Raw genomic sequence first — 576,716 nt, 5'->3', positions numbered from 1 at the left:
GCACCCGGCAGTAGCCTCCAGCAGACCCCCGCGCGGTTCCCTCGTCCCTCAGAAGAGGTGGAGAGGCGGAGGGGTGGGTCTTTTCATCTGCTGGCGGGTTGCCGGGATAACAGTATCCTCCGGGGAGGCATTGAACCCCTTCTCAACTGCCCCCCGGAGGAGGCAGGGGAGTCAGGTACCCAGAGGGTGGACGGCCAGGGCGAGGCCGCCACACCGCGCTGGAGTCAGGGTCCCGGTGAGGCGCAGGACGGAGCACCCGGCAGTAGCCTCCAGCAGACCCCCGCGCGGTTCCCTCGTCCCTCAGAAGAGGTGGAGAGGCGGAGGGGTGGGTCTTTTCATCTGCTGGCGGGTTGCCGGGATAACAGTATCCTCCGGGGAGGCATTGAACCCTTCTCAACTGCCCCCCGGAGGAGGCAGGGGAGTCAGGTACCCAGAGGGTGGACGGCCAGGGCGAGGCCGCCACAACCAGAGAACCAGAAAAAAGGGGTGAAATGGGAAAAAAGTACCCCAAAATAGTGTTCCATAAGGCGGGTAGAGTCCCCTGACAACTCCCCATACCTTTCTCCAGGGTGGGAACAAGTTTAAGTCAACTTTTGGAAGAACCAGAGAAAAGGGTGAAAATGGATAAAGTGTATCCGAAAATAGTGTTCCAAAAGGCAGGTAGAGTCCCCTGACAACTCCCCATACCTTTATCCAGGGTGGGAAAAAGTTAAAGTCAACTTTTGGAAGAACCAGAGAAAAGGGTGAAAATGGATAAATTGTATCCGAAAATAGTGTTCCAAAAGGCAGGTAGAGTCCCCTGACAACTCCCCATACCTTTCTCCAGGGTGGGAACAAGTTTAAGTCAACTTTTGGAAGAACCAGAGAAAAGGGTGAAAATGGATAAATTGTATCCGAAAATAGTGTTCCAAAAGGCAGGTAGAGTCCCCTGACAACTCCCCATACCTTTATCCAGGGTGGGAAAAAGTTAAAGTCAACTTTTGGAAGAACCAGAGAAAAGGGTGAAAATGGATAAATTGTATCCGAAAATAGTGTTCCAAAAGGCAGGTAGAGTCCCCTGACAACTCCCCATACCTTTATCCAGGGTGGGAAAAAGTTAAAGTCAACTTTTGGAAGAACCAGAGAAAAGGGTGAAAATGGATAAATTGTATCCGAAAATAGTGTTCCAAAAGGCAGGTAGAGTCCCCTGACAACTCCCCCTACCTTTCTCCAGAGTCGAAAAAAGTATAAGTTAACTTTTGGAAGAACCAGAGAAAAGGGTGAAAATGGATAAATTGTATCCGAAAATAGTGTTCCAAAAGGCAGGTAGAGTCCCCTGACAACTCCCCCTACCTTTCTCCAGAGTCGGAAAAAGTATAAGTTAACTTTTTGGAAGAACCATAAAAAGGGGTGAAAATGGATAAAATGTATCCCAAAATAGTGCCTCTTGAGGCGGGTAGAGTCCCCTGACAACTCCCCTTGCATTCCTCCAGACACCAGTTTGAAAACTTAAAGTTTTGTGAGAACCATGATTGGGGGTCCTCCAGGCAACAATTTCATCCGATCCAAAGTGCTCATGAGGCGGATACATTCCTCCATGATTTCCCCATCATGTGAAAATAGCTCGTTTTTTTCTAAGTGCTCTCAAAAACCGGGTTTCCGATTTCGTGCAGATGGTAGCTTGGAAAAGATGAATAAAAATTTTGGACGGAGGAGGGGAGCTCTCGTTTCCCCTCTCCGTTGTAAATTGCAACGGGGGAGTGCAAAAGTCTCCGGGGCTTCGTTCCGAAGCGCCGAAGACTTGACCCCCTCCCCCGTTGGCACTTAGCCGTTTTTCAAGAATTTTCAAAAACTTCATTTTTGATTATTTTAACATATAATTGACCGTTTTCTTTACTTTTTTTTGCTTTCCACGGGTGGAGGCGCATGGCAGGCCGCATATGAGCTTCCAAATTCGGCCTGGAACGTCCGGGAATTATGGGTTAAGCTCCATATACTGACGACTCCCATTAAAAGTGATTGAAATGTACAGGAATCTGTCCATTTCAATCACATTTGACGACGCATGCAGGGTGACCCTGGCTACACTTAAAGGGGGTCTACTTTGCGGTGCTTTACCGTCCGCCCATCAGCACCCATAGTCGGCCTTCCTCACAGCAGCAGCACCCAACCTCCATGGAGGATTTTGCTCGTGCCCCTGGCTACACTTAAAGGGGGTATACTTTGCGGTGCTTTACCGTCCACCCATCAGCACCCATAGTCGGCCTTCTTCACAGCAGCAGCACCCAACCTCCATGGAGGATGTTTCTCGTGCCCCTGGCTACACTTAAAGGGGGTATACTTTGCGGTGCTTTACCGTCCGCCCATCAGCACCCATAGTCGGCCTTCTTCACAGCAGCAGCACCCAACCTCCATGGAGGATGTTTCTCGTGCCCCTGGCTACACTTAAAGGGGGTATACTTTGCGGTGCTTTACCGTCCGCCCATCAGCACCCATAGTCGGCCTTATTCACAGCAGCAACACCCAACCTCCATGGAGGATGTTTCTCGTGCCCCTGGCTACACTTAAAGGGGGTATACTTTGCGGTGCTTTACCGTCCGCCCATCAGCACCCATAGTCGGCCTTATTCACAGCAGCAGCACCCAACCTCCATGGAGGATGTTTCTCGTGCCCCTGGCTACACTTAAAGGGGGTATACTTTGCGGTGCTTTACCGTCCGCCCATCAGCACCCATAGTCGGCCTTATTCACAGCAGCAACACCCAACCTCCAGTGGAGGATGTTATCATGCCCCTGGCAACACTGGTAAACACTGGTAACATATGTCTAGCCGCTGACAGGAACTTGACATCGGAACTTGACATCGCATTTCCATTGAGCGGACTCCCGTACATGGGAAGGGCAAGTCCCACGGTACCTCCGTTCATAAGGCTGACATTTGCCTTACACTTAAAGGGGGTCTACTTTGCGGTGCTTTACCGTCCGCCCATCGGCACCCATAGTCGGCCTTATTCACAGCAGCAACACCCAACCTCCAGTGGAGGATGTTATCATGCCCCTGGCAACACTGGTAAACACTGGTAACATATGTCTAGCCGCTGACAGGAACTTGACATCGGAACTTGACATCGCATTTCCATTGAGCGGACTCCCGTACATGGGAAGGGCAAGTCCCACGGTACCTCCGTTCATAAGGCTGACATTTGCCTTACACTTAAAGGGGGTCTACTTTGCGGTGCTTTACCGTCCGCCCATCGGCACCCATAGTCGGCCTTATTCACAGCAGCAACACCCAACCTCCAGTGGAGGATGTTATCATGCCCCTGGCAACACTGGTAAACACTGGTAACATATGTCTAGCCGCTGACAGGAACTTGACATCGGAACTTGACATCGCATTTCCATTGAGCGGACTCCCGTACATGGGAAGGGCAAGTCCCACGGTACCTCCGTTCATAAGGCTGACATTTGCCTTACAATCACAACGTTCATGTTCTGTGGTCAAGCTGCTGCAGTTTTATATACAACAAGATGGAGCAAAACACACAGCTGCAAACTTACTCAGGGTGTTAATGGAAGAGTTTGTAATCAGACAAAGCTGGAAGAAGTACTCAGATCTTGTGTAGGAATACTCTGTTACAAGTAAAAGTCCTGCATTCAAAATGTGTCTCAAGTAAAAGTAGAAAAATATCATCAAAATATAGTTAAAGTACTAAAAGTAAAAGTAGTCATTGAGCAGATTGGTCAATTTCAGAATAATACAGTTGCAAGAAATGTGAACCCTTTGGAATTACATGAATTTCTGCATAAGTTGGTCATAAAATGTGTTCTGATCTTCATCTAAGTCACAACAATAGACACACACAGTCTGCTTAAACTAATACCACACAAACAATTATATGTTTTCATGTTTTTATTGAACACACCATGTAAACATTCACAGTGCAGGGTGGAAAAAGTATGTGAACCCCTAGGCTAAAGACTTCTTCAAGAGCTAATTGGAGTCAGGAGTCAGCCAACCTGGAGTCCAATCAATGAGACGAGATTGGAGGTGTTGGTTAAAGCTGCCCTGCCCTATAAAAAATACACACCAGTTTTGAATTTGCTATTCTTAAGAAGCATTACCAGATGTCCTTGGGGGCGGTGGTGGCGAAGTCGATAGGGACTTGAAGGTCACCAGTTCAAGTCCCGGCAAGACCAAGTGCTACCGAGGTGTCCCTGAGCAAGGCACCGTTCCCTACACTGCTCCCCGGGCCCCGTTCAAAATGGCAGCACACTGCTCCTAACACTAGGATGGGTCAAATGCAGAGAAACAATTTCCCCACAGGGATTAATAAAGTATATCAAAATCAAAAATGTGAACCATGCCTCGCACAAAAGAGCTCTCAGAAGACCTACGATTAAGAATTGTTGACTTGCATAAAGCTGGAAAGGGTTACAAAAGTATCTCTGAAAGCCTTGATGTTCATCAGTCCACGGTAAGACAAGTTGTCTATAGATGGAGAAAGGTCAGCACTGTTGCTACTCTCCCTAGGAGTGGCCGTCCTGTAAAGATGACTGCAAGAGCACAGCGCAGAATGCTCAATGAGGTGAAGAGGAATCCTAGAGTGTCAGCTAGAGACTTAAAGAAATCTCTGGCACATGCTAACGTCTCTGTTGACGAATCTACGATACGTAAAACACTGAACAAGAATGGAGTTCATGGGAGGACACCACAGAGGAAGCCACTGCTGTCCAGAAAAAACATTGCTGCACGTTTGAAGTTTGCAAAAGAGCACCTGGATGTTCCACAGCACTACTGGCAACATATTCTGTGGACAGATGAAACCAAAGTTGAGTTGTTTGGAAGGAACATACAACGCTATGTGTGGAGAATCCAAAGGGTTCACATACTTTTTCTTGCAACTGTATTATATGTTTTATAATTATTGATGCATTAACGTGTTCTCAAAGCTGTTAAAGGTGCAGCTAGTTTGAATGACTTTGTATACTGCAGGGTAGATTCTGAATTTACTCCAGGTGGAACTAAAGTCTGATTTAAAGGTGGGGTAGGTAAGTTTCAGAAACCGGCTCGAGTGCACTAAAATTTGAAAGTACACAGCCGAAAAGAATCCGCCCCTTCCTTCAGACTTCCTTACAGAGCACCTCCTCCAACACACATGAACGCGCACATGACATCAGCAGACTGGTGAAAGTGGCCGCCTGTTGCTGGCGAGTCATTGAAGTACTGCTGCAATGCACGCCCAATGACGGCACGAGATACATTTGTGCGTGGACGAGATGGAAGGCTGACAGACAGGGCGGCAATCCGGCTAAATGGATTGGTCGTGCTTTTTACAGTATTACGGCTTCCACAGATGACATTTTTTTATGGATTTTTTGTCAAAGCACTTAAGATATTCATTGCTATCGGGATGTTAAGAGCATTCCATGCAATATAACAAAAAGTGTTTCTCGAGCCGGTTTCTGAAACGTACCTACCCCACCTTTAAGTGTTGATTATATTTCACATCATTAATCCAAATCTGTAAAGTAACTAAAAGGTAGTGTTGCAAGGTGTACCGATACTTGAAAGGTACCGCGATACCCTGCCGTTAAAAACGTTACGATTCCTCCGTTTCATTAGTATCGGTACTTTAAGAATGACGGGGAAAAGTACTCCGGTAAGAAAGCGCCGTTTTAATAAGAGCCGTGTGTATTCAGCGCTCTGTTTCCAATCCCTGCACTGCAGCCGTGCCTGCAGTTTGTAGCCTTTATTTAACCAGGTGAAAGCCCCTTGAGATCAAAAGATCTCTTTTTCAAGGGTGACCTGCAGGACATTAGTTACACATAAAAACAACAGAACAACAATAAGGATGACATACAACATAATGTACAGGGTACAGTTTACAAACTCTATTTACAGTGACAGGTACCATGAGTATCAAACAGCATGTCACCCAGCCGAGTTTTAAAATGATGCAGGGGAACCAAAGTGCTCAGTTTTAAACAGGTTTGCAGACTGTTCCAATTTAGTGGAGCTGCACATCTAAAAGCTTTCTTCCCTAAGACAGTCCTAGCACTTGGCACATTTAATAAAACAACATCATGAGATCTCAGGCAATACGTACTTTCAATTTGTCGAGAGATCAGAGAGCAGATATAAAAAGGTAGTTTACCCAACATGGCTTTATAAATGAACATGTACCAATGACTGAGCCTCCGTACAGTTAGTGAAGGCAGACCTGCCTTGGCATACAGGGTACAGTGATGAGTAAGTGCTTTACAGTTAGTAACAAATCTCAGAGCACTGTGATACGCAGCATCTAACTTTTCCAGGCAATGGGCAGGAGCATTCATATATATCAAATCACCATAGTCCAGCACAGGTAAAAAGGTCACAGTGATTAGCCTTTTCCTGGCTTCAAATGAGAAACAGGACTTGTTCCTGTAGAAGAAACCTAGCCTAACCCTCAGCTTTTTAAGCAGATTAGTGACCTGAAGTTTAAAAGTAAGACAATCATCAAGCCAGATACCAAGGTATTTGTAACAGGCAACAACTTCAAGTTTTGTTCCTTGCGTAGTTACAATACAAAGGGCAGTCCCTCCCCTCTCAAGCACGCTCTAAGTCCCTCCCCTCTCTCGTGCACGCGCTAGCTGCCAGAGCATGTGAGAAAGCGAGAAGCATGGCTGCAAGTGGGAGTGCAAATGCCGCTGTGCCTCGGCTTGTTGACAAAAAAGACGCCAGAAGCGAAAAACAAAAAAGTTGTTTATAGATGATGCTTAATTGTATTTAATACAAATTCTAGTCATTTATTTAATTTATTGTTCTCATTGTTTAAAAGTTTGTGTTATGGTTATGGTTCTGGTGTGAAATAAAGCACAATAATTACATTTAAGACTGTTTCCCTTTTTTTAAGAAAAGTATCGAAAAAGAATCGGAATCGCAATTGTTGACTTGGTATCGGTATCGAAACCAAAATGTTGGTATCGTGACAACACTGAAAGGTATTAAATACATGTAGTGGAGTAAAACTACACAATTTACCTCTGAATTGTAGTGGAGTAGAAGTACACAGTAGCATAACATAGAAATACTCAAGTAAAGTACAACTATCTCAAAATGGTAGTTAAGTACAGTACTTGAATAAGTGTACTTAGTAACTTCCCACATCTGAAATCAGATATGACTTCTAGTCATGTGATCATTTCTTAGTATTTGATACTTGAACTCAGGAAATGCAAGGACTTCACAGTTTTGGCAACAAGTTTTGGAGAAAGCAAATTGGAGGCTTAAACAGGGACAGGGAGGTGCATCTGCTGCATTTTCATCATCTACCATGCAATAAGTGAAAATAGAGGACAGTGAAGGAGACACTGAGGAGGACAGTGAGGAAGACTGCACTTATTAAACCACGCTTCGTTTGGGGTGAGTACCAAACGCTGTCTCCTGGTACTCATCTGAGTAACTCACTAAAAAAAAGTTATGTGCACCCCTGGCTATTGGACTGCAGTCAGCATCGAGGATTGGCCTGTGTCTTTACGGTAGGATCCTCCGGCTCACCCATAACCCTCAGGATCTTTTAAGAAATGTAAAATGACCATCTTACTGCGTCCAACCTCGGCAGCGATGGCGCCTTGAGAGAGGCCTTGCTTGTGCAGCTCAACAATCCTGCAACCTTCAAAGACAGAAAGCCTTTTTGCCTTTGCCATCAGGATGTCATGGCAGCGTGAATGCCTGAATGAAAATGACATGGAAGCCAGATTTTTGCGCAGATTTTAAAGGTCCCATGTCATGGCCATTCTACTAGAATATATTTATATTGTGCAATTTTCCAAACTCACATTGGTTTCTCATACAGCATCTCTGTAAACTACGTGTATTCACTGAATTTCACTCTGCCTTTAACGGCTCGTTGTAGCTCCAATAGCTCCAGCCCCCACCCTCCCTGTGAGCACAGTGTGCTCTGATTGGTCGGGACGTTGTGAACCGCGCTGAGCTCCGTGGAGGTGTGGTTTCCTTGTTTAGCGATACACAGCGAAACACAGCCAAACTCATCTTGAGCACACACAAAGTCACAGCCGAAGTAAAAACAATAAGTGTGGCTTGATATTGAGTAAGAAAAAGGTTGATAAACGCTGTGAGAATGGGTGTGTGTGTGTGTGTGTGTGTGTGTGTGTGTGTGTGTGTGTGTGTGTGTGTGTGTGTGTGTGTGTGTGTGTGTGTGTGTGTGTGTGTGTGTGTGTGTGTGTGTGTGTGTGTGTGTGTGTGTGTGTGTGTGTGTGTGTGTGAGGAAGTCCGTGGATTGGTCAATTTGGACCAATCAGCGGGGCTTAACGTAACGGCTCCACGGACGCAACGTAACGGCTCCACGGACGCAACGTAACGGCTCCACGGATTGGCCCATTTGGTTCCGGGTACCGCATGACCGTATCGCGTCATAGCTCTGGGCGCGGCTACTGGCCATTCCTACGTCACGATACCCAGGAAGTAAACAATGGAGAATGACGTATCTCCAACGAGGCGTTTTGTGGAGGTTTTTCTGTGTTAGAGTTTTACTCGCTACAGGGTGTACTTTGAGGGTTTTGACTCTGCAGACCGTTTACATGCATAAAAACCTTCATAACACACAAGGGGACGGGTAATAACTGGAAAAGCATGACATGGGACCTTTAACTTTTTAAGGCTATGGTCTTAAACTTTTGATCGACTGATGAACAGCCTGTTTGAGTTTAAATGCAGTTTTAAATAAATTGCCTACTACTTTTGCATTTTTAAGCTCTACTAACAACAAGGTTACTATCCACCAGTGCGAAATGTGAATTATTGTAATGTGTCTTAAGATTTTGCTCAGGAGTGTACATATCTATGTAATATATGCCTTTAGCAGTGAAGCAAAAATATAAGGAAGCAATAGATCAAAGCTACAATAATCAACAAATGGTAAATAGACTTCATTTATATTTCTAGTCTTTGCAACAACTATAAGCACCTTATACAACTCAAGTCAGCATTCACTTTTTCACATACACCCATAGCAGAGGATGCCATTGGAGGCGCCATGCTCTTCAAAGGGTATAACATTCACACATGCTCAGATACAGTTAGCCATGCAATCTGGAGCAATTTATGGCGCAGTATCTCGCTGAAGCACATTTTGAAACGTTGTGCAGAGGTTATCATATAGCGACCAAAGCTCGTCATTCCAATGGTGGACGACCAAGCAACCCACTAATTCACAGTTGCACCAAGCACACAGATTGCTTGTGTTTAACATTTGCTTAAGTTGTATGTACTCTGCAAGTAATTTCAGGGTATAAAAAGCCGGAATAATGTATTTTAAGGATTTTGTTAAATACTATTTTTTTGATGTGACGTGTACAATACAACAGTAACAGTGGTGGAATTAGTCACTTCTTTATTGCTAGTAAGGATGTAAAGAATGCCCAATATTTGTATTTGAGCCCAAAAAATCAAATTGACTAAGAGAGTATTAAAAAGCTTTTTCCTGAAATTCATCTCATAGAATACATTAATACAAATGTGTTGCAGCAAGGGCTTTAAGTGTTGTGATGTTTTTGTAGACCCTCACAATGCAGGGCACGGAAATACTCATATACTGTAAAGTATATTTCCCAAAATAATTACATTTTGGCAAATACACTTATTTACCATCTTTCCCTGAGTCAGACCAGAGGATCGATACCAACATCATCCATGTTTAGCCTGGCTTAGCACAAAGAGGCAGGGGAAAACTCATAACCTTCGCAGTCAAAAGGTGAAAAATATGGTAACCTACATTTTTTACAAACCAGCTTGTTACTGATAGGAAAACATTCATCACTTTTTCTAGAACATCTGTGTCTTTTTCCACATGAGAACTTAACGACCTAAACATCCACAGTTGAACAAAAAAACAATTAGAATCGTTTTGCTAAATCATAAAACTGAAACAGTTTTAGGCATTCAAACTAACTCAAAGAACAAACAATCAACCCAAAAAAAGCAAATGCTCATTAAATCTTGGGAATTGACCAAACAGCATTTGCCAGATCTTTCTGTGGACTACATTCAAATAAAGCAACCAGGTAAGGTATTAAGAGCCCTCTACCACTCTGCAGAGTTGGGCATGATAGTTAGGATCAAATTACCAAAAACAATGATCAAAGTAAAACTCGAGTTAAGCTTGAGAGAAGCGTATTGATTCTTACTAGGTTTAGCACTTATTTCACAGCTGCAAAGTAATCCCCTCCAACAACAACAACAACAACAACATGTAGGATTTTGATGTTAGACATGCAGTACTGACCAACAACAACAGCTTCTGCAACATGTGAATAGTTTTATCAGTGCAGAGAATAAAGGCCAAAGTCATGTCTTTCATACATTCCTCTCTGAAGTTAAGCTCTAGAAGTCACTTGTAGGCAGCCGGTTTTGTGCATTTCAAATGCCCCATTTCATCTCTGCAACAAAGGCTGCTATCTGGAGTTCACAGCCTTTCAGGGTTGCACGTGGTCCAGCCTTGGCGGCAGCTGCTTCTTCTTGCTTTTTGATGAAGTGCAGGAGGACTGATGCCTTTTCGTGGCCGAATGATCTGCATCATTAAGAAGTTAGGACTCTTTGAGCTGCAATGTGAGCAACAGGGAGTGGAATGATCTCCCTAAAGGGGGCCACACAAGGCTTTTAATCATCTTCTATTCTTTTTCTTCATTGTTTGCGTTTGTCCCTGTTTTTTTTTTACTAGTATGTCGTCTGTATCAACCAGGTTTCATGAGATATCAAAAAATGTTTCTCTAAAAAGGAACAATAGAGCACTGAAACATCATCAAACACGCAATCTACAAAACACCAAATTCAGATTTCTTGAACCTGGTAACTTGTTATGTTTATGAAATCCTTTATCAATTTTCTTTTAAATCCTTGCCATTGAATTGTTCATGTGTATGAATAAACTCAAGGAAATGTAGTAATTAAAATGTGATGAGAGAACAACTTAATAAAAACGCAATAACTATTGGAGTACATTATCGGTTATCAGCCTGTTCAAAAACTGTCCGACCTGCTATTGTATGTCGGCTTGTAAAGGTCCAGGGTTAAAATACCCACCCCCGACCTCGATATTTACCCTCCACCCGGAGTTCTCCGCATCACAGGGCTTTGGACTTATGCTGGGAGTGCTCTCTCCCTCTGCGGGTGGAAACGTGACTCCCGGAGTGACAGTCAACTGAGGTAGACTGTCCTCAGTGCGTCAGGGGCGATTTCCACAACTTACCCATCCTATTTTAAAGCACAGAGCCTGTCACATTTACCGTGTTTCTTTGGTGTGGCTTTCTTGAAACGTAATCACCATTCATATCTATACCCTACGGATTATGTGTTTGTAAATATATTGTTTGCTAGAGTTTACAAGAACAACTTTTTCATCCAGCCTCGTCATTTTGCCTTTAGGATTGATGCATTTATTTATTTTTTAAATGTAGCCAACTAAGTTTAGGGTGAATGTTCTTTTATTCATTTTTGATATTGCAATAAAAAATTGCAGAAAGAAAAATATTGCTGGGTCCAATTTCCAATTTTGAGTAATCCTAATTTATTTTACTTTCTTCTCTCCCACCCTGCATTCAGGTGGGAGGACACCCTTCACCAATCACTTTAAAGCAGCAATGTGTTATTGGGGGCACACAAAGGACAAACATCACAGCTGCCGACCCAACCTGTCAACACTGCACTGGGTACTGTATCATTCAGCAAGGGCATGGACACAGGGACAGGAACATTAGTGCATACAGGTTACTGCAAACACATTTAACTATTGACAGTGAGAGTCTATCCTTGAGTGATCAAAGGTCTGTCTGACATGACAAGCTAAATGGACAAAATCATTGGTCATTTAAAAAAAAACACAACTTATGCTAATAAGCAACAATTCATCATTATTTTCATTATTGAGAAATCCTATAGAGTCAGACTGTTAGAAGCCCACAGTAGATTGACCCCCCTTAAAGATGTTAATATTAATATTACATATTTGTTTAGGTTATTATACAATTTAATCAGTTACCTCAAAACATTGTTAAATGTGCACATTATACTTTTTCCCCCAGGGTTCAAAGTAAATTCTGCACTTGATTGATTTGGTTGTAGCTACAGTTGACACAACAATTAAATAATAAATGACAAAGCAGCAATCCTTTTCATTTGAGAACCTGGAAACAGGGTTCTTTGGTATTTGGACAATCACTTCTCTGTACTTATCACCTAAGAGTAAAGGAAGTTTTTAAATAACATAACAAATCTAATATTAATACATTGCCAAGCCTTTATATCAACACTACTAAATTACTTTAAAAACCAATGATGAACAACACGACCCAGATTATTTCACCCCTTGTCTGGTAACCACAATTTAACAGCCTCATTTTCAGAGACTGATCATGGGGCAGTGTCAAGCCAAACAACATCAACAACAACAACAACAACAACAACAACAACAACAACCACCATCGACTGATGAATGACTGCTGAGATGGAGAAGGGGATCGAAGGGATTGATCGGCGCCCTACTATCTCATCCCTGTTTTTACCCTCTGTCAAACAGGTGCCAAGGGGAGATGGATTCTGCCTGCCGAAGGAGTGGATTAATGGCGGCAGGAGAGGGGGGTCTGGCTGCGCCCTGGACCCAGCCGAGTGGCGCTCTGCTCTGGGCAGAATGGAGGTGGCAGAGGGGTTATTGACAAGGCTCCAGGAGAATAGGAGTTGCCAATGCCTCAGGTAGTGCAGAGAGCATTGAGAGAGGAGAAACTCTCTGAAACACATGCGCACGCCAACACATGCACACTTACACCCTGTGCACACACATTAACACACCACTGCAAACCGTCTCCCAGAGTACCTCCAGCGGGCATAATGATGGATGGTGAGAGGGTTCAGCCTCTCACTTACCTTTGTTCAGATGTCTTGCTCTGTGAACTGAGTAGCCATGGTAATGAATATGCACGCGTAGATGATGTTCACAAGCTCAACACAGAGAATATAAATTGCCAATTGCACTCAGTTAATGACACAAACATAACCCTTTGTTACATTTCCCATTGACTCATTGTACGCTAAATTAATTGTCTGGCTTCCAATTACATTGGATATTTTTAGTGCACGGAGATGTATTCTGTAAACATAGATTACATTACTCCAAATGAGGGAAGAGAAAATATGTCTAAATTGCTCCTGATATCACATCAGTGCTAATGGCAACACAAATGGAGCAAGCTCGTTCAGCTTTGCCAACAGTTACTCAAATAACTGTGAAACGATACATTTAACGTTAAAGTGGTCACACCTGATTGGTTGATTTGTACTAAACTTTGAAGGTCACCATCCAGGAGCTCTACTTGTGTGGAAAAGTGTTATGGATTCACTGGCTGGCTAGGAGGCCTCGAGTGCTGTGAGGAGGGAGAGCAGAGAAGCTCAGTATGCTAGCGGCATCCATCTCTCGCTCTCCCGCTCCCTCTCTCCCTCGCTCTCTCGCTCTCGGCACAGCTCTCCCGTGAAACATCACTGACAATTTATCAATGCAGCAGAAGTGCTAATGCTGGTTTTTATAAAAGATGCTCAGTAAGACAACAGGGTGTGCCCCGTCTCAGATTAATGAGTACTCAAATGCAAGCAGACAGCAGTGGAATTAACAACCTCATCTCCAGCCTTTCTCTTCCTCCTTCCCTGCTCTGTTTTCTCAAGACTCTGGCGACTAATTAAAGAAACTGAAATGTGTGCTTCCTTCTCATCATTCCTACGTCTTTCTTCACTGAGCGAACTGGAGGGTGTTTGCAGGTCCCCCTTACTGTACCCTAATGATAAGACATACTTGCTAACATGCACAATGTTAACAACTCTGCAGGGTTCGTCACACTTGAGAAATAAAAACGTGTGTAAATCTATGAGTGATCACCCACTTGTGATTCACAGGTGAAAGTGATGTAAAACAGCAGGAGATGGAAAGGTGTATTAAGGAATAATCTGATCAGGCTTAATGCAAAGGAACAGCGCTGTTATAGCTGTGAGCTAACAAATGAAGTCATCTTTGTTTACGTTACTAAACTGTTCTGATGAAGATGGAATACACACCCTTAAGAAGGGGACGGGTGACGGGATGTTTTTAATTACACATGACAGGCACTGATTCACAGATACAGAAATAGGCCGGGAGCAGAGACTTCACAAGTAGAGGTTTCAGGGAACCCAGTATCTGTGACTTTACCCTGAGGCATTTGTAACTGTCTTCTAGTGTGTGAATACAAAACATACAAAGGAAGACAAAAAAAGGATCCAAGATTATCAAATACATTTAAAAAACTGTTATCTTGAAAACACACATATTTTTGTAAATTAAACAAGTTATCCATGTCTTGGTAGCTGGCACTTAAGAGTACATGATTTTAAATGGCACTAATTGGGCATTTGTTCTGAACTATTTCAAGATGTAAATTACTATAAATGATGTGAACTAGTTTCATTTACCTGGATAGTGTTTTGGGATTGAAAAAACACTCATATTTCTAGTCTATGGGCTCCATTGTGAATAATTTAGTTTTTGGAAAACAAAGAAGGTACATTGCACAAACAACGTGTTGTCCCAATCACATTTACAAGTATTGCTTTAAATTGATGCCAACATTATATTGGCCATAAAAGAGGTGAGGCAAAAAACTCACAATATTAAAATTGTGATCAAATACATAAGACACATCTGTGTCAGCAGTCACAAGTTGAAACCCACTGGCAGGGTTAAGACAGTTTAGAGAAGTAAAACATGAGCATGCTTCCTAATATAAATATATATTTTCATCTCAAGGAGTCATCTGGTAGACTGTAGATGATAAGTGTATATTGACCTTCAGGCCAAACTACTGGTACCAGTTAGCCTTGGCTTATGTTCAAGCCCCTCCTGCAGAAGGATTACAGGTTTATGTGTCCAGCATTAGCCGTTCAGTCATGGGAGAAAGCAGCAATACAGTCGGGATGGATGTGTGGGTGGAATTGGGATTGGGATTCAACTGATTTGCCGACAAAGCAGACGCACAGGCAGAGGGTCGGCGGGAGGCTGATGGATCGTTTTCTGTGAACAGGCGAGAAGACTTGGAGTACTTTTTCTACTGTCCCCATTGTGCCATTTGTCTTTGTCAAAGCGAACACAGATGTGTGAGTGTAAGAGAGGAGTTCATTTTGAAGAGCATTTTGGTACAAAGCGAAACCATGTGATGATCACTTCGATCTGCTACTCTAAACCAGAAATGCACTTACAAGTTCATGGGGAAAGCTCTATTTATATGCTAAACGTTTTACCTTTGATTAAGGAGACTGACAGCATTTTACCATCAATAAATCATTACTACATTAATTTTGAGACAGCAGTATAATGAGTAGTGATAAACCATATGGAAAGATAATTTCAGAGATTATACTCTCTCTCTCTCTCTCTAGAGAAGAACAACAAAAAAATACAAAGTGCAGTGACAGAAAGAAGGATTGGAGAATCAAACTTTGTCTAAATGAGACAAAGACGGTCCAAATTTGTACACATATCAGCTATTAAAAACAGGTGAAACCAATCATTTGTTGACATGTACATTGCTCAACTTTTGAATCCTGGAAATCTTCGCTTCGCTCCCCCACAATGCAGTTCGGCGAAAAGCGAGGCAAAGTGACGTCATCCCCATTCAAAGTCAATGGGCAGAGAAGCGGTGGAAGATTCGTCTAAAGCTGCTGTGTGGACGTACCGTTAGAGTAACGGCCCCTACACACGGCGGCGTGCGTTGGCGGTGGGCGTGTCTTGAGCTTGGGGAGTCAACGCGAGCAACACGACCAACAACCAATCACATGAATGTCCCGCCCCGGACATATAAAGCAAAGCATTCATGCTACATCCATGCTGGCTAAATATACTGTCTATGCTTGCTAGCTGTCCATTCAAACGAAGTACACTGGATATAAACTCCCCAAACAAGCAAAAACCTACCAGTTTCCCCCACTGTCTCTGCCACCTCCCCCCATGCCTGGCTCCTCCGGTTTGTATCCCTGTATGTAAAGAGGGACTGGTCATAGAGTACCGGGTGATTCCCTACCGCCACGATAATTTTCTCCTCCATTTTTTGACATATGGGAAATAACTGCGGTCTGGCTCTCCCAACATACACGCGGTTTGATTGGCTAGTGCTTGTACTGTCAGATTTTCATACGAGGGTTTTGATTGGCTGACGCCTCCGTCGAGGCGGCAAACGTAGAACATTGCTCTACTTTTGCAGCTCCCACCGCGAGAGAAGCTACGCTTTGCTCCCACAATGCAGTTCGGCGAATCGTGACGTCACCCCATTCAAAGTGAATGGGCAGAAGCGTTGAAGCGGCAACGCACGCCGCCGTGTGTAGGGGCCGTAACAGTGCAACTGTGTGTAAGAGCTTCGATAAATATGAAACAGGAGCTTTAGAACAGGCTGTGACATAAATCATTACATTTGAAAAAACTGTATTATTCTAATGCTTAGCTGAGTGTGAAGAAAATGTAAATGTAACTCCTCCTGTGTGTGACAAATCAATGCCATGTTGAGTTTCCCCATGGAGCAGTGAAATAATTATGCGAATTGGATGTGAGCAAGACAACATTTTATGTTTACATGCCCATTGCCAGTACACCATAAACCCTCTGCTAGAATAGATAACCAAGTTTCAGTTAACCAGAAGGGATTCTCCAAAACAACAGGCAACAAGAGAGGTGCAAAACAGGCAGCACAAGTACACATCATATGCCTACAAAAGCGTCAGATACTTAGATGAGTATTCCAGAGTGTGATCAAGAAATGTTTTAGTAATTCCTCTACATTCTTACCTAACCACTAGTATCATAATATGGGAGCCTCTGTTCCCAGTGACCTACATTGCCTAGCAGCTGTTATGTATGCTAGCAGCAACACACGGAGTTAACTCAATGATACAAACATGGGTTAATGATTAGAGGTAACTGAGTTACTCTTTATTTTGTTAAAGTTTCAGCTATTCTGTTTACAGTTCTGTCATCAGATTATTTAATACGATTTGTTAAAACATTGTTGTTTCTTTTGATGTGAAATATTATTTATTTAATTTAAATAAAAAGCAATGTTAATTTAATAATATATGTATTTTTGAATCAAGTATTAATCTTTATTGTCTTCATTGTTAGTTTCCACATGCCTAAAACAACCTCAAGCTAAATCTAAAAGTTAATGGCTAAATAAGAGCGTTTGAGAAATTGTGCAAGGCATGTAATAATCCGAATAGTCTATTAATCGTTTAATTAATCGATAGATTAATCGATTATCAAATTAGTCGTTTGTTGCAGCCCTATTGTAGTTATCCCATGTATAAATAAAACGTGTTATTCAGGAACCCTTGCAATTTGGGATTTTATTTTTGGTTGGTTGACCTCGGTGAGCTGGTCATTTCAAAAGTAGCTCACCAGCCAAAAAAGTGTGGGCACCCCTGGCCTAGCTTAATACAATAGCTTCACAATATGACCCACCTAAAGTTTATGGTCTAGTGTTATACACCCTAAAACCCACAGTTCTCTTTCTCTTTTCTTTAGACATTGATATCTCCACATCGGTTTAATGGGTTGTTACCATTAAAACAAATGTGATCCATCCATCACCATTCATTAGTTCTCAATCCGAACTGCAAAGACAGCCCTTACCAATCTCGTATGGTTATAGCCAGTGGCGGCTCCAGAGTATTTTGGTTGGGTAATCTATGGTAGGGCTAACCCATACAGTGGTGGGGCTCAAGTCAGTATTTGCAATGTAATTACATACACGCTCCCCTTGACAGTGAAACGCCACGCGTGAGGTTTAGATTATTTCCCTGTCTCAATCCAAATTGAACTGTATGAAATAAAAAGGCAGATTTGTCTTGTAGTAAATAAAAAGGGCGACCGGGAGCCAATCCTGCAACTTCCCCACAGGTGAAAGAGTTGACATGCTGAAAACCCAACCCCTGCAGGGGGGTCTGGGGGATTCTCCCCCAGGAGATTCTTTGAAATAGTAACATAAAATACACATTCTGGTACTGGAAAAATAAATACATATATTACTACACGACATATTTAAAAAAAATGAATGCCATTTTAATTTTTTGTTACTTACGTGTTGATTTCTATCAACACGTAATGTTGCATCGATGTATATAGAGATGTACTACAGCAAAAGTATTCTCCGTCGGGACTTCCTGCAACAACACCACGCCGTTATCGTGATTCTGATTGGCCAGAAGACGTTATCAAAAATGTTCTATTGAGAAGACGATCACTACGTGACAAAAGTTCTCATTCATAACACTCCGTTCGATGTCTCACTATGGGATGCGCCTCATCGCGGAGCAAACAGAAGCATCAATCTCATTACGCCAATCCTGATTGGCTGGTGATCTTGACGTGAGCGTCAAGCTATAAGTAGCTTGCGCCACGACGCATGCGTCATTCAAACACATCTTCTCGCTTCAGAGCACATCTCTACAGTAGCCGGGCAAGCTTCACTGTCCACAGACTGAACCCAAATACCCATGTCGGTCGACTGCGCTCGCCGGCTACTCCTTCTGCTTCGCAGGAAGACGGTAGTACTAACGCTGTTAGTATTTAAAATCGACCTCGCCCTTCTCTTACCCGAGAAAGTAAGGTAGGTCCGATTTTTTAAGCTAGCAGCCCACCTGTTGCTAGCTCGCTCCCTCTCTACCGAGACCACGGTAGCGAGGAAGTTTTTTCTTTTCTCTTCTTCACGGAGGAAGAAAGGATTAGAGGAGCATACTGTCACACCAGTCAGTATTCTCCGGGAATAAAAGACCCACACCGTCCTTTTCTCCGGATTAAGGACAAGGTGGTAATATCTTTTCTCCCATCCCACCTGTCGAGAGCGGGCCCTCTCCACGCCACGAGGCGAACAAGATGGACGCCCCTCTCCCTCACACCAGAGGAGTCAGGGACTCGGTGGCTCGACTCTGCGGTTGCGGGTTGAAGATCTCGGGCACAGACACACACCAGGTCTGTTCGTCCTGCCTCGGGCTGGAACACGCCAGAGGCGCTATCGACAACCCCGGCTCATGCGGACATTGTGTCCGCTTCACCGTCAATAGCCTCCGCCGACGGTTAGCACGACAAGCTAGCCTGTCGGAACAGGACCACCCCATGTCCACGGACCCGCTGGCCGGCAGTCAAGACACGTGGGCGTCCGCCACAGAGAGTGGACCCCTCTCCGTGTCAGTCTGGGGCTCATTATCTGCAATGGCTATAGAACCGGAATCCCGCGCCCTGGCAGGCCGGGACCCGGTGACGACAAGACACGCGGGAACGGGTTCCGCGGAGGATGCCCTCGAGCTGGACTACGAGGAGGACGAAGAGAAGGACGCCTTGGCGTTCCTCCTGTCCGAGTCAGATGAACAGGAAGAGGACACCTTCATGTCACCGGCTCAGGCTGCAAAGCCTACGGCGAGAGCGGCTCTCCTGGGCGATAGCACACCAGCTTCGCCCGGTCTGAGCATGGACCTGCAGGCCGTGTGTAAACGCGCTGCGGCCAGACTCAACGTCCCGTGGCCCGAAATGGCCAAGGAGACCTCCGGGTCCCGCTATGAGGGAAAACATCTTCCCCAAGCAGCGGGGAAAAGGAGGCAACTCCTTCCAGTCTTCCCGGAGATGTTGGATGAAGTCGGTCTCGTGGAGAGACCGGCCCTTCAGCAACAAGGTCCCAATCCAGGGTGCCTCTTCCCTAGACTGCGACGGAATGGAGAAGCTCGACCTGCTCCGCATGCCGCCCATGGAACCGCTGGTAGCGCCCACCTACTACCACGGGTGGGCCCGTCAACAAGCAGGAACCCCAAGCTGCCAGCAAAGTCGGACCGTTTTCAGTCAGCAATGACTGAAAAATCCTATAAAGCTGCAGCATTGTCCGCCAGGGCCCTGAATGTGTCCTCACTGCTAACCGCCTACCAAGCGGAGCTGCGAGGACCTGTCGGGTAACCCAGGGGCAGACACTCTGGACGAGATGGCAGCGGTCACGGACATTTGTCTCAGTGTCCAACGCTGTGCCTCCATGCAAAGGAGGTGTGAGACGAAGAAGAGGGAGGACGAGGCACTCCACCTCTGCCTCCCTCGAAGGGTCCAGCCGCTGCTTTCACAGCAGCAGTCCTTTACCCAAGCTGCCTCGAACTCTGCTCGGTTTAAAGCACCGAAGACGCAGAGGTCGCAGCCCGCCCCGAGTCCCCAGCTCAGGCTGGAGACAACGGCAAGCTGGCCTAGAAATTCTCCGGTTCCGGCTGCAGCTCAGGCTCAGCCAACCCAGAATTTCGGCCAGCAGTCGAGGAAGAAGAAGCGAGCGGCGTGATAGCCCCTCCTTCTCCCCTCCGTGACAGAGCTGGAAGTTCATTCCCCAGCTCTGAATGTGTTCCCGCCGCCTCGAGAGATGCCTAAACACCATCCTCAAGTCCGCACAAACACATGTCACACATTGGTTGATTCTTCTGTCATAAAACATTTGCCGCTGACGCATCCAGGCTTCAGGCCGAGGGCGCAGCTCAAAAAAATGAAAAGAAAATCAATGAAGCCAATAAACAGCCCGTCAATTGTTCCCCTTCTGAGAGCGGCTACGGCATCTCTCAAAAGGCGGATTTCTCACGGGTCTGTAAAGGCACCACCGTCACGCGCATGCGCAGTGCCGGCTGGGGCTGTGAAGGCACCACCGTCACGCACATGCGCAGTGTCGGTGGGTACTGTCGATAAGGGGCACCACTGTGTTCAGACACTAAAGGGCCAACAAATAGAGACTCAGAGAGGAGGAGATGTGACATCTTCACTGGCTCTAAGGAGCATGCAGTGGAAAATGCTCACATCATCTGCTTGGGTTTTCAAGACAGTAACAAGGTCCTGCGTGTGCCCACTGCAGGACCTTGGAGCGAACAGGGGTAGGCACAAAAAGACTATTAGCTGGGCAGTTACCTGAGTTAGGCTGCGTTCACTGAGCCTCCCTGACTAATGACTCAATCTCCCAGGTAACAGCCCCCACCACGCAGGAGGCAGGCAGGATAGTGTCTGGACTGGCAGCTGGTCTTTCGGAAGCGAACTGGCGAGAGAGAGCGTCAGGCTTGAGGTTCCGTGACCCTGGACGGTAGGTGAGGGTGAATGAGAAGCGGCCGAAATACAGGGCCCATTGAGCCTGACGGGAGTTAAGGCGCTTGGCAGATTGGATGTACGCCAGGTTCTTGTGGTCCGTCCATACGATAAAAGGGAGTTCAGCTCCCTCCAGCCAGTGCCTCCACTCCTCTAGGGCAAGTTTGACAGCCAGCAGCTCTCTGTTACCCACGTCATAGTTCTTCTCAGCTGGGGTGAGGCGGCGAGAGAAAAATGCACATGGATGAAATTGTTGGTCTCGTTCCGAGCGCTGGGAAAGAACTGCCCCTACCCCGGTGTTGGAGGCATCGACCTCCACAACGAACTGGCGAGAGGAATCAGGGTGGATGAGCACAGGGGCAGTAGTGAAGAGTCTCTTTAGCTCTGAGAAGGCTGCATCGCACTCTGGGGTCCAGGAAAAAACAGTTGTAGAGGAAGTGAGTCTGGTTAAAGGACCCGCTACTCTGCTGTAGTCCCTGATGAAGCGCAGATAGAAATTGGCGAAACCAAGAAACCGTTGAAGCTGTTTAACTGTGGTTGGTTTGTGCCACCCCGCCACCGCTTGGATCTTCTCAGGGTCGGTCCTAAGCTTTCCTTCCTCAAGGATGTAGCCCAGGAATGAGATTGTGTTGACATGGAATTCGCATTCCTCCGCCTTCACAAAGAGTCTGTTTTCCAGGAGTCTCTGCAGCACCTGCCTGACATGGATAATGTGCTTCTCCTTGTTACGAGAGAATATGAGGATGTCATCCAGGTAGACAAAGACTGACCGGTTGAGGAGATCACGGAGCATATCGTTCACCATCGACTGAAAGACTGCTGGGGCATTTGTCAGTCCAAAAGGCATCACCAGATACTCGAAGTGACCGAGTGGTGTGTTAAAGGCTGTCTTCCACTCGTCCCCTTCTCGGATTCTGACGAGGTGGTAGGCATTGCGGAGGTCCAGTTTGGAAAAAATTGTGGCTTCCTGGAGGGGTTCAAAGGCGGAGTTAATGAAGGGTAGTGGGTATTTGTTCTTTACAGTAATGGCATTGAGACCCCTGTAATCAATGCAGGGCCGCAGTGAGCGGTCCTTCTTGGAGACGAAGAAAAAACCAGCCCCAACCGGGGAGGAGGATGGCCGAATGACACCGGCAGCCAGGGAGTCACGGATGTAATTCTCCATGGATTTTCTCTCAGGGCGAGACAGGTTGAACAGACGTGAGGAAGGCAGAGGGGCCCCGGGAAGGAGGTCAATGGGACAGTCGTAGGGTCGATGAGGAGGAAGAGAAAGAGCTCGCTGTTTACTGAACACCTCTCCTAGGTTATGATATTCAGTGGGAACAGATGACAGGTCAGGCGGCTTGATCTTGGGTGGTGGAGAGGCGGCCTCTGCTGGCGGTAGGGCAGATTGCAGGCATGAGGATAAGCAAAAAGAACTCCAACTAATGATTTTGCAAGTTACCCAATCAATCTGGGGGTTGTGAGTTCTTAACCAGGGATGGCCCAACACTATGGGGGCATGAGGTGAGGAAATTAGGTGAAACTGAATAAACTCACGATGGTTTCCAGACAGAATGAGGTTTACTGGCTTGGTGCGGTGAGTGATTTGGGCCTGGAATTTTCCATTTAGAGCATTAGCACTAAGAGGTGAATCTAACACTTCGCAGGAAATTCCTGGCTGAGCTGCAATGTCAATGTCCAACCAGTTCTCATCCGCCCCAGAGTCCACTAAGGCGAGCAGGGGTAGGGACTGTTGGTCGCAGCAAAGCATGGCTTCTAGCTGCGTTCTGGGTCGGGGGTTGAGAGAGGAGGAAGGGCTCGCCAGAATCCCCACAGCTACTGACGAGCCTGACCTTTTGGCAGATTAGGACAGGAGGAAACAAGATGACTGGTTTGGCTGCAATAAACACATTCCCCAGCCTGGATCCTTCTAGCACGCTCAGATGGTGAGAGGCGGGCCCTTCCCACTTGCATGGGCTCATCTCCAGGGAATGAGACTGAGTAAGGAGTCGGGAAAGATCTGGGGTTTGGGGTAGTGGCAGTGTCAATTTGGGGATGAAGTGAGGAGTCGCTGGGATTGGAGTGACGGCTAGTCCTATCCCTACGTCTCTCTCTGAGGCGATTATCAATCTTAATGGCTGTGGCAATTAAATTATCCAAGCTACCTGGATCATCCCAAGCCGCTAGCTCGTCTTTAATTGCTTCGTTCAGTGTTACGGTGGAGCGAAGGAAGCAGGTAGGACCCAAATGCAGATTAAAGTAAAAATAATTCCTTTATTTCAAGGCTATATATATATATATACAGGCAGAACAGAACACTTACCGAGGACAAGCCAAATCACAAGACGAACCAACACTCAACACTGGGAGACAGGGGAATTTAAACTGAACTGAACTGACCGCCCAGGGGCACGGCAGAGGACCAGGAAGGGGTCTCGGGCGGACGGCCCGGGGGCAAGGCAGAGGACCAGGAAGGGGTCTCGGGCAGACGGCCCGGGGGTAAGGCAGAGTCCAAAAAGGGGGATTCGGGCGGACGGCCCGGGGGCAAGGCAGAGGACCAGGAACGGGTCTCGGGCGGACGGCCCGGGGGTAAGGTAGAAGCCGAGAAGGTGGACTCGGGCGGACGGCCCGGGGGCAAGACAGAGTCCAAGGTGGGGGTTATGGAGGGGCGAAGACCACCGCGGCCGGGAAAGTCAGGGGGCCGGGCTCGAGGGCGAAGGCCATGACTCTCAGGGGACCGGGATTGAGGGTGAAGACTCCGGCTCTCAGAGGGCCGGGCTCTCAGAGGGCCGGGCTCGAGGGCGAAGACCGGACAGCTCCGGAGGCCGGGCAGGAACCGGTGTCGACCGGACCGGATCCGGAGGCCGGGCAAGAAAGCGCTGATGGGACAGCTCCGGAGACCGGGCAGGACCCGGTGTCAGCCGGACAGAAACCGGAGCCGGTCGGACAGGCTTCGGCAGGATCCCCCACGGAAGTGGACCAGGAGTTGGCAGGAACCCCGGCGAGACAGGTGATGGACATGGGGCTGGCAGGGCCGCCGGTAGAACCTCCAACGGCACGGGATATAGGGTTGGCAGGACCCCCGGCAGGGGAGTAGACGGCGGGACCTCCAACGACACAGGACACAGGGTTGGCAGGACCCCCGGCAGGGGAGCAGACAGCGGGACCTCCAACGATACCGGACCTAGGGTTGGCAGGACCCCCGGCAGGGGAGTGGACGGCGGGACCTCCAACGAGAAAGGAGAAAGGGTTGGCAGGACCCCCGGCAGAAGAGTAGTCTGCGGGACCTCCAACGGGACAGGACATGGAGCTGGCAGGACCCCCGGCAGGAGAGTAGAGGGCGGGACCTCCAACGGGACAGGACAAAGGGTTGGCAGGACCCCCGGCAGGAGAGTAGTCGGCGGGGCCTCCAATGGGACAGACATACGATTGGCAGGACCTCCGGCAGAGGAGTAGTCGACGGAGCCCCCAACGGGACAGGACCCGGAGTAGGGACCCGAGAGGAGACTCGAGAGAGGAACCAAGGGGGAACTCGAGAGGGGACTCGAGAGGAGACTCGAGAGGAGACTCGAGAGGGGAACCAAGGGGGAACTCGAGAGGGGACTCGAGAGGAGACTCGAGAGGAGACTCGAGAGGGGAACTAGAGAGGGGACTAGAGGAGGGACTAGAGGAGTAACTAGAGAAGGGAACTCGAGAGGGGACTCGCGAGGGGAACTAGAGGAGGGACGAGAAGAGGGACGAGAGGAGGGACTAAAGGAGGGACTAGAGCAGGGACTAAAGGAGGGACTAGAGGAGGGAACTGGAGAGGGAACTGGAGAGGGGACTCGAGAAGTGACTAGAGGAGGGACTAGAGATGGGACTAGAGAAGGGAACTCGAGAGGGGACCAAGAGGAGGGACGAGAGGAGGGACTAGAGCAGGGACTAGAGCAGGGACTAGAGCAGGGACTAGAGGAGGGACTAAAGGAGGGACTAGAGGAGGGAACTCGAGAGGGGACTGGAGACGGGACTGGAGAGGGGACTCGAGAGGGGACTCGAGAGGGGACTGGAGAGGGAACTCGAGAGGGGACTCCAGAGGGAACTCCAGAGGGGACTCCAGAGGGGACTCCATAGGGGACTCCAGAGGGGACTCCAGAGGGGACTGGAGAGGGGACTGGAGAGGGGACTCAAGAGGAAACTTGAGATGGGACTGTGGCAGTTGGAGCCGGAAACCTGGCTGTAAGGTCCGGAGCGGAAGCCTGGACCCTGGCTGTGTAAGCCAGGTAATCCAGTATGGACGCAAAGCTGCGTGGGCCGGTACTGGAGCATGGAGGCATGGCTGCTAGCTTGGCTTTGCGCCTCCTTCTCTTAGCAGCCGCCTGTGGCATCAAAAAAGCTGAATCTGCTGGGTCCATCTTTGGTTGGTTCGTAATGTTACGGTGGAGCGAAGGAAGCAGGTAGGACCCAAATGCAGATTAAAGTAAAAATTATTTCTTTATTTCAAGGCTATATATATATATACAGGCAGAAGAGAACACTCACCGAGGACAAGCCAAATCACAAGACGAACCAACACTCAACACTGGGAGACAGGGGAATTTAAACACAGGGTAACTAGACACAGGTGGGAACAATCAGGGGTGGGGCTGACACTGAAGAGCACAGGAGACACACAAGGAGTGACAGGTGAAAACAATCAGGAAATTAGACACACCAGGGAAACTAACGACAGGAGGAAAAACACAGGGAAAAGGACCAGACAATATACCAAGAGGAAAACATGACGGGGAGAACAGCAAAACACCCAAACCAAGACATAGAAAACGTGACATAACACAATAATCGTAACATTCAGCCCCTGAAGAAAAGCATCCTGCAATGACTCGTTATTCCAGCGTGAGTCGGAAGAAACTGTTCTAAACTCAACTGGAAATTCGGCTACACTACGGGAGCCCTGCCGGAGAGAAATAAGGCGTCTGGAAGAGTCCCTCCCCCGTACCGGGTGATCAAAAACTTTTTTCATTTCGGAAATGAAAGTATTATATGACCAGCAAATTTGTGGCTGGCTCTCCCTAACAGCTGTAGCCCAATCTAAAGCCCTCCCCCTCAACAGACTCATTACATATGCTACCCTAGCCCCATCTGTATGATAAGTACTAGGCTGCTGCTCAAAAACTAACGTACACTGGAACAAAAAGGCTCTACAAATACCCAAATCTCCAGCGTATCGCTCCGGTGTGGGAATGACAGCCTCTCGTAGCTGATGGAGGGGTGCGGCAGAGGGTGGGAGGGGCTGTCGGCAGTGCAGCGGGCTGCGGGGGAAAAGCCTGTGAGGTGAGCAGTTCTACCTACGTGCCAATCCTTTGCACATTAGCGGAGAGGTTCCGGAGAGTCTCCACTGCCTCACGGAGAACTGTATCGTGATGCCCCACGAGAACGCCTTGATTGGCCAGGGCTTGGCAGAGTTCGTCCGCAGTTTTGGGCTGGTAGACGGTGTCCGCTGGGTCCATACTGGCCAGATCGTTCTGTTACGGTTATCTGAGAGGACACAAACGCAGGACACGGCAGAGTGTTACAAAGGTTTTATTTTGAGGAGAAGGAGCGTGGAGAGCAATCCGGTTGCTGGAGGCTGGAGAGGTGGAGGAGCGTGGAGAGAAATCCACTGGAGAGTAATCCACTGGAGAGTAATCCACTGGAGAGTAATCCTGGAGCACAAGAAGAACAGGTAAGAAGAACATGTAGCGGAAATAGCTAACTAATTCTAAGAAGGCTGAGAAGGCTGAGAGTTTTTACCACTGGGGTTTAAACAACGATCTGGCGCTGACAGGTTGTGGAGCCTCCGCTGATATGCCATTAGTAATGGCTGATGGAAATCAGGTGTGTAGCAGAGGAGGGTGCCCAACTGATTGCAGCAGGTGGAGGTTGAGCCGGGAGCCAGGAGTGACAGCCACCACGCCCACACAGACAGGGGAAGGGAAAACACACACAAGGGAGGTGGCTGGAGAATACAACCACCACAAGGGGTCTCTGGAGCAGAGACCTCCAGCGGGCGCACATAAATTACCTGGAGCTTTTAGCGGTGTTTCTCACCCTAAGACGCTTTCTGCCTTTCCTCAGGGGACATCACGTCCTCGTGAGGACAGACAATACGACCACAATATCGTATATTAACCGCCAAGGGGGTTTTCGTTCTCTCCAGTTACACACACTGGCGCGCAGACTTATCCTATGGAGCGGTAGGCGTCTCCTCTCTCTGAGAGCGACGCACGTACCGGGAGTGATGAACCTTGGGGCAGATCTATTGTCCAGAGGTGCACCACTTTATGCAGACTGGACTCTACATCCAAGGATTGTGAGTCAGCTGTGGGTGCGTTACGGTTAGCGGTGGATCTGTTCGCATCAAAAGACAACGCTCAGTGTCAGCTGTTCTTTTCGATGCGGGATCTGAATGCACCGTTAGGCGTGGATGCACTCGCGCACGATTGGCCCCCGGGCCTTCTGTACGCGTTTCCACCCCTGGCTCTGATACCCCCAACTCTGGCCAGAGTGAGAGAGCAACGCCACACACTAATTCTGATAGCTCCACACTGGCCAGCTATGTACTGGCTAGCGGAGATATAACAGCTGCTGTGCGGGCAGCCATGGCAGCTCCCACTACGCAGGGACATACTGTCCCAAGCGGGGGGGGGCGATCTTTCACCCACACCCAGAGCGATTGGCTCTATGGGCATGGCCCGTGAGTGGTACCATAATCGGGGGTGCTTTGTCAAAATGACCAAGCCCCCTCTGTCCTGGGCTATCCCTTACAAGGGCAAGCCTGTTACTAAGCAACGGCTCTCCCACTATTTGTGGAAGCAATTGCTGTGGGGCCCGTACGAGTCAGAGCTCGCAGGCACCTTCGGGTTCGCGAGCTCTCTTGACTCAGGGTCTGGCTGCATCCTGGGCTCCATCCAGGATGTTCTCCCATCCAAGACATTGGTGCAAGCGGCGAGCTGGTCCTCGCCGCTCACTTTTGTCTGCCTTTTAACAGTCTGGACGTTCTACTCCCAGTTTTGACTCAAGCCGTGCTGGGCACCTGGTTGAGTCGGAGCCCTACCTGTTAAAGTTCTGGTCGGTTTGGTGATTTTCGAGATAAGCTCGTCTGGCAATACGGGAGCTACAATTTCCCATAGTGAGACATCGAACGGAGTGTTATAAATGAGAACTATAGGTTACTTACGTAACCCCAGTCCTCAGAGTAACATGAAGTGAGATGTCTCACCAGACGGCCCTCCTTGCTATGGTGAAGCGAGAAGAGGTGCTTATTTTGAATGACGCATGCGTCGTGGCGCAAGCTACTTATAGGGGGTGAATTCCCTGACGTCAAGATCACCAGCCAATCAGGATTGGCGTAATGAGATTGATGCTTCTGTTTTCTCCGCGATGAGGCGCATCCCATAGTGAGACATCTCACTTCATGTTACTCTGAGGGCTGGGGTTACGTAAGTAACCTATAGTTTTCAAAACCGTTTCTGGTCTTCGGTATTTCCAGACAAGTGGATACTGAAATCAATCCACTCCGCGCGAGTTGGCGGACTTTATTTTGCTTACTTTAACATCATTTTTCATAGTGGGGCTAAGGTGGGGCTAAGCCATTTCTTGGTATGGCTGTAGCCTACCCCAACCATACCCTGACACCGACACTGGTTATAGCAAGAACATATAGGAACCTTTAAACATACGGTAGGGATAAACCCCAACTACAACATACATGCCTAACAATGACTAAAAGAAAAATAAGCCAAGGACACAATACATTGCAATTGATTCTAATGCAATAAGCACACAGATAGATGCAGATGCCAACCATAGACTGTATGCTGCCAAAACATTAACCACAAATTAGCATTCTGCAGAAAAACAAAGTTGATTAAAAAAAACATGCAGCATAGTCTTACATGTAAAACACAAGTAGAAAAAACACTTAGCTTGATGAAGAGCAGTGTTCTTCGTCATTTCTGCGGAGTTGGAAGGATTCACCGAGGTTTCTGGCTGTCAACAGCGGGACAGGAATCTCCTCGAGCGCTTGTTTAGTTGCTAACTTTTGGTTAATGGGTTAAGCTAACAGGTCGCAGAGTCGCAGAACTTCTCCGGTAAAAACTTCAGCGAATAAAAAACCGCTTATTCCCCCAAAACACGAGTATGCCTCCAAAAAACCTCCTAAAAAGGTAACCAAGAATAAGGGGAACATAACATTACAGATTTTAAAACTTGCAGCGCAAACAGCTAATTAATGGGAATGGGAACTGTAAGGGAAGTTTCTGTGGAGCAATGCAGTGGGAGTCACCGACTCAGGAAGGAGACACGGTAGAGCAGGAGCTTCGATGTCAAACACTGGAGGTTTATTTGGAGTTACGGCCGGAGGATTCACATCACAAATCACAGCAGTCACGGTGAGACTGCACGGGAGAGTTGCCACGTCAATTCTGGAGCGCCTCTCTCTCGTTAGCCCATTTAACTGGTTTCACAGAGAGTAATCAACATATTTTGATAAGATAGCTTTAGACAGTTGGGCACACTGAGTCACTTGCGTCCGTCACTTATGGCCTCGAAGATGTCATACCTTGGAGTCCACAAACAGCAAAGAAGGAAGTGTCCCAGTGCACCCACAACAACAGACCATCTGTGACCTAGTGTTGACCGGTCACAGAATGGGAACAATAACATTATGGCTGAAGCAGCCTATGTCCTTAAAGGAGATAAACAGACGTCAGGGTTGGTCCTGTACGTCATATCTAGGTGTCTAGGTCAATTATTTCCCTAACAGGAACTAATTAGGCAATCAGGTGCGTTTTTTTCAAAACTTTATTGACAAAGAAAGTGTACATATCCTGACAGGCACAGTAAGCAGTGGTGTAAAGTAGCCTAAGTACATTTACTCAAGAATTGTACTTAAGTACAATTTTGTACATACAATTTTCTTGAGTATTTAAATGTTTTGCTACGTTGTACTTCTGCCCCACTACAATTCAGAGGTATATATTGTAATTTGACTACATTTATATAATATCCTTAGTTACTTTGCAGCTTTGGATTAATGATGTGAAATATGAACAACGCTTGAATAAGACTTCTTAAATCCTAAAGCTAGCTGCACCTTTACCAGACGCAATAAACACACATCAATCATTTTAATCAAAACAAATATAATTCTGAAATGGGACAATCTGCATAACGAATACTTTAACATTTGGTACTTTAAGTATATTTTGATGCTTATACTTTTGTACTTTTACTTGAGAAACATTTTGATTGCATGACTTTTACTTGTAACAGAGTATTACTACATTCAGATTTTAGTACTTTTTCCATCCATCCATCCATCCATCTTCTCCCGCTTATCCGTGGTCGGGTCGCGGGGGTAGCAGTTCCAGCAGAGAGCCCCAAACTTTCTTTTCCCTGGCGACATCAACCAGCTCTGACTGGGGGATCCCAAGGCGCTCCCAGGCCAGCGAAGAGATATAATCCCTCCACCTGGTCCTAGGTCTACCCCTTGGTCTCTTCCCAGCTGGACGTGCCTGGAACACCTCCCTAGGGAGGCGCCCAGGTGGCATCCTAACTAGGTGCCCGAACCACCTCAACTGGCTTCTTTCGAGGCGAAGGAGGAGCGGCTCAACTCCGAGTCCCTCCCTGATGACCGAACTTCTCACCTTATCTCTAAGGGAGACACCAGCCACCCGGCGGAGGAAACCCATCTCGGCCGCTTGTATCCGCGTACTTTAGTACTTTTTCCACCTCTGCAAAAAAGGTACACAACATATCCAGGACTGCTGTTATATTCAACTTAACAAGTAAGTATTGCCTTTAAAGCTCTCTCTCCCTGTAAAACATATTAAAGATCTATTGTTTGAATATTATATATTTAATTTGGAGTAGTGCAATAGCCTTATCTTGTTTTTTTCTTTAATTTATTTTATTTTTATATATAAATTATAATTATTGATTTTTAACATTTAATTGTTTTGTTTTTTATTTTTTAAAGAAGAAAATATTTTACTTTGTGAAGTTTGATAATGTATATCAAAATGTCCTATATTATAATGATATGCAGTATATTTAGTTGATGTCATGTTTTTAGCATGCAATGAAGATAATGCACATTGATAATTTCGAATATTCTAGGAGGTCGAACGGTTTTCATCAAAGTGCTGTTTTCTTTGAAATGGGGAAGTTGTGTTTGGTTAAATCTCAGAGGACTGCGAAAGGCCACATTCATGTACATTGAAAAGATTGTTGCAAAGGGAAGAATATGTAATTTGTGAATGGAGTTGTTTACCCGAGCTATACAGCTATTTTACAGGCATGTAAGGAATGTTTCCTAGGAAGTAATGCTTAATAAATAATCAGTGTTATGTTAACTCAGAGTGGATTACTACTGAAACATAAAAAGTGTCACATACTAAAGGACGTTGATATATAGTAATGACCTTTCTCCAATTCTCTGCTCTGTCTTTCCAGCTAAAAACTCTCCCCTCGCTGATCTCTGGCACACATCAGCTGAGTTGTCCCTTGCAAGCCGCCTGTCACACAAAATAAATTGCCTTCACTGTGAATGGGTCAAAACAATATAGAGATGTCATTATTTCACTGCAATTGATCATACCTTGGGAAACACAAGTCAATAGTTTCTATAATTGCAATGTCTCAAACCCCTTAGAGGTTCTTCTATGTGGGCTCCTTTGCCTAGTTCCATCTTCCCACTGATTACTATTTTCATGTCTCATATTTTTGCCATTTTTGAGAAGGCTTCAACTTATTAAAATAAATATTTTAGGGCTTTGTAGAGAGCGTTTGTATGATATATTTCAACCTAATACTTCACACTGGACCCTAAACTCTTCTCTTTAAAAGGACCCGTATTAGAATAATGTGTTTTTATGCCATTTTTGTCATTTTGGTTAAGAAAAATCTCTTGTATAATATTTAGTATTATATTTTGGTTCACACTAGAAATATATTATATTTAATTTTTCACTATTTATAATTTTAGACATTTTTTTTACATTTTGAAAAAAACGTTTTCCCATTGAAAATGCATGCGGGTCATGTTTGACCCACTTATGGAAGCTGTAATACAAAAACTACAATTTCTTAAAATGTAAATTTAAAAATTGAATAGCATGATATACAAAACATGTTTTTTGAGGAATAGCTGGAATATGAAATGATAAAAAAAATGTAATTACAAAGATACTTCAAGAAAACCACCTCACCGGGTCCAAAACGACCCACTTATGCATCTAAGGGTTGAGTTCAGCATTTCCATTTTCACTATACAACCTTTGACATTTTAAATATTTAACAATTTACATCAAAGCTTTTACTCTTGAATTATTTTTGAATGCAGCACTCAATAATAATTGTTCCTTGGGTGCCTATCAACATATTTTAGAGGGTAACTGTACATTTCAAACTAGCAAAAGCAAAAACAACACAGAACAACCGGTTGGAGCGAATATCACATATTGGCTTTTAATTAAAAAAAATATGCTACTGTAATATGGTCACTGCAGTTATAAGGTGTATTTCTTTAATTATTTAAAGAAATTGATTTTCAATTAAATTAGCTCTCCATGGTAAGCTCTTGGACTGAATTGATGTGATTGCGATATTTAGTTTTTCTAAAATGTGCTTATTTTTTCTGGTTTCAACCTGTTGTCTAGATGCTATCAGAGGTTTTTCCACACTGCCACGATTACATTCTGGAGAAGACAGACAGGCACAACAGTCGATCAACAATCAATCAGTCACTCACTTCATCTGTCGTTTTTTCTATTGATCTATCTAGTTATGGATTCACTCATTTTAATACAATTATTATTCAAAGAATTGAGTGTCAGGCATTATGTTGCTGCAGTGTCATTGGCGGGTTGATTTAAGAAGTGAACCTACCAATATATATCCCAAGGCAATACAGTATGTCAATCAAACCTGAGTCGGATCAAACACCTTTAAGAAGCTGCATACATCCAGTTCTGATTTGTAATTGAATATTTTTAAAAGGGGAAGATTTTGGAGATTACTATCAGTGTAAATAAAGTATCTTTGGGTGTTGGACTGTTTTAGAAAAGCAACTCAATCATAATTCGATAGATGTTTTTCACCAATTTCTGACCTTTATAGGCTTAACAATTGATTCAAAACATGTAAGAATTGGCCTAATATACAATAACAATTGTAATCATTGGTTAACAGTATACATTTATCAAAAGGTTCTAAAGTGAGCAGATCTGTTGCAATTTTCCAAACTGAGATTATCCCACTTATTTACATCCAACACAGAGCTAACTTACTGCGTGTTTATATGGAATCAAGCGGAGCTACACCAACTGCATATATCAAAGTTGAAAAAGACAGTAATGTTTGGAGATGAGCAAAGCCAAGCATGTTGAGACTCATGGAGTTCAATGAAAGCGGGGTCCTGTAGTGAGGAGCCCACCCAGCCTTCTGTTAGGCCTCACATGTTCTGACACAAATAGCTAACCGTGCCATCTACATGAGCTAGCATTTCCTTTCTTCGTGGTCCAAACATACCCAGATGTGATGCATATCCCCGTGTGTGATTTCTGTTGCTTTAATCATCTATACTTCATAATGTTTAACCTGAAGAGTTGTGAACAGTATAGGATACATCAAAAACATCAACCTGTATATTCACTATGGACTATACAGTGCGCACACACAAAGACACAGCAAAGGCATGAAATATGGGATCTACACACATCATCGCTCTCTAATATCCTAATAAAATACACACACATTGTAATTTATTCATACCCACACACATACACAGGCGCTGCATTGTGTCAGTATCATCAGTCCCTAATGTAACCATCTGCTCCACTCTGTTTTTCCTTTATGCAAAAAATGCTAACCATCTCTTGGCAAAAGGCCCTCACTCACCAACTCGTATGCATCACAGCAAATTAATGAGTTACCTGAGAGAGAACATGAATAGAGCTTTTGTGGGACTAATGGGAAATTAAAAATGGCTAACAACCTTGAATCAGCCAATCTAATGGAGAGTGCTGCTGAGGCCTTTCTGGACTGTGCCAGGATTGCATCTAAACTGCCAATGCTCAGAGAAATAAACAGGAAGTCCTCCATGATGGCTCAGTAACATGCAGGACTAATAAGTGGTACAAAAATAAAAATCAAGCAGGGGTGAACCGGTGAGGAGCATGACACATAACTCAGTTGTAAAGCATTCCTAAAGCAACACACTGTCTAGTATGGGACACACAGTCTATCTATAATGAACCTGCAAGCTTTAAATGTATGATTCAAAATGTGGGATGTATGCTGAGCCGTTTCAAAATATGATTTAAAAGTATGTTTATTCTAAAAAGCAGATACTTAAATGTGCATGCCTATAGATCTTTAGACGCAGAAGGTTTTAATAACAATAACACTGTCGGATCCGTTTTCTTCATTTTAGACAACACATCCCCTGGGAGAGCAATGCTTGTCACTGGAGAGGAATGCATCAGAGGGTGAAGTACTATGAAGGAAAATGATTTGCTTAAAGTACAATGCTGGTGATATTTATTATGTTCTTGTTGTGAACACATTCTGTGAAAAACAGCCAGACCCACAATGAATTGCTTTTTCTTTATCCAAGGCAGGATATAGTACAGTGTATTTTTCTCCACTGTTGTTAGAAAACTATAAAAATCAAGTCAATGAGCTGCATTGTGGCACTGGGATTTTAAATCAATTCCTCATACTCATACTATATTACTCATCGCTGAAAATAGACACCACCATTTACTATATGCTAGTGTAAAGTACACTGAGACAAATCAAAAATGTACTAAAAAAATACATAGCCCAACGATTTCAGTCAATTAAAAAGCCTTAACCAAAATATAAAATATATATATCTGACATATTTGTGACACATTTTCAAAGTGTTTTGTATCTCTAGTGAAACAATTGGTTTTAGTGGTCAGGGCAGTACATTTGTTGTACAATACAAAGATTATTGAATAACTTCAGCTTTAAGCTGGGCTACAAAAAACAAAAAATGATATGTATACAATATTTGCAGAAATCTGTTATGGTAGCTGTTAAACAATGGGAATTAGTGATCCAATTGTGTTATAAAAACACCCGATGCATAATATATTTAATGTATTCAGACCTTTGGTAATCTATTATAATTGTGGAGGTTGCCTGTAATATTCAGGGGCCCTGATAGATTACCTGTTGGGGCAGACAGCCCATGTACTGTCGTTACCTCATCACTGCGACAACTGTAGCGTCCGGCAATGGCTAAGTCAAGGTCACTTTTTAAAAGATGATGTTGACACTTCATATAGCTTCATACTGTAAAGGTCATATATAAATATCTGCTAAAAGATTATGTGCTGGAAATGTATTAAATGTCCCAATATTTGTTATGGGGACTTGGAATGTGAGTAGTAGGGTCGCCGGTAAGTCCCAAACCGACCTAAATATGGAGTGTGGACTGGTACTTGGAGAGGTCCCAGTTCACCTCCTGGGCCCTGCCGTGGTGCCCTTGAGCAAGGCACCAGAAATCCCCCCACCCCCCCCACTCCCATTGCACTGTACGATAGCTGCCCAATGCTCCTAGTACTAGGATGGGTTAAATGCGGAGGTCAACATTTCACTGTGTGTGCCTCCAATTCTTGGTTTCACTGCAGATGTAATGTTCGTGATGTAAGTCATGAACAATGAATCACATATCGTCAAACATTTAACATCATGCAGCGGGAAGTGAAACTCATTTAAGATTTGCAGAAAATGTAAGATTATTTCATCAAGTAAGTTCAAATAATTATCATGGTAAATGATTTAGAAGATAGGATTGCAAATTCAAATGTGGCAGCATCAACACCCTTCAAGTCCCCCTTTCACACTTCCTGCGACTTCATCTCTTCTTATCAGCCAACACGGTTTAATGTGAAACACAAGCCCTGGGTTGCAACAGTCACTCTACATCTTGTCTGGACAATATTTTCACTGCCTCCTTTTCCCAGCGGCGATGACCTTCCTACGTCTCTGTGATCTGCCAGCCCACAGCCACAGCCCACATTGACAGGACTGCGAAAGGCAGCCAAGCATATCTTAATCCATTCTAGCTCTGCTTTGCTGTGGCCGGGTTTTCTGAGGTGCTGTTGGAGCTCTCTCGGTGTACAAGAAGGGTTTCTCAACCAGCCTGTCCATAAGTCCGAATGGAAGATGCTAGTACAGGCCGGGGCAGTTGACAGAACCATACGTTTACTGTCGCTTCATGTTGTGTAGCTAAACCGTCCATCTTTCTCTGACCTTCCCATACTGAAATATTCAGGCTGTGTTTGTGAAGGCGTGCACACTCTTTCAATTTGCTCTTCATGTAAACGCTCCTTTTGTTCAATTATTCATCGGGAATAAATGTGGCGACATGCTCATCATAGAGAACGGCGTTAAGAGCAGAAAACTCATTCTCATCTCAGATGCTCCACATTTTTGAAAAAGGATTCACAGAGCATTAAGTACCTTTGAATCGAGTCACATCCGCTCGCTTATCTATCAAACGGTAGATTCATGTCTTTCAATGTTATGCTTTTTCACTCGTAAATGTATTCTACCTGTTGAATAGGATGCATGATTTGAATTTGAATAAATAACTAGTTTGCTTTAAAATGCCTGACAAGCATTAATGTTCAAAGGTCTGATTCCATAAATAACCGCCAGGCTCATCACCATGCTACAACAGTTCTTTTCAAATCACACTTAAACATAACAGCTGTAGACTGTTGAACTTTGTATAAGACCTTTCCTGTTGAGCTATAGCAGCAGGATAGCGGGGTGTTTGCACCTGAAAATGACAGCCAAAGGTGTGTGTATGGCGCTGTATGTTGCTGATGGGCTGGTCTATGTCTCTCCGTTTCCCTCACAGATGGAGAGGAGTGCCCGAGGTAAGTGGAGACCAAGCCAAGGATATGAAACAGGGATGACCAGGCTCCCACCGGAAGACAAGAGAGGAACTGTGGGATTGTGGAATCTGTGCTACAATAGATAATTAGTCAGGAACATCTGTTGGAGGAAGTACCCCTGTACCTCCTGGGCCACATGTCTTAAATCATTCTTTGTCTCAGAGTGGAGAGTGAGCAGCTCAAGGTATTTACTATAAATAAATCAGATAAATCATTTGTATTATTCACCATTGTCCACCTGTATACCTCCATATGGCTGTGGCAGATGGTACGTGAACTTTAGTCAGTCCCAATGTGACGAAAAACTAACCTATATATCAAATGAGTATTAAACATTTTAGACATGTTTGAAATTCCTCGGACCTCACTTTACTCTCTTATCTAAGCCTTACAAAAACCTGCTTCAAGTGTGTCTGGGTGATCTAATTTTCCTGGGCATAATACATGTCATGCAGATGTAGCTTTCTGATTTTGGCATCAAACACAAGGTTTCCCACATTATGCACTTTTTTTGGGAATGTCTGTGTTTTGGATTCACATTTGATGGCATGATTTATTTTATAAATGTTGTTGTAGCATTGTTGGAAGAAGCCTGGGAACAAGAATGTCATTGCCAACAACTGCTCCATTTTGAATGTTCTGTATTTGACGAATAAAGACTTGAACACAGTCTCAGCTTCTGTTATATTGTTTAAAACGATTCACTTTAGTGGCTGTGAGATGTTGCGAGTGCCTTGTCATGTGTTCATGTGGAACCAATGCTTCTGTCACCATTTTCTTATCATTTCAGCTGAATGCTAACACCACAATGTGACACAACGTGGTCATATTTTAGTATAATGTTTACCACGTTTAAAATCTTATTTCAGCATGTAAGCATGTCATAAGGTCAGCAAGTATTTGGGCATAACATATGATTTATGTTGATGGTGTAGATAAAAAGATCCTCTAAAAGGAAAATATAGAAAGTCCTTTAATGAGAAAATCTTTTTCTGGTCCATTTATCCTCAAATAAATGTTGAACTATGGCTGGTCCTGCTCCTTGTCTAATGTAACCTGACTATTAGCAAATGAATAGATCCTATATACAGAACGGCGTCACAACAATGAAGTAAATAAAAAAAAATGCAAAGTTACAGTAAATGCCTGTAAATGGGGCCAAGGGAGACAAGAAAGGCAGTTAGGAATCCATCAGAATGTCATTTTGTCCCTCTCCGCCCATTCAGATAGATATCAGCAAACCTCTCTCCCATTAACCTGTTCACAGGCTGCCAAGAGAGGAAGTAGCATTTTTCCCCTTTCTATCAACTCCCCCTGCCTATAGGCACCCACTCACCCTCAACCCTTTCCCCACCTCCTTCTTTGCTCTGTTGGAGTAAGTTCCACAAAAGATAATTTCCTTTTCAAATTACAGCAGGTCTTTTCACTGACCCAAGGGCATTGTGATAATGCAGTGTGGGAGCTGAGAGTGTCTCTGATGAGGGGCGAGTGCAAATGCACCGGCCAGCACTAATGTCTTGTCAACACGCTCCTTGGACTCGGGCAGCTATAGGATACTGTGCACGGCCTCAGACTTGCTGAGCACAGTCACATTGTAGCATTTCAGCATGATTAGCTGACATTTGCTTCACACAAAACTTGTTGCAAAGGTACTGTACAGTGTGTGCTGTTGTGAAAAATAAACCAATAAAAAGGACCTTGCAGGCCATGATGCATGTGCTAATCGCCTCTCAATCCAGTCAGGCATGAGAAACACAGAAAGGAGGAGGTGTCAGGAACAGCGAGGAATACTTTGATATTAGAATTCAAGGCATCTACGTCTTGCCTTGAGCAGGATAATCCCATTATGCCTCAGGTCACAGCAGTGCTCACACACAGAGGGAGAGAGGCACAACTCACTTCAAAATAAACTGCTTACGGATGACGAGGATAACACCAACAGCCGTCAGAAATAACATCAAACTCCAACCTAAACTGAATTAGAACACCCAATGTAGGGATGAAAAATACCCCAGATATTGAAAAGAGAGAATAACACAATTAGATTTAAAAAAAAAGTTTTTTCAGCGAGACTTCTACAGTTCATCTTGGCTGTTTTCAAGATCGAGCGGTTTTTCATTACAGTCTGTCAGCTTTCATTATGGAATGAGAAAATCTAATTTTGCTTGGTGTATCTGACAGTTTTTCAAACTAATTCATCCTGTCAAGATAAAGCCCTGGTAAACCCAGCAGATGGTGTTTGTGTAACTGAGATCTTAGTTTTGTTCTGTGTGCACACTTTGTTAAGTGCATACCCTTTTTGATGTAGATCTAAATTGTCTGTTTTTGTCTTTGGGAACAAGGATATTTGTCTCCAAAATTGTCTTAATCTTTTTTGATATAAATGTGCGACACAAAAAAGTGGTTTTTAGTTCTCGTTGGGTTTATATTAACATTTTCTTTCATCCTTATTAATTAAAACAGAAATGATTCAGTAAAAAAGAGGAATACTAAGAATAAGGCTGCAGCTCTATACGGTTGAACTGCATTTTTGCACTCATATTGGTCTTCCATTAAAAATAGGATTGGTTTATTGGGTCATCCACTTCCAATAAGATGTGTGCACCTCCCTGGCCTGAGCTAAAAAAAATACCAATTTTATTTTTTATATTTTATATTTCCGATGGCTGACCAGGGAATTATTCTTGGGAGGAGGAGTGGGAAGACTTTAATCAACATTTTTAGACCCTTTAGTCTGTAAAACCTGCGATGAAACCAGCAATGGGATTATAACTTTGATATTACAACCCACATCAAAACATTTAATTAGTAGTCATTTTATTTGATAATGTAAACAAAAACAACATTTTGGGAAACAATTTATCACTGGATAGGACATTTATCAGCAAAGATGTAAAATGGTATTGCTTGCTGTAATTAAATAGTTTGGATTTACATGTTTCACTTTACTGCTGTGAGCTTCATTAGATGATGCATTTAAATCACACCTGTTATATGAACCTATCAATAGCAGCAACTCAGCCTAGCTTAGCATAGCACAGACTGTTGTACCAGGGAACTGGAGTCATTGTGAGGTTGCCATGCAACAAGTGAAGACTCCAAGTAACCATTGACAAAAAAAAACTGTTCAGCTCCCTGTAAAGAACAACTATTCATTTTTCCCAAATTATTTGTATCAGCTCAAAGGACTACTTCACCTGTGAAATGATAATGTACTGCTCAGTCAGTGAAAACCTCCTTTTCCCACCCTCCAGTAGCCGTTTGAATACCAACACTCCCCCGCTTCTAACGAAGGTAAAAGCCAACCATCTGTCAACAGCTCATGTTAGCAGGAGTTAGCTGTAAGCATTACTTTAGCAACAAGTATCTGTCTGCGCATCAGGAAACATGTAAATGGAAGTCAAGGCAGAGCAGGAAGAGAAAATAAGAGGAAAACCAGAGAAAAGTCTCCAGAAAATAGGACTCACCGCCGTAAAGCCTTGCACGTTTCGAGATCATGTGACTGCTCACTAAATGTGCATAGTGCAATAACAGGCATTTAGGGCACAGATTAGGACTTAGAGGAAACATTCATCCTATTAAAATGTAGTGTTGCAAAAATGATTTTGAAATAAAATAGAGACCTGAGCCCGACCTCAGACCTGAGCCTATAAGCGAACAAGACTGGGGTGAGATTGCATTGGTAACAGGTGGTCTCCGCCAGCACAACAGGTGACTTATCGTCAGTATGTGATCCGTGACCACTGTCAAACTCATCCCATGTGCATCCTGCCCGAATCATTGTGCTGCAGAAAATGAAACACTGAAGTCAATAGCGTTGCACAGAATTGTCAAACAGCCAGCCCTCAGATCCACACTGCGGTTTCCAAACACGCAGAATACATTTCCATTGAACTTTTGTGAAGGTCTTTCATGGCAGAGCAACAAACCCCAGAGGAGCTATGGCATGAAAATATCTTTCAATATTAATAGAATATTAGCTCACATAAAGGTGAATGACTGAAGGATTGTGTTTCAACACTGCAGGGGGGGTAAGGGGAAGGAGGTTAATTCTCTGATCCAAGGGTAGATTTGTATCATTGTTTGTAGATAGAAAGGGTTTTTTCAGGGGGATTGGATCATGTCTTTTCTCTCTTTTCTTCAGTGCACTGTGGTGGATGGCCTAGTCTGATTAATCTTAATGAATTATGCAAATAAGCCTTTATCTCAAATGATTTAGCAATGTTTCTGTATTGTTTTATGAATGCACTTTTGAATTACTCTGTATAATCACGTAGCCTTCCTCAGTCGTGCGCTGTTTGTAATTCATCGCCAGCTCTTTATTAAATCCATGGTGGTCTCCGGTGTATTGCATGTTGAAATGAGAAATTAGTCATTACTGTAATTTAATGATTTCTAACCAAACAAGAGGCAACCTGTATCGCTAAGCATAGCAACACCCCACACGCCTCCCATTCAGCGCCAGTCCCTCGGGTCTGATCTGTAGGAGCGAGCCATCTACATTTTTGCTTAATTAATTACGTTTAGTGTAAGGAGTATTCTGCGGTGAATGCACTGTTTCAATTACAGTCAGAAATTGACTTACAAAATATAAAATTCCCCATAAAGCAGTGGTGTTTTTGGAGTCTAGACACTGTTAGAATTAAAGCGTTCTCTGCCTCAATGAGTAGATTTATGCAGACTTATCATATCAACCAACATTTCTCTGATAACCAATGGTACACTGATGTTACGCTGATGTTTGTCTTGCAGTGATTAACATGACAGCTATAGAGAAAATGTACATTTCAGATGTGTCTCTTATTAGCACATCAGAGGCGGGGCCACTTTATTAAATGCCATGGCTCCATGCCCCTAAGGTGTAAATGTCACATGCAGGTGAGAAACAAATATATCGGCCTCCTGCCTCTAACCTGCTTCCACAGAGAGGGGGGATGGAGCTGCATGTTGATATCAGTAATGATAGTCAGCACAGTATATATGTGCCAAAATAGATGGGAATCACACTCGCCTTGGACTACACACGTTCAGATGAATAGCATAGCCTAGGCTAAACAAAATATGTCTGTCTTCTTCCCTTTTTTGTCTCTAAGCCTTTATTGACATGGACTAGCAATTCCTATGGGATTTCTAAATGGCAGCGATATGCTAAAAATCATTCGGTCCCCCACCCACCACCAGTCGATGTTTGGTGATGGAAATCATTACGTTACCACCATAAAAGCAGCTTTGGATTTCGTTTTTGGAAATGCTACAAACAGGATTAGGGTTGTGTTTGGGGGAGAGCTAATTATGAGTCTCTCCCCGGACCAGATTTCAGATGGCTCTGTGTGAAGTCTGTTCATTTTAAGAAACAGTGCCATGAGATTTCCCCCTTACACTTTTGAACATGGCCTATTTTTACACTTGCTGAATTTCACATTTTCAGTTCCAACACAACATTGATGTGAGCGCTCCACCTCTTTCTCCTTATTTTTAGTCAAATGATTTGCTTTATCTGCTTATTTAAAGTTTCAAAAGCTCCTGCATATACAGCACTTTGGACGAGTACACAAAGAGCCACAGAACAGTCTGCAAAAACTCAGATTTGACCGAACACTGATATCCATTGAGTTAGATTTATTGAGTTAATATTGACATTTGTAATCAATGGTAGTCACCAGGCTTTTAAAACAACAGATACCATTAAAACATTTTGGCAGAACTTAGCTGTGTTGACCGTTTATCATTACATTTTTTCTGGGTTTTATTGTTGTGGCATCGTCTTTCAAAACAAGACCTGACATCCTAACAAACTTAATAAAAGCCAAACACTTGTTTCAACTCAACAAAGAAAGAAGAGATATCTCCGCTCCATAAGGCTAAAAGGAATGAAAACGCTTATGATCCACTCGATCTTCAACACAGATATGAATCAAGAGTCTTCGGGGCTCTTTGTGGCGAGGAAATAACACAAAGGTTTCACATCACGTGGTTTTGTTTTTAGGGTGATATTTTTTTTTCTGGTGTAATCCACAGTCTTTTAGTCAATAAATATCTTCATGTTTGAGCTTTGTAGTCCATAGGAATAAAACTATAATACAAAGAGAGATTTGGTGGGCAGTAGAGTTCAGAGACAGCTACTGTTGATGCTGGATCTAAAGTCAGGAATCTTTTTGGATACGTAGTCTTATATGATGCTCGCCGGGCCTTTTCCTCCAGTTGTTCAGTGGAATGTCCGTGATTATTGTCCTTGCTGGTCCCTGTCTCCACCAATCCTCCAAAAACACATGATATCCAAATGTCCTGTGCTGTTGGTCAAATAAACAAACGTCTGGTACCAAACAAGGCTATCCTCCGAACAGACGACTATCGTGTGACCTAGAAGGAGAAAAGAAGAAAAGAAAAGAGGTAGAAATTAGAAGATTGTGTCATGAATGGATGCTGTGGGTAAAGAACAAATTCACTCAAATAGTTTGAGTAACATTCATTCAACACCAATGCTTTCTGTCACGGCAGAAACAACTGTGAAAGGAGTGGAATTATTAAACCAACGTGTTACTGTTAAGCCATCTTAAATAGCAATGTATCAACAACAAAATAAGAAATGCTTAAATATGTCTCAAATTGAAAAATCCAGTTTGCAAGAATTATGGTTTTGTCACTCAATATGAAAATGTTTCATATTTTTCTAAAATACTTCTCTGTTCCAACAATCTAAGATTATGCTTCATTTTGTTGAAATAGGGGCTGCATTCTTAGTTTTTTTTAAGATGCAAGGAATTTTATGCTCTAGATTAATTGAGAAATAGTTTTGCTAGAATGCCATCCAATAGTTTATAATGTTCCTTGAGCCAAAATGTAATTTTAGTGACCAACGGTGAAAAGCCTAAAGGTATTCAGCTGACAAATAAGAAAACAAGCGTATATTTACATTTGACAATTCATCGATAGAAAATGTATTTATGGCATTCTGGTGTAAAAAATTGCTAAACCACACCATGTTAGAATGCTTACTAGAAAAACCAAGATTGTAAACACAACTAACAAAACATACTACAAATCAGCAACTGAATATTGTCTTTCTGAGGTTTGCCTCTAAATCAAATAACTGCTGACTCATGTTTCTGCTGTGGACTAATAACTGATAACTAATCATTTCAGCTCAATTTATAAATGTCGCTCATCCAAAAAAGCTCTGGTTTTGGGTGCTGCACTCTTCTGAAACAGCCCATCTGTCTAAATTGTGAAAGGTTCAAGCTGTGAGTATATTCCCAGCTGGTATGTTTAAAATTCAAAGCTCTGTGGTGTAACGTAATGAGAAGAGAGTCAGCAGCTAGGAGTCAGACGTAATGCAAAGAACATCATGCTCAATGGTTATCATGCAAACAGTGGACAAATTATTATTCATGATTGCCTACTGCTGGCATAAGCATTCACACACGTTTTTATGAATATTAATCCCAGAGATTGAAGGATGTAGTTTGTACGACTCACTTCAAGCACAGCTCTAAAAATACTCTGGGAGGTGGATTCTGTTCCTTGTTGCCCTTTAAAAAGTAGAACACAAGTAACTTTTTGACTTGCCCTCTGATGAAGGAAGCACTATAAAACCAACGCAGTAAGCACGCGCACACTTCATGCAAGTGTTTCTGTGTGAATATTTTCACATTACTATCATTTAATTAGCGGTTAGCGGGGGGTCACCAGTGGAACCAGCAGGGGCTTAACACACACAACCAGTCTTCCAAGAAAAACAATTCTTATATTTGAGGAGGAGAGATTTTTCTGCTGCTTAGAGCTGCAGCTGTAGACACAGTGCTTGCTGTTTTGGGAGACGCAAATTAATTTACACTTCCGAGTGACAGCCCTCAGGAATCATGATGTGAGAGAGCATATGACATTCATATTGTGTTGCTTTGGCTACAGCAGCAGCAGCAGCAGGCTGTAGACAAACATTCATGCATTAAGTAAAAGCGTATTATATGGTCCCAACATAATCAGATGCCAATGTTTTTGGAGATGGCCTCCAGCATATTTCTGCTGGCAAAAATACTTTGGATCTGCTGCAGAGGCGTTATTATCAGCACCGTTATGTTGAGTATTGTTGTAATGACAGTTTTTATGTACAGTTTCTATTTTACATAAGTTCACAGCTCTTTCTCATTATATAAAACATAAAAAGTAATAAGATACAGGGCCAGCTTAAAAAGAGGAATTTTAAGGGGACGTATTGCGCTCATTTTCAGGGTTATAGTTGTATTGTGTGCCTCTGCTGTGACATGTTTACATGCAAAAAGCTCTTTATTGTTCTCTTACTGCCTGTGCTGCATCACCTCTTTTCACCCTCTGTCTGAAACCAGAGCCCAGTCTGCTCTGATTGGTTAGCTGGTCGGCTTTGTTGTGATTGGTCAACTGTTTAGAAATGTCCTGCCCCTCTTAGACTATCACGTACAATGTGTCGGGTACTGGCCAATATAAGAATGTAACATAGTGATGTAATTATGTTACGGAAGTAAACCTAGGAGTTCAATCGAGATGTTTCAGACAGGGGGGAGTGTTTGGGAGAGAAACTCCATCCAGCGTCAACTTTGGGATTTTAGCCTTTGGAGACCATTTTCCTGCACAAAACCTATATAACAAACTAGAGGAATGGGAAAACCCTATAAAGCATAATATGGCTTCTTTAACTTCATAAGTAAGAAGTGTTAGGGATTAAAAGTTGTTGGAGTAACTCCAAACAAAAACAATGCATCGTGCAGCAGGCACAAAACAAGTGAAGCCAAGTGGAGCATTATGAAAACAATTAGCATGCTGCAGTGTCTTAGTTTGTCACTGTGAGGGTATCGATGGGTAGACATACAAAGGGGAATCAGCGGAACAAACAGCAGCTCCTTAGTGTTTGATGCGTAAGCTGCTTTAAGATGAAAGACCACACTCCACTGGTCAGCTGTAGGTTCAAAATCCCATTGACAAAAACATCTAAGAACTTACCTTTGATGGAGAGTTACTGAAGCACATGCATGAGTAGCCAGTACTCAATATTATAGCGTCGTTAAACATGTCTTAATTCTTTGGACTCCTTTGACATTTTATATTTAAAGATGTGATGCAGTGCCACATGTGTTAACTGCAGGTAAGGTCAGGCTCCTGTGATGTCTTAATGGACTATACAAAACAAATCAATCATCAATAGAGTGATTTAGCTCCTCTTTTCAGGCTACCAATCGACTAAATGTCTCATGCAGTCCTTCAGCCTTTTAACACCAAAAATCACTTTGTTCACGCAGTGTTTTCTGACTGAAAACACAGGGGTCAACAATCTAGCACACAGCATGGTCAATTACAAAGACACTTGTCAGTGATTTTAAATACAAAATTAGACATATTTAAGGGCTGATTAAAACCAACAGCAGTAATTTGGTGCTAAACTTTTGACAAGTTTTTTTAACAATTAGTTAATTGAGGTTGGATTTAAGAGCCTGTGAGTTCAGCTTCTAAAAGATCTGCAAATATGCCCTCTTGTGTAAAATTATGAATACTTTCTTCACAGTGATTAATAACAACAGGGGAGTCTAAATTCATTGTATTTGATGATGTTTAATAAGTGCATCAAACATATTTTGGGTAAAGGGTTAAAACACAGATCAGAGTGCAGTCATGGCAGCAGTGCCCTCTGCTTTGTTTCATGTACCAACAGACACAGGTGGCAGTGTTTGTGGATGGAAAGCCAGAAGCAGAAGAAGTCAAATAAAATGTTTTGGATTCACCAAGTGTATCTACTGAACTTAGCGATTCAATAGAAATCCTATTGCACTACTGCACCTATGAGCTGTCCTTAATCTGCAGGTCAGTTACAGAAACAGCCAATGAGCTGATCGTGTAACGAGTGACTGCCTTCATTAAACATGCATGCACACAATGATGTGCACATGGATTTAGAATTACATTTGAGCAAGTCCTTTCCATCTTCCAACAGAAGCGAAGGGAAATCGGCCAAAATAATTCAACCAAAACACATGTTACTGTTCAATAACGACATTCCAAGCTTCAAGTCATTATGCAGCTTGTTACAAATGTTTTACACACTTGTGGTTCAGTAAGGCCTTTATCCAATGTGTCTCAAAAGGAAATCCATCTCAGACAGCTATCCATCACTATCCCTCAACACATTCTGAACAAGCATCGCGGCACCTGTCAAGTGGAATGGCTCCGTGGTCCTTCTGATCCCTGATTGATAGTAAGTGAAAAGCAGGAGCTGCCAGGGTTATAATTCCTGACATTACCAGCAGGACTATAAAACTAGCTGCTCCCGGACATGCAGAGAAAGAGCGAACAACTGGCCTGCAGGGTGTTGAGACGCCTGATTTATTGATGGGACTTCATCATGAGGTGAAACGACACCATCATGTATTATCAACAGTGCCACCGCTGGACATCAAAGAAGAAATCATTTATAGTATTATTCAAGGCATGTACTGCATTGGAGGAGTTACACCATTATTATGTTTTTACTTTGAGGAAATAACAACTAAAAAGCTTGCAGTAATAGAATCACAGAGTATAGCAGTATAAGCTTTTTGTGGCACAACAGATTAGCTTTCCAGATATGTAACATAACAATTTTAAATATATAAAAATAGGAACAGAGTACTATGGTTTGTTGTTTGATGTCACATTAAATCAAGTATGTTTTCTTAATTGGTGTGCCTTCTCAAATCTTGCTTTTGAAGCTTGCTTAAAGGTAGGGTAGGTAATTCACTTCAGAAACACTTTTTGTTATATTTCATGGAATGCTCTTAACATCCCGATAGCAATGAATACATTAAATGTTTTGACAATAAATCCATAAAAAAATGTCATCTGTGGAAGCCGTAGTGCTGTAAAAAGCACGACCAATCATTTTAGCCAGCCCGGCTAAAGTAACTGGATGGCCTACCTGCCTGTCAGCCTTCCATCTGTGCACAAACTTATCTCGTGCCCTCATTGGTCATGTGCGCGTTCGTGTGTTGGAGGAGGGGCTCTGTGAGGAAGTGGCAGATTTTTTCCAGCTGTGTATTTTCAAATTCTAGCGATCTCGAGCCGGTTTCTCCAAAATTACCTACCCCACCTTTAAGAAGCCAGATAATCGATATAGTCTTGAAAACCTAGAAGCCTGTAATTGATTAGACATAATCTTGAGACTTGTTCTGATAATGTATGATTTAATTGAACCCTGACTTTATATTAAAGAAGGTCAAATGTATCTTTAATGTTCTTGTTATGTATAATTGTATAAGAATTTGAAATTGACCAATCAGAATAGAGTATTCTACCAGTCTGTGTAATAATATATATTTTAAAGCTTTATATTTGCTCCTGTTTAACAACTTCCTCCTACTTTCTTACCATGCATCAATGGACAACATTGATACAAATTCTTTGTTTGTGTAATCTTACTCAGCAATAAGAACACTTCTGATCCTTCAACGACAAAAGTTGTACTTTGTCTGGTATTTAAGCCAATATATAGGATTCAAAGTTCAAATTTCAAGCCATTTCGAAAGACCCGGCATCAATTTTCTCAAAAAGGAACCGTCCCTTCTTCCTTTTATTACTCGGGTGATGCTAACTGTGCAGGACGCTCGGGTACAGAGGGCCCCACTGACACAGGCAGACCCTGGCCCTCTGTGGGAGGCAACAGGGTCACGAGCATGGAGTGAGCCCCGCTGACTCCCAAATCAAAAAAGAGTTGAGGTTCTGACGGGTTCTACTAGCCACCTGGACCCCTGCTTGTCTTTGCTTCTGTTTCTGTTTCTGCTTTCCCGTGGCTGTGTGAGAGGGCATCAATTATTAACCCGGCTAAAATAAAAAGCTCTACTTCGTCCAGGCCAGCTGTAGCCATGCATAATGGAGGAGGCAGCTCAACTACAGGCATTTGGTGAGTCAAACACTGAGCTGTGATGGATGGCTAAAAGCCCAATATGACCCCCCCTCCTCTCACCCGTCAACTTCAGGTCCACCACACCCTGACACCCAGAACACAGGTCCAGATAACCTCTATTAATCTCTGAAGTGCCACAGCTTGAGCCCCCCTGGCCTGCCTCAGCACATCCCGACGATTTGGCTTCCTGGAGGGATTTTTGTTTGTTGTTTGTTTGTCTTTCTCCTGCCTTTGCTTGCCTTTGTGTTTCTTCTTGCTGGCACTTTTGAAGTGATATGCAAGCCTGTTCTGACTTTTCAAAGGCAGGACCCGACTCGGGCTTGCTCTCTCTTTCATCTGAAACCATGAGGGTGAGATGGAGCCACGTGAGCGGGATGCTCAGGCCCCCACAGGCTGTCTTTTCCAATGTGTGTACTTTCACACTGATATTTCAGAGGTGATAATTGATTTTCCAATCGCTCAGTTGTCATGTGCTATATTTCTTATTTTTCACCTCAAGCTGAGGAGTCTCACGATAACATTGCTTCTGCATTATATTTTACCTTGATAAAAAAATAAATGTTCAGCTGAAAGTTGATCTCAGATTGTATTAATTACTTACTTGTCACTTCGATTATTATTATTCAAGTGGATTAATCTGACAAATGTTCATTCATCCCTTCAATTAAGATGTCTGTGAAATTATATAGTAGATCCATGCAGAAACAAGACAAATGCCTGCTGTTGAATACATTAAAGTGACACATCATGTTTATTCATGAATCATTTTGACACTAATATTCTGTAGTTTGGTCCTGTGTTAATACAAGCCCAGATCTCAGCTTGTGATGAAAACACTCACAATATATATTTATTTGTAAGATTATTAAGGAGAGCATTGCTAACATAGAATGGGCACTAATGTATATTCTTGAGTTCTGATCAATTGAATTGCCCTTGCATTTACACAGTGGGTGGCCTAATACCAAAAGCTTGACAGAACAAGTTCATAAATGTCATCAAGAAAAATAAATGAATTTTAAACAATTGTCCTTAAATTGATATTAACCCGTAGCTAAATGAACAATCTACCAATTCATTATTCACAGGAGAACTGCTTAAATAGTAGGATACAAGCTAAAAAACGGGATGAAGTCTTTAGGCCAGGGGTCTCCAACCTTTCTTCATCTGAGAGCTACTTTGAAAAAATGAAAGTGGCCAAGAGCTACTTGCATCACATCGCTTACATTTATTCACGTAGTATATAATATATTGGTACAGTATAGCCCTCATCAGTTGAATTAAGCTATACTTTTGTACACGTGTGAAATTGCAATACCTAAAGCTTATCACAAATCTTAACTTCACATCAAGGTCCAAGAAAACGAAAATTTCTCACATATCATTATGGCCGACATAGTGAGTACATCACTGAGAATTCACATAAATGTCCTTAATCACCACCTGACAAGCATCTATGGCACATGTGCAAAATAAGTAGCATTCACTCTTTTTCACAGTTTGTGAAATGAATGGCACATGGAGTCCATCATAAAGGTGTATGCTGGAGTGGACCCACTTAGGTTCACTCTAATAGAGTCATTTAAATGTTCATCACTCAGTCTTGTTCTGTATTTAGATTTCATGTCAGAAAAAGCTGCTCACAAAGTTATGTAGAACAGAACTAAATAAAGCAGACATTTTCAGTGCTGCTTGGTGAATGTTCTTATAGTTTTCTGGGTCTACAAGGCCCCAGACATGTTGAGAGTTTTGCTGAGACTTCAGCTGAACATGATTTTGGAGATTTATAACCTCCATCTCCACAGGATTGACACTGAACAGTTCAGCTAAAAAAGGACACTGAATGTCCTGAATGTCTTTGGTTGAATCACAAACATGACTTAAGTCTGAACACAGCAGACAACAGGAGTATTTACAACAGCATTATAAAAACAAAAATAGTGCATGTGGGTGCACACTTACATTCTCTGTCTTACTGTTACATAAATCCCATGAATGTATGAGATTAAGTTAGCTTCATCATCTCTCAATCAGTGATCCTGTCACTCATTATTTGCAGTGAGGGGGCGGGGTTTGGAGGAACGGAGAGGAGACGGTGATCTCGGAAGCTTTCCTGCCTTCATAAACTTTACACAAGTATTTATCAACTGAAAATAGCAAGAGGACATTCATACTCTGCAATCCAAGACTTGATTAAATCTACCAAAAACCTGACATGACGATAACGAGTGTTTTTCTAAAACCACAAATCCCTCCCTGTGTGTCTCTGAGCCGCAGCGACAGGGCCTGATTCAGAGCGGGTCATTCTGCTGTTGGTTCTGGACTGGTGTTGCTGGAGAAAGCAGACTGGTGTGTGGTGTCGCTGTGCTGCTGTTACATCTCTTCCTTGAGCTCTGCGTCACCACCCCAATTTGATATATTTGTGTGACGGAAAAAATTCTAAAATAAAAAAACGTTATTGTCCAGCCGCGGCCGAAAAATCAAGAAGCAACCACACGCTATAATCGAGCGCCGAGCTACTGAAAAGCTGCCCGCGAGCAACCGGTAGCTCGCGATCGACGTGTTGGAGAGCCCTGCTTTAGGCAGACCATGAACAGAAGATTTAGCGTCTGGACGCTAATGCTAAATGCTATCAGAGAATCCTGTGCTTTGTCTGTTTTCTTTCGAACAGCAGACAGACAGACAGCAACTTAAAATAGTAAACTGATGCTCCAGTAGTGCATGAAGAATTATTTGGCTGTATCATGCACAGCATTGGATGTTTTTATCGTGTTTATTTGGGAGCAGCTTCAGCAGAACATCTTTGTCTGTCCCCCAGTGTTGCCACAGTAGGCTACTGCTTTGCTCACTTCACAATCTACTTGCCTCTACCAAATTTGCTACTAGAGTAAAAATACAATAAAATGACTATACTTAAGACTCCTACAACAAATCGCGAGATGTAGCTAAATAAAAAGCAGAGCCCCACTCACCCCTTTTTAAGTCGATGCTTCAAGAAATACTTCAGTGACTGAGACCCTGTGAGTTACATCTTCCTCTCCTGCTGCCTCCTACTCTGCTGGTCTATGCTCCCTTGTTTCTTTCTTTTCCAACCCTCCTCCAATATTCTAGGGTCAGATTTCTTAACAACTTTTATCCGAGGTCATAGCCAGACTTTTTTGCATCATAATTTATAAATATCTACCATCAGCCTTGGAATAGTTTTGTGAATTAAACCCACCTTGGTTGTCTTCACTTTGTTTCCTGTACTGCAGCTCCATCCTTTGAGATCCGGCAGCACTTTACATTCCTCCCCGTCCATGCAGGGATGCATCTGGCACCACCACTTCTGTGCCACTATGGATGCTGAGAGCAAAATACAAGAAAAACAAAACAGTTTTAAAAAAATGGCAGCAAGGAGGCAATTAACAACACACTGTTGGAAAGTGTAGGAAGAAGCTGTTTAAGCTTGCTTAATGCCACACTTCATTTACCATCTAGTTGCTAAATGTGTCTATTTACTATTTAGTGCTGGGTAGGTGTGTGTTCAGAAGCCAGACCATTTAAATACTCTTCAAAACCTAGCTTGCAATTCACTTGGACATAACCTTGAGACTTGAACTGATAATTGTATTTAAACACTGTCTTCATATTCAAATTCAAATGTATCTAATCGTATAAGTTATTTAAAGTTAAGACATAATGTGCAGCGAGCTGGTCAGTAATAAATAAAGAACAAAGTCCTTCATTCCTCCTTAACAGCAGTCTCTTAGCAAGACTTAACAACCTCTGAAATATCCAAATTGACTAATCAGAATAGAGAATTCCACTAAGCCGTGTAATAAGAAGTTTTATTTTACATGTCCTCCTGTTTTCCAACTTCCTCTCACTGTTTTTAGTTATTCACCACTGTACAAGATGGCAATCCCTTGAATGTGTAAACAACAATAATGATTCTGATCTTTAATCGACAAGAAAGAAAACCTTTTTTGTTTTTTAAATGGCGGCAAGGAGGCAATTATCAACATGCTGTTTGAAAGTGTAGGAAGGTTCTGCTGGTAGGAGCAACAAGAGGTGCCTGTGGTTTCTACAGTATACACATCACAGGGATTGAAATAGTTTGATCTCGGAGGAGGTACGTCGTCAGCCCTGCCCTGGTATGTTTTCAGGTCTGAATTACGGGTTGTGGGTCAATGTCAAGCTGATGAGTGTTCTGTGCAGGAGCGTGCAGTGTGAGCAGGGTGAATGTTAGTATGTAGGAGGGGTATTAAAGAGTGCAGCAAAGGTTGGCTTTTCAAGGTCTAAAGTTGCTCCAAGGAGTCCTTAGGGGTGAAGCATCATCCTCAGACATTTCATAAGTGAAACGAGAACTGTCGTAATGGAGGATGCCCCTGTCGGAGCCATTAAAGTGAAAAGGGGAGATAGGGATCGATTCACCTGTAACTGAGGCCACTTTTGACATGATATCAAATGACCTGGCCTTCTGACTACTCTAGCTGAACACACATGGCGTCGCCTCCACACAAAAGGGTGAGTGAATAAACTGGTGGGAGATTGGATTTTTGGAGATTATAAAAGCTTCCAGACACAGGAACAGGGTCACAGAAATCTCAACACTATCTTTTTCTCCTTCCCTACAATAAACCTCTTTTCCCAGATAATCAGGGAAATAAGCACCAGAGGCACAGTGACAGGTGTGGCAGATTCTGTACCTGTGTCGCATTTCTACCCGAATCAGAAGTCAGTCATTACAGAAACTATAATGAGGATCCTGGCATACCGTCTACACAGGATGGAGCCGCTCTTGTTGTTCCCGCCACCTGTCCAGGGAAGCAGGAGCACTTGACAGTCTGGGATCTCTCCTCGATCTTGTTCTTGTTGCAGCATCGGTGTGCCGCAATCACCTCACAGGTTCCCGCTTTCACATGAACTGGAAGCACAAACACACACAGGGATGAGAATGCATCTGACGATCACTGCGGCAGTAACTCCATCTTGTGACAAAAGCATTGACAAAAAATATCAGGGTTATAATGATATGTTATAATAATAATAATAATAATAATAATGCATTACATTTTTTATTAGAGCGCTTTTACAGGTGCTCAAAGCGCTTTACAAGTACACATTACACATATTAGACATGTCATTACTGCGGACATTACCCACAGGAGCAAATGCGGGTAAAGTGTCTTGCCCAAGGACACAACGGCCTGACGCAGTGGCGGCCGAGGCGGGATTCGAACTGGAGTTCACCAACGCTCTAACCACTGCGCCAAAACCGCCCCCTTATGTGTTTAATGTACACAAGGGGTACATGTTTTTGCTTGATTAAGCTTGTGTTATTTTAAATCCCATGAAAAGAAAAAGCCTGTTCTCTTTCTGACTTCACTGTCTACGTCACTTAACTGCAAGTCTTTGTGTTTCTAACGATGTATCTTGTAGGATTAATTTATCTTTAAGGTGATGTTATTTCTCAGAGCTGAGCACTGCAGTTTTTAGAAAACATGACTCAAACAGAAGCAAAAACTCAATTTGTTGGGGACTTTTTTTATATGCGGATTATTACGCATTATTTGATATTAAGAGAACCAAAATACAAACAGTGCTCAGGCTCATCACACTGAAGGAACATGTGTGTCTAGTTAATGTGTTTTCAATAGTTCTGTACAACAATGGACATCTATGTCACAGTGGATTAAGAAATGAAATACCTTTTTGACATTCCATTCGAAGACAACTTCATTTACACATTTTGAGCATGTTTTATATGAAATCAAGAGGACTGGTGCAAAGAAGATGATTCAGTGTATTCTTGAAGAAGATTGACACCCTTCTCTAAATGTGAAGCTACTGTTAGCTTAGCACTAAGACTGTGGACAAAGGAGGGCACAGTCTGGCTGAGGGTATTTGAGTAGTGTTAAGCACAGTCTTGTTTCAAACCTCTGATCACAGTGGCTACTTGAAATCCAGGTCACCCCCCCGGTGGAGGAGCCTGACTTTGAACCCCAGTGCAGCCCCACCTGTCCACATACCCTTGAATAACATACTTAATCCACTGACCTTGCACCCCCACCAGAGGATGAAAAGAGGTAATTTCTCCATAAGGATTACACTAATGTGGTAATACAACATCAACAACTCGAACATCACTAAACTGCTTATCTAGGTGAAAGAACATTACAATATCAATTACAAGGACACATATTCATTGCTATTAAGTTAGATCAAACATCAATACTGCCATCTATTTTATATTCATTAGTTTCTACATAGACTCATCACTATTCTGAGCACGTTTGAGTATTTACACGTGAGAAGCAGGATTAGAAGGGTGAAATAAATAAATAAAATAGCATTTGAAAAGTTTTGACATTCCTTTCAGATAAGCCTTAATTATGCCTGTAAAGATTTTCAATTTGGGACTTGACTTGAGAATAGATTGCAGTGCGCTTCCACCTTCCCATTAGCTAGCAATCCTGAAATCTCATCTACAACATTAAAAACATTTTGCTTCCAATCAATAAGGTGCTATTCACATTCCCACAAAAGGCAAGACAACAATGGCCGATTGAGTGACTTTCACCGAGCAGAAACGTACTGATGCGCAGCACGCAGGTCAGGCTCCGTGCCCTTGATGTGATTATCTTTAAGCCACCAGCACGCCCCCGATCAAAGTTAATTTAAAAAGTTGGGATAACTCAGATAGAATATTCAAACTTTGTTTTAGAGATAGATGTGCGTGGACAATAGGCAATTACAAGAGGTTCAACGGGTGAAGATAATTATTGTTACCTGATTATACGGTAGAATAAATAACATGTTAGCTGAAAGAAAGTGCTCAAAATGTTAACTGGCCGGCATTACAAATCATAAATGAAGACAGCAATGAAATGAGATTTCTCTTTTTCTCCACTGATGTAATGCAAAAGTAAACTCAACCTTTACTCAAGTAGAAGTACAGATACTCCTGTTTAAAAATACTCTGGTAAAAGTAGAAATACTGACTAAACTTCTTTACTCAAGTAAAAGTAAAGAAGTATGGGCTTCGAAATGTACTTAAGTAAAAAGTACCCATAACTACCAGCTGTTTTAAAGAGTAACTGACCTCCCTTTATATTAATAGAACAATAATGTCATTGTTAGCTAAGGAACGTTTCGTTGCTGAACAACGGCAACATGACAACGTTTTCATTGGTCCCTCTTCTTTAGAGAAGACCAGGAAATGATGGATACACAGATCGTGTTCAAATCAATAGGCACGCAATGACTCTAAATCATAAGATATAACTGATATCACTCAGAGATAACTGAAAGCCTTTCAAATGTTCTTGCAAAATGTTTCGCTTCGTTAGATGTAGCATTGCTGTATTTACGACCACTTTGCTGTGATGTGAAAAGGAGGAGAGACTATGAGCTGGGTCTGGCCTGGGACTCTGGACTCATTAAGGTGCAGGAAGCGGCGGCTTGGGTTGCCCGTGTGGAGAGAGCAGCTGATTAAAACCTCAGCTGCTGGCGGAGGTCGCTGACTCTGAGGCTGGACTCAATACCACCATGCAGGGTGGACAGAATGAGGGTTCAGAGGGCAGGGCGCCCTGGTCCGCACAAGCTGGTAACAATCCTTATGAGAAGAAACATCCATGAACTGTCTGACTGCTGTTGGTACAATAAACTGAGTGTCTGCGCTGCAAGACAATGGAGCGGGGAAAGTGTATTAAAACATCGGGAAAAGAAATACACTGAAATAATAAGAGAGGGAAAAGGTAGACAAAGACGTGGAATATATTGGGTGGAAAAAACAATGGAGAGAATAACTAATCCTAAAAGGAAAGGTTTGTCATTTTGCAAACACGTAATGTTAGTGTTAGATGACAAGGTACTACTCCATTGAGGAAGATAGATATTTTAGATTAGCATAACTCACTGTAATTACAAAATGTGTTTATGATTAGGGGTTCTAAAGAAAACTAGGCTAGTTTCAAGTCAATGTATATCACAAAATGGTATAATTTATTTCACATAGATTCAAAAGATGTAGCGATGAAAGCTCCTAATATTGTATTTAATTTGCTATACCTTACATTTGTAATACCTGTTAAAAAATGTTGTTTGTTTACATTCATGTTTCCATTATAATTACACTTTTTTCTTTTTTGATTTTGCTATTCGTATTTCAAAAGGTGTTGACTTTGGCTACTTAAGGGTTCTGGATGTTTCTTTGCTGGAACAAATAAATAAGAACAAAATGAAAAAGGAATATTTTGTTTTCAACACTTCAGTGGCAGCAACATTCTTTTATGAATAATTGAACATTCATTTATTATTAAGAAAACCCTCTGGGCATATTTCAAACAACCAGATGTGTATATTACTGCTATTTTTTCTCTTGCACCGTCAGTCAAACATTGATGTATGCAAACATACCAGAGCTGCAGATGGGCAGGTATGTTTTGTTCAAGGACACTTTGACGGTGGTTGGAGGACCATTGACCCTCTGCTTCCCTGGTTGTGAAACGGTCTGTCTAACCACCTGAGTGACCCTGTCTTCACATTACAAACTAAACTCTTTATGTGGGACCAACTGAGTGTGAGCGTCGTGAGGTCAAACATACATGTACTGCAGGACATGGACTCCCTGTTTCTCTCCTCCATGTGATGTTTGTGTGTTGTGGTGTGTGTGTTAAACTTTCACAACACCCGTGATCAATACATTTCTATTAAAGCACTTAGGGCTGTCATCAGTTAGAATCACCAGGTACCGACGTCAGTGCCACGGAGAGACAAAGACAGGTGAAAGGACAGAGAGCACTAATGAGAGCTGGCATGAGGCCCAACCCTGCAGCCGATCAATAGCACTCTGAAGCCAAGCACTCCGCACTACAATCATATGCATCGATCGCTGATTGATAAATAGCAATACGTATCCAGAACCTGCTGGAAAAAATAAGGAGAATCCCCTTGTTCTGCCCTTTTCATTAAACAATAAAAATAACATGTTTGACATAAAATACTAATATATGTTTCAAGTCCAGAACATGCATTAAAAGATGGCTCTCAACATTGAAATTGAACAAGTAGCAGGTTTTTTGTGACAGTAAATGTAAAGCATGGTGAGTCAAGTTACCATGATAACTTCTTCTCAGAGTTTTAAAGTGAAACTTGGAGTATTACATTTGCCAAACATGGCAACAATACATGAACACATGCATGTCATCAAAGGGGCTTTGTTTAACAACATGGTCAAATTATTTTAAACAAAAAATATGGTGTTACCACAAACCAAAATGTTATCTAAACTCGACCGTGGTTGATTGAATGAAACTGGTTACTCTCTGACAAGCTGTCTGTTATCTTATTTATAAAACTACTATGTGTCAACCACTGTGACGTACACAGCACTGTGCTTTAGTTCAAAAAAGTGTGGCACATCTGAACCAGAAATACAAACCTGTCATTACTTTTATGAGGAAACAAGGCGTTTATAAATAAGACTTTGCAATGTGTGAATCCTCTGACACAAAAAAGGAAGAGTTGACGGATGCACTCTCTTTTTGATTAGCTTTTTTTAACAAGTCACATTGCCCGCTGAAATTAATAAAAGAGAACAGTTTCCTTTGACTTTATTAAATATATATACTGTATATATAGTCATTTATTCACATATGACGTCCTTGCATTTTATTCTCATAAACATGTTTTTAAGTCCCAAATGTCTAAGAATTCATCAGAGATTTTGAATTATCTGTTCAAATAGCTGATCTGATCACTGATCTGATCACATAAATATATTAAAAAAAAAATACTATTATCAATGGTTGCAGATCCAAGGACAAACTGATACAAAATATGTATTTTTAATATATTAACAGAGTTTTTAAGCTGACTTCTAGAACATCTGCTCCTATATAGGCCACATTTACATTAAAAGTAGGATGTAATTTGTCCTTTAACTCAAAAATAAATCCGGTCCCAGCTCAAAAAGCCCTCGAGAAATCCCTCTGGAGACTGAATCTTATGGTGCAAAGCAAAGCTGGACATTAATTTCTGTTCTGAAACTCCTTACCATTCACTGGGTAAAGTGCTCTCCTGCTTTCTTCCTAAAATAACATCTAAGCCACAGTCTGCCTTCAGTTTCTGCAGCAATCAAACAATTGATGTAACATATAGGTAGACGGCGTCCAGAACAACACACTGTTCTCACTGTCAGCCGCGTGACCGCCCATATCATCCTCACCTGCCCAGTGGAGTGTGAGATACAGGGATGGAGGCACAACAGGGAAACATGAGAAACAGCAGCACGGCGTTGATTTGATTCCTGACAGCAAGACATCTCTTATCGCAACCAACCAGAATCAGAAGTAAACCATGTGTAAAATATAATGCACAGGAGGTTTCATGTGTGATTGTGACATGGGGAGGTATTATGTTAAAAACACTATCATTAAGTCCTAGCAAGAATCTGTCATTGGAATACAATTATGTATGAATTATTTGAATAGAGTAATTTTGGTGCAACAATTTTGTTCGCGTTGTAACAAAATTGGCAAAAAAAATGACATTTCTGAAACAGCGTAAGACATACCTGGAGATATATAATCTGCTACCATTGGTAGAAAAGTTCAGTTTTTAAATATATATGTTCAATGTGAGACTGAATGTTTTAGAAAAATTGATTGGGAAACACCATAGCAAACTGCAAGCAAGAAAAACATGCCTTTAAAAAGTTTCACATCACAAAGAATTCATTCAAATTGACATCCATTACTTCTCAGAGTTAGTGTTACATACACAAACTATAGGTTACTTACGTAACCCCAGTCCTCAGAGTAACATGAAGTGAGATGTCTCACTAAGGGATGCACCTCATCGCGGAGCAAACAGAAGCATCAATCTCATTACGCCAATCCTGATTGGCTGGTGATCTTGACGTCAGCGTCAGGGAATTCACGCCCTATAAGTAGCCTGCGCCACAACGCATGCATCATTCAAAATAAGCACCTCTTCTCGCTTCACCATAGCAAGGAGGGCCGTCTGGTGAGACATCTCACTTCATGTTACCCTGAGTACTGGGGTTACGTAAGTAACCTATAGTTCTCATTCATAACACTCCGTTCGATGTCTCACTATGGGAAATTGTAGCTCCCGTATTGCCAGACGAGCTTATCTCGAAGATCACCGATCAACCAGAACTTAACAGGTAGAGTTCTGACTCAACAAGGTGCCCAGCACTGCTCGGGCCACGCTTGGAGCGGAGACGTCTAGCCTGTAAAAGCGGACAAAAGTGAGCGGCGAGGACCAGCTCGCCGCTGCACAGATGTCTTGGATGGAAACACCCTTGAACAAAGCCCAGGATGTAGCCAGGCCCCGAGTCGAGTGAGCCCGCAGACCAGAAGGTGCTTGCAAACTCTGACTCGTATAGGCCAAAGCAATTGCCTCCGCGATCCAGTGGGAGAGCCGTTGCTTAGTAACAGGTTTACCCTTGTGAGGGTTAGCCCAGGACACAAATAGTTGGTCATTAAGACGAAGCTCCTTTGATCTGTCCATATATGTGTGTAAAGCACGGACTGGACACAACAGATCCTGCTGCTGCTCCCCGGAGGAAACCAGCGGCGGAGGAAATGCCTCAATGTCAATCGGGGTACACGAACCAACCACCTTTGGTGTAAAGGCAGGGTTGGGCTTCAACAACACTCTTGTTTGCCCTGGGGCGAACTGAGTGCATGAGGGATGTACAGACAGTGCATGAATATCACTGACCCGTTTAGCGGATGCCAGGGCCAGTAACAGCACTGTCTTGAGTGACAGATGTTTCATGTCAGCTCCTTCCAGGGGTTCAAATGGGGTCATTCTGAGCCCATTTAAAACCACTGCCAGGTCCCATAAGGGCACCAGTGACCTGGAGACAGGGAGGAGCCTGCGAGTTCCCTTCATAAAACGGCAGACCAAAGGATGTTGGCTAGCCGTCTTACCCTCAAAGCCCACATGGCATGCAGCAATAGCAGCCAGGTACACTTTGATCGTGGAGAAAGCTCTGTGTTTATCGATCAAGTCCTGTAGGAATGATAGAATCACCCCGACAGGACATTGAAAAGAGACGTGTCCTTCTTGAAGGCACCACTCCTCAAACACCCTCCACTTACAGTCGTAAAGAGACCTGGTGGAGGAAGCTCTCGCACTCTGAATAGTGTTTATCACCTTCTGAGGGAGTCCCACTGTATTCAGATTGTACCACTCACGGGTCAGGCCCATAGTGCCCCGCGCTCTGGGCGTGGGTGAAGGATCGCCCCCCCCCCGCCTGAGACAATCTGTCTCTGCGTGGTGGGGGCTGCCATGACTGCCCGCAAAACAGCTGATATATCCCCGCCAGCCCGTACGTTGCGGGCTAGGGCGGAGCCATCAGGATAAGTGTGTGGCGTTGCTCCTTCACTCTGGCCAGAGTTGGGGGTAACAGAGCCAGGGGTGGGAACGCGTACAGAGGACCCGGAGGTCAATCGTGTACGAGTGTGTCCCCGCCTAACAGTGCGTTTAAATCGTGCATTAAAGAGAACAGCTGTCATTGAGCATTTTTTCTTTATGCGGACAGATTTAACACGGCTCTGCCGTAACGCACCCACAGCGGACTCACGGTCTTTGGATGAGGAGTCCAGTCTGCATAGAGTGGTGCACCTCTGGACAGTAATTCTGTCCCGCGGTGCATCACTCCCCGTACCTGTGTCGCTCTCAGAGAGAGGAGACGTCTGCCGCTCCAAGGGATCAGTTTGTGTGCCAGTGTGTGTGACTGGAGACAACGCAACCTCCCTTGGCGGTTCATACACGATATCGTGTTGTCTGTCCTCACGAGGACATGGTGTCCTCTGAGAGAAGGCAGGACGCGTTTTAGGGTGGGGAACACCGCTAAAAGCTCCGGGTGAAGCTGGAGGTCTCTGCTCCAGAGACCCCTCACCGGGCGACCTTCGTAAATACCCTATCAGCCTGTCTGACATGCGTCCGTGGTGACCACCTTCCGCGAAAGGACAGCACCCGTAGGCGCGTCCCGTACTAGAAAAGTCGGGTGTATTGCCACTACGCATTACATAATAACCAATACTCTCCGCACGCCGTGGCGCGCGGGGTTTAGTTTTATTATGAGACCCATGTTGAGTGGGTGCTTTACGAGGACATTTGTCTGCGTAATCTGACTCTGCTCGGCGGGCATTATAGATAAAACCCTCCTTTCTAGGAGAGAGAGAACCTTTCTCTCCAGAATATGGGTTGACTCTCTCTGGGCTTGTGAAAACAGATAGTGTGTAACTGTTTTGAGAAGCCCAGGCAGATGTCGTGAGTATCTCCTGCTGTATGCTCCTTAGAGCCAGCTGAGATGTCACGCTTATGGAGCGTCCACACTACAGCTTCAAAAAAAGCTTGGAGCTGGGCGTGTCTGGAGCTTGGGGATTTTATTCAAGCAACACGACCAACAACCAATCACATGAATCTCCTGCCCCCGACATACAAAGCAAAAAACCCCGGGGATTTTATGCGAGCAATATATATATAAACTCCCCAAACCAGTTTCACCCACTGTCTCTGCCACCTCCCTCCATGCCTGGCTCCTCCGGTTTGTATCCCGGTAGGTGAAGAGGGTCTGGTCATACAAACCGGGTGATTTGCTACGGCGATAGTTAGTTTCTCCTCCAACTTTTTTTGAAATATAGAAATGAACGGCGGGATATCTCTCCCAGCTTAGACGCGGTTTGATTGGCTACGGCTTCAGCTGTCAGATTTTGCGAAACGGGATTTGATTGGCTGTCGCTGGCTACTCCGGCGTCTCCGGCGTCAGAAGTTCAACTTCTGTCGCCGGAGACGCCGGAGACGGACCGCTCTGCTACCCACAATTCAGTTCGGCGAAAAAGCGAGGCAACGTGACGTCACCCCATTGAAAGTGAATGGGCAGATTGGAGCTTTCGACGCTGTCGACGCTCTCGACGCTGTAGTGTGGACGGGCCGCTACGGCTCCAGCCGGCACTGCGCATGTGCGTGACGGTGGTGCCCTTAAGGCTTTAGTGTATCATTATGCAGCCAACAGAAACATTGAAAGTCACCTACTGTATGATGTGTCCTTGGTAATGTCACTACAGCAGAATTCTGGATGTATTCACGGCGCTAGGTAAATGTTTGTAATCTCCAAGAAACTACAACATGACAAAAGGAAAAGCCACACAGTCTTAAATATCAATGCCCCGTTACATAACCTCAGACAGGGACATATTCAGATAAGGTTATTTCATGGTTAGCTACACCACTCTGAGGCTGAATTACCAACATCAGGGAAACACTGATAAGGGCAAAATATGATTCCTTTTTTAATGAATTGGTTGCAAACAGCAGAGAAATCAATACGCAGTTAATTACAGGCAGGATGTAACTGTTATCAGCTGTGTACACTCATCTTCACGCCTACTCAAGTAGCTGACATCGTACGGCAGAACATAATTACTGAAGTACATGACAGCTTATAAGTTTAATAATTAAGACAATAACAGCAATTTACAGTCATTTAAAAAACACAGTAATCAAGAACCTGCTTATCTAAACACCAAGTGTACAGATTCAACAAGCCTTTGATAACAATTCATTGGAAGAGATATCAAGTGCCTGAATATGTTAAAGGGGACCTATCATGAAAAATGCACTTTTGCACGTCTTTTATACATGAATATGTGTCCCCGGTGTGTCAGGGAACTCACCAAAGAGGTTTCTCAATGCTCAAATTTCCCCTCCTCGACTCCTCGGTCCTCCGGTAGTGACCCGGAAATGAATTTCAGCTCGCCATGTTGAAGGACATCTAATTTCTTTAAATGCACATCGAGGACCGAGCATCGAGCATCGAGGACGCTCTCTGGAGGAGCTCTAACCGAGGAGACACTGATGGGTCCTCCACGGATGCATTTCCGGGAACGGTGGAGGCGTGACGCACGGCCCGAGTTATCTCAGCCAATGACAGCTCTGCATGCATCCCCTGGATATTATTTTAGAAACTGCTTTCATCGCGTCGCGATGAACAGGCCTACTCTCTTTATTTTCTTTAGTTTAGTAGATATCTACAAACAAAGAGTCGATATTTTTCTAAGACCATTTAGTGCTTCACATAATAAAATACACAACGGCTGTAGCCTGATTATGCTTTAGGAGCTGTAGGTGTGTGTGGTACAGTGTGTAGGTGTGTGTGTTGTACAGTGTTTAGGTGCGTGTTGTACAGTGTGTAGGTGTGTGTGTTGTACAGTGTTTAGGTGCGTGTTGTACAGTGTGTAGGTGTGTGTGTTGTACAGTGTGTAGGTGCGTGTTGTACAGTGTGTAGGTGTGTGTGTTGTACAGTGTGTAGGTGTGTGTGTTGTACAGTGTGTAGGTGCGTGTTGTACAGTGTGTAGGTGTGCGTGTTGTACAGTGTGTAGGTGTGTGTGTGTTGTACAGTGTGTAGGTGTGTGTTGTACAGTGTGTAGGTGTGTGTGTTGTACAGTGTGTAGGTGTGTGTGTTGTACAGTGTGTAGGTGCGTGTTGTACAGTGTGTAGGTGTGTGTGTTGTACAGTGCGTAGATGCGGCGGACAGACGGGTCTCAGTTGGTTTGGTGCCCTATGCTTACTTCTAATACGTATACAACTTTTGGCATGTATCCAGTCTCTGATTGTGTTACGTTATTATGAGAGTGCTCTCATACTTGTTTGATTCTGAAATTGTATATATTTATATAAATATGTGTGTGTGTGTGTGTCCGCATCTGTAGCCTGTTATTGTCTCATTATACCGCACTGTCAATGAATCAAAGTAAATATATAAGTCATCATGAACACATCTGTCCATCAGACAGAGGTCCTGCTGCTTCCCCTCCTCTCTCCTCGGTTCCCCTCCTCAGTCCTCCGCTCACATCTCCTGTGGGCGGGACTAAGTATAGAGGATAGGAGTCGAGGAGGGGACATTTAAGAATTGAGAAACATCTCAAGTGTCAGAAAACACAACCCTCTCTCTTTTCCTCCATACCCAAATCTCTAAAAAACGGGGCTGCAAAGGATCTGATACAGATTTGAAAATTCTCTGACGTCAGGAACGAGGAGCTCCGCCTATATGGCCAACTCTCCACCTATCAGGGGAATGTGGGGTTGGGCCACGGCCGGCCATTGCCGCTCGAAAGCGCTGGAGACGCTGTAGTACATATGCCAGGCCTGTAAGTGGCGCTGTAGTCTGCCACAAAAGCAGCGAAGAAGACTTCCCGCGCATGGATGCCATGGTTTCCCTTCTGTTTATTCTCCACTGTGGCTCTTTTTCTCCCTCCCCGAGGCAAGCGTTTGCTCCTGCTGCTGTAATTCAATGCAATCCCTCCCTCGCTGTAATTCTCTCCGGTAGTCCACCAGCAGATGACAAACACCTTCCTCTCCGCCTCTTCCAAGGAACAAGGGGACCGTGCAGCAGAGTTTCAGTTCGATTTTTTTTCGCCGGTCAACATGTCCGTTAAAGTTTAAATCTTCCGGACAAAATTAGAAAAGTGCCGGTCAAAGGTCTTCTTTGTTTTTTATTGAGCTTTAAAACAAATGAATAATAATTCCTTGCATTTATTATAGCGCTTTTCCAGTGCTCAAAGCGCTTTACAGATACACATTACACATTTTTTTTTTAATACATGCAATGGTCACTGTGGACAATACCCACAGGAGCAAGTTCAGGTGAAGTGTCTTGCCCAAGGACACAACGGCTTTACAGACGCAGCAGCGGCGGGTTTCACCCCTTGAGTGCACTGCGCCACACCGTCCATCTTCACGCCTCAAAGTTATCGAGGCGCTTTTACAAGTACACATTGATATTATACATGTACTGTGGACAATACCCACAGGAGCAAATCCGGGTGAAGTGTCTTGCCCAAGGATACAACGGCCTGACGCAGTGGCGGCAGGAGCAGGTTTCGATCTGGAGTTCCCCAGCACCCCCTAGATCTGATGATCAGATGCACAGACCACTGCGCCACCCGAATAATGACTCTATATAATCATATAAGAATAAAACACGGAGGACGGAGATCTCTTTTTCTCCCCCTCTTCTGACAGCCCAGCAGCTGATCTCAAAGCACGCTCCCCTCTCCTGCAGGGGGGCGTGGTCAGCTGCAGCTCATTTGCATTAAAGCTACGTCACAGAATCAGCCCCTGCAAAAACAGGGCTGGAAAGAGCAAATAGAGAGAAATGAGGCATGGCTAAAATGCAGGATCTGTTTGGTATTTAAAAAAAAAAATTATATTTATATACTTTATATAGGTATGGCCCTACAATAATTGTTCAAATATAGCATGATAGATCCACTTTAACTTCAGAACAAATGTGATTTCATGACCACCATGTTGACATGAACAGACGGATCTGCCTGATAGCAAACACACTTCTTTATCTACTGAGTCATGAAGCAACAAGTCCAGCTTCAGTCGGCTTTCACCACCGAAGGACAGAGTGCTAAATATACAGTTTGTTTTGTCATGTTTCAATCCCGCCTCATGTAGCGTTCTGCCAGGTCGGCCATTTCCGGTCGGCAAAATGCAGAGACAGATCAAAACTCTGCAAACAGAGTCACATCCTGGCCACAGGCCCAGACCGCAGGAACAGCAGCAGCCATAAAAAAAGGTTTTAGGCCATACAATCGTACTGTGTGCTCCAGATCCTGATAACACATTTTGGACGACTCCAAAAACCTCCGAAGACAGCTAACTGCAGCATATTTTCCAGGTAAAAAACTAAACGTGTGATGCTAAATAACCACAGCTGCTTGTCTCATACAGCCAAAGTACTAATTTAAATTAAATGTGCGAGTGGGGTAAAAATAGTTCCAGGTAAAACAATTCAAATTGTTTGCTGCCACATTAAAACATCTGTTAATGTGGCAATAAATACACCACACATACTGAGGTAATGGTTTATAGAACTCATTCCTCTTGCCTGGTGAGGAAAACAAAGATGACTCTTGCCAGTATTTAACGGGATTACCATATTTAGAAAAGATGGACTCCTTTCCACTCAGCTGTAAACCATGCAAATAAGCTCACATCTGAGAGAGACACTGAAGCAGGAGTGCAGTGTAAAAGGGAAATGTCAGTATTTCTCAAACTCATGATATTCTCAAATTCTGTCTATTAGGAATATTGGTCAAACATTAACTCGAGTCCTATATTCTAGTACTATGGCAAATGTTGACATTGCAAAAACAATGTTAAAGGACAAGAAGCACAAGGCATAACAAAAAGATTAGGAAAACCTTTATATGGGTCATTAAGGAATGACATGCAAAACACATGTTGTGCTTTAGTTAGGTCATGGAGCCAGGGCTAGTGTTTACCTTGTCTTGGCAGATGAGAAGCGCTATATAAATTAAATATATTATTATTATTACCTCCTGTCTTTACTCCCTGTCTGCCTTATTCTGTTGATTTCTCTGAAGTCCAACTTTTAACCTCTTTCCTTCTCTTACTTGATCATCCTTAGAAATGGTCATTATTTGCCTAGCAGTGGTGTGTTATATACAGTACAACCTCTGAAATGTCCAAATTGACCGTTAAGAGTCAAGTATTCAAGGCAAGGCAATTTTATTTATAAAGCACCCCTCAACCCAAGGAAATTCAAAGTGCTTTACAAAAATGAAAGATATTTAGAGCATTATGAAGTCCAAGCCATATATAAAAAAATAAGAATTACAAGGTTGACAAGCACTGTAACTTACCGTTAAGGTCGCCAACAAGATTCAATCCATAAAATGTTTGATTCATTTAAATATTTCTATACATCTTTATACAAACTAAATATATATACATTCAATATTTATATTCTGTGTATACAATTGAGTTGGCCTCAATCACTTACACTGTGTTGCATTGATGTACTTGAGATTGAGTATGGACAACACATATTTATTGGAGAAGAAAACCTGCACACAATTGAATTGAGTTCATCCAATTAGTTTTTTTTTCGAGTGTTGCAATGCATTTTATATACTGTGTTTTTTCCTATCCTTCAAAAATTAAGATCGTGCTACTTTCAATTACTTTACATTACATTGCATTACTTGAATACAGTTTGAGTATTGCTTGCTCATTGATCTTTATTCTCACAGGTCCATTTTCTGGTGGCGCAATTTCTTCTACTTTTTAATCTTTAGCTCACTGAGAAGGATCTTTAGAGAAGGAATATTTAAACAGATGAGTGGGCACCCACACTCCCCGGGTGCATGCTTTAGCGGTTTAGATGAAGTCCACGTCAGTACCATTCATCTTGCTGCCAAGATGTTAGAGCTCACCACTGACTGATCAATTGGAGTCCCTCAAGGAATCATACAGCCTTATAAGTGAAAGGCTACTGAAGTTATTAAACCCAGGGACAGCTGCAGCAGAGAGGAAGAAAAAGACTTAAACACAGACTCAAAGCCGTCTGCAGAGAAAGTGTTGTCTTGACATGGTTACTCATTCTCTAGACACTCGCTGAAAATGTAATAAGGGATGTTCAGACACACCATCAAAGAACCATTATAGTCTTTTTCTCATTTCAACACGTGATTTTCTGGCACTATTAGCGGAGAACACAGTATGTGCATTTTTCCTCATCTCATATAAACATAGCGAGATAGAGTATGATAAGAGGCTTTTTCCTACATCTTTTCTCATGATCTCGTGAAAGCACTAAGGCCCTTTCTCATTTCATCAAATCCCCCTCCTCGACTCCTCGGTCCTCCGGTAGTGACCCGGAAATGAATTTCAGCGCGCCATGTTGAAGGACACCTCATTTCTCTAAATGCACTTCGATGACCGAGGATCGAGCGTCGAGGAGGCTCTCTGGAGGAGCTATAACCGAGGATACACTGATGGGTCCTCCACGGCTCCTCCGTGGATGCATTTCCGGGAACAGAGATGTTTCAAAGAGTCGTGACGCACGGCCGGACTTATCTCAGCCAATCACAGCTCTGCATGCATCCCCATGATATTATTATATTAACTGCTCTCATCGCAACGCGATGTTTACAGTGAGAACAGCTGTGAGGTCCGTGCAGAAAGCAGAGCAGTGTGTATAATATATCACTCAGTATAACAGGCCTACTCTTTTTATTTGCTTTAGTTTAGTAGATATCTACAAAGAGTCGATATTTTTCTAAAACCATTTAGTGCTTCACATAATAAAATACACAACGGCTGTAGCCTGTTTTAGGAACTGTGTGTGTGTGTGTGTGTGTGTGTGTGTGTGTGTGTGTGTGTGTGTGTGTGTGTGTGTGTGTGTGTGTGTGTGCGTAGATGCAGCGGACAGACAGGTCTCAGTTGGTTTGGTGTACTCTGCTTACTTTTAATACTTGTAAATAAAACGTTTGGGCGTAATTTATTTTCCTCATTGTAACGACCAGAGAGGAGAGAGGGGGATATATTATTACATGTTACTTGTTAGACGCTTTTATCCAAAGCGACTTACATACTCAATACTGTGGGCAATCCCCACAGGAGCAATTTTGGGGTGAAATGCCTTGCCCAGGGACACAACGACATGCTGACTGTAGTGGGGTTTGAACCTGTGACCCTCTGATCCAAACACCAAGGCTCTATCCACTGCGCCACACGCCTCGATAAATCCAGTCTCTGATAGTGTTACGTTATTATGAGAGTGCTCTGTTTGATTCTGAAATTGTATATATTTATATACATATATATATATGTGTGTGTCCGCATCTGTAGCCTGTTATTGTCTCATTATACCGCACTGTGAATGAATCAAAGTAAATATATAAGTCGTCATGAACACAGTTCTGTCCATCAGACAGAGGGCTGCTGTGCCTCCTGTCATCATTAATGGACGTCTCTTTAAAATGACCGCTCAGAGGAGAGGAGAGGAGTTCTCATTTCTCTAACCGCCTGCTGCTTCCTCTCTCCTCAGCTCCTCTCCTCTGCTCCTCCGCTCGCATCTCCTGTGGGCGGGACTAAGTATCGAGTCGAGGAGGGGAGTCGAGGAGGGGAGTTAGAGAAATGAGAAAGGGCCTAAGTTTCACATTACTGTCTATTACATTAGGATATGAAACTCCACACCTGGACAAAGGCAGCTAATCGCAGCTTTGAATTAAAATCAAGCTTTAATCACCATTTGATTTTAAGGACCACTACTAGATGAAGTGTCTTGCTTTTCCCTTACTTAAAATGTTCTTGTTGTTATGACACTTTGGAGAATAATGAACTATTGTCTAAATGTTTTGTTCTGCAATGGAAAACCTAACAATTATCCCCCTGGTATCAATCTTATTTGGCAGAAATTAGAAGCCCCCTCTGTGCGGTTTTATCTCGACTCCTGTTCTCTAACACGTGCAATAATATCAAAAGGATAGGAAAAAAGTTGTCTTTCTTTTATTGATTTTCCGCTGAATTTCTTTGCACACAAGGGGGTCAGACTATATTTATTGAATTATTTTCTGTGCTGCCGGGATTTTATTGTTTTCAACAGGATATGAAGATATGACAACATTGATTATAAAGAATGTAAAATGTGTGCTTTTTCTAGTTTTAGAGTAAACTGAGTATATCTTTTTTAAATGTTACTTTTATTGCACAACATTAAACTTACATGGGCACATTTAGAGATGCATTAGTCATACGTGATTTGAAGACAAATATTTCCCAGAACTGTCTCTCTCTTTCCAGAACAAACGCAGAGGCTGAAGGTCACGCATGGCTGAGGGGAACTCTCAGTGACAGAAAGCTATGGTGCTCATGAGCAAACTTTTTTAAGGCAATTTCATTTAGACTAAATTGCTTTGCCAAACATGTTCCGTTGGAAGTATAATTCCTCACTGGTTTACGTTTTTCACAATCCAGGAGGTCTAGTTGGAATTTTGGGCAAGAGCAACTAAACCAGCTACAGTATGGAGCTGGTCATATTTGTGGATGGGTGGGATTTCGTTTGTGTCTAATTTCTTTCTCTCGTCTTGGACACATGGACATATAGATCATGTCTACAAAGCAAATGTATTAGGAACCCGAAAGAGATGTATGAGCCTGAAAATGAGAAAAATATGTTCCCTTTAAGTTAGTAGTTTTCAATTCATAAATGGTATCTCTTTTATATCCTTTGTTTTCAGTACCCTATATAACATAATAACATAATTCTATATCCTGCCTGACAGTGTATTTTCTAATCAAAATGCTCCATGCCTCGTCTCCCCATGAACATGTTGGTCTCTACAGAGGCAGACAAAAGAGAAGCCAGAGATGCTGTTCTCCAGTCTCTGGTATCTCATCTGACATGCACACATGCTGCTATTCTGTCAAGCACATGTCATGTCTTTCTTTAAACGGCTGCCGTCTCTGCTCCCCAACTGGATTCCCATGTTTTTCATCTTGAGCAGATTCCCCTGATGCCTTTCACAGTGTGACAGGCACAGTGTCATGAAACACAAAGCATTGGTTGAACTTCAATAGGGGATGAGGGTCCCCCGTTAAACTGTACATTTCTGTAAGAATGACAGAGCAGCAATGATCTGAAGCACAGACGGATCCGTCATCATTAGACAGAGCAGACGACAGACTGCGTTTACAGTATAGAAACCATCACAGTCTGAAAAAAAGGATGGCTTGCCTAAAATTACTCATAGCTGAGGATCAGAAATGAGTCTCCGCTATATTAGGCTGTCATGTTATTTCATTAGCAACGCTGCTAACTGAGGGGTATATTTAACCAGCTGCTCTAAATCAAACGTCGCCCTGGAAAACAATATCTCGTTAGTGGCGAGGCAGCCATCGGCACTGATCCCTGTTGAATCGCGTGGCGCCTGAGGACACTATTAAAGGGCATCTGACCTGTCCACCCACTGACAGCTCAATAAAGATGTTCCTTTTTTTAATAGACCATCTTCCTGGAAAATATGTCGACAAACCTTTTAAAAAAGCCATTTGAGGAGAACTCCAATGGTTCCACCCATTACATTTTATGCTCCAGTCCATTCACATAAAGTTGATGCTCAGCCTCGGCTGCTGTTTTTATGGTGCGATGTGGACACTCGGCAATGCACTTCATTCCTGAGGAGATGTAAGCCAGAAGGCAGGAAGTCATGGAGCACAGCAGGAATATGGAGGCATGCAATTGATGGACTGCATTTTAGAAGCTTATATTTCACTTTATTCAGTCAGTAGCCAGCCTCTAGTGAATAACTACCAGACCATAGCGTAGCATTACTTTAAAAGGAAAGAAGGAAAACTACCCAAGGCCGAACAGCTGACGAGTTTCTCTCCGACTCGCTTTTCAACATCGCCTGACTACAAATGAGCCCTCATAAATATCTGTTGGGATTTATATTATCAAACTGCATAGAAAAGAGGTTTCGGGGGACAGTTGTTAAGGCAAATGGATTATATTTACGGTTGGAGGCCGCAAATTTGTAATAGTAAGTACAAGGAATTAGCGTTTAGAGAGGACATTAAACTTCTCCGCCATGTTCTCAGACATCTTGAAATAATACTAAATGTCAATTTAGAGACAGATGTCAAGCTGTTGGAAAGCCTTCATCGGTTTAATGACAACATAGCTACATCAACCAGCCCTCAGAGGGAAGAATACAATCCTTAAGCTTCATTTCCATTTATCTTAACGTACATGTCTCAAAGCAAGCTGTTCAAATATTTCTTTGCTTGGAATTTATTTATCTAATTAAGAGTTTTCAAAGTCTGACATTGTGGGCATCCTGAGAAAAATTAAGACAACAACTCCCCAACACGGTTCTTTGTAGATTTGTAACAGTAGACCCTGTAAACATGTTTTTTTCGGCTGTTATGACTTTTATTTAGCAAATGAGCAGTATTATAAGTATGAAGAATTAGCTATTAGCCGTTCCAATATGCAATTGTCACTTTAATGCTTAAGAAGCATTTAAAACCTGATGATTCTGCAGTTAGAAAAGGTGTTTTTGAATTCTTTGTGGATTTGTAGATATTTAATCATCCAAATATAATGCTACCTTCAGAAGGTGCAAGTCACACTGAATGTAAGAACATGGTTATGTATCATTCAGTGTGTTCAGACTCAACTTAGTTATGATTATGGAGTGCTATTTTGTTCTCCTTTAGCTGCTGCACGCTCAGAGTAAAGTTATCTGCTCGTGGTGGGAAGATCAAACAGTTTCTGCCTTACATTTCATCCATCCATCCATCTTCTCCCGCTTATCCGTGGTCGGGTTGCGGGGGTAGCAGTTCCAGCAGAGAGCCCCAAACTTTCTTTTCCCTGGCCACATCAACCAGCTCTGACTGGGGGATCCCAAGGCGCTCCCAGGCCAGCGAAGAGATATAATCCCTCCACCTGGTCCTAGGTCTACCCCTTGGTCTCTTCCCAGCTGGACGTGCTTGGAACACCTCCCTAGGGAGGCGCCCAGGTGGCATCCTAACTAGGTGCCCGAACCACCTAAACTGGCTCCTTTCGACGTGAAGGAGGAGCGGCTCAACTCCGAGTCCCTCCCTGATGACCGAACTTCTCACCTTATCCCTAAGGGAGACACCAGCCACCCTGCGGAGAAAACCCATCTCGGCCGCTTGTATCCACGATCTCGTTCTTTCGGTCATGACCCATCTTTCATGACCATAGGTGAGGGAAGGAACGAAAATGGCCCGGTAGACAGAGAGCTTTGCCTTCTGGCTCAGCTCCCTTTTCGTCACAACGGTGCGGTAAAGCGACAGCAGTACCGCTCCCGCTGCTCCGATTCTCCGGCCCATCTCACGCTCCATTGTTCCCTCACTCGAGAACAAGACCCCAAGATACTTGAACTCCTTCACTTGGGGTAAGGACTCATTCCCTACTTGGAGTGGACAGTCCATCGGTTTCCTGCTGAGAACCATGGCCTCAGATTTGGAGGTGCTGATCCTCATCCCAGCCGCTTCACACTCGGTTGCGAACCGATCCAGTGAGTGCTGAAGGTCGCAGACCGATGAAGCCATCAGAACCACATCATCTGAAAAAAGCAGTGGTGCAATCCTTAGTCCACCGAACTGCAGACCCCCTCCCCCACGACTACGCCTCAAAATCCCATCCATGTATATTACAAACAGGATTGGTGACAAAGCGCAGCCCTGGCGGAGGCCAACCCTCACCGGAAATAGGTCCGACTTACTGCCGAGGACCCGGACACAGCTCTCGCTTTGAGAGTACAGAGATTGGATGGCCCTGAGTAGAGACCCCCTCACCCCATACTCCCGCAGCACCTCCCACAGTAATTCCCTGGGAACTCGGTCATACGCCTTCTCCAAGTCTACAAAACACATGTAGACCGGATAAGCGTACTCCCAGGCCCCCTCCAGGATCCTTGCGAGAGTAAAAAGCTGATCCGTCGTTCCACGACCAGGACGGAATCCGCATTGTTCCTCCTCAATCTGAGGTTCGACAATCGGCCTGACCCTCCTTTCGAGAACCTTAGAGTAAACTTTCCCGGGGAGGCTGAGTAGTGTGATGCCTCTGTAATTGGCACACACCCTCTGATCCCCCTTTTTAAAAAGGGGAACCACCACCCCGGTCTGCCACTCCTTCGGTACTGTTTCCGACTTCCACGCAATGTTGATGAGACGTGTCAACCATGACAGTCCCTCAACACCCAGAGCCTTCAGCATTTCCGGGTGGATCTCATCCACCCCCGGGGCTTTGCCACTGTGGAGTTGTTTGACGACCTCAGTGACCTCCCCCCGGGAGATTGGTGTTGATCCCCCGTCATACTCCATCTCTGACTCTAACATAGAGGGCGGAGTTGTCGGGTTCAGGAGTTCCTCAAAGTGTTCCTTCCAACGCCCTAACACTCCATCAGTTGAGGTCAACAATGTCCCATCCTTACTGTACACAGCTTGGATGGTTCCCTGCTTCCCCCTCCTGAGGTATCGGACAGTTTTCCAGAACAACTTTGGTGCCGCCCGAAAGTCCTTCACCATGTCTTCCCCGAACTTCTCCCACACCCGCTGCTTTGCCTCGGCCACGGATGAGGCTGCTGCCCTTCGGGCCTGTCGGTACCTTGCAAATGCCTCGGGAGTCCCCCGGGATAACAAATCCCTGAAGGCCTCCTTCTTCAGTCGGACGGCTTCCCTGACCACCGGTGTCCACCAGGAGGTTCGAGGGTTACCGCCCCTTGAGGCACCTAGGACCTTGAGACCACAGCTCCCCGCCGCGGCTTCGGCAATAGAGGCTTTGAACACCGACCACTCTGGTTCAATGTCCCCAACCTCCACAGGAATGCCCGAAAAGCTCCGCCGGAGGTGTGAGTTGAAGGCCTCCTGAACTTGGGCCTCCTCCAGACGTTCCCAGTTCACCTGAACTACACGTTTGGGCTTACCAGGTCTATCCAGAGGCTTCCCCCGCCACTCGACCCAACTCACCACCAGATGGTGATCAGTTGACAACTCCGCCCCTCTCTTTACCCGAGTGTCCAAAACATACGGCCTCAGGTCCGATGATACGATAACGAAATCGATCATGGACCTTCTGCCTAGGGTGCTCTGGTACCACGTACACTTATGAGCATGGTGTTTGTTATGGCCAATCCATGACTAGCACAGAAGTCCAGTAACAAACCACCACTCCGGTTCAGATCAGGGGGGCCGTTCCTCCCAATCACGCCCCTCCAAGTGTCTCCATCATTGCCCACGTGTGCGTTGAAGTCTCCCAGCAAGATTAAAGAGTCCCCATTCAGGAGCCCCATACAGGACTCTTTCCAGGGTCTCCAAGAAGGCCGTATACTCTGAACTGCTGTTGGGTGCATAAGCACACACAACAGTCAGAGTTTTTTTCCCCCCATAACCCGCAGGCGTAGGGAGGCGACCCTCTCGTCCACTGGGGTAAACTCCAACAACGAAGCACCTAGCCGTGGACTTGTGAGTATCCCCACACCCGCCCGGCGCCTCACACCTTGACCAACTCCGGAGAAGAATAGAGTCCAACCCCTATCCAGAAGTAAGGTTCCAGAGCCGACGCTGTGCGTAGAGGTGAGCCCAACCAGATCCAACATGTAACGTTCCACGTCCCGCACAAGCTCCGGCTCCTTCCCCCCTAGAGAGGTGACGTTCCACGTCCCCAAAGCCAGCTTCTGTCGCCCGGGTCTGGTCCGTCGAGACCCTCCGCTTTCACTGCCACCCTTCTGGCAGCGCACCCGACCCCATCGCTGTTTCCCGTAGGTGGTGGGCCCGCGGGACGGAGAAGCGGAGGTGTTGCCCACGTTGCCTTTTCGGACTGGGCCCGGCTGGGCTCCGTGGCGAGCCCGGCCACCAGACGCTCGCCGCCGAGTCCTCCTTCTGGGCCTGGCTCTAGAAAGGGACCCCGGGCTTCTTCCGGGCCGGGTATCCTCACTTCTTGTGTCGTCTTTCATGAGGACTTTTGAACCAATCTAAGTCTGGCCCCTTGTCTGTGTTGCCCAGCGACAGCCCCAAAACATCACTGCTCTAGAGCAGGGGTGGGGAACCTTTTTCCTCTCAAGGGCCATTTCAATTTTTTCCACATCCTCCGAGGGCCGTACACATTATTGACCTCTGCTTAAAAATACTAAAATCACAGCCCATTCATTTGGCCTGTCTTTCATGCTGTGCAAAGAAAAAGCAACCTCTTAATCCAGATATCTTGCCATGATACACGTGCACGCATACACGTGCACGGTTGTGGCATTACCACCAAAACAGAAAGATATGGACACAAGATGTGTGCAAATGTATTTAGTTTCCTATCCATGTGAACATGATTTAAGTGGGGGGGGAGCTAACCTCCTCTAGGGGGGTCCCATGCTCGCCCGGGAAGATTTCTTTTTTAAATGTAGAAGTTAAAAGCACCAATCTGGTGCACTTTGAGAGCAACATTAAGAGATCTATGGATACATCTCTCAACACCCAAACACAACTGTAAGCAGATTTTCTTTTTCTTTATGGATATTTTACAAATCACTCCCCTTTTAAACTGTATTCTTGTTTATTAATAAGAACTTTTGTTTACTGTCATATAGTATTTTATACCCGTTTACTTTATTTTCTTGTGTTTTTATAACTATAATGATCATATAAAGATGTGCCTTTACCTCACTGGTGGTAGAAAAATCTTAGCATAGCTAGCTAACCAGATGCTAATAACAACAAAGTTATTGTCTGTATGATCAGTATGACAGATCGCCACTAGGCTTACAACTAAAGACACAGCCACGCAAAAACTGCGACATGTGTATGGCTCCTTATGGGTACTGCAATTTGTGAAGTCCCGGCCCGGAGCCGCGTTCTGGTGCTCTCTGTCAGAACTGCACCCCTGTCAGACGAGACATATACCACGTGATGACACGTTAGGCTTGTGTTGTGTTCAAGGACCCTGACCTTGGCCAGGAAAAACAGGCACTCGCTTGTTTCATTTTTTTTGCGGTCTAGATTTCTTTAATTTTTTTGCGTGTGTTTATAAATTACCTCGAGGGCCGTACCAAATGGTCTCGCGGGCCGTATACGGCCCGGGGGCCGGAGGTTCCCCACCCCTGCTCTAGAGGATATGGGCCAAAATACCAGCAACAGTGTGTGAAAACCTTGTGAAGACTTAAAGAAAACTTTGACCTCTGTCATTGCCAACAAAGGGTATATAACAAAGTATTGAGATGAACTTTTGTTATTGACCAAATACTTATTTTCAACCATAATTTGCAAATAAATTCTTTAAAAATCAGACAATGTGATATTCTGGATTTTTTTTTCTCATTCTGTCTCATAGTTGAGGTATACCTAGAATGAAAATTACAGGCCTCTCATCTTTTTAAGTGGGAGAACTTGCACAATTGGTGGCTGACTAAATACTTTTTGCCCCACTGTATCTTACATCTTTCTAACATTTATGTATGACTCCTCCGCCTAAACTCACTATCAACTCAGTGGGTGGACGATACTCTTTGATGTCTGAACGCCGCAGGAACCGTCCTGACATCAGGTTGTAAAAATATCAAATATGTTTGATAGAGACTGCTCAGATCTGCCTGGGAGTCAATCTCTGTGGGTAAGAGTGAATATGTGAACCCTAAAATACCCAGGCAACCCGCTCTGATAATCACTTCAGAGCCTCTGTGTCACCACCTTTACATAAGTTGCTGCAGTTGTTTAGCGAACTTGACGGTGTCGATGAAACCCTTCCCTAAAAAGCTCAATACGTTGAAATGTTTTTATCTTCGCCTGCATTTCTTTTTTGTCCTCTATCTGCAGGCTCTGCACTAACATGTCTCCTGCTCCTCTCAGTTCTGCTGCACCTGTCTGCTTCTGTTTCCATCATGACTCAGACATCCTGCATGCTCCTTTGAAGCTACTTAAACGGCAATGATACACTCTATAGGCGTTTACTGTGTGTGTAACACTCCACAAAACACTCAAAACATCGTAGAGCATTTAGGGTAACACGACTCCACTTCTGCATTAACATGTCCCATTCCTGTAGCCTACAGTCGGCTCATTCAGTATGTGTGAGCTTGAAATATTCCATGAAAGTAGACATCAGAAAAAACAAACATGTAATCTGCAATTCCATGCTGGGATGCATGTCGCTACATTTGCAAAAATTGAGATGATTAAGAGAATTTTTATGGATGCAAGCTCAAATATGCTTAGTGCTGGGAACAGTCCAAAGTAACATTAAATTATTATCCAGCCTTCCCGTTTATTCATATTTTATAACGTTCTCTCTGGTTTAAGTGTTACCCTCTAAATGTTAATGTTGTTCTTTGTCTATGGCATGTATATACTTTTTCTAAACCCCTACAGTTAGTACTCATCATATTAATTACATTTCTATTTTTACTGTATAAACATGTTTTCCTCAACGTAAGAATAAATCCTCCCATATGTTTTTTCTTGCCATTTTGTCATCATCACACAATATTGTAGCACTTTGAGGAGCAACATCCTCAGTAAAATAGAGAACATGATCTTTTGTACAGCAAGATATTAATACAATGACCTATTTAAGATGAAGTGCAAACTCATCCTGTTTCTTTTCTGACCTACTCAAAAAGTGAAGGCTAATATCCAAAATATGTATATTTTTTTAGCCAAAGTTCTGTGTTTTTATCATATTGAGGTTGGTATCCTGAGAATATAAACTGCAAACAATGAGAGACATATATAGTGCATTGGATATGTGATTAATGTTTATTAGCTGACGCATTAAGCATTGTTTGGAAAAAGCCCCTGCCTTTTGTAAATCCACATTTTAAAAAGAGAGAAATGTTGATGGATGCTTGGCATTTAATTATATAAAAGAAACAACAATTATGGTTGTGTAAAGAAAGCACAGTAATAATGTGAGCAGTGACTTATTGGTTTTAATTACCTGCCTCTACCGCATTTATGTCAATCTAATGTGTTAGGGTCTTTGTCCTACTGGGTTGAAATATGTTGTCATAGCAAACATTAAAATAGACTTAATCAAAGTAAGAAGTAATGCCTTTAACTCATGTGTTTATCATTGGCAACACAACCAGAGTGAAGGAATAATATTCCTCTGTATGATATATATAAAAATAAAAATTAACGTTATGGAGCAACATGCATCAAACAGCCGCTCATATAACACAGTCGGTGGAGCGGTGAATCACCAGCACTAACAAATTAATCGCTTCAAATATTCTTCCACACGTTAAAGTTTGAACGGTAACAGAGATGTGGCCAATTTAAAGGGGACTGGAACTCCCTGTGTTGAGATTCAACCAAGCACAGCCCATTAACAGCAATACAATTGACTAACTTTAAAGGAGGTTGATCTAATTGCTGGGTAAGGGCAGGCTTTTAGTTTGTAAGACCCAATTACCACCATGCTGTTAGCACTCCTCCACTAATTGCATGTATCAGCTCAAATCGTTATCACCAGCCTTTTTTTCGATTCTATCAGAATCTAAAAATCCTTATTTCTTTGAGTTTCAGAACAGCTAGAGGTAACTCATAATGTGGCGAGGGATAATGGGTTTACATTTAAGCTGTAATTAGAGAGGAAATGGAGATAGAAGACTGCTGGCGTATCTGATTCTGAAACCGTATGGGTCCTCCTATCGGCGACAATAAAACACAAAGAAATATTCTACTTTAACCCACCTGCTGTTAGCTTGAAAAACCATATTAGATGTGAATTAACCTTGGGCTTTATTTTGTAGTTATTCGTTTATTTGTCAGTGAACAGTAAACTTGGTAACAATAGCTTGACAAAGTAGTGCTCGTGAGGTTTCAAGTCAAAGCTATCTTGAGATCTCTGTCCCCGGTTACACTTTTCTACTGAAACACGCTGATGTCATCGTTACCAAAGGCACATCAGATTGCTTGATTAATAGTGAGTTTCTCATAGATGATCATAAATAAATTGCAATATTTCCTTAATATTGCATGTATTGCACAAGTTAATTTGTACATTTGTGTATGTCAATATAGGTCAATATGTTGCTATAATGTCAATAAAAGTCGGCATAGTTCAGAGATTAAATACAAACTTGGTTTTTTACAAGTTGCGCCAAAATTGTGGTAAAATATTTAGGTTATGAACAAGGCTCCGATTATATAAACTTGTCATTCTTACCAGGATGTATTGTATATTATCATATACCATCTAATTTAATTAAGAGATCCTATCTAAACAAATGTTTTATATAAAATGCCTTTGAACTGAACAGCATGTTGATTTAGTTCACACAAGAAATGCAGGATGTATAATATTAGATAAGCAAGATTTAGTTGTTTGTTAGTTTAAAAAAAATGGTGTTTATGGGCATAGATAATTTGGTAATTACATGCACTAATTTTAGGATAATAACAATAACATAATTAAGGATTACATGAACAACAATTGCCTGTCAAAAACTGGTATTGGAAATTAACTTTAAAAACAAAGCAAAAAATAAAACAGCTGAGCACATATAGACCCAGAAGTCCCCTTTAAACTCTGCAGATGAATACAATGACTATTCTGTTGTTCACCACCATAACATTCCCCACATGATAACAAGAACACGCTCAGGAGCGAACTTTGATTTCCTGTTAAGCATGTGAATACAACTATTGACATTCTCGGAGCACATACACTCTCCCCTGCTCCGCTGGCTCCACAACCCCCCCCCCCCCCCCCCACCACACACAGAGGATACAACCAAGGCCACACGCAGGCACTCATGGCTCATCTATACAGCTGCCATTCAGACGCGTATAGCAGAGGACGTTTGATGGTTTTCTAATCTCGCTAGCTGCCACCGGGAGATGGGGCGAGCTGACCCCTGTCATCCCCACGGTGCATCCCAAACAGCCCCACCATCTCCATCTCAATCGGCCTCCCCCCGCTATCTCTGTCTGCCATTGTGTTGTCCACCTGCTCTCCAAATGTCAGGACGAATGCTCTGCAGCGGCATCCCCCCCCCCACGTCCCTGGGGCGGGGGTGACCTGCCCCTGCCGCCGCTTGGTATAATGTCATGCTATCCCTGGGCAAGGGGTCCACACTGATCTGTTGTGTGCGATGTGCAGCAGGATGATGTATGCTACCACACAACAACAGAGACACTGCGTTACAGGGCTCATTACAGGAGGAACTGACGCTCCTGATGAGAAATAATGAGGTAGAGAAGTGTGGGTCCAGTTCGCTTGGATCAAAATCTTCCCCCAAAATGTTTCCTCATGTCCGCGGGCTGACAAATGAGGCACTAACTGACCTGTGGAAAAGCCACTAAATATAGGCTTGTTTTGCAGTCAGGCTCAATTTATCTGATGCTTTTTCTCCCCTCCTCCGTTGCCCTCTTTTGGTCCCTTTCTTCTTCATAGTGACTTTGTGTTCCAATTCATACTTGTTGAACTTCAAAAATGGTTCAGTTAAAAAAGCAGAGAGCCCTTGAACAGGAAAACAGGCATATCCACTTGTGTGGTACTGCTTTGCTACATTGTGTCAGTTTTAGGGCTTTGTAGAATTAAAGAGAAAATCTGAAATCGCTTAAATATACAATGTTAAAGGTCCCATGTCATGCTTTTCTGGTTATTAACTGTCCCCTTGTGTGTTATGAAGGTTTTTCTGCATGTAAACGGTCTGCAGAGTCACAAACCCTCAAAGTACACCCTGTAGCGAGTAAAACTCTAACACAGAAAATACCTGTCTATGCTGCCCCAGAACGCCTCGTTGGAGATTTGTCATTTTCCATTGTTTGCTTCCTGGGTTCTGTGACGTGTGAACTCCCAAATCAACAACAAATGACCGGATTGGCCCAAATGGACCTATCCGGGGAGCACCTCACACACCAGGATCCCTTGGCTAACTAACAGGGAGTCCCCATTGACTTGCATAGAGCTCCCTGAACGCTGGTAATAGACAGGTTGGGATCGCGGAGAAATGCTCTCCGCAGACCCATTCTCACAGCGTTATAAACCTTTTTCTTACTCAATATCAAGCCACACTTATTGTTTTTACTTCGGCTGTGAGTGTTTGTGTGTGCTCAGGATGAGTTTCACTTGTTCTCTGTCCGCTCCTCGCAGCAGCGGCGAGCAGCAACAAGCCTCGCAACGAGCCTCGCAACGTCCCGACCAATCAGAGCACACTGGGCTCACATGGGAGGGGGGGGCAGGAGCTCCAACAAGCCGTTTAGGACAGAGAGTGAATATACATACTATACAGAGATGCTGTTTGAGAAACCATGTGATTTTGGAAAATTGCACAATTTAAATCTATTCTAGTAGACCTCAACAATGGAAATATGATCAGTAGAAATGGCCATGACATGAGACCTTTAAAGCCATGCAGTATGAAGATAAACTTATTTTTGCAGTTATTCTGCAATTTCACATTTAATATTTGCTCCATTGTTCAAAACACAATGACTTAATCTGCCCCAAAGCTATCCAAAGTTTGACTGTTACTATTATTGTTATATTGCTTTGAATAACTAAAATAACCTCATTATTTTGACACTAAAGAAATAACTCTGCTGCAGTCTGGTTTTCATCAAGACCCATCAAGCATGAAAGGCTCTCTTTGCAGGCGTCCCCCCTTCAGGCAGCCACAGGGAAACTATTCTAATTGATCTTTTTTTAATGTGACTCATCTTAATAAACCTTTTCCAAAATACTTATTTGACTGGGACAGTGATGAGAGAAAATAATGTTATCGCGTAGGGAAGAAAATAAAAAAGTTTAGGTTGGATTCTGCTATTAATATTGGCTCCAGAGAATCAGTTTGTTCTTAATATGAAACACTGAAAATGATCTTGCATAGATTACAAAAAGCTTTGAAATCAGCTTGAGAATGAGCCATTAGAGTGCATCACACAGTTTTTAAAATGTCTATACCGCAAGCAAATATGGAAATATTCCTGAATTCAAATGAGAGCCGTTTTCATCTTATTAGTAGGGCAGCACAACCCCTTGTGTGCATGTGAATATAGAACAGGACCTTGATTTAAACCCAACGTAAACCTTAGCTCCAAAGTCATTTTGACTCCAATTTGTAAAGCTATCCATGACCCGTGTGGCTTAATCCTTAATATTTAAAAAATGCAACAGAGTTTATGACCTGTAAACGGCACGGCTTAAAGCGTTTTGATTTCAAAGAGGGAGCTGCTGCCATGATGCATCACCAAGCCTCGGCGAGGAATGTGTTTTTCGCGCCTGTTTTCCTCTCGACCACATTTCAGTGTTTGCCCTCGCGGACACTGGACAACAAACCACAGAGAGATTGATTTGGGGTGTTTCAAATGAGACAGAGTGAGCTACTGTTGAGAAAATAAGTATCCTAGTTTCCAAATAGCTGAATAACGAGGCCGCTGTATGACCTGGTCACATCATCAGTCTAAATCCTATCGACAGGAGCGAAACAAATTGCACAGCCGAAGGGTACTTGTTATCACGCTCGCTCCCTTCCAGACTGCTCTCCTCTCACCCTTCTTCTCCCTCTCCACTCTTTCATGACTAGCTAATGAATGCAGATGGTGCTCTGGGGGATGCAGTGGTCTTATTACAGGGGTTATGTGTGCGCGCCCTGAACTCAGCATGCTCCAGTCAGGCTGTGGTGAAAGGTTCAATTGCTTTGGCGAAGCCCCCACCTCAATAAGCAGTAGGGCTAAAGAGGTTTGTTTACAGGGCCCACCTTGACTTGACCTCCGTAGCCCAGGGATAGGCAGCGTGATTACCTAAGTGTCAGTGCAGCCCGGGGAGGGCGGGGCCGGGCCCCCTCTCACTGCCTCCTAATAAATCACAGGAATAAGCGCACAAACCACAAGAGCGGGACGAATGCAAAACCAAAGAGACAGCAAAGTAAGCCCGGAGATTAAATTGTTTATCCAACACACTACTGCACTTTCAGTAAACAATCATCAAATATATTCAATAAATATTGAAGGAATTGATTAGTGTATCACATGAGAGGGTGAGAAAAACATGTGATTGCCTGTAAATGACCTCAAACCAAACCGTTAGCACCCTCTTATCTTCTGAGAACGCGTGATTTTGGAGCTGCAGCACAACAACAGGAGCGAAGTTTGATTGATGATTTTGGATGACAAGGCCCGACTCGAAATTCACATTCCTAATTTCAAAGGTTTTGGAGGCGGTTGGGGTCATCGCTCATATTGTACTGCAGGTGTCTTCACTTTTGTTACCGAGCATGACACACGCACACACACACACAAAATAGAGTACATTCATTTCTCAAGTGTGTGAAATGTAAGCATGGAGTGTAATCTTTCTACAGTATTTATAGTATGAATTTGTTAGCGAATAAACAAAATAACAATTACTTATCACTTACATATATAACCTAACTCATAAAACATTTATAAAAACCTGCCATTTCCTGAAGTCTCTGCAGGTGAATATGAAATGAAGCTAATACATAGTCAAATTATTCTGCAGCTGGGGAAGTCAAAACATTAAGCTGACAGAGAGTTAATTCTACCGTCACAGCTGTTCTTCTTCTGTCTTGGACTGGATTTGAAATACACCTTGACGAGGCACATGCTATGATGCAACTCATTTCATATATTATGCATTCCTTCCCTGTGCAGCTTACCCTGCCACAGCCCTGGATGCTGATGCCCTATCAAAAGTATTTGGCTGGTCATGTTGTTTTCTGCCAACATGGAGCTGTTCGCCTGCAGCCATTGGTTGCTGCTTATCCTCCAGAGGAATAAGGCTCATTATTTCAATGTGTGGTCACAGTTTCTACTGATACGCCCAGGGATCGGACCATCTCTCCTTTAAGGGAAATCACTTTGAAAGGTCTTGTCCCCTGCCCTCCACACACAAACACACACACAGATGCATGCACACACTTACTGTACTGGTATTTCTTTTTTTTCTCCTTGTGATGCTTGAGATCACACGACTGCACAAAACGCAACCATACAGTAAATCTGTGTTTCGCTGCTGAGCAGAGAAGCCAAGAAAGCTCGGCTCATTATATCCGTTTCTTTTGAAAGAGTCAGTGAGGTGAACTGCCGACTACATATGTGCCTGACCTGGGCTGTAAAGAATTGTTTACTCAGGTCAGTGAGAGAAATATCACCCACCAGAATCATCCTACGACTGTGTGACAATTAACTGTGACTATTAAGTCAATACATTTCCATAACTGTATTAGGTTAGTTGAAAGCAATAATATTAAGTTCATCATAATATTTGTATTTAACCTGTATTGCTTTCAACTAACTTAATACATTTAATTCAAGTTAAAGTATTTTCAGTGTACTGTCTTATTGTGAGGATTTATTGTTCAAGTAAAGAAAATGCTATAAAAAACATAATTCTATTTTTAGGAGCTCTTTCCCACATTGTTTTAATAAATCCCTCTGTGAAAGCAGTAAATAGAAAGAGGAAAGTTGCTTTAATGGCTACAAGACTGAGGGGTTTTAAATCCCTTGAAAAATTAATGCATACATAAATGTAGATATGCAGGGAACAATCAATGAGTAATGCTCTGTCTTCCCTCAACAATTTAAAGTCATTAAAGTCTATTCAGGAAGACACTAACAGGATAATGCCAGTGTATAATTCTATCATGTATTTGTTGTTCTTCCTGCTGGTGTATTTGCCACAGTCGGATGCTCCTGCTTCCTTGGAAGTCAAAAGCTGCCATTGTTTTTGCTAAATACATGCTTTTTCCTTTTAGACTTTTCATGGGCAATGACTGTAAATGGGGACAATAAGAGTGAAAACAATTACAGCAGTACTTGTCTTTAATCCTATGCTTCCCCAGTCAAGCTGTTAGTAGCAGACTTTGGTTGTTATGGGCGACATGGAAAACAAACAAAGACAAACACATGCAGTTTTGTACCTATGTGGCTTCTGTGTGACGATGCCAGTCCCCACAGAGACACCATACAGACGGTCAGCAGCAGGGCCTTTCTGCACACGCTCTGTAGGTCCCTCTCCCGCATTCTGGAAAACAAAAAGAAGACAAATATAATCAGCGGTGAGCCATATCTGCATCACACACACACACACACACACACACACACACACACACACACACACACACACACACACACACACACACACACACACACACACACACACACACACACACACACACACACACACACACACACACACACACACACACACACACACACACACACACACACACACACACACACACACACACACACACACACACACACACACACACACACACACACACACACACACACACACACACACACACACACACACACACACACACACACACACGTTGCACTTGGGTTCATGCCAGCAGACTCCCAGATCTTCAGCTTGGCAGTCCGAGGTGGTCAATTATGATAACTCCTGAAATCAGTGTCACAAAGCTTCAATCTACAGAGCTCTACCTCCACGCCTTTTCTGTGTCGAGGTTACCTGCTGAGGGCCACACACAACAAGGTTGTGAAGCAGAAATGTGCAACTCCATGCCAGGAAATAATAAATAACAACACAGCGACAGCCGTCTATTGATATTCTCTTGTAAATGGAAAATGGGAATGAAATCCTCTTTAATTGTCACAAACATTAAAGAACTTAATGCTGTTAGCGCCACACATGAAATTCCATTCACCTACAAACCTACTGTACAATCTGGATGAAACCACATAAAACAATCCTTAAAAATTAATCTTGTTGAAGTATAAATCATTTATCACCCCGAATATTTGGTCTGTGTTGCTGACAAAACAGAGTGATAAGGTACATTGGCTTATAGCCTAATAAAATGTGTTTTAATTGTAACTACTATCTGCCATGTTTGAATTGTTATATTAGAGAGTATGTGTCCTGACTCCTGTATATGGAAACACACCCATATTCACAATAATGACACTACTGAAAAATACTGTGAAATGTAAAACTCAAACCACATTACTCGATGGTTTTAATTGAGTTTAGGATTGCGCTATGTTGCAGATGATTTTATAGAGTTGGAATTTGTGAAAGACAGCTTATCCGCCCCCTGAAGTGTAGAAAACCAAAGAAGGTCAAATGGATTTGTTAGATCCTGACCAAACCTGTCGCTGTGTCAGGGATAATTAATCGTTCTGAATAATTAATGATTACCACTGCTGAGCTCGGCCAAAGTACCTCTCTCATTTTGGAAATGCAGATATCCTTCTTGTTATTGTGTGTTGGCTAAAGGTATTCTCCAAACTCAAAATAAATCCTACAAATAGCTATAAGCAACAAATACAACTTCAGATCCTCTTACTGTTTACTGATCCTGATTTACATTCAGTCCAGAACAAAAGACAAGCAGTTTAATATTGCAGAAGGCTCGGACAAAACCCTAAAGCTGGAATCAAAAAAGGTTCATAAGTAGCTTTTCACCGCAAAAAATACTTATCTTAATTAATTGCCTTAAAAAAGACTAAGACCGTTGTTGACTGAGTTCAATAAAAAGCAGGAATGAGTTCTAAATCCTGGAAATGGGTTAGCATGTTAGCACTTCTGGATTCTTCATCCTAAAAAGTCAATGTTTGTTTTTTAATGGCTAGAGAGCCCTATTCATCTAACTTGTATCAGATCTGTTTCACTAATCACAGTGGGACACATTGAGCTAAGGGAATAAGGCAAACTAAACATAAATGAACAATGTTGTGTAGTTTTTAGGCTTTGTAATATTTATAGACCAACATTGGCGCAGTAAATAAAAGCCCAATGTTCAGACTTCAACTTGTGTGCAGAGAAAGCCTATTCAACCAATACAACTATATTTCTTTCATGAAGCAGTGTGCTTTGTGGCTTCCTTGTGAGATTTGTTCTGAGCAGTGTGAGAGCGTGAGACAGAGCCTCATGCCAAACATGAGAGAGATGGCAACCGTGTATAAACTCACTGCAATTCATAATATCAATTTAGATCTGGAGACAGCAGGAACAAAAGAAGTGTGTTTACTCTCTCCGTCTCCCTCTCTCATCCTGCTACCTGGGAGGTGGGTAATGCCATTTGTGTTGCCTGTCTTAATGTGAGCAGCTCAGTAATCTCCACGTACTTTCTGAGTGTCCAGTAACACTCTCCACCTCCATCGACGAGCAATGCAATTAGCGGATCATCTTACCGCCAACAGGGTTGGCCTCCTCTCTGGTGAGGAAGCAGCCGCAAATCACAGCACTGCTTTGAACTCTGTTCCAGTGCAGATACTCAAATTAGTGAAATGCTTGGTTTCATGAAAAGATATCAACTCCTTGCTTATCTGGCAGAGGCTCGTAGAGGAGACGAGGGAGAGGTTTTCAGCAGCGACTGCCTTTGTACTGACAGCCAGCGCTGGGTAATGCTGAACCAGACGCTCTGATTCTGTACAGTATCAGACAGCTGACGTAATGGGGAGGTTATGAGAGCCCAGACTGTAAATAAACATAGACAGTGTCTGAAACATCACCAATGGATTATTTAACGGACCATTTGAAGGCTGCGGTTTAGATGTACACTTGCTTACATTTAGTAAGGTGTTGAAGCCAAACTTAAAGGTGGAGCCCTGAGGTGAGGCAAACAAGCAACGACAAAGAGAGCTGACATATGTCAATCAGAACAAACTTAGTCTGCAAATACACACTTATCTAAAAAACAACACAACCACCATGGCAAATTATTTACAAAGGTAAATATAGTACAAGACTCTGTATTTATTGAGAGGTTTGAGTTTTTCCAGAAGTAAATACAAAAAGAAGGGGTTTCTGACGCTGAATGAGTCATCTTCAAGTGAATCTCTAGTGCACACATGTGGGCAAGCTCCATGTAGCACACAGGGATGTAAACAAAGGAATCCTATAAGAATCGGCTCTGCAAATGTTTTATGAGAAAGGAGATGGATTCAGCAAATGTATTAGGCCTCAACGATAAACATAATGCATTATGTTGAGAGACCGAATGAAAAAAGGCTATGCGTCTTTAAAACAGAATCACACTTGGCTGTAATGCTTTAAAGATTGGGTTGCCTTCAAGCGTTGTCTGGCTCCTGCAGAAGATTGCTTCACGAAACAGATACTCACTGCAGCAGCCGTTGTGAATCAAGATGTTCTCTTGACTTTTTGTGTCTGTTCATTCGAGACTAACCAGATTAATTACCTCCCACAGTTAGAGAACTAACTTTCACCTGCACTCCCTGTAGTCTACACCGACGCATAACACCGCCAACGTGGGACCACATGAAGTGTTAATATGATTAAAAAGAAGATTTCTTTACTTTGGTCAAAAGAATTGGGAGCTGCGTTTCAAACACGCTCCTTCAATGCGAGTTCCTCTAAACAGTTCAACCAAATTCTCTTACCTTTCATTTCTCTTTCCTGTTTATCTTGAAGGTCACCTGTTAAGCAAAACCCACTTTTTCACGTCTTTTACACATAAATGTGTATCGCCAAAGTGTTGGGAAAGTTTCAGGAAAAAATATCCTCTCTCTTGTTGTCCGGATCCATTTATATAAAAACCTGTCTGAAAATGAGCTGATCAGATTTGGCCACTTTGTTTTGGGTTGAGCAACCATTAGCCAATAACCAACCAAGGTAACACCTGCCCACCTTATCCCCTTTGTCCTCCTACAGATCCATTGTGTTTTTTTAACCACTCACTTCAAAGAGGGGCGTGGCCAGCAGCAGCTCATTAGCATTTCAAGCTACAGACTCAGAATCAGCCCTTTTGGAATAGGGCTGAAACAGAGGGGTGTATGGGATGCTACAATGCATGATCTGTTTGGTATTTCGAGCAAAACACTTCAGAAACATGTTTTGTACATATCTGAGTCCTATAATGTATTTGGAAAAGAGTATAATAGGGGACCTTTAAAGAAGAAATACACATTACGCATATTTCCGCTTCTGTAAACAACGCCCCCCATATACTAAACGAATACATCTGCTGTGACAGCTGAACTCCAGAAATAATTTCAATTTCCGTGCTGCCTGCTTGTTTAAAATGAAATGTCTAATAGTTATGTTGTGACTGTTTTACTCCAAACAAGATTTAATCCTACTGGAACATCTTATACCACAACTTCCATCTTGTGTCTGGCAGTGTTCAGGTGGCATCTTGGAGCTGGTTAAAAGGATAATTATTCCACCTGATGGATGTGGTACTGAGACCAGGTGGCTCATCAGAAAATGACCTGATCAGGGTAAATCTATTTTGTGAAAGTTAAGGCTGATTTTATATAAACACATTTAGTGTGATGATGAGTTTTCATGCAGTTCGGATACTCTGTAACTTTCACGAATGTCAGCAGGTCTAAACAACTTCCCCAAACTGTGTATATATGGTCTGAGAGTACATAAGATGATTTTCTTTTTCTATCAACATATTGAGATTTAAATATAGGTATCTGCAGAGTAGTGTTGTAGTCAAGACTACCTTAACCGAGACCAAGTCATGACCAAGACCGGAGTGTAGCAAGACCAAGACAAGACCAAGACTTTTAGAGGTCGAGATGAAGTCAATACAGGGCGAGTGTGTGAATGGGGTGGGGAGAGGTGAGGGGGTAGCAGCCTGTTTCGACCAGTTCCATGTTTACAAACATTGCGCCGCATGAGCGCAAAGATACGGAGTCTTGCGAGTGCTTAAAAGTAAGTCAGGGAAATCCCGTTACTGTTTGCATTTCAAACAGGGCGTTTTACATCTAATCACATCCCCAGCCACAGCCGTGGTCTTGAGGGTCATGAAATAAATCTTGAGTCTTATTGGCCCGAGACTGAGCTAAAACCGAGTACAAATGCAGTGGATTCCGAGACAAGACCAAGACCTTAAAAAAGTGGTCTTGAGACCAAGACCGGTCTTGAGTACTAAACCATTACAGCAGAGTATGCCCAAGATTCATATTAAAAGCATCTTCAAAACATTCACATATATAATTTATGTCACATTCAGTATTGTCCCATGGAAACTAAAGCAAAACCTCCTGTATACTGTAAGTGTATATTAAGTGCTTTATACCAACAGTAAGTTCTACCATTATGTAATATCTGCAAGGTCAGCCGTTTATCAAACTGCTACTTTGAAACACTGCCAATTAAACTTCACAATGAAGGCAAATTGTCTTTCAAATATGTAGTTCTTTCTGGGGCTTTTCAGTTGTGAGTTGCTTCTCCAGTTCTTCACTGCATTGTGGGAGAAATGCGGCACACTAAATAAAACTAATGTTTTTGGTTTGTACTGTATAATGTCTGTTTTGACAGAATATAGTAAAACCTGCTTATTATCATGTGTTTGTGACACACTGGGAATATTTTAAAACTCTCTTTTCCTAACTATTTTCTTGTGCCACGAAGAAGATTCCAGCATAGTGACAAGACCTCAACCTTTTATGGCTTTTATCCACCCCATTATACCTTTTACTTATGTGGTGTATGTATGTGGTATGTGTCCCATTACCACGGATTACACCATTAGTGGTAAATATGAATAGTATGAATAATATAATTGTATGAAATGGGCTAGGCTGATTGCACCATGAATATCAGAACAGCTAAGTGGAATATGAAAACCACAATTTGCTTCACTGAGTGACTTCACAAGAAACCGGTGCCGACTAAATGTGGCTTTTACTCAAAGATGCATCAATTAAGGAAGGGAATGAAAGATGACAGAATAAGTGACTTGTCTCATTTTGATGAGCAAGTTAAGGAACCACTGACTTTCTCTGAAATGTCTACACTGAAGTATCAAAAACTACCGAATGGATTATCATAAAGCGAGTACAGAATTGTATATTTCCCAGAGGAAGAACAACTGACTTTTGTGATCCTTTCAAACATATTTGTATTCCCAGAAGGATGTATTGTGAAAATGTTGTTGATGCTAAACTTTTCATCTAGCGCCATCATCGGGACAACATTTGTATTTTTTAAAACTTGTTTAAGGTGAATTTGTTAAAAAATAAATTTAAAAAATATGTACAACATGAGAATGTTTGAGAAAGCCTACATTTGTACTTAATGAAACACACAGCAAACATATAAAATACAGACACACACAAATACTTACTATGTGTAGGATGCAGCATTGGTTTTTATTAATGTATAAAGCCATTTTAGATAAGCTTCCACTGTAGCCTACATATGTGCCAGATTTGCCCCAGTTTGTGACTCTTACAACCTCAGAACCAGTGCCTGGATACGGTTCCAAGTACCTGCCGTGCGGACTGAGGCTGGAAAAAGGAGTCCTTTGTCTGGGAATGACCTTCAATCAAGCCTAAAACTGAGGGCACTTGTCTCAATAGCATGTTTTAGATTGAAGTTGTCTGAGGTCCTTACCACCAGCTGCTCTTGCAGCAATAAGTAGTGTACCTTTCTTACTGTCCTAATGTGCACAATGTAGTGACTGCTTTTTCGTCTTTTGTTTTCTTAGTTATGTTCTCTGTATTTTATATGTTTGTGTAAATGTGTTATGTGTAACATTGCTGCCTTCTTGGCCAGGTCAGCATTGAAAATGAGATTGTATCTCTATGCTTTTATCTGGTTAAATAAAAAATAAAAAAATAAAATACAGGCAAATTGAACTAACATAATCAACACTTTAGCTCATATTGAGTTCATCCTGGACAAAACAAATTGTTAATCCCATTTGTTATTGGTCTTCTGTTTTATCAGATCTAAATCTGGATTTAGATTTCCTATGGCCCGTTTTTTTAGCTCAATATGCATTTTAGCATTGTCATGCTAACAGGCTCACACAATGACAATGCTAAAATGAAAATTGAGCTAAAAAGACTGGCATGACAATGCTAGCATTTAGCTCAAACAACTGCCATTTCAAAGTCCAGTAACATTCAGGCTCCGGCATGGCTGCAGCCTCTTTCGTTTAACTTTGTCCACTTTCTAATTTAAGGATATTCAGCCAATGCTAAAAAATATACTGTATCTTGCATGCTATTGGCAAATTATGTGTTGCATAGCAACTTCAGCAAAATAACACTCCTTGCAGCCTTTGATCTCCTGCTCTTTCTGTTATTAGTGAGTCTCACAGATGTGGTGAAAAAAGCCATGTCTCTGATTACTGCCTGACGGAGAGACACAAACGAAACGCAAATGTGTGAACACACACACTCACACGTGCAATCTTTCACACAACAAACTTCCCCCTGAGCACCTATTGCCTTGCAGCAGTGGTGAGTAAATGGGACTACGAAGACAGAGGAGTGTGTTTGCAGCTGATACATGACAGAGTGGACGAGCTCGAGGTGGCTGCTGTGGTTGGAGGGCAAAACAAAAGCAATGATGCTGTTTGTGTTTGCGTTGTTTACCGCTTCTCTAAATATGGCACACGGTTGGTGGTATACCAGCAGTCATGCCTCGGGTCTAACGTTCCCTCAGTTGCATAAACAGTTATTACCCTGACAGAGAAAACATGGAGTCTGCTGAAAGGAAGTACATCAGTTAAGTTCAGTAACATCTTACAGTCATGTGACTCTGCTCTAAGACCCATAATCATCAAAGTCTTTCATTAAATCTTCGAACTTTTCATCATCACACTATTTATCAGCTTCATCAAATGGAAGTATTTGTGATGACTTCATCATCTTTACACATTTCTAATGAATTCAACCGGACATAAGTAATATCTTTAGACTGTTTGGGATCTTCACTAGAATTTACAGTTCTGTGGTTTCGAACAATGTTTGGCTGCACAGCATGATTTTATAATGACTGATCTTATTTCACCGCCACTGCTTAAAAGGTTGATGCAGCAGACTAGAGATCTAAAACCATATAATTGCTTTGATGGTCTACATAAAAACTTTCTGAGAGGTAAACGCATACATATAGGAGTAGATGTAGGGCTGAAAGTAATTATTATTGTCAGATAGTCAAGGTGTCATATTTCCAAACGACTGTCCAAACCCCAAAATATATTTCATTTACAATGACAAAGAAAAATAGGCAAATCATTAGAAGAGGCTATAATATTGGGAATTAGACATTTCTGGTTTAACAATGAATAACCTTTATCAAAATAGCTGCGAATTATTATTATTATTGTTTGTGGAGTTGGATAGGAAAAGAGGGGCCAGCAAGGACTCATTATTTGACTCAAATAAGCCAAATATTCTGCTATTAGTTTCAGCTGTAGTTATACATGTGGTTAAATGTAAGTGCGATCCAAGAAAGTAATTTCTATCTGATTGATCAAATTAAAGAACGTCAGCATTAATCATTTACAATTAAATCAGTCAAAATCAACGTTTTCCCCTTTAAATACTAAAGCAATATAACTACATTATTGAAATTAATTACCTTTCCTTTGATCTACAACTTATGCTGAACTGTGGTTTGAATACAAGTGTTCCAACTGTTCAGCCTTTCATTGACCTTGTGGTTTACTCACATTTTATCAAATCAATTCAATGCTTATCAGTAAATGTGTTTTCAATAAGTCCAGCTAGCCTGAGGGATGGTAGCTATAGGAAATCATTTTATATTGAGTAGTTCAGTGCAGCAATGTGTCCAAACACACTGCATACTCTTTCATTTGGATAAATGGCAGAGTATTCCAACAATTTATAAATCTAATCTCCTTCAGTCATTTAATCTGCATTAATACAAGAAGTATGTAGGATTAAATCCTACTATTTCACATCACTTGAGTGTTAGGACAATTAGGAAACTAACTTTATCAAAATGTCTTGAATTGAAGTAGAAGTCATAAGTGTTTAATAAGACTAAAATGAAAACCTATTATGAAGAAGATCAGAGAGTCTATGATTTGATGGATCTGAGATAGCTAATTTAAAGCAGGGGTGAAAGGAAATCCTCTCCTGACGTGTATTTCTGTTCCCTGTTTTAAAGCATTTTCCCTGATAATAAGGTTAAGGTGAATTACGCATAAGTCTTGGAGGCAATGCCAATCTGTAATGCTGCTGGAGCGACTGTTTCACTGAAGGATTGTAATGACAGGATGAGCGGGAAAGCACGCTTCTTAAATCCCGAGATGAATGGATTGAGGGTCGGACCATTTCCATAAAGTGATAGAATTTTCCCCAAGCCTGTTTTTGTACCCACAAATCCTTCACAATCTTACAGGTAACTTGAAACAAGACAACGATTTGCACTGCCATTGGAAAATCACACAACAAGTGACAGGTGAGCATCAGGCAGCCTGGCAGCGACAGCTTTAACTCAGCAGGCTACCTGACGAAATGATAACTTCTTGCATGTAATCAAATGAGCAATTAACACAGAAGCATATGGCTCAGTTGGCAGTGCTTAACAGCCAACTGAGTTTTAGGTATGTAAATACGACAGCATTGCATTCACGCTCATTTATGATTTCCTGTGCTGCCGAAAATGAATATAATTAAAAGTGTTCAACATGCAGGCAACACAGACACTTTTAAATGCTTTCATCCCATTCACTACGAATCAAATATTGACATTTCTCGCAACCATTTTCCAAATCCGACCATATGTTTTTAGACATTTCCACACATTTCTTTATAGTACACAAGTTTGTAGAAGCTCTTTGGAAAGATTCCTCCATTACAAGTTATTATAATACAGAGAAGAGTTCTGAGTTGATCAAAATGTCGATATATACTCATCTGAGTCACCTTATATTGTTAGACCTGACACACAGCAAGATTTACAAGAAGGCGTTTTGTGGACTTTTCCCCCCGTTATTACTGTTATACAGGATTACTATTATCTTAATCAGACTATAATTGAACAACAATCAAGGACAATGTTGTAAAGGTCACTGCTATATGTATTCAAGATTGAAATAATACATTATTAAGGAAGTAAAGGATAATTTAGATGGAACAAATATGTCATTTATATTCATGTGTTGTGATTGTATCATTATTTGTTGTTGCAAATTTTGTGTGTGGAATTTCTGATTTTATTGTGTTCCCCAACTTGTGAAACCAAACCCTCACCTTTGACAGACCATACTGTGTGTGGCAGAAAAGAAGATGTGACTTTTCTGAGGCCAAAATACATCAATATATTCAATATTATGTGGCAAAAATAGTCCTTTAATAATCTTTTCTACAAATCATTTACCTTACCCCAAGTGAAGGAGTTCAAGTATCTCGGGGTCTTGTTCTCGAGTGAGGGAACAATGGAGCGTAAGATGGGCCGGAGAAGAGGAGAAGCGGGAGCGGTACTGCTGTCGCTTTACCGCACCGTTGTGACGAAAAGGGAGCTGAGCCAGAAGGCAAAGCTCTCTGTCTACCGGGCCATGTTCGTTCCTACCCTCACCTATGGTCATGAAGGATGGGTCATGACCGAAAGAACGAGATTGCGGATACAAGCAGTCGAGATGGGTTTCCTCCGCCGGGTGGCTGGTGTCTCCTTTAGGGATAAGGTGAGAAGTTCGGTCATCAGGGAGGGACTCGGAGTTGAGCCGCTCCTCCTTCGCGTCGAAAGAAGCCAGTTGAGGTGGTTCGGGCACCTAGTTAGGATGCCACCTGGGCGCCTCCCTAGGGAGGTGTTCCAGGCACGTCCAGCTGGGAAGAGACCAAGGGGTAGACCTAGGACCAGGTGGAGGGATTATATCTCTTCGCTGGCCTGGGAGCGCCTTGGGATCCCCCAGTCAGAGCTGGTTGATGTCGCCAGGGAAAAGAAAGTTTGGGGCTCTCTGCTGGAACTGCTACCCCCGCGACCCGACCACGGATAAGCGGGAGAAGATGGATGGATGGACAAATCATTTAAAGCTCACATGACTGTGCTCACATGACTGTGCTCAAGGGACAACAGAATTAGTTTTATAAGACCTAATAGACGGCAATATCTACCAATGGCTCCTAGACATCTGGAGAACAAATGACCTTCCATTCAGACTTTCTTTCTAAATGGGGCATTTGCGGTTATGAATGTGGGTTATAAAGATAACTGCTGAAAAAAAGAGATCTCCAATTCTGCTGTACAAAAACTAGAGCTTTATAGTTACTTCTGGTTCAGTAATTTTCCACAATCAAAATCGATGTGACACGCTCCGTGTCTAATACTGACGGAGAAAATTGGAGTTATGAAAAGCAGCAGTACATTTAGTGGGCAGAGGTGGAGGCCTGCTGCCGTGTTCCAGCATTCACCCCCCCCCCCGCTGGGCTTGGTGTGGTGTTATTTTTGGAAGCAGCGGAGCAGAGGAGGCCGAGTACTTTAAATCCAGAAGCCAACATTAGGCTGGGACCTGTTGGAAAACATCCGCCCCAGGCGCAGCAACAGAGGTCAGAGCAGCTGCAGTCCCCCGACACACTGGGCTCGTCCCTGTATCTTGTTCTGTCCCTCTCTATCTCCCTATCTCCCCATTGTGGTCCACTTGCTTCTGACTCATCCTGTGTCCTCGCAGCATGTTCTGTGCCACCGGACACACGGCAGCGCAGCGAGGATCAGATAGCTGTCCTGTTGCATCACCACGCCGCTCAGGGAAACACAGGGAGAGTCGGACACTAGAGGTCTAAAAGATGCTGCTGGCACAAGAGCACTCTTTTACATTCACTCACATTTTATGCAAATGAACAACTAAACTGCATTTGGCAAACTGTACAGTACGTCTCCATCCAAGCATCACAGTGAGGGTTGGATGAAAATATATAAGGGAGGAATACATTCATGACATACAGTACAGTTATATTCATATTTATGAGTCACCATTCAGTACTTTTTTTTACCATGCTACAAACAAAGTGATGTTTTCTCCTACATTATTTAAGTTGACAGAATTACTTTTAGGGAAATCAAAAAATGACCACTGCTAAGCATTTATTAAAAAAAAGTGTATAAACAACTAATCAATGGTTAACGACTATGTAAGGTAGTTGCATGCAGAGGTTATCACATTTGAAAGTGTAAATGTATTTGTCCTTTTGTAAAGCACTGAAAACACATTTTTTATATATATTTGTATATTTGTCTGAAATTCCAGAAAGAGTCTTTTGGCCTTTTGAATTTTTCGTCACAATACTTTTTCCAAAGTGAATAATGCATTTTTTTTAACATGAACACATTTGTATATCTTATAATTAATGTTTAGTAGCACACTGATTTGTTAATGATTGTATTTAGATGATTACATATTGTACAATTTGCTTTATGCCGTGTTTCCTTAAAGTGGACCTATCATGCTATATTTGAATAATATATTGTAGGGCCATACCTATATAAGGTATATTTATATGTTTTCTTTTTCAAAATACCAAACAGATTATGCATTTTAGCCATGACTCATTTCGCTCTATTTTGCTCTCCACTACCCCTGTCTTTTCAGCTGACCACGCCCCCCTGCAAAGGAGGGGGGCGAGTTACAAGCGGCATGTTACCATGCTGTTACCATGCCACGGCAACCTCTCATTCCCCTGATTGGTGGAGAGTTGGCCATATAGGCGGAGCTCCTCGTCACTGACGTCAGAGATATTTCAAATCTGGATCAGTCTGTATCAGATCCGTTGCAGCCCCGTTTTTAGAGATTTGGGTATGGAGGAAAAGAGAGAGGGTTGTGTTTTCTGACACTTGGTGAGTTCCCTGACACACCGGGGACACATATTCATGTATAAAAGACGTGCAAAGGTGCATTTTGCATGATAGGTCCCCTTTAAAATAGCTTCCAATTCAATTATAGTGTGTTTAAAACATTAAACTAACTTAATTACTAACTAAATCCATATTTCCTCTCTCATTTTAAATAGGAGAATTAAAGTAAAGGCAATTCATTTTCTTGTTGTAAACAAGCAGTCTTATATTTATTGTAGGATCAACAGCTCCAGTTATTAACCATGATGTATAATTCAGGTTACAGTTTACTTGAGGATTGGGTTTTTTACTTGAAGACTTTGTATAAGTGAGGATATTTTTCTAAAGTATTAGCAGAGCTGAACAAGAATATTAATTTGACTCCATATTCTGGTGTTAACATTCTGTAGTGGTTGCAATACATTTCCCTCACAAAATGAATGTTTTGTTGGTTCCCTTTGAGTAATTAGCATTTGAAACACCTAGAAATGCTTGATGAATTTTCCGTGTTATTTTCCTAAGTTATTTTCCCAGCACTTCTTTTGTAGTCTAATATTGAGTCAGTCACAACATGCTTAAATGAATATTCAGAACCGTGGAAAGTATTTTGACACAAACTGAATGTGTGAGCCAGACTTAAGCTGTAATAAGATCAAAGTCATGCTAAGTGGATCTGCAAGCTTTATTTCCACATTTCATCCAACAATGTGTCTGCTGAAGCAGAAAATGATTCTGCTGCTTTAAAGCAATATAAGTCACTCTAGAATAAACACTCACACTCACACAATTAATCTCCAACAACTGAGCAGATAAGAACAACCAAGAAATGAAGCCCAAGTGAAATGAGTAGAATTACTGATGACTGCACTAAACCAGCAGAGCAGCAGAGCTCACATTGCTCCTCAATGATTTGAGTAAAAAGTGAAGAGGGAGACATTTTGAATGCTGCTCTCTCATCTTCTCCTTCCACATAAAACTGAATTGATCTGGAAACAGTCCTGATGCCTCTGCACTCTTTCATTCCTGCGCCCTGATTGCTCCCTGCAGCCCTCTTGTTGTTGTAACGTCAATTTCACCTTTATTGGATAGTAGACACAGCAGGAAATCAGAGTGTTGAGAGAGATAGAGGCATGACACTCAGCGAAGACCGACAGCTGGAGCCATGCAGAGGAGACTTTGAGAGGGTGTGGTAACAATCAGGACATTCAAACGTCTTTTTATATTCTTTGTAGCTTTGGATGTATTATTGGATTGAGAGTAAGTGGCAATTTATAGTATGAACTGCAGACTACACTAGATCAGTTTAATGATGGCTTTGCTATAATGTTATCCAAAACATTTTATTAAATCTTTTATAGCAATATTTGTCTCAGAATTGGTGTAATAGTACAAAGTAGCATGGATGGAACTAGTAAAGTACAAGTAGCTCAAAAGTGTACAGTACTTGATTAAATGTACTTAGATAATATTAGTATTTTTACTTCTTTCGCTAATAAAGGTCAGTTTTGGACCAATTCCTAATCCTTCTGAACACTTGTGTGTGCATGTGGACTGGATACATGAATACATTTGTATCAAATGAACTTAAATGTATCAATACCTAAGCTTATTCACAATATTTCCATGTAACTCGTGAATGGTATTGTAGAGCCTGGACGCAGTGGTGAAAAGTAACAAAGGATTATTACTCAAGTACTTGGACTTTACTTAAATATTTGTTCTGCTGTGCAACCTTTGTAATTCAACACAAAGTGCGACATCTTTAATAAATAGTGACTTTACAAATTGAAGTGGCCCTTTTATACTTTTTATGGTTTTCCCTTTCTTAGGTTTGTCTGCATGTAAATGGCCTGCAAAAGCTAAAATCCCAAAGTTCCCTCCTGATGGAGTTTCTCTCCCACACACTCCCCCCTGCCTCAAACGCCTCCATTGGACTCTTATGTTTCCTTCAGCATCATAGTGATTGGCTTGCGATCCAACACATTGTGCGTGATTGGCGTAGAGGCAGGACATCTCTAAGTGGCTGACTATTCACAACAGAGCAAGAAGGCAGTATGAGAAAAATAAAGCACTTTTTGAGCCTTAAAGCATGTAAACATGTAACAGTAAAGGCACAACATACTCAATATGAAAACTGACCAAACATTAATGGATTTTGTAAAATAGGATTTTTTTATGTCGGGTACGAACATAAAAAAAGGGATTGCTAATCATCGTAGCCTACAACACAAAAGTTGAGGGGCATAGAGCAAAATAATTGGTCAGCTGTGTTTCCAAGAACTCACAGCAATAATTGATGCCTCTTGAATTGCCTATTCTGACAAGCGATCATCTAAAAACATTATATAGAACCACATTTACTAGCTTCCTGATATAATATTTATTTATCTTGAAGTAAAAATGGAAAATAAGGCCTTATTTTAAATACGTTTGTGAACCCATTGTTTGAATAAAGTCATCTGTTTTCCCTCTTGATGGCAGCCTTCAGTAAAAAGATGTGTACAAAACTTAAAATCTATCCTCTTTCCTTGCACATTTAAACTAACACCCTAGAATCTCTGCCAACAATAAACCAAAAGTATGACAATGCAGCTCCATTAGTCTCACATCCAGCCGAACAAAACTTTTCCTGACCTACATTCTGCTAAAACATTCAAGTGTTTTGTGTGCGTCTCTCTGAAGTGTGACTGCTTCATAATATCACCACTTTATTCAGAGCTGCACGTCCCACCAGGTCAATTTCCACTTTAAAGCAGAGCTGTACAAATAAATAAGATTCTAATAAAGTGGGATACTGGCAGAGTAAATGGGACAATAATGGCGCCTGAATTCATTCAGTTTTCTGGAATCAATAAGCTTCTTGATTGTTCTCTGTTGGGAGCAGAAAGTTTGTGTTGTTGTTCTCAGAGAAGAGATTCACTTATTGTGTTCAGCTTATAGGAAAGCCATAGTCATATAACCACTTAAATAATGAGTCTCCATGATGCCGCTGTTGCTGCTGGACTATCTGTTCTGCATCATAATAAGTACAGGGTCAAAAAGCAAAACTTAGATATACTCTACTGCACCTCATTAGCCCTGCGTAAAGACAGCAGGATGTGCCAGAGCCTGTAAAGGGCAACCATTTAGGACATGGGCCAGTGTTCATGTGGCTGCAAGACAACGCTGTAAAGTCCACCAATACCGTTCAAAGATAGCAAGTGTGTGCCAAATGCATTATTTACACTGAAGCAAGGCAGGGTTCCCGTTCCATTTGCTTCAGCAGAAGTAGCTTTGCATGCATTCATAAATAATAAACGCGGAGCACAACGTGTGGGAACGATGAAGAGCGAGCATAAAGGGGAGCCCAGTCACACAGCGTGAAAGAGAACAAGGCTGCTTAATCTGGGCATGGTAAAACGCTGTCCATGCAAGTGAGTCACCCGTGAAGAACTAAACGCCAGATGACAAAATGCAGACAGAAAAAACAAACAGGGGCGAGCACGCTGCAAAAAGGAAAACAAAATGTGCATCTCTGGCGGCATTTTGGCACACCGCCACTGTGCTAAACTGATCTAATCAGCGTCTGACAGGAAGAAGAAGAAAGCAGAGAAGGGGCGGCTCGGGCTGAGATGGATATTTCATGTATTATAACGTACATTGAGAGGCTTTCACTGACACTTATGACAACTAAGCTGTTATACACTGAGACATGGTCTATTGCATGTTTTCAACTGCCACTTATCTAATTCTTGCTTTAAGCTGCTGGTGAGAGCTCCACACAGGCTGTCGTGACTGGCGCCATAAAAAGGAACGAACCGTAGGAATGGGATTAAACGTCAACCCCGACCCCTCTCCAATCTAGCGAGGATTTGCGGAATGTTTGGATTCATTTTTCATAAGAGAGTAGTTAATAAAAGTTGTTACAGCCGATAGCCCTGAGAGGGCAGCGGCCGTAATTGGATGTCTAACTGAGTCCCCTGACATGTTTGGACAAGCTAATTCTCAGAGCAATTTAAAACTTTAGTTTTGCTTCATACAAAGCTCCAGTAACACAGTCAAACACACAAAGTAAACATGTGCTGCTCTACATAGTTCTCATTCATAACACTCCGTTCGATGTCTCACTATGGGATGCGCCTCATCGCAGAGCAAACAGAAGCATCAATCTCATTACGCCAATCCTGATTGGCTGGTGATCTTGACGTCAGCGTCAGGGAATCCACCCCCTATAAGTACCTTGCGCTACGTCGCATGCGTCATTCAAACATCTCTTCTCGCTTCAGAGCACATCTCGATGGTAGCTGGGCTAGCTTAACAGTCCACAGACTGAACCCAAAGCTAACTTTTTGGTCGACAGGCGCTCGCCGGCTACTCTTCTGCTTCGCAAGAAGACTGTTAATGCTAACACACCAGTTAGTATTACAATCGACCTCGCCGTTTCTTTCCTCGGAAATTAAGGTAAGGTTTTGATTTTTTCAAGATAACAACACACCTGTTGCTAGCTTGCTTTCCCTCACTACCGACACCACGGTAGCGAGGACGTTTTTTTCTTTTTCTCTCACAGAGGAGGAAAAGATTAAAGAATATTAACACACCAGTTAATATTCTTTGAGGAAAAATCTACACCGTCCTTTTTTCTCCAGATTAAGGACAGGTTGGAAGACTTTTTTTTCTCGACAACGTACCTGTTACGAGCAGGTCCTCTCCACGCCACGCGGCGAACAAGATGGACGCCTCTCTCCCTCACACCAGAGGAGTCAGGGACTCGGAAGCTCGGCTCTGCGGCTGCGGGTTGAAAATATCAGGCACAGACTCACACCAGGTCTGCTCGTCCTGCCTCGGGCTGGAACACGCCCAGGAGGCTATTGACAACCCCGGCTCGTGCGGGCATTGTGCCCGCTTCACCGTAAAGAGCCTCCGCCAACGGTTAGCACGCCAAGCTAGCTTGTCGGGACAGGACCCTCTCATGTCCGCTGATTTGCCGGCTGGCAATCAAGACGTGGGGGCGTCCGCCACAGAGATTGAGCCCCGCACCGTGTCGGTCTGGGGCTCATCAACAGCGGCAGCTCCGGAACCGGAGTTCCGCGCCGTGTCAGGCTGGGACCCGGTGGCGGCAAGAGACGCGAGAACGGAGCCCCATGCTTTACCATTCTGGGGCTCCCGGCTGGAGCTCGCCATGGTTTCGCCCGTGGAGGATGTCCTGGAATTGGATTATATGGAGGACGTAGAGGGTGCCTCTGAGTTCCTCCTGTCTGATTCGGATGAGCAAGAAGACGATATCTTCATGTCATCGGCTCAGGCTGCAAAGCCGGGAGCGATGGCTGCTCTCCCGGGCGATAGCATACCAGCTTCGCCCTGTCTGAGCATGGACCTGCAGGCCGTTTGTCAGCGTGCCGCGTCCAGACTAGACATCCCGTCGCCCAAAATGGCCAAGGAGACCTCCAGGTCCCGTTACGAGGGGAAACATTTTCCCCAAGCAACGAGGACAAGGTCACGGGCAAGGCAATGGGGATCATGGTGGTGCAGGAAAGAGCTAGATGGCTCAACCTCACCTGTGCTAGACATGCCCATCGTTCCCGAGGGGATTTTCGGCTCCGCTCTCGCCTCCATGCAGAGGAGATGCGAGTCGAAAAAGAAGAAGGACGAGGCCCTCCACCTCTGTCTCCCTCGAAGGGTCCAGTCGCTGCCTTCACAGCGGCAGTCCTTCGCCCAAGCCGCCTCGAACCCTGCTCGGTTCAAAGTACCGAAACAGCAGAGGTCGCAGCCCGCCCCGAGTCCTCAGCCCAGGCAGGAGACGAGGGCGAGTTGGCCTAGAAAATCTCCGGTTCCGGCTGCAGCTCAGGCTCAGCCAACCCAGAATATCGGCCAGCAGTCGAGGAAGAAGAAGCGGGCGGCCTGACAGCCCCCCTTCTCCCCTCTGTGACAGAGCTGGAAGTCCACGGTTCCCCAGCTCTAGATCTGTTCCCGCTGCCTCGAGAGATGCCTCAACGCCATCCTCAAGTCCGCAAAAACACATGTCACAATATTGTTGTTGTTTCTCACATGAACCATTTTCCGCTGACGCATCCAGGCTTCAGGCCAAGGGCGCAGCTCAAAAAAATGAAAAGAAAAACAATAAAAACAATAAACAGTCCGTCAACTGTTCCCCTTCTGAGAGCAGCTACGGCCTCTCTCAAAGGGCGGACAATTGACGGGTCTGTGAAGGCACCACTGTCACGCGCATGCGCAGTGTCGGTGGGGATTGTCGAAATGGGGTACCACCGTGTTCAGACACTAGAGGGCCCCATAACACAACAAATAGAGACTCAGAGGGTAAGAGACGTGACATCTCCGCTGGCTCTAAGGAGCATACAGTGGAAGATGCTCACAACATCTGCTTGGGTTTTCAAGACAGTAACACGGGGCTACAGACTCCAATTCGCTGTCACCCCCCTCGCTTCTCGGGCATTCTGTATTCACAAGCCCGAGGAGAGTCAGCCCATATTCTAGAGAGAGAGATCCTCTCACTTCTAGAAAAGAGGGCTATATCTAGAGCAGAGTCAGAGCGGCTTTTATTCCAAGTATTTCCTCGTTCCAAAACGGGGAGGGAACGGGATTCGGCCAATACTAGATTTAAGGGTTCTGAACACATATCTAAAAAGATACAAATTCAGAATGCTCACTCACACATCTCTGCTGCGTCTCGTGCGACAAAACGACTGGTTTACATCAGTCGACCTGAAAGATGCGTATTTTCACATCCCAGTATATTACCCACACAGGAAATATCTGAGGTTCGCATTTCAGGGGATCTGTTACGAATACAGAGTACTTCCCTTCGGTCTGTCTCTCAGTCCAAGAGTGTTTGCGCGATGTACGGAAGCCGCGATAGCCCCGTTGAGACAACAGGGTATTCGCCTGGCGACCTACCTGGACGACTGGCTGCTTCTCGCACAGTCGGAGCAGGAGGCTATTACGCAGACAAATGTCCTCGTAAAGCACCTGCTCAACCTGGGTTTCATAATAAACACAGAGAAGAGCAGACTATACTCTTCCTGGGTTTACACCTGAACTCGGTGCCCTTTACAGCCCGCCTGTCAGCAGAAAGAGTGAAAGCTTTCAGAGCTTGTCTCGCTCATTTCCAGCTGCGCAAACATGTTCTCTTCAGATCATGCCTGCGGTTACTGGGGCTCATGGCGTCAGCCATCCTGGTCGTACGACCAGGCACGTGGAGAGTAATGGTTACGGTGAAATGCGTAATGGCACTGCGCCACTGGCTGCACCCGACTTTTCTAGTACGGAGCGTGCCTATGGGTGCTGTCCTATCGTGGAGGGTGGTCACCACGGACGCATGTCTGACAGGCTGGGGAGGTATTTACGAAGGTCGTCCGGTGAGGGGTCTCTGGAGCAGAGACCTCCAGCGGGCGCACATAAATTACCTGGAGCTTTTAGCGGTGTTCCTCACCCTAAAACGCTTTCTGCCTTTTCTCAGAGGACATCATGTCCTCGTGAGGACAGACAATACGACCACAATATCGTATATAAACCGCCAAGGGGGTTTGCGTTCTCTCCAGTTACACATGCTGGCACGCAAACTGATCTTATGGGGCGGCAGACGTCTCCTCTCTCTGAGAGCGACGCACGTACCAGGAGTGATGAACCTCGGGGCGGATCTACTGTCCAGAGGTGCAGCACCACTATATGCAGACTGGACTCTACATCCAAAGATTGTGAGTCAGCTGTGGGTGCGTTACGGCAGAGCCGCGGTAGATCTGTTCGCATCAAAAGAAAATGCTCAATGTCAGCTGTTCTTTTCAATGCGCGATGTAAACACACCGTTAGGCGTGGACGCGCTCGCGCACGTTTGGCCTCCAGGCCTTCTGTACGCGTTCCCACCCCTGGCTCTGATACCCCCAACTCCGGCCAGAGTGAGGGAACAACGCTACACACTTATCCTGATAGCTCCGCACTGGCCCGCAATGTACTGGCTGGCGGAGATATATCAGCTGCTGTGCGGGCAGCCATGGCAGCTCCCACTACGCAGGGACATACTGTCTCAGGCGGGGGACGGCGATCTTTCACCCACACCCAGAGCGCTTGGCACTATGGGCCTGGCCCGTGAGTGGTACAATCTGAATACAGTGGGGCTCCCTCAGAAGGTGAAAAACACTATTCAGAGTGCGAGAGCTTCCTCCACCAGGTCTCTCTATGACTGTAAGTGGAGGGTGTTTGAGGAGTGGTGCCTTCAAAAACGACACATCTCTTTTCAATGTCCTGTCGTGGTGATTTTATCATTTCTACAGGACTTGATTGATAAACACAGAGCTTTCTCTACGATCAAAGTGTACCTGGCTGCTATTGCTGCATGCCATGTGGGCTTTGAGGGAAAGACGGCTAGCTAACATCCTTTGGTTTGCCGTTTTATGAAGGGGGCTCGCAGGCTCCTCCCTGTTTCCAGGTCACTGGTGCCCTTATGGGACTTGGCAGTGGTTTTAGATGGGCTCAAAATGACCCCATTTGAACCCCTGGAAGGAGCTGACATGAAGCACTTGTCACTCAAGACAGTGCTGTTACTGGCCCTGGCATCCGCCAAGCGAGTCAGTGACATTCATGCGCTATCTGTACATCCTTCATGCACTCAGTTCGCCCCAGGGCAAACGAGAGTGTTGTTGAAGCCCAACCCGGCATTTCCTCCACCGCTGTGTTCCTCCGGGGAACAGCAGCCGGATTTGCCGTGTCCAGTCCGTGCTTTATGCACCTATATGGACAGATCAAAAGAGTTTCGTCTTAATGACCAACTCTTCGTGTCCTGGGCTAACCCTCAGAAGGGCAAGCCCGTTACTAAGCAACGGCTCTCCCACTGGATTGTGGAGGCAATTGCTTTGGCCTTTACGAGTCAGAATTTGCAAGCACCTTCGGGTCTGCGTGCTCATTCGACTCGTGGTCTGGCTACATCCTGGGCTTTGTTCAAGGGTGTTTCCATCCAAGACATTTGTGCAGCAGCGAGCTGGTACTCGCCGCTCACCTTTGTCCGCTTTTACAGGCTAGACGTCTCTGCTCCTAGTGTGTCCCGAGCAGTGCTGGGCACCTTGTTGAGTCAGAGCTCTACTTGTTAAGTTCTGGTTGGTTTGGTGAATTACGAGATAAGCTCGTCTGGCAATACGGGAGCTACAATATCCCATAGTGAGACATCGAACGGAGTGTTATGAATGAGAACTATAGGTCACTTACGTAACCCCAGCTCTCAGAGTAACATGTAGTGAGATGTCTCACCAGACGGCCCTCCTTGCTATGGTGAAGCGAGAAGAGGTGCTTATTTTGAATGACGCACGTAGCGCAAGCTACTTATAGGGGGTGGATTCCCTGACGCTGACGTCAAGATCACCAGCCAATCAGGATTGGCGTAATGAGATTGATGCTTCTATTTGCTCCGCGATGAGGCGCATCCCATAGTGAGACATCTCACTACATGTTACTCTGAGGTTACGTAAGTAACCTATAGTTTTCTTTGGGGCGGGTGGGGTTAGCAAAGGTTGCTTTTTTGTATGTTTTATTAGGTAATTGTGCTGATGTATAGTAAAATAGACAAATATCAAGGTAAGTGATGATTTCTTTATGACATCACAAAACAAGAGGAAATCCTTGAACAAATATATTGTTCTTTTTGTATTCTGTGATTCTCCTATAGCATACTGTATGTGAGTGAGTGTGCAACAAATCTTGCTGAAAAGGTATTTCTTTCTGGATTCATAGTTAAAAATGTATTTAAAAATTAAAAAATGTATCTGGACCTACCTTCCACCAGTTGGGAGTAAGAACATTTTCTTTTTGCCCACTGACAGTAGATAAGACATCCTCAAAGTCTTCAATTTAACATCAATAAATGAAGCGCAGTCATGTTTGAGGAAGTAGTTAGATTCCCAGAGAGACAGAGAGACTAACCCACTTCCTGGAACAGTTTTCATTTTTTTCATGGTATTTGGTTCTGATATTGAAAAACACAATCACACACACACACGCACGCGCGCACACACACACGCACACACACACACACACACACACAATGTAGATGAATATGTTGTTAACTTACACATTACTACTGCTGGTGCAGACATTTTGGGCAGATTACTTGGCCTGTGGTATGCTGCTTGTGGCTTTTTAAAGGACCGCCCATTTAAACAATTGTCCCCTAGTAGCAGTATGTATATATATATATATATATATATACACTTATCTTGCATCATACAGTTTGACAATGTGATATGGGTCCCTTTTCAATACACTTGTATGCATAATACAGTAGTGATACAGACAGCATACCTTATGCTCATCATGGATAATTTGTTTTATACGTTTATATATGTATATTTGTTTGGGCTACTGCGGAGCACATCAAGCAGACTCTTCACGCTAACGAAGGATCACTTCTTCTTCAGGGCAGGGAAGGCTACACAGTACGCAGGCTACTGTCCCGCAGCTGTTGCCTCTCTGTTGGACTCCGGTAATGCACATTACTAAAAAAATTGCTTTAAGTGAAACATTCAGGCTTTTCAGAAAACATCCGGGGCGTGAGCCCAAGTAGCCACCCCCTAGCACCGCCACTGTGGCACTCTATAAAGTGTTGCAGTGATGCGTCCTAAAACCCGCGAAGTAAGCTGCGCTAGGGTTCCCTCGACAAAAAAGCAATGGGATTTCTCCATAGGATTTTGGAAAATAGCTCGAAATAAGGTCTGTGGAAAACGAACCTGTTAGATAAATGCACGTTTTGTTCAGCCGGATAATATCCACATGTCTACCCTACTTTTATAATGTTCTAATCATAAATCGAATCGATCGATTTATGATCGACTATTTTTATACTCACAAACAGTACTGTATATTTGTAGATCTGGTATGTCATAAATGTCTAGATGTAACAGTACTGTCTTTCTGTATGTCATGTATGTCATATATATTATGATGAATTGAAAATGAATCTAAAATGAAAATGTAATCTATCTGTATGTCATGTATGTCATATATGTTATGATGAATTAAAATGGGGGACCCTGATGTAAACAAGACAAAATAATTGTTCTGGTCTGCATCCCCTTAAGAATTGTGTGTATTGAGCTGTACTGTATTGTACCCATTCTGCAATCTGTTAATAACATTTTCAATCAATCAATCAATTCAATCAATTCAATGAATTCAATCAATGAATTCAATCAATCAATTCAATCAATCAATCAATTCAATCGATAGATTTATGATTAGCATAAATTCATTCATGATGGCTCATGTCAGTGATAGTGATGACATTGTTGCGAAATTATTAACCGAATCATTTTCAAGATTGAGTTACAATGATAAACTTGAGTGGCAAAGGATCAGCTGAATGACCCGCCATCAAGTGCTTCATCCAAAAGGACCGGAGGATGGACTTTGTGTTTAAAAGTGGGGTAGGTAAGTTTGAGAAACCGGCTCGAGATACACTTTTTGTTATATTCCATAGAATGCTCTTAACATCCAGATAGCAATGAATATCTTAAGTGCTTTGACAAAAAATCCATCCAGCCGTAATGCTGTAAAAAGCACGACCAATCATTTTAGCTGGCTAAAGTAACTGGATGGCCTACCTGCCTGTCAGCCTTCCATCTGTGCACAAACTTATCTTGTGCCCTCATTGGTCATGTGCGCGTTCGTGTGTGTTGGAGGAGGGGCTCTGTAAGGAAGTGGCAGATTTTTTCCGGCTGTGTATTTTCAAATTCTAGTGCACTCGAGCCGGTTTCTCCAAAATTACCTACCCCACCTTTAAGTGATTTGATCATCAAAGTTAGGCCTAAGTAACTTTCAATGTGGGCCGCCGTGCCGACTGAATTCATTTTTAATTGTTACTTGGCTGTGGGTGCCCTGTCATGATAGGTGTTTATATAAATGGTGTTGTTTTGTGTGGTAGAGGGCAGATATGGAGTACTCGAGTCCTGGACTCGGACTCGAGTGCCGATTTTCGGGACTCGTGACTCGACTCGGACTCGTGCACTGATTGACGCGACTCGGACTTGGACTCGTGAATTCTCGCGTACGCTGACTTGGACTCGTGAATTTTTCCCCCCACGATGACTCGGACTCGACTTGTACATTGACGCTCTGAATTGGACTCGGACTCGTGAATTTTCTCCCCCACCATGACTCGGACTCGACTTGTACATTGACGCTCTGACTTGGACTCGAGCAATTTTTCTCTGGAGTCTGATGTCCCGAGCTGAATAAGGGCGTCAAATGACGGCAAGACGGCCCCCTGGCGGAAACGCTGGTCAGAGGGCCTGGGTATAAAATTCACGGCTCTCCACTGCTACTAAGAAATAACAACATCCGTTGAAATCATGGTACTCCTACAGTATATCCAGATAAACTTGATGAAACAATCCATTCAGACTGTTAGAAAAGGAAGATATGAATTTAGACTAATAAGACATTGATGTAATTTACCAACTAAAAGTCTTTAAATTCTGGATGAGAAATAACAGTACTCCAGTGTTTCCTCAACACAATGAGCAGCATTAGCAGACTGTGTGAGTTCCCTCCATGGCTGAGGATCTGCAGTGTGGGACTTCAGTGTGTTGGCAGGGCTGATGTATTCTGGGGGAAGGAATGAAGAGGCAGAAGAGATGAGCTAAAAGAATCCCATTTAAAACCAGAGCCAGTTTAATTTTTGACATGCCTGCTTAATTCCCTTTTAGAGTCCCTTCAAAAGATTTTGTTCTGCACTGCTCCTTTGTGCCATTTCAACGGGAAGTCTTGTGTTTGTGTTTTGCGGGCACTCTTCAGCCTATTTATGCAAGCTAATTTAAAGTATAAATGAGGCCGCATTTTTCGAGAGTGCACAGACAATTGCAAGGGGGAATAAAGTCTACTGTTTATTTGTTTCACCTAAAATCAGTGGAGCGAGGATGCCGTGTCTCCTGTGACTCGAGAATGTGCTTTTGCATATAACTACAGAATTCAATGAAATCCACAAGGCGCATTATATAAAGTTATTTTGCTGTAACTTTATTACAGTTAAACAAACATGGACTCTCAACAAAATATAGTTTCAGGTCACAGGTGAAAAACTCAAAGCTGCTAATATCACATAATAAACACTGACATAAGATCCCATGTATCAAATATATCTATAAAAAAGTAAATGTATCTAAAGGCTGACCTCGAGTGATAACCCTGAAGCTATTGACCATAATGTTTAAAGTGGACCTATCATGCTATATTTGAATAATATATTGTAGGGCCATACCTATATAAAACATATCTGTGAAGTTGAGTTGCCCATATAGGCGGAGCTCCTTATTTCTGACATCAGAGATATTTCAAATCTGTATCAGTCTGTATCAGCTCCGTTGCAGCCCCGTTTTTAGAGATTTGGGTATGGAGGAAAAGAGAGAGGGTTGTGTTTTCTGACACTTGGTGAGTTCCCTGACACACCGGGGACACATATTCATGTATAAAAGACGTACAAAAGTGCATTTTGCATGATAGGTCCCCTTTAATATAAATATTTAACTAGATCACTATCGGCATGCCTTACTTTAACTAAGTGTTCTGAATTGCTTTAACATTGGTTCATGGACGTTTAGCAGGCATCAAGGTATGTTAATAAAAATCATAACATGACATTATGGAAACCCAAACAGGGTAGCTTTACATGTCATCCAAGGGCTACAATATTTGAAAAAAACAACTAATTCTGATTATTTTTGACGAATATTGCAATTGCGAAACTTTTTTTACATTATCATAGAAAGAATATTCAATAATAATGGTGTGATTGTTTAAGAGGATTTGTACCAAACGAATCTTTTTTTTTATTAAAGCTGTGGAATTAAATGTGTAGGCTGAGAATTCCTTGCAGCACGGCCTCTCCCTGAGCATGTCAGTGTGTTGGCACGGCGATGGTGCGGGCGAGTGGGAGGAGCCCTCGGGTCATCCATATGGTGCGGGACTTTCAGAGTGAGGTATGTTTATGTTTCGACACGGAGGTACACTCTAAATGTGTAACTTTTTCTATCTTTTCTTTTTGAGAGTCTGGTTTTTAGTTTTGATCTGCTTACCTGAACATTTCATTTCCCTAGTTTTCACTTTTTACCCACTTGAAAATGGATAAATGGTGTTTAAAGGATTCACTGTGCCACTTTAGTCACTCAATAACAAGCAATAAGAGCACTAAAACGGCACTATGAGAGGGCAGATGCCAAGGCCCTATCTCGCAATGTTAATGATAGTGAAAAAAGAATGTGTGTATTCGCCCTGCGATTCAGGTATTCATCACAATTTAATGGGTTCTATTTTGGCCCGTTACCGTTCAAATAAAAATTAGACAAGTCGTTTTTACATCATTGTAGAGGGAAATAATGACAGATACATTTTGAAAAAACAAGCAAAATCTCTTAAAATTGGTGCACATTTGTACAAAATACACCTATAAAAGCCGTTGTGTGTTTCCGGCTTTCTTTCTTCCCTTTTCTTTCTTACTTTGCCTCGCCCTTTTCATTCCGCTGCATCGCCTCTTGAAGCACATTCCCTGTCAGTTTTCTCTCCAAAGTATCTAAATACCTTCTGTTCTCCGGTGTGAGGGAGATGGCTCCCATCTTATCTTACAAGCCCGTTCGATGGATTGATTAATTCATCACTTGGAGCTGTTTTTAATTACAGTGTCAAATGATCTGTTAATGGACAAAGTGAAATCTATTACATCGTTCTATATATAAGTGAGCTTTCTGTGCCTAAGCCAACAATCCCCGTTCTCCTGTGGCCGAGGTCATACAGGATTACTGATATATGAAACTGTATTCGGAGGCATAAACAACTCTTAATTAGCTCCTGCCTGCTCACTTATCACCATCTCAGTTTAATCCTACAGTGCTGACAGGCTTTCAACACCACTTTACAAAGGACATTCACTTTAATGCCCCGAGTGCTAATCAGACGGAGAGATACAATTATAATACTGATAGTAAAATTATGAAAATGACTTGTATTAAATACAGTATTGTTCACTTTTAGTAACGCAGGGAGGTGCTCAAAGTGTGCACCCTTGACACGGAGGTGGTATAATTGGCGGTGCAGCTGCCAGCCTGCAGGGCGAGCTCAAGGCCTCAAGGTTGAAAACTGCTTCCATTGCGTTTGGCCCGAAACAATAGCACAGCACATATTATAATGGCATTCTACCTAACGTCAGGTGAATGTTGATATGTTCTGTGCTCTCAGTTTCACTGAGACTCTTTGAAGGCTGTTTCCTCCGCTAATGAAAATGTAATCTCCAGATCAAGGACGGAGACTCAATTATACGTCCCTCCACAACACATGTCTAGACAATCTTATATCCTTTATTCCTTTTTGTTTACCTCTTACTTTTTCCTTTTTGGAATGAGGAATCAGAGGAGGTGGGGCAGGAATGACACTTTCAATAAGAAAGATTTACGGATGCTATCTGACCCAGAAATGTGAGGAATCCTGCAGTAGCTTTGCCTTCAACACTCCCCTCACAGAACACAAAAGTTCTGTTTCATAAAATATGTCTTTGTGATCACCGACATGACAAGCAGCCTTAAAATATTGAGGAAACCTGCCCACGTTTTTGACATGAATTATGCTCCTAAACTATCCCGGGCACATGCAGACAACCATTTGTGGTCCCGATACACCACGGAAATGTTGTTTATCACAGCGTTGGGCCTTGTAGGTCCCATTAGCATTGAGGGTGAGCTGACAAAAAGCTTTTTCTGAACCATAAGAGACATTGAGTTTCACTGTAAACAGTTTTGCTGCATTGATGTGCTGTAATGACTGCAGCAATCCCCTGAGCCAGGCGGCTACTATTATGAAAATAAATCAACACAGTTAGTGACATGGAAACATGTCATCTGAGCAAGATGGAGAGTGTTTTGTCAGACAACAAGCTCTTAAAGAGGAAAGCTGCCGCTGAGCTGTCACTCAGAGCGGCTTTGAATGTGTAAACACCCCCTTCTCTGACCTGAGAGCTGAATTAGCTCAGCAGGGGCTTCGGTGATCATCTGCTAACCGACTTGCATTAAAATATTACCTTACACCACATCACCACTGTGAACAACACTGTCCATGCAGCCGAAGCCAATTTCCACTCGATTCCTGATTCATATCCCCTATATCCCCTCTATCCCTTTTAACCACACTTAACACTCTTTTCCACTTAGTGTTGCCCGTAGTCAGCGAGTCCCCCGAGGAACGAGCCATGCATGTATGTTGGGTGAGGAGGGGAGTGAGGGGGGGAGAAGGCTATTAAACAAAAAATCAGCAGTCCACTTTGCCTCCAATCTGTGCAGGGCTCTCACTAATTCCTCTAACCACTACTCTCGAAGCGCTTTCAGTATTAGCGCCTGCTCGGCCGGTGGTGGCGGCTCTACTTTATACGTGTGCTCTTTTTAATGTAAGCCACCGGATTAAACACAGCTCTGGGACACAGAATGGGTCGCGCATTACGAAGGGCCTGATTGGCCCACATTGAAAGGATGGATTTCGGTGAAGAAGGAAAGTTAAATCAATCCAGTTTGCAGACAGTGATTTTTAAGGAAGAGCAGAGGGTTGGGTTTAATAAATAAATGTTCACATCCTCTAATCGATTTATTTGTTGCTGTGTCGGCTTTTTATTGACTGGAGAAAAACAGAGTTATCCCGGTTTGAATTCATTCTTCTGTGAAAAGCAATAGCTCGCACAAAGTTGCTATAAATACATACATAAAGTTGATTGTTCAAAATTGCATCTGGGCCGACATTTCTCTGGTGGCCTGAAGCCAATAGCATGCATTGCACATGTAGCAACAGCTGTGATCATTATGTTACCAGCAACAGGGAGCCCTCGGGTCACTGCACACACGTCTACATGCCGGGGCAGAACGGTTCTAACCAGTCCGATGCACACATTATTCCAACACTGGTTACAGAAAAAGACAAATTGAGCATTTGCTAAACCCCACTAATTATATTTCACATGGAGGGTGTTTCTTTTTAAATTGTCTTTCCAAAACTAAAAAAGACCACAGCTAAATTGTAAGGAATGGATCAAACTGTGTTTATCTGCTACAAGGAAAGCTGCATTTGTTAGCATGTCTATTATATAATATCGTTAGCCTCATAGCATAATTGTCATAATAAGTCATATTTTGGCCAAATTGAGATATCTGCCTAACTCTACTCTCCTAACACTGCTGATTCACTGTGCACTAATCGCATATATATCGCTCATCATCTCAAGCTCAACCTTGACAAAACTGAAGTGCTTTTCCTTCCGGGAAAAGATTGTCCCACTCTTGACCTGACTATCAACATCGGCCCCTCTGTTGTTTCCCCGACCCAGACTGCAAGGAATCTGGGTGTGACCCTAGATAACAACCTGTCCTTCACTGCAAACATCGCTGCTACAACCCGCTGCTGCAGATACACGCTTTTCAACATCAGGAAGATACGTCCCCTCCTGACCCAGAAAGCGACGCAGGTTCTGGTCCAGGCTCTCGTCATCTCACGCCTAGACTACTGCAACTCCCTCCTGGCTGGTCTACCTGCATGTGCCATCCGACCTCTGCAGCTCATCCAGAATGCAGCGGCTCGTCTGGTCTTCAACCTTCCTAAATGTTCCCACTCCGCTCCTCCGCTCCCTTCATTGGCTTCCGGTAACTGCTAGAATTCACTTCAAGACACTGGTACTTGCGTACCATGCTGCGAATGGATCTGGCCCTTCCTACATCCAGGACATGGTTAAACTGTACACCCCAGCGCGTGCTCTTCGCTCTGCATCAGCCAAACGACTCGCTGCACCCTCGCTGCGAGGGGGACCCAAGTTCCCATCAGCAAAAACACGTGGGTTTGCTATCCTGGCTCCAAAATGGTGGAATGAGCTCCCCATTGAAATCAGGACAGCAGAAAGCTTACACACTTTCCGGCGCAGACTGAAAACTCATCTCTTTCGACTCCACCTCGAGCGATAGAATTACTAACAAAGAACTGCTAACAGAGCACTTATATACTAATAAAGGACTGGCTTATCTAAAGCCAGTTGAGTAGCACTTGAAATACTTGGCTCTATGAAACCTGATGTTCTTATATGATTCTGTTTTCTTCAAGGTTGTGTCTTCCTGGTCGAATGTACTTATTGTAAGTCGCTTTGGATAAAAGCGTCAGCTAAATGCAATGTAATGTAATGTAATATAATATATCAGAATGCTTATTACGTTCCAAAATCACAGTCATCTCTTTGACTTAGGCTTTTTGACACTAAATTCCTTAAAATATGACTCGGGCAACGATGCTTTGAGCCTAATGATATGTTTATTCAGTATGTCGGACTCATTGATCCTTTAACTGACAGAGGTTTGTGCAATCTAACTGTACGAAGTAGTGAGAAATCCATGGCTCTGACCGTGGTGCTGAAGTGGCAGACCAAGTTATGATTTAGAATTTTAACTGAGTCCCAACCATCTGTCAGTTTTTTCTTGGAAAAATCTATAGCTGGGGTTTAGGTCTGCTAATACAAATGACATACCCGAAAGCAGTTTGCTAGTTGTGGCAGAACAAAACCAACCGAGACGTCTTTCCCCCCTGTTGAAAATAAACAAATCTGACCACAATCTAACAAATGTGAATTATTAACTGGTGACAATGCTGGCTTTTGCCTGGGACATGTAGCTTCAGACCAATGTTTAAGATTCTTCTGACATGGTTTGAATGAGAGTCAACGGAAGACATTAAAAAGACATTTGAAGACGGTATCTCATTTTGCTAACGTTAGCCTTGTAGGTCAACTACAGCTATGCTAGTGTCACTTCAGATAAGTTCACTGTTGTTGGCAAAAAATGACTTAAAGTTAAGAGTTTTACTTTGCCTGACATTAGGGACCCATTGTTTACAAAATTACTAAGAATTTCGAGTGCCATTCCTGTATTGTAAACTGAACACTGTGAGAACAGACAGAGCAACTGAAGCAAACAGTCCTCAAAGTGCACGTTAACATCTATTAGCTTTGCATGCAGTGATGCAGTGAACACGTTGGCAACACAATAGCATTGCTGTGATTGAACTGTCAACAGTTAACACGATCAATCATTTGTTAAATAACACCTCGAGATTGTAAACTAGGTTACAAAAGGAAGTCCTTCAGCAGGAAGAGAAGTTGAGTGTTAAGTTGCGTACCATGGGGGAATGTGCTGATGGTTTCACTGCAGAGTGGTGACAGCTGATCTGAGCTGAAGGGAAGTCAATGGAGGATTATTTCAACATGTGTTTTTTTAAATCGCCTCAATGATTGACGTCTGCCTGGGAGCGTGATTTGAGGAGTAGATAAAGATGACAAACATCATAGTCCTTGTCAGTGTGTTTTAATGAGATGCGTCAAGTAATGAAAACAGATCCTTCTATTTATACTGAAGGACCTGCGCATTGTCCTGTCTAACGATTTGCCCGAAAAACATTTCTAAAATATATAGACGAGAGTGAAGGATTAAAGCCAAAATTGTAACCCTGGCAACAACATTCAAAACAAGTGTGTTATTACTACTGTCATCAAGAAAGGTAAACCTGAGCCTCTGCTTTGTTTATTGTTTCCCTTTGATCAACCTTCCATTGTGCGACTGAAATAGTCACCGGCGTTTCTTCTTAAATCCAGGATTTATTTTGGCCTGTGACTTTGAATGTTAATACTTGATTACAGCCCGTATGCTAAGTGGATTGTATAAACTTGCTAAATAATCTCAGAGGTGTAAGCACCGCAGCAGCACACTCTCCCTGCTAACGGATGCTAAACCTTCAGTTTATCCAGGAGCTTATTTACCAATTTGATTCTTTTTTTTACTGGATGCATCTTAAAATATTGTGGGCTTTACCTCACAATGTGCTCACACAACTTAAAGTAAAGGAGGTGTTTTACTGTAGCGTGTGTGCAGAGGAATCAGGGGAGCAGTTTGACATGTTGCTGACTGCTGACTCAAAAGCTTGTTTCCCCTCCGCTCCTCATTTATTGCTTCTCCTGTACTCCTTCCTATATATGTTTTCGTCCTGTTGTATCCTCTGCCTCCTCTCTTCCCTCTCCTCCTTCCCCTGGTTTCTCTCTGGCAACTGTCTGTTCAGCTACCTGTGAGTACAGTATCACCTTCCAGAGAGAGTTGGTATAGCAGCTCACAGAAATAAGCCTCTTTTCTGGACTAGTATGTTTGCAGGGAGAGGTGCAGATAAGAAGGAGAGAGGCCTGCTTTTTTTCATTTCCCGGGAATAGCAGAAGCACGGCAAGGCATTAGCATGGATCAAGTGAATAATCTGCCTTCATGAATGTAAAATAGGCTCACAAGATTTCAGGCTCACCATAGTGCAGATTTGCTCTCTTTGAAGAGCGAAATATTCCAATAATGCCTACAATATAGTCTAAATGCTTATTTCAAGTGCATGTTTGTGTTTTTCCATTCTTTTATCAAATTTCACATTCACTTCCTCTCAAATCTGATCAAAGCATCCCGACCTACAGTATGTCTCAGTTGTTGTCTTCTACATTCAATTTTTATGTACATCAAAGCAATACAAGTCTTTTCTCTGATGTAAGGCAGCCAGACACTTCTAGAATATCTTCGGAATAATAAAGACACCCTTTACACGACCCACAGCACATGTGTATGTATAAGCAAACTGGATTGAGGCAAGTCCAAATAACAGTAATCACAAAAAAGGAAGGGAAGCAGGATAGTCAGGTTAAAATGAGAAATTATTTTCCCATTCACCGATCATTTAGCTTCAAATTAGATCAATTAAAAAATAATATTGACATTTTATAAAATGAACTTAAATAATCAAGTAACGTTAAATTAGTAGATGAAAAAGGATTTCAGGGAGCAAAAAAGTAAAACAAAAAAAATGTGTTTATTATATTTTTTGGGGGGGGGGGGGGTTTAACATATCTTTTGGGCCAGAGAGTGCCTTCATTTGAGATGCCGAGTTGAAAAGGGGTGACAGAGGGGGTGACATTGCCTGAAATATATGTGCATGCTCGGGAGTTGAAACCGCTTACTTGGCAGAGGACATGACATAAGAGCTATTGGGCGAGCCAAAACCATCACATTCTTTTTATTTTATTTATTTATTTAGATGACGATACCTCAGTACGCATTATTTTCTTCAGTTTCATTGTTTGTAAGAAAACTGGTCGGATCCCTTAGCGTTTAATTAGTCTACATATAGAACAGTATTTATGTGCAGAAAAGCATCTTTGGCCAGGTGCAATTCTGTGCAAAAAAATACAGCATGTGAGCACGGGGCTGTGACGACGAGGCACGCTCAACCCTGCCCATGAGTTTGCGAACACTCAACACTTCCTTGTCACAGAAAGGTTTAAGGATGTCAATTCACCACACTGGTTATGAGAGTAATGGAGAAAGACCATATTTGCACTAATGTCAAACTATTCCTTTACGTCCACATTTCCCTAGATAGAGCACTTAATTACTGCTTTCAGGTGAGCCGGCAGGTACATTTCACAAAGCCTCAGTTTCAGCAGCCTAATTTGATTTTGGCTCATTTATGTTTCCATAAAATCCTCCTCAGATCGCTCTAAAGGTTTTAAGACTCAGAGATTAGCAGGCCAGTCGAGATAAATACCTGTGATGAGACTGCCTTGAACTACAAGCCAAGACAGGCACAGATTCCTGGCACGCTCACTGGTCATCTCTCAGAAGTGGAGCTAAGTAGCGATCTGCTATCGACATCCTCCTGCAACCTGAGAGGCTTGTCATATTGAGTATTGCTCAGCTGTGTTATGCTGCATTATCAAGGACAACTGAAATGTGTCGTCTAACAGACAAACAGCACAGCAGCTCAGACCCAGGAGGAGAAAGTGAGATTACAAGAACTAAAATAGCCTGCATGCTTCAGTTGTTGTTACATTAAATTATTCCTGCAGTGGACATTTTATTTTTCTCTGCTTGTTTTGTAATTCTTATGTTCACAAAAAAACATACATGTACTTGCATGTCATTATCTCCTACACACACTGTCCCACACACACTAGCACATGACTCACACACAGGATGGAAATCTAACATGCAGGCATCTGGTGTGTAAAGAAGATGACATCTTTCTCACATCTGCCTCCAACAGTGTTATCCCACAAATACACCAACACACACATGCTTGACTGCACATATCAGGGCCAATTAACAGCTGTACTGACACACACATCTGCACAAAGTGAACACTGGGACCGTATCCAGATTAAGTCGGCCATTTTTTGACCTGCTACATTCAAAATGGTGAATATTGATTTGTCAATTAGTCTGCATCCTTCTTTTCCTGTCCATGTCACTTACTGTGATGACTAACCCTCCTCTGCTTGTCAATGTGGATGTGTTGCATTTAGGTGAGGTGGGAAAAGTCAGTTTCACATGTCAGGTAAAAGCAGCAGACGTTAGGGTGTAATGTAACTGCTGGTGGTACTTGAGTAGTAATAAAAAACATTTAAAATAGTACATTTAAACTAATAATATGTAACTGCAAAATGTTTCCTTTGGAACTGAAGAATGATGAACTAAAATCACTTCAGGGTTAGGCAAAAAGACCATGTTTTGCAGCAAAAAGTCACCCAGGAGAGACTGGATGGAAAATCTCCAGTTATTAGATCAATTATTTATATAAAAATATGAAATAGTGCAGCTTAAACCAAGTGGTTTATTCTATAGGGCAACATCCGGGTTTGATTGGGGATCAAATGTAGAGGTGCCTTTAACCTGCATAGTGTTAATGGACAGTAAGAGGTTACTCCGAAGGTTGCAAAATAGAGGGATTTTTGTATCGAAGTCGAAATGAAAATGCTCTTTTTCTTAATTGACAGTGGACCTCAAACCAATAAGTGTCATCACAGTGTCTCTTCCCACTGCATATGTACAGTCTCATAATATATCAACTGTTAGAAGCTTTAACCTGTCAAAAAATATCATTTCTTTTGTAAAAGGATTTGCTTTGTACGTCAAATCATCCACCTCATCCATCTTTCCCTTGCAATTAAATTCCCTCTGAATGTAATGAATAAAGCAGATAAGTCACATATAAGTGTATTTTTGTAGGACATTTAATTAATTTAACAACAGCGCTCATCATAATTTAGAATTTGTCTCAACGGTATCCTTTCATATCCCCAACTCTTTCATGTGATTCAGACACAGATGTCAGACATATCACACACACATTCAGAAACACACAACATGATGTCATCACCCAAACATGCTCATACTGTAAGTGACAAGACAAGTGGGTGGTGTTTTGAGCGCTGCTGGAGACAGTGTGACGCCTTCTTATTTGACTGGTTAATGAATTGGCATAAGCCCCCTGCGTCCTCTGCCAAACAGCAGAGAGAATCAACAATGCGGCCCGGCATCTGTTCCTCAGCCAGGAGGGCACATTCCTCTCTCCTTTTTTCTTTTTGTTCTCCTTTATATTTATTCATCATCACTTTTTCACGATCTTGTTTTTCTCCTGGAAGAGCAGTGTGTTTCTAATTACCACAGGGCTATTCATTACAACTGACACCTTCCACATTGCACTGCGGAGGTATCTGGAGTGCAGGAGAAAATGGGGTTTTCCTTCACACTGTGTTCTTCTGTATTGATGAAAAAGGAGATAGAAGGGAGGAAAGCTTTTATCTTTTGACAAAATGCTATGTCGGGGGAATGAATATCTGCTTTTATTGTCAGACTCTCTCTCTTCTGTGTGAAGAACCTGTTAAAGGGAGTCGGTCTTGCTTGAGAGAGCGTGGAGAGAAAGTTTGATCTGCGGCGAGAATAAGCTGGAGGAGATGTTCACGTTACAAATGACGTGGGAAAGATGAATTGTGCTGCAAAAAGAATCAAACCCACAGGAAGCATAACATCTACACCACCACAGCAAAGCAGCTCTGCATTTCTATTTCTGCCTCAGTGTCACCCCATGTACCAAGCCAATGTCGGAGTAATACTTTGTGGTAACAGTGGCGGTAATCAGACATCCGGCTGCCTGCCTCGCTTCTGGACAGAAATTAAATAAACATATTCAAGCAGCCCCCAATGATGTGCAATATGTACCTCCTGCTAGTTAAAGCATAGCGAGTACAGCTGTCGACAAGGCTACTATTGCAATCCCACAATCAATAGCGTGACGTGATTGCTTTTCGGAGAGAGTTTTAATGATTGTTGGTTCTGTGGTACGCAGAGCTGGACCAAATGGATTATCAAACAGTTAATAGCTCGTCTCAACGTGTTTGCATCAAAGTTGACTGTTTTAAAGCCCACGCAATAACAGAAATGTTCGAAAGGTGATTGGAAAACTCAGAAAAGAAGAAGGTGGCAGAATGCAGGCACCTGAAAAGACACTCGTCAGTGACAAATGTTGCATGTTTTATTATTCTCATTTTCAGGTTCATGTTTGTATATACCGACATGTTTCCATGCTTTAATGTTTAAAAATGTCTTTATTGTTCACCTCTTTTCACCCTCTGTCTGAAAGCAGAGCCCAGTCTGCTCCGATTGGTTCGCTGGCTTAACCTCTTAGAGATGTCACGCCCCTTTCCCATCATGTAAAATGTTTTGGAGCGCTAGCCAACATGAGTGTTACGTATACTGTCACTATGCTATGGAAGGAGCCCAATGGAGGCGTTTCAGGCAGGGGGGAGAGAAACTCCCTCTGGAGCAAACTTTGGGATCTTAGCCTTTGCAGACCATTTACATGCACACAAACCTGTATAACACACTACAGCAGGCCTATTCAAATGGCGGCCCGCGGGCCAGATGCGGCCCAGAACCAACTCCCGAGTGGCCCAGCCTCCCGTGGCCAAATTCCTACACTAGTACAGACCATGAATGCAACACTCCGCGTTGCTTAGAAACCACCAAACCACAACGCAGCACGTTTTTTGAAAGTGCATCTAGTGGTGCTAGTAACGGTGGTCCTATGATAGCAACTCTAAAACATGTCTCTCTCAACTCTGAAGTGTAAACAAAGACAAAACGGTCATTGATCTTGTGGAGCAGATGCGCGAGTCATTGCCCAAGTCAAGCTGGACCTTTTCGCGACCGACTTGAGTACGGGTCGGATGCTGCATTTTCCGACGCTCCGCAAATACATCAAATCCCCATTCCCCATCACATCCCCGGCACAAATCACGGATGTGATGACAGATTTCATTGCGAGGTTGAAAGAGAACTTTGGTCGATTGGATGGACTTGCTCTGCCCACAGAGGTGATGGGCTTTGTCAGAGACCCCTTCACTGTTGCAATAGAGGGGGGCGTATCCACCAGAGCAAAGGAAGTGGTCCCCTCCATCGACGAGGGGGAAATGTACACTGAAACTTATTGACATGCATTCATCCGTAACCGGATGCCCCAAGAGCAGCGCACTAACGGGCCAGCGAAGTTTTGGAGTGACGTCAAACAGCAGTTCCCTTCATTCAGAAAGTAGCGACCTGTGTGCTCAGTATGTTTGGATCAACATACAAATGTGAGTCCAACTTTTCACACATGAACTCAATCAAAAGTAGCACTCGCTGCTCCCTGACTGACAGCACTCTTCACCAATGTCTTAGGATTGCATTGACATCCTATGAGCCAAAAATCACTGCTCTTGTTCAAAACTAAAAATGTCACTTCTCCCATTGAGAAAGTCAGCGATGACAAATCACAAATGAGGTGATAGTAAGCACCTAGTTTACTATAGTAGACGTGTAGTGTAGTGTTCATTCATGTTAGTTACCCTTATCCCTTGTTATGGGTTTGTGCACTGAAGGGTTTGACAGTTATTTTTGTATTTAAATGCACTTTGTAATGTGTCTGGGGCGGTGGTGGCGAAGTCGATAGGGACTTGGCTTGGCAACTGGAAGGTCACCAGTTCAAGTCCCGGCAAGACCAAGTGCTACCGAGGTGTCCTTGAGCAAGGCACCACACTGCTCCCCGGGCGCTGTTCAAAATGGCAGCCCACTGCTCCTAACACTAGGATGGGTCAAATGCAGAGAAACAATTTCGCCACGGGGATTAATAAAGTATATCAAATCAAATCAAATCAAAATCAAAATGTGACCAACACGTATGCTTTTTTGTTAATACTTGAAAAGTGAAAAAATAGTATTGCTACAGTACTACTTCTTTGTGTTACATTGGAGCTCTTTAACTGTTTGCTAATGCACTTTTTGATGTGCATGTGTCATATGTATCCAATTTTATTTTGTATGTATGAAGACATTTATTAAGACTGCTATTATTGTATTCAGTTAAATGCACTTTGTCATGTGCCTGGTTCAAAAAAATTACCTGAATATTTGACTTCTAAAGCGAACAAATGTCATGCTACAACTGAGCACTTTTTGTTTTGTATGCACTTTGAGAATCCTCAGATTCTGTTAAATTAATGCTAATTTGTTGTGTTTTTATGCACTTTTTGACATGCCTTTGTTAGATGAACAATGAATACAAATGGAATGTTTTTCATCGCAGTAATATGTGTTGGTTTAAAATGTGTCATTACCCGTTTTTTACAGGCCGCTGAATGTCTGGCCCAGCTGCATTTTGTAGTTATAAAATCTGGCCCAACTGAATGTGTAATTGAATAGCCCTGCACTACAGGAAAGGGAGAACCCCAACAATCATAATAGGGCCCCTTTAAAAGGATAACAAATGCAAGAGGAATTTAAACATGACGTGACATGCTAACATGCTCAAATTCAAAATGTGAACACAATGGTAATCAAGTTTGCTGGGAATGCTTATAGTTGTGCAGACATTCAATAATTGAACCGTAATTTGACCTTCATCCTCTAGGACTGAATGTCCATCCAGTAGTGGTGGAGCTTTCTCAGACTTAAGTGTTGACACTCAGACCAAAAGACCCTCCTTGGCTTCAAGGCATCCAGCCGTGCTACCAGCATGGCTTCAAAATAAAAACTACCATTGTTTTTACGCTTTAACTTCTCATGGAGTTACTGACAAATGTGTAACATCTGGTCCTCACAGCAGGTTAAGAATAATCATTGTTAAACACTATTTGCCCAGATGCAGTTTAAGGCAATTAAGCTTGGGCGCAACAACTGTCCCAGGCCGCTAATGATCTTTTTTAATATGCAGTCTTGTGCATTATTGTTTTCTCTACTATTCATTTAAAGAAACTTCTATCAGTGGGAGAACAATTTCCCTGCAGAACCACACAGAATGGATGATGACTGTGGTACATTTGTTACATTGTTATTTACTAATTATTCAACAACTGGGGATGCACCAGATGGCAATTTGGTGTTAAGAATGAATGAGAAACCCTAAAATGTTAACAATTCTAAGCTGCATTATTTCCTGTTTTTCAGTTTAACTTCATCTCGAAAATCCCTGTAGCAGTGATGTAACAAAGATACCTGCAATGTCATCTCTGGGCCTTTAGTTTTGTCTGTTTATTTATTTTGTTGTGTTTCCTGGCAAAATAAGTTATGGACATTTAGATATTTGCAGCTACAATGTTTTATAGAGTACATATTTGAATGTTGCCACAAAATGGTAAATATAACTTCGCAAAAAAAGAGCAAAGGTTTCTGTTTAGATTCACCTACACAATATGGGACCATTATCCCATAATGCACTGCAACCACAAGATACAGTATATGGTGATATGACTAAAGAGTGTGACTGTCACTATGTGATCACGGTTGCTTTCTCCACCCACACATACAACCCCTCGCCTGGACTTCAGTTCAGCAGTGAAGGTGTGAGCTCTGTGCTCGACTGTTTGTTCTCTTCAAAACAAGTTGGGAAAAAAAAGTTCTGCACAGACACAAAAGTAACAAATGGGCATTCCTGCATTTACAAAACCACCTGGAGTCTCAGACTGCAGATGGAAACATGGCAACGTTTTGAATGTTGATGAGGGGCATTTACTTGCACTAAACCTTTAATCAGCTGATTGAAGGATGAACATTTGTCATGAGAATACTCATTCTGATAACTTGTGTCTTCTAGGTCAAAGACTCGAAGGACATGTCCTTTTCTCTTCCATTGGTTGTAATTTAAGAGTGGTCTATATTTGCAAGTAGTGCATTTCTCAGTAAAACCATTAAATCTTTGAATGGGTGACATTTCTTAGTTCAGAGAAAATAAACTAAACTCAATCCCATAACAATAACATTTGATTAAACTAGTGCTTCAGTACTAAGGCACAGCCGTACATGTATAATAAAGCAAGGTGCCCTACGCAGGTGCATCTTTTTCTTATTTGCATTCTGGGAGTTGTACTTGTTGTTGTCCTTCCCGCTTATTGCTTACTCTGAAGCACATACACAGGCACCTTCAAAACAGTTCGAAGCTTTGAGAACTATGAAATGAAATGTGAAGATTGATGCAATGCTCATCTCTTTTTTACCAAATCATTGTAAGCATGGGTTGCATATCGATCAATTGGTAGAGCTGGCAGCCCATGTGCTGGAGGACCGTGGACCATTTGCTGCATCTCATCCCCTCTGTCTCTGTTTTAATTCGGTCTCCACAATAAAAGCTCTGAGATTGTTGGCATAGCCTAGAACAAAAATCATTCTAAACGTTTGAAACATATGTGCATGCACCTCTTAACTCCACTTGTTTGTTTATTCCTCACGAAACCCAGCGGCCTCTCAACTAGGTCCTCTGGATCCCACCATTATGTGAGCTACAGTGAAGTGAGCAGATATCCTGGCCAAGAGTCCATTTCCATGCACTGCTCCTTGTTCACAGTCTGACTAGCAACCAGAGACACACGATTGGAGTTGTGGGAAGACGTCTACCAACACATCGCTGGACAAGACGCCAAGCTAATTTCAAGGTTATAAAAAGATAAATCATAGCTGATAAGATCCAGATTTGCAGAACATGGAGTACCGGCATTGAACCAAATATTTAAGTATTTATATTTACTAGAGAGCCATGTGCTCTGTTTCCCAACACTTCCATGTATTATGTTACACTTAGCCGTACCAAGCTTTATGGTTCACACACAGACATGCAAATAATATCCTCATTGAACTCTCGCCAAGACAGTTGTAACACTCTTTCACAGAGAGTTGAATATGCATTTCCAATGTTTAATATGGAGGACATGTAATTAAGTTCATGGGTATTGTCAAAGTCAACAATCAAATTCTGAAGGGGCAGCCAAAGCACTCGGAGCTAAATATCAAAGTTGACATCGAGAAGAGCAATCATTCTTTTCCTTAAAACACATTAGCTCACTTGAACTGCGCTTACTTCACTTAGTTTAAAATGAGCTCGGAGAGAAGGGTAATCATTCTTTCATAGGCAAAAAACTGGATGGAGATATAAGCTTGGCTCCAAGCTGCTGGATCCCTGGTCGGAGAGTATGAGCCAGCTCCGAGAAGATCACCAGGGAACAGTAAACGCAGTCAAGCTGAGACTAGAGGGCCACGTGTGGAGCCTCTCCGAGAAGACAGGTGGGAGCAGCCGGAGGAGTGATACTCGAGAGGGCACACAAAGAGGCTGACAGAGCAAGAGGGAGAGAGGAAGCATGTGAGGTGAGGGGAGGCAGGAAATGAAGAATTAAACAGACCCGGGAAGATTGAGTCTGGGAGGAAGGTATAAATGTAGGGATGAAAGCGTCCAGGATTCAGGAGAGAAGGAGAAAGTCTGGCTGACTTGATGTATTTCAGAAACAATGGAAGAGACAAGAAGAGAGTTCAGATTGGGAAAGGAAGAAGAGACACAGGAGAGTTAAAGAGTAAGGCAGGGAAATAAGTGGAGAAAAAAATAAATGTACGCCAGAAAATGTGTTGCGACAGAATGAAGAATTGGAGCTCAATTATTCACATTTCCTGCTGCTTCTCTCGCAGCCTGAGATCGGTCAGCGATAATATATCACCTCTCACAGCAAAGTAATTTGTGTTTGTTTGGGGCGCTCGTTTCAAACGAAATTTCATTTCGCACCATTATTACACACAAACTTCCAAGCTGTTAGCACGTTGTAAACATTTGATTACAATTAATTGAGCAGTGGGGAGCGCTGTCAGAGCATGCGTCGGCACAAGACATCTTTGTTGTTGTTGATGTTTTGGAAAGATTGCTCTGAAACTCTCACAATTACTTGGAGAAATGATGTCATTACAGGCTAATAATAACAATAATCTAGCACACTTTCTCGGCTGCCTGCACCCGGATCTCTGCTGGAATTGTCCTCTGTGTTTGCAAAGCCAGAGCACACAAGATGCTGGCACATACAGTTCCCAAAGACACACATAAGTTATATTGAAAATAGCAGTAGCGAGAGATCTAATGCATCTACGGCTGACGGGGGCCAGATCAATAAAGCTTTTGGATATTTTAAGAAAATGACTGAGGAGGCACGCAGACAGCCCAGAGCTGTGCTGGGGCTTTAGCGCAGCGGTGTGTATTTAGAGAGCTATTCCTGAGGGGAAGGCAAAGAGCAGCAAAGCTCAAACAGAGCCTCAGAGTCATTATTTTTAGTCCTGTTTGCTGTGGGCTCGTTCGAAACGCTCTCTCTCCTCCCCGGGAATAAAGAACAGCAGCACAAGAAGAGAAATGGGAAAAAAAACCCGGGGAGAGCACAACACATCATTATAAAATCAGATACAACCATAATTACAATCACTCCGTTTCCTTTTTCTACATTTATGTAAAGTCATTATGGTGCAAAGGTGCATGCTGGAAGAAGCACCAACAGGCGCTGGAAGACACGTGCAGGGGATGTATCGGACTAAAACATTTTCCATGACCACATCCAACTACATTTGGTTCTGTGTGCTGGTGGACTTTTACAGGTCATTAGAGAGGAGAAAAAGGTCTGACAGGGTGGCGCTGTGGGATTTCAGAGCTCCTTAATCAGAGCTGGGCTGCTCTCCCTGCAGGCGTGTAGGTCTGATATGCACGTGTGTGTGTGTGTGTGTGTGTGTGTGTGTGTGTGTGTGTGTGTGTGTGTGTGTGTGTGTGTGTGTGTGTGTGTGTGTGTGTGTGTGTGTGTGTGTGTGTGTGTGTGTGTGTGTGTGTGTGTGTGTGTGTGTGTGTGTGTGTGTGTGTGTGTGTGTGTGTGTGTGTGTGTGCGCGTGTGCGTGCGTGCGTAAGTGCGTGCGTATGCATGTGTGCGACACCGGAGTACCAACGTCAGGAACTCCTTCTGGTTGGACTAAAAAAGAAGAGAGCAGAGCCAGAGATGACATCTATGATCTATCACACTCAGCCACCTGCTTCCCAAAAAGAAGGCCATTTAAATGCCACATCTGCTCCGGTGCAACGCCGAGGATCGACTGAAAAGGGACAAAAGAACAGCAAAAAACCACCCAAAGAATAGATCAAATACTCCCTATTTATATATATATATATATATATATATATATATATATATATATATATATATATAAATGTACTGTCGCACACAGAGTACAGCCTGCTCAAACAAAAGGAAAGAGCTCTCACTAAATCCTCACAACAATCTGAGAAATTAAGAGAAATGTACACATGTGCAGCCCACAGTAACTTACATGGAGCCACTGTGCATGTGCAGCTGTCGTGTGTTGTAGAAAAGATAACTTCAGAGGTCACTGAGGTTGGACAAAAAAAAGACCAGAAGCCCATTGGTCACAGAGCAAAAATGAGTCCCAACTAAATCTGACCAGCTGCCTGTGTTTGGTTGGCTCACTGTGTGAACTGGTGTGGACCAGAGGCTCATGGGCTGTGTGCTGGGTACCAACAGGAAATGATGCAAGGTGTCTTCAGTTCTGCCTCTGCCAACAGCTATGTAAGTTCTCATTCATAACACTCCGTTCGATGTCTCACTATGGGATGCGCCTCATCGCGGAGCAAACAGAAGCATCAATCTCATTACGCCAATCCTGATTGGCTGGTGATCTTGAAGTCAACGTCAGGGAATTCACCCCCTATAAGTAGCTTGCGTCACGACGCATGCGTCATTCAAACACCTCTTCTCGCTTCAGAGCACATCTCTAATAGTAGCCGGGCTAGCTTAACAGTCCACAGACTGAACCAAAGCTAATTTTCGGTCGACGGGCATTAGCCGGCTACCCTATTCTGCCTCGCAGAAGAGTATGGTACTAACACACCAGTTAGTATTATAGTCAACCTCGCCGTTCTTCCTCTGGAGTTAAGGTAAGGTTTTGACTTCAAGTTAGCAACACACCCGTTGCTAGCTTGTGTTTTTTTCCCCTCACTGCCGACACCACGGTAGCGAGGACGCTTTTTTCTTCTCTCTTCCACGGAGGAGAAAAGGATTACAGGGATATTACCACACCAGGTAATATCCCTTGAGAGAAAAAGACCCACGCTGTCCTTTTTTCCCCGGATTAAAGACAGATCGGTAACACTTTTTTCTCGACGTACCTGTTACGAGCGGACCCTCTCCACGCCTCACGGCGAATGAGATGGATGCCTCTCCCCCTCACACCAGAGGAGTCAGGAACTCGGCGCTGCGGTTGCGGGTTGAAAGTGTCAGGCACAGACTCACACCAGATCTGTTCGTCCTGCCTCGGGCTGGAACACGCCCAGGAGGCCATTGACAACCCTGGCTCGTGCGGACATTGTGCCCGCTTCACTATGAAGAGCCTCCACCGAAGGTTAGCACAACAAGCTAGCCTGTCGGGACGGGACCCCCACATGTCCACTGATCTGCCGACTGGCAATCAAGACACGGAGGCGTCCGCCGCAGAGATGGAGCCCCTCACTGCGGTCTGGGGCTCATCGACATCGGCACCCGCAGAACCGGAATCCCGCGCCATATCAGGCCGAGAGATGGCGGAAAGAGACGCGGGAACGGGGCCCCACGCTATACCAAGCTGGGGCTCCCGGCTGGACCTCACCATGGTTTCACCCGCGGAAGATGTCCTAGAGTTAGACTACATGGAGGACGAAGAGGATACCTCTGAGTTCCTCCTGTCTGACTCGGATGAGCAGGAAGACGACATCTTCATGTCATCGGCTCAGGCTGCAAAGCCGGGAGCGATGGCTGCTCTCCCGGGCGACAGCACACCAGCTTCGCCCTGTCTAAGCATGGACCTGCAGGCCGTGTGTCAGCGTGCCACGTCCAGGCTAGACATCCCGTGGCCCGAAATGGCCAAGGAGACCTCCAGGTCCCGTTACGAGGGGAAACTTTTTTCCCAAACAACGAGGACAAAGAGGCAACTCCTTCCGGTCTTCCCGGAGATGTTGGATGAGGTGTCGGTCTCGTGGAGAGACCGGCCCTTTAGCAACAAGGCCCCAATCCAGGGCGCCTACACCCTTGACTGTGACGGTATGGAGAGGCTCGGCCTGCTCCACATACCACCTATGGAACCGCTGGTAGCAGCCCACCTCCTACCGAGGATGGGCCAGCCACCAAGCAGGAACCCCACGCTGCCAGAAAAAACGGACCGATTCCAGTCCACCATGACTGAACGGGCCTACAGAGCCGCAGCATTGTCCGCCAGGGCTCTGAACGTTTCCTCGATGCTAACCGCGTACCAAGCGGAGCTCTGTGAGGATATGTCGAGCAATCCTGGACCGGCCACTCTGGACGAGATAGCCGCGGTCACAGACATTTGTCTCCGTGTCCAACGCTGCGCCGTCCAGGCCACGGGCAAGGTAATGGGGATCATGGTGGTGCAGGAAAGAGCTAGATGGCTCAACCTCACCAACCTCCCAGACCGGGAAAAGGAAGATGTGCTTGACATGCCCATCGTTCCCGAGGGGATTTTCGGCTCCGCTCTCGCCGAAGGAAGACGAGGCCCTCCACCTCTGTCTCCCTCGAAGGGTCCAGCCGCTGCCTTCGCAACAGCGGCCCTTCGCCCAAGCTGCACCGGACTCTGCTAGGTTCAAAGTACCAGGACAGCAGAGGTCGCAGCCCGCCCCGAGTCCCCAGTCCAGGCAGGAGATGAGGGCGAGTTGGCCTAGAAAATCTCCGGTTCCGGCTGCAGCTCAGGCGCAGCCAACCCAGAATTTCGGCCAGCAGTCGAGGAAGAAGAAGCGAGCGGCCTGACAGCCCCCCCTTCTCCCCTCTGTGACAGAGCTGGAAGTTCTTTCCCCGGCTCTAAATGTGTCCCCGCCGCCTCGAGAGATGCCTCAACGTCATCCTCAAGTCCGCATAAAACACATGGCACATCTTTCTTGTCTGAATAAACCATTTTCCGCTGACGCATCCAGGCTTCGGCCAAGGGCGCAGCTCAAAAAAATGAAAAGAAAGACAATAAACAGTCCGTTAACTATAAATCCCCTTCTGAGAGCAGCTACGGCCTCTCTCAAAAGGCGGATAATAAACGGGTCTGTGAAGGCACCACTGCCACACACATGTGCAGTGCCCGTTGGGGCTTTAAGGGCACTACCGTCACGCGCATGCGCAGTGCCGGCTAGAGCTGTAATGGACAGCCCGCCAATTCTTCCCCTTTTGAGAGCAGCTACGGCACCTCTCAAAAGACGGATTATTGACGGGTCCGTGAAGCCACCGCCACACGCATGCGCAGTGCCGGCTGGGGCTTTAAGGGCACCACCGGCACGCGCAGGCGCAGTGCCGACTGGAGCCGTGAGGGCACCACCGGCACACGCATGCGCAGTGCCGGCTGGAGCCGTAAGCGTGACATCCCAGCTGGCTCTAAGGAGCATACAGCAGGAGATACTCACGATGTCTGCCTGGGCTTCTCAAAACAGTTATAATTTATCTGTTTTCACAAACCCAGAGAGAGTCAACCCATATTCTGGAGAGAGAGGTTCTCTCTCTCCCAGAAAGAAGGGTTTTATCTATAAAGCCCACCGAGCGGAGTCAGATTACGGGGGGAAATGTCCTCGTAAAGCACCCGCTCAACATGGGCCTCATAATAAAACTAAACCCCGAACGCCACGGCGTACGGAGAGTTTTGGTTATTATGTAATGCGTAGTGGCACTACACCCGACTTTTCTAGTGCGGGACGCGCCTACGGGTGCCGTCCTTTCGCGGAAGGTGGTCACCACGGACGCAGGTCAGACAGGCTGATAGGGGATTTACGAAGGTCGCCCGGTGAGAGGTCCCTAGAGCAGAGACTTCCAGCGGGCACACGTAAACTACCCGGAGCTTTTAGCGGTGTTCCCCACCCAAAAACGCTTCCTGCCTTCTCTCAGAGGACTTCATGTCCTCGTGAGGACAGAAAACACGATATCGTGTATGAACCGCCAGGGGAGGTTGCGTTGTCTCCAGTCACACACACTGGCACACAAACTGATCCCTTGGAGCGGCAGACGTCTCCTCTCTCTGAGAACGACACAGGTACCGGGTGTTATGCACCTAGGGACAGAATTACTGTCAAAGGGTGCACCACTCTATGCAGACTGGACTCCTCATCCAAGGATCGGGAGTCCGCTGTGGGTGCGTTACGGCGGAGCCGCGTTAAGTCTGTTCGCAAGAGGAGAAAATGCTCAATGACAGCTGTTCTCTTTAATGCTAGATTTAAACGCACTGTTAGGCGGGGACGCACTCGTACACGATCGACCTCCGGGTCCTCTGTGCGTGTTCCCACCCCTGGCTCTGTTACCCCCAACTCTGGCCAGAGTGAAGGAGCAACGCCACACACTTACTCTGATGTTTCCACCCTAGCCCGCAATATACGGGCTGGCGGGGATATATCAGCTGTTGTGCGGGCAGTCATGGCAGCCCCCACCACGCAGGGACAGATTGTCTCAAGCGGGGGGGCGATCCTTTACCCACGCCCGGAGTGCAGGGCACTATGGGCCTGACCCGTGAGTGGTACAATCTGAATACAGTGGGACTCCCTCAGAAGGTGATAAACACTATTCAGAGTGCGAGAGCTTCCTCCACCAGGTCTCTTTACGACTGTAAGTGGAGGGTGTTTGAGGAGTGGTGCCTTCAAGAAGGACACATCTCTTTTCAATGTCCTGTCGGGGTGATTCTATCATTCCTACAGGACTTGATCGATAAACACAGAGCTTTCTCCACGATCAAGGTATACCTGGCTGCTATTGCTGCATGCCATGTGGGCTTTGAGGGTAAGACGGCTAGCCAACATCCTTTGGTTTGCCGTTTTATGAAGGGAACTCGCAGGCTCCTCCCTGTCTCCAGGTCGCTGGTGCCCTTATGGGACCTGGCAGTGGTTTTAAATGGGCTCAAAATGACCCCATTTGAACCCCTGGAAGGAGCTGACATGAAACATCTGTCACTCAAGACAGTGCTGTTACTGGCCCTGGCATCCGCTAAACGGGTCAGTGATATCCATGCACTGTCTGTACATCCCTCATGCACTCAGTTCGCCCCAGGGCAAACGAGAGTGTTGTCGAAACCCAACCCTGCCTTTACACCAAAGGTGGTTGGTTCGTGTACCCCGATTGACATTGAGGCATTTCCTCCGCAGCTGGTTTCCTCCGGGGAGCAGCAGCAGGATCTGTTGTGTCCAGTCCGGGCTTTACACACATATATGGACAGATCAAAAGAGCTTCGTCTTAATGACCAACTCTTCGTGTCCTGGGCTAAACCTCACAAGGGTAAGCCTGTTACTAAGCAACGACTATCCCACTGGATCGTGGAGGCGATTGCTTTGGCCTATACGAGTCAGAATCTGCAAGCACCTTCGGGTCTGCGGGCTCACTCGACTCGGGGCCTGGCTACATCCTGGGCTTTGTTCAAGGGTTTCCATCCAAGACATCGGTGCAGCGGCAAGCTGGTCTTCGCCGCTCACTTTTGTCCGCTTTTACAGGCTAGACGTCTCCGCTCCAAGCGTGGCCCGAGCAGTGCTGGGCACCTTGTTGAGTCGGGAATCCACCTGTTAAATTCTGGTTGATCGGTGATCTTCGAGATAAGCTCGTCTGGCAATACGGGAGCTACAATATCCCATAGTGAGACATCGAACGGAGTGTTATGAATGAGAACTATAGGTTACTTACGTAACCCCAGGGCTCAGAGTAACATGAAGTGAGATGTCTCACCAGACGGCCCTCCTTGCTCTGGTGAAGCGAGAAGAGGTGCTTATTTTGAATGACGCATGCGTCGTGGCGCAGGCTACTTATAGGGGGTGATTTCCCCTGACGTTGACGTCAAGATCACCAGCCAATCAGGATTGGCGTAATGAGGTTGATGCTTCTGTTTGCTCCGCGATGAGGCGCATCCCATGGTGAGACATCTCACTTCATGTTACTCTGAAGCCTGGGGTTACGTAAGTAACCTATAGTTATCATTACATCTTATTACCTGAAATACTACATATATATATAAACTAAATATATTATCATTATTGTCTATCACAAGGAATTTCGATATGGTTTGCGATATAAATGTAACTTGTCCCAGAAATCTGATATTTTACTTTAGACTATAATATTCAAGCTTTAATAAGAACACTTTTATCATGGAAAATCTGTTTTATTTCGGCATATTGCCTATCTCTCAGGAAAGAACGACCTAATTCTAAAACCAATGTCATATGGTATCGTGCAGCCTTTGTGATGGTGATTGTTTTTAAAGGGTTTATAGTTAATCAACTTTCATTCTCTAAATTGTCATAACACAAAATATTGAGCAATTTAAATATGCATGTTGCATCTGTCTGACTTCAAGGTCTGTACCCTTAAATTGGTGAATAATATGCCGTATGTGTGGTTTCATGCTATGGGAAACTACCCTCAGACAGCATTTTCAGAATATCTTTCTTTACTTTTACAGCGAACCCACCCTCTCCGCCTGGTCTATTTGTTCTTCAGTCAGAGATATCTCTACTTCCCATTAAGTTAGCCACAGTGGGGTTCCATGTGCTGTATATGTGTAAGTGGACAGTGATACCGATAGTAAGATGTAAGCAATGGTTGCAGGTAGTGCTGCGTACCGGTACGCCGAACCGGTACTGGACTTGTAAAAAGTTTCGGTTCAAGTCCGGTTAAAACCGGAACGTCGGGAACCGGTACTTGGACTCGCAAAAAAACTAGCACTTACGTATATTCTGGTGTCTGTGGTTATTTAAACATTCCCTGATAAACGTTATTCAGCGTCAATAAATGAGTGCTAATCCCAGTGTACAACATCACATGTCATTTCACCTTCGATTCACGGTTTGAAAACGTAGCATTTCGCCACATGCTAATGCTAACCGGAAGTGAATAATTTTCAGAATAAAAGTATTAAGTTAATAGTGTGAACTTCCGTTTTTTTCAGAATAAAACTGATTTAAATTAAATAGTGTATTTAATTCAAAATTACGCCATATCAACATTGATTTGAATTTCTAACAGTATTTATGTACATCACTATGTATGTAGTATGTACTGTATAACGTACACATGTAGAGTTGTATAAATGACATGGTGTACGGACAGTACAGTACACTCTGACTGTACAGTCACTACAGTGTAGCCTGTATAGTAGGTGTGTAACAGTGTAATGCGTATAGTCTACTCTACACTCTACCTTTCAGCAACGTTTTAGGGATTTAGGCTCAGTCAGCTCAGGGACTCTTTGGTTACTTACTTTGGTAAATGAAATAAATGTTTGAACTTTGTAGTAGTTCACTGTAGTTGCTGTCATAAGTCATTTGTAGACTAAGTGGCAAAAAGTTTTTTTTTTTACATTTGTACTTTGTAGAGAAATGTAGACACAAGTTGGAAGGGAGCACAATAAACCTAACGAGTTTGAATTTGAGTTGATTATGAGTTTATTTTCAATTGATAATTAGCTCACAATAAGTTCACTTTAGTTACTCACACAACTTGACACAAGCCATGGGTTCAGGTCCGGACTTATAAGTCCGGACCTGAACCTGAACCTCTGGACTTGAGTCCGGACCTGAACCTGAATGTGAGTCCAGGTACGCAGCACTAGTTGCAGGCAGCATAAGTGTGGTCATAGAAACAGCAATAGCATGCTGTGTTGAAAAGTTCAAATTATAAAGAAAGCTAGCAGAGAGGACAACATTGTTAGAGAATATATTACACCCACATTATATCTATAAAGGCTGCACTGCCTTATGAAACTGGAGTAACATTCACTGAAAGAATAAATGTATATATCTGCCCCTTTGTTGACAGCTAGTGTGCCTCACAGATTCAAGAGAGATATTGTTCTCATTTCTCATTCAATATAACAAAGTAAGATCACATATAGAATGACATTTACTCTAATTGACTGTACTCTACAGACTAGGGAGTATTACTTAAAGAGGCCCTATTGTGCTTTAGTTTTCCTTTCCCTGTAGTGTGTTGTATGTTGGTGTGCATCTAAATGGTCTGCAAAGTCTAAAATCCCAAAGTTCCCTCCAGAAGGAGTTTCTCTCCCACACTCTCCCCCCCCCCCCTTCCTGAAACGCCTCGATTACAGTCCTTTGTTTACTTCTGTAACATAGTGACATCACTATGCAACACTCGATTCTATTCAATATAGTGTACGTGATAGGCTAAGGGGCGGGACATCTCTAAGCAGTTGACCAATCACAACAGAGCAGACTGCTCTGGTTTCAGACAGAGGGTGAAAAGTGGTATAGGCAGTATAAGGAAACATGTCACAATAGAGGCACAAAATATAAATATGAACCTGAAAATGAACATAAAACGTTAAAAAAGAATCCCTACCCATTAATGTTTTATAACATTTTCTTCAGTTTTTTATGTTTCTTTTATTTTATAGCAGAGAAGTGTTTCTTTCTGCCTGTATTGTTGAACATTGTATTTAGTGCATTAGGTGCTAAATCTGATGTTTATTAATATATTTAACATAGTTGAGAAAGTCTTCTCTTGACCAACACTCTTCTACCTTTGGCAGACCATGGTGTGTTTGTGCAACAATCCCATCACTAAAAGCAAATGTACACTACATTATTTTATTTTATGCTACATGAATATACGTTTCTCTAAGTCCTTATATCTCAATAGAACAATTACAAAAATAGCAGTCAAAGATTAATTAAGTAATGGCACCTTGAACTCTTGAAGAAAAAGAGATGTCTCTATATTTGTATGAGCTTTGGTATAAAAAGAAGTATCAGGACTTCATCTTTACATAAATAAACTCAGTATGTAATTAAGACAATCATAATTAGGAGGTTTATGATCAAAGAAATAATGCGAAGTGATGTGCAGTTACCTCTGCCAATTATCTGCGTTAACAACCACCTGCTTTTCTGTTTGTGGGTTTTCTTTGTTCAGTGTTTGTTATTGCTGAACTGCATGAAAGTATGGTGAGATCACTTTTTGACCCTGTTTGTTTAGCAAGGGAGGCTGGCTCTGGTTCAGGAGCCAGTGGAGGCTGCGTGGGCTATTTTAATGAACTCCCTGCTTCGGAGTGATGAACAGGTGTGTCTGCGCTCAGTGTCTGCACTCCTTCAGAGGGCTCAACTACCAGGGTGCTCGTAAGCAGAGCCTACATACACACAATATGCATATATGTAATGATGAACAAACAGCAAACACGTATCTATGCACATGAAACAGATGCACACAATCAGTGCAGCAGTATTCTTGGAAACAAATCAAAAAGTGAGAATCCTTTGTGGATGACAAACGCTGAAAGATGAAGAGACAAATATTCATCAGAAAAAACAACAACAATAAAATAATGAAGTGTAAATCTGCTTTAGTGATGGGATTCTTGCACAAACACACTATTTTCTGCCAAAGTTAGAACAGTGTTGGTTATTCAACATGAGAAATTTATTTTGGTTTGTAGTGGGTAAGGGTCTCTTAGATTAAAAATGACATGTTATGCTTATTTGTATGTTAATTTGTATTTTGTGCGTGTACTGTGAAGTGTTTTCATGCTTTAATGTTCCAAAAGCTCTTTATTTTTCTCATCCTGCCTGTGTTGCAGCACCTCTTTTCACCCTCTGTCTGAAACCAGAACCCAGTCTGCTCTGATTGGTTAGCTGGCCACCTCTGTTGTGATTGGTCAACCACTGAGAGTTGTCCCGCCCCATAAACCTTTCACGTGCAATGTGTTTGAAGGCTAGCCAATACACACACAAGTGTTACATAGTGATGTCACTATGTTACATGAGTTAACAAAGGAGTCCAATGGAGGCGTTTCAGGCAGTGTGTTGGAGAGAAACTCCCTCTGGGGACCTTTGGGATTCTAGCCTCTGCAGACCATTTACATGTACATGCACAAAAGCCTATATAAACTCACTACAGGAAATTACAACCCACACAGTTGTAATGAAACATAATTAATTAATTTATGATTGATGTACAGATGATTGTTCTTCTCTCTTTACCTTTAGTTATTGCTTATTCATTCATCAAATGGCAATTTGTAGGTTCGTTGGCTGCTGCTGTTGCTGGTTTGAGAAATAATCAACCAATCAGATGTTTGCATGTGGGATTATGATTGGCGAGGTCATGTTTCTTTATAGCTGTGTAATTCATGAAAAAGGTAACTAGTAAAATGTCTGTGGTTTCAAACTCGCTTTTTAAATTTAACAAAAAGGGAAACTAAGGTGTATGTATGCATTATGTATATAATAACAGTAAAACAAATGATCATTTTCCTTCAGGAGTAGAGACTCACTAGAATGACTGAATAGAAGTAAAAGTGTTTGGACAGACTGCTGGACCCTGAGGATCTGATGTTTGTGCTGTATGGTGATGTACAGCAGGAGGAAAAGGCTGAATGTATTCACCTTAATTTCTTCATGGTCGACTTGATGAGCAGGTCCCCTTTTGTTCTGAGATGCTGCATACACCATAATGCCTGGCAGGAAGAATGAGCAAGAGACACATGGACTACCATCGCGGCAGTCTTTCTTTTTCTGAACACATGAAAGACAGCTTCTGTAACATATCACAGTTCATTAGCAGTGAGCCGGAACCGTTTCATTTTCCTCCCTTTTCAGTGGAGATTTATTCTTCTCCTCACAGCGGTCAGGATGATGTTCTGTCAGATTCTTACAATCGTGTCATAGAACATGCTCTTTGGAAAGGACGTGCTCTATCTGCAGCCTGCTCTTCCCTGGCTTCACTCCCGCACTGTGAGGGGGAAGTGCCTTCACATGCCTCGCTGTAATGCAAATGTGTGAGTCCATGTCCAACTCTGTAGTCCCAGTGGTGCCCAAGGGGCCTCCAGGGCAAGATCTACCTTATCTTAATACAGAATTACTGTCTGTCAAGTCTCACACCATTAATTCTTCGAAAGATCCACAAAGGGCTAACTGACAAGCTATCAACTTCCTCTCGTCCACCCTCTGTCTCTCCCTCACGTCTTATAGACCTTGTTTACTGATAATAAGCCACACTGGGGGGGAATTGCCCTTTTTAATTATCCAGAGGATTATGAGGTTTTCCCAAATGTTAATTCATAGATCGCAGCTGTGGATCGTTGCATAAGGAGGATTATATTACCCCTCCATTTGGCCTCTGTTGCTGATGGCTTACAGCTGATCTTTGCACACCTCATTTGACGGGAAAATAAGAGTCTGAAAAGCTCTGCATGAGAGCGTGATTAAGTTCCGAGACCCAATTAGGGAGTAAATGCCAGAAAACACACAGTTACTGTAATGGCACAAATGAAAAATGGAATCAGCCAGGAATTCCTTTTGATTAATAAAATATACTAATGTGTGATTTGATGGTAGTTAGTCAAACTTGTTCATCACAACTGACAGTGTTGGTAAAACTATTAGTCTGTAAGCGTTTGATTAACAGTATTAGGAGCGGATGGGGGACGGTTTGGGACAATTCACTGACTCGTAAAAAAGTTGTTTCCGATAGTCTTGTGTAATCATCTAAATATACAAAAAGCACAACAGAGACGACTATCTATTTTCTACATATAGTATTGTCTGACTTCGATTGAACGTAGTGGGCAAGAACTCAAATAGACTGTACATGACTCATATACCCAAGACCCATTACAAAGCACTGACTCTATAGGCAACGGTATGATAGATACAGAAATACCTTCTACACGCTGACTTCAATGTGGCCTGAACTTACATTTAAAGCTTTTCTGAGTCTATGCTCCGACCACGCACATGGTTACATATCAGTATAGGTTTCGAAAAGATCAACAACATTCACAGTCTCATTAATTACAGCTGCTTAGCAGAAGTATACCGGATTTCGAATCACCCACATGTTCTATATACATTCCCCAAATCCCACACTGGAGATTTATTTATTTTCTTCTCTTTAATTCTGTATTTTTTTTCTTGGCTCGCTTAGCTGCTACTTTGTCAAAGAATGTGGGAGAGAAAATAATTGCCTCTATATTTCCTGAATTGATTTATTGCAGAGTTCTAATACAGTGGTCAGGCTGGCACTCAGGCATCCATGACAGGCCTCTGTACTTTGTGTTTCAGGAGAAAAAAAGGATTCAAGAGTCAAGACCCTTTGACTCTTTTTTTATGCAGCTTGTTATCAAGGTCAAGCACTGGCAATCAAAGCAGAAATCACAAGAAGCAAGCATGTTTAAAAACTAGACAAATACAAAATTAAATGTATAAAGGCTCGCAACAACTTGAGACGCAAGATGATTTACTGTACATGAAAGAAAACAACAGATTTGATCCTTTTTCTCAAATCTTGGTTTTATTTAAAATGTTGTATTTGTAGTTTTATCTCTTCAGTCCCCCAAAATTATTCAAATAATAAAGCGACCATCCATTGGGGATTTGCTTCAGGCATTTTGTGCCTTTTTAACAAAAATAGCAGTGCTGGTTTTTAAGGGGAGGTAAAAAAATGTTTTGTTCATTATTGTTACAAAATATTAGGCTGCATGCTACCTTAAGATGATCATATTTTAAATCAGATGATCCGTTTTAACTGTATTGGTTCTATTTTCCCATTAATATAATCAAATAAAACGGCCCTCCTATGCATGATGTTTCATGACAGTAGCGGAAATGATCTATTAACTATAGTGGATTTAACTTCCTCCGGTCAACAAACTAAACAATATGGTTAACCCATCATAAAACGCCAGGAATAAAATCATGCCATCCTTGAGTGTGGACGACAACACCAAGATCTTAAATCCAAACCAACAATAATTAATAATAATGAATGATAATTTGCAGCACGCGTGGAACTGAATATCACTTCTATATAATAAAAAACCACCTGCCTTGGTCTAGTCTTACTAGAGGTAATTGAACTGAAAATGGCACAGATGACCAACAAAAAAAAGAGCACCTACTTCCACAGTCTGTTCCAGGCCAAACCTCTCGGCTGCATTCAAAAAGCTCTGCAGTCACAAACATGACAGATCACATGTTCAAAACTGCAAAAAAAAAACTGTGCACAACTCAGTAAAAGGTCACGTCGTATACATTTGTGTCACTGCTGGAGGATCCACCATGAGCATTTTGGATCCAACAACTTTCTCTCTCAAAATTGTTGGTATTTGTCCTTTCTGTCACTGGCGGAGATAAGGTATATGCAACTGTTTCAACTTGATGAAGTACAATGATTGTCTGTACCCAGCTGTGTTCTTGCAATATTGTGAGGTCCCGGAAGAATTAAGGATCAAAGATCAAACTAAAATAATGTGTTTCAGTCAAACTATCCAGTGTTCTGATCTTTCAGCATCCTGTGAGGAGCTACCTGGAGCTAAGGGCTTTGTTGAGGGTTGTATGAGGCGACGCAAAGGTAACTCTTTTGCAGAGGTCAGGTGGGACCAAGTCATTGTTTTGCAAGTCCAAGTCAAGTCTCAAGTCTTTGCGCTCAAGTCCGAGTCAAGTCTCAAGTCTTTGCGCGCAAGTCCAAGTCAAGTCTCAAGTCAGGATGGGCAAGTTCAAGTCAAGTCCAAGTCCTAAACTTTGACAAAACGAGTCTTAAACAAGTCATTATGTGCTTTTCACCAAATGTAATGACATCGATCAACAGAATAATACTTAATAATAATCAAACTGCTCTTTATTAGTCACATTAATGATTTCATAATCAATTTTCTCTCTGTTGGTAAAGTAATGTGTTTTTTTCTATTTTAAGAGGGATCAGTAAGGTAATGCTACTGTGACGGTTTGATTCAGAAGGAGTTTAATGTATAAGATCCCTGATGTTGAGGTGACCAGAATGTTTATTTCCACTGTGTACAACATGTTATAAGGGACCCACAATCTATCTTTATGCAAGGGATAATGTGCAGCGAGGCGGTCTCTATTGCCCCTTTCACACCAGCGCCTTTTCAGCTCCGGCTCGGAGCTAGAGCCTGAAAAGCACCGGGTTTTCCTCTTCACACCGCAGCGGCGCCGGCTCTTAGCTCCGGAATCCGCTTCATTTCCAGCTCCAAAAAATTGTCGGTCCAGAGGCAAGAGCTTTGGAGCTAAGAGGCGACGTCGCTTACGTCTCTCTTACGTCGAGGCGTGCAGGAAACTAAACCCACCTCCCCTGAACATGGGTCGACTCGACTGTTATGCCTGCCTACAAGCAGTAGTGCCTATAAACACACTTTATAAAGTCAGGCAACACTAACCAGGCTTCGTGTGATTCTGTTTATTTGTACCTTACTTTGACCATCCGTTCATTATCGATCATTGTGGAGAGAGGCAGACGTGTTGTTTTGTATTATTGCAGCTATCGGATGCAAGTAGTCAGTTTAGCTGCGGTTGCTATGCTAACATCACCCGTTTTATACCAGAGAAACTTTCATAAGAGCGTTGTGATATCAAACAGTGTCGATTCAGACTGACACACATTCACTTAGGCTAAGGGGAACTGGGGATATGCATCAGCTGCTTGTGTGAGTCGGACAGTGAATACTTTAGAGCGGCCGCTGCAGTGTGAGCTAACCGGGAGCTAACGGGAGAATAAACTCCCGTGGAAGAGCAGCCAATACTGCAGCGGTCGGTAAATGCTGCAGAAACACATTAATAAACAATGAACCACGGCACTCTGGAGAAAAGCATAAGGTTGGAGAAGTCGTTATTCAATTTATTCTGGCTTCGTGTGATTAAAAGCAACACGATCATCGACCCGACGCAGTTGTTGTTGTTGTTGTTGTTGTTGTGAGCGCCGTAATGGGTGCCGTTGGAGAGCAAATCAGCGATGTAAACGGTGACGTCATGACGCAGCAGGGGCAGCTCTGGGACGCCAGTGGGCGGTGTGCACAGAGCGGGAGCAGAAAAGGGAAACCGGAGCTGAACCAGAAAAGCTACCGCTCGGAGCTAGAAACTGAAAAGCGCTGGTGTGAAAGCCGCATATGGGGAAACACCTGAATCTAGATCCCTCTGCATGTGGTACTTTAACTATATTTTGATGCTAATACTTTTGTACTTTTACTTGAGTAACATTTTGAATATAGGACTTTTTATTGTAACCGAGTATTCCTACACTCTGGTACTTTTACTCAAGTACAAGATCTGAACTTCTCCCACCTCTGACAATACATCCTGAGTGGTTACCAAAAAAAGAACCCTGCTCTGAAGGTTATTTTCATTTTACAAATCCTTCACTCAGCTTTCTCCAATATCATTGAAAAGCAGCCAGATGCTGCTTCTTTTTTCGGTTTTCGCTAATTTCTTGACTTTTTCCGACGCGCTTGCATTTAAATCCGGCTCCCCGTCTCCCTGTTGCTCTGCAGCTGGCCTGTACCACTACACCTGCTGTCTTTTGAGCCTCTGCCCCCCACCCTCTTTCACATAATGGTATGATCCTCGTGTGTCCTCGCATATGATTGGCCGCATGGTGGTCCAGCTAAATAAAGTCCCGCCCCTGCCTGCAAGGATTCTCAGCAAGAGTTGCAGCGGCTGAAGATCCTGCTCTCCCCGACGGGAGTCTGCTCTTCTAACGTCCCCTACACACGGCGGCGTGCGTTGCCGCTTGGCGGTGGGCGTGTCTTGAGCTTGGGGAGTCAACGCGACCAACAACCAATCACATGAATGTCCCGCCACGGACATACAAAGCAAAGCGTTCATGCTACATCCATGCTGGCTAAATATACTGTCTATGCTTGCTAGCTGTCCATTCAAACGAAGTACACTGGATATAAACTCCCCAAACAAGCGAAAACCTACCAGTTTCACCCACTGTCTCTGCCACCTCCCCCCATGCCTGGCTCCTCCGGTTTGTATCCCTGTATGTAAAGAGGGACTGGTCATATAGTACCGGGTGATTCCCTACCACCACGATAATTTTCTCCTCCATTTTTTGACATATGGGAAATAACTGCGGTCTGGCTCTCCCAACATACACACGGTTTGATTGGCTAGTGCTTGTACTGTCAGATTTGCATACGCGGGATTTGATTGGCTGACGCCTCCGTCGAGGCGGAAAAAGTAGAACATTGCTCTACTTTTGCAGCGAGCACCGCGAGAGAAGCTACGCTTTGCTCCCACAATGCAGTTCGGCGAATCGTGACGTCACCCCATTCAAAGTGAATGGGTAGAAGCGTTGAAGCGGCAACGCATGCCGCCGTGTGTAGGGGCCGTAATTGCTGAAGCCCCCTAAGCACCCCCAAGAAATATGTTTTTTTTTTGTTTTTTTTCTAAAATTATTATTATTATTTTTATTAAATTAGAAAAATTATCAATGCAAATGTGAAACAAACAAATGTTTGACCAAAAACATAAAGCCAACACAGGTGATATGATTAGGCCAATGGCCAGCACCCATTCGAGTTTTGACCTAACTTGTGACACTTGAGTGACTTCCTGTTAGCTAGAGCGCCAAATGATTTGCTAGCAGCAAAGTGAAAAAAAGTATAGTTTTTTTGTCCTTAAATGTTAAGCTAGCCAAGCTAACGGGTATAAGGAGCTTTTTCAACAACAAGGTGGAGGGAGAACTCTCTCCTGTCAGACGGAGAGTCTCAGGTATCCTCAGCTCAGATGAAGTAAAGGACTCTCAGTGTTTAGATAGTTAACTTTAGTCTAGTTATCTCAGTGGGTCTCAAACGGTTTGTTTTAAAAGGGGAGTGATTTGTAAAATGTCTATGAAGAAATAGAAAATCTGTTTACAGTTCTGTTTCATATGGGTGTTGAGAGATGTATCCATAGATCTCTTAATGTTGCTCTCAAAGTGCACCAGATTGATGCTTTTAACTTCAATATTTACAAAAAATCTTCCCGGGGGAGCATGCCCCCAGACCCGAGAGGAGGTTAGGACCCTCCTAGAGGAGGTGAGGTCCACTCCCCACTTGTAAAAATAGCACTTTACCCAGGGCTGCCAACATTTGAGTTCAGCTTGGAGTGAGATTTTTTTTTGGTGAACCGAAAAAAGAAACGTTCATGTGTACAGTGTTACAAATGTATTGAACATGTACAAATTAGGGTTTCCCATTAATGTACTGGGCGCTACAGTGGAATACGCACATACATAGTGTACCCGCGACTCTTACAATGAAGGCTCGATAATCAGCTCACGGCATATAACATGGCATATAGTGTAAGCAGAGGTAAAGTGCTATTTTATAAGTGGGGGGGGGGGGGGGGTCCGGGGGCATGCTCCCCCGGGAAGATTTTTTTTAAATATTGAAGTTAAATGCATCAACCTGGTGCACTTTGAGAGCAACATGAATTTATGGATACATCTCTCAACACCCATATGAAACAGAACTGTAAACAGATTTTCTTTTTCTTTATGGATATTTTGCAAATCACTCACCTTTTAAACTGTATTCTTGTTTTACTGTCATATAGTATAACTGTTTTTCATTTATTCTCATAAATGGTGACCAAAACGTTTGAGACCCACTGAGATAACTAGACTAAAGTGAACTATCTAAACAGAGAGTCCCTTACCTCACTGAGCTGTAGTTCTCTCAGTCTGACAGGAGAGAGCTCTCCCTCTCCTTGTTTTAGAAACAGCTTTTAATATCCGTTAAGCTAACCAGATGCTAACAACAACAATGCAAATAGTGAGTTTGGAAGAAATATACTTTATAATAGTAAAGTTATTTAAGATGATTTTACATTATAAATATTCCCCAAAATTATTCAAAAGCATTTTCTTCCAAACTCCTTGCTGTAGTATGACACACGGGAGACTATTGATGTGTGTAGTGAGTTTGGTGGTAATAAGCTGTATAATAGTGATAGTTGCACTTTGCAGACGGTCCCTGAGCAGCACTCGTTTCTTCTCCGGCTGCAGATAGAGACCAGTGTAATGTGTCCAGCTCGGAGGACGGCGCGTATTGGCTTTTTTTGATCAAAATGTGATTGTAGTTCGTTGTCAACCTTACCACGGTACTTAGGAGACGTCATTTGTGTCTGAATTAGGGCTGGGCGATTTTTTCGGTTTTAACGATTAATTTGCATTTTTACTTTCCTACGGTTTGTGAAATGGCTGAACCGAAAAATCGCGATTTAAAAACATTTCTAGACTCCGCAGATTTGTTTTGCTTTTAAGGGACTCCGTAGTAGCTTACTCTCTCACTTTCCAGAACGTGCACAAAACTCGGCCACATTGCCTGTGACTACCCAATCTGCAGCTCTGCCCGATCTGCTGTTGTTATGCTGTGTTCGTTATTCTCGCGTCCAGGAGAGAAGCTTTAAAATTAGACTAAATGGAGTCTCTGAGAAGGTTCAAATGGTGCTGTTAAACCCCAAGGTCCCCGTCGGCGGGGACCCTGTTTTTTTTTTTTCACGACACTGTGTCTCAGGGGATCTTAATATTTAAGAACCTATTAATGTGTTATACCAGATTAACGGAAATAATCTCAGCTAACTGACGATACAAACCATTTTTACCAAAACAAAACACAAGTCTCATAAGAAGCATCTAAATGACCCCTTAGCGAAAAATACTCACGGACATTGGCACAGAACTCAAGATAAATGTACCCTTATTACTTATTGTAGCTACACATACAAGATATCCGATTAAAGCTGAGGGTCCACAGATTATTTAGGTATATGGTATCATCACTGAGTGATCCGGACTCGCGACAGGGGAAGCAAATACAGACATCACAACACGTACCTTTACGGAGCTTCTAGGGAGATCGTCTCACCGTAGCTGTCAATCTTATCAAAAGACGTGTTCAATGGCATTAAAACCAGAAAAAACGCGGCTGAATCGGTTAATCCATAGGTTTTTAACGTCTCTGTATAAAAAAATGATTTAATTTATAATCCATAATTCCATTTTTATGTAAAAATCCGAGAGCAAATGTTAGCTGCTAATGGTAGCCACCAGAGTGGCTGCTGCTTCCGGTCTTGGCTATGCGGCAGTCTCACACACACACATTACCAAATAAGGACTATGTAGGAGTTCCCCTCGATTCCATTGGCTCTGACGGTCAGAAAGAGATGTCACATGTCAAAATCCAGCAAGGGGGGCCAGAGATATGGAAAATCTACCCAAATAGTCCCAGAAGAGGGTTGTTTTTGCTAAATCTATCTAAAAAGGTCAAATATCACTTGTTTTGCATCAATCTTGATACAGGGTACTTATTATATGTTGTACTTTGGATTCCTAAAGCTTTTAGTCTACTAACCCATCATCCAAGGTTAGTTTTCACTATAAGTACAACATATATTTTGGACGGACACTATAATTTACAGTTTTTTACCATGTTCAATCTGAATTTTCTTTAAAATAAAAAACATCTATATTGAATCTGACTTTTCTACATCCAACTCACAGGTTTATCATTACTTTGAGAAAAAAGATTATTAATTTAACCCTTTTAGAAGGGAAGATATGGTCATTTGTTCTGGGAATGTCATTTTTGAGCCTGAAACCTGAAAAACAGGCTCGGGGGTTTAACAGGTTAATTAAAAAAGGCGGGGGTATGTTACAAGCAGGATGTTGTTCAGTCAGAAAAACAGCTGTGTTATGGTTCTCGTGAGTGAAGGGAAGAGAGCGAGCTCCACCTCTCCAGCTGTTATATCTCCTCTGCTGGCTCCTCCCTATGTGCCGGTTGGCGCTGCTGGGGGCCGGCCCTCCACGTCTCCAATGTTCGTTGTTGAGCATAACAGAGGACTCAGACATTGTACATTAAATATATAACTAAACACGCCTTTTCTCCTCCTTATCTCTTTCATGACTTTTCATTTAATATGGTTTTGAACGCTGTAATCAATACTCCAAAAAATACAGGAAATACTTCACGGCTGGTTTCATTTCCGGTAGTTCCGGATGTTGTCTCATGCTACCCAAGTCTGTAAACAAACGACACTGACAGTGGCCCTTTCTCATTTCATCAAATCCCCCTCCTCCACTCCTCGACTCCTTGGTCCTCCGGTAGTGACCCGGAAATGAATTTCAGCGCGCCATGTTGAAGGACATCTCATTTCTCTAAATGCACTTCGAGGACCGAGGATCGAGCGTCGAGGAGGCTCTCTGGAGGAGCTATAACCGAGGATACACTGATGGGTCCTCCACGGTCCTCCACGGCTCCTCCGTGGATGCATTTCCGGGAACAGAGATGTTTCAAAGAGTCGTGACGCACGGCCGGACTTATCTCAGCCAATCACAGCTCTGCATGCATCCCCTGGATTTTATTTTATTAACTGCTCTCGTCGCAAGGCGATGTTTACCGAGAGAACAGCTGTGAGGTCGTGCAGAAAGCAGAGCAGTGTGTAAAATATATATCAATCAGTATAACAGGCCTACTCTCTTTATTTGCTGTAGTTTAGTAGGTATCTACAAACAAAGAGTCGATATTTTTCTAAAACCATTTAGTGCTTCACATAATAAAATACACAACGGCTGTAGCCTGATTATATGCTTTAGGAGCTGTAGGTGTGTGTGGTACAGTGTGTAGGTGTGTGTGTTGTACAGTGCGTATATGCATCGGACAGACAGGTCTCAGTTGGTTTGGTGTCCTCTGCTTACTTTTAATACTTATAAATAAAACTTTTGGCCCGTAATTTATTTCCCTCATTGTAGCGACCAGAGAGGGGGGGGGATATATATCCAGTCTCTGATAGTGTTACGTTGTTATGAGAGTGCTCTGTTTGATTCTGAAATGGTATATATTTATATAAATATATGTGTGTGTGTGTGTGTGTGTGTGTGTGTGTGTGTGTGTGTGTGTGTGTGTGTGTGTGTGTGTGTGTGTGTGTGTGTGTGTGTGTGTGTGTGTGTGTGTGTGTGTGTGTGTGTGTGTGTGTGTGTGTGTATATATGTGTGTGTCCGCATCTGTAGCCTGTTATTGTCTCATTATACCGCACTGTGAATGAATCAAAGTAAATATATAGGTCGTCATGAACACATCTGTCCATCAGACAGAGGGCTGCTGTGCCTCCTGTCATCATTAATGGACTTCTCTTTAAAATGACCGCTCAGAGGAGAGGAGCAGTGTTGCCAACTCCATAGTAAGGAAAGTAACTATTGGCTGTCCGAAAAGTCGGCATTTAGAAGCCGCTAAATGACGTCATCGCCTAATTTGCATATCATGTAATGGCTTACAATAAAGGCAGTATGCCCGTGTGTCATCTCCAATAAATGGCTTCAACCATCCTTTATACTCAGGGTTTGATTCCCACTCCTTTCTGTATCTTTGAGAATACAATTTAGACTGTGCCATGATGTTTAGCTTGTCACAGAGAGGCACACACACAGTGGACGAGGTGATTGAGTGACTGAGGCTGTGTGAGTCAAAGCAAAGCAAAGGCAGTTATGTATTATAGTGTGAAAGTGAGTGAAGAAACATTTACATTTTACATTTAAATCCCGCTCAAAACCAGGACGGCTTGGCAGTTGGCGCATGCGCATGCGCAATTCATTTGCAGTCTCGACGCGGGGGAGTGTGGTTGTCTCCTCTCTGCTCTGACTGCAGCATCAGCTCTGCTGCGGCCAGGCAACTGTCAGTCTGAGCGCCTGTGAGTACTATGGGAGGGAGGCGGGGCTCACGGCAGCACCCGCGGCTCGTTAACTTCAGAACAATACGTGAGTCTCCAAACACCAGAAAAGTCCCTAATAACACCATTATAAATCGTTAGATTAGTCGTTAGTCACTGTTGACACAAATAAGTAGCCGGAGGGTTTGGAAAGCCGCCACATTTAACGAGAAAATCGCCAAGTTGGCAACACTGGAGAGGAGTTCTCATTTCTCTAACCGCCTGCTGCTTAGTGCTTCCCCTCCTCGACTCCTCCGTTCGCATCTCCTGTGGGCGGGACTAAGTCTCGAGGATAGGAGTCGAGGAGGGGAGTTAGAGAAATGAGAAAGGGCCAGTGTCGTCTACCTCCCAGTCAGAGCAGGACAAGATTGAAGCTGAGCTGTCATCCTATTTGTTGTCGTCTGAGACAGACCCTGATACAGACCCACTGCAGTGGTGGAAGCAGTGTGCGAAATACGGGGGGGTCCGGGGGAGCTCGACCCCCCCGATTAACACCTGAGCCCCCCTGAAAGCCTCAACAGAAAAATGTAGGGGGGGTCTGAAATTATAATATGTATTTGTCACTTGCAATGGTCACTAAAATGTTTTTAAGCTTACTATGTCCAGTATTCATAATTCAAAACATTTATTCACAAATATCTTCTATTTTGGCTGTCAAAAGCAGAGCCAGCCGCCGTGACGGGGGTACGCTGCGTGACGCGGACACAAATTATGCAAATTAGCCACGCGCGGCAAAGAGGAGAGAAAGACGTTACATTAGAGAGGACTACAATGTCTAAGAGAAAGCTAAACCAAAGTGTTTCACTCGCGCACTTTGGGTTCACATCCAAAAAAGTGACACCATGAGATGACCAAGAGACACCCAGAGATGATGCTGATGATGCAGCAGCTAGCACAGCACTCGCTACCAGAACCGTTAGCGAGTCGGGGGCTCCTGTCCCGCCCAGTCACTCCCCAGAAGGAGTTGAAGTTGAGGCAGAGCGCTCAGAAGACGCAGCAGTTGCGGAGGTAGCTGCTACTGCTAGTGACTTTCCGCCGGCTGGTTGGACAACGAAGCAGGTGGGCGAATGGAAAGACCGCAACCCCTGGCTTGACATTAAGGCTGGAAAGTTAGGATGCTTAGTGTGTAGGAAAGCAAAAACGTTGCTGCTAAAGGGACCGGGTTTACACCTTGCGGAAGAATGGATCAATGGTGATGTTACTAGCCCTGATGCAAAACAGCTACGAAAGAAGATCTACAAACACAGGGACAGCCAGGCCCACGCGAGGTCAGTGGAAATAGTACAGATGAAAGACAAAGAAACCCTCCCAAACGGTTTCATTGATGTACAGTCCGATTTACTCAAGAAAACAACAGTCTCGTTTAGAACAGCTTCCACCGTAGCAAAGGAAAGGCTATCTTATAAAAAGCTCAACCCCCTCATGACAATGCAGGAGCTGAATGGAGCCGAAGTTGGGAATATCCACAAATCTGACCATGCATGCGCAGAAATAATAAGTCACATTGCAAAGGAAATGCACCGCAAGTTCGTCTCTAATGTGAAAGAAATGGATTCAAAGGTATCAATCACAATTGATGAAAGTACCGTTCACGGTCGTCCCTATCTAATCATTTACGTAAGATGTGATGTCAGTGGTAAGGGGGATGTAGATAATGTGTTCCTGGATATAGTGGAACTTACAGATGGGGTCGATGCTGAATCAATTTATAACTCAATGATGGCGAGTCTATATAAAGCTGGAATGGATGATGACTTTTTGAAGACGCACCTAATAAGCATAGCCACCGATGGGGCTGCAGCGCTCACGGGAAAAGCCAGTGGGCTTGTCGTCAGGCTCAAAAACAAGTTTCCGAACGTGCAGTCTGTACACTGCCTGGCGCACAGACTAGAACTGTCAGTCAAAGATGCTCTTAAAGAAGTGGGTGGCACTAATCAGTTTGAGATATTTATTTCACATTTATACTCACTCTACAATCAGTCAACCAGGAATTCCAGATTGCTGAAAGAAGCAGCGGCCGAGCTCAACATGAAATACTGAACATAGGTCAAATTTTTACCATCAGATGGGTTGCCAGCAGCTTTAAAACAGTAAAAGCTGTATGGAAAGATTTCCCCGCACTAGCACTCTATTTTAAAACATCCAGTGAGAACGCATCACGTAATGATCTTGAGAGGCAAAAATACAAGGGACTTTTCAAGCACCTAACCAACTCAGGATTCGTGGAAGATTTGGCTGTCATGAAAGACATCCTGCGTGAACTCCAGAGCCTGTCTCTCAAGCTGCAGAGAAGAGAAATGACTCTTGTGGACTCAAGTGTCCACATCAAACAAACCATAAATGTGTTGACCGCCATGAAGACGACCGGGGGGAGATCAACGAAGAAGGCTGAACAGGGCGTCTCATCTGGCTTTTTTAAGGACGTAGAGCTGACAGAAGGCAGGGGGAAAATAAACAAGCCTCGTTTTTATGAATCGGTGGTTGCTACTCTAACCAAGCTCTTACCGGAGTCAAGCTTGGTCCAGACGCTCAAAGCTCTTGATAAGCGCTTTTGGCCTGGAGAGCAGGAAGACTTGACTTTGTTTGGCGAACAAGAAGTGCACCGTCTGGCTAAATCGCTCGGAGAACCAGCCGGGGAGGCCGTGGAGCAGTTTAGAGACTGGAAATTGCAGGGCACTCCACCGGGCAAAACACTGGAACGGCTATGCATAGCAAGTCGCACTTACCTCCCCACGTCTGCTGAGTGCGAAAGAGGCTTTTCCGCCGTGAATAACACCGACAACCAGAGTCGCAACAGGTTGCGCGAGGAGAGCTTGTCTTCGCTTCTGTTTGTGGACCTAAACGGACCCCCTTTGGACAAATTCGACCCAGTGCCGTTCGTGAAAAGCTGGATTAAAGCAGGACATCGTCTCTCTTCTTCTTGGAAACCAGGACGGCAACGAGAAGAAGTCGAGCCAAAGCATCTTTGGTCTATTCTCACTTAAGGTAAAAGACTATTTTTTCGTTCTTTGCTGTGCATAAGATGAGCGTGTGCGTATGTCCTCTGTGGATTCCGGGGTTAAGAATAGCATAATTAGCCTTGGCGTTCAAGTTAGTGTGTGTGTGTGTGTGTGTGTGTGTGTGTGTGTGTGTGTGTGTGTGTGTGTGTGTGTGTGTGTGTGTGTGTGTGTGTGTGTGTGTGTGTGTGTGTGTGTGTGTGTGTGTGTGTGTGTGTGTGTGTGTGCGTGTGCGTGTGTGTGTTTGTGGGTGTGTGCAGGCCCGCACCTCCCTACACGCAGACCACGCAGACTGTGTGTGGGTGTGAAGGTGTGTGCAGGCCCACCCCTCCCTACACGCAGACTGTGTGTGTGTGTGTGTGTGTGTGTGTGTGTGTGTGTGTGTGTGTGTGTGTTTCAGTTTGATTTAAAAAAAAATCTTTGCACATTAATGACAGCCAAGTGCCGTGGTGCTGTTTTTTTTTTATTCTTGAACAGCTGTTCCTTCACTTTATTTTTATATTTATATACATTTATTTTGGACGACAACTTGAGGAAATGCAAGTGTGGTGTGAGATATGGGTTAATTAGTTGGCAGCCCTGCTTTACCCCTGCTTACACCTATATGCCGTGAGCTGATTATCGAGCCTTCATTGTAACAGTCGCGGGTACACTGTGTGTGTGGGGAGTGTTGCAGTAGAAAATTCAACTGTAGCGCTGGTGCATTAATGGGAAACCCTTAATGTTTGAGCACACTATGAAACGTCAAGCTACCCCACAGCACCCCCTAGAGAAAATCTCTGGCGCCGCCACTGGTTGGAGACCCCGAATTAAATTATCAAGTCACCTCAAGTCAGAAGGCTCAAGTCAAGTCCCGAGTCATTGGTGTTCAAGCCCAAGTCGAGTCGCAAGTGTTTTGTGATTTTGTCAAGTCGAGTCCAAAGTCATCAAATTGGTGACTCGAGTCTGACTCGAGTCCAAGTCATGTGACTCGAGTCACCACTTGTGAAAAAACATTATCTTAAATCCTGAATTGGAAATGCTGCAATAGCAAAAGGTTGTATCACAATTGGAGAGTATTTATATGAAAGAGAGCAAAAAAGCTGAAGGCTTCTTTTGACAGACAACGTGTTCTTTGCTCTTCTCCTGACTAGCTTAAGTAAGAGTTTAATTGACAGATGGTTTATTCAATCTCCTGCCAAGTTTTTTTTGAACGTCCCTGCCCTTATACGAAAACTGTTTCCAGCAGGTTCTGTACAAACAAATCATATGGTGCTTCAGGGTAATGATGATGTAATCCTCAATGTTATTGCATTGTTAAGCGCTAAGCCCGGATCTCCCCAGACATTCGGCCAGTGAACGGTCAACATCTATCTTTTCAGGCCTCTCCAGTGGCTTCTCATTTGCTCCTACTGAAAATAAGGATGGTGAACTAGATCATAAACTCCTGTTTTGCAAAAGATTATCTCGCCAACTTCTCTCTTTAATGTGTAGCAAAGACAGGCAGCCTTTCTTGAATGATTTTGCAGTTCTTCCTTAACTTTTCATCTTATTTTACTCTTCATGTTTTGCCCACCGTGGTGAATCTTCAGTTTAATGACCTCTTTGAACCTTCCTTTTGGGTGCAGAGGAGGTAACCACCACCCACATGCTGCGCTGAATGATGGAGAATACGAGCCCACCGAAAGGAAATGAGGACAGAAATTCAAAGATGGAAGGACAGCATAAAAGAGGAATGTATGTTGTCCACTTACACAATTCTTGACTCCTGGTCTGGCCGTGAACTGAGGTTTCCTTCTGATCTAACCCCTTGTCTAACATAGTTTTCATTTTTACCCGGCCAATGGGGTGAGGACACCGATTGAACCTTTTAAGCAAGACTTGAATGACATCATTCTTTCTGTGAAAAAAAACCCTCACGCCGTCCGTGTGAGAGAGGAACAGACGACATGCTGGATTTGCAGGGAGAGCAAGCTGAGAGTGAGAGTGCATTAGACCTCTGGCGTCAACTGAGGCATCAATTAATGAGCAGCCTGGGAATGTGTCCATCCAGACACACTCTGCACCGGGAGCCACGGGAGGCTGGGCCAGGGCCACAGACGACTTTGGGACATGAATAATTGAGGTCCCTGTTTTAAATGTTTAAATGAATTAGGGCCAGGGGAGGATGTGTTAAGAGATGTACAAGAGGGAGGGAGAGAATAGCAAAAATATCTCCATTATGTCTCCAATCATGAAGCAGAGAGGTGTTCTGTGGCGGCAATAAAATGTGCTACGTGTCATTAGTTGGGTGACATAAGTGCATGCTAAGTCCTACATAATAATAGCTTTGACATTCTGTCGAGTGAGTGCAGCGCTTGTTTTGTCAGGGATTTAGACGTAATTATGTCCATGCAGTAGCAGCATAATATATTGGCCTTATTTTGAGACAATTCAAACACATGCTCATGGCTTGAAGTTGGCACAAAATGACAGCCTTATTCTGTGAGTGTGGAAGCAGCATGGAAATGATATTAAATGTCTACGGATATGTATAGTATTAAAGACAGACACTGGCAAAAGGCCAACCTCAATACTGGTGCAGCGCAGTGGGGTTTTCCTTTTTCTTTTTGTTGTGCATTATGACATTTGTAGTTCCATCCAGTTGTAATGAAAAAAAGGAAACAAAAAACTCTTTCCAATAAGGCATCCACTCTACATGTACAATCTACAACTGATTATTTTATTGAATCTTAATAAATACTTTATTAACAGTTTTGAGATGAATTATAAGGAAGAAAGGTGGAAGGTTATTTGAAAAATCTGCCTTACTGCTTCTCTCCTCCAAAATGTCAGTTGTTGTGTCTTTAGCTAGCTCTTTGTTTCATCCGGACGACCTCATTTGATGACCTAATGTTTTAAAAAGTGAGACACCACTGAGCATCTTTTTTACTTTGACTGCAAAATTGAGTGTCATGTAGGGTTGTTATACACTTTCCAATGATCCATCACATGTACAGTTATTGATAGTTAGGAAGAGATCAATAATTGGATTTTGTACCAGATGATCTTCAGTCATTTTTCCCAGAGGGTAAACGGTCAAACAGTTTCCCTTGTGAACTAAGGAGAAGCTACAAAGACATTTTTTTGGAGGAGTACAAACACAAGTTCCGTTCAGCTCTTGGCATCTAGTTTTATCTGGTGATAAATGCAAAATTGAAATCAGTTCCCTAAATTATTCGAAAACCCTCTGGTTATGTCGAAAACATAAGTGCAATATAGCCTATTTAATTTGTACGAATGCACAGTGTGTCACTGCAGCAGCTGATATTTGTACCAGCCAGTTGTCGGCAGGACACAGCGAGTAAACAAAACCAAGTGATTGGCAGCCGTTCCGCTCGACAGAATCCAGCAAAGAAACTCAAATTGGATGCAAAAACCGCACACTTAGATTTCAATTTCTCCTCCCAGATGGGAGCTCCATGCCCATTGTTTGTGATTTGTCTCCAGTACCTTAAACTGGGGAGTCAAAAACGTTTAAACTGACAGTCCCAGTAAGACAAAGTATGTTGGATATGGGCTTGCACTGGTTTGTACATTTGTAAATGTTCCCCTGTTGTAAATGTCCCCTCTGTGGGACGAATAAAGGTATTCCGATTCTGTTTCTTGTGAAGGGCAGGCGACCATAAAGACGAGGTGAAGTCAGGCTCTTTGGATGTGGGCGGCTTCCTCTGAGCTGCCAGTGCATAACTGCCTCTCCTCTCTTTACATTTATTCTTAATTCTCACCCTCTCTCACGCTGAAGTCCAAAGCCCAAGAGAAATTAGTCACCCTGCACGCAGTGAAGAGGGAGTTGTTGTGTGTGGGTTTGATCGTGTGTTTGAAGGGAAGAGGGAGTGCAAGCAAGACGAAAGAGAACAGGGAGGGAGAGAGAACAAAATTGTTTTCCATCCCAAGGCTTATAATTCTGCCTTATATCTGAAAATTGATGCTGGTCTAAAAAAAGAACATCAATCGAATCATCAGAAATGTTTTGCAGTAACAGGAAAATCCTCGCTGTTCCGTTTCGGATACGGCAGTGGCAACAGGGAGGACCGAAAATGATAAAATAATCCACAAGAGCCACAGAGCTTAAGACATGGTTACACAGACTCAGACAGAGTTAGAAACAGAGTGCTCTAACGTGAACATGACCCTTCAATACAACATGTTACTGTTACTACAATGGTTAGGTTTCCGGATTTTTCTCTATGCCGTCTTGTTATTTGTGAAAAACCAAAGAAGTAACTCCATTAGACTTCCCAACCATTAACGTAGAAGACACCTTCGAACCTGCCTGAATTAATGACACCAGTGACATTTGCTTACAATGCAGCCTGCGCACACACAAATCCAGTATCAGTCAAAATAGGAAATTAAACAGTTGGATGTCACCTACTGTAGTAAACGTGTATTGCAAATGTGATGTCAGCATGCTTGTTTTTACCTTTAACAAAAACACTGAGTGGTCAGTATGTCAACATTTGGTTACCTGCGGACATCATTTCACTAAACTTACATAGCAGTCACGCATTGACAGCTAATGCTAACTGGCAGTAAACAGTAGTAGACATCCCTCCGTTTGACTCTCATGATAAGGAATTTTGTTGGAAGATGCAATTTCCCAAGAATAATTCTGATAAATTATATTTTAGTCATTCTTTCGACCTTTTGATGCCTCCTTTGATACAACCTTTAAAAGACCAATGACACTTAAGACATAGGACTTTCTTTAAAATTGATCCAAATGTTTAAATCTCAAACTATCCTGCCTCAAACACATACTCAACTATGTTCCCTTCCCTGTTTGCATCAAGGTAAAACGATAGTTACGGCTGTAACTACGGGTCTATGAGTCCCGGATGACCGCCAGAGGCGGTGCTTTAGCACTGGATATGTCCATCGCGCGCATGCGCAGCTCGAGTACCAATAACAACAAAGTCACCTGTGACCCACGTGACACCGGCTATATCAGCCGGTATTGTCAGAGGATCTGTTCCCCGAATCTTCTCGCGAGCACACAAGAATTCTGAGTGACAGGGAACTCTGGCGGTCATCCGGGACTCATAGAACCGTAGTTACAGCCGTAACTATCGTTCTATTTCGTCCCTACTGACCGCCAGAGGCGGTGATTTGCCTGGTGGCAGGGGGCGGCCACTGGCCCCGTAAGCCTGTGAGATGGTATCGACAACCCAGTGGGGAAGCCACTGGTTAGAGGGCCTAACCTCCTTTAGTGCCGCCAGGGCAAACTCAAGAGTTGCTCCTCCTGCCGTATACAGGCAGTAGCCTTGATATACGCCCTTTGGGCACCCCCCGGGCACAGCAACTTCGATGTGCCGTACTCCTGAATGTCAAAGCGTGCCAGCTGGGCAGGCTGATTGAAGTGAGTTTGTGGAAGGACCCCGGGCGGGAATGCCACATTTGCCCAAAGGGCAACGCCTGAGAGTCTCACCTCGGGCATGTATTGTTTATGGAGAGGACATGCAACTCCCCGACTCACTTCCCTGAGGCTATGGCAAGCAGAAATGCTGCCTTTGTGGGCAGCCACCTAAGCCCCACCTGGGCCAGGGGCTCGAAGGGAGGAGGTGATAGGGCATCCGGCAGCAAGGGCAGGTCCCAAGCCGGAGCCCTCGGGGTGCAAGGGGGACGCTGCCGTAAAGCCCCTCTCATAAAGAGGGACACCGACCTGTGGCACCCCGCCGTGGCGCCGTCGACCCGAACATGTTGGGCAGAATCGCAGCCACATAAATTCAGAGTGGAGTGAGAACGTCCACTATCTAGAAGGGACTGTTGTCTAAGCAACAATGTACATGCTGTCCCCAAGGAACACGCACATTCTTGCCCCCCTGACTTCACTGTGCCTTCACTGTGCCTGTGCCACTTGGCGTCCAAGTGAAGGCTGTTCAGCCACATCTGCATGGGGCACAACGACAGCGGGCCTAAGGGCCCAGCGGCCGAGGCAGCTGCCAGTCTGCCCAAGGGCCGGAGGAACTGAATATAAGGCACCCTCTTGCCCGGCCCACATGGAAGTAGGCATCCCTCGGTTGGGAACCACTCCACCTGTGCGTATGCAGTAGTCAGCATATAGAATGGCAGCACCTTCAGGAATCTGTTGATTCCTCTGAGGTCCAAGATCGGGCGAAATCCGCCGACTTACGCCGACTTACTTGCTCACGAGAAAGTATGCCGAGTAGAACCCCCTGGCTAAGCAGAGGGTCTTACTGGGTTGATTGCGTCCTTGGACAAAAGGACGGACAACTCTTGGCCCAGAGGTAGGGCCCCTGCCGGATCGCTGACGACTGTCAATTAGACCCAGCCGAAGGCTAGGGGCCGGAGCTGCGGTCTGTACCCCTGGGTTAAGGTGAAAACCACCCAAGGGACGGAAGTACAGACTGCCCAGAAACTGAGCTGCTGCTGGGAAAGCAGCCGCCGACCACCCCCGGGATTTCAGAGCCCAGCCCCCCGGACCCTGGAGCCTCTTGGGTGGGGGTCCGGTAAGGCTCTGGGGCACGAGGCCGCCTGGAAGGCGGGCGACATGGGGCACGAAAGTCATTGGGAGGCGGTTGAGTGGGCCGCTAAGACCTCTGCAGACCACCCCTGTAATCCAGCGGCTGAGTGCGGCTGCTAGAGCGGCCCCTGGGCCTGCTGGGAGTGGGCACAGGTCTGCGAGGACCCGGGTGCTGCTGCCTGGTCTGCCTAGCTTGGGCGGCACACTCCAGTGCCTCCAGGGCAGCTGATCTAAACAGCTCCCCTGGCCCGACTGGTACGCGACGGAGGACTCTCCGTCAACCGGAGGAGGTGCGTCAGCCGAAGGAGGGGCGCCAACCGAAGGAGGGGTGCCAACCGAAGGGGCGCCCGCCTGGGCCCTACACCGGGCCCAGGCTGAAGGGCCAAGAGGCTACTTCATCATGCCCCTATCGGCAGCTAGCCGATCCACTTTAGAGGACAGCCTATTTCTAGTCCTTCTATTGGGGGGGGAGCACACAAAGCCATCGCTCCCTCAAGTCGCCGGGAACGGCCGAATTGATCTGGAGGAGTACGTGACAAGGAGAGGTGTCTGTTGGCTGCTGCCAGACGTTCCACCTCAGTGATTCGAGCCACTCTGAGCACCCGAGGCATGCAGCTACAGCTCATGCAGGCGTTTACCGTGAGAACCTCCCTCAGATGCTCGAATTTCGTCCCCACTGACCGCCAGAAGCGGCCGAGGCAGGAGGGGCAGCGGTCGTGGCCGTCCTCGGGCTCAAGAGAAACCCTACAGGCGCTACATGAATGAACCATTCTGTAGGTAGCCAGATGCAGCGTAGCCGGGAGCGGGTGCGGGAACACAGCCTTCACCAGCTACCTGCTTAACGGAAAGAGTAGAGCGTTGCTGCTACTCGCCGAACAGAAAGAGGGATGTAATTACACCCACGTTACAGCAGAGGGAGCGGGAGCGAGATCACTGCCTTCACCGAGCTGGATTAGTAAATAAAGCAGTTTACCAAGAGCGGGGGCGAAAACACTGCCTTCACTGGCTGAGCTAGAGGCGAGTGCCAGATGCAGCGTAACCGGGAGCGGGTGCGGGAACACAGCCTTCACCAGCTACCTGCTTAACGGAACCAGGCAGTTTAGCGTCTACCAGGAGCGGGGGCGAGAACACTGCCTTCACTGGTTAAATTAAGACGAATGCCAGATGCAGCGTAACCGGGAGCGGGTGCGGGAACACAGCCTTCACCAGCTACCTGCTTAACAGAATAAACAAGGCAGTTTAGCGTCTACCAGGAGCGGGGGCGAGAACACTGCCTTCACTGGTTGAGTTAGAGACGAATGCCAGATGCAGCGTAACCGGGAGCGGGTGCGGGAACACAGCCTTCACCAGCTACCTGCTTAACGGAACCAGGCAGTTTAGCGTCTACCAGGAGCGGGGGCGAGAACACTGCCTTCACTGGTTAAATTAAGACGAATGCCAAATGCAGCGTAACCGGGAGCGGGTGCGGGAACACAGCCTTCACCGGCTACCTGCTTAACGGAGAAACAAGGTAGTTCCGCGTCTACCAGGAGCGGGGGCGAGAACACTGCCTTCACTGGTCGAGTTAGAGACGAATGCCAGATGCAGCGTAACCGGGAGCGGGTGCGGGAACACAGCCTTCACCAGCTACCTGCTTAACAGAAAAAACAAGGCGGTTTGGCGTCTACCAGGAGCGGGGGCGAGAACTGCCTTCACTGGTTGGGTTAGAGACGAATGCCAGATGCAGTGTAACCGGGAGCGGGTGCGGGAACACAGCCTTCACCGGCTACCTGCTTAACGGAAAAACGAGGCCGTTTGGCGTCTACCAGGAGTGGGGGCGAGAACTGCCTTCACTGGTTAAGTTAGAGCATTTGGCGGTTACACTGCCAAATGCAGTGTGACCAGGAGCGGGTGCGGGAACACAGCCTTCACCGGCTACCTGCTGAACGGGAAGAGTAGAGCGGTGCTACTACTCGCCGAACAGAAAAAAGGGATGTAGCTACATCCGCATTACCGGTAGAGGGAGCGGGAGCGAGAGCACTGCCTTCACCTAGCTGGGTAAAATAAAGAAGCTAACAGTATACGCAAGACGTTAGCCGAGCGGCTGCTGCTAACGATCAAGCGAGATCAAGTCAAATAACACACATGTTTAAGACCAGATAACTAGCTTCTAAAGAATAGAATAGCACAGAGCCGTAGTTACAGCAGTAGCCATGGCCAGGCCTCACACGGCATCTAACCGTAGTTACAGTAGTAACTATGGCCAGTACTTACACGGCTTAGAACCGTAGTTACAGTCGTAACTCTGGCCAGTACTTGCACGGCTTGGATACTTACACAGCATAGAGCCGTAGTTACAGTAGTAACTCTGGCCAGTACTTGCACGGCTTGGAACCGTAGTTACAGTAGTAACTATGGCCAGTACTTACATGGTTTAGAACCGTAGTTACAGTAGTAACTATGGCCAGTACTTACACGGCATAGAGCCGTAGTTACGGTATTGCCTATGGCCAGTACGTGCACGGCTTGGAACCGTAGTTACAGTAGTAACTATGGCCAGTACTTACGGCTTAACCCCGTAGTTACAGTATTAATTATGGCCAGACTTACGGCTTAGAACCTTAGTTACAATAGTAACTGTGGCCGGTGCCTAAAAGTGTCAGCCAACGGCTGCCCACTAGACAATATAATATTGGGAGGATGAAATCCTCCTTAATGGCCATACATGCAGAGCACACGGCACACACAGTGAAGATTGTTCTCTGCATATCGTCCTAGTGCTAGGAGTCTAGTACTAGGAGCAGCATACAACGATATAGCGCTACTGCAACCATACCATGCGTTTACCGGGAGCAGCAGCGAGAGCACTGCCCTCACCGGCTGAGTTAAATAATGAAGCTTAACCGTACATGCAAGGTGTTAGCCAAGCGGCTGCTGCTAACAATCAAGCAACCAAGTCAGAACACAATGTTAAGACCAGATAATTAGCTTCTAAGAAAGAGAACAGCCCGCATAGAACCGTGTCTGGTTACAGTAGTAACCGCACATGCCGAGCACACAGCACCCGCCGTGAAGATGTTCTCTGCATATCATCCTAGTGCTAGGAGTCTAGTACTAGGAGCAGTAATACAACGATCTAGCGCTACTGCAATCAAACCCTATGCTACAGGGAGCGGGAGCACTGCCCTGAGTTAATAGTTAAGCTCAACAGCAAGGTGTTAGCCAAGCGGCTGCTGCTAACAATCAAGCGACCGAGTCAGAACACAAATGTTAAGACCAGATAATAGCTTCTAGAAAATAGAAAGTTCTTACCTTACTTTCTGCATCTAAACGAAAAACGGGTTTAAAGTATGACACTCTTGGCTTTCCATACTAAATCGAATGAGGGACGCAGCCAAAGCTGGGACTCAAATGCTAATGATAGCTTGGGCACAACGCCACAAGCAGAACTTTCAAAAGAGCATAAGGGCAACTTTATGGGAGAGGAAGCAGGAACACTGTCGTCACCAGAAAGTCTAAGCCACAAACAATAAGACGGTAATCAGGACAACTTGGCTGGGAGTAGTGCTGCGTACCTGGACTCACATTCAGGTTCAGGTCCGGACTCAAGTCCAGAGGTTCAGGTTCAGGTCCGGACTTATAAGTCCGGACCTGAACCCATGGCTTGTGTCAAGTTGTGCGAGTAACTAAAGTGAACTTATTGTGAGCTAATTATCAATTGAAATTAACTCATAAACAACTGAAATTCAAACTCGTCAGGTTTATTGTGCTCCCTTCCAACTTGTGTCTACATTTCTCTAAAAAGTACAAATGTAAAAAAAACACTTTTTTCCACTTAGTCTACAAATGACTTATGACAGCAACTACAGTGAACTACTACAAAGTTCAATATAATAATAATGTTTACATTATACAGTACATACTACATACATAGTGATGTACATACATACTGTTAGAAATTAAAATCAATGTTGATATGGCGTAATTTTGAATTAAATACACTATTTAATTTAAATCAGTTTTATTCTGAAAATCCGGAAGTTCACACTATTTACTTAATACTTTTATTCTGAAAATTCTTCACTTCCGGTTAGCATTAGCATGTGGGGAAATGCTACGTCTTCAAACCGTGAATCGAAGGTGAAATGACATGTGATGTTGTACACTGAGCACACTGGGATTAGCACTCATTTATTGACACTGAATCACGTTTATCAGGGAATGTTTAAATAACCACAGACACCAGAATATACGTAAGTGCTAGTTTTTTTGCGAGTCCAAGTACCGGTTCCTGACGTTCCGGTTTTAACCGGACTTGAACCGAAACTTTTTACAAGTCCAGTACCGGTTCGGCGTACCGGTACGCAGCACTAGCTGGGAGCGGGTGTGGAAACACAGCCATCACCAGCAACAAGCTGACACAAACCTGTCTGTCGCGGCTCTGCACAGCCGGCGCAGCTCCTGGAGGACGCGTCTAACGACCCGTAGCCCCGACTGTCAGTCGCGAAGCTTCACGCGGCCAGCTGTTTGCAGAGAAATCCCTCAGATCAAACGTTCAAACCTGAACGCTGTAGGCTACGAAAACTTAGCCACGGTACCCTTGCGCAGCGAGAAGATGAAAAGGAACAGATCCTCTGACAATACCGGCTGATATAGCCGGTGTCACATGGGTCACAGGTGACTTTGTTGTTATTGGTACTCGAGCTGCGCATGCGCGCGATGGACATATCCAGTGCTAAAGCACCGCCTCTGGCGGTCAGTATGGACGAAATAGAACTACATTTACATATAATACAAGAGCACAGTTGTATATTCCTAGCGACCAATACTGAGAAAATGTGACTGACAAATCAAAATGCAAAAGAATAATTAGGAGTGAAATGTTTCGTATGTATTTATAGCGGGAGATAGAGGAGGCATGTTTGAACGGATAAAAGAGGCGCGTGAACTGCAGCTAGCCTTGAGCTAATTCTATCATGGTTGAGAGATAACTCCCAGATTTCTGTTTCTCATCATTTTCATCGTGTACATAAGATCAAGGCTCCGACGCTGGCCTCTGCACAATACATTTAATGACATGGGTACATTTCTTTTGAAGATAGAAGCCTGCTTTGAAGGAGAGTCCCAGCTCTTCTGCTGGGATCTGATGATGGAGAAACCTGACCGGCCTCCGCGTTGGGTCACAAAATCCAACCCGTCTCCTTTTGTTTGTGTGATGAGAGGCAGGAGGGCAGAAGAAGAACCCATCAACATTATCAAGGCAAACAACAGGAGGAAATAGCACAACTTTCAATAAGATAAACAAGCCTTAAAAAGGAAGCAAATGGAAAGACCTTTGACAATAATTGCCAATTTCATTGAGTCCAATTTGTTTAATTATAATCACAGAAGGATTGCTGCTGTCCTGCCCTCTCGACGAAGAAATAACAAGCATAGAAAAATAACAGGCTCATTTTTAAACGCCCGTAATTGCAATTTTCTACCCAAATTACAGTCTAATGATTACAGGCACAAGGTGGAGTTTGACAACGCAAGAAAAGAGAAGGACAAAAAAAAACATATTGCTAAGGACCCTCAGGCACCCCAAGAGAGGATAAAAAAATATTCTGCAAACGGAAAATCAGAGCTCCCTTGCACCACTAGGAACCAGGGTTACGAAGTGGGTTTCTTAAAATCTGCGATCCCCAGCCCTTTCCCTGGGCCAATGGTTAGGGGCTTGGAGAATTGAGTTCCTCACTGCTGTGCTGGAGAAGGAGTTGATGGGAATTTGGCGCAATGGCAAAGTATTGAGAGTGAAAGCTGCCAAACACTGAATACCTCAAGGGAAAAGAAACAGAGTGATAGATTAAAGGAGGGAGAGAAGGGGCTTGTTGGAAAAGCCTGATGCACGACAAAGCTGAAAAGCACCTCCAATGAAGAGTACATTCCTAAGCTCATTGTCCTCAGTGTCCACTTGAAGAGTCAGCTGGAGGAACTACCAAACAGAGTCACATGACTCCTCTACTTTACAGAGGATGGATAAACATTTTGGCTTAGAAAATGTGAGTTTGCATACATGAGACGTCCCTACACAAAAAGTATTCTTGAGAGCAAGACAGACACATTTCAAAAGATAAAGGATTTTTTTTTTAAAAAGCAGAACTGTGAATGGAAACCTGAAAACACTTCTAAGGATTGTTAAAATCAGTGGTTACCAGCTTGGATATCCGGTGATCGGGGGGTCAAAAGACGATAAACAATATGTCTAAAGATATATTTCTTTCTGATTTTATCTAAAATTGACAGAGATTCTGAAAATGTATTCATTTAATCTGAAAAGTTCAATCTATTGTGGGAATGTTGCCTTTATATGCAGGACATGAGTGGGTGTGGTCGGGTTAGTACAACAGAGTCTATGAACTTTACATGATTGAGCCCATAGGATCAGTTTGTACTCAAGTCATGCATGCTGAGCAACCAACAGACGGAACTGATATAATACAATGACACACACACACACACACACTCCCACGCACATAGAGCATTAATAAATACAGACGCCTGGGCACACATGCAGGATGCACCCACACAAACCATTCACATAAACACTCAGGACAACACCCACTTTTCCAAACACTGTTGCACTTCAGATGTACACACACCAACACACACACCCTTTCTCTCTCCCTCTTTCACACTCATGCACACCCACAACAAGACATACAAACAGCAAATCAGCATGAATAAAGAAGAGGTGCAGTTGTGTTTCACAGCCTAATCTCTGAGGAGAAAAGACCTTACCGCATTGGCATGGATCAGCCCCGGCGAGTTTGGGACACTGCTGGTTTCCAGGAAACCAATTTATTTGTTTATTGTCCTGGTGTTTTGTCGGCGGTTACAGTTCATTGCAGCCAGCCCATCTTGGCCATGCTCCTTTAAATGGCATCTATAAAACATAAGATGTGCTCTCCCCATGTCCTCCTCCTCCTCAGTACATGACGGAGCTGCACACAAGCGTAACAATGCTACATTCGTTCGCTATGGTAGGCTTTGAATTTTCCTTTAAAAACCCGATGGATGCACCCCGGCAGCTCGAGCTGGATCTTTGAGAGGTGGAACAAACCGTGCTTTCTAAACACATTAGACTATGAACACCGCTGAGCAGCAAATCTCAGGGTGCTGAAATTGGATGTAATCATGTAGATAGATGGCTGAGTTTTTTATTGTTCCACTAAGCCAAATCTGCAAGGCTGGTGGTGAATACAGACTTTCTGAAATGATGCAAGACCTCAGATGTGTGGTGCTGCATTGCTCTGTTCATTGTGACAAGACACTGTGACATGTGTATGTTTTCTGAATATATATTCGGCATGCCCACGCTATGGAAACCGGGTGATGTCAGTGTTACATGGAGACATTTGGAGGGACTTTAGTCTCAACAGGCAATCTGAATACTACCACAGGGCTTCGAATACATACATACATAAGTGCAAAAACTCAAATGTATTGTTTTGTCTCATGCCTGCAAAACACAAGCCAGACTCTCATATTATGCCCTATTGATCTGACAGCATGAGCAGGAAGCTGCCGGAGAACACAAATACTGCCTGGGGTGGCTCCTTAAAACTAGAGACAAGCCTCTTATCCCTGGTGTTCTCTTCCTCTGGAAATCACCTGGTGGCTCATGCATATCAAGTACTCTCTACAAGCCTCCGTCTGCGCTCTGCCTTCACCTGGATCTGCTTTTTGTTGCAATGTCTGCGAGGATGTTGGCTTTTAAACAGAAAAGCACGACTGAGATTGCAAACTAATCGGTCCTACCTCTACATCTGGCTGTTTCGCAGAGATGCAGTGCCACATAAACGGCATGAGCAACCATTTTTGATTCAACACTCCTTTGGGAGTATGCATGCCAGCAGTGACAAATGGCAAGGTTATGGTGGCAGGATGTTTACAGGTACAAAGACAACTTAATTCTAAGCCTTTAGCTCCATAACAAATTCCCACTTTTTCTTTTTACAACAACCACTGCAGAGCGCACAAATCTTTTCCCGTGTTGCTATCAAATACAGTGTAACTGTCACAGGGATCCCATCTCCAGTAATCCCTTGGTGGCCTTTGCTCTGTCTGTCAGCAATACCAACCAATAACACGGCACAATAAAACCCTCCAGAACAACAGTGGGCCGCAGGCAGCTTCAAGGGCTACTGACGGCGATCTATAAAACAATATAATGGGTTGCCTGTCAGTGAGTGTGAAAGGGAAGATCTACGTCTCCTTTGACTCTCTGACGGAGGGGACTTCAATTAATCACAGCAGAACTTATCAGCCGCATTAGGAGTGTAAGGTTATTACCATCCCCATATTCTGCAGGATGAAATGCGATGATGGCACTAATTGAGGGATAAAAAGAAAAACAGCTGACCGCACAACTTGTCAAGGAGATGAAGGGCAGATAAAAGAAGAGGGTCAACAGAGATAGGTTGATATGGAGTGGAAAAAAAGGCAGAGAAGGGGGGGGGGAGTGGGAGAGTCAAGAGGGGAGGGGTTGTAGAAATAGAAATATTCACAGTGGTGTGTAAGCATAATCATAAATATCTACAGTGTGTGTGCAGAGCAGCTGGCAGCCAACATAAGAGGCAGTTTTCATTAGGGACTCCGTCCATGTCTTCTTAACGTAATCCAACATGATAATGGCATTGTGCTTTTCTTAAGTCACAAACAAGCCGCTTATAGCTAGAGCTGCTTTTCATTCATTTCATATTTAAGTTGAGGGGACTGACAGTGATGGAGGAGACAGCCCACAGCGTGCAGTCAGCTCCAGGTTACAGTTTAACTGTGAGGAACCATGTTTGTGTTAGGGGGTTACCTTACAGGTGAAGCTTGGATAAAGAAATATTATGCACTCTTTTGTGGGGGCAAAAAACTGGAAAACTGAACACACTAAAAACAGATTGGATGTATTCTACTGCATCAGATTGCAAGAAAAGACAATAGATAGATAGATAGATAGATAGATAGATAGATAGATAGATAGATAGATAGATAGATAGATAGATAGATAGATAGATAGATAGATAGTGATAAGAATGAAAGAGGGATTATTACATGCCAGTTTTTACACAAGATTATTAGTGTTAAATCCAGTAAAGGATTTTTTTTAATTCTTCTTATCTAAAGCCATGATCAGACATTGTCTTGTTTGCATGTATGCTGATGGGACCATGCACACACACACACATAATTTGCCTTCATATCTATGTTTCTATGGGAGAAAAAGGAAGTTGGTTTTTAAATGTTCACCCATCTGAGAGTTCCTTTAGTGCCTTTGTGCACAAAAAAAAAAATCAGCCACCCAGATGCCTCTGATGGGAACTATTTGTGTGTCTGATTTAAGCAGCGAATGACTGTTTCATCATGTTGCTGCACAGATCTGATCTTCTCTGAATGAAAACAGCATGACGCTTTACATTACCCAGCCCACAGCTACACCTGTACGCCACATTAAATCATTAGTTCCTCACAAGTTTATAACTATTAATCTAAGGGAAGCAAACGATCATGGAATCGATACGCTTATTTTATTCTAGCGTTTGGATGATTGGCTATATCGCAGTGACACGTGAGCTGTTTGAAATCCGCATTTAAATAGTTTGAGGTCAATTTCCCAACGTTGTAAAAGCCACAGAGATACATTAGTGTACACAATACATGACAACAACATGTTTTAAGGGTAGGCTATGTCCACTTACCTGTCGTTGTGCTGTCAATTAATCCCCTGAAACGTCCCCTTCATTTATTCTCCATTGTCAACCACAAAAACCAGGGAGCTCTTCTTCACAGAAATGCCATTTCCTCGTCGTTTCAAGACGCCCTCGACAACACATTACCTACAAACACTAATATAATGTCAGAGCTGTACGGACTCTCAATTCCCTGGTAAAATAAGAGGAAATTGGGGCTGGTGCCTACTTGCAGGCGGCGGTCTAAAAGTCTATAAAAGTTGATGTTCCTCCGGTTTTGACTCACAACTTCCTCCCGGCCGGAGCGGCTCAGCAGCTGGACAACACGCCGGGCCGTCACTCATACTTTCTGGATGATTATTATTTTTAAGAATCCTCCTTTTGGGTTGCAGTTGGGTTTTGGGAACGTCTTCGTGCAGTTAGAGAAACGGATTTGAGGTACCCGAGTGGATGAGAGGGAGCAGCCGGATCATGTCAGTGTGCAGAAGCTGTGGGGCTGTGTCGGTGTTTTAGCGCCACCCAGTGGAGCTCTGCGGTGGGGACAGGAAGGATCTCACCCAGCTCCACATGATAATAACCGGATGAATGGGCTTTCTCAAGAAAAACAGCTCACTATCTATAACTGAGAAATCAATGTCCCTTAATATGGCTTCACTTGAATTTCCAACGGTAATTGTTGCTTCCTACGTTGATTAATACATGATCTGTATCAATGTCCACCTCCTATACTGAGAAAATGCATTGCAAAAAAAACATTAATGTGAAATGGTTTGGAAGTGCATGATGAAGCTATCTTTTACAGATATATATTTTTTTATCTTAACAAATTAAAATAATATAGATATATTGGTGAAAATGGTGAAATGGTGAAAATAGGCCACATTTTAATGTTTAATGAAGAACTTTTAAATAAGTTCCTAAATTTGCTAGAGAGATTGTGCACAGCAATATTTTTAACCAAATACCAGCTGCATGAGCATGCACAATATATGCACATGGCACACATAAGAAACACTTTGTATGTAATATGTTATCTCTTTTACATACCATAGATCTTACAACTATGAAATTAAATAGAAATGCGTTCTCCCAAGAAAAGTTAGACTTTCTTCTTATCTTCAAAAATTAAAAGGATTATGACTTCCCCTTTTTCTGACCACTCTTCCTCCCATAATCATTTGTGAACAGTCCCTTTCCACAGAAGAGCTTGTATGTGCATTAGGCTCCTGCTCACCAAGGTTATCATAATAATACATCAACTTCCGCTCTCCTAAAACATTATTGCCTGGTCTGAAGGCTTCCCCTCAGTAATTGCATTATCATCTCTCCATTTCTCCAGTCTGTTTAGGCTGGCCCTCCGAAAGACAGCAATGGCTGGAATAATCAATACCAACCTTTGAGATAGCCTGTGGAGATGCGAGGCAAGCATTTGGGTTTGGATTTGATTGATTTTGGACACCCTCAGAGAGTGTTATCATCATAAAGCCAACGCCATCTAACTCATAGACATCTCTGCAAACACACACAAAAATGCAAGCAGAATCAAAGGGCAGAATACCCAAATCCCAAGGGACTGAATACAACAAAATGTCAGGCTATTATCAATGACCTGGCAGAGCCATTACATTCAAAGCAGATACGTGCCACATTGCTTCATCACTGGCTATCAATAGAAAAAGCTGCTATTTTGATTGTATTGACATCATTCATATATTATATGATAACCAAAGTCATTCTGCCTCCCTCCCTCACACACACACACACACACACACACACACACACACACACACACACACACACACACACACACACGCACACACACACACACACACACACACGCACTGAGAAAGGAGATGACCTCATTAATCTTTAGTGCATTGTATAGACCCATCCTGTCATCCCTCTGACACTGTGGTGTGTGACACGGCTCTGCTCATTAAATCATATGACAGGATGAGGTCAGCCGTGAGGAAAGGTGTCTCAAGCTGTGCGAGAGTAGATAAAGTCTGTATAGCCTCTGTGAGGGAGCTCAGCAACAAATGTATGTAGCAGTGAATCACGAGGTAATCCCGGTTAGCGAGCTTTATGTGTAAAAAATCTAATAAAAAAGTATCTGCTTTGGTTTGTGTGGGGCAGGGGCGGTTCTAGGGGGGGACAGGGGCCAGTGCCCCCCTAACACTGACCTCTGACCCCCCTGTGGGCCCCCTAACAATGAAAAGGTTTTTTTTGGGTTTTTTTAAATGTATATTTTCTGGTACTCGGTTTTGTTGCTGTAATGTGAGATTGTGCAGACACCCTTATGTAAAGTAGAGATGTAACTGTTCATTGCCTTTATTTTTATATAAATATGGTGTGAGTGCAAACATTGCACTATAACTTAAGCTGAAGCTAACAGTAATAACTATAAGATCTATCTGAAATAAACAAGTGTACTGAAACAAATACCAATAACTGTATTGCATTGTTTTCTTATGCGCAATTACTTCATACTGTCTAGTTCTCTTTTTCGTCCTGCATTTATTGTGCCTCCCTCAGAAAATGACTGGCCCCCCAGTGGCCCCCCCCAGTCAAATTGGTCTAGAACCGCCACTGGTGTGGGGGGGGGGGGTGAGGAACACACATGAGCTAAGTGTGAGGCGTCATGTGCATCTCACAGAGGATATGACACTTACTGTAGTTGGCACCGTGCATTGCACTCATCATCCCATGCTTGTCAGCCTGTAATTACTTTCTCTTCACACATGAAACAATAGATGTGGAGGGCGACATTGATTGTGGTGCTTTGGCTTAAAATAACAGCACCCTGCAGGGAGCCCTCTGCCTGAACCCTCACTCGCCTTCACCGCAGAAGTGTGTTTGAAGACAGTGGGACGCCTACCAGAAAATTGCAAGAGGAAAAATAGGAGACATAATGGCTTCAGGAACAGAGCTGGCCATCAATAATGCAGAGGAGGCAGCGGTTAATGCCCCCTTTAATTCAACAGGTCTGCAGACAGCGGGACAGTTATTCTTCCTCAGCTGCAGATGCTCGGTGAGAGGCAGCTACATCAGGCTTTATGGCTTTGTGTGTGGTTGCACTGCCAGGTCTTTCCCCGACCTCAATCCCGATTGCAGCCATTAATGGGTTTTCATCAGGGGCCCTTCCTAATGGAGTTTCCAACTTCTCCAACTCGCTCTGATGCCAGTGGGGAGCTGTAGCCACAGAGAAAGAAATAATGCCCAAAAAAAGTCAGGATATATGAACTCGATTTAGTCCGAACATTGAAAGCGTCGACAGCTTTAATAAACAAAATAATGTAGCACAATCAAAACAGCCAATGTAACACTGCAAACATTACCATATAGAACATATATTGTCTTACAGGTCGAACATTCAAGTTTGACAAAAGTTAATAAATCTGCCATCAAGAGGAGGAAAACAATGCTTTTATGAATGTTTGTCAAAACGTTGTCACCTGAGAGAAATCCTTAATACATGGGAAAACAGATTGGGTCAAATAAAATGGCAAACTGTTTGTTCTCTAACTCATTTAAAGAAACAAGAGAAAGTCTCACACTCGTCATAACCCAGATGCACACTGTTCGATACATCTGGTGAGGCTGCTCTCTGTTTTTATGGCCCTGAACTGTGGAGCAACCTCTTCTTGGATATTAGGACAACAAACAACTCCCTTAAAACTATATTAAAAGTTTGTATTGTGATCCAACTTTTTTTAAATTGTAGTTTTTTCTATCACTAGTATATCTTCTCTTTGCTTATTTTCATCTCACTGTTAACTGAATATGTGCTTGCAAGTTTTTATTATTGTATATTTTTAATATACTAAATAACAGTGTAGGATGAAAATGTATATCCTCAATTTAAGTAACAGTACCATTACATTATATTAAAAACTGCATTATAAAACTTCTACATTTAAAATTCTACTCACTGTTTTGCTGTTCGTATTGAAAGCAAAATGTACTTCTAAAGTTTTAAAGTATCAAAAGTATCTTGTTCTACAGAAGACTGACACCTGTATGCGTCTTAGTATGTGATATTATATGATTAAATGCTGTAGTAAAAACAAAATTGAGGCGATAATACAAGAGTAATGTTTATTTGATGTCTACAATACCTGTAAGCTTCACCAGAAAAAAAGGGAGACAGGATACAAATCTTATTAAAATGAAGATGCTGTGTAAATCTCACTGCAGTGCATTCATTTTGCATGGTCACACAATGATAAAGAAAGTCCAGCGGTGTTTTTGTCTCTGTTCTTATTGACTGCATCTAACATGACATTCTGACTTTCTACTACAGATCTGATATTATATCATAGAAACAAATTCTCCCGTTGCTTCACCGTTTCTCTTGGATTCAGAGCAGCCTCTGAGAGAAAAGTAGTGGGTCATTTATCAGCAGAGAGATTAAATCTTCATCCACTGCTTCTGGATGTTGAGTACTTTATCTTTGAGAGCGGAAATGTTTTTCTTCTTTTTTCAATTCTTTATTGCAAAGGAAATCATTTCATTTCATTTTATCACTTGCCTGCAGGTGGAGTTGCAAACAGCAAGCCATAAAACAGCTGTTATGTTAAAAATTGATAAACAGACATTGTGTTAACACTCCTGCTGAGTCACAGAATTACGATATGTCAGTGATAACATGCAAGATAGACAAAACTCCCATCTGTCGTTAACAAACACAATTATTTGTGTGAGCCCCTTCTACAGCATCACAGCACCAGTTGATTTCAATTGGTTCTCATCTTGTGAAACTGTAGCTCCATCTACTGGAGAACACACATAGGTACAAACACCTCTGTGAAATGAAAAAAACAAAACAACCTCATCACTGTATGACACTCAGCTTTACAGTCATGTCAATAAAGCATAGACAGTGTTTATAAACTATAAACTATAACCTTAGTGAAAGTACTATTTCATACAAAACAGATTGCTGTGTCCTTGACTGTAGTGTAATTGAATAAATGGCAATGCATAGTTTTCTTCATATCAAAAACAGATTTAGTTTTGAAATGCAGGGTTGTTAGGAAATTAGCAATACCACATTGTGAAAATATTCCATTACAAGTCAAATCTTAATTCTCTCCTCATAGCATCAAAAGGAAATATACTGCAAAAATACAGTCAATCAGGGAAATGCAGTATATACTATGTTGTGTATTTTTATAGTTTATTATGAGTACATCTACTTTCCACAACTGCAGCAACAACATAGTGGAGAAAAAAGTAAAATATCTTGCTCTTGAATGTTGTATCATAGAAGTACAGTTTATATAGATAATTCCATATGTGTTCTTTTATAGTTTTGATGTCTTCAGTATACATCTACAATGTAGAAAACATTTAAATAAAAAACTTCGAATGAGAAGGTGTGTCCAAACATTTGACTGGTAGTGTACATCAAAAGTAGCCTACCTTCCAGCTATAAACAAATACACAAAATGCATGAAACAGCAAAAAAAAAAAGGCAAAATACGATCATACTTGAATTGACTCTTTCCAAAAATATAACTAGAACTAATGCACACGTAAAAAAATGAGGATCAATTCAAATAACAAGTAGCCTATACAGGATATGATAAAAACGTACAGAATAAAAGCACAGTTGACATCCTTACATCAGGTGGTGATGGTGGTTGGAATAAGCAGAATTTGGACGATGGATGTTTTGTTTACCTGGTAACGGTGATTTCTAAAAGCAAACACAATCAATACTGCTGCAGCCTCAGTCTTTAGTGCTGTCGGCTGAAGGATGGACTGTGACCTCAGATAAAACTGATTATGCAACATAGTTATAGGCCACTCTTCCCCTACCATTAGTGCTGCTCCTCATTCAAAACAAGGACTCTGAGGCTAATGCCCAACTGCAGCTCTTTGTGCTCGGATTGACTCTCAGTGTTGATGCGTAGTCAGGGGAACATGGTGAACTATGCTTACTGGGCCTATTCAAAAGTAGATGCAGATACTAGTGATCAATCATTGTACTCTGGTACATAAACCAGGCACTATGTTTTAGACATCTGCCACGGTGCCACCATGTCTCCAGTTTGTTTGCTCTCCAGGACAATAATCAGTACATTTTTAAGAAGGCACCCTTTTTAAAGTGTTAAGTGCAGTATACTATTCCTATATAGATGCTGAATTTGTGACAGATCTGTGGATTACATTAAATTGTATAGTTTTACTTTATTTATTATCCACCGAGTGGACGTATAGAAAGGTAAAATGTAAAACTACAAATAATAATACTCAAGTAGGCTACCTCAAAGTTTTACATATGTAGGCTACTTGAGCATGTAATATGGTGACCCTTGTGTAATTTATTAAAACATCCGCAGTTGGTGTTTATTAGAAAGTGAGCCACTCACTGAAGTTTACCAGTCATTCGAAAATCAATTACTCAACAATCTGAGAGATAATGTTTCTTTTGGGGTCTTTTCAGAATAATTAAAAGTTTTTTTTAGCTTTGATTAAATTATTCGTATAGTCTTTTTTGATGTGTTAAAGTAAATCTTTTAAATTCCCTTTATTATTGTGCCAATTAATAATCTACTACATATTATAACATATCTGTCTAAATATGTCCTTGGCTGACTTTCACATAAACATCTGCTAATCTTTGTGAATAAAGCTGCTAAACATATTTCTTGTAGTTTATATTTTTGGATGTGTGTGATGTGTTCACGGCTGGCAGCACATTCCCGTGTGATGAGTTATCAGCCGGATTACTGGCTGTACGCAGCCAGCGAGGGCTTTATTCTGTTTGAATGAGGAAAACATCGTGTCTGCCTGCCCGAAAGCTGTCACATGGGGCCGAGGAGGGGTAGAAAAAAAAATCGCTTCCTGAAATGATCCTCACCGCTGGATGTGCATGTTCTTTTCTCTCAAACGTAACATCGCATCGCGTTTAATTTCCTGTCCGGAGCTGTTTTGGTGTCGGTGCCGATGATGATCAGTAAGGTAAAAAACGCCATGTCCAGCCTGGTGGGAGGCATGATGCCGCACGGACACCACCACCACAACCATCACCCAGGTGGCGGGCAGCCCGGCGGACCGGACAGCTTGCCGCCGCGCTTCCCCTACGGCCGACCAGATTTCTTGGACCTCACCCCGGAGCTCCTGCAATACTCCACGGAGCACGCTTCACGGCCGGTGCTCACGTTAAAGAGAGACAGCAGGCTTCCCTGGAGGTTGGGATACGCAGAGTGAGTAGCGTTCATTGACGAGATGTCCCTAAAAAAAGACATTCACCAAATATTAGGCTTATGTTTATTACCCCTGAGTGTCAGGCCAGGCCCGTGTTGCTGCAGCCTCAGCACTGCAGCAGCCAGATGATGGCCAATATGGCCTTTTGCTGTTGTACAGTTTCTACCTCAGAGTTCCTATTTGCAGCAGTGTGTAATTAGTGAAAACGCTCCCTATCGTACAGTTTCGTTTGTGAACAAGGACATTTGACTACAGGCTTCTCCTCAAGGCGAGTTAAAGACTTGTGCTAGACTGTCAGAGGGCACAAAAGTGAAAGCAGGAAATGTCTATCTGCTCATACTAGCAAGTCTGTATGTGCATTCTCTTCCATTCCGTCCTGTGTGATGCTTCCACTTTCCAAAAAACCTCTGAGAGCTCCACTTTTTTCAATCGTTTGCCTGTGTGTATTCACAAAGAGCCCCTGAGCTTGTGGTCTTATAATGTCAGTTGTTTTCAACTTAGTCTATGACCATTCACATTTTTTCATTGAATACTCCAGGATGTTTCATAATTTGTCTAAAAAAAAAAAAGGTATTTTAGTGACCATTCACTTTTATTCATGAATGTACAGAAAGCTTTACTGCAGGTGTGTTTACACTCCTTTACACCTGCAGTGCTCACACAGTTAGAAACAGATTAGCACCATTTCATTCACACTGTGGTCAGGATCTGCTGTTGGGGCGATTCCAGCTGAGGTAAAGCACTTTCACATATTCCACACTCCCAAAGGAGGAGGGAGGAGGAGATGTGAAGGGCTGAATAGCTCCAGTCCTACAGTAATGATGATTCATGCAGAGAGTCTCAAGGGGATGGGGACGGGAAGTGACGTCACATATGGGTCTTTGGCTGACTAAGAAAGGTCAAATAAGGTAGCCATAATGCATAAAGGGAGCTCAGTGTGTACGTCATCATTTATTGTCTGCATTCTAAAAAGTTGCCGAAAAAACTATAATCAAAGCGTTAGCAGTGCTGTTTACTACTCAACCTAATCAGCTGATCTGATCATGCGTCAGCTGTCAGTGTAAAAATCTCAAAAAACAAGACCCATCAGCGTTAAAGCAACACAAAGTGAGCGGATAAAGACGAACATAAAAGTAATCACACAGCAATGTGACTGAAAACATACGTAATTGACAAGAATTACCACAGCATTAATGCCAAATTACTGCTGTAATCAGGTTGTAAAGATTGTACACTTGGATGAATGTACGGCAGTGTTTATTGAGTGGTCGATTGAGTGAGTGATTTATTTACTCACAAGGTTTATACGGCCTTGATAACACTATTCTGATTCACCAAAAGGTGTCGAATGAAGTGTGATGTGCCTGGGCTGATAAAAACGGGGATGATTTAAAATGTGCAGCCTCACCCAAATCTCACTAATATTCTTTACAAAGCTAGGTTTATCTATTGGTGCATCTATCAGCGTCATCGCATATGTCTGGTGCTGTAACGAGTGGGAACAACGACAAAAAGTGGAGGTGGACGCCGTCCAGTTGGACTTTGTGCACTTTGGTATCACTTCATTAGTGTTATTATAGTGGCATTGAGGATGTATGGTCTTGTTGTTGTGTTTGCCTGCACAGTTTTCTGGTTTGTTTTCACTAATCCAGATGTACCTTGTATGGTAGTTAAAGCTTTAAGCATTGTTGTTGACTCACAGGCTCAAATTTACGAGGTAATTGTCAACCTAACCGTCAGCCGTTTTAGCCCCACACAGGTTCTGGATGCTCATAATAACGAGTCTAATTGATGCTCTAATTCCACTGTACAACATTGTGTCATCATTAACAAGTGAGTGCACTTACGGTAAGCCGCTGAAAGTGCTTTTGTCAAATGGCTATTTAATACAATTGAATATGGAGTCAGGCTTTTAGGCGCAGCACTAAGATAGCATAAAAGAGTGTGAGGATGCAGAGACTCAGTTTGGAAATCTATTCATGGATGTCATCTGTTAGTCAAGCCCAGACATGTGTGGGGACACATTTTAATAACTCATACTATAATATCTTCCATGAGTTCATATATTATTCATAATCATTAGTATCAATAATATAATAACTATTTGGGATCCTTTAATGTATAATGTATGAATAAACAGAAGTTAGACGCAAAAGTACAGGACAAATCATTCAAAGCCCTTTCCTGACGTCAATAAACAGATATAAGAGAATGGATGACTTTTTAACATAATTATTTCATGGAGAAAAACTTTGCACACGTTGTAGCAGGTCTTAATTGCAGTATCTACATTATGCTCTAAGCTATTTTCAAGTTACTACGGAAGCTGTGATTACTGTAATAGGAATTGTATTTCAGCATTGCACCATGTGACTCACAAACATGACGAGCAACCTCCTCCCCATGAAAAGGAATTCAGACTATGACTCCTTCTTACATGCTACGTGAGAAGACATCGCACAGGCCTGCAGTGTTTGTTTAGCTGCTCACCTCCACCTAATACAACATAGCTTAGCAGCCACCAGGGATTCATCATTTAAAACATTCACATTTCCCAAATCCTCTCAAACTTTCCAGTCTATTACCCTTAAATGTGTCTGTCGATTATTTAGATGCACACCACAGGACAGACTCCTCAAACGAGTGCAGAGTTCTTGTTTTTCTGTATCCATTTTAACTACTAGTTATTCAAAAAGCATCATGACACATAAAACCACACATCAGAGCAACAGAACAGAACAGCCAATAATTCAAAAAGTAAAAAAATGTTATGGAAATGATCAACTACCCAAATCTAAAAGGATTATTTTATAGGTGTAATCATTCAGATGAACCATTGTTTTGTGTCTGACTGAACCACAACACTTCATCAGTGTGTATTGAGTTGCAGGGGTTGATAAGAGACGAGGTGAATTGCAACATTTTCTAACCACAGCCGTTATTTTTGCTACAGAATCTGGCAGATGTCTAAAAACACCACAGACATTTTCATCACATTTATGACGAGAAAAGGCCCGTCTGCTGCAATCATAGATTTCACTGGAACTCTCAACTTCCTCTTTTGAGCTTTCCTTGCCTAATATACTTTTTTACAAAAATTACCAAAGTTGTTTCAAGTCACAAGTTATTGAAACATATGACCAAAACAGAGATATGCTAAAGAGTTATGTCATCATTTAGAAATGCTTGAGCTTCTGATTTTGAATCACATCCTCCCACGCCGCAGACATGGTGTTCAATTATAGCTCATTGAGCGCATGTGACTGCTTTCAAAACAGAGGATACAGCTGATTCTTTGCTGTGGTGGAGGTGAAACTTCATTACACTGCAAACATGTAGACAGAAGGCATTTACTTTCATGTTCAACCTAGTCTTTTCTTAAAGGGGCCCTATTAAGCCTATTTTCAGCTTCATTTTTGTATTTTGTGCCAAAAATAAATAAAAGTGCTTTATTTTTCTCAAACTGCCTGTGCTCTTTTCACCCTCTGTCTGAAACCAGTCTGCTCTGATTGGTTAGCTGGCTGAGTCTGTTGTGATTAGTTAACCGCTTAGAGATGTCCTGCACCTTAGCTTAATGTATTGGAGGCCTAGCCAATAGAAGCGTGAGTGTTACACAGTGATGTCACTGTCGCAAGTAAACAAAGGACTTCAATTCCACAAATTTGACATTTAGTTTGATAATATAAACTTAACTTATACAAAATATCCTCCCGCTTATCCGTGGTCGGGTCGCGGGGGTAGCAGTTCCAGCAGAGAGCCCCAAACTTTCTTTTCCCTGGCGACATCAACCAGCTCTGACTGGGGGATCCCAAGGCGCTCCCAGGCCAGCGAAGAGATATAATCCCTCCACCTGGTCCTAGGTCTACCCCTTGGTCTCTTCCCAGCTGGACGTGCCTGGAACACCTCCCTAGGGAGGCGCCCAGGTGGCATCCTAACTAGGTGCCCGAACCACCTCAACTGGCTCCTTTCGACGCGAAGGAGGAGCGGCTCAACTCCGAGTCCCTCCCTGATGACCGAACTTCTCACCTTATCCCTAAGGGAGACACCAGCCACCCGGCGGAGAAAAACCATCTCGACTGCTTGTATCCGCGATCTCGTTCTTTCGGTCATGACCCATCCTTCATGACCATAGGTGAGGGTAGGAACGAAAATGGCTCGGTAGACAGGTAGGCTTTGCCTTCTGGCTCAGCTCTCTTTTCGTCACAACGGTGCGGTAAAGCGACTGCAGTACCGCTCCCGCTGCTCCGATTCTCCGGCCCATCTCACGCTCCTGAAAGACAGCAGCAGGTGAAAGTAAGCTCCACCCTTTCTGACACACAGGTCATAAGCCCAGGGGCACCACAAGGCTGTGTTAGCTCTCCACAAATGAGTGTAGGAGTCAGCACACACACAACCACATCATAAAGTTTTCTGATGACACAGCCATACTTAGTCTACTGACTAGAGACTCAGACATTTCTCTTTATAAACTTGAGATTGAAGAGGTCGTGAAGTGGTGTGAGGCACACAACCTGGTGTTAAATGTTAAAAAAACAGGAAAATGATCTTTGACCCCAAGTCAGTAGGCGATCACAGCCCCGTCCTTATCAACAGGGAGGGAGTTGAGCAGGTTTCACGTTTTAAATATTTGGGGATTTATTTTGATGCTCAGTTAGGCTGGGCCCATCAGGTGGATCAGGCATGCTCAAAGATAAGCCAGCGCCTGCATGTTCTGCGTCGGCTCAGGGTTCATGGAGTGGATAAATGCATCATGTTAATGTTCTACAGGGCAGCAATTGAGTCTATTACTCGTTCTGGCATCACAACATGGTTTGGTAACTTGTCAGTTCAATCTAAATCACAACTCCAGAGCTTGATAAAAGGGCTGGAAAAAGAATTGGCGTGCTTCCACCGTCCTCTCTTCAGGAGATATTTGAGGAGATGGTGAGAAAGCAAGGCCGTAAAATCACATGCGACCCCAACACATCCTGTATAGAGAGTTTGAGTTGCTGCCCGAGGGCAGAAGGTATAGATTACCAAACTGTAAATTGAACAGGTATAAGTTTTCCATTATTCCGCTGACAATCAAGCTGCTGAACAGTCAGGAACAATTGTGATTATGCTGTTAGGAGTTGTTGGGACGTGCAATGTTTACAGTGTAGTTTGTGCAATCGAGAAGGTTAAATAGGGGAAGTGCATTGTGTGTAAATAGGTAATGGACACAATGGGGATATGTGCAATTTGACGGACACTATGCGTAGGTGCAATAGGGAAAGTGCAATATTGATTTGTGTATGAATACAATAGGGAAAGTGCTGTACCTGTATGTTTCTTGTTTGTTTGTTTGCCATGTGATATGTGATCTCTGTTCTGTATCTATGACTGATTGACCTGAATGTTTTATGTGTATTATCTCGATGCCCAAGACAAATTTCTCCTAAGGGAGACAATAAAGCTCTATCTTATCTTATCTTATCTCCATTGTTCCCTCACTCGAGAACAAGACCCCGAAATACTTGAACACAAAATATGTTTACCCTAAATGCCACAATGTGAGACCATTTGATAGAAGAGTCACTTTATAGGACACAACTTTATAAATGGTATTGTGTTTGCCTTTTGTGTTTGCCTTTTTGCCTTTAGCTCAATTTACTCCTAGACTCTAATGGTGGATGCTGTCACTACCCGATCCGTCCCCCTGCCCGATCGGTACTGCGCATGTGCGAGATGGTCCGGAAGTCCGGACGGCAACCCAAGATGGACACTTGACACAGTGGCTTTTAGCAAAGCTCAAAAAGAAAAACCGAGAGAGATGAGTTATTGTTAATACAACGTGACTTCACTATTATTTAATAATAATAATAATAATCCTTATATTTATTATAGCGCTTTATCAAAGACTCTCAAAGCGCTTATGCCATACATTTTTGCATACATTCACAGTAAATATGTATTCAGTATGATAGCTGTCTAACAGAAGTTAAATTCATTTCTCACTTATTCTGACAATGTACAATGTACCCCAAATAAAAGAACCCAATAAAAAGAGTTGTTAAATAATAGTGAAGTCACGTTGTAATAACAATAACTAATCTCTCTCGGTTTTTCTTTTTGAGCTTTGCTAAAAGCCACTGTGTCAAGTGTCCATCTTGGGTTGCCGTCCGGACTTCCGTACCATCTCGCACATGCGCAGTACCGATCGGGCAGGGGGACGGATCGGGTAGTGACAGATGCATCCAATAACAGTCAATACAAAAAACATACTCTTTATTACGTGCCAACTTGTGGCCTTGGCAGAAAGTTAAGACGACGAGCAGGGGACTTTAAATTCCTCTCTGTCATTAGTCCTGATGCAGGGAGCGAGTGCAGGACACTTAGGAGCCCGTCTCCTGCTTTCAACTGATTAGACAGTGAAAGGGCTTTTTATAATCCAGATTTGGGAAGCAGTTGCATTCTTTACCTCATTTCTGCTGAGCTGATATCAGAGCTTTGGGCCAAACAGCGACCATTTTCCACAGTGATTTTAATCAGCTCGGCGGTTCAGAAAGTGAGAGGTCAGAGGTCTCTTGGATGAGATATTTACTCCAGATTTCCTTCGTCTCTTTTGCGTGACTGTCCAGTTTTTCCTCTTCCGCTGTCACTGCGTGTCCCTCATATTTACCCTCTTTCTCTTTTCCCTTCCTTTTAGAGATCCTAGAACTGGTGATGAAGTACTAATCCTTTCTCTCAGAGTCTTAATGACAATACTTGAATTACTGGAATGGCTCGATAGGCATTAAGCCATATTATCCAGCTAATGTGGCTTTTATCTATAATTGAAAATGACAATGTTATGTAATATGCCAGCATGAGGTCCAAACTGCAGCCTTTCCAAGTCTGCCTAATGTGCAGCTTAAAGGTCCAAGGCAGCAGATGTGTGTTTGTTTAACTCCAGTCAGTACAGATTGCAAACACTACAGCGAACCTTTTTGAAAAGTGTGTGTGTGTGTGTGTGTGTGTGTGTGTGTGTGTGTGTGTGTGTGTGTGTGTGTGTGTGTGTGTGTGTGTGTGTGTGTGTGTGTGTGTGTGTGTGTGTGTGTGTGTGTGTGTGTGTGTGTGTGTGTGTGTGTGTGTGTGTGTGTGTCTTCCCAGGCAGACATTTCCATTTACTTAAAAAACGAATGAAAAGGAAAAACTGAGATTATTAATAGTGCTATGAATAAATGGTGCAAAGAGATTATCATTGTGTATATTAACATATAGCCATAACATAATCTCCTTAATCTCCTGATTATTGTTTTCAATAATGTACTGGAATAATTGAATCATTTTCTGTTGAAAAATACATCCATAAATCTAAAAAAGTGTATAATGCACTACATTTTTTTTACATTGAGATAGTTTGAGCATACATTGTTATGAAATACTATTTCTCATAGAGCTACGTAGCAGATTTTCTGCAGCTTCACCACTATTGTTGTGTTCCGCATTGGTCCCGCCGGTGAACACTGCTGCAGTCCATACCAGGCTAGATGATGCTGCCAGGATATGAAACGGTGCATTACTCTGAAGCTATTATCCTTTGCAGGAATCAGCACATAATAAAAACACTTAATCCCTCCTGCAAGTTCCCTCTGGGACATGACGGCATCCTGTCTCGCATTTTTTCCCTGTCTTCCACTCTCTCCATAATTTTGGCTGCTATTATAATTTCATGTGGTTAGAGGTAGAAAACACTATAAATCATCTGACTCACTTTGCGCTCTCTCCATCAGGGTGATCAATGCGGGGAAGAGCATGCTGAACGAGGACCAGGGCTGCTGTGAGAAGCTGTTTGTGAAGAAGCCGAGCGGCAAAAACCGCAACTCCTCCCTGCTGGAGGACAACGGGGTGAGCGAAGAGACAATCTCCTTCACATCAGAACAGGAGTGTGAGATGAACTGTCTGGCAGCTCCAATCAACAATAATGAAAACAGTAGTGCATTGAAATCATATTAGCATGATAGTTGTTATCTGATAGACACCAGTGGTGCATTTTGTATCATGTTGGTATTGAAGTCCTTTTTCACTTATTATACCACTCATCCAAATGTCTGACGCTCAACGACCAAAGACTTAAATCTGTAGTTGGTTGGGACCAAAATCAAAGCTAAAAATGGACAATTAACATGATTCTAAATCAATGATAATGAGGCAACATGACGAGGCAACTGATTGCTTACATCTTAAAAATATTAACTGAAAAGATCTCTATATGTTGTCACTGCCCACAAGTGTCCAAAACATTGGTTGTTGCGGGTTTAAAGTGCAAGATCAAGCTGAGCATTTGTTAAGCACACAATCCAGATAGTGATTCCTTTTCTTGACATAATTAAACTAGTGATAAAAGATGTTTTAGATGTACTATCAGTGTTTCCCCTAGGATGGCGTCATAGCAGCGGTGCTAAGGCACGCGGGCCCAAGTGTGAGCGTGGAGCGTGTGGAATTTTGTAGTGTGTGTGCGTGCAAAGTGCGCCTCGCCTATATGTTTCTATGTGTCTGCCAGCACAAGAAAGGCTCTTGAGGCCGAGTACGTACAGTGGCAATGTCTCAAGATTTAGCAAAATACACGTTTATTGAACATACAGTGACACAAATAGTGTTACAAATAGTTGCCACGAGAGCTAGGGGGCGCCACTTATTATTATTTTAATAACATTTTTTTTTTAAATGCGCTGCCGCTATTTGTATATAGGGGAAACACTGACTATGCCTCTACGCACACACAGACACACCACAACCAACACACACACATTCCCTTTAGTTGTACATTAATTACATCATCCCTTGCTGCACCCCTCCCCATGTGGGTGTAGCATTAGAGCAGTTGGCAGGTGTCTTGTTGCTGTTCTCACTCATGCCAACTCTGCTTGTAAACATGCCAGCAAACACAAAGATGGTAACGCCCATCATTACTCATGACATCCTGTTAGATCAGTTCATTAGAGTCTCTGCATCACTTGTGTTGATCATTTAAAGAAACATCACAGAACCCTTGGAGGTCAATATTACTTCAACTTTATGGGTTTTGCACATTTGTGTTCCATATTTTATTTTGCCATATTCATCATAGAAGTTTTGTTTTGCCAGCTTTCCTATAATATTTAATCTAGAGTTGTTGCAACTCTGGTTTAGTGACACCTGAAATGAACTAATCCTATTGCTTAGCATTAAAACATATCAAAAGAATGTTACCATCATATTGATAGGGTCTTTACTTTTTCTATATTTCATTTGTATCACTACATCTATTCTTTACAACATAGACTTGTTCTTCCAGGATGGTACAGGAATCCCTATGCACTACTTCGGCGTTTTTGATGGACATGCAGGTTCTGGAGCCGCCATCATGGCCTCCAAGCTTCTTCACCGCCTCATCAGAGACCGTTTGGGAGAAATCTGCCACCTGCTGGAGAATCCCACCAGTGCACCTCCTATCTGCCTGGCCAAGAACGGCAGCCCGTACCAGGCGGACTCAAAGAAGGGGGCGGCGCAGGATACAGAAGACCCCGATGCTGTCACCGACTCGTCAGTACGCTTTCACATGGAGAAGGTCGTCAGCTTGGAGAGCCTGGTGATGGGAGTCATAGAGACCGCCTTCTCACAGATGGTGAGCAGATGTTTCACTAACAAACTATGTGAGAAAACAAGACATCATAGCTGCTAGAGGTATTTATGAACATTTTGTATTTTGAAGAACAACAGTACTGTTTTTTAGAAGATGAAATTATCCTCCACTTTGATCAGGATTTAAAGGGGCCCTTTTATGATTTTGGGGTTTTCCCAAAATCCTGTAGTGTGTTGAATACTGTAGGTCTTTGTGCATGCATATGGTCTACATCACTATGTAACACTTGCACTTCTATTGGCTAGCGCTTCAACACATTGTACGTGTTGCTAAGGGGCAGGACACCTCTAAGAGGTTGACCAATCACAACAGAGCCGGCCAGCTAACCAATCAGAGCAGACTGGGCTCTGGTTTCAGACAGAGGGTGAAAAGAGGTGCTGCAGCACAGGCAGTATGAGACAAATAAAGAGCTTTTGGAACATTAAAGCATGGAGACATGTCACAGTAGAGGCACGACATACAAATATGATTAACATCTCAAGAACTTTGAATTAATAACCATAAAATTGGGAAAGACATGTTGCTAAAACGCTAAACTAAGAAGGATAACATGGTAAACAATACCCATCGTCATTCTGAGCATCTCAGAATTGATCATGCAGCCTCACAGAGCTGCAAGCATTGCTGCAGATTCAAAACTTTTTAAACCTTTAGCTCTTCTTGTTTTTGGATAACTACAGAACACTTGAAGATTGCATTTGGGCAAATAGGCCAAATCTCCTCTGTCTCATCCAGTCTTACTCTCCTCTGATGCACCCGCTGTCTTGTGTAGATGATAGTAAGCCACAGTGCAGGTAATGTATTCCTCAAAGCCTCCTTGTTTCTCTCCATCAGCAGGGCTGTTTTGTTTGGATGAATATTCATGAATAATGAGCTATTCAGGGTGATGAGGCAAAGTGGGCTCTTAAACCACAGAGGTTTCGTGGCCTATTCTTTTCACTTAGATTGTCTCTTTGTATTTCAGGATGACCTAATTGAAAAGGAAAAAGCATCATATGCCATCTCTGGTGGGTGTTGTGCCTTAGCTGCCATTAATTTAATGGGGAAGCTCTACGTAGCCAATGCTGGAGATAGCAGGTGAGACAACTGATAAAACTTCTACTGCAGACTGCAGGAAATAAACTGTACATCTCTTTAGCTCTCCACTGTACAGTGTGTGGAGCTTTATGTGGGAAATGTCCTCAGTCATAGCTTCTTGTGCCCCCTGGTGTTCACTTTCTGTTCCTGCAGCTTCTCCTACAAACACTAACCAAACTACTCATATAACATCATAAATATAAAACAATTAAAGAAATGTAAATGTTATACTGTGTGATCCATCTCAATTGTGTCTCCCCTTCCCCTTTGTCTGTAGGGCCATAATCATACGAAATAATGAGGTTATTCCCATGACAAATGAATTCACACCTGAGTCAGAGAGACAGCGGCTACAGTATCTGGTAAAGTTCTGTTTTGTATTTTTCCATTTCTACAATTATTTAACCAACAGAAACATACAATAACTGCCTGGATTTTGTTTTTAAAAAAAGGTTAACTGATCTTGTCAGTGCATAAGTGCATGGAAAGCTGTAAAAGTAATGAATATCAAGTCAATGAGGTTTTGCAAACAGTAATGTTGAGCATGATAAGCAGACGGCATGAAGACGAGGGAGGAAATCCGGTACAGTGCTGAAATAATCTGACGTGCATCGGTAGGCTGTTATGAGTCACAGAGTGGGTGGATGATGTTTGCTGCTAACGAAAACAGATCTGCTTTGTGCCTAACAATGCAGTATACTGCAGGTCTTCTTCAAGTAAAGCATCTTGTCTGCAGTTTATTCAACCTTGCCCAACTGTGTGTGTTCAGGGCTTCCTGAGGCCAGAGCTCCTGGGTAATGAGTTCACTCACATTGAGTTCCCGCGTAGGATCCAGCACAGTGAGCTGGGCAAGAAGATGCTCTACAGAGACCACACCATGACTGGCTGGTAATCCTGCAGATCCTTTCTAATCACATGTCTGACAGTTAATCACTTTTCATGAACTCTGTATCAGGCGTCCTATAGTTGTTTAACTTTTTAGAGTTTGGAGTGTTCAGAATGCTCCAAACTTTATTCACCCAATAAAGTAAATAAATAATATAAAATATCCATCCGCACAAATCCCAGAGCTCAAATTGACCAAAAAATGAACCATAAATAATTAATTTGATTTGAAGTTTCAATGTTATAATGATAAGAAAAACACACAAAAACAACAAGCTATCTTTAACAAATGTATTATTTGTATTTGATTTTAAAAAGAATAATAAAACAATGAATTACTTGTTGCTGAATAATGTGTTTCAGTTCCTACATCTGAGATCTGTTGTTTGTTTTGTTGCAGGGCCTATAAGACGATAGTTGAAGATGATCTGAAATTCCCCCTGATTTATGGAGAGGGTAAAAAGGTAAGAAACAAGTAAAACCCCATGAATACACAGATTCTCCACAGAGAATACATTTTGACTACAATTTATTTGATAAATGAGATAAAGTCAGCATTTTCATTATTGTCTGACAGTCTATATAAACCCCTATAAGTGGATTTTCCTAGAACTGATTCACAACCAGAACATTAACCTACATTACTGTGTGTGTGTGTGTGTGTGTGTGTGTGTGTGTGTGTGTGTGTGTGTGTGTGTGTGTGTGTGTGTGTGTGTGTGTGTGTGTGTGTGTGTGTGTGTGTGTGTGTGTGTGTGTGTGTGTGTGTGTGTGTGTGTGTGTGTGTGTGTGTGTGTGTGTGTGTGTGTGTGTGTGTGTGTGTGTGTGTGTGTGTGTGTGTGTGTGTGTGTGTGTGTGCAGGCACGTGTCATGGCCACAATCGGAGTGACCCGTGGGCTGGGAGATCATGAGCTGAAGGTTTACAACTCCAACATTTACATCAAGCCCTTCCTGTCCTGCGTCCCTGAGGTGAGTGTGAGGACTCAGAAGCAGCTTTGGTTATCAGCGATGTCGGGGGAGTCGCCTCTGCATCGCTGCTTCAGCCACCTGAGAGCCTTTAGTATCCATTTGAGCAGCTTTTGGGCCCTGGGCTTTGCTTTGTCAGCCGTTCAAAGCTGTGACTCATAATGTGCTTTTGCTGCCATACTGCAGACTCAACTATGAGGCAAAGAAACAGATTAGTTTAGTGGGGCGATACCTTTTTCCAGTTTTATTTAAAAGATGTTTCACATAGAACAGAGAAAACAATCATCAACAAAGCATGGGAACCCAGTGGTCTTTTAACCTGCACAGTAAGTCTCTACCTTATTCTTTACGCAAAAAGAAAACGTTTTTCTTTACAACCATGCTCATACATTTTGTATTCTTAGTCTGTGAAGTTATTTGTTAAACCAGTTCCTACTTCTGTCATAACACAAGATACAATTTCCCAAAAACTGAAATAAGTTCTCGTACTGGGAAGCTTGTGTCTGTGGAAAAACTTCTCAACACAGGTTTAATCTCATATGCAGTTCATGTTTAATCCCTGATACAGTTCTTAAATTGTTCTGATTATGTGAACCAACCAAACACTCAGTAAATACAATACATAATAATCCCTCACATGCTAATATCTAAATATATCTTGGTTTTCATGAACTCGTTTATTTCTCCATTAGATACAAATTACAATATGCACGGGCTATAATACAGTAGGCAGTTGAATCTATTTGTAGAATAGTTACTAGTGCACTTATTATAATTTTTTTGGCAGTACCTTGCTTCTCAGCACATGATTTCTTATTTTTGTTTCATGAAGTTAAAAATATTTCAAGCACTTCTCAGCTCACCATTACAGGAATATTATCAGGCATCAATTTCTTGAACTGATCCAAATGTTTCATTTAATTTAGTTTTATGTCACTCAAAAAAATGGTATGAACTGGAGCAGCTTTAATTCTGTAGTGGAGCTTGTTCCCTTTCATGCCAGCATACATTTTTATTATTAATTATTGTTAAAATGTTATATTATGCAGCTGCATGTTTCCAAAAAAGGTCTTACCATCTGATCTGAGTGGAATTTCTTGTTCTTTGTTTTAATTTGTAATGTGTGCTATTTTGTAAAGCACTTTGAGCTGCACCTGCTTAATGAAAATTGCTATATAAAAAATAAAGTTGTGTTATTATTTGCTAATCTTCCAGTACTGTACACAAAACATTTGTATTTATTCAAAACTGTTCATTCATAATATTTTTTCCATCACAGGTGAAGGTTTATAATATGGATGAAAACAAACACGGCCCAAACGACGTCTTAGTCATGGGCACAGATGGATTGTGGGACGTCACCACAGACAGGGAAGTGGCAGATGCTGTGTCAGCCTACTTATCCTGCTGTGACCCCTCTGATCCTATGAGGTATGATAAATAATCCTTTACATTAGGCTTTTGTTCTGCCTATATATTCTAGCATGTGCCGTGTGAACGTAAATCTACATGAAAGCCCCAGTCTCATAAATCCTGTAAAGTAGTACTCAGTATGTCCACTAGGTGGTGACAAACACACAGGTTTCATGCCAAATTGGGCTTTTAGTGATTGTATAATATGCAGAATATATAGTATATAAGGTATAGATTTGGCTTGCTAACACTTCCTTTTAACTGTATAACTACTTTGTAAAACAAGTATTTTCTCTATTTAATACTTAATCTTAGCTTATTCTTTATTATTGCTTGCCTTTGTTACCTGCTATGTCACTTTTTCTGTAGCGCTGTACATTTTCTACTGCTGGACTTATAAGGGAATTCTGAAAGTACATTTTTGAGAATGTGTCAGTGTACCGTATTTTTTACAATTTGTACTTTGCCTATGAAGACACAAATATTATATTGAGGAGGGAAGGTAGTTGACAGCTACACAAACAACATTTTATCAGTTACATGATACTAAGTAATACACCTTTATTAATAGTTGATATACTGCATATTAATACAAATAGTGATGTCTTGATCAGTGTCACAATGGACAAGTTAAACACATATATAGTCAACCCGTATATATGTGTGTATATAGGTTGACCATCTAAAGTGTCACCCTTCAGATTAATTATGTATCACTTTCTTAGTGGCCACTGTACAAAGTTAATGTTATGTTATCTGACGCCTTCAATAGGAGATAGAAGAAACGCCTTTCAGCATGACACTGCAGTCCTAAAGCTCAAGGTCCTCAAACATACACAGACCGGCTTTGTGAACTGTATATTCCTTGCTGGGTATCTGCAAACTGATGTTAGGCTCTCTGAATGCTATTCATAAAGCTTATATCTGCTAAAGCAACAACAAAATATTTACTTGGTTGAAAAGGAGTCTATATTTAGTAAAGGAAAAAAGAAAAAAACTCAGGTTGAATATGAGTCTGTATTTAGAGTGTGTGTGTTTGTTCTTGTCCTAAATTACAGTGTTTTTCACAGCAGTAATGACTGTTTTCCTGCGCTCTGTGTGGCACAGGTACACCCTGGCAGCCCAGGACCTGTTGATGAGGTCTCGAGGCGTCCTGAAGGAGCGCGGCTGGCGGCTTCCCAACGAAAGACTGGGCTCAGGCGATGACATCACTGTGTTCGTCATCCCACTGGCTGGGCCGGGGACAGAGACATGACACTGTGTTGAAGCCACCGCTATAACAGGGACGGCGCTTTAGGGTCCTTCCCACAGTCCCTCCAAACTCCCTCAACCCTGGACCTGATGGCGCGTCATTTGGGAAGACTTGGGTCAAAGCACCTTCATCATCCCAGGGGACCCACTTCAACCCAACCCAGGATCCCATATAGTTTCATGTGACAAAAAGATTTCCAGTGACATCATCAGAGAAGTCGCACTCTTCCTCCCAGACCTGCTGTTTGTGATGGTTGCCAGTGAGAATTAAACCCATGTTGTGTTTTTGTTTCCTGTTTATGTTTGAGACTGGACCGCTACTCAATCCTTTTAATGGATTTTTCATTTTCACGTCATGCCGTGAATGGCCCTTTTGTAAAAAAAAAATAACAAAAAAAGGCATCATATATTTTAAAGGCATCAAATATTTTACAGGGTGTTGCAGTAGACCGGATTGCAGTAAAGAATGTGAGGAAACCAAAGAGATGCTGTTGTGGCATATGGATGGTAATCTGTCAAAAGAAAAAAACAAAAAAGAAGATAAACAAAAAAATATCATTAGATCCATGTCTGTACATACAATAAGCATGTAGGGGGTAACAAACAAAGGAATGGACCTTTTTTAGCTCTGGACTCAATCAGTTGAGTCTGCGTTGCTTTACTTCCTGTGTTAACGATGAATGAATGACGACACCTTAGGCACTTAGAGACGGTTACACATGCTCTGTGGTTAGCCTTTGATTTGTAATATCTGTTCATTGAATGTGCTCAGACATTTGTTTTATTTTTGACTTTGCAATAAAGTGTTGCACTTGTGTTATGTAAAAAAATATATATGAGAAAGGATCATATTGTTTGATTTAACTACGTTTTTATTTGTCATCCTTAAGAGGACTCAGCAATCTGTTCTCTGTAAATGTCTTGGTATAGTAAGATGTGATAAATGTCACACATATGCCTTATTTAGAGATTTAATTTGTCTTCAAATGCACTAAATTTGATCCTTGTAGAAGTGTCAAGGAACATCATAGGCCCTTAAATGTACTGTATACCTCTTTTGTACCATTTTTATTATGTCATGTTATTTAGATTATCCTTATATTTTTGAAAACAACTTTGGCTATAAGTCGTATGGCCGTATCAGATGTTTTATTTTTATGTTTCTATCCATTAACTATTTGTTTAGAGAGATGATGTGCCCTAGGTAGAGGGATAATATGTACCAGCTTAAAAAATAAAATCAGATTTTTCCCATTTGCTTTGAACTTGTTTATTTGTTCCCATGTGTGACTCAAATGGAAATAAACCTGTAATGTGACAAACCCATGAGTCACAATAGTTCAGAGAGCCTGTCACTGATAATTACAGTTTGACTAAGAAGAAAGTTCACTTACTGAATATTCAATATTTCCTATTCGGAATTGTTAAACAGTAAAATATTTACTGTTTTTTTTTGTGAAGAAGAACCTCAGCTGGTATATAATGCCTTTTTTTGCTGCACTGCAGACTGTAGCAGGCTCGACTCCTAAAGTAGGTTACAGTATTTCCCTTGCAGAGTAGAAGCATAAAGTAGAGTACAAATACTGCAAAAATATTGCTTAACTACAATACTTGAGTAGATGTATTCAAATAATGTCAACAGTATCTTTATCTTTCAAGATGAAACAATATTAAAAAAAAACACACAATAGACACTAATTTAGAGGCACTATTGTGCTGAATAACAAATTAATATTTGACACAAAGACACACGTCACAGCCTGAAGCAGCTGACTGTTCAGATGTGAACTTAATGGGTTTTTAATTTGTTTTCAGAGATCCACGTCTAACCCTCCTGTTGCACGAGTCATCTTGTACTACGGATGATGTCATCTTTGCCCGGGGAGGGGCGGAGGGACATGGGGACTCTGGCGCCTGCAGTAGTTCCGTCAATTCATTCAGTGGTAACCATAACAACACCGGAAATTCAGGCAGAAATATTCAAAATAATAGTGTAAAATGTATTTTCACGTTAGGAGAACAAACGGTGTTAGAATATCAGTGTACAAAGCAAAATAATTATTTATATTCTTTAAAAACCAACAATTACATAATCAACCAATTATGTCAGTGCAACTGTGAAGGTTTCTCAATTCTCTAACCGCCTGCTGCTTCCCCTCCTCTCTCCTCGGTTCCTCTCCTCGACTACTCCGCTCGCATCTCCTGTGGACGGGACTAAGACACGAGGATAGGAATCAAGGAGGGGAGTCGAGGAGGGGAATTAGAGAAATGAGAAACCTTCTGTGTCTCTAGTTTGGCAGTTGATTGAAAACATTTGTACAGTATTGGCTTATACACATTACACATTATATTACTATTGGGACTCAGAATACTATACTAGTTATACAACCAATTTCCTCTACTTGTCTACTATTTAGTAAATGCACCATAGGAAATAATATTAGAACACAAGATTGTGTATCGTAAAAAACAGGGACCTAGTTGATACTGTACTTTAGTGGTACACATTTGCAAGTAATTGAAAACATTTTGAGACAATTAACCACTTGTTTATTTGTGTTTGTATTATTATAATAATAATAATAATAATAATTTTGTATTTGTTATGTTTTATTTGTGTTGTTATTTGTATCATTGTTGTTGTTGTTGTCGTATTAACTAGATATTTTTGAACAACTTCACTTTGACGACATGCCTCTTTTATTTTGAAAGTCCTAAACGGAATCACTCGTCAATTAGCCTGGCCTTGGTTCTCGCTGGGGTGTGTGGGAGGTTCTCTGCTCGTCTTTACAATTTGCGAATACTGCAGCAAGCATACAGTGTGTGTATGTGTGTGCCACGACCCAGAGAAAAGCACAAGGATTAACATTTATAAAAACTTCTCTTCCGGCTGCTAACAGGTAATTATGAAACGGAATCTGTTGCGTATTTTGCCTAAATGTTGTTGTTTGACTCAAGTCGACAGTTTAATTATCTCTCACTTACTTTGGTGAGAGAACAAGGTGGTGGCTTGCCCTGACACATCGTCCTTTTCTCTGCTCAGGTAGTAGTTAAATCCCTCATAAATTAAAAATGATATCCAGTGTGAGTTTGAGGGCAACTGTTGATAGCTTCGTTGTTATTAGTTTTAAAGTCAAAGCCGAGATGCTGTTGGTACTTGCTGCGACCTCAATACGACACTCCGCATGCAAATCTCCTAATGAGCCATTTCTAATCCCGGGAACACTTAATTTCTTCATCCTTAACACTCACAACTCTTAGATGGCGTTGTTTTAACTGCCTACAATGATTTGCACACACAACCGAATATGTGGAGAGTTCAATCTGGTGAGTTATTTAGGCTGAAACAACCAAGTTGGCTTACTTACAGTATCTTAACCTCTTAACCCCCACTGAGCCGCTAGTCAGTCATAATAAACTCACGGTGTGCAGCCAAGCATTGTCCAAATGCTAACTTCTTTATTTGAAATGTGAGTTGACATGGCACAGTCACAGATATGTCAGGCTTATTTTACGTGAAATGTGGATACAATGATGCTCAACAAAATATGTCCATTGGTGCAGCAGCCATTACAAATTTGGAGTCATGGGTTTGGGCATTTCACTAGGTATACTACATGTCATATAGGCCCTAATGTAGTGCTGGAACAAGATGATACAACATAGACAAGTGTGCAAAAGGATGATTATTTAACCTTGAATATGTTTGGGAGGAACGTAAGTGAAAGAAAATGGTTGTCAAATGTACCATTCATGAAAGATGACAATATATTGTCCTCATTCTCTTGAACATGTTCTAATGCATTTGACAAGTAACCAACATGTGGCCTCAATGCTTACATATTGTGAATACACTTGCGGGTATATGTTGACGGAAAAACGTAGTTTTTAAGAAATCAATTCAATTAGGAATGCCAGTGTTTCGGTAATGGAATAATTGTTTAAATAATTTCATCAGGCGAAAACTGCTATTAGTCTCTGGTTCCACTTTCTTGGATATGAACCTTTGCTGCTTATTTTATATTTAACTTTAGTAAATATATAATATGTCTGGGTTATGGACTCGAAGTCAGACTAAAACAAGATATTTGAATATTTTGAAATAGGCCATGGGAAATTGTGATTGTCAACATTTTAAAGACGTTGATTTAACTAAAAATAAATATAGTTGTAGCCCTAAACATTTAAGAAATTGGTGAAAAATATAAATCTTAATTGTCCCGGATGGTCATTTAAATATAAACAAATCTTGACATTATAGATCAAATGTTTGTTGAATTAAAATAGAAAGTAACTGCCTGATGTATTCATAATACAAATATTGTCCCTGGAGGAACAACCAGATCTGGCATGTCTGCTAATGTCCTCAGCTATTGAACACAAAGTGAGTCATGAGGTGTTGTTTCTCTCACAGCGGTGTGTCCTCTGCCTCTTGTTTTTGACTTTGGATAACACGCTCCAGGCTGCCTCAACTCTCCTGTCTTGCCCTACTTCCTCAATAGGCTTTACGGGCAGGAGTACCTTCTTTCAGTTTATTTATATATTGCTGCTGGGCCCATGCTGTAAACGTAACCAGGTTGCTAGTCATTCATTTAAAAATGTCCATTCGTAAACATTGAACATTGCTTCAATTTTTTTTTATTGTCGAATATATCATTGACATAGACATGGATAAAAAGCCTTGGTTAGTGTCCTCAGGAGGCCGAATTCCTACATGGTTTTATTTCATGGGCTGTTTGACTTGTGGGACATTCTGTAATTTCCATGGGTGTACCAGTAAAGGCATTACTCAGTGGAACAGTGCAGCTGATGTGTTTGTAACAAAACGCCCAAAGAATGTAAGAGGCTGGCCTGATCCTCTGTATAAACTCCTGCTGTTGTGTAACAGACTCCCATTTCAATTTGATGCACTTAAGTGCAAGTCTTACCCAGGAATCTCTGCATCTTATCCATAAAAGCCTGATCTGAAACAGCCTGAAGCTTTCTTGTGAGATATGTTTTTTGAGTAACCACCCAACGTCTGATCCCGCATGTGATCTGATGTCAGCTTCAGTCAGATAAGATGTTTAACACCCTGGTTAAAGGTGGTGCAGGCAGACTGAGTCACAGGCTGTCTGCTCTGTGTCAGCCACAACCTTTGCCAGTTTATGAACTTTGGCCCATATCTCACAGAGATCTGACGACCCTTCATATCCAAATGTTTCCCTCGGTTTTAAAATGCCAAAACAGTCCGTTAGCTTGTATTTATTGAAAAAACAACTAACTAAGTAGTTTAGTCGCCAAACAAGGGGCTTTGCTGTAAAAATCACATCCCTAAAGTACTTTAAAAGTCACTTTCATAGTGAAGTTAAGTTTAGCGTTTGATCTTGTCCAATAGATATTTAGGTTGGACTTGTGATCTCTGGGCAAATGTTTATCTGTCACCCACAGTCGATATCCAGCCTTGGCTTTATTCCTCTGTTTGTTATGAAGCCTATAATCTACTACTTGAGCTCAATGACAACGCTTTTGTAATGGCACAAATCTAGGATATAACTCTTCAATGTTCTTGGCTGATCTTACTGAGTCCAGTGTCGTGTATAAGAAAGAGATGCATGTCGGAAGACCAACATAATCACACTTTGACTCATTGTTTGTAATGTTTGCAGGAAGTCATCATGCAGGAAGAACTTGTTTATTGGTTGGATGTGTGTGTCTACATTCAACATTGTGTTTTAATTAAAACTCGTATAAGGATTGAAAGGCAGCTCTACCTACAGTCACGCTCTGCTCCGTGCCAACTGCTCAGCTCATTGCATAGCTCCTGTTGGCTGCTTTAAGCCTCAGCAAACCTCCTTAGAGAAAGTGTTACCCAAGTAGTTGTATATTTACATTTGCTTTCCTATGTTTAAGGCTGCTAACGTTGTGTTTTGGATCAAGTTGTATGAGTCTTAAAGTTTTAACTTTACACTTTGTCTGCTATATTGCTTAGTGGCTTACTCACACATACTGCAACGGCATCCATCAGTTATTGTTATAATATTTGTTTATGTTCACTTACTTATTGATCTTACTATTTTCAATATTAACTTTTCTTTGGATAACTGTTAAAGGTAAGGTAGGTAAGTTTGAGAAACCGGCTCGAGATACACTTTTTGTTATATTCCATGGAATGCTCTTAACATCCCGATAGCAATGAATATCTGAAGTGCTTTGACAACAAATCCATAAAAAATGTCATCTGTGGAAGCCGTAGTACTGTAAAAAGCACGACCAATCATTTGTCTAAAGTAACTGGATGGCCTACCTGCCTGTCAGCCTTCCACCTGTGCACAAACTTATCTTGTGCCCTCATTGGTCATGTGCGCGTTCGTGTGTGTTGGAGGAGGGGCTCTGTGAGGAAGTAGCAGGTTTTCTCCGGCTATGTATTTTCAAATTCTAGCGCACTCGAGCCGGTTTCTCCAAAATTACATACCCCACCTTTAAGTGAATCAAACATCCAAATATAGGGAAACATTTATCTTGAGTTTACTTTATTTGTCAGACCAACCATTTAAAATCCTTAAGGCATTACAGTTTTAAAATGTTTTAGAAAACAAAACAACAAATTGCTATAGATAAGGAAGCTAATGCCTGGCAAGCTTTACTGATGAACAGAAATGATCAAAATGGTTGGTAATTGATATTCAGTTTTCTGACTAATTGATTAACTGTCAAATTGTGTCAGAACTTGTTGACGTAACAACCCCCAACCTCTCGTAATATCACAATGTGTTATCTTTCCATCTTTGTTTTGGAAGTATGGATTGAACAAGCAAAATAATGTATGTTAAGTAGTTAACTTAAGAGGTGCTGGTGGGCAGATTTGGGACAAAGCCAGCCTATAGTCTCTCATTCGATGCTAAACCAAGCTAACATGCTGCTGTGGGTAGTTTCATATTTATAGTACAGACTCGAGACTGGTATCGATCTTCTCATGTAACTCAAGAAAGCAGATAATCCTATTTCCAAAAACTACTCTTCTAAATGATGTCATTGAGGTGTGCCACCTGTTTAGCCAGCCCTGTTTGAGCAATCACAATCTCAGTTTAGTCCGGAGAAGAGTAAATAAATGAGATGGAATAAATTAAAAGTTGTACCTCTTCATTCTTGTATTTGAATGGAACAATAGGGAAAAGGAAAATCAGTTCTTGGTAGAACTGCTTGCATCATGTAGGGATTTAATCGGACCTGTGTTAAAACAACATATTCGTCAGTGTTATTGTGTTATCTTTGCATGTATCTCTTCTGATGTTTTAACATGCAAACAGTGTTCCTGCTGTCTCGCTGTTCATGCTCATCATTCAACCTCTGCATGATTGAAGACTTTATAAATATGAGAGAGCATTTTTGCTCCTCTGGATACATCTCAGTTGTGTGGTGTAAAGTCACTCTGACAGGTAAATGAAAGTGTCTGCACCCTGATCTGAGTAACGGTTATGTAGAGCCAAAAGAATCATGTTGAACCTTTTCTGCTCTGTCACCGCTTTCGTTAGGGCGGTAAATCGCTAGTTACACCGTAGCTTTTATTCAGAAGTGTGGAGGTCAAAGGTCAGTCAGCTAATACTAGCTGCAGATCAGAGGGGCGCATTCACATGTTGTGATTGCATCAGGATGGTGAAGAAGATGAATACTGGCTCTAACGTGTGGAACAGACTTTAACTGGATGACGGCGCCATGTAATTGGTTACTATTAGCAACCACCTTAACTTCCTCCTCAGCCTTTGCTGTCATTTGTATCCATTAGCACCTAAATAAAGGGCATCAGTCAGAAATTAGACAACGTTTTTGAATGTGTCGGAGAGGGATGCTCCGATCGCCAATGTTGGGGCCGATTGCCGGAATCAGTATTGGCCGATACTGATCGCCGATCTGATCGAGTGGGTGGGGGCTATGGGGATCTTCCATTTAAAGTGATGTTTACAACTCAGTTAATGGAGCTCATTCAATGGCGCTTCCACAAACAACAACCAACATAATACATATGAAGTACATTATTCAAGTTTACATTAACTTTGGATAATAACACGGGAGAAATTAGCAGAAGCTCTCTTTCTCTCTCTCTCTCTCTCTCTCTCTCTCTCTCTCTCTCTCTCTCTCTCTCTCTCTCTCTCTCTCTCTCTCTCTCTCTCTCTCTCTCTCTCTCTCTCTCTCCTGACAGCCCGTCAGTGTCTGTCTCATCATGCAGCTCAGTGTTGTTGGGATATTTAGTTTTTTTAAATCCTCTGGAGCAGAGAGGAGCTGTGGATTATTGTTATTGATTAATGCATCAGTGTTTCTTAGGGTCAAAAACACTAAACTCATAACTTAAAATGAAAGTTTATGTAATAAAAGAGCACATGTTCAATGTGAAAAGTGACAGTGGATAGATTAGTTGCAATTTGGTGCTATAAATATGTATTATTAAAAATAAAAAAACACCTGGAATTTCTGGGGGGCACGGGGCTCCGTTGGCGGGGCGCCAAGACAATGGTAGGGGAAACACTGGGACATGTCCATGTACTGTGTGTGTGAGTATAAAGCATGCTTGTGTACTTCATGTGTTGCGTTGCCTCTGGCAGCCCTCTCGGTGTCCCGCTCTGAAGGGGCCTGTCCAAACAGAACTGCAGCCAAAAGCTCCTCCCGGCTGACCAGAACAGGAAATGGATTGTTTCACAGTGTGAGCTTCTGAGGCCTCAGCGCTGCTATCTCCCACTTGTCTTGTTTTGAACTCATCATCTAGCGCAGACAATCTCTGGGAAATAAAAGGGCTACAGTAGGGTTTTTTTCTGTTCACTTTTATCGTCTATAAAGTGTAAAAAGATAGTGAAAAACGCCTATCGCTGTTTTCTTCAAAGTTCAAGTGGTCATCCTCAAATGTGTTGTTTTGTCCGTCTAAACTTAAATATAAGTGTGATATGATATAAAACAGTGAAAAGCAGAACACTTCATATTGAAGGGGATTTGTGCATAAAAATGTACTTACTAACTAACAATGAATCAATCGTCAAAATAGTTTGTAACGATATTAACATTGATAAGTTGACTTATCATTGCAGCTCCACTGTGCAGTTTCTCTGGAATCAGTAAAGTATCTCATTGTCGAAGCATTTGCAACTGCAGCTAAAGTGATCACTTTTGGTCGTCATTTTACATTTTATTCAGTGGCTTTTCTTCCAATGCTTTGTATTTCAATACATATTAAACATGTAGGACATATTTGACAGAACAGCCAAATAAAAATAAGTTGTTGGCATAGCTACACCAGAGTGAGTGGGCCTTTGTGCAACAGAAAGGCAATAACAAACCACGACCAGAGTTCACATAAGAAGGGATACAACCAAGATTTGAATACAGCTGTCAAACAAGCCCACACATCCAGCATCTTAGCATGGGTTATGCCAAGTCTGAATATCCATGGAAACATGGCCGGGTAACAATTTCCTCCCTTGTATCCTTTATTTTTCTTTACTAAAGCCATTTGTTCATAAAATGTATCTACTGTACTCTTACATAATTTATGAATATACATATTTATAAGCCTTTATTTCAGATCTGTTATATCTTATTCTGTTATTTTGGCACTAATATCCATACACAATAACACACAGTTTAAAAGAGCTGCAGCTATAAGGAAACTAGATAAAGTGATCAGATGATCTTTTGATTGATTTTATTGAAAAATAAATAAAGCAACACATATGTCCCAGTGTTACAAACATGCATTTGGTGGTCTTGTCAAAACTGTTGGTTGGACAAAACACAACATCATAACACTTGATGCTCTGGGAATTGTGCAGCTGTTTTGGCCTATACTGTAGCTTAGCACACATTCTTCGAGCTAAGCTAACTGTCTGCTGGTGGTAGCTTTCAAATGTTTTTCAACCGACATAAGTAGTTTCAATCTTATCATTCAAATCTCTGCAATAAAGCAAATATGCACATTTCCCCAAAAATATCAAACAATTAGTTATATAGAATACATGCAATATATGCTGTCTTTTAATTTTCTTTTACAACATAAACTCTGGCTGATGATTGGTTCGGACTATGTAAATGTTGGCAGGTAGTTTTAAATGTCAGAAGATTGAAATACACATTTTATCCCCCAGCCCTGTTTTTTTTTTAGCAAGCAACTTAGATGGATTTGCCAATCCCCTGATCTGTACTGAAACCAAGCATTAGTTTGATAAATAATTTCAGTCTGTTTTTGTGATGATCTTAATGACACGTCTCTAATAGTTATGGTGTGGTATGCATCGAAGCAGATATTAAAAATGGGCGTTGGGGCTGAAAAGTTTTGCCGGGAGCACTGAAGGATTAATGTCCCCTGATAAGTGAGTGCCCTCGTGAAGAAGATTGTGCACAGGAAACTGGAAACTGGCAAAAGCATGCATCCACCTATGTTTTGAAATGGTTTTGTTTTTCGTGGTAAATACTTGCATGGAAATGTTTTCTTTTGTAGTTCATACACCCACAACTCTGTAAACCACATGTAAGCATTTCCAGTTTAGCACTGGAACACCCAGGTGCAGGTTGAGCTCTTGTTTTGAGAGGATTAGGATATTGTCTACTATCAGAGTATTCCTGAAGAAGCAGCTGTAGAGATCAGAAGCAGGGCCGTGTTTTGTCTGCTCTAGGACACCAAGTAGTCCTCCAGAGCCCTCCCTCAGGGGTGAGGCAGGACTGTCAGTCAGCTGTCAGAGCGGTCGCCCTGGAGACAGGAAAAGTTTTGTACAACATTATGTTCCGGTTATGTTTTATAAATTATTTAAATATCTGCAGTGCGACTGTTGGGCTTGTTCCTAAAGCATAACAAGTGGAATCTCCCAAGAGGGCAAAAAAGTAGTTTTTGTCTTTGTAGGACTCTTGATAATTGACACGGAACACTTTTTTGAATTTCTGTTTGACAAATTCTTGTGAAAACCCCTCTCTTGTTTCCCAGCAGAGATGGCAGCCATCCGGAAAAAGCTGGTGATTGTCGGTGATGGAGCTTGCGGGAAAACCTGTCTTCTTATCGTTTTCAGTAAAGACCAGTTTCCTGAAGTCTACGTCCCGACAGTGTTTGAGAACTACATCGCTGACATTGAGGTTGACGGAAAACAGGTTTGTAACCTAATTTACCATTAGCATTAAACAAGGTCATAAATATGAAAGTGCTGGCTACATACATGACATTGAACTAAAAGACCAAGGATGCTTGTCTCAGGAAAGTAAAGCAGTAACCTCACCATGTTTATGATCCATGTAGAATATGATGAGGGAAATCCCCCCCATTGTTTGGCTAAAGTTAGATTTCTAATTCATTTTTTGTATTTTAAAATGTTCAATATCTCTTTTAAAATATAAAAGAATTTTCACAAATCCAGTCCAATGAACACCTCTTGAACGTAGAAATATCCAAATCAGAAAGCTCAGATTGGACAACCACTGCATGGGGGAGGGGTTTAGCAAATGGTAAGTTACATTTTGTGTGTTTGAAATCAGGTTCATTGATTCACAATTGTATATATTATAGAGTAGTGGGCTATAGTGAGCCGCATGTTTTGAATTTGGGACAAACATGTGGAACTTGGATTTTCATCATCCAAGTTTAGCACACTGATATGAACATGAAGTGTTTGATGTCTAAAATCGTAGTCAGCGGGTTGGATTCTGATCCACAGATGGCTTGAAGTTGTTATGAGCTTTTGTCCTCTTGATCCGACCACCGCTGCAGGATCACCACTGGGCAAAACAGGAAATGACTGTACTTCTCAGCTTCCTGTTCAGACAGGGAACAGGGATGACTGCTGGCAATCCCCCCCCCTCTCACCAGGACCCTTCTGCCCGATAAACGTCTCTCATTTCCTGTCCTGTTCGCACTTAGATGGGGGGGAAGGGTTAACTGTTGTGTTCTGGACAGGAAATATAAAGTTAGGGATCCATGGTGGACGTCGTTCGAGAGGGGGTCATCTCAAACTTTTAAAGAGGATGGTCGTCCCATGAGAGATTCCCCAGCTGGATTCAGTTTGTGTTCGAAGACCCTTCATTTGCATCCTCCCCTCAAGGACAAAAACATGTTCATCCTCTCACCTTCAGTGGATTGAGCAGACTCTAAAAATAGCTGCTTTTTTTCCCTTTCCTTTCTTCCTCGGCAGCTTTTTTAAAAAAAAAATCCAGTGGGAGCATAACTCTGGCTATGTCTCAACAGTGTGCTGCCACCTCCCACCCGCTGCCTCTGCAAACCTCTATTTTGGGACCGTAGACTGATGCTTGCGCTCTCTGTGCACTCACCACAATCTATTGTCCTTCAGCCATTTCCAGTATTTAAAACTTTGGACCATATTTCCCACTGTGAGCCAGTGTGAGAACAGAGTGAAGAGCGGCTGTTAATGCCCTTACAGGGACAGAAGGTATCTGGTTGGGTGCTTGCTAATCTCCCACTTTCCTTAATTGAATAAATCAGTGGTGTGATGGGATGAGGACAGTCCCTGAACAGAACAGAGAACATAACGGCCTTATAAAGCTGATTAGGTCAGAGCTGCAGTGGTGAGGGGAAGCAGATATCTAAAGAAGGAACACAGCTGGAGTAACTTACACAAATCAGACGTTATGATCAGAATGCACGCTGCATGTCCAGAGTTAAAACAGTCCTCACATAATTTACCTGCTGGTATTTAAAGTATTGACTGCTGGAAAAGAAACACACACCACATGCCTCAAGGTTCATACCTCATACTTAAAATATTCACTGCTCTTCAAATATGAGAAAAGAAACATGATCACCAATGATATCGTGGCTGGATACATTTGTGTGTGTGTGTGTGGAGAGTCACTGTAAAACCAAGAAGAATCCACTTTTGTGTGTCAAATATTTGTATTTTTGTAAGTCTACTGCTTTTTAAAGTGTTTTACTCCTTTTCTCCCAGGTGGAGTTGGCGCTGTGGGATACTGCAGGCCAAGAGGACTACGACAGGTTGAGGCCTCTCTCCTACCCTGACACAGACGTCATCCTCATGTGCTTCTCCATCGACAGCCCCGACAGTTTAGGTAAGGAACTGCGGATATACAGTGGTCTTTTGGACAACAAAAGAACAGAAAACGTAAATAAAATACATGATATACTCCTATTGTTATCTTGTTTATCTTCACTAAATCAAGGCAGTTCATATCAGCTTAGCTGTTTGTTAAACGCTTAATAGTCTTGATGGGAAGTAGGATTAGTGCAGCTAAAAACATCGGTGCCTAGGCATTCTGCAGAGCAATCCATCATGAGAAGCTCCGTGACTCTGCACCGCCTGTCCCTTTTTATAGCCCCAACCCCCTCCTCCCTTGTGTTTTCTGCTCACTTCTTGTCTCTCTCCCGGGACAGAAAATATCCCTGAGAAGTGGTCGCCTGAGGTTAAGCACTTCTGTCCCAATGTTCCCATCATCCTTGTGGGGAACAAGAAGGACCTGAGGAACGATGAGCACACACGGAGAGAGCTGGCCAAGATGAAGCAGGTACAGAGAGCATTGAAGGTCAATTAACTGTTGATCAGGTACAAGTGGGATCCTCTTCAAAACTCGGTCACCAAACGCCTGACGATTTGTGCAGTGTGGAGACCTTTCAATAGGTTCAATTTGTAAAGTTCTATGAAAAACATTTATGTTAAAATTCACGACAAATATAGCTACACCAGGCGTTCAGAGTGATGACAGCACTGCATTAATAAAGCTCAAGGGGCTGCTTTGTTTGCATGTTTTCTCAGGTACTGATGAATGTGTAATCACAAATATGATTATTCTATACTAGTGGTGTCAATCGATTTGAAATCTAACAAAAAACTTCTGTGATGTGCGTTACTGTAATCAGAATACATTTATCTGTAAGGCAGTAATGTAACTACATTGCAGTTACTAAGCACAAAATGATTTTGTTACTTGCGTAACTTTTCAACTATATGCATAGCGGGGGGACGGATAAATCAAACGTCCCCGGCTGCCATCAGACAGGAACACATTTGCAAGCTGCCTGGACCAGGGTTATGCCACGATGGAAACTGAGCCAAAGAAAACATGAATGAAAGAGCAGAGGTCTTGTACAGTATTGTGCTTAGTTTAAAGATGTGTGCGGATCTGGGCATAAATGAGGTTGAACTTTATATATTTCTTTGTCATTTGACTTGTGGTGCATCTCAGGTGATGTTACAGAGTAGTCCATAAGTAATGTCAGTAGTTGTGTAAATAATTACTTTCAGCAATGAGTAATTTAGTAAGGCATGACTTTTTTTTGAGTAACTACCCCAAAACTGTTGATTAATCATGATTAATTTGAAGACTATTGATACGTTTTTCAATAGTCTCTAACTATCCCTGCTCTACCCACACAGGAGCCAGTGAAGGCAGAAGAAGGCAAGGACATGATCACCAGGATCGGGGCTTTTGGCTACTTGGAGTGCTCCGCCAAGACCAAGGACGGCGTGCGGGAAGTTTTTGAGATGGCCACTAGAGCAGCGCTGCAGGTCCGAAAGCGCACCAAGAGACGCGGCTGCCCGCTGCTGTGAGCAGACCGGACACCCGGGGATCAGCTGACCAATAGGAAATAAAGAATCCCATTTAAAAAAAAAAATAAAAATAAAAAATAAAAAAAAGGACTTACCTTTTACTAAATGGCATCTTAGTACTGTATCTCACATTACAACTGAATACAGGAAATTAACTTTGTCTATATTACAACAGTGATAGAATTGAATATTTAAAGTTTGATTTGCTTGTTTTTTATTTCAAAATCTATCTTTACTCTTACTTAAATTGTTCATACTTCTTTTTTGTTTTGATGTAACAAGGCAGTGACATATTGTAACGCAATATTGTTTTCTTCATAAGCTTTAGCAGTGTCCCTCTTAGCCTGTATAAAGTCTTCATGTCTCCAGTCTGTCATGCTTCTGAACATAAGAGCTAGTGCCTTCTTTTTTTTTTTTAAAGTTTGTACACCACCATCTATTTCTCATGCTTTTAGCTAGCTAACATCTCAGATGAGGGTCTCTCCATTGTGCTGTAGCCAGTGTTGTATTTGGTTAACCTGAGCAAAGCCACAAGTAAGGCTTTCAGTGCTGTCGCCTCATCGAGCACAACAAAGGGTTGCTTGTGTCATTTGTGTTGCATTCCCTCAACATTTGCCCTGCTCAATTAGGGTAAAGAGAATAACTACAAATAATAATGACATATAAGATTTGATAAGTAGTTTGTAACTATTGCTGATCTGTGCAGTTAGATGGAGGGGATGAGAACAGGCCAATATGACCCAGATATGCACAATGACTGTAAGGACAAACAGAAAGAAGACCCAGCTGAAACAGAGAGAAAAGCCTAAGGCTGGCGTAACAAGGGATTGTGTGTTTTACTCTGCTACAGTTTCATTGAGCCTGCCCTTGGACTCTGTGAGCTGGTCGGGTCAGCTGAGTGTTGGAAATAATGTTTAAAAAAGCTGTTAGCCTTTGCGTGTGGATGTTTCCAGTCCAGTGACATTCTTTAAATGTTTGAGAGGAGTGTAGTCAGGTCCGTGAGGAGTTTGTTTTTGCCTGGTGCCTTCTCTGTTGTGGTGTGCCTTTGGTGGTTCTCTCCCAGACCGCATAGACCAGGGCGCCATGCCAACAAGGTCAAGAGTGAGTCATGTTTCACTCATCTTAGTTCTTTGAATGGCTCCACACATCATAGGTTTCCTAAGCTTTCAGTCCTTATAACAACATATAGATTTAGAATCCATATATGCAGACTAATCTTTATTATATTGCCTGATATGATAGGTAACACAAATGTCCTTGCTCATCACAAATGAATTACAGGAAAATTACATAACTTGCATCCTCTTTAAGGAAAATCATTCATCTGTAGCTATAAAGTGTATCTCTGATGTTTAAGAGTTGTGTATTACTGCCAAAAAAGTTAGTGCAACTGGGTTTATTCATCTGTATATATATATCCTGATTTATGTTGTGTTTGATATGTTATGCCTCAAGTTAAAAGAGACAGAATATTGTGAAATGTACTTAAAGCAGCCTTTGAAGACACGTCATAGACCGTCCACGTGGTCCTCTCAGAATACTCCATTGAGATAGTTTTCCTGGAAATACAGCGGCTTGATATACAACACCTGGAGAGCCCAGTGACTGTCCTCAGGCTCACACTCCTTATGGCATTCCTTCTGCAGCTCATTCCTGTACTCTTCATGTCCCTCGGTTACTTGTTGCTGCCCGTCTCAAGGAGGGAGGACGTTGAAATGTGTGATGTCTTTGATCATGCATGTGATCTTTCAAGAAAACCAGTAAAGGCAACAGACCTAACCACCTGCCACTTTATTCTAACCAAGCACATTTGACGAAGTGGAGAAGCTACAACATACAAACAGCACCATATTAATGTTGTTACCTTACATCTTTCTAGCTCTATGCTTTACGCTATGTGGTAAACAAGCACACCAACAAGGAGAAACTGATTCTTAAATCTCTTAAAGGCTTTTTATCAATTAAAACATGGGTTTTAAGATATGTGTTTCATAGTTGTGGTATGATGTTCACAAGCTTAATGAAGTCAAGGAATTCCTGGGGATTAGGTCGGAGTAGATAGTGGAATAGCTTTCACAGCATTCTGATGAAAGCCTCTCGGAGCTGCAGAGGGTCTCGTGTTAAACATGTCACCAGGAGCATGAACAATACTGCTGTAACAGATCATGTTGTGATGTTGATGCATGCATGAGAAAAACATTGGTCTTGACAGTAAGCGCACACACAGCTTTGGAAACAGATTCAGCTCAGTTGTGCAGCTTGTCTTTCTTTCTCTGGAAGCATTTGAAAGGATAAAGAATCCAGATTTATATTAAGCGTATTGTCACGATGCTTTGTAAACAGGAAGTGTTGTAGCTAAGGCTAACATGAACATTGTTAATAAACTATTTTTGAGACGAGACTGACTTGTCCTTCCTTGATTCTCAGATATGGTTCACTGCGTATGATGCAATGAAAGGAGATGATTTATGAAATGAAGGTCGACAACACTATCATTCAGAAAGGACAGTTTATTTATTCAGAGTATAACAACGATCACAAAGAAACAGATTAAATGAAAGGACACTAACATGTTAAGTGTAAAACAGCGGTAAGACATACAGTGACGAATTCCTGAGACATATTTCAGTGTGCTCTTTTTTTCTTAGTCAGAAAATGAATTACTTTTATGCGGCCATGGTCCCACTAAGCACACTCGGTTAAATGGCAGCGTTATTCAAGCCACTGAAAAAGTTTTACTGTGGAATTATCATCAAAAAACAGCATTGCTTCTTTGCACCAAAATATGCAAACTGCTCTTAGAAAAGTACATAAGCAGAATATATTCTAAATAGATGTCAATGTTATGATTAAAGCTCATCGAAAGGAAAAGGGAAATGCTGATACTTGCAATTAGATTGCACCGCAAGATGTTCTTTTTTCCTTGTCAATTGTATTAAAGAAGAATTCAATGCTCGTTTTTCCACTCGGGGTCCATATGCTGCTAGAGGGCGCTCGGCTCTTCTTCAGGATCTACGACAAAAATTGAAGGACACAACATTTGCATTTTCTCACAAGCAAAATATGTTCCTAATGCTTTATGGAAGTGATATTAGTTGGAATTAGTACAGCTGATAAGGCTGAGGTTACAGCTGTACTCACTGTCAGAATCCACATCGATTTTCAGGGATGCCAGTCTGGACACAATGTCATCCTCCCCTTCTGCGTCTTCAAAGGGATATCCAGTGTATCCCTTCTCCTTCACACAGTAGCTGATAAACCTGCACATGAGCAATTACAAAGTAAGCAAACGTGGACAGAAGTCCTTCAATTGCTCCAAGAAAAATGTAAAACTTGATGAAAAATAATAAACTGAGCAACATCCGATATTTAACTCCAGAATAGCTACTTAACAGACCTTGTGGTGAAGTTATTGTGTAAACTACAGTCACATTTAAATGTCAAGGCTCTTGAATCAGTGTCTGGAACTGCAACAAATACACCATTTTAAGACAACTTTCTGCACTCCAGCATTGCTACTTGGGCCTGTTTCTCCTTACTTCTCCCAGGTGGGGTCCTTGTTGAGGATCACAGGGTTTCCCACGACTATCAGCAGGGACTTGGCTCTGGTCAGGGCCACGTTGAATCTCTGCAGATATATACACATATAAAGAAGCAAGATATACAAAATAAGTCTTGTTTTATTACCATTATACGTGAAGGAAGTAAGAGAACGGACCTTCTCATTTGCCAGGAATCCAATGTTGAAGTCTTTGTCCATCTTGAGATAGTTGATGCTGCTGCGGACTGTCGACACCATGATGATCTTCCTCTCCTGGCCCTGAAACTCCTCCACAGACCCCACCTGATCCCCACAAAGGAAAACATATACTGTAACATATTTGTAAATGAACACAATCCTCATTTATTCAATAACACATTAACACATGTGCATTGAAGGAGAAAGATGTTTAGAAGTAGGCCTCACTGATTATTTGATCATTAGTTTATTAGCTTTACAGTACATATAATCATTCATTCATATAGAATACCTTTGCATCATGCCTTCCTGTTATAAGGGTGTTTCCTGCTCAATGGTGCTAATGGTTAAGGGTCAGCTACATAAGGATGACATCTAAATGTGTACTTTGTGCAATACATAGTATACAATCCTGCAAGATTCTCTCAGTCTTCAGACTCATACTCCAGACTGACTAGTCAGAAGTATTCTATCTCTTAAACTTGTTGTACACAAATATAATCTTTAAAAGTCTTCCTGTCTTTCTATTGTTATATTCTGTTGTCCTTCTGAGTGCTAAGATAACATATCCACGTCAGATCAAAACTTTGTTCATATCTATATATTAGTATTGTGCAAAAATAAACATTAAATAAGCATCCTTTTTAATCATCCTTCCCCGAACAAGGTGACCTGACTGCAGCATTACTAACCTTGAGCTCTTTGAGATCACCCAATCGCTTCAGAGCCGAAACCGACTTCACAGCCTTTTGGATTTTCTCAACCTGTAAGATAAAAGTTAGCAATGAATAGCTTGAACTGTTTTACAGCATCTCTGAAAACAGTGTAAGTACAGCACAATGACTCGCCTGTTTCCTGTAGGGGGCGATGATGCCAATGTCTTTGGCAGAGAGTTTGGGGAGACCCTTCTTCCCTTGAGTTTCTATCAGCTTGGTGAGGTAGTTCATCAGAACCTCAATCTCAGTCACGTTGAAGAAAGAAGGACTGTTGGCCTCTCTCTCGTCTTTCCCAATCACTCCATGGAAGATCACCGGGAAACCCTGTAGTGATGACAGCATGATGTCAGTTACCACAATATTCTCATGGTTGACCGGCTATTTGGAGATATTTGTACTTTGTTTACACCATGTCCTCGACCACTCTAAAATAATAATATGAAATTAAAGCATCCAGAGCTTTTCCCTTATACTCTAATGAAAGTTCAGATTATGTTTCAAAATGTCTTTCCATAATAACATCTCATTTGCTGTAATGATCATTGTCTTTTCTTCTCTGACAGTCTCCGGCTGGTTTCTGTGTTCCATGTAAATAATATATATTTAAACTATATGAGTGTTAATGACTCATGAGTCTAACTATAATTAAAAAGGACACCAATTATTATGGCCCTTTCAGGAAGTTGGGTGACTTTAAAAAAATAAAATGGTGGAGATTCCCTTTAAGGTATGTATAACTAAACTGTAGTTGGTCAGTAATACGGGCAGACATTTTAAATCTAAACACTGTAACTAACCTCAGAATGTTCACTGTGAGATCATATTGGTATTAAAATTGTCATAGTTATAAAGAAAAAGGCTTTTGCTGCCCCACCGTTTTGGGAAGGTGTTCCCATTTGCAGTAGATGTCGCGCTCCCACTGGTCAGCGAACACCTGCAGTTCATTCTCATAGAAGAGCTCATTGGGGACTTTCAGAATGGCAGCATGCGACCTGAGTTAAGAAAGAAAAACAAGAAAGCTGAAGAGCGTTCATCAAAACTATAAAAGCAAAATGGAGGTAAAACTAAAAATCACACCTGTAGTTTCGCAGCAGTTTGGTCACAAAGCGGGTGTCAAAGTGCCCAGAGTCTGTACTCTTCTGATACAAAGTGTTGTGTCTCATCAGTCTCTCCAGCAGAGAAAGCCCTGGAGAATATTAACGGTACAGCATTACATTTATATCCTTGAATCGTGTATTCTTACACTTTTAGCAGTAAAAACATGGCATTAACTACTATTGTAGTGTGCTAAAAGAATACATCAAGACAAAATAATGTAATGTAATCCCCCTCGTCTCACCGAGTCCATGCTGCACTGCCATTTTAGATCGGAGGATTGGTCCCAGCTGCTTTGGATCTCCAGCCAGCACCAGCTGACCCTTCTCTGCATCGAGCAGACCTGAGAGATCAGACGGTTACTAAATGAATCCCTTTCCCTACTGGTGATGCTTCTACAAACTTACACTGACCTTTAATCATTCATTTAATAAAACAGTGCAACATGTGGATACATCTTTAAAATGTACATCTATAAACTGTTGTGGGAACATTTTCCTAGGCGCATAACTTTGACCCAGTTTATCAGTTTGTACAATGAGCACCTGCAACCTTGGGCTGCTGTGCTCTCAGTGTTGTGTCTCCCTGTTCCTGCCAGTTGGCGTCAGCTGATAGAGGTGTTATAGTGCTTTATCTTGGTATGCAGCATGTTGATGATTCTCTCAGAACCAGCTAAATACATGGGTCTGAGTTAGAGACCTTCAGAATTGGTTTTGGCATCCGTTGTGTCAACTCGCGGCACAGCACATGTCTTGTGAATTCTCCAGCCGAAGCTCCAAATAAACCGTCAGTGTTTGCCATCAAAGTTCCTGCTCTCCGCATGTCTCTCTGAGTCTCATCTCCATTGCTTCAGAAGTTTCCATCACATATATACTCTTGAGCTGTGTGGAGTATTCCAGACTTCTGGGTAGAGCATTTCACCATTTTTACATTTATATTAATTCACCAATCAAGGCACACACCCTGTACATTTACAGAAACCTGGCCGGTGGATGCAGAGCTACAAAGAAAATCTGTCCTCTACATTCCTTACTTTCCTATTCCTGTCTCTGGACTGATGAACTGCAGCAATCGCCTGTTGTTGGCAGTCATTAAGAGAGGGAGGGAAATCTGGATCAAGTTCTGTACGATGACTGAGGAGAAATCTGTTTAGTGTCTCTTCCACTTCTCTCTTCAATGATGAGAGACATTATTCCAAGGAAGCACACTCTGTTTTCTTTACAGTGTGACAGACATGTTGACATCCATTTCTTCTAACCTCACCAAAACAATACAAATAAAATAGTTACTGTAAGACTTCAAAAAAAGTGTTTAGCCAAAACCAAATTCTTGTTATAATATACTCATACTCATATAACATTCACACTGTACATTTTATATTTATATTTAATTGAATATTCCATTCCATGCACACTTGCTGGAAACAATACCCTGCTTATATTGTGTTTATTGTGTTAACAGAAAAGTGGCCCTTCAATAGTGTTTTTATTTGTCAGTTTATAGATTTGTTATCTTCACGGTCATCTGTATATTTGTCTTACTCTCTAATGCTGGTTTATTTCTATTTCTATTTTAAGATGTTTCTATTTTAGAATTGTTTATTTTACTCTTTTAATTTGTTATTATGTGCAATGCCTTGTTTTGTTTTATGCTGCTGCAACAAAATAGTTAATAAAGAACATCTTATCTTATACTTCAGATCCTCAACATGTACCTGCGATGGCAACGACGCACTCCGGCTCCACTGCCTGGCCTCCTTCATCCAAAAAGATGTGGGTGAAATGGTCCACAGGTAATTCTCCAGACACCAGTCTCAAGACAGAAACACACAACAGAAATGTTAAACTAGCAATAAGCAAGTGGCTTAAAGTGTGTAGCATTAAAGAATGATGCCATTGAGTCCTACATTGAATAATGACTGCATTTGAAAAGCAACCTACCTGCCAGCTGTGACCAGAGTCGTAACAATGATCGTGTATTTCATCAGAGTTGTTTTCTCTGGAAACACAAACTGATCTTCTCTCTTGTCCCAGTTACAATATTTCTGGAAGAAAATTGAGACAAGAGGACGCGTAAGAAAAATGAATGGTTATTTAAAGTTTAACATCTAACCATTTTCCATCCAACCATCCTTAAATGAAAAGCAGAGGAATGAATGATACCTGTTCCTTTCAGACTCTTCTATTTTTTTATTATTGATCTACACAAGAGGGTAACAAGGCAACACTTTTACAACAATGCTTTTGACTATATGCAGAAAATAATATGTTCTTAACTTTGGTTACTAATATTACCAACATCTGGAAGTAGCTACTGCAATGAGGAATCACTGTGCCATGTGAACATATTTCAATCTCCGTTTACATTTTTCAAACCTAAAAATATTATGGGCTCCACATACATATAGTATGGTAACACATGAGAGTGCTGAATCACAGGCTATCCGAAGCTCAAATCTGTTGGTAGAGATGTTATCCCCAATAAGAGCCGATTCATGGCCAGTAAGCAGATGATCTTGTGGATGATAAAATGCCAGCTTTGCTCACCAGCAGGTCGGCGGGGACAGTTCTGGGGTTTCGGCTGCTGGCGTACATGCGGTAGATGCGATGAGGGTCCATGTGGACCATCAGTCTCTCACAGAGGAGGTCCCCTGCGCTGTTTGAAGGGGCACAGGCCAGGATTCTGGATAATGGGTCTGCCTTGCTGACCTGTCCACGTAAGAAAAGTCTAATTCATCTCTTTGAATTAAGTTATTTTTATGCTGATAATACAAAACAACAACAACAACAACAACAGTGTCAGATTAAGTAGCAAATTGAATGTCTTTGAAGCAACTGGAGCTGCAACAATTAGTCGATTTTTTTCTAAATGAATTGGTTGGAGTTCTTGCTTTTCTCTTTTTCAACTGAATATCTTTGGGTTTTCACCGAACAAAACAAGACATTTATAGAAGTCACTTCAGACTTTCATTTTTCTCAGTTTTCTTGCATTTTAGAAAACCAAAAATGTATTCTATAAAATATTTAAGCAGACTAATAAATATTGGAAATCATCGTTAGATTCAGCACTTCAATCAACAATGAAACCAGATGCATCATTTAATTTGACCAGTCATAGTCAAACTGTCAAACTTTTCCTCTGCAAAATGATATATTTATGATTAAGTATGCAACTTCTACATGCGTATTCAGAAATGTAAGAAAAGTTGACAATTATATCTGCTTCCTTAGGACTTTGTGGTTGTGTTTTGAACAGACATGACTCAATGGTGTCTCCTAGGCAGCCCAACAGCTGTTTACACATTTCTGATTCTTATGTTGTTAAAATGGGATGGCAGGTGGAAATAGTCACCAATGTTTCAACAAAAAGACCCTCTTTAAACAAATAAGAGGTGCTCAGAAAATATCCAACACTTCCAACAGTATGTCATCTCTTCTTGTCCATGAAACAGTCAAAACTAACCCACCATTGGATTTAGTGAGAGGCTGATTCAGTTCTGAGGGTTTAATCAGTCTAGTTATGTCACACGTTCAACAACACATACCTGATGCATAGCTTCAACCAGAGTGATTGTCTTGCCAGTTCCAGGGGGCCCAAACACAAGATGAGGGGCGGGCTTTGACGACCCGGCCACGATGCGCTGGACAGCAGCATGTTGCTCCGGGTTGTTCTCCAGCTGACGGTTGAACATACTGGAGAGTCATGTGAGAATGTTGAATAAAAAAATATATATATATATAAATGTAGACGAAATATCAGACGATACACGGTCGTTACAGAACCGGATGTGAACTTTGTCACAAACATTATCCTCCATATATGACCCATATATAATTCAGGCAAGTTCAGCATTAAACCAAATAACAGCCTGTTGGTGCGATAGAGTGAATTAGTGCCCAGAGAGAGCTGAGGTGAAGGCTGCTGAGCACTCACTCATCATTTTGAATTCATGCACTCTTATCACCAAAAGCAGACAGTTTAAGCTTCTATAAGAACATGAGATACTGCACTTTAAGGTGCTTAGGTCTATGTATCTGTACCATACAGTCTATGGTACTTACATGATATTGAATCTACCGCCATGTAAATATATTTATTCATTATCATAGATTATCTTAATTCATTCCTGAATACATGTAGGCGTGTGGCGCAGTCGAGTGGTGTTCGGATCAGTGGGTCACAGGTTCAAACCCCACTGCCGTCAGCATGTCATTGTGTCTCTGAGACACTTCACCCCAAATTGCACCTGTGGGGATGGTCCACAGTGTTGAGTATGTAAGTCGCTTTGGATAAAAGCGTCTAACAAGCGTCTAACTCTCTTTTTAACCTTTTCAACTCTTGCTTTTTTCCTGTCCTGTGTTTCGCTCTTATTGCTGTTGCTGATCCAACACCTGAATTTCCCTCTGGGAGTTAGTAAAGGGTTATCTTATCTTATCTTATTACATGGCTTAGTTGAATACTCGATTCTGATTGGTCAATTCAGAACACGTGACAAGTTGTTAATCCAGTAGTACAGACCGCTGTCAAGGACTTATTGACCGTTGTTAAGGACGCTCACATCTGCAGAAAGAAAAGCAAACTGCATGCAGTTTGCTTTTCAAACTGTTTGCTTGTCTTTAGTTTTCCGTTGTCTCCTGTCCGACAGCAACATGGAGGATTTTAATATTCATTTGAATATATTTGGAGAGCACAGTAATTTGGATGAATGGTTAGTGGCTGATGAGTCCCCAGCGAAGAAAATAAAAAGACAAGAGGGACAAGAAAACAGCAGAGAAGTAACGGGGGCAACGCGGAGCAAACATATTCAGTGTGCAGTTCCTTTGGCATTAGGGCAGGGATATCTAGATACTTTCCAAGGTTTAACATAATGAATTGTGCTACTTTTAAAGCAAGCAACGATGTTTTCAAATCCGTAATCAAAGCTCCGCCTTCCTGCCGTTGCTACGTAGTTCAAACGGTAACAACGCACTATTTTTCTTAGCGCATGCATGTCATTTTAAATCAATAAAACTATTTTTAATAATACTATTTTTTAAATCAATACAAATATTTTCTAAATCTATAAAAGCATTTCAATTAATATTGGGAGTCATATCGTTACTTTGTTGAGAATGTGGCCATGTGATAAGCGGGATAATGTGCAGCGACTTGGTCATTAGTTATACTTCTTCTCACTCCTTTTCGAACACTAGATTACTAGACTGTTTATGTTGCTAATGCTGTTGCAGTTGTAAATGTCACTTTGTTTTGTTTTCTCTTACATGACTAAGCACTGCAACATTTCTTTGTTTTTTGTAATTATTTATTTGACTTGTTCGAAATAAAATGTATCAATCAATTAATTATGGGGAAAAGAACACCCGACAGGCAGATCAGGAGCCCGACTGATCTTGATCAGCATGACCGCCTCGCTGCACATTATCAACTAGTGATCTATAAGCATTCACTTTGTGTGTGTAGGCCTCACACCTGAGTTTAGGCATAGGGAGAGTAGCCACTGCTGCACCAGACGGGAACAGCACCTGTTCCAGCCTATGCTTTACTGCCAAGTCCACGGCACGGTGCTGCAGCCTCAAGGAGAACCGGTTGACGGTGAATTCCACGTCAAACTTCATGTTGGGGATAAACATCTGCAATAATCTGAAGCAGGTGGAAAGTGGGAGAAGGGTTAGATGCTTTATTCACTTTCATAGACATTCACTATGTTTTAAACGGACATGTATCTGTAGTGCCGCCCTCACCTCTTATTGAAGCCCAGCTTCACACTATCCAGCTCCACTCTGTGAACGTATCCATTGTACATGGTGTCATCGTTTCCACATTTGGTCACCTTCAGACAGTCTCCTCGTAGTACAGATGGCCGATTCTCAGCAACACCAGGAACCTGAAGGAACCGACTTACATACTCAATACTGTGGACAATCCCCACAGGAGCAATTTGGGGTGAAGTGTCTTGCCCAGGGACACAACGACATGCTGACTGCAGTGGGGTTTGAACCTGTGACCCCCTGATCCGAACACCTACGGACAAACCACTACGCCACACGCCTCCGTCTATGTAATATGTCACGCAAACAAACATTTTCTCAAATTAAATATGAGCTTAAGTATTTCTTAAACTGAACTTACATTAGATCAGCAAGCATTCAGAGGACAACAACATTAAAATAATAGAAAATTACACAAAGAAAGCATAAAGACTACTTGGCATCCTTTAGATCAAGGGTTCCCAACCTTCTTTCCCAAGAGCCCCCGCAAATGACTCTTGGCTTTTTATGCCTTTATTAGCTACTAACTTGAATTGTTATTCAAATTAATTAATCAATTATTTTTGTATACTTTATTGTAATGTTGAGACAAGGCTTTTAGTGACAATCATGTATTGCGTTACAATTATATGAAAAAAAAAAAAAAAGTCTAAATATGATATTTGGCCTCAAATCATCCCAGGTTGGGAACCACTGCTTCAGATCATGAAAATATTTTAGACTCATAATAATTAGACTTGTTGTTGCTGCTTTTTAAAAAGTGCACTGTGAGGATTCCTTACCCTGAGTGTAAGCAGTTTCATGTTTAATTGGTCAGGGGTCATGGTTTGATTGTGGAGGTCATAGTTCTGGATGTCCCTCTCCATCTGTACCTCTTCCAGGTGTAGCAGGAGGTGAAATCGATGAGCGTAGCTCTTCATCTTTAAGGGAGCGTCAAGGAGACTCCTGGATATACAGCAAACACGCACACAGACACACAATGTGATCATGAGGGAGTTCAGATCACAAAATACAGGGTTGGGGAAGCTTTAGGTAATTAGGTCATGCCCTCACTTCACTAATAACAGGTGTTGCTTGGTTGATGGAGACTCGGAGTCTTCCAGCCTCAGTCCCTTCAGGTATTTGGGGTAGTTAAAGTTTCCTAATTTCAATGTTGACTGTAACGGCTGGACCCTGGACCTGTAGAGAACAAAACACAAACACACACATTATAAACAAACACATTATAAATGAATAGAAAACAGTTTCTGGGACTATTCTGGGTCCATCTGTTGCAATTACAAGGAGCTTCCAAATCAAATATGTGTACCGTAATCTGTAATATCGGATTTCTTGCTGCTGGTGAAAATAAATCTGTACTCATTCCATTTTAAATCAGTAAAACCATCTGCTGGTTCTATCAGTTACACTCTAGTCTACATTATTTTAAGTTTCAAATCATAGGAGCCAGCATTTAAACATCTTTAAAATGTTGACGTTGATAATCCAGAATGTGTTTATTCCCATTTAATTCTGACTTTAATATAATTCATTGAAATCCATAAACATTATAGATCAGACAATGGTCAGTTCTAAGACATTCTGCTTCCTCTGGACCCACAAAAAACCCACAATATGGAAAATCTGCGGTACCTTATAGTTATCTCCTTAATAACCAGCCTTAAAACTCCATTTCTAGTTTGAGACTTGAACTGGTTTACAATCAGTTTGTAATAACGTACCTCTCAGGTGGAACTCCCTCCACTATCATTCTGGCCTCACGCCTGTATGAGACCCCCTTGTATGGTTTGTAAGGAGACACGGGCCCCAGCTCCGCAGCCAGCGGGGTCCTGGCTGCAGCTTCCATATCCCTCATGATGCAGAAGGGCACGGCTCCCGGCAGATCTGCGCAGAACTCAAAGTACATCGTGGTGGGGAAAAATCCATAGTGTTTCAGCGTGTAACGAACCAAAACCTCATAGCTTTCTCCTGTGAACGAAAGGAAGCAGAGTCGGAGCTGTGAGCATCACTGACCTCCACCTCAGTGTGTTTTTTGTTAATGACAACAGAGAGGAGGAGGAGGAGTGTTAGAAGTGTCACCTGGAGAGAGGAAGAGGGGACAAGCTCTGGTCACCCTCCTCTCGTCCTCCAAAGTGAAACAGTGCATATTGTGCAGGGCAGTGTAGAAGGTGAAGTTGACACAGCGTGTGCCCTTGTTTGCGATGTGAAACCTGATGAGGAACAACTCCTTCAGACGCTCCACAGTGAACTGGACCTTTCCGCCGGTCGCAGCAGGGTCTGAGGTGATTTGAATGCCGCCCTTGTCCGCTATCATCTTTTTCCTGTGAGACAGAGAGAAAGACCTGGTCAGGGTGCACATCTGGAAAACTTATAACCATAAAAAAGTGTAACGAATTGAGTCAAACTTTTCCCATTCGATTCTGGTCGTGGATCTAGGTCAAAACTCTTTATCTCCCCTTGTTTTTCGTCTCCATTAACTGTTAAATATGAGATGAACGCAAACTTGCCAGACAGTAAAAACATTTAATTGAGTTTCATTGAAATTGTGTTAACATTGGGTGGAGAATTGTGTCTGAATTCCATTATTTCTCTTGGGGGTTTCAAGAGTTTTATTACATGTTTGGATGATAATCTGCCTAGCTTTTTCGAACTATTTGATAGCCATCAGAGGAGATACGACAGGAAATGAGGGGAAAGGAGAGAGGGGGTCGAAAAGATACAAAGGTCACAGGCAGGATGGAAAGAGCAGTTCATGCTTGGTGCCCTAACCCTTAATCCACAATCTACCACTAGGGATGAAACATATGGAAAGACAATTATTCACTCTTAAATTCACTCCTATAGGCAATTTAACCGTTGTGGTTGAAATCTGAAATGAGTCCTTCAAACAAAATGTCTTTATATGTTAATAAGGTAAAAAGTTATAAAACCAAGCAAAGGGGTTCGATATCTCAGAGTAATTCTGCAGTGACTGACACTGCGGGAAAAGTTGTGACACATTATATAGGAGAACAACTCAACCTTGTGACTCCTTGTGGGAAAGGACAAGTAGCAACTGCCCTGAAGTGATAATGAAACGCTACAAGCCAGGTGGGAAGCAGAACTAGTTTCAACCAGTGAAAACAAGGACACAACAGATGAGTCAGGGGAAAGCACATATCCCTTCTGATGAAGATGGCTAAGCAATGGCTGTACATCTTAAAGAAGCTTAAAAAGGCAAAGTACCTGTACCAAGTTCTACAGTAAAAAAGTGACTGGAATCGTCACAAATTGGTGTAACTGTACATCTTTCTTTTAAATATACATTTGTTAACCGTTATCCCTTTCCTGCTATGATTATATATGTTGCCCTATTATACTGCTCTTTTAATATTTGAGTATCTTCTACTAATTCTGTGCGTGCATTGTGATAGTTCTTTAGATGCTTCTAGAAATGATTAGCTATTTTTAACCCCCAACTTGAGAATTTAGCAGAGCATATTTTGCAATCTGCTTTACATTGTCATCATTGCTAATCAGAAAATACCTGCTTCCTTTACCTGCTATACACAGCACTTTTTTTGTATGTGGTCGTTGGTATTTGGTGCTGTTGTATGGGAGTCGTTTTTCAATTGTGATTAAATAAGCATACTCCGACTGATATAAATGGTAAATGGACTGTACTTGTATAGCGCTTTATCCAGTCTTTGCGACCCCTCAAAGTGTTTACATACTACATGTCTGGTTGAGAGGCGACCGCTTCCTCGCAGCCACAGTCCGAATATATGCTGATGTGCATTCCTAATGACAATAGAGTTGAACCTTGACCTTGACAAAGTCACATGCATAATGTAAGAGCCCCTTCCACACCCATCATGGACTCTCAACCCCTCTGCTGCTCCAGTTACTTTCTTAATTTAGTAAGGCAAGGCAAGTTTATTTATAGCACCTTTCAACACAAGGCAATTCAATGTGCTTTACAAAAATGAAAGACATTAAGAAAATGGCAAAGCAAAGATAATAAAATAAACATTAGTAATGCTCAACACCCTGTTATCTCCTAATGATGACCTCAACTGAATCTATTAATGCATGGGTTAAGCTGGATGTGATCTCATGTGAAGAGTTTTATTTTGAAAAGTAACTTAATGGATGCACATGTAAAAACTGGGGGTAAGCACGGAGGCTTACACCTTGCACCTACAGTATAATGACAACATTATACTGTAGGTGATCAGGCACATACCTGTTCAGCTTTAACTTGCGCAGGATTTCCACTGCCAGCTTTTTCTTTGGAGTGAGTACCGGGGTCACCGGGGTAGAGGGGGCAGAGGAGGGTGAAAGTGTCTTTGCGGTCTTCTTCTTGGAGCCAGAGCCAGGGGTGTGGGGTGACTGAGGGGCCCGGGGCCTACTCGACTGGTCACAGTGCACTGGAACCTATAGCAGAGATTCAAAATATTGGTTGCGTCTTCATTTTAATTCTGTATTTAAAAAATAAATAAAACATATCCAGTCTTGTTTTCTCACAGCAGGAGCACATGCACAGATTATAAGACAATGTTGCCCTTGGCAAAGACATGCAAAATGCATAAACATCTCTCCAACATTTAAGATCATTTTCTAATGACATTTTCAGAGGTGGGAGAAGTACTCAGATCTAAAGAATACAAAAAGAAGTAGAAGTACCAGAGTGAAGGAATACTCAGTTACAAGTAAAAGTCACGCAATCAAAATGTTACTCAAGTAAAAGTACAAAAGTATTATCGTCAAAAAATACTTAAATTACAAAAGTAAAAGTACTCATTATGCAAAGTAGCCCATTTAAGAATATATGAATTTGTTGATTATAATTATAGATGCCTCAATGTGTTTAGCAAAGTTGGTAAAGGTGCAGTTAGTTTTAATTACTCAAAATTGTACTTAAGTAAAATATTTGAGAAAATGTACTTATTACTTTACATCTCTGGACATGTTGCAGGTGGTAGCTAGTGGGGACACTTTGCACTAGTGAAATGACTCATCTTACCTGAGGTTTGACATTTAAATAAATGTTCTCCTGTTTCAAGACGGCTTTGTTGGACTTCACTAGGGCGTAGACAACAGAGGAAAAGCTGGGGTCTTTAAATCCTTTCCTGTGACAATACAAACACAACAGGAGTATCATAACAGCCAAGTCCAACAACTGCATGTGACACATGCTGATTTTCCAGCTTACCTGCCCTTAAATTCAGCGTAGTAGATTGCCCGAAGTTCCTCTTTAGAGATACTATTGGATATTCTGTCTCCCAGAAATGCAATAAAGTCCTGCCCGGATTTAAGCGACTGTTTACGAGACATGATGGTGAGCTACAGGCCGCTGCTGTCTGAGAGCTGAATCACAATGAGGAAGTTCAACTATCAACCCAAGTATCACTGTAGCTGTTGGTTGAAATGCGCACAACATTTCCACATGTTACACTTTGCGGCACTTTTGCGCATGTCTGAAGGAAACATTAGTTAAACCGGGTCTCGATTTCTGTTTCATTTTTTGGGTTAAATGGCGACAAAATGATACATGTATCAAATACTTAGCGCAGTTTACCGCAAAATTCAAGCTGGTGAACGGTCTCCGGAACGGAAACCGGAAGAGCGCGTCTGCAATTGTCTTACAGAGAAAAAACGAAGACACCAGAGCGACTAAAAAAAGAAAAAATAGTCTACACGAAAAGCTTCAGTGTAAACTCTACCTCCTACATATGCCTCATAAGTTCTAGATGATTTTTAAAAATTCCGTTACGACCTTGATTGAGGAGTAGGCCTACACATCCTCATGTTTTTGATGACACTCCCTAGGCTCACAGCCGCGTGCGGAGTCATGTGAAATGGGCGTTCCCATCGATTACATAATATAATGTTTTCACAATACTAAAATACACTTTGCCTGTAGTCATTATACATTTAATGGATTAAGCTGTTGAGTGAGTGATACGTTTTGAAATATCAAGCCAAAGGATATGCAATGTGTCATTTCGCATTTGATTAGTATAGCCCTTTAGTATGGCAATTCAAAACCCAAAGATGTATTATGTCATACGTCATGACCATAGACTGTATGACATAATACCAAAGAGCAGTACATCTACATATTTGAAACCGTGGCATTCTGCACTACAATTATTTTCAACACACACAGACACCTATTTAGAGCAAAGGCTAACTTTTTATTTAGAAAAATTATTTGACACCACATGAGTTTGCTAAACCAAGGAAAATCAGCAAGCACCAAATATTTGGTATGTATTGTTTCAATAATGGCTTGCATGAGTTTTATTCTGTTCATTAAAAAACGTGTAATGTATAGCAAAGACAAATGAAATGTACCGAAAGGAGTATTCAGTGGCATACTTTGAATGCTTAATTATAAGCAAATCTCAGAGAAATTTGGTTTACAACAAACAGGTACATTTCCAACACTAGGCAAACATTATACATCTGCAAAATATATGAATGCATTAGGGACTTGAAGGTCATTGGACCAAATTCACATCACAATGCATAAGTGGGTCTTTTTTGACCCGGTGAGGTGGTTTTCTTAGAGTATCTTTGTAATTACATTTTTTTATCATTTCATATTCCAGCTATTCCTCAAAAAACATGTTTTGGATATCATGCCATTCAAATTTTGAATCCATATTTTAAGAAATTGTAGTTTTTGTATTTCTACCCAAGCTTCCATAAGTGGGTCAAAAATGGCCAGCATGCAATTTCTATCAAATTTCGTTTTTCTTTCAAAATGTAAATAAAATGTCTAAAATTATATATAGTGAAAAATTAAATATAAAATATTTCTATTGTGAACCAAAATATAATACAAGTGGTTTTCTTAACCAAAATGACACAAATTGCATAAAAACACATATTATTCTAATACAGGTCCTTTTTGACCCACTTATGGAAGAGTGTGGGTCCAGTCACTCGTGCTCTAAGGGTTAAGAAAACAGGCTGCATTATTTTATATAATGCAAACTGTATTCCACTACATCATGGTCTGTGGTCAGGCTGTTTGATTGGGGGATACTAGATTTAATTAAATGTATTCAGTTGTTTGCCTAGAGCAATCAAATGTAGTCAAAAAAGATTCGCAGAATAAAGCATATAGTGCCCAGGCGCTGTAAAAGAAACTCAACACAAGATGTAACACACAAATGATCAACATTGCTTGAAGATCATACTTTTATTTCATGAATAATAAATGTACAATGATTGTATAAAAAATATAGCAAAAGCTAAAGGCAAACCGCTGGCTGGAGAACACCAATACTTTTATCATTCCAGGGGAGTATAGAGGGATTACAACCAAAAATGGCTTTCAAAATCTATGACGAGAGAAAGAACTTCAAGAGGGAATATAGGAGGGAAATGTGAAAGAAAGTTGATGCTTTGGCTACAACCCTGCGTCCAGAGAGATGCATACATATACACACATTAGACTAAACCAAATCATTTGGTAATGTTAAGTGTCTCTGCTAATAAATCAAATTGCATACAGTATTTGCCTTCTGTTCATAAAAAACTATAGGGGGTATTGGAAGCTCTTAAAGAATATCATTTTTGTTATATAGAGGGGGTTAATTATTTGCTACATGATAGTCGAGGGGTTGTGGGAGGATGCGAGTCCATTATGAAGCACTGAGGGATCAGAAACTATGTTTGTTTACCACGAGACTAAGAATTTGAACAGCAAGGAATGACCCAAGCTTTCACAGTGTCACTGAAGGCTTTATTTGTTGAAAAATAATATGTTTGCAAATGAGCGACAGTTACATGTTGTTGTAAATGAAGACATCCCCTCGTAGTGCATAACGGAAGCTGTCATTCTCTGTAAAGACCCCAAACAAACGTCTCTTTTAGCAGGACATACAGTACGTTACGTCACACATCTTTGCACGAGCATCGGCTTCTTCTCGTTCGCTTGTCGCCACCCAAACAGCGTCTGTCCTCTAAGCATTCTGCATCTCCTTGCCAATCTTGTAGCTGAGGATCTTGTTCCAGTCAATCTTGGTGCGGGTGACTGGGAGCTGTCTGCGTAAGGCTTTGAAGGTGGTGTCCGACATGGTCTGATAGTTCTCACTGATGGCCACCTGAAACACAACACAGATAAATACAAGTTGTACCAGGATGGCATCTACCAGTGACAGTCAATTGAACATGTTCTAAACAAAACAGAACCTATGAGTCATGTAAATTGTTTAAAATGTTTGTTTGTGTTGCATTTAATGTGAAGATTTGAGTGTGTATATTTGCTATGAAACAGCTTTATACTCTGTATGTGTTAGTTAAATCTACTGCTAGTACTATTCATTCTAATTCCTCTATGTCTAAAGGGGACATGTTGTGTCAGAGATCTAACGTTTTATTTTAGGCATGTTGGTCTGAAAATCTGATTTTGATAATGATTAAAATTGCATATTTGACTTTTGTGGTAGTGCTTGGAAATGTAGAGGCAGCATTCTGAATCAAAGGAGTCTTTTATGTCTTGACACATATGAGGGCAACTCATCTTATTCTCAAATGAGGAGTGTATAGGACTTATTGGAATCACATCCAATAAGCTCGTCTTTACTTTGCCTGTTCTGGGATACAACAATACATGCTGGTGCAACATCATGGACTCTGTGGAAGCCCTCCCAGACGAGTTTTGCTTTGGAGCCAATTATCACAACGACCAAAACAACTTGAAAATACCACTTTGGTAACATGATACCAGGGCCCAAAAATAGCGTTTCCCATAGACTTACATTAGGGAAGACAATGATGTGATTTGTTCAGGTACACTCTCCATTAGGAACACTGGAAGAGCCCTCATTTAAATCAATGGTTCCTTAAAGTTGTTAAATGCACAAATAGCCTTTGCGTCATGGGCGACTGAGCAGCTTTAAGGGAAGTGAACCGGGAACCTGCTTCCTATGAGGACATGGGATCTGCTCTCTGTGTGAATATGAAAGGCTCATTCAAAGATAACACTTGCACAAGGAATATTTGTTTCACAGGATTATATACTCTTGAAAAGGTTATTAGTACTATTCCATTTGTGCTTAGAAATCCCCTAGATTCTACGCACCGTCTCTTTAACCTCCACATACCTGGTAATCATTCTCTGCATCTTCAATAATTTTCACAAGCTCCTTTGCAGTCTGGCTCTCATTCTGCCAAAAAAGACATGTGTTGGTTAAATAAACAACTTAAAACACACTTCAACATAAAGCACTATGATATATTCCAATAGGTCTATTTCATTATGTCCTACTTACAGACACGGTCAGTGCTTCCTGTACATCTTTATGGCTGACCAGCTGTACATTTCCATCCTCATAATAATGTACCTGGAAATAAAGACAGAAGACATGCACGCTAAAGTGAAACAGAACCAACTTCACAGCTAAACTCATACTACACCTAAACATTTCTCCACCTACCTGTACTTTCAAGACTCCAACCACCTGAGCTGTAGATTGCGAGACACTGAACCTCCATTCAGACCGGCAGCGGCCGTTCCTGGAGACAGAGAAAAGAAAACAGTTCACCAAAAAAGCAATGCCAAACACATCTAAAACTTCACTGCCTTTACACTTCAACATAATTGAGTAAGTGAATACATTGAATTTCAAATCATTATCCTCCATCAACTTACCAGAAGTTTTTAGGCTCAAATTGATGGCCCTCGATACAAGCGATAATCGTCTGCTGGCCATCGATTGTTTTCCCATAAACCTGAGGCAGATAACACAGGATGAGTGATTCATTGTGAGCAACGATACACATGGCTGCAGTGCAGTCTGGGAAAGCTTACGGTGCAAACTCCACTGGGGTAGTGCTCCTTGACGTAGGCCCTGAGAGCAGAATCGCAGGCGTCTCTCCAGGACCTGAGGCCCGACTCGCCCTCATGCGGCTGGGGGTCGCTGGCTTCCTTTCTCAGGTGGTCAAACTTGAAGGAAATCTTGTTGTGAGGGTCAAAGAAGCGGCCATTACCCAGGTCTCCATGCTCCGTTATCAGAACCTTTATGGGTCAGAGAAACCTGCCATTACTCCACCTGTTAACGCAGGAATTGGCTTAATAACGTAAAATAATGATGACATTTCACTAATAAGCTTGCCTGATCTTCATATCCTTCAATTTTAGCAAGGGTGAACTGATCCATGTTGTACTGGGCAAAGGCGCTGATTCAAGAAAAACAAAGAATACAACCATAAGTTCAATGCACATCCAGAATATCATTTTCTTACAACAATAAAAAAAAGAATATGAAACTTACTGAGCCGCGCCCTCTCTGAGAAGGTTATCATTGTTGAGCAGTATTCGCACATCTGTAAAGAAAGAATTAAGATGGTAAACACGTTCACAAATTGTTCCATTGTTTTCCAGTGTTACATTCAGGTTTCCCGACAGATGTCAATCAGAAAGACGCTCACCATTGAAAACTTCGTTGAACTCTCCAGGAGGAGCGTGCATCACAAAGTTAGCCGAAATACGGACCTAGAAATACATAACTTGTCATTATATTTGAAAATAGTAGGAGGCATCGCAATATCACAAACAAAGTGTATAAAATATGGAGGCAGTTCCCTTCATGCCTAAACAAACTGTGGTAGAGCAGAATAACAACTTTCTTTAATCATAAGCCACATTTGCAGATTTTCTTTTTTTTATCTAGCCAATGTATTGTGTTCAGCAAAATGAAGACATGCAGGCAGCCACTAGAGAGAAGCAGAGAGCTGTCTGATAACTTTCTTGGCAGCTGGCTTGTTCACTTTATTTTGGCCACTCCTTAGATGGCGAGCAGTGAATGACGCCAAAGGGCTTTTCTTAGCATCCAGAATGCAAGTGTAAGCATGTGGTGTCAAAGCTGCAGGGTATAGAAGTTGTTGCAGGTAGTACTCCATAAGGTAATACTCAAAAAGGGACTGAGTTTAACAATCAAGGCAGCATATACAAATGTGGAAGCGAGGTTTACTGAGTCTCAAGAGAGAAGTTGTAATTCATTCATCATTTGTGGCAGCTTTTTCAGTTTTTAATGTCCCTGCCACATTATAGAGGGGCTTTGCCAGTGATGGCGTCTGTCTGTCAGACAGACAGACAGACAGACAGACAGACAGACAGACAGGGTTATTGAGCCCCCAGGCAGCAGCTGGCCGTGACCTACAAATGGCCTGTCCAGCTGAAAGGGCAGAGGGGCATAACAATGAGTAACCTAGTTTCAGCACACTCCTGTCCTGAATAGTGGCTCCATGCAGTGCCTAGAAAGGCCTCCAAGGCACAGACAAGCAGTAAAACAATCTGAGTTTATGTCTGATTAAGATGCTATCAGAAGTATTAGATTTCCCGATATGTTCTTCATTTATCCCAAATATGGACATTATTTTATTACAGCAGCAGTGGGTTAGCAAGGCAGGACATCACAATGACAAATATACAGACCAAGTTAAAATACACTACAATAAATCAGCCTAATAATACAACATAAACATGGGATACTATATTCAAAACACAATTGTGCAAAGTAGTTTTACACATTTAAATAAAAAGGATATGTCCATTAAAGTTCAGAAAGGGGAATTCCCAACACTTATTGCACTGACTTCTTTACATTTATTTAAAGGGGTCACTGAAGCAGTTTTGGGAGGGGTAAGCCCTTAGCAGCTCCATCAGCTGTAGGAACAGGAATGCAGAGCATTACTTTTCAACATGTAGCAGCTTGAGGCAGCCAGTCGCTGCAAGCCCCAATAACACTGCAGGAAAACTGCGTCTGTCCCATGAACCGAGTGCAAAAGTCCCAAGCTAAATACATAATAGTTGCAAACTCAACCAACTCGATACACTAACTATAACTTCTGATGTCGGCGAGACCAGTATAAGCAGCTGCATGAAGTTATAGTGAACTGGGTGTGGGTGGTGTTAGTCTGCCGATGCACTCATTATCCTTACTGTAAATGCAGGAAGTAGCTCGACTTCCTTACATCTTAGCATTAGCTTTTTCTTTTTTAAATATTCTAAACTCAAGCTCAGCCCGTACTCATATGTTATTTTGTAAGTAAAGACAGCCATATAAGTTAGCTAACTTGTGTGTTTGTGCACAGGAACAACATACAACTCTGAACTGTCAAACACTGCCTCGGTTTAGCTAGCTCCACCAGCACACGCCTAATACCGCCCGTTTGCAATTCATGCTACAACGTGAGCGTTTCATAAAGCTTTCGTATTATCCCAGACAAACACTAAGGGTAAAAGAATAATAACACAATTAATGTATAAAGTAATACCTTCTCTTCATCGCTGAGCTCATCGAAATCTGCCATCTTGGCTCAATGAAGTGTTAACAAAGCGCCCGTCGGTGTTGCCAGGTATGTGGGACTCCTCCCAGAACAGCCGCAGGCCGAGCAGGAACACTCTCCAGGTTGTCCCCACGAATATACAATAATACACTTTTAAGTGTTATGTTAAGGTTCATGTTCTTTATAATCATACGTCTGCACAACAATTACAGAGAAAAAGTAGTTGGCAATTCAAATATGTAACCTCAGGCTTCCTTTAACAATGCTCATTCAATATGTATTAATTAACAATAATAACAAAAGGAACTCAAATAACGTAAGTACAAGCGAAAAGAGAATACAATAATTAAAATATAACAAGTTAAAACATAGGGAAGATTTATCAGTAAATCATTAATCAAAAAACTAAAAATGTCTGGAAGACAGCATTGCAGGTGAATACAATTAATGTAAAAACAGGATTGTAATATATACATTATGCATCATCAGAAGTAGATTAATGAAAAATATTTGTTGGAGAGAGATGTAAACTGTTTTTATAGGCTAACAGTAAATCAAGTATTTATGGGTAAAGCGATGGAAATAGATGAAAATGATTTTATAATAATAATAATTAAAACGGATTTATAACGGATGTTTTACATAATAACAACAACATTTACCCAAAAGAAACGCATGATTAGTTTTTTTAAATGTACAACACTTTCACATACAAACCGAAGCTGACAATATCCAAAACCTGGCAACCCTGACGCGTTCAAGTCATGTTGGTTTAATGGGGGGAATTTTACGTTTGAGACTGGTTGCAAGTGTTAAAGACAACTGTTTATCAACGTTAGTATTGATCATGTACGGATTAAAAATACTGAATACTATTTATAATATTAATGTAATTCCATTACCCTATATCCATTTCATTATAAGTGTAATTCTCCTCTAAAGACAAAATCACTTCAGCCGGGATTGCTTGCATGATCGACCCATTATGTGAATATCGGTTAATATCAATAGGCCCACGTAAGAGCTTTAGAAATATGAGATAACCGTAGTAGTAGGCCTACAAATAAAACTACGACTTATATTTTGACATAAACGCCAGAGTTGTCTTAATTACAATGACTCTGAAATTACCTGAATGCGTCATCAGGATTCTCAGCCAGCTATGCTCTTTACTCAAACTAATGCTGGGTTTTGTATTTCAACAAAAAATATACTTTGCATTTACACACACCTGAGACGACAGAGGAAGAAATACAAGAAATATTGTAAAAAAAGAAAAATGGTGTGAATAAATAATGAACACGTATCACACACTATAGGACTTTGGATGCAAACCCAATGCCCTATTATTGTATACAAGAAAACCCACTCATGATATACATTATATAGAAGTGTTGGGAGCCTAATTGTCCATTGTGCTCATTCATCTTTAAATCAGGTCACTCACAATATCACTGAGTAACACGGTGAAGCAGCTCCTATATCTTTTATCCTGGTGCCTTTCCATTAGACATATACAACATGTGTCTTATTACCATTATATATAAGATGTACTTTATAGATCCCAAATTGGGAAATGTTTCTATATATAATATAATCACATTCAGAAAACTTTATTTATCCCATAGGCTTTACTCAGTAAAGACACACAAAGAGCCAGTCATTAGGGTTGAGGTTGTCCCATTTTTAACATTATCTTGTTTGTTTTTTCTTGTATTTAGATTGTATAAAACCGTTAGATTATTTTTCCCTAATTGTATTGAAATCTGGCATAATTTGTAACAATGAACATTTACTTTAATCTGTAGGTTTACAACTAAGACGTATCTAACTAGCAAATTCATTGTGGATGAAGGCCCATAAAAGAACATACTGAAATGTGAATTATTTTGGCAAGGACTTTAAAACAGCCAGAGGTGGGAAGTTAGTACATTGACTCGAGTACTGTACATAAGCACAGTTTTGAGATACTTGTACTTTACTTGATTATTTACATTTTATGCTACTTTGTACTTCTACTCCCCTACAATTCAGAGGTAAATCTTGTACTTTTACTCCACTAAATATATTTTGTACCTTTAGTTACTTTACAGATTTGGATTAATGATGTGAAATATAATCAACACTTCAATAAGACTTTAGTTACACTTGGAGTACATTCACAAGTTACTCTGCAGCCTACAAAGTTATTAAAGGTAGCTGCACCTTTACCAGCTTTGATAACACTTTAATGATCAATAATTATAATCAAAACTTATAATATATATTATTCTGAAGTGGGCCAATCTGCATACTGAGTACTTTTGCTTTTGGTACTTTAGTTATATTTGAATGTCAATACTTTTTAAAACTTTTACTTAAATAACATTTTGATTGCAGGACTTTTACTTGTTACAGAGTATTCCTACACTCCGGTACTTCTACTTTGACTTAAGTACAAGATCTTCTCCCACCTCTGACAGTAATATAAAAACCCAGTAAATAAAATGTCACGATAAGCGCTGGAAGTCTGTAGACCAACAAGACCCCTCGACTGTAAAAAACACCAAATGCAGAATGGGAAAACATTTTTTCCATTAATATCAACCTAAAAAAGTATGAAGAATTAGTGATGCCAAAGCATCTGCTCGTCACATGTGGAGTTAAAGGGATCAGAATCAACATTTCTGTTGTTAACACGTCTGAGAAAGAGACACCAAAGAAGAAGAAGAAAACATTTAAGCAGGCCTCTGTGCAGTGTACAGGCAACCAGTATATCAACACATTATGTGCAAATCAACATGAGCCTCATCCCAATACCCCTCCTCGACTCCTCCTTTCCCTCACTCACTTCCCTTCCTTGCGTCTTAGCTCCGCCCCCGTAAGATGCGAGCGATAGACACGAGGAGGTGACGCGGTGCTCGCGTGTATCCTCCCTTTCGTCTCCTCCCGCACCCCTCCTCCTTCACCCCTCCTCGACTCCTCCGTGTGCATTTCAGCTATTGGGACGTCCTTCAACATGGCGTGTCTTGATCGATTTCCGGGTCAAGTCCCGGAGGAGGGGAAGAGAGGAGTCGAGGAGGGGTATTGGGATCAGGCTTTAGACTCAAATGCTTCCTGTTATCTAGTGATGGCGAGATGAAGCCTTATGAAGCTTTGAAGCTTTCCAGCCAATTGGTTCGCAAAAGGGTTCATCTCATGAGGCTTCATCATGGGCTTCATTTGAACACAAACCCCCTGTTGGTCAAAGTGTGTAAAACAGGCAGATTGGACATCTCAACAGTGTGCTCTCTCATACCGAGTTCCCATTGAGTAAAGCCTTAGAATAAATCTAAACAACGAACATAACATCATATATTCATGTTAACAATATTGTTTTTATTCCAGTTGAATGATTGTGATTGAAAATCCTAAGGAGGCTGGTAAACATTGCAAAGAGGGATTTGTATTCCTTACTAATATTCATAAACGTAACCATGTTGTAGCCTGAGAAAGGTTAAACCATATCAAAGAATACATTTATTAACTACATTATCTCATTTAGCTGTAGCTTTTATAAACAACAAAAAATACGTATTGACGAGTCTTTGAACCAGGAACCCTGCGGTCGTGAGTCAACTGCTTTCCAGCTGAGCCACAGCACACACACTGAATCTTCCTGAAAACACTGTAACATATTTATTCCTGTATTTATTCATTCATGTTTTTTTTCCTACATTTATTTATGCTTGTATCTATTTATACTTATGACATGTTCCGACCTCTATATAGGTGAGGTTTTGAGCTCTTTTAATTCCATCGTGTCACCAGTGGGCCCGGGTACAGGAGGGGTAATATCGTTCTTATTATACATCCATGGGTATTATGACCGTTGTGGTTCAACGGTTCAACCGATCTGAATCGCAGTCACGTGGTATCGACAGGCAGCGAGGCTTCGTTTGTCATTGATGACGTCACTGGCCCAAAACGATACAAGCCTCGATACATGCTTCACAAAAAGCTTCAGGGATTACTCGACACGCTCCGAAGCCTCGGCGCAATACGTAACATCACTACTGTTATCTTTGGTGTTGTAGCTATAGACTATAGTTACTAGAGATATATTCTTGCAAAATAGCAAGAATAGCCATAGTTGCAAAATATGTCTGCCTGCAAGCATAATTGTCCCTGATAGTAATTAGGTTTAACATGTGATTTTGCATTGGTTTGAGAGGATAATACAGAAACACAAAAATAAGAATCTGGTTCATGCCATGTGGTCTTCAAATAAGAGAAATGTGCTGTGTTATATTTGTGCATAGTCAAGATACATAAATATAATACAGAACACTAAAGTAAAAATATTTTTAAAATACAATTTTAACATTACAATGAAACAGTTGATAGAGGAAAGCCAAGCCATTCAAAACATGCATTAGTCACACCGCTTCTTCCAAAAGTTTTTTGTGTGTCGGCATAACACATGTAGCAGGAACCCCTGTATATAATGTGAAGGGATATTATAACTATAAGAAAATACCAGAATTAGTCAAATTGCTATTTTCATGCCCATGGCCCAGGCGTCACAGCACAACATGGTTTTCGAGCAGAATAAGAACAAAAACAGGTGATGCTGTTTTGAATTGGAACAAACACACACAGCATTTGAAGCAATAGGGACATATACATGTGTATGTATTAATCATCATCATTGTTTTAGGTCATTACCTAATGATCTATACATGTTTAGATTTCTAATGTGAATCGGAATTACTGTATGACAAGCTATATTCAACAGTTCAACAAAAGCACATTTTACCCAAGTAACCAGCATGGGGCGATGTCTTTGTCAACAGTATTTGTGGCCGCAGAAGAAGAAGAAGAAGATCAAACTACCGTAAAGTAGCAGCAGAAGAAGAAGAAGAAGAAGCGGCTTTGTGACACAAGCTAGCGATATCGCCTCGACCAGTATCTGTCCGGCCCTGAGAGGCAGTAAACATAGATCCAATCCCCGTTGAAGGTGAGTGAATAGTCGCTGTTTTGTTAGTAATACAACGACATACAAATGGAGATCCTGACTCCGTGCAGTTGGCTGTGTAACTGCAAGGCTAGCCGCTAACCTGTATGCTAACGACAGCTAACACTAAATAGCTCGCTAACCGCTAACTTAGCTACGTGTAGCTACATCGTCACAACATATGTTAACCATTAACAAACAAAAGTATGGAAATGCATACGTGCATGTGAATCTGATATTAAAAAACACAACAGAGAACACAGCTCGCTAAATATTATTATTTGTTCACACAACCCGATGCCGTAGCGCGTGGCACGCCATTTGCTGCACGAGCGATGTTGTACAGGTAGTCATGCCTATCGTTGGAAACAGTAAAACTAGTAGTTGCAGTAAGGAGGTCAAAATGGACGGTTAAACGATTTTAATAACTAGATATCCAGAAATTAAAGAAAGTTACAGTTTGCATTACTCTGCAGAAGAGTCATTCATTTCCTGCAGAAAGTTCCAACCCCGCATCTCTCATACCAACCGTTTAAATAATATCACAAGTGGTCAGTATGTAACTTACTGATAACGGCATTGGATAATGATAAACTATATCAGTTCTGTGTTGATACACTTGCATATTATTTAATTACCTGAGGTCTTTCAAAGAGAGCAAATGGATAGATGAATAGATTGATATACAATTTAGGCAATACATTTGGAATTCATGTTAACAATAAACGTTGAATGCAAAGAAAAAATGCATTGTTTAGAGTTATATTATGAATACAAACTAACGACAAAACAAGTTATAGATTTTTTTTTTTTTTTTTCTCTTCCTCAGACGGTTCCTGTTTTTGAATTGTGTCGACACAGAATCCAGGGCATCGTTGAAGTTAATGTATGTAAAGGGCTGCTTCCTAAAAAGCGTTATTTAAAATTCCTCCAACCATACATTAAAGGTGGGGTAGGTAATTTTGGAGAAACCAGCTCGAGATCGCTAGAATTTGAAAATACACAGCCGGAAAAAATCTGCCACTTCCTTACAGAGCCCCTCCTCCAACACACACGAACGCGCACATGACCAATGCAGGAGATTAGTTTGTGCACAGGTGGAAGGCAAGTAGGCCATCCAGTTACGTTAGCCGGGCCGGGCTTCCACAGATGACATTTATTTATGGATTTTTTTTGTCAAAAGCACTTAAGATATTCATTGCTATCGGGATGTTATGTCGAGCCGGTTTCTCAAACTTACCTACCCCATAATGAACACTAAATGCTTTCACTTTCATGTATCATTTTGAAATCTGTGTTTTGCTGAAATCCTGTTACATTGGGCCATGTTGGCTGTGTAAAGACATCATCTTACCTTGAAAACTTTTTTAATCATTGGTTTCTTCAACCTACAGAAGAAAAAATTGACAAGTTGATCATAAACCCATGATTGTTATTTTATTTCCTCAATGCAATTTTCCTCGATATTTTCAACATTTGGAGCAAAGAGAATGATTTAAACAAATGGTGCGTTTCTATTTGCGAATTAGTTAAACCATACAGACATTAACTGAAACCAGCTCCACTGCTAAACAATTTAAAGGACAGACAACGTTGAGATACGCAATGGGACCCTAAACTTAAATCGTGAAACATTTAAAAATGTCACAATATAACATCGCCTTGACTCTCCATGGGTATCTGTGCCATTTTCTTGCACTTTCTCTTTTTAACCGCAATTAAACGTTGCGTTAAGGTTGCCTTCTGTGAAATGTGTTTTCAACATTGAGTTCAAACCGTTTTCGGCTTATTTTAGCATTAAATGGAATCAGATGCTATCTGGTTTAGCTTGCGGACGCATTCTACGATTAAAAAAAAAAAAAAGCGTTTCTTTACTTCAACAAAAGATGTTGCCAATATATACGATGAAAAAGTATCCACTGGATTGTCACAATATACCGCCTACCCCTGGGACAAATGTCGTATCATGAAAATAATTTCTGGCTTGGTTGGCTTTGTTTCTCAACACATTGCCTTGCATCTTAAGCTGTATAAAGCTAGACAACATCTTTCCCATCCCTCCATGAAGTATCATTTGGAAGGATGTCCATTGCATCTCCGAATTTGCATCATAGATTTACATTTGCGCTTAATATAAACTGCATTAATCGTACTCTGATATTCCACCACTCTCCTTTTGCGCCATTCAAGTCAATCGCTCTAATGCATTACGGTTCAGTGCAGCGTTAAATCTTTATAATGGCCTTCCATCAAAATTATTTGCGTTTTTTAACCAGCTTGTTTCAATTTCGGTATTTTCAACAGTTGAACATTTATTTGCCACAGCATTTACGTTGTCTGAACTTTGTGATTTTGGTCTGCCACTTTTTGCTCTGCTAAAACTTTTCATCCCTCCAAGGAATTTGATCTCTTCTCTTAATTCACTGACGTGTTTCAGGATTGTGGACGACAATTTTAAAGAAGCTTATTATCGAACCATCAAACCCTTTCAAGCATTTGGCACGCACGAAGAAACCAGCAAACCCTTTTGGATTGAGCCATGTCTCGCAGAAGAAGCCGCAGCGCATCCCCAGGAAGTTTTTCGCGCTCCTGCAGCAGTAATGACCCTAGAGATTTGGAGAGACGGATTTTTGTTGGGAATTTGCCGACCTCCGACATGGAAAAGAAGGATTTGGAAGAACTGTTCAGCACATATGGGAAAGTAATCGGTTAGTAAAACACAATACAATCAATAGGTTTAATTCATGATAATAATTTTAATCAAATCTAGTAACATTACGCATCATGAGTCGTGTTTTTCATGATAGGCAAACCTGTGAAATTCATAATGATATCCCTACTGCTACTATTTTTTCAATTAGATTAATGGATAGTTATGTTTTTCAAAATGATCTTAAGACTGTACAACTTAAAATGTTCCTCTTCCAGGCGTGTCCATGTTTCGCGGGTTCGGATTTGTACAATTTGAACGGGTTGAGGAAGCCGAAGCTGCAAAGGTGGCTCAAAAGGGTCGACTGTATAAAGGTTATAAAATAGGTAAGCCTTTACTGCAGTGGGTGTGATTTTCTGCCAAAGAGAATAGGTGTAAGGCAAACAAACCAATTTATTGGAAGGTTGTTTTTTTCTTCTGTTCTGACTGTGAAAATCTTGATTGGGCATTATATTTTCAGTGTACTTCCCTTGCCAGCAAAGAAGTAGCACATTTTCAGTTTTAACAATAAACACTTACAAATAGTTAATTTATATGTATTTTAATAAGTTGCATGCCCGGTGATCAAACTAGTGCCTGATAACCCACATCTGATAGAGTTTAGGTCATATCATTTGACTTACAACTCAACAAAATGAAGATTCAGCCTAGCCGATTTTTCTACCTCTTTTTGATTTGTAGACATGTTATAATATTTAATTACAAAGCAAATAAACAAGTGCATTATTAAATTCTGGCAAAGCCTTGATCTTTGAAAAATCTCTTGTGAATTTTCTTCAACATGTAAAGGTCTCGCTTATGTTTTTGTGTTTTCTGAAGGTAACATTTCAAGTAGAAAATCAAATGTACTAAGGCCGTACCAAGTCTTTGTTAAAGTCAATGTTTTCGAGGTTGTCCAACCCATTCTCGTTAACACAATACTTGGAAGACATGTATTCAAATTTAGCACAAAAGTCCACTTGGACTGAAGGATTATCTGGTTTTGATTATTGGTGGACAAAAGTCACCTTGAGCCCTATAAACACATTTTTGGCCAAAACTGAAGAATTCATATGCCAATTGTGGACAACAGGACTAGTCCAATTTCAAAATTGACATTCATGGGTCTTAATTAACTCTTAGGCTTTACAACGCTTTGGAGTAATTGGAAATGTGTTGATTAAACGAGTCAGAAACAATCAGACTGGAATAAAATTCTACAAATATTTGATTATTCATAATAAAGAAATAAACTGTGAAAGAATTCCAGCTTTAAACAGAAAGTAGCCATGCAAAAAGAGAAAAAGCTGCGCATTATTTGAATCTTTTAGAATTTGAAATTCAACGTAATTAAACATCAAACTATTCTGTACAGCCCTGTAATTTCCGCATTTAAGATTGGCTATTGTTAATCGTTATTTTGAACAGTACGTGAAGTAGTTTAATGATCACTTAATTTCTTGTTCATCCTACAATTCAATTTGGCAACTTGATTTGCTGCATTTTGTCGCGTTCAGTTTGGACTTTACAACTTGGATGTTGGAGCTCATTTTTATTTGGATCGTGGAAGTAGTGACGCGGCCACTCCGTCCTGCGTGAAAACAGAAGCTTATAAACATGTCACTGTTATGTTCAACGTTTGGATTGATTTATTTTCAGATGTAAATATGGCAGTGGAGCGACGGCAACCTAAACCTCAATCCCAGCAGAGCCCTCCACGAAGGTAAAGTAACGCGAAATGGGTGTGAAGATCTACCATCACCTTTAAAAACCAACAACAACAAAGGCGTTAAACGTGTTCCTCAACTGTCGTTTACCTCCAGTTTTATCATCCGAGTGTAATTTCAAAAAAGTGTCTGTCTCAAAGATTCAACGCTTTTCAACATTTGTGTTCTTTGAGGGGGTTAGTCGTGCATTTCATCTTAGACCTAAAATATACAACTTTCAAGCGAAATAAAACATGATAGTTTCACCCTGCCCCGGATCTTTGACACAGGTCCATGTTTGCCTGTGACGCTTCAGAATGGATTCAGCAATTTAAAAAAAAAAGAATGTATCTAAGGGAGATTATATTGTAGGAATGTGCATTTACACCCATAAAATCACAGTCCAGGGCAAGTGATGTGTTGTAATGGTTATTTATTAGGATGCGGATGCATTGTGAATACGTTTTACTTTTGACATGCCATATAGCTATATCTCAAGCTAAATGAGTAAATGTTCATATTGTGACACAACCAAATGTTGGAAGAAGGGAAGAAAAATTGAGGACTTTGCTTAATTTAGAGCAAATAATTGTGGAAAAGAGTATAGTAAATACTGGTCCAACCCTAAATAGAACCGAAGACTAGGCATCATGTACCTTTTTCTTAACATGAAAAGTTCAAACTGCACTTACCATGCCCACTTGGATACACCTAGGTCCTTTCATGCTTGTAGAAACTGTAACAAAGCCTCAGCTGTCATTTTCTACTGTTTGCTTCCAAAAAGGGTTTAGACCGGATTGTTCCATGCAATCAAGAATAAACTCAAGAATAAACTCATTCACATTTCTTACCCAGTATTTGCAGCATGAGAATGTGTTTCAGTGGAGAGCAAAACACAAACCATCTCAAGCAAATTGTGCTAAAGCGCAAAATAAATTGCCTTGTTCAAAAAGGTTTAACAGCCATGGTTCATTTCCACTTTCAAAGCTGGACCTATGGTCAATGAAACTCAAGCGGTCGTCGGCTCGGTTTTGTTGCGTGCAAGGATCGATGGACATTTTCAAAAATCATTGTTGAAAAGACATTTATCGGACCCACCTCCTGGATTGAATTTGTTAGTTTCGTTTGCGACCACATAGCTGCTTTCTCTTTCTGCTTCAGTTGTGTACACATGAAACAATACCAACTATAGGCTTTTCTGCACCAGTCGTGGGCAGAAGTAACCCATTGCAGTATTTCATAGGCAACCGAAACTCAAACCGGCCTTTTACTAATTGCAAACTTATCTCTCAGGGCCCCGTACAGCAGCTATGGAGACGGCAAAGAGCCCCGGCCTCGGTCACGCTCACCTGTTTATGCGCGTGAGCCTCGGGAAAGTCGTGACGGACGAGAGCCTCGGGAAGGACGAGAGCCTCGGGAGAGCCGTGAAGTGAGGGACCCGGGAAGGGAACCGGGGAGGGAACCGGGGAGGGAACCGGGGAGGGAACCGGGAAGGGAACCGGGGAGGGAACCGGGAAGGGAACCGGGAAGGGAACCGGGGAGGGAACCGGGGAGGGAACCGGGGAGGGAACCGGGGAGGGAACCGGGGAGGGAACCGGGAAGGGAACCAGGGAGGGGCCAGTCTCGTGACCATGATTACCGGTACCGTACCCCAGAGAGCAGAGACAAGGACCCTCGTGATCCTGCGTACAGGTGACTACTGACACTGAGCCCATTAATTTGAAATCCACCTTTTGCATCTTTGTCTGACCTTGAAATGTCTCCATGCAGCAGGGAAGAATATGACCGACTCTACCGCAGTGGCAGTGGTGCAGAAGAGTTTTACCGGAGGAAGGAAGAACCCTTCAGGGAGCCGTTCAGAGATCCCTGGAACGGGCGCCGTGAATCAGAGGGTGTGTACGAGGGTGTACTTACCAAATATTATTGATTAATTACTGTTTGTGGTTATGGGTATCATTTTGAATGCAGTTTTCTTAGTAGCTCAGTTGTCGAGATGTGAGGATGCAGCTTCATTACCAAACAGACAAACCTACAACAATCAGATTTGAAATACTATTCAGCTTTCTGTCCATTTCATAGTGAAATCTTCTTTGAACAACTGCACTATTAAAACTAGGCTTTATTAGCATGTTTTTGAAGTCCTATAATTGTTATTCAACCTTCTGAAAAATGTTGTGACTCTACAGCCGCAGCGGTAGATGATCGTGCGAGACCAGAAGAGCGTCGGCGTAATGAATTGTATCGACAGTACTACGAAGAACTCCAGCGACGCTACGACACAGACCGCCCGGTCGACTGCTCCGTGATTGTCGTCAACAAGGCGCAAAAGTATGTCCACTCTCCGCTCTTTACAAGAAATGGATCAGAAACGTCTCTAGATTAGATAAGATTGGACTCAACTTTATTGTCCTTGCACAGAGTACAAGCACTAGGACAATTAAATAAACGGAATAAGCATCTAACCAGAAGTGCAAAAGAAAGTAGTAAAGTGCAGTGTTATTCGTAGCATAATATAAATATCTCTGTTCGACCAGTACATGGCATGTTTTTATTTCATATCGTTCCTGTGTGTGTGTTTCTTTGTGTGTTTTTGCTTGAAAATCTACTGTCGGGAGTATGCGGAGACGGTTGGGAGGAAAATCCGTGATGTGGGCATGGTGGTGGATCTGATCTTCCTCAACACGGAAGTGTCGCTAACACAAGCCCTGGAGGATGTCGGCCGAGCTCGCACTCCCTTTGCCATCATCATTACCCAGCAGCACCAGGTGCACCGCTCCTGCACTGTCAACATCCTGTTCGGCACACCGCAAGGTAACGCAAGCCCACAGTATCCACCTCTTTGGAACTGAACACTTCTCCCTCTTTACATCTGTTTTCAGTAACTTGTCATGTTCTTATGGTATTTCCTTTTTGCACAACATTTAAAAAAAAAAAATATATATATATAGTTTTTTTTAATAATGGTTCTACTTATTTTAAAACGTAATGTCTCTTACTCTTTAAGTATGCATTATGATACACAACATTCCGCGTATGTGTAAACCTACTTGGCAATAAACCTGATTCTGCTGGTTGGTCACCAAAGCGTGCATCTTTTGTTTTTACATGCTAACATTCCTCTTTCTTTAAATTGTATTATTTCCATAGAGCATCGAAACATGCCAATGCAGGACGCCATGATGCTGGTTTCCCACAATTATGACACCTACAAAGTTGAAAACCGCGAAAAAGAACGCGAGGAGATTGCCAGAAAGGCTGCCAAGATGGCGGACGATGTGTTACTCAGGGAGCCTGACAGAGAGGGCCATCCCGTCTCTGTGCTCACCTCCATCACACTGCTGTCTGAGAACAGGTATGTTAATATTATATTAATATTTTAAGACCAGAGAAGTTGAGAAGGTAACATTAATGTAACTCTGTGATACCTTTTATTTTCAATGTCCATGTTTTGCATGCATTGTTTCTTAAAAAGCTCCCACACTTTGAATAACTGTATTTCTCTGTGTGGTAGATTTGTCACCCCAGAGGAATTGGACGGTCTCATTGCCTACCTGAACGACAAAAGAGGACGGCTGCTGCGAAGCACTGCAGACCCTCTTGCAGGTAAGACAAAATAATTTTCGCCGGACAAGAAACTTGGTGGCTGTAATCATTCATCCTGGATGTGATTTCAGTGGAAAGTGTTTGATTTAAACCAAAAATTGTTTAATATTTGAAATTGAACAGTTTTGTTGGTTTGTCTCAAAGCAGATGCTGAACAAAGCAATACAACCATGATCAAAACATGTAATCCAAGCTAATATTATCAGCTGGTTAAATGAATACATTTACATGTATTGCTGTTGGTATAAAGTATTTGGTAAACTATTAATAAGTAGTGTTGGTAAATGCTTTGAAAGTCTAGGAATTTGAAGTACCTGGAAATTGCTTGAATTTGACCAAAAATAACTACAACCTTGTTATCAACGTTGACATACATTTTTATCTTTATTAACTATAATTGGTCTAAGATTAGTTCTGACTCAGAGCTCCACCCAAGTCTGGACTCTGATACTCTTATCCAATTGCACACAGCTATTCGCCCACTGATATTGGCATAAAGGTAGCCGGCCAATCAGGGCAAGCCTCCCTGATTACATGCAGATATTTAATGCAGGATAACAGACAGCAGCATGCCTGCCTTACATACTGTGTGCTCTGCACCTACTCAGGTAGGCGGGTACGTTTGTGCAAAATTCAGTGGGCAACCGCAGTGTAGCACAAAGTAGCCGTTGTTATTGTTCCACTCATCTTGGTTTGAAACCAGAAGCTCTGTGTTGAATGTTCCAGTTGGCAGAGCAGAGAACTCTAACTGCTCTTCTCCCCTTCTAGCTGCAGCTCCAGCCTCAGCCCACCATGACGTCCCCTCCTCAGCCGCAGGACTGCCCCCCCCACCACACTCCACCCACAACCCCCCACAGTCCAGCCACCTCGGCCTATCGGCTGCTTCCAGCGCTGCCCCCAACAGCAGCCACCAGCAGGAGCTGCAGGCCAAGATCCTCAGCCTGTTCAACAGTGGGCTGACAGCCAGCCAGCCCCCCCCCGTCCCCCAGCCCAAGCCCTACGGCTCGCTCGGCCCTCCCCCCTCCATGAATCCAACGCGTCCACCCATGCCCGGCCCCCCTTCAGCCCAGGGTTACGGCGCCCTTCAGGGCCGCATGCAGGTCCCCCAGGGTGGCCAAAGACCCCCCACCTCTGCCTCAGGTATTAATTTTGACAGCCCGAGCGTACAGAAGGCTCTGGACACCCTCATTCAGAGCGGACCGTCTCTCAACCACCTGGTGGGCAGCTCCGCCCCTCAGCAGCCGCCCCCAAGGTCATCCCCTGGCATGGGCCAACCCCCCCCGATGTCCATGTACCCCCGACATTACTGATGTCCGTAGTGAATAACATACTCCCCTCTCCCTGTGACACCTCAGACCCCCCACTAATTCTCTGTGCAGTGAAATAACCGCCCGTGTAAAGGTAGATCGTACAGTTGAGTGTTTTGTTAAAGCTTTTAATCTTCTTTTGTTATTATGAATTTTGTGTTCAGTTGATTTAGACAACTTGGCGGGATTAGCTAATGTTCTGTTTTTTTTATTATTAGTCAGAAGATAATTATTGAGTCTTCTTAAATGTGAGTTAAACTGAGGAATGTGTATCAGTTTGTTTTGATGGACTCCTGTGTTCTTTTCCAAACATGATGTGTTTTTATAGTTTTGCACATAGTGTTTTTTTTTTTCTATTTGTAACAATTTCATTGTAAAAGAATGATTAAAAACTCGAGACACAATTGCTGTAATAAAATGGTATTGGTTTATTGCATTTTGTGCTGACAAATCTATAAAATGGAACGGGTATCGCCATAAGCATTTGAAATGTAAGATAAAACTACTTTTTCCTCTTTTTTTCTATGTACCATGAAACACAATAGAGAATAATACATGTCTTTTTTAAATTTTAGAATATTTAACTTACACTGACACAAAAAAAACACCACCACTAACTGTATTTGATTTATTTACACGTAGCCCCCTCCCACCCCACCCCCAGCAGTTACAAGTGCACATGTACACACACTCTCCCACATAACTGAAAGGAACACACTACGCTTTACCATAAGACCAGGTACAGTATCAAGGAAGAGTAATGAACGTTTCTGAATTAAAAAATAAAATAAATTCATATTACTGATATTTGATACAGGTATGCTGTATATATCATTTATATCTACATCCATACAACATGTTTCCCACAACTCCAGTGACTTGAAAACAAACCTGGACAGTGGCAAAATTCATCTGCAGGGAGGTACTGGTTATTCAATTAAATACTATATTGTATATATTTTATTTATTTATATATATATATATACTATATTTGTAAAAGGCCATAAAGTGTTAAAAGAAAATATATAAGTAATACCAATCATGTCTGTCAGATACATAAGAAGCTGGCTGACTTAATTAGCTCGTTCTTGATAGGCATTTTTTTTTAATAATTGTTAAATGTATAGTTTTGGACAGGCTGCATTTTTCATCAAGTTGCTGATCTGCAGGCATCTCCTCTACTACTTTGGCACTTTCATAGTTTTACCCTTTTGAAACGATATGTTTTAACTAATAAACCTTTAATAATAAACAGTATTTACTTCTATAATTCACTGGAGCACACATTTGCACACCATCATTTATGTAGTTAACTGAAATATACTTTGGTAGTCAGTTTATCTGCAGATAATATTTGACACAATGAGAATACCATGTCAACAAATCCACCATAAAAAATAGAATCTTGTAGTATAATAATAATATTCATCTTGGATACAATGATTGGCCAGTCCTAAGGAAAGAAAATCATAGTACTAGAAGGAAAAGTTCCTAATGATAAAAACAAAATACTTTTATACCACAAACATCCAATATATTTTCAATACACCTTGTTCAGGATAATCGCATGCATGCACTGAGTTACACAACATGACTGGGACGTGGCTCTGCTCGCAGCGGCCGACGGCCCCTCGACTTCTTCTCTAACTCCCAGAGAGGACGACTGTGTGAAATGCAATCGGGCACGTCTGTCTGAAAAATACACTGAAGGGTTTTCCATCTTATCTCAGCTACAGACTACGTGTGCCCTCTTTCAAAACCTAGGACTTTTTCTCTGTTGGTATCTTAAACAGGACAGCCTCCTCAACCTGGTAACAGATGTGTTTCAGAGCCCTTAATATCCATTTAAGGATGGAGACTGGGTAATGATCACCAGCAAGTTTGTCTCATGCTACAGTTGTGCAGGCGAAGGATCTGATCTAAATCATGGATCAGCTGTGGGGAGAGGGGGCGTGCTGGTTTTTGAAAGTAGACCATCAGGTGTCGTGCGAGCAGAGCCATTGCCAGAATTGGAAGCGCGAGTTTTATATTCTTTGATCATTTTTCTGAATTATACTGCAATCACATTTAAAATACACAGCTGGGGTGGATTTAGTGGCTGGGATGGGGGAGGCCGGGGGGGATTTTTCGGGGCGGATGGGGTGAGGAGGAGAGAGGAAGTGGTGGTGGAGGGAAGGGGGGGCGGAAGGCTCACTTCACAGATTGAGTGACAAGCACAATAAATGTAAGTTACTATTTTTCTTTTTTAAAGAAGTTTGGCGAGAGAAAGGAAAGAATGTGATGCATGCTAAAAATGTTCAAGGAAATGCTGACACGAGAAGATGTAAACAAAATCAGCAGGTAGTTTCTGGGTGCTTGCAGTTCAAAACCGCCGCAGGAGGATGGGAGTTAATCATATTTTATAGTCTGGGCTGTCAGACCTCCACGGCTGGCTGTAATACACTCGTGTGCCACCAGAGATCTCTGTGGGGCAAGGGTCTGCTTTACTGCGCAGAACCCCCCCCCACTCAGTGTAAAGTGCTTTGCTGTCTCAGCCACATCAGATACACACTGTCGATCTTTATTGTCCGTGAGACCTGGTGACGAACATTCTGATGAAATAAGTGACACCTCCAGTTGTTTCGTAGAAAATAAACAACATAACAAAATGAAAACCAATGTGAGAACAATATTGCACGTAATCATACAAAACTCTAAGACTTTGCCACAGTGATTGAACAGTGTACAACAAAAGACAACACTAGTCGGTTACAGTGTCTCTGACTTTAGTGATATATATTTACACAGGTGAGATGACCGTTTCCAAAGCCCATCCATTCGCAAACTCAAACATCTCCTATTACGTTACATAAGACTATTGGAGATTGAAATATAACAAGTAACAATATAGTGAACTCATACTTTTTCTTTTATTTATTGTTTTCAAGGTCTAGCGACGTCTCCGGATGAGCGGCAAACACTCGAGAGTTCCCAAAAAAATCTGTAACTCAATGAGAAGGTTTGGCGACCTTTAACCCCGCTCTGCACCTTGAACATATAAGTCATCACTATAGAAACCACTAAAACAAATATTGCCACATAGTACCATGCAAACAGCAATTATAAAACATTTATAATTCAATAAATAAATTCATTTCCAATAAACTTCTCCAATAAACATCAGATATCTTTTCTTTTGAATCAATTTAAAAGGCTCAGTCGATGCAGGCAATGTTGTGGAGACAATCCCAAAATAGCCGCGTTCTTCAAAAACTGACGTGAACGACTCCCTTTGTCAGAGTAAAGTGTGGCAAGAAAAGAAAGTCTTCATGACTTGGCACCCTTAAATCTTTGAAAACTAGGAGCGGCTGCTTTCTTAAGTATCACAGGTGTGAAAGGTAGGTGTGTTATACATTTGAAAAGCAGATAAATATTCATATTTAAATATATCTTAGTGATTTTTGTAAGCTTAAAGTAAATCATCTGTTACGTTACTTCGGGGATTAAAGATAGTGGTTTTTAAAAAGAGAGTAAAAGGTGGAGGATTTGCCCACAGTTGTAATATTGCATCAAGGTATTCAGTGTCTCATAAAACAGAAAGCTAACCCTGTCCAAAGGTCTCAGGCCAAATGTCTACAGGTACAGCCTCGCTTTGTTAGACTTCCACCGCCACTGATATGTATGTCTATACCCTTTTTCACTTGATCTTTAGTCGTCTCTATTTACAGTACAAATACATCTATAGATACTAGCAGCATTCACAACATATGGTCCGACATTCAAGCAACACTAAAAACATTTAATACTGTTGTAAATAGTTCTAGAAACTAATTTGTTTTGCTTCCTTATATTGTATATACTGTATATATATATTTATACGGTATTTATTTATATTTCTACTACAAGTGCAAATGACCAAAAACACTTTCTTTAAGAAAATAAACGGAAATAAAGTAAAGTGACAGCTGTTCTTGGTCAGAGTGAGATGAATCTGGATATTTGTTTTTTTAAAGACTTACGAAATCTACATATACAAAATACATGTGTAAAAAAATAAATAACATGATCACATGAGTCCGGATTTTCAACTATTGCACATTCCTTCCAAGATGCACTTTTTAAATCTAAATATGATTTGCTCACAAGTCATTCAGTCGGGGACATGTGTGGCTCAAATATTTTTCCAATCTGGAGGATATAAAATCTCAGCGGAGAGTCTACTGCATAGAGTTCAGTCTGGTGGACAACGTGAGTTTCCTAGCTACAGAAGCCATTGTCCTCTCTATTCATTTAGACCTGACCCTATAAACAATCAATCAATAGATGTTCAAAACTTTAGTTAGAGCTGATGTACTTTCAATCTGAGCGTCTGAACATCTCTTATTTTATCATCTACAGGGGGCGACTTTCTACCCTTAGTGTCATTCCCATTCTAGTTTCATGTAGACACCTCAGTTTCCCGTTTTTTGGAACACTCTCTAATTCAATCATTTTTGTTCAATATTTCTCTTTGAAAAATACTTTGATATGGCACATTTAATATATCTAAATGAGGCAAAAACAACAATATATCTTTGAGTGACAATCAAAATGACAACTATTTGATCAATGTGTGTAACTTTGTCTATAAACATAAATACATATTTGTTCTCTAGATGAAAAAATAACATTTAGTGTTTTTTTTTTTTTTTTAATTCAATGAATTTGATGAATTCATTGAACTTTCACTTGTTGCACAGTGGCGGACAGTGCAGGTGCAGTGCTTGTCGAGGTTACAATGACAGTTACCATAATGACAGGAGCCTATGCCATCCAATAAATAAATAAATATTAAAATTCAGCGGTTTTTTCGAGCTGTCCTTCTGAGCGAAGGAGCGTTTTATCTCCACTAGAAGCTTTTTAGTATGTCACAAAAATACTACACTCATACTGAACAACGCGTCAGAGCTTGTACATTATTTACAGTGATCCACACGAGGGTCGAGGGTGCTGGCAATGATAATCTCCTCGGGGTGTTCGTACGGTCTCCACACTCCGCTGTCACACCAGCCTTCTGGTAGGAAACGCACTTTTTCACAGTTTTATTTACGTGTCAATCTCTACAAACTAAGCTATCCTTGTTGTATTTTTTGTTGGCACTAACAGTGGCCACGGGGATGAACAGCCACTAAGAAATGGGTAGAAAGAGAGGTGGTGGTAACAGAACACGTGGAGTAGAAACACACACAGTTATAAGGACGCCATGCTAACGGAGTGTTCAGGTTAATACTGCAGGTTTGATCCACGTGCCTTTTCAGTCTTCTTCAAATACCAATGTGAATTTCACAGTTCATACTTTGCGACTTGCTTCTGCTTCCAGCTGGTGGTCTGACTGTGTGCAGCAGTGTCTTTCTGAAAGAGAAATCAGATCGCAGCGGGCAGTCGCGCTATGGGAGGTGTCCGATTACCACAAAGGAAATAAACACACAATCCTACACTGAGCTCATTCAGTCGGCTCTCAACGAGCAGGAGCCGCTGCTATGCCACACTTGTATTTGAAAAAAAAAAAGAATCTGCAGGGATTTTAAACAAAGACGGACACAGAGACATGCATATGCGCTCACACCTCAACTAACAACCACCTCCTCCTTACCCAGTGAATCAATGAGGGTTCCTACAATCGATTACAGACTAGCGCAGAAAATATATATTCTAGATAGTCTCTCAATGGGTCTAGAGCATACAGTAGTTTGAGTAGTAGTTTGAATGAAGGTTGAGTAGCTCATTGGTCTGCTGGGGTGGAGCGGGGGGGGGGGGGCTGAAGCTGAGCTGGTGTTTGGGTGTGAGAGGACTATCGTACAGAAATAAACAATCAGAGCGACATAATGAAGAAGCTGCGCTGATGACAGAGTAAAGGTGACACAGGAACAGGGCTGGGGGAGGTGTGGGTTAGGGTGGCAGTGGGGGAGGGGGCTGCTTTTTCAAGAGTAGATGGTGATGACCTCGCGGCCGCCTCCGCGGACCAGGAGGACCCGGTTGAGACCGTCAGTGAGGACCTCGAGGAACTCCATGTCTTGAAAAGAAGTGTTAAAGAAAACCGATGGAGCACTGACAGTATAGACAGCAACACATGGTGGAAGAGATACGTCAGCAAAGGTAAAGGAAGGGAATTCATATAAGTTAAATTATACATTTACAAAAATAAAGGCTATTCTCTGACATTATAAAGTCATTCATTTGTGAGAACAAATTCTATTCTCTGAGATTAAAGTCAATGCCTACAATGGCTATAATACGCTTTTGCAATTGACTAATACTGGGCAAACAAAACGAAAACTTAAAGTGGACCTATCATGCTATATTTGAATAATATATTGTAGGGCCATACCTATACAAAACATGTCTGTGAAGTTTTTTTTTCAAAATACCAAACAGATCATGCATTTTAGCCATGCTTCATTTCGCTCTATTTGCTCTATTCCAGCCCTGTCTTCACAAGGGCTGATTCTGTGGCAAATGAGCTGTGTCATGTTCCCATGCTGTTACCATGCCACGGCAACCTCTCATTCCCCTGATAGGTGGAGAGTTGCCCATATAGGCGGAGCTCCTTGTTTGAGATATATCCTGACGTGAGATATTTCAAATCTGGATCAGTCTGTATCAGATCCGTTGCAGCCCCGTTTTTAGAGATTTGGGTATGGAGGAAAAGAGAGAGGGTTGTGTTTTTGCATGATAGGTCCCCTTTAAATCAATTTTTGGAAACAGATGCGCACTACCTTTCTTGCACATAGTTGGATGAGAAGTCACGGTACGGTAAATATTCATTTAGATTAACACGTTAGCTTAGCATAACACCTGGCAACAGGAAATCAGCTAGCCTTACTTTGTCAAAAAGTACAACAAGTTTTTTATTTTTTTAAAGCTAACCAATTTTGATTTATACCTTGTATTCTTAATCCTGCAAAAGTGTAAGTGTAAACATAAGATGTTTGTTTCATGGGGGGTTATATGCCAGACTCTGGCTGCGGTCAAATATTAAAATCAGGTCCTATGTCTCTTCCAAGGAAAGATGTGAAGGAGAATTCATAAGGACTCAGGAAAGACCCCTGTGGTGCTCCGAGAACGCTCTTAAACTAGGTTCTGTGATTTTACGATGCTGGATGTTATTGACGTCTGCCTGCTGTTTCTCTTTAAGTGCTGCTTGGACAGATGTGAGTTGTATTGACCTTTTCATCAATTGGCAAGAAAGCATATTTTATTGTCCAAGATGTCAAACTACTGCTTTAGAATGCACTTTTTGCATTAAGATACATACATATTAAATGTTATGTTAAAAACCATAATATAGCTGTACATTTCTATCAATTCCAGTCAATGTCTTAAAGTCATCTCCCACTGACAGACTCAGAGACATATTTCATTATTAGTTTTATACTAAACTGTAACTGGAAAAAATGCAGTGGTCTAAAAAATGAATTAAACATAACAAATATATCCTGTAAATGTTATTCAAAAGATCTATCTTTTGCCTCCTAATGAGTTATTTGCCTCCATTGCAGTGTCTCACACATTTCCTGATAGCAAATCACAGCTGTTTTTCTCCTGAATCCAAGTCAATTAATTTAAAACAGAAAAATAAGGTTTTTGTTTCCTGAAGTAGGAACAGGCCTTGAGGCTTTAACAGATTGTGATTCTATCTGTAGAGTGCTACCAAAAGCTTTTCAACACCTGAATGTCAAATTAATTAAAGTGGATCTGTTTAATTATATTTACACTGACTCCCCCCCCCCCTCAGTAGCACATGGACTGGATGTTAATTTGAAGGAACATTCTTGGTGTTAGAGTTGAAAACCGATGATTTAATAGTCCTAAATTGAATTCTTCAGAAATAACATGCGCTAATACAGCTTTACCTGACCGAACACATCCTACTTCTGTCTGTGTGAAGGATACAGTTCTCGTCCCCTGTCCGGTTCTTGGGAGGCCCGGGCATGTTGAGGAGGACCAGCTTGGCCTCTGAGGACTTCTTGATGATGACCTCATTCAGCCGGAGCGCTGTGTGCATACGCCGCACATTGGACTGGTTCCTGAGCGAAGACAGAACAGCAGAGAGTGAGGGTGCGTTTGTTTCACGGTGATGAACAGCACGTTACCAAGCACTTTGTGATAGTGGGCTGGTCGAGGTGAAGGATGCTCATTCACACACAAGTACTCCTTCTTCTTCTGCTCATGAGGCTAACGTCAGGATGAGATGTGAATGGGCTGAATGAACTTTATTGGGACTTCAGTACTTACAGGTTCTCCCACTCGCTGCAGCGTGGCAAGAAGAGAAACACATGATTATCAGAACTATGTTGGAAATGTTGTTCAGGCCTAGTCCACAACCATACAGGTTTTTAAACATAAACAGTCCTCTTTGACAGTGTTTATGTGAGTTTGGTCTTTTTACGCCAGTGTGCCCGGTTTTCTCTTTTGTTAGTCACTAATGAGGAGACATGTTGTGCTATGGTGGAAGTGGAACAAATATGCTGGTTCTAACCTTACCAACACGTTAACAGAACTAAAAGTTACTCTTCAGTTTCAGGAACAGATGGGTCAAAAAGCATCATAAAGGGGACCCTAACCCTAGTTCCTACATTATACACCAGGCCCAAAGAAAACGTTGGTGGTTTTGGAAAAGACCTGTGTTTGTGTGTGTGTGTGTGTGTGTGTGTGTGTGTGTGTGTGTGGCCCAAGCTGCCCACGGCCTTCACAGCCTTCTAAATGTTTTTTCTTCTATTTTTCCTTTGAGTTTCGTATTTGTAAAGGGTGAGGAGAGAAGCAGTAAAAACCCTTGTAAGTGTGGACTTGGCCTTAATCTGCAGGTCACCCTTGAAAAAGAGATCTTTTGATCTCAAGGGGCTTCACCTAGTTAAATAAAGGCTACAAACAAACAAACAAAAATCTACCTAATCCAAGCTAATAAAAGAGAAAATATAAATCTTTAAACAGCTCTCTGGCAGACTTCTGCGGTGCCATATTGTAGAGATAAAAGTCGCAGGGACCTTTCTGTCGGGAACAAGAAGGCCCTCACCTTTCCAACAGGAAAGGGTTGAATGATTCACAGCACTCACGGCTTCATGTTGAAGATGTCTTTGATGCTTTCTGGTGTCGCGGCGCCGGGCGGCTTGGCGGGCTCGCCGTCACACTTCTCAGTCCAGGTCCTCTGGACCTGCTCCCCGGGGCTCTTAGCCTCCTCTGTGGGGGTCAGCAAGGTGGCCGGGGTGGCGGGGGTGCTCGGGGTGGTGTTGTCGTGGATGAGCTGGACCTGCGCAGGGGGGGAGACAGGGGAAGAGGCCGACTTTGACTATGAGACGAGAGGAAGAGAGGACGGATGTGGATTCACATGAACAATACACGCAAGAGTCAGGGTTGAGGTGGAGATGTAGGAATGCAGGTCAAAGTCACAACAAGCCACAGTGTTTGAGAGAGGGAGAGGGGAGAGAAGTGCCATTAGGGAGCCTTACATATCATGTGCTGTCTGTTGTAATAACATGGGCTGGGATTGAGGCATACAAAGACTTCAACTGTATCACTTATAATCAACCAGCAAGTGATACTAAAAAAGAGACTAAATCTTCTCAACTACGCTGCATTAAAATCAATTTTAGAGTATTACTATACATTCGACCATATATTTGACATACATGTCAAATTATTCATTTATAATATACAGTTGCAGTATTTCTATGACACCAATTTGTATTTATGGTTGCCTTTTAAAATGTTGCCGGAAGGGAAATGTAAGATTTTAGCAGAGTCCTAAAATGATCATATCTTAAGGAAAATGATGGCAGCCTAAAACACAATTGAATTAAAAGACAGAGAGTCACATTCATCAACATCATAGCCTGCCCTAAACCAAGCATGATTGGCTGTACAACGGTCACGTGACAAGAGCTACTTGAACATAAATGTAGAATCCATATTTTGCTATCTTGAAATTAATTATAGAACAACTTACAATTGTAAGCATCCCAAAAGGATCAAAAATAATATAGTTAATGCTACCTACTGATGTACGTTGTTCAGAGGGAAAAATGATCTTACAAATACAATAATTATCTTGCGATGCTGGTGATCTGGTGTGTTCTACTAGCTTATCCAGCTTTTGTTTACCACCTGGTTTTATCTTCCCACTTCAATCAGTCACTTTTTCCCTTCGTGCTCGTTCTGTGTGAAATGGCCTTCACGTGGCCACACAAACCAACTGTACTCTTCAGAGTGAGGTCAGCGATGCTCTACCTCTTCCTCAGGCTTCTCCTCCTTGCTGTCTGCGGCCGGCTCCTCGGTCACACTCAGCTGGGTTGTCACGGCGGCCGGGTTCTTACGGCGGATTGACCCGCGGGATGAATCAGTGATACTCTGGATCTGTGAAGATACAGAAGAAGTGAAGCATGGAAGAAGGATATAGGCAGAGATTTAGTTAGAGAAGCATGATAGGTCAGGTCAGTGTTATCACTGTGAATCGCTCCATTGATAGAAGAAAGTGAGGATTATTATTATTTCATTTATTGATCTGGACAAACAGGCAATCCTGGACGAGCTAAGAATAGTAACACTGAGATCAATATGTTATTTTCCGCATCTATCAAAACACAACATCTGTGTTTCAGGAAAGCAAAGCTGTGGCTGTAGTCCTCTTTAACAGAGAGAGTAAAACTGCTCCGATCAAACCGAAGATATGCTTTTGTCCTCAGGGGGCACTCAAATCACACAGAGCCATGCCAAGTCCGCCCGTCAAGTCAAGTTTATGTGTACTTCTTCAAGTGCATTTCAAAACAAACACAACTTTGACATAAGCAAACGTTCCTACCTCTCTCTCACGCTCATTCTTGCTCAGGTTGATCTGTTTAAGCATCTGCGATCGTTGTTCCATCACCAGGGTCTTCTCGTAAGTGTAGGCTGAGATGTCGCTGTCATGCTAAGATGAAATGGAAGGATACATGTTTTATTATTTATTTTTTACCAGCCAAATCCCTCTTTGTCTTGGTGAATTCTGGATGAGGTTAATGTGAAGCTTAAAAATAAACTAGTTTAAATGACGTGTCGACTGACCACGTCTCAAAGCAAATATTTCTATCTGTTGTGAAAGGCTGCAGCTGAAGGCAGGGTGAACAGTCTGCCTTCAGCTGCTAAAGGGGGGGGGGGAGGGGCAAGAGGGAATAGCGATGCACACTTTAGGACAATATTTCCTATAATATTCATGTAATTGCGCAAGTAATTATGTGAAAAATACAATTACAATCCCAATGTGGGTAAGATGATGAAGAAGGATGTTTTGCAGGCTTTCTTTCACCATCGGACAAATACTTCTTGCTCACTGGAGGAACAGTCCTGAGACACTGATGGGTACTCTGACTATGTAACCAGCTGAGTTGCACTGAGATTCAAGCGCCTTTTGATGCATTCTGATATAAGTGGTAAGAGATATTTAAAAAAAATCTGGGTTAAAAATCACCATTTCTACAACTTCCACCAGGGCTTCGATACGGAGATGATAGAGGAAGGTGGTCAGGTCTTTCTTCATCTGGATGCTGTTGTCGTCCAACTGGGCCACGGTAAAGATGCGTATCTTGCACTTCCTCCAGACCTGAGCGGGAAAAAACGACTGCTTTAACATCCAGAATATCTTTCAACAGTTCAAGTAAAACTTCTCAATATTATTCTACATATATGGAGCATGAAACATTTTGTTCATGAAGTGTCTTTACTTGTTAATACTGTACGACACTCTAAATACTTTACCCGTGTTGTTTGTCACAGTACCTTGTGCTGTTTGAGAAGGAAGGGCAGCAGCATGAGCATGCCTCCATCATGGACGATCCACCAAACATCGATGTGGCCCTCGGTGAAGCGCTCTCCATTGGATGGGAAGGCCGCGATGTTCTTCGGGACGAGCATAGCCAGGCTAGCCGCGGTGGTTTCTCTGACCAACTCTGCAGAGGTGAGGGAGGCAGAGGTGTTAGAGATACCTATTCTACAAGCTGTTACCAGGTCACACAAAGTTAACACACAATTTCAACTTTATGAAAAATAATAGTAAGGTTGATGAGTCAAAACATATAGAAAAAGACAATTAGTGCTTTGTTGACTTTACATTTAAAGGTGTACGGTGCTCTGAGTCTTTTCAGGAGTATGTACTTGACATATATAGTTAGACCTCAATGCAAGACGTGGATCAGCTATGAGTAAATGACATCAATGTTTGTCTGCTTTACAATCCGAACTGTGTTTGTTCCAGCAACACTTGGCATGACTAATCCTGGTCTCCATCAGCACATACTCCTTATTACTTTGAGCTGCTAGGGTTTTTTACTTGCTCAGATGCTTCAGCAGCACACATGCTGGACATAAAAGAGCTTGACACCTGCAGTTTATGGTTAAAGAGAAGTGCACCACTCCAACAGACCATCCTACAATCGGCATTAGGCAGAGAAAAGGCTTTTAAATGTCAGACATGCTTATTGCTTTATCTGGTTTCCCAGTGACCCACCAACAAAGTTCCTCCAGGTCTGGTGTTCATCTCCCTGCCTCCAGTTGCGGGGCCAGGACACCAGCACAGCGTTGTGTTTCAGGCCCCCCAGCCCACTGGCCTGGAGGAGGTGGGAGGTGGCATCACGCAGGTTGGAGGACACGGTCACTTGACAGAAGCCCTTCACCTTCTCGGTCTCCATCAGTTTACGCAGCGCCTGGAGAGGAAGATGGAGAATTCATGTGCATCGCCTCTAAAAGACAACAATATAGTTTTAAGATTCAAACGTCAGGGCTGCCTACCTGCTCTGCACGCTGGGTCTGCTCCTGGTTCTCCAAGTAGGATCCCACTAGAGCCGTCCCGACGATGGTCAGACCTTTGCCTGCCTTCAGCTGGTTGGTGAAAGAGAGCAGACGAGGCTGCTCGATGTTTTGCTCCGAGTCTGTACTAACCAGCGTCAGCAGCTGGGGCCTGGAGAGAGGGGAGAGAAAGTGAAAACAAAAGAAAGAAAAAAGTCAAGAGGAGCGAAATAGAGGGCAGAATCTAATAAAGGCGTGATGAAAGAAATGAGCGGGCCAAGTATAAGCCATGGAGGGAAGAAGAGATGGAGAGAAACAGCACAAAAGGTTGACATGTTATCATGAATTATTGTTGTTTGACAGCTGTGACGAGGAGAATCACATTTACTGAGGCAATGGCTGAACTGTTGATTTCTATGTTAATTAAATAAAACAACACCATGTGTGACGTTGTGTTCGTACCTCCAGTTCTTGGTGTGCGGTTGACCTTCCTCCAGACGCATGAGAGCGTAGCGTGCGGCGCTCAGAGACAGACCTCGTATCCCATCACCCCACTCCTTCTCCGCACTGTGACACAGACAAGCGGCAGCCCATCAATATTCGTCAATCAAAACGTGATCAAACGTCTAGCAGCTCCCTTCTAAATGATAAAAGTGACAGTGATGAAACTGAAACAAATCTACTTTCAGATGGCGGTTTGACATAACGCAATGTGATAAAGGATTAGCCATCACTGGTAAATGTCATGATGAAATGATGTCACTCACCACAGGGAGTCACAGCACTTAAATACTCAGTGCGCATGGAGAATACGCATTTTCAAATGATTTCAATAATAATATTAATATTTCAAAGATATCAGGCTTTCTTTGCTAATTTGCCGATGTATTTGTCAGCAGCAACAGTTATTATAATATATGTGTCAAGGTGGAATCTGCTGCAGCAGGAAGTGATCTATCTCCTGTGTAAACTAAATCCTGAAGTTCAGATGCAGTTTCTTTTGACAAACAGCCCCTTGACAGCTCTGCTTCAACTGAAAAATACCACTGAAAATAGATGGAAAACGATAATTTGTTGAACCCTCAACTATGAAACATCACTGAAAGAGATGCCAAACTCTGCAGGCACATAGTTTGTAGTCACTACGCATCATTTTGAGTCACAGGATCTCATTCCTATGTGGAGGCGGTGAGGGGCGTTTTTCTAATAGTGCCTCTGTGATGATAGGGAGGATGTCATGAGTAACACATGGCATCTATAATTGCATGCAGTATATCAATAGGCTTGCTAGGACATCAGTACTCTACTGTTTTTATCCCACAATCTGTAGAACTAAAAGCAAAAGCAGTCATTTTCCTTAAAGCTCCTAAAAAATATTGATGGTGTGGATTTAGTGGCAGAAAGCTCTTAAAATACAGCATACACACACACACACACACACACACACACACACACACACACACACACACACACACACACACACACACACACACACACACACACACACACACACACACACACACACACACACACACACACACACACACACACACACACACACACACACACACACACACACACACACACACACACACACACAAAAAACACTCCAGCAAAACCAAAAGGCAGCGGGCGAATCCAATCTCTCCTGGGGTTGCGCTCCACTCACCCTGCAAACTCGATATACTTGTAGATGGAGCCGGCAATTAACATGGCGATGATGGCGTAGTACCAGGAGCAGATGAACATGAGCGTGAGACACAAGCTCATCCCGAGGAAGGACAGAGCCCTGTAGAGACACACAGAAAGTAAGACGGAGGCCCGGGGGGGGGGGGCACACATTTAAAGTATAAATATCTAGCTGCTCTCTGTCTCAGTAGCGTCTGAACTGACCAGTGGTAGAACTTGAAGCGCGGTCTCCAGTTTGGAGTCCTTAGCAACGTCTGCAGAGCGCAGGCCAAGTTCACAAACATGTAGCACATCAGGAAAAACCTGCAGGACACAAAGGGACACAGTTAAAAACACAACTCTTATATCCTGTGTCCAGAGGTGGGAAGTAGTGGAGTACAAATACTTTGTTCGTTTACTTAAGTACATTTTTCTGCTATCAGTACTTTACTCCACTACTTATTTTTCTGATGACTTTTTACTTTGACTTCTTACATGTTAAACACACATACCTGTACTTTCTATTTCTTACATTTTCAAAACAGGCTCGTTACTTTAGTTTTAATGTGTGTTTAGTGGCGTGATCATTATTATTTAGAGTCATTGCGTGCCTGTTGATTTGAACACGATCCGTGTATCCATCATTTCCTGGTCTTCTCTAAAGACGAGGGACCAATGGAAATGTTGTCATGTTGCCGTTGTTCAGCATCGAAACATTCATTAGCTAACAATGACATTATTGTTCTATTAATATAAAGGGAGGTCAGTCACTCTTTAAAACAGCTGGTAGTTATGGGTACTTTTTACTTAAGTACATTTTGAAGCCTATACTTCTTTACTTTTACTTGAGTTAAGAAGTTTAGTCAGTACTTGTACTTTTACTTTTAAACACGAGTATCTGTACTTCTACTGTACTGATGTGTGTACTTTTGCCATCTCTGCCTGTGACATTATAGGGATATCACCACGACTATAGTCCAAAGAGTATCCTGTGTCGATATCCGTCACATTCACTGAGATTCACTGTGTCACTAGAGCAGTAGAGCGGCATGTCCTTTTGTCTGATGAGCTAAATCTGAGTCAATAAAATGTGCCATTTGCAACATTTAGGGAATAGCAAGGGAACTAGCTGCTCTGAAATCTCCCAACGTCGGTTTGAAAATAGCAGTGAATTCAAAAGTTCTCACATGGAGAGGATGGGAGCCACAGCATCCAGAGAGGCGATGAGGATGCCGATCTCGCAGATACAAACGGTCAGCAGGAGAGACCATGTGGGCTCTCCGTTAGCCTTTGCATGGCCAAAGATCTGCGGGGACAGCACAGAGAAATCTTGCACATTAATAAAGGAAAGGACATTTGGTGTAAATGGAAGAATATAACCCCTAAAAACTTGAATTAAATGTATTACTGTATGTCAACAGATTCCACATGACTGTATTAGCTTAGCTGGAAGCAATAACATTAGTTTAAATTCAAATGGTTCAACTTAACTTAATATTATTTCAACAAACCTAATGTGACATTTTTGACATAGTACATATAGTTAAAGTCAATGTTTCAGTTTTCTCAGTGCTCAAATCGCACAACCAATGGTTTAGAGATGTGAAAATCAGTATCACCCTCACCTGTGATTGGTCTACCTGGCCGCTAGCTATACCAACTGAGCTATACAGTGGCCCTGAAACAATAGATGTTGTCTGACCTATATAACCTACTTGCAATGCCTCCGCGGACCACTAGGGGGGCCGCGGCCCACAGGTTGGGAAACGCTGCTCTACATGTACCTTGAGACGATTGTTTGTGTTAATGTCTTATCTGATAAATGAAAAAATCTATGAATAAATAAATTAAGAAAGTTCTGTGGTGTTATTGAATAGACAGACTGACCCGGAGGGCAGGCACGATGCCGTCCTTGGCGATGGCCTGCATGAGACGAGGGGCCCCCGTCAGACTCTGAAGCCCCGCCCCACAGGTGGAGAAGAAGGAGCCAATAACGATCACCCATGGTGACGGCCAAGCCAATGTGCCAATGACCAAATTCCCGTGGACTCCCTCTCCAAACCTATAGGACACAAGAAAGGATCATTTTAATGCATTTTTATTTTGTATTATTAACAGCAAGCATATTATTAGAAGAATAATCAGTTGATTCAAATTTCTTCTCCAATTGAAGGACCTACTTGTCCCTGAGGACGACTCCCTCGATGCAGGCACCGAACAGAATCACACTGGTCATGTCTGAGCAGTTTTGGATCAGGAAATAATTTCATAGACAGATGTATATTTGATTAGCAAGCATGAATGTTCCTTAGATGAGACCTGTTCAGTAATTGACAGGATTTGATTATAAGAATTATAAACCTTTCCCTTGGAAGATGCACTCAACGATCTGATAAAGCAATCAACAGTGTTTGCTGAGAAAAGACAGCAATCGATTTTGTTTGGGATAATATCTCAGAGATCAATGACATTGTAACTAATATCCTTCTGCTTTATTAACTCGTGATTGCATAGGCAGTCCACTGATGCGATTAAAGGTCTTAATCAAATTGGTGTAGACCCCAAGCTGATTACTGAGATACATGGAGGAGATTCAAGATGGCTGCTTCAGAGTAAGAGGCCTGTAATCACATCTGCCTGTGTGTATGCTGAAGCACGGCCAAATAATGTTTCAAATGCCAACTTTTTTTTAATGTCATAACAATGTCATAACATCTTTTACATATTTTCACACCTCTTTGTATTTATACTTAAAATATACATTAAGTTTATTCATTTGCAATTACACCGACAAATGTATGTTATATGTTAGCCCTTATTTGAATTTATTTTGTTTTTACTTGTGTGATATTGTTTTTCTTTCTTATAAACATTTAATAAGCATTGTTGGTGGGAGCCTGAGAGTATTCAATAAAATAAAAGAGTGTCACCGTCATCACAGGAATACTTTGTGCAAATCAGAAAGATAATGCAAACCCATAATCAAAATCACTCTGGTATTAAAGCAGTTATGGCCTTTCATGGTTTAAACTATGTTGACCTTTAATTATGGAGCGCCCTGCCGGCCAATCAGTGTGATTTCGTTACAGCAGACAAGCACAGAAGTGCATCATCACCTCAAGTCCTGTCAACATGGGATGGTGGTGTCTGACAAATCATCGCAGAGCTTACAACACTGTTTGAGTGGATTTCTGGCCACAATTATTTTAGGGCTTTTAGATGTCTTATATGACTACATTCATGCAAATGCTTTATACTGAACATACTTTAAATATGTTGTGAAAACACCATGTTATTCCATTTTTATTCTTGTATATCTCTCTGCACTTTTAGGCTTTTCGCACTTGTGGTTCGATGATTCTTGATACTTTTTTGTCATAGTACTTTCTTGTTTTATATATAACTTGTAATGGCTACTCTGGGCTGAACAGAGGGTTTTTAGAAAACATGATATTCCACTGATTTAATATTTGGCAATATTCTAATTATTTAAATTGGGTTGAATACTAAATGTTTTTGAAATTGGCCGGTGCAGAGACACGTGTCAACCTGCAGGGGGCAGTAGTGAGAGGATACAGACAAAGGAGGTGGTGGTGATGGCTGCAATGGTTCCAATGGGGATGGACTTCTGAGCATCACGCAGGTCTCCGGAGCGGTTGGAGCCGGCCATGATCCCTGAGCACAAAGTGGAGAAGCAAACATTTTAACTAGGTCAACAACAAATACAAACACAGGGCAAGTTAGAAGCTGCAGAATAATAATAAGTTCATGTATATTCCTAACATGAAAATCAGAAACCACAAAATGAAAAAGATCCATATAAGATTGAGAGTTCCACCTGTGACAGAGGGGAAGTAGATGCCGACGAGCAGCGTGAAGAAGCTGCCAATGTCGGCCAGCACGTAGCGGTTTGAGTTGGTCAGAGGGTCGTCCTGGTCCTCTACTGACTCCATGTTTTTCCTGGCGATCAGGTCCCCCTTCTCATAGTAAGTCCCAAACATGTTCTCTGGAAGTGGGACAGGGAAGTATTGAAGTAGTTTTACATTTGGATCATAGAAACATTTTCATTACATTTAAAAAAAAAATTAAAATGTAACCTGTTAAGCCCCAAGCCTGTTTTTCAGGTTTCAGGCTCGAAAATGACATTCCCAGAACAAATGACCATATCTTCCCTTCTAAAAGGATTAAATTAATAATACTTTTTCTCAAAGTAATGATAAACCTGTGAGTTGGATGTAGAAAAGTCAGAATCAATATAGATGTTTTTTATTTTAAAGAAAATTCAGATTGAACATGGTAAAAAACTGTAAATTATAGTGTCCGTCCAAAAACTAACCTTGGATGACGGGTTAGTAGACTAAAAGCTTTAGAAATCCAAAGTATAACATATAATAAGTACCCTGTATCAAGATTGATGCAAAACAAGTGATATTTGACCTTTTTAGACAGATTTAGCAAAAAAAAAACCTCTTCTGGGGCCATTTGGGTGGATTTGACCTATCTCTGGCCCCCCTTGCTCGATTTTGACATGTGACATCTCTTCCTGACCGTTAGAGCCAATAGAATCGAAGGGAAATCATCCCATAGACTGGCGTCTCTGCACATGAAATCTTGTTGCAGAGTGTAGGAATATCCCAGCTCTGATTTCTGGAAACGGAAAAGCAGTTTTTATTGCTTATGGATTATCAGAACATTTCAAAGGGGACGCAGTCACATTGGATATTAACCTATGGATTAACTACAGCATCGTTTTTATCGTTTTTAATGCCATTGAAGACCAGTTATGACCAGACAAAGACCAAGGTAAGCCATGTTAGCGTTTTTGGCTACCTAGCGCCACATGTTTTGATGTATGTTTTTGTTGATAACATCGCGAGTTTGTATCTTTCAGTATTGAGGTGGGCACCGTTAAATTATGTATCTCCTTGCGATCATAAAAGATGTGTTGGATGTGCACCTAGGATAAGTAATAAGGGAGCTAGGAGTAGTAGTCGGTGCAGTAATAGGTTAGCATTTTTCGCTCGGGGCTAATTCAGTGTTAGCATTGTGTGTTTTTTTTAAAAAGAAAAATGAAAAATATCAGTTAAATTAGTTTTGTTCCGTTATATGGATATAAAATATTCATAGTTTATTAAATATTAAGGTTTCCTAGATGTTGTTTCCTGCAAATGATGTGATTTCGGCCCCGGAACCGGGTCCGTGGGGCTTAAGAGGAAATCAGGGTAAAATAATTTTTAATAAACTGAGCTCAAATTGTATTTCAGTGTTGACATGAGCATTGCACACCAATGTGATTATCTTGGGTTTTCCTCAGTATATATTTCCCTGTAGTATTCACACACCAATCATTTTCGTATTTCCTTCCATGTCGCAATGTGACTGTACATTTGTAATGTATTTGTGATTGCATTCTGAGTGGATGTGGGCATGCTCTCCTCCATGAAGACATTACAAAAGGGGCAAACAGTAATAATTTGGTTAAACACATAAGAAAAGGCTTTTTGATAAAACAATGAAACCTCAAAACCATTGACTCTGATTTGCAAACATCGATCATTAAAACAGGGCTAACTGTTGCCCCTGTAGTAACTACTAGAGAGGAACGAGGTTAACCTAGCTCTGTTTGCTGTAGCCTCAGGTGTGCGGTCACCCAGGGTGGACAAACTGCTGCTACGGTCTGTTACTCGCTTCTGTTGGTCTTAGTGAAACAATATCACTTTCTAAATACCCTGACTTTTCAGGGTATTTAGAAAGAAAGAAATATTTATATATTTTTTTTCTGTATATGACATAGAAATGCATTAGTATATAATTTGGCAAATTCAGTAAATCAATTACTCTAATGCATATTGTGAGTTGAAGCGGTGCAACCCGTGACAGCTTTATTTTCATAATTGCATTATTCCTTATTTACTCCTAATGCCCCCTAAAGAAATTCTTCAGGGGATTATAATGGAAACAGTTTTACATTTCCCCATCTGACGACAGACAAAGCACATAGCAACAATCTGCTTAAAGACCACCTTTTGCACGTCAGGTCACTTTAATGTAAGCATTTTTACTTTGACGACTAAACTCAACTAATCAATTATCCATGACTACAGCATATTAAGAAAAATACATAGGCTACTGTACATATTTGTGTACTTAAAATGTGGGCATGTGCACACTGGTCGTTGTAATAAAGTACATTTACTTGAAGCACTGTACTTAAGTACACGTTTGAGTTACATGAACATGTTATGCTACATTATACTTCCACTCCACCTCATTTTGTTGGCAGTAAGTACAGTTAGAACTTTTACAGATGACTAGCTATTTCAAAATATAAATCAACTCATAAATAAACATTGACGTAGTTAAGGACATGAGTAAAGTCAATGAGCTCCACCTTTATCAGCTGTGATAAAGTTGATACTGAAATGGCTTAATATGCATAATTGCTACTTTAGGTATATTTTGAAGCCAACACTTTTGTTTTTTTAAATTATGGAAGATATTGAATGCAGGATTTATACTTGTACAGATTATTTTTTAAATATAGTATTGCTATTTTATGTAGGTAAGAGATCAGACAATCTCTTTCCTCTTCCAGGTTTGTTGTTTTGTGTGCTCACTGTGTGCAAATGGTACAAGGCAGATCCAGACCCACCTGCCAGGACCCCGCTGGTGACCCCTGGGATGCCCTGGACCTGAGTTATATTGTTGGCTACGAAGTACTTGTCGCAGGTCGCATTGAGGAGCGGTGAGTCACAGAACATGCGCCACAGCTGGGTGGTGACGGTCCCGTTGGCTGACTCGATGGTCTTAGCACACACGTCGAAGTTCTTCGACACCAAGGTGCGGTTGCCCAGGAGACACACACTGGAGGGAAGAACAAGTAACACAATAATACAAATAATTATAACAACAACAGCAACAACAACATTAATAATAGTAATAATAATGATAATACTAAAACTACTACTATAATAAATGGGTGACGTCTGGTAATAAAGCACTACAGATGTAAATAGTAATAAGTAACTAAAATGATTTTGATATAAAAAATTACACATTTATAATTGAGCTTCAAACAACATTATTCTCTACAGGAATCAAGTAATTGTTCAGGTCAAAACAAGTTCAGACCTCTGAGTTTAAAATGTACGAAAATAAGTTTAAAAATGGACGGCTATGTTACCTGTAACTGTTGTATTCATCAGCATCTTAATGACTTTACTTCAGTGTTTACCATGATGAATGAAAACCAACCCAATCCTTTTCAGCTTTCCAATCAATAGAGGTGGCTTTCTAACTTCCTATCAATATAATGACAGGTTGTATAAATGTTTTCTGACATCAGGTGTGTATTGCATCAGTCTGATGTATTGTCTTCGCCTCGTAGTTAGTGTTATGGTTATGTTTTTTCGGCTAAGCTAATATTCTGTCTGACCGTCTTGGTTGGCTTACGGGAATTCTGGAGGATCCCATCCGGTATTGATGACCCCGGCGTACACGGCCAGGATGGAGAGGATGACGCAGGCCAGGAAGACCAGGGCCAGCTTGTTGACGTACTTCACTCCGACAAACACCACCGTGGCCATGAAGAAGAGCAGGATGGTGCCGTACACCCGCATGTTGTTCAGCAGGGCGGCCTCCGCCTCGGCCCCCTCCAGACCCTCCAGGGGAAAGATGGCTGCTTTGGGTGCTATGTAGATCTGAAGTGAAAGGGTTATGATATTAAAGACATTCTATTAAGACTTACTCTATTGATCCCTGATTGGGACATTTTTCATCACAGTGGCATGTTAAACCGAGGCATTGCACATAATGTGGAGATAAACAAGCATAAAATAGAAACATCTCAAAATAGAAATAAAACAGAACTCAAAAGTAAAATACATACATGTTCACAGTGAAAGATAGAAATCTGTAGACTATCTGTTGAGTAAACGCTATGAAGGGCCAAGTAAAGCTAACAAAATGTAAAAGTAAGATATTATTTACAGTAAGTGTGCAAGGAATAACATATTCAATTAAATATAAAAGTGAAATGTGCAGTGTGAAGAAAATCTAAATATCATTCTATATCACCGCTAAATATCGAGTGATATCACACCTGCTATTTTCTCAAAAAAGTTCCATACAATCTCATCATTGCTCAAGGGCATCTTGGTGTTAGTTGTTTGGGGAGTATAACTCATCCACTTTCCCTCCTCGCGCTTTCCCCGGCCAGTCTGGGGATATAAACTGGCAGATCTGAGGTCACAAGCCTCTAGCTCGCTGTTTACTGCTGAATTAAATAAACCTCAGCCTGGGTAAAAAAAAGAAAAATAGAAATAAAGGAGAGGTGAGAAAAGCGTGAGGTGAGTGAGGAGGACAACTCTTTGAAGTGTGAAAACATGTGATGCTCACATTAACAGTCCTCTCCTGGAGCTCGGAGCAGCACACAGAATACCGCTCTGCTTTTTAAAGTTCTGCCTAATTAAAGAACTCAAGCATGGTATTAATATTCAAAATTAACTGCCATTTTACTACGGGTCAATCTAAGAATAGTGCCATCATATATAACATGGTAAAACCCTTAATTAGCCTGTCATCAGCTTATGATGATTCATGCAGAACGCTGTTACATAAGCATGGGAATTTCTCCATTTTTTGTTTTAATAATCATCTGGTTGAATCACCATGAAGAGGAAATAAAATTGACGAGAACAAGTAGGAAGTCGGGGCTCATTTTGGTCATTTGGCTGGAGAAAGTGATCTGAACAGCGTTATCAGAGGCAAACAAATCTCCTGCTTCACTGTGAACTGTGCATGCTTCCTAAAATAGCAGCCTCAGTTTGTGTTCTTGGCCTGGGTGGAAGGATGAAACATATTCAAATCAGTCTTCTCCAGATCCGCTCCTTACAATTCTGCAGGGATTGTTATTTTACAATGGAAACTAAGCCAGCTTTGACCCAGAAGACAGAATTAACCTCCAGGCATGATCAAACTCTGCATAACCATTAGGAGGCATCCAGAAGGAGAGTAACGGAAGAATAAGAAAATAAAAAAGAACACTCTGGTATGTTGATAACTGTCGACTAAAGTGAGAGCTGTTTCAAGGAATTGTCTTGTTTCTCCGCCAGAGTCTTGATCGCTCGCTAATGCAGCATTTGCATAATTACTCAATAGCCCATGCATGGGGGACTGCAGTGGAAGGAGTTAGAATAAAAAGGCGGAGGAGGAAGAGGAGGAGGAGGAGGAGGAGGAGAGGGATGAAGATCAAGATGAAAGATCCCTGCATTTCATCAACTGCTCAGAATTCACGTTGAAGAACACACAGCTTGATAAAAAATAGCTTCAAAGCTTTTTTGTGGAGGGAAATACACTGAAGGGGAGCTCTATTTTTAGGCATGTGGCACATAGTGATGCACTGCTAGGTTTCATTTGGATTGAGAACACTCAATACACTTGAATGATATGTGCATGTGGCCGCTGTAGGAGCTGCACTGCATTCGGATGCAATGGATTACAGTCGTATGAAATACTGAATTGTATTCTGCTCAATTAGACTTTGATAAGAACCTATTGAACACTTTCACCCCCTTGAAAACAATCTAAATCTTTAAAATTCTAATCTTGTGTCTTTCTTCTACTTGGTCACATATCTCTAGTTTTAAATGATTTTGTTATACATGCGTAAACATATATCTATGGATGTAATGACAAACGTTAAAGGAAAAGCTCAATACCTATAAGCTTTAGATGAGTTAGATGAATAGATTGATACCACTTCCATTGCTTAGAAAGATGATGAGGCTCTCCCTCCACACAGACACAAAGCATGAGAAACGAAAAGAAAGAAAAATGAAAAACCCTTATTCTCAGGAGAAATCTTTGATTGGTTTTTGAATTCCTGTACTGCTGGTGTTGTTTGGCCTCATATCATTGAAGCATGTCCTATACTGGGACCTGCTTTCCACCATGAAACTAAATGTTTTAGGTATTACAAACACGATTTAACCTAAAGTCAATTATGGTGTCCTGTACTTGATGTTTAATGACTTCACCTTCCTGCTGAAAGAAGCTTATGTTACAGTGATATCGCTCTGATACAATTGTCAATTTATGAAGTTGCAGAGTTCATTGCAGCGGAGGAGAAACTGTGATTTGAGTGGTCATACTCCACCAAGCTGGCAATGGCATCCAATCATTTACTCTCCTGCTCATTATGGTCTGGCAACATCAAATGGATGTCGTTTCAAGTATGCTGTACAAAGAGGACCTCCTTTACTCACACTATTAACCTCACTGCACTGTTAGTGGCCATTGCTGCTGATTTCCAATCTGAGAAAACATGGCAGCTTTCCTGGAAGTGTTGTCAAATCTATAACCAATTATTAACCACTAAGAATATGTTTAAGATGGAAAATGCACCATCTTATATCTACAACGCCTTATTTAGACTTACTTCACCTGGTGGGCTTAATCTTTAAATTGTGTCTCTTAACTTTGTGAAGATAAAGCAGATGTCTTGATGAAGGAAACAGGATTGCTCTCACCAGGAGGAGCTCGATGGCCCCCAGGATGTACATGGCTCCGGCGAAGGTTGTCCCCAGATAGAAACAGATCCCCACCGCACCCCCAAACTCAGGGCCCAAGGACCGGGATATCATGTAGTAGGCGCCTCCGGCTGCACACAAACACAACAATGTTAACACACATACTGGTATGTGTGTATGATTCAAGTTGATGAAATATACTTTTTAATGTGCAACTGAATGAATTACTCAATGTTCACTATATACATTTGTGATGAGCTTTGTAAATGTTGTGTATTTCAATGAATTACATTTTTGTGCAATGCACTTTTGAGACACACATTAACTAGTTGAATTGAAGTAGATATTTAAGTGTCACAACTTTTCAAAGGACAACAAATCATCAGTAGCATTAATGTAATGACGTCTGACAATTGTTATATTTATAAAACGACAAACAAGTATTCAATACATATCAAAGAAAAAGCAACTGCAAGTTTGTGAAGCTAGTACATTTGACTAATTATTTCTTTAATTGGTTGTCATACTAATTTATTTTAGACTGAAGTATTTGTGTAACTACACGACCTTGCTTTTGTCATGTTGCTCTCCAATAGTTGACATTTGAGTTATTCTGCTCCTGTGACTTATTTGTATCATTGTGTTTATTCACAGTGCTTGTATTTCCTAACAGTGTGCAAGTAAATGAACTACGCATAACTCAATAGACCTTAATCAGCACTTTGCAGTGGCATGAGGCTTGCACCAGATATACCAGAGACAGTTATAATTGGCACACAGTTCCACACTTTCCCACAAGCCTGTAATTTGCTCTGACCCCTGCTGCATCCACTCCAACTGGTAAGACGTAGGCCATCATTACTTTGTAAACTCAAATTATGAAACATAGCCATGCTGTGTAAATGTGTCTGCATACAGAGACAAACACATACATCCAGTGCTGCATTTCAGGCATTTGGCTCGCGTTGTATTTTGTGTAAATAACGTTGTGTGAGGAAAAGTTAAAGTGCACAAGATCCCAGACTACAGCTTTTAATGTTTCTGGGGATATCAAGCTGCGCTGGGTGTAACGTGCCAAAAGCAATCAGTGAAAAGAGAATTTTAGAAGCGGACAGACACAAACAGTGATCACTGTGTGGTGCCAGCGTCTGCTCACCCACCTGGCACTACTCCATTGGTAGCGATGGCACTCATCGAGATGGCAGTCAGCATGGTCTGCACAGAGAGTGAGGGGGGGGGGGGGGGGGGGGGGAGCAGAGAGAGGAACATTAGGACATATTTATCAAGTTCTGCATGTGAGTATTGAGTTGATTCTCGAGTTGTTCATCTTTTAATCCTTTAAAAAGTAGTATTTGTGTTTTCTTTCACAACTGAATTCAACCCAAATGCACTGTATGAAATAAATGGTTTCCATCTGTAGACTTACAAAGTTCACGATCAAAATATCTTGGTGACATTTCACTTGAAAAGGAAAACCGTTGACCTCTTTTGGTGCTAAAATAACAAAAAGTACAATAATAATCTATCCTCTAGACCAGTGATTCTCAAACTTTTTTCAATAATGTACCCCCTCTGAAAAAAAGATTCTGCCAAGTACCCCCCTGATCAGCACAAAAACTATTTGTTAGGGGAACAATGCCTATATAAAGAGGTACAGCACAGCGCTGCACCATCAGTGTCTGATTTATTAAAACAACAACCTTGTAACTGAGAAACACCTAAATGCTACATTTCAAATGTTTACAATTTATCACTAAATTCATGGCCAAACAATTTTAATATCATGCAATAACACTAAGACGACATTAGTTGCATTGAACTGATCTTTAAGTTGTACTTACAATTTAGTGAGAAACATGGGCTTCACTGAGGATCTTTGTCATTCTGACAGGGAGGCAAACTGCAGTTATTACACTTATGTTTTGAAATATGTGTAACTCTAGTCTATTAATACAAAACCCACACTGCTCAAACTTCGTTACTTTTCCTAAAATTGGTATATTTATCTTTCTTTTTTTTCATTAACATAAAATAAATCTCATGTACCCCCTGCAGTACCCCAACGTACCCCTAGGGGTCCGCGTACCCCCATTTGAGAACCACTGCTCTAGATGTTGGGACAATTTAGTCAATGTTAGACTGACTGACCACAGAAAAAAACATACTCCGTTCCATTTTATGATCTGCTATTTAGTAAAAGTCACTTCTTTGTCAGATTTTTAACACGCTTAAAGCTCACATGTGATGTTAGAGATGTTGGCCATGAGGGTTGTGCAATAGGTCACCATTGTCAGTAAAGTATATGCATATATTTAGTTGGAAAGGCTGTCGATTGGGTGGATTTGGTTTAAAAATAATAATTAATATAGTAGCAGGATTAAAGGAAATGTATTTCTATTGATTATAATAAGATATTTAAGTTAAATTAACCTGTTGCTTGGAATCTAATTATATTTTTGCACTTTTATATTTCTTTGTTTTAGACCTCACACCTCCTTCGCTGTATCCTTTGTTGATTCAAATCAGAAAAGAGGAATCGACTGCTACCAAGCATCTGTGTTCGAACACCCAAAGGTGAACATTGATACCATTGAACCAAGACCTACTGTATAAAGTCCGAAGTGAATGCCGAGTCAATATGTGTGTGATAATATGTTGATGTCTTTTTATTATTCTATGTATGATTTGTATCTTCAGTGAAAGGAGTCCAGGACACATTTCCTTACAGGGACAAATTATATCGTACTGTATCGTATTTAAGAAATACATTTACATATAGTAATTTGAGGGCCATGATATCAGCGTCAGGCCCGTGGTATAACATACACATATCATGTGAAGGAGTTTACGTGAGGTCGACGCTGATTTACTGCCATGCCTTGTACTAAAGCTGACTGGCTGTTGATTAGATAAATAAGAATGCCACAGGGCCTGTCAACAGCTGTCAAAGCACATTGAGACAGCCAATGACGACTCTAATGCATCTCCTGTGCTGGGAGCGGGGGGGAGAAACACCGGAACAAATGTGAGGGCATGCTAGGATGGAGAGCGCTGGCTGCCTGCAACACAAACAGAGGAGGAGAGAGAGGCAGGCGGCAAATGGACCAGGAAGATACAAAGTCAGAAATGGAGATAGTGTGTGTGACAGTACAAAGAAAGAATTAAGATTTCATCATTTTTTCAAATGCTATTGTTCAATTTCTGAGTGTCTTTTCACATTGTCTGCACATGAAAGAGAGCGAGGGAGACGAGATGTGAGAGCGGGCTGGAAAAAACACAGAGCATCTCCTGAAGAACTTCTCACTGCTTTCATTATATTGTCTTCCCATTTTAATTGTGTTGTCGCTTACTCTTGAATGTATTGTTTGAGTCATAGTTTTAAAAGAAGACCTGCTATCGTCTGCAGTTTTATTTTTGCTTTAACTTATTCAGCATCAACCCAGCTAATTCACATGTCAACCTTCATATCCATCTATTTTTATCTACAGAAAGTTTGGCAATTCAAATCTTAGTGACAATATCTCACATTATGACAACACAATGGGGGCGGGGGGGGGGGTTACCAAATTACTCATGATAATGACTTAGAGCCTGAAAGATACATCTAATAATTAAAGATAATCACTGACTGGTATATTGTTATCAGCGTATAAGTCAGCTGATAATTGCAGTGCGGAAATAAATTAGAGTTTAATTGTTTAATGAAATAGAAGATCCCCTCCAAACATAAAAAAACATGTTTGGAGGGGGAGCCTCCTTTTGAATAAAGCCTATAGCCTCCAAACATCCTCCGAGGGTCCTACATTTTATGGTATTTCATCTTTTTGTATTTTTATTGTATTTTATACCAATTGTATTTTACATTTTTATCTTGTAATGTTACAATATTCTATATAGATTTGTATATTGTCATTCATGTTTGTTGATCTGTAGCCTACGGAGACAAATGTGTTTAGTGACATTGGGCTATATTATATAAATACAATTTGATTTGATGTAAAAATAATCTGTTTATATGTCTGATATCTTTATTTTATGCTCAAACTTAATCATTATGTTTATTCAATGTTGTTTAATATTGTTTTTGACAGCTATATTTCCAAGGAAATGGACTGTCACTGTAAAATGTGTTTCTAGTTACCTAAGATACATGGCATCATACAAGTTGTTTCAATGGCCGACAACATTTAAATAGCAGTATCTACCTAAACAATGCAGTATTGCCTGGGCTCCATTATAAATGTAATGGTTAATAAGCGTAATGGTTGCAACTTGGATATCCTTAATAGTTGCTACAATCAATTACTACTTTAAAACACAATGGGTTATAAGAATTATTCCTTGATACTGTATAATATCATTCTGTGGTTGTTGTGGTGTTTCGGTGACAATCCCTGAAGATAAAATCACAACATAGCTAACTTGGAGCAGCAGGAAAGAGTGAGACTTGTAATGGAATAAAGTGGGTCCCGGGCGGGTATGTTGGACTGTCATTCTGTGCGTCTGTGTGAAGACTGTAATGTGGTTAGTGTCACCTGAGGGCCCGGCGGACTGACGATCAGCAGTGAAGAATGAGTGGGACCGGGCTCTGTTTCTCGCTCTAATCTGGTCATAATGAGGCCACAAGCTCCTCTCCCACCACAGCAGATAAGACAGTAATTGTTTAAGTGTTTTATCTGATGTGGGCAGCGGCCCCGCAGAGGTAGTCCGCCGCATACTGAGTCACTGAATCACCACCGACTGTCCAGGGCCACCGGTGAGATGATATGAGTCAGACGTCCTGCTACAGTCAATAGACGTGCAGTATAGGTTATACTAACATATGGATTACATGTATTTCAGTAACGGTAAGGTAAAAAGACAATACGATTTGAAAGTTTTAGTTTTTTTTTTTCAGACAAGACTGGATTTTGTCTTCAATTATAACTAACTGCTCAATAAAAAACCCTCACAACAATTGTGATGTGCATTCATCTTGAAGGATCTTTTCTTTTCTTGCCACTTCTATCTGTATCTTTGCCGTCTAATGTGAAAACATGCACATATATAAGTACTATGTTTATTTTGACTACCTACAGTAGTAACATACAGTACCTCAGAATTATTATCTATGTTTGTTTTGCTTATTATGTGTAGTTGCTATACTAAGCATTGAACATTTTGTATCTATGAAAAATGCACATTTCTTTTCAAAATGTTTGTATGGCTCATTGTCTGCATTACAAAAACAATGATGCTATATTTGAATGTCTACTAAATTAAGCAACAGCTGGTTAGGAAGCATACTTTTTTGTCAGGGACACTTTTTAACTTGATTCTTTAAGCTCAGTTTAATATATAGAGCCATCAAAAACAAACCAACACATGAAATGTACTTTTAAATTAATTGTTCAATTAAAGTTTTTTCACAGACTTCCCAGTCTCAATCAGCTTGACACCACTGCTCGTGGAGGTATCTGCATTTACTTAGCTGAGCTAGATATTTAAAGCCAGTAGGTGATGAGTTAAGTTAATGTCAATCACCAAAGACTAGCTAACTGCCCCAAATGAACAGAAGGGAAGGACTTAGACAAAAAGTCGCAATTACAAATCGTACTTCTAATTCAGCATCATGGACAGCGCCATGGATTTATCTACACAGCTCAGCTAGACTGCTGATATTTCAGAGCCATGATCAATGAGTCAGGCTGGCCAGACTTAGATACCCAACCAAACATCCCCCTGCCCCCCCTGATAGCAGAGGATGGAGAGGGCAGGTTAACAAGGGGCATCATTTTTTTTACTCTGCTATGTACATTCCCTAAGATATTGAAGTGACTGTTATTTTGTTATTTTGTATATATTGATTGTTGTGTTTTATCTTAATGCATATGTGCATATGTGTCTGTTGATTGTATATATATAGGATATACATATTTGTATACATATTTGTATTTTTGTATTCAGGATTGTTGGAAACGTTATTTCGATCTCTGTCTGTACAAACTGAAAGATTGACATTAAAGTTGACTTTGACTTGACTTTGAAGGGGGGGGGGGCATCCCTCCTCAAACTGCCCTCTGGCTGCAGATGATAAGTTATGCCAGTGACACTTTTTATATAAATGGTTGTTTGCTAGAAAAGAGAAGCCAGAGTTGATCTGTTTCAAATCAAGGGTGCATTGTTTAAAAAAAAATACTTCCTTAATTGTTGAGTGGTACATCTGCCTACGAAAGCAGAACTTCATAACTCTGAAACAACAGAATGCATAGCAACAGAAACTAAGGGGAGTAGCTAAGTGAACAGTCTATCTCTTGATTTAGGTTTTGGATGGATGTTATGGTAATTGCAGATTCATCCATTTTTTGTTTCAACAGTCGAGCAGACATGTTGCCTTATATAGACCACGACGAGCTCCAGACAGGATACATTAGCAACGGTGACCTTTCAAAACTCACTCAAGCATTGAGTCCCCGGCGAGCCAAGTCATTTCACTCCTGTCCTCTGGTTAATCCCTGATGGTCTGTCATTTTCTTGACATGCATTTAGCAGATTTTTATTTTTATCAAGTACTATTTGGTCACTTTAACTTTACTTTTAGACATGTCCTACTTTTTTTTATTCTTGAGTACCCTTCTGGGTTTCACTGCAGACAGGGTTTCACTGCAGACAGGGAAAATTGTAATCCATCATCTGCTGTCACCAACATAAAGGGTATATCTGCCCGCCCTGCAAAGTTTGCACTGATCTCAGAAATCTCATCTTGGTTTGCTACCAACCTCAGTTAACTTGATGGATGATTTCATATCTCAAATGTGGGACAGAGTGGTTTCAGCCCTTCCTTTTTGTCCCCCTTATGATTGCCAATAATCCCGAATACTTCTCCAGATGACCTTGTGTCCGAGTCAGCACCTGGTTGTCGGACTGGCACTGGAGGCAGCATTGCTCTACTGTAGATTTGCAGAGTCTTTTTTCCCACTGACCCAGAGCCTGTGGCCTGTTTTAATGTCCCACTTTCAGGCAGTGCAGGTGACCTAAAACTGCTCTGAGTATACACATTTGTCTTGCTCTATGAATCCTGGAGTGCCTGTATCTCCAACATCTAATGCATCCACTGGGCCTCTGGCTCTTAAGCGTGCCAGCAGAAACACGTCGTTATGCCGCCTCGCCATCTTTCTGTTCATATGAGTTCAGCAGCAGACAGTTACATATCTGACAAAAGGGACAGCTTCCTTCTAAATCGGTGTGAATGCGGGTGAAACTTGAATAATTGCTAAACCACCATGATTACGTCTGAGTCCGAGGAATGCATTTGGCGTAGAAGCTAATTTTCACTTTTTAAGAAAAAAGTCTGCTGATATACCCGTGACGCTGACTGCAAAGGACACTTTAAGTCTGTTTCTTCCCAAAGCTACAGTCAAACTTTGATTTGGCCTTTAGTCGACCTCAGGCTTGAGGGGAAATTGGTTTCGACAGGAAGGAGGTTATGCGCTGCCCTCAGAGCGTGCTTCATTAACATGCTTCATTAAACCAATGCAGAATAGTTTTGTCAATTACAATTTCATCAGTTCACACACAGTGGTACAGGAGAAGACTATTTTCAGTGTGTGGTTTATCACTTGTAGTCCCTGTGGGGTGTACACTGCGAAGGAGACGGAGGTGATTCTCACTTTCAGACCAACACTGAGGGATGGAGACGGAACGACAGAGGACGAGATGCTGCTGTGTGAAAGAGGCGGAGGAGAGAGGTGGAGAAGGAGGGCAACACATGGATGGTAGGTGAAAAATGATGGAAGTGAAAAGAGATGAGAAGAAGAGAGGGGGGGAATAATGACACATTCAAATGAAAAAAGGGGGTTGGAGAAATTGAGATGAGCTATGAGCACAACATGAAAGGGATGAAGGGAGAAAAGCATCCTTAGCATTTAGATGAGTCACGACAGAGGGCACACCACCCTTCCCCTCGCAGCATTTGGACTCAAGACCTGGAAGTAATGAGGAAGGCCAAACAACAGATGACTCTCCATCTAGAATATTAAACCTCATTGTATCTCGGTGACAAGCCTGCATTCATTATCTGCGCTAAAAATACACACACGCAGCGCTATGTGTGAACATACGGGCTGGGAGATGAGCGCCTGTGTTCACACAGTGACTTTTATAATGGTTGTGTGTATACTTCATGGTTAATGGTATAGAATGTGTCAGGGCTGTTCCACATGGAGGCGCACTCCTCATATAGCAATGACTCTCCGAATGTTCGCAGGCTCGTTAATGTTGTGTCAAAATGTTGCGTGACAGAAAAATAACGGGGTAAGCGTTCGGCATTTGCAGACATGTTCCGCTGTGATTGAGCAGCTAATGACAAGTGCTCCGTCAGAGATATCCCATCATGCATGCATGTGAGTAAAACATGGGCTCGTGCGGTATCTTATGGAGCTTTACAGCATGCGTGATTTCCCCCCACTTCAAGTCCTGTGGATTTCACTAAAGGTGGGGGATCGCGGCGCACATGTACGCACGCACACACACACACACACACACACACACACACACACACACACACACACACACACACACACACACACACACACACACACACACACACACACACACACACACACACACACACACACACACACACACACACACACACACACACACACACACACACACACACACACACACACACACACACACACGGTGTGTTGCTGGGTACCCCTGGGGGGCTGGGTGGTTATGTGTTATGTAAGGAGCTCAGGAGGAGAGAGGTGGGGGTTTCTCACTCACCGTTCACGCTCAAGCTCTGCAATGAGCTCACTGTGACTGATAAGAAAGAAGTGTGTGTGTGTGTGCTTTGGTGTGTGAGAAAGATAGTAATGGTAAGAGAGAGGACTAACAGAATTCATGTTACAGCCGTTACATATTTCCCCCAGTTTATGACATGGGAGGACATGCCAGTGTGCGTGCAAGCAGGAGACGCTTAGCGTGTGTGTGTTGTTGTGTGTTGGCATGATTTCCTGTCCAAATGAACCGGCTTTGATCTTGGAGGGGTTCATTTATCGTGCTATTTTTAGTAGAAAACTGTGGACCATATTTTTTCCCATAACAACAGAATATCTCCTCCTGTTTTAGAAAATAGACACTGGGATGAAATGTGTTTTATCACATTGACTAATTAAACTATAAGACTATTCAAATGGACTTAGGCATTTTGTCGTTTTTAATATCTATATTTACAATCTAATATTCCAAATATTTTTTCCAAACATCCCTTTTCAAAATAGCACCAAAATCAATACAAAATCAATACTGCTTCTCTCATCACTGTCGCACAGAAACATAATTGGGAAGCATATTGCCTGCGTGTCTGTGCAGGCAACTTTGCTATGGTTGGGATTTGAGGGGGTTGTTCTATAAATACACTCTGTGCTAGAGGAGAAACTAGGCTGCACAAACACACACACATGCCAACATACAGTCCTGCCACTTCGCACTGCAAAGCAACAGCACACAAACACACTGACAGCTGACACACTTTGAATTAGACTGCCATGTACGATGACATAATAAAGGTTTCATGTTGCACTTTACATTGAAAAGCTACAATCAGATTGAACAGAGAGCTTTGACACAGGATCTCCTATCCACCTCCGCTCTCCTGAATACATCAAAAGCTGGGCATATGATACGTTCCCTGCCAATCAATGGCATGAAACAAGTCAAACACGATCACTTTGTCGCAGCCACTCAGATCAATGTCGGCAGCGCTGTCCATCCTGTGGGACAGTGTGTTTTGTAATTTGAGTCTCAAGGCCACGACTAGGTGTCAGTCCCACACCAAAGTCGCTCTGACACATGACAGCCACTGACATTAATGGGAACCAGGGAACATCACAGTGTGTCATCTTCCATTTTGTTCTTTTCACAGATCCAATGCAGAGCGCCTTTCAACTTACATGGAGCAGCCGTTTCTTTATATCTGCAAAGCTAAATTGTGTTTTAACTTAGCTTCTGTTTTAATGCTGTTTTAGTCCCAGCACATCTATGTCTTCATGCTTGTAGGCATATTCATATACAGTAGGTCTCTCTTTGTGATGCACTTTGGTGCCTCTTGGCTTTTAAAAGTGTTATGTCAATTAAATAACTTGCGTCTTAGAAGGGACTTTGTTGTTTTGAGCCTTCATACAGTAGCTACTGCAGTTACAACAATGCTTTACTACACCAATAGACAGTTTGATCAAATAAGATACAACTAAAAACATCTTTCCTTGAAATTCTCATAAGACTTGTTGGTGTGCAGCAAGATCTACATCACCACCTCAGCCGGGTAAAGCAATACAGCTCTTAAACTCTTTTTCATGAGTGCGTTGTGCGTGAAAAACAGGAAGGCTGTTGTTTTGGTAAATTCTACTTGGAGCTGATTAGTTGTGCAGACAGTGGTGTCGCACTGAGAAGGATCAGCCTCTGAGAGTCTGGGCTACTTAAAAGGGTTTCTAAATTGCATGTGTGTGTGAGTTAAATGTTAATATAAAGGATATGTCTGATGATACTCAATATTTTCAAATCAAATGAAATCAAAAGACTCAATCCGGCAATGCATTGATCCTACTAACATGTTTTATTTGTAGTATTGCCATTTTCTTTCATAACCATGAATATGGTCACTGAAGTTTATTTCAACACTACTATTTCTGCTTTTTTAAATACTCACTAGCAGCTACATGTATTCCATAACAAATGCACCATTTACTTCTGTTGAGTAGCGTTTGTTGAAAACTACCATGGCCAGATGTTTTCAGAAAGTGCACAGACATTAAAGTGCACAGACATTAAAGTGCACAGACATTAAAGTGCACAGACATTAAAGTACATCACTGTTAACCATTTTCCAGGATTAACGTCTTCAGTGGGGTTTGCACTAAAGGATACATATAAATGTTAACCAAGACTGTACAGTGGGACCAAAGTTGTCTAAACCTACTGAGGACAATAACGTAATCTAGAATCTGCAATTGGAGACGGTAATAGAGTATTTATGATTCTTCGCAGTATTCTGTAAGGGTGTTAACTCTCAGATAGGAAGAGGCTTGACACACTGATAAGGACTGCAAGCTTGGCACTGTGGTGTTTATTGTCTCCAAAGAGAAGACGGGAAAGTGTTCGTGTTTTGGCCAAGATATTGGTCATTAAGCAGTAGAACATGAAACATCAAGTTGTCTTGTTAAATACCATTTTCATCAGTAAAAGGACAAAATGCTAAGGTGTTTGTGGGCGAATCCAGTGAGTTAATTATTTGACAAATCTTGCAAAAGCCAGGAAATAAAGGGTAAAGTAAACTTGAATTGAAGCACATTGAAGCTGTCTAGTGTGTATCACAGCTCCTTAGATGTGTTCTGTTCCCAATGAAGGTACTCAAAGTGAACATCTGGTATCTTGTCCTACTATAGAGCTCATCACTGTACAGCTGTATCTGCTGCCATGTATCTTATAATATGCCGCCCGTCAGTTTATGGTCACTCCTTAAGGAGGCCTTGCTGCAACATGACGCTTAAATGAAGGTCGGAAACACACTCACGGTAGAACAGCAAATGAAGACGATGACGAAGCACCCGACCACGCCTCCGATGCCCACCAACCAGGTCATCCTGAGGAAGAGGATGACTCCGAAGATGTTCTGGATGCACGGCATGTACACGCCCATCAGAGTGCCGAGCTGGGGGGCCTGGAGGAAGACGAGGGGGGGGAGATATTATAGTTAAAAGTCCAAACAAGGTAATTTATAAACTTTATTTGCAAAATTATTCAAACGTGGTAATTTCACAGGCATGACTTGTCGGTTTAACTGTACTGTAACACAGTCAATTACATAATGTCATTGTTCTTTCTTCCAGTAACACTTTATTTCTAATGTACACTTTCGAATCTCAGAATACAGATGTCAAATGTCTAGATTTAGAACCTCCTGCTTCTTTTCCACAAGCCTGACGCACCAGATGTGGAGGACTTGCTGAATGACTCCTGCTTCACTTTGGAAGTCTGTGCGAATCGATGAAAGTCATCACACCAGCCGTGCATGCTGGGAATCACAGTTTGCAAATTTGCTATAGCTTCTGTGTGTCTTTTTCTCCGAGGGGTCACGTGCAAAGTAAACACACCACAGATGGGCACGCTGCCATTAAGGCAAAACAGACATTTACTTGTAGGACTTCATAGATTATTAATTTCAAAAGGACTAATTTGTAATACGCTGCTCTAGGTTGAAATAGCTGCTGGTGTCACATTACTGTCTTTGTTTTTATATATAAACAAGTGTCTCCATTATGTCAATCTTAACAGATCATTTCTTCCTTTGTTCATCCTCCTTCACTTCCTTTTTTTTTTAAACATTTATATTTTATTAAACATTTTCAAAAGACAAAACACACGGACAAGGACATGGCTCACATCACAAATAGGAGATGACATAACATGAAGGGTGGGGGGTAGGGGGATTACAGTGTCAGTTACATGTTATGTATGCATATGGTGTTGTATTTATACATGATTTGCTTCATAATATAGATATACTTCATTGTTTAATAGGTAAATAAATAGATAAATAGTCAAATAAATAAATACATATATATATATATATATGCACACATATGTACATATACACACACATCTCTTCCTCTTATGATTAATTCACCTATTCATCCATTTCCCATTTAATTTAACTTCTTTCATTATTATTATTACCGTTATTTTTCTGTTTCTTCATAGCTTATTTCTCTTTATTTATTTATTAATATTATTAATTAATATTAATATACTTTACACTTCCTTTTCTTAACTCTTCATTTGGCTGTTGCATGCATTGAAAACGTTAATATTTGCTAGTTATTTAGGTATTTAAAGTTAAAAGGCTCTTAGTTTTTCCATGAGCCTACATGTCGATTTTCAACTTACGGATTTACCACGTTGTAAATTCCTTCCTGATTTCCCCAACCCATAATTACTTTGAGTCCAGGAGAGAAAGAAAAGGTAAAGATTGGGAGGCAGCCTAGGGACCGATCTCATTCAATGGATGGATGGGTTATTATTGTATTTCTTCACAGGCTGCTTTATTGCCATGGCTCTGTTCTGGTTGGGTTTGCTGCAGTGCTGTCCCTGGTGTGGATCAGTGGACAAAGACAGAGCTGCTCTGCACGTCCTCACACAGCTCCAGAATCTCGTTCAAGGCCGTTCCATTGAAGGCGATTACTGACACACAGAGAGTGAAGACGTATTTGGTTGCACGTCACATTGATTAATAGGAGGTTTTTTTCCTGAAGGTTTTTAGGATGATCATCGATGTGTGTGTGTGTGTGTGTGTGTGTGTGTGTGTGTGTGTGTGTATGCAGCTATTTGTTTGTGCATGATTGTTTCCCAAGTGTGTGTGTCTGCACAAACTTGATGGCTTGTATTACATTTGAAGGACACTTCAGCTGACCCTGTACATAATAGAGAAAATATTCATTTCCTGCTCAAGGACAGCTTGGATAAAGGGTAATTATGCCCATATCAAGCCATGACCCATTTCTACCGAGTGATAGCGCAGACCTCGACTGTCAAATCATTACATCGAGGATAACATATGGAAACACCTTCTCTGATGCATCTCTTGAATGCAGACACACAGGATGAATAGAAGTGTGATTAGCTCTGCTTTGCTTTGTGCAGAGATGTTATTTCCCAAGAGGATTTGTCACAAAAAAGGTGTTTATTACTCAGATCGGAAGCAAAAAAAAGCAAAGTGATAATAATTCATCTCACATAAACAGGGATTACAAGCTCTATTAGACTACCACCACTTGAGAACTTACTGTATCTCTGTTATTTACTGGAGTTGTTCGATGATTTAGTTATTTCTGCCTAATACCAAGGTTTTTTTGGGCTAAGGTCATATGTTGTTAATGAATACATCTTGCGAGTGTTGTGTATTTATTTGGATACAATAAAATCCTACAAACTTCTGAAAGAATTGGTTATATATAAAAGCCAATGCTATCCCTCGATGAATGAACCTTTCAACAAACATGTTATTGATGCAAAAGGTTGTAAAACCGGCCCTGCCAGTCCCATCACAACAGAGCCATCAGCTTAGGTAACAACAACAACAACAGCAGCAACTAAAGATGAAAATGAACCAAATGTACAGTCTATTAGCGAGAAAGTTACAGCAGCTTTATTTTTTACGGCGTTGTTTGTACCCAATTGGCATTTTATTCCTCCACAATGTAAGAGTTTTTGTAACTCAACCAAAAAGGTGAGGGTGACAACGCCTTGAGAGGACAATTTATTACCTCCCCCCAAAGAGGATTTGTTTGTTTATTGGTTTGTTTGTACGTTTGTTAGCAGTTAAACTACTGGCCTGATGTTCTATACAAATTGGAGGGTGTAGCATAAGCAAAGGAAGATAAAGTAAATGTTTTGAGCAGGTTCAAATCAAGAGAATATATACACATAATTGTTCCATTATAGAAAGAGCTGTGGCCAAGATCTCCAAGCAAACTATGTAAACTAACAGTCATACTAATAACGGTTAAATGTCCACTCATCCCAAAAATCCCTCCGTACTAACTAGTGCACTAGATTTACTATCTGCCATTTTATTGATCATTCCGAATGGCATGTGCACTTTATGTTTTACGAGGAAGGAAATGCAGCGTCTTGACACATGCCACTCAGCGGTGGATTGATACATTGGCTGACTCATATTAGCCTGTTGCAGACTTGTCGGTCAAACTGCAGTACAGAAATGGCAGAATATTGTTGAGGTCATTTTGAAACAATGCCACTATTACATCATGAAAAAGCAGCAGCAGAGATAAGTGACTCTCGGTCAAAATTATTTATCAAAACATCTGATTTGCTTTGATTCTGTTGCTATTGAAATATAAATGTAATATAATCATGATATTCTTATCCTATTTCTAAATATCCATCAATATTAACCTCCTGTATCATCTGTGCTGTAATCTTTCCATCTCTTCAGCTTCAAACTCCATTTCAAAATAATGATATCCCTTTGTTTTATCTACACAGCTTGGTTGTTTTATTACAATTGCAAGATGGACACTACAAGATGGAGGATTTGAATAAATGGAATCAAATAAAGCTTGGCACTGGGTAGAGATGGCAGATGCTGAATTTGTAAACCAGACTTTTAATCAAATCATCCCGACAAGTGGCTGACATCAAATTAATAATATTGTGCCTTATGATGCTACAGTATGTGATTTGTTTGGAGAGGCTTGCTTCCCAGCATTAGTAATGTAATGTTTGCAGCAGAGAGGACAGAGAGAGAGAGAGAGAGAGAGAGAGAGAGAGAGAGAGAGAGGGAGAGAGAGAGAGAGGGGGGGGGGGGGGGAACAAGTCCAAACAGGTCTTGCAAATATAATTATCTTCTAATTTCCTTCAGATAAACAACAGAGCAAGAGCTCACACTCCAAACTGTAATTAGCGAGCTATCGCGTAGGAAACCCTTGATCTGGTTGTGAGGGATGCAAATGGTCCAAAACATGCTGAATCTTATCATATCACACCACAGCGTGTGTCATATCATATCATGTATAATACTTCATCACATATTGTATCAATTTCATATCTGACTTGATGATATCAACTTGATGATATGATTATACAACCTTACAGATGGGAGAGATCCTCATATTATTTAAATACGTACAAGATGTAGAAATGCATTCAATATTTTAAGTAGCTAAAAATACGTAATAAGATTGAAGCATAATTATATAATTCCAAACTTTTATTTGCTCATTATGCAGGATATCCCATGGATTATACTCATGAATAAATTAATGAACACATCACTTTAGCGGAAAAAGGTGGGGCTGATTATAAATACTAAAGCTTTATCTATAATAATAATAATCAGATTAAATGTTCGTAATATTCTGTTTTAATAACCTGAATCTGAAAGTAACTAAACTCAGCAAATATTTGTAGTGAAGTAAAAAGTAGTTGCAACGTAGTGCGGGAAAAGTATAAAGTAAGAAAAATGTAAATACCGGAACTACAGATCTTAAGTAAACGTACGTTCAAGTATTGAATATAGCATAACATGTGTGTAGACAACTCATCATATGTAATGTAAACCAGAAATAAAAAAGATATTACTTTAAATATAATCAAATGTTAGCATCTAAACAAGATCGGCACTGTTTAACAAACTACTGTGGACACATGTTTTTTTATTTCCACATTCTCAGACTATTGTTATAGGAGGAGGATTGGAAACTGCCGGTACTGTACAGTGCGGTGCTTGAAGCTGCCCTGTGGAGTTTTTATGTAATAAACAGAGTTTCCCTTTACATTCAGAATCACCTGTGTGCACAAGGTGCAATATAAAGGGAACCCACACAGAGGAACATTCCTCCATAGCGCTACTAATGGTCCAAAACTCCACGGGGAACAAGATGTTCAGCTGGATGTTAATGCTGAGGCAGTATACAGAAAACAGTAACGAAGACTGCATTTTCCTGTATATGATGAATGTTTTTTATGTTAACCGAAAGGTGAAGGTGTTATTTTAAAGATCCATCTTAGAATCCGTCCTGACCTTCTCAGTTATTTGTTGGTTTGGAAATGTAAATGTGCCAGTGTTTCCCACATATTTGAAATATACTTGGGGGAGTGGTGGTAGCGGGTTGAGGTGACGTGCAATAACATTAACCTTTCTGTTGGTCGCTTGTTAGCAGACCCTTCACGCGATGGCACAGCGAATAGGTACAGGCAGGGCCCATAGTGATAGCCCTATAGTTTACATTTACTACCCACAAATAAACATATGGACATGGGTTACTATTTAAAAAAAATGGTAAATGTATGTAGGAACCTATCCATGTGATTTTAAGTGGGCGTGGACCTCAAATCCTCTAGGGGGGTCCGGGGACATGCTCCCCCGGTAAGATTTTGTATTTTATTTTGGAGTTAAATGCATCAAACTGGTGCATTTTGAGGGGCAAATTAAGAAACTAGATCTATGGAAACACCTATATGAAACAGAACTGTATACATTTCAATAATCATAAAATCATGGCTATAACCAATAACATACCATTTCCAATATGAAAAGACACTGAAACTTGTTTATTTATTTATTTTTGGTTCATTTATAGTTGTGATTGTGTCTGTGCTCCTGAACCAGCCTCTCCTGTCTCCCTCCTCTCCCCCTGCTCCTCTTTTAGGCAGCAGGAAAGACTAGTTTTAGCCCTCAACAAGTTTTAAAAGTGTATCTTACCTTTGTTCACCTAGTTAACTTTTTATTTTGTATTCATGCATATTTTACTAATCACTACCCTCTCAAATGTAAATATGTGTTTACATAAATGGTGACCAAACCGGTTGAGACCCACTGAGAACTTAGACTAAGTTAACTATCTAAACACTCAGAGTCCTTTACCTCACCTGAGCTGAGGTTATCCCGAGCTTGAATGACACACAGAGACCAATCAAGGGCTTTGATTTATGATCTGTATGACAGTGGCCATGTCGGCAGGCCATATCATGTAAACAGCCAGTCACCTTGTGTGAGGCAGGCTACTTAACAGGCCAGGCCATCGGGAAACCCCCCGGTCCTCCCGATAGCCAGTCCGGGACTGGGTACAGGAGGCGTAAAGCGAGGGATCATTGTCCACAAGTTAATCGATCGCAGATGGCGTCATGGTCACGGACGAATACAATTTTTTTTTTATTAAAAACAATTATAAAAATTATAAAAAAACAAAATGGGAAATATACCTGGGCGGCCCGCCCAAGTATAGTCTATGTGTGGGAAACGCGGTGTGTAAAAAAAGGTCCTGTTTTTGTGTGTTGGGGTCTCCTAAAGGAAACCAGAATGTTTTAACAGTCAAATGATTGCATATGAAAGCAAATCATTTCCAAAGGTTATTAACATGGGAGCATTTATTTGATATCTATAATTGCCCAATTGTACTTTTGGGGATTGTATTTGTTGTATGGTGCTTTACTCTGAACAATTACGTTTTGAACTGTGTTGTTTAAAGTCTTACAATATAGGTATTTTAATGTTTAATTTAGCTTCATACAGCTTGTGTTTCTCCTCAGTTGAGCTGAAATGTAACCTTCTACTGAATCCTCGCAGCAGGGAGCCTCTCAACCTTCAGCTTCATTGTGCTTTAATCAAAGATCCACATCACGGCCTCCACGGGATGCTGAGGGGGAGTAGCGGAGAGCAAAACCTCGTCCGTCTCTGTCACCCCCCCCTCTTATATGATAATGATTCACACAGTTTGTCTGTTGTCTAAGCTAATGCAAATCAGATTGTGACCCACTGTGACTTCAGTGTGTGGCTGATATGATTTTTCATCACCTGCTTGTCAAAAAACCTAATAAAATATTTTGTATATGAATACTTAACCCTAATGGGCGTCTACCTAAACTACATTTCTATTATTTAAGCAATGTATACATTTAGTGGCATGTATGTCTATGCTCTAACGGTGCTATGTGAAGAGGCGGGGAGGATTTAGGTCAGATCCCTGGATGTATTTGAAAAAACTAATCTCATGTTGACTAGAAAATCAATTGTGAAAACTTCATTTTCATCTGCCTTGGAGTATTAATCTGCTCAGATCCCAATACCACATATTTCAAAAAGTTCATTTTCTGTTATTATGTTGGTTTAATAACAGCGTCCAGAATCATCTTGAGACATATGAAAATAGACAAGTGTCCGGATAGAATGGAATGGGTCAATACATTGGTTTGGACTGCATCTATGCTTACTAGGTTGAAAGGCAATGAAAATGTTGAAGATATTCCTTGGGAACTTTCTGGACAAATAAAAGCCGATTGGGACTTTGTTTAATTTCAAAGTTAACCAAGAAGCATTAGTGCACTTTTTCTTTTCCATTGCATGTACTTTGTAATTTCAGTTATATTGTTTTTAATGTATGTATTTCCTTTTCCTTTTTTTCCTCCATGCGATGTCTTGTAATGTCTATGCCAGGACTCTGGGAGGATTGGGTTTTGTCGATGCAATGTACTGACAGTATTTCACTATTATTTAAGAAAAGAAAAATAGTTAAGAGTGAGACAGATTTAAACCCATGTTAAGGGTAAATTAATATAATAATATTTGGCTTGTTACTTGCCTTTCTGACAGTATTGTCAGTGTAACATTAATGTCAATAAGGTATAATGCATTATAGGAATTTATGTGTACTAAGAAAAAACAAATTGCTTCAATCTAGGATTAAAATTAAGATTTAGAATTTTTTCCAGCTATTTCACCTCTAAATTATTTTTCTTGTCATGACTGTTCCCCCCTCCCACTGGCAAAACTGTAATAAAAAAAAATTCTGAGTTTCCATTGACAGGTTGTTCAGGCACTTGGTGTGTAATGTACATTAGCAACCCTGTCATCAGCACTTTGTTGTTAGGATCAAAACTGCTGCCGCTGCACAAAATGATCTGAGGTCAGTTTGTATGAACAGGTACGTTATTAAAGGAAAACCTGTGAGCATTAACAAGCAACAGCAGACATCACGCCCGTCAGAGAATGAAGGCTCTGTAAGTCTTTTCAAGGTGGTTTGATTCAAGAAAAAAAGAATCACAACTTTATTTGGCGTTTAAAGTCCAAAAGGTGAGCCCATATTTTCACAGCCTCTCTTAAGAGGAAAAATCCTTTGCAATACTCACTTCAAATAGATCAAAAAAGAAAAGAAAGAGTTGCAGCCATGAACTTAGTGTTGATTGTTATCAAAAATAGATATGAAATAGGTATTGCTTTGAGGTTAGATAGGGATCCAAATACGATAACATCTTGGCAGATAACTGTGTCAGAAAAGCTTTAACAGCACTGTAAAAAAATGGTTTTCATGCATATCAGCAGGCTCAGAGGGCGGAGTGTTGAAAAGCATAACGTGACTGTAAAATCATGATTACAGATTAAACTAATCTGCCCTAAAAGGTATGTAAATACTACTTTGTACAACAACATAAAGGTGTTTACGCCACTCAACACTCCAAAGTGGGAAATAACCCTCTCCAGACTGCTAAATGTCATGTTCCCCGCCTGCTCCCACACACAATAGAGAACCACAATCAAGCAGACCTTGTATGTTGGCCCGCTGTATGAGTGTCTGCGGCAGCTGAGTGATAAATTATAATCCTTGTTCAACAATAGGCGGGCTTTGAAAAACAGTGTGTCTGCTAGAAATCCAGGGTGTTACATAAGATGTACAGACGCAGCTGAGAGATACTGAGAGCGTTCACTGTGAACCTCAACATGATAAAAACACCTCTGTGGGTTTGGTAAACAGCCACCAAAACTGAACAATCTGGGGGAGAAAATGGATGCTTCTAATGGCTTTTTAGTAAGAGATATCCTGAAACGGATGAAACGCTTGTGTATGCATTGAATCTGTAGGGGGGGAAAGGCTGGACGTTTATTGAGAGTGCCGCTTTTCTATTTTCATTCAATTGGCGTTTCATTTCTTCATTTGTGGACGGGGGAATTGCAGTCCTGACCAGCGTCTGCTCTGAAATGCACACACACACACACACACACACACACACACACACACACACACACACACACACACACACACACACACACACACACACACACACACACACACACACACACACACACACACACACACACACACACACACACACACACACACACACACACACACACACACACACACACACACACACACACACACACACACACACTGTCTGTTTAATGGGCTGGGAGCCAGCAGAGTGATGATTTCCCCAGAGAGCGGGCCATTGCGAGCGAAGGCAACACTGACTGCTGCAGAGCCACAGGTAGGCTGGCGTGGCACCACTGATGTAGGAAGGAACAGCTGCCCTCCCACCCCCTGGGAGGTGCAGGGAATGCACCACATGCATGGCTCAGGTGTGTTAGACGCACTCTAGGACCTTTCAATACATCTGCCGTGGAACATACTTCAGCTCCACTGCCTGCTGCTGCCCTACCACTTCCCACTAGCCTCTCACCAGACTGGACCTCTCTCTCTCTCTCTCTCTCTCTCTCTCTCTCTCTCTCTCTCTCTCTCTCTCTCTCTCTCTCTCTCTCTCTCTCTCTCTCTCTCTCTCTCTCTCTCTACTCACCTGATCCTCTGAGCTCTGAAGCAATAACCCAAACATGATGTTGCTGCATTTTTATTTTTTCTTCTTTTTTATTTGACAGCTTCAGAAGCCCCTCTAACCCACAGTTTTATCCTCTGGCCCCAATATATAAATAGGCATTGGACCAAAATATTGTATTGTATTAAAGTATTTTATGCTCTACTGTGACATGTTTACATGCTTTAATGTTAAACATGCTTCATATTTCTCATACTGCCTGTGCTGCAAGAGAAGAGAGGAGAGGAGAGGAGAGGAGAAGAGAGGAAAGTAGAGGAGAGGAGAGGAGAAGAGAAGAGAGGAGAAGATAGGAAAGGAGAGGAGAAGAGAGGAAAGTAGAGGAGAGGAGAAGAGAAGAGAAGAGAGGAGAGGAGAAGAGAGGAAAGTAGAGGAGAGGACAAGAGAAGAGAGGAGAAGAGAGGAGAAGAGAGGAGAAGAGAGGAGAGGAGAAGAGAAGAGAGGAGAGGAGAGGAGAAGAGAAGAGAGGAGAGGAGAGGAAAGTAGAGGAGAGGAGAAGAGAAGAGAAGAGAAGAGAGGAGAGGAGAGGAGAGGAGAGGAGGAGAGGAGAAGAGAGGAGAGTAGAAGAGAGGAGAGGAGAAGAGAAGAGAGGAGAGGAGAAGAGAGGAGAGGAGAAGAGAAGAGAGGAGAGGAGAAGAGAGGAGAGGAGAAGAGAAGAGAGGAGAAGAGAGTAGAGGAGAAGAGAAGAGGAGAAGTGAGTAGAGGAGAAGAGAAGAGGAGAGGAGGAGAAGAGAGTAGAGGAGAAGAGACGAGGAGGAGAAGAGAGGAGAGGAGAAGAGACGAGGAGGAGAAGAGAGGAGAGGAGAAGAGACGAGAGGAGAGGAAAGTGATTAAGGAGGCAAAGAAACAAGAGGGGAGGAAACAAGAGAGGAGAGGCATGAAGTGGAGCGCATGAGGGGGGAGGCTAATGACAGGGGGGAGGCAGACTGGGAGCTTGTAACGCCATCTCCACGCTCGGCTGGCCAAACAGGAGCTGATAGGGCAAATGTGTTTCTGCTCAGGTGTGCTGAATTATTAAATAGACAGCCAGAGGAGAGGCCAGCCAGCAGCAGCCTCCCTGGCCGGCTGCACAGGAACCAGTCACTCAGCGGTCAACACTGCATGTGTGTGTTAAAAGCGTTATCCGGCAGTTATCTGTAAAACACCGCCTGCTGTGGTGCTGATGGCTCACCAGCTTCAAAAAGTGTGTACATGTGTTACTAGAATATTCTAGGTTAAAAGACTCCACACAGCCTCATGTGTTCCCACCAGCGTGAAACCTCTATTCAGCCGCACTATCAGATTCAAAGCTAAAAGGCTCCTTATTTACTAATGCACATGTGCTGCTGCATAGTAGGTACACACTTAAATTCAGGTCAGCTGTTACCTGGGTAGAAAGAAGGATATAGGAATACAAAACAGTAGTATGAAACATCTGATATTAAAACTTTAAGTATAAAAACACTTTTTCGAAGAAATCCATGAAACTGAAATCTGATTATTTGTTTTTCTTTAGCTTAATCAAGCTTGGTAATATGATATAAACAACCCGGTATCACGGCAAGACGTGAACATGTGACGATTACCATGCTGGGAGACGTGAAGATGTCACGATTTCGTCCCTTCAAACGTGACAGTTACACGGTATTGTTAACATGGCCCAACCAGTGGAGAAATACCCGGAAATGCCAAGCAAATGCTCTACCCCGACGGTCGGTTGTTATTGTCAATATTAATATAATAATGATTTATTTTGTAATGGTCACACTCGATTTCGCCGATGTTCTTGTTGCCCCAGCTGGTCGACACCTCTTTTAGCAGAAACAAAGGCTACATTAATGTATTAAATCGATGTTAATCCATGTGTGTGGATGTGGAATTAACGGACGTGACGTTGTGCGATTGTGTTGCCGGCAACAGCTTGGGTTCATGTTAATTTACAAACTCTTCAACTAAAACCCTAGTTATATGTAAAAACATTTTAGAAGGCCTCACAAAATACTTTAATGTAAATTAAAATGTGTATAACAAAATACATCGGTCATAAACAATACCGGAAACAGACGTAGGCAAGATCCTCAGCTCGGTGATTGGATGTTTTAGCCGCAATGCATGTTGGGATATGGTGTTTATGCAACACATTCTCACTCCCAACTCATGTTGATGTTATGTCAGGGTCCCTGTCGTCACTTTCCAACGCATGGGGGGCCCTTTAGCGTCGAATTTCAACTATCAGGGAGTCCCATTGACTTGCATAGAGCTCCCTAAACGTTGGTAATAGACGAGTTGGGATCGCGGCGAAATGCTCTCCGCAGATGCATTCTCACAGCGTTTATCAACCTTTTTCTAACTCAATATCAAGCCACACTTATTGTGTTTACTTCTTTATTTTAATTGAATAATGTCAGACTTGTGTTGCCGTCAGTTAGGGGGAGAGTAGGGGCTCAGAAAACTGAAATCTGTATTGTTTCATAGTTTTTTCCTTCTAATTTTGTATTCTTTTCTAAACACACTGTTATTTACTCAACAATAAGACACAATTATCCTTGTGTTTATTTATTTGTTTGATTGTATAATGTCCGACTTTTGGAGTCCGTCAGGACCGAGGGTCGGAGCAGCTCATAGTAGTTGCTTTAGAGAATTTTACAGCCGGAAGTAAGTATTCTCTCCGTTTTGCATGACAAACCCCGTGATTAGTCCTCAAGCTCTGTGATTGGATGTTTGAGTGGCAGCGCGCCGAGGGTTACGCCGAGCTTCAAACAGCACTTTGAAATGGAATGGAACCACGGCAGACTATCCAAAAGAATGGATTCGAATAGGCCCGCCCCGTCCCCCACCCCGTCCCCAGAACTACACATGCTGGCTATTGTGTGTTTCGCAACATGTTCTATGGCACGTCTCTACTGGGAATTGTAGTTTTAAAAGACGTTTTCGTATTTCCCATAATAAGAAGTTGCCAGTATTAAACTGTTTACATCCCTGGAGGTTTAGGGGACAGGAAACACTCACATTTAAAACATATAATTAATAAATGGGTGAAAATTGCTTGTGTTCATAATGGGCAGCATTAATATATACCCACATGACAGCTAAGGTCAGAAGAGCTTTATTTAACAGCTGGTCTTATGTTTGTGACCCCTCCTGTTGTTAATTGATAAGCCTGAAACATGCACTTGTCAAGGTTCAGATGCACATTTAGCAAATATGGCAGTAGCCATCGATCATCTTAAGATAAGATATACTTTATTGATCCCAAGTTGGAAATGTTTTCATTACAGCAGCATGTGTAACAGTTGTAAATATGCAGTGGTGTTTATTTGTAAATCATTTAGTATAATCACACAAATTCTGTGTTTTATATTTCATAATTCTGTGTTCTTTATTTATTGAATGTTCAATACCTGACAAGGTCAGAGATGAACAACTTGGGTCGCAGGTTCCTCAACAGTGCATTACAAGACATCTATCAATATGTGTGTATACCTCCACGATTAAACTGTCGTATTCTGCACATTTCTTATACTATCTATATACATCTTATACGAGTATAATATGTATAATATCAGTTAAAGTAAGTGCTTAAACATACAGTAGTTAACATTGCAGGAAAGCAATATATTAGTACTTTGTCAGGCTTAATATGTATCTGTAGATACCCCCAAAGCTTTTTTCTTATTCAAAAAAAGACCTTAACCTAAAGTATTCATTAATGTTTAAATAAAGCCATTAGTTTGTCTGTCTGTGTCTCCTATTAATATCTAATAATAAAATGCAATAACGTGCTTTAACCACTAGGTGTCCCTTTCTATCAGCTGTGCACCGTTATGGTGTAAATATAGCCTATCTACCAATTGGATCAAATATAAAAGTCAGCCGAATTAATATTGATACTGCAAGGAGACGTACAGTATTGTGTGAAGAGAAATTGAAGATGTTGTTTAATTGCTGATATATTTATGATCCACGTCACATATTCAGTTTCGGTGGCAGTTCTTCCTGTTTGTCCAGAAGTCTTCTCATCAGGGCTCTATAAATAAAGAACTACAGCAGAAGTGTAATATTTAATGAAACCGAACCGTGTATTACAATGCCGTTATGTGATGACTTCCAAAGAGAAAAGCAAGCGCACTCGGAATAAAGTATTATTTTCTTTTTAATTTTTTTTCTCCAGATTTCACATCGCATAAACACCATATCCCAACGTGCATTGCGGCTTAAACATCCAATCACCGAGCTGAAGATCTTGCCTACGTCTGTCTCCGGTATTGTTTAACGGATTTATTTTGTTATACACACATTCCTTCACATTTTTATTTTTAATTACATTAAAATATTCCGTGAGGCCTTCTAAAATGTTTTTAAATATAACTAGGGTTCTAGTTGAAGAGTTTGTAAATTAACAAGAACCCAAGCTGTTGCCTGGCAACGCAATCGCACAACGTCACGTCCGTTAATTCCAGAACCACACACATGGATTAACATCGATTTAATACATTAATGTAGCCTTTGTTTCTGCTAAAAGAGGTGTCGACCAGCTGGGGCAACAAGAAAATCGGCGAAATCGAGTGTGACTATTAAAAAATAAATAATTATCATATTAATATTGACAATAAAAAACAACCGTCGTGGTAGAGCGTTTGCTAGGCATATAAGGGTATTTCTCCACTGGTTGGGCCATGTTAACAATACTGTGTAACTGTCACGTTTGAAGGGACGAAACCAGCATTGTAAATCGTCACATGTTCACGTCTTGCCGTGATACTGGGTTGGATATAAATAGTGCTTGACAAAATTGTCTTGGGTAATAATGAATACGATTTAAAAGCCAGAATTAACATATTATGACCCACCAAAGCCAACATAAACCTTTACAGAATCATTCTAGGAGTTGATTATCAGTAATGTTTTTTTATAAGTAAGTAAGAGTTTGATAATGTTTCAAGCAGAAATGCCAAATCTCAGCATTCTGAGATGAACACAATGTCTGCTGTTATTTGTCATACATGACTATAATTTAAAATCTTTGGTTTTGGGCTGTTCCTTAGACACAACAAGCCATCAGAAGACACCATCTTGTGCTCTTGGATCCTTTAATCAAAGACATTTTCAACAGATGGATCAATGTTTGATATAATTGTGGCCGACCCTGTAGAAAAAAACCTCCTCTGAGCTTGTTAGCCTGCTGTCTTAACTAAATGGACAAAATGTGAGGTGTGAAATCTCAGTTTAGCCACACTGTGAGCTTGTGATTGTGCACGCTGCTGTAATATAGAACACAAATTGACATTAATCAGGGTACATCCTTCAGCGGGGCGCCTATGTGAATACTGATATGATGCACCGGTCTAATGAGAATGGGAGGAAAGGAGGGAGAGAGGGAGCGAGTATGAGGGCAAGAATAAGAGCAGAGGTCATAAAACACCTACCGTGGAGACAACATTTATACGAGGGAACATTACGCTGTAAAAAAAAAAGGGACAGAGAGCTTATGGAATAATGTTCCTGTAGTACTTGGGAGGAGCACTCGTCTAGAAAATTACTTCTTTCATATAAAAGTGAAGAGGTTCATGATTTGTATTGTGTGATGTTTGGTCTATACACAAGACTTAGTAAGAACAAAGTCAGAAATCTGGTCTGTTTCAAACTGATATTTGGTTAGCAACCATGCAAAGGCAATAACTAAAGCAAATGTCAAGGATTAGAGCTCCAGACCAGATATTAAGAATCAAATGTTAATCTCGTACAATTTTAAAAGTACCCTTGTCTTGTGTTCCCATAAAGATCATTAGACAACAGCAACATATTCAGGACGCGGCTGCCAGATGTCTATTGCGAACCTGGAGAACTCAACTGAACACATTATTCATTTTTATGCATCTCTTTTACTGGCTTTCATTTACTTATGGATGAGATTTTTAAGTGCTGCTCTTTTTACAAATCAATAGAATGAAGTTCAAAATACTTTTCTGATAATTAAGAATATTAGCAGGTCCCTCTGATCTTGAACATAGGCTGACCCCTCTTCGGTTAATTGGTCGTTTTATTTCCAAGAAATGTATGAGCACATGTCTGGTAAACCCAACATGTAAAGTGGTGCTTTCACATGATTATGTTTCTGGAAGAACTCAGTTATACAGATCTAGTGTTTCATTGAACTAATTTATTAGGGGACAATGTTTCTTTATTTGGGGACACCCCTTGGAAAATAGGGCATAAAGCTTCTGTCCTCCAACATCTGCATTGTGTTATTACATTTGGGAAACATAACTGTCCCTGAAACTGTATATCTTGCGTATTATGTTTCCCTTTCTTTCTGCTTAATTACATTGTATCTTAGTTAGACAGATTTACTTGGTTTCTAAACCTGCATTTATTGATTTGTTTGGACGTCTTGCGGGCCGCGCTAAATACAGCACTGACGTGTTATCTTATAAAGTTGGGAATTGTGTTGCCCATTTACTAATCCAGAAGATATAAAACATTAGCATTCATTTGGAGTCATGTATCTGACACAAGATACTGTTTGTCCAACATTCTATTTCTTGTTGGTTCTGTGTGTTCTCCACTTGTAGGAGGGAAGTATCTGGTGTCCTAGCTACTAAAGGTTGCATTATGTGCTCCAGCTAGTTGCTGCTTCTGTCTGTATGCTGTTCGGTGCATTGCAGTATAGCATAAAGGTTTTTCTTTTTAGACTATTTTACTGAAAGCAAGCTGCAGCTGAAAAACTTCTCTGATTAAAGCAGTAAAAAGAAATCAGACACCAGAACAACACTAAACGATGCCAAAATGCAAAGTCAGTTCTCAGTGTGCCATTTCATCCACCAAGATAATGTGCTCTAAATGTTGCACTGTTTGTTTTCAAGGAGCCCTATTATGCAAATCTTCAGGTTTATATTTGTACCTTGTACTTTTAAGGTGACATGTTTACATAACTTAATGTTGAAAAAGCGCACCTCATTTCCCCCTCTGTCTGAAACCAGAGCCCAGTCTGCTCTGATTGGTTAGCTGGACAGCTCTGTTGTGATTGGTCAACTGCTTAGAGATGTCCCGCCACTTAGGCTATCATGTACAATGTGGTGGTGCGCTAGCCAATATAAATGCAAGTATACAATATCACTATGTTAAGGAAATGAACAAAAGGAGTCCAATGGAGCAATTCAGGAAGTGTGTGGAAGAGAAACTCCCTCTGAAGGGAACTTTGGGATTTTAGCATTTTTGCAGATCATTTCATGTTAGATTCCAACTGAATAAGGTCAGGGAATAGAAGAAAATCGCTGGGAGATTAGCTGCGAATGGTTTCTATTTTGACCTGTGCAACCTCCAGACTGCTCCCTCATGCAACATGCCAACCAAATCTCTGATCTTGGCTTTCACACTGCGACAAAGAAAGGCTGCTGTCTCGCTCACAACTCACTCACTCGCTCACCCCGAGGACCAATGATGCAGGAGATGGAGAGCGAGGACGAGAGAGGACGAGCGGAGCGAGAAATAGAGAGGGAAGGAGAGAGAGAGGGGTCGCTGTGTGAGCGATAAAACGCCACAGGCTGCCTTAATGAAAAGCCTCTCATGGCGATGGAGAGATTGCTTGTGGAATGGGCTGCTGATTGGAGAAGCAGCAGCTTGGTGTAGCGTGCAGACTAATTAAAGTATTGAAGGGGTTGGGGTGACAGGAGGAAGATTAGACCAGCTCCCAGGGTTAGCCGAGCCGAAGGGAGACAGAGAAATACACCCTACATCTGGGACAAACGGATACCAAGAGGATATACCAGAAGAAAACACTCGATGCTCAACTCCCATGTGGATACTGTTGTTGTTGTTGCTGTCACCATCTAGACCAGGGATGGGCAAATGGCGGCCCGGGGGCCTTTGCGGCCCTCAGATTAATTGATAAACAACGTAATTAATAAAACAATTAAAAAATATATATATTTTTTTACTTGTAATACTGATACAGTCCACTAGACTCCTAGTTACGTCGCGAGCTGCGTACATGATTTCAAATAGAGTGGCGAAGTCACGCCCATCTACTTCCGGTCTATGGGACCTTATTTAGGAAAAATTATGTATTGAAGTCAATGGAGAGAGAAAACTTATCTTTCGATCTCGTTTGAATTGTGCCACGAATTACACATATGATGTTTGTCAATCTTAAAAAATAATGTCCATGTCAAAAAAGTCACAGTTTGTCGTAAAACTGTTGAAATATAAGACTATGAAAAATATGCAACTAGAAAGACTACAAATCCCAGAGTCGCGTAAGTGATGTCACAATTGTTTTCCTCTGCTAAATATAAGAGATGGCTAAGATAACTTTAACAAGATGCCTGTGTGCTTAGTACCAGGTTGTTATCATACTAGCAATGGGTCTTGCTCGTTCTTTCGCTTCCCGTCTGATGAAAGGACCAGGAGTGGCTGGATCAAGTTAGCTACCTAGCTGTAGTAGCAAACACGTTAGTTATCATTACAGCCTTAGCCTTGTCATTTTTATTAGCCTTAACATGAAGAAACATGAAGTAACCCAAAATGTTAAACAGTAAGAGTAGCAGTCATATTTTGTGAACCCTTTGAGGAGTACTGTCACACCGGTGTGATCATTCTATAATACACCATTAAGCCCGGGGGAGAAATGCTAACGCTAACGCTACATTAGCATCGGCCTATTGTGGAATAAGGGGAATGCAGAGACTGGCTACAAGTGTCTTAGGTTCAAGTTAGACAACTAATGTCTGGGTTAGTGTTCATGACTTCATGTGTATGTCATCTTAATGGTTAATCTCAATGCACACACATTTTCCGTGCTTTCCAATAGTTTAAAAATAGTTTTATTCCACTGTTAAATAACCTGTTCAATACAAACATGCCACTTTAAAATTAAATAACATTTCTGTGAACTGATATTTGTTTAGTGAGCTTATTAGAGGATGTTCCCTGAAAGATTGTGAAATATCAATGAAGATGTCAGACTTAGTATATTTGTTAATAATTACATAATACATGGAATTTGTGTGTGTTCCAAGTGAATCTGCGGCCCATCTGGTGGCCAGTACATCAATGATGTGGCCCCCATCAAAGTTACCCATCCCTGATCACTAAATGACGTTAAACCATTAACATTTTGTTTGAATTTGATTTCTTATATATTTTTTTATAGAAATAAGTTCCAGTGGAAAATGTTTGTCTATGGATAATCTTGAACTGAAAATTGTTTCTGGAAAGAGAAGATGCTGGAGATGTTTTAAAATGTAATTGGAATTGTACTGTGCAACAATCCTAAATCTATCTGGATGGCTTAATACCACTAGAAATGAGTGGAAAAATATTGAAATACAATGTCAAGATGAAGGAAGAAAGTGGACCTTTAGATACACTTTGTTCTCTAAAACAATTTCCCTACATTTAACTGTTAGTTCATGGCATTTTTGTTATTAAAATGTGTGTTAGAAAGATAAACACACACAGACATCAATACTGCTGTGTGGTTGTACCTAGAATCGTTATCTCCAGTTGGAAATGTGTTTCCACTTAGAATCTGCTGTAAATCAACTCATCACAGTGATTCACACTGGGTAAAATAGACAGTATATCTGGAGGTATTCAAGGTCACCATCATGATTTGCTTCAAGGTGAGAAAGAGGAAGGAAAAACCTCACTGAGTGGATGGAAACAACAGAAAAGGGACTGACACATGTGAGGAGAAAACAAATATATAAGCAGAAGAATGTCAGGCTGATTGGACACCTAAAAAGACAGACTGGGTCAAAAGTCACAGGCAAGCTGTCAACCTGTCACTGCTGCGGACACTCACAATATCAAAACTGTGTTTTACCTCACATGGACCAGAGTCTTATTTGCAATATCTTAGGATATGACACTTTTTTCCAAGTCTTTTTTCATTATTAGCATTATCGTCATCATTATCAGCGTCAGTGGAACATTGCTGCTAAATCCACCGTTTCCCACAGGAGTTATAATGTAGCTGGCTGCCTGTCTGCCAAGAGCGGAGAAATAAACTCCTTCCTGCTGGCATCTCAACACCCAACAGCAGAAATACCATGGGATGATGTGGAGGGAAGTCATTAGTGAGTGGCATTTAAGATGCAATCCAGTAACACGAACAGGGGATTTATAATATCAACAGAGAATGATTGACACGTTCTAAAAGTTTCACTTTCTCTCCAGTGAGTGCTTTAACAAAACAACCATAAACTCTGCCATTAGGGATTCGTGATGTAAAAGTGATGTAAAAGTACAAATCTATATTTGGTAACAATTAATTACCATCTCCTGGCAACAAGCATAAAAACCTTCTTCGGGTGAACAAGTTATCCTGGGTGCACATTACACAATATTAGAGCAGAGGTACATCTACAGCAAAGAGATGCATGCACACTGTGTGAAAGTTAATTGTAGTCATTTTATACTATTTTTTAAAACAAAAACCTTTTTGAGCAGACAGCTTGAAATTTTGTTTTGTAGTCAGACAAATAATTAGTCGGCACTGTATCAAATGTGTTTTGCAGCAACGTAAACATATCTGGAAAGCTGCAGTATGAATGTCTGACTCACATTTTAACATATTTAAACGTGTTAGATGACGAACACTTCAGCCGTTACAATAATTTGAATACATCTTAGAGAACACCCCCTTTTACGTATAATATATGGTGTCTCCAGATTACCCATTAGTGCTTTTGTTTGAATTGCAGCACACTTAAGGCCAATCTCTTCTCAGTTCTGTAGAAATAAAACATAATAATTATTCAAATAGGCAGTTTTCACCCGATTGTTTTATCCAGATTCAACAACCTTGAGGATTTGTTGTGTTTCTACTATAGAAAACCCAAATCACCATGGTTTACAGTAGATTGGATCCTCCTGCGGTGAGCTCAGCTCAGAAGATTTACATGATAAAGGAAAAGATGAAATGCAAACAAGCTGTTTTTAATGCACTATAGTTTACACAAGCAACAACTCAGTTAGATTATTAAGATTTCTGACTATAGGTTGTATTATTTAGTTATTTGAAAGTTAAAAAACACAGATACATTTAATTATTTGGACTATACAAATCCATAGTACCCAATCATTATCCCTATTAATTAAACGTTTTTGGATTGAAATCAAATGTACCAACAAAATCCACTGCTGCATAGCCATTTAATAAACCAAGTAAAGCTGTGTTTTCACCACAACCCTTGAATTGTCTGTTTCCAGCATATATAGGGGATAAGTAAACACTTGTGTGCCCTTTTTCGTATGTATACATGAATTCTGTCAAATACCTTGATGGGTTTCTTGCGCGATGACTCTGCCTCGTTGTTCTCGGCCTCCTCGTGCTCCTTGCTACCTTGGGGCAGGTTGGAGTAGTTGGCCAGGCTGCTGAGGAGAGACGACACCATGGGGCTGGTGTCCATCTCCTCCTGCAGAGACACACAAACACAGGAGGGCTGGAGTCAGGGATACATCCAGGTTCTTTGAGTAGATTCTAGCCTCAAAGACAGTTAGTTTACACCTTTTTGCAGTTGGACATGATACCACTGCATCACTCAGCCATGTGAACCAGCTACTGTGCTACACCACATTTGAAAATACCGACCCACCTGAAAACTACATTTGTATTTTCAGATTGTTTTGGTTTTCCTTGTTTAGTCTAGAAACTCCTCTGAGTACAGAGTGTACAAAACATTAGTGCAGTGTGTTTCAAATTGCCTGAGTGAACTTCTTTCCTGTAGCAGTGTGATATTTGCTAGCATTAATCTGAGGTTCCAACATGCCCTTCATAAAGTAATTACCCTCATTAATAGATGTCAGGGCCCCCATTCAATCACTGCACTGTGAGACTGAGTGTCTCCTGCTTTTTACGATCAAGCCTGATTGTGTGCGTTAACAAATCGATGTGTGTGTGTGTGTGTGTGTGTGTGTGTGTGTGTGTGTGTGTGTGTGTGTGTGTGTGTGTGTGTGTGTGTGTGTGTGTGTGTGTGTGTGTGTGTGTGTGTGTGTGTACCTCGAACAAGGCCATGTTCTTGCCATCATACTGCTGGCTCTTCTCTGCGGCGGCATCGCTGCTGTTGATGAAGGGGCTGCTCTCCTTGGGGTTACTGTCACCTGGAAAAAACAGAAACACACACCTTTAGATTTAGACTGGACTGAAAGGAAGAAATAATTCACAGACCAGACCTGAGCTTATTCGTGCCAAAAGAGCCGTGTTGTGTGCAAGAGCAGACCGGCTTTTAAATATTTAAACATTATTGTTCAAGTAAAGAAAGACACACAGACAGAAAAGCTGAAAGTGGGAGAAAAAGGAGAGGAGGCTTTTATTTCGTCTCCATAAAGCGCCCACAGCCAGAAATGCAGATGAACAGCACCATAACTAATGGAGTGTGCATTCCCAATATGTGCAGCGCTATATATTCCATATGGCCATGGGAAGAATGCAAACTGGAACATCTCAATCAGTTTTTCGCTACAGTGACAAACGAGGAGATGGTAGGGAAATAATAAGAAACATTCAGCAGATTTTTACCCTCAAAACAAAGAACAGTGGAATCGGTGTGATGTTATTTAAGTGACAGCTCGCCGTAGGCATCATGACTCCATCGAGTAGCATCTGTCCACAAGTTCACAGACTGGAACAAACAATATGTGCAGGGCAGCGTCCGCCTCCTGAGGAACAACATTGACGAGCTCATTGATTACCTATTGAGCTTTAAATGGATCGCAAACAGCATTTTGCATACTGGTTGTTCCACTCATACTATGTGCAGAATTGAAAATTCTTCTTATTTTGATATGATGAGCTAATTAAGTCTTGTTTGATGTGAAAATACCGATCATATAATCTCACCAATTTCTAAACTTTCTTTTTTATTATAACCAGCAATTAAACGTGTTCATTGCGAAGTAGCCACAGGATTCATTTGGGAGGCGTAGCAGAGGTTGGACATTTTAAACAAGTATTTGTTCAGCTGGCTTAATGGGTTAGAACTGCAGGTGCATACTATAATACACATAATTAAGGTAATACACATTTGCCTGCACTTCTGCCTGGAATTTAAAATCTAATTGTGCTTCTACATCAGATACCTGTGGTGGTAAAACAATATAACTACACGATCCTTGGCTAAATGGAAGCTACAACACCAGTAACTAATTTAAAATAAGAAGATAATCTAATTCTCACATGAAAACCTGAAAACTATTAATATTTAGGATTTTTTCTGGAAGTATGATTATCGAGATACATTGACCGAAAGTAATCCTGCAGTCATCATCAAAATGAATGCATAACCTTGTCTTGTCACCCACACGGTGTAAAAGCAGTGCTGCAGAATAGTGTACATCAACCGCTGCACTATTAACAATCCACCACCATGACAGAGATGGAGAACAATGGTTGCAATCAATGCAGATGATTGCAGACATCCTTTTGAGGAACCAAGACATGTTCCTGTGGCTCCAGTGAAAATCATGTATGTTATTTGACACCAGACCTTTTTGAAGCTGAAGTCTTGATTAGCACAAGCACTTGAACTGCGTCCTGACCACACGTTTGCTCTTGTCTAGAAAAAATAATTGAATTCAGGACCACTTTGTTCACCAAGTACATTGAAGGTCTCGGTGGCGAAGGCTGCTCTGGGTAAGCTGTCTTATTTGCGCCTTCTCCTTGGAGCGTCTCTTGAGGGAGATGGCAGATTGCTCTCCCTCTGGCTCTCTGTCCTCTCTTGGACTGAGCTCCACAAGTTATTTATAGCCAGGGCACTGCAGCCATGTGCCATGACGTCGGGGCACCGCTAACAGCCAGCACACTGTTCTACAGAGACAGAGCAATAGGGCCACTCGGACGGAGACGCAGAGAAAGGAGGGCCGCGCTCGGATATTCGGGGCACGAAAAGAGCACGAAAAGAAAGTGAGAAGGAGAAGCTAATACAAAGAGAGTGAAAGCAAGGGAATGAGGGTGCAGATGAGAAGATGGAGAGCGACACAGATAGATGGGGCCAGAGCGAATTGTGACAAGGAGAGAGATATGGTCTCAGACAGACAAAGACGAGGCAGCCAGACCTGAAATGGCAACCCGCAGAGAGAGAGAGAAGGGGGAGAGAGGAGAGAGGGAGACACACTTATGTCTCCCTGGCTGTGGAATGTAAAAGCTTCTGCTGCACTCAGGGTTCAGCTCTCTCTGACCGGCAGGTTAAAAAACATGCACAGGCGGTTTAAAGACGAAGCCAGAGCATCCTGCAAAGGGGTTTTCAGAACGTGTTTATTATTTAGATGTTTGTTGAAAAAAACGTGGGCTTTTTTCCCCCTCTTCAGACCGTGTGAGGAGGATATGCCTCTCAAGGAGTGCTACACGCATCTGTGAAAACAAAAGATATCCGGCTGGTTGTGCACGGCAGATGAGATTCACATGCATGAGCAGAGATGATGACGTGAAAAGACTAAACGGAGAAGCATGTACGGAACCAACTTGCTACACTTATTATTTACTATATATTTATGTTGTCTCCTTGTCCTACTTCGAGGCACTATATCACATGTGCATACACTTTTAACAAGACATGTAGATCTTCTGTTGATTTAGAAGAATATTCAATACTTTTCGATTTGCAGATTTGCTCATTTTATATTTTCTTTTATAATCTCCCTTTTTTTCCATTTCTCTTTGTTGTATATCATTATATGTAAAATCAGTGAAATGAGACACAAAATAAAAAATATATAATGGAAAAATTGAAGATAATTGTAATGGCCCTTCCAACCAATTGCTCACCAATTCTGTTCTCCAGAAGGGATAATTGGGCTGTCTTTATCATCCAAGCAAATATTTTTTGGGCGGCGGGTTTTAGAAGGTTGGTCGAACAAAACAAGCAATTTCAAGGTGTACCATTGGTGAAATTGCAGACATTTTAAAGACTTAATGATAAATCAATGAATTGATCAATTTGTTTGTTTCCGCCTGGCGCCTCAGATCAAGGTGAGGAATCACTACACTGACTGGATCACAGGACAGGGCTTTTAATGTTCCTCACACCAAATCTGATCCGGGACACGGCAATGTGGAGGTTGGGAGGTTCGTTGGGAGTTGTTTTGCATGACGGACTAGTTTTGTGTCTCATTTACAGCAAGTGGTTATAAAGTTAATTTTGTAGTGGGGGAGGAAGCTGTGACAGCAAACTATGTTGGCATGAATCAGCAGCCATAGTAAAATGTGATAGCTTGAATATGATTGGATGTAACTATTCAGCTGATACCCAAACAGCTGATGGATGTGGTGAGGCATTAATGAAACAGCTGATGTTAATCAGCTAATGCACCCACAACTTGAGTGCTTTTCCTATATTACCTTGTTTAACAAGCCTTTGTTAGATATGTAAAATTACACTAGATTATACAAAAATGTATTATGTCTCAGTTTATTACATACTATCAACCTATAGAGGGAATGGGAAAGAGCGTCTCGAAGGATCAAAGCACAAACACACAGAGTGCGTCTTATAAGATCAAAAGGACAGTATCTTAATGGGAACACACACACACAACACACACACACACACACACACACACACACACACACACACACACACACACACACACACACACACACACACACACACACACACACACACACACACACACACACACACACACACACACACACACACACACACACACACACACACACACTTGTAAATCTGAAGGGCTAAAGCCCAAAAACAACTTTTTTATCCAATCACTTATCTCTCCACGGCCCATTTTTCCTCATCGCCTAATGATTAAAATGGCGCCATCAAAGGAATGATGGATACCGCTGTTTTGGAAAACTGACAGTGCGCAAAAGAGTTTTGCTCTGACCGCATCCCCCAAGCAGCTTATCCCCCTTCAATCTGATGGGATCCGTCCAACAATGGCTCTCGCTATCAAAGGCTGCAGCCACATGGAGGCGATACGGGTCGTACCCGCTACAGTTCTCTATCATATAGACGGTTCGGCCACACCAGGCCGACAGGGAAACGCAGAAACGATAACGATAACGGGTCCCAAGGTGGGTAGATCTGCGGACGCAACGCTCTGGGGGGCCAAACGGCTCCGTGATTACGCCCTATACGATCATTTCCTGATAACGAAAATACTGACGGGCTGTCAGGAGAGGGGGAGGAAAAGAGAGACTCCGTGTTTTATTCTTATATGATTATATAGAGTCGTTATTCATTTGTTTTAAAGCTCAATAAATAACAAAGAAGACCTTTGACCGGCACTTTTATAATTTTGTCCGGAAGATTTAAACTTTAATGTCGTCCGGCGTAAAAAAATTCTAACAGAAACTCTGCCGCACAGTTCCCTCGTCCCTTGGAAGAGGCAGAGAGGTGGGTGTTTTTCATCTGCTGGTGGACTGCCTCGGGGAGGGAGAAAAAGAGCCAGAGCCCTGCCTCTCCCCACCTCTGCTGCTAAATCCACCGCGGAGAATAAACAGAAGGGCAACCATGCATGCTCATGAAGTCTTCTTCGCCGCTTTTGGTGTATTTTGTGGCGGAAGTACAGCGCCACTTACAGGCCCGGCACAAGTACTACAGCGTCTCCAGCGGGCCGAGCGGTCTTGTGTGGACGGACACGTTTCTGGTGCCGATTGCTTGTGGACAGAAGACTTTTTTGATATTGAATTCGTTCATTTTCGTTATCGTCTCCGTGTGGCTAGGGCCAAAGCCTCTCCATATCTTTGGTCAAAATCCAGAGCTTTACTGCTCACTGAGCAGGCGATCCTCTTCCAAATCTGTGACAAACAAAAACTCTGCATGTACCCTATAATAATAAAATGATGTGTTTACTATATAAATATGCTAGTGGTGTGCTACTTGTCTATTTGTTTAGAATTTGCTGTTTTTTAGTTTGGAGCAAAATCTAGATTTGACCTTGGGATGTATCGATGGGCATCCTCAACATTTAACCACCATGACATTTTATTGACTAAATGTTTTATTGATTCATGGTAAATAGCCAATATTAAGGCTGCAACTAATGATTATTTCCATGCATTAGTCTGTTTAATTTGGGTAGCAGTTAATCTGGCAATCAACGAGTATATTCATTGTTTCAGTTCTAGATAACATATTATTCTAAAACAGAGGTTATGATGGGGCCAATTTGACCTCATCATTCATTTTGTGAGTCTTTTAATTCCCTAAAGTATGTAACTCTACTCTATTCTGTTTGAGGAATAGGATACTACATGTTTTATATACTGTATTATTTACTATTTGTAATTAGTCCATAGCCCCTTTATTGGGTGTTTTTGCAGAATCTTTGACACATTATGCACATAAATTGTACTTGGTGAAACAAGCATTTAGATTATATATTTGAAAAAGTGCTTTCCTAGAGTCTTATCCTATTGTGTTTTCCTTCACCAGATACATTCTCTGCTTTGATTGTAAGTATGAACCCGGAGTCAGGACACTTTAAGTGTTTGAGAGTAATATGAGTGGAGGTCTGGTCCATTCACTGTTTTCCCGCAGCTCTTTGAACAGAGGATTAGTTGGTGCAAACTATTTGACTTTGTTTTATTGATCCTCGGTGCCCGACTCTGAGGTGGCGACAGTCACAGTTATTGCTCTCTCTCTCTCTTCTGTGTCACACGGCCACGTTGCTCTTTCTCTCTGCGGACCGGCTTCAAGGGGAAAGCCAAAGCACTCGATGGTGATTCTTGAGGAGCTGACTCAACCGGGGCTCGCGGAACACTTGTTGATTTGCCGTACGTGTGTTTGTGTTTCTAAATATGTTATGATGATACATATGCTTGGCTCAGACCCCACTCATGGTGTTGTGCAGCAGCAGAACAACGGACATGGCTAATTAATCTTGGCAAGAGGTTGTTTACATAACCCAAAATGTATTCAAATGTATTTTGTCATGTATGAAAGTAAATACTGATGATCCCTGTGGCCGTTACTCAGGCTCATAGTGGAGGGAACTGTGAGTACATTTGCTAGCGGAGACATTTAGTCTGTTTCCAGAGACAAATGCTGTATCTAGTGGAAGAGTGAGGCATTTAAATGGAATTAGTGGGATGGAAACAAACAATTAAGAACATACAGAGTTGGATTTTCCAGCTGCGTTCCCCGCCATTGTTCCCCTGGTGCATCGCCAAAATACAAACAGGTCAGGGGATCGCTCACTGAGTCCCCTCCAAACATCACGACAGAAACACTTTCATTTGTCTCCGGGAATCATTGGCAGAGTTCTCCCATCCCCATCCCCCCTCCCTTCCTCCGTCCGTCCCTCTCTCTCTCTCGCTGTGGGGTGGTGGGTGGTGCCAGGTGAAGGATTAAGGTCACATTAATCTAAATTCCAGTCAAATCAGGATTGACAGTGATTTAACATCGAGCCAAACATATCCATGTGCAATTCTGGACAAGGAGTTTGTTGTCTTAAATGTACCGACACGTAAGCGCTTTGAGTTCACAGATCACACAGAGGTACAGCGGGATGTGTTACATTTGACACCAAATCTGAATTGAATATTAACAAGATCTTTCAAATATTGAAACAACTGAATATGACAAATGTACACTACGCAACATCTAGTGCATAGCAATAACGTCTCCTCAATTCATTTGTGCACTTAAATGATCAAATATTCAATCTAGTATAATGTATTTTACTTACATGTTGTATGCAGAATGTATGCATTTATATTTCTGGTAAAAACAGCTGAGTTTTGCAGGAGGATGATTATAACTATTGATTAATCTGAGGATTCTTTCCTCAATAGAGAATAACACTGCTCCTCACATACTCTAAAAGCCCAGAATAATGCCTTCAAATCTTTTATTTTTGTTCAACTAAGAATCGAAAATCATATTCTCACGATGGTTGATTAATTTGGGATGATCTTATTATCTAAACTAAGAATTAATTGACTTATCTTGCCAACTTAAATAATTCATTTGATTAGTTTTTCAAATAGAAGTTTCTCCAATATTTAAGAAAATTATGAAGTTGTGATCATGCTATCAAGATACAATAAAGGTCAAAGATGATGGATGGATAATATTAAATTACTACCAGCCATAGACCTTGAATTGGTTTAACCTTTCCAATCGATTGCAACCAAACTGCATCCATCAGCACAAAGTCAGACAATTTGTATAAATGCAAAATAGCAAGTTTGCCCGGTTTATGACACAAGCATTGATTGTGTTCTCCATCAGACATCTATTTATAACGAGGTATGAAGGTAGGAAGAAGTGAGAAAATACCTGTGAAAAGACTGCAAGCCATTTACACTCTTTCAAAAGCACACGCACAATGTACACAGAGGAAAATAGCAACAGCATATGGTTCCATGCCCACATGTGCCCCCACACACTGTCAGAAATAGATATTCCCTCACTCGTCCTATCCTGGTTGCAGCACTACATCAGAGACACAACATCCTTGTATAACGGGATCTTACACTCGCTTTTCTCTCTCCTTCTCCCACTCTTTCCATATAACTCTTTTATTCTTGTTCCCTCCTGCTCTCACATGATGTCTTTTTATGGTATATATATGTGTCAGGAAATAGGCCCTTTCTTCCCTCAGTGTTGCTGCAGGACAGGACCTGTGCACTGCTCAGTAGTCAGGCTTGTGCCTCGGCTCAGTATGAATTTTAATGCAGCCTCACAGGGCACGACTTTGACACAGTCCCTTCTCTTCAGTCACTCGACATCTCTAAGAATCCTTGGTTGTGATTGGCTCCTGAGCTGGCAGCAGCTGATTGGCTGGCAGCAGAGGGAGGCAGAAGGATGCCTGTGCATGTACATGAGGTTGTACAGCAGCTTAACATGGTGAACGGGCCTCTCCACACATGTCACCGTCTGATGATGGATGTGTATGTTTGGTCCAATTTCCCCCGCTCTGCCGCTGCCTTGCCTCTAGCTGTGCGAGTCAGAATACATGTTTGTTTAATGGCTGGCCGCTGCGACGCCTTCCCAGCATCCACCTTCCCAGCATCCACCTTCCCGGCATCCACCTTCCCAGCATCCACCTTCCCAGCATCCACCTTCCCAGCATGCACCTTCCCAGCATCCACCTTCCCAGCATCCACCTTCCCAGCATCCACCTTCCCGGCATCCACCTTCCCAGCATCCACCTTCCCAGCATGCACCTCCCCAGCATCCACTCCCGATCTGACATCAGGTATAGAAGGTGATTGTATGCAGGAGGAGACTGACAGGCAAATAAAAACTAAGCCGTCCCTCCCCTCTTTATTTGTTCATCTCTGTGACTACTGGCTGACCCGAGCTATATCTCGACGAAGAAGAAGATGAGCACACGCTGTTGGGAGGTCACAACAGCCATGAACCGATGTAGAGAAAAAGCACATTTAGAATTATATTCGCGATACACCACAAGGAGTGGGTACTTTTTTCTCATCGGTGTCTCACCAGGCTATGACAGAATTCCATTTATTTCTCTGCTTCTGTTTTTGACACTATCATAGAATACCGTTCAATAATCTCTGGCGCTAATATTTGTTGGATAAGTATCTCCTTTCATTTGACCCAAAAAACAGATTACAAAACATATTAGTGTAAAGAGTCTTGAATGTATATGCTTAAGATAAGAAGAAAGAGAGAGCTGGCAGGCTCAAAGTCACGACTACACTGTAGAAAAATCATTTTAGATAATAGAAATGAGTGTCTGTTTATCACAAACAGCCGCTCTCAAAAACTCACAATACTCCCATTTCAAACCCAAAAGTAGTTACACGCTGGCACATCAGCGTTTAAACTTTTTAAACCAAAGCCCTTACACTCCGCAGACATGCTTTGGCTTGTTCGCCTGTCCACAAGCCTTTCAGCGTGTTCACTTGACAAGAAGGGTGTCAGGCAGGCAGGCAGGAAGCCGCCTGGTATGAGGCGCAGCGAATGGCTAGTCATGTACAGACAGTAACACCGAGCCCCCGGTGGAGCCTGGCTATCAGCCTCCCTCAGGGGGGCGCGCTGGCTTTGGGAGAACACCCTGTGTCATGTCAGCCCGCTGCATGCCTCCTGCATGCGTGGAGCCGGCCTGTGGGATTCACTGTAGCTAGCTGCTGCTGTAATTGGTGAGGTAATTGGAAGAGAAGCAAAGGTGTCCCACACCTGCTATCTTTTACCTTTAGAAGAACGGCGTAGCCAGAAGAAAGACACAGGGGCACGAAGCAGGGGGAGAGAGACGGAGGTGACGGGATGGGAGATTGACATATTTTCATGAGGTCATGGATTAAAAATTCACCCCAATTTATCACATGCCAGGAAACCAATTTAACTCGGAGACATCATTTCCGTTTGCGGGGCCCCGGTGCCAGGTCCGGACGAGAAGCCAAGCGCTATCACACTTTTATTACATTTGGCACCATTTTGGACAAGGGGCTTCCTATAAGAGGGTTCAGCAGCCTGTGACAGGACGAGAAGAGAGAGGTATCTTGGCTGAGTCAGAGAGAAGGGAGGGAGAGGGGGCTGGGGGGGGGGGGGGGATCCAATCGCCTGCAGCAAAGTTTTATAGATGGCAGGGATGGTTTATGGGATGGCGCGGTCTGATGGAAGGTGACAGGGCCATCATCTCGCCAGCTCCGCGGCTCTCTGCCTCTGTGATGGAATGCAAGAGGTGAGAATGGAGGTGCAAATTAACACCCGAGTGCCTACCCTGCTGAACCAAACCCCCCCCCAGGCTGCGGCCATGTTCTCAATCCTCCCCCACCTCTTCTTCCAAGTCAGAGAGAAAGCAATATAGCCAAAGCCCCAAAGGACAACAAGGGGAGGGCACGTCCTCTCCTCTTTCCTCATTTATTTCATTCTGTTCTTTTTCCTCCAAAGTGTGATATCCCATCCCTGTAGTCTCTTCTCTCCCCACACCTCTCTCTACCCTTCTGCTTCCTATTCTTTCCTTCATGCCTTTATTCTCACCCCTCGAGCCCTCTCTCCTCCAGAAAGGCAGGCTGTGGTGGACACAGCCAACCAATCCTACACACAGGGGAGAATCGCCGTTCCACTAAGAGACGGAACCAAACTCTGAGAACTAGAACGAGATATAATGAAAGGAAAACGACAAGGGAGACAAACAAATAGACACTTCAATGAACAATCAATCATCAGATTCTTAATCGTGAAGATGTGTTGCTTGTCTTTGTCTTACGTGATTGTAAATTACAGGTTTTGAGTGTGTACTTTCTCACATTTTCTTAACCAAACAAAAAATTGATTAATAGCAAAAAGAAACGGGAAGATTCCTCAAAATGTAGTAGTACTGTAGCATGTCGTTTTTTCATTTGAAATATGTCACATTTGAGTATCTTGGCGATGGAAAGAAGTGCTTTTAGTATCTATTAGATTGCATTGTAATTCAGGTGAGGAGGTTTTGTAGATTTCTTTTCAAAAGCAGCCTAATGTATTTCACCAGGCAGGTCCACGGCGTCATAGTTTATTATCGAGTCGGCTAGTTTATCTCATGCAAATCCACAGCATGAGATTTTTTGTGTTTCCTGGCCCCACTTCTGGTTCACAGGTCGATTCGCCTGCTGCGAACACTTCCACAGTCCCAGATGGTTCGTCTGCCTCCACTGGCCTGATAAGCCTGGTTCCAACTGCTCAAAGATGACAGTCAGTCACACCCAGGCACACATTTATCGTACCGTAAACGTCTCAAGCTATATTCTTGACCAGCAGCTGCGGGTTGGTGCTAAAACATCCTGAAATATCTCCGATACGCCACAATCAGAACCACAGTGCTGAGCTTTCTGCCAAGTGCGCAGCATCAAACCACTTTATCTGAAGAGACAGAAGGAGAGACGCATTATGTAACGTGGCCAAAAATAACTTCAATGAAACGTTTCACCATCATCTTTGAAAGTCAGGGCAAGCTGGCATGGTGGGGCGAGGGGCTGAGGGGGATACATCTACATCAGACTCATTTGCAAAGGAACTAACAGCATAATTCAGCTGATCTGCAAGGCGACAACATCAGTGAGCAGAGAGGGGCATATAACTCAAGCTCCCAAGTCAATCCCAGTCCTGACAGGCGTGTGATTAACAAGATTTATTACACGACTTAGGTAAATACTCGATTCCGATTGGTCAATTTGGACATTTCAGAGGTTGTTAGTACTCGATAACACACCTCTGCTAAGCATAACATTGCTGTTGCTAAGGAAGATCAAGGGAGCGAAGGAAAGAGGTTATTTAGTCATCATTAAGGAAGTTTGTTTATTTAGTATGTGTTCGTGTACTTAGCGGGATACTGTACAACGAGGCGGTCCTTATTGAAAAAAGAACTTCCTTCAGGAATACAATATCAGTTTTTTCTGCAGTAAAAGTTAGCAACAAGATTGCCTGTCACTCACTTAGTTTGTATTACCGACAATTTTCCTTTAATGAACACATTAAGTGATGCATCTGTAAGTGATATGTAGTTTGAAAGGAACCATTACAGTACAGTTAAGGGCGGTAAAACCAAGACAATGCAAAGATGCTAAAACCCTCCATAGCGCTGAGGTCGAGCTGCATTGCCGAGCGATAATGCTCCGTGTTTGTCACTACAAGTGTAGCCTTTCATGTTACACCCGTTGTTAATATAAAAATATTGATAAGCGTTGCAGCTTTAAGTTTCAACTACGGCTGCATCAGCAGCAAGAAACTGACATTTTAAGGGAAATAAAAAGAGAGCGAGAGGGAGGGAGTAGCAGGGAGCGAGGGATCACCGATAATGAGGGGAGCTTACAGCCTATCAACTTCAACTGGAAAAGCAATGGAGTCCGGAAAGACAGACTGCAGACTGAAGCACTGCAGCAGGCGCAGAGAGACAGACACAAACAGACGGACAGACAGAAGGAGCTGCCCGTGAAAAGATTACAGCCTTGTTCTTCAATCTGGCCTGGGCAGATAAGACTTCAGCATTCTGGGATTTATCCGGTGCCTCAGTGCAGGTGCATTACCTGGACGCCGGCAGAGCGCAGTCCCAGTCGTTCACTGATAGTTACAGCATATGTGCCTCTGTGTGTGTGTGTGTGTGTGTGTGTGTGTGTGTGTGTGTGTGTGTGTGTGTGTGTGTGTGTGTGTGTGTGTGTGTGTGTGTGTGTGTGTGTGTGTGTGTGTGTGTGTGTGTGCGTGCGTGCGTGTGTGTCAGTCTCCAACACTTGTGTATGTGTGTCTGTGTGTGTTTGTAACCGTTCTGCCAAGAGACCTACCACAAGGCGAAGGCTCATCTTGTCAAAGCCCGGGAAAGATCTTAGCGGATATTTCTGGTCTCTGGTAGATAAATAAATAATGGGACATTGGTTTGGATTGAGACGTAGATGAAAGCTTTAAGAGCGGAGCTTTTTACAGACGTGCCCTGAGAGAGAAAGAACATGGCACCATGCAAACATACATACATAAGCCAACACTCATCCACGCCTCATCACCCCCAGAAATAGGGCCAACTCTTATAGATGCACACCCTGGACCATGGTAAAGTGTAATGTCAATGCTAAATATGGCTTTTTAAATACTCATGAGTGCTAGTCATCTGCAATGTATTAAATATGAATGCAGCCAAGAGACACTTTTCAACTTCTTCTCTACTTTGGATTCACTCAGGAGAAAATGTACAGAGGAAAGAGAGGGGGCAAATGAAACAGGAAGTTATAGCCAGTGATCTCTGGGAGTTTATCTCCACTCTGGATTTTTGTCGAGACAGAACTATTTTTTAAGTATAAAAAAAGGGAGAGGAAGTTGTAAGAGAGGGCCTCTAGGCAGAGGAGGGAAGTGAATGGGCTGTTTGAAAAATCATCCGCTTTTCCTCTTATTCACCTCCCTTTCTCTCTCCGTTATCCTCTGTAGATTACTGCCTGGCTGGTAGCACTGTTAATTTGTGTGTGTGTGTGTGTGTGTGTGTGTGTGTGTGTGTGTGTGTGTGTGTGTGTGTGTGTGTGTGTGTGTGTGTGTGTGTGTGTGTGTGTGTGTGTGTGTGTGTGTGTGTGTGTGTGTGTGTGTGTGTGTGTGTGTGTGTGTGTGTGTGTGTGTGTGTGTGTGTGTGTGTGTGTGTGTGTGTGTCAGACTGTGTCCTGGTGGGCCAACAGACTAAAAGACTGTGGCTTTTGTTTGCCTTTGATTATACCAATGCATTATGCATCGTGCACCTCTGTTTGTGTGTCCATGTGTGCCGTTGAGTGTGTGCGCGTGGCACCGAGCCAGCGACTGCAGTGTTTGGTGACAGTGACTGATAGCGCTTCGCCCTTCTCAGACTCTCCTCCTTACAAGCCCACACACACATAACGACATGCATACTCACACAGAAACACACTTACACACCTTTGTACACACATGGAAACTCGTTTAGAGTGACTGATATGTGTCCTTGTCTCCGCTGCACTCTCTCATCTCTCAGCGGCCGTCAGAGTTCTGAGCCCCAACTCCAGAAACACTGTGAAGGTCGAAAACTGTGTAACACGGACAAAGCTGCATTGCTTTAATTAAGTCAGTATCTTTCACAGGTGCATACAAGAGTTCTTGGCACAGTTTAATTGCTTAAAATAGAAGCTTTAACAAGATATTAAAAAAAACAAAAGATAGTACATCTACAATGAAACAAATAAGAAAAAAAGCACCAAATCTTCACCTTTCAGAACCTAAAATTAGAAACATTTGTAATTTCTGCCTTAAGAATAGTAATTATTTGTGAACTGACAAATGGATTAAATTGCTGCTGCACTAGTTTTGGCATGACATGGTATGAGCGGGGGGGATATTGATATACAGACACGGACGGTTCAATCTACAGATCCTGTGGGCGGAAGTAATCTCAGTGAGCTGCCAGCCTGTTAGACAGATACGGAGCAGAACATCGAGCTGCTTAAAAACCCCACTGTAAACCAAAACAAAGCACTCAGTTAAGGTTTTATCCATCCAAAACAGGATGTTACAACATACTTGTGAGGCTTGTTTCCCCCCTGGACCGGCTTTATCATGTGCAAACTTTTACAAGATGGTTACATGATAACAAGAGATGTTACATTATGTTGTAGATGATGACATTTTTTTCAAATAGTGTCCTCATTTTTCTCCAGTTCTGTCCTTTAAACGTTTGGATCGTGGGGAAATGTACATCAGTGCATCGACAGAACATGACGTACAGCAACATCTGCATGATTAACCTCGGTAAGTTACAACTTGAAAAAGTCTGTCAGTTGTGTTCAATATCTTATAATGTTGCTAACAAACCTAACATTAGTCCCCATTGCCGGTGTATTTCAATTTTGAGATGTTTCTATTTTAGAATTGTCCTTTTCTACTCTTTTACTTTCTTATGTGTAAGGCCTTGTTTTTTTATGCTGCTGCAACGAAAAACATTTCCCAATTTGGGATCAATAGAGTACATCTTATCTTATTATCTTATCATAAGATATCTTTAATGGCTACACATCTCAGTGCAAGGGGACACAGGTGTGTTTCATTGCTAATTAATATTAGCTTTACATATATGTATGAAGTCTCGCTTCAATACAATGTTTAAGATGGGAGGAGGCTGTGGCTCAGTGGATTGGTGCGTTGATCTTCGGATCAGGGGAGCAATGGTTCAAACCCCACTGCAGTCAGCGTGTCTTTGTGTCCCGAGACACTTCACCCCAAACTGCTCCTGTGGGGATTGCCCACAGTATTGAGTATGTAAGTCCCTTTGGGTAAACGAACCCCAAGTGACATGTAATGTAAAATACAAACCCACCAACCTCTTATGGGCTCTATGAGCACTGTAATGATTACCATTAAAACATGTGTCAATAACTGAAGAACAATACTAATATAGTTGGTGTTTGTAAGGGAGAAACCATAAACAAGCAAGTGCCAGAGAATGTGTTTCATTTATGGGTTCCTCCTGGACTGAGCAGGTGCAAATGTCTCGATCGAGTGCAACATTGCCATTTTTCAGATCGTAACTTTTGATAAAGTGACCTTGTGCTGTCTCAGTTATATCACCACATCCATCAATCTCCTCTCTCATTCCCAGAGGAGTCCTCCACTGCTCAACGGGACATTAGGGAGAGCCCATATTCAGAGCTGAGGAAATCCCTCAAGACAGCATGTGCTGTGCATACAGTATAGACAAATGGGGAGGGGTGTTTTTAAAAAAAAATATGCTGCGGTAAACACTGTAGCTCATGCTTCATATTGACAAGATAGCAGGTGATGCATTCAGTCAGCTCAGGTTTTTTTCCATTATTGTAATTTGACTCTGCCTTCCTTTCCTACGCTATCTCTGTGCCAACGGCAGGATATTCAGCGAGGGAAAGAGAGGAAAATAAATACTAAAAAAGTTATATTGGGATAAATAATAAAAGAGAAGGAAAGGTTGTAGGGGTGGTTGCCGTGTTGTTACAGTCGTGGAAGTAAAATGGCTGCAGTAGAGAGAGAGATGGAGTGTCGGATACGAGCTCACAGGAGGAAACCAGAACAGAGATAGAAATTGAGGAAGAGATCAACAAAGGGAATCTATTCAGTCCAGACATTAGTTTTCACACTGACATTGTGCTGCTATCAGGATCCATCCATCTCACACACAATGCACCAGTCTCTTCAGCCCACACCACCATTTACACTGAATACAAGATAGAGTCTTTAAGATATAGAGCTGTGAAGCATCCCTGCAGCTCAGTGGGGGGGCAGCACACAATGCCGAGCCTCTTACTCTGTTATGAGTTTGAATATCCTCTTCGCACCTGTCCTCGCTCTCACCAGCTCCCATGGTTCCCATTATCCGGTCTCAACAGGCAGAACAAGGTAAGACGAGCAACTTGAAACCTATTTTTGCCCTTATTGCAAAAATAAATCTGGATTTATTACATATAAACCATTTCCCGTATACTTTTTTAGAGAGATTAAATCGGTCTTACTGCCCAATTTACCATATGGCAGAGGTAATAAAACAACAAACCTTTGAAATTAGCAAATGATCAGTATTTACAGACACACAGGCTGAATTAAGTGAATCACAAGCAGGGCCACATATGTTGTAACCATAAGCAACGAGGCAGAAAAATGCTGCTTTTGCACAATTACAGAAGCAACACATTTGGCTGAAGCAGAATAAAGGTACATTGAATCCACTGAATGTTAAATGTTACATAACTTTAAAACTTTATTTTCTATTTGTACCTCTTTAAGCATGCAGGAGCAGACCATCTGCATCAACAGTATTTAGTCTCATGTACAAATGGTCTGCTTGTTTTTGCATCACGATTTAACAAAAGCACAAGGTTTAGTTAGATTAATAATGGTCCTACTGTCTCTCGATTTAAAGGTTTAAACTGCACAGCTTGGCTCAGTGCACCTGCAAGCTGAATATGTATGTGTTATGTGCGGGAACCTGTGCTGGCTGCGTATAACTTTACCACATGATATTGTCTATTTTCTGTTCTCTTGTTGCTCATCAGATTGATCTTCTTATGTTTATTTACTTCTGAGTGGTTAAACATTACAAATGGTGTTCCTCAAGGTTCTGTTTTAGGTCCACTTTTATTCTCCATCTATATTAACAGTTTAGGTGAAAATGTCGATGGAGCAACCTTACATTTTTATGCGGACGATACCGTGATGTATTGTGTAGGTCCCTCCATTAAGGAGGCTGTTGTTAAATTAAAGGCTGTTTTTAATATTATTCAGACTCAGCTCTCTGAGCTTAAGCTTCTTATAAATGTTGATAAAATCAAGGTAATGCTCTTTTCAAAAGCTAAAAAGAAACCAGAGACTCCTTTGGATATTGTAACTGTGCAAGGAATAATACTTGAAGTTGTTACCTGTTACAAATACCTTGGTATCTGGCTTGATGATTGTCTCTCTTTTAAACTTCAGGTCAATAACCTGATTAAAAAACTGAGGGTTAGACTAGGTTTCTTTTTCAGAAACAAGTCCTGTTTCTCGCTTGAGGCCAGGAAAAGGCTAGTCACTGTGACCTTTTACCTGTGCTGGACTTTGGGGATTTGTTGTATATGAATGCACCTGCCCATTACCTGCACAGGTTAGATGCCGCCTATCACAGCGCACTGAGATTTGTCACTAATTGTAAAGCACTTACGCATCACTGTACCCTGTATGCCAAGGCAGGTCTGCCATCACTTACTATACGGAGGCTCAGTCATTGGTACACGTTTATTTATAAAACCATGTTGGGGTAAACTCCCATATTATATCTGCTCTCTGATGACACAGAGAGTTGCAAGCAGCTACAGTATTGTCTGAGATCGCATGATGTAGTCTTGTTAGATGTGCCAAGAGCAAGGACTGTCTTAGGTAAGACAGCTTTAATGCGCGCAGCTTGGAACAGTCTACAGCTAAAATTGAAACTGAGCAATTTCATTCCTCTGCATGTTTTTAAAGCAAGTCTAAATGAAATGCTCATTGAAACTATGGGTATTTGTAAATGTTGATAAGTATGTAAATGTAGCTTGTAAATATGTTGTATGATGTCCTCTATTGTTTTATGTTGTTTCATGTGGAACCTATTTGCTGCATGATCTCAAGGGACCAATCTGGTTAAATAAAGGTTTGAAATGAGATGAAAATACTTCTAGTAATAATCTTTAAAATTACAATATAAAACCAATTTGAGAAGGTAAAAGGAGTCGCTCATAGTGATGAACCTACGAATAATGATCAATCACTGCCTAGCGGGTAATCGTAGTCAAGGATATACAGAAATAGTCCAGACATTTCCCTCAATAATTGGTAGAAACCAAAAAGAGAGAGATTCAATATTGGACTTTAACGATCACGGGATAAACAGATAAATAATAAGGTTGCTGTAGATGAGTACAAATATAACCATTTGTAAGAGGCTTAAAGTTTGCCTGATCAACCCGAAAGGTGATATGTCAATGCAGCCAAGTGGCTAAGGAATCAATTATTGCAGGTTTTTAATCGTCCCAGGTTTTTTGGTATAAGTATCTTCTACATATCTTCTGAAGCACAAAAGCCTTTAAGCGGCATCACACAAAGTGCAATGCATTGTTAAACTCAAGAATGTAAGCCTTCATTTATATTACTTTTAGTTAAGTACAAGAACAATTTCACAAGTCATCTGCAATCATTAAAGTCTTGGTATATTATTCATGTGATTTAACGGTCAACTGTGTAATTAAAAAACAAAGAGCCCAACACTTAAAACAACAATAGAATGCCACTGTACATCAAAAGATCTTTGTACTACAAATTGACAGGAACAGAAAAGTAAATAAAGTCATTCTGTACAGTTTTATCTTCAGGTGACATTGCCGTTGATATTAAAATATAAATATATAAAAGGCCAAAACAAGAAAAGGCAAAGCCACTATCAAAGTCTTTTCTTCTTGGCCGGCTGTGTGATTGATGTTCCTCCGGCTGCAGCAGCAGCAGCAGCAGCAGCAGCAGCAGCAGCAGCAGCAGCAGCAGCAGCATTCAACAGAAACCAGCCAGCGGGCTGCTAATCTCTCCCTGTCCTCCCTGGTTGTGTGTATTGTCTAGTGTTTGACAAGCCACCTCTGCCACCTCTGCCAGCCTCCAGCCTCCAGCCTCAGGACTGGCACCGGTCCTGTGAGCCTCCCTCGGAGAGATTTAATGGACTCCAACCAAGAGGCAGTTAACCAAGCCGCCATTTTGGGTAGTCATTGTTGTCTCTGGGAATCGCTTACAGGTCGGTGACCCTGCCAACAATCGATGTTTTTCTTTATGAAAAATGATGACACAGCTTGACTGAAGTCAATACTGGACAGGAGAAGAGATGTTAATGTTATTTAAGCAGCTTTTAGTAATCAACTTATTGTTGGTGGGTTTTCACTGGTGAAAAACAAACTTTCTCTACTGGAATTTGTTCTTTTAATGTCTAGTTTGGTTATAAAGTGATACAGAGTTCCTTAATTTTATCCGTTTTGTCTATGGGAGGTTTTGATAGACCAAGCAGCCGTCAATGAGCAACTAATGTGCTTTTTGGTCAGACAAAAAGGTTGGAATGCGTCAGCTCTGCACTTAACGATCGTAATGTTAACCTTGGGTGTGATAACCGTGTTCTTCATGTCAGTCCTGTCTCCATCTCGCCCATTCTCTCCCATCTGTAAGGCGGTGGTTCTGTTTGATGAATATAGCTTGTCAGTGATTTGTCGTAACTGCCGAGTTCTTTTGCTGCGCGTCTTATGAATACTGAGCATCCAACTGTGTCTGTGTGCACGCGTCAGTGGACATATTTTGAATACTGAGTGTTGTATAAACTGCCCTGGTGTGTGTGTGCTGAGAGCCAAGTTTCTTCCTCAGTGTGTGTCCTCTAGTTTGATTCTGCATGCGCTCCGTGAGCGCTTGCACATGGATTACGTTCTGTGGTGACTGATGGCATGTCCATGCTTGGCTATCTACAGCACATCTTCTTAGCCTGTCTGAGTGACGGGAGGGAGACATACTCGAGCTGAATAAAACATGAATGCAGACACGCTGTCAGCAAGCACAAGCCTCCGCCAGTTGATAAGACAGTTGTGCATGTGCGTGAAAAACAGCTCCTTCCTCAGTTTACATTGAAGTATTTATGATTTATCAGTTTGTGCTAAAACAAAGAAGAAGTTGCAACATTTGCTTGTTGACAGCTTTTAATGTGACAATTTCCTTCCTCTAACAATACTTTCCAGAATATATGCTGGAAATGAAACTAATGATGAGTCCTTGCATTTAATAAGGCTGGAAAGGGATTGTTTATTGGTTTATGCGCCATTCAAGGCTCAATTAATTCAATTATTTTCACAACCAAATCGCCTCGGGGACGGGAAATGCATATGCAGCCAAACAAAAGAATAAAGCCATCTATTAAACATAGGCTTGTCCGTGTGGCACAGAGGTACTGTAAACTTCACGCACAGCTGAGTCATTTATGACTAACGTATGGCAAACAATGTTCACATCCATGAAACAACATCATGTCTTCAATATGCTTTTGAGTCTAATCTCTGTTCCCTCAGACCAGATCCTCTTCTTCTCCATAGCCTCCTGACATCTCTACCCTTGCATATTGTATGAGCCACTTTAACTTGGTCCTGCCATCATCCCTTGTTCCCCCTTTTTATTTCTCATCAACAGCTGGTGGTCTACTGTTAGGCTCTCTGACGCTGGATTCCCACTGATCTGACACACTGGCTCTCACTGGGCTTTTGCAGATGTGCTGCTGGTGTTAAGTACACTCCTCATAAGTGTACTTCAGCTTCACTTAAGTACACGTCTGACATCTGAAGCCTTGAAAGTGCAGGTCGGCGGGGCCAACTCATTACTGCTGGGGCACTGACGCCAGATCAGGCTGGCACCAACAACTAAACATGAGATTCTTGGAGATAACTTTAATCAAGCAACGAAGCAACTAAAAGACAGAGATTACATACAACATCTTGTTGTGAGATTGCTTGAAAGATTGGAGGATGGAAGCTTTTTTATTTTGGGAAATTGTATTTGATTGAAATGTATCTTTCTGTGTCTATGAGCTGTGGTGTTTTTTCCTTCTCAAATCTTATAAAGGAGGATCAACACCGACACTTTGTTTTTCTATCTCTTAATACTTTCCAGCTTTCCCCTCCCCCCTGTGTCACAGAGCCCCCAACCCAACTCAAAAAAACATTATAAACTAAATCATTAGCAATCTAATTTTCCATCTTCAGGTAATTGATTCTTTAATTTCTGTATGGATAATATCGATACACAAATGCATAAAATATTTTCAAATGCAGAATCTCTTTGAGTTGAATGACCCGAGCGCACTGAGCCTTTAACTGCAGCGGCTCTTTAAACGGTAACACTAGACCTCACCGTGGAGGACAGAGCCCTTTGGATATGAGCGCGTGTGAGTGATGCTCCTTGCTTTCTCCCTTGCCTTTGAAGACGGATGCCGGTGAAATGCTAATTACCCCGGGCCACGAAGCCGGACGCGTGCACAGTTCAAAGGCTGGCCCGGCTGCAGCCCAACCTCAAAGCGCCGGGTGAATCTGTTCCACTCCGAGGCTCTTCAACTACCGAAGGCTGATGCCTCAGAGAAGACGGCCCCTCCAGAGTGTGTGGGTACAACACTGGGGTCTCTTCCAGCATATGCTTTCTTCATACATTGTCATCAGTGGCTGTGTATTAAAATATTGTTAAATCTCTATAATGCTGCAGATTTGAAAGCTATTTTTTTCTCATTTCCTGGCTGTACGTGGTGTCTTTTCAAAGCAATAAAGTATATCTTACAATCCTTCACTTCAAAAATGTCCTGCTGGATGTTTGTCTCTTTCGTACATGTACAATGTCTTTTAGTTTCCCTCATCAATCTCTTTCTAGAGCGTCGTCTAAGTTGTTGAGTTGGAGCAGTCCGTCTGGTTTTGCATGTGGAATGAATAGCCATGACTTGATGCTGCCTTGCACTGCAGTATCTGTGTGTGTGTGTGTGTGTGTGTGTGTGTGTGTGTGTGTGTGTGTGTGTGTGTGTGTGTGTGTGTGTGTGGTGTGTGTGTGTGTGTGTGTGTGTGTGTGTGTGTGTGTGTGTGTGTGTGTGTGTGTGTGTGTGTGTGTGTTTGTATGTGTGTGTGTGTTGGGGAGGTAACTGCGTATGACAGGTAAATAGAGGTCACTTATTGAAGGAGGATAACAGAGGAGGAGGACACAGGCAACACACACACACACACACACACACACACACACACACACACACACACACACACACACACACACACACACACACACACACACACACACACACACACACACACACACACACACACACACCAGGTGATTTATGAAACGTGTCGGCTTAGCAAGTGTTTGCATTTGAGGGGGGATTTTGATGTATCACCTTAGAATGCTCTCTTCCAACAAGTTACAGCTGGATGCATTTTTGTTGCTCTTGACAAAATATGTGTGTGTGTGTGTGTGTGTGGACTACATAGCATAGGGGTGTGTGAGGTACTCTCATCATTAGATGTTGCTCTCCGTGTCATCAATCAGTGCAGAAGAATAATTGCACCAGTTCTTCTCCCGACAGTTCACCGTCTGTAACGGCTTAGGAAAGTCGCAAAGACAAAAACACACAGAAAGAACATGTTGGCATTATGACAAGAGATTAGATCATTTTCAGCTCAACTGTTTCACACCTGACGTGGCATTAGCATGATTCATCGAGAAAAAAGACGACATGTCCGTGAACAATAACGAAAGACAGGTTCAACTTTTAAGTGTGTTAAAAAAAGACTTGTGCTATTTCTGTCTGAGTCTGGTTTGGTGTCTGTGACTGAAGCAATACGTGATGCTGGGATGATGAGAGACATCGTTTCTCGTCTCATCTCCGAGCTGTGTCCCACGCAGAGACAGACATTTTTGAGATACCTGTGTCAACGGCCGCTCTCTAATTAAAAAGAGCCGACATGTCGTCTCTACTTACCCGACTGAAAAGGTACATTGTGAAGTGTTTCTGTTGCGTAACAATAGACTGCGGGGCTTGGCAACAGCAGGAAGCCTGCTATGTTAAGCAACTCTAAGTGTTGTATGTATTTCCTCAACGTTCCTCACATCGGAGTCGCCAACCCCCTTCACACTCTGCCTGCTGCCCCTGACCAGTTGAGCAGATTACTCCCATCTGTCTGTCATTCTGACTGTCAGCTGAAACATGTAAGGGCTCACGTTAATGTGGTAAGGATACGGTGCATATGGAAAAGGATCAAAGAGAATAAAGTATCCAGCCTGTTTCAGGGTGATCCAATTACAAGGCATCCGTCTTCATCTGCATCTGCATCTACCTCTGCATCACTGGATGGAGGACTGCACAGATGGGACTCTGTCGTCCTCCCATGGCTCTGGATTCAATACAGGTTGAACAGTATGGGCAGCGGAGAACATGGCTGGCATTGTCTGCTGGTTCCTTCTTCCCACCTGCCCAACTCCTTTTATTAAGATAACTGAAGGCATTTAGAAGCATTGATATCCCAGATGCCTATGGCTGGTGTAAACTGTCCCATCTAGCTTGCACCAATCCAACTTTCAGAGTGAACTTTGAGAGCAGACACACTGCTCCACCGTAACAAATAGTGTCAGCGTCAGCAATGCAATGGTGGACCGGATCAGAACGAGGGCTGAGGTAAAACGAGGGCTGACACTTGGTTTGTCTTTGAAAGCCACTTTACAGAGCAAGGTAGAAGCATTCAAAAGGCACGGCAAAAGTGATGTAGTTACTACATGAATTTTAAAAGGGAATGAAAAGCGGAGTGCTGGCCTGTCAGATGCCGCCGTGTCTGGAACTATTTGTATATGAAACCCCAAAAGCTAGACAGTGCAGCCGAGAGCCTGTCACAAGAAAGTGGCTCAAATAAAAGCCAGGCAGCATTGATCAATGGATCGTAATAGTATACAACATAGACACTTTGGAACGGTTGTCATTTTCCCTTAAAGTAAAATAATGAAATTAGACACATTGCATTAAACCTAGAAGTTCAGACTTTAGCTGACTTGATGGATATATAAGTGAAAATATGTATTGTAATGGTATCTATCTAATAATTTGTTCTTTGTTATACCTGGTTAACAGTTGTAAAATGGTTATCCAACATACTGCAACGTGTGAACATACTATGTACATCTAATGTACATCTACAGTTTACAGTAATACTGATACTATGTAGAATGATGAATATGAATTGGATGCTTTATCCAAAAATGAAAATAAATGAACATAGAAGGTGGTGGGTGACCTGTGATCGCTGGAGGGCCAGGACAGTTGAGCTCCTTCTGTCAGTAACGATCTCTCAGACAGCTGGCTCTCCAGATGGTGAGGGCAATGAGAGGATCCTGATCTACGGGTAACCCATGGGAGGTAAGTCGTGGTCTCTTTTCCATGTCAGCCTTGTCCTCCAATGCTATCCCAGTGGTAAGAAGCGGCTCGGAGAGAAAAGGTGTTTCACTGCTGTGGAAACGGAAGTCAACAGCTCTTCACTCGTCAACATCTTCGCCGTGGATTCAACCGGTTCAAGGCTTGAGATTAATCACATGAACCGAAGATAGAAGACAAGGAAGAGGACGGAGCAGCTGTTGCCATGACATTTTCCATCCATTGATGGATCACTTCTTATCCGAGTTTTTTGTGTTAGAGAACACTAAACACCATGAGTCAGTGCTTGCAGAGGGCATGATTCAGATAAGAAGCACGATGAGAGATATTTAAATAGGGTCATACAGACACGGTCTGATTGGAGTCTTCTTTAAAAAGGAAGAGGTCAAAGCTAAATCGCTCATTTTTCCGCAGATCTATGGATAGGATCGGCTCCCCCGAAATGTGTCGGTGCTCTTTTTCTCTTCGTCCTCTCTTCCTGCCCTTGTCACTCTCTCCTCTTCCTCCCCCTGCTACTATAGCTGAGTGGGAGGGCTGCACACCCTCTGCATGGCAAACAGTTCAAGGAGAGGGAGGAGGAGAGACCCGCACAGCACTGATGTGAGTGATTCCTTTAAAGGGCGTTGACTTTGGCATTAGAGGCTCTTGACACGGCCACAGGTAATAATAACATAACGAGGGTGTTAAACTGTCACAGTGTGCTCGGTTAACACGGTGTGCGTGTTTGTATTTGTGTGCGTGTGTGTGTGTGTGTGTTCTCAAAAGCTCTGACCTGTGCAAGAATTGTTGAAGACACTCGAAAACTGAGCTTATTTTATCTACAGTAAGGTAGGTCGAGATGTGGAATACACTATTGATGTGAAGACACCAGATTTTTTTTTTTTCAACAGTGCTGTTTAACGTAATTTCATGAAATACTATATTCACTAGTGGATTTGTTGATTTACCAGATTTTGTATGTAAAGTGATTAGTCAAGCAAATAAAAACTGATCTACAACCATTTTGATAATTGATTCACAAAGGAGGCGTTGGTTGAAAGCTAACTCAACCATAACATATCATATATTTAAAAACCGAAATCCTCATTAGGCCAGGTCACCACATATCAGTCTGAGGCTAAGATGGCAAGATATCACTTTTTCCTGTTCCTCTCAAATTTGAATATCTTCCAGCCTTATAAGTCGGCAGAAATAGTCAACTTAATAAATATGTGATTTGGAAAAAATAATGAGCGATTTTATGTGTGTACTTAAGCTCTGGCTCGTTTCAGCCCTTTACATGATCAAACAATTTAACAAATGCAGTCAGGGTACACCTTGTCATCTTTGTATTTTTCAACAAGCTTAAATTGCACGTAGGATTATTGCTTTCACACGACAAACCTTTTTAAAAAATGAGTTTCAAAGGTTTCACTCACATGTGCGTACAGGGTACAGTGATGGGGAATCTATTGAATATGTGCGGTAGAGCCACAGAGTTCGAACAGATGACGGCCTGACTTGTGCCGTTTGCTCTGACGCCGTCTGAGCTGGCAAGGGAGACCACTGTAATCCTTGTCTCCAAAATTAAATTGTGTAATTTATTTGCAAGTGGCACCAAAATAAACCAAGAAAAAAAGAGAGAAAGATGTGCTGCACAATGTACAGTCACAGAAAAGAAGCCTTTCATCTGTAAAACATGTATGCCGTGTCAACAACTACAAACAAACCTTCATTTAGCTTGGAAATGACCCGTTTGGTTTTCAAATGATGACACAACATTCGTTTCTTTTTGGGAGTGGATGTCAGTGAATTATTTTACGCAAAATAGCAATGTTTTAGAAATGGACATAAGTGAGTGCACTTCAGAGTCTTGATGTTCTCGTTGAATGGCTCACAGAGTAGGTGCTCTCTAAGACTGCACACTGCTCTGTTTGCTGAATAAGAGTGGAATAACAATACAGGCTCTTCTGGAAGGGAATATCTTCACGATGTGTCGTGTCGGCGCAGATCGGGTGTGTGAGTGTACGATGTCCTGGCATCTGCCTCACCGTCACCTTCTATGTACACCTCGCTCATCTACTCCCAACCTTCGTTCCCTCTGAATGACGCTCCGTGCTGCATTCTTGAATCATCGGAGCTTTTTTCTTTTTTAAATCCACATCTCTAAAGCAGCTCCTCTGCGTTTCGTGACTGCTCTGCCTCCTTTCTGGTTAGCATGCCATCTCTCCTCAGACTCCGTTCAGTCTGATCTTTCTTACTCTGCTATGCCCTCGTCCCTCTCAGACGATCCTCTACTCTGTCCATCTTTCTTTTGTATCTTTTCTTTTTCTCTACTTGAGTATCTCTTTTCGCCTTCTCTAGCAGGGGAGCTAGTGTGACTGCAGCGTGACCTACTTAGCGGTGCTGCTGCTGCTGCTGCTGCTGACTGGCATGGTGGAGAGTTGGCATAGTGATGTACGCAGAGAGGCTCCCATGATGGGCACTGCCAGTGGAAACACCAAGAGCTGTCCAACCCCTCAGCTGGCATCTGTGTGTCTCATAACCACTCTTGATGTTAATGTCAGGCAAATTACTACTTGAAAGAAAATCATGATGTGCACGGTCTGATTATTTGTCCTCCTGTTTCCAATAAGGTAAGCCATTTGATGCAATGACATTGTTTCATTTAGCTTTGCATATTGTTAGATCTTTTGGATAGAAATTGGCAATCTGCGAGACCCATTTGAACGTCCAATCTGTAGGCAGCCATTTGCATTGTCTGCTCAATCAGCCTGGCTATCACGGCTAATGCTAACGGCACAAGCCCTTTATTCAATCCCAAACAATGCCTCGCTTCCGACACACACTTGCTTCGGTTTCCTCGAAATAGGTTTTCTAGAAAAGAGGCGATTGGAACAGAAACGCTTTGAGTTGAATCATTTCTCCAAGAGAGAAGCAGCAAATTCAAAGAATAATATAAAAAAGGCTATTCAGCTTTTTCTGAAGTTGTATTTCTAAAACGCCTTGCTAAGTTTATTTTGAAGGTTAATTAAGCATATGCCATTATAGGCAAGAGGTTATTTTGTTTTAATGTTAACATGTATTACTAATAGACACATCCAACTTACTTTTTAACAGACCCAGGCAAGGGTTGCAGACACAAATCAATAATGTAGGCAAGCTAATCTTTAACTTATGTGGTTTTGGACTGAAATCATTCTTTCTTTCTTTCTCACACACTAATGGTGTTGTCTCCGTCCTGCTTGAAGAACTGGATCAATGAGGGAGTTCATGAGGAGTTGAGCAAGTTGTCCATCATGGTGGCCCATTATTCCGATTTGAAAATCTATTCAGTTACTTTGTGGGACTCGCTGACTAGTCCTTTTGGGTGACACATTGTTAAATCAAACACAAAAACTATCCAGCCACTTTTGGACCCAGGTCTGCTTGTTTCTCACAGTTCACACAACCCGCAGTGGGAGAGCACGAGCAACAGCAGGAAGCGAGGACTCATCAAGAAGGAAGAAAACTGTTGTTGTTGTTTCCCTGTACAACGTATCACCTCTCCAATCATACACTTCTACAGGCATTCTGCCTCCACAAAAACAGCCGTTAAGACCAGGGGAAGAAGAAGGCGTCTCAGTGCTGCCCTCCACCTGCACGTGTCCGTCAGTCCAAAGAACAATGGAGGCACACCTACATCGCTTCTATGGGAATCCAGAGGAAACTGCAGAGAGTGTCGTTTCACAAGATGACGTTGCCTGGTTTGTCTTTGTTCGTGCATTCGTGTTTGTACATGATTGTATAAGAGTGCATATGTGACAATACAGCTCCCGTGTGATAGGCGAGAGTGCATTTTCCTGTAACTTCCTCTGTTTGCCGTGTGGCAGGACCGTGTGACCTACTCCAGATGTTGCGCTAATGAGCTGGGAGATTAGTGCCACCATGTGCATTCATTTAGAGTAACACACGCTTGTTTTGTGTTTGTTTCTCCTCCCTGTAACTACACATCCTTTTAAATATGCCACGCTCTTGTTCATCTGCACATTTTTCAACATTTGCGGCAACCATATTCATACATGGTTAGCTTTCCCTCCCTCTGCAAGCGCTCAGTGAAACCACCTCACTGCACAGCCGTGCACAGTGCACGTGAACGGGAGAGAATCATTTGTGAGAGGATCCAATTATCCCTCTCCATGGCCAGGTCATCAGAGACGTTCTATGAAAACAACGGCAGATTGTTCCTCCGTAATGCGTCATGTTGATGATCAGCCATTCATCTGTGCATTAGATAAGTAGAGGCACTTGCGTGATTGCACTGCATGCAATAAGCAGAGTGGAGGAAGATAGGACTGAGTGCATTTCTTTTCACAAATATGCATGAGTGTTTCTGTGCCCGTATGAGGGAGAAAGATCTTTTTTGTAATCAGATATATCAACCAGGAAATGCTTCTGAAACGGTAGGCCTCTATAGGTGCCTGTTAATTTAAAGAACATTGTGTTCATACGTAATAGATCAACTATAAGCAGATCACACGGAGTAGAATGCACTTTTACGTGAGAGCCCAGTCATCGCGCCTCAGTGCCCGCAGCTCAGGCTTTACTCCCCGCATGCCTGGCTTCCTAAAGCACGACTGACTGTCACTATCCATCTATACACCCATTACGCAAGACCCTGCACACAGCTCCGCTTTCACTTGCCTGATTAAAAACAGGCTAATTAGCACGCTACCATTTTTAAGAAAACAGGGTTCTAATGAGGAAAGCTATGACACACAGTTCAAATACATCGTAAAGGGAGTTGCAAGTGTCGCATCTAACCTCGAGCTACACAGTTTTCTTATTCTTCCTTGATGCCTCCAGAGAGGAAGGGATGCCCTCTGAGTCTAATGAAGGTTCTTTCAAACAGCTGTAGTTTGTCCATAAGACCATGATGGACTGTGCGGCAGCTTAGGTGGTCCGGGGATGCTCTGGAGACTGCTGGCTCCTGATGAATCATTAGCTCGGGGCATGATTGGCTCTGTATGAGTGGTGTTGCCCCACACAGAGCAGTGCAGTCAGCATTAGAAGGGAGATAATGATGCTTTCACCAGAGGGACTTCACGTTGGGACACTCCAAATGTGCTTTACCTTTGCAGTTGCCACTAGTATGTGTGAGGAGGAGGGAAGCCATGATTGCAAACAGACTATTAATAACCGTATGGGGGGCTGTTAAAGGCATTACAGCAAACGTGGCTGCAGTGTAGGAAAGTCAGCCGCAGTGGCGAGGCATTTTATGACAAAGGAAGGTTGGCAAGGGAGAGGCAAGAGTGAGAATTGATCAAAAACGGCGGGTGAAAAGGAATGCGAAGTCATGTTGCTATAGCAACTAGCCATGCAGCAGAGGATAAGGGCTTGCATGCAGTCCCTTTCTCTCTCTCTTGTCCCAGAAATATGAGCAGAGCGACTGCTTGACCATCGGAGCAGCTTCCTTATGCTCTCGGTGGACAGATAACAAGTCAACTATATGTCCATCTGACGTCATTTCACATTTACTCACGAGGGGGGGGGGGGGGGGGGGGTTGGGGCAGCACTTTAATCCCGCTACCATGTTTTTTCTTCTTGCCAAAGCCAGAGACTGCGATCCATTCTAGGATGGATCACATGCTAACCTTCCCATTTGTATGCATGAGACAGTGTTGCTGCCTATATCATTCCTAGAGGCAAGTGCCTGCATTGTTGAATAATGGAGCCAGGAAGACTGCTGGTTGCTACAGCAGCAGGGAAGCTCGGAAAATATTTTCACTGCGGCAATATGCAATATGTTATTTGTAATAGGATGGATAATGCTCACACTGAAAGTTATTATAATAATGGTTTGTTCGCTGGGCAAAAACATAATTACCCGTGGCTAGAGAGGCTTTCTTCAGTAAATGAGCCTTGGAAGATTTTGGAGCATACCAGAAGTCAAGCATTCAGATGGAGTAACCCTGGAGGCTGCAGAGATGTTTGCATAATGTTTAGTTTGATGCCATCTGTGTCCATGTTTATCAGATAAAAGAGGAGCTGCTATGAGCTGTGGCTGCAGCGCTGAATGAGGCAGTGGGCTTCTGAAACAACAAGTATATGTTCACAGATGTAATGAAAGTGTTCATCTCTAGCCTCCTGCAGTAACATCCCAAATATGAATCTAACGGCCTCATTCAGTCACACGTTGTTTGGCCACCCAAGTACCATTAGGCCTGTCAGGCCTTCAGGCCCAGAACATACCAAGCACAGATGATTATTCCCCGTTGCTCCCTCCTCTGAAACAGAGCATGACAGCTGCCACAGAGGCAAAAACACACAAAGCCATAGGCATACTTTTTCTTTTAACTCTTTTCTTTGATCTCTCCATCTACAGGAAGAGCAGACGGGAGACACTAATTCATTGGCATTCACAGAAAATGTTTTTCTCTCTTTGTGATCAAAAGATACTTTAATTCATTCAAGTAAAAATGCCTCTGATTGAAAAAGCTCAGAGCAAGTTAAAAAATCAACCAAAAAAAATGGACCAACGCATGACTGCTGTACAAACAGCAACCTGTTCTTATTACTGAGCTCATTGACTAAGCTGACCTGGCAGCCATCTTGTTTAGAGACATCTGCTGAGGAATCCTTTGATGTGCTGGAGCAGTGAAGACAGCCCCCCCCCACCCCCTCAACCATCTCATGAGTTTCTTTCTCTCTGCACATTGTGCCTACTAAATATCAAAGGCTCCTCCGATCCCTCCCTCTGCACCATCAACGATAATGAAATGAAGTGAATGTGTGACGAGCTGCAGCAATCACGTCCAAGAGGAGTCTGAACCGTGGCCGGGACAAGGGGACGAGACGCTGAGAGGAAACAGGAGGAGGGGTTGAAGAGTGAGACACATGGTGGAAAAGCAGAAGAGTGGCTTCGTAGTTTGACTTTAAAGGTCACCTATAATGCAAAATCCACTTCATCTTTTTCATGAACAAACATGTGTCCCCTCTGCGTTAAGAGATTCTGAAAGTTTTAGGAAAAAAGCCACCCTCTTTTTTTGTCCTGATCCATTTATATAAAACCTGTCTGAAAATGAGCTGATCAGATCTTGGCCACTTTATGATGTCATAAAGTTTTTTTGGCTTGTGTAATCATCAGCCAATCACCAACCAAGGTGAAAAACGCTATAATAGGGAAACACAAGGGTGAACCTTTATATATACAGTCTATGGGGTGAACATGTTTTTTTTTTAAAAACAGCTCCATCATTAGCAACCCATAGGATCTAAATGTACGATTACTCTTAGCTGACTGGGTACTGGGTAGCAGAGAGGACTTGAGGCACGGCCCAGCTGTGATAAAGAGCTGCCGAGCCAACGTCCTTGGCTGTGCTTAGCTAAAAAAGTAGCGGTCTGATGACCAGTCTGGTAGGCCGCTACGGATACTGAGGATGAGAGGATTAGGACGTGTTGGGTTTACTAATCTAGACATCCTGGACCAAGATGACAGGGCGGGAAAGGAAGAAGACGATACATAGCAAATGAGGACGGATCAGCAGTGTGTAAGTCGAGGTCCAGGGATTACTGGATGGAGGTCAAAAGAAGCTCTCGCTCCCACAGACGGGAGCATGCATGTACTGTAGCAATCTCTTTCTTAGAGGCCGACATGTAGGAAATGGGCTGATATATGTGATACCCTTAGAAAGACGTACCATTTTTAAGCTCTAGTGTTGATGGCCGTTTTAAGCATTTATGGAATATATGGCACTGATGGATCACACATACGGCAAAAAAGTTAAACATAAAGGCTTCTATTTTAAGAAGCCTGGGGCTTTCATGTCCCTTAGCAGAAGTCGAAAGCTGCATTATTTCATCATAGCATTCAGAAAACCTGAATACATGCATTCATTACGAGAGTCACAATGGTGGAATGTGTCACTACCATCAATTGAATGGTGCAGAATGAACATGATAAAAGATATTCAAATCAGTCAAGAAAAAGACTTGTAAAGCAATACAAATCTGTCGTCTTAGAGTTGAAATAAGACGAACAATAGAAAACAATATTAGATTAGATTAGATTAGAATCTTTAATGACCACACAGCCAGGCTGGTGGAATTCGTGTTCAGTGCAGAGTATTACAGCTTGTTCCATACAATTCAACATACAATAAAAAGTACAACACACAGCACAGGGCAAAGACATATCATAACATAAAGTTCAAGGTGTGGTGGATTGTTATTGTTCATTGGGGTTATTTAGAGTCCATTTGGTGTCCGTATTGCAAAGGGGAAAAAGCTGTTTTTGACGCGGGCGGTTTCGGCGGACAGTGACCTGTAGCGCCTCCCTGAGGGCAGAAGTTGGAAGACATGGTGACCTGGGTGGTCAGAAATGATTTTCGTTGCCCTTGTGACAGTTCGTTGGTGGTGAAGTGATTCGAGTGATGGAAGGGGACTGCAGGTGATTTGATGCTTTATTGATGATACGTTGAAGTTTATTCCGGGAGAGGTTGTCTGAACTGCTGTAGCAGACGGTGATGGATGATGTGAGGATGCTTTGGATGATGGCTGCGTAGAACTGGATTAGGAGATGTTTCCTCACTCTGTATTTCTTGAGCTGCCGCAGAAAGAATAGCCTTTGGTTGGCTTTTTTGTAGATGTGGTCTGTGTTGGTCTTCCATTGGAGGTTATTGCTTATGGAATATCATGGAATGTTTCTCAAACGTATGTGTTCATTGACATAGATAGATGGACAGAGATAGACAACTTAATTCCATGTCTTCCTTTAGTGAGAAGAATGATCCAAAAACCATCTTGTACTTATGGTGTTTCTTTCTTGTGACGTCAAGATAATCCTAACATGAAACATGCTTTAAATGGACTTTATCAAACTTTGAGGTCCACTCCAAGAACTCCTTTGGGACCTTTTGGGGCCGTGGGATGATGTGTCACACAACATTTCGTTAAGGCAGTCATAATTGATTTTCCGTGGCGACTTGTTGGCAAGCTGCAAACAACATTTTATCACCTTGTAAAGCTGTTATGATGAACGTGTTAGGAAACAGCTGCCAATTTACACGTCCAGCAAATACGAGCTATGAATGCGGCAACATTAAAATTCATTTGGAGTCGTGCTTCTGTCCATCTGGTGAACATTTTTAATTTATTTATTTGTTGATGTCCACTAGGATATATCTGTGTCTTGTACGGTGTTCACCAGCTAGTTGCTAACTTTGTTTTTCTGCTGAATGATGTTTGGGAAGTAGAGTGGAATAAGTTGTAATAGTTTTTTCCCAGGATGCTGCAGAGGGCACCTGAGCAGTAACAGAAGATGATGGACTGTCGAGCTGTGGGAAACTGCAGAGTCAGGTCAAGTGAACCCCCTTACATTACACATGGAGTCATTTAATCAATTGTAATTATAACCTTACCTCCAAAGAAGGGAACCCATTTGTTATCAAATCAGAGGTATAAATGTGACAAATAGTGCAATTTCATCTTGTCAAGTACCTAAAAATGTATATAACGTCTGTAAATTGGGAATCCATAGAGACAGAATATCCTCTTATCCTGCTTGCTGAACATAAAACATGAAACGCTGAGAGCGCCTGGAGAAATCCTCTGTACTTACGCTGCGGCACACACCACACCAATCCCACAGCTCTCCAGTTAAGTTGCTCCATTTCCCGTGTGACAATAGCTAAATGGGTTCCTATTGAGGGCCGAGATGGGACACGGGGCAAGTGGCACGGCTCTGCGCCGCCTGTGGAGGGGCCCGGCTGACAGATGGTTTAGTTCCATTTGCTGAGGATGCCGATAGGCTCTCTGGGCCGCGGGAAAATGGGAAATACTATTCATACAGGCATATCAGCCCCAGACACTCGGCTGTCGGGGAGTTTTGCAGACATGTCAACTAAGCTGTCGTCACAGAGCAGGAGAGAGACGGATAGACAGGGGGAGAGGCGGGGAGTTAAGTGATCAGCCAAGGCGACACGACGCCCAGGGGAACAGTGAATGAAACGCATACCTAGAGACATAAATATTTGATTGTGAGATTATATTTGACATCTCTACGTCCACTTAGCTGGGCTGTGTTTAAGTGTTTGGCTTAAGGCAATAATTGAATCAGATGCTATGGAGTGGATGCCTTGGTTATGTGCGTGTGACGCGATGCACCTGAAATGTGAATGTAAGAAGTTATAAGTATGGTCAATTATTATATGAGCTGAAATCATATATGCTGTGCTGAAATGATTGTGTGTGTGCACAACACACAAAGCAGTGTGTGTCCGTCACTAATGCAGGCACTATTCACAGAGGCTATTAGCCAATAACAGCAGCATCAATCACGGTAAGTGTGCCTCTGTACGGCTCTTCTATCTTCTCCTCATGTCTGTTTGATCCAGACCAAAAGACACCGTCATGAAATGGCACTACGACATGAAAGATTACAGCTGTGAAGACATCAAACAGCCGTATAGGCACATGGACTGTTAAACAAATTGAACCATTGAGTTGATGATATGTAATCTGCTTCTTGTTTTGTGTGAACGTGCGTGTTTTATAGAATTATCTGTCTAGCTTATTCCCGCAAAAGGGGGTAAAGTGTCCTCTTTCTACAATGAATGACAATTTACCCAAACAGCTCGGCTGATAGCTCCTCCATTGAACATTTTCAAATTATAGTGTTGCCCTTTGTGTCCTGTTCATAATGGCCCTAATCCAGAAATGTACATGTATCTATCACTTCGAGTAATGTCTAAAGGGGAGCACAATGAATGCGAACAGTATTAACTAATACAACCGTTTATTTTACAAAGATATCAAATAAAACTGGGATTAACCATATTTTTTAAAAATAATTTCAATAAATGTCTTGCTTGAAATAAAGAAGTTAGTGGTTTCTCTTGGGGGGAAAGCATCAAATCAGCCTGTGGTTGATAACAGATGACACAAAAAAATGCTCCCCACTGTTCACTGCCTTGGAACAAGACATGTCATTATGCGTCCGCCCACACACTTCCCCCTCCCAAACCATCTCCACTAGAGAACCTTAATATCCTCTAATGACACTCTGGGTATCTTAATGGCCAGGAACTAAGAGGAAAACTGAAGAGACAGCAGAAGCTAAAACTTCATCACCAGTTCTGGCCATTTCATTGTTAAAGCCAAAAGGACCATTAGGCTTTAATGTGGTCAATAATGCAAATGAGGAGATTTACAATCAGTGTTGGTCTTTACGGGACGGTGATATCTGGACAGCAGGTTAGGGCAATTCCTAAAGGGCATTGTATCCAAAATAAATCAGTTTGCATCTGCGGAAACATCATCAGAACACAATTTGATTATTTTGGTTAACGGCAAAATGCTACAACCGACATAGTGTTTATGAAAGGAACATGCATACATAACACAATCATATCACCATATTTCATATAATATCCCAATATCAATAACTATTATGATATAGCACTTTATCTGGAATCAATGATAAATCCTCATAGTATAAAATAACTATAGGAAAACAGTAAATACCTTTAAACATGATGATAAAGGTATATCCACCACAATATAATGTTGATTAAGATCAGTTTATTCAAGTCTTTCAATAAAAGCTACCAGAATTTGAGGATCTACTGCTTTACTCTTCTATTGTTTGTCAAATAGGTTGTAGATTTGGACGATTGGTCAAACAACAGAAACATTTCTAAGAGGAATTGGGATTTTCACCCCCTGTAATTATCAATTGATAGTTCACTAAAATATGTATGAATTGATAAAGATTAATTTAAGAGGCAGCCAATCAGTGTACCGCCCATCCTTACTTGGTAGCTTGTCAGCATTACAAGTCTAAACTCTCTCCACTTCAAACACTAATATAATTAGGACATGAAAAAATCAACAAAGTGTAGAAATATTCTTTTTTCACTATCTATGATGAAGGAGGAGATACTCATCTGAGAGTACTTATATGTGTCCTTGACGTTCCATGTGTTCTCACTCTTCTTAAGAGCTGCCTCATTACTGTATCTACACTGTAATGTGTCACTTATTAATCACTACTTGTTCATCATCTAAGTCTAAGCTGTATTACTTGCATGCTCTGAACTTCAGTCTGTGAAGTGAAAGCAACAGCCTGATGTTGGTGCAGAGCCCATCTGCTTAATTAGGAATTCCCGTCCATCCCAAACACGATGTGTGTGTTTGTGTATAGCCGGTCCAATGGTGAACGGCTGGCAAGAATTAGAGTCCTGACGATGAAGCAGACTGTGAAGGATTGATCCCACTCCGTGCCCATCCCCACCCCCACCCCACCCCTCCCCTGCCCAATTACAAGACTGTGTGTTTGATTTTAATCCAAGGCGACCAGGCTACTTTCTACAGAAACGTCCACCGCTGACCTCAGTTGCCTTGCAGTCCCTCTGCCCACTCATACCCACCAATTAAGCCTCTTTCTAGATCACACACACACACACACACACACACACACACACACACACACACACACACACACACACACACACACACACACACACACACACACACACACACACACACACACACACACACACACACACACACACACACACACACACACACACACACACACACACACACACACACACACACACACACACACACACACACACACACACACACACACACACACACACACACACACACAGTTGCTTTTCATTATGGTTCCATCGCCTGGTACCGGCCGCTCACAGTGATGCTAGATTGGGAGGAAATGGAGAGACTCATCAAGGACTTCTGTCTCTTCAATTACGAGCCGAAGTAGAGCGAGGCTGCGTCACCGGTGCGGGCGTCTTGATTTACTCGAGCTGCCGTGTGCAGATTCACACACACCGTGATGGAGCTGTAGCAAATCATTCCATTTTGATAGGACATGTTCAGGAGATGCTCAGAATCCCAAGGACCATTAAAGGTAAATTGCTTCTGCAAATAAAGTATCAAATAATGAGTTTATGAAGCTTAAATGTATATAATGTATTCAAAAAAAGCTGTGGTTTACTGTGTCACTTTAATCTATAATCTACTGGTTTTGTTCTGCCTTTTGATGATCAATAAAGCAAATTGAAACATGTTACTTATATTAGGTACAGTTGGTTTTAGGTATGTCCCAGTACATTTGAAGTAAGAGCTTTTGCAATGTGATGTACTTCTTTGGTAAAATCTAATATTTGAGCACTGTACATTTACAAACAGGAATTTAAATAATATCCTCACATTTGATTGGACCACTAAGAAGTGGGCTGGCTTTGAATATAGCACCATACAGAGTCATTTGGCAGAGTGATATGTCAATAACGGTTTGGATGGCATTATTATTGGCTAAAGTGTTTTGGTATTCCCTTACCTGTGTTTTACAGGAGGGCAAGATGATTGCCTTTTGATATCAAAAAGCTTGCAGTATTGTATTATTTTCTAACATAAGTAGTCAAATAGTTGCAAAATATGACTGGGGATCTTAACGGGGGGAGAAAAAAAAAAAATGTTTTTCATTAAATCTATAATAAGACATGCATTTCTACCTTTTAATGCATTGATGTGTGTCTGCATGCTTATGCTCTTACTCCCTTTTGTAATATTTTGGCTTTGTAATACAAGAGACCACAGAAGCCAACATTTCCATTAGATTGTCAGTAAAGTTGAGGAAGAGATGACGAAGGTTCCTGTGTTCGGCTTGGTTGAGCTCTTCTGGCATGATTCATCTCTTTCCTTCACTTGCACTGACCTCTGCTTCCTCTCCATGAAACCAGCCATCTATCTCTCTATGGGACCATCCATTAGAAGTCTTTTAACTCAGAAACCCTTTTGCAACTGTATGTTCCTCCCACTGGTTCTGTTGCTGTCAAGGGGTTTGTAGTGCTGTAATATTGTAATTCAATTGAGTGCATTTTATCTTTTATTCTAACATGCAATATAACCACATTTAAAGAGCCTGTGACACGGTTTTCCCCCATCATCCAAACCCATCAATTTGAGTACATATTGTCCCCTTAAACCGTTACTGAACTGATTTTGGATATTTGTACTTTGATAACCATTAATCTGCCCTTCAATGTTGACAATTCTCTGGATCTTCTCGCAGATTCTTCAAGTCCCGCCAAATGATGGGTGACGTCATTGCGGGCACAGCGCTCCAGCTGCACCGTCCAGGATCCCAGCATCTGCATGTAAACCTTTATATATATACAGTCGGATGTAAACGCACGATGGTGCACACAGCAGCAAGCTCAGACAGCGATGACAGGTTAATGTTGAACGTGTCTGAGAGCTCATATGAGGCTGAAGGATCGGTTTATGTTGTATCTGTTAGAAGTTTAGGAATGAGGTGCGTCAATATGGGCGATCATATGGCCATGTAGCCAGTGGTGGACTGGGACTAAAAATCATCCCGGGACTCTCGACCGGCCCACTTCGGTACCGCTAGTAAATTGTCAACGGGGGGAGCGGGGGATGTAAAATACAAATATAATGTATAATGTCTGTGTCTTTGACCTTAGCGCTGCTCGCCACCTGTGCCCTGTACTACGAAGCCAGTTCAACAGACCCTGGATATGTTTGAGTAGCAAACAAACTAACAACAAACTAACAAACGAGATCTCGCTAAGCGGTCCTACGACGCTGGTTATCAACTCGGTAAATCAAGCCAGGGTTTCTCTCTCCAGCTGAGAGCGCGTTCACGTCTAAGACACGAGTGGATCTGACTTTAATTACATTTGTCTCGAGTGTTTCGTCGACATAATGTGTTAAATAATACTTCTGCATCCAGTCTGTGACACTGTGAGTGTTGCACGGCCAGATGAGGCTGGAGAAGCTGACTCAGATAAGGAAATATATGATATATTATGATATTATATGATCGATGATCTGATTGATGATGTAATATGAATGATAAGTGCGACACGTCGGCGTCTTCTCTGCATACGGCAGTTTAAACTGTATTTCCTTTATCCTGTAATATGACTTGAGAGATTTAAACTCCGCACACTGAGTTCATCTCTTTTCTATAGACGCCGGAGGCGGGCAGCGTCAGGTAAAAGAAGTTATTTAGCCTTCTCAAACCTGAGCCTCACGCGCCGCCTATGGGGGATGTGCTAGTTACTTATCCGACCGGCCCACTTCGGTACCGGCCATCGGGATTCGTCCCGATGGCCGGTCCGCCACTGCACCCAGCCCACGTAAATTGTCAATGGGGGAGCCTCGCTGCGGGGAAACGGTGGACCTAGTATCCCGATCAGAGTGGGAATAATAATAATAATCCGTGCATTTTATCCATTAATTTCCCCAACATTGTGGTAAAAAACCACACGTTTAATCCATGTTGGTGTACTACAACTACAAAAAGCATCGGTTTGTTTTCTCATCAGTAAATGCAGACCGGCTCAAACAAACGATTTTTAATCATCATCCTCACTCATCATTTAATGTGTTCATATGTTCGCCGAATTGACATGAAAGCACTAATAAATGTAGTTTCATCCACTTGAGTTTATAACCAGAAAAATAATCGATTTGTTTTTATATCACATCCGACGGGAGGAAATTCAGCAGCTCTCACTCCCGATTTTTAATCCTAATGTAATCATCATCTTCACCACGATCATTTATGTTTATGTCGCCGAATTGACATGAAAGCACTGACGAATATGAATATACTGTAGTCAACTTCATTAAAACGTTATTAACGTGCCTAAACTCAGTAATTCACCATTTCTACGCATGACACAACACACTTTGTCCGTGTTTGGCTCTCGAAGCGTTCCCGCATTGACGTCACTTCCGGCTTCCCCCAAAACTTCAAAATGAGTGAAGGAATTTCCCCGCGATGTTCGAAATTATTGATATTTAACGAAACGGTATCGCTTTTTCTTTTTTAAACTGACGGTTCGAGATTACTAGTAGCCCAATATTTCATTGCACAACAGTTGTTGGGATGGTGTCACAGGCTCTTTAAGTTAAGTACTTTCATAAAGATATACATGCAAATTGTAAAAAAGAAAATCTCTACACACCTGAATGTGTGAAGGGTGTCAGTGATGCCATTTTGGAAAACAATGGGTAAACTGTGTGTATATATAGAAGAGAAAAGTAGCTTCTCTTTTAAAGGTAAGACAGAACAAAACGTGTTAATGAATAATCAAGCACGAAGCTGACAGTGTGATCAAGTTAAACACGAAATACGTAGACACCTCTGAAGTCAATGGCAGTGAAATGCTTAATACAAGTTTTTTAGACATGTTTTTCTCACAAGTAAAGTAACATTTGTATTGAATCAATTGAATGTGTGTGTGTGTGTGTGTGTGCATGGTCCTCCTGATTGCACATGCTTGTGTGCGAGCTTTTCATCAGAACAGTGTGTCAACAGCCCTTCACTGCTGAGTATACCTTCTTCTGCTTTTGAATTGACAAACCAATGCATGCACACCCAACCATTATATATGGACACCCACCACTGATGGTAACCATACTCTAATAAGAACTATTTACATCTTAAACGGCACTGTAACTTTTATCCATGTATTTTTTCTTTTAATGTTTATTTTATTATCTTTTCTTTTTAATGACTGATTTTAAATGCCATTTTCTTAATGTCTTTCGTTTTTTGTAAAGCACTTTGAATGGCCTTGTGTTGAAAGGTGCTATATACATAAACTTGCCTTGCCTAGAAGGCACCAATTCATCTGCCCCATTGTTACACCAGCTATTATATCTATGCTTTATTCATCCCTAACTTTAACTAAATTCAATTAGGTGAGATGTAATTACAATCTATATTTGGACTCCAGAAGACATGTGCAAGATGGTGGTTGGTACATCAATGAGTAATACCTCTGACTCAAAAGCAAGGGACTTGTTTAACATGGCATTTGGTTATTATTAGAGCAAAAAGGAATTAGAATAGCTACAAGCAGCTAATAAAAGCACAACTTTATTTTGTATTACTTAATTGGTCAACAGTATTTTTGCATATGTTGTATTGTGATGCACACTATAAATAGTGTATGTATATATATATATATATATATATTTTATACGGATATATTTTTTTTTCTTTATTGTCATTATTAATATTATATAACTTATTATGTTGGTGGTAAATAATTGTATTTTTTTAAAACAGTATTTCTGCACTTTATAACGTTTGTCTTTCTCAAAGCTTCGCCTGTACCCAATTAAGCTTGTTGACACGGTAATCACGTATTGAACCCGACCTAAACAGTGCCGTGCTGCAGGGGACGGCATGCCTATGTGTTTGTCTACTCATGTGGAGAGGATACACTTTAGCGCTAAGCTGCTGAAAATGCATGTTTTTGTGTGCCGCCAGAGAGCTACCTTCCCCGGGTAACAAGTGGCTGCGTTCTGTATTAGCCAGCAATCTCTCTCACTTACAGTGCATTTCTGCCCTCTCTCTCTCCATTCACAGAAGATAAGTCGCAGAGAGGGTAGACAGAGAATAATGACGTTGAGCATGCACAACAACTGCCTCCCTACAGTAGGAGAGGGCCCCGGGGAGTATTTTGCAGTATTACGTAGTCAGCCATAACTAAAACATCATTACAACCCTATTCACAGCCCAGACCAAGAGTAGGCTCTGGCTGCAGAGAGGGGATGAGTGGATGAGAGGATGAGAGGATGAGTGGATGAGAGGATGAAGGGATATTTCATTATTAATTCATCTGCTGGCTTTTTTTTTTTTATTAATCTGTGAAAGAGTTATTGGCTATTAAATGTCTAAAAACATTAAAAAATTTCCCACAGCCGAATGAGATGTACTCAAATTAATGTTGTCGTTAAAGTGCAATGACGTCTTTTTGACAATCAGCCCAGAACACAACGACATTCAGTTTAATATCATATACAACAAATACATGCCTAAATGACTTTAAGAGGATGAAACCTGAATGAAATCCAGTCATGAATACATAAGCAAGCAATGCAAAGATTCCAACGGTAAATACAGATTGAACACATGAAACGTCTTCTGTAATAAAACCCTGACTTTTTTATGGTTGGTATTTTTGGCAGAAATATAATGAATTGTCTTAATATTGTTTATTGTTCCAATGCTGTTTAGAGCTGTTATTTCTATAGCAGAATGGACATGTCCTCCATTTGCTGCTTCATTCAAAGTGAATACCTGGAGAAAGACAGGTCGTCTTTTTATTGTGAAGCGACCACAGGAAATGCCATGTATTTGTTACCAATGCTGACAACCAGCTTTCGTTGATAAAGTGATAAAAACATAAAAGTTTTGGCTTTTTTATGCATCTATTTGTTTGTGTCTGTCTTCAGGAGCGATGCAGATGGCAGGACGTGAACCTTGAACCCATCGACATAACTTACTGTGCTGGGCTCTCCGGTTTGAAAAGTACTCGCTCCCTGTGCAACAAGCCGCTCAAGGAGTGGTATAAAAAGCAGCCACCAAAGTTACTATTTATGGTATTTATGTTTTTATATAAGTTAGAACTACTTTTTTTTCCTAATGCATAGAATATGTTCATAATGTTTAATATATTCAATATTAAAGTTACCTATTTATATCAATGAAATGCATTTTCCAGAGAGGATATCTTAGATATTTTTAACGTTATTAAAGATGTTGATTCAACCTGAGTTTCCAAGCCTTTAGACCTGTATATTTTTTCTAGTGAATGTTTTTATTTGTAGTCTTTAATCATTAATATGTTCCAGTGCGTACTTGATTAAGATGCGTTATACAGAAGAAGCATGTTGAAAGGTATTAAAAAGGCTGTTTTAGGTGATAATACTTTTTAAATAATCCTGCAGATGTGTGGAGGGAATCGGCCAACAGCACTCAGCTGACCTGCTGAGCAATATCCAATTATGCACACGTTACAAAAACCACTCATTAAACTGGAGCGTTAAATTGAAGTGACACATTAATGAGCGACTGAATACATAAATGAAAACTGCAGACGGTAACAAACGTTTGGAGAAGTAGCATGAAATCCCTTTTGCTACTAACAAGAACCCGAGCAGCTCGTCTTAATGCGTAAACAATGAGGGCTCTGACTGCTGAAGTAAACACTGTTTACAGCTCATCACTGCATCAGCTTCACCCTTCCTTCAACTTGTGATTGCATCCCACTTCCTCCTCGCACCAGTGACACTCCAAAGAGAAAATCTGCACATAATACAAATATGGTGGGAGAGTAACTTATGAATATGTAAATCAGGCCTCGAGTCAACAGGCGTTCACTTCTTCCCTTACAACCTTTTTTAAATGTCCCTGACAATTATGCCTTTCATCTTTGCATGCCTATACAACACACACACACACACACACACACACACACACACACACACACACACACACACACACACACACACACACACACACACACACACACACACACACACACACACACACACACACACACACACACACACACACACACACACACACACACACACACACACACACACACACACACACACACACACACACACACACACACACACCCACCCACCCACCCTGTGCTGTCCTCTCCTGGGCTGTGACCCAGCCGGGTAATGAAGGCTATAAATCAGCACCTTGGACAGCGCAAGGCAAGCCTGAGCTTCTGGATGTGCATACATGCAACTGGAGTCAGGAGAGGGGAGAGGGGAGGGGGGAGAGAGCAGCTTTCAGCACCGGGGGACAGCGGACAGCGACAGCTTCTGACATTGCTACTGTAAAGAGGCGGAAAGCCCTCCCTATCTGGAGCCGCTGCTGCATAGTACTGATGACTAAACAGAGTTATTCAGGTTGTTGCACAGCTAGCTTAGCAAGGCCGTGATTCAGATGAAAGGGGGGTGTGTGTGTGTGTGTGTGTGTGTGTGTGTGTGTGTGTGTGAGAATGAGGTCCTATCCTGAGAGATGCCTCTACTGCAGAGTGACGAAAAGAGAAGGATAGAATTAGAGAGTGACACGGGGGGGAAAGAGAGATGTGCTGAATGGAGATGGTGGTGGTGGGCACTTATCCCCCTCTCTAAGGGTCCCACCCCAGCTGTGTGCACAGTACACACATAGGTAATATCCATGCCAGGAGCAGATAAAAAGGGACCGCCTGACAAATGAAAATCTGACATCGACACTTTGCAGGAGAGGTGGTGAGCTACAACCACACGCAAATTAAAGTGTACTCAACTGAACATGTGTGCCAACTTGGAAACTCCATTCTGCACACACACGGATGCGGACACACAATCAGATGGGAGATTCCACAGTGCTAAGAGGTAGAAGCACACACAAAGACAGCAACGCTCACGTAATCTCGTTAGCCTAACACTCCTGCGTGCGCCGGTATGTGGCTCGGTGTCACGCTCGGTAACCTGCCCTTGATGGTTTCGATTCGTCGCACTCATAAAACGGAGTCATGCTTCAAAACCTGTCGCCAACCTCTTGCAACCGCTATCCAAGCTCTTAGCGCACCATTGTAATCCCCCCCCACGAAAGAAAAGAGATGCCCGCATTAAGTTAAATATTCATGTTCCCAGTGCTGGTCTATTTTTATCATTAAGCCCTCACAGGTAGGAGAAGCAGCATAGTGATGTCCTCTCATCCACAACCTGTCTCTCCAGTGCATCCTGGGAGTCCCGGCGACAACGAGGAGATCTGTACCTCAATGCAAAATGGGACACATCAAAGAGGGAATGGAGAGAGCCACATGGAAGAAAAGAGGGCAGTGAAGGAGAGAAAGCCGGGGCCTTGAGAGATAGACAAGTGGGCAGAGCTTCAACAATCCTCAACATATAGCAGAGAGGAACTGGGGATTCCATGACTTAACACGTTTCTAAATGTGCAGCGCTGTTCCCGTCACAACGTTACATTTCCGTCGGGGCCTGAGAAGGTTTGCGCTTTCAGACGGGGAGAGCGCTCCCAGCCGAGCGCCGCACAGCCCAGCAACCCACAGGTTTCCTATGGGAGCCTGCAGGGACCCCGGCCCGGGCTCAGCCGTGGGGATTGGTCGGAGGGATGATTTTGACAGCTGGGGGCGATGGGATTAGCAGCAGTGGGGGCTTGGTATCTGTAGTCGTGTGTGTGTGTGTGTGTGTGTGTGTGTGTGTGTGTGTGTGTGTGTGTGTGTGTGTGTGTGTGTGTGAGAGCGTGCACATGCCCATACCGCCTGTCCACATATAACCATATGCGATGGGAGCATTTAAGTTTGCGTTGTAGAATGAACCAACTATTTGACGTGTCTGCACCGTACATCATTGCTGTCTGCAGGTCTGCATGTTGACGTGTGTTATGTTGGTGTGTGTGTGTGTTTTAATGCAAGTTGGTGCATGTGCTGGAAAAGGCTGTGGTGCCCTTACACTATCCATTCATCGTATGGAGTAAGCCCATTACTATTCCTGTCACAACAGCCTTGCAGTAAGAGCAGCAGCAGAGGAGGCAAACCGACCACCGTACTGTGCTGTAACACACACACACACACACACACACACACACACACACACACACACACACACACACACACACACACACACACACACACACACACACACACACACACACACACACACACACACACACACACACACACACACACACACACACACACACACACACACACACACACACACACCCTTTCCCAATGACTGCTCACTCCCATCAACCTAAATTGTGTGTGCTTTACGAAGCATTTCCTGCGCTGCATTCACTGCCTCTCTGTTTGCGTGGGAGGACATACCGTGTGTGTCTTGCGTTGCCATTTCAATGTTCCCGTGTGTGCATGTGTGCCCGTGTGTGTGACACATCCCATCACTCACCCTGGCTTTGGGCTCCTCCGTCCCCCTCCTCGGTGTCGGTCAAGTTGTTAAGCATCCCGGCTGCTCTACAGTTCTCTTGGTGTGCTGCTGCTGCTGCGGAGCGGTGTCCCCGATGGAGCTCTCGGCGGCTCTCCCTGCTCTCCACCCACTGTGATCAGCCGCAGAAATAGCGGGGAAGCAGAGTAGAAAAGATGCCAGCCGGATCCTCCTCGCTCCTCTTCGCTCCTCGCTGCCCGTAGGATGCACGCAGAGAGGCAGCAGAAGAGAGAAGGATGTTTCTTCCCTCTGTAGATCCTCCTCTTGACGTCTCTTCTCCGCTGGCTTGTAAGCGTGACTCTCTCTCTCTCTCTCTCTCTCTCTGTTGCTCTCTCGTCCTCTGTTTCTCTCTGTTTCTGGAGGAGGAGGAGGAGGAGGAGGAGGAGGAGGAGGAGGAGGAGGAAAGCTGCAGGAGTTTGGTGGATGATGGAACGCCTCAGAGCAGCACTCTCTCCCTCCTTCCTTCGCTGTCTCTTTTTCTTTTGGTCGCCTTTCTCACACCTGATCTCTCCCACTCACAGACACCAAAAGCACTCTCCCCTGCTCAGATGATGTTGCTTAGTCACTGTAGCTGCCAAAGTCATTGCATATTCAAACAGTAGTGTGACTTCTTCTACAGCTTTCTCTCCCCCTCCCTCCCTCTTCTCATGGCAGCTGACAGACAGAGAGGTGATTGGGGAAGTGGAATAGATGCTGTTAGAGAGAGAGCCGCTCTGATGTGTTCTGCTCACAGAGGTAGATTATGCAGCGGCTTTTTCTCCCGTCAGCTTTGCAATAAGCTGCCGCGCGCGCTCCCTACTTTAATGTCAGATGCAAATAGAGACTCGGTATCCTTCAAGGGACGAACAAGCCCGATCAACATCATCTGTATGCAGTTATGATAAACATGGAGAGCCATCAGATGCACACACATGGAGGGACACACTGTATAGGCGATATACAGTTGGGTTGCACAGATGCACACACACCTGCCCATCTGCTCCAACATGGCTCTGCATCTCCATTGCCAATGCGTAATCCCCTCTTTAGCGCAGAGACGTTTTGTCCCAGCTGAAATGCTGGATGGCGTCGGCACAGCATCGAAGCCTCCCTGTCAATTAGGCCGGTCTCATTTTGATGCATGCAGATTCATTTTGATCGGGTACATTGTGTACCGTGTGCAAAAGAAATGTGTGTAGGGAAGACACTGTGCATGTGTCTGTGTGTGTCTATGTGTGTCCCAGCGGTTGCGATCCCACACCAGAGATATGAAAGCAATTAATCTTGCTTTTCGTCATGGTAGCGCTGATGCACAGAATAGATTTCAACAAAAAGGGAAGGAGGAAGATATAACTGCTGAATGAATGCATTACCGAGGTCTCAAACAAAAGCTCTACAAACAAGCAATACCTTGAAGCTTGACAATGACTTTTCTACTGAGCTGTGTGTACGCATACATGTCTCTCCTTTTGTTCATTAGTACTCACACCAGTGAATACTTTGTAACAACAACACACACATCCACAAGGAAAGAGCCTTTGCATTTACCTGCAGTGGAAACATTACGTTCAGTCGTGTCCTGAACATCCTGCTCATCATTGCTTTATGGACATTATACTATGTGTCACGTAAGCAATCGATTGGTTAAATGTGACTTACATGAAATCATGCTGGTTATTTCTACTGGTTACACAGGAGGGTGCAGATCTGTCATGTTTATGAACAAATGTGAAGTAAGCAGGGGTGCTACACAAGGGATGTGGGTAGTACACTCAGATTTCTACACTTGTAAATGCAGAACTGATCAATAGCACATGTCCTGCAGCCGTGCAGCAATCACTGGCGGCTAGTAATCAACCTCACCATGATTAGACCATACCAAGCAGACAGAGTGCATACAAAAGGACAGCAACCCAGTTTAATGTTTAACACTTCTGGCAATCGCTTCTCACATTGTGTCTATTTTTGGTTGAGTTTTTCATATAAAAAAGGTGCATCTTATGATGGGCATCACAACATAGCTGAGTCTATATTCTTTGGTAGGTTGCATTGTTGCAGGCTATTTATAAAAGTATTTTTTTTAAATGTGTGGAATACCTTGGCAACATCATCTTCTCTTCAGATGAAATGTCACCTGAACTCCAACTAACATTTGAAATGGTATCATGGTTGGATAACGTGTCAAACGTTGTCTGGAAACTATGTATTTACATTAATGACGGTGTTTACCATTGACCTTATGCATCTTGAATTTAAGTGGATGTATCTAAAACCTTTTAATATTTATTTATTTTATAAATAATAATTCCTTACATTTATTATAGCGCTTTTCCAGTGCTGAAAGTGCTTTACAGATACACATTACACATTACACTGTGGACAATACCCACAGGAGCAAGTTGAGGTGAAGTGTCTTGCCCAAGGACACAAGAGGGGACTGTGTTTTCATAAGCTGTCAAGTGTACATATTACTAGTAACAGTTCCTGTACAATTTACAGTGCCACTCAATTGTGTTAAACATGATGAAGACCACTGCGGGGGGGCTGTGGCTCAGCAGGTAGCATGGTGGTCCACACATCATATGGTCGCTGGTGCGTGAATGATTGACTGCCGACTTGTGTTGTTAGAGGCTTTGGGTGGTCGCGCAGACTCAAGAATGGCTGCACACCATGCACCCCATTTACCATTGGATCGTCACTTAGCAATGAATCAACCTAAAGTTCATCTACGCCAGCATCCACCTGTGGACTCACATGTTCCTCAGAGAGATGTGCAGTTATCATGTCGACCAGTCTCACTCTCTGCGCAGATTGAAGTGAACATGTGGGAACAACTGTAATACATTCAGTGAACTTACACAATCAAAGCAGCTGCTGTCGCGAACACACTGCCAGAAAGCAACATTATGTTGGTTAGGTCCGCAAAGAGCCAACTGTTATTTCAGTACATTGTTGTTTTACATTTTTGAGCGATTTAATATCTTGTTTGAGAACACTGACCTAGAAGAAGAAGAAGAAGAAGAAGAAGAAGAAGAAGAAGAAGAAGAAGAAGAAGAAGAAGAAGAAGAAGAAGAAGAAGAAGAAGAATAGAGAAGAATAAGCAGAGAAGAAGACTCTAGCAGAAGAGAAGAAGAAGAAGAAGAAGAAGAACATCCTCCTCCAAGCCTCCCTCCTCCTCAAAGCATCCTGCCTCCTCCAGCCTCCTCCGAAACTCCTCCCCCCCCTCACCCTCCTGAAGAAGAAGACATCAAAGAAGAAGAAGAAGAAGAAGAAGAAGGTTATAAAGCACCTATAGAACAGGTAGGTGAGAACATGTCCGGCAAGGTGATGGCAAAGTCATTACTATTCACAGAAACACCTAATACAAGACACACATTGTAGCATCTTCAAGATGTCCTAACCCAACATGAGTTGATCTGGGTGACGAGAATATATTGTTCTTTGATGCAGTGACGGGGGGAATGTACAAAGGAAGGTGGCAGGCAGGCACTGAGTGCACTGGAGCAGAGGGACCTGCTGGCACAGCAGCTGTTTTCCAATAGAGACGCAAACAGAAGGCTTCCTTTTCAAAAGCTAAGAACATTTATTGATGAGACTAGATGGAGTTATAAATCAGAACACTTAGAAAAGTTGATGTCTGAATACATTTCCGTAAAAGAAAATGGAGGAAGAAGTAGTTTCAAGGTACAGATTTCAAATGTTGTTTTCTATTTACAAACAAAAGTAGATGTGAATTGAACGTAGCTATCTAAGGAGCGCTTCAAATTAAATGTATCTTTATTTCCCAAAATGGGAAATGCCTTGGGTTAAAGGTTAAAACGGATCTCTTATGCTGTACAGTGTTTGACAATCACTATAGACGAGCGGATCTGCCTGAACAACAGCATTTTAAGACGACCCAGGTGCCTATGGCCATGCCGACATGCTGGTCTGTTGGAGTTTTAAGAGCGAGGCAAAGTAGAAACAAAACAGGATGTCAGGCGATTTTGAAAACACATGCTACAGTAGTGTCAACCGCCCACACCTTGACAAACGGTGTTAGTCCTGTCTCTTTTCAAACGTGAACAGCTGCTTCATGTCACGGTGCCAGATGATATTGTCAACTAGATGGAGAAGGCATAATCAAAAATCTGGAAAACACTTCTTCAAGAGTTGTACATTTCCCTCAAAAAATGTATTGCAAAGGATTCTGGGACAAATTCAAATACTACAATTAATTTACATTTTTATTTTCCTTAAGCAATCTCAATTCAAAATACCAGAACGTGTAATCAATGCAATTCAAATGTTCTGTGGGCAATATTCTGTGCATGTACTGCTGACTCGCAGGCATCTGAAAGCGTTCTGATTTCTAAAGCAGCATGTCTTGCTGACAACTTAACAGAGTCTTGTCTACAAAACAGGGCCCTCTTATTGGATTAGCTCAAACCCTGACACTGCCACAAGCAAGTTTTGGGCTACAGTATGGGAGGTAGAGGCAGAGGGAACTGCACTGATAGTAAATGGCTGCAATATGACAACTATAGTATAATTAAGATATGTCTCGAGTGTCTATAAGTGCGAGAGAGCGCACTTGAGCCTAGGGGCGTTGAGGTCAAAAGCCAGAGTCAGTGAAAAAAAGAAAAGATAGACTGACAGAAGTTAAGTTTTGACAAATAGGAGCATTTTAGGACTAAATGTCACGTTTCCTGAAGTTGTGCTTGTTATCTGTGTCTGATGACATGCGTGTGAACCGGCAATCACGTGTGAACATACTTGTGTGTGCAATTTCATTTGTTTGTCATGATCTCCATGGTGCAGTACTCCTGCCAATAAATTATCTTTCAGAGAGCCATTTTTTAAACAGGCTTTTAAAGGCTTTTTAAACAGAAAGGAAACATTTACTTTTTAAAAATGCATGGCTCATTTAAATGTCATGAACTCAGAGATGGGGTCCAAAAAGGGGCAGCAAAGGGACCATCTTGGGTGAATAATGTTTTACTAAATGGAGCCATGCTGAGGTCATATTGACCTGCTCTACTCTGCTCAGGAGCCTACTAATGAAGTAGAGAAACTCAGACAAAAATACTTTTAATGATGACAGGCCATGGTCAAAAGAAATTCAATTATGTTTCTGAGTCGCGCTCGCAGACCTCTAGTGACCTTGTGTCATCGAAAAGGAGCAAGGGTGGAGAGGAGGTGAGAGGGGGGGGGGGGGTGGAGGCGGGTGATGGCCTTCAGTGGATACAGTAAATGGATGTGAGCTGATTCATACAAAAAAGAGAAGAGGAAAGAGCTCACGTACCAATTTGGGCAAAAACACAGTTTTCTAACTGACTAAGTCAAGCATTGAGATGCATTTGGTGTGCTATGCTGCAGAAAACAATGCATCTGAGATAATCCTTAACAACAGAAGACCGTATTTATTCAATTACTAACACCATATCAGAGGGTACATCACACAGTGAGGCTGAATAAACAGTAGAAACTGCTTATGGATTCTGGTTCTTATCACAATTATGGGTAACACTTTATATTAAGGTACACAAATTAACCATCAACTAGTTGTTAATTAACATGCATATTAGCAGTATATTGGCTCTTTATTAGTCATTACAGTATAACACACTTATTAATGCCTTATTCTACATGACCATGTTCTACAAGTAATAAGCCATTCGTTGAGAGTTTTTCCTCAACAACCCTCTAATTAGTGCTTATTTATTGCAAGTAAGGAAGTTGTTGTAAATTAGTTTTGGTCTTAATATGCGCTGCTCAATATGGGCCAAATAAGGCAGTAGAACCACAATAATAGTAATTCTCCCTTAATAACACTTAACAAATATGATCTATTCTTATGTAACAAGACATGAAACTGTGTTAATTGTGTCTAAATAAGTCAAAATGAAAAGTAGGTATATCTAAGAATATACGGGTATTGACAGTTATTGACCTGTAAGTTTAATATTTGCACATTTATATTTTTGTAAAATGTGTACTGAAGGTTAGACAGGAAACCAGGTACAGGAAGTAGGAGAAAGTGAACTGAATAGCATGGCAGTCGACATCCATGAGTAGACTGCTACTAATTTTCCCTATGCAACCTGAAGAGTAAAAGGGTCAAGTCCGTCAGAAAGCAATGACTGTAAGTGTAAGCCTTACATTTACACAGTAAGGATTAGTAACTTTACTACACAATGAGAAAATGCGTTAGCATTCGCGCTAGTGTTAGCATACATGCTAGTGTTAGCCATACTACAGGGTTGCCAACTTTGGGTACCTGGCTGGAGTGAGATTTTGATATCATGGGTTTAATTACACATATGCGTAAGAAATGACTGCTATCGTGTCAGCAGCGGCACCTTAGCATATATATAGGATATATATACAATATATACAAATACACAATATTGGACACAGACTATAAAGGGCACAAAGTTTCATTCACTAATGAAAGTCAAACACATGTTTGTTTCCACTATTTTATTGTGTGCCTGATAAGCAATTAATTGACTTATATAAATAAAAATGTACTCGATAAATTGCCATTTACATGAGGATGTGACTAGCAGTTTGAAATGATGTACTTGAATTATTATTATTATATATTATCATTATGTCAGGGGTCTAAAATGGTCATACAACGTTGCCGACAATATTATCGTTTATCGCAATAATTTCCGGGAAAATGTATCCAACAAAATTAATTATCGTGAGAGTCCTATACATGACACACACACACACACACACACACACACACACACACACACACACACACACACACACACACACACACACACACACACACACACACACACACACACACACACACACACACACACACACACACACACACACACACACACACACACACACACACACACACAAACAAATCTACAGACTTACTCCAAACTGCCAAACATATTAATTAACACACTATGTTGGCCTAGTAGAACAATAAGCAGCAGACTTTTACTTTTTTATCATTTCTACTGGATCTTAGATCTGCGCTTGCGCAATACATCGGCAGTTGTGAGAGAGTATTTTTGTTGGGTAATCTATGGAAGGGCTAACCCTTGACAGTGAAACGCCACACGTGAGGTTTAGATTATTTCCCTGTCTCAATCCAAATTGAACTGTATGAAATAAAAAGGCACATTTGTCTTGTAGTAAATAAAAAGAGCGACCTGGAGCCAATCCTGCAATTTCTCCACAGGTGAAAGAGTTGACATACTGAAAGCCCAATCCCTGCAGGGGGGTCTGTGGGGATTCTCCCCCACGTGATTTTTTGAAATACTAACATAACATACACATTCTGGTACTCTCTTGAGAAGAAAAATAAATAAATCTATTACTACACGACATATTTAAAAAAAATGAATGCCATTTTAGTTTTTTGTTACTTTGTTCTGAAAGCTGAACCTGCTGCTCCTCACAGAGAGAAGAGGGAAGAGGCTGTGTGAATTACTTTACATGGTGGATAAGGGTGGATAGCCCCCATTGTTCTGTGTGTCAAAATGAAAGACAGCCCACACACCTATCAATCATCAAACCCTGGGGTCTTATTTCATTACGTGTTGATTTCTATCAACACGTAATGTTGTATCGACGTATAGAGATGTACTACAGCAAAAGTATTCTCCGTGGGGACTTCCTGCAACAACACCACGCCGTTATCTTGATTCTGATTGGCCAGAAGACATTATCAAAGATGTTCTATTGAGAAGACGATCACTACCTGACAAAAGTTTTCAAAACCGTTTCTCGTCTTCGGTATTCTTGTTTTTGGCGTGAGAATAGTTTGGGCAGCGTGAGAGCGTGAGATTGAGAGTGAAAGCGTGTGTCACACGCCAGATGCGTGAGAGTTGGCAACCCTGCATACTAGCCTGTATCAAGGATCTGTAATAAGTACATTCTGTCTGTATACATGCTTATTGCACAGCTAGCTAGCATTGGCTATATTTACCTTGTTTACACTTAGCGGTCCTATGTTAATCTGTGTATGTTACACTTGCATGTATGAGATCATGCCTTGTAACTTCTTTTTTTTTTATAGTTTCACTCCGTTTGAATGTCAGTGGACTGCAAATAAATCAATAAAGGAGCATGGCTGCTCATTCCCTGGCTCTCAAAAGACTTTGGCTGGCTGTTTAATCTATGTGCACTCTGAGACAGTACAACACATAAAGAGAACAGTACACCTAGTGTGTACGTACATACAAGCAGGTCGCACAGTATGATCTTAAATAAATAAACTCTTAAAAATCTGTTAAAGATACAGGCTGCATATGTGTTCTCAGCCTTGGAGAAACGATAGGTTACTTACGTAACCCCAGTCCGCAGAGTAACATGAAGTGAGATGTCTCACTATGGGATGCGCCTCAACGCGTATGCAAACAGAAGCATCAATCTCATTACGCCAATCCTGATTGGCTGCTGATCTTGACGTCTACGTCAGTGAATCCACCCACCCTTTAAGTAGCTTGCGCTACGTCATAAAACGGCAGACCAAGGGATGTTGGCTAGCCGTCTTTCCCTCAAAGCCCACATGGCATGCAGCAATAGCAGCCAGGTAAACTTTGATCGTAGAGAAAGCTCTGTGTTTATCAATCAGGTCCTGTAGAAATGATAAAATCACCCCGACAGGACATTGAAAAGAGATGTGTCCTTTTTGAAGGCACCACTCCTCAAACACCCTCCACTTACAGTCGTAAAGAGACCTGGTGGAGGAAGCTCTCGCACTCTGAATAGTGTTTATCACCTTCTGAGGGAGTCCCACTGTATTCAGGTTATACCACTCACGGGCCAGGCCCATAGTGCCAAGCGCTCTGGGTGTGGGTGAAAAATAGTCCCCCCCGCCTGAGACAGTATGTCCCTGCGTACCGGGAGCTGCCACGGCTGCCCGCACAGCAGCTGATATATCTCCGCCAGCCAGTACATTGCAGGCCAGTGTGGATCTATTAGGATCAGTGTGTGGCGTTGTTCTCTCACTCTGGCCAGAGTTGGGGGTATCAGAGCCAGGGGTGGGAACGCGTACAGAAGGACCGGAGGCCAAGTGTGCGCGAGCGAGTCCACGCCTAACGGTGCGTTTAAATCGCGCATTGAAAAGAACAGCTGACATTGAGCGTTTTCTTTTGATGCGAACAGATCCACCGCGGCCCGGCCGTAACGCACCCACAGCTGACTCACAATTATTGGATGTAGAGTCCAGTCTGCATATAGTGGTGCACCTCTGGACAGCAGATCTGCCCCGAGGTTCATCACTCCTGGTACGTGCGTCACTCTCAGAGAGAGGAGATGTCCGCAGCTCCATAAGATCAGTTTGCGTGCCAGCATGTGTAACTGGAGAGAACGCAAACCCCCTTGGCGGTTTATATACGATATTGTGGTCGTGTTGTCTGTCCTCACGAGGACATGATGTCCTCTGAGAAAAGGCAGAAAGCGTTTCAGGGTGAGGAACACCGCTAAAAGCTCCAGATAATTTATGTGTGACCGTTGGAGGTCTCTGCTCCAGAGACCCCTCACAGCTCGACCTTCGTATATACCCCCCCAGCCCGTCAGACATGCATCTGTGGTGACCACCTTCCGCGATAGGACAGCACCCATAGGCACGCCCCGTACTAGAAAAGTCGGGTAAAGCCAGTGGCGCAGTGCCATTACGCATTTCATAGTGACCATCACTCTCCGCACGCCATGACGCACGGGGTCCAGTCTGAGGGCAGCCACCCAGCGCTGAAACTCCCTCATGTGTAAGCGTCCCAGTCGTACCACCAGGATGGCTAACGCCATGAGCCCCAGTAACTGCAGACATGATCTGAAGAGAACATACAGTGGGGAAAAAAAGTATTTAGTCAGCCACCAATTGTGCAAGTTCTCCCACTTAAAAAGATGAGGCCTGTAATTTTCATCCTAGGTACACTTCAACTATGAGAGATAGAATGGGGGGAAATAATCCAGGAAATCACATTGTAGGATTTTTAATGAATGAATTGGTACATTCCTCGGTAAAATAAGTATTTGGTCACCTACAAACAAACAAGATTTCTGGCTCTCACAGACCTGTAACTTCTTCTTTAAGAGCCTCCTCTGTCCTCCACTTGTTAACTGTATTAATGGCACCTCTTTGAACTCGTTATCAGTATAAAAAGACACCTGTCCACAACCTCAAACAGTCACACTCCAAACTCCACTATGGCCAAGACCAAAGAGCTGTCAAAGGACACCAGAAACAAAATTGTAGACCTGCACCAGGCTGGGAAGACTCAATCTGCAATAGGTAAGCAGATTGGTGTGAAGAAATCAACTGTGGGAGCAATTAATAGAAAATGGAAGACATACAGTACAAGACCACTGATAATCTCCCTCGATCTGGGGCTCCACGCAAGATCTCACCCTGTGGGGTCAAAATGATCACAAGAACGGTGAGCAAAAATCCCAGAACCACACGGGGGGACCTAGTCAATGACCTGCAGAGAGCTGGGACCAAAGTAACAAAGGCTACCATCAGTAACACACTACGCCGCCATGGACTCAAATCCTGCAGTGCCAGACGTGTCCCAATGCTTAAGCCAGTACATGTCCAGGCCCGTCTGAAATTTGCTAGAGAGCATTTAGATGATCCAGAAGAGGATTGGGAGAATGTCATATGGTCAGATGAAACCAAAATAGAACTTTTTGGTAAAAACTCAACTAGACGCATTTGGAGGAGAAAGAATGCTGAGTTGCATCCAAAGAACACCATACCTACTGTGAAACATGGGGGTGGAAACATCATGCTTTGGGGCTGTTTTTCTGCAAAGGGACCAGGACTACTGATCTGTGTAAAGGAAATAATGAATGGGGCCATGTATCGTGAGATTTTGAGTGACAACCTCCTTCCATCAGCAAGGGCATTGAAGATGAAACGTGGCTGGGTCTTTCAGCATGACAATGATCCCAAACACACCGCCCGGGCAACGAAGGAGTGGCTTCGTAAGAAGCATTTCAAGGTCCTGGAGTGGCCTAGCCAGTCTCCAGATCTCAACCCCATAGAAAATCTTTGGAGGGAGTTGAAAGTCCATGTTGCCCAGCGACAGCCCCAAAACATCATTGCTCTAGAGGAGATCTGCATGGAGGAATGGGCCAAAATACCAGCAACAGTGTGTGAAAACCTTGTGAAGACTTACAGAAAACGTTTGACCTCTGTCATTGCCAACAAAGGGTATATAACAAAGTATTGAGCTGAACTTTTGTTATTGACCAAATACTTATTTTCCACCATAATTTGCAAATAAATTCTTTAAAAATCAGACAGTGATTTTTTGGATTTTCTTTTCTCATTCTGTCTCTCATAGTTGATGTATACCTAGGATGAAAATTACAGGCCTCTCTCATCTTTTTAAGTGGGAGAACTTGCACAATTGGTGGCTGACTAAATACTTTTTTGCCGCACTGTATTTGCGTGGCTGGAAATGAGCGAGGCAAGCCCTGAAGGCTTTCACTCTCCCTGCTGACAGGCGGGCTGTAAAGGGCACCGAATTCAGGCGTAGGCCCAGGAAGAGTACAGTCTGGGCTGGGGACAACATGCTCTTTTTTGTGTTTATTACGAAACCCAGGTCGAGCAGGTGTTTTACGAGGACATTCGTCTGCGAGATCCTAAATCCGCAGCCGCAGAGCCGAGCCTCCGACTTCTCTGGTGTGAGGGAGAGAAGGGTCCATCCTCGTTTGCCAGGGTGTCGGCGCGGAGGGACAAGCTAGTAACAGGTATGTTACCGAGAAAAAATCCAACCTTATCGTTATTCCGAAAGGAAAAAACGATGGGGTAGATTTTTTTCTTTCAAAAATATTAACTGGTGTGTTAATATCTTTCTTATCTCAGTCTCCTCTGGTGTGAGGGAGAGAAGAGTCCGTCCCCGCTCGCCGTGGTGTCGGCGCGGAGCGATAAACTAGCAACAGGTATGTTACTGTTTGAAGAAAAAATCAAACCTTACTGTTATTTCGAAAGAAAAAACGGCGGGGCAGATTACAATATTAACTGGTGTGTTCATATTTGTTCAATTCTTCTGCAAAGCAAAAAAGTAACCGGCAAGCGCCCGCCGACCGAATGTTAGCTTGGGTTCAGTCTGTGGACCGTTAAGCTAGCCCGGCTACTTATATTCGAGATGTGCTCTGAAGCGAGAAGAGGTGTTTGAATGACGCTGCGACGTAGTGCAAGCTACTTAAAGGGTGGGTGGATTCCCTGACGTAGACGTCAAGATCACCAGCCAATCAGGATTGGCGTAATGAGATTGATGCTTCTGTTTGCATACACGTTGAGGCGCATCCCATAGTGAGACATCGAACTTGACATGTTTTGGTATGTGTCTGAACCTTTCTTTAGTGGTCCATTAATAAAACAGATATTTCAACGTGAGCCTACTTTGTTCATGTACTGTTGAGGTTAATTTCAGTAGTTGTGTGCTATGTATTTACAAAGCGTGAAGAAGAGGCAACTTTCGAATAGGGAACCTGTTCAGGTCAATTAGAGTCAAACTACTAACTTATTGGTTATGAACAAGACTTCATTTTAAAATAGGGAACATGTTCTTAGATATAAATACCTAATTTGAGTCAAACTACTAGCTTATTGGTTATGAACAAGACTTCACTTTAAAATAGGGAACATATTCTTAGATAGAAATAACTAATGTAGAGCTATTTAGACACAATTAACACTTACAGTTTCATGTCTTGTTACATAAGAATAGATCATATTTGTTAAGTGTTATTAAGGGAGAATAAATATTCGTGTGGTACTACTGCCTTATTAGGCCCATATTGAGCAGAGCATATTAAGACCAATACTCATGTACAACAACTTCCTTACTTGCAATAAATAAGCACTAATTAGAGGGTTATTCAGGAAAAACTCTCAACTAATGGCGTATTACTTGTAGAACATGGTCATGTAGAATAAGGCATTAATAAGTGTGTTATAATGACTAATAAAGAGCCAATATACTGCTAATATGCATGTTAAAGGAATGGTATGCTCATGACACTCACTTTTAAATAATTATCATCCGATAAAACAGACCAGTCTTTTTTTCTTTTTTTTTAATCCGATGACATTATCAGTGATTTTAAACTGATTATATACCGAAATAACATCAACACTTTGGGCGCCGCCATTTTCCGGACGTGACGTAAACCATGCGTTTGGTTTTCGAAGACACGTTGATCTCCATGTTATTTACTGTAGTTTCTCTCTTCAAATATGCCTCACTGTATCGCGAAATATTGCCACAATTCTGATAGGAACAATCCACGGAATGCTCGGTTTCATCTGTTGCCAAAAGGTAAGCGTAAGAAGTACATTCGGAGGCAGTGGCTAGCAAAATGTGGCCGGCCTGAACCGAAAGATTCACAGGCTCATGTATGCAGCGAACATTTCAAATTTCCGGACGACTACTCTGAGAGTATGATAGAACATAACATGGGATTTATGGAACAACCATTACTTAATGGAGATGCAGTACCATCGGTCTTTCTGGTGTCATCACCGACCAGGACACCAGTTCGGCCAGTTGAGAAATCGCCCTCTGCAAGTGTGAAGCGACAGAGGAGCAGAAGTAGTGCTCGGAGTAAGAATAAGGTATGTTATAGCGCATTTCCATTGCAGCGGCTAGTCCCGTTTTAACGTCCTTTAGCGTCCAGGCCAGGACAGTTTTTGGTGGCCTTTCCATATAGCGTAGTACCGGCTAGTGTGTATTTTCCCCCAGTTTTTTCCGGCCCCATAAAATCGTGATTCTATGGCCAGGGACAACGAAGCTGAGTATGCTAAGGGAGGGAATCGCTAGCAAGGGTGGTACTACATGCATACATATAGTATCTTATATCATCTTCCTATTATACACACATGCATTTCCAAACATCTGGACTACCTATGTTGCAAATGTATTATCTTTTCAATTGACACACGGCATCTATTGCACGTCTGTCCGTCCTGGAAGAGGGATCCCTCCTCTGTTGCTCTCCCTGAGGTTTCTCCCATGTTCCCTTTAAACTGTGGGTTTTCTTCGGAAGTTTTTCCTTGTACGATGTGAGGGTCTAAGGACAGAGGGTGTCGTATTGTCATACTGATATGTATGGCTGAATTCCCCCATCCAATCTCTTCACATTGGTCAAAACTTCTTCCTCTGCTGACGAGTCTGAACTCAAATACTCCGCCATGTTTCCGTGTGTTGACAAAGTGAACGCATGGATGACGTCACGACCATCACGTGACTACTGAAAATGGCAAAAATGGCGGCGGCCAGACGGAATATACAGGTTTTGATAAAAAAAGAGCTATAAAATCATTATTTACCGGGGAATATCGCTGATTTCTTCAGGGTATGGTTTAAACATAATGTTTCACTAAATACTGAAGTTTTGATTAATTATCTAATGAGTGGACCATTCCTTTAATTAACAACTAGTTGATGGTTAATTTGTGTACCTTAATATAAGGTGTTACCCAATTATATAGTAGTAGTTTATGATTCAAGTAAAACACTATGTAAAACACAAAACCACATTCATATTTAAATGAATAGTCCTTGCTTATTTACTGTGTAAGTCAAGAATAATGATACAACTCATATGTCTACAGTAAATAGGAAGCTACTGCCATCGGCAAGTTAGCTTAGCATAAATACTTAAAAGCATAAAAACATTTAAAAAGACCTTTCCTTACTTTGCCCAAAACTGGACAAATAGCCTAGCTATAAAGTCACAAATTGTTTGATCTCAAAAAGCAAAGTTAAAAAGGACATTTTAATGGGCTTATGTGGCTAAAATGTCTTTAAAAATATCAGTCATTGTACAGCTTTATTTTGTATATTTAGATTTGATCATTTTCTCTGTCATATATAATCGAGCTACATCTGTTGGAAAAAAACCCCACATTTAATTATTAACCTTAGGCTGGTAATTATAAATGAACATTGACAAGTTTATTAAACAAGAATATAATATGTAGTCCTACATATTGTCCAAACTTTGCTTCTAAGAACTTTAAGTATTACTTTAATAAAACACCTGCTTTCCTATCACTCCCCAGGTTGCACATGTTGGACCAGTTCCAGGTGTTGAGGACATCCAGAGGTTAAACTGCTACACATCTTCTCACCGCACAACGGTGAGCAGCTCAAGGCGTTTGGGCTGTTATAGGATGAGAGTAAGTGAGAGGACGACCACTTCCAACCAACAGTATCAGCAGCAGAGCCTCGTCTACTCATGTGTTTTTGTGTCTTGGACTCCTGCCAGATCATTAAGGTCTGCACTCTGAGCACCTTCAAACATTGACAAGAGCACACAGCATGTTACAATCCAGCAGCCACACAAACTATAGCCCTTGACTAAGAGTTAAACACAAAAAATACAAAAGCTGAAACTACTAAGAAACACATTTTTTAAGGAAGGTAGTCCAACTTATCTCCTAGTGTGAGTAGAGAGGAGCATCCTCCACACGGCGGCGTGCGTTGAAGCTTCAACACAGCTTCCCATTCACTTTGAATGGGGTGACGTCACACTTTGCCGAACTGCATTGTGGTTCCGTCGCTTCGCTCGCGTTGTTCGCTTCAAAAGTTGAGAAAAGTTTCAACTTTTCAAGCTTCGACGGAAGCGCCAGCCAATCAAATCATATGCCAGTACAAGCTCTAGCCAATCAAACCGCGTGCTTGTGTGTCCGGGGCGGGAGATTCATGTGATTGGTTGTTGGTCGAGCTTCAGACACGCCTGCCGGCGAGCTTCGACGCACGCTGCCGTGTGGACGCAAAAAATACTTTGAGTCAGAGGAGGCCCTCACACTTAAATAATGTAATACACAGGCTCAGTAAGCATTAGACACATCTAAGCCACCAAAAAATGTCGACGTTCACAGCAGTTTCTGTATTGGGTTGATACTGTATAGATTTGTATACATTCATGTTATATAGTTTACAGTTAAGCAGCCTAAAACAGCCTTTGTATTGTTGAATCTTCATGACTGTTGCAATAAGTCTAATTGAAGCTGCATGGTGATAAATAATGCATTTTGGTTTTCCGTCTCATTGTGGGAAGGAAATATGCTCAGTAAAAATGATTTCCATAAACATGAAGTGAGGCTGATGTGCAGTCAGGTTTATTGTTGGAGCCGTAGTGAAACAATCTGAGAATGCGGTTTTGTTAGCACAATACCCGAGCACTTCTGTCGATGAGTTTGGCTTCCATTGTATTTTCCGTGTGTCTTTTCCACTCTCTTGACTTTAAATGTGATCAGGCTCTGCTCAAAGAACTGCCCAATATCCTCCCACGGCAAGCCCTAGGACAAACATACAGACGCACGCACAAACACTTAAAGATCCCGTTATCAGTTTATTGTATGAAATTGTGTTAGGGTGGGCTCAAGAAAATTACATGGAAAGTGTTTGAATTTATGCCCGGTCTCCTGAGGGGTAATTTACTGTAAGCTGTGGATGATAATGGATGTTATTCAGGAGCGGCCGGGTGGATTCAATCTACTGCTGTCCATCCGTTTACCTGATACTGCCAAATTGAATAATCAATCAATCAATCAATCAATGTTTATTTATATAGCCCAATATCACAAATGTTACATTTGTCTCAGTGGTCTTCACAGTGTGTACAGAATATCAGTATGACAATACGACACCCTCTGTCCTTAGACCCTCACATCGTACAAGGAAAAACTTCCAAAGAAAACCCAGTTTAAAGGGAAAAATGGGAGAAACCTCAGGGAGAGCAACAGAGGAGGGATCCCTCTCCCAGGACGGACAGACGTGCAATAGATGCCGTGTGTAAATTGAAAAGATAATACATTTGCAACATAGGTAGTCCAAATGTTTGGAAATGCATGTGTGTATAATAGGAAGATGAATCCACGAGGATATCCATCCAGCACCTATGATCCAGGACCACAGCCACGACTCAAGATCCAGCGCTCGCGATCCAGGACACAGGACCGCAGGATCATACATGACTCCGGATCCCAGCGTATATAGACACCAAAAAGAAAGACATTTGGGGAAGCTGGGTTAATCGGAACATGAGTGTACACGGGTATAGACAGAGAGAAGGAAGAAGTAAGATGTCCCCCGACAAACTAAGCCTATATCAGCAAAACTAGGGGCTGAATCTAATCAGCCCTAACTATAAGCTTTATCAAAAAGGAAGGTCTTAAGCGCACTCTTAAAAACGGATAGGGTGTCTGCCGCCCGAACACAAACTGGAAGCTGATTCCACAAATGTGGAGCTTGATAAGAAAAGGCTCTGGCTCCCATTGTACTTTTAAAGATTCTAGGAACAACCAACAACCCTGCATTCTTGGAACGCAATGCCCTAGTAGGACAGTAGGGTATAATGAGTTCTTTAAGGTAAGATGGCGCCTGCCCATTAAGGGCTTTGTAGGCGAGAAGAAGAATTTTAAATTCTATCCTGTGTTCTATAGGGAGCCAGTGTAAGGCAGCCAGAACAGGAGTAATGTGGTCCCTTTTCCTAACTCTGGTTAGTACACGAGCCGCAGCATTTTGAATCAGCTGAAGCGACTTGACTGACTTCTTAGTACTCCCTGATAATAAAGAGTTACAATAATCCAGCCTAGAAGTAACAAATGCATGGACTAGTTTCTCTGCATCGTTTTGAGGCAAGATATGCCTGATTTTTGCAATGTTACGTAGATGGAAGTAGGCGGTCCTTGAAATTGATTTTATGTGGGCGTTAAAGGATAAATCCTGATCAAATATAACACCAAGATTCCTTACAGTCTCACTGGAGGCCAAATTAATGCCATCCATAGTTAGTATGTCTTTAGATAATTTGTTTCGTAGATTCTTCGGGCCAAGTACAATAACTTCAGTTTTCGTCGTGTTTAACATCAAAACGTTTAAGGTCATCCACGTTTTTAAGTCCTTAAGGCAGTCTTGAATTTTATTTAGATGATTAATTTCATCAGGCTTGATTGATAAATATAGTTGAGTATCATCCGCATAACAATGAAAGTTTACAGAATGATTCCTTATAATATTGCCTAACGGAAGCATATATAATGTGAACAAAATAGGTCCGAGCACTGAGCCCTGTGGCACTCCATGGCTAACTTTGGTTTGCGTGGAAGATTCATCGTTAACACGTACAAACTGAGAGCGTTCAGATAGATAGGACCTAAACCAGCCTAAAGCAGTTCCCTGTATGCCAACTAAGTGCTCTAGTCTTTGCAATAGGATATCATGGTCGATAGTATCAAATGCAGCACTAAGATCGAGCAAAACAAGAATAGAGACAAGTCCCTTGTCTGAGGCTATTAGAATATCATTTGTGACTTTAACCAGAGCTGTCTCTGTGCTATGATGTGTTCTAAAGCCAGACTGAAAATCTTCAAATAAATCATTGTTTTTTAAGTAATCACACAACTGTTTTGCGACCACTTTCTCAAGAATTTTTGAGAGGAACGGAAGATTAGAAATAGGTCTATAGTTGGCTAAAACCTCTGGATCGAGGTTGTGCTTTTTAAGAAGCGGTTTTATCACTGCTACTTTGAATGATTGTGGAACATAGCCTGATAATAAAGACATATTCATAATATTTAATAAAGAAGTGCTAATTAATGGAAAAACTTCCTTCAACAGCTTAGTTGGAATTGGGTCTAACATGCACGTTATATAACAACTTTACAAGCACTGTGTAAACTCTCTTTATTGAATCTACCTTTTTGGAATTCGTCCTTCACAAACAAATCTAATCATAGCTTTGTCCCTTTCCAAAGGCTGATTTGGCACTAGAAAATAATATTGTTGTTAATTAATATGACTAGGAAACATTAGAGAGAAAGGCAGAAACCAGTTAATCAAAATGATGCATAACTTGAAAGCTAAAAATATGTCTGCAGTCCTTGTTAGACCCAGCTGACTGGACATGTATACTGTATAATGTATATATATATTGCTCATCAGAGCAGAGAGTGGACTACATGTGCATGCTGTCAGAGAATCGTTAAGTGTTGAAACATGCAGGGCTGGCAGAACCTCGGGGCCTCAGAGGGGTTGTCAGGTAATTAATCTGAGAATAGCCGGGGCAGTCCTGGGGGCAGTCCTGGGAGCCCCCCCTGCATCTGAAGGGGCTTTGATTGCAAGACAGGCATCTGAAAATGTGAGGGAGATTCTTGTTGGCCTGGCAGGAGAGAGCGAGGAGATCAAAGTGGTCCGGCGATGTTTCGACACAGCAGAGGCAAGCTTTTGTTTGCTCTAAACATGTTTTATCTGATGGGGCCTGCTGGCCAATCTCAAAGCGTTGTCTTTCTAATCGCCTAATCCTTCTAAAGCCGCCAAGCCTCTCAGAAAAAAACATCTGACGAATACTGAGGTCATGTACTCTCTTTACATGCTGAGTGTGGTAGAGGTAGTGTTCGATGTATGATTAGGTGTAGAAGGAGGTGAGGACAGTAGCTTTCAATCCCTCAGCAGATTAAAGGTGGGGTAGGTACATTTGAGAAACCGGCTCGAGATACACTTTTTGTTATATTCCATGGAATGCTCTTAACATCCCGATAGCAAGTGCTTTGACAAAAAAATCCATAAATAAATATCATCTGCGGAAGCCCGGCCCGGCTAAAGTAACTGGATGGCCTACCTGCCTGTCAGCCTTTCATCTGTGCAGAAACTTATCTCGTGCCCTCATTGGTCATGTGTGCGTTCGTGTGTGTTGGAGGAGGGGCTCTGTAAGGAAGTGGCAGATTTTTTCCGGTTGTGTATTTTCAAATTCTAGCGCACTCGAGCTGGTTTCTCCAAAATTACCTACCCCACCTTTAATAAAGCTGCAACAATTGTTTTACAAGAGTGAATGTAGTGGCATCAAGGGTTTCCTCTTGCCACTATAGAGCGGGGTTGACGACACGCAATCCAAAACAATAAGCAGCCGAAGGTTTTCAGTCAAAAAAATGTAATTTATTAACAAAAAAGTATTGACAATAACAATAATAAGTCTCAAAATAACAAATCTTAAACAATATTTCGGCGATATGCTTTCCTATATAAACTAAACTATACTTTGTTTGCAGTCCAATTTGCAACACCAATCTCTGTCTGCAATTTGCGGTCGAAAAACTGTTCCGCTCCCCGTCTCATCAGGTCTCCGAGCACGCCGGCTGTCCTCAATTACCTCACTTAAATACACACCGGAAGGTACAAGGAAACAGATCATATTTACAATATAAAATTAACAATCATTTCATCAAAACATATTCACCATGGCAATATAAATCATTTTCCATCATTAAATCATTTATCAAATTATGAAACGAAATAATAACTTTGTGGCTCTAACATACCGGCCCCTAATTGTTGACGCAGTAGCAAAACAATTAATACATTATAATAGAGCCAAAAAACAAGCACTTACTCAAAATCATCAATATACAATCATTGTCATAGTTCATAGTCCAATGTTTGTGCTTGGTGTGTTTGCATGAGTTCAAGAGGAAAGGGGGGGGGGGGCGTGTGTGTGTGTGTGATACTGGGTGTCAGAGGTTACTAGCACATGACACCTTGTGTTCAATCAACTGCTTCCAGAAGCAGACAGAGCTTGTCAATTGGTCGCTGTAAGGTGCTACCCTTGGTTTTCACCAAGACACTTCGGACAAGCCCTTTCGACCCTGACAGTGTCTTTATCACCCGGCCCAGTTGCCAGGAATTTCTTGGTGCAGTGTTATCCACGATGACGACGAGATCATTGGGGCGAAGATTCCGTTTGGGGTTGTGCCATTTGACTCGCTGTTGCATGATTGGGAGATATTCTCTTATCCATCTCCTCCAGAAGAGATCTGTGAGGTATTGTGCCTGTCTCCATCTCCTCCGTGAGTACAAGTCCTCCTTGTGAAAGAGTCCAGGTGGCATAATCGGTTTTGTCTTTAGCAGAAGGAGGTGACTTGGCGTGAGGGGTTCGAGATTGTTTGGGTCACTTGAAACTGTAGTCAATGGTCTGTCATTCATGATGCTCTCAACTTCGCACAAAGCTGTCTGTAGAGTCTCATCATCCAATCTCTGTTCTTTTAGAACGGAACACAGAATCTTTTTTACAGGTCTGATGAACCTCTCCCAAACTCCACCATGGTGGGCTCCATATGGCGGATTAAAAGTCCATTTTACTCCGTCCCCGAGTAATGCATTTTGAATCTTGTGTTGATTCAGGTCTTTAAGAGCAGCTCTTAGCTCTTTCTGTGCTCCCACAAAGTGTGCGCCGTTGTCTGTCCTGATGCTTGTCACCTGACCTCTGCGACATATGAATCTGCGCAAAGCATTGATGCAGGAGTCAGTGTCCAATGAGCTCGAAACTTCCAGATGTATGGCACGACTCACAAGGCAGGTGAAGATTACTCCAACATTTTACATTTGCTCTGCCTCGTTTAACCTCCAGGGGTCCAAAGAAGTCGATACCAACATGAGTAAAGGGTGGTAGATCTGGAGACACCCGATCCTCTGGGAGGTCAGCCATTTTCTGCTCTCCAACTGTGGCTAGCATTCTTCGGCAGAAAACACAGGCTCTGATTATCTTTCTGGCTGCCGAGTTAGCACGAGGCAACCAGAATCTTTGATTTAGTCTTGAGAGCATGTGGCTTCTCCCCGAGTGTCCAATCTGCTGATGGATGTGGCCCAGGATCAGTTTGGATACAGTAGAGTCTCTGGGCAGGATAATGGGGTTCTTCAGATCCATTGGCATTGCTGATTTGCTTATTCGTCCTCCCACTCTTAATATGCCTTCAACTAAGATTGGGTCCAGCTTCCTGATAGAGCTGCTTGATCTTACTAGCCTTCCCTTCTTCAAAAGTGCAAGTTCCTGAGAGAAGTGACGTCTTTGCTCAGAGTGAATTGTTGACCTTTCAGCTTCTCTAATGTCCTCCACAGACAGATGTTGTGATCCAAATGTCAACGTTAGCTTGTTCATTTTGTCCTTTAAGGATTTCAAAAGAGTCCAATCTGGGGCAAGGTCAGCCTTTGCAGATTTCCTTCTTTGATTTAGCAGAAGAAGAATTCCCCTTAATTTAAGTATCCAAGCAACCCCTCTCTGCAGTCTGCTCGATGATGAGTAATACTCAAACAGTTTGCTGGTTGGGTTGGTTTCGTGGACACTCAAACTGTTAACTGCTACGTCCTTTCTAACCTCTGGGTCCTCTGATGGAATGAGGCCCAGGTTCTTAAGTGTGTTTGGCCAATATTCCTTTTCCAGATACTTAGGTCCTGTTATCCACCTTGATGTCTTTAGAAAGTCTTCTACATGCAGCCCACGGGACGCGTCGTCGGCAGGGTTGTCTATGGAGCTCACATGCCTCCACTGCTTCTCCTGAGACAGGTCCTTGATCACTGAAACTCTGTTTGCCACAAATGTGTGATATCGTTTAGTCTGGTTGCTGATGTATCCGATGACAGAGGTGCTATCTGTCCAGAAGGTTGAGTCGTTGAGGTCCACGTTAAGCTCCCTTTTCAACATCCTGTCCACCTTTACTGCAAGTGTTGCTGCAGTAAGCTCCAATCTGGGAATAGTGATCTGTTTGAGTGGAGTCACTCTGGATTTTCCCAAAAATAAATGAAACATGGACCCTTCCCATACTGTTTGTAAAGTGAAGATAGCTGGTGGTGCCGTAACCTTTTTCGCTTGCGTCACAGAAGTGATGAAGCTCTGCAGTCCTGATTGGTCCAAAATTCTCAGGTTTCATACACCTGTGTACTTGAAATCTGCTAAGCTGTTCCAACTCAGTGATCCCTTTCTGCCATTGTTTTGAGTATTCTTCTGGGATGATTTCATCCCATCCACACTTTATCCTGCATAGCTCTTGGAGGATCTGCCTGGCTTTAAGGATAAATGGGGAGAGGAATCCTAATGGGTCGTAGATGGAACTGACTGTAGAGAGGATCCCTCTCCTGGTAAGACCTCTGTTTTTGATATTGACTTTGAATATGAAGGAGTCTTTCTCTGTATCCCATTTGATTCCAAGTGCTCTTTCAATCGGCAGGTGTTCCTTGTCAAAGTCCAGATCCTTGAATAGCTTTGCTCTGTGATGCTCAGGTATACTTGCAAGCACTTCACGGTTGTTACAGACCCATTTGGTCAATGAGAAACCTCCTTTGGCGCATGCGTCTCTGAGGTCTCTGATAAGCTTAATAGCTTGTTCAACTGTGGCCACTGATTTGAGGTAATCATCAACATAAAGTTGGAATTGATTGTTTCAGTTACCTCTTCGTCGTACTTGAAGCTGTTGTCTTCTGCCACTTGTCTGAGAGCATAGTTAGCAATGCTAGGTGAGGACACAGTGCCAAAGAGGTGGACCTTCATTCTATATGCTTCCAATGAATTTTAAGTGTCTCCATCCGGCCACCACAGAAACCTAAGGAAGTCTTTGTGCTCTCTCTGGACTTGCACTTGATAGAACATTGCCTCGATGTCCCCCATGAAAGCAATTTGTTCTTGGCGGAATCTAAGCAGAACTCCAATGAGAGTGTTCGCCAGGTCTGGACTTTGGAGAAGTTCCTTGTTAAGAGATGTGCCTTTGCATGATGCAGTGCAGTCAAACACAACTCTAAGTTTGCGCTTTTGTTGATGGTAAACACCGTGGTGAGGTATGTACCATATCTGTCCATCATTCCTGTTAAGCTGTTCTGGTGGCACTCTCTCTGCATAACCCCTTTTGAACACATCCTCCATGAATGTTTTGTATTCCATGGCATATTCTACATCCCTCTTAAACCTCTTTAGGAGATTTAGAGTACGTTGTTTTACTATTCCGTAGTTGCATAACTATGTCCTTTTTTCGAAAAGGCAAGGCGTTGAGTGGTCCATTCACCACCCATCCAAACACTGTCCTTGCATATGGTAAGGCAAGGCAAGGTAAGGCAAGTTTATTTATATAGCACTTTTCAACACAAGGCAATTCAAAGTGCTTTACAAAAAACGAAAGACATTAAGAAAATGGCATTTAAAATCAGTCATTAAAAAGAAAAGCTAATAAAAATAAACATAAAGAAAAAATACATGGATAAAAGTTAAAGTGCAGTCTAAGATATGAATAGTTCAATTAAAAGCAGCGACAAAAAGAAAAAATATGGTCCATTTCCTTGACTTCTTATTATGTCCCAAGGTTCCATTGCCTTAGGAACATCAATTCCTAGCTCTACAGTGTCAGCATCAATTTCTTTCAGCTGTATGTCACTAAGATAAGGCCATCTTTCCAGATCCTTTTGGGTAGGTACATTTTCTTTTGAGACAGGAATCTTACTCTGTGTGTATACCTGAGGTAGGTCAATGTAAGTACTGCCATCTAAATGTCCTATTTCCAATCCTTTGAGTTCGTAACTGTCGTTCCTGACCCATTGTTCGTAGAACGACTGTCGTTTTTCGTGCTTTGTGATTCAGCTGTCTCATTAGATTCTCTGTGCAGAATGACGCTAAACTGCCGGGATCAAGAAAAGCATAGGTTGAGATAAACTTATCTCCTTTGTGAACCTTGACTCGAACAGGCACTATGGCTAGGGCACAATCCCTACCGGCCCCAGTAGCTTCACCAGCCGAGACAAGTGCACTGTTGACCCAAGCTCCTTTTGTTTCAGTAGGGGGAGGCTTTTGTAGAAGTGGACTGTCAATGTGAAGTATTGTTGGGTGACTCTTTTGACACGTCAGCCTTTTCCTACAGTTCCTGCTGATATGACCCCTCATCAAACATCCAAAACAATAACCATTTATCTTCAAAAAGTCAACCTTTTCCTTGTGTGGATGATGTTTGAACTGATGGCAATCAGTCAGCTGCTTGCCTTTACAAAAGTAGCAAAAAGAGGCAGGACTGCCCCCTTGTGGCTGTTTGAAGGTGCAACGCTGCTCTGTGTTTGACGGTGCAGCGCTGCTCTCCTGATCACATGCTGCTGCGATGATGGTGGCGAAGCTGCTGCCTCTACTTTTAGGTGTTCTGTGGCTCATGGGTTGGCTCCTAGTGGCCATCCTTGGGCTAGAGATGTGGCGATCCTGTATATCCCCACATAATGGGTCCAGGAGTATTTTAGCTTGTTTTTCCATAAGCTCCACAAGGTCACAAAATCTAGCTCTCTCCTTTGTTCTCTGTAATATATCATAAGCCACTGTCCGCCATTTTTCTCGCAGTTTGTAAGGGAGTTTAGATATTATTGATCTTAGATTGGAAGGAATATCTAGTTCATCCATGTACTTTAAATCTTGCATACCGTAGCATTGCAGCATCCTCTTAAATACATTGCATATGCCTGAAGCGCTTTGCCATCATCCGGTCCAATTGATGTCCAGTTCATTGCCTTTTCCAAATAAGCGCTGGTTACTTTGATCTCGTCCCCAAAGTGCTCCTTTAATAGCTGTTTGGCTTCTGTGTAACCTCTCTGGGTATCCATATGCAGGCAGCTGCGAACGAGATCTTTGGGCTGGCCGGAAGTGTACTGGTCGAGAAAGTAGAGCCCGTCATGACTGCTAGCGGTTTTATCCTCAATAAGGTGTTCGAAAGCTCGCATAAAAGGACTGATATTCAAGTGGATCACTTTTATCTCCATTGTTGGTAACAAGGTAAGTTTCTGCTGCATAATGATGAGGTCAGCAATATCTCTCTGTCTCTGTATAACAGTGTCGAGGTTTCATTGCGTTGGGTGGAGCTATGCATTGTGGGCATTTTGAAAGGTCTAAACTGTGTTGTGGGTTGCTGAGGGCTGCGAAGATTAATGACAGTCCTCTGAAGTGGTGTTTTAGGCACTGCACCCAATGGCATGAACTCCATGGCTGAGATTTCAGGATCCAAAGTGTCTGTGCTTCTTTCTGTGCTTTCCTCCAGATAAGCATTCATTCCATCTTGAATTTGATCCTCCATTTTTTCCTCCACGTCAATGCTTTGCAGAACCAGTCCAGTTCCATTTGTTCCAGTTGTAATAGCAGTGCATGTTTGTCCTTTAATCCAGCTCAGGCTAGCAGGGCAGCCTTTTCAGCAGACGCTCTTCTACATGCTGAGGAGACTGAAGATGTTTTTGAGCTCCTTGACTTGTGTGAAACATTAGAGATGCTGTCATGGGGATGAATCTTTGATTGTGCCATTTTTTCTCTTTTCCACACATCCACATCTTTCATACAATATTCAAAATGTGTCATTTTTGGCTCAAACCAGTCCACATGATCCTCCTCTCTCTCTTCCTCTGATAAAAGCTGCTGTACGGATCCATGAACACTGCACAAGTCATTTATATTTTATTTGAACATCTCCAAAGCTTCATTCACATGTTCCACATTCCCATCCTCCACAAGCAAGGCCTTCATTTCGTTCATTTTTCTTGTGCATGCTCCTAATTTCCCACTGCGGGAGGCTTTGAGTGATTTTAACAATGTTTCTGCGTCAGCAGAAGTCCTGGGATCGTCCGACATTATTTATTTGTTTGTTTTTAGGCCGTGCGTAAAAGACGTTGCGCTCCTTTAATGAGTTTCACTGAGCACGCCTACTGGCTTCCTTTGTTGCACAAACAAATTCAATCACATTCTTTTCACAGACGATCCACAGGTATTTACAATCCTCCTCCAATGTGTGCATCGCCGTTATGATTTCCTTTTAGACATTAACACATCCGACATTCCAATCAATGCGTACACGGATTTATTCCCTTTATTTACTCACGACCGGTCCAGTCTGTCCGCTCCGGTGTGTCCCTCTTTTCCGGGGATCCAAACGGTGTGTGTCTCTTCCTTACGGAGTTTTTCGACTTGATGTAGTGGCATCAAGGCTTTCCTCTTGCCACTATAGAGCGGGGTTGACGACACGCAATCCAAAACAATAAGCAGCCGAAGGTTTTCAGTCAAAAAAATGTAATTTATTAACAAAAAAGTATCGACTTAAATAGTCTCAAAATAACAAATCTTAAACAATATTTCGGCGATATGCTTTCCTATATAAACGAAACTATACTTTGTTTGCAGTCCAATTTGCAACACCAATCTCTGTCTGCAATTTGCGGTCGAAAAACTGTTCCGCTCCCCGTCTCATCAGGTCTCCGAGCACGCCGGCTGTCCTCAATTACCTCACTTAAATACACACCGGAAGGTACAAGGAAACAGATCATATTTACAATATAAAATTAACAATCATTTCATCAAAACATATTCACCATGGCAATATAAATCATTTTCCATCATTAAATCATTTATCAAATTATGAATCGAAATAATAACTTTGTGGCTCTAACAGTGAAATATAATTGAATGTAATATGATTGCAAAATGTTACTGAAGTATTGCTTTTTCATAGTATTTGTGTTTGATTCATTATTTGTTCCACCCGTCAGTGAAATCCCTGTTATGTTTCTGCAATATTTGTATTCTATCATTTGAATTTCACAGAAGCCATTACTGAAGCAGCTCGGTTAAATGACTCTACTGTCGACACAATTAATCAAAGTGCCAAGGAGGTTTTTACGTCATTTTTAGTTTTAATTTTCCAACATGGTTTATTCAGCTTATCTCATTTCTGTATGCAGAGAGACGCTTATTAAAAAGGGAAAATCCTCATAATTATGAGGCTGTTGCAGAACGTGAATATCTGGTTGCGCTTTTAATCATTAATCACTGAATTATGAGTGAGAAGGTATAACATTATATCAGGTGTACAGGGTGGTGAATACATTTATTTGAAGAAACTGAAACTGTTAATGCAGTAATTATGCTTTTATGTGTACGACTGTTGTCTGAGTTTCATATTCAGCAGTTGCAGTTGGACCCATCCTGCTCCGTTCTGAAATACGAGAACATCAGTAATAAAAGAGTGACATTAAATCTGACTTGCAGATAGATGCAGACAGCTCTTTCCCCCTGAAAGCCCACCTGTCTAAGTCTTCATGTCAATTTGAAGTCTCAATAATGATGCCTCTATTCTAGCATGCAAAGCACATCTATTTTCAACTTTGAATATGGGGCGGTATCAGTTTGTCTGTTTGCAACTAATCAAATGTGTTCTCTCGCCAAGACTAAGTGTCATGACCTTTTATAAAAATAATGGCTAAACTATTTTCCATCAGAACTGTCCATACTTAAGATGCATTCCCTGATACACAGTAAAACGGCTCTGCACTTGCCATTGTGCTTCTTTGGAGGGAACGTTACTGCCTGAATGGGTTGAAGCGCGAATCTAGACATTGTGCACCGCTCAAAATTGTTTTGCTGCACTAATCATTCAAATTATTTCAACTTTGACCCGTATTGCCACAGACCTTTTGACGCAAAACCAATCGGATGACAGCTGTACTAAGTGGTGCAAGCTACTGTCGCAGGGGAAGCTCCCATACCTAGCTGTTCTCACCGCGAGGCTCTGCGCCCAACCTCACGGTGAGCAGAGCCAATCACGTTTCATTTGAATGCAGCTTAGATATCTATTTGCTATCCCAATGTCATTTTCCAATTAACTCGAACCAACAACCCTCCAATTAGTAAACAACTCTGAGTCACCTTGGCCTAACATTATTATTATATCATCATTATTTTCATTCATCATATAATGCATTCCATCATGACTGCATGTGATGTAAAACAGTTATGTAACTAACCATCCTAGACAGATACATCAGCAGGGTGGTCATATAACCAGATATGTACTTAGTGCAGGAACATTGCTAGTGCTGTATATGTTGAACCAAATCCACAACAAATAGTGCCAGAAAAACACTAAAGTGCAGCATATGATGGCTTGTAATTCAGAAACAGTGACGCTATTGTATAATTGTTTGTTCAGCAGAGATGTCTGACAAAGTGTCCCGCTCTGCACATACAGTATGTTGTCAGATATCAAATATCTGTTAAGGTTGATTTAATACTAGTCAAGATTGTATCAAATGGAATAATGATATATTGATATCAGCCTCAAGAATTCAAATATTGGTCCGGTTATATCGTTTTGCATCGTCATTATTATCACGTGCAACACAGAGTATGGTGATATTTAGCTATTCTGTGATTCCTCTACTGTTTAAGATGTTGTGGCCTGTATATGTAGCTTGTGTGTGTGTGTGTGTGTGTGTGTGTGTGTGTGTGTGTGTGTGTGTGTGTGTGTGTGTGTGTGTGTGTGTGTGTGTGTGTGTGTGTGTGTGTGTGTGTGTGTGTGTGTGTGTGTGTGTGTGTGTGTGTGTGTGTGTGTGTGTGTGTGTGTGTGTGTGTGTGTGTGTGTGTGTGTGTGTGTGTGTGTGTGTGTGTGTGTGTGTGTGTGTGTGTGTGTGTGTGTGTGTGTGTGTGTGTGTGTGTGTGTGTTTGAGGGGAGTCTCTGAAGTCTTCGCACATTAAAAAGGTGAACCTGACAGAACTATTGAGCTGTGGCGGCAGGCAGTCCACGCTGAAACCCCTGAAATGTTAGATAAAGACGTAGCGGGGAGAAAAGCAGCAGCGAGATGCACCTTGTGCGAGAGAGAAAATAAGACACTTGTGGATAAGATGCGCTGAGAGAGGAGAGATACGTTTCAAGTGCTTTTGGATCGAGTGTTGTGTTGCACTGCAGGTGCCTGTGTGTGTGTGAATGGCCATGTCTATACATCTTCCCATAAATCCACCAGTGCTGTGTTGATTCTCCCCTTTTTTCCAGTTTTACATTTAAGCCAATAAGGAGCATGAAGTAGTAGGATGGAAGATATGACCCAGTTTTATTTCCTCCTAAGAAAACAAAGGGAGCAACAGAGAGAGAGAAATGAAGTTAGAAGAGAAGAAGAAAAAGGAACGGGGAGCATCGCCCTGAATGAGAACAGAACGTAATGAGGGCTCATTTCCATACAGGGCTCTACATCTTCTGGCTTACTGCAATCATCACCACCCCAGTTTGGTCAAACCCGAATAACACGGAGACAATCTCTCCTTGAAAAACTGTTTGCATACCAGACCCATAGGACCACATTTACTAAGGTTTCTGCGCACATTTTTTGCATTCGGCTGGGAACACATGTGATGTATTCATTTTGAGATAAAAACCAAAGAGCTATTATTAAGAACACAATATCTGATTGTCACAAACAAAAGGTGGACAGAGGTTCAAGGTTCTTTATTTGTCATACGAACATAGCTACAGAGCAGTTATGTCGATGAAAATAAGTAAGTAAATATTAAAAAATAAATACAAAAACAAAAATATTTAAAAAAAAGTGAAATAGTGAAATAAGAGTCTATATGCAAGCTATTGGAATGATATATTAAATAAATAGATACATAACTACTATGTAGCAAGATGAATGTTATGGATGTTGTTTCAACAGTTCAGGTGTTTAACAGTCTTATTGCCTGTGGGATGAAACTGTCATGTGTGACACGGTTGTGTGAGTGACCATGAAGGATGTGATATTACTAAAAGATGCAACTAAACTCTTCTTTTCATTAAAGGTCACATGTCATGGCCATTTCCACTGATCATAATTCCATTGTTGAGGTCTACTAGAATAGATTTATACGGTGCAATTTTCCAAACTCACATTGGTTCCGCATACAGCATCTCTGTAAAGTATGTGTATTCACTCTCTCCTCTAAACGGGTCGTTGCAGCTCTTGCCCCCCCCTCCCTGTGAGCCCAGTGTGCTCCGATTGGTCGGGACCAGTCGGGACGTTGTGAATCGCGCTAAGCTCCGTGGAGGTGTGATTTCCTTGTTTAGCGATACACAGCGAAACACAGCCAAACTCATCCTGAGCACACACAAAGTCACAGCCGAAGTAAAAACAATAAGTGTGGCTTGATATTGAGTAAGAAAAAGGTTGATAAACGCTGTGAGAATGGGTCTGCAGAGAGAATTTCGCCGCAATCCCAACTGTCTGTTATCAGCCTGCAGCCAGGGAGGAGAGATCAGCAGAGCTGCATGCACCGAGTGTGTGAGGAAGTCCGTGGATTGGTCAATTTGGACCAATCAGCGGGGGCTTAACGTAACGGCTCCGCAGACGTAACGTAACGGCTCCTCGGATTGGTCCATTTCGTTCCGGGGACGACATGACATCATGATGTACCCGGAAGAATCAAATGGACAGTGACGTATCTCCAACGAGGCGTTTTGGGGAGGTATTTTCTGTTTTAGAGTTTTACTCGCTACAGGGTGTACTTTGAGGGTTTTGACTCTGCAGACCGTTCACATGCATAAAAACCTTCATAACACACAAGGGGACGGGCAATAACCGGAAAAGCATGACATGGGACCTTTAAGACAGTGTGTGTTTGGATGCATTTAGCTCAGTATTAAAGCCCATGTTCACACCCTCCTCACCTGCTGCGCTCAGCTGGATTCCCTTTCTCTCAGTCTGCCTCTTAAGCAGATTTTCACAAAATGTGCAAATGAAATGAAAGGTGAATGTTTGTTTCCATCATCTACTGTTATTTGATTATTAAGTGGCGTCATTTCAAGAAGAAGAGGGTGCACCACGATGACATGGTCAGATTTTAAAGGACATAAAGCAATGTAGTTGTATTAATGATTCTGTGAAAGCTGAATTGCCGTTTGTCTGAAATGTGTTATATAAATAATTAATAATTAATTCCTTACATTTATTATTATAGCGCATTATCAATGACTCAAAGCGCTTTACATATACACACATTGCACATCATACATGCAATGGTCAGATACTGTGGACAATACCCACAGGAGCAAGTTCAGGTGAAGGGTCTTGCCCAAGGACCCACCGGCTTTACAGACGCAGCAGCGGCGGGTTTCACCCCTTGATCTGATGATCATTGCACAGCGCACTGCGCCACACCGTCCATCTTCACGCCTCGAGGTCATCGAGGCGCTTTTACAAGTATACATTGGTATTATACATGTACTGTGGACAATACCCACAGGAGCAAATCCGGGTGAAGTGTCTTGCCCAAGGACACAACGGCCTGACGCAGTGGCGGCGGGAGCGGGTTTCGAACTGGAGTTCCCCAGCACTCCCCCTTGATCTGATGCACAGACCACTGCGCCACCCGTCCCTACACAAATAGATCAAATTACCAACTTTTACACCTCAGCCAAGAGTAAAAACATGTTTGCGATTTACAAGAATTGTATTTGATGTTAAGCATTTCCACTACGTTGTTTTGTTATATAATATATTGTATTGAAATTGAAATAAGTGATGGATAAACACCTGTCTGTTAGCATCTCTCTGTAAGTCGTTCATCCCCCCTTGCATGGGGGATTTTTTATTTTGTTGTCATTGAAAATATGTCTCTTCTAGTAATAATCAATAGATATATAAGCAAACAATATCATTCCTACAAGTTATATCATATTTTGAGTAATAGTTACAGTTTTTGCAGTTGGAGTTGGCCATACTGAATATGTTCTAATCACAACCATAAATATTTTAATCATTTCTTATGCAAGGTCAGTAACTTCAAATAAATCCCATCTCTGAAAGGATGAACTCTCCTTCACCAGCCGAGTGCACCTGGAGTCCTTTTCCTATTAAGCTGGCCCATGTTTTCTGTATTGAACAACCACGGCTATATCTGAATTCGTGACCATGATACAGAAGTATGCACACAGGGGCCTAATTTCATGGCCTAATTGTATTTTATAATAAGAAACACTCCGACAGCCCTCAAACAGCGCATCAATAAGCTGGGACATGATGTCAGGAACACTGAGGGGCTGTAGGCAGTTTCCTCCTTGGAGCTACACACTGAAGGTTTTTGTAGGCTGCTCATGTAAGCTGCTTTAGAGCACAGAACATCCGTTTACGTCAGAAAGGAGACACTCCACTGAGATGGAAAGGGGGCGATTTATCCAATGTAACACACAAATCAATGTTTGGTTCAGGCTTCACAGAAACATGAAGAGGGATTATCTTCGTGAGGAGCGGGCAGCATGATTTGGTAAAACAGTTGTAATGAAATGCATTGGACGGTGTGTTAAAAATAACAGAGAAACTTTCACAACTGGAACAGAACCTCTTACATCACTGACAAGCTTCTGCTTCAGAAGTACATCTGAAAGGAGAAATGATCCAAGCGGTTGGCTGAAATCTATTTTTGTAGTGGAATATATGAATTTGGGTTTGTTGTATAACACTTAATAATATTCTGCCTGCAGTGCTAAAGTAGGAAGGTTTTACAGGGTTACTGTAAAATGTGTGGGCTTTGAGATTTTTTATAGACATTCTACATTTGCCGCTACTAATTTAGTACACACACACACACACACACACACACACACACACACACACACACACACACACACACACACACACACACACACACACACACACACACACACACACACACACACACACACACACACACACACACACACACACACACACACACACACACACACACACACACACACACACACACACACACACACACACACACACACACACACACACACACACACACACACACACACACACACACTCTGAGCAGAAAGCCTTTTTTCGTTTTTTTTAGATGCCTTAACGTTGACTGTCTTTTTTTAGTCGAGACCAGACTGAGACAAGTGGGTCATGGCTTATAGTGTAAATTAAAAATATCTTTAGACATCAACAACAAATGAATGGCAATGTAAAAAGATATAATACAATTAACAGAATATAATAAAATCACAAGATAAATTAGAGTAGAATAAAAAACAATAAAAAAATGCCATAAAATGACCCATGAGGACCCAAATATATCACATCACTGTCTGCATTAACACTGCTCAAATCTTCTTCTTTTTTAAGAGTACATGAATAAACAATGTAACATCTGCCAGCAGCAGCAGGGATTGTAAAACAGGTGTAACTTAGCTGTGCCAGTGCCTGGCCCCTGCTAATGTGCATGCTGGCTCAGTGGCACGCCTGAATGGAGTGTAGCCATGCATGGTGTTGCTTACACCTGTGTCTTTCCTCTTAGGCCAGGTCAAAATGTCTGCCGTGAAAATAAGGGGTCAATAAAGGTGAGATGCTTATGATGAAGTCAACTTGTTTCTTTGAGTTCAAATCAAGGTAATCTAAATAAAACTAAGTGTGGTCCTACATAGATAAAATACTTTTCTTAATGGAGTTTTGTATCTGAACATTTATAGTACGATGACACAACATCAAAAAGGGCTAAAAGTAATATATAAATGCAAGGGTATCCAGCCGTACATAATTTAGCAACCAGGTGTGAGCTCAGCCTGCTTTGTAACGCACTCTTACTCATAAAAGGGGCCACAGGATATGAGGTCCAGATCTGGTGAGCTTTATAAAAGGCTCTCTTTGATCTGATCTTGTGCAGCTGCGCTAACAGGTCAGCGATCGATTACAGGAGAACATGTTTTGTGACCTGAACTACTGAAAAGTGGCAATTGCAACATGCTACAGATCTAAATACAATCCAACCTAGTTTATGGTTAGCAAACTCAAATGTGTAATCGTGTGTTAATACTTCAAACATGCAATAATGATTCATTTCTGTTTCAAAAGGGCTTACTGTACTCGGTGTGTGACAAGCCTTTCTTTAATGCTTTATAAGCTTACAAGATATGCGTTTCACATGAAAGGTCACCTTATTACTGTTCCCACATTAAGCAATCTGATGTAATGTTATGCCACATTGACCTTTGTTTCTATTTATGTCTGTTCTGCAACAGCGCACCTACAGGCTAGTCTTTACCAAGCTGACATTTCCACCAAAAATACTTAACTGCACTCCGGGGGACAAACACTCATAAGGCAGACATTACATGGGTAGTTAGAGTACACCACGTTCTGCGTTTAAACCAGTTGGTCACACAAGCTACTCTCCCATTCAGTCTGCAGACCTCTATAACCAGTGTTGCCACGTCAACACATGAGGCTGATTGTTTGACTGGAACTCCGTTTCTGGTTCCAGATATTGGCTCTCCGCTGAAACACTGGAGACGGAGAGAATATACTAAACCACCCGACAACCCCTCAGTCATGGGATCAGATGAGGCTGAAGAAAGGGTGGTCGACAGCAGCATTGTTTTGTTTGTGTTTATGCTAAATGAACACTTCTATGTAGAGAAAAATAAGTGCTACTTTGTTTCAGCCTTCATATCGTTCATATTGTGGAATCTGGCGTTACAAAAACAAGTTGACAATGTAGTGAAGAAGTTTTCAGCCCTTTCATACCACATTTGAATCACCTTGCCTGTCCTTTTTGACTATTTTGCTTCAGTCTTTTTATGTTTTTAAAGCCTGGTGAGAAGGATAATTATTACACACTGAAATAAAACCCTCCGAGATAAAAGGGTGTCTGCTTTGTTTGTGGCTATTTTAAGCAGTGTTGGTCTAGCTGCTACAATCTAGCAATCTACATCCAAGCACTTGGATATGTAAACTGCAGTAACTGGGACAAAGACTTTATCTGCATGTGGCCGTTATGTTTGTGGTTTCTGTATATTCCACTTGGACTATAGCTCAGCATGATATCGAACATCAAACACTGTTTTATGGCTGAATTGTTGTTTTTTGCACATGGATTTTTTTCCTGCATGGATTTGTTCTGTTGGCAGAATAAGCATTAATAATTGATTGTACTTTCTGTTTGTTTGTCACAAAACAGGATCGGAAGCCAAGTGGCACAGTATGGCAGATCAATAAGCAAAGGATCATGTACTCTATTTAAAGCTCACCACAACATCTTGTGGGATTACTTCTATATCAGTTGACCTGCTGTCGATTGTTACATCATTCCCAACACTGAAAGCAATTCATAAATGTATCCTTGTGGATGTGTAAATGTGCATATGTTAGCAAATATTCAAGATATCAACTTAAAATGCGATATGTCAATGTTATGTTATCAATTAGTTGCCCTCAAGTGTCCAACACAAATTCTAGTTTTAAAGCATGTTAACCCTTAAATGGGCAATACCATATTATTACCTTAAATAATATGTACAAATAACTGATTGGTTTTATTTTTTCACATTATTACACATATATTCCATTATTAAAACCATGTTACACCATTCTTACACCCATATTCTACCAATGTTATACTATTTCTACTCCCATAATGCACTGCTATTAGACCCATATTACACTCATGTAACACCAATATTACACTGTTAATTAAACTATACATAGTAAGTGTTCCCCTGCATTAGCTGTTAGAGGATCTACTTCTTCTCATAAACGTGATCAATCCAACAAAATAAGACCCAGTTTTATCATGCTGAATGCCCTTCAAGACTTTACCCAAACGACATCTAATGTAAGATTAAAGAGGTTAAAAATCTTGTGGCCTAAAAGAAAGGTTTGAAATGAGGATACATTTGTCCAAGTATTAAAGATAAAGCAGCATGTGTTGGAAGTTAAAGTTCAAAAATGACTGAAAGACTTATTAACAAGTCTGAGCTTCATAATCTATTTATGAAGCACTCATGGATTCTGTGTTAGTCGCAGGATCTGAGGAGCAGCTGCTGCTTACATCTGGAGTGACTGAGCACAAAGTGAAGTGACCCTCAACCTTCACACAGGTCAGACGGCTCACATGAAGCATGTCGTCCAGACTACCTGCAGTACATCCAGACACCAGCAGGACGCACCAGCTCTTCTGTCTCCTCTTCTCTATAATTAACTGGCGATGGGAGTGGCCCGCATCACTGGAGGGACAATCTGATTGGATCAATTGACACCTCTGGCTTGTGATAGGTGATAATGTCCTATTCTGAGTGGATAATGCAGAGGTAATCTGCCCTGTGGAGATTCCCATCGCTGCCGAGCCCCCTCCCAACCCCAACTCTGTTAACAACAGATAATAAGATTACAGCTCGGCCAGTGGCTGATGGAATTAAGACTATATCAGGGAGGTGGATCATTTCAGGTTATAGTATGCAACTGGATTCAAGTGAAGACAGAGTTACAATCACAGTTACAGTCACAATTACAGCGTGTCACCTCGCCTTTTCAGCAGTGGATAATTACCCTTATATTAGATATAACATTCATTTATTATAAATTATTACTTTTTCGAGGTTACCCTGATTAATTTCAAACACCCATTATCATTTTTATTGGCACAAGATAACGAGGGGGAGAGAAAGACAAAAAAAAGACAAATATATATACTGTTGTACACGTATAGATCGCTATAAATCATACCAGCGTACATAGCCTTTCATACTGTGTCTGTATGAACAGTGTTAATGGGGACAAAAAAAACTAGACATTAGAAATATCAGGTCATTTTGCCGTCGGACCATCATATTTAACTTCTAACCAAAATCTTAACTTGATTTTGAATCCTCTTCAAGAGAGGACGCTGTAAATGAGTTTGTACCTGCTGGACAAATGACTTGTGTTGAAATGCTTATCCTTCAGTAAAGCAAATGTCAGTCAAAGGGTACAAAAGATGGTGGCAGGTTAATAATGCTTTGTTGGACAACATATTAAACCCAGAATTATCCCCTATAATAACTAGGAACACAATTTGGTACAGCTGCACAAAATGATATTCCCTATTATTCGTTATTGTACCGCTGTAGCCTGAGGCTGTACATGCACAAGAGGTTTTGTAGAGTTATCTGAAGCCAATAGATTCAGTCAATACAGTTGCTACACAACATACTGAAGAAATCACAGCATTTCATCATACCCACAAATAAAAAGTAAAATAAGCAGCAGCATGATGTTGATGTAGTTTTCACAGGTTCAGTGCAGATCTTAGTGAGCTTCAGGTGAGAGAATGTCTGTCTAAATGCTATAATCTTCTCAGCCCACTGGAGCAGGAAGCGGGGAGGCACTACATTCCCTTTTGGTGATTGGCTGCGGCATCTTTGGAAGAGCCTCATTGCCCCACACACACACTTAATGGACATCCAGAACCAAGGAGTAACTCTGGTTCTACTCCCATGATTTAGTCATTTAGAGGGAAGATTACAAGACTTGGAAAAAAAAAAAAAACAGTGCTGTATCTTGGGAGCTATCTTCTGCCTGAAAAAGTTGTTTTGCTGCCTGGCTAACTTAATTGCCCGTCTTGCTGCAAAGCTTATTTAATATATGTACTTGGATTGTGTCTCGGTTTCTTAATAAAACGAGCTTAAATCATCACAAGAACTGCTAAGAATAAAATAAAAATAAATGAGCCTCCTCTCTTGTGATTTTTAACTATTGATATTATTAAAACTATTTTTATCTTTATCAATTCAAAGATCTTGAGAGTTTTTAACTCCAAAAGTTGAGTTCAGGAACTTTACACATCAGGAGGCCTGTAGAATAAAGCCAGGTCAACATTCCTTGGATATATTTGTGTAATCTGGCTTAACCCTAACAAGTACATTCTTACTAACTTGATAAACTATGCACGTTATCAACTCAGTAACTCAATCCAGGGTTTCTCATTCCACAAAAAGCGCGTTAACATTAAAGTGTTAGCAGCATTTGACCAACTATAATATGGACAAGTGTTCTGACAGTGCAGCGGCATACTTCACGAATGAAGAGTTAACTATAATAATATATAAAGAAGTTAAACTTTAAACCTCCAAAAGCTCAGCTGCAAAGTGCAAAAAGAACAGCTGGCAAAAAAAAAAAACTCTTAAAAAGTCGACAGGTTAATATAATATCATTGCCGAATCTTTGTCACAGTTTCTCTGATCAGATCGGTCTCCTCCATTTTGTAGATTATTTACGACTTTTGAATCCACACAAGCACATCGGCAAAATCCGGTTTACTTTGAGCATGTGTTTTAAACAGTTTAATCCGTTTGTGAATTGTTTCCACTTGCGTCGTCCTTTAATTTCTTCATACAGCGGGAATCCAAATGAATTAATCCTGAGTCCAATAACAATCAAAGTCACTCCAATAGTGCTCCTTAATTACGCTTTCATCCTCCTTTAACAAAATACTTCACATTCATCCAGTTTGTGACAGTTGTAGCATTTTGAGACTTTTAAACTTTAATAACCGTTGTTGCGCCCCCCCCCCAACAGGAGTCATTTGGGGGGGCTCTTGGGGAAAAGGTTGGGAACCACTGGGTCAGTGGACAGTGCTTTTACTCGAGTTGATCTCTTATCTCGAACGTAACTTACTCCAGAGTCCATTGAGTCAGAATAATTCAAGTTTGAAAAGGATCAAATCTGGAGGTGTAAAGTTAGAAAGAGGTGGCCTGACAGACCTCTGTAGCTCCTGCTCAAGTGGCTCAGGGCTACATTAGCTGCCTCTAGCATAACACTCTCCAGCTGAACTGTAAGCGGTCGCTTTGCATTGTGGGGAATGTAAGGTTTGACTATGAAGGAGAATTTTGGAAGATGAAAATAAAGTAGCTCTGGTTCTGTTGCATTGATTTATATATTTTTTAAACTGTCCCTTATGAGTCCAAACATTTTATAGCAGATCGATGCTATATAAGTGCAATACAGCTAAACTCTAAAAGCACCATCAATATATATTTAAACTCATGTGGAAAGATTTCCAAATTAGAAAATGGTGTAAAGTAAGTCCATGTATCAAGCTAAATATATTTGTTTTTTGTTGAGAACCATTATCCATGCACAGATTGGAACTTGTATTTCTTTAAATTGCAAAAGGTATTTCTTTCCCCCATGTTGATTGGATGAATACATTGTTTATCAGTGTGTGTATTTAATTACAACTTCTCTATCAGTTTCTAAAGGCTATTATACTACAGCTTGTGGCCTTATTGGTTATTTATTTATATATTTATTTGACAGGGACAGTGCACATTGATTGACATTTCTGTAAATGCGCCAGAGTTAGCCAACAGGCTATTTTTCGTCTGTAGTCCCTTGACAGATGTTGAAAGTCATCCTAAGGTTGATATCTTTCTACAACTTATAAGGGGATAACTTGGTACGGATCAAATATTCATAGGAGGTTGATGTATCAACAAAATGTCACAACATATGCAATATTTAGAGAGGATGAATATTTGATGTGAGGAGGTGAATATAATGTTACGCTAATGTGAATGTTATGGCTTCCTGTTTTACATTTTACTCTGATACTCAGGGGAAAGATTGAACCTTCCATGCCTCGCTTTGCTTGTTAGCACTTACTCTGTCACACTGCATTATCTAGGGGGGGGGGGTGTGTGTGTGTGTGTGTGTGTGTATGTGTGCCTGCGTGTTTGTGCGTGCGTGTGCATGGAAGGGGAATGTCAAAATGCAACATCTCAGAGGGTTCAGTAGGTAAAAGCGAGGGGTCAGACACAAAGCGCAAAAAGACATTTCTTCATCTTTTATCATTTTATAAAACCAGAAGCCTCTCAGTTAAAAAGTTTTGAAAAGAAGCTGTTGGTGCGTTTCTATATATTATAGAAAAAATACTATATTTCAATGATGATGCTCAACATCCATCTGTGTCTGTTGCCTTAGTTAAGAAGCCCACAGATTTACATATTTGCATCTAAATCGTATCTTTTAATATCCTAAATGTTGAATTGACAGGAAAAAGAGCTACAGGATACACTGAGGACAATGCTACCTGAGCATTTCACAATAATCAAACACTCCATATTACAAAATAGACTCCAAGTAGACATAACACAGATAGACAGTGAGTCTTACAGTGGGTGCCAGTATTTTCTGCCTCTGGCTAGCCTTTTTTGTTTTACACTTGCAGCTCATATGAGCTTGAAAGGAGCCTCAAGGAGAGAGGGCGGCGTCTCAAACAAACTTGATGTGAGTTGGAGTGAAAGTGACAGAGTGAGGTCAGCCAGCAGCCTGCGGCGTCACCTGTTCCCACCTGACACACACAAACTGGTACAACTTCGGAAACCAGCTGCTGAGTCAGCAGTAAGGGGAGAGTGGGTTTGAGGGAGCAGGCCGAAGTGACAGAACAAGTGACGGAGACAAATGAAGACAATGTAAGTTAATGTGAAGTGTGTTGGTTTGAAAGGATATTGGAGAAGGGAGGGAGAGTGAGCAAGTGGGTAGCAGCTCAACGAAGGATGCTAAAGAGATTCAAGTGGACAGGAACGGATGACAGAGGCTGAGAGAGGAGGAAGAAAGAAAGGAGCATCAAGGAAGAGGGGATGAAATCACAAGAGCCTTACCTTTTTGTGTCAGCGTCTGACACATATAGGAGGGTGTTCAGACATGAGAGCCATGCAAGGCTGTGATGTAATTAAAACATGCCGGTGTATTGCAAGCCAACCAGGCCTTAGAATCAAGGAATTAAACAAGAATTTGATGATGTTTTTTATAATCAAAGTCTGTTATACAAGCATAAAATCCGTAACTCAGCCCGTAGGTTGTGTGCCGATGGCAGGTCTGCTGTCGAGAGAAGGACAGAGTGCGACGGTGAGTCAAAGTTTTGCAGTAGCATAACAGCTGTGTGTAGGTGCAGTTTATTTATTGATGAATAAAGTAGTTGGCGCCAAAGCTCAGGCTTACGAAAAACTTAACTTTAAAAGGGATAGTGGAAATCCGCGAATTTTGGGTTTAACTTATGTATTTTAATTAAAAATAAGCATAATAAACAATTTTTTTATATTTCATGCGCCTAGTTTCATTTTATTTTCAATTTTACTGCTCCCGACCACGCCCTCTCAATGAAACGAAATACTTCGGGAATCTTCGGGTGATGACGAAAACAAAGGAAGACGGGCACAAACATTGGACGAGGCACGAGTATTTTATTATGTTTTCTGGCTGATTTAATGCATCGTTAGCCTGTACCATTGTGTACAACGCCATTTATTGCCTGTCGATTAGGCGACCGGAGGCCTCGTCATCCGATAATCCGGTACACAGTGTCGAATGTGTACACTACAGTCATCATATAGACATGATAGACTAACAGTACTGTGAGTACAGCCTACACTTGACAGGCAGCCTGGCTAGCCTAGGATTAGGACCATACTACGTCAAAAGACCGATTGGCTCTAGCTGTATATCATGCTAGTATACAATTCATTTACATTTATTCATGTAATTAATGCCCATAAGGCTGTTACATATACAATAATAAATGTGACAAGATAATTTATGTGAACCTGACCCTGGTATGTTATGAAATGTACCCTACATGCAGTCATCCTCGCGCATAGCCATAGGCCTACAGTGCATGCATGCCAACTTTTGCAATATATAATATAGCGCCTAGCGTGAGCTATGCTTAGGGACCTACCAGTCAAGATTATTTGTGCGTAGGGGTGCATCATCTGGCGCCTGGTCCTGGTCATCCTCGCCATTGCCCATGCCGTGAACTAACTCCATCTCCTCGGGCTCGAACAAATAAGGACGTAATGGTCCATCGTCTGGCTCAATATTCTCACCATCGTCGCTTACTGAACCGGATTCAGATTCAGTTCCTAAAACTACATTTTCGCAGGAAAGCCGAGAGGATGTTTCTGACTCGCTATCATCACTGGATACCTCGTACAATCCTTCTTCTTTGTCTGGTATATTTGCCCTTCCACGTTCATTCTGCATAGACACCGTGGTTTGTTATTGTTTCGTCTTCCTGAGTTTTCCTCACTTCCGGTTTGGCTGACTCATCATTTCGTTTCTAAAAAAGTTTGGGGAAGCTGCAATAAAGTGCTTCTAACATGCGTAAGGCAATTATTATATTTTTGTAATCAGGTGTGATTGTTTTGGTACGTAATTATGCTTGTATATAAGTTAAAACGAAACTATTTGTGGTTCAATGTCCACTATCCCTTTAAGGTGAACCAGCTATCCTTATTTTAGTAACAAGCTGCCTCTGAGAGTTTGGTTCAGCCCCAAACCTTCTTCCTAACTCTGACCAGAAAGAAGTAACTGAACACTAAATCCACTTTGTTCAGTTAGTATATTACTTACTATGAATATTTGGATTATTACCCCTGTCTTTAAGCTACCCAATAAACGTATGTACTGCTTCCCTTTCAACTAATTAAAAACATCTATTTAATATTATCATTTTTTTAAATCACGTGTTGTTGAACAGATTGTCATGGTATAGGACACATCTACATTTTCCCTATATTATTCACTGTCAATTACCTCGGATGCATATGCTAAAGATAGGCATTACAACAACCAACGTCTCAGCCTTACTGAAGCTTAGTAGCTCAAGCAGACGATTCTGGTAGTGCAAGAAAAAAGCATACCATTATGTGATCACAGAAAAGATCAAAATACACAGACAATACGAAGATATGAGGTTGGTACATTATATAACCACCTTTATAATTCAACCCAAATCACGTTATTATTAAAAAAGACATCACACGTGTTGGAAAAAAAGCAAAAGTGCACCTTTTGAAAATGTTGTGTTTTGATTGGCTGTATGAAAAACATTTCTACCATTGATGTAGACCGATAAATAATGACAATTCTCAAAAAATAATACGAAACTTCTCTTATTTCTTCCTCAAAGACATGTAAAAAAGAAATACCAAAATGCAACTGAAAGTGAACCTATCATGCTATATTTGAACAATATATTGTAGGGCCATAAGTATAAATATATATATTTTTTCAAAATACCAAACAGATCCTGCATTTTAGCCATGCCTCATTTCTCTCTATTTAACGGACATGTTGACCGGCGGAAAACAATCCAACTGAAACTCTGCACGGTCCCCTCCTTCCTTGGAAGAGGCGGAGAGGTGGGTGTTTGTCATCTGCTGGTGGACTACCGGAGAGAATTACAGTGCTTGCCTCGACGGGGAGGGATTGCATTGAATAACAGCAGCAGGAGCAAACGCTTGCCTCGGGGAGGGAGAAAAAGAGCCACAGCGGAAAATAAACAGAAGGGCAACCATGGCAACCATGCGCAGGAAGTCTTCTTCGCTGCTTTTGTGGCAGACTACAGCGCCACTTACAGGCCTGGCATATGTGCTACAGCGTCTCCAGCGCTGTCGAGCGGCAATGGCCGGCCGTGGCCCAACCTCTCATTCCCCTGATAGGTGGAGAGTTGCCCATATAGGCGGAGCTCCTCGTTCCTGACGTCAGAGATATTTCAAATCTGTATCAGTCTGTATCAGATCCGTTGCAGCCCCGTTTTTAGAGATTTGGGTATGGAGGAAAAGAGAGGGTTGTGTTTTCTGACACTTGGTGAGTTCCCTGACACACCGGGGACTAGTGTCACTTGAAAGGTACCGCGATACCCTGCCGTTAAAAACATTACGATTCCTCCGTTTCATTAGTATCGGTACTTTAAGAATGACGGGGAAAAGTACTCCGGTGAGAAAGCGCTGTTTTAATAAGAGCCGTGTGTGTTCAGCGCTCTGCTTCCACTCCCTGCACTGCAGCCGTGCCTGCACCCTCCCCTCTCAAGCACGCTCTCAGTCCCTCCCCTCTCAAGCACGCTCTCAGTCCCTCCCCTCTCTCGTGCACGCGCTAGCTGCCAGAGCAGAGCAGCATATGAGAAAACGGGGAGCAAGTGGCTGCAAGTGGGAGTGCAACTGCCGCTGCGCCTCGGCTTGTTGACAAAAAAGACGCCAGAAGCGAAATTTGGAAGTATTTTAGCGATATCTCTGACAGTGAGGGCAAGCCTACGGATACCATGAGGCCTGTCTGTGAGAAATGTTTTAGATCCCTGCAAACCAAGGGAGCCAACACATCAGACTTGGCTAAGCACCTCGCCGACCGGCATCCAGAGCTGTTTAAATAATTTAAAGACAGACAGGTTAGCCAATGTGATAGATAACATAATTACATCATGCTCAAGCCCATGCCCTCAAATCTAAGTCAAACAAGTGTAATTTATTTTGTGACAAACGAACGTTTTCGTAGTTTGACGAGGCAATTAATGGCAATGATAACTGTCTAATATGGCTATCTTTTTAGCTAACTTACCAATGTGGCTAACATCTGCAATGTACATTTTGTCAATAATTATTTATATTACTGTACTATTACATGTTAATAAAATATAAAGTTAACTATCAAAGAAATCACATAAACTCAAGTATAAACAAGAGACCATGTTGTAAGAAAACACTTAACAGATAAACTACAATTTTATTGATCATGAAAATAATAAAAGAAAAGTATCGAAAAAGAATCGGAATTCTCGACTTGGTATCGGTATCGAAACCAAAATGTTGGTATCGTGACAACACTACCGGGGACACATATTCATGTCAAAGACGTACAAAAGTGCATTTTGCATGATAGGTCCCCTTTAATTTGGGTTTAATTTTTCTTGGGAGGAATAATAAGACTTATTACAGGGAAGAAAACATTTTCTCCACAAAGCAATTACTTTTTCCTGATAAAATACAGTCTGTTTATGTTTTGTCACAACAGCAAATGGAATGATCTTTGTTTGTTTGTCACAACAGGAAACATTAGGAACCCCATAGAAAAGTAAACAGTGCAAATGAGTTCACATTGTGGGGAGTTCACATTAATCAATATTTCCAATCAATGTTCATTGGATGGTGGCACAATAGATTAAGGGTCATGTCGGCCTCTTGTTAAAGTGGTAGTTCACTTGTTCTCAAGAGAATATATATTGTTATTCAAAATCAATATTGAGGTTGGTGACAATTCTGCATGTTCTATCAAAAGGCCTTGGATACCCAAGATGCTGCCATTTTCTAAAAAGGTGAACATATTTAGTAACAACATCAATTAATTAGCTCAGTGCTTCATATCATCCGTATTTCAATCCTAAGGGCTGGAGTGCACCTAACATCCAAACTGAGTACATTCAAACAGTGGAGAAAAACAAGCTGAAAACAGGTTTTGTTCTGCAGAGGCTCAGAAATAGCACAAATTGTTTTGAGCCATTATGGCCGTGCACTACCTCAGGATGATGTCGCCTTGTGGGTCTGGTAAAATATTAACTTTGCTACATTGAGGTAGTATGGGCTTGAATGGGAAATAAAGAAATGTGGTGCAATAGCCTGGGAGTCTACTGAAGAAGCACCTAATTTTCTGAGACAGAAACATAACCAGCAGTAATGAGCAGGCTCTGGATCTCTGAGGGGGACCCGTTTATTTGATGATGGATATGGAACTCGTTAGAAATTAAATGACATTGTGCCCTAGGATTGCTGTTATGTAAAAATGTCCTGGAGGACTGACACTAGAGAAGCATAAACTCAGTATTTCACGAGTTATACTCTGTGTTCCATTGAAAAAAACATTTGCTTAATGAAATAACTAGAAGGGCCATCTAAAAAACCCTTACAACTTGCATTAATGTTTACCTTCTTAAAAATAAATGACAATTTATGAATTTGGATTTACTTGTGCATACATTTGTGAATGAAAATGTAGCTATGAATGTTCAATTTGGTCAAATCTAAACAAAGTAATTTGAATTTGATTGTATGATAGTAAATTGTCTGTAGTTGCAGCAGCGTGTTTATATACAAGTGATTCTAATTATAAAAGGATGTTCATTCGTCATTGAGTAAACAGGAGGAGGGCGAGGAGAAGAGTGACTGAGCAAAGATCATATTTTGCACTTATTATAATTATTATTTTGATATTCTCTTATTAATGCTGTGTTATTAAACACAAAATGTACGAAATCTTTTATATTTGTTTTTTTAGCCAGTGCACGACTCAACCAAGCAGAGAGCAAAACAAGGTATATTGTTGTTGTTTGTGTGCAGTTTGTTCCCTACAATTCCCTTTTTGTTCTTAAGAAAAAGAGAGCAAAAAAGTCAGTAAAGCCAAAAGCTAAACTTTAGGACCTGCTTGGAAGAACGGCATGTCATATTATATCATACTAAATATAACTATAGAATTGTCTGTGCTGTGGACGCCCTGCTGTGCCTAAGATGCTGTTTCCCAGAAGCTTAACGACTTTAATTACATGTTGGTATACATTTTAAAAATATATTTTATTCTAATATGGTGCAACTTTCACAAATCAAATTTCTCACCAAGACTAATAAAGTGTTTATTTGTCTACCATTGGGATCAAGTCAGCTTGGCATTCATGGAAGGTTTGTATGCTGATTTACAGAACATATACATTAGATAAAGGTAAAATAAATCATTTCAACATGGCATGGTTTTACAACTTGATCTCCTGGGAAAAAGTATTTCACTTGTCATGTGTATGTGTGATAAGGATTTCTCGTGTCATTTAATTCCCAGTTCCCATTCCCAACCTATCACATACAGACGCACAGTTGGAGTGTTAATCAGGTGTTTAATAAGGTGTATGCTGCAATAAATGTTGGATAGGCTAAGCCAACAAATCTTCTTAGTAGGGTTAGGAGAAAAGTATTGTTAGGGTTAAAATAGGTAGGGTTGTTATGAAAGTTAAGTCATTGGACGTACGCAAGTAGTTTCCATAAATAAGTCAATGATGCACTTTTGGTTTTGCAGCGGACATGAAGAGCGTTCTCAAGAGTGAAAGTCATGTGTTTTCTGGATCCATCACTGTCTTCCTCACGATGCAGACTTTCTCGCTCGTTATACAGCATCACGTGACTTCAGCAGCACTTGCTCTGAGCATTTAATATAGAAAATGTATAAATGACGCATGGAAAAAAGACATTCTGTTTTCATCCCCAAGGGGTAATGCAGCTTTTGCTCGGTTGTACAGTTACGACCCTTCCACACAGCGGCGTGCGTTGTCGCTTGCCGGCTGGCATGTCTGAAGCTAGACCATTTTCATTTAATTTAATTTCAAACATTTATTTAACCAGATTGGTCCCATTGATCTCTTTTTCAAGGGAGACCTGCAGCATATAGGTTCCACATGAAACATAAAACAATAAAGGACATTATACATTATATTTACAGGATACATGTATAGACATTTACAAGTGCCCATTGTATCAACAAGCATTTCATTTAGCCTAGCTTTAAAAACATGCAGAGGAATGAGATTGCTCAGTTTCAATTCTTGTTGAAGATTGTTCCAAGAAGTGGAGCTGCGCACATAAAAGCTGTCTTACCTAAGACAGTCCTTGCTCTTGGCACATCCAACAAGACTACATCATGTGATCTCAGACAATAGCTGCTTGCAACTCTCTGTGTTATCAGAGAGCAGATATAATACGGGAGTTTACCCAACAAAGCTTTATAAATAAATGTGTACCAATGACTGAGCCTCTTTACAGTAAGTGATGGCAGACCTGCCTTGGCATACAGGGTACAGTGATGAGTAAGTGCTTTACAATTTGTGACAAATCTCAGTGCGCTGTGATAGGCGGCATCTAACTTGTTCAGGCAATAGGCAGGTGCATTCATATACAACAAATCACCATAGTCCAGCACAGGTCAAAAGGTCACAGTGATTAGCCTTTTCCTGGCCTCAAGCGAGAAACAGGACTTGTTTCTGAAAAAGAAACCTAGTCTAACCCTCAGCTTTTTAAGCAGGTTATTGACATGAAGTTTAAAAGTAAGACAATCATCAAGCCAGATACCAAGGTATTTATAACAGGTAACCACTTCAAGTACTTGTCCTTGCATAGTAACAATATCCAAAACAGGCTCTGGTGTCTTTTTAGCTTTTGAAAATAGCATTACCTTGGTTTTATCAACATTTAAAAGAAGCTTAAGCTCAGCGAGCTGAGTCTGAATAATGTTAAAAACAGCCTGTAATTTAACACCAGCCTCCTTAATGGAGGGACCTGCACAGTACATCACGGTATCATCCACATAGAAATGTAAAGTAGCTTCATCCACATTTTCACCTAAACTGTTGATATACATGGAGAATAAATGTGGACCTAAAACAGAACCTTGAGGAACACCATTAGCAATGTTTAACCACTCAGAAGACAGCCCATCAAAGTGAACACATTGGGACCTTTCAGAGAGGTAGTTCACAAACCACCCCACTGCATGGCTGGATATGCCAATACTGAGTAGCCTCTGCTTTAAGATGCGTCAATCGACGGTATCAAACGCTTTGGAAAGGTCAATAAATAGAGCTGCACAACTCTGCTTATTATCTAAAATACTCGTAATGTCATTCACCACTTTCATTGTCGCAGTGATGGTGCTATGTTGCTTTCTGAAGCCTGACTGATGTTTAGACAGGATATCATTTTTACATAAAAACTCCTTTACTTGTTCACTCACAAGGCGTTCGAGCACCTTCGCCAGAACTGACAATTTAGAGATTGGCCTATAGTTATTTAAAATAGTTGCCTCCCCTCCTTTTAGCAAAGGCAAGACATAAGCTGACTTCCATACTTTTGGAATTGTGTTTGAGCTGAGGGAGAAGTTAAAAAGAGAAGTAAGAGGTGGAGCAATACAATCTGCAGCTATCTTTAAAAAGAAAGGCTCTACGTTGTCCGGGCCAGCCGGTTTCTTAGGATCTAGCTTAGATAATGCTTCATGAACAACATTGACAGTAAAAGGAGTAAAACTAAAAGGGTTTTCCAGACCACATTGTTCAGAGTCACGGATTGGGGTGTTCACAGAAGCAGAGTTAGAAACAGAATCAAACATAGAACCGCAGGACACAAAATGCTCATTAAAGCAATTTAGCATAGTGGCCCTGTCCGATATAGAGCCAGATGCTGTGGTAAGGCACAGAGGTAGCTCATTACGGATCTCACCGGTGGATATCGATTTTATGGCTTTCCAAAATTTCCTAGGATTATTTAGGTTTTCTGTGGTAACTGACAAATAGTACTTTGACTTTGCACTTTTGACATTTGAAGTGAAGCTATTCCTTAGCTGCCTAAAACGCAGCCATTCTACCTCTGAGCCTGATTGCCTAGCCTTTGCCCAGGCCTTGTTTCTCTCATGAAGGACACTGGACAGTTCAGCAGAAAACCAAGGATTGTCTCGTCCCTTAACTCTAAATGTACGCAGGGGTGCATGTCTATCAATGATCTCCATAAAACCAAGATAAAAATAAGACCATGCGGTTTCTACATCAGCACACAGATCGATTTTACCCCAATCAAAATCAAACGGATCATGCACAAAACCCTGCTCCACAAAATGTTTTTTGTCTCTCTTAATGATAATGCGAGGTTTAACCTTTTGGACCTTAGTGTCCCTAATTGTGGCTACAACACAGTGATCACTCAGATCATTTGTAAATACTCCCAGAGATGAATATTTATGGGGAACATTAGTTAAAATGAGATCAATTAGGGAGGATTTATTAGGGGACTTAATGTTAGGGTGAGTAGGACTGTCCACAATCTGAGTAACATTTAAAGAGATGCAAAGGTTTTTAAAAGCCTCTGACACTGCAGTTAACCAGTCCCAGTAGAAATCTCCAAGTAGCACTATTTCCTTGTAGTCTAGTTGTGATAAAAGATTTGCTAGTGAAGACAAGGAGTCTTTGACAGCTGAGGGGGGTCTGTAACAACTCACCACCATGACCTGTTGACCCTTTGCCACTTCTATATTTATGGCTAAAAATTCAAATTGCTTACTGATCGATTTGGAAACTAATGTGGTTACACTGAACTTATTCTTAACATAAATGGCAACGCCACCACCTTTATTACGCCGGTCGGTACGATACACATTATAACCATTTAAGGCAATGTCAGAGGCCAAAATAGATTTATTTAGCCACGTTTCTGATAAAACAATGACATCAGCGTCAGTTGAGCTCGCCCAGATACGGACAAAATCTAGTTTACCTAACAGACTACGCACATTCAAGTGGATGAAACCCAACCCAAACCTAGCTTTAAAATCAGCAGGAGTAGCGATCTGACTACTACTACTGGGCGGACTAGGGTTAGGTTGTACATTTCCTGACAGTAATAACAAAAAAAGCAGGCATATTTTCCTCTTAAACGACACACATACATTGTCATCTAATTTAGAAACACCGGAAAAGTCTGCGAGAGTGTGATTAGAGCTTAAAGAGCCTGTGACACCATCCCAACAACTGTTGTGCAATGAAATATTGGGCTACTAGTAATCTCGAACCGTCAGTTTAAAAAAGAAAAAGCGATACCGTTCCGTTAAATATCAATAATTTCGAACATCGCTGAGAAATTCCTTGACTCATTTTGAAGTTTTGGGGGAAGCCGGAAGTGACGTCAATGCGGGAACGCTTCGAGAGCCAAACACGGACAAAGTGTGTTGTCATGCGTAGAAATGGTGAATTACTGAGATTAGGCACGCTAATAACGTTTTAATGAATAATATATTCATATTTGTCAGTGCTTTCATGTCAATTCGGCGACATAAACATAAATGATCGTGGTGAAGATGATGATTACATTAGGATTAAAAATCGGGAGTGAGAGCTGCTGAATTTCCTCCCGTCGGATGTGATATAAAAACAAATCGATTATTTTTGTGGTTGTAAACTCAAGTGGATGAAACTACATTTATTAGTGCTTTCATGTCAATTCGGCGAACATATGAACACATTAAATGATGAGTGAGGATGATGATTAAAAATCGTTTGTTTGAGCCGGTCTGCATTTCCTGATGAGAAAACAAACCGATGCTTTTTGTAGTTGTAGTACACCAACAACATGGATTAAACGTGTGTTTTTTTACCACAATGTTGGGGAAATTAATGGATAAAATGCACGGATTATTATTATTATTCCCACTCCGATCGGGACACTAGGTCCACCGTTTCCCCGCAGCGAGGCTCCCCCATTGACAATTTACGTGGGCTGGGTGCAGTGGCGGACTGGCCATCGGGACGAATCCCGATGGGCCGGTACCGAAGTGGGCCGGTCGGATAAGTAACTAGCACATCCCCCATAGGCGGCGCGTGAGGCTCAGGTTTGAGAAGGCTAAATAACTTCTTTTACCTGACACTGCCCGCCTCCGGCGTCTATAGAAAAGAGATCAACTCAGTGTGCGGAGTTTAAATCTCTCAAGTCATATTACAGGATAAAGAAAATACAGTTTAAACTGCCGTATGCAGAGAAGACGCCGACGTGTCGCACTTATCATTCATAGTACATCATCAATCAGATCATCGATCATATAATATCATAATATATCATATATTTCCTTATCTGAGTCAGCTTCTCCAGCCTCATCTGGCCGTGCAACACTCACAGTGTCACAGACTGGATTATTATTATTATTAAGTATTATTTAACACATTATGTTGACGAAACACTCGAGACAAATGTAATTAAAGTCAGATCCACTCGTGTCTTAGACGTGAACGCGCTCTCAGCTGGAGAGAGAAACCCTGGCTTGATTTACCGAGTTGATAACCAGCGTCGTAGGACCGCTTAGCGAGATCTCGTTTGTTAGTTTGTTGTTGTTAGTTTGTTTGTTACTCAAACATATCCAGGGTCTGTTTAACTGGCTTCGTAGTACAGGGCACAGGTGGCGAGCAGCGCTAATGTCAAAGACACAGACATTATACATTATATTTGTATTTTACCAGGATGCAGTGACACAAATATTTACATATTTACATTTACTATCTACAGCACCCTGACATCCCCCACTCCCCCCGTTGACAATTTACTAGCGGTACCGAAGTGGGCCGGTCGAGAGTCCCGGGATGATTTTTAGTCTCAGTCCCACTGGCTACATGACCATATGATCGCCCATATTGACGCACCTCATTCCTAAATTTCTAACAGATACAACATAAACCGATCCTTCAGCCTCATATGAGCTCTCAGACACGTTCAGCATTAACCTGTCATCACTGTCTGAGCTTGCTGCTGTGTGCACCGTCGTGCGTTTACATCTGACTGTATATATATAAAGGTTTACATGCAGATGCTGGGATCCTGGACGGTGCAGCTGGAGCGCTGTGCCCGCAATGACGTCACCCATCATTTGGCGGGACTTGAAGAATCCGCGAGAAGATCCAGAAAATTGTCAACATTGAAGGGCAGATTAATGGTTATCAAAGTACAAATATCCAAAATCAGTTCAGTAACGGTTTAAGGGGACAATATGTACTCAAATTGATGGGTTTGGATGATGGGGGAAAACCGTGTCACAGGCTCTTTAAGAAGCAGTCCTGAAGAACCATCATCGCAGGAAAACAAAAAAGACAAACATATTTTGTCGAGCAGATTGTCTGTGACAAGGCAACCGGTAATTGTTTGAGCAACACATCCGAACCTTTGCAGGGGATGCCCACTGCGGGTGGCAGAACAGACCTGAATCCAGTAGACTTCTCAGAATGAATAGAGATCTTCTCATAGTCCAAAACAGTTAACAGGCACAGCAGAATCCCGATATGGGCCATTTTCCCAGACTAGCACACAGTATCCGCGATGTTCCTGGAGCAAAATCAGTACAGCAGCAAAGGACAGGCGAAAACAGCAGCGTGGAAGCGCTCCGGTCCCTCCGTGGTATCCCCGGGGTGAAAGCAGGCCTCTGCAACAGCAGAACCAGGACAGGTGGAAAGCAGGCCCCAGCGGTGGTAAAATCCTCCTCCGTACAGCAGCATACGCCGGGTGGAAGCAGGCCAAGCCCGAAGCGTGGAATCACTCAGTCTCTCCGCGACGATACCCGGGGTAGAAACCTCTCCAGTACAGCCGTATTTCTACAGGTGGGCGCAGGCCTCCGCAGATCGCAGGCAGCAACAGGTGGAGCCGCTCCGTCTCTTCGCGACGAGCAGGCCTCCGTAAATCGCAGATCGCATGCAGCAACAGATGGAGCCGCTCCGTCTCTTTGCGACGTCTCCGGAGGAAAAACACCTCAGTACAGCCGTACTCGACAAGTGGGAGTAGGCCTCGGCAGATCGCAGACAACTAAAACTACTACTTGTATAAGCAGGAATGGCTAAAAGTTTGTAAGCAGGAGAGCTAGATGCTAACAGATGCCAGATGCTAACAGTTAGTGCGAGCCTGTAGAAATTGCGACAATCCACTTCAAGACACTGATACTGGCATACATGCTGTGAAGAGATCAGACCAACAAGCAATCACCTGAATCTCCCGCCCCGGACACACAAACAGCGGTTTGATTGGCTAGAGCTTGTACTGGCTGCCGTCGAAGCTTCAAAAGTTGAACATTGGTCAACTTTTGCAGCGAGCAAAGCTATGCTTCGCTCCCACAATGCAGTTTGGCGAAGCGTGACGTCACCCCATTCAAAGTGAATGGGCTGAAGCGTTGAAGCTTTAACGCACGCCGCTGTGTGGGTGGGCCGTTACAGTTGAACGCAAAAACCTGATTAGGCCCAAAATCATATATGCAATAATGGAGAGGTGTCAGAGCCAAGGGGCTTTCGTAGTTTGGCACCCTGTAGCAGTTTGGGGGTTTTGTGCCTTGCTTAAGGACACCTCGGCAGTGGCCAGGAAGTGAACCAGCATAGTTACAGCGACCAGTCCACAACACCTCTATATATTGTGTAGGTCCTCCTTTTTGCGGCCGAAACAGCCCTGACACGTCTAAGCATCGCCTCCACTAGACGTCTCAAGGTGTGATGCTGTATCTTCACCAAGATGTTAGCAGCAGATCCTTTATGTCCTGCAAGTGGTGAGGTGGGGCCTCCATGGATCAGACTTGTTTATCCAGCACATCCTGCAGATGCTCGATTGGATTGAGATCTGGGGAATTTTGAGGCCAAGTCAACACCTTGAACTCGTTGTTGTGTTCCTCAAACCATTCCTGAACACAATTTTTGCAGTGTGGCAGGGCGCATTATCCTGCTATAAGAGGCCAATGCCATTAGGGAATACCGTTTGGGGGTGTACATGGTCTGCAACAATGTTTTGGCAGGTGTTTCGAGTCAAAGTAACATCCACATGAATGGCAGGACCCAAGATTTCCCAGCAGAATATTGCCCAAAGCATCACACTGCCTCTGCCAGCTTGCCTTCTTCCCACAGTGCATCCTGGTGCCATGTCTTCCCCAGGTATGCGACGAACACGCACCCACCCATCCACATTATGTAAAAGAAAATGTGATTCATCAGACCAGGCCACCTTCTTCCATTGCTCCATGGTCAAGTTCTGATGTTCACGTGCCCTTTTTAGGTGCTTTCGGCAGTGGACAGGGGTTAGCATGGGCACCCTCACTGGTCTGCAGCCACACAGACCCATACGCAACGAACTGCGATGCACTGTGTGTTCTGACACCTTTCTATAGAACCAGTATTAACTGTTTTAGCAATTTGAGCATCAGTAGCTCTTCTGTTGGATCGGACCACACTGACCAGCCTTCCCACGCACGTCAATGAGCCTTGGCTTTACAGGTGTTCTTTCCTTGGACCACTTTCGATAGGTACCAACCACTGCAGACCAGGAACACCCCTAAAGAGCTGCAGTTTTGGAGATGGTCTGACCCAGTCGTCTAGCTGCTCACTTCCTTGCCCATTATTACTGCTTCCAACACACCAACTATTACCTCATTCACACCAACGGTGTTTCAGGGCCGGTTCGGAGCTGGAGCTTGAAAAGCACCGGGTTTACCTCTTCACACCGCAGCGGAGCAGCCTCTTAGCTCCGGAATCCAGTTTATTTCAAGCACCAAAAAATTGTCCGGCCAGAGCAAAAGCACCAAATACGTCACGCTTACGTCGAGGCGGGGGCAGAGACAGATCAACTCATGAACAACAACAAAAAGCCCGCGTTTTATCCAGTTTGTACACAACGATGGAGAAACTTAACAAGAGTTTCAGTGTTTCTGCCATAGACTGTATATATAAAGGTTTCTGCTCATGGTGAAGCAACGTGTGTGCGCAACCTGATCTCACCAGAATGCGTGACTCCACCACGACTCCTTAACACCACAATGCGTGGTGGAGTCACGAACTTTGTTACATTTACGTGTCGGCACCACGCAAACAACCCCAATGTAAAGTGAATGAGGCTCCTTTGTCGTGGTGCACACATTTCTACAACGTCCCGCAGTGAGCTTTTATTCTATAAAACGTTTTTTAAATATACTTTATAGCTTGTAGTAACTCACGGGAGGCTTCTTTTATTTTATTTGTATTCATAATTATTTTTATTTTTCGTCAGAATGTAAAAATTACATTAGTTACGAATTTTTGTTCTCAAAAAACTGTATTGTGTGTAATGCAACTGTGATTTTTATTAAATTAGTTAGTTTTTAAGGAAGGCCAGAGCTTCAGCTGTGTCAAATAGATTGTTCCCTTTAGTTAACGTTATTTAAAAGATAATGATCATGTCCCCTGTATTGTATTACGAGCGTCCATTGGATAACGGAGAATTGTACACCGGGAAGTAAGTATTCTCCTTACTGTCGATTGATTTTACAGTGATATCTGAACTACTGATCGACTAAAAAACACCAGATTATCCTAATTACACAACATTGATTGGTTTGAATTGTGTACAATGCTTTTGTATTTTCCCCCTTCGATTCGGAGAAACAAATATTTTTTCGGAGTTTTAGGATGGCCGAAGACACTACACTACCCAGAATCCTCAGCTATCGTTTGGGACTACACCATGTGCTTAGCTTGACAAACCCCGTGATCAGTCCTCAACCTCTGTGTTAAGTTTACACAGAGCGTCAAAAAGGACTTTGAAATGGAATGAAACCCATCGACGGCACACTATTCAAAACAGGAATCGAACGTGTCCTACCCCCCCCCCCCCGATCCGTTTAAAGCATATTCATTACTCGTTATTCTCTAATAGTTAATTAAAGACTGTATATAATTGCTATTTTGCACATCCATTTCAAGATTTTCTAAGGTTTATTGACATATCATATACACAACAGTGTAGTTATGCAATGAATGAAAAACTTGGGTCACAGGTTCCTCAACAGTGCATTACAAGACATCTATCAATGTGTGTATACTTCCACCATTACACTGTCGTATTCTGCACATTTCTTATACTATCTACATCCCTCCATCCATCCATCCATCTTCTCCCGCTTATCCGTGGTCGGGTCGCGGGGGTAGCAGTTCCAGCAGAGAGCCCCAAACTTTCTTTTCCCTGGCGACATCAACCAGCTCTGACTGGGGGATCCCAAGGCGCTCCCAGGCCAGCGAAGAGATATAATCCCTCCACCTGGTCCTAGGTCTACCCCTTGGTCTCTTCCCAGCTGGACGTGCCTGGAACACCTCCCTAGGGAGGCGTCCAGGTGGCATCCTAACTAGGTGCCCGAACCACCTCAACTGGCTTCTTTCGACGCGAAGGAGGAGCGGCTCAACTCCGAGTCCCTCCCTGATGACCGAACTTCTCACCTTATCTCTAAGGGAGACACCAGCCACCCGGCGGAGGAAACCCATCTCGGCCGCTTGTATCTGCGATCTCGTTCTTTCAGTCATGACCCATCCTTCATGACCATAGGTGAGGGTAGGAACGAAAATGGCCCGGTAGACAGAGAGCTTTGCCTTCTGGCTCAGCTCCCTTTTCGTCACAACGGTGCGGTAAAGCGACTGCAGTACCGCTCCCGCTGCTCCGATTCTCCGGCCCATCTCACGCTCTATTGTTCCCTCACTCGAGAACAAGACCCCGAGATACTTGAACTCCTTCACTTGGGGTAAGGACTCATTCCCTACTTGGAGTGAACAGTCCATCGGTTTCCTGCTGAGAACCATGGCCTCAGATTTGGAGGTGCTGATCCTCATCCCAGCTGCTTCACACTCGGTTGAGAACCGATCCAGTGAGTGCTGAAGGTCGCAGACCGATGAAGCCATCAGAACCACATCATCTGCAAAAAGCAGTGGTGCAATCCTTAGTCCACCGAACTGCAGACCCCCCCCCCCCCACGACTACGCCTCGAAATCCGATCCATGTATATTACAAACAGGATTGGTGACAAAGCGCAGCCCTGGCGGAGGCCAACCCTCACCGGAAATGGGTCCGACTTACTGCCGAGGACCCGGACACAGCTCTCGCTTTGGGAGTACAGAGATTGGATGGCCCTGAGTAGAGACCCCCTCACCCCATACTCCCGCAGCACCTCCCACAGTAACTCCCTGGGAACCCGGTCATACGCCTTCTCCAAGTCTACAAAACACATGTAGACCGGATAAGCGTACTCCCAGGCCCCCTCCAGGATCCTTGCGAGAGTAAAAAGCTGATCCGTCGTTCCACGACCAGGACGGAATCCGCATTGTTCCTCCTCAATCTGAGGTACTATCTACATACATAAGATAATTAATGTGTATAATATCAGCAGGGTTGGGAGGGTTACTTTGTAAATGTAATCAGTTACTGATTACTGATTACATGGCTCTGAAAGTAATCCGATTACTTTCAGATTACTTTTAGATTACTTTTGGATTACTTTCTTTTTCCATCACAGATGGGTATGTTTTGGTGAACAGGAGACACAAAAAGGAAACTGAACGTGTTTTTACCGGTTTAATGGCTTATCAAAAGCACAACTGAAACATCACATCTGAAACGATGTAACAACATAATACACGTTTTGGGGATGCAGCTTGGGATGTGAGGAGTGAAGGACACGGCTTAGAACGGGCGTGTCACCTTCTGTCCTGCCAGTGTTGGCAGGACATGAATTAAAATGTCGAACTCGGACTTCATTTTAAGGACATTTCGGCCAGGGGTGTCGAGCTATATTTGTTTAAGCACCGGATTGGCAAAACAGGAGAGTGTGTGCACCAGTCTGCCTTGATCTATGAATTCATTTCCGTGACACTCACAGTATCTGCTGCCCACAGCTGTTTTATAGAAGGAACACCTCCTTCACTTCATGAAATCTCTGCAGCGCCAGGAGGCAGCGGGAGGGTTAACTGAGCCTCTGAGAAGACCAGCGCGCCACGCACCGCCTTTCACGCACCGCCTTTCACGCACCGCCTTCACTGTGTGTATACCTTCAGAAATAATCATTAGTAAGGCTAATGAGCGACCGCATACTGATCTGTTTTAACCACACACACACACACACCTATACACACACACACGCGATTTAAACGCAGACTTTTGTTCCTCCATGTTTCGTTGTTATTGTTTCACTGAGCGAGCGGACCCGCGATTTTTTTTCAAACGCTTTTTTGGTCCATCTGCGGTGGCTCTGATGATTCGAATCGGCTGTATCTACTAGTAATGAATATTACATGTTGAGAGGAAATCTTTCCACCAATAATTCCAATAAGTAATCCAAAATGTATTCACTTCAGGTTTACGAAAGTAACTGTAATCAGATTACTCGTTTTTCAAATGTAACGCAAGCTGAATACAGTTACTTGATTTTTGTATTCTGATTATGTAACGCCGTTACATGTATTCCGTTACAACCCAACCCTGAATATCAGTTAAAATAAGTGCTTCAACATAGTTAACATTGCAGGAAAGTTGATTGTCAAGTTCCAAAACAAACCATGCAATTTAGACTTTGTCAGGCTTAATATTTATCTGTAGATAGATACCCCCAAAGCTTTTTTGCTATTTAAAAGAAGACCTTAACCTAAAGTATTCTTTAATGTTTAAATAAAGCCTTATTAGTTAGCACATCCTCCTATCAGGCACTAAACTGTTTTACTCTAGATATAATTTGAGTATCTTCTTGATATTTTCTATTCTATATGTATATCATTGACCTTCTACTTTCCCACTATTTTGTATGTACTCTTAATATTTAAATGTTTTCATAAAATATAAACACATTCAAAAGTGCTTTACAAAAATGAAAGACATTAAGAAAAAGGCATTTTAAACAGTCATTAAAAAGCAACACAATCTTCCTGCATTGCAATTACTCTAAACGTGTAATAACGTGCTTTAACCAGTAGGTGGTTTGGGTTAAAAGCATAGGTTAAAAGGCTGTCAAGTTTACAGTGTTAACAAAATAAAATATACTGCTGTTTCCGGTTTAGTTTACGACGAATATTATTTTGTAATTGTTTTGATATTTGTAACACAAAAGCAATGGAAAAACCCCACATCAACACAGAAGAGATGGTCTTAACATGACCCAGTGGTCTAGTAGTTAATAAAAAAACAATAATATCAAAACAAAATATTACTACTAACTTTATTGTGAAATTAAAACAGAACGGTAAAAGAATAGTTTCCGGTCTATTCTGATGCCCGATCTCTGTAGATAAATAAAGAACTACGACAGATGTGTAATATTTAATGCAGCCAAACCATTTATTACAATGCATTCATGTGATGACTTTCAAAGAGTAAAGCAAGCACTGCTGAATAAAGTATGATTTTCTCTTTTACGTAACGTTTTTTTTTCATATGGAATGCAGTTGGAGGCCAACCAATCAAAGAGCTTGAGGACTGATCACGGGGTTTGTCAAGCTAAGCACATGGTGTAGTCCCAAACGATAGCTGAGGATTCTGGGTAATGTAGTGTCTTCTGCCATCCAAAAACTCCGAAAAAATATTTGTTTCTCCGAATCGAAGGGGGAAAATACAAAAGCATTGTACACAATTCAAACCAATCAATGTTGTGTAATTAACAAGGACAATTTGGTGTTTTTTAGTCGATGAGTAGTGCAGATATCACTGTAAAATCAATCGACAGTAAGGAGAATACTTACTTCCGGGTGTAAAATTCTCCGTTATCCAATGGGAATGGACGCTCGTAATACAATACAGGGGACATGATCATTATCTTTTAAATAACGTTAACTAAAGGGAACAATCTATTTGACACAGCTGAAGCTCTGGCCTTCCTTAAAAACTAACTAATTTAATCAAAATCACAGTTGCATTACACACAATGCACTGTTTTTTGAGAACACAAATTCGTAACTAATGTAATTTTTACATTCTGACGAAAAATTTAAATAATTATGAATACAAATAAAATAAAAGAAGCCTCCCGTGAGTTACTACAAGCTATAAAGTAGATTTAAAAAACGTTTTATAGATAGATTTATAGATAGATTTAAAAAACGTTTTATAGAATAAAAGCTCACTGCGGGACGTTGTAGAAATGCGTGTGTGCACCACGACAAAGGAGCCTCATTCACTTTACATTGGGGTTGTTTGCGTGGTGCCGACACGTAAATGTAACAAAGTTCGTGACTCCACCACGCATTGTGGTGTTAAGGAGTCGTGGTGGAGTCACGCATTCTGGTGAGATCAGGTTGTGTCTGTGTGTTAAGGTGGAACCTGAGCATTCACATTGATCACCTCTCATTATAAATCTATAAAACTATAAATATTAAACTTTACTTCACATGTTCATTTGAGAACAGCTGTTACATACCTGTGAAATATACAACGTTACTCCACACTCATGGTTCAGTCCACCTTAAGAAATAAGACCGACCTCGGAAGCAGTTGTCTTTAAAAAAAAAACTTTATTGACACGAATACACTTTTTTATAAGAATATAACTAAACCACAGTCGCAACGATGCAACGCAACGATGCATTACCAGTCGGACTCTGGGCACACCGCCCAGAGTCCGACTGGTAATGCATCGTTGCGTCATCGTTTGCATCATGACGTACCCGTTTGCGAAAAGAGCCAGAGCAAAACCGAAGAACTGGTTCTGAACCTGAAAAGCTCTAGCACGGAGCTTGAACCGGAGTTGCGTTGGTGTGAATGAGGTATATGAGGACAAAGTGTTCACAGTGCCTAACATATCCCACCCACTAACAGGTGCCATTGTAACAATATAATCAATGTTCTTCACTTCACCTGTCAGTGGTCATTATGTTATGGCTGGTATGTTTATTTATCTATATATATATATATATATATATATATATATATATATATATATACACACATATGTTTTTTGGTATGTGCGGGGACTGGAACCAGTGACCTTCTAGTTCCAAAGAAAAGCCCTTATGAACTGACCTACTGCCTGCCCAAGTAAAAAAAAATACCAAGTGATGGCATGCAAAATGGCTTTAGAAGATTTCTGGAAACAATGTGTGGCTGAAGCAGTGAATGGTACTGTACAGTATGTTAGCCACGCTGTTACACCAGCTCAGCAGGCGATGACTGCGCTCTGAAGAGATGTGTACTGAGCATTCCCGGGGGACTGGAAACACTAATATGAATGATTGAAAGACATAAGAAAGGAGGACAGGAGTGAAGAGCGGGATAGGGTTAGTGGAGTGGCGAAGACACAGGAGTGGGGATAAAATGAGAGATGGAGGGATGTGAAGAGGTGGGGGAGGGGGGGCCTCAGAGGTACCAAGAATAGGAGAAAGGGTAGAAAACGAGGGATGTAATCCATGATCCAGATGGAGGGAGGCTTGCTGTTTGGAGCAGCAGGGGATTGGGGCTCTCAGTTAATGTGACGGACATGCTGGGTAAAAATAGCCCAGGGAAGCAGGGCAGGAGTCTTCTATGATGAATAATACACAGAGGAGGAGTAGGGTGTAGAGAGGAAGGGGCACAGCTTCAATTATAAAGTAATTCAATTAATTACAGGAATTCTGCCTTCTCGTTAGTCATCGAGTGTCTAAAATGACAAAGACAAATGATGTTTTTTTCTTATTCTTGTTTGTATTAAAAAATGTCAATATTGGAAGGTTGACGATAAGTCAGAAATATGCCGTAACTCATATGAGACCGCAAAACAGAGAGCGTTACAAAACCATTTGGGTCTTAGAGGAGAAATGTGGGGCTTTTATCCCCACTATATCCACAGAGACATGCAGTAAGCTCTTTCTCTCTATCAAATATTCACACAGGGGGGAAATGCATTGTATAACACGGATCTCAGGAGACACTCAGTACCGCACATATATACAGGTACATTTTGTTCTATAAAAATGTAACGGGCACATTAGTTTAATTTTCCATCAATGAAAAGCTCTTAATGGTTTTATGGGCATTACCTAACATTACCAAGGATATAAAAAAGATGAAAGGGTCAATCTATCACAAGCCTGAACGAAACACGAATACATCTCGTATAAATACACCATTGTGCGTCAATAGAGACTTTTTGTTATTGCTGCTTCCTCAATAAAACTCCTGGGGTTAAACTCTCTACAACCTTTTCCTAAATGAATGAATTAGTCTGGTCACATACCACTCACTTCATCGCACAGTAACACATACATAAATACAAAATCACTCCAGTTAAATGGGGAACCTAATCCATGTCAATTTCAACAATGACTGTGTGTTCAAGCCAGAGTTGCGTATTGAAAGCTAGCAGCAGCAGCAGCGGCAGCGCATTGTTTGAGATTTACTTGTGGAAAATTGATTGCCACGAGCATTATGTTGCTGAATGAGTTTGTTTACCCTGCTCAGTTTACAAAAATGATGGGGGAGATGTTGCAGCCACTCACTTCTAAACGAATCACTCTGCCTCTCGATAAGACGACAAAACAATGACGAGTTTGTCTAAGTGAAAAGGTACACACATCCTGCTGCCCTTTTTTTGACTGACAGTCTCACAGATTGACCATAATGCGTTGCTAATTGGCAATTCAGCTTCTACTGTACCAACTGTATCTATAACATTGGCTCACAGTATCTTAATGCCCTTAATACAACTATAGTCCATGTATGTGGGTCTCTTACAGTATGGCGCTCTTGAGTGAATGGGGCTTCGAAAGCGACGACGGAGATTATGAAGCACTTGAAGGCGTATAGAATCATTTTATGGTATGGTTGGCTGCTAAATCATCATATTCTCCTTTTTTTCCTCATTATTTTCTGGAACATTTGGTGGCTTATAGACTTCAAAGGATTTGATCAAATATCTTCTGCAGGTCTATGACCATGCCTGTGTGTGTGCGTGCATGTGCCCTAGTGTATAGTAATAGTATGCACATGTGAGTAAGGGGGAAGGGAGAGTGTATGGCGAAGGATGTTAAAGTGGTGCAGATCCACAACCAGAGGCTAAAAATGGACTTGTGAGTGCTTGCTACCCCCTTTTCCTGCGAGAAGTGAAACCGACATTCAAATATTTAAATGACAATGCTGGTGTGACATTGAACCCTTTTAGCAGATCTATCATGCCAAGTAGAAAGAATGAGGGGACCGGAGTGAAAAGTTTAAACCAGTCAGTAAATGGGAGAAGAGAGATAGAAAGAGTGTTTGCTTTGAAATTGAAAAAGCTATTTATTTGAAGTTATGTTTAGTGGAGCATGCGCTGCACAGAAAAACATCATTAGACACATATATGAAGTTGTTTATCAAATCGCAAAGGCTACCAGAGGAGGCTGTAAAGCTCTGCAGTTGCTTTTGTGGGCACAGCTGGAAGTGTGTGGTCTCAAAATACTTGTGGGATATTTGGGACTAACATAAGATCTTTCAGCCTGCTCTGTGATCACTATGAGAGGCATGCAGGCGAGGGAGCACAGATGTGAGGTGAAGGATAAAGGGTGTAACAAAATAAAAGGTCAATATCTTGCAATGCATTCAAGGATCAGGCTGGTGACTATCAGAATTTTGACTTGTATACAATGAGAAAATAAAGATCAGTTTGTAATACCTTTCTATTACAGTAGGTGCTGAGACAGAAATATTTGGCGTTATATTTTAAACAAGCAATTTCATTTAGCAAAAAACATTTGGCATTCAAGTCTTTGGCACATATTCACACAGGAGTAGATGTGCATTTGTTTGGGACGTTTTTCCACTGTGAATTAATAGACATTTAGGGTGCGAGTATCATTCACAGCTGTAGGGTGTCTGTGCGATTGATATTTGGTCATTTTTCAAATTTTTCAAATCTGTTTAAGTCTGACATGTTTAAGTCTGAATGTTTTCTACACGTCTCGATATACAGCCGTCTATCAATTGCTTTTATTCTCGGTAATAGACATATCTGATCGCATCTCTCCAACAAGTGAACTGGTAATATATATATATAATTATTTATTTTTTAAGAGCCGCAGAGAGTTGGATTTCTTGTGTTAATAATTGACAAAAATTTAAATATAGAATAACATGAGCTTTTTGGGGATTTCCCAGGACAACTTTTAAAGATTATACATTCATAAAGCAATGGCTTTGCAGGTTTAATGTATACAGGTGGCATGTGGTGCAGTAGTAAGCACTGTGGCCTCTCAGAAAGAGGTTCCTGTTTGCATGTCCTCCCTGTGTCAGTGTGGGTTTTCTCCGGGTCCTCCAGCTTCCTCCCACAGTCCAGAAAACAGGCATGTTAGGTTAATTGGCTTCTTTTGTTAGCCTGTAGGTGTGAATGTGAGCCTGGATGGTTGTGTGTGTCGCTATGTGTCGGCTCAAACCCCATGGAGACCCTCTTTGGATAGCATGTAATGGATGGATAAGGATTAAAGAGCAGAAATCAATTGTTAATCAATATTGGACAAGTCAATTCTGCTGACATCTTATTGACATATAAAGGCATCCTTACATTTGAGGCAAAGTATTTGGAGTTACATTTTGTCAGCATCTCAGTAACTATGCTTTTACAGCTCTGAGGGTTTGGCTCATGCATCTGGAATCACTCTGGTGGTTACATCAAAAAACTAAATGTAGCGATGATGCTCTCCCCCATCTGTTCATTGTCTGTAAGAAAACCTCCCTGCTTTTCCCTCACACAGCAGCACAGGTAGGCTGGAGCACATCACAGTCAAAATCATAAACAGACCAGCTCATCCTCTTTTTCCCCCTTAAATATATGGTGGGAGTGAAAACAATTGGGATAAAACAGCAACTTCGATATAGAAGTTAGTCTTCTTTTTTATGTTCTAACATCGATGGGCATGCTTCACTGTGCCGCAGCTTCTCCAAGAACGCCCTCTGTGGCTAAAAGCTGTCACAATTTATCAGACTTCCCACTGAACAAGAGGCAAGCACATAACTGAAAGATGACTTTATATTGATGAAAACGTATATCATTTCCCTAGGTCTTGTGAAAGAAAGCACTACATTAATAAAGATGCAACTGTGTGTGTGCTCTTTATTATCACTCCTATGAAGTCTGACCTTGAACTTGAAGAAAATCATCAGTTTTTTAGAGCCTATAATGGGTAACTAGCACAACACATGCTTCGTTTACATTTGCCAGCCTGACATTGTACTTGGCAGCACAAACATCTGTCAGGATGAAAAGAAACGTCAGTTAATCTGGCACTCTGTGAGAGATTTTAACGCCGGAGGCTCTGGGGTGCCAGGCGCCGCGTCCCAAACACGGAGATAGCGAGCGCGGTGTGGAGCGAGCAGAGGAGTAGCTGATTGTAGCGCCATATTAGCTGACCCCAGATGTGTACTGAACATCAAATCCTCTGCAGTAATTCCACTCGCTGCTCCAAATACCAATCGAGGGCTGCCGGTTGCCATGGCAACGGCACTCCAGTCCAATATAGCAAGCAGTGGGTCTGCCAGTCTCTCTCTGTATATCTTCTTCCTTCACTTTTTCCCCTTCCCTCGCTCTATCATCTTCCTCGTCATTTAATCTTTGTGGCGCATGTGTAAACAACACAGCATGGATTTACTGCAATGTTTGCTTTTCTTTTCTTTTTTTGTAGCCGTTGTATGACTGCCCCCATGCCGATAGCTCATATTTATGGACGGTGTCTTTAATGTACTGTAAGTAGGGGCTGAGGGATTTTTTTCTCAGATGCCGGGGAGTCCTGCTGCCTCTGCTCACGTTTGATGTGATCCGACAACATGAAACATTAGCATTTGACTTTCAAACCCAAATTGCAATGATAGATTTTTGTGTAATCGGATACCATCGAGAGTCCTTTACACTTAGTATGATTTGATTTTTGTAATGAGAGCAATGTGGGTTCAGCTGCACCCCAATTGTTGGTATAAAATTATAATTCAGAACAATGTTTATGGATCATTAAACAAATACAATGCATTATGTACTTATACAGAATACAATGGAATGATGTGCACTAACGATGTAGCACAACATGATCATTCCTGTATTTGTCAAACGGTGCTAACCTATTAAAGCAGGTGCCTTCTTGAATCCACTATACATCACTGTCCAGTCCCAGATTCACCAGACTGCCCTTTTCCACATGGCTGCTCCGGAGCCAGGCTGTGGTGGCCAATGCCAGAGCTTTGCCCTCCCCCCCACCTCCTCCACCCAGCCTTCACCGGGTATGCTGCTCTCACCTTGCCTGCCCGACAGTCAAACCCTTGGCAGTCTACTCTGTGATAACACTGCTCGCAGGAAACAGTCTGATGGAGCCAAATGGAGATGATGGAGAGAGCTGTTGGTCTTTGTTGGTCGCGAGGTTTTATATCATTCAGTCTGCAACAGATGTGAGTTGCTTGAGAACTATTTCAACAACAACTTGTTCCTGTTAATGGCTTCGATACACATTTTGCAGATTTAAGTTTAGACCCATTAGAATTGTCCCTGATTAATTAATATACAAACATTTTGTAAAAGGCTGATAATCACTTTATGTTCACAGGAGCAAAGTGGACTCAATGGTGCAAGATTTTCATCAGACATATTTGTTTTTTTCGGGGTTAAATTTGACTCATAGCTGTTCTTAACAATGTATGAACAAATTACATTTAAACAGAACTATTCGAGATGTTTAGTTGGCAGGATAGGTGCTATTTATCATTTTCCGAAATATATAATTGTTCAAATGATCTGTTCTACACACTTGGCATACATGTCAATCATAATGCATGTAGATCATAAGGTGAAACATAACAGTCTATGCAACATCACACAAGCTTAATCCTGCAATGTACAGACAAAAAACCTGGTGAAAACTGACCTTATATGTTATTCTAAATATATGACGTTTAACCTTATGCATACTTCCATGTTTTTTTGTCAAATCTGCACCATGAAATGTAACATTGCATGAGCTGCTAACTGTTCCTTTGCACCTTAACCAACGTTGGATTACTTTGATATTGAAGCAAAGGTTATAAGGAGAGTTATTGACCCTGAAATGTGCAGTGGCAAATGTGAGCATTTGTCAGACTATGGGAAATCTACATGCTGCCTTGAATGACCATCAGCCTTAGGTCATGTTTTAAACACAACAACACTGGACAGATGTTTCAAAGCTCTTGCTTAGATCACCCGGCCACTGGGGATATCTGGCCAAGAAAACACAGCCATGTCTTAATCTGCTTTCACAGCTAAGCATATTTAGCCAACAGGATTACAAGCATGACCATCACAGCATGCACGTGTCAGCAGAGAATATCAAATCAATGTTTGGCAAATGCGTAAGCCTCTTATAGAGACACAAGGGAGAAGCAGAAACCAAATGATTTTGAGGTGTGAGGACTGGTGTCCGAGTCAGGCGAACGCACTTTCAGAGATGTTAACAGCTCGCTAATTAGTGGGGCTAATTATTCTTTCATTAATTGACTTGTGTTTGTTCAGGGGTGATAACCACAGCCTAAGGAAGAGCTGCTGGAAGGTCTGAGGCATGACATTTACTGTACTGAACAGATGTTGCACCAAGAAAAAAGGCGCCATTTGAAAGGCATTGTAGTGGTAATTGCAACATTCAATATTCCTGAACAGCAGCCGAGGGCACGACATAAAAGACAGTTGGTAGTAAGGAAAAAATAACCAACACGACTGACATAAAGCATTTGTTATTTGAATTCAAAAGAAATCCGATAATGCATATATGCCTCCCAATAATTACAAATAAAATCGCTCCACTGGCTTTACACAGACGGAACTAAATATCTCTTGTTCTGAGTTTGCAGCTCTCAGAGTGACGTTGAAGCTGGAGTCCTACACACAGGATGAGAGTAGGCTACTTGTGTACTGCTGCCTGACGACTGAGCCAGAAACAACAGTAGTGAGATGAATCACTCTGTAATTCTCCCACATCTCATTTGGTGCCAAGCAGAATTCAAATCACACCGGAAAAAGTCAGAGGCAAGAGGAACTCCACTGAACCCTCTTAAGTCATCGGGCGCTAATCAAATCTTCAGGAGCTGTCATGAAGTTTTTCTTTTAAATATCAAGATAGCACTGTTTGTCAGATTTATTTTCGACTTGCATCATTCAACTCAATCCCACTTTGGAGCACACACAAACCTTCCTCTGGAGAAATAAATAAATAAACATCTATTTTAAACGGTTTCCTTGACTACACGGCATCCTAGGCACATCCATTAATAGCACACTGTGACGTTGACGCTGGTTTCCTTCTCTGAATAATGGGTGAGATAGCCGAGAGGAAGAAAACGTGAACCTCTCGTTGCAGGGATTCTTCTCTGCCAAAGTCTCTCACAGGAAAACAAAACGTTGACCACTATTGGGATTTAACGGTCCAATCCATAGCACAGCCAGGGCTGTGTAGGAGATTAGGGCTGACGAGACCTTTGGCCATGAAGAAAGAGCGGTTTTGTGTTGAGCTCGCTGAGGTGTAAGGGTGGAAACCTATCAATGGCGACACTGCTCCAGTGGCAGAACCCATGGTACTGAAATGTGCAGTGTCGACCTTCTTTGGTGTGTGTTACACCTGGTATGAGAAAGCGCAAAAGGCTTTCTTTTCAAAGTGGCAGGAGAAGTGATAAATACACTCACCCTCACTCAATAGAAAGCAGTTTGGGTTTTCAATTGGTCTGCTTCAATTCAATTAGAAGTGCACACAAACAGCCCGGACAATCGCACTTAGCCAATCTATGACTAATGCCGAAGGACAAGCCTCCACGCACTTCTACGCCTCGTCACTACTTTCCAACTTGAAGGGAGGGAGAAAAAAAAGCAATTTTCCACTGATACACACCTACACAGACGGCGAATAGTCACACTATAAAGAGAGACAGGCCACGACAGAGGAGAAAGGTAATGAAACGGGAGCTGTGAAGGAACAGTTAAAGCTGAAATAATGGCGTCATTAGATGTTTACACAGCAAGTGAGGCAAACTAATTAGTAACAATGAACATCAAATGCAATAGTCGTAGCTTAATGAAGGATGTATTTGGTGCTCTAACATGCATCTGTGTGTAATATTGTGCCTACGCATGTGTCACAAGAGCCATTAGGATGCAACGGGAGATCTGCAGGCGGCTACGCGGCATTGCCTATCTGTTACAGCAGCTTCCTTCGCTGGAGACAAAATCAATTTCAATTAAAACCCAACCCTGGCCAATACAGGCCCGCACCACTGGGCTGAGAGGCGGGCGGAGATAGCGAATGACAGCTTCAACATAAGCTGCTGACAAGCACACGGGGCATGTATTTGACCCAGAAGTTACAAGCAGACTTGGGCCGGATCGACATTGTGAAAGCTTCGAAGATCCATTGATCAAAGCTTACCTCATTGGTGACCTTTGGAGGTATGTCTTGAATTCTTTTTTTCCTTTTTTAATCACGTCATTTTTCATTGCTTCAACTCAAGTCAGTAAATCCATACGGGTAAAAAGATGAGCAAGATAGGGCAGCTTTATTTTTTAAAGATTTTTTTTAAGGAGACATTTGGTAATTCGTTTTCAGACAACAGACAGTGTATGATGCGTGTCTACTCAATGCGTGTTTGACCTGAATTGGACTCAAAGGGCTTTAGATCTTGATGATTTAATGAATTGAATGTTTATGAAACATCAAAGTACTTTTTGTTGATAATTTGGCAGGATTCAAAGGACAACTCATACGGATTGGGACATTGATTTAACAGACAAGACCAGTTTCTTTTGAGTACTTAAAAAACAAAAATTCTATGTAAAAACCACCTCACTATACGCAACTCAACAGATCTTATTTCTTGCACTGGAAAGTTGATTTAACACAAAATCATTTCCCACAGATTTTCAGACGTCTTAGTGAATGGGAAAAGGTCTTTGAGCGCCCAATGGCACCACTTGACAGATCTTGAAGCAGCAATTCAATGATTTGGCAACTAAAATAATCTGCTTCAAAAGGCCAACCCTGGTCCTGGGGACATTTTATTTTTAATTCTTAAAGTTGACATCCATTTTTGCTTGCTAGCAGTCTTCTTCTTTACTGCCTATGTTGATGCAGTGCTGCATTTATCGGCATGTTACTGCCACCTGTAGATCAGTGGAATAGTCTAACGCTTGGCACAAAGGTCACCTTCACTTGCATGGACAAGACAAGATTGTTGGTCCACCCTGTCAGAGACTCTATGACTCAGCCTATCATAACAACCTAGTGAGGCTGTCCAACAACATCATCTCCGACCCAAACCATGTTCTGAACAGTGAATATGAACTGCTACCATCTAATCGGAGATACAGGGTCCCACAATTCAATAAAGTCAGACTGAAGCACTCCTTTGTGCATCAGTCAGTCCTCACAGTAAATACAGAGCTAAATCCCAGACCAAATGCACGCTGAAGGCTCTTTGAGCATGTTTTTCTCTCACTGATTGTGCTGTTATGTTAAATATTTGTGTTTCATGTATTTGTGTATGCATATTTGTCTGTTGATGTTGGACATGGAGCTGCTGTGACGCAAATTTGGAGTTACAAATTTCAGACTTGATCTGACAATAAAGTAATATCGTATCGTATCGGACAAACCAAATGGGGACCCACTTGTCTAACATTTTTAAAATAAGGAACTACTCAAAACTACTTATCAAATGGGCTTTTAATCACAGTAAATGTAATTAAAAACAAGGTATTTAAAGCTATACTCTGCAACCTTGGATTGTAAAGACAAGTGATGTCATATTATACTTTTGGATTTTTTTCGCTGTATTTTGAATTTCAACAAGACAGGATGTCTGAATAATTCACAAGAAGTGACAGGACAACAACACTTAGTGTACAACACCACGATTCTACTTTGTCATCTATAAAAGTGATTAACAACGGTTGGTTATTCGCCTCCACTTGGCGACAATTTGTGATCATTTCAGTCAGTGCACATAACACATGTCAGCTGGCATAAGTGGGTAATCCGTGCAAACTGTGACAGGCCATTATACGGTCTTCAGGGAAGAATAAAACCCTGACCTTTCATGGTCGTGGGTGGCCATGTTGTCATGCTCCTCATGTCAAGTGCACAGGAATCCCCACAATCTCCTCCCTCTCACACGTGAGCAGCAACTGACACAAATACAGTACACTCGTTGCCTATGCATGCACACACACACATACGACACACTATTGTTCACTGATGCAAATACACACACACACACACACACACACACACACACACACACACACACACACACACACACACACACACACACACACCACCCCCCCCCCCCAACCATGCAATCCTTTTCATTAATAAACTATGCCTGTGCCTGGAGAGGAGTTCAAGCATGAAAGACAAAAGCATTACATAACGCATGCATGGAATTCAAAATCATAGGCTCTGCTTTGGGTTTTCATAAGTGGGAGTGTTAGCCTTAAATAGCTCGGATTATAATGAGCGATGCTTCACAGGGTTTGCCTCATCCAGTCCTGCATGCCTCTGAGGTAAGGGTGGGCTTTTGTGTTGCTAACTGCCTTAAGAACATTACAAATAAACTCAAACTAGATCAGACCTTGAGAATTAACATTATGGGCCCCTTTTTGTCTGTTGGTAATGATATTGGGATATACCGAATCATCACTGCTGCTACTGTATACAGCAATATTTGACTGCATTACATTATATATCCACTGCTTGCCTTGGTCAGTAGATTTGTAACGATTTGTATTTTTTACGAAACTTGCTAAATATATGAATTTAAAAAAGGGATCCATTCATACAATACTCTTTACAGTCAACCTCGTGAAAGATAGGATAGAATATAATTGGGAGATGTAGGGGTGGTTATAGGACATTATTTAGTCAAGCGCTTTGGTGGCACAACCAGCCCTCTTCCTTAATATTTCTAACTGTAACACAAAGACTGGATAAGTTTACAGAGAAATCAGTCAGAGCTTCACTTGTACAAATTGTTTTAAGAACAACAAAAGAGAAATACAAATAAAGAACCAGTAGCACCGGTCAGCCACTGTTTTTTTTGCAGTTGTTACACTTGCGAAGAGGAATCATCACTTGTGAAAAGCTAAATTGTTTTAAGAAACCCGAGGTTTACAATAATGTACTTGTTGAGTCTTTACTTTCATTATTAGGGCAGGTATTGCACTGTAGTAACATACGTTTTGCCAATAATAAGAAAAGACAAATAAAGAGTTTGTTGCAACATTATCTGAAACAAATATACAAATGCAATCACAAAGAGATGTTGAGAAGATGTGAGATCGTTATAATGCCAGCTTGATACTGACTCTTTGTTAGCCTGTTGGCCATTCCAGCTGAGAGTATATGCTACTGAAGAACAATCCCTCCTCAATGCGTTTAATCAGAGCTGGCAGATCAGGAACGACAGCTGAGCTGGATTGATGCTATGACACAATAACAGTCACCTCCTACGGTGCACATCGCATGGTAGTCTATTCAGGTGTGATAGATGACACAAACAGCGACTCTTACAAAGTCTTTGTCCTCCCCAGATCTATGAGGTGTCTTTATTCCCCAGAAATCAGAGAGCAATCCATCATATGAAAATTGGTTGCCTTGCAACCGTTTGAGAAGAGCGGGGCTTCTGAAGGCTGTGGTGTGTGCATATGGAAATCTGCACGTCTTCCTAACAAGAATGAGGGCAAAGGATTGGGTTTCTGCCTTTTATTTCAGCTTTTTGATATGGAAATGGTTGAGGTTACTGTTCGGCTCATTCTCCAGGCTTTGTCTCTCGCTCTCGATAAGCCTTGAGAGAGTAAGAAAGTGAAAGAGATGGGAAATTGGGGCTAAAACAAGAGAATGGAAAGTAGAAAGTGTGTGTCTGACCAAGTGTGTGCGTGTGTGTGTGTGTGTGTGTGTGTGTGTGTGTGTGTGTGTGTGTGTGTGTGTGTGTGTGTGTGTGTGTGTGTGTGTGTGTGTGTGTGTGTGTGTGTGTGTGTGTGTGTGCGTGCACGTGTGCGTGCGCGTGTGTGTGTGTGTGTGTGTGTGCGTGTGTGTGTGCGTGTGTGTGTGTGTGTGTGAGAGAGAGAGAGAGAGAGAGAGACAGATAGAGAAAAGGAGAGAGAGAAAGAGAGACCTCGTTTGCCAAGGCTGTTGTGTCTCCAATGTGGTGGTGGAGCCACTGCAATGCACCAAAACCAAGGGGAGAGAGGGTGTAAGAGTGAGGGGGTGGGTAGAGAGAGAGAAGGAAAGGAAGATGGAGAGAGGAGAGGAAAGAGAGGGAGTCAAAAATATAGAGGGGGGTAACGGTAGAGGCAAAAGCAGAGGGAGAAAGAGAACAAGACGCATCGCAGAGAGACGGACGGAGAGAGGAAACCTGGAGTGTGACGGAGTGTGTTTGTGAGAGAGGGGCACAACTAAACCTATTTGACATCCATCTAGCTGTAGCTCACGTTACTGACAATGGGGGGGGGGGTGCAAAGTGGGGAAGGAAGGGGGACAGTAATGGCAAAAAAAATCCAAGATGTCATTATTTCACTTTGACTTTTCTGTATTCACAGAATCAATCCTGATCCCGGCAGCTGCTACACACATCGGTCCGCTTCTGTGACTGCACTCACAGAATGCAGGCAGAGCAGTCCTACCCATCAGCCTCTCCACACACCATTAACAAAGCAAGCCAACCAAAGCCCCATTCACACGCTGGTCATTTTTGCCCATCCATTCAGAGGGCCAGACAGGCAAAAAGTGGCCCTGAGCTGAATGAACAGAACAGGAGGAGAGGGGAAAAGAGAGATGGCTTAGAAAAAGAAAGGATGCTCTGTGTGAAATCATTGTTTAAAATGATGGAGTGGACATTTAATACACATCAGGGAGACATATGATAAAGATAGATCATGCACGCTGCAGCGCTGTAATGCCTGCAGTTTACCTGGCCGACAACAAGCACATGGTGGGGAAACAAATGACTGCGGAGACAGAGGATCAGAGCGCGCATTCTTCAAACACTCTTCCTCGCAGCTACTCCAGAAGCACTCAGCTTTTGGCAGCCGGATAGAGGGAAGGTCACAGTGACATGAAAAGGAAGAGGAAGGTGAGAAAGAGGGCAAGTGACAAAAAGGGGAAAGAAAGGGAGAGATTAATGGGATGCCATGGCTCAATCCACTCTTTGAGCGGCACTGGGGCTGATTCAAAAAGTGGATAGCGGCCATGTGTCTAAATCAACTCGGTGCACTTGTAGAAGGGGAATGAAGGGATGAATGGGAGAGTCGGCAGAATAAGGATCTTGCACATCTTTGGAAAAGCTTACTTGTTGCAAAATAATACAACAATTGTAAAACATTATCATGGTAGGGATATGCATAATGATTTAAATGCTGAAATAAAGTATTTTGGTGAGATGACGATAAATTATTTTCACAAATACCAAAGCTCAAATTAAGATGATCCAAATTGGTTGTTTTATTTTAACAAATAGTCAAACAAAAAAAAGTAATTTACTTGAGTGAGAAAACAGCGAATATTCATGTTTTGATGATGAGCTGCAAATTCTGAATAATGGCCACGGCCCCTGGTAGACCACCACACTATACAGACTGTTGAGATAATGTGCAATACACTTGTAATGTGCAATATATACACTTTTTGGGGGTAATTCTACTGTGACATCATAATCAATTTCATGTGCAAAACATCATTTTAAAAGTACCTCAAACCTTAATGCTCACTTACATGGACAAGTACGTATTTGTCTTTATTTTTCTAATGTGTGCTTTTTCTCTAAACTTGCTAGCTACTTTATTGTTGCTTGCTTTTGATCTTTGATGTCACTTTTGCTATGTGACTAAATGTCCTTGCTGCGGGACTAATAAAGGAATTCTGATTGTGATGGACCCGTGGATTCAGCTCTGACAGGAACACAACATATGTCTGGAGATGGAGTTATATCGACCCGTCTAATTGTTCACTATATGCCTGGTTTGTAAAGGAAACAGTTATATGTGGCATCTATTCTTTGTAGATTTAAATGATCTCGAGATCCGTCCTACAGCTTTTCATTCACATCTATTATCCAACTAGACACTTTGCTCACTTTTAAGCTTGAAAGGACCATTTTTCACCATCTTGCAAGATTGCATTATTGAAGAAAACCTGGCCTCTTTTCAAATGCTCTAGGAAATATCATAATTACAATACAGAAGTGAATAATTCACAAAAGTATTAAATAAATCAGCAAAGTTGAAGCTGAGATATTGCATTTATGGGGAGGAAAGGCTGGAAGCCACATCAACAATTGATGGTAAACGTGATCTTTTATCATGGTTGCTATATTTATTATTCATGAATCTTACTCTGTCATTGCTTGGCATCGTACGCAGAGGGATGCTGTTACGTGTTAATATTGCCACAAGCTTATGCTGTAGTGAGTTGTTAAAAACAGTGATTTGAGCATGTCATGTTACTATTTTATGTATCTCTCTGTACAGCACTTTGGTCTGGAGGTTTTAAAGTGCTATATAAATAAAGTTGGATTGGATTAAACTACTTTATTTGGGGGCCCCCCTTCTGGTCCAAGCACTTGCCTGTCAGTAAACGGCGCCCCTGTATATATATATATATATACACACACACACACACACACACACACACACACACACACACACACACACACACACACACACACACACACACACACACACACACACACACACACACACACACACACACACACACACCACACACACACACACACACACACACACACACACACACACACACACACACACACACACACACACACACACACACACACACACACACACACACACACACCACACACACACACACACACACACACACACACACACACACACACACACACACACACACACACACACACACACACACACACACACACAACAGTGGGGCAAAAAAGTATTTAGTAAGCCACCAATTGTGCAAGTTCTCCCACTTAAAAAGATGAGGCCTGTAATGTTCATCCTAGGTACACTTCAACTATGAGAGACAGAATGGGGGGAAAGAATCCAGGAAATCACATTGTAGGATTTTTAATAAATTAATTGGTAAATTCCTCGGTAAAATAAGTATTTGGTCACCTACAAACAAACAAGATTTCTGGCTCTCACAGACCTGTATATATAAAAATGTTTATTGATTGGGATAAACCCCTTGAGATGCACCATCTCGTTTTCAAGGGGGTCCCGACAACAGCAACAACTTACAGACATACATAAACAAAAAGACAAAATGCAAAACATGACACACAAGACAAACCACATACAGTCTGTTAAGTAAAATTCAAGCAATGCATACAATCATTACAATTTGAGACAGTCAAGCAAATCAGTTTCATCAATAACAAGTACAGACCAGTTGAAAGTGAGATGATAATGCATGTTTAAACATACCCAATGATGCAAAAGATCTATTGGCAGCAGGTAAAGTATTCCAGTCTGTTGGGGCTTTGAACATGAACGCTCTTCTGCCAATCCATTTTTTTGTAAAGGGGACAGAGAAATAAATCTGAACAGAATGTCTAACTTGATGATTTGGTGAGTAAGGTACAAAATACTGCTTTGAATAAGGGGGATAGTTAAGATAAATGCATTTAAATATCAGCTGAAGCCAATGCATGTGTCTTCTTACATTTAAAGAAGGCCATTTAAGTTGGTTATACATTGTGCAGTGATGTGTACGAAAAGGACAACCAAGAACAAATCTGCATAGTCTATTGTAGGCTATGTTGAGTGGAGCAAGATCTGATTTATGTGCATTTTGGTAGACAACATCACAATAGTCCATAATCGGAAGAATAAGTTGAGAAGCAATTCTCTTTCCGACACTGAGCGTAAAACAATTGCGAGAGCGGTGTAAAACACCGATTCCGTAATTGACTTTTTGTATTACATGCTTTATATGTAGTTTAAATGAAAGTTCAGAGTCTAGCCATACACCAAGATATTTGAAGCTATCAACTTTATGCAGAGAAGTGCCATCCTTACATGTTATTACTACATTAGGTTTGGATTTGAGCTTCTGCCTGGTATCAAAGACCATGGTATAAGATTTTGTTTTGTTAAGCAGTAGTTTATTGTGTGATAGCCAGTCCTGTAAGATATTAAAATCCGATTGAAGAGAGATCTGAATTTGTGAAAAATCTAATTTGGATGTATATATAACAGTGTCATCAGCATAAAGGTGAGTACAACAATTAATGAGACAAGAAGATAAATCATTTATGTAAATAGAGAACAGAAGTGGGCCCAGAGTTGATCCTTGGGGTACACACTTTTGTTGGATCAACAGGTCAGACTGTTTTCCATTAACAACCACATATTGCTTTCTACTGTGAAGGTACGAGTTAAACCATAACACTGTATTATTAGAAAGGCCAATGCCGTGAAGTTTATCAAAGAGCAGATATCGATCAACGAAATCAAAGGCTTTTGTCAAGTCAATAAAAATGGCACCTGTGAGTTCACCATCATCTGCAGCAGAGTACAAGTCATTCGTAAATGTAAGTAGGGCAGTTGTTGTGGAGTGATTAGGCCTGAAACCAGATTGAACCGGAGATAAAATATTATAAGTAATGAGATAATGTGACAGTTGATTATAAATTATTTTCTCCAAAACTTTGGAAATAGAGCAGATTATAGAGATTGGTCTATAATTATTTGTATCAAGTAAATCACCACCTTTATGCAGTGGGATGATGCGTGCACATTTCCAAATAGTCGGCAACTCACAGGTGGACAAAGACAGGTTGAACAAATCAGCAAGTGGGTACATGAGAATATGGGACGCCAGTTTTATAAACCTGTTTTCTATACCATCGAGTCCTGCACTGCCATCCACTTTTAATTCTGTGATAGCATTATGAACTTCGTGTGGTAGAATTTTCTTAAAAGAAAAATAACTGTTGCAGTATGAGTTACTATTAGAAATAGCAGTCGTCAAATAGGAGTCAGATAGTAGTGTGGAACATACATTAGCGAAATGCTGATTAAATATTTGGGCAATGGATAATGGGTCATGAATTATTGTATCAGCAGTTCTTATTTTATTAATAGAATGTTTACCCGATTTATTTTAAATAGATTTAATTTTAGTCCAAAATTGCTAACTTCTTCTTTAAGAGCCTCCTCTGTCCTCCACTTGTTAACTGTATTAATGGCACCTGTTTGAACTCGTTATCAGTATAAAAGACACCCGTCCACAACCTCAAACAGTCACACTCCAAACTCCACTATGGCCAAGACCAAAGAGCTGTCAAAGGACACCAGAAACAAAATTGTAGACCTGCACCAGGCTGGGAAGACTGAATCTGCAATAGGTAAGCAGATTGGTGTTTTTGGTAAAAACTCAACTAGACGTGTTTGGAGGAGAAAGAATGCTGAGTTGCATCCAAAGAACACCATACCTACTGTGAAACATGGGGGTGGAAACATCATGCTTTGGGGCTGTTTTTCTGCGAAGGGACCAGGACGACTGATCTGTGTAAAGGAAAGAATGAATGGGGCCATGTATCTGAGATTTTGAGTGACAACCTCCTTCCATCAGCAAAGGCATTGAAGATGAAACGTGGCTGGGTCTTTCAGCATGACAATGATCCCAAACACACCGCCCGGGCAACGAAGGAGTGGCTTCGTAAGAAGCATTTCAAGGTCCTGGAGTGGCCTAGCCAGTCTCCAGATCTCAACCCCATAGAAAATCTTTGGAGGGAGTTGAAGGTCTTTGTTGCCCAGCGACAGCCCCAAAACATCACTGCTCTAGAGGATATCTGCATGGAGGAATGGGCCAAAATACCAGCAACAGTGTGTGAAAACCTTGTGAAGACTTACAGAAAACGTTTGACCTCTGTCATTGCCAACAAAGGGTATATAACAAAGTATTGAGATGAACTTTTGTTATTGACCAAATACTTATTTTCCACCATAATTTGCAAATAAATTCTTTAAAAATCAGAATGTAATTTTCTGGATTTTTTTTTCTCATTTTGTCTCATAGTTGAGATATAACTAGAATGAAAATTACAGGCCTCTGTAATCTTTTTAAGTGGGAGAACTTGCACAATTGGTGGCTGACTAAATACTTTTTTGCCCCACTGTACATACAGTATGATGGCTTGAACTAGTGGGAGAAATGGCACTGTTTGTCTGTAACCAATGCCTTGAATCTCGGCAAAAATTGCATTAGAAGCATGAGAAAGTCAAGGTAAACTTGCGGTTAACTTGCGGTCTGCAATGTGTGTCACGCTCGCGCACACAAGTAAATATATATGCACGTTCATTCTCACAACGCGTCAGACACAAGAAAATATACATTAAAGGGGACCTATCATGCAAAATGCACTTTGTGATGTCTTTTATACATACATATGTGTCCCCGGTGTGTCGGGGAACTCACGCAGCGTCAGAAAATAAAACCCTCTCTCTTTTCCTCCGTACCCAAATCTTTTAAAAACAGGGGTACAACGAGCGGATACAGATTTGCTGCCGATCTGACGTCAAATCGGCAGCGGATCCACAGAAAATTGCTATCAGAAACAATGCCTGACTTGGTTTGGACGTAATCTCGTCTTTGTTTACATTAGCATGCCTCGCTAACACTCAGAGCTAACCTGTACTGGAGAGCACATGTGTTTAAAATGCAGGAAATAAAAAAAAGAACTCACCTTGTGATAAACCCGCAAGAGAAAAAGCATTTGAGCTCCATACTGTTTCAGAAAGTAGAATTCTGATCCGGCATTAGCTCCACATCCCCTTTTATTATTTTCAAGCTAAGGACCCAAAATCCACGTTTCTCTAACAGGGCTGCAAAAGAGGGGTATGAGCAGTATGAGGTATGGCTACAATGGGTGTTTGTATTTTAAGCAAAAAAAAAAAAAAACTTCACAGACATCTTTTGTATAGGTATGGCCCTACAATATTTGTTTCCAATATAGCATAATAGGTCCACTTTAGTTTACATCAGAATCAGAAATTCTTTTTTTTTCTTTTTCTTTTTAAATAATGGGACACAGGTTTCGGGCCGGATTGATTTGCAGTTCGGTCCGGAGTTTGAGAAGCCCTGGACTAGAGTAACATTTGTTACATTATTTAACACTTTTATATACTGCAAATAATAATAAATCATGTATTAAAGTGAACTATTAGACAATAAATCATTCATATTTTCAACACTGCATTTGGCGATGTTTTTGGTATAATTCGTTCTCACTACTTCCAGTGCTGTCAAACCCACTGTGAACCAACACTAACATTAGAGTGCAACACAACCCGTGGTTTAGGTGGTGGACCAAACAATGGGAGTTCCTTCAGTAGAATCTTGGAAAGCCTCGCTTTGCACAAATATTTAGGTAACACATGCCTGTTTTTAAAATAAGAAAAGATAACCATTACCTGATAGCCATAGTAAAGAATAGTAAATATAATCTTTATCATAATAATAACATTTGACTCAAGTTGAATAAATGATAATATGGAATTGTCAACCAGCAGAACTTGATGGAATAAGACAACATCATATTTGTGTAGTTTTAACAAAATAATAATTACAATATAGCAGCCAAACTAGAGTCTACCACTGCAGGTGTCTGTACACTGTAACCCTGTACTGACAAACTCCCAAAGATGAGTGCTTTTCTAAATACTGTTCACCAACAACCTGTCATTCCTAAATCTATTAGGAGAACAGATTAGGATATGGTGTGTGGTGACTGTCAGTACAACAACAAATATGCCTTTTATTATTCCTTGTATTGCCTCTGTAGCTAATAAAAGTAATGTGTGTACTGTAGGAAAAAGAGAAGTATTTTTAAAATCCTCTTCAACCGAGGCCTCTGCAGTCACACTCTTGACATTGCGCCACAGCAGTGGCATGCATGGTAATGGTGATGGAGAGCGTGTACCCCCAACCGAGCGCAGCGAGCTGACAGAACCTGTGGACTGTGGAGAGAACCGGGCTGTGCGCACACGCACACGCACACGCACACACACACACCTTCTCCCTCCGGTCTGCTGCAGCACCATGGCACCTTGCCTGATAGCCAGCCAGCCAAAATCATTACTAAAAGTCACTACCCAAAATTCAAATTGAAAGCACATCATTAAAATTCATTTAGCTGCTAGTGGCACAACTCTCACATAATATATCTTGCTTTGCATTTCACCTTTTCAAACGCTAAAACGAGCAGCCAGAGAAAGAGCGGAGTAGAGGGAGAGAAAACACAGCACCTGGTCCTGAGGGACAGGAAGGCCTGGTATCATCCCTGAATACCAGCCCGGCCCCATGGGGATCCATGACCTGCATCTCTGGCCCGCTGCTCTCTGCCTCCCCCGCTTCAGTAGGTAGAGCGAGCACTGCTCTCAAAATCAGACTGAAATAACCAACACGCGCACACAACACAAGTTACAGCTCTTACTTTCTGGTGGCGGTGGTTTATTCTGGACTCCTGCGTCTAATACATTTTCATATTGACCGAATACAAATAATCTCATCCCGAGTCAGTGCTTCATTTAGTTTGTCCAGACATGGAGTTGATACAAACTGATTTTTGGTAGGAAATATTACATCAGACTTGGCCACACAAGTGTGTTTAGTGTATTGCCCCCCCCCTCCCCCCCCCGGGTTCAGCTGTTAATGTGAGCAGACGAGTCCTGAGAGACCTGGCGTTACACAGATGCTGAGGGTGTTGCACAGAGAGGAGGCAGAGATAACCAAATAATAAATAAATTCAGAATGATGAAACAACCGGAAACACCGTGACATACCGACTGTGACACCTGCAATGCAAATACCAAACGTCATTGAGAGAAGATGGAAAAAGAGGAGCTAAATAAACAATAGCCTTTTTCAATTATAATTATTCTTCCAAGTAATGTTCTTCATTAAATCAAAAAAGGAAATGAATCCAGGTTCCCGCACCAAGACATTATCAGAATAGCATCAAAGACAGCACAGGAGACAGTGGATTTTTAGTGGCTTAAACCAATGAAATGATGCAATGTTTTGCTCATTAAAACGGACCAATTCATGTTTCAGGCCTAGAAAAATATATTTAAATGATATTTACCATTTTTTTGTTTTAACCTTTTTTAATTTCCTGTCAGCTTTAATTCAAGGGAATGTCATTAGGATCACTGTAGATGTTTTCACTCTTCAAAGTGCCTCCAAGTTCTTAGGTACAAATAAAATCCCAATATAAAAAAAACACAAATGCATCTTAGTTTTAGAGCATTTCTGTAAAAGACCTTTCTGAGGATATTCATGGCCATTTCTCACAGCACGTTGTGTAGCAGCCTGCCCCTCTGAATGGATGCAGGATGGTGGTGGTGACTATGTGAGAACACACGAGACAAACCTCCTGTAAAGGTTGCAGACGGGGCCGAGGGCCGCAGAACGAGCTGTGGTTGTCCAAGTTGCTGGATCTGTGGCACTGTGATGTGTCATCATCAGAGTTGCTTGGTAGGGAAGAAATGTTCAACCTCTCCCCCCCATGAGGTTTCCTCTCCTCCCCTCTCCCCCCCTCTTTCGTCCCATGTTAGTATCACTGAAGTCTGCCCTGCAGCCTCCCTGCATGTGAGGAGGATTTTGTCACTCTCCATCAATTGGTCCCAATCCCCCACCACACATTCACACACCTCCCCCCGTTTGCAGACGCGGTTACATAACGGCACGAGAATTGCTGGGCTAAGTTTTACTCCCCCCTCTTGTGCCGTTACCTTCTTCTCATTCTTACACACACACACACACACACACACACACACACACACACACACACACACACACACACACACACACACACACACACACACACACACACACACACACACACACACACACACACACACACACACACACACACACACACACACACACACACACACACACACACACACACACACACACACACACACACACACACACACACACACACACACACACACGTAACTTGCTGGGTTCCTGATCCCCCTCTCATATCAGGTTTTTCTACCACATGATTCTGACTGAAGGGAAAATGTAGCTAGAGGAAATCCTTCCTCTAGCTACGTAAATCCGTCATCAGAACAGGACTGCCCCCTGTTGTCTCAGCAGAGAAACACTGGTCTAGGTCACTGCAGAGCCATTTATTTCCCACATTCAGCCTTCCAATTCACATTTACCTTAACACATTTTGCACAAGCAAGAAGCAGCTGTTGCAATTACATATGGCTATTGTATATGAATGTATTAAATGTCAAAACCTTAACCCTGTGACAACAAAATTGAAGGATTTTTCACCAGCTTCTATCTTGTGTTTTCATCAGAAAACATTCAATTTGTGAAACTGCTGTCTGCTCAATGTCACCACACCTCTGTGTTAAAGTGTACAGTCGTCCTGGTCTCTTTGCAGAAAAACAGCCCCAAAGCATGATGTTTCCACCCCCATGTTTCACAGTAGGTATGGTGTTCTTTGGATGCAACTCGGCATTCTTTCTCCTCCAAACACGTCTAGTTGAGTTTTTACCAAACATTTCTATTTTGGTTTCATCTGACCATATGACATTCTCCCAATCCTCTTCTGGATCATCTAAATGCTCTCTAGCAAACTTCAGACCGGCCTGGACATGTACTGGCTTAAGCAGGGGGACACGTCTGGCACTGCAGGATTTGAGTCCCTGGCGGCGTAGTGTGTTACTGATGGTAGCCTTTGTTACTTTGGTCCCAGCGCTCTGCAGGTCATTGACTAGGTCCCCCCGTGTGGTTCTGGGATTTTTGCTCACTGTTCTTGTGATCATTTTGACCCCACGGGGTGAGAACTTGCGTGGAGCCCCAGATCGAGGGAGATTATCAGTGGTCTTGTATGTCTTCCATTTTCTATTAATTGCTCCCACAGTTGATTTCTTCACACCAAGCTGATTACCTATTGCAGATTGAGTCTTCCCAGCCTGGTACAGGTCTACAATTTTGTTTCTGGTGTCCTTTGACAGCTCTTTGGTCTTGGCCATAGTGCAGTTTGGAGTGAGACTGTTTGAGGTTGTGGACAGGTGTCTTTTATACTGATAACGAGTTCAAACAGGTGCCATTAATACAGTTAACAAGTGGAGGACAGAGGCGGCTCTTAAAGAAGAAGTTACAGGTCTGTGAGAGCCAGAAATCTTGTTTGTTTGTCGGTGACCAAATACTTATTTTACCGAGGAATTTACCAATGAATTCATTAAAAATCCTACAATGTGATTTCCTGGATTCTTTCCCCCCATTCTGTCTCTCATAGTTGAAGTGTACCTAGGATGAACATTACAGGCCTCTCTCATCTTTTTAAGTGGGAGAACTTGCCCAATTGGTGGCTGACTAAATACTTTTTTGCCCCACTGTATATTCAAAGCATTAATTTAAAAAAAAAAGTGTGGAGGTAGATCACATATCAGAAAATAAGTAGGCTGTAAAAATATGTATTTGTAAGTTGAAGAAACAAATCAAGGATCTTGTAACAGAGTTTGCAGTTCCATGCAGTTCCATTATTTTTGTAAGACCCGTTTACTGTATATCTCAAAGATATATACACCTGTATATCAAACGTACTAAACCGTCATCTCATTTTGTGTGAACAGATGGCCAACAATAACAAATGCAATGTTTATCATCACATTTTGGCTTTCACAACAAGGAAAGCTGTGATAACACAGGGCTTTCCGGGAGTTGATAAATAATCCATAAAAATCCTAATCAGGTGTCCACACTCTTTCCAGGAGTGACCATAAACAGCTCCCATACTATATGAAGCCTACAATAGGAGTCATCCACAATGGCCCTTTGTGAGTCAATATCTGTGTTCACCATCGGACTGCACCTCTATATCAAAGGGGTTCTCTATTATTTACATGGCATTCATTACAGCTCAGGGGAAGCAATGCCTGAATAAACACGCAAACAATCCTCCGTCTGGTCAGCCAGCAGCCCATTATCATGGGAGCACAATCCCTGGCAGCCACTGGATACGTTTCTCTGTCAAATTTAAGTGAATGATAATAATAATAATAGTAATAATAGTAATAACTAGAGAATGCAATTCCTGAAGAAATTGCTATTGGGAATGCTTTATGCTGAAAATCTGACGCTAAACTGCTATGCTGAAATGTAACGTGTAAGAAGAAAGTGAAGAATTTAGATTGAAATGATACATGAACACTGGGGGCTTGAATGTGGGATGAGAGAAGAAAAGAAAGTAAAAAGGCTTGGAAAAGCAGCAAACTTTTGAACTAACTTGATGGTGAATGATTTGTCGCCATGCCAACGGCATTTGATGACATCCCATAATACGCTAATAATACGCTAATAATACGGCAGGTGATATACAAGTGAAGATTGGGCCGTGTCGATTGGACTTGCAGCCACATCATGTTTCATGACGAGTGGTCTGTCGCCATGGCAACGGCATTTGATGACACCCCATAATACGCTTAGATGCGTTGATGGCTGCATCGTTACCAAACCCGTGACGTTCTGGGCTGTTTGGAGTATATTCACTGAAGTTATGAGAAAACCGTGTTTCAAGGCGAGCAATGTGTTACCATGGCAACGGCATTTGAAGAAATCTTAAAACTGTCCCGTAGATGTCTTCACGGCTGGACTGTTAGCACACTGCTATCTGAAGTCTGCTGCTCTGAGCATGTCAGCTGGAGTATGACATCATTGTGTTCCATTACACAGGTGTTTATGGTTGAGCTAACGAGCTCTGTAGAGATCACAGGTTTCCATTGTTCTGAATGAGAGATGAACCTCTTACATGTGAACGTTTTGTGGAAGAACCGTAACAGATATCTGTGAAATTTCAAAACGTGAAGCATGTCAAGGAAGTTGAGTATCTGAAGTGTAATTTTTGTGTAGTTTCGGGTTAATAATGTGGCCTTTTTGGCAGTTTAACTAAAGGTGTGCGGCTGCTACCGTGAGGAAATATCTGCCTGAAATTACAATGGGCTTTAATGGAGGAATGTTGAACGTTTTTGTCACTTCATGCCCTCAAGAGGCATTTTGTTTAATTATTTTTGCTTAATTATTTGTCATTTTTTCAAGCTACGAGATGTTTTCCTACGTTTGTCATGATAAATTATGTCTCAGGAATGTAGGGTTTGGGAATTATGGCAGTTTTAAAAAAATATATGAAGGTACATTTCAAGATTTTCTAGCTGTGACATCACGCACTCTAGTTAATGTTAAAATCTGAAGAAAACCTCTAAAAAACAAGGTCTGAACAATGTTTAATATTTCTACAAGTAAGAATCAGATTTAAAAGTTGCTTTACACGAATAATGTCAGAATGATATGTAACATTTTAAAGTTAGAATGAGGTTTCTGAGTGAAAGTATGAATGAACAGTTAGCAGTTGAAGTCGCATGAAGATTTGTTGAAGTTGAAGAATTTCTCCATTGACTTCAATGGTTAAAAATGTGATGTATTATGGCGGGATGTATCTCTGGAATTATAAAAGTTATGAATGAGAAAAGTAATAGCCATCGATTCCCGACCGAGCTGAACGTTTTGATGTTCGAACAGAGTTTCTGCGATGTTCAATGCGGGAGGAGAAGAGGGCCAAAATAAGTTGGCGGAATAATAATAATAAACTTTTCGTGCGTAGAATAACAGTTAGTGGGAATGCTGTTAATAGCATTCCCACTAACTGTTATTCTACGCACGAAAAGTAATAATAACAATAATAATAATAACAGTTCCCCAAAAATACAGGATCTTCTCCCGAGTAGCATTTGCATTATATTACAGGGCCTAGCTGTTTTACAAAAATGGTTGAGCCTTATTTATTTATTCATTCATTTATTTATAAGTGAACCTGTAGGCTGTCCTAGAGAAAGACAAACTCTTTTCTGAATTACAAAGAAAGACAGAAAATAGTACAGAGAGACACCCATTCCTAGCCGATAAAATAGGCGTTATCAGTGGTAAACATTATTGCCACCATTACTACCATAAATTGAGCTGGCATAAATGATATCAGCATACCAGTAACGCAGTGAAGCGCCAACGTTCACATGATTTTATTTCTCCTGTCCCTCTCCCTGGTTCAGTTGCTCTATAAAAGACGATATTGTTATTTAATGACATAAACATGTCAACAAGCATTTGAGCAACACTAAAATGATGACTCGGAAACAACAAGCTTGTCACGCTTTGATAAACTGGCAGACAAGGACTAAACTCGGCTCTGGGTTTGTCGGATCAAGGCCAACGCACCCAAATAATACAAGATCATACAAAGAGTAATACATTGTTTAAATTAGAATAAAATGAAGTACATAGGACAATGTGAACGCTTGTTGTGCTAAACCATTTGTTTCTTTACACAAACATAGTTCTCCAAATACTGCAGATGCAGAATACATTTGAGAAATGGTCGATACTGAGTGGCACACACAAACAAAGGCATTACATTTTTCTCTCACAGATTACAACAACAACAACATTAGTTTGTTGCTTCCGTCAGGAGGTTATAAGGTTGTGTTGTGGTTGTGTTGTGGTTGTGATTATGGGTGTTGTTGTCGCTGTGCCCCCATGCTGTGTCATTGTCTTTAGACTGCATTTGCTTACAGGGAAACAGAACATCCTGACACAGATTAAACCGCGGCCAAGTGGGCCTCTCTGCTCATGAACTAAAGCACTGGGGACACATTGGGTTACAGTTGTTGCCACTAAATATCCATGTTTGTAGATCTAAGCCCTTCTTCTACAAAAGCTTTTCTCATAAATTGATCAAAAGAAACCACAAGCGCATACACACACACAATCACAAATTACACCCTTTTTGAAAAGGTTCAAGCAATCACAGCTCCGATGGAAACCGCAGGAGCCGATGGAAGACCAGCACTAATAGTTCAGACGAGTGAAGATCTGCTCCCTCGTGTAAAATCTGCATTTAATTAGGGCACTTGCAGTGAGCAAGCAAAACACCTCAGCAGCGTTCTTATCTTAAAGCTGCTCTAATCTTTTTTTTTATATTAACACTGGGCCAAGTCACAATGTATAATGTGTAACCCACAGATTATTATCAAGGACTGTGCACTTGGTCTCTGCTTTACAGACATTTCCCAGAGGAGTTGTTAAAGACCAAACGGAGCTAGAGGAAGACTGAATAATTAATGAACATTCATCAGGTGGACACAGTAGCGCTGCAACAATTAATCAACTTATCCATTAGCTGAAAGAGGGATACATTATCTGCAACTATTTTGATAATGATTCATGTTAAATCCTTTTTCAAATGGCAAAATCTGTTTTCAGCCTCTCAAATGTTTGTCCTGCGTTCCTTTATTTTATATTATGATAAACGGAATGTCTTGAGCTTTTTCAAACGAAAAAACAAGACAATTAAAGACTCAACTTAAGACAATACAAAATGTTTGACATTTTGAGGACTTAGCGATCAATCGTAAAATAAATCTGCAGATGAATTGATTATGAAAGTACTTCTTATCAGCCCTCGGACACACACACACACACACACACACACTTTAACAATTTGTTGATATTGTTTCTTTTTTCTTTCCCTCATCATATAAACTCTAGAAATGTAATGTTATATTTCAATGTACAGTGTACCTGTCAAATAAAACTAATCTATATGACATGGTAGTGTTCAGCTCGCTGTGGTGCATCCAAGTGGTAAAAAACAACTAATGCAGGTTTAAATTATAATAACGTTGAAAATATGAGGTTTCTGAAGGACATTTTAAAGCCTCCCCACTGTAACATGACACACAGCCCAGCCCCTTCTGAACCCATCTGCGGCCCATTCCATTGAGCCTGGGTGATCTAACCAAGATATATCTCTCTTTACACCACTGCAAGGTCAAGGGCAGGGGGGGAACTTGGCAGCCAGACAGGATCTTCCTTCTGCTGCAAGTCATCATCAACCACAATGGCTGGCTAAGCCTGCGGAGCTCACACCTCCCTCCGGATCAATAGAAACAGGATCAGGGGTTCAGGCCAAGAGAGAGGAATTTAGAAAGTGCTCTGGTACCACGGGCTGAAACAAGAAAGACTAAATGCGGGGTTTGGTAGGTGCTGGAATTACAAAACGACAGGGAAATGCCAACAATGGCCTAATTACATTGAGTCAGACTTGAAAACATTCGCAATCATATTCTACACACTTCTGCAAATGTGAATTATATTTATTTACACAAGCCCTCTGTTTAAGGTGAACAACTAACAGCAGTGTTTCCCCTATATAAATTCAGAGCCTCAAGAGCCTTTCTTGTGCTGGCAGACACATACTGTAACATATTGGCGGAGCGCACTTCGCACGTGCAAACACAAACAAATTCCACGCGCTCCGCGCTCACATTTTGCTGGACCTACGTGCCTTAGCACCGCTGCTATGACTCCATCCTAGGGGAAACACTGAACAGTGTATTGTTATTAATTACACACGCAACGGGTTCGATGCCATACTACTCTACCCAACATTATGTAATAAACAAATACTATTTAGATGAGTTATTATTCATAGTAAATTGAATATAGAATATCCTAAAAGACACAATACTTTAAAACACATTGTACAAATATTGTAAGGAATTGTTATAGAAATTCCTATGGAAATGATCAAAACGACCAAAAATGTGTAAGAAGAAGAAATGGATAATGAAAATAATTGTTAGATGCAGTCCTTATTTGCACTTCTAATACAGCAATAATAGCTATCAACATAAGCTAGCTACTTTTTAGCCGCTGCAAATCTGATATTCGTCTGTGATAGTTCTAATGTTCCATTAGAACCACTTCACAGAACAAAACACAGGAAGGGAAAAATACATCATTCGGTCCCAGCAAGAGATTGATTTCATAATGGTACTTGCAGGATCTGAAGTGTTTTTCACCTCATTGCAAAGACCATTTGAGAGACAACTCTAGTGAAAATGTACAGTGTCACTATGGCAACCAGCACAAGGCTGCAGCTCAGCAACAGCGAAGCATACTGTACAGGAGGGGAAGTCCTTCAATAAAGCTTTCCCCATCTCTTAAAGGGCCCCATGTCATGCTTTTCCGGTTATTACCCCCCCCTCCCCCTCTTGTGTGTTATGAAGGTGTTTCTGCATGTAAACGGTCTGCAGAGTCAAAAACCCTCAAAGTACACCCTGTAGCGAGTAAAACTCTAACACAGTGTATGCTGCCCCAAAACGCCTCGTTGGAGATTTCTCATTTTCCATTGTTTACTTCCTGGGTACTCTGACGTGTGAATACTCAGAGGCCACACCCTCTGCCAGCATTTCACGAAACAAAGCTTCCCAAACCTTTCAGCGATTCATGCCGGATATGTACAGCGTAGGGCACTGAAGAACGATGCTGTTCCTACTTTGTTTGGACCAGCGGGAGATTCGGGTACACAACCTGTAAGTATTCATTGTTGTTTGTGTATTTATGATGTTTAAAACAAACAAGGTATCTACCACGACTGTTTAAATGGGTAAACGTTTTTCGGACTACTAAGTTGGGATCGCGGAGAAATGCTCTCTGCAGACCCATGCTCACAGCGTTATAAACCTTTTTCTTACTCAATATCAAGACACACTTATTGTTTTTACTTCGGCTGTGAGTGTTTGTGTGTGCTCAGGATGAGTTTTGCTTGTTCTCGCAGTATCGCCGACCCGGAAGCCTGTCCGCTCATCGCAGCAGATCGCAGCAACGACCCCCGCGACGTCCCGACCAATCAGAGCACACTGGGCTCGCAGGGAGGGGGGGGGAAGGAGCTCCAACAAGCCGTTTTGGACAGAGAGTGAATACCGGTGAATACACATACTTTACAGAGATGCTGTATGAGAAACCAATGTGAGTTTGGAAAATTGCACAGTATAAATCTATTTTAGTAGACCTCAACAATGGAATTATGATCAGTAGAAATGGCCATGACATGGGCCCTTTAAGAGGAACATAAGGAGAGGCTGAGATTTGTTCCTACCGACCCCCACAGCCATCTTTTATGTCCGGAGCAATGATTGATACACACTGGGGTATTAAAGTGGAAAAATGCTGAGGCATTTCTATGTTAATTCCTGAGCACTGGAGGAAACGGTGGCATGTTGTAGCCTCCAAGGCTTTCTGTAGCAATGAAGGGGAGTGCTGAACTGATAATTAAATGCTTTCATTCTTCGCCTTAGTGGTCCGCTGGTTTCATAGTGGAAATCTGTCAGCAGCACTGAACCTTGGCGCAGCACGAATGATCAAAGACAAGGGGATGACTTCTTATGTATCCAGTTAGAAGGTAAGTAAGTGTATAAACCGAAAGTAGTGGTGTAACTCCAGGGGTTAAACATATTTTATAATGTTAATTATTGATCCAATAATGCTAGTCAGAGCTTTTGTCCTATGAATAAAAGATTAAAATAGGATCTGTAGACCTGCTGAGGTAGACTTCAGAGAAAAAGCACAGAAACTAAGCAGCAGCAAATCCTGAGCTGCAATTAAAGCATTTATGAGAATCTGGGAAGCTTGGCCAATTAATCAGAAAATGTCATTAATGTGGTAGCCTTAATAAGTTTAACATGTAACATCTGTGAAATGTACTGAGTATTTCACAGATAAATCATTATTTGCACTTGACTGGACCTGAATCATCGCACTTTTTCTATTACTAAATCCTTACTAATGGTAACAGCTTTCATTCCTGCCCTGATGGGAATGTGGCCACCATATATTCTTGCACTGTTGCATTCAATTCAGACAATGACTGGCAGGACCTTGATCATTTTACTTTTGCGATGACAGGATTGCACAACAATGGGTCCGGTTCTTAGGAGACGTGCACTGTAGGAAATTGCTATAACCTATAACTGAAGAGATGAATTTTTGACCAGCTGTGTTTGTATTCTCCCTTCTTTAAATGTATCCTTATGGTGAGCACAGGGATTGTCCTAATGTATGTATGTACTAACCTGGGAAACAATTCGAACTATGACAAAAGGAACAGACAGACAACACACGTTATCCAAGATACAAGGTTTAAAGATAATTGCTATTGAAATATGTCATTTCCTCACATGCAGTGGTTTCAAGAGCCACATTTGACTACTTAAATGTAAAAAGTGAAAGTATACATAAACTGTATGAATCAGACCACATACAGTTCTAGGCATCAGATGGAAATATGAAGAGCATAGTCTATCTGTATACTCTGTCTGATAACTGAGAGGTTACACATACAATGATGCTAACTGACGCCCTTCATTATGACCACTAATTACTTAAAAAAACAAATGTGTGTATGTTTGAATGAATGCAACACTAGCAAAACACACCCCCATTTTGTTTGTCTATAGGCATGCAACTCCCATGCATATTTTGCGCAATGCACCTGTAGAAATACATGATGTCAAGTGGGGGGAAAAGGCAAATGTGTTCCCTTTGCAGCGCCTTTGTTATGCCAGACTGTGCCCATTACAAATTCAAGTCACACACATCTGTTCATAGACAATGTGATCAGGAGTCAAGCATCAGTACTGCTAGCATATAGCCTGGTAATGGTATAGCTAACAAACAGTGGAGCCGGCTTAAGTGTCTCCCTACCTTTCAGCTCTACCACGACCTCGGAACCGACAGCATCCTCTCCCTCTGCTGCTGTGCTGGTGTTGGGCTCGTCCCCCTCAAACAGCTGGTTCACCTCCCCCTGGATGTCTGAGGGGCGCCGGTCGCCGTCGCTCTTGGAGACGGTGAACCTCAGGCTCATGGTTGTCGCCCGGTGAGACAAGCGACGGGTCTTCTTGCCACAGTGACTGGGTGGTGACTGAAGGACAAAGACAGCGGAAAAATGCTCTCGCTTCTCTCGTTGTTATAGTCCAGCTTGTCCGTATGGTATGTTTACCTCCGACCACTGTGACCGGAGCGAACTGTTACTCTCTGTCGGGTAATCAGATATGTAATACCGACTGGACCGTCTCATCAACCGGTGTCTGGTGGCTGCCGCACCTGGGTCCTAGAGCCGATCCATCCGGGGTTGTTGCGCCGTTTCATGGAAAATGTAAACACCTTTTTTATATTTTAAAAACAAAAACACCATTAACTTACATTTTTAAAACGTTATTTAAAGTGTAATGAAATTAAAGCATTAAAAGCAACGCAGCTAGCTAGATTCATGAGTTGGCGTTGCTGGGCAACCACATTAAAGGCTAAAGATAATCTGTCAATCAAACAGCTGCTGTTGGTTCTATGAGTTAAAGTAAAGGTGGTTTCAAATTTGATTAGTAAACAATCCTTAAATAGCAGGTGGTTGTTGCTTTTTACCGGAAATAGGGGAATGTAACTGATGTAAGAATCTTTTCTTTTTTTTAAAGTAACACCTACGTCACTTCCGGGCGAGAATTCCGGCCCCGCCCACTTTTGGGGGAATACAATGCTGTCATTTGAATGGCGGTCAATACAAATTCTGAAGTTTTTGCCAATCCGATCAGAATATTTTGAAACCCGTGGATTTTTGGATCTTCAAAAAGCCCGATTACGTCAGGCAAACAATTACATTCAATCATTTGAACAAGAAAATCGGGCTCGATATATGGTTAAATTAAAATCAGTAGGCGAGGCTGTAATTTCTCCAGCTACTCTCATGAGTGAGGTGGAAAATAATAGTTTTATCATGCCAGAAAGCTGCTGTCGTTTATTGCACCTCAAACATTGAAACAAATCCAGAGTTACGTTGTTCTGTACTTCCTCTAAGAAGAAAGGACAGTAAAAGAAGAGCTCTGTGGCTTCAGGCTTGATCGCCATTCAAATTACAGCGTTGTTTTCCCCCAAAAGTGGGCGGAGCTGTACTTTTTGCCCGGATGTGACGCATTTGTTAATCTTATGTATCGAAATGTGGCGTAGCCCAGCGCCGGCGTAGCCTATCATTGTATGTAAAACAATAACCCAATGTGAAACAAAAACAGTAGCCTAAAAGACACAATTATTTAAGACACATTATAAATATTAGAAAATATATTACTTTAAAAAAGAAAAATTATGAACAGATATTTACAGGTAGCATAACGTATTCCAACATAAGGAGCCTTGTACATTCAATATACTCAAGTAGGCCTAATTTACTCAAGCACAGCACTTATACTTGAGTGTTTCCATTTGATGCTACTTTGTATACGCCTCTACATTATGAAGGCAAATAGTGTACCTGTAACCGGGCATAATTAAAGATAATTACTGTTACATAAATACTGGTAGTATAATGCACACAATTCTGAAGTATAGGACTCTTACTTTTGTTAGGTTAGTAGCCTGGATATTGATGTCAATATTTGTCTTATTTTTGCTTTAGTTAGGGTTTGGATGCAGGATGGATGTTTGTTATGCTAATTGAATTGAATTTGTGATGCTGCTCACTAAAATGTAATCAACAAAATTACGGAATAAGCAGTGAAGCACTACATCAAGGATCCTTCATTTTGAAACCATCCATCCATCTGCTCCCACTTATCCGTGGTCGGGTCGCGGGGGTAGCAGTTCCAGCAGAGAGCCCCAAACTTTATTTTCCCTGGCGACATCAACCAGCTCTGACTGGAGGATCCGAAGGCGCTCCCAGGCCAGCGAAGAGATATAATCCCTCCACCTGGTCCTAGGTCTACCCATTGAAACGTTGTTCTTATTTGCTGCTATAACTAAATCAATGTGTTTGATTGTATTGCTTCAAAACAAACCTGGGCTCAAATGACAGATCTTTTGCCCCAGGTGAATCCAGGGCCCCTTCTCACTTCTCTTATTTTTCATTTCCTCGCTCCTCGGTCTCGGTCTCACCGGAAGTTGATTTGTCTGTGCCATCTTGAGTACCGTCCCATGAGAGGCTTCTCAATACTCAAATTTCCCCTCCTCGACTCCTCGACTCCTCGGTCCTCCGGTAGTGACCCGGAAATGAATTTCAGCGCGCCATTTTGAAGGACGTCTCATTTCTCTAAATGCACACCGAGGACCGAGGATCGAGCGTCGAGGAGGCTCTCTGGAGGAGCTATAACCGAGGATACACTGATGGTTCCTCCACGGCTCCTCCGCGGATGCATTTCCGGGAACGGTGGAGGCGTGACACACGGCCGGACTTATCTCAGCCAATGACAGCTCTGCATGCATCCCCTGGATATTATTTTAGAAACTGCTCTCATGGCAACGCGATGTTTACAGTGAGAACAGCTGTGAGGTCCTGCAGAAAGCAGAGCAGTGTGTAAAATAAATATCACTCAGTATAACAGACCTACTCTCTTTATTTGCTTTAGTTTAGTAGATATATACAAACAAAGAGTCGATATTTTTCTAAGAACATTTAGTGCTTCACATACTAAAATACACAACGGCTATATGCTTTAGGAGCTTAGGTGTGTGTGGTACAGTGTGTAGGTGTGTGTGTGTGTGTGTGTGTGTGTGTGTGTGTGTGTGTGTGTGTGTGTGTGTGTGTGTGTGTGTGTGTGTGTGTGTGTGTGTGTGTGTGTGTGTGTGTGTGTGTGTGTGTGTGTGTGTGTGTGTGTGTGTGTGTGTGTGTGTGTGTGTGTGTGTGTGTGTGTGTGTGTGTGTGTGTGTGTGTGTGTGTGTGTGGTACAGTGTGTAGGTATGTCCTGTACAGTGTGTAGGTGTGTGTGTGGTACAATGTGTGCGCAGATGCGGCGGACAGACAGGTCTCAGTTGGTTTGGTGTCCTCTGCTTACTTTTAATACTTGCAAATACAACTTTTGGCCCGTAATTTCAATTCCCCATTTCAGTCTCTGATTGTGTTACGTTATTATGAGAGTGCTCTCATACTTTAAATTGCATATATTTATATAAATATATTTGTGTGTGTGTGTCCGCATCTGTAGCCTGTTATTGTCTCATTATACCGCACTCTCAATGAATTCAAGGTAAATATGTGGGGGAACAATGTTCAGCTGATCTAACAGAGATTATAAAATATGACAAAACACTCGACAGCTGATGCAGCTGTTGCCACGTAATAATGAACGGACGTCGCTTTAATATGACCGCTCAGAGGAGAGGAGTTCTCATTTCTTTAAACGTCTGCTGCTTCCCCTCCTCTTTCCCCGGTTCCCCTCCTCGGTCCTCCGCTCGCATCTCCTGTGGGCGGGACTAAGTCTCGAGGAGGGGAGTCGAGGAGGGGAAATTTGAGTATTGAGAAGCCTCTATGGCCTTATTTCTGCCAGAGGACCGAGGAACGAGGAGCGATAATGGAGGAGCTATAATCGAGGAACCACCAGACCATCCTCCGATACAATCCTCAGATACTCGCCCCGCCCCCTTACTGCGTATCGCTCACTGATTGGACGAGGCAGTGCATGCACTGATCTGATGCTTCTTGACATGAGAGCAGTTTCCCAGCGAAAACACATGAACCTCACGGGACTCACTCCTCAGTTTATACCGTGTTTTGTTTCAATTCATGTTTCATTTAGTTACAAATATGTGATATATCTGAACAACAAAGTGGTCAAAAATCATTTTATTCATTTATTGGAAACATCATGATCGCTTTTTTCGTTTTATATTTTCATTTATTGTCATTTCCATTCAGTCAGTCATTAAGTGTTATTTAAAATGTTAATGTGCTACATATCCACACAAACACACAAAGTGTGCAATCCAATGAATGTTAATCTAACTGGGTTTTGATAGATAACATCTCTTTTTCTTCTCTCAATTATTTTATTTATGTTGTGCACTCTAATCAATATTAATCAAACTATTGTTCGCTTATACATTTTAAGAATGGCGTTTATCTTTTTTGAGTTCTTATTTGATTTTATTTATTGGGGTCTACAACAGATGATACAAATGTTAGTGTCAGTAAATGTGTGCTAACAGAGGCGGGGGTCTTTGTGAAAATAACGGGGACAGAGCTGCTGTCAGAGATCAGCTGTGCAGCGTCATCACAAACGGACGTCACTTCACGTGACGCTCCGGAGGAAAGGACGTCCCATTGCTCTGAAAATTCATTTCCCTGCTTCTCGTGGTTTCCTTAGAGGCTTCTCAATACTCAAATTTCCCCTCCTCGACTCCTCGACTCCTCGGTCCTCCGGTAGTGACCCGGAAATGAATTTCAGCGCGCCATTTTGAAGGACGTCTCATTTCTCTAAATGCACACCGAGGACCGAGGATCGAGCGTCGAGGAGGCTCTCTGGAGGAGCTATAACCGAGGATACACTGATGGTTCCTCCACGGCTCCTCCGCGGATGCATTTCCGGGAACGGTGGAGGCGTGACACACGGCCGGACTTATCTCAGCCAATGACAGCTCTGCATGCATCCCCTGGATATTATTTTAGAAACTGCTCTCATCGCAACGCGATGTTTACAGTGAGAACAGCTGTGAGGTCCTGCAGAAAGCAGAGCAGTGTGTAAAATAAATATCACTCAGTATAACAGACCTACTCTCTTTATTTGCTTTAGTTTAGTAGATATATACAAACAAAGAGTCGATATTTTTCTAAGAACATTTAGTGCTTCACATACTAAAATACACAACGGCTGTAGCCTGATTATGCTTTAGGAGCTTAGGTGTGTATGGTACAGTGTGTGTGTGTGTGTGTGTGTGTGTGTGTGTGTGTGTGTGTGTGTGTGTGTGTGTGTGTGTGTGTGTGTGTGTGTGTGTGTGTGTGTGTGTGTGTGTGTGTGTGTGTGTGTGTGTGTGTGTGTGTGTGTGTGTGTGTGTGTGTGTGTGTGTGTGTGTGTGTGTGTGGTACAGTGTGTAGGTATGTCCTGTACAGTGTGTAGGTGTGTGTGTGGTACAGTGTGTGCGCAGATGCGGCGGACAGACAGGTCTCAGTTGGTTTGGTGTCCTCTGCTTACTTTTAATACTTGCAAATACAACTTTTGGCCCGTAATTTCAATTCCCCATTTCAGCGACCAGAGAGAGAGGGGGGGGGGGGGATATATCCAGTCTCTGATTGTGTTACGTTATTATGAGAGTGCTCTCATACTTTAAATTGCATATATTTATATAAATATATTTGTGTGTGTGTGTCCGCATCTGTAGCCTGTTATTGTCTCATTATACCGCACTCTCAATGAATTCAAGGTAAATATGTGGGGGAACAATGTTCAGCTGATCTAACAGAGATTATAAAATATGACAAAACACTCGACAGCTGATGCAGCTGTTGCCACGTAATAATGAACGGACGTCGCTTTAATATGACCGCTCAGAGGAGAGGAGTTCTCATTTCTTTAAACGTCTGCTGCTTCCCCTCCTCTTTCCCCGGTTCCCCTCCTCGGTCCTCCGCTCGCATCTCCTGTGGGCGGGACTAAGTCTCGAGGAGGGGAGTCGAGGAGGGGAGTCGAGGAGGGGAAATTTGAGTATTGAGAAGCCTCTCTTGCCTCTCTCCATAGAGGCTTCTCAATTCTTAAATTTCTCCTCCTCGACTCCCCTCCTCGACTCCCCTCCTCGAGACTTAAGAGGCTTCTCAATACTCAAATGTCCCCTCCTCGACTCCTCGGTCCTCCGGTAGTGACCCGGAAATGAATTTCAGCGCGCCATTTTGAAGGACGTCTCATTTCTCTAAATCAGGGGTCGGCAACAGGCGGACCGCGGTCCGGATCCGGACCCAGACGCCGACCTATACGGACCCGGAGCTATAATCAATACATTAATAGGGGATTTTTCGGCGCCTCCCGCGTTTTTAACGCTGATTTGGGTGACTTGTGTAATTCGTGGAGAACCGAAGAGTTTTCGTTTTGGGGGTGGGGGGGAGGGAGTCCGTCCGACAGACGGACAACTTCTCACTTAAAAAAAGAAGAAGAAATCTAGACCGCAATAATAATTAAACAAGCGAGTACCTGTTTTTCCTGGCCAAGGACAGGTTCATGAACACAACACGAGCGTAACGTGTCTTCACGTGTTATATGTCTCGTCTGAAAGGAGTGCTGAGCACCGGAACGCCGCTCCAGCCCTTAAAATATTGCAATACCCATAAGGAGCCGTACACATGCCGCAGTGTTTGTGTGGCTGTGTCTTTAGTTGTAAGCACAGTGGCGATCTGTTGTTATTAGCATCTGGTTAGCTAGCTATGCTAACGAATTTAAAGAGCTTTTCTACAACCAGGTGGAAGAGAGCTATCTCCTGAGAGGCTCAAATAGCCTCAGCTCAGTGAGGTTAAGGCACACCTTGATATGATCATTATAGTTATTAATGAGACTAAATTAAAAACAGGTATAAAATACTATATGACAGCAACAAAAAAGTTGTTAAAAATAACAAGAATAGAGTTTAAAAGGGGAGTGATTTGTAAAATATCCAAAAAGGAAAATATGCTACAGTTCTGTTTCATATGGGTGTTGAGAGATGTATCCATAGATCTCTTAATGTTGCTCTCAAAGTGCACCACATTGATGCATTTAACTTCAATATTTAAACATTACACATATCCACAGTATTTAAGTAATGTTAATTGACAATAAATATTGTTGTTTTTGAATTGTACTTTCTTTCTTTGATTGGCAGTCAGTTGTTGATTACATGCAGACGTTGAAAGCTACAGGTCACTTTAATTCATGAAGCAACTTAGACATGTTGATGTTCCGGACCTTTGCATGGGGAGATTTTCTCTAACTGGACCTCGTTGAATTTTAGTTGAAGACCCCTGCTCTAAATGCACACTGAGGACCGGGAACGGTGGAGGCGTGACGCCGGCCGGACTTATCTCAGCCAATGACAGCTCTGCATGCAACCCCTGGATATTATTTTAGAACCTGCTCTCATCGCAACGCGATGTTTACAGTGATAACAGCTGTGAGGTGCAGAAAGCAGAGCAGTGTGTAAAATATATATCACTCAGTATAACATGCCTACTCTCTTTATTTGCTTTAGTTTAGATATCTACAAACAAAGAGTCGATATTTTTCTAAAACCATTTAGTGCTTCACATAATAAAATACACAACGGCTGTAGCCTGATTATGCTTTAGGAGCTGTAGGTGTGTGTGGTACAATGCGTAGATGCGGCGGACAGACGGGTCTCAGTTGGTTTGATGTCCTTACTTTTAATACTTGCAAATACCACTTTTGGCCCGTAATTTAAATTCCCCATTTCAGCGACTAGAGAGAGGGGGGGGGGGATATATCCAGTCTCTGATTGTGTTACGTTATTATGAGAGTGCTCTCATACTTTAAATTGCATATATTTATATAAATATATTTGTGTCTGTGTGTCCGCATCTGTAGCCTGGTATTGTCTCATTATACCGCACTCTCAATAAATTCAAAGTAAATATGTGGGGGAACAATGTTCAGCTGATCCAGCAGAGATTATAAAATATGACAAAACACTCGACAGATGATGCAGCTGTTGCCACGTAATAATGAACGGACCTCGCTTTAATATGACCGCTCAGAGGAGAGGAGTTCTCATTTCTTTAAACGTCTGCTGCTTCCCCTCCTCTCTACTCGGTTCCCCTCCTCGGTCCTCCGCTCGCATCTCCTGTGGGCGGGACTAAGTCTCGAGGAGGGGAGTCGAGGAGGGGAGTCGAGGAGGGGACATTTAAGAATTGAGAAGCCTCTTTAGTCCCGCCCACAGGAGATGCGAGCGGAGGACCGAGGAGGTCCGCTGAACATTGTTCCCGGCTACAGATGTGGACACACACACACAAATATATTTATATAAATATATGCAATTTAAAGTATGAGAGCACTCTCATAATAACGTAACCCAATCAGAGACTGGATATATCCCCCCCCCCCCCCCCCACTCTGGTCGCTGAAATGGGGAATTGATATTACGGGCCAAAAGTTGTATTAAAAGTAAGCAGAGGACACCAAAACAACTGAGACCTGTCTGTCCACACTGTGCAACACGCACACACACTGTACCACACACACCTACACACTGTACCACACACACCTACAGCTCCTAAAGCATAATCAGGCAACAGCTGTTGTGTATTTTATTATGTGAAGCACTAAATGGTCATAGAAAAATATCGACTCTTTGTTTGTAGATATCTACTAAACTAAAGCAAATAAAGAGAGTAGGCATGTTATACTGAGTGATATATATTTTACACACTGCTCTGCTTTCTGCACCTCACAGCTGTTATCACTGTAAACATCGCGTTGCGATGAGAGCAGGTTCTAAAATAATATCCAGGGGATGCATGCAGAGCTGTCATTGGCTGAGATAAGTCCGGCCGGGCGTCACGCCTCCACCGTTCACGGAAATGCATCCGCGGAGGAGCCGTGGAGGAACCATCAGTGTATCCTCGGTTCGAGCTCCTCCAGAGAGCCTCCTCGACGCTCGATCCTCGGTCCTCGGTGTGCATTTAGAGAAATGAGACGTCCTTCAAAATGGCGTGCTGAAATTCATTTCCGGGTCACTACCGGAGGACCGAGGAGTCGAGGAGGGGAAATTTGAGTATTGAGAACATGGATGTAAGAACTGGATACAGCGTGGGAGGCGGGGCCTCATTCATTCCTATGAGATTTGCTCATGAGCTGTATTTATTTAATACAACATTTACGGTACAAGATTTACATCATACAGCCCATGTGGTATAATATTTTACAAATGATGAATTACAGCAAACATGTGCAATATATCCATTAGTACAGCTCCGTGGGCTGGCAGTAAGCCGATATGGGTCCGTTGTTATTGTGCATCCATGGGTAAAGAGAAACTCATGTAGTGCTGAACACGTAACATGAACGTGCCGGGCGGCGCGGTCCCGTGGTTTAGATCAACACACTCTCACTCCCTAAGCGTCCAATAGCGACGTTTGGTCAGTGTCCGTGGCGTCCAATTGTGACGCTCCTAGGCTCCTTCAGCGTCATAAAGGGACGCAAATAGCTTTCAATTGATTGCAATGTATTCCCATCTGCGTCGAGATTTGACGCTCATGGAAGCACGGCATTCGTTTGTGTCGGCTGCCCTTAAAGGTAATGTGAGCGTCCATTCCCATTGGATAACGGAGAATTGTACACCCGGATGTAAGTATTCCTCTTACTTTCGATTGATTTTACAGTGATATCTGCACTACTCATCGACTAAAAAACACCAGATTATACTTGTTACAATCAATTACACAACATTGATTGGCTTAAATTGTGTGCAATGCTTTTGTATGTTTCCCCTTCGATTCGGAGAAACAAATATTTGTTCTGAGTAAAGGATGGCAGAAGACACTACACTACCCAGAATCCCCAGCTATCGTTTGGACTACACCATGTGCTCTGTTTGACAAACCCCGTGAAAGTCCTCAAGCTCTGTGATTGGAGAGTGTGCCCCGAGGGTTAAGCCGATTCTCGAACAGGACTTGAAATGGGATGGAACCACGGCAGACTGTCCAAAACTGGATTTGAACGGGTCCACCGCGTCCCCCCCCTCCCCACCCCGTCCCCAGAACTACACATGGTGGCTATTCTGTTTCGCAACATGTTCTCTATGGCACGTCTCCACTGGGAGTTGTAGTTTTAAAAGACGTTTTCGTATTTCCCATAATAAGAAGTTGCCAGTAACTGTGTACACCCCTGGAGGTTTAGGGGCAGAAGACACTCACATTTAAAACATATAATTAATAAATGGGTGAAAATTGCTTGTGCCCATTATGGGCAGTATTAATATATATACCCACATGCCAGCTAAGGTCAGAAGAGCTTTATTTAACAGCTGGTCTTATGTTTGTGACCCCTGTGATAACATTACATTACATTAATTGATAAGCCTGAAACATGCACTTGTCAAGGTTCAGAAGCACATTTTGCAAATATGGCAGTAGCCATCGATCAGCTTAAGATAAGATATACTTTATTGATCCCAAGTTGGAACATTTGCGTTACATCAGCATGTGTAACAGTTAAATATGCAGTTGTGTTTATTTGAAAATCATTTAGTATAATCTCACAAATTCTGTGTTTTATATTCAACAATTCTGTGTTCTTTATTTATTGATTGTTCAATACCTGACAAGACCGGAGATGAAATATCTACATACATCTTATAAGAGTATAATACATTATGTATAATATCAGTTAAAATAAGTGCTTCAACATAGTTAACATTGCTGGAGGTATGCACAAATATTGATAGATGTCTTGTAATGCACTATTGAGGAACCTGCAACCCAAGTTTTTCATTCAGTGCAGAACTACACCACAGTTGTGTAGGCCTATATGATATGTCAATAAACCTTAGAAAATCTTGAAATCTTGAAAGGGATGTGCAAAATAGTCATTATATACAGTCTTTAATTAAATATTAGTAGAGAATAACGAGTAATGAATATACTTTATAGGGATCGTATTAATATCTAATAATAAAAATAATTAAATTCAATAACATGCTTTAACCACCAGGTGTCCCTTTATATCAGCTGTGCACCTTTATGGTGTAAATACAGCCTATCTACCAATTGGATCAAATATAAAAGTGAGCCGAATTAGTGTTGATACTGCAAGGAGACGTATTGTGTGAAAAGAAATGTAAGATGTTGTTTAATGGCTGATATATTTATGATCCACGTCACGTTTTCAGTTCCTCATGTTTGTCTAGACTCTAGAGGTCTTCTCATCAGGGCTCTATAAATACAGAACTACGGCAGATATGTAATATGTAATGCAGCCGAACCGTGTATTACAATGCCGTTATGTGATGACTTTCAAAGAGAAAAGCAAGCACACTCGGAATAAAGTATTATTATTATTTTTTTGAAATGTTTTCGGTCTGTTTCCGGTATTTGTTAATGACGATGTGCTGTGAGATGTGAGACTGGAATTGCACAGGGGAAAATAACGTAGGCTATCTTTAGATGCAGATTTTGTTAAATTAATATGTTTAGGCTGTGGACCAACACTATACATTGACGGGGAAGGGGGTAGCAATAAAGATAACACCATTAAACAGTTACACAACATAACAGAAATAATATCGATAGCAGCGTCCCTAGCAACCACCTTGGTAACAATGAAAACGTCGCGATTTCCTGAAGTAATCTTCGTAATAACTAGCAAACTAAAGATCATGTACATCCACTGCACACATACACATAATCTGAAATAACAACTCATATTTCTCGCATCAAATTACATCAAAACGCATTTTAATGGCCAAACTAACTTTAAAATAGGCATTTTCCATCGAGAATAAAACGAAGTTCGGCCATGTTTTCTTTTTCTGCAGGGAGAAATGTGAAGATCATGTGACATAGACGCCAGCCATCGGAATGAATGGTGAAAAAAACGGGGTTTGTCAAACAGAGCACATGGTGTAGTCCAAAAGATAGCTGGGGATTCTGGGTAGTGTAGTGTCTTCTGCCATCCTTTACTCAGAAAAAATATTTGTTTCTCCGAATCGAAGGGGAAAAATACAAAAGCATTGCACACAATTTAAACCAATCAATGTTGTGTAATTAACAATGATAATCTGGTGTTTTTTAGTCGATGAGTAGTGCAGATATCACTGTAAAATCAATCGACAGTAAGAGGAATACTTACTTCCGGGTGTACAATTCTCCGTTATCCAATGGGAATGGACGCTGACATTGCCTTTAAGGGCAGCCGACATAAACGAATGCCGTGCTTCCATGAGCGTCAAATCCCGACGCAGATGGGAATACATTGCAATCAGTTGAAAGCTATTTGCGTCCCTTTATGACGCTGAAGGAGCCTAGGAGCGTCACAATTGGACGCCACGGACACTGACCAAACGTCGCTATTGGACGCTTAGGGAGTGAGAGTGTGTTGGTTAGATGCACGTTCATAATGCAGAGGGAAATAACTCTCAGAATAACGTTATTAGCACATTTTTACAACTTGAGGAACGAATGTTTTTATTAAGGGCTATACAAGTGTTCATACTGGGTAGTTTATTTAGTTTAAAAAAAATTATCCAACGAGTTACAGACCATTCTTTCCCCATGTAAGTCAATGGGAAAAAGTGTTTCCGGGCCTGGCAACCAAACGGATGTGCAGTACCGCCGTTTGGCCAGCACGAATATTTCCATCTGAGTCCGGCGCACTTCCTGGGGGCTTGATTGAGAAGCCTCTCATGCTTCCCTGGTGGGAGGGACTAGTCGCAGGGAAACAACGCAAGTGAGGGACGCAAGGAATCCATTTAACCGAAGTGAGAAGGACCGCAGGAGTTGCAATAGTATCAAAAATAATCCGACTGGATTTCATTAGACTATATTGATGTATTCATCTTGATTCTTTCACTGTAGATATTTTGGGTTGACAAGGTTTGAAAAAGCTAAAGTAGTTTGTTATTATGAACATGTATATGGCTCTCAAATGAAAATGTGCCAGCATGTATAGCAGAAACAAAAGATAAAACAGAGGCATGCATTAGTTTCTGTGTATTTCCTATACTGCAACATATTAAAAAGTCACCCGTTGGAAAAGCCTATTTATTTCTTGTGTTGTGAAACTAATAAATGTTTTGTTTTGCAGTATAATGTAGCTACACATATGAGGCAGCAATAGCCTACTTACACAAAGCAGATTTAGGTTTTTGATTGTTCACCGTTACGTTCAACAGTGACACGTAAACATTTGTTTTGAAGACAGTGTGTTTCACCTCTGGAACATTGTGTGTCGACATCAAATAAGACCATGTTTTGCTAAATTCCCAGCAGGGGAATGGCGTACATTTTAAATGTGTTTTAACTAAATATAATGCAATCCAATACCACAAAACGTATCATAATATTTGTATTTGTTTTGTCTCAGTGACGTTAATCCATTCTGAGGGTAATAAAGAGGCTGTATTTGTCCTGTGACATTTTATTTGACTATATTGATTGGTGTTTATGATTTGACATCACGTATCAACCTGTTATCACCCGTATCATTTTCTCCTGTCATCAACATTTGAGCATGCGACTTCGGGGGGCCATTCCTTGAAAATAGTTGTGTCTATAACTAGATAAATACTTGGCCAGGCTGGAGCTGTGTCACTCGGTGGCTGCAGCAAATCTCTTTTTCAATTCTCCAGCCGTAACTTCCGATAAAACTTCAGTGTCTGCCATCCAGTCAGGCTCTCCTGTGTTCTCATTGTGTTTCGAATCCTTGTTTCAGAAGATTCCTTTACACTATGTATTACAAAAACCTCCCTAAAACACATAGAGATGCAAATGACTGTACCACATCTTGTTGGGATAACTTATAAACACATCACATATGATGTTATTCAGATAAACCTTTCACCAATGCAGAACATTTATAAATGTTTTCAACTATTTTCTTCCACTCTTTGCAAGGTTTGGGAGCAGCCAGTTATACAGTTGAAATCCTGGCTCAGGGTCTGCACTGCACCTGTTGCTCCACTTAAACTGTGTTCCTTAAAATCCATATATTTCCAAACATTTGCCTCTGCATTGCAAAAGTTTATTTAATTTAGCTAATCATTTATTTGTTTAACATGGAAAAAAAGGAGAAGAAAAGTGAAGAAAAAAATAAAGTCAATGTTAAATCAACTTTGTTTATTGGTGAATTTCTTATAAGTGATGATACTATTTATCCAAGAAAAGTGAATTCATCATTTTTGTACCAAAATGGCACTGATCATCAAAAAACTGAGTAGAGAATAAAGGGTTCCTGTTGGATTTGAGAGTTTATTGTTTTAGAACAACAAATCAAACCATATAATTAACTTTTAAACAACATTGGATTGAAACATTTTAGAAAAACATGTGTAAATCGATATTATAGCAATTCCAATGCTCATTTACCAAAGAGTGGCTAAATTGATAACGATAAGGTGGGATGACTGAGAGCATAGCACATATGGGGGGGTTTAAGACTCTGTGGGGATGGAGAGTTAATATCTACAGACCAAAAAGGCCTGCATTCCATGGTAATCTCCTCCACAGCAGCAGAGAGGAGGGGGACTGTTAGAATGATGTTAGTCGTGGTTTTACAACATCCTCTGCTTGTCCTCAGGACAGAGCAGGAAATTAAGTATTACAACTGGGGATTATTCTCATTGATCTTCCATTATAGTGGCATAGATGTGGAGTTCCCCATGACTGTCGAACTTTCAGCTAAACATTTGAGGATGCTGTCAGAATTGTCTATGAGTCTTTGCATGAAGGCGTTCTGATGAATAGCCATAGCTTCCTTATCTTCCTCTGATCTGCAGTTTATAAAATCTGTACATTGAGATTAAAAAGAAGAGACTTTACAATATAAAAAACGTATTTTGTATTTTAAAGTTAAACGACAATTAATTATAAGCACACAGTTCATTTGTATGGCATTGCCACACTCACCATCATGGTCCTATCACGACAGTACTCCCTTTGTTTTCACATATGGACAACAAAAATAATGTCTCACCATGATCTGAGTGTAAAACCTGCGGCTTGGCCAAGCCCAGACACTCTGCCTGGGTCTCAAATTCCTTCAGCTCAGCAGCAGTCATGTTTTTTCTCCTGCCTGGAGAGCAGGGGACATATTTGAGATTACAGCCTTGCGATGATATTCTAAGAATATCTACAGTACATGTTAGAGAAAAATAAAAGGTACGTAGATAAAAACAAAGATGACTCATTATTACTCGGTGTGTTGGTTGTTCACTTTAGTACAGATTTTAATATATCAAAAACTATTAGATGGAATATCATGAAATATATGACACACATGAGATGGTGAACATTATACCGTACCTCTTTAATAGTAGTGTTTTTGCATGCTGGCATTAGCGTTGTTGCTAAATACGACCTCAAAGAGCCACTAGCATGGCTGTATCTTTAGTATTGTTTAATTGAGTCACATAGTATTCTACAGAACAAAGTTTTGTATAGGAAACCCCAAATACAAATAATTATGAATAATCTGAAGCAAGGTTGACAAAGTTAATACATAGCCTTCCTGCAGTGACTATTAGTGTCTTGTTAAGCTATATTGTAATGTTTATCATCATTATTGACACCATTCATTTAAATATTGTAGCATAATTCTTCTATTTTCTTACTAAAAATTGTGAGTATTTGAGGGAAACGGTCCGTCTTTGAAACGATGCAGTCAGGACAGCCAGTCTGCAGAAGCACATCAGGGACACCATGTGAAGCGTCTGTTGAAAAATGTATGGAGAATGGATGTTAATCATGATTTAGATAATATACAATCAAACTTTTATATCATAATCACACTTCTCAAAATTATAGAAATACAAATATTATTTTAATTATTTAAATAAATGAAAATATCACACAAACATGTGTCACAGCTCTTGTTCAGTGTCCTACAAACTATTTAAAATCTTATCAGCTGGCTTAAAGGACCAATCTGTATTTCCTATATTTAGTAACATTTTGCATTGTAAAAGCCTAAAATACAAATGAGAAAAGCAGAGAAAACACAAATAAATAAACTCCAGTGCATTCGGTTAATAAATAAAAAAAACTCTTACTGTTACTGTCTACATCAAAGAGCTTGTTGTTCTCCAGGAAAAATCGTTGGATTTCGTTGCTGCATAATCCATATCTGCAAAGGTTTTATTCAAGATTGTAAAAGCTTGTACAGGACATGATAATGAATGATGCATGAATATTCTAAGTGTGTGTTACGATCTTTCTTTGAAACATTCATGCCAACAAATAAACCACCATTTCAAGATAAAAGATTGCATACATCTTTGCTTTGACTATGACATCATAGAAATGTGGCGTCTCTTTGGAGGTAACTTCCACGTGGACACTTGGTGATAAAACTCTGTCAATCATCTGCCAAACACAGGATGTAGGTATGGCTATGACATGCCACCTCCCAGATAACTGGAATGACAAAAGGAGAACATGATTTATACATTTTCACTGTTTAAATGTCTGGCAATTTGTTTTCCTCAATATTAAATTGGGACAGTGATCATTTAACTTGTTCACAACATATTAAAGGAAAACGAAATATGACAATTTAGTATGTTGAGTTAAGCCAAATAAAAGAAGTTTGAAAGATACAAAGAGTGTTATAAATGTGAAAAGAGACTTACATCTGGAGCCTTGTCCACTGGCTGCAGCAGCTTCTCACAGGCCAGCGACGCAGGCTGGCACACTGAGGAGAGACTCAGCACAAGAGCAGCGACACTTCATCATGCCTGTGATTCCTCTTCATCGCTCTCGTTGGTATTATAAAGATATCACTGACCAATTCATTCTGTGCCAACATCCAACCGCCCCTGTCTCAAACTGCACTGATGTAACCCAGAGAGTAAGCATGATAGGAAGTCCTTCATGTTTACTTATTACACAAACAAATGCAAATACTGCAGGGTTAATTATTTCAACTAACGACCAACAGCATGTCCTAAATACATGATACACACTGATTTTAAGGACATTTTAAGAATGTATGTGTTTACATTGGTTTGAGTATACTTCATTTTGTCACCTTTCCAGACACTTTGCATTCTTAAAAAACACTGCACACTATTCTCCCAAAATGAAAGAGAGTAACACCAAAACAATTACAATGTAAGAAAATGTAACATTTTAAGGAGAAATCTTCCAAAAGTAGGATCTGGTTTTTGAAAGTCTTCTTCTTAGGAGCTAGCAAAGTGTTGTAATGGTGGAAGATACCGAAATATCGTTCTTTGACTTTTAACTAATAGTGTTACAATTGTTTTAAATTATTTATATACATATTGAAATGTTCAAAAGGTGTTCCTTAGAAAAGTACCAACTCAACACACTTGAACCATGTTGTGACGCTTTGCTGTTTAAAAGGTCCCAAAGCAGAGGCTGATTCAGGTAAAGTTTCCAAGGTTTTACATTTAAAAAAAACACACACACAAAAAGGCAGGAGTGATGGCTATGAACCTAGCTGGTTAGCAGAGTTGTCCAAGGGAAAACAACCTGGAGTTCACACCAAAGACTGGAGATCTTGGTATCAAGTAGTGATGTTACGTATTGCGCCGAGGCTTCGGAGCGTGTGTCGAGTAATCCCCAAAGCTTTTTGTGAAGCATGTATCGAGGCTTGTATCGTTTTGGGCCAGTGACGTCATCGATGACAAACGAAGCCTCGCTGACTGTCGATACCACGTGACTGCTTCACGAAGCGATTCAGATCGATTGAACCGTTGAACCACAACGCTCATAATACCCATAGATGTATACTAAGAATCATATTACCGCTCCTGTACCCGGGCCCGGTGACACGATGGAATCAAGAGAGCTCAGACCCTCACTCATATAGAGGTCGGAACATGTCATAAGTATAAATAGATACAAGCATAAATAAATGTAGGAATAAAAACATGAACAAATAAATACAGAAATAAATATGTTGCAGTGTTTTCAGGGAGCTTTAGTGTGTGTGCTGTGGCTCAGCTGGAAAGCAATTGACTCATGACCGCAGGGTCCCTGGTTCAACGACTGAACAATACATATTTTTTGTTGTTTATAAAAGCTACAGCAAAATGAGATAATGTAGTTATTAAATGTATTCTTTGATATGGTTTAGCCTTTCTCAGGCTACAACATGGTTAAGTTTATGAATATTATTAAGGAATTCAGATCCCTCTTTGCAATGTTTACCAGCCTCCTTAGGCTTTTCAATCACAATCATTCAACTGGAATAAATACAATATTGTTAACATTGAATTGAATTGATTTATTTAAAACAAGGGACAGTGTACATTAATCAACATATTAAAAACATGTAAAAGTACTCGAATTAGCCAAAAGGCTAGTTTTCATCGATAGTCCCTTTGCCAGATGGTGATAGACATCCTAAAAGCAATAATAAAAATACCACAACATTGTTATACCATTGTACACATTTACAATAGATTACATCACTGAATACAGATAGAAGCAAGTTATGATAATAAATAAATAAAACATTTACAATACACACTCATACACACACCTACACCCACACATCAGTGCTGACACTGTTGATTATTAATGAGCCACTTTTTAACACTGTGCTTGAATGTGTAGTAGGATGAGGATTCTCTTATTGGTTGTGGTATTGAATTCCATTGATGGGATGCGTGGAATGAAAAGACAGCCTGGCTGAATGCGCTTTTCCTAAATGGGATGGTGCAGTCTCCCCTAGCCGCACCTCTAGTAACCCTGGTTGAGGTGGACTTTAGGCTGATAAAGCCAGCCAGAGGAGGAGGAGCCAACCCACGAGTGATCTTATAAACTAAGCAGATGTTTTTGTAAACTATGAGATTTTCCCAGCTGAACAGATTATACTTTTTAACTATGTGACAATGATGATACCGGAATGGCTTTTTGTCTAGTGTTTTGAGTGCTTGTTTATACAGCGATTCCAGTGGTTTTAGAGCTGTAGAGTGTGCATTAGACCAGCTGATCAGACAGTAGTTGATGTGGGAGAGGACCATTGAGTGAAAGTATAGCTTAGCTGCTGCAGATGATAGGAAGTTTCTAATGTATCTGTAATTTGACAGATTGAACTTTACTTTATTGCAGACCTTTTTGATATGGGTTTTGAAATTGAGGTTTGTGTCAATATGTACTCCTAAGTACTTGTACTTCGAGACAACCTGAAGTCTCCTCCCAGAAAAGAAAACATCTTGTTCTGTTATAATGCTGTGGCCCTTGGAGAAGAACATACACACTGTCTTTGAGACATTTGGTTGCAAACAATTATTGTTAAGCCAGGATGTAATATTCTTCAACACATCAGTGACCTTGGTAGCAGCCTCTTCTGTGGTTTTGCCATGAGTAAAAACAACTGTATCATCAGCATACATTAATACATCACAATCTCCACACACAGAAGGCAGATCATTTATGTACATACTAAACAGGATTGGGCCCAATATAGAGCCCTGCGGTACTCCAGTTGACAAACATAGTGCACTAGACTTATGGTTCTCAATTTGAACACATTGGGAGCGGGATGAAAGATACGAATGAAAGAGGTTGGTGAATTCTATAGAAAAATTTAAGTTGAGTATTTTTTGCAATAAGATGTTGTGGTTAACAGTGTCAAAAGCTTTCCGTAAGTCAAGGAAAACGGCCCCCACAACCCCACGCCTGTCCATTGATGCCTTAACTTTCTCCATGAAGAAGCATGTTGCTGTTTCTGTTGAGTGATTAGCCCTGAATCCAAATTGCATTGGATGCAGTGGAAAGGAGCTGTTGTTAAGATGATTGATGATTTGTTTGGCAATCAATTTCTCAAATACCTTGGATACTATGGGTAAGATACTGATGGGCCTATAGTTGGATGTCATGAGAGGGTCCCCACCTTTGAATAACGGGACCACAACAGCAGGCTTCCATTGATTGGGAAAACTCCCTTGATTGATTCCAATATTAATGATATGCGTTAGTGGCTTAACAATTGAGGAGTTAATGTCTTTCAGCATACCGTAGATATCCTTAGCCCTTGAGGATTTCAGATTGGCAATTACTTCCGCAACCTCTGTCTCAGACACTGACTTTAGAACATGAAAATAGGATTTTATGTTCGTTGTTTAGAGTTATTCTAAGGCTTTACTCAATCAATCAATCAATCAATCAATCAATCAATCAATCAATCAATCAATCAATCAATCAATGTTTATTTATATAGCCCAATATCACAAATGTTACATTTGTCTCAGTGGTCTTCACAGTGTGTACAGAATATCAGTATGACAATACGACACCCTCTGTCCTTAGACCCTCACATCGTACAAGGAAAAACTTCCGGAGAAAACCCACAGTTTAAAGGGGAAAAATGGGAGAAACCTCAGGGAGAGCAACAGAGGAGGGATCCAATAGATGCCGTGTGTAAATTGAAAAGATAATACATTTGCAACATAGGTAGTCCAAATGTTTGGAAATGCATGTGTGTATAATAGGAAGATGAATCCACGAGGATATCCATCCAGGACCGATGATCCAGGACCACGACTCGCGATCCAGGGCTCGCGATCCAGGACACAGGACCGCAGGATCATCCATGACTCCGGATCCCGGCGTATATAGACACCAAAAAGAAAGACATTTGGGGAAGCTGGGTTAATCGGAACATGAGAGTACACAGGTATAGACAGAGAGAAGGAAGAAGTAAGATGTCCCCCGACAAACTAAGCCTATATCAGCAAAACTAGGGGCTGAATCTAATAATAATAAGCTTTATCAAAAAGGAAGGTCTTAAGCGCACTCTTAAAAACGGATAGGGTGTCTGCCACCCGAACACAAACTGGATACAAACAGGATATCATGGTCGATAGTATCAAATGCAGCACTGAGATCGAGCAAAACAAGAATAGAAACAAGTCCCTTGTCTGAGGCTATTAGAATGTCATTTGTGACTTTAACCAGAGCTGTCTCTGTGCTATGATGTGTTCTAAAGCCATACTGAACATCTTCAAATAAATCATTGTTTTTTAAGTAATCACACAACTGTTTTGCGACCGCTTTCTCAATAATCTTTGAGAGGAACGTAAGATTAGAAATAGGTCTATAGTTGGCTAAAACCTCTGGATCGAGGTTGTGCTTTTTAAGAAGCGGTTTTATCACTGCTACTTTGAATGATTGTGGAACATAGCCTGATAATAAAGACATATTCATAATATTTAATAAAGAAGTGCTAATTAATGGAAAAACTTCCTTCAACAGCTTAGTTGGAATTGGGTCTAACATGCACGTTGATGGTTTAGAAGAGAGAATCATTGAATGTAATTGTTCAAGGTTTATGGCTGAAAAGCATTCTAGTTTACTATCTAGTGTAATATTAGAACTTACGTTTCCGGGAGCTGTTGATAACACAATAGCCTACTGGTCATTCATTTTGTTTCTAAGAGTAACAATTTTATCGTTAAAAAAGCACATAAAATCATTACTACTGAGTGCTATGGGAATAGAAGGCTCAATCGAGCTGTGGCTCTCTGTCAGGCTAGTGCTGAAAAGAAATCTTGCATTATTCTTATTCTCATCTATTAATGAAGAGTAGTAGGCTGCTCTCGCTTTACGCAGTGCTTTCTTATATTCATTGAGAGTAATATGCCAAATTAAACGAGATTCTTCAAGTTTAGTGGAACGCCATATCCTTTCAAGTTGTCTAGACTTTTGCTTTATTTTGCGGGTTTCGGCATTATGCCATGGAGCTAATCTATGTTGTTTTATGTTCTTCTTTTTCAAAGGAGCAACAGAGTCTAATTCAATTATAATTCAATTCAATGGGAACTCGGTATGAGATAGAGCACACTGTTGAGATGTCCAATCTGCCTGTTTTACACACTTTGACCAACAGGGGGTTTGTGTTCAAATGAAGCCCATGATGAAGCCTCATGCGATGAACCCTTTTGCGAACCAATTGGCTGGAAAGCTTCAAAGCTTCATAAGGCTTCATCTCACCATCACTAGTATCAAGGCTGTGGCTGCAGAGACACACTCTGTTTCATCCAATCATAATAACTAATCTGGCAGAGTAGTGGAGTGAGGACTGGGCTTTTATAGAGCAGGTGGATGAGGTGATTGGGAACAGGTGTGCCTCGTCTGCAGCCAGGAGCATACCAGCCACGCCCCCTGACACACAAGCCCTGCAGAGAAGAAGAAACAGAAAAGGGAGGGGGGGGGGGGTATGGCGGCAAATCTCTGTCATAAATCGCGAGGGCAAGTCAAGCACAAGTCAAGCAGCCGCGGACGTATATTATTTTCGCGAGCACTAAAACGGCACTCGCGCGAGAGCAATATTGAAGCCTGCAGGGGAGAAACATGCCTTGAGTATGTGCAGCATCTACATGAGCTCTCCTTGGTCTCCTGCGCTCTCGCGAGCAATTCCTGCTCTTCTATCTAAAGCCTAAAGTGCCACTATTCGCCCGTTTTTCGCGCGTTTTTGACGCGTATAAAACGCGCGTTTTTTTAATATGATAATGAGCCCCTCCTTCTGATTTCCATAGCCACTAAGTTTAAAGTGTCTTTAACCAATCAGTGAAGAGTAAAGCCAGACCAAAGCAATCTGTAGTTGAAAAGTTCTTGACATTTTTAGGCTTTGCTGTAAATTGTATATTATTCCAGATTCAGGGATGAAACTAATTTTCCTTTGAATATAATCAATAAATCAAACAATATAAAATATATATATAAAAAATACAATTGCCTTACCCTTTTCCTTAACCCTATGGAGTATAAGGATATTTTCTCGATATGTAGACGTCTCCTTAAATCACCTTTTAAATGTACTTATAACATGGCACCCCATATGTTACTTATCAAAATATTCAGGACACGCTCTGGTCTTGCTAGAGATGCAAGTCACTCACCTTAGAGCACTGTCTTATGAGATACTTAGCTGAAAATGAGAAATCCGATTTTTGGAAAACCTGAAAACCATAGGTGAAAACACATTTACTCATCTCATCTATTTTTTGGGGCGTTTTAGATTTGGTTTACAAAAGTAGTGAAATAATATGAATTACACTATAGGCCTATATAGATTAAATGAAATGTTATTCATGTGTAAAATAGTTCCATCCCTCTGCTTTCACCACAGAAAAGTTACATCAGGACTGATTCATCACTTCATATTCCACACCAAGGTTCATGTGATGTGTACAAATACAAATTGAGCATTAGAACTTTTTTTTTTTTCAACCAACAATTTATGTTAACATAAGAAACTGTAAAATCTCAATATTTACAATATCAGAACTTTTTCAACCAACTATTCATTATAAATGTAAAGACAGGGGGAGCAGTGTCATGGTCTTTGTCTGTCTTCCAGGACAGGGGGTCTGGCTGCTGTGTAGGTGATGGTGCATGGGCTGCTGGTGGCTGTGTCGGAGGGAGGTAGGTAGTGTGATTGTCCCAGGTTGATGCTGGTGGCCATGTGGGAGGTACGTCTGCTAGGCGAGACTTCTTTGCTGGCTGGGTTGATCGTGATGGCTGTGGTGGAGGCCTTTGTACCGAGGTGTATCTTAATCTTGTGGCAGATGGAGGCCACTGTAGTGATGATGGTCCTCTGGTCCTTGGTGGTGAAGGCCCTTGAGCCACGGTAGATCTTGACCTGGGGGCAGGGACAGATGGAGGTTCTTGCTGCTAGGCCCAGAAAGCTGTGAAATCTGAAAAAAATATATAGGACAATAATTACTACTAAATTTGTTAAAATAAAGTTCAAGTGGAATGTTTCTCAAGCATAACTCAAAATAAAATTCTCTCTCTCTCTCTGGAGGAGGAGGAGGAGGAGGAGGAGGAGGAGGAGGAGAAAACAACTTACTCTCGCACAAACTGTGCAACTACCTATAGTATTCTTGTAGAGAATTGAAAACAAATGCCTTAGTCCAGCTCATGGACTTGGACTAAGACTGAGGAGGAGGAGGAGGAGGAGGAGGAGGAGGAGGAGGAGGAGGAGGAGGAGGAGGAGGAGGAGGAGCGTGTGAGAGATAGAAAGAGACGTTGGCCCAATCCCAAACCACTCCCTCGACCCTACCCCTCCGTGACGGAGTGAACTCCGCCTGTAGCCACACTCGCAGCTCAACGAGGCTCCTCCTGTCAGATGGATGGAGTAAATACAGCAGCAAGCTTTGGGACGGCCTCCCCTCTCCGGCACAAACAGGAAGTGCCGTAACTGTATGTAACAACGGTTTCAAATCAGCATCTCTTTGACAAAAAGTTTAAATGAATAACTCAAATAAAACTCCAAACATCTTTCATTGTGTTTCAAAGCTCTTTTAGTTTTAAACCTGATGTTTATAAGCTTCTTAGTTTTTGCAACGGTCTGTAAATATACACAACTTTATAATAAAATGCACACATTTACCATTGTCTAGACTAAACACAGGTTTGATCTTAAGTTAAAAACATATGAGGTTATCATGAGGTTGTTAACATCGCAGTTTATCAGTGGATGTTTGCTGGAACTACTTGTAAACAGCTTGTTTCCTGAGGACACACACAGCGTGACTCCGGTCAGTTAGAGACCGGTCTCAAGTCAGCACCGCTGCAGACTCGCTGTTTGAGGGCTTGAGAGCCCACTCCCCCTCCACACTCGTTGGTTTGGAACAGCCCTCAATATGGCGGACCCTCCGCGTGAACGTGCAAACGGAGGGGTAGGGGGCGGTTTGGGAATGGGCCGTTGTTAGTATTTGGTGCTAGCTCGGAGCTAACGGAGATTAGAAGTAGGGATGCCAGCGATTATTCGATTATTCGAATATTCGTTACAGTCTCCATAATCGAATATTATTTTTAAAAATCGATTTGATTTATATATATATATATATATATATATATATTTTTTTTTTTTTCTGGCTTAGTTTCAACCAAAAAAAAAAATATATATATATGCTAATAATAGTAATAGTATTAATAATTGTAAATGGCCATTGGTCACACCACCAGTTTGTTTTACTGTAAACTTGGAGGAAGCCTGCGTGCAGAGCAGCCTGCTGCTGCAGCAGCTACACACCGCCCCCACCCCCCCTCTCCCTCACACGTGCGACTAAAGATGAACAAAGCGGCAGGTAAAAAGAGTTCCTCCTCGTGGAACTACTGCGAACTTACAAGTCCAAAGGAAGTTAAATGCAAGCTCTGCGAAAAGACGTTGGTCTATCACAGCTCAACCTCAACAATGCGTTCGCATTTGAGTGCGAAGCACGCCAAAGAGGTTACAGAGAAAGACGCAGCACAGCCGGCCATTACCAACTTCACTTCAAGGCCACGTCGTTGTGATGACATGCTTGTTTGTTGTTTGTACTGTTAAACATGTTACAGTAAAGAAAACAACGGAATTCCTTTTGTCTGAGTTTTTTTTTTTCTTCTCCCGCGCGGGGGGGGGGGGGGGGTCGAATAATCGATTATTATTCGCCAGGGCTGCCGAATAATCGATTTTGATCATGGTCAGTTTCTGGCAACCCGAATTAGAAGCCGTTTCAACAATAAGGAGAGGGAGAGCTCTCTCCTGTGGGACTGAGAGAGATAACGTCAGCTCAGGGAGATTTGGTCATCATTTCCATCTATGTAATATTAGTTGTATATAAAATTAGTTAATAAATCATTCCACTGTGTGCAATAGGTCAGTACAAAATAAAAAACACAATTTGAAAGGGGAGTGATTAGTAAAATATGCATAAATAAAAAGAAAGAATGCAGACTAGGTAAGATAAAGTTAGGAGAGAGGAGTTGATCAAATATGTGTTATTGCTTGTGAGCATATTCTAATGGATTTTGATGATTGAAATATATATACTAGTACCCCCCCTAGAGGATGTGAGGTCATCACAAATAAAACAGGTTCACATGGATAGGATACTAGATAAGTGTGCACACTGATTATATACACTACACATTTTTCTTGGATTTGTTAACACTATAGTCCCTAATATATTTGTAGAAAGGCAGGAAATGGAATTAAATTGAGAAAATGTTTCATTGCCCCCTGTTCTGTGTCCCCCCCCCCCACTTATCAAACCAAAGTTACACCTTTACACCCACACAATGCAAGTACACTATTACTGTAATATTTACCTATCTTCAAATGGATCCTTGTTGCTGTATTCTTCTTCTTCAGGAGAGTCGAAGCCTCCAGGTTCTGATGCTCCATCTCCACTGCTGCTAGTGTTACAAGTCCGCTGTGCAGAGCTGGTAATCAGATAATAAGCCTGTTGATCAGGAGAAAAGAATGAAGCAGAGGGAAAGTTGCTGCCGTCTGTGTGGTCGTTCTAGCCAGAATGTATTAAACAAATTAATAAATTCACTTACAAATTATATCTGTTTTCTCTATTTATCTAATCATTCTTTGTGTAACCGGTCTGGATTGACGCCACATGTATCTCTGCGTTGTGTCGAATGAAAACGACTTCCTTCGTGCCAACCAGGTTTATTATCTGTGCAAACAGAATATAATGACAGCAGGAAATGGCTTCACCAGCTTTCTACCTCAATACTTCGCCTCAGTGAGGCCTGACGCTAACTGAGAATGTAAACATACATTTAGCATATCAAAATAACCGTATGACATATTTGTCTCTAATCAAAAATGGACATAAATCCACATGCCATATTATGACTTTCATGAAGGATTAAAGCCTTTTTCATTTACAGTATATAATACAGCGATTACAGATAACACACCCTCCGGTTGACTGTAGTCACTTTAACATGGCTATGTTGTACAGGCACACCATTAGCATAGCATTAGCGCTTTAGCATTTAAATAATATGAACAATTATGACCTCAGACCAGCATTTCACATATTTATACAAACAGAATAAACTTTAAATGTAAGCCAGACTAGTGCACGGGAGTCATACACATGGTAACATGTTTCATTATTCAGGGGGCAACAGCCTGTGCTAAAGAAGCTAGCGGACGCCATTAGCCACACGCTAGTGGCGTAGCTCACAGAATGACATTAAACTACACATAAAACAGTTTCAAACACACTTCTTAGATCGAAATATAACATAATCGGTGTCCACACTACTAACCTGTTGAACAGGAGAAATTAATGAAGCAGAGGGAACGTTGCTGCCATGTGTCTGGTCGTTCCATGGATGTATAATCGTTGTTGTTGTTCTTCTTCTTCTTCTTCTTCTTCTCTCGGTTTTTTGGCGGATTGCAAACAACTTTAAGGTGCATACCGCCCCCTACTGTACAAGAGCGTGTATCAACATATCATCCTATCAGCACTTGTGGAATTATACCACTGTGTTTACGTTGTTTTAAATTCTTCCAATCAATCCTTTTTCACTCAAATACTTAAGAATGGCCTTCCTGGTAGCTCTTACCCCCTCACCTTCTGTTCCCAGTATCCCCATCAGGCTCCACTCCCTTCCTGCCTCTCTGACCCTGTCTCTTAGTTTTTCCCTCTCTGTTTTGTACATGTTGCAGTGTAATATGATATGTTCCACATTTTTTTTAAATCCACAGTTCCTATGACATAGAGTAACATTCAATGCTGTGTGATCCAGTCTGAGTCTAGCTATCATGATTTCCTAGATTAAGTTCTATGAGTAATTCTTCTCTGACAGTTGTTGTTGACTGTATACTTTTTTTAATGGATAATGAATCTGTGCATATCACCACCCTATCTGGTCTGACCTCTTCAACCCACTGTAATCCTATTATTACAGCCAGCATTTCTGTTGCACACTGAGTGATAATTGATCTGACGTTCTTCTTGAAATCAATATTTTAAAGTCTGGGATATATATACCAACTCCAACACACTCTTGTTCTTAGAACCATCTGTGTATATTTTGAGGTAATTGTGATAATTATTGACTTAATTGCACCTATACACAACCGTATCGCTTTATTTTGTAATCTATAAATATTTAGTAATGACGTTTTTGCTGCTGCTGCATATATTATACACCCGTAATCCAGAGTTGTCCTCATAATTGCCCTATAGATGTCAATTAGTGCCTGTTTGTCTGCCCCCCAGTCTCATCCAGCCACTGCTCTTAATAAGTTCAAAACTTTTTGGGATTTTGTTTCCAAATGTTTAATATGGGTTTTCCATGGTGCATTTACTATCTAACCATAGCCCCAGATATTGAAATGCATTGACCTCATTCATCGGCTTTCCATATACTGTAAGCTTCTCAGTCTCCATCTTGCGTTTATTTGTAAATGTCATGAAGCAAGATGTGCTTGCTGACAGTTTGAAACCCCAGTTGTATGACCACTTCTGGAACATTTATTCCCCTTATCCATATGTCCCCGTCATCTACAACGCAGGTTTGATGCATCCGTCCAACTTAGTCAATATGTCATTTATCATAATGTTAAATAATATCACGCTGATTGAACTCCCTTGGGGAATATCATTTTCTATATTGAAGTCTTTCGAAACCTCTGCCCCTACTTGAACTCTGAATTTCCTGTCTGAGCCATGATCCTGTTACTGTCACTGTTACTGTCACCTGTCACTTAATTTGATGAGTAACCCATCCCTCCACATAGAGTCATAAGCCTTTTCAATGTCAAAATATACTATTGCCATAACCTCTTTCATTTTCAGTGTCTTCACACTGTATTCCCACCTCATTGATCACTCTAACCAAAGCATTGTGGATCTTCCTTTGCGAAAACCAGTCTGGAAATTACTCAGCAACCCTCTTTGTTCTAAGACATGGCTATATGTCATCTTCTCCATCCATTTACACAAGTGTGATGTTAATGCTATGTCTGTAGTTACTGAATACCTTGTTTTGTTCTTTAATAGCTCTGCTACATTCCTCATTCCACCACGGCACCACTTTCTTCCTACCCTCTGTTGTTCTTTTTGGTATAGTTTTATTTGCTGCTTCTTTAATGTGCATTGTGATTTGATTTGATTTGAGCACTCCTCTATACTTCCTTCTAATGCTAACAATTGTGCTGACTCCTTACAGAAAATTCTACATTTCTCCCAGTCTGCTTTACCAAAGCACCACCTGGAAAATATACTCACTTCCTATTTGTGTTGATGATAGAGAAAACTGGGTAATGATCTAACATAGCAACAGAGTAATTATGTCGTTGAAAATCTTAGGTCCAGCATCCAACAGTGAATATAAATATAAAATCTAAGTGTTAATGATTGTCAGTAGAGATGGGATGGCAGAAGGTGCTATATATATATAATTCCAAAACTGGTAAAGACCTTTCAAATGTAGCAATAATAGTCATATAAGAAAAGTATTGATCTAATAACAGAGATTTATTCTTGAATCAACTTGTTCATGTCATTTTATTTCATTTGAAATAAAATGAAACATTCACAGTTAATGTAATTAGATTATACATTATTAATGCCATATATTTTTGCACACATTCACTGTAAATATTTATTCAGTATGATAGCTGTCTAACAGAAGTTAAATCAATTTCTCACTTATTCTGACAATCTACTTAACCCAAAATAAAAGAACCCAATAAAAAGAGTTGTTAAATAATAGAGAAGTCACGTTGTAATAACAATAACTAACTAACTAATCTCTCTCGTTCAGATTAATATTGTCGGGTGTTCTTTTTCTGCTTTGCCAAAGGCCACTGTGTCAAGTGTCCCAATCTCGCACATAGGCAGTACAGATCGGGCAGTTCGGTAGTGACAGAGGTAATCGTCGTAACCAGCAGACTTCATCCGCCTCCAGTCTTTGACACTTGGAAAACAAGCACATGTGATACTGGTAAGGATAAACTAATGTATATATATTAATATAATACCGAAACGTTAACGCTTGTCTGAGTATATCTTCCGTTGACTCTGGCTGTGGGTCTTACCGGCTGTTGATAGCCCTTATAAGCTAACGCTAGCATGCTTTATTCAGACATTAGCTTTAGCCTTTAGCCCGCTTTGAGTTATGGGTGGCTAACGTTACTACAGTCCGGTAGCTCAGTTAAGAAAATGTAACGTTACTTATGGGAAACGTTAGCCTACGTGTGTCTGGCCGTGACTCTGACTGAGTAGGCCGTAAAAGCTTGCGCTAATGTTTAGCATGCGCTAACGTTTAGCTTGTGCTAATGTTTAGCATGCGCTAACGTTTAGCATTCTTTATTCAGACCACGCATTATCCAGTGAAGAACACTCAGCAGAGCATATATTTCTCAACACAACATTAACTGTAACGTTAAATGTTCTTAACTGAGCTAGTGGACTGTAAAAACACTACCCACCCATGACTACAGGCTAAAGTCAATGTCTGAATAAAGAATGCTAGCGTTAGCGGTCTACCAGCATGAGTCATGGCCAGATTCAAAGGTAAATATACTCAGACAAACATTAAGTATATTAACTTTACCTTTTCTTAACTGAGGCTTGGTGGCCTGTAAACAGTATGAACAGGCGGGCTGCGTGTTTTATATTGTAAATAAATAGATAAGACTATAAATTTGTATGTATTACCAGAGTAGAAATTCTGGTGTTAAACGTCAATTTAAGGACAGAGTAAGTGTGTTTCTTTCATATTGACGAGCGACTTATATTTTAATTTTCGAGTTCAATTGATAAAGATATTGTAAATGTAACTTGAGTTTACAACATTGTGTTATATATTTTTACATCACCAAAATGTTGACCACTGTCCTAAAATAAAGTATAGGCTTTGAGTAACGAATTTTAGTGGGCTGTCTTTCATTTTGACACACAGAACAATGTTAAATGGATATATCCGCCTTCTTTCATTTATCTTTCCATTCCCACAACAATATACATAAAGAAATGGCATATTTTGGACATAGTTCGAATGGTGATTAATCATGATTAATACATTTTTAAGCTGTGATTAATCTGATTTAAAAAAATGTAATCGTTTGACAGCCCTAATATATATATATATGAACTTTGTATGTAATACTTTGTAAAGTACAATGCAATTTGAAAAGAAAGAATGTATTGAGTGTACACCTGCATTTCATTAATTCCCTCTTCACATCTCTCTATTTCTCTTTCTCTTAGAGCGCCATGGCTGATATTGAACCACCTGTTCGATTGCTGATCATCTTGAACGACCACAACAGCATCAGACTGGAGCTTCGAAATGGGATTCCCAACTCAATGGAAGAGCTCATTGAGGAGGTCAAGAATTCATGTGGATTGGACACTGATTTTGGGAACACATTTGTTAATCTTACATCTACACATGCGATTAAAGATTTAACATTGATCAAAGTTGTCGAATTAGACTCCGATTCTCCAACTGTGGTCTTGTACCCAGTTGAGATACCATTTAAATAGTACCCCTACAAGTGGACTGTACAGTGAAGACTCCTCTGAATCTGTGAATACCGATGACACAGTACTACTTAGCGGCTCTTCCTCGGAATCATTAAGAACACAGCAGTGGCCTAAAGTGTTTCCTATCCCGGTCTTCTCCTATGACACAGAATGTCAATTACAGAGAGGAAATGTAGAGTACACAAAGAACCAATCTAGACTGACACCAAGCTCAAATCATCTGCAGAGCTTGCTGTGAACTCGTTGAAGACCAAGTCTCAAGAAGAGTCCTACCCTGCGAAGAATTTAAAGAGAGCCAGGCGAGCTGAGGCCAACCATTTTGCATCCTTGTCGATTGGTGAGACTCCAGAAAGCATGGAGCAAGAGACAATTTCCCTTTTGGCAGAACAACAGAAAAGAAACAACCGGCAATCAATAAAAGAAAAGATGGCGAAGGCGTTTGGATACCGAAGACAAGAAATAGTGCATCAGAGGCCAAGCATTGAAGGCCTCTTGGAGCGGTGGCCTGCACTTTTTCATATGGAAGAGGTAATTATTTTGATGAACACCTTGATTGTAAGCCTGTAGTGGAGAAGAAATGAGGGCCCAACTAACTAACAACTATAGACAGCCAAGGCAAATATGTTGACGTTTATTTTTGAATATATATCACAATATAAGCCTTACATCTATTACTCTTAGTGTCTTTATTTGGTGGTGGTTTTCAATATGTGGATTAATTCATTTAAATGTTACATTCATACAAGCTGACTTGGAGTACTTTTAATCAAACCGTTGGCTCTTTATAAAAAATATGTGTATTATAAATTCTCAGTATTTTTTGTTTTCTATGCTGCTTATATTTTCTAGGTAAATGCTGAGTTCATGCGCATAACAACATTTCCATTGGAGACAAAGTTCTTGGCGCAGTTGGACAAACACTCCACCAAACTGCCGCAGGTCATCAGGAGCAGGGGAGGAGTTGTGAAACAGAAGACCACCGGGATCTTGCAGGTTTTGGATGAGGTATCTATGAATGAGTTTTTTATCTGTGGGATCAGTGGCTGAATCGTCCTTTTTCTTGCATTTGATTTATTATATATATATATCTGTTCTTACTCAGACTGTGGACATCGCCATCAGAAGAGCATGCATCCTCAAATCTCTAATGGTCTACCTGGGTGAACCTGTTGACCATCTCAACAAAGAATTCCAGGTAAGACCTCTCACTCACAAGAAGTTTGTTCATAAAAGAAAACATATTTGTACTGCATGCAAATAACTGCTTGGTTAGAAAGATAGTCATTTGTGATGACCTCTTGAGCCGACTGAACTGAGAACTTTCCTTTTCATCTATCCACTCTAATCTTGTATTTGTAAAAGGTAGCTGCAATCTTGGGGAAACATTTGCGCCTCAGGCCTGTTGAACTACACTCTGTGGTCCTCATCCATTCCCCTTTTTTTTGCATGATATGCAGGACGCTGAGGCAGGCAACAATGGAAACCTTTGTCACTGGGAAAGAGGATCAGTTTCATCGACCCAAAGACGTCAAGGTTCTCATCGAAGAATCAGAGGTCCTCAGCGCCTTGCCCTGGGTTGCGACAGCTTTTGCCATGCTCTTCGGGCTCATATACGCACTGAAATGCCTGCGAGCTAGTGCAGGCAGTCAACTCGAGCACTTACGCTGCATTCATACATAAAGCCCCCTTGCCACTCTACAACCAACCAAACGGAGTCTCCTTAATATGCTGCTCTATTTAACCTGCCAGATCTCTCTCCATGCATTGCTTGCTGCTGCTACTATAGCTGCAGCTACTTCCACGTCACTGCTGCTTGCTGCCCCACCACCACCCCAGCTTCCACCTGTAGGCTCGGGGGTTAGTTATTTGATCATCACTCATCGTGCTATGTATATCTGTGGAGTGATGATGCCCGAGCCTAATCGCCAAACGCAACTATATGCTGCTTCTAATAAACATGTTAAAGAAACACGTGAGTTGTCTGACTGAACTTAAGATATCAGAAATAACTGCAATCCACTTTTGAAGTTGTGCAAAAAGTATTGATGGAGCTTGAGGGGAAAAAGATGAGCCCAAAAGTGAATAAACTGAGAACCCAGCTGTTCATCCCAGAGTAGACACTTTGTTGCACTCACTCACAGTTCCCATTGTTACATGGTACGGTTTCTAAAACCAAGGTTTTATAATAATTATGCATTGTAAAACATTTGCGAAAAAGTGTTGTGTTCAGAAGTTGCACTTACAGTATGACCGATCTTCACTGTAGAAGTTATGCATGTCTAATCATTTTCAGAGATGACATGTCTCACAGGCATTCATTTATAATGAATAGTTGGTTGAAAAAGTTCTGATATTGTAAATATTGAGATTTTACAGTTTCTTATAATAACATAAATTGTTGGTTGAAAAAAAAGAAAGTTCTAATGCTCAATTTGTATTTGTACACATCACATGAACCTTGGTATGGAATATGAAGTGATGAATCAGTCCTGATGTAACTTTTCTGTGGTGAAAGCAGAGGGATGGAACTATTTTACACATGAATAACATTTCATTTAATCTATATAGGCCTATAGTGTAATTCATATTATTTCACTACTTTTGTAAACCAAATCTAGAACGCCCCAAAAAATAGATGAGATGAGTAAATGTGTTTTCACCTATGGTTTTCCAAAAATCGGATTTCTCATTTTCAGCTAAGTATCTCATAAGACAGTGCTCTAAGGTGAGTGACTTGCATCTCTAGCAAGACCAGAGAGTGTCCTGAATATTTTGATAAGTAACATATGGGGTGCCATGTTATAAGTACATTTAAAAAGTGATTTAAGGAGACGTCTACATATCGAGAAAATATCCTTATACTCCATAGGGTTAAGGAAAAGGGTAAGGCAATTGTATTTTTTATATATATATTTTATATTGTTTGATTTATTGATTATATTCAAAGGAAAATTAGTTTCATCCCTGAATCTGGAATAATATACAATTTACAGCAAAGCCTAAAAATGTCAAGAACTTTTCAACTACAGATTGCTTTGGTCTGGCTTTACTCTTCACTGATTGGTTAAAGACACTTTAAACTTAGTGGCTATGGAAATCAGAAGGAGGGGCTCATTATCATATTAAAAAAACGCGCGTTTTATACGCGTCGAGAACGTGCGTAAAATGCGCGTTTTACGCGCGAAAAACGGGCGTTTTTTACGAAAAACGCGCGTTTTAAACGGGCGAATAGTGGCACTTTAGGCTTTCGATACTCTTCTGCTCGTGAAACTATGGCCTGCTCTCGCGCGCGGAGAAATGTTAGGAAGTGGGCGTACCGTGTCCAAGTAACGCCAAATCTAATTGGTTACACCCCTCCTCTTTTATGATTGGCCGTTGTCTGGATTCAAACCAAGAAGTACTGTTTGTCCCTCTCCAAACGTGATGAAATATGGCTGTGGAAACGTCTCACGTAAGTTACTTTACTTTATGAATGATTGTTTTAATTAAAGGCATGGTTTTGTATTCTGTGGTTATTCCACAAGAGCCGTCGTTACTTATAAATGGATTGAGTTTTTTTAGATAATACATTTTTACATATTTTTCAAAAGTATTCAAACTATTCTATTATAAAGATAAGAACCAATTACCTTTTCGATCTTGACATATGATAATATAAAATGTAGCTTTCAAAAACTGAATTTGGAATTAATAATTTTGAGTACTTTAGCAAAATATTTTATTCACAAATGTCGCTTTTTCAAAATGTCCCCAGTTTTTATTGCCTTTCTCAAATAAATAATACTATACAAAAAGGATAAAATGATGCAAATGTAAAAAAAAAAGTTTCTTGGCACTTTAATTTCTGAATGACCACTTTTTTTTATGTTCAAATGCCCTAAGCTTATTTTTTGGAATGTTTATGATGAACATTGATGTTTATGTGCCTTATTCTGTATTTGACATAATTGTTTCAATAAAGATTTACCACATTTCTTAAAAATATAATTAAATACAAATAAAAGAGTGAATAGATAATTGTGGTATAGCGTCATAACTGAATTAACAAACTCTGACCAGAAGGAAATATTAGCTCCATCTGAAAAAAGGACTGTTACACCTTAGTTAGGGTTTACAAACACATATATTCAAGGAGTCTTACTCAAGTATTAATTTAGTTAATTAAAGTGTACTTTATTTTTCTTCACAGCATATTCTGAAACGGCAGATCCTGGAGAGACTCCTGTCGAAGTTTGAGCTTGCACTCATTCGAGCACCACTTGACCTGGATTTCCTGGAGTTTGCATGTCGCCAGGAGCTGTACCTCCTGCAAGCACTTTCAAGACATGTTGACATACCGCAAGGAATAATCCAAGCTCTTCAAGAGCTGTTTGGACTACTTAGGCAATATTTAGATTCAGAAGCCCCAAATACAGCAGTGGGATCAGTTATTGGTCTAAGAGGACGTCCTAAGTTTGAAATTGAGAGGCAGCAGTTGGTTGAGATGTTGGGGACAAACCTATCGGTGCCTTGCATTGCAAAAGTGCTAGGTGTTTCTTCCAGTACAATCTTTAGAAGGATGAGAGAGTTTGGCTTATCCGTTTCAGAACTTTATAGCTCCATCAGTGATGAGGAGTTGGATAACGTGGTCATATCTATCAAGAATGACATGCCCACTGCTGGATACCGAATGGTCAAAGGACGGTTGTTATCTATTGGTCTACGTGTACAATGGACAAGAATGGCTGCCTCAATGCATCGAGTGGATTCCATAGGCATCCTCTCCAGACTGGCTAGTCTGGGCTGTGTTGTGAGGAGAACATATTCAGTGCGAGGGCCTCTCTCACTTGTGCACGTGGATACCAACCACAAATTGATACGGTTGTGGTATTTATATTTCGCTAAGTGATTCAAAAATAATCTCATTGTAATGTCCCAGTTTTGGAGAATCAGTGTTTCAATTCCAGAGTGCTATAACAGTTTGTTCTTTGGTTTTTCCAGTTACAACATTGTCTTATTTGGTGGAGTGGACGGGTATTCGAGAAAGGTAAGACTGCATTTTACTTCAGTAGACACACATTAAACAAACATGTATTTTTTGTACGGGTTTACTGCTAGCTACATAAAACCACAAGAGGTCCCAACGCTGTGTCCTGACTTTGCTTAAGAAATTTGGTCCAAATGGATAAAGTGTATGGACTAAAAAGGAAGCAGCAAAGTCAAAGTAGATGTAAAGGAGATTTTGTGCATTGCCTATTTTTGTTGCACAATTATGAGTCAGTATACTGTATGTCAGTAGTGTTTGCTTATTTCTATTGCAACAGGAATTCTTTAATTCACAGTTTAACAGAATGTTGCCTAGCTATTGTGTGTAATTGCCCTATTCTTAAATATTCTCTGCTTTTCTGCAGGTAATGTACTTGGGTGCTTCGACCAACAACCGTGCGTCAACAGCCTATGGCTTCTTCCTAGAGGCAACACAAAGACATGGAGTGCCTTTAAGGTGAATTCACAGAAAAAAAGCACACTCTTTGCACACTAGATCAATACTGTGACACTTTTGTATGAGTATTTTTTTTGACAGTCATTTGGTCAACTGTGTACATTTCAGGGTCAGAGGAGACCAAGGTGTAGAAAACGTACAGATAGCGAGATTCATGTTTTCGGTTCGCGGCACCGACCGTGGAAGCTTCATCTCTGGTAAAAGTGTTCATAACCAGAGGTAAATTGCAGCATATCTAGCAACTAAATTAGTGAGGTGGAATTATCTGATGTGGAGACCAAGCACCTTGCACTTAACCTATGCTAGGCCAGCATGAAAATAGATTACTTGAACTGGTTTTCCCTAAACCATGTATTTTCATCCATAGGATTGAGCGTCTTTGGCGTGATGTTCGAGTCATAGTCACCAACAAGTACTCCGCGATACTGCTCTGCCTCGAAGAGGATGGTCTGCTCGACATCTCATCAACAGACGACCTCTTCTGTGTGCACTACATTATTCTTCCCCGACTTCAGATGGACTTGGGGATTTTTACAGAAGGCTGGAACCATCATCCACTCAGCAGTGAACGGAACCAATGTCCAGAGCAGTTATGGCAACTTGGACTGATGCAGACAAACATTGATCAGCCGGAGAGCCCAGAGGTATTGATCTTGTTTCAATATTAACCTCTCATTGTTAGAAGCCTGAGTTACCTTTATTGGATTGTCATTGAAGATAGTAATTACTTACCATTTACTTTGTGTAATATACATTGTCAAAAGATTACTTTCTTTCCATGACAATTTTATTCAGTTTGTCTTATTTTAACTGTGTAAAAATAACAAACTATTACTTGATGTCATTGTTCCACTTTGTTTATAAGACATACATTTATTTCACCTTAGTGTTCAAAACCTCTGTTATGGTTATTAGGAGCCAGATGTTGACTGGGAAATTGCTGCTGACCACGATGGAGAAGAAGAGGATGCAGGGATTGTCGTCCCCGAATTTGACTGCCCTTTGAGTCCAGAAGACATAACTGAACTTGAATCAGTATTTCAGCAAATTGACCCAAACACTCCGGTCAAGGAACTGTACTTACTCTGCCGTGAGTATGTAGCTGAAAGATGTGGCTCTTAAGAAATACAGCTCCCTTGAATGACACAGATGAGGGTAAACATAGCCTTAAGCCTCATAGTAGGAATATAATGGGGAAACAGTTTAAGTTAGTAACGTGTATTATATGTGTATTACAGTGACTATAAGAGGTGGAAGAAGTACTTAACTAAAAGTAGAAATACCAAAATGTAACAATACTCTGTTCCAAGTAAATTTCCTGTGTTCAAAGTGTTACTTAAGTAAAGGTACCAAGAGTAAAATAAGTCATGATGCCGATTTCAGGATAGAGTAAAGTTACTTGGCACAACTGGTGACTGGGTTTTTATTCCATTAAATTGAAACGGACACAAAACACAGCTCAAAAGTATAATGGTTCCCCAACTTCGCCATTTGTTTCAAAAAACATTTTGACTGGAACAGTACGTGATGTCACTTGAACGTTTGACTGTACAGTAACATTCTCATCTTGAACAAATGAAAACCTTGTCAAATAAAGTGCAATAAAGACTGTTTTAACAGAAAACATTGATTCTCTGAACCTTATGAACGACTAAATTCCCTGCTACTCATAACAGCCTGTGTTATGAGTAGCAGGAACTCCGGATATGAGCCGAGGTGCCTTGTTGGAAAGGTAATGGAGTTGGAGCACGCATTTACCACTGGAAAGCATACAGTGTGTGTACCATAGCGCACGCTGCAATCATGGTCGAATTCAATTAGGATTTGAAATCTCTCTCTCTCTGTTGAGGTGATGGGGACATGTGCCTGCCCAGTAAGCCATTGAAGGAAGCAACCAACAGTGATCTTATATTTTTCCTTCATCTCCTCTTCATCTCTCGCCGGTTCACCTGTAGACTCCGTCTCTCTTGAGTCTCCATCACCAAGATCACTCTCTGTTATCTTCGCAGGGGTCCCCCTCTCTTCAACCACGAAGATCTTTTCTTCCTCTTAAAACAAGTCGAAAATGAATACAAAGAAATGCATATTTTCACCTAAGCAATGTCAATAAATATGGCTATTGTTTTTAAATTGTTTTTTATATGGATATTTTGAAGAAGAAAACCTCACTAGCCAGTCCTGTTTTAGTTATCATTGTTTCATCGCAACTATCATGATGCAAAGTTGTGTTTAAACTGAGACATGTAAACATGAATAAAACGGGTATACAAAGCTGTCATTGAGTTGCCTGTCGAAATCGGGGGTACAATTCAAGAACAAATAAGTTTATAAAATGTCAGGGCAGTAGTATCACCTTCATCTTCAATGTTTTGGATGAAGTCTTGCAAAAAGTTTATAATCCTCGATTCCCTCTGGCGTCGCAGCGAGCCCAGCTCACTGAAGACTGGAGATATGGCTCCCATCAGGAATTCAGCATCCGGCTTGGAAAGAAGAAAAAACAAAATGATGTATGCTCAAAGTTGGATGAGCTTAACCCTTTAATTACCAGACCAAGACAAAAGCTATGGGAAAATTATTTGTTTGCATTTTTTTTTAAAAAAGGTATCAATATTGATCTAAAAAGTAATGTCAAGTGTTTTTCACAATAAAAAAAAAGACTTGCTCATCTTACTGTAGATGCAGAATTGGCCTAAAAATAAACCACTGGCCTAACAGCAAATGTCTATATCCTGTGTTGGCCTAACTTGCTCATCTGTGTGCAATTTTGGGCTGAATGCCATGCATGAAAGGTGCTATATAAATGATTATCACTCTTTCACTCTGAGACTCATAAGCCAGTACGAGATTTAGTAATATTACCATGAATCTAGCCATTTATTTACCATATTTTATTGGAAAACTTCTCTGAAAAAGTCATATTGCTAGTTTACCATAAAAGGCCCATTCGACCGGTTGGTTGAGCATATTTGCAAAAAATTATTACACCCTTGTTAAAACTGTTTTTGTGCATAAAGTTATATAATTCTGTTCAGTAAGTGCTCTGATATTAAAATATGTCAAATGACATGGTTACCTTACAAAAGTTGACCAAAAAGAGTGATTTCGTCAGCAGTGATTTTTAGCATGCCAACTTCCTCAGTTGAAGCCAGCTGAAGGGCTTTCTGTTCAAACCACAGTGACATCTAGAGGTTGTTTTGTGCATAACATGTCAACCAAATGGTAGAGATGGCTGAATCAGATGGAGTTAAACTTTTAAAAAAAAATGTCAACAAGATATCAAGACACAAAATGTGCTCTACCAAATGGTGGCGCTGGCTGTTAAAGGGTTAAGGTTTGAAATTCAGTGGTAAAATCAGCTAGAGACATAATACTGACCTTTTCATGAAGGCCAGGGACGAACAGATCCCTGAAATGGTGTGGTTGTTGTACAATCATCTCGCACAAGCCATACAGCTTCATGCCTGAGCATATCTGCTGCAGCATTGGTAGGATGCGGACCGATGAGTGCAAGATAATTGCCCTATAATTCAGTAACAGATAACAGCAATAATATAAAACCATACATAACAAAGGGAAAGAGTGACTGCACACTCAATATGAAGTATGAGTGTAAAAGAATAATTGATTGGTTTTAAACATGGGTTGTTATGGGTTAAATCACTTAGCATATGCACATACTTTATTATTTCTTTCCTTCCTCTCCCACGTGGCATGACCACTGTACCCGCATGCTGTTATCCGATCCAGAAGGTCGTACATAGCTTCAGGTTCAGCCATCTCAACCTTTGCAATTGGAAAACCAGTATCACACAGTAAGTCATGGGAGCCTTAGCTTATTTTAAGAATTAGAAAATATTCACACTACAAATAGGTGTGTGTGTCAACCATACTAAAACAAACATGTTATATGAACGAGTATCTGAGGAGAAGAAAAATATTACCTCTTCCATAAGCTGGCTGAGCTCTGGATCAGTCACATCTTCCTTGGAAATGGAATCTCTATCCATTTCCCCAGTGGATATGTATCCATAGCACCACTCCCTGAAAAAGTTAGGTGGAGGACCACCTTGCACTATACTGACTGCCATAATCTCTCCAGCTGTCCTGCATTAACAAAGTTTAATCAATGCATAGACATTATTAATAAATAAAATAAACATGGAAAAGACATTGCAGAACACAATTCTACATACTTGAAATGCTCTTTGTGGTAGTCAGTAATTGAGTACTTGGGGGTTTTCCCTGTACTCCCTCCCTGAAAAAACTTCCTTTCAACACCTGCCATCATTTCTATAATTGAAAGGAAAAGTGGATCAATACATTGATAATCTCAATTAGACCACTGTATATGTTAAAGAACAGCACGCGTCATGCAAAGCCCTTAACCTGTGCAAGCACAGAAATGGCATGTAACCAGAGAACCGCAATACACTGAGGAATATTTTCATTTATTATAAGGAGGTAAACATATACCTGTTAAGAATTCTTTCCTGAGAGCCCCATGGTCAATTCCAGACTCTCCAATGAAAGACACTCGGAGGGGGTTTTTGGGAGAAGACCTCTTCTGACGTCTCCACTGCACTAAACCCCTTTCAAAGATGTCCTCCCTAGTGACACTAACATTAAAGAGTGTCGTTGTGTCCACTCGTCCACTAAGTGTTTCGATGGCTTCAGCAAGACTTGAAGGAAAAAATTAGAAGTTGATTAGACAACTGGATCCAAAACGTTTTCCCTTAAGCAGGGTATATGCAGGAATCCTGACGTCAAATTTAATACCTTTTAAGACCTTTTTTAAGACCCTTTCCATACATTTTAAGACCTCATCGCAACTTCAAGTTCTAACCGGTTACATTGGCGACACACTTTACCTCACATTTACTATATTGATTGTAAGATAGCACAACTAAACAGAGTGCAGACAGACTACTGAAGCCTCCTCTCCACATGACCTTCAACCTCTCTGTGAAGGTCAGGTTTAATGCAGTATGCTGCTTTGTTGCTTCTGTACTCTGTGCTCTTTCCCTCCAGTAAAACTCCTCAGAAACCAGTATTTGACCAATAAACAAAACAATTGACAAAACTTTGAACTATGAAATATATGAAACTGTGGTGAGCTTCAGCGGGGTAATGCCATATCGGAGCTCCCTCACAAATACCCAGGGGTTGGGCTGGGGCTGTCCGGGGCCAAGCCCGGCACATAGGACGATGCTCTGACGTCATCACCCTCACACATTTGTCATACGTTTACAAAAAACGATATATATGTTAAGACTTTTCTCGTTCTTAATATAGACTATATTTAGGGTCGATATGTGTTGACCTTACTTTAAAATAGCAGATCTCTGTGACCGGATATAGTTTGTCTTAGACCCCGGCCCCACGAGGACGCATACAGTAAAACACATACGCAAACGCAAAAAAGTCTTCCGTTCACACGCATTCGATTAGTCCGTTCACACTCGACCGCTGGAAATGCTGGAAACGCTGTAGTACATATGCCAGGCCTGTAAGTGGCGCTGCTGCCGCCACAAAATACACCAAAAGCAGCGAAGAAGACCCCGGAGCATGGTTGTCATGGTTGCCCTTCTGTTTATTCTCCGCGGTGGACGGCGTGTTCTCCTGCTGTATATCTCTCAGGTAGTCCACCAGCAGATAAAACCCCCCCCCCCCCCCCACACAGAGCGGAGCAAGGCAACGAAACTTAAAATAAGAAGCAGCATTTTATGGCACGCTATGCATGGGGCCGCCTTGAGGGGGTTTCCCGACATGTTGTTTCAGTAAATTAAAGGGTGTTTCATGTTGTCGTTGCTCTGGACCTTCTTAATACCTTGGAAAATGCCGTTTGATACTTTTTAATAGCCTTAATTTTCGCTAAATTGATTTATCAACTTTTAATACTTTTTAAGACCCCGCGGACAACCTGACCCCTTTTGTATAATTGAGTAAACTGACGACCCCTGACTGATGGAAAGTGGCCTCTTTTAAATGATATTAAAGGCATAACAATAACAATGCAGAGCAACTGATGAATGGTACAATTAACACAAATAGTGAACACAATAACTGCAGGACGTTTTTGTTTCAAATAAGCAATTACAGGTACATTTTAAGCATATTACCTTTTCTCTCGCCCTGTCAGTTCTTCACTGGCATGTTCTTCCAAATCGATAATTTGTGTTGACTGCAAAGTACTGATGAGGGGAAAAATATTTCAATGGGGCACGCCTTAATCATGGTTTACAATTTCTAACACAGCAAGAAAAAAGTAAATAAAGAATGTGCATAATAGGAGAAAAAAAACCTTTCTCTACAAGTGCTGGCATGTATTTCAACAAAATACTCTGGAAATAACTCTGAGCACAATGGACAGGCCACCTTTAAAAATACAGAAAAGCAGAGCAAATATTCAAGTGAATTACTGAGACGCAGAAACCTTCATCATCTGCAATAATGTAATTGATAAATAATGCACTGATTTTTACCTTAATATCGATTTTAGAACAGGAGGTCCTACACGGGAGCACACTTGGAGAAGCCTATAATAAAATGTAGAAAGACTGCCAATTAATGACACATACAATGAAGATTGTTTAGAAACAAACACCTACAATATTAGTGAGCTTACATTCCCAGGATTGCTTGTAGCTGGAGACTCATCTAAATCTGGGTCCAGATCCTGAAAATCGTAACCAGTTAAAAAAGCTGTCGATTCAGTATGACAATGATCCTGCATAGTTATTTGTGGAATAACATTACCGGTTCCAGATCCATGCGGTCAGAACAGCTGCTTGGTTCACACTCTTGTGCATGTAAAGCCAACAGCTGGACAGGCATGCTTAGATGACACGTGGCACATCTGGCTTTTGGCATATTTTCGAACTCCTTCGATGAGTAGGGCAATGGGGAGGTGTCTAAAGTGTCCTGGATGGGCATTATAAAGAGACAGCCTTTTCCACCTAAAGCTTTGGCAAGGTAGGCCCCTGTGTAACCCTGTGCCTCAGGTACCAAAACACTTAATTTCCGCTGGCCTGATCCTCCTATGTGGGAATGTGTACAAACAAGTGGATGTTATTTAATGCACAGAATGTTATAGGGGAGGCAGTTGATTTTAACAAGATGCACACTTGCAGTGTTAGGCTTTCTCATGGATTGCTAAAAACAAGAGGGTAGGTAAATATGCTAACCATCAAGGGCATTGATGAGCTATTATAAGAGCAGCTGTTGTAGGAGAAGATAGAGTATAAATAGGATTTAACTGCAGAAATACTAGACCACAGTTGCATTTAATAAGGGAGATTTTATCTTACCAGCAGCTTTATGTAGCATCCAGGCCAATGGTACCATTTTCGAATATGATTCCATAAGTATATATGATATCTATGTGGGAAGAGCAAAACAAGTGTGCAGTTAGAACTATAACCCTCCACAAATGTTACCTCTGTTGAAGCTGGTTTGTGACCAGTAGTACTTCAGTGGATTGGGAAACTACAGTAATACATAAAAAATTGCCCCAAATTGGGATCAATAAAGTGCTTCTTATATTATCTTGACTCCTTTCCTTATTATTTTTTCTATCTTACCTGGGAGTGGTCAGCATTTTCGGGGATATTGAGAGTCCTCCTGCCAAGTCCAGCCTGGAGAAGGATCATTTCATCCGATGACTTTGGTGTTCTTTCTGTGCACTTATTGAGCAGAAAGAACTGGATTGGGGTTGACCTAAGAGCCCTTCTTTTGGGAGATGGGGTATAGCTTTTACCAGATTTGAATAGGCCGGGGAAAGCCCTGAGGAGTTGAAAACAATGTGTAAGAGAGGCATGTAAGAAGCTGTTATACAATATATTCATTCTAAACAATCTGAAGAGTGTTAATTTCTATTAAAAAATACCCTGAATTATAGTTAATTGCCGAGTTATTACAATGACAATTCAGTTCAGAACAATCTTTATTTCCTAACGGATCCAAACCTGGCCATATTTTGATCCACTGTATTTCCTGCTGTAGAAGGAAAACCAGGGGTTCTTTGTTGCTGCTGCCCCTGGACTGCCTGACGCTGCCTTGTCCCAGCCTGCTGCCTGTTGCCAAGAGCAGACTGCTGCTGTCCCTGTATAGTAGGCTGTCTGTTGCCCACCTCCACCTGCTCTCCCTGAACCTGTACTTCATCTGTGAACACAATTTAAAGATGTCTATGATTCCCTAGAATCTAAATAAACTGAGTCCTAAATACGTGAAGTAGTTAGAATATATAAAGGCTTCATTAATTAAACATTACCCAGATAGTCAAAAGCCCTGAAAATAAATAGAAGAAGAACAAGAAGAAGATGAACCTTTAATTACCCCCCATGGGGAAATTCAGTTTTTCACTCTGGTTTTAATATGGGTTGGTAAAACTGTCACTGAAACACCTCGGCGTGCTTCTGCCGGCCAAGACTGCAGCTGCAATTCTAACCATTAGATGAATCTGTGAAGACAAGTGATCTCCCCCTAGTTTCACTTACGATTTTGAGAAGTTGGTTCAGCCAAGGCACTTCTCAGCATGTCAACAACACGCCTGGCAGCATTTTGTAACTCTATCTGTTAAAACAGACACAAATAAGAAATAGTTAAATTGTCGTCTTGTGTATCGAGCAGATCTTGCTAACAGTTAACTTTAGCTAACTTTTATTATTGCAGACAGCTGTGTCACTTTCTTCTTATACCGTGGCTTGTAAATAATGCAATGTCAATATCTCAAATGCCAGTCAAGCAGATAAATGATAGTTATGTTAACCGGTAGTTTTTGTGTACGTACCTCCTTGTCGTCAGCCATTCTTCTTCTGCGGGGCTTTCCCGCTCCGATATCACTCTTCATTTGAAAACGGCCAATCATAAAAGAGGAGGGGTGTAACCAATTAGATTTGGCGTTACTTGGACACGGTACGCCCACTTCCTAACATTTCTCCGCGCGCGAGAGCAGGCCAGAGTTTCACGAGCAGAAGAGCAGGAATTGCTCGCGAGAGCGCAGGAGACCAAGGAGAGCTCATGTAGATGCTGCACATACTCAAGGCATGTTTCTCCCCTGCAGGCTTCAATATTGCTCTCGCGCGAGTGCCGTTTTAGTGCTCGCGAAAATAATATACGTCCGCGGCTGCTTGACTTGTGCTCGCGTGGATCTCATATGCCCTCGCGATTTATGACAGAGATTTGCCGCCATAGGGGGGGGGGGGGAAGCATTCAACAACAAAAAAACACCACAAAAAAAATGAAAAGACATACCATATGTTCTTGTTTTTTTGAGAGGTTTGTATGAGATTGACAAACTTGCACTGGAAACTCAAAGTATCCTGACAAAGTGGAAAATGAATTTCTTGCTCAAATGTTTACCACAATGCAATGCACCACCTGATCGGCATAAATAAAACATCATCTACATCTGTCAAGATGCTTTCTGTGTTAATGGTTCTGTTTGGATGCATAGCACACTATTCAATGAAGGATGTGGTTTTGTGGCTTCCTCTGCTCTGGCCAGATAGCTTGATATTTGACACATATACACCTCAACTGTGGTTGGGTCTTTTTTAAGACTAAATGCATCACTTCCTTAAAGTTTTCACAAGAGCACATTCCGGCATAGACAAACACAGAGACAATAGAGTCTAGACCAGGGGTACTCAAATACAAATCTTAAAGGTCCAAAATAAATGTTTCAATAAGACAAAGGTCCGTTTATTATGGTCATTCAAACTTTTAAACAATTGCAACAAGATTCTTACCACGAGGTTGCAAAAACAAAAATAATCTGTATGCAGCAGTTTTCATTGTTATTGCGTCTGTGCTTGATCCCTCAGAGTCGCAGTGTAAGAGCTGCAGTTATGAATAAAGGCAGCTGCACTCTTTTTCATTCAGCATTCCCATTATTGCTTTATAAATGTCTTGCCCCCTTGTGTGTCCACTGAGGTTCGTCAGGCCCAACACATCTTCAACAAACTCCCCTTTGCCTCATCATAAAAACTCACAAACACCAGCAACTGAGCATTGTCAGTGGTGTCAGTGGACTCACCCACAGCTAAGGAAATGCACTGTGCATTTTCTATTCCATCACAAAGCTGATTAATCAAATCACCAGCCAGTATTTATGTTCTTCTGGTTGCTGTGGAATCTGAGAGGGGATTTGCTTGATTTGACCTTATTTCCTCTTTGTGTTTGCCTTCAACATGGTACATCACTTCAGTCATGCATTCTTTATACTTCAGTTATTATCCAGTGGAAAGTCCTTACCTACTGGCCTAGTTCAATCAAAGTGGTTACTTTTGTTTGGCTGGGCAGTGTAGTTTTACACACCGTCTTATTTGACTTTCTCAGGACTTAAAACAGTTTTTTGGGGGCAGACCCCCTCAAAGAAAAAAATATATTTACACACGTAAGGTCATCATCTTAATAGTTTTGTATGCTCATCCGTGAGCAGAGCATCAAGTTGACGTCTATTACAGCTGAATGTGGCGATTACCATTTTGTTCAGCAAAACGCCTCACAAACGTATTAAGATCAACAGCTTCAGTGCGCTTTGATTCAATGCTGAGTGCAGCCACACTGACAGTCTCTTCTCTGTCAGTGTAGACCGCAAATACCTCATTCCTTCAGCGCTTGGGTCCGAATGCTTCTCGCTTTGCGCCATCCCGTTCAAATGAAATCACCGCCAATCATATGGCCACGCTCGCGCCAGGACCGGGGGAGGGGTTACATGACGTGCATCTTGTGCTGCATTCACTTGCACTCAGACATTAGAGACTTTCTCTCATAAATGTCCGATGAGCCACAACTTTTCTTTCAAAACAAAGCTGCCAACTGGGGTGGCAGCTGGGGTGGCAAGGCCTATTTTTAGGCTGTCAGTGGCCACCCCGGTAGGTTACTAGGCTAGGCTACTAGCTACAGTACAGACGGAACGAGATGAGCTGTTGACTCTCGCTCTGATTTTATTTATTTTTTTAAACTCTCGCTCTGACTCAGACACACATTTTTCCCACCCGCATTCCGCGAAGACCCGCCCTACTGTGCCTCTGATTCGCAGATTGTTTGGGAAAAAACGCTGACGGGATGCTGAATGTGATTGGACCAATGCGTTGACAGACACAGTGGAACAGGACATGCAGAGCGCTGTTTGCAGTCTATGGACATAGCGGATCATTTTGACTCGTTGCGTTGTGGCAGTGGCGAGCCGTGACTTTTCTACCTAGGCCCTCTGACCCCACCCCCCTCTTCCCTTGAAAAAAATGTTATTACGTCACAGCCTATAGTATACTTCTTCAGCGGAATATCAAAACAGCGGCCCAGGGTGCAATACGCAAATTAACGCGTGCGCACCCACACACACACACACACACACACACACACACACACACACACACACACACACACACACACACACACACACACACACACGCGCACACACACACAGCCTTCTACTTGCTACAAACTTAAAAAAAAAGACGACGCACACACACATCATCTCGGCTCGCGCAGCACACACACAGACAGACATAGATTGCGCAATAATGTATTGCGCACCTTGGAGGTGCAGCGCAGGCATATTGTCACTCAAGAGATGCGTAGTTCATTTGGAAAACATGTTTTTCTTTTAGCCTATTTACCTCGTTAACGTAAATAATACTCTTTCATGCTATCCGTCATTACACTTGCGACAGCGCTGATCAGGTCATTCTGAATCCTTGAAGATGTGCCGGTAAAGACTGTTGATGTGGCGAGGTGTGTGTGCAGGTCGCTGTCATATTCTGCCACTAAATCCAGCAACTCTATGTAATTCCCCTTGTTTGATGAAGTTACACTCTCATCGTGACCTCGGAACGGCAACTCCTGCTTGCCCAAGTACACCACACAATTTATGAGGCGTTTCAAAATTCCTCGGTTCCTCTTCACCTTTTCATTATGAATGATGACACCCCGGCGTTGTTGCTCATCCAGCTGGAGCTCTATCCTGGTGTCCCCAAATGTTTTAAGCCGAATAGTAGCTCTGAGGTGACCTGAAGCATTCTGATGGCGATGTGCTGATTTGGATAAACTTCCTAAATCAGAATATCCATCTTTGGCCCATGACCCACTGTCCGCTCCAAAAAGCAAGCAATCCCAGCAGTACAGCTTTTGTTCCCTGGTTGATCCGGTCATCCAGTTGTATCTGGCGTAATTGCCGATATTAAAATGCCTCTCGAACCGTTTGGTTTTTTGAACCAAAATAAGCTGTGGTGTTGGTCGCCCTTTGGTAATTAACTCCAATTTATCCGTGTAACTCATTCTTGAAAAAGACTCAGTTAGTAGTTTCGCAACGATGTCATCACTATCACTAACGTGAGCCATCGTGAATGAACGTATGCTAATTATCTAATTCCTAGCTTGACCCGTTGATATATCACATGCATAACTTGGCAGCGCAGCGGGCGGAACCTGTCATAAAGTCCGCGATAATAAAGCCCTCCCATTTAGAGGGGAGATATGATTGGTCAATTGGACTGTCACTTGACATTACTCTCTCGTTGAGTTTACTATAGCGGGCCCTCTGTGAATCGCAGAGAGGGCCAGACGAGCTTTGTTCATGTAACGGTTAAGCTAACCCTTCACATTCAAACAGAAACTGAACAGGCAGATTCGAAGGATTTATTTCTTTGGAAATGTTATTTTAAATACAATTAAATCAAGTTTTTTTCGGTAAAACTAATGAAAAATATAACAAAAATAATATTTAAAAAATATATATTTAAAAAAAAGATATATTTTTTAAATGTTTTTAAATATTATTTTTTATATCTTAGGCCCTCACAGAGGGCCTAGAGGGCCCTGACCGCTCGCCACTGCGTTGTGGCGATGTCTCGCAGATAACACAGATAATACAGATAATACATATGAAAAGTATAATTTGCTCAGAGTCCAGAGACAGTTGTGGTTCGGTCCGGATCCGGACCGGAGTCCGGACTTTGAGGATGCCTGGTCTAGACCATCAACTATCAAAAGGTACTGAGGGCACAATGGATTTGGGAGTGGTGATCTACTGTACACGTTTTTTGAGCTGCTCATTGATGGCATCTGCTGTGCTGGTAATAGTGTGGTTATCTTGGCACTTTGGACCAGTAAAAGCATTGTGGTGCCAATAATAAGTGAAGAAAGATTTGTTTGCTTCTTTGTTGTAAGCCTATTAGCATATTGTTTTTAGGAATGCTGGCTCTGTCATCGGTGTCAAATTGGACAGTATTGTAGCTGTGGTGGAGAGGAGGACACTAAACAAACTGTTGTCGGATAACCCCCACCCTCTCCACCTGCAGCTGGACAGTCAACGGAGCTCCTTCTCCAGCAGACTGCTCCAGCCCCGCTGTCACAAGGACTTATACAGGAAAACATTCCTGCCTACTGCCATTAACCTGCACAACAACTCACCTCTGGCTGGCAGAGATCTCACTGCCCCATAGCTTGCTTGTGTCTCCTCTTCCATAACACAGAACAATTTTCACAACAGCTGTTTTGCACAATTATTTGTATTCTTACTATATACTTGTCGCTAATGTTAAATTGTATTCGTATTATATTTGTATTTTATTGTATCTTTTAAACATTTTTTACTGGTGTAATGCTTGACACTGCTGCTGGAACAAATTCATTTCCCAAATCTGGATAAATAAAGTATCTATTTGTCTATTGTTAAATCTATAAGATTCATACTATTTCTTTGAATTATTTTATTTAGCTTCTGTCTGTTTTTACCTTAGAAATATTTGTATTCATAGTTTATCAGTTGTTTTTCCTAGATCCAAACATTTTGATATGTGAATAATATCAGAATGTGAATGCATCGTGGCAAAATATGTAATCTTTTTTAACTGGACACTTGCTTTGCTGTTGCTCTACTTAAAACTCTGTTCCTTAAAATCAATATATTTTTAAGCATTTGCCTCTGCATTGCAAAAGTTTATTTAATTGAAGTAATCATTTATTTGTTAAACATGGAAAAAAGGAAAAGAAAAAGGAAGAAATAAAGACAATCAATGTTAAATCACCCTTGTTTATTGGTGAATTACTTATAAGTGATGATACTATTTATCCAAGAGAAGTTCATTTATAATTATTTTTACCAAACTGGCACTGATCATCAAAAATCTGAGTAGAGAACAAAGGGTTCCTGTTGGATTTGAGAGTTTATAGTTTTACAACAACAAATCCAACCATATAATTACCTTTTAAACAACTTAACACATTGGAATGAATCAAGAACAACATGATGGGTGTAAGTTGATTTGATTGCATTTCCAATGCTCATTCACCAAAGACTGGCCCATGTTTCCTGAGCCCACTCGAAGGCAGCCTTGGGGTAATACAGAGAAGACTCAGCGATACATTTGAGGGATATGGCATAATTGTCATTCAATCTTTGTTGAATGGTGCGAAATAAACTAGCCACAGCTTCTTCATCTTCGTTTGATAGGCAGTTTGTAAAATCTGTGCAAGGAGATTAAAGAGTCAATTAGAAATGTTGTATATATATAATGACAGTTAATTACAAGCACATAGTACATTTTGATGCATTGCCATAATCACATTCATGATACTATCATGGTACCATCATGGTGCTTTCACGACAGTACCTGTTTTCATATATTGACAAAAAAAGACTCACCATGATCTGAGTCTAAAAGCTGCGGCTTGGTCAAGCCGAGACACTCTGCCTGGGTCTCAAATTCCTTCAGCTCAGCAGCGGTAATGTTTGTTCTCCTGCCTGGTGAGCAGGGGACATATTTGAGATTACAGCCTTGCGATGATATTCTTTCTAGGAATATCTACAGTACATGTTAGAAAAATGCAAAAATAGTTATGTAGATAAAAACAAATAACAGTTATGACTCATTATAACTCTGTATGTCAGTGTTGGTGTGTTGGTTGTTCACTTTATACAGACTTCGATATTTCAACAACTATTAAGTGAAATTACATTCCTACAGCTTCTTGATTAGTTGTAATTATCTTGGCAATCCTTTAAAGTGGACATATTCTTTCTTTAAACAGACTCTTTCAGTGCTTTTGTTCATTTTTAGGGCTGCCCAGATCAGAGAGCAGCAGCATACCTAACTTTAGCTGAAAGTGAAGTGTTTCAAATAGAGTGTGAAGACAGGGTTAATTAGACATACAGTTATTTCAAACATAAAAAGTGTCTTGTTATGCTATATTGTACTGTATACCATCATTTTAAACTCCATTGTTAAAGTAGTATAACATTCTTCTATTTCTTACTAAATAAGATGAGTAAATTCAGGACACTGTCCCCCTTTGTAATGATGCAGTCAGAACAGCCAGTCTGCAGAAGCAAATCAGGGTCACCATCTGCAATGTCTGTTGAAAAATGGATGGAGAATGGATGTTTAAATGAAATGCTATACAATAAAACTTTAATATTATGATCACACACGTTTTTTTTTATGAAAATGATAAAAAATACAAATATCATTGTTTACATAAAGGAACACTCTGTGCATTGGTAAGAATATCTTTCTTCTTATTTTTTGTATGCATTGTAAAAGCTTAAAAGGAAAAGCAGAAAAAGCAGAGACAAGACATAAAGAAACAAATAAACACCATTGCATGCGGAAAATATAAATAAAAAAGACTTACTGTTGCTATCTACATCAAAGAGCTTGTTGTTCTCCTGTAAAAATTGTTCTGTTTCATTAGAGCAGAGTCCATGCCTGCAAAGGTTTATCCAAGATTGTAAAAGCTTGTACATGATAAGGAATTATGCATGAATACTCAAATTGTGTTACGATCCTTCTTTTAAACATTCATGCCAACAAATAAACCACTATTTCAAGATAAAAGATTGCATACATTTTCAGTTTGATGAGGTAATCGAAAACGTTTGGTGTCTCTTTGGAGGTAACTTCCATGTGAACACTTGGCAATAACACTCTGGAAACTAACTGTAATATACAGGACGAAGATATGGCTATCATATACCACCTCCCAGATAACTGAAATGACAAAAGAAGAACATTATTTATTTATTTTCACTGTTTAAATGTCTGGCAATTTATTTTTTCTTCAATAACAAACTTTGGCAATGAAAAAAATCTACTTTTCCTACAACATACTGCAGGAAAAGGAAATATGGCAATTCAGTAGGTTAAGTTGAGTTTTGTCATGTGAAAAAGTTTGAAAGATACAAAGGGAGTTATAAATGTGAAGAGAGACTTACATCTGGAGCCTTGTCCACTGGCTGCAGCAGCTTCTCACAGGCCAGCGGCGCAGGCTGGCACACTGAGGAGAGACTCAGCACAAGAGCAGCGACACACAGAGTCTTCATCATGGCTGTGATTCCTCTTCATCGCTCTCAGGTCAGTGTTATAAAGATATCACTGACCAATTAATTCTGTGCAACATGCATCCACCCTGTCTGAGTGGGTTCAAACTGCACTGATGTAACCCAGAGAGTAAGCATGATGGGAAATCCTTCATGTTTACTTATTACACAAACTGAAATGCAAATACTGCAGGGTTAATTATTAAAAATGTTGTCACGATAACACGACTCAGCGTGTCCTACATCCATGATACACAGCAATTCTAAGGACATTTTAAGAATGTACTGTACAGTAGGGTTTGTCAAATGTCCAGACGGCTTGAATTCTTAAAAAACGCTGCACTCTATTCTCCAAAAATGAAAGGCAAAAAAAGAAAACGTGGAGCTACATAGAATGATAGTTCAGCAGTTAAAAACATTGTGATAAGTGTGACATTTAAAGAAGAAATGTTCCCAAAATAGGATCTGGATCTGGAAAACAAATATTTTAAGAGCTATCAAAGTGTTGTGCTGGAGGAGAAAACACATATATTATTCTATGACTGTTAACTAATAATTATGAACTATTTATTGTATTATGTATATACTATTAAAGTGTTGAAAAACGGTGCCTTGATAGAATAGTAAGTCAACATGCTTGAACTATGGTTCTGTTTTTTGAGAGGTATGTGAGTGCACCTCAAATGACCCAGTGTGCACTGGAAACTCAAAGTATCCTGACTAAAGGAAAATGAGTTTCCTGCTAAAATGTTTACCAGAATGCAATGCACCACCTGATCGGCATAAACACGACATCATCGGTGTCACAATCTTAAGGAGAACCCAAATGCAGCACTCGAGAAACCAAGGAGAATTGGTAATAAACTTTATTGGAGATTCCACTGGATCTGAGGAATACCAACCGAGCAGTTTAACGCACCGGAGGACAGCGAGCAGAAGGTGAGTCAGGGACAGGCAGAGAGTCAGGGAGTAAGCGAGGCGGTCAGCGTAGATACAGGCAGGGTCGGATAACAGGCCAGACAGGATAGTCTAGGGACAGGCAGGATCAGGGAACAGGCAGAGCAGGCAGATCGAGGACAGGCAGGGTCGGAACCGGGAAGGCAATCTAGTTTCAAACGTGGGAAAGACAAGCATGAAGTACAATCTGGCAAAGAGTGTGTGTAAGGTGCGGGTTTAAATACTGGCAGAAGTTAATGGGTGCAGAAGAGAAAGAGAGTGAGCTAACGAGTGGGTGTGGAAAACAGGTGAGACAGGTGAATGGAAAACTACTGGTGAATGATGGAGCAGACTATGACAGAACCCCCCCCTTAATGGACGGCTCCTGACGTCCCTAAATGCTAATCTACAAAGGAGGGTGGGAGGTGGGATTAATACTCATCTGAAAAAGTTATTTCGGCCTCCCTTTCCTGCCCCCTGTGGTAATCTGCGTCCTCATCAGAAGCCGGCCCCTCGCTGTCCTCCTCTGAAGAGCTGACGGTAAGAGGAGAGACTCTCCCTGTGTCCAACACATGACGAGCTGGAACCCAAGCCCTCTCCTCAGGGCCGTAACCCTTCCAGTCCACCAGGTACTGGACTCCTCTTCCTCTGCGACGGGAACGAAGAAGTCGTCGGAAAGTGTACGTAGACCCGCCGTCAATCATCCGGGGGGTGGTGGGGGAGGGACCGCAGGAACCAAGGCACTCTCTCGGACAGGTTTGATCCTGGAAACGTGGAAGGTGGGATGGATCCGCAGAGTCCGAGGCAGTCTTAGCCTTACTGCTGCGGGATTGATTATCCTGACAATCTCAAAAGGTCCAATTAATCTAGGTGCAAGCTTCTTCGAATCCACCCGTAAAGGAATATCCCGGGAGGAAAGCCATACCTTTTGGCCCACCTGGTAGACAGGTGCTTTGGAACGTCGGCGGTTGGCAGAGGAGGCGTACCAGTTGGCCGAACAAACGAGAGTTCTCCGGGCTTGATTCCAGGTCCGTCGACAACGACGGATGAAAGCCTGGACGGACGGACAGGTAACCTCCCTCTCCAGGGCCGGAAACAGAGGGGGTTGAAACCCGTAAGCACACTGAAATGGAGACAGCTTGGTGGCCGAACTGACCAGAGTGTTGTGGGCGTACTCGACCCAGAGCAGTTGTTTAGCCCAGGCCGCTGGGTGCTTGGAGACTATACAGCGTAAGGTCGTCTCCATCTCCTGGTTCTTTCTTTCTGTCTGACCGTTGGATTGCGGATGGAAACCGGATGACAGACTGACCGTGGCCCCAAGGAGCGTGCAGAATTCCCTTCAGAACACCGAGGTAAATTGAGGACCACGATCGGAAACCACATCAGTAGGCAGCCCAAGGAGCCGGAACACATGGAGCAGGGCCAGCTCCGCCGTCTCTTTAGCTGAGGGGAGCTTGGGTATCGGCACAAAATGTACTCGGAGGATGGGGGCGGAGGTGAACCTGGCCTTAAGGTTCTGGAACGCCTCCTCAGCCGAGGAGGACCACTGGAACATAACCTTAGAGGAGGTCAGGGCTGGGAGAGGAGCGGCCAAGGTACTGTATCCACGAATGAACCTCCGGTAGAATTTGGCGATCCCGAGGAACTGTTGTAGCCGCTTCCGGGATTCTGGAACCGGCCAGGAAGTGACTGCATCAGCCTTGGAAGGATCCATCTTGATGCTCCCCTGTCCCACGATGTATCCCAGAAAAGAGACAGAGGATTTGCGAAACTCGCACTTCTCCGTTTTAACAAACAGCGAGTTCTCGAGCAATTTCCGGAGAACCGCCTGGACGTGGTGCACGTGTTCCTTCAGCGTCTTGGAAAATATCAGGATGTCATCCAAGTAAACAAACACGTGTCGGTCCAACATGTCTCGGAGCACGTCATTTACCAACGCCTGGAATACTTCAGGGGTGTTGGTAAGCCCAAAAGGCATGACTAGGTACTCGTAGTGCCCCTAGGTGGTGTTGAAGGCGGTCTTCCACTCATCCCCCTCGCGAATACATACCAAGTGGTACGCGTTACGCAAGTCCAGCTTTGTGAATATGGTAGCTCCCTGCAGCAACTCGAATGCAGAAGACATAAGAGGCAGTGGGTATCGATTCTTGATCGTAGTGTCATTAAGACCCCGAAAGTCGATACAGGGCCTTAGGGTCTTGTCCTTCTTCTCCACAAAGAAGAACCCTGCGCCAGCAGGTGATGAGGACGGGCAAATAATCCCAGCCGCCAGAGAGTCATTGATATAAGTCTCCATGGAAACTCTTTCCGGAGCAGACAGGGAGTACAATCGACCCCTGGGAGGGCTGGTGCCGGGATGCAGGTTGATGGCACAGTCGTAGGGCCGGTGTGGTGGTAAGGAAGTAGCCCTCGACTTGCTGAATACTTCCTTGAAGTCGAGATATTCCGGTGGAACCCCTGTAACATCTGCAACTTGGCTGGGGTTTACCGAACGCTGAGGCGTGGCAGCCTGTTTCAGGCAGATCAGATGACAAGAAGGACTCCAACCCAAAATGGCTCCCGTCTCCCAGTCAATGTTAGGGTTGTGGCGGCGGAGCCATGGATAACCCAGTATCAGCGGAATATGTGGAGACTGGAGAACATGAAACTGAATAGTTTTGTGATGGTTCCCAGACAGGAGCATGTGAACGGGTACAGTCTGATGAGTCACTGTCCCCAGCAGGTGACCGTCTAAGGCGTTGGCTGGAACTGGGCGAGACCAAAGTACCCGGTCTATTCCCAACTGCAGCATAAGCTTCTCGTCCGAACCAGAGTCAATAAAAACAGCAAGAGCCTGAGAGCTATCCGGTAATAGCAACCTGGCGTGGCTCAATGGTCTCTGAGCGGGAACAAATCCAGGGGTTTGGCTCACCAGTATGTTCCCCATTACTGCTGAGCCTTGCCTTTTACCGGGCAGTGAGAAACAAAATGGCCGGCCCGGCCGCAGTAGAGACAAAGGTTACGACGTCTGTGATGCTCACGTTCCTCCAAAGTGAGGTTGGTGCGACCCACCTGCATGGGCTCATCCCCCCCTGGTTGCGGCTCTGGAGTGAGGTGAGGAGTCGCAGCCAAACTCGGACGTCGGGGCGCCCAGGCATGTTGAACTCCCTCCGATCGTCGCTCCCGTCTTCGTGTCTGGATGCGCCAATCCATGCGGGAAGTCAGTTCAATCAACCCATCCAGTGAATTGGGCAGATCAAACGACAGCAGCTCGTCTTTAATGTAATCCGCCAAACCACGCAGATAGGTGTCACACTGGGCTGCAGAATTCCAGTTGCTGAGTGCGAAACTCAATGGCATAATCCACCACAGATCCATTACCCTGGCTCAGGTTCAGTAGTCCTCCTGCAGCGTCTGGACCCACAGACACGGGTCCAAACACCTTGCGCAGCTCCGCAGAAAAAGCGGGGAAAGAAGAGCAGGCGGGTGTTTGTTGCTCCCATTCCGCTGTGCCCCACAGTCGGGCTTTCCCAGTCAAATGATTGACCGTGAACGCCACACGAGCAGCTTCAGAAGCGAAAGTGTGTGGCTGCAGCGTAAACAGGATAGAACAGTTCGTAAGAAACAGGCTGCAGCCCTCCCGTTCCCCGGCGTAGTGCTCCGGAGTTCCCACCCGAGGCTCCGGGGTAAATCCCATCAGAGGTGATGCAGAAGCGGGTGTCGACGGCATAGGAAGAGGCGCTGGAGCGGCCACTCCTGCCACTAGCTGCTGCACAGTAGCCGTTAGCTGCTGTAGCTGCGCAGATAAATAGGTTAGCGTCTGGTCATGTGAAGAGTTAGTATGATGAGCCTCGGTGGCCAGTGCGGCTATCGAGGCTTCCTGCCTCTGGAGAGCGTCCTCAACTCTCTCGAAACGGTCTCTGAGAGAGTGAAGAGGAGTGCGCTGGGTCCATGTTCTGGCCAGATTGTTCTGTCACAATCTTAAGGAGAACCCAAATGCAGCACTCGAGAAACCAAGGAGAATTGGTAATAAACTTTATTGGGGATTCCACTGGATCTGAGGAATACCAACCGAGCAGTTTAACGCACCGGAGGACAGCGAGCAGAAGGTGAGTCAGACACAGGTGTTCCGGTTTAACTGGTTAACCCGATCAACTGGTTGACAGATGTGGAGGCGTGGCCTTCGACTGAAATACACATTTCGATCGCTTCTTCTGTCGTTTACATAAATCTTTTGGTATATTTGGCTGGATAGGAACACTTTGCTCTTCGCCTAGTTTCATGCGGCTCTTCAGTTCATATCGAATTTTATATGTGTGAGTTTGGGGGAGAGACACTGACTCCTGACTAGTGTTGCACGGTGTACCGATACTTGAAAGGTATACTGCGATACTCTGCCGTTAAAAACGTTACGATTCCTCCGTTTCATTAGTATCGGTACTTTAAGAATGACGGGGGAAAGTACTCCGGTGAGAAAGCGCCATTTTAATAAGAGCCGTGTGTGTTCAGCGCTCTGCTTCCACTCCCTGCACTGCAGTCCTGCCTGCAGTCCCGCCCCTCTCAAGCACGCTCTAAATCCCTCCCCTCTCTCGTGCACGCGCTAGCTGCCAGAGCATGTGAGAAAACGAGAAGCATGGCTGCAAGTGGGAGTGCAACTGCCGCTGCGCCTCGGCTTGTTGACAAAAAAGATGCCAGAAGCGAAATTTGGAAGTATTTGAGCGATATCTCTGACAGTGAGGGCAAGCCTACGGACACCACGAGGCCTGTCTGTGAGACATTTATTAATTTTATTTAATACGAATTCTTTTCATTTATTTTATTTATTGTTCTCATTGTTTAAAAGTTTGTGTTATGGTTCTGGTGTGAAATAAAGCACAATAATTACATTTAAGACTGTTTCCCTCTTTTTAAGAAAAGTATCGAAAAAGAATCGGAATCGCAATTCTTGACTTGGTATCGAAACCAAAATGTTGGTATCGTGACAACACTACTCCTGACAGTTAAACCTGACATTTAGTAGGTCTGTTAAGTATTGAATGCTGATAATTCTGACGTAATTTGGCCGGTCAAAGTTGTTTGGGCTCGGATAAAATCGCTCCGTTACTTTCGTCCCGTGTTACTTTCGTCCCGTGTTACTTTCGTCCCGTGTTACTTTCGTCCCGGCTCTCCCTACGTGTGTGTGGTGTCAGGTGTCAGTATGAGAGGATGACAGCGCGTCTAATTTTGATGTGGCCCAAGAGCCAATCACAATAATACCTGCGATGCAGTGAACCAATCACCTTTGAGGGGGGGAACCTATCATTGATTAAACACTATCCAGTGTTTCCCCTACCATTGTCTTGGACCCCCCTGAGAGCAGTGGGATCAGTTATTGGTCTAAGAGGACGTCCTAAGTTTGAAATTGAGAGGCAGCAGTTGGTTGAGATGTTGGGGACAAACCTATCGGTGCCTTGCATTGCAAAAGTGCTAGGTGTTTCTTCCAGTACAATCTTTAGAAGGATGAGAGAGTTTGGCTTATCCGTTTCAGAACTTTATAGCTCCATCAGTGATGAGGAGTTGGATAACGTGGTCATATCTATCAAGAATGACATGCCCACTGCTGGATACCGAATGGTCAAAGGACGGTTGTTATCTATTGGTCTACGTGTACAATGGACAAGAATGGCTGCCTCAATGCATCGAGTGGATTCCATAGGCATCCTCTCCAGACTGGCTAGTCTGGGCTGTGTTGTGAGGAGAACATATTCAGTGCGAGGGCCTCTCTCACTTGTGCACGTGGATACCAACCACAAATTGATACGGTTGTGGTATTTATATTTCGCTAAGTGATTCAAAAATAATCTCATTGTAATGTCCCAGTTTTGGAGAATCAGTGTTTCAATTCCAGAGTGCTATAACAGTTTGTTCTTTGGTTTTTCCAGTTACAACATTGTCTTATTTGGTGGAGTGGACGGGTATTCGAGAAAGGTAAGACTGCATTTTACTTCAGTAGACACACATTAAACAAACATGTATTTTTTGTACGGGTTTACTGCTAGCTACATAAAACCACAAGAGGTCCCAACGCTGTGTCCTGACTTTGCTTAAGAAATTTGGTCCAAATGGATAAAGTGTATGGACTAAAAAGGAAGCAGCAAAGTCAAAGTAGATGTAAAGGAGATTTTGTGCATTGCCTATTTTTGTTGCACAATTATGAGTCAGTATACTGTATGTCAGTAGTGTTTGCTTATTTCTATTGCAACAGGAATTCTTTAATTCACAGTTTAACAGAATGTTGCCTAGCTATTGTGTGTAATTGCCCTATTCTTAAATATTCTCTGCTTTTCTGCAGGTAATGTACTTGGGTGCTTCGACCAACAACCGTGCGTCAACAGCCTATGGCTTCTTCCTAGAGGCAACACAAAGACATGGAGTGCCTTTAAGGTGAATTCACAGAAAAAAAGCACACTCTTTGCACACTAGATCAATACTGTGACACTTTTGTATGAGTATTTTTTTTGACAGTCATTTGGTCAACTGTGTACATTTCAGGGTCAGAGGAGACCAAGGTGTAGAAAACGTACAGATAGCGAGATTCATGTTTTCGGTTCGCGGCACCGACCGTGGAAGCTTCATCTCTGGTAAAAGTGTTCATAACCAGAGGTAAATTGCAGCATATCTAGCAACTAAATTAGTGAGGTGGAATTATCTGATGTGGAGACCAAGCACCTTGCACTTAACCTATGCTAGGCCAGCATGAAAATAGATTACTTGAACTGGTTTTCCCTAAACCATGTATTTTCATCCATAGGATTGAGCGTCTTTGGCGTGATGTTCGAGTCATAGTCACCAACAAGTACTCCGCGATACTGCTCTGCCTCGAAGAGGATGGTCTGCTCGACATCTCATCAACAGACGACCTCTTCTGTGTGCACTACATTATTCTTCCCCGACTTCAGATGGACTTGGGGATTTTTACAGAAGGCTGGAACCATCATCCACTCAGCAGTGAACGGAACCAATGTCCAGAGCAGTTATGGCAACTTGGACTGATGCAGACAAACATTGATCAGCCGGAGAGCCCAGAGGTATTGATCTTGTTTCAATATTAACCTCTCATTGTTAGAAGCCTGAGTTACCTTTATTGGATTGTCATTGAAGATAGTAATTACTTACCATTTACTTTGTGTAATATACATTGTCAAAAGATTACTTTCTTTCCATGACAATTTTATTCAGTTTGTCTTATTTTAACTGTGTAAAAATAACAAACTATTACTTGATGTCATTGTTCCACTTTGTTTATAAGACATACATTTATTTCACCTTAGTGTTCAAAACCTCTGTTATGGTTATTAGGAGCCAGATGTTGACTGGGAAATTGCTGCTGACCACGATGGAGAAGAAGAGGATGCAGGGATTGTCGTCCCCGAATTTGACTGCCCTTTGAGTCCAGAAGACATAACTGAACTTGAATCAGTATTTCAGCAAATTGACCCAAACACTCCGGTCAAGGAACTGTACTTACTCTGCCGTGAGTATGTAGCTGAAAGATGTGGCTCTTAAGAAATACAGCTCCCTTGAATGACACAGATGAGGGTAAACATAGCCTTAAGCCTCATAGTAGGAATATAATGGGGAAACAGTTTAAGTTAGTAACGTGTATTATATGTGTATTACAGTGACTATAAGAGGTGGAAGAAGTACTTAACTAAAAGTAGAAATACCAAAATGTAACAATACTCTGTTCCAAGTAAATTTCCTGTGTTCAAAGTGTTACTTAAGTAAAGGTACCAAGAGTAAAATAAGTCATGATGCCGATTTCAGGATAGAGTAAAGTTACTTGGCACAACTGGTGACTGGGTTTTTATTCCATTAAATTGAAACGGACACAAAACACAGCTCAAAAGTATAATGGTTCCCCAACTTCGCCATTTGTTTCAAAAAACATTTTGACTGGAACAGTACGTGATGTCACTTGAACGTTTGACTGTACAGTAACATTCTCATCTTGAACAAATGAAAACCTTGTCAAATAAAGTGCAATAAAGACTGTTTTAACAGAAAACATTGATTCTCTGAACCTTATGAACGACTAAATTCCCTGCTACTCATAACAGCCTGTGTTATGAGTAGCAGGAACTCCGGATATGAGCCGAGGTGCCTTGTTGGAAAGGTAATGGAGTTGGAGCACGCATTTACCACTGGAAAGCATACAGTGTGTGTACCATAGCGCACGCTGCAATCATGGTCGAATTCAATTAGGATTTGAAATCTCTCTCTCTCTGTTGAGGTGATGGGGACATGTGCCTGCCCAGTAAGCCATTGAAGGAAGCAACCAACAGTGATCTTATATTTTTCCTTCATCTCCTCTTCATCTCTCGCCGGTTCACCTGTAGACTCCGTCTCTCTTGAGTCTCCATCACCAAGATCACTCTCTGTTATCTTCGCAGGGGTCCCCCTCTCTTCAACCACGAAGATCTTTTCTTCCTCTTAAAACAAGTCGAAAATTAATACAAAGAAATGCATATTTTCACCTAAGCAATGTCAATAAATATGGCTATTGTTTTTAAATTGTTTTTTATATGGATATTTTGAAGAAGAAAACCTCACTAGCCAGTCCTGTTTTAGTTATCATTGTTTCATCGCAACTATCATGATGCAAAGTTGTGTTTAAACTGAGACATGTAAACATGAATAAAACGGGTATACAAAGCGGTCATTGAGTTGCCTGTCGAAATCGGGGGTACAATTCAAGAACAAATAAGTTTATAAAATGTCAGGGCAGTAGTATCACCTTCATCTTCAATGTTTTGGATGAAGTCTTGCAAAAAGTTTATAATCCTCGATTCCCTCTGGCGTCGCAGCGAGCCCAGCTCACTGAAGACTGGAGATATGGCTCCCATCAGGAATTCAGCATCCGGCTTGGAAAGAAGAAAAAACAAAATGATGTATGCTCAAAGTTGGATGAGCTTAACCCTTTAATTACCAGACCAAGACAAAAGCTATGGGAAAATTATTTGTTTGCATTTTTTTTTAAAAAAGGTATCAATATTGATCTAAAAAGTAATGTCAAGTGTTTTTCACAATAAAAAAAAAGACTTGCTCATCTTACTGTAGATGCAGAATTGGCCTAAAAATAAACCACTGGCCTAACAGCAAATGTCTATATCCTGTGTTGGCCTAACTTGCTCATCTGTGTGCAATTTTGGGCTGAATGCCATGCATGAAAGGTGCTATATAAATGATTATCACTCTTTCACTCTGAGACTCATAAGCCAGTACGAGATTTAGTAATATTACCATGAATCTAGCCATTTATTTACCATATTTTATTGGAAAACTTCTCTGAAAAAGTCATATTGCTAGTTTACCATAAAAGGCCCATTCGACCGGTTGGTTGAGCATATTTGCAAAAAATTATTACACCCTTGTTAAAACTGTTTTTGTGCATAAAGTTATATAATTCTGTTCAGTAAGTGCTCTGATATTAAAATATGTCAAATGACATGGTTACCTTACAAAAGTTGACCAAAAAGAGTGATTTCGTCAGCAGTGATTTTTAGCATGCCAACTTCCTCAGTTGAAGCCAGCTGAAGGGCTTTCTGTTCAAACCACAGTGACATCTAGAGGTTGTTTTGTGCATAACATGTCAACCAAATGGTAGAGATGGCTGAATCAGATGGAGTTAAACTTTTAAAAAAAAATGTCAACAAGATATCAAGACACAAAATGTGCTCTACCAAATGGTGGCGCTGGCTGTTAAAGGGTTAAGGTTTGAAATTCAGTGGTAAAATCAGCTAGAGACATAATACTGACCTTTTCATGAAGGCCAGGGACGAACAGATCCCTGAAATGGTGTGGTTGTTGTACAATCATCTCGCACAAGCCATACAGCTTCATGCCTGAGCATATCTGCTGCAGCATTGGTAGGATGCGGACCGATGAGTGCAAGATAATTGCCCTATAATTCAGTAACAGATAACAGCAATAATATAAAACCATACATAACAAAGGGAAAGAGTGACTGCACACTCAATATGAAGTATGAGTGTAAAAGAATAATTGATTGGTTTTAAACATGGGTTGTTATGGGTTAAATCACTTAGCATATGCACATACTTTATTATTTCTTCCTTCCTCTCCCACGTGGCATGACCACTGTACCCGCATGCTGTTATCCGATCCAGAAGGTCGTACATAGCTTCAGGTTCAGCCATCTCAACCTTTGCAATTGGAAAACCAGTATCACACAGTAAGTCATGGGAGCCTTAGCTTATTTTAAGAATTAGAAAATATTCACACTACAAATAGGTGTGTGTGTCAACCATACTAAAACAAACATGTTATATGAACGAGTATCTGAGGAGAAGAAAAATATTACCTCTTCCATAAGCTGGCTGAGCTCTGGATCAGTCACATCTTCCTTGGAAATGGAATCTCTATCCATTTCCCCAGTGGATATGTATCCATAGCACCACTCCCTGAAAAAGTTAGGTGGAGGACCACCTTGCACTATACTGACTGCCATAATCTCTCCAGCTGTCCTGCATTAACAAAGTTTAATCAATGCATAGACATTATTAATAAATAAAATAAACATGGAAAAGACATTGCAGAACACAATTCTACATACTTGAAATGCTCTTTGTGGTAGTCAGTAATTGAGTACTTGGGGGTTTTCCCTGTACTCCCTCCCTGAAAAAACTTCCTTTCAACACCTGCCATCATTTCTATAATTGAAAGGAAAAGTGGATCAATACATTGATAATCTCAATTAGACCACTGTATATGTTAAAGAACAGCACGCGTCATGCAAAGCCCTTAACCTGTGCAAGCACAGAAATGGCATGTAACCAGAGAACCGCAATACACTGAGGAATATTTTCATTTATTATAAGGAGGTAAACATATACCTGTTAAGAATTCTTTCCTGAGAGCCCCATGGTCAATTCCAGACTCTCCAATGAAAGACACTCGGAGGGGGTTTTTGGGAGAAGACCTCTTCTGACGTCTCCACTGCACTAAACCCCTTTCAAAGATGTCCTCCCTAGTGACACTAACATTAAAGAGTGTCGTTGTGTCCACTCGTCCACTAAGTGTTTCGATGGCTTCAGCAAGACTTGAAGGAAAAAATTAGAAGTTGATTAGACAACTGGATCCAAAACGTTTTCCCTTAAGCAGGGTATATGCAGGAATCCTGACGTCAAATTTAATACCTTTTAAGACCTTTTTTAAGACCCTTTCCATACATTTTAAGACCTCATCGCAACTTCAAGTTCTAACCGGTTACATTGGCGACACACTTTACCTCACATTTACTATATTGATTGTAAGATAGCACAACTAAACAGAGTGCAGACAGACTACTGAAGCCTCCTCTCCACATGACCTTCAACCTCTCTGTGAAGGTCAGGTTTAATGCAGTATGCTGCTTTGTTGCTTCTGTACTCTGTGCTCTTTCCCTCCAGTAAAACTCCTCAGAAACCAGTATTTGACCAATAAACAAAACAATTGACAAAACTTTGAACTATGAAATATATGAAACTGTGGTGAGCTTCAGCGGGGTAATGCCATATCGGAGCTCCCTCACAAATACCCAGGGGTTGGGCTGGGGCTGTCCGGGGCCAAGCCCGGCACATAGGACGATGCTCTGACGTCATCACCCTCACACATTTGTCATACGTTTACAAAAAACGATATATATGTTAAGACTTTTCTCGTTCTTAATATAGACTATATTTAGGGTCGATATGTGTTGACCTTACTTTAAAATAGCAGATCTCTGTGACCGGATATAGTTTGTCTTAGACCCCGGCCCCACGAGGACGCATACAGTAAAACACATACGCAAACGCAAAAAAGTCTTCCGTTCACACGCATTCGATTAGTCCGTTCACACTCGACCGCTGGAAATGCTGGAAACGCTGTAGTACATATGCCAGGCCTGTAAGTGGCGCTGCTGCCGCCACAAAATACACCAAAAGCAGCGAAGAAGACCCCGGAGCATGGTTGTCATGGTTGCCCTTCTGTTTATTCTCCGCGGTGGACGGCGTGTTCTCCTGCTGTATATCTCTCAGGTAGTCCACCAGCAGATAAAACCCCCCACACAGAGCGGAGCAAGGCAACGAAACTTAAAATAAGAAGCAGCATTTTATGGCACGCTATGCATGGGGCCGCCTTGAGGGGGTTTCCCGACATGTTGTTTCAGTAAATTAAAGGGTGTTTCATGTTGTCGTTGCTCTGGACCTTCTTAATACCTTGGAAAATGCCGTTTGATACTTTTTAATAGCCTTAATTTTCGCTAAATTGATTTATCAACTTTTAATACTTTTTAAGACCCCGCGGACAACCTGACCCCTTTTGTATAATTGAGTAAACTGACGACCCCTGACTGATGGAAAGTGGCCTCTTTTAAATGATATTAAAGGCATAACAATAACAATGCAGAGCAACTGATGAATGGTACAATTAACACAAATAGTGAACACAATAACTGCAGGACGTTTTTGTTTCAAATAAGCAATTACAGGTACATTTTAAGCATATTACCTTTTCTCTCGCCCTGTCAGTTCTTCACTGGCATGTTCTTCCAAATCGATAATTTGTGTTGACTGCAAAGTACTGATGAGGGGAAAAATATTTCAATGGGGCACGCCTTAATCATGGTTTACAATTTCTAACACAGCAAGAAAAAAGTAAATAAAGAATGTGCATAATAGGAGAAAAAAAACCTTTCTCTACAAGTGCTGGCATGTATTTCAACAAAATACTCTGGAAATAACTCTGAGCACAATGGACAGGCCACCTTTAAAAATACAGAAAAGCAGAGCAAATATTCAAGTGAATTACTGAGACGCAGAAACCTTCATCATCTGCAATAATGTAATTGATAAATAATGCACTGATTTTTACCTTAATATCGATTTTAGAACAGGAGGTCCTACACGGGAGCACACTTGGAGAAGCCTATAATAAAATGTAGAAAGACTGCCAATTAATGACACATACAATGAAGATTGTTTAGAAACAAACACCTACAATATTAGTGAGCTTACATTCCCAGGATTGCTTGTAGCTGGAGACTCATCTAAATCTGGGTCCAGATCCTGAAAATCGTAACCAGTTAAAAAAGCTGTCGATTCAGTATGACAATGATCCTGCATAGTTATTTGTGGAATAACATTACCGGTTCCAGATCCATGCGGTCAGAACAGCTGCTTGGTTCACACTCTTGTGCATGTAAAGCCAACAGCTGGACAGGCATGCTTAGATGACACGTGGCACATCTGGCTTTTGGCATATTTTCGAACTCCTTCGATGAGTAGGGCAATGGGGAGGTGTCTAAAGTGTCCTGGATGGGCATTATAAAGAGACAGCCTTTTCCACCTAAAGCTTTGGCAAGGTAGGCCCCTGTGTAACCCTGTGCCTCAGGTACCAAAACACTTAATTTCCGCTGGCCTGATCCTCCTATGTGGGAATGTGTACAAACAAGTGGATGTTATTTAATGCACAGAATGTTATAGGGGAGGCAGTTGATTTTAACAAGATGCACACTTGCAGTGTTAGGCTTTCTCATGGATTGCTAAAAACAAGAGGGTAGGTAAATATGCTAACCATCAAGGGCATTGATGAGCTATTATAAGAGCAGCTGTTGTAGGAGAAGATAGAGTATAAATAGGATTTAACTGCAGAAATACTAGACCACAGTTGCATTTAATAAGGGAGATTTTATCTTACCAGCAGCTTTATGTAGCATCCAGGCCAATGGTACCATTTTCGAATATGATTCCATAAGTATATATGATATCTATGTGGGAAGAGCAAAACAAGTGTGCAGTTAGAACTATAACCCTCCACAAATGTTACCTCTGTTGAAGCTGGTTTGTGACCAGTAGTACTTCAGTGGATTGGGAAACTACAGTAATACATAAAAAATTGCCCCAAATTGGGATCAATAAAGTGCTTCTTATATTATCTTGACTCCTTTCCTTATTATTTTTTCTATCTTACCTGGGAGTGGTCAGCATTTTCGGGGATATTGAGAGTCCTCCTGCCAAGTCCAGCCTGGAGAAGGATCATTTCATCCGATGACTTTGGTGTTCTTTCTGTGCACTTATTGAGCAGAAAGAACTGGATTGGGGTTGACCTAAGAGCCCTTCTTTTGGGAGATGGGGTATAGCTTTTACCAGATTTGAATAGGCCGGGGAAAGCCCTGAGGAGTTGAAAACAATGTGTAAGAGAGGCATGTAAGAAGCTGTTATACAATATATTCATTCTAAACAATCTGAAGAGTGTTAATTTCTATTAAAAAATACCCTGAATTATAGTTAATTGCCGAGTTATTACAATGACAATTCAGTTCAGAACAATCTTTATTTCCTAACGGATCCAAACCTGGCCATATTTTGATCCACTGTATTTCCTGCTGTAGAAGGAAAACCAGGGGTTCTTTGTTGCTGCTGCCCCTGGACTGCCTGACGCTGCCTTGTCCCAGCCTGCTGCCTGTTGCCAAGAGCAGACTGCTGCTGTCCCTGTATAGTAGGCTGTCTGTTGCCCACCTCCACCTGCTCTCCCTGAACCTGTACTTCATCTGTGAACACAATTTAAAGATGTCTATGATTCCCTAGAATCTAAATAAACTGAGTCCTAAATACGTGAAGTAGTTAGAATATATAAAGGCTTCATTAATTAAACATTACCCAGATAGTCAAAAGCCCTGAAAATAAATAGAAGAAGAACAAGAAGAAGATGAACCTTTAATTACCCCCATGGGGAAATTCAGTTTTTCACTCTGGTTTTAATATGGGTTGGTAAAACTGTCACTGAAACACCTCGGCGTGCTTCTGCCGGCCAAGACTGCAGCTGCAATTCTAACCATTAGATGAATCTGTGAAGACAAGTGATCTCCCCCTAGTTTCACTTACGATTTTGAGAAGTTGGTTCAGCCAAGGCACTTCTCAGCATGTCAACAACACGCCTGGCAGCATTTTGTAACTCTATCTGTTAAAACAGACACAAATAAGAAATAGTTAAATTGTCGTCTTGTGTATCGAGCAGATCTTGCTAACAGTTAACTTTAGCTAACTTTTATTATTGCAGACAGCTGTGTCACTTTCTTCTTATACCGTGGCTTGTAAATAATGCAATGTCAATATCTCAAATGCCAGTCAAGCAGATAAAATGATAGTTATGTTAAACCGGTAGTTTTTGTGTACGTACCTCCTTGTCGTCAGCCATTCTTCTTCTGCGGGGCTTTCCCGCTCCGATATCACTCTTCATTTGAAAACGGCCAATCATAAAAGAGGAGGGGTGTAACCAATTAGATTTGGCGTTACTTGGACACGGTACGCCCACTTCCTAACATTTCTCCGCGCGCGAGAGCAGGCCAGAGTTTCACGAGCAGAAGAGCAGGAATTGCTCGCGAGAGCGCAGGAGACCAAGGAGAGCTCATGTAGATGCTGCACATACTCAAGGCATGTTTCTCCCCTGCAGGCTTCAATATTGCTCTCGCGCGAGTGCCGTTTTAGTGCTCGCGAAAATAATATACGTCCGCGGCTGCTTGACTTGTGCTCGCGTGGATCTCATATGCCCTCGCGATTTATGACAGAGATTTGCCGCCATAGGGGGGGGGGGGGGAAGCATTCAACAACAAAAAAACACCACAAAAAAAATGAAAAGACATACCATATGTTCTTGTTTTTTTGAGAGGTTTGTATGAGATTGACAAACTTGCACTGGAAACTCAAAGTATCCTGACAAAGTGGAAAATGAATTTCTTGCTCAAATGTTTACCACAATGCAATGCACCACCTGATCGGCATAAATAAAACATCATCTACATCTGTCAAGATGCTTTCTGTGTTAATGGTTCTGTTTGGATGCATAGCACACTATTCAATGAAGGATGTGGTTTTGTGGCTTCCTCTGCTCTGGCCAGATAGCTTGATATTTGACACATATACACCTCAACTGTGGTTGGGTCTTTTTTAAGACTAAATGCATCACTTCCTTAAAGTTTTCACAAGAGCACATTCCGGCATAGACAAACACAGAGACAATAGAGTCTAGACCAGGGGTACTCAAATACAAATCTTAAAGGTCCAAAATAAATGTTTCAATAAGACAAAGGTCCGTTTATTATGGTCATTCAAACTTTTAAACAATTGCAACAAGATTCTTACCACGAGGTTGCAAAAACAAAAATAATCTGTATGCAGCAGTTTTCATTGTTATTGCGTCTGTGCTTGATCCCTCAGAGTCGCAGTGTAAGAGCTGCAGTTATGAATAAAGGCAGCTGCACTCTTTTTCATTCAGCATTCCCATTATTGCTTTATAAATGTCTTGCCCCCTTGTGTGTCCACTGAGGTTCGTCAGGCCCAACACATCTTCAACAAACTCCCCTTTGCCTCATCATAAAAACTCACAAACACCAGCAACTGAGCATTGTCAGTGGTGTCAGTGGACTCACCCACAGCTAAGGAAATGCACTGTGCATTTTCTATTCCATCACAAAGCTGATTAATCAAATCACCAGCCAGTATTTATGTTCTTCTGGTTGCTGTGGAATCTGAGAGGGGATTTGCTTGATTTGACCTTATTTCCTCTTTGTGTTTGCCTTCAACATGGTACATCACTTCAGTCATGCATTCTTTATACTTCAGTTATTATCCAGTGGAAAGTCCTTACCTACTGGCCTAGTTCAATCAAAGTGGTTACTTTTGTTTGGCTGGGCAGTGTAGTTTTACACACCGTCTTATTTGACTTTCTCAGGACTTAAAACAGTTTTTTGGGGGCAGACCCCCTCAAAGAAAAAAATATATTTACACACGTAAGGTCATCATCTTAATAGTTTTGTATGCTCATCCGTGAGCAGAGCATCAAGTTGACGTCTATTACAGCTGAATGTGGCGATTACCATTTTGTTCAGCAAAACGCCTCACAAACGTATTAAGATCAACAGCTTCAGTGCGCTTTGATTCAATGCTGAGTGCAGCCACACTGACAGTCTCTTCTCTGTCAGTGTAGACCGCAAATACCTCATTCCTTCAGCGCTTGGGTCCGAATGCTTCTCGCTTTGCGCCATCCCGTTCAAATGAAATCACCGCCAATCATATGGCCACGCTCGCGCCAGGACCGGGGGAGGGGTTACATGACGTGCATCTTGTGCTGCATTCACTTGCACTCAGACATTAGAGACTTTCTCTCATAAATGTCCGATGAGCCACAACTTTTCTTTCAAAACAAAGCTGCCAACTGGGGTGGCAGCTGGGGTGGCAAGGCCTATTTTTAGGCTGTCAGTGGCCACCCCGGTAGGTTACTAGGCTAGGCTACTAGCTACAGTACAGACGGAACGAGATGAGCTGTTGACTCTCGCTCTGATTTTATTTATTTTTTTAAACTCTCGCTCTGACTCAGACACACATTTTTCCCACCCGCATTCCGCGAAGACCCGCCCTACTGTGCCTCTGATTCGCAGATTGTTTGGGAAAAACGCTGACGGGATGCTGAATGTGATTGGACCAATGCGTTGACAGACACAGTGGAACAGGACATGCAGAGCGCTGTTTGCAGTCTATGGACATAGCGGATCATTTTGACTCGTTGCGTTGTGGCAGTGGCGAGCCGTGACTTTTCTACCTAGGCCCTCTGACCCCACCCCCCTCTTCCCTTGAAAAAAATGTTATTACGTCACAGCCTATAGTATACTTCTTCAGCGGAATATCAAAACAGCGGCCCAGGGTGCAATACGCAAATTAACGCGTGCGCACCCACACACACACACACACACACACACACACACACACACACACACACACACACACACACACACACACACACACACACACACACACACACACACACACACACACACACACACACACACACACACACACACACACACACACACACACACACACACACGCGCACACACACACAGCCTTCTACTTGCTACAAACTTAAAAAAAAAGACGACGCACACACACATCATCTCGGCTCGCGCAGCACACACACAGACAGACATAGATTGCGCAATAATGTATTGCGCACCTTGGAGGTGCAGCGCAGGCATATTGTCACTCAAGAGATGCGTAGTTCATTTGGAAAACATGTTTTTCTTTTAGCCTATTTACCTCGTTAACGTAAATAATACTCTTTCATGCTATCCGTCATTACACTTGCGACAGCGCTGATCAGGTCATTCTGAATCCTTGAAGATGTGCCGGTAAAGACTGTTGATGTGGCGAGGTGTGTGTGCAGGTCGCTGTCATATTCTGCCACTAAATCCAGCAACTCTATGTAATTCCCCTTGTTTGATGAAGTTACACTCTCATCGTGACCTCGGAACGGCAACTCCTGCTTGCCCAAGTACACCACACAATTTATGAGGCGTTTCAAAATTCCTCGGTTCCTCTTCACCTTTTCATTATGAATGATGACACCCCGGCGTTGTTGCTCATCCAGCTGGAGCTCTATCCTGGTGTCCCCAAATGTTTTAAGCCGAATAGTAGCTCTGAGGTGACCTGAAGCATTCTGATGGCGATGTGCTGATTTGGATAAACTTCCTAAATCAGAATATCCATCTTTGGCCCATGACCCACTGTCCGCTCCAAAAAGCAAGCAATCCCAGCAGTACAGCTTTTGTTCCCTGGTTGATCCGGTCATCCAGTTGTATCTGGCGTAATTGCCGATATTAAAATGCCTCTCGAACCGTTTGGTTTTTTGAACCAAAATAAGCTGTGGTGTTGGTCGCCCTTTGGTAATTAACTCCAATTTATCCGTGTAACTCATTCTTGAAAAAGACTCAGTTAGTAGTTTCGCAACGATGTCATCACTATCACTAACGTGAGCCATCGTGAATGAACGTATGCTAATTATCTAATTCCTAGCTTGACCCGTTGATATATCACATGCATAAACTTGGCAGCGCAGCGGGCGGAACCTGTCATAAAGTCCGCGATAATAAAGCCCTCCCATTTAGAGGGGAGATATGATTGGTCAATTGGACTGTCACTTGACATTACTCTCTCGTTGAGTTTACTATAGCGGGCCCTCTGTGAATCGCAGAGAGGGCCAGACGAGCTTTGTTCATGTAACGGTTAAGCTAACCCTTCACATTCAAACAGAAACTGAACAGGCAGATTCGAAGGATTTATTTCTTTGGAAATGTTATTTTAAATACAATTAAATCAAGTTTTTTTCGGTAAAACTAATGAAAAATATAACAAAAATAATATTTAAAAATATATATTTAAAAAAAAGATATATTTTTTAAATGTTTTTAAATATTATTTTTTATATCTTAGGCCCTCACAGAGGGCCTAGAGGGCCCTGACCGCTCGCCACTGCGTTGTGGCGATGTCTCGCAGATAACACAGATAATACAGATAATACATATGAAAAGTATAATTTGCTCAGAGTCCAGAGACAGTTGTGGTTCGGTCCGGATCCGGACCGGAGTCCGGACTTTGAGGATGCCTGGTCTAGACCATCAACTATCAAAAGGTACTGAGGGCACAATGGATTTGGGAGTGGTGATCTACTGTACACGTTTTTTGAGCTGCTCATTGATGGCATCTGCTGTGCTGGTAATAGTGTGGTTATCTTGGCACTTTGGACCAGTAAAAGCATTGTGGTGCCAATAATAAGTGAAGAAAGATTTGTTTGCTTCTTTGTTGTAAGCCTATTAGCATATTGTTTTTAGGAATGCTGGCTCTGTCATCGGTGTCAAATTGGACAGTATTGTAGCTGTGGTGGAGAGGAGGACACTAAACAAACTGTTGTCGGATAACCCCCACCCTCTCCACCTGCAGCTGGACAGTCAACGGAGCTCCTTCTCCAGCAGACTGCTCCAGCCCCGCTGTCACAAGGACTTATACAGGAAAACATTCCTGCCTACTGCCATTAACCTGCACAACAACTCACCTCTGGCTGGCAGAGATCTCACTGCCCCATAGCTTGCTTGTGTCTCCTCTTCCATAACACAGAACAATTTTCACAACAGCTGTTTTGCACAATTATTTGTATTCTTACTATATACTTGTCGCTAATGTTAAATTGTATTCGTATTATATTTGTATTTTATTGTATCTTTTAAACATTTTTTACTGGTGTAATGCTTGACACTGCTGCTGGAACAAATTCATTTCCCAAATCTGGATAAATAAAGTATCTATTTGTCTATTGTTAAATCTATAAGATTCATACTATTTCTTTGAATTATTTTATTTAGCTTCTGTCTGTTTTTACCTTAGAAATATTTGTATTCATAGTTTATCAGTTGTTTTTCCTAGATCCAAACATTTTGATATGTGAATAATATCAGAATGTGAATGCATCGTGGCAAAATATGTAATCTTTTTTAACTGGACACTTGCTTTGCTGTTGCTCTACTTAAAACTCTGTTCCTTAAAATCAATATATTTTTAAGCATTTGCCTCTGCATTGCAAAAGTTTATTTAATTGAAGTAATCATTTATTTGTTAAACATGGAAAAAAGGAAAAGAAAAAGGAAGAAATAAAGACAATCAATGTTAAATCACCCTTGTTTATTGGTGAATTACTTATAAGTGATGATACTATTTATCCAAGAGAAGTTAATTTATAATTATTTTTACCAAACTGGCACTGATCATCAAAAATCTGAGTAGAGAACAAAGGGTTCCTGTTGGATTTGAGAGTTTATAGTTTTACAACAACAAATCCAACCATATAATTACCTTTTAAACAACTTAACACATTGGAATGAATCAAGAACAACATGATGGGTGTAAGTTGATTTGATTGCATTTCCAATGCTCATTCACCAAAGACTGGCCCATGTTTCCTGAGCCCACTCGAAGGCAGCCTTGGGGTAATACAGAGAAGACTCAGCGATACATTTGAGGGATATGGCATAATTGTCATTCAATCTTTGTTGAATGGTGCGAAATAAACTAGCCACAGCTTCTTCATCTTCGTTTGATAGGCAGTTTGTAAAATCTGTGCAAGGAGATTAAAGAGTCAATTAGAAATGTTGTATATATATAATGACAGTTAATTACAAGCACATAGTACATTTTGATGCATTGCCATAATCACATTCATGATACTATCATGGTACCATCATGGTGCTTTCACGACAGTACCTGTTTTCATATATTGACAAAAAAAGACTCACCATGATCTGAGTCTAAAAGCTGCGGCTTGGTCAAGCCGAGACACTCTGCCTGGGTCTCAAATTCCTTCAGCTCAGCAGCGGTAATGTTTGTTCTCCTGCCTGGTGAGCAGGGGACATATTTGAGATTACAGCCTTGCGATGATATTCTTTCTAGGAATATCTACAGTACATGTTAGAAAAATGCAAAAATAGTTATGTAGATAAAAACAAATAACAGTTATGACTCATTATAACTCTGTATGTCAGTGTTGGTGTGTTGGTTGTTCACTTTATACAGACTTCGATATTTCAACAACTATTAAGTGAGATTACATTCCTACAGCTTCTTGATTAGTTGTAATTATCTTGGCAATCCTTTAAAGTGGACATATTCTTTCTTTAAACAGACTCTTTCAGTGCTTTTGTTCATTTTTAGGGCTGCCCAGATCAGAGAGCAGCAGCATACCTAACTTTAGCTGAAAGTGAAGTGTTTCAAATAGAGTGTGAAGACAGGGTTAATTAGACATACAGTTATTTCAAACATAAAAAGTGTCTTGTTATGCTATATTGTACTGTATACCATCATTTTAAACTCCATTGTTAAAGTAGTATAACATTCTTCTATTTCTTACTAAATAAGATGAGTAAATTCAGGACACTGTCCCCCTTTGTAATGATGCAGTCAGAACAGCCAGTCTGCAGAAGCAAATCAGGGTCACCATCTGCAATGTCTGTTGAAAAATGGATGGAGAATGGATGTTTAAATGAAATGCTATACAATAAAACTTTAATATTATGATCACACACGTTTTTTTTTATGAAAATGATAAAAAATACAAATATCATTGTTTACATAAAGGAACACTCTGTGCATTGGTAAGAATATCTTTCTTCTTATTTTTTGTATGCATTGTAAAAGCTTAAAAGGAAAAGCAGAAAAAGCAGAGACAAGACATAAAGAAACAAATAAACACCATTGCATGCGGAAAATATAAATAAAAAAAGACTTACTGTTGCTATCTACATCAAAGAGCTTGTTGTTCTCCTGTAAAAATTGTTCTGTTTCATTAGAGCAGAGTCCATGCCTGCAAAGGTTTATCCAAGATTGTAAAAGCTTGTACATGATAAGGAATTATGCATGAATACTCAAATTGTGTTACGATCCTTCTTTTAAACATTCATGCCAACAAATAAACCACTATTTCAAGATAAAAGATTGCATACATTTTCAGTTTGATGAGGTAATCGAAAACGTTTGGTGTCTCTTTGGAGGTAACTTCCATGTGAACACTTGGCAATAACACTCTGGAAACTAACTGTAATATACAGGACGAAGATATGGCTATCATATACCACCTCCCAGATAACTGAAATGACAAAAGAAGAACATTATTTATTTATTTTCACTGTTTAAATGTCTGGCAATTTATTTTTTCTTCAATAACAAACTTTGGCAATGAAAAAAATCTACTTTTCCTACAACATACTGCAGGAAAAGGAAATATGGCAATTCAGTAGGTTAAGTTGAGTTTTGTCATGTGAAAAAGTTTGAAAGATACAAAGGGAGTTATAAATGTGAAGAGAGACTTACATCTGGAGCCTTGTCCACTGGCTGCAGCAGCTTCTCACAGGCCAGCGGCGCAGGCTGGCACACTGAGGAGAGACTCAGCACAAGAGCAGCGACACACAGAGTCTTCATCATGGCTGTGATTCCTCTTCATCGCTCTCAGGTCAGTGTTATAAAGATATCACTGACCAATTAATTCTGTGCAACATGCATCCACCCTGTCTGAGTGGGTTCAAACTGCACTGATGTAACCCAGAGAGTAAGCATGATGGGAAATCCTTCATGTTTACTTATTACACAAACTGAAATGCAAATACTGCAGGGTTAATTATTAAAAATGTTGTCACGATAACACGACTCAGCGTGTCCTACATCCATGATACACAGCAATTCTAAGGACATTTTAAGAATGTACTGTACAGTAGGGTTTGTCAAATGTCCAGACGGCTTGAATTCTTAAAAAACGCTGCACTCTATTCTCCAAAAATGAAAGGCAAAAAAAGAAAACGTGGAGCTACATAGAATGATAGTTCAGCAGTTAAAAACATTGTGATAAGTGTGACATTTAAAGAAGAAATGTTCCCAAAATAGGATCTGGATCTGGAAAACAAATATTTTAAGAGCTATCAAAGTGTTGTGCTGGAGGAGAAAACACATATATTATTCTATGACTGTTAACTAATAATTATGAACTATTTATTGTATTATGTATATACTATTAAAGTGTTGAAAAACGGTGCCTTGATAGAATAGTAAGTCAACATGCTTGAACTATGGTTCTGTTTTTTGAGAGGTATGTGAGTGCACCTCAAATGACCCAGTGTGCACTGGAAACTCAAAGTATCCTGACTAAAGGAAAATGAGTTTCCTGCTAAAATGTTTACCAGAATGCAATGCACCACCTGATCGGCATAAACACGACATCATCGGTGTCACAATCTTAAGGAGAACCCAAATGCAGCACTCGAGAAACCAAGGAGAATTGGTAATAAACTTTATTGGAGATTCCACTGGATCTGAGGAATACCAACCGAGCAGTTTAACGCACCGGAGGACAGCGAGCAGAAGGTGAGTCAGGGACAGGCAGAGAGTCAGGGAGTAAGCGAGGCGGTCAGCGTAGATACAGGCAGGGTCGGATAACAGGCCAGACAGGATAGTCTAGGGACAGGCAGGATCAGGGAACAGGCAGAGCAGGCAGATCGAGGACAGGCAGGGTCGGAACCGGGAAGGCAATCTAGTTTCAAACGTGGGAAAGACAAGCATGAAGTACAATCTGGCAAAGAGTGTGTGTAAGGTGCGGGTTTAAATACTGGCAGAAGTTAATGGGTGCAGAAGAGAAAGAGAGTGAGCTAACGAGTGGGTGTGGAAAACAGGTGAGACAGGTGAATGGAAAACTACTGGTGAATGATGGAGCAGACTATGACAGAACCCCCCCCTTAATGGACGGCTCCTGACGTCCCTAAATGCTAATCTACAAAGGAGGGTGGGAGGTGGGATTAATACTCATCTGAAAAAGTTATTTCGGCCTCCCTTTCCTGCCCCCTGTGGTAATCTGCGTCCTCATCAGAAGCCGGCCCCTCGCTGTCCTCCTCTGAAGAGCTGACGGTAAGAGGAGAGACTCTCCCTGTGTCCAACACATGACGAGCTGGAACCCAAGCCCTCTCCTCAGGGCCGTAACCCTTCCAGTCCACCAGGTACTGGACTCCTCTTCCTCTGCGACGGGAACGAAGAAGTCGTCGGAAAGTGTACGTAGACCCGCCGTCAATCATCCGGGGGGTGGTGGGGGAGGGACCGCAGGAACCAAGGCACTCTCTCGGACAGGTTTGATCCTGGAAACGTGGAAGGTGGGATGGATCCGCAGAGTCCGAGGCAGTCTTAGCCTTACTGCTGCGGGATTGATTATCCTGACAATCTCAAAAGGTCCAATTAATCTAGGTGCAAGCTTCTTCGAATCCACCCGTAAAGGAATATCCCGGGAGGAAAGCCATACCTTTTGGCCCACCTGGTAGACAGGTGCTTTGGAACGTCGGCGGTTGGCAGAGGAGGCGTACCAGTTGGCCGAACAAACGAGAGTTCTCCGGGCTTGATTCCAGGTCCGTCGACAACGACGGATGAAAGCCTGGACGGACGGACAGGTAACCTCCCTCTCCAGGGCCGGAAACAGAGGGGGTTGAAACCCGTAAGCACACTGAAATGGAGACAGCTTGGTGGCCGAACTGACCAGAGTGTTGTGGGCGTACTCGACCCAGAGCAGTTGTTTAGCCCAGGCCGCTGGGTGCTTGGAGACTATACAGCGTAAGGTCGTCTCCATCTCCTGGTTCTTTCTTTCTGTCTGACCGTTGGATTGCGGATGGAAACCGGATGACAGACTGACCGTGGCCCCAAGGAGCGTGCAGAATTCCCTTCAGAACACCGAGGTAAATTGAGGACCACGATCGGAAACCACATCAGTAGGCAGCCCAAGGAGCCGGAACACATGGAGCAGGGCCAGCTCCGCCGTCTCTTTAGCTGAGGGGAGCTTGGGTATCGGCACAAAATGTACTCGGAGGATGGGGGCGGAGGTGAACCTGGCCTTAAGGTTCTGGAACGCCTCCTCAGCCGAGGAGGACCACTGGAACATAACCTTAGAGGAGGTCAGGGCTGGGAGAGGAGCGGCCAAGGTACTGTATCCACGAATGAACCTCCGGTAGAATTTGGCGATCCCGAGGAACTGTTGTAGCCGCTTCCGGGATTCTGGAACCGGCCAGGAAGTGACTGCATCAGCCTTGGAAGGATCCATCTTGATGCTCCCCTGTCCCACGATGTATCCCAGAAAAGAGACAGAGGATTTGCGAAACTCGCACTTCTCCGTTTTAACAAACAGCGAGTTCTCGAGCAATTTCCGGAGAACCGCCTGGACGTGGTGCACGTGTTCCTTCAGCGTCTTGGAAAATATCAGGATGTCATCCAAGTAAACAAACACGTGTCGGTCCAACATGTCTCGGAGCACGTCATTTACCAACGCCTGGAATACTTCAGGGGTGTTGGTAAGCCCAAAAGGCATGACTAGGTACTCGTAGTGCCCCTAGGTGGTGTTGAAGGCGGTCTTCCACTCATCCCCCTCGCGAATACATACCAAGTGGTACGCGTTACGCAAGTCCAGCTTTGTGAATATGGTAGCTCCCTGCAGCAACTCGAATGCAGAAGACATAAGAGGCAGTGGGTATCGATTCTTGATCGTAGTGTCATTAAGACCCCGAAAGTCGATACAGGGCCTTAGGGTCTTGTCCTTCTTCTCCACAAAGAAGAACCCTGCGCCAGCAGGTGATGAGGACGGGCAAATAATCCCAGCCGCCAGAGAGTCATTGATATAAGTCTCCATGGAAACTCTTTCCGGAGCAGACAGGGAGTACAATCGACCCCTGGGAGGGCTGGTGCCGGGATGCAGGTTGATGGCACAGTCGTAGGGCCGGTGTGGTGGTAAGGAAGTAGCCCTCGACTTGCTGAATACTTCCTTGAAGTCGAGATATTCCGGTGGAACCCCTGTAACATCTGCAACTTGGCTGGGGTTTACCGAACGCTGAGGCGTGGCAGCCTGTTTCAGGCAGATCAGATGACAAGAAGGACTCCAACCCAAAATGGCTCCCGTCTCCCAGTCAATGTTAGGGTTGTGGCGGCGGAGCCATGGATAACCCAGTATCAGCGGAATATGTGGAGACTGGAGAACATGAAACTGAATAGTTTTGTGATGGTTCCCAGACAGGAGCATGTGAACGGGTACAGTCTGATGAGTCACTGTCCCCAGCAGGTGACCGTCTAAGGCGTTGGCTGGAACTGGGCGAGACCAAAGTACCCGGTCTATTCCCAACTGCAGCATAAGCTTCTCGTCCGAACCAGAGTCAATAAAAACAGCAAGAGCCTGAGAGCTATCCGGTAATAGCAACCTGGCGTGGCTCAATGGTCTCTGAGCGGGAACAAATCCAGGGGTTTGGCTCACCAGTATGTTCCCCATTACTGCTGAGCCTTGCCTTTTACCGGGCAGTGAGAAACAAAATGGCCGGCCCGGCCGCAGTAGAGACAAAGGTTACGACGTCTGTGATGCTCACGTTCCTCCAAAGTGAGGTTGGTGCGACCCACCTGCATGGGCTCATCCCCCCCTGGTTGCGGCTCTGGAGTGAGGTGAGGAGTCGCAGCCAAACTCGGACGTCGGGGCGCCCAGGCATGTTGAACTCCCTCCGATCGTCGCTCCCGTCTTCGTGTCTGGATGCGCCAATCCATGCGGGAAGTCAGTTCAATCAACCCATCCAGTGAATTGGGCAGATCAAACGACAGCAGCTCGTCTTTAATGTAATCCGCCAAACCACGCAGATAGGTGTCACACTGGGCTGCAGAATTCCAGTTGCTGAGTGCGAAACTCAATGGCATAATCCACCACAGATCCATTACCCTGGCTCAGGTTCAGTAGTCCTCCTGCAGCGTCTGGACCCACAGACACGGGTCCAAACACCTTGCGCAGCTCCGCAGAAAAAGCGGGGAAAGAAGAGCAGGCGGGTGTTTGTTGCTCCCATTCCGCTGTGCCCCACAGTCGGGCTTTCCCAGTCAAATGATTGACCGTGAACGCCACACGAGCAGCTTCAGAAGCGAAAGTGTGTGGCTGCAGCGTAAACAGGATAGAACAGTTCGTAAGAAACAGGCTGCAGCCCTCCCGTTCCCCGGCGTAGTGCTCCGGAGTTCCCACCCGAGGCTCCGGGGTAAATCCCATCAGAGGTGATGCAGAAGCGGGTGTCGACGGCATAGGAAGAGGCGCTGGAGCGGCCACTCCTGCCACTAGCTGCTGCACAGTAGCCGTTAGCTGCTGTAGCTGCGCAGATAAATAGGTTAGCGTCTGGTCATGTGAAGAGTTAGTATGATGAGCCTCGGTGGCCAGTGCGGCTATCGAGGCTTCCTGCCTCTGGAGAGCGTCCTCAACTCTCTCGAAACGGTCTCTGAGAGAGTGAAAGGAGTGCGCTGGGTCCATGTTCTGGCCAGATTGTTCTGTCACAATCTTAAGGAGAACCCAAATGCAGCACTCGAGAAACCAAGGAGAATTGGTAATAAACTTTATTGGGGATTCCACTGGATCTGAGGAATACCAACCGAGCAGTTTAACGCACCGGAGGACAGCGAGCAGAAGGTGAGTCAGACACAGGTGTTCCGGTTTAACTGGTTAACCCGATCAACTGGTTGACAGATGTGGAGGCGTGGCCTTCGACTGAAATACACATTTCGATCGCTTCTTCTGTCGTTTACATAAATCTTTTGGTATATTTGGCTGGATAGGAACACTTTGCTCTTCGCCTAGTTTCATGCGGCTCTTCAGTTCATATCGAATTTTATATGTGTGAGTTTGGGGGAGAGACACTGACTCCTGACTAGTGTTGCACGGTGTACCGATACTTGAAAGGTATACTGCGATACTCTGCCGTTAAAAACGTTACGATTCCTCCGTTTCATTAGTATCGGTACTTTAAGAATGACGGGGGAAAGTACTCCGGTGAGAAAGCGCCATTTTAATAAGAGCCGTGTGTGTTCAGCGCTCTGCTTCCACTCCCTGCACTGCAGTCCTGCCTGCAGTCCCGCCCCTCTCAAGCACGCTCTAAATCCCTCCCCTCTCTCGTGCACGCGCTAGCTGCCAGAGCATGTGAGAAAACGAGAAGCATGGCTGCAAGTGGGAGTGCAACTGCCGCTGCGCCTCGGCTTGTTGACAAAAAAGACGCCAGAAGCGAAATTTGGAAGTATTTGAGCGATATCTCTGACAGTGAGGGCAAGCCTACGGACACCACGAGGCCTGTCTGTGAGACATTTATTAATTTTATTTAATACGAATTCTTTTCATTTATTGTTCTCATTGTTTAAAAGTTTGTGTTATGGTTCTGGTGTGAAATAAAGCACAATAATTACATTTAAGACTGTTTCCCTCTTTTTAAGAAAAGTATCGAAAAAGAATCGGAATCGCAATTCTTGACTTGGTATCGAAACCAAAATGTTGGTATCGTGACAACACTACTCCTGACAGTTAAACCTGATATTTAGTAGGTCTGTTAAGTATTGAATGCTGATAATTCTGACGTAATTTGGCCGGTCAAAGTTGTTTGGGCTCGGATAAAATCGCTCCGTTACTTTCGTCCCGTGTTACTTTCGTCCCGTGTTACTTTCGTCCCGTGTTACTTTCGTCCCGTGTTACTTTCGTCCCGGCTCTCCCTACGTGTGTGTGGTGTCAGGTGTCAGTATGAGAGGATGACAGCGCGTCTAATTTTGATGTGGCCCAAGAGCCAATCACAATAATACCTGCGATGCAGTGAACCAATCACCTTTGAGGGGGGGAACCTATCATTGATTAAACACTATCCAGTGTTTCCCCTACCATTGTCTTGGACCCCCCTGAGCCCCGCGCCCCCCCTGAAATTCAAGGTGTTTAAAAAAATATATATATATATATATTTTTTTAAATATATATGTAGCACTAAATTGCAAATAATCTATGACTACTGTCACTTTTCACATTGAACATGTACTCTTTTATTAAATAAACTAAATGCTTTCATCTTAAGTTGTGAGTTTAGTGTTTGTGACCCTAAGAAACACTGATGCATTAATCAATAACAATAATACACAGCTCCTCTCTCTGCTCCAGAGGATTTAAAAAATATATATCCCAATGCCACAAAAATGCATCAGTGACGTGGTTGAAATCTTGTCTCCAGAAAACAAAAAACTGAACCAAGCGGTATCAGTGACTGTGTGTTTGATGTGGCTCTTTGCAGTAACAGAGAACAAATGTGGCTCTTAACCTCTGACTGGTTGGCCACCCCTGCTCTCAGGTAAACTGTGATTCGCCCATGGGAAAATGGGATCCGCCCAGATTAAACTGTGTTACATCTTCTGTGGCTATCTACCAGCGATCATGTTTAATATGAAAGACACACACATACATCCCTTATAAAAACGGCATTCTGCAGCACTCATCCAGATCAAATGATTCAAAGATAGCAGCAGAAATGTCATTGATATTTAGACTTTAAAATGCTGATGGGTCATTAATCTTGGTCTCGGCAAACAATATTAGGAATCTTCTATTCAAACTACATAATATTCAGTGTCCATCGACATGAAAATAACAAAAAAGTTCATGCTGGACTCAAACCCGAGTCCCAACAGCAAAAGTCACTCCAGCCCTGCACTTTATGAGTGCGCCACAGATCAACACAATAACTCCCTGAGAATCAAAAATAGAATAACAGTGTTCAAAACACTCACGTCAATTACATTACATGACATTGCATTTACCTGACACGTTTATCTAAAGCGACTTACAATAAGTGCATAAGACCAAGAAGATACAAACTTGAAGAAAACAGAATCATAAAGTACATCAGGTTTCATAGAGCCAAAACATTTAAAGTGCTACTCAACTGGCTTTAGATAAGCCATTCCTTTATTAGTATATAAGTGCTTTGTTAATAATTCTAACGTCAATAAATCCTTTACAAACTATTCTTGTTGTCAGTCTTACATTTGTATCATATATCGTTATTAATATGATGTCGAGTCGATTTGATACCCGTTTATACTTGTATAAACTAGGATATCTGATCTTGGTGGGTCTTAATGAGGCTTGATACAGACCTCAGTCAGTATACTATATTATAATATGTATATTATGGCTTAAAGTGTACATACATTCGCTCACATTATAAATGATGGTCGGGTTGCATTTTTCTGGAACTTTTTAACAAGGTTAATCTAAAATATTGTAGTGTGGTGGTTCGATATGTGGTGTTGATCTGTGGCGCACTCATGACGTGCAGGGCTGGAGTGACTTTTGCTGTTGGGACTCGGGTTTGAGTCCAGCATGAACTTTTTTGTTATTTTCATGTCGATGGACACTGAATATTATGTAGTTTGAATAGAGGATTCCTAATATTGTTTGCCGAGACCAAGATTAATGACCCATCAGCATTTTAAAGTCTAAATACACAGGGCTCAGTATTGAGCTGACATAGATGACATAAAGGCCTGGATGGCGTGTAATTTCCTTAAACTCAATGAAGGAAAAACAGAAGTAATGGTTTTTGGTGGCACCACTGACACCGCTTCTGTAGACCTGGGTCCCTTGAATCAGTACACCAAGCCCACCGTTACGAACCTTGATATTAAAATGGACCGTGAACTCAAACTTGAGAGTCAGATTAAGTCGGTGGTAAAAAACGAGCTTTTATCACCTGAGGCAGCTAGCGAAAGTAAAACCTTTTCTCTCCAGACAGCAGTTTGAGACAGTAATCCATGCCTTTGTCACCACCCGGCTGGACTACTGTAACTCTCTCTACATGGGGGTCAGTGGGTCCTCGCTCGCACGACTACAGCGGGTGCAAAATGCTGCAGCAAGGCTCTTAACTGGCACACGGAAGTTTGACCACATTTCCCCTGTTTAGCTTCTCTCCACTGGCTGCCAATTTATTTTAGGATCCATTTTAAAATTCTTTTATTTACTTTTAAATCCCTAAATGGCATGACCCCACCAAACCTTGCTGAGCTGCTACAGCACTACACGCCGAACCGCCCTCTCAGGTCAGCGGACCAACTGCTCCTGAATGTGCCTAAAACAAGGTCAAAGCTCAGAGGGGACCGTTGCTTCTCTGTAGCGGCTCCCAAACTGTGGAACGCTCTGCCCCTGGAGATCAGACAGGCCTCCACACTGCCTGCTTTTAAATCGCTTCTTAAAACCCACCTCTTCTCCTTAGCGTTTTAACATTTGGCGTTTCAACATCTTTTAGAGTGTTGCTTTTTTGCATTTTGCATTTGTCACATTTGATCTGGATGAGTGCTGCAGAATGCCGTTTTTATAAGGGATGTATGTGTGTGTCTTTCATATTAAACATGATCGCTGGTAGATAGCCACAGAAGATGTAACACAGTTTAATCTGGGCGGATCCCATTTTCCCTGGGCGAATCACAGTTTACCTGAGAGGATCACAGTTTAACACAGCTGAAGACTTCTCCACGCTGCTTTCAAACTCTGAGTAAAGAACATGTGCTTCACTTGGAGGCTGTCTGAAGGTGTACACAGGTCTCAGATGGACTTGGTATCACATTAAGAACGATATTCAGTAATAAGTCTGCCAACAATAGCTGGTTTAAATGATTTATTGGAGCTCGCAATGTTTTGAACAGACATCCCCAGTCAACTCGTTTTTCTTTTTGTAGTCCTCGCTGTTCGCGTCCGGATATCGCCATCGTAACCACAACCTCACACACTGAATGTGCCTCAAAGTGTTCCTATCCAGCCAAATATACCAAAAGATTTATGTAAACGACAGAAGAAGCGATCGAAATTAGTGATGGGAATTCCGGCTCTTCTTGGTGAGCCGGATCATTTGGCTCGGCTCACCAAGAAGAGCCGGCTCTTTCGGCTCCCAAACGGCTCTTCAGTTTACCACATATTATACCTTTTAATTAAATCAAATGAAGCCCTGTTTTGACTAATTATATGTGTACATATATATCACTTAAATTATTCAATACAACCTTTGTACTGAAGTATTCCAAAGTAAAAAGTACATGTTTAATATAAATGATTTGCTGTGGCCAATTGTTTTCATTGCATTTACAGAGCCGTGTAACTCTCTGATACCACCCAATGAATGCATTGACTTGCTTGTAGAACCACGCTACACAAAACAGATAGCAACACCTATAAAAACTATTTAAAAAAAGGGGCTACTGTATCGACCTATATAAAGTATATAAATATAGTTTTTTTTTCAAAATACCAAAAAGATCCTGAATTTTAGCCATGCCTCATTTCGCTCCATTTGCTCTTTCCAGTGCTGTTTTTGCAGGGGGCTGATTCTGTGAGCTGCAGCTGACCACGCCCCTGCAGGAGAGGGGAGCGTGCTTTGAGATCAGCTGCTGGGCTGTCAGAAGAGGGGGAGACAAATAGATCTTCGTCCTCCGTGTTTTATCCTTATAGAAGTAAGAAGAGAAGTAATGGGGCAGAAACCCTCCTTTTTACACAGCGGTCCAGACATAGACATCAAACGGCGACACATATTCAGTGTGCACTGCAGTTACTTTGGCATTAGGGCAGGGATATCTAGATACTCTCCAAGGCTTGACATCATGAATTGTGCTACTTTTAAAGCAAGCAACGACGTTTTCAAATCTGTATTCAAAAAGCTCCTCAAAAACACTATTGAAGCAGTTCCTGCCGTTGCTACGTTAGTTCAAACAGTAACAACGGACTACTTTTCTTAGCGGATGCATGTCAATTTAAATCAATACAACTATTTTTTAAATCAATAAAATCATTTTCTAAATCCATAAAAGCATTTCAATTAGGGATGCACGATAATTATCGGTCCGATATTAGGAATTATGACGTCATCCCGATAAACCCGATACCAGTATTAATAGCCCCGATAATATACAATATATTTTTTGGGTAAAAAAAAAGAAAAAAATACTGCGGTGTGGGTGGATTGGGATGAGGGGCGCTTGTTTTTCACTCGGCTCCTCCAGTTTTGCCAGTACTGTGGTATTAGTGGTTTAGGAAGAGGGGAGTTCTTCACAAATCCAGCGCTCCCTAATACTTCGAACCTGATCAGTCACCTGAAACATCGCCATCGCTACGATGGTGTGTTAAAAGCGTATGAAGACAATAATACAATACAAAGTGTGTGTGTGTGTGTGTGTGTGTGTCTGTGTCTGCGCGCGCGTGTTGGAGCTATGTGCAACTCAAGGCATATGCTCGAACCGGAGCTGCCTGGACGCTGCAATCATGTTGCTGAGTGTGCTGACTTTTCGTACAATGTCCCACTGTCTGGCTTCCTGCATAAAGTCAAGTGATCGGCGCAGTTGTGGCGAAATGTCGCTCCTCTGTTGTCATTTAAACAGCTCCTTATATCCAGATGGCCAGTCGGTGCCTGCCGGTGAGCGTGGAAGTGTGGTCTGCCACAAGCGGGCGGCAGGAGCGGGGCTGTCAGCATCAGCTTGTAGATGGTATTTTAAACTCGATGCGCTCTGAAACTACGGGGCGGCCAAGGTAAAAAAATACACATGCGTTAATCGCGTTCAAATATTTAGTGGCGTAATTTTTTTTTGTATTATCGGTTATCGGTATCGGTCTTGAGAAGCAGGAAGTTATCGGTATCGGTATCGGTTTCAAAAAACCAATATCGTGCATCCCTAATTTCAATTAATATTGGGAGTCATATCGTTACTTTGTTGAGAATGTGGCCGTGTAATAATCGGGATAATGTGCACATTGCATAATGTGCCTTCAAGCCGATCTCGATCCCTCCGCAAAACAAAAAAAAACCCGGCTCGTTCGCGGGCGAGAGCCGGCTCCCGTCGTTCACTTAAAAGAGCTGGCTATTTGAGCCGGCTCGTTCGCGACCGACACATCACTAATCGAAATGTGTATTTCAGTCGAAGGCCACGTCTCCACATCTGTCAACCAGTTGATCGGGGAACCAGTTAAACCGGAACACAGGCAGGGAGTCAGGGAGTAAGCGAGGCGGTCAGCGTAGATACAGGCAGGGTCGGATAACAGGCCAGACAGGATAGTCGAGGGACAGGCAGGATCAGGGAACAGGCAGAGCAGGCAGATCGAGGACAGGCAGGGTCGGAACCGGGTAGGCCATCTAGTTTCAAACGCGGGAAAGACAAGCATGAGGCAAAGTACAATCTGGCAAAGAGTGTGTGTAAGGAGCGGGTTAAAATACTGGCAGAAGCTAATGCGTGCAGAAGAGAAAGAGAGTGAGCTAACGAGTGGGTGTGGAAAACAGGTGAGACAGGTGAATGGAAAACTACTGGTGAATGATGGAGCAGACTATGACAATCGGGACCGCTTCCTACGGGTGGAAATCCCTCTCTGGTAAGACCTCTTCTGGATTGTTTATTGTGCAGAGAAAAGTAGAAAATAGTATGGTCAGGGATTTAGTATTATCTTATGCTTAAACATCATGCAGTTGTGGTACTTTGAGGAGTTTTAGATCATGAAAATGCCTTGTATTTGTATAATGCCAAAAAGGCTTTGGTTAACATAGTGAGTAGATAATACATTTCATTTTTTTACATCAAATTATTCCTTTTGTTTCACTGGTCAGATCACAAAAATAAATGTGTATTTGTTGATTGTACATTTACTGTTTTCTTAGGTACAAAAGGACTGTGACGCAGAGACATTCTTGCCTTGTGGTCGCAGCATGTTGGCTTGTTGCAATACCACTGAGTTTTGTTCCCATGCTTGGATGGTACAACCATGACACCCTGTCTCAGTCAGTAAACTCCACCATTACCTGTGAGTTTATTGCTGTCATCCCCATTTCATACCTGTTTTACTTCAGCTTTATTCTCTGCACCCATCACTCTGTTGGTGATGACCGCTCTTTACGGCTACATCTTCTGCACCATCCGAGGAATCCTTCGAGATAAACCAGGCAACGGGGCCCAGAAACAGTGTCAGAAGTACCTGAAGAAAGAGAAACAGCTGGCAGGATCTCTGTCCCTGGTCCTGGCTCTGTTTGCCTAGTCCTGGCTCCCTATCCACATTATAAACTGCATTACGTATACTTCCGTGGGAAGAATACAATACCAGTTGTATATGTGGGGGAAACTTCTGAAGCAATTGGAGTCAGGACTCAAAGAGACACGATGGAGAGCTGGAGCTTTGATGGCAAACACTGATGGTTTATTTGGAGCTTCGGCCGGAGAATTCACAAGACATGTCACGGGCCACGATCTGACCACACGGTTGAGTTGCCACAACCAATTCTGAAGAACCTTCCTGTAGATCCAAGTGTTAACTAGTTCAGAGTGTAATAATCAACATTCTTCAATAGATAGACTAAACAGCTGGTGAAACTGAATCACATTTGTTGTCGCTTATGGCTCGGGGTCATCCAAACCCCGAGAACGATGTGTTCCAGGTGTCCCACAACAATAAATATCTCTGACCGAGAATTGCCCGGTCATAAACTGGTAACAACAACAACTTGCTCGAGCAGCCCCTCCTTAAGGGAGATAGCGGTTGGGCATCTGCGTCAGAGGGCAAAACATGTATACAGAATTATTCCCTGACAGTATATATCCATGTTGGCTTTCTCTCAGGATGATTTTATATCCTTTTTGTGATCCCTTCATTTTTCATCCAGTGCCATCATATAGTATGTGTCATATTGCCTTTAGCATTTTCTTTTTTAATGCTAAATAGCTTCTTTAAAATATTTATTTTTATAATCTTATAAACTTATTTCTGAGATTGTTTATGTTCGCACCACCAGACACCAAATCTAATTCCTTGTAAACGTACCTCGCAATAAACCTGATTCTGATTTTGGTGTACGATAAAACTAATGACATTACAATGAACCTCAGCTGTATTTTGTGTTTACAGCTAATGATGAATTAAATGGACATCAGGCAGTATTAAAGAAGGCTTGAAACTAGCGATTAAGACCACATAAACAATAAAAGGTTTAATGAGGTTAGAAATAAAGTAAGATTTAGGGACTTTTTCAAAGACTTAAATACAATTAGAGATGTTCTGCAACCAGTAGGTCCCCCCCTGTTAGTCATTAGAAAGAATGCAAGGGCACTTTCCTGTGAGCATGCAGATATTCACATGTTTTTATTAGCTCAAACAAACACTAGTATGGCCGTACACTTTTGGTCTTCTTTAAAGATACACCTTGAAAACATATTCAAACAATGCTTTATGTCTGGTCTCACATCTCATAGCTTTTGCTGAGACATTGGGGGTCTTTATTCAAAGTGATTCAATCCAATTTGGCGATCAAGGGGGACATTCATTTACAGGTAGGGAGCCTGATATGTAAGCCATAAAATGAATGTAAAACAAACAAAAGAAACCATCAGGGAAGTATTTGAGGAGCAACTCTCTGATACATTTAAACACATCTAGATTCACGTTTGACAGTCTTGCAAAGAACACGGAATATATTTCATCAGGGTTTATGTCATCCTCCGACTTGCAGTTTGTATAGTCTGTATAGGAAGAGAGGCATATTCAAAAAGTGAAAATGAGAGTCAAAACAAATACAGCACATATTGAATTTAGGGCAACATTGTATACAAACTTATTTAAAAAAAAGGATATGTAACATCCCCGTGCTCATACTGCCTATTTTTAATCAACCACACATATTTATATGATTATTCAAGTCCTTATCTTATCTTAAACCTGATAGGTTTAAAGTCTCACCATAATCTGAGTTGAAAAGCTGAGGCTTGGCCCAGCCGAGACACTCTGCCTGTGTCTCAAACACCTTCATCTCCTCAGCACTGACGGTCTTTCTCCTGCCTGTAGAGGAGGGAACATATGTCACATAAAAGCGTAATTTGTTGAGTGTTTTTCTTTTGGTGACTCCTTCTGGTTATTTCCCATATTGCAGAAAACATTTAATTCTAGTTCCCACGTGTTCATCCTGTGCAATACTTGGTAACCATGGCGACTTAAATGTTCTTCTTGCGCCATCAAAAGGTTGAGTTTCCATTTGTGCTTCTCATGGTTTATGACCAAAATATCTGCAACACTAATGACAAAACCAACAGTCTCAGCAGTTTCATGTGTTAAGTGCTAGTTAGCTAATGTTAGCATGCTAACCCTCTGAGATAGTAATCATTACACTTTACCTGCTTAACATCCGCATGTTCCCATCCTTACCTCAAAAATACAACCTCACAGAGCCACTAGTTTGTCATTCATTTCATCATCTAACTATCATAACAAATGTCTTCCTGCATTGGGTAATAGTTTCATTTGAACTCTTAGATGCACGAGTGACTGGACCCACATTCTTCCATAAGTGGGTCAAAAAGGACCCGTATTAGAAAAATAGGTGTTTTATGCAATATTTGTCATTTTGGTTATAACTTTCATATATTGAGTATTATATTTTGGTTCACACTAGAAATATTTTATATGAAATGTTTTACTATTTATAATTTTCGAAAAAAAAATTACATTTAGAAAAAAAACGTTTTGAACATATTCATGCAAAGATCCAACCCTCTCTTACCTGCCCTGCAGCTGAACGACCTATCCTACCTTTATTTCCTCCCACCTTGACTACTGTAACTCCCTTCTCTACGGCATCCGCTCCCCCTCCCTCGATAGACTCCAAATTGTAAAAAACGTAGCCGCCCGACTCCTCACACACTCCAGATCATGGCACACCAGTCCTCAAAGACCTTCATTGGCTTCCCGTCTCCCAACGCATCAATTACAAAATACTGGCCCTCCCCCTCCACCATCTGACACCCCCCCCCCTATCTCACTGGTCTTCCCACCCCCTACCAACCCCCGCGGTCCCTCATATCCACCTCAGCCGGTCTCCTGTCCCCCCCCAAGTCCAAACTAGGCAGCATTGGGGACAGAGTCCCTCCCCCGAGATCTCCGCTATTCTGAGACTCTCACAGTATTCCAGTCCCTTTTCAAAACTCATCTCTTCTCCTCTGTCTACTCATAGCCCGCACTCCATCAATCCATGCTGGTTGATCAAGTTTGATAGTCCTATACCCCCCACCCTAACCTTCCCTTATATTGTAAAGCGATTTTGAGTCCTTGAAAAGCCCTATAAAAATATAATGTATTATTGTTATTATTATACTGACAGGTATCATATCTTGCTGTGTAAAATAATCTTCCTGAGAGGTGTCACTTGTGATGTAGTCTGTGTGGTTTACAGTGAATGTATTCCTGACAGCAACAGGTGATAAGAATCAAAGGTTCCCATAGGATTCCATAGAAAATGCATGCGGGTCATTGTTGACCCACTTATGGAAGCTTGGGGTACAATTTCTTAAAATGTATAGAATTTCAATTTAAAATTTGAATGGCATGACATCCAACACATGTTTTTTGAGGAATAGCTGGAATATGAAATGATAAACATTTTTAATTACAAAGATACTTCAAGAAAACCGGGTCAAAAAAGACCCACTTATGCATCTAAAGGTTAAGCTATATCTTAATGTGTATCACCTCAATTGAAAATATTATTACATAGTTTTTCATTTTAGTTTACATTTTTAAATGTTTTTCTTCTTACTGAAGAGCAATATGCAGGCAGCAGATTGCTTCAAAACGACACAGTCAGGACAGCCACTCTGCAGCAACACCACTGGTTCATCAAATGGGCGATCTGTTGCAAACACTTAAAGCATATGGATGGTAATAATTAAATAATTTACAAGACAACTATCACTTTATAATCACACTACATCTTATCCAGATGTTGAAAATATATATAACATACAGTAATTCAAATCATTGTTTGTTGATGATATTAAAACCACATTGTAGAACATGTAATATATTAAAAACAAGTCTTTAGTTTCAAAATAGGGATTTTAAGAAGATAATTAAAGAGCATTGGTCCATTAAACAAACATCTTACTGCCAGTGGATGTGCTGTTCCCATACACAAATCCATCTCCAGATGCGTTAAAGCATGTTCCAACCCTGAAAAGCATGTTTTAAAGATTTAACTGAAAGAACATCCGCACAAGACATGTTGATGTATGATGCACAAATATTAAGTAGACAAATACAGAGTGATATGCATCAGATTCATGTGGATAATGAACCACAATAACAGTAAATAAAGTTGCTTACACTTTACCCTTGTAGTTGTCAATGAATGTGTTCGGTGTCTCTGTAGAGGTAATGTCCACTTCAACACTTGGCCAAAAAACATACCTCATAAGTAATGACCACAAACATATCTCAGAGGACATGGCTATGACTCGCCAATTCCCAGTCAACTGAAATAAGATATATGATATATGTCAAATGCATGTTTCCTTTATGTTTCAAGATGCAACTTAAGCAGTGAGGATGTTGCTTGCCCAGGGAAAAAGAAATGTAGCACAAATCGGTACAGTATATTCAACCTAGATCTGTCTAATAAAACTAAGAAAAATGCAAAGGGAGTTATAAATGTGAAAAGAGACTTACATCTGGAGCCTTGTCCACTGGCTGCAGCAGCTTCTCACAGGCCAGCAGCGCAGGCTGGCACACTGAGGAGAGACTCAGCACAAGAGTAGCGACACAGAGAGTCTTCATCATGGCTGTGATTCCTCTTCATCGCTCTCAGGTCAGTGTTATAAAGATATCACTGACCAATTAATTATGTGCAATATGCATCCACCCTGTCTGAATGGGTTCAAACTGCACTGATGTAACCCAGAGTGTAAGCATAACGGGAAATCCTTCATGTTTACTTATTACACAAACTGAAATGCAAATACTGCAGGGTTAATTATTTCAAATTTGTGTCACAACCACACGACTAGTAGCGTGTCCTAAATCCATGATACACGGTGATGTAAGGACATTGATTTGAGTATACTTCATGTTGTCACATTTCCAGACAGTTTACTGTCATAGTATTAACTGACTACAAGGAGAGTTGTCATATACATTACGGCATGTTTACGACAGTTACAGTAAGTGGGGGTGGCGAGAGAACCACCGGAGGCAGCAATAAAGAGTCCTGTTAAATAACCAACTGTTCCGTTGTCTGTTAATATCCAAGATATTACATGGTGTCAGAAGTGGTCGAGGATGGCAAAGTTTCAACCACCAGAGAGTCTTTGTTTCGAGAAACCCGCCGAATGGTCAGACTGGAAGAAACGGTTTACACGGTACAGGACAGCTACTAAGTTGGACAAAGAAGAAGGTCCAGTTCAAGTAAGCACGCTGGTGTATGCGCTCGGGAAGGAAGCAGAGAACATTCTCAGCTCTTTTACCTACGGGGAAGAGGAAAATGAGTCGCAGTATGATGTTGTACTGGCGAAATTTGACGCTTATTTCATCCAGAGACGCAACGTTATACATGAACGGGCATGTTTCAACCAGAGAGTGCAGCGCGCGGGAGAGCGCGCAGAGACATTCATCCGCGCACTATATGAGCTGTCGGAACATTGCAACTTCGGAACGGCTCGTGAGGAAAACATAAGAGACAGAATCGTGGTGGGAATTCTAGACAAGGATCTGTCTCAGAGGCTACAGCTGATCCCTAACCTCACTCTGGAGATGACGGTACAAGAGGCGCGTCAATCAGAGGAGGTAAAAGCTCAAGTTAACCAGCAGGGAGAGCGGGCTTACGTCGTGCAGGAAGTAGCACAACGGCATAGCAGAGGTGCAACACAGAAGTGGCGGCATCCACAGAGAGAGAGGCGCCAGGAGAGAGAGAGTGAGAATGACCACAGGAAGTGCTGGCGGTGCGCAAAATGCCACACAGCCAGCAGGATGACTGCCCAGCAAGGAGGTCTACTTGCAATAATTGTGGGAAAAGTGGACACTGGGAAAGGGTGTGCAAGAGCAAGCAGGTTAGAGAAGTGACTGAGGGTGAGGGATCAGAAGATGGACAGTATTATTATCTGGGCTCAGTTAATAGCATGCCTCACAATGATAATGAATGGACAGTCACATTAGAGATTGGCAGCTCACCTGTAGAATTTAAAATAGATACTGGAGCCGATTGTAGTATCATAAGCGAAACTGTGTACAAAACACTGGAGCCAAAAAGGGTTCTACAGAGGCCAAAGAAGGTGCTGAGTGGTCCCGGGGGTGGATTGAACTGTTTAGGGCAGTTTATAACTCAGACCAGCTACAAGGGGAAAACATACACATGCAGGCTCTATGTCATTAGAGGGCAGAGTGTGAATAACCTACTCAGCAGGCCAGTAGCTGTAGCTATGGGGTTAGTAAAGCGAGTGGGCGAGGTCAACACCAGTGAACAGGAGTTTGGCTTACTGAAAACACAGCCTGTGAAGATAGCTCTAAAGGACAATAACCAGCCCTATGCAGTATGCACAGCACGCCGGGTCCCCATACCGCTCCTGGGTGCAGTGAAAGAGGAGTTGGAGAGGATGGAAGCCAACGACATAATTGAAGCCGTGACTGACCCAACAGAGTGGTGCGCACCCATGGTGCCAGTCCAGAAAAAGTCTGGAAAAACACGCATCTGTGTGGACTTAAAGAAGCTTAATAAGGCTGTCAAAAGGGAGAGATTCATCTTGCCGACATCAGAGGGGATGATAGCTCAGCTCAGCGGCTCCACCGTCTTCTCATCACTTGACGCAGCGTCAGGGTTCTGGCAGATCCCACTGGACAAAGACAGCCAGAGGTTGACCACCTTCATCACGCCGTACGGAAGGTACTGTTTTAAACATCTTCCCTTTGGGATAAGCAGCGCACCTGAGATATTTCAGAGGAAGATGGTAGAGACGCTGGAAGGGCTGGATGGCGTTGCCGTCTACATGGACGACATCATCATCCATGGCAGCAACACCAGCGAACATGATGAGCGGCTGCAGAAGGTTCTGGATCGGCTGGAGTCTGCAGGCCTGAAGCTGAACAATGAGAAGTGTGTGCTGAGAAAGGAGGAGCTGCACTTCCTGGGTCAGGTGATCAACAAAGATGGTGTACGACCCGACCCGGCCAAAGTGTCTGCAGTCAGAAAACTTGAACCACCAGAAAACGTGCAGGAACTAAAGAGAGCACTCGGCATGATCAACTACCTTGGGAAATATATTCCAGACCTCGCCACAGTGGGCCAGCCACTATATGCACTGTTAAAAGCAGACTCAGTGTGGATGTGGGGTCCGGCGCAACAAGCAGCCTTTGAGCGAGTTAAAGAGCTCCTCACAACGTCACCTACCCTGGTGTACTATGATGTTAACAGGAGCACAGTGGTCTCAGCAGACGCAAGCAATTATGGGATAGGTGGTGTCCTGCTGCAGCTCCATGGCGAGGACTGGAGACCGGTAGCATACTGCTCAAGGCGACTGAGCGACGCTGAAACCAGGTACGCTCAGATAGAGAAGGAGTGCCTGGCGAGCGTGTGGGCGTGTGAGAGGTTTCAGATGTATCTCTACGGCCTACCAGCATTCAAACTGATTACGGATCACAAACCCCTCATCCCACTGATGAACTCCAGGGATCTCGACAATGTGCCACTCCGCTGCCAGCCACTCCGCTGCCAGCGACTCCTCATGCGGTTGATGAGGTTCAACCCGGAGGCTGAGTATGCGCCGGGGAAAACCCTGGTGGTGGCAGACACACTGTCCAGGAGCCCACAGAAAGATAAGGAGCTCAGTAGAGACACAGACGTGGAGTGTTACGTAGCAGCTGTGATGAGCAGCATTACAGCATCGCCGAAAAAGATAGACAGCATCCGTGCAGAGACGGCAGCGGACGAGCAGCTCCAAGAAGTGATCAGGTACATACAAGCGGGGTGGCCTGAACACCTAGCACACATAAACACCTGTGTTAGGGAGTACTTTCCCGTTAGGAACGAACTGTCTATGCATGATGGGATAGTGACCAGAGGGAGTAGAATAGTGATACCAGGGAGATTGAGGTCAGAGATACTAGAACGCATACATGAGGGCCATCAAGGTCTTAACAAGTGCAGAGACAGGGCCAACACTTCGGTGTGGTGGCCTGGCATAGCCACACAGATCACACACAAAGTCGAGAACTGCATGTACTGTCGTGAGCAGAGGAGAGCACAGAACAGAGAGCCTCTCCTGTCAACACCTCTCCCAGACAGGCCGTGGAAGAGAATTGGCATAGATTTATGTGAACATGAGAGAGAGAGTTACCTAGTCATAGCTGACTACTACTCTAGATACCTGGAGATACTCCACATGCCTACCACGACTAGTGCACATGTGATCTTGAAGCTGAGAGCCACGTTTGCCCGGCACGGAATACCGGAGCAGGTTGTCAGTGACAACGGACCGCAGTTCAGCAGCGATGTCTTCAGAGGCTTTGCCTGTGACATGGACTTTACGCACACAACCTCTAGTCCCCACAACCCACAAGGAAACGGTTATGCTGAACGTGCAGTCCAAACGGCAAAGGGGATTCTGAGACAAAAGGACCCCCTACTTGCTTTAATGGTTTACCGTTCTTCTCCACACAGCAGTACGGGTGTCAGTCCGGCAGAGCTCCTAATGGGCAGGAAAATCAGGACGACGCTGCCCACTCTGGCCAAGAACCTGCAACCAAAGTGGCCGAGCAGACATCACATCAGAGCTCGAGATGCTGCGGAGAAGAGCAAACAGGCCTTCTACTATAACAAGCGCCATGGCGTGAGAGAGCTCACACCACTGCAGCGAGGAGACCATGTTCTCACCATACTGGACAATCAAAAGACCTGGTCCACACCTGCAGTAGTGGCAGGTGAGAGTGTTACACAGAGGTCTTATCTCATCGAGACGGAGCAGGGTGCTCTGTACAGACGTAACCGTCGACATCTCTAAGCGGTGCCCGTAGCGGGGCCTCCAGCGAACGACGACACAAATCCCAGGAATAACACACCAGACATTCAGATGAGCCCAGAACATGGCTCGCCTGGTCCAACAAGGAACACTGATGGACTGATCCAAACCAGGTCTGGTAGACCTGTTAGACCTGTCCAGAGACTTGACCTGTGAGGGGACAGTTCAATAACAAAAAAAAAAGGGTGTTGTTATTGTAAAAAAAAAAGAGAGAAAAAAAAGGAGAGATGTCATAGTTATTGATGTGTTGATATTGTTAAAGAAAGATATCTAAGTTATTGATATGTGTTGAATTGTTAGAGAAAATATATCTAAGTTATTGATATGTGTTATATTGTTAAAAGGGAAAAAGGGAGATGTCATAGTATTGTTAACTGACTACAAGGGGAGTTGTCATATACGTTACGGCATGTTTACGACAGTTACAGTAAGTGGGGGTGGCGAGAGAACCACCGGAGGCAGCAATAAAGAGTCCTGTTAAATAACCAACTGTTCCGTTGTCTGTTAATATCCAAGATATTACATTTACATTCTTCAAAAACGCTGCACACTATACTCCAAAAATGAAAGGCACAAAAAGAAAACGTGGATCTACTAGAGCTGAAACAAAATAAAACATATATTACCTATAAATGATGGTCAATCAAAAACATTGTGATAAAACATAGTGTGACATTTATAGAAGAAATGCTCCAAAAGTAGGATCTGGATCTGGAAAATAAATATCTTGTAGAATTATCAGCTCTATGACTGTTAACTTATAGTATAAATACTTATTAACTATTTGTTTTATTATTTATATACTATTAGAGCGTTGAAAAATGGGGCCTTTTTAGAAAAGTCAACATGCTTGAAATATGGTTTTGTATTTTTTGGTTTTGAGAGGTATGTGAGTGCACCTCAAATGACGCAGAGTGCACTGGAAACTAAAAGTATCCTGACTAAAGGAAAATGAATTTCTTGCTTAAATGTTTACCAGAATGCAATGCACCACCTAATCGGCATAAACACGACATCATCTACACTTGTCAAGATGCTTTATACCAGTGGTTCTGTTTGGATGTATAGCACACTATTCAATGAAGGATGTGGTTGTGTGGCTTCCTCTGTTCTGGCCAGATAGCTTGTTATTTGACACAAATATAACCCACCTCAACTGTGGTTGGATCTTACTTGCAGACTAAATTCACTTTAAATATATTATTAAAATAACTGTTGACAGGCTAAGCACTTCCTTAAAGTTTTCACAAGAGCACATTCCTGCTTCGACAAACACTATAGACAATAGACCATCAGCTATCAAACATTAGTCAGAGAGGAAGCACAATGGATGTGGAGGAAATTATCTACACGTTTTTTGAAGTGCTCATTGCTGTTAGCTGCTGTCTTGGTAATATGTTGGTGATTTTGGCGCTGTGGACCAGTAAAAGCATTCAGGAGCCCACCTTCAGTCTTATCGTCAGTCTGGCTGTGGCTGACTTTCTGGTCGGCTGCGTTGCCATACCGATGGCTGTGGTGGTGGACGGACGAGTGCCCACTTCATTTCATGGCTGTGTCTTCATCAGCTGTGTGGTCGTCCTGTTGACTCTGGTCTCAGTTTTGTCCCTCACGGCTATTTCTGTGGACCACTTCCTCCGGGTGCATATCCCTCTCTGGTAAGACCTCTTCTGGATTGTTTATTGTGCAGATAAAAGTATAAAATAGCATTGCCAGGGTCAGGGGTTTAGTATTATCTTATGCTTAAACATCATCTGATATTCTGAACAATCTGTGCTGTTGTATTTGCTGTAAAGTGTCTCTACTGTAGGCTATTTTTATTTTATGTACAGCACTTTGGCTCGACCACATTTTTTTTATAAATAGTGCTATATAAATAAAACTTGATTTGATTTGATTTGATCATGCAGTTGTGGTACTTTGAGGAGTTTTAGATCATGCAAATGCCTTGTATTTGTATAATGCCAAAAAGGCTTTGGTTAACATAGTGAGTAGATGATACATTCCATTTTTGTACATTAAATTATTCCTTTTGTGTCACTGGTCAGATCTCTCCTCATCCTCCTCGATCTCACTGCAGCTTTCGACACCGTCGATCACGGCATCCTCCTCCATCGTCTGCACTCCACCATCGGACTCTCTGACTCTCCCCTTGACTGGTTCAGATCTTACCTCACCGGGAGAACAGAGTACGTCTCCTTGGGCGAGGCAGAGTCGGGTACCCACAACATCACCTGTGTGTCCCTCAAGGATCAGTTCTCGGCCACACCCTCTTCACACTCTACATGCTCCCCCTTGGCTCTATCATCAGCCGACATGGAGTATCATTCCATTTCTACGCTGATGACACCCAACTGTACCTCAGGATCAACCCTACCTCCTCTACAGCCCTGCCTTCACCCACACTCACTGCCTGCCTGGAGGAGATACAGGCGTGGATGACGCAAAACTTCCTGAAACTCAACAGCTCCAAGACCGAAGCCATTATAGTTGGCACCCCACACCAGGTTCGGTCATCCACCATCACCACCATCACCTTCTCCGGCCAGGACATTACCCTCTCCTCAATAGTCACCAACCTGGGTGTGAAAATGGACGCCCATCGGACCTTTGAGGCCCACATTAAACAGCTGTGCAAGAACTCCTTTTACCACCTCAGGAACATCGCCAAACTCCGCCCCACACTCACTCTGTCTGATGCCGAAAAGCTGGTCCATGCCTTTGTCTCCTCCAGGCTGGACTACTGCAATGCACTCCTCATCGGGATCCCTAACAGAAGCATCCAGAAGCTCCAATACATTCAGAACAGCGCTGCTAGGATCCTGATGAGGGTGCGCAAATATGATCACATCACCCCCATCCTTAAAGCACTACACTGGCTACCCGTGGAACTGAGGATCGAATTCAAGGTCTCCGTCCTCACCCACCAGTGTGTCCATGGAACTGCCCCTCCCTACCTCAAGGAACTCCTCATCCCCCATACCTCCTTGCGGACCACCCGCTCCAGCAACTCCAACTTCCTCAAACCCCCCAGGACTAAGCTCCGTACTATGGGAGACCGGGCCTTCTGCTCGGCTGCTCCCAGCCTGTGGAATGCTCTCCCCGACCAAATGAGAGCATCACAGACCGTGGAGGCTTTTAAAAAAGGCCTCAAAACCCATCTCTTCAAAAGAGCCTTTGCCTAGACATTTTTATCACCCTTTTTATTTTATTTTTTTTATTGCTTTTTTAATTTTTTTTATTAATTCTACCGTGTTGTGTAATGTTCATTTATACTGTTCATGCTCACTACATGTAGCACTTCGGGATTTGCATTCAAATATGAAGTGCTTTATAAATGGAACTCATTATTATTATTATTATTATTATTATTATCACAAAAATAAATGTGTATTTGTTGATTGTACATTTACTGTTTTCTTAGGTACAAAAGGACTGTGACGCAGATACATTCTTGCCTTGTGGTCGCAGCATGTTGGCTTGTTGCAATACCACTGAGTTTTGCTCCCATGCTTGGATGGTACAACCATGACACCCTGTCTAAGTCAGTAAACTCCACCATTACCTGTGAGTTTATTGCTGTCATCCCCATTTCATACCTGTTTTACTTCAGCTTTATTCTCTGCACCCATCACTCTGTTGGTGATGACCGCTCTTTACGGCTACATCTTCTGCACCATCCGAGGAATCCTTCGAGATAAACCAGGCAACGGGGCCCAGAAACAGTGTCAGAAGTACCTGAAGAAAGAGAAACAGCTGGCAGGATCTCTGTCCCTGGTCTTGGCTCTGTTTGCCTAGTCCTGGCTCCCTATCCACATTATAAACTGCATTACGTATACTTCCGTGGGAAGAATAAAATACCAGTTGTATATATCCATGTTGGCATCCTGCTTTCTCATGCTAACTCGGCTGTAAACCCAGTTGTGTATGCGTTCAAAATAGAAAAGATCAAGTCAGCGTACCTAAAGCTCTGGAGACAGTATATCTCATGTGGAGAAATAAATCAAGGATCTCAGACAAGCCAGACAACAGACAATACTCCCAGTAGTAACTTGAACAGTGAGGCCAATAATAAGTGAAGGAAGATTTGTTTGCTTCTTTGTTGTAAGCTTATACTCATATTGTTACATCTAAAAGATCCATACATTTTCTTGGATGTATTTCATTTAGCTTTTGCATGTTTTTAGTTCAGAAATCTTTGTTTTTATAGTTTATCAGTGTTTTTTTATTTGATCAAAGCATTGTAATATGGACAAGACAATATGGACAAGATGGACAATATGGACAAGACATATGGACAAGACATCTGAAGCAGTTCACTCAATTCCTACGAACTGTCTTTTCCTGCGGCGAATGCTTCTTCGCAAAAATAATTAATCTTGATCGACTGGAAACTTCCTGCTTTGCACTAAAGTCAGAGGCAACTGTGTGAGACTGGTATTGTATGTAAACTTAAAATGTCTTTTTTTTCCATCTTATTTTTTTGTACAATACTGGAATACAGTGACCTTTTGGTATCCTGATTGCAAAATGCTGTTCAAAGTCTTCCCTTTCTCACCAAGCCCAAATATCTCAACATCTACTACATGAATTACATAGAATTTGGTACTCATGTTCATGTTTCTTTCAGGATGATTGAATCACTTTTCATCCAGTGCCATTATATCTAATGTATAAAATAAAACTAATGACATTACAATGAGCCTTAGCTGTACTTTGGGATTCCAGCTAAGCATTTATAAAATGAACATCAGGCAGTATTAAAGAAGGCTTGAAAATAGCAATTAAGATCACATAAACGTTAATAAAAGGTTCAATGAGGTTAGAAATAAAGTGTGTTCAGGGACTTTTTCTCAAAGACTTAAATACAATCAGAGCTTTGCTGCAACCAGGAGGTTCACCCCCTGTTGGTCATTATATAGAATGCAAGGGCACTTTCCAGTGAGCATGCATATATTCCAACTCAAGTCCTCCAACTCACACGACCAAATAGGTCGATTGTTCAGCAGCTTATTACGACCTACTGTATCGTCACGTTTTAAAGTTTAGCACCTCTAGTGGTCGTGTAAAGAAACAACAATTTGCGGCAATTGCAAACGCTCCGGAGGGTCGTTATGGTATATATGGTGTTAATGCGATGTGAAATCCGAAAACATGAAAATAAATAAAAAAATAATACTTTATTCCGAGTGTTCTTGCTTTTTTCTTTGAAAGTCATCACATAACGGCATTGTAATACACGGTTCGGCGGCTGCATTACATATTACACATCTGCCGTAGTTCTCTATTTATAGAGCTCTGATTAGAAAACCTTTGGACAAACTGGATATGCCGACGAAACTGAATATGTGACGTGGATCATAAATATATTAATGGGGACCTATCATGCAAAATGCACTTTGTGATGTCTTTTATACATAAATATGTGTCCCCGGTGCGTCGGGGAACTCACGCAGCGTCAGAAAATAAAACCCTCTCTCTTTTCCTCCGTACTCAAATCTTTTAAAAACGGGTGTACAACGAGCGGATACAGATTTGCTGCCGATCTGACGTCAAATCGGCGGCAGAAACAATGCCTGACGTGTTTGTGCGTAATCTCGTCTTTGTTTACATTAGCAAGCCTCGCTAACACTCAGAGCTAACCTGTACTGTAGAGCACATGTGTTTAAAAAGCAGGAAATAAAAAAAGGAACTCACCATGTGATAAACCTGCAAGAGAATAAGCATTTGAGCTCCATACTATTTCAGAAATAATCTTTGATGTGGTTTAGAACAGGATGGCGTTTTATCACAGCAGAATTTAACTTTATCTCCGGTAGAATTCTGATCAGGCATTAGCTCCGCCTCCTCTTTTTTTTTTTTAAGCTAAGGACCCAAAATCTGCGTTTCTCTAACAGGGCTGCAAAAGAGGGGTATGAGCAGTATGAGGCATGGCTACAATGGGTGAACTGTTTGGTATTTTAAGGAAAAAACTTCACAGACATGTTTTGTATAGGTATGGGCCTACAATATATTTTTCCAATATAGCATAATACAGTAGGTCCACTTTAAATTAAACAACATCTTCAATTTCTCTTCACACAATACGTCTCCTTGCAGTATCAATAGTAATTCGGCTGACTTTTATATTTGATCCAATTGCACAGCTGATAGAAAAGGACTTTTAAGATAAAAGTTTTTAAAGATATTACTGATTTTCTTTAAATGAAAGAATGTAAATACTGAGTTGAGAGAATAGTCAGGGGTTTTGGGTGATGGGAGACACATCTATGGAATCATAATTTCAATAGCTTACCATTAAATGACGGATATACCTCAGATATTAATGTGTAGAACTACAATATGTGAAATCATATTATAATATCCTGTACAATTATGTGAAAATATGAATAAAACTACATATATTCAGATGTTATACATACATAAGAGTCCTACACTAATAATACAAAGTTATTATGGCATTGTATGCTGTGTGTTATTTGTTATTAAAGCACGTTATTTAATTGTTTGTATTGAATATGTTATATTTGATGAAAACATTTAAATATTAAGAGTAGCCTACATGCAAAATAGGGGGAAAGTAGAAGGTCAATGATAGAAATATAGAATAGAAAATATCAAGAAGATACTGGAGTGATCTCTACAATAAAACAGCTATGTGCAGGACGTCCAAAGATATTAACCTGTTAAGCCCTGAGCCTGTTTTTCGGGTCTCAGGCTTGAAAATGACATTCCCAGAACAAATGACTATATCTTCACTTCTAAAAGAGGTAAATTAATAATCTTTTTTCTCAAAGCAATGATAAACATGTGAGTTGGATGTAGAAACGTCAGAATCAATATAGAATGTTTTTATTTTAAAGTAAATTCAAATAGAACATAGTAAATAAATGTAAATTATAGTGTCCGTCCAAAAAGAAAACATTACTTATAGTGAAAATCACCCTTGAATGATGGGATAGTAGACTAAAGGCTTTATAAATCCAAACTATAACATATAATAAGTACCCTGTATCAAGATTGATGCAAAACAAGTGACATTTGACCCTTTTAGAGAGGTTTAGCAACAAATAAAACACTTCTGGGGTCATTTGGGTGCATTTTCTATATCTATGGCCCCCCTCGGTCGATTTTGATGATTGACATATCTTTTTAACCGTTAGAGCCAATAAAATTGAGGGTTCCTAAAATCCATCTAAACATTACCCATTGGTGAATGACTGATGTGTAGCCAGAATGCCGGAAGCTCTCATAGCAACTATATATGAAAACTCCGTTATTGACATAAATATCAAGATGGATTATCAGTAATCATTTCAATCAATCAATCAATCAATCAATCAATCAATCAATCAATCAATCAATCAATCAATCAATCAATCAATCAATCAATCAATCAATGTTTATTTATATAGCCCAATATCACACATTTTACATTTGTCTCAGTGGTCTTCACAGCGTGTACAGAATATCAGTATGACAATACGACACTCTCTGTACTTAGACCCTCACATCGTACAAGGAAAAACCTCCGAAGAAAACCCAGTTTAAAGGGAAAAATGGGAGAAACCTCAGGGAGAGCAACAGAGGAGGGATCCCTCTCCCAGGACGGACAGACGTGCAATAGATGCCGTGTGTAAATTGAAAAGATAATACATTTGCAACATAGGTAGTCCAAATGTTTGGAAATGCATGTGTGTATAATAGGAAGATGAATCCACGAGGATATCCATCCAGGACCGATGATCCAGGACCACAGCCACGACTCACGATCCAGGTCTCGCGATCCAGGACACAGGACCGCAGGATCATCCATGACTCCGGATCCCGGCGTATATAGACACCAAAAAGAAAGACATTTGGGGAAGCTGGGTTAATCGGAACATGAGAGTACACAGGTATAGACAGAGAGAAGGAAGAAGTAAGATGTCCCTCGACAAACTAAGCCTATATCAGCAAAACTAGGGGCTGAATCTAATCAGCCCTAACTATAAGCTTTATCAAAAAGGAAGGTCTTAAGCACACTCTTAAAAACGGATAGGGTGTCTGCCGCCCGAACACAAACTGGAAGCTGATTCCACAAATGTGGAGCTTGATAAGAAAAGGCTCTGGCTCCCATTGTACTTTTAGAGATTCTAGGAACAACCAACAACCCTGCATTCTTGGAACGCAATGCCCTAGTAGGACAGTAGGGTATAATGAGTTATTTAAGGTAAGATGGCGCCTGCACATTAAGGGCTTTGTAGGCGAGAAGAAGAATTTTAAATTCTATCCTGTGTTCTATAGGGAGCCAGTGTAAGGCAGCCAGAACAGGAGTAATGTGGTCCCTTTTCCTAACTCTGGTTAGTACACGAGCTGCAGCATTTTGAATCAGCTGAAGCGACTTGACTGACTTCTTGGTACTCCCTGATAATAAAGAGTTACAATAATCCAGCCTAGAAGTAACAAATGCATGGACTAGTTTATCTGCATCGTTTTGAGGCAAGATATGCCTGATTTTTGCAATGTTACGTAGATGGAAGTAGGCGGTCCTTGAAATTGATTTTATGTGGGCGTTAAAGGATAAATCCTGATCAAATATAACACCAAGATTCCTTACAGTCTCACTGGAGGCCAAATTAATGCCATCCATAGTTAGTATATCTTTAGATAATTTGTTTCGTAGATTCTTCGGGCCAAGTACAATAACTTCAGTTTTGGTCGTGTTTAACATCAAAAAGTTTAAGGTCATCCATGTTTTTAAGTCCTTAAGGCATTCTTGAATTTTATTTAGATGATTAATTTCATCAGGCTTGATTGATAAATATAGTTGAGTATCATCCGCATAACAATGAAAGTTTACAGAATGATTCCTTATAATATTGCCTAACGGAAGCATATATAATGTGAACAAAATAGGTCCGAGCACTGAGCCCTGTGGCACTCCATGGCTAACTTTGGTTTGCGTGGAAGATTCATCGTTAACACGTACAAACTGAGAGCGTTCAGATAGATAGGACCTAAACCAGCCTAAAGCAGTTCCCTGTATGCCAACTAAGTGCTCTAGTCTTTGCAATAGGATAGCATGGTCGATAGTATCAAATGCAGCACTGAGATCGAGCAAAACAAGAATAGAAACAAGTCCCTTGTCTGAGGCTATTAGAATGTCATTTGTGACTTTAACCAGAGCTGTCTCTGTGCTATGATGTGTTCTAAAGCCAGAATGAAAATCTTCAAATAAATCATTGTTTTTTAAGTAATCACACAACTGTTTTGCGACCGCTTTCTCAAGAACCTTTGAGAGGAACGGAAGATTAAAATAGGTCTATAGTTGGATAAAACCTCTGGATCGAGGTTGTGCTTTTTAAGAAGCGGTTTTATCACTGCTACTTTGAATGATTGTGGAACATAGCCTGATAATAAAGACATATTCATAATATTTAATAAAGAAGTGCTAATTAATGGAAAAACTTCCTTCAACAGCTTAGTTGGAATTGGGTCTAACATGCACGTTGATGGTTTAGAAGAGAGAATCATTGAATGTAATTGTTCAAGGTTTATGGCTGAAAAGCATTCTAGTTTACTATCTAGTGTAATATTAGAACTTACGTTTCCGGGAGCTGTTGATAAAACTATACTGGTCAAAGGCAAGAGGTCATTAATTTTGTTTCTAAGAGTAACAATTTTATCGTTAAAAAAGCACATAAAATCATTACTACTGAGTGCTATGGGAATAGAAGGCTCAATCGAGCTGTGGCTCTCTGTCAGTGCTGAAAAGAAATCTTGCATTATTCTTATTCTCATCTATTAATGAAGAGTAGTAGGCTGCTCTCGCTTTACGCAGTGCTTTCTTATATTCATTGAGAGTAATATGCCAAATTAAACGAGATTCTTCAAGTTTAGTGGAACGCCATATCCTTTCAAGTTGTCTAGACTTTTGCTTTATTTTGCGGGTTTCGGCATTATGCCATGGAGCTAATCTATGTTGTTTTATTTTATTCTTTTTCAAAGGAGCAACAGAGTCTAATTTTATTCGCAGCGCATCTATAGCACTATCAACAACATGATCAATTTGGGGTGGTGTACATTTTGTATAAGTTTCCTCTCCTACATGCAGACATGCTATCGAGTTAAGTATTGGTGGAATCTCTTCCTTAAATGTGGCTATAGCACTAACAGATAGGTTTCTGCTGCAAGAGCTTTTGACTAATGCTTTGTAGTCTCGTAATAGTACTTCAAAAGTTACTAAGAAATGGTCGGATAAAGCAGGATTATGCGGTTCGACTAATAGTTGCTCAATTTCAATACCATAAATCAGAACAAGGTCGAGAGTGTGATTATAGCAGTGGGTTGGTTTATTTACACTCTGACAGAAACCAACAGAATCTAATATAGAGTTAAATGCAACAGTAAGGCTATTTTTATCATTGTCAACATGAATATTAAAGTCACCTACGATTACTTTGTCTGTTTTAAGAACCAAAGTTGATAAAAACTCAGAGAATTCTGATAAGAATTCTGAATAAGGACCTGGTGCACGATACACTGTAACAAATAAGATTGGCTGCAAAGTTTTCCAGGTCGGATGCGTAAGACTAAAAACGAGGCTTTCAAAGGAGGTATAATTTAATTTTGGTTTAGTATTGATAAGTAAACTTGAGTCAAAGATTGCTGCAACTCCACCTCCTCGGCCTGTGCCTCGAGCAATATGAGTGTTGATATGGCTGGGTGGAGTGGCCTCATTTATGCTGACATATTCGTCATGTCTCAACCAAGTTTCAGTGAGACAGCATATATCAATATTATAATCTGATATTAAATCATTTACCAATATTGCTTTAGATGCTAGAGATCTTATGTTTAAGAGACCACATTTAATCTTCCTGTTTTGTTGCACTGTAGTAGTTGTTACATTTACTTTTATTAGGTTATTATGTATGACACCTCTATTAGGTTTTACCTTAAATTGTCCTTGGGCAGACACACACACCTCTAATATTGGGTATTTTATTGGGTTCTGGATTCTTATGGATGACTGCCTAGGAGAGAGCGCAGAGAAGCGTGTAAGACTGTGACTCCGCCTCCTGGTCTCAACTCCAGTTTGTCATGGATTAAGTCCACAAAGCCCTGAAATGTTTGCAGAAATGAGATCTGCACCTTCCAAAGTAGGATGAATGCCGTCTCTCTTAATCAGACCAGGTTTTCCCCAGAAGGCTGTCCAATTATTTACGAAGCCCACATTGTTTGCTGGGCACCACCAAGACAACCAGCGCTGAAATGATGACATGCGGCTATACATGTCATCATTGACCAGATTGGGGAGGGGACCAGAGAAGATTACGGTGTCCGACATTGTTTTAGCATAACTACACACCGACTCCACATTAAGTTTGGTGCATTCTGATTGGCGTAAACGAACATCATTACCACCGACGTGAATAACAATCCTACTGTATTTACGTTTATTTTTAGCCAGCAGTTTAAGATGCGCCTCAACGGCGCCCGCTCTGGCCCCCGGAATGCATGTGACTGTGGAGGCTTCGGTCTCTAAATTCACGTGTCTCATAATAGAGCTACCAATAACCAGAGTTGGCTTCTCAGCGGGTGTCTCGCTGAGTGGGGAATATCTGTTAGATACGTGAACGGGTTGGTGGGGACCTGCGGGTTTCGTGTTATGCCCCTTCTGAACAGTCGCCCAGTCTCCCTGCTGCTCGGGAGTTGCCGGGGGACGGCTAAGAGGAGCTACCGTTGGCCGGTCCGCACTGGCTAACATGGGTTTTACTGTAGCTGAGTTACTTTCTAAGATGCGGAGCCGGGCTTCTATGGCTATGATTCCCGCCTCCAACCTAACAACTATACTACATTTAACACATGTATCCTTACCAGTAAAGGAGGCCGGGAAGTAACCAAACATGAGACAGGAAGAGCAGGAAATAACACCCGAGGGTGGGGAAAGAGCCATGGCTAGCTATCAAGCTAAAGTAGCTACTGTTAGCAAACCCGAAAAGAGTGTAGGCAACTGTGGAGTTACAGTCGCTAAGAGAAGGAGAGTTGTGAGTGCTTAAGCTGTAGTAACGTGTGATTACAACGTCAGGCAGTTGCCGTGATCAAGAGTTTTAAAACGATCAATTAAGTTAAGTTAATAAGCTATCAGCAACAGAACAGGCACACGGGATACCCGGAGATGACAACAACAACCGGAAGTTACAACATGCTCACCGCAATAGGTTTCTCCTCCTCCTTCAGACACATTGGGTCTATGGATTAACCTTCAGCTGCATTTTTATTGTTTTAATGCCATTGAACACAACTTTTGATCAGAACAACAGCATGACAATGTCCCGTTTTTGCTCCATGTTCTGATGTCTGTTTTTGCTTCCCCTGTCGTGAGTTCTGATCACTCAGTGATGATACTAATAATACCTGTAGAATCTGTGGAATCTCAGTTTGCTAATCGATATCTTGTTTGTGCAGATCCAATATGTAATAAGGGTATTTAGAGAGTTCTGTGCAAATGTGTTAGCATTTTTTGGATCAGGGCTCACTTAGACGCTTCTTGTGAAACTTGTGTTTTGTTTCGGTAAAAACGGTTCGTATCGTCAGTTAGCTGAGTTTCTTCCCATTAAGAGGGTATGACACATTAATAGGTTTTTAAATGTTAAGAAGCCCTGAGTCACAGTTTCGTGAAAAAAAACCAGCAGCCCCCGGGGTCCACTCCAACATCCAATCATGGGGGCCTCCGGGTTGAACAGGTTAATAGGAAGATGTGCAAAACAGACAAACTAATAAGGCTTTATTTAAAAATGTGAGAAAAGGTCTTCTTTTGAATAAGAAAAAAACAACATCCATCATAGAGCTTGAGGACTAATCACAGGGTTTGTCAAGCAAAGCGGATGTTGTATTCCCAAACGATAGCTGAGGATTATGGGTAGTGTAGTGTCTTCGTCCATCCTAAACTCCCAAAAAACGATTTGTTTCTCCGAATCGAAGGTTAAAGACACAAAAGCATTGTACACAATTTAAACCAATCAATGTTGTGAAACAAGGATACACTGATGTTTTTTTAGTGGATGAGTACTGCAGATATATCAATGTGAAATAATTTGACAGTGAAGGGAATACTTCCGGTTTTATTATGAAAACTTCGATACCGGAAATACAGTTTTCACCCTGTGAGGGTTGACGCTAACTTTACACGGACGCTTTGGGGAACGACGTAGTACATCAACGTTCTCCTGACGAGACCTCACATCGTCTTTGTGATATCTATCAAACTATAGATCCTACACATCCACTGGACGTGGATTCTAGAAATACAATATACACTTCTCGCTATAAATCAAATCAAGAAGCATTTTAATGGCCAAACTATTCTACAATTTAGGATTTTCCAGAGAGGGTTATTTGTGAATATACGACCCTCCGGAGCATTTGCAATCAACGGGAGCATATGCCGCAAATTGTTGTTTCTTACACGACCACTAGAGGTGCTAAACTTTAAAACGTGATTATAGGTCGTAATAAGCTGCCGAACAATCGACCTAGTTTTTGGAGGAGGACAGGCTGAGATATTCACATGTTTTTATTAGCTCAAAGCTTATTCTTTGGTCTTCTTTAAAGATACATGTTGAAAAAACATTCAAACTGCTTTTCGTCTGGACTCACATCTCATAGCTTTTGCTGAGACATTGGAGGTCTTTATTCAAAGTGATTAAATCAAATTCGGTGATCAAAAGGGACATTCATTTAGAGGTGTGGAGCCTGATATGGCAGCCACAAAACGAAAATAAAAACAAACAATAGTCGACATCAGGGAAGTATTTGTCGAACAACTCTATGGCACTTTCAAACACATCTAGATCCATCAATGTCAGTCTTGCAAATAACGTGGAATATATAAAATGGAGTACGTCATCCAACAGCTTGCAGTTTGTATAGTCTGTACAGGAAGAGAGGCATGTACAAAAAGCAAAATGATACAGTCAATACAAATACAGCAAATATTGAATTCAGGGCAACAGTTATTTAAAAAAAAAAAAAAGGGATAGGTAACGTCTGTAAGGAAATATTTGTATGTATTCATGTTAGTAAACTATGAATAAGCTTAAAATGGGAAAATGATTTGTGTAAAAACTGTGAGCTGGATTTGGGGCCTGTTAACATGTGGTTTTTGAGGACAAAGGAAGAAGGGGGAAGGTGAGGAGTTGACTTACAGTCAACTCAGATCTAGGAGATAATAAAGCTAAAGCCACTGTGATTGGGAAACTTAAGAAGTGAAGTGTTGGTGATATTTGGGCAGCCAATCACGGAGGTCTGGAAGGGAGGATCAGATAACTCCTCCCATTGTTAGCGATGTATTAAACACAGGAACCACGCTGTGTGCTCTTTCTCTTTCCTCTGGCTGGCTCACGTGAGTATCAGGTAAATGTGGGATCCCAAAGATAACTGTATTGAATTTGTACTGTATTGATTGTATTGCATTGTCATATTACCATTAAAGTAGATTATTGTTAAACGGTTAATTGTATGCTCTGGATTCCTTCCTGTAAGAATAACCAGCTTGTTTAGGGACGCGCGGAGATTTGAAAAAGCGGACCAGTTGTCCATTCAAATTTCTAACAAATGGTGATCCGACGTGCCAGATAAACAGAGCTGTGGAGGGATTCAGACGACCGGAATGGGTCGGCAACAAACACTTTTAGACATCTCAGACAATAAGCAGGGCCCTGCAACTACAAATAAGGTAAAAAACTAGATTGTCTGTAGGCGTTTCACAGTGTTTTTGAAGTTTAAATGGAATATACAATGCATATATTACTATGTTAGGAAAGTTATATAAAACACGTGAACGTTGATCGCAAGGTAGACAGAGAGTCCTGCGTAACGAGAAGTAAAGCGGTTTGGCGTGGACCTCAGGTAGTTTATTCCTGAGTGGCGTGGAAACGGTGCAGTTCGTGGGTTGCGAGGTGAAATTCCTGCATGACGAAACCTGGAAACTCGATATTTCAGATCGGGTCACCGTTTAAAACTGGGGTTAAATAGCAGACTAAGGCCGAAAGCTAAGGGCCAGCGGTCTGCTATATGTTCAATTCCTGGGAGACAACGCAAACGTCACTGAAATTGTGACGGGACCGGCTCTCGTTTCCCTTGTCTGTAAACATTTATTTGAAAAGCAAACGTGTGATAGAGGGCTCGCTAAAACCTGGGTTTTTAGACCCCATGGAATGGTCACATTCCTTATGAGTGTTGAAGCACCGTTCAAGGTTTGGTCTGCCTGTTGAAATAAACATCACATTATCAAGCTGGACAAACTGTACGGGGAATACATCTGTGTGATTTTTACCTAAACTACTTGTGTGAGCGATTGACAATGCACTCAGAAGAGTGAAGCTCATTTGTGGTCTGCTGCTGCCATCTAGTGGCTGAAAGGGGGTAACACCTTTAGAGTTTACTCATTAAATTGCTGGTCGGTATTGAAGAAGGGAAGCACGTTAATAGTAACGAAGACAATAGCCCAGTATATTAATACTAGTGAACACATATTTAATTGAGTCAGATAAATAAAAGCGAAGTCAATATGGAACATCAGAAGAGTAAAGACAATTCTGAAATTCCAGGGAGGTACCGGGAGCAATGGGAACAGATTAAGAGATTGATTTTAAGTGGAATCAAACAGGGAGCTAAAGAAAAGGCTTGTACACTTAAATAAATAAGAAACATTGCATAGTGAATTTCATACTATTCGACATTAACTGATCAATTTACTACACATAAAAAGATGAGAATGTGTTAAACATTAGATAACGAACTCACTGTGAGAAATATATATTGTAATGTTATTTAGGAGTTGTATTGGTCTGTTTCTTGATTGTTCTGTCTGTAGGTTGTCATTGTTGATTAGTAAAGACCTTGTTTTATGTTGGTAAATGTAATGGTACAAGAGCAAGCTATTCATCACAATTGTATTTTTAGGTTATGAATAAAACAAAAAGTAGTAGCCTAAGTGATAAGCAGAAGGGTTTTTGAACGCTTGTCAGTATATGACAGGGGTGCTTATGCCCGCTTCGGTTTTCAATGTGCGCCATCACGTTAAAACAGTGGATTGGTGGCATTTTCAGTTCATTGCTTGCTTCCACACGCCTTCCCCCTCCTTGTCTCTTTCACGACTTTAGTTAATGCATTAGAACGATTGTTAACTTGCCGTGTTTCTAGAAATCGAACTCACTGTTCCGGAACGGCCTTTCAAAATAAAAGCCAAAGGCCGCTGTTCGCCAGAGATGCCTTCACAATAAAACAGTAATTAGCTTAACAATATATTTAACTTATATTACGTCCTTAAATATTGATTTTAATTCATTACAGATCTAACCTGCTTGTAACACAACTTAGATAAACAATTTCAAAAAGAATAGAATAAGCAAGTGGTTAAAGGGGGTTTCCTGTCTGGCTCATTTGATTTAGAACTGAAGTAAGGAAGAATAGTGTTTTATGAGAACTGTCATTCCTCATGGTTTCTAAAGATAAAAAAGAGATTTTACAATGTGGTTTTACTACTTTTAATGGAGTAAAGAATCTGGGTAGACTACTGCCATTGATTTGTTTTAACATTCACATGTTTCAGCATTCCTGACCATATAGACACTCAGCCGTTTTATTGTGTAACCCGTTGGGAGAGAGATTTAAATTGAGTTTTTCTCAGTAGCTGGAATGTGATTACAGCAGCATTGGATAGTTCTGCACCACCTTTTGGGTTATCTGAATCAGTGTGTTGGTGAAGAGTTGCTCACTGCGAACAGAAGAAGTGTGCAAAGAACGCATCTCTGAGGAGATATTGACATTATGCTTGTACCTCGTTGTCAAGGCAACAGTGGTGTAAAGAGGTACTGCGGTTTTGGGGGATTTCTGCCGTACAGAGGACAATGTGTGTCGGCCAAGTGATTCCTTCCCTCATCTCAAAGCCAGGGAGAGTTTCCTTGGAGCCCACTGACCAGGGCCGGTCCTAGCTTTTTTGGGGACCCTGCCACTGACTACAGCTGCAGAGGACAACGTGTGTCTGCTGATTGTAGCACATTGATCCAGAGGTTCCTTCTCCCTCAGGACATCCCAGTGCAAGAGTTTCATTGATCCTATTGACTACAGCTGCAGAGGACAACGCATCACTGACTGTGCTCATTATGACAAGATCTTGAGACATGCTTGTCTCAGATTGTTCTGGAGGAAGGATGCAATGATTTTACAGCATAATTGTGCAAGAGTTTCCCGGTTGGTGGTGTAGAAACCTTAATGCTTAGTGTTTAGATAAGAGGCTGCTTGTTTATAGGATGGTCGGGAATGCTGAAAAGGTTCAAGTTTAATATTCTTGGCAAACAAGACATCTGATTATTATGTCACACATAATAGTCTTGTTATAGAAACTAGCTATGGGTAAAACGTGTGGTTGTTATACCATTGTTATCATGAACAAAAGGTAAATAAGGAAATAGTATCTGCGTAAAGATGAATGGATTTCATATCCTAGAGGGGATTAGTTATTGTGAATACTCCACAAGGTATCTACTAATGTATTGTAAAGAACTTGAATTGACTTGATAAATAAGTGAAGATAAGAAGATGTATTGACCATAAATTAGTCAATTGATAAATAAAAAATAGCAGAAAAGAGGAGAACTATTAAAGTGAAGTGGAAAATCATTCTAAAACACACTGATAGGAAAAGGGGGGGGCATGAAGGAAGTATGCACTGGACTTTTTATTCGTGTGTGAATTTGGTAGTGTTTTAATTTGTTACAGTAGGGAGTAATTGTTGCATGTTTGGACACCCAGAGTTCCACGCACTGTTAAAGAAGGTAACATTGTTCTTTAAGTGCACCAGAATTGAAGATAAATTGATAGAATGAGTTATGGAATACATAGCAGACCTTTACAGATCCTAGTAATGTTTTGACACAAGATAGTGATGTACACAAGTTTCTGAAATAGATCTATTAGTCATTTTAATACTAATTAGGTGTAAATGAATTGCAGTAATAGTAGTAGTACAATAAGGAAGTGACATTTGTTGGCTAACACTTTTCAGGGAATTTGGGAAACCGCTGTTCCAATGAAAAGTTAGAGATATCTTGAACATTATAGTTGTAATTGTGAATTAATAAATGATGGCGCTCCATATATACAGATTTTTATAGACGGAGGATGCTGGCCTGTGCTGGAAGATCGGAGTCTCTGCAGAGCACGACACATGGCCAAAAAGACTGAGACCAACTGACCTTTAACCCTGACCGACAGGGTAACTTGGGAAGGCACTGTCAATGACTGACTCTGAGGTGTACCTGACCAAACCTGACTTTACAACCTGACAGTGTGAGTGTGAGTGTGTGTATGTCTGCACCTGATCAGTGCAACTGCATGATTTAAAACGATGACTAATCAAGCATGTTTTGGACTAACACATTATTTTTGTGTGATAATAATGTGTGAAATGAGAGGTTTCCTAACATTGCACAAAAGGGGAAACCGTATCTAATCTGCTTGATGATATTTCACTCCCACAGGAGGTGGCCGTTTGCAGAATGTGAAGCTCAAACTAAAACATGAAGATTCTGTTTCTTTTAGGACTGAAAGATGGAGAGAAACACTTACTGGAGTGTTTACTGTGGAAAATTATGGATGTACCTTTGGGAAAAATGTTTGGTATTGTCTTATAATCCATTATGACCTGAAGGTTTTCTTCCCATACAGGATTTTGTTTACACATGAGATAATGTGTAAAAAAGGGGGAGTGTAAACTTCACAATGTACATTTTTCATTTAGGGACTGAAAGGAACCGGCTGCTCCAACTCCATTGTTCAATCTGACCATTGATTGACAGTTTTAGAATTGACCTGCTCCATATCTGGGGATAAGATACTGTTTTATGAATGTTGGCATGTCTCTAATATTGATTGAGTTATAGCAGGTAACACAGATAAAGAATCAGTGGCCAAGGGGCTGCTGGGAGAGATGTAAGTCCAGAATGGAATACTGAAGAAGCTGACCTGTGAGTAATGTTTCAACAGACAACATCATGTAACTAGCCTGGTAAAGAAGTAAAAGCCATAGACTTTATTGTTTAGGTCATTATGGGGATATACATTTCACAATTATAATAGAAAGACATTTGAGGACAGTTTTGTTGGAATTCTGTATTCATTTTTCCAGCGGGATAATATCTAAGCACTGATGGGTAAAAACAGTATCACCAGGAAGCCATTCACTTTGTTAGTATTGTGATGTTGGTTGTTTTTGAATCCATAACATTAGTGTGTTTCTTTACCAGAAACATTAGCAGTTCAAATCATATTTAGATTTTTAATGGGATCTCAGGGATTTCATTTAACCCTCTGAGACCCACATAGGACATTTCTGTTTTTGTATATTTTTGTGTTTTGCCTAATAAATTGTCATTTCTTTGCAGTAAAATCAAGTTTTACACATCCCAGAAATCAACACAACCTCAGCTAATGATATGTGTCACTCATTAGAGACTTATATACACTATAATAGGGGATATTTGCCCATAAATAAAAAATAAATAAAAAACGGAGCTTGAATGTTTTACTTATTTCATTAAAAAGAACTGCTAACCATAACATTGAAAGAAACATTCAACACAGAAAATTGCACACATTTATTATCATTGTATCATAACTGATTAGAAGATTCTAACGTATTCTGTTCAATAGTTATGCCCATTCTTTTGGGCAGTGTCCATGGGCGTTTTTTTGCGAAGAATTGTCATTTTCTGTCCTGCCAATTTTGAAGAGTACACATGATATATCATGTCCTCAATCACACATGGCATGCTGAGCAGATTCGTCTGAATTTTCATCAACATTGTCCCCTTGAAAATCTGCTCCAAAGCCTCAGCTGTAGTAAACGTCTTTGCCGTCCTTGTTTACTTTCAAAACACTAAAAGAACGTATTCCAACTTTTATTTATTTATTTCGCGCGTGGAATTATACCGGCTCTCATTTCAGTAAACATAACATCAGAACAGACAGGCAACCCTCTGAATCAGACTCCGATTGGCTGTGACTGCATCCACTCAGAGTGTCGGATTCAGAAACGTGACTCTTTCACTCTTTACGTCAGAAACAAAGATGGTGGATGAGAATAGATCTATAAATGATGAGCGATGCGCCAGAATCAAGGTGAGACCATCCGCAGCATATACAACTTTATGCATTAATTTCACCGAAATAAGTAAACGCCTCTCAATGAAAAACTGAATAGAGTTGTTTAGTGCCGTTTCTGTAGTTGAAGAGGAAAAACACGGCATGTCTCTGGCTGAAACAGCTGAGAAGTTATGACGCTTTGAACACAACGTGATCTTTGGGATCGTATACGGCCCCGTGGGTCTCAGAGGGTTAAAGATAAATACAGATGCTTGTCAGAAATTCAGAGCTATTGAAATATGTTATTTAGTTTACTTAAAGATGTTGGGGTTCTTATTTAGTTGGCACAGTCCAAGTATTAAGATTCTGAAGCTGCACAATTAATTTAGAAAACCTGTGCACAGACGTCTGTTGTTTTAAGACACCCCACCAACAGGCTCCAAGTGGCCACGCACTGGTGGGTCAAACAGCCGAGGGCCCCAGAGCCCGGAGTGTAGGCTTGAGGGATTTGTATCAGATTTCTCCACACAGGTTGTTGACGCCAAAAGGGGGACCCGAGACGCAGGAGGCTGACGGTCAACCCCAGGCTCTCCGGCCCCGACCGAGTGACCCAGAGGACATCCCATGTCGTCCGCCTACAAGGAAAGGAGGACAACTGGTACCACTGGAGCCAGTGTGCGGTCGGGAAAACACCTGCGAGGACCCTAGACGACATCAGGACGGATCTGGCTCTCGTCATGGAGGTCGACTCGGATGCTGTCATCAGCGGATTGGAGGAGAAGGACCTCGAGGACATCCATCCAGCAGTCGTCCCGGGAGGCATCATCATCGGACCGGAGAAGGAAGATCGGGGAAGGAAGATCGGGAGGACATCTATTCAGCAGCGACTCGGAAGCCGCCATCAGCAAGCCGGAGGAGAAGGAAGACATCTCTCTAGCAGGCAGCCCAGAAGCCGCCGTCAGCGGATCAGAGGGGACAAAGACATGGCAAGCCAGGACGACACAGGGGACTCCACTCTCCGCTGAAACAGGAATGTGTGTTAAGTGCAACAAGACGGTGTATGGAGCCAGCCAGGCCTGCCAAGCTATGGGCAGCCTCTACCATGACAGCTGCTTCACCTGCAGCGCCTGTAGTCGAAGGCTGAGAGGGAAGGCGTTCTACTATGACGCAGGAAGGATTTTCTGTGAAGAGGACTTTCTGTACTCTGGGTTCCAGCAGTCTGCAGACAAGTGCAACGCATGTGGACATCTGATCATGGACATGATCCTGCAGGCCCTGGGGAAGTCGTACCGCCCCGGTTGTATCCGCTGCGTCATCTGCAACGAGAGCCTGGACGGAGTGCCCTTCACTGTGGACACTGAGAATAAAATCTACTGTCTGAAAGACTACCACAGGGTCCTGGCGCCTAAATGTGCTGCGTGTAACCAGCCCATCCTGCCCTCAGAGGGGTCTGATGAAACCATTCGAGTTGTATCCATGGACAAAGACTATCATGTGGGTGTTGTTGTGTGCCGTGCATCCGCTCATTATGTGTCAGACTAATCCGTTCCACCATTGAGGGAAAAGCTGCTTCTCCCCCTCCTGACACTGTTGGCCTGTGTCTCGGAGGACGAGTATGGAGACTCAGCAGACAAGGACGCAGTTTTTTGACATGTTTTGGTCTCTCTCTCATTCTGCCATAAGAAATTGCTATGAAGGGCTGTTTCCAAATGTTTAAAGGGCTCTAAATATAATGTTGAGAGATGAAAACAGTGGAGAGGAGTGACAATAGTTATGTTTCAAAATGCCTTGTGTAAGTTTATCTCTTGAAAAAGAGATAAAAAGGGGGAATTGTAAGGAAATATTTGTATGTATTCATGTTAGTAAACTATGAATAAGCTTAAAATGGGAAAATGATTTGTGTAAAAACTGTGAGCTGGATTTGGGGCCTGTTAACATGTGGTTTTTGAGGACAAAGGAAGAAGGGGGAAGGTGAGGAGTTGAATTACAGTCAACTCAGATCTAGGAGATAATAAAGCTAAAGCCACTGTGATTGGGAAACTTAAGAAGTGAAGTGTTGGTGATATTTGGGCAGCCAATCACGGAGGTCTGGAAGGGAGGATCAGATAACTCCTCCCATTGTTAGCGATGTATTAAACACAGGAACCACGCTGTGTGCTCTTTCTCTTTCCTCTGGCTGGCTCACGTGAGTATCAGGTAAATGTGGGATCCCAAAGATAACTGTATTGAATTTGTACTGTATTGATTGTATTGCATTGTCATATTACCATTAAAGTAGATTATTGTTAAACGGTTAATTGTATGCTCTGGATTCCTTCCTGTAAGAATAACCAGCTTGTTTAGGGACGCGCGGAGATTTGAAAAAGCGGACCAGTTGTCCATTCAAATTTCTAACACGTCCCCGTGTTCTTATTGCCTATTCCTCTTTTTTATTTTTGAATGCACAGTTAAGTTTACCTTGTCTTTCTAGAACTTTTTTGGTATCCTCCATGCACCAGGGTCTTGAAACCAAAAGTAATTCCTGTACCTCATGGTACCTTTTTAGTTTTTTCCAAAACTATTCCTCTTTTCTTTAAATGCACATTAGTTGGACTTCCGGTGGCGCCATGAGGTAGGAGACAGGGTGGAAACTAGCTCGTCCAAAAACCAACGAAAACAAGCTCTTTAAAACAATATTTAAGGCAGTAACTTAACCTAAGACAAAACCTGACGGATACAAGTAATTTTTAAAAGGATGGATAAAAAACTGAAACCTGGTAAGAAAAACATTGCGAGTGACCGACACACCGACACAACGAGGCCGGAGATGAAGCGTGTGAGCGGAGAGGAGGACTCGGTGATACTGGCGGAGATACGCAATCTGAGAAACGAGCACACAGAAGCGACTAATGACACAAAAGAGGCTCTGACACGACTAGACAATGTCCTTAAAGACATGGTGGAAAGAACAGCCTCGTTAGAGCAGCGAATGGTGAAGACTGAAGAGAGGCTAGGGGACACGGAAGACAGGATGGCGCGGCTGGAACGTTCAGTTGCCTTCCTGCTTCACCAAGAGGCAAAGTTAGCTGCCAAGTGTGACGATTTTGAATCAAGGTCGAGACGCAACAATGTGCGGATACATGGCATACCCGAGGGCTCTGATAAAAATGACACAATAGGGTTTATATCTGGCTTTATTCTATTCGTTCATCACTGCAAATCCCGGCGGAGGTGGATATTCACATTGAAAGAGCGCACCGCTCGCTGCTCGCCAAACCGAAGGAGAACACGGCTCCTCCGAGGGCGATAATTGTTCGCTTTCTAGACTACAGGGTGAAAGAGCAGGTCATACAGCAGGCATGGAAACAAAAGACCACATATGAGGGACGGACCATCTACTTCAATCAAGATTACACGAATGAGGTTCAGAAAAAGAGAAAGCAGGTGCGGGATGTAATAAAAAAGTTAAAGGACAAGAACGTCAAGGCACAGTCCCCATATCCTGCACAGCTAAAAGTGTTCCTGGCATCAGGGACTAAGATATTCACTACATTAACGAGGCAGCGCCTATGCTGAGGGACATGAGGATCCATGTACAGGCGGAGGAGAAGGATGAACTACAGAGGCTGAGAACGCAAAGCAGTTGGCCAATGGTGACGAGACAGAAGGAGAAGAGGAGTCAGCCTCACACCACAGGGCCAGACCCACAGGCTGTCACAGAATAAACTCACGAGTCTCACGGTCGTGATCACTATGGTAAGGACTAGAACAAATATATACAAAACCAGGAGTTGGTCCTGAAACATAGTGAGACAATTAGAGATATGCATAACATAATGTACGTATAACACAAGCAGAGCTTTTTAGAGTAATATACTACCTGTGCAAACTACTGAAAATGTTGGTAATATAGAGCAAATTCACAACTCACTTAGAGTAAGTAGCAACAGCTGGAAGTTGCAAGTGCACATAGTGCTATTTCCCCAGGGAGAATTCCCCACACCTCTCTGGTTAGGGGACTTTTCATGGGAGCCTGCCTGCAGGCTGCAGTCTCAGGACACCTGGGCCCTTTCTCATTTCATCAAATTCCCCTCCTCGACTCCTCGGTCCTCCGGGAGTGACCCGGAAATGAATTTCAGCGCGCCATGTTGAAGGACATCTCATTTCTCTAAATGCACTTCGAGGACCGAGCGTCGAGGAGGCTCTCTGGAGGAGCTATAACCGAGGATACACTGATGGGTCCTCCACGGTCCTCCACGGCTCCTTCGTGGATGCATTTCCGGGAACAGAGATGTTTCAAAGAGTCGTGACGCACGGCCGAACTTATCTCAGCCAATGACAGCTCTGCATGCATCCCCTGGATATTATTTTATTAACTGCTCTCATCACAACGCGATGTTTACAGAGAGAACAGCTGTGAGGTCCGTGCATAAAGCAGAGCAGTGTGTATAATATATCACTCAGTATAACAGGCCTACTCTCTTTATTTGCTTTAGTTTAGTAGATATCTACAAACAAAGAGTCAATATTTTTCTAAAACCATTTAGTGCTTCACATAATAAAATACACAATGACTGTAGCCTGATTATGCTTTAGGAGCTGTAGGTGTGTGTGTTGTACAGTGTGTAGGTGTGTGTGTTGTACAGTGCGTAGATGCAGCGGACAGACAGGTCTCAGTTGGTTTGGTGTCCTCTGCTTACTTTTAATACTTGTAAATAAAACTTTTGGCCCGTAATTTATTTCCCTCATTGTAGCGACCAGAGAGGAGAGGGGGGGGGGATATATCCAGTCAGTCTCTGATAGTGTTACGTTATTATTAGAGCCGGGACTCGATTAAAACAATTAATCTAATTCATTAGAGGCTTTGTAATAGGAGGGTTTCACTTGACGTCACACCGCTGCGTTCCTTTGGCGCGAAATTCCATTGGAGGTCAGGAAGTAATTTTCGACAGAGGATCTAGCTGCTGTTACCATTGTGAAAATGCCGGTGTGTTGTGTCGTTTACGGTTGTTCCAATCGATCCGGCCGAGAGAAAAACAAGAGGTTTTACCGAGTGCCGAAGGTTGTCGTGCATAAAGCTGAGCAATTTAAGAAGCTAACCGAAGAACGCCGGAAAAAATGGCTTTCAAACCTACATCTGCGGTCGGGAGGAGCAGAGTCGTCTAATGCACGTGTCTGCAGCGACCACTTCATCAGAGGTATTAGCTAACTTGGTTTTTGTGGCTTTGTTTATGTATTATTGGGTTGTGGTTAAATGCTTATTTACTTAGTAATACTGATCATGTTTAAGTTACCTGTAGTTTAATATGGACTTTGATGGGACTTTTTAGGGTGCCCTAGCGCTTTGGGTGACGTTGAGTCGGTAGACTGGGCTCCCACTGTTAGCCTCGGTTACCACACAGCAAGTAAGCCCAGATCAGAGGCATCTCTTCGACGAGAGCAGAGGATGGAGCTCAAGGAAGACCAACAAAGACGATCAGAATGTGCAGAGGCTTTGTTGGATCTCCTGCAGACAACCGAGAGCCCAGAACCGACGCAGCCCCCGTCTGACAGCCCACAACCAGAGGACACCAGTGGGATATTAAATGACCAACAAGGTAAATTAACCACCATTATTATTATTAAATATTACAAATGTGATTGTCAGAAAATCAATGCAAACTTTGAATTAGGTTTAGAAAATAGAGTACTAACTTGAGAATCTGCAATAATTGGAACAGAGAACTTGCATGTCTGTAAAAAGGTTGTCAAAAAGATAACTTCACAACAATTCACATTCATATTTGACTATTTTAAATAACTAATTATGCTTGCTACTGCTATATTGTATGCAGATGCAGGATGCCAGACTGATTTAACGATGGAGGATATCGAGAGGATGGAGGATGTTCTGAGACAGAACACAACAGAGCTGGGAGATCTTCGGACAAAGGCACTGGACACAAAGTTCAACCAGGAGTCCTTTGAGAAGAACGAAGAGAAGACAAAGTTTTACACCGGGCTCCCCAACTTCTTAGTTTTACTTCAGGTTTTTCAACTGTGCGAACCCTACATCACCTGTGGCCCTATGTCTGTGCTCTCCAAATTTGAACAGTTCATTTTAGTTTTGCTGAGGCTGAGACTAAATCTCCCTCTGAAAGATTTGGCTTTCAGGTTCAACATCTCTCTCTCCACTGCTTCTAGAATTTGGCATAAGTTAATTGACATACTTCATGAGAGTACAGCATTTATAATTGAGTGGCCAGAGCGACATGTACTTCAAGCTACAATGCCAATGGGATTCAGACAGGCATTTGGATGTAGAGTTGCTGTGATTGTTGACTGTTTTGAAGTTTTTATTGAGAGGCCCTCTAATTTACTAGCTAGAGCACAAACATGGTCCAACTACAAGCATCACCATACTGTTAAATTTCTGATTGGTGTTGCTCCACAAGGCTATGTCACTTACATATCTTGTGCCTGGGGAGGAAGAGTTAGTGATAAACAGATCACAATACAGAGTGGGCTCCTAAAAAACCTGTTACCTGGAGATATTGTCCTAGCAGACCGTGGGTTCGATATTGGCGATAGTGTGGGATTTTACTGTGCTTCACTAAAGATGCCTGCATTCACCAGGGGGAAAAACACAGCTGTCAGCATACGAGGTGGAAGAGACAAGAAAAATAGCTAATGTGCGTATTCATGTCGAAAGAGTCATAGGATTAGTCAGAAGAAAATATCAGATTCTGCAAAGCAGGGCTATGCCCATAGAGCACATGCTAACAAAACCAGGTGAGGCACTAGCATTAATTGACAAGATTGGGGTTATTTGCTGTGCCTTGTCTAATCTGTCAGTGTCTGTCGTCCCATTGGAGTAAAGTCATGGAGCTGTAGTCTTGTAAATAAGAAACCATGTGTTATTCAGTAAACATCTTTTTGTGTTCAAACAATTTGTGTTCAAGTCTTTTCAGTAAACATCTTTTTGTGTGTTGTAAATTGTGTAGCCCTACTCAATATACAACTTTCATCTACATTCAGGCTTAATTCATTCAACAATATTCTAGAGATGACAATTGGTCTGGTGATGCTCCCATGTATGGCCATTGAGGGTTATTGTAAATGTAAATAAGAAACCATGTATTATTCAGTCTTCTTAGTATCATTTAATATTTTCAGTAAACATCTTTTTTACAATAGCAATATATCAGACAGCCCTACTTCCTCTAGTGAGTGTGGTCAGTGAATATGAAGGTGCTGTAATGCAGGTTAAAGAGCTGCCACTGTGCAAATAATAATGCAACAAGGAGAGAACCACAACTTCCGGGACCAGGACAGACCACAGGTGCTGGTAATCACGCCTTCTCTCCCTCCTGATCATCTTGCAACTGAAACTGAAAAATGGAACAGCAGACAGGGAGAGGAGGCTTTTAGTCACCTGATAGTTATGCACCATCATGTTCTTGTGGAAAAAAATGAGCACACCAACTCTTTATGACTTTTACCTTTCCCCTTGTAAGTTTCTGTCCCAACACTTCAGGGAGAACACATAGTCTGAAGAAACTCTCAACTCTGGGAATGATGTTGTCCCACAGGTCCACATCACGCACAATTCTCTTTACAAAGAGGTCATTTTTAGTCCAGACAACAAAGTCGCAGTAGTCAACGTCAACGACGTGGAGCTGAGCCTGTACTTGATGGAAGTAGGCATGTCTCCTGTCCAGCTTCACAGTTCCCCCATCGTTGACGAGACAGAAGCCCTGTTCTCCAGCACACAGGCGAAGATTGGCCTCCTCTTGTTTGCTGTGTGGGCACTAAAAGTTAAATGAAAAGAAAAGTAATATATTGTACTGTAAATAAGTGTCTGCAGCTCAAAATGTATTGGGAGAGGATCCCCAGACTCAGGATCACGTCACAATCCTATACTTAACCGCTTTACTGTAGCACAATACTGAACAAATAACTTACCTTTATCTCACAGATACCAGTTCCATGGCAGGTGCACGTGACACATCCGTCTGGCGACGCTCCCATGTATGGCCATTGAGGGTTCAGCCAAAGCCCGCTGTCTTTACAGCTGAAACCCTGGTGGTGCAGACTTTGTACTCCTTCATACTGCTTTCGGGCAGTTGCCTCGTATTTGCATCCATACCTGTAATGTATACAACAAGGAACAGAAATAGAACATTGTACATTATAAAACAGACAAGTCAAATCAAGCAATCTGATTGGTTCTTAGCCGTGATATAATCAGCGTATACCACGGGTAGAATTAAGTTAAGTTACTTTTCACAACAAGTCGGTATCCCTCCGCGTCTGAGAAAAACTGTACAGTTGCGTTGAAAAGGAAACTGCCTGCAGTTTGCTTTTCAAACTGGAACAAGAAAGCAGCGGAGAAGTAACGGGGCAGAAACCCTCCTTTTTACGCAGCGGTCCAGACGCTTCGCGTCGGGCCGAACCACGCCCCTTAGCTGTGATATAATGAACAAATACCACGGCCTGTCGTGAGCGATTGCTTAATTATACCATGGTCTGGGTGAATACTCCATTCTGATTGGCTCCCTAATCCCTAATAAATACCTTGTTGCAGCTGTAGAGAACTTGTGTGCCTCTGGGTAGCATATGGACTTGATCAAGGACTTTTGATGGCTGTGCAAGACTCGTCTGTAGAACCTGCTTCAGTCTTGAGGCTGTGATCCTTCCTGCTCTTTGGCTAAACCATATTGGTGATAAGCTCTGGTTTCTGGTCTCCTCCTCTACTGCCTGGACCTGTGGCTGTGTCAGTTCTTCCTGTCTGAAGTCCTGGCATGCATTCTGCAACTCTGTTGGGGATAGCTGTAGCATCTCTGGTGTCCTATACTGAGGTAGTGGTTTAGGTAGCTTGCTCACAGATTTAGGGACACATTCTTTGTAATATGGTTCCCTGGACATGGTGTCTTATTTTTCTTTTGTTTAGCTTTCTAGCCCCTCATGCTATAATCATGTGTATTTTCTCCATTCCTGTTCATGTGTCTTCTCGCAATTATCACTGGCCCCGTGTATCTCCTAATCGCTATAACCGGCCCGCTCTCGTCTATCCCACGTGCTCCACTGAGATCCAGCATCTAGTTTCAGGTGGCCTGTGGAACTGCCAGTCAGCTATTCCTAAGGCTGACTTCATCTCTGGCTATGCCTCCCTGCAGTCTCTGGATTTCCTTGCTCTCACTGAGACCTGGATTACTCCATCCAACACATCCACCCCAGCAGCTCTCTCCACAGCATATTCCTTCTCCCATACACCCAGACCCACTGGCAGAGGAGGTGGCACTGGTCTCCTGCTCTCTCCCAAATGGAGCTTTTCCCTCTTCAAGCTACCTAACTTCACTCCTTCCACCTTTGAATTCCATGCCGTCACAGTAACCCATCCTATACAACTAACCATTGTTGTTCTCTACCGTCCACCAGGCGCCTTGGGGGACTTCTTGGAGGAATTAGATAATCTCCTTTCACACATCCCTGAAACTGGCCCTCCCGCTGTACTACTCGGAGACTTCAACCTCCAGACGGGGAAGATAGACGAACTAACATCTCTGTTAACCACCTTTGCTTTCTCACTGTCTCCGTCTCCACCGACTCATAAAGCTGGCAATGTCCTTGATCTCATATTCTCAAGGCACTGCGCTACTTCTAACCTCTCTGTAAACCCGCTCCACACCTCCGATCACTTCTTCATTTCATTCTCTTTACCCCTTTCCAAACATAACAAACTAATCTCTTTGCATCCTGCACTTGTCCGCCGTAACCTCCGTTCCCTCTTCCCCTCTACCTTTGCCTCCTCGGTGCTCTCAGCCCTCCCTTCCTCCGACTCGTTCCAACTCCTGCCTCCGAACTCTGCTGCAGAAACTCTCCTCTCTACTCTCTCATCCTCTCTGGACTCTCTCTGTCCTCTCACATCTCGGCAGGCTCGTCAGTCCCCTCCTGCTCCCTGGCTAAATGACACACTGTGTGCTAATAGAACCGTCCTTAGGGCAGCAGAGCGGAAATGGTGGAAATCCAAACACCGTGACGACCTCCTAATCTATCAGGCTCTCCTCTCCTCTTTCTCTTCTTCGATCTCTCAGGCAAAAAGCACTTTCTTTCAAGATAAGATCCAATCTTCCTATTCCAATCCTAAAAAACTATTTTCCATCTTCTCCACCCTCTTGGACCCCCCAAAGCCCCTTCCCCCTCCTCCCTTCTGTCAAGCGACTTTGTTAACCACTTTGAAAAAAAGGTTGACGATATTCGCTCTTCTTTTTCTGACTCACCTCTACTCACCGCCGGATCACCTGAGCCACCTTCAACCGGCACACTAACCTCCTTTTCCCCTCTCTCTCCAAGTGAGGTTCTTACCCTCATTACCTCTGCCCGCCCTACCACCTGTCCTCTGGACCCTATCCCTTCAAACCTCCTTCAGACTATCGCTCCTGATATTCTACCGTTTCTCACCCATTTCATCAACACTTCTCTAACTTCTGGTCACTTTCCAAACAGTCTCAAGGAGGCAAGAGTAAACCCTCTCCTAAAGAAACCCACTCTCGACCCGTCTGACGTTATAAACTACAGGCCTGTCTCTCTCCTCCCGTTCCTGTCTAAAACACTTGAACGCGCTGTCTTTAAACAACTCTCCTGTTATCTCCATCAGAACAACCTTCTGGATCCGCACCAGTCTAGTTTCAAGGCAGGTCACTCCACAGAAACTGCCCTCATTGCTGTCACTGAGGAACTGCACACTGCTAAAGCAGCCTCCCTCTCCTCTGTCATCATCCTGTTGGACCTGTCTGCTGCATTCGACACGGTGAACCATCAGATCCTCCTTCACACTCTCCAAGAACTTGGAGTATCAGGCTCTGCACTTTCCCTCCTCACCTCATACCTCAAAGACCGCACCTACAGGGTTACTTGGAGAGGGTCTGAGTCTGACCCTTGTCAATTAACTACAGGGGTCCCTCAGGGCTCTGTTCTTGGTCCTCTCCTCTTCTCCCTGTACACAAACTCGCTCGGATCTGTCATTAGCCCGCATGGTTTTTCATACCACTGCTACGCTGACGACACCCAATTAATTCTGTCCTTTCCCCGCTCAGAGACCCAGGTCGTCGCACGCATCTCTGCTTGTTTAGCTGACATCTCTCAGTGGATGTCCGCTCATCATCTCAAGCTCAACCTTGACAAAACTGAAGTGCTTTTCCTTCCGGGAAAAGATTGTCCCTCTCTTGACCTAACTATCAACATCGGCCCCTCTGTTGTTTCCCCGACTCAGACTGCAAGGAATCTGGGTGTGATCCTAGATAACAACCTGTCGTTTACTGCAAACATCGCTGCTACAACCCGCTGCTGCAGATACACGCTTTTCAACATCAGGAAGATACGCCCCCAGCTGACCCAGAAATCGACGCAGGTTCTGGTCCAGGCTCTCGTCACCTCACGCCTAGACTACTGCAACTCCCTCCTGGCTGGTCTACCTGCATGTGCCATCCGACCTCTGCAGCTCATTCAGAATGCAGCGGCTCGTCTGGTCTTCAACCTTCCAACATTTTCCCACACCACGCCGCTCCTCCGCTCCCTTCACTGGCTTCCGGTAACTGCTAGAATTCACTTCAAGACACTGGTACTTGCGTACCATGCTGCGAATGGATCTGGCCCTTCCTACATCCAGGACATGGTTAAACCGTACACCCCAGCACGTGCTCTACGCTCTGCATCAGCCAAACGGCTCGCTGCACCCTCGCTGCGAGGGGGACCCAAGTTCCCATCAGCAAAAACACGTGGGTTTGCTATCCTGGCTCCTAAATGGTGGAATGAGCTCCCCATCGAAATCAGGACCGCAGAAAGCTTACACACCTTCCGGCGCAGACTGAAAACTCATCTCTTTCGACTCCACTTCGAGCGATAGAATGACTAACAAAGAACTGCTAACAGAGCACTTATATACTAATAAAGGACTGGCTTATCTAAAGCCAGTTGAGTAGCACTTGAAACGATTGGCTCTTTGAAACCTGATGTTCTTATATGATTCTGTTTTCTTCAAGGTTGTGTCTTCCTGGTCGAATGTACTTATTGTAAGTCGCTTTGGATAAAAGCGTCAGCTAAATGCAATGTAATGTAATGTAATGGACATCAGTGCAGCACTTCTTGGGGAATTTCTGCTCAAAGTCTTGAAAAACTGCATATACCTCTCTGATCCTCGCTCCAATTTTGAACCCTGGACTGTGGGACGCTGAAATGTGTGCTTCTCACCTGTCCGTCCAGCAATGGCATCATCCAGTTTTTGCTTTTTGGATTTTGCGGATGAAAAGTCTATCATCGCAACTGGAGCAGCAGGAATCTGCACATGTGAGAGACAGACCAACATGTATGTGAACATACATGTAGGTGCAGTGTAACAATGAGACAGGCAAGGACGGCATGAACAGCTGACTGACCACTGGGGTCTGAATACCTTTTTGACATGTGATGGCATTAGCCACTTGCACTTCTCAGTGGTGCAGGATGCAGTCTCTCTCATCTTCACACCTGCTTCGATTGCAAACAGAACTGCTCCAACATGTGAGCAGGATTCTGACAAACTGTATAGACAGAGACATACTAGAACAGGGGTCTCCAACCTTTCTCCACCTGAGAGCTACTTTGAAAAAATGAAAGTGGCCAAAAGCTACTTGCATCGCATCGCTTACATTTATTCACATAGCACTCATCAGTTGAATTAAGCTACTTTTGTGTGAAATTGCAACACCCAAAGCTTATCTAAAATCTTAACTTCACATCAAGGTCCAAGAAAACGACAATTTCTCACATATTAATTTGGACAACATAGTAAGTACTTCACTGAAGATTCACATACATGTCCAAGAGCAAATTACAATGTTTTCACTTCTTATTATGGCCCACATAGTAAATACATCGCCTTAATAACCTTGCAAGCATCTTATGGCACGTGTGTAAAATAAGTGCATTCACTCTTTTGTACAGTCAGTGAGATGACTGGTGCTGCATGGAGTCTACCATACATGTATGCTGGACCCACTTAGGTTCACTCTAATGGAGTCATTTAATGTTCATCAGTCGGTCTTGTTCTGTATTTAGATTTCATTCATGCCAGAAAAAGCTGCTTCACAAAGGTCTGTAGAACAGAGCCACATAAAGCAGACATGTTCAGTGCTGCTTGGTGATGTTCTTATAGTTTTCTGGGTCTAAGGCTCCAGAAATGTTGTGAGTTTTGCTGAGACTTAAGCTGAACATGATTTTGAAGATTTATAACCTCCATCTCCACAGGATTGACACTGAACAGTGCAGCCATCTTTTCTTCTTCTTCGTGTTGACATGAAATTATAATAAATGAATTGTATAGGTCTAGCCTCCCTATATCTGTGTGACATTTTTCCATCCTTAAAAACAAAAAACTAATACTTCTGCAGTCTAGCTGCAGCTTCTAGCAACGGTCTTCTGTTAAAAAAAGGACACTGAATGTCTTGAATGAGGCATCACACACATGACTTGAGTCTGAACACAGCAGACAACAGGAGTATTTAAGCATTATAAAAAAAATATAGTGCATGTGGGTGCACACTTACATTCTCTGTCTTACTGTTGCATGAATCCCATGAATGTATGAGATTAAGTTAGCTTCATTATATCTCAATCAGTGATTAAGTGAATAATAAAGTTTCTATCAGGTCACTATCAGCCTGTCACTCATTATTTTCAGGGAGGGGGCGGGGTTTGGAAGAACGGAGAGGGGACGGTGATCGCGGAAGCTTTCTTCCTGCCTTCACAAACTTTACACACGTATTTATGAACTGAAAATAGCAAGAGGACATTCATGCTCTGCAATCCAAGACTTGACATGACGAAAACGAGTGTTTTTCAAAAACACAAATCCCTCCCTGTGTGTCTCTGAGCCGCAGCGACGCGGCCTGATTCAGAGCGGGTCATTCTGCCGTTGGTTCTGACTGGTGCTGTTGGAGAAAGCAGACTGCTCCGTGGGTGGTGTTGCTGTGCCGCTGTCACGTCTGTTCCTTCCTTGATCTCTGCGTCACCGACACATTTGATATTCGTGTGACAGAAACAATTCTAAAATAAAAACACTTTATTGTCCGGCCGCGGCCGAAAAATCAAGAAGCAACGTTACTACGCTATAATCGATAATCGAGCGGCGAGCTACTGAAAAGCTGCCCGCGAGCTACCGGTAGTTCGCGATCGACGTGTTGGAGACCCCTGTACTAGAATAACTAGATTGATCGTAAAAGCTAGTAATGGTATAACATGAATATTATAGCAGGCATTATTTTGTCTGAGCTTAAGTGTTGTCAAATATGCTTTGGGTTGGGATATTTATTTTATGACTTACCCAGCCATACAGTTACAGTGTGCTGTAACAACCTCTCCATCTTCTTTAGCTACAATCCACGTTTTTAATGGTGTTTCTCCAGACCTCTGGGAATGGTTGACCTACAAAATTGAAGCTCCAGTTAACAACTTGCTAGTTAGTAATATACATTTAACAACATCAAGCCATAGCTAGCTAGTCTAGTTCTGTTACGTCCCCAGCTCGTTTCGGGGTAAAAGGGAAGCAACACATAACCAGATGGTCTTGGTAAAGAGGTTGTTTTTAATATTAACCTCAACATAGAGTGATATAAACAACGTGCAGGCTGTTCAAAGGCTCTGAGCTGTCTATACACAACAGTACACAAAAACGAAGGCCACAGAATATCACAGTCACGAATCAGGACACTTAAGACAGAAGTGGTGAGACGTTTCGCACAAGTGCAACGCCGTCACCAAAACACAATATATCCTAAGCTAAACACATACACTCACATCAATATTCTAAGTACACACACACCATAAGCACCCGAGTTAACCTCTGTTAACAATATCATAAGGACACACACATAAGCACCAATAACACAGAAACATTCTGAGGTATGGTAGCATGGCGTCCTAGCACAGATCCAGCGCCCAAAATGTCAACAACGTGGCAGCTTAAGTAGCGTCATCAAGAGGCCTCGGGACCTCTGGTAGGAACGAAACAACGTCGCCGACGCAGTAACCATAGTACCTACATGTAATCATAACACACATACATATATATATATATATATATATACACAAAACACTCACAGGCCAGTTAATGCTGAAGGCAAGGCGACAGCCGTAACCCTGCCTTACATGTAGCTAAAGTTAGCTAGCTAGATGTCTCCTAATAATGCTACTTAGAGGTAAAAAGGTATAGGTAGTTAACACTCACCCGGGCAAAAACAAGGCGACAATTGTTTAATGCCTTTTTGGTCCCGAGGTCATTCACCCATCCACACACAAAGTAGTTAAAAGCTTCCAGGCTTTTATACGCTTTCATTTGGCTAGCCGTGTAGTAGGAGGTATGAAGGACGAGGTAGCTGGTGATATCCATCGCCTCGATAGCGGGCAAATCTGATAAATCACGAGAAAAGTCGCTCTTTTTCAGCTGATACGGATCGTATAGGTTGCCCTGAAAAATGCATGCGGACGAAATGGCACGAAGGGTTTGGGGGGCCTCCGTCCCCCTAGACATTTTTTAATTTTTGCAGGTCTTAGATGCTGTCTGGTGCATTCTCTAGACTGAATTATAAGATGAACCACCACCATATTATATTGTACAATTTAAATGTTATTCTTCATTCCACTTGTTTGTTTGTTCTTGTTTGTGTTTGCTCGCTTGCATGCCCTGCATAGCTATAAGAAATACTTAAGTTGTTGGTCAAAACACTTTCCATCTGATGAAGGCAAATGCCTTCCCAGATGGAAAAAAGTAGAAAACATTACATTCAGTTATAACTGCCAAAACAAACATTATGTACACTATTATGGCCCCTGTTAAAAATGTTTGTAATGTTATCTACTGTAAGTTGGTCGAACGAATGCTTCCTCATCCGGAAGTTGACCGAGCAGACCTGAGCAGCAGTCGAGAGGAGCCGAGCGCATCCGCGAAGCACACGTCAGAGTTCCCGTTAGCCGACAAATCTAAATATCTTCGGTCAAAATAATTTTCCTTTCATACCGCTTCAGTTGCGCCACTTATGTGACAGACAAGAAGAGTATGTGACAGACAAGAAGAGTCAACTCTAATGTCTAACATGTAATGTGGAGAAAGAGATGTCCTGGATGGGTTGATTGTGCGTTGATCTGTTGGTAATGCCTCGGGGTTCTGGTGGGCATGTAAACAAATGCATCATGCTGCGCTATACTTTGTGGCCTCATCCAGTTGCATAGCGACACTTATTGTGTAGTAGTTGTCTTTTAATAAGCAGGTAGTCATATCATTAGCTAGAACTAGCTGGATCTAATCGATATGGACATAAACGCGAGGGAAGTCTAATCTGACGGGAGAGAGAGATCAGCTGCTGCTGACGAGTCGAGACTCGACACGCAGCTCTGCATGATCACATGCAGCGGTGAGCGGAACAAAACACACACTTCAGGTTAGAATATCACACGTAGCTATTTTAATTACCTCTCTGTAGTAACTCACAGGAGGCTTCTGGTGAGCATAGTGGAGTTTATTTATGTCTGGTAGCGCCGAGCTGCAACTCCGGTTCATCACATACTTAGCATAACAA

The 576,716-nt window shown here is 41.9% G+C and overlaps 15 protein-coding genes, 2 long non-coding RNA genes and 1 pseudogene across 21 annotated transcripts; 7 read left to right on the top strand and 11 right to left on the bottom strand.

Annotated features, from left to right (window-relative positions):
• Nucleotides 1-42,700: 42,700 nt before the first annotated feature.
• Nucleotides 42,701-171,243, bottom strand: tafa3a (TAFA chemokine like family member 3a). Its single transcript, XM_034083580.1, has 5 exons — nt 170,726-171,243; nt 86,227-86,330; nt 53,733-53,882; nt 52,194-52,318; nt 42,701-43,431 (listed from the first exon to the last, which is right to left on the bottom strand). The coding sequence occupies exons 2-5, from the start codon at nt 86,327-86,329 to the stop codon at nt 43,420-43,422; spliced, it is 390 nt and encodes a 129-aa protein (XP_033939471.1). The 5' UTR covers nt 86,330; nt 170,726-171,243; the 3' UTR covers nt 42,701-43,419.
• A 6,141-nt stretch (nt 171,244-177,384) lies between these two features.
• Nucleotides 177,385-194,399, top strand: ppm1j (protein phosphatase, Mg2+/Mn2+ dependent, 1J). Of its 2 annotated transcripts, none has more exons than XM_034083189.2 (10): nt 177,385-177,930; nt 185,665-185,779; nt 187,209-187,538; nt 188,521-188,633; nt 188,911-188,995; nt 189,403-189,521; nt 189,919-189,982; nt 190,377-190,484; nt 191,761-191,912; nt 193,002-194,399. In XM_034083189.2, the coding sequence occupies exons 1-10, from the start codon at nt 177,671-177,673 to the stop codon at nt 193,147-193,149; spliced, it is 1,494 nt and encodes a 497-aa protein (XP_033939080.1). In that variant the 5' UTR covers nt 177,385-177,670; the 3' UTR covers nt 193,150-194,399. The 2 variants fall into 2 exon arrangements, with proteins under 2 accessions (XP_033939080.1, XP_033939081.1); XM_034083190.2 differs by lacking the exon at nt 177,385-177,930 and adding an exon at nt 184,184-184,464.
• A 1,521-nt stretch (nt 194,400-195,920) lies between these two features.
• Nucleotides 195,921-210,071, top strand: LOC117446665 (rho-related GTP-binding protein RhoC). 2 transcript variants are annotated; one of them, XM_034082985.2, is made up of 5 exons: nt 195,921-196,045; nt 204,091-204,248; nt 206,054-206,174; nt 206,497-206,627; nt 207,497-210,071. In XM_034082985.2, the coding sequence occupies exons 2-5, from the start codon at nt 204,093-204,095 to the stop codon at nt 207,668-207,670; spliced, it is 582 nt and encodes a 193-aa protein (XP_033938876.1). In that variant the 5' UTR covers nt 195,921-196,045; nt 204,091-204,092; the 3' UTR covers nt 207,671-210,071. The 2 variants fall into 2 exon arrangements, with proteins under 2 accessions (XP_033938876.1, XP_033938875.1); XM_034082984.2 differs by having other exon boundaries at nt 204,088-204,248.
• Nucleotides 210,072-210,165: 94 nt separating this feature from the next.
• On the bottom strand, nt 210,166-224,766 carry mov10a (Mov10 RNA helicase a). Its single transcript, XM_034082983.2, has 22 exons — nt 224,183-224,766; nt 223,994-224,099; nt 223,214-223,404; nt 221,068-221,309; nt 220,710-220,956; nt 220,042-220,167; nt 219,771-219,933; nt 218,962-219,104; nt 218,690-218,860; nt 216,765-216,912; nt 215,767-215,928; nt 215,161-215,264; nt 214,935-215,032; nt 213,465-213,563; nt 213,203-213,311; nt 213,000-213,117; nt 212,258-212,449; nt 212,102-212,173; nt 211,389-211,514; nt 211,210-211,298; nt 210,812-210,930; nt 210,166-210,682 (listed from the first exon to the last, which is right to left on the bottom strand). The coding sequence occupies exons 1-22, from the start codon at nt 224,302-224,304 to the stop codon at nt 210,654-210,656; spliced, it is 2,976 nt and encodes a 991-aa protein (XP_033938874.1). The 5' UTR covers nt 224,305-224,766; the 3' UTR covers nt 210,166-210,653.
• Nucleotides 224,767-226,141: 1,375 nt separating this feature from the next.
• On the bottom strand, nt 226,142-231,372 carry LOC117447168 (F-actin-capping protein subunit alpha-1). The gene is made up of 10 exons (XM_034083826.1): nt 231,265-231,372; nt 229,417-229,480; nt 229,260-229,311; nt 229,101-229,164; nt 228,797-229,003; nt 228,638-228,717; nt 228,423-228,501; nt 228,258-228,329; nt 228,090-228,152; nt 226,142-227,087 (listed from the first exon to the last, which is right to left on the bottom strand). Exons 1-10 carry the CDS (start codon nt 231,298-231,300, stop codon nt 226,947-226,949), a joined length of 858 nt encoding a protein of 285 aa, XP_033939717.1. The 5' UTR covers nt 231,301-231,372; the 3' UTR covers nt 226,142-226,946.
• A 4,749-nt stretch (nt 231,373-236,121) lies between these two features.
• Nucleotides 236,122-245,960, top strand: ncoa5 (nuclear receptor coactivator 5). The gene is made up of 12 exons (XM_071203180.1): nt 236,122-236,254; nt 237,081-237,137; nt 238,689-238,959; nt 239,180-239,287; nt 240,600-240,663; nt 241,940-242,338; nt 242,417-242,538; nt 242,833-242,974; nt 243,255-243,457; nt 243,794-243,998; nt 244,158-244,249; nt 245,018-245,960. The coding sequence occupies exons 3-12, from the start codon at nt 238,791-238,793 to the stop codon at nt 245,557-245,559; spliced, it is 2,046 nt and encodes a 681-aa protein (XP_071059281.1). The 5' UTR covers nt 236,122-236,254; nt 237,081-237,137; nt 238,689-238,790; the 3' UTR covers nt 245,560-245,960.
• A 5,056-nt stretch (nt 245,961-251,016) lies between these two features.
• On the bottom strand, nt 251,017-442,672 carry LOC117447078 (solute carrier family 12 member 5-like). 3 transcript variants are annotated; one of them, XM_034083671.2, is made up of 26 exons: nt 442,269-442,672; nt 303,673-303,773; nt 302,951-303,088; nt 282,082-282,228; nt 271,685-271,739; nt 270,525-270,655; nt 267,448-267,695; nt 266,648-266,859; nt 263,834-264,001; nt 263,572-263,670; nt 262,176-262,233; nt 261,883-262,057; nt 261,183-261,301; nt 260,221-260,319; nt 259,997-260,116; nt 258,790-258,894; nt 258,331-258,499; nt 258,050-258,245; nt 257,323-257,492; nt 257,015-257,146; nt 256,370-256,477; nt 255,799-255,924; nt 254,628-254,860; nt 253,810-253,824; nt 253,468-253,601; nt 251,017-251,587 (listed from the first exon to the last, which is right to left on the bottom strand). In XM_034083671.2, the coding sequence occupies exons 1-26, from the start codon at nt 442,426-442,428 to the stop codon at nt 251,496-251,498; spliced, it is 3,510 nt and encodes a 1,169-aa protein (XP_033939562.1). In that variant the 5' UTR covers nt 442,429-442,672; the 3' UTR covers nt 251,017-251,495. The 3 variants fall into 3 exon arrangements, with proteins under 3 accessions (XP_033939562.1, XP_033939564.1, XP_033939566.1); XM_034083673.2 differs by having other exon boundaries at nt 254,628-254,821; nt 442,269-442,671; XM_034083675.2 differs by lacking the exon at nt 442,269-442,672 and adding an exon at nt 349,260-349,671.
• Nucleotides 442,673-464,934: 22,262 nt separating this feature from the next.
• LOC117447250 (uncharacterized) lies at nt 464,935-469,542 on the bottom strand. Its single transcript, XR_004552210.2, has 4 exons — nt 469,039-469,542; nt 468,310-468,434; nt 468,076-468,209; nt 464,935-465,674 (listed from the first exon to the last, which is right to left on the bottom strand). It is a non-coding gene; the product is annotated as an uncharacterized lncRNA (long non-coding RNA).
• Nucleotides 469,543-471,589: 2,047 nt separating this feature from the next.
• On the top strand, nt 471,590-475,242 carry LOC117446917 (uncharacterized). Its single transcript, XM_034083427.2, has 5 exons — nt 471,590-471,726; nt 472,995-473,801; nt 474,123-474,278; nt 474,376-474,468; nt 474,731-475,242. The coding sequence occupies exons 2-5, from the start codon at nt 473,628-473,630 to the stop codon at nt 474,908-474,910; spliced, it is 603 nt and encodes a 200-aa protein (XP_033939318.1). The 5' UTR covers nt 471,590-471,726; nt 472,995-473,627; the 3' UTR covers nt 474,911-475,242.
• A 2,950-nt stretch (nt 475,243-478,192) lies between these two features.
• On the top strand, nt 478,193-480,792 carry LOC117447284 (uncharacterized). The gene is made up of 5 exons (XM_034083976.2): nt 478,193-478,299; nt 478,664-478,755; nt 478,864-478,974; nt 479,123-479,399; nt 479,671-480,792. Exons 2-5 carry the CDS (start codon nt 478,667-478,669, stop codon nt 479,875-479,877), a joined length of 684 nt encoding a protein of 227 aa, XP_033939867.1. The 5' UTR covers nt 478,193-478,299; nt 478,664-478,666; the 3' UTR covers nt 479,878-480,792.
• Nucleotides 480,793-481,107: 315 nt separating this feature from the next.
• Nucleotides 481,108-482,237, bottom strand: LOC117447285 (uncharacterized). The gene is made up of 2 exons (XR_011643278.1): nt 482,131-482,237; nt 481,108-481,235 (listed from the first exon to the last, which is right to left on the bottom strand). It is a non-coding gene; the product is annotated as an uncharacterized lncRNA (long non-coding RNA).
• A 175-nt stretch (nt 482,238-482,412) lies between these two features.
• LOC117446359 (uncharacterized) lies at nt 482,413-487,625 on the bottom strand. Its single transcript, XM_034082527.1, has 13 exons — nt 487,544-487,625; nt 487,251-487,326; nt 486,336-486,537; nt 486,063-486,132; nt 485,512-485,792; nt 485,381-485,431; nt 485,238-485,291; nt 485,057-485,130; nt 484,875-484,946; nt 483,229-483,434; nt 482,949-483,045; nt 482,697-482,859; nt 482,413-482,538 (listed from the first exon to the last, which is right to left on the bottom strand). The coding sequence occupies exons 3-13, from the start codon at nt 486,402-486,404 to the stop codon at nt 482,413-482,415; spliced, it is 1,263 nt and encodes a 420-aa protein (XP_033938418.1). The 5' UTR covers nt 486,405-486,537; nt 487,251-487,326; nt 487,544-487,625.
• Nucleotides 487,626-492,779: 5,154 nt separating this feature from the next.
• Nucleotides 492,780-495,186, bottom strand: LOC117447045 (uncharacterized). The gene is made up of 6 exons (XM_034083632.2): nt 494,975-495,186; nt 494,608-494,750; nt 494,395-494,468; nt 494,017-494,115; nt 493,406-493,504; nt 492,780-493,227 (listed from the first exon to the last, which is right to left on the bottom strand). The coding sequence occupies exons 1-6, from the start codon at nt 495,083-495,085 to the stop codon at nt 493,049-493,051; spliced, it is 705 nt and encodes a 234-aa protein (XP_033939523.1). The 5' UTR covers nt 495,086-495,186; the 3' UTR covers nt 492,780-493,048.
• A 4,708-nt stretch (nt 495,187-499,894) lies between these two features.
• LOC117447187 (uncharacterized) lies at nt 499,895-503,539 on the top strand. The gene is made up of 6 exons (XM_071203325.1): nt 499,895-500,103; nt 501,916-501,961; nt 502,326-502,417; nt 502,526-502,636; nt 502,785-503,061; nt 503,333-503,539. The coding sequence occupies exons 1-6, from the start codon at nt 499,946-499,948 to the stop codon at nt 503,537-503,539; spliced, it is 891 nt and encodes a 296-aa protein (XP_071059426.1). The 5' UTR covers nt 499,895-499,945.
• A 515-nt stretch (nt 503,540-504,054) lies between these two features.
• Nucleotides 504,055-511,277, bottom strand: LOC117447185 (uncharacterized). The gene is made up of 16 exons (XM_034083859.2): nt 511,196-511,277; nt 510,901-510,976; nt 509,987-510,188; nt 509,714-509,783; nt 509,163-509,443; nt 509,032-509,082; nt 508,889-508,942; nt 508,708-508,781; nt 508,526-508,597; nt 506,890-507,095; nt 506,610-506,706; nt 506,358-506,520; nt 506,096-506,199; nt 505,793-505,937; nt 504,771-504,897; nt 504,055-504,465 (listed from the first exon to the last, which is right to left on the bottom strand). The coding sequence occupies exons 3-16, from the start codon at nt 510,053-510,055 to the stop codon at nt 504,059-504,061; spliced, it is 1,920 nt and encodes a 639-aa protein (XP_033939750.1). The 5' UTR covers nt 510,056-510,188; nt 510,901-510,976; nt 511,196-511,277; the 3' UTR covers nt 504,055-504,058.
• Nucleotides 511,278-516,507: 5,230 nt separating this feature from the next.
• LOC117446250 (uncharacterized) lies at nt 516,508-518,915 on the bottom strand. Its single transcript, XM_034082327.2, has 6 exons — nt 518,704-518,915; nt 518,337-518,479; nt 518,124-518,197; nt 517,745-517,843; nt 517,134-517,232; nt 516,508-516,955 (listed from the first exon to the last, which is right to left on the bottom strand). Exons 1-6 carry the CDS (start codon nt 518,812-518,814, stop codon nt 516,777-516,779), a joined length of 705 nt encoding a protein of 234 aa, XP_033938218.1. The 5' UTR covers nt 518,815-518,915; the 3' UTR covers nt 516,508-516,776.
• A 13,380-nt stretch (nt 518,916-532,295) lies between these two features.
• LOC117447093 (uncharacterized) lies at nt 532,296-535,896 on the bottom strand. The gene is made up of 6 exons (XM_034083698.1): nt 535,679-535,896; nt 535,337-535,485; nt 535,119-535,183; nt 534,771-534,875; nt 532,922-533,020; nt 532,296-532,704 (listed from the first exon to the last, which is right to left on the bottom strand). Exons 1-6 carry the CDS (start codon nt 535,787-535,789, stop codon nt 532,493-532,495), a joined length of 741 nt encoding a protein of 246 aa, XP_033939589.1. The 5' UTR covers nt 535,790-535,896; the 3' UTR covers nt 532,296-532,492.
• Nucleotides 535,897-541,326: 5,430 nt separating this feature from the next.
• On the top strand, nt 541,327-544,091 carry LOC117446129 (adenosine receptor A1-like; annotated as a pseudogene).
• The last annotated feature ends 32,625 nt before the right edge of the window (nt 544,092-576,716 follow it).

This window comes from Pseudochaenichthys georgianus, chromosome 5, assembly GCF_902827115.2.
Source record: "Pseudochaenichthys georgianus chromosome 5, fPseGeo1.2, whole genome shotgun sequence".
Classification (NCBI taxonomy): domain Eukaryota; kingdom Metazoa; phylum Chordata; class Actinopteri; order Perciformes; family Channichthyidae; genus Pseudochaenichthys; species Pseudochaenichthys georgianus.
This window is presented reverse-complemented; position numbering and strand designations above follow the sequence as displayed.

Coding starts and splice junctions, on each gene's coding strand:
- mov10a (XM_034082983.2), bottom strand. CDS start 224,304: ATGTCTCGTAAACAGTCGCTTAAATCCGGGCAGGACTTTATTGCATTT. Junction 218,861..218,961: donor AAGCTGGGCTTCAATAAGAG/GTGAGGGCGGCA, acceptor CACCTGCTTCAG/ATTATTGCAGATGTTTATCC. Junction 215,265..215,766: donor CTGTCCCCGCCGACCTGCTG/GTGAGCAAAGCT, acceptor ATTTTCTTCCAG/AAATATTGTAACTGGGACAA.
- LOC117446359 (XM_034082527.1), bottom strand. CDS start 486,404: ATGATCCTTCTCCAGGCTGGACTTGGCAGGAGGACTCTCAATATCCCC. Junction 486,133..486,335: donor AAAATGCTGACCACTCCCAG/GTAAGATAGAAA, acceptor CTTCCCACATAG/ATATCATATATACTTATGGA. Junction 485,432..485,511: donor ACCGCATGGATCTGGAACCG/GTAATGTTATTC, acceptor TACGATTTTCAG/GATCTGGACCCAGATTTAGA.
- ncoa5 (XM_071203180.1), top strand. CDS start 238,791: ATGTCTCGCAGAAGAAGCCGCAGCGCATCCCCAGGAAGTTTTTCGCGC. Junction 242,339..242,416: donor CCTCGTGATCCTGCGTACAG/GTGACTACTGAC, acceptor GTCTCCATGCAG/CAGGGAAGAATATGACCGAC. Junction 243,458..243,793: donor CCTGTTCGGCACACCGCAAG/GTAACGCAAGCC, acceptor TTATTTCCATAG/AGCATCGAAACATGCCAATG.
- LOC117447078 (XM_034083671.2), bottom strand. CDS start 442,428: ATGAGCCTGAGGTTCACCGTCTCCAAGAGCGACGGCGACCGGCGCCCC. Junction 257,493..258,049: donor GACCTGGAGGAACTTTGTTG/GTGGGTCACTGG, acceptor TCACCTCTGCAG/AGTTGGTCAGAGAAACCACC. Junction 257,147..257,322: donor TCCTTCTCAAACAGCACAAG/GTACTGTGACAA, acceptor TTTCCCGCTCAG/GTCTGGAGGAAGTGCAAGAT.
- LOC117447168 (XM_034083826.1), bottom strand. CDS start 231,300: ATGGCAGATTTCGATGAGCTCAGCGATGAAGAGAAG. Junction 228,718..228,796: donor ACCCCAGTGGAGTTTGCACC/GTAAGCTTTCCC, acceptor TATCTGCCTCAG/GTTTATGGGAAAACAATCGA. Junction 228,330..228,422: donor TTGGAGTCTTGAAAGTACAG/GTAGGTGGAGAA, acceptor CTTTATTTCCAG/GTACATTATTATGAGGATGG.
- LOC117447045 (XM_034083632.2), bottom strand. CDS start 495,085: ATGATGAAGACTCTGTGTGTCGCTGCTCTTGTGCTGAGTCTCTCCTCA. Junction 494,469..494,607: donor TACCTCATCAAACTGAAAAT/GTATGCAATCTT, acceptor AAACCTTTGCAG/GCATGGACTCTGCTCTAATG. Junction 493,228..493,405: donor GCTTTTAGACTCAGATCATG/GTGAGTCTTTTT, acceptor CTCCTTGCACAG/ATTTTACAAACTGCCTATCA.
- tafa3a (XM_034083580.1), bottom strand. CDS start 86,329: ATGCGGGAGAGGGACCTACAGAGCGTGTGCAGAAAGGCCCTGCTGCTG. Junction 53,883..86,226: donor GTCACACAGAAGCCACATAG/GTACAAAACTGC, acceptor TTGTGCTTCCAG/TTCATGTGAAAGCGGGAACC. Junction 52,319..53,732: donor GGCTCCATCCTGTGTAGACG/GTATGCCAGGAT, acceptor TTTTGCTCTCAG/CATCCATAGTGGCACAGAAG.
- LOC117447185 (XM_034083859.2), bottom strand. CDS start 510,055: ATGATCCTTCTCCAGGCTGGACTTGGCAGGAGGACTCTCAATATCCCC. Junction 508,782..508,888: donor GTTCTAAAATCGATATTAAG/GTAAAAATCAGT, acceptor GTATTTTTAAAG/GTGGCCTGTCCATTGTGCTC. Junction 504,898..505,792: donor TCCCTGGCCTTCATGAAAAG/GTCAGTATTATG, acceptor CTTCTTTCCAAG/CCGGATGCTGAATTCCTGAT.
- LOC117446665 (XM_034082985.2), top strand. CDS start 204,093: ATGGCAGCCATCCGGAAAAAGCTGGTGATTGTCGGTGATGGAGCTTGC. Junction 204,249..206,053: donor TTGAGGTTGACGGAAAACAG/GTTTGTAACCTA, acceptor CTTTTCTCCCAG/GTGGAGTTGGCGCTGTGGGA. Junction 206,175..206,496: donor CGACAGCCCCGACAGTTTAG/GTAAGGAACTGC, acceptor CTCCCGGGACAG/AAAATATCCCTGAGAAGTGG.
- LOC117447284 (XM_034083976.2), top strand. CDS start 478,667: ATGTACTTGGGTGCTTCGACCAACAACCGTGCGTCAACAGCCTATGGC. Junction 478,756..478,863: donor AGACATGGAGTGCCTTTAAG/GTGAATTCACAG, acceptor TGTACATTTCAG/GGTCAGAGGAGACCAAGGTG. Junction 479,400..479,670: donor ATCAGCCGGAGAGCCCAGAG/GTATTGATCTTG, acceptor TATGGTTATTAG/GAGCCAGATGTTGACTGGGA.
- LOC117446917 (XM_034083427.2), top strand. CDS start 473,628: ATGGAGCAAGAGACAATTTCCCTTTTGGCAGAACAACAGAAAAGAAAC. Junction 473,802..474,122: donor CACTTTTTCATATGGAAGAG/GTAATTATTTTG, acceptor TATATTTTCTAG/GTAAATGCTGAGTTCATGCG. Junction 474,469..474,730: donor ATCTCAACAAAGAATTCCAG/GTAAGACCTCTC, acceptor CATGATATGCAG/GACGCTGAGGCAGGCAACAA.
- LOC117446250 (XM_034082327.2), bottom strand. CDS start 518,814: ATGATGAAGACTCTGTGTGTCGCTGCTCTTGTGCTGAGTCTCTCCTCA. Junction 518,198..518,336: donor TACCTCATCAAACTGAAAAT/GTATGCAATCTT, acceptor AAACCTTTGCAG/GCATGGACTCTGCTCTAATG. Junction 516,956..517,133: donor GCTTTTAGACTCAGATCATG/GTGAGTCTTTTT, acceptor CTCCTTGCACAG/ATTTTACAAACTGCCTATCA.
- ppm1j (XM_034083189.2), top strand. CDS start 177,671: ATGATGATCAGTAAGGTAAAAAACGCCATGTCCAGCCTGGTGGGAGGC. Junction 185,780..187,208: donor CCCTGCTGGAGGACAACGGG/GTGAGCGAAGAG, acceptor TTGTTCTTCCAG/GATGGTACAGGAATCCCTAT. Junction 188,634..188,910: donor GCCAATGCTGGAGATAGCAG/GTGAGACAACTG, acceptor CTTTGTCTGTAG/GGCCATAATCATACGAAATA.
- LOC117447187 (XM_071203325.1), top strand. CDS start 499,946: ATGTTCTGGCCAGATTGTTCTGTCACAATCTTAAGGAGAACCCAAATG. Junction 500,104..501,915: donor CGGAGGACAGCGAGCAGAAG/GTGAGTCAGACA, acceptor TGGTTTTTCCAG/TTACAACATTGTCTTATTTG. Junction 501,962..502,325: donor TGGACGGGTATTCGAGAAAG/GTAAGACTGCAT, acceptor GCTTTTCTGCAG/GTAATGTACTTGGGTGCTTC.
- LOC117447093 (XM_034083698.1), bottom strand. CDS start 535,789: ATGATGAAGACTCTCTGTGTCGCTACTCTTGTGCTGAGTCTCTCCTCA. Junction 535,184..535,336: donor GACAACTACAAGGGTAAAGT/GTAAGCAACTTT, acceptor CATGCTTTTCAG/GGTTGGAACATGCTTTAACG. Junction 534,876..535,118: donor GAACAGCACATCCACTGGCA/GTAAGATGTTTG, acceptor ATATGCTTTAAG/TGTTTGCAACAGATCGCCCA.